This window comes from Phlebotomus argentipes, unplaced genomic scaffold, assembly GCF_947086385.1.
Source record: "Phlebotomus argentipes unplaced genomic scaffold, Phlebotomus argentipes genome assembly contig_5, whole genome shotgun sequence".
NCBI classification, from domain to species: domain Eukaryota; kingdom Metazoa; phylum Arthropoda; class Insecta; order Diptera; family Psychodidae; genus Phlebotomus; species Phlebotomus argentipes.
In genome coordinates, this window is record NW_026776165.1 from 8,130,834 (window position 1) to 8,639,263 (window position 508,430).

The 508,430-nt window shown below is 40.8% G+C and overlaps 62 protein-coding genes, 1 long non-coding RNA gene and 2 other non-coding genes across 88 annotated transcripts; 41 read left to right on the top strand and 24 right to left on the bottom strand.

Annotated features, from left to right (window-relative positions):
- Window positions 1-60,235: 60,235 nt before the first annotated feature.
- On the bottom strand, window positions 60,236-61,900 carry LOC132256432 (antigen 5 like allergen Cul n 1-like). Its single transcript, XM_059752847.1, has 2 exons — window positions 61,785-61,900; window positions 60,236-61,079 (listed from the first exon to the last, which is right to left on the bottom strand). Exon 2 carries the CDS (start codon window positions 61,058-61,060, stop codon window positions 60,290-60,292), a length of 771 nt encoding a protein of 256 aa, XP_059608830.1. The 5' UTR covers window positions 61,061-61,079; window positions 61,785-61,900; the 3' UTR covers window positions 60,236-60,289.
- Window positions 61,901-64,446: 2,546 nt separating this feature from the next.
- Window positions 64,447-66,265, top strand: LOC132256431 (trypsin-1). The gene is made up of 3 exons (XM_059752846.1): window positions 64,447-64,786; window positions 65,592-66,036; window positions 66,097-66,265. The coding sequence occupies exons 1-3, from the start codon at window positions 64,548-64,550 to the stop codon at window positions 66,253-66,255; spliced, it is 843 nt and encodes a 280-aa protein (XP_059608829.1). The 5' UTR covers window positions 64,447-64,547; the 3' UTR covers window positions 66,256-66,265.
- Window positions 66,266-66,289: 24 nt separating this feature from the next.
- On the bottom strand, window positions 66,290-82,726 carry LOC132256430 (pleckstrin homology-like domain family B member 1). Of its 2 annotated transcripts, XR_009468218.1 has the most exons (9): window positions 82,431-82,726; window positions 77,482-77,611; window positions 75,279-75,593; window positions 72,857-75,218; window positions 71,590-71,701; window positions 68,004-68,290; window positions 67,693-67,936; window positions 66,831-67,087; window positions 66,290-66,756 (listed from the first exon to the last, which is right to left on the bottom strand). XR_009468218.1 is itself a non-coding variant. In XM_059752845.1 (8 exons), the coding sequence occupies exons 2-8, from the start codon at window positions 77,609-77,611 to the stop codon at window positions 66,911-66,913; spliced, it is 3,627 nt and encodes a 1,208-aa protein (XP_059608828.1). In that variant the 5' UTR covers window positions 82,431-82,726; the 3' UTR covers window positions 66,290-66,910. The 2 variants fall into 2 exon arrangements, 1 of the variants encoding a protein (XP_059608828.1); XM_059752845.1 differs by having other exon boundaries at window positions 66,290-67,087.
- Window positions 82,727-98,229: 15,503 nt separating this feature from the next.
- On the bottom strand, window positions 98,230-138,024 carry LOC132266199 (beta-1-syntrophin). The gene is made up of 11 exons (XM_059751355.1): window positions 137,333-138,024; window positions 132,230-132,569; window positions 131,179-131,356; window positions 130,858-131,092; window positions 113,584-113,793; window positions 105,146-105,363; window positions 104,183-104,265; window positions 100,686-100,806; window positions 100,447-100,620; window positions 99,799-99,972; window positions 98,230-99,708 (listed from the first exon to the last, which is right to left on the bottom strand). The coding sequence occupies exons 2-11, from the start codon at window positions 132,415-132,417 to the stop codon at window positions 99,625-99,627; spliced, it is 1,665 nt and encodes a 554-aa protein (XP_059607338.1). The 5' UTR covers window positions 132,418-132,569; window positions 137,333-138,024; the 3' UTR covers window positions 98,230-99,624.
- A 629-nt stretch (window positions 138,025-138,653) lies between these two features.
- On the bottom strand, window positions 138,654-143,780 carry LOC132255935 (PAX-interacting protein 1). Its single transcript, XM_059752107.1, has 6 exons — window positions 143,575-143,780; window positions 142,351-143,512; window positions 140,633-142,098; window positions 139,705-140,557; window positions 139,357-139,582; window positions 138,654-139,293 (listed from the first exon to the last, which is right to left on the bottom strand). The coding sequence occupies exons 1-6, from the start codon at window positions 143,632-143,634 to the stop codon at window positions 138,732-138,734; spliced, it is 4,329 nt and encodes a 1,442-aa protein (XP_059608090.1). The 5' UTR covers window positions 143,635-143,780; the 3' UTR covers window positions 138,654-138,731.
- A 1,107-nt stretch (window positions 143,781-144,887) lies between these two features.
- On the top strand, window positions 144,888-146,104 carry LOC132266151 (BAG family molecular chaperone regulator 2). Of its 2 annotated transcripts, XM_059767002.1 has the most exons (3): window positions 144,888-144,926; window positions 145,256-145,500; window positions 145,562-146,104. In XM_059767002.1, exons 2-3 carry the CDS (start codon window positions 145,367-145,369, stop codon window positions 146,067-146,069), a joined length of 642 nt encoding a protein of 213 aa, XP_059622985.1. In that variant the 5' UTR covers window positions 144,888-144,926; window positions 145,256-145,366; the 3' UTR covers window positions 146,070-146,104. The 2 variants fall into 2 exon arrangements, with proteins under 2 accessions (XP_059622985.1, XP_059622986.1); XM_059767003.1 differs by lacking the exon at window positions 145,256-145,500 and having other exon boundaries at window positions 144,897-145,210.
- Window positions 146,105-146,232: 128 nt separating this feature from the next.
- On the bottom strand, window positions 146,233-148,239 carry LOC132266152 (uncharacterized). Its single transcript, XM_059767004.1, has one exon. It carries the CDS (start codon window positions 148,174-148,176, stop codon window positions 147,565-147,567), a length of 612 nt encoding a protein of 203 aa, XP_059622987.1. The 5' UTR covers window positions 148,177-148,239; the 3' UTR covers window positions 146,233-147,564.
- A 118-nt stretch (window positions 148,240-148,357) lies between these two features.
- Window positions 148,358-150,946, top strand: LOC132255840 (guanine nucleotide-binding protein G(o) subunit alpha-like). The gene is made up of 2 exons (XM_059752011.1): window positions 148,358-148,494; window positions 148,570-150,946. The coding sequence occupies exon 2, from the start codon at window positions 148,626-148,628 to the stop codon at window positions 149,703-149,705; it is 1,080 nt and encodes a 359-aa protein (XP_059607994.1). The 5' UTR covers window positions 148,358-148,494; window positions 148,570-148,625; the 3' UTR covers window positions 149,706-150,946.
- On the bottom strand, window positions 150,946-152,910 carry LOC132255838 (SET and MYND domain-containing protein 4). Its single transcript, XM_059752008.1, has 2 exons — window positions 152,813-152,910; window positions 150,946-152,752 (listed from the first exon to the last, which is right to left on the bottom strand). Exon 2 carries the CDS (start codon window positions 152,701-152,703, stop codon window positions 150,946-150,948), a length of 1,758 nt encoding a protein of 585 aa, XP_059607991.1. The 5' UTR covers window positions 152,704-152,752; window positions 152,813-152,910.
- A 102-nt stretch (window positions 152,911-153,012) lies between these two features.
- LOC132255843 (eukaryotic translation elongation factor 1 epsilon-1) lies at window positions 153,013-153,622 on the top strand. The gene is made up of 2 exons (XM_059752014.1): window positions 153,013-153,121; window positions 153,183-153,622. The coding sequence occupies exons 1-2, from the start codon at window positions 153,041-153,043 to the stop codon at window positions 153,597-153,599; spliced, it is 498 nt and encodes a 165-aa protein (XP_059607997.1). The 5' UTR covers window positions 153,013-153,040; the 3' UTR covers window positions 153,600-153,622.
- A 115-nt stretch (window positions 153,623-153,737) lies between these two features.
- LOC132255936 (enoyl-[acyl-carrier-protein] reductase, mitochondrial-like) lies at window positions 153,738-154,736 on the top strand. Its single transcript, XM_059752108.1, has one exon. The coding sequence runs from the start codon at window positions 153,738-153,740 to the stop codon at window positions 154,734-154,736; it is 999 nt and encodes a 332-aa protein (XP_059608091.1).
- A 14-nt stretch (window positions 154,737-154,750) lies between these two features.
- Window positions 154,751-155,849, bottom strand: LOC132255841 (protein OSCP1). Its single transcript, XM_059752012.1, has 2 exons — window positions 155,719-155,849; window positions 154,751-155,661 (listed from the first exon to the last, which is right to left on the bottom strand). Exons 1-2 carry the CDS (start codon window positions 155,825-155,827, stop codon window positions 154,751-154,753), a joined length of 1,020 nt encoding a protein of 339 aa, XP_059607995.1. The 5' UTR covers window positions 155,828-155,849.
- A 184-nt stretch (window positions 155,850-156,033) lies between these two features.
- LOC132255839 (enoyl-[acyl-carrier-protein] reductase, mitochondrial) lies at window positions 156,034-157,385 on the bottom strand. The gene is made up of 2 exons (XM_059752009.1): window positions 157,088-157,385; window positions 156,034-157,024 (listed from the first exon to the last, which is right to left on the bottom strand). The coding sequence occupies exons 1-2, from the start codon at window positions 157,383-157,385 to the stop codon at window positions 156,162-156,164; spliced, it is 1,161 nt and encodes a 386-aa protein (XP_059607992.1). The 3' UTR covers window positions 156,034-156,161.
- Window positions 157,386-157,407: 22 nt separating this feature from the next.
- On the top strand, window positions 157,408-158,230 carry LOC132255842 (coiled-coil domain-containing protein 25). Its single transcript, XM_059752013.1, has 3 exons — window positions 157,408-157,517; window positions 157,577-157,668; window positions 157,727-158,230. Exons 1-3 carry the CDS (start codon window positions 157,445-157,447, stop codon window positions 158,186-158,188), a joined length of 627 nt encoding a protein of 208 aa, XP_059607996.1. The 5' UTR covers window positions 157,408-157,444; the 3' UTR covers window positions 158,189-158,230.
- A 96-nt stretch (window positions 158,231-158,326) lies between these two features.
- On the top strand, window positions 158,327-174,108 carry LOC132255836 (long-chain-fatty-acid--CoA ligase 4). 3 transcript variants are annotated; one of them, XM_059752007.1, is made up of 9 exons: window positions 158,327-158,333; window positions 166,024-166,074; window positions 168,375-168,510; window positions 169,628-170,273; window positions 170,554-170,888; window positions 170,967-171,279; window positions 171,346-171,609; window positions 171,702-171,977; window positions 172,049-174,108. In XM_059752007.1, the coding sequence occupies exons 2-9, from the start codon at window positions 166,052-166,054 to the stop codon at window positions 172,201-172,203; spliced, it is 2,148 nt and encodes a 715-aa protein (XP_059607990.1). In that variant the 5' UTR covers window positions 158,327-158,333; window positions 166,024-166,051; the 3' UTR covers window positions 172,204-174,108. The 3 variants fall into 3 exon arrangements, with proteins under 3 accessions (XP_059607990.1, XP_059607989.1, XP_059607988.1); XM_059752006.1 differs by lacking the exon at window positions 158,327-158,333 and adding an exon at window positions 158,994-159,459; XM_059752005.1 differs by lacking the exon at window positions 158,327-158,333 and adding an exon at window positions 164,213-164,572.
- A 1,213-nt stretch (window positions 174,109-175,321) lies between these two features.
- LOC132255937 (odorant receptor 85b-like) lies at window positions 175,322-176,240 on the top strand. The gene is made up of 2 exons (XM_059752109.1): window positions 175,322-175,461; window positions 175,523-176,240. The coding sequence occupies exons 1-2, from the start codon at window positions 175,322-175,324 to the stop codon at window positions 176,238-176,240; spliced, it is 858 nt and encodes a 285-aa protein (XP_059608092.1).
- An 8,768-nt stretch (window positions 176,241-185,008) lies between these two features.
- On the top strand, window positions 185,009-187,578 carry LOC132255938 (uncharacterized). The gene is made up of 3 exons (XM_059752112.1): window positions 185,009-185,502; window positions 185,789-185,941; window positions 186,736-187,578. Exons 1-3 carry the CDS (start codon window positions 185,009-185,011, stop codon window positions 187,307-187,309), a joined length of 1,221 nt encoding a protein of 406 aa, XP_059608095.1. The 3' UTR covers window positions 187,310-187,578.
- A 294-nt stretch (window positions 187,579-187,872) lies between these two features.
- LOC132265866 (solute carrier organic anion transporter family member 74D-like) lies at window positions 187,873-191,836 on the bottom strand. Its single transcript, XM_059766652.1, has 5 exons — window positions 191,560-191,836; window positions 190,511-191,073; window positions 189,674-190,121; window positions 188,935-189,618; window positions 187,873-188,851 (listed from the first exon to the last, which is right to left on the bottom strand). Exons 1-5 carry the CDS (start codon window positions 191,700-191,702, stop codon window positions 188,689-188,691), a joined length of 2,001 nt encoding a protein of 666 aa, XP_059622635.1. The 5' UTR covers window positions 191,703-191,836; the 3' UTR covers window positions 187,873-188,688.
- A 1,358-nt stretch (window positions 191,837-193,194) lies between these two features.
- LOC132255939 (odorant receptor 22b-like) lies at window positions 193,195-194,533 on the top strand. Its single transcript, XM_059752113.1, has 2 exons — window positions 193,195-193,427; window positions 193,686-194,533. Exons 1-2 carry the CDS (start codon window positions 193,195-193,197, stop codon window positions 194,428-194,430), a joined length of 978 nt encoding a protein of 325 aa, XP_059608096.1. The 3' UTR covers window positions 194,431-194,533.
- A 747-nt stretch (window positions 194,534-195,280) lies between these two features.
- Window positions 195,281-198,834, top strand: LOC132265577 (G-protein coupled receptor moody). 2 transcript variants are annotated; one of them, XM_059766295.1, is made up of 5 exons: window positions 195,281-195,618; window positions 195,954-196,180; window positions 196,499-197,129; window positions 198,152-198,434; window positions 198,498-198,834. In XM_059766295.1, exons 2-5 carry the CDS (start codon window positions 195,987-195,989, stop codon window positions 198,569-198,571), a joined length of 1,182 nt encoding a protein of 393 aa, XP_059622278.1. In that variant the 5' UTR covers window positions 195,281-195,618; window positions 195,954-195,986; the 3' UTR covers window positions 198,572-198,834. The 2 variants fall into 2 exon arrangements, with proteins under 2 accessions (XP_059622278.1, XP_059622279.1); XM_059766296.1 differs by lacking the exons at window positions 195,281-195,618; window positions 195,954-196,180 and having other exon boundaries at window positions 196,442-197,129; window positions 198,500-198,834.
- An 86-nt stretch (window positions 198,835-198,920) lies between these two features.
- On the top strand, window positions 198,921-202,484 carry LOC132265869 (kinesin-like protein KIF12). Its single transcript, XM_059766654.1, has 5 exons — window positions 198,921-199,091; window positions 199,200-199,551; window positions 199,619-199,712; window positions 200,798-202,052; window positions 202,343-202,484. Exons 2-5 carry the CDS (start codon window positions 199,399-199,401, stop codon window positions 202,482-202,484), a joined length of 1,644 nt encoding a protein of 547 aa, XP_059622637.1. The 5' UTR covers window positions 198,921-199,091; window positions 199,200-199,398.
- Window positions 202,485-202,680: 196 nt separating this feature from the next.
- LOC132265865 (tetratricopeptide repeat protein 30 homolog) lies at window positions 202,681-205,239 on the top strand. The gene is made up of 4 exons (XM_059766651.1): window positions 202,681-203,428; window positions 203,749-204,316; window positions 204,369-204,579; window positions 204,647-205,239. The coding sequence occupies exons 1-4, from the start codon at window positions 202,681-202,683 to the stop codon at window positions 205,172-205,174; spliced, it is 2,055 nt and encodes a 684-aa protein (XP_059622634.1). The 3' UTR covers window positions 205,175-205,239.
- Window positions 205,166-211,275, bottom strand: LOC132265867 (calcium homeostasis endoplasmic reticulum protein). Its single transcript, XM_059766653.1, has 5 exons — window positions 211,054-211,275; window positions 210,820-210,990; window positions 206,465-207,076; window positions 205,627-206,407; window positions 205,166-205,559 (listed from the first exon to the last, which is right to left on the bottom strand). Exons 1-5 carry the CDS (start codon window positions 211,076-211,078, stop codon window positions 205,211-205,213), a joined length of 1,938 nt encoding a protein of 645 aa, XP_059622636.1. The 5' UTR covers window positions 211,079-211,275; the 3' UTR covers window positions 205,166-205,210.
- A 65-nt stretch (window positions 211,276-211,340) lies between these two features.
- Window positions 211,341-222,905, top strand: LOC132255361 (guanine nucleotide-binding protein G(s) subunit alpha). 2 transcript variants are annotated; one of them, XM_059751359.1, is made up of 10 exons: window positions 211,341-211,495; window positions 214,225-214,609; window positions 215,410-215,506; window positions 216,695-216,815; window positions 216,929-217,057; window positions 217,306-217,485; window positions 217,562-217,686; window positions 219,026-219,099; window positions 219,770-219,916; window positions 222,483-222,905. In XM_059751359.1, exons 1-9 carry the CDS (start codon window positions 211,488-211,490, stop codon window positions 219,914-219,916), a joined length of 1,266 nt encoding a protein of 421 aa, XP_059607342.1. In that variant the 5' UTR covers window positions 211,341-211,487; the 3' UTR covers window positions 222,483-222,905. The 2 variants fall into 2 exon arrangements, with proteins under 2 accessions (XP_059607342.1, XP_059607343.1); XM_059751360.1 differs by having other exon boundaries at window positions 211,341-211,491.
- Window positions 222,906-223,507: 602 nt separating this feature from the next.
- LOC132266198 (mucolipin-3-like) lies at window positions 223,508-230,964 on the top strand. Its single transcript, XM_059767051.1, has 2 exons — window positions 223,508-228,186; window positions 229,037-230,964. The coding sequence occupies exons 1-2, from the start codon at window positions 227,822-227,824 to the stop codon at window positions 230,547-230,549; spliced, it is 1,878 nt and encodes a 625-aa protein (XP_059623034.1). The 5' UTR covers window positions 223,508-227,821; the 3' UTR covers window positions 230,550-230,964.
- A 122-nt stretch (window positions 230,965-231,086) lies between these two features.
- LOC132255360 (facilitated trehalose transporter Tret1) lies at window positions 231,087-244,399 on the bottom strand. 3 transcript variants are annotated; one of them, XM_059751358.1, is made up of 4 exons: window positions 243,888-244,399; window positions 243,687-243,778; window positions 235,842-236,720; window positions 231,087-232,473 (listed from the first exon to the last, which is right to left on the bottom strand). In XM_059751358.1, exons 3-4 carry the CDS (start codon window positions 236,697-236,699, stop codon window positions 231,874-231,876), a joined length of 1,458 nt encoding a protein of 485 aa, XP_059607341.1. In that variant the 5' UTR covers window positions 236,700-236,720; window positions 243,687-243,778; window positions 243,888-244,399; the 3' UTR covers window positions 231,087-231,873. The 3 variants fall into 3 exon arrangements, with proteins under 3 accessions (XP_059607341.1, XP_059607339.1, XP_059607340.1); XM_059751356.1 differs by lacking the exons at window positions 243,687-243,778; window positions 243,888-244,399 and adding exons at window positions 236,786-236,945; window positions 237,968-238,037; XM_059751357.1 differs by lacking the exons at window positions 231,087-232,473; window positions 243,687-243,778; window positions 243,888-244,399 and adding exons at window positions 233,361-234,765; window positions 236,786-237,236.
- Window positions 244,400-247,743: 3,344 nt separating this feature from the next.
- On the top strand, window positions 247,744-248,661 carry LOC132255940 (trypsin-like). The gene has a single exon (XM_059752114.1). It carries the CDS (start codon window positions 247,744-247,746, stop codon window positions 248,659-248,661), a length of 918 nt encoding a protein of 305 aa, XP_059608097.1.
- Window positions 248,662-249,884: 1,223 nt separating this feature from the next.
- Window positions 249,885-250,404, bottom strand: LOC132255941 (trypsin-7-like). The gene is made up of 3 exons (XM_059752115.1): window positions 250,223-250,404; window positions 249,932-250,157; window positions 249,885-249,896 (listed from the first exon to the last, which is right to left on the bottom strand). Exons 1-3 carry the CDS (start codon window positions 250,378-250,380, stop codon window positions 249,885-249,887), a joined length of 396 nt encoding a protein of 131 aa, XP_059608098.1. The 5' UTR covers window positions 250,381-250,404.
- Window positions 250,405-252,811: 2,407 nt separating this feature from the next.
- Window positions 252,812-254,133, bottom strand: LOC132255378 (POC1 centriolar protein homolog B-like). The gene is made up of 2 exons (XM_059751379.1): window positions 253,463-254,133; window positions 252,812-253,402 (listed from the first exon to the last, which is right to left on the bottom strand). Exons 1-2 carry the CDS (start codon window positions 254,025-254,027, stop codon window positions 252,888-252,890), a joined length of 1,080 nt encoding a protein of 359 aa, XP_059607362.1. The 5' UTR covers window positions 254,028-254,133; the 3' UTR covers window positions 252,812-252,887.
- A 167-nt stretch (window positions 254,134-254,300) lies between these two features.
- On the top strand, window positions 254,301-254,407 carry LOC132256622 (U6 spliceosomal RNA). Its single transcript, XR_009468226.1, has one exon. It is a non-coding gene; the product is annotated as a U6 spliceosomal RNA (small nuclear RNA).
- A 99-nt stretch (window positions 254,408-254,506) lies between these two features.
- LOC132265839 (uncharacterized protein F21D5.5) lies at window positions 254,507-257,218 on the top strand. Its single transcript, XM_059766620.1, has 4 exons — window positions 254,507-254,775; window positions 254,840-256,136; window positions 256,208-256,382; window positions 256,976-257,218. The coding sequence occupies exons 1-3, from the start codon at window positions 254,583-254,585 to the stop codon at window positions 256,329-256,331; spliced, it is 1,614 nt and encodes a 537-aa protein (XP_059622603.1). The 5' UTR covers window positions 254,507-254,582; the 3' UTR covers window positions 256,332-256,382; window positions 256,976-257,218.
- Window positions 257,219-259,187: 1,969 nt separating this feature from the next.
- On the top strand, window positions 259,188-272,563 carry LOC132265646 (diacylglycerol lipase-beta-like). Of its 3 annotated transcripts, XM_059766388.1 has the most exons (10): window positions 259,188-259,514; window positions 259,590-259,649; window positions 266,375-266,478; window positions 267,166-267,378; window positions 267,455-267,567; window positions 268,377-268,932; window positions 269,354-269,477; window positions 271,060-271,728; window positions 271,788-271,897; window positions 271,958-272,563. In XM_059766388.1, exons 3-10 carry the CDS (start codon window positions 266,384-266,386, stop codon window positions 272,142-272,144), a joined length of 2,067 nt encoding a protein of 688 aa, XP_059622371.1. In that variant the 5' UTR covers window positions 259,188-259,514; window positions 259,590-259,649; window positions 266,375-266,383; the 3' UTR covers window positions 272,145-272,563. The 3 variants fall into 3 exon arrangements, with proteins under 3 accessions (XP_059622371.1, XP_059622370.1, XP_059622372.1); XM_059766387.1 differs by having other exon boundaries at window positions 259,188-259,649; XM_059766389.1 differs by having other exon boundaries at window positions 259,188-259,649; window positions 271,060-271,716.
- A 4,441-nt stretch (window positions 272,564-277,004) lies between these two features.
- Window positions 277,005-280,919, top strand: LOC132265748 (protein king tubby 1). The gene is made up of 6 exons (XM_059766519.1): window positions 277,005-277,202; window positions 278,360-278,573; window positions 278,985-279,353; window positions 279,451-279,641; window positions 279,706-279,843; window positions 279,918-280,919. Exons 1-6 carry the CDS (start codon window positions 277,164-277,166, stop codon window positions 280,185-280,187), a joined length of 1,221 nt encoding a protein of 406 aa, XP_059622502.1. The 5' UTR covers window positions 277,005-277,163; the 3' UTR covers window positions 280,188-280,919.
- A 25-nt stretch (window positions 280,920-280,944) lies between these two features.
- On the bottom strand, window positions 280,945-281,603 carry LOC132265749 (apoptosis regulatory protein Siva-like). 2 transcript variants are annotated; one of them, XM_059766520.1, is made up of 2 exons: window positions 281,390-281,603; window positions 280,945-281,320 (listed from the first exon to the last, which is right to left on the bottom strand). In XM_059766520.1, the coding sequence occupies exons 1-2, from the start codon at window positions 281,502-281,504 to the stop codon at window positions 280,977-280,979; spliced, it is 459 nt and encodes a 152-aa protein (XP_059622503.1). In that variant the 5' UTR covers window positions 281,505-281,603; the 3' UTR covers window positions 280,945-280,976. The 2 variants fall into 2 exon arrangements, with proteins under 2 accessions (XP_059622503.1, XP_059622504.1); XM_059766521.1 differs by having other exon boundaries at window positions 281,441-281,527.
- Window positions 281,604-281,651: 48 nt separating this feature from the next.
- On the top strand, window positions 281,652-284,607 carry LOC132265747 (sorting nexin lst-4). 2 transcript variants are annotated; one of them, XM_059766517.1, is made up of 3 exons: window positions 281,652-281,771; window positions 282,892-283,602; window positions 283,667-284,607. In XM_059766517.1, exons 2-3 carry the CDS (start codon window positions 282,916-282,918, stop codon window positions 284,603-284,605), a joined length of 1,626 nt encoding a protein of 541 aa, XP_059622500.1. In that variant the 5' UTR covers window positions 281,652-281,771; window positions 282,892-282,915; the 3' UTR covers window positions 284,606-284,607. The 2 variants fall into 2 exon arrangements, with proteins under 2 accessions (XP_059622500.1, XP_059622501.1); XM_059766518.1 differs by lacking the exon at window positions 281,652-281,771 and adding an exon at window positions 282,141-282,341.
- A 789-nt stretch (window positions 284,608-285,396) lies between these two features.
- Window positions 285,397-286,129, bottom strand: LOC132265751 (uncharacterized). Its single transcript, XM_059766522.1, has 4 exons — window positions 286,053-286,129; window positions 285,845-285,988; window positions 285,577-285,771; window positions 285,397-285,511 (listed from the first exon to the last, which is right to left on the bottom strand). The coding sequence occupies exons 1-4, from the start codon at window positions 286,099-286,101 to the stop codon at window positions 285,480-285,482; spliced, it is 420 nt and encodes a 139-aa protein (XP_059622505.1). The 5' UTR covers window positions 286,102-286,129; the 3' UTR covers window positions 285,397-285,479.
- A 2,116-nt stretch (window positions 286,130-288,245) lies between these two features.
- On the top strand, window positions 288,246-293,798 carry LOC132265786 (major facilitator superfamily domain-containing protein 6). Of its 2 annotated transcripts, none has more exons than XM_059766561.1 (8): window positions 288,246-288,476; window positions 289,812-290,157; window positions 290,225-291,078; window positions 291,146-291,777; window positions 291,838-291,884; window positions 291,951-292,054; window positions 292,117-292,412; window positions 292,478-293,798. In XM_059766561.1, exons 2-7 carry the CDS (start codon window positions 289,875-289,877, stop codon window positions 292,297-292,299), a joined length of 2,103 nt encoding a protein of 700 aa, XP_059622544.1. In that variant the 5' UTR covers window positions 288,246-288,476; window positions 289,812-289,874; the 3' UTR covers window positions 292,300-292,412; window positions 292,478-293,798. The 2 variants fall into 2 exon arrangements, with proteins under 2 accessions (XP_059622544.1, XP_059622543.1); XM_059766560.1 differs by having other exon boundaries at window positions 289,831-290,157.
- Window positions 293,799-293,884: 86 nt separating this feature from the next.
- LOC132265785 (histone deacetylase complex subunit SAP130) lies at window positions 293,885-297,567 on the bottom strand. The gene is made up of 6 exons (XM_059766559.1): window positions 297,359-297,567; window positions 297,185-297,291; window positions 297,012-297,119; window positions 296,790-296,942; window positions 294,251-296,505; window positions 293,885-294,184 (listed from the first exon to the last, which is right to left on the bottom strand). The coding sequence occupies exons 1-6, from the start codon at window positions 297,484-297,486 to the stop codon at window positions 293,930-293,932; spliced, it is 3,006 nt and encodes a 1,001-aa protein (XP_059622542.1). The 5' UTR covers window positions 297,487-297,567; the 3' UTR covers window positions 293,885-293,929.
- Window positions 297,568-297,612: 45 nt separating this feature from the next.
- Window positions 297,613-302,084, top strand: LOC132255625 (uncharacterized). 2 transcript variants are annotated; one of them, XM_059751727.1, is made up of 6 exons: window positions 297,613-297,824; window positions 297,884-297,979; window positions 298,083-300,284; window positions 300,392-300,476; window positions 300,538-301,855; window positions 301,920-302,084. In XM_059751727.1, the coding sequence occupies exons 1-6, from the start codon at window positions 297,710-297,712 to the stop codon at window positions 302,082-302,084; spliced, it is 3,981 nt and encodes a 1,326-aa protein (XP_059607710.1). In that variant the 5' UTR covers window positions 297,613-297,709. The 2 variants fall into 2 exon arrangements, with proteins under 2 accessions (XP_059607710.1, XP_059607711.1); XM_059751728.1 differs by lacking the exon at window positions 297,884-297,979.
- On the bottom strand, window positions 302,081-303,959 carry LOC132255626 (uncharacterized). Its single transcript, XM_059751729.1, has 3 exons — window positions 303,639-303,959; window positions 302,526-303,566; window positions 302,081-302,464 (listed from the first exon to the last, which is right to left on the bottom strand). The coding sequence occupies exons 1-3, from the start codon at window positions 303,831-303,833 to the stop codon at window positions 302,081-302,083; spliced, it is 1,620 nt and encodes a 539-aa protein (XP_059607712.1). The 5' UTR covers window positions 303,834-303,959.
- A 2,063-nt stretch (window positions 303,960-306,022) lies between these two features.
- LOC132265641 (uncharacterized) lies at window positions 306,023-334,138 on the top strand. Its single transcript, XM_059766381.1, has 6 exons — window positions 306,023-306,338; window positions 309,042-309,240; window positions 328,155-328,378; window positions 330,624-330,768; window positions 330,831-331,115; window positions 332,008-334,138. The coding sequence occupies exons 2-6, from the start codon at window positions 309,120-309,122 to the stop codon at window positions 332,187-332,189; spliced, it is 957 nt and encodes a 318-aa protein (XP_059622364.1). The 5' UTR covers window positions 306,023-306,338; window positions 309,042-309,119; the 3' UTR covers window positions 332,190-334,138.
- An 896-nt stretch (window positions 334,139-335,034) lies between these two features.
- LOC132265975 (mitochondrial uncoupling protein Bmcp) lies at window positions 335,035-336,194 on the top strand. Its single transcript, XM_059766780.1, has 2 exons — window positions 335,035-335,287; window positions 335,351-336,194. The coding sequence occupies exons 1-2, from the start codon at window positions 335,221-335,223 to the stop codon at window positions 336,181-336,183; spliced, it is 900 nt and encodes a 299-aa protein (XP_059622763.1). The 5' UTR covers window positions 335,035-335,220; the 3' UTR covers window positions 336,184-336,194.
- Window positions 336,195-336,762: 568 nt separating this feature from the next.
- LOC132265974 (coiled-coil and C2 domain-containing protein 1-like) lies at window positions 336,763-341,489 on the bottom strand. Of its 2 annotated transcripts, none has more exons than XM_059766778.1 (4): window positions 341,319-341,489; window positions 339,128-341,175; window positions 336,953-337,043; window positions 336,763-336,882 (listed from the first exon to the last, which is right to left on the bottom strand). In XM_059766778.1, exons 1-4 carry the CDS (start codon window positions 341,376-341,378, stop codon window positions 336,763-336,765), a joined length of 2,319 nt encoding a protein of 772 aa, XP_059622761.1. In that variant the 5' UTR covers window positions 341,379-341,489. The 2 variants fall into 2 exon arrangements, with proteins under 2 accessions (XP_059622761.1, XP_059622760.1); XM_059766777.1 differs by having other exon boundaries at window positions 336,953-337,088.
- LOC132265976 (S-methyl-5'-thioadenosine phosphorylase) lies at window positions 337,096-338,753 on the top strand. Its single transcript, XM_059766781.1, has 2 exons — window positions 337,096-337,423; window positions 337,519-338,753. Exon 2 carries the CDS (start codon window positions 337,703-337,705, stop codon window positions 338,525-338,527), a length of 825 nt encoding a protein of 274 aa, XP_059622764.1. The 5' UTR covers window positions 337,096-337,423; window positions 337,519-337,702; the 3' UTR covers window positions 338,528-338,753.
- A 45-nt stretch (window positions 341,490-341,534) lies between the features above and the next one.
- Window positions 341,535-342,208, top strand: LOC132266150 (M-phase phosphoprotein 6). Its single transcript, XM_059767001.1, has one exon. It carries the CDS (start codon window positions 341,673-341,675, stop codon window positions 342,123-342,125), a length of 453 nt encoding a protein of 150 aa, XP_059622984.1. The 5' UTR covers window positions 341,535-341,672; the 3' UTR covers window positions 342,126-342,208.
- Window positions 342,209-342,218: 10 nt separating this feature from the next.
- On the top strand, window positions 342,219-344,135 carry LOC132255942 (alpha-L-iduronidase). Its single transcript, XM_059752116.1, has 2 exons — window positions 342,219-342,499; window positions 342,557-344,135. Exons 1-2 carry the CDS (start codon window positions 342,219-342,221, stop codon window positions 344,133-344,135), a joined length of 1,860 nt encoding a protein of 619 aa, XP_059608099.1.
- On the bottom strand, window positions 344,103-345,023 carry LOC132265836 (PRADC1-like protein). Its single transcript, XM_059766618.1, has 2 exons — window positions 344,819-345,023; window positions 344,103-344,728 (listed from the first exon to the last, which is right to left on the bottom strand). Exons 1-2 carry the CDS (start codon window positions 344,901-344,903, stop codon window positions 344,175-344,177), a joined length of 639 nt encoding a protein of 212 aa, XP_059622601.1. The 5' UTR covers window positions 344,904-345,023; the 3' UTR covers window positions 344,103-344,174.
- Window positions 345,024-348,007: 2,984 nt separating this feature from the next.
- Window positions 348,008-362,400, top strand: LOC132265837 (uncharacterized). The gene is made up of 3 exons (XR_009468596.1): window positions 348,008-348,398; window positions 351,100-351,407; window positions 362,346-362,400. It is a non-coding gene; the product is annotated as an uncharacterized LOC132265837 (long non-coding RNA).
- LOC132265616 (probable cytochrome P450 6a17) lies at window positions 359,548-361,467 on the bottom strand. Its single transcript, XM_059766349.1, has 2 exons — window positions 360,364-361,467; window positions 359,548-360,126 (listed from the first exon to the last, which is right to left on the bottom strand). The coding sequence occupies exons 1-2, from the start codon at window positions 361,430-361,432 to the stop codon at window positions 359,699-359,701; spliced, it is 1,497 nt and encodes a 498-aa protein (XP_059622332.1). The 5' UTR covers window positions 361,433-361,467; the 3' UTR covers window positions 359,548-359,698.
- A 96-nt stretch (window positions 362,401-362,496) lies between the features above and the next one.
- On the top strand, window positions 362,497-370,029 carry LOC132255599 (muscarinic acetylcholine receptor DM1). The gene is made up of 5 exons (XM_059751696.1): window positions 362,497-362,848; window positions 363,376-363,692; window positions 368,129-368,312; window positions 368,390-368,526; window positions 369,249-370,029. Exons 1-5 carry the CDS (start codon window positions 362,510-362,512, stop codon window positions 370,027-370,029), a joined length of 1,758 nt encoding a protein of 585 aa, XP_059607679.1. The 5' UTR covers window positions 362,497-362,509.
- Window positions 370,030-372,781: 2,752 nt separating this feature from the next.
- Window positions 372,782-373,472, bottom strand: LOC132255600 (uncharacterized). Its single transcript, XM_059751697.1, has 3 exons — window positions 373,329-373,472; window positions 373,101-373,267; window positions 372,782-372,898 (listed from the first exon to the last, which is right to left on the bottom strand). Exons 1-3 carry the CDS (start codon window positions 373,396-373,398, stop codon window positions 372,782-372,784), a joined length of 354 nt encoding a protein of 117 aa, XP_059607680.1. The 5' UTR covers window positions 373,399-373,472.
- Window positions 373,473-376,106: 2,634 nt separating this feature from the next.
- On the bottom strand, window positions 376,107-403,467 carry LOC132256296 (serum response factor homolog). Of its 2 annotated transcripts, XM_059752631.1 has the most exons (4): window positions 402,731-403,467; window positions 395,392-395,643; window positions 377,862-378,150; window positions 376,107-377,275 (listed from the first exon to the last, which is right to left on the bottom strand). In XM_059752631.1, the coding sequence occupies exons 1-4, from the start codon at window positions 403,175-403,177 to the stop codon at window positions 377,130-377,132; spliced, it is 1,134 nt and encodes a 377-aa protein (XP_059608614.1). In that variant the 5' UTR covers window positions 403,178-403,467; the 3' UTR covers window positions 376,107-377,129. The 2 variants fall into 2 exon arrangements, with proteins under 2 accessions (XP_059608614.1, XP_059608615.1); XM_059752632.1 differs by lacking the exons at window positions 376,107-377,275; window positions 377,862-378,150 and having other exon boundaries at window positions 395,149-395,643.
- Window positions 403,468-407,849: 4,382 nt separating this feature from the next.
- Window positions 407,850-411,864, top strand: LOC132255687 (uncharacterized). The gene is made up of 3 exons (XM_059751804.1): window positions 407,850-408,301; window positions 408,361-411,521; window positions 411,592-411,864. Exons 1-3 carry the CDS (start codon window positions 407,933-407,935, stop codon window positions 411,809-411,811), a joined length of 3,750 nt encoding a protein of 1,249 aa, XP_059607787.1. The 5' UTR covers window positions 407,850-407,932; the 3' UTR covers window positions 411,812-411,864.
- A 146-nt stretch (window positions 411,865-412,010) lies between these two features.
- Trnac-gca (transfer RNA cysteine (anticodon GCA)) lies at window positions 412,011-412,082 on the top strand. Its single transcript has one exon. It is a non-coding gene; the product is annotated as a tRNA-Cys (tRNA).
- Window positions 412,083-412,785: 703 nt separating this feature from the next.
- On the top strand, window positions 412,786-415,155 carry LOC132265821 (TGF-beta receptor type-1-like). Its single transcript, XM_059766602.1, has one exon. It carries the CDS (start codon window positions 412,790-412,792, stop codon window positions 414,368-414,370), a length of 1,581 nt encoding a protein of 526 aa, XP_059622585.1. The 5' UTR covers window positions 412,786-412,789; the 3' UTR covers window positions 414,371-415,155.
- Window positions 415,156-422,392: 7,237 nt separating this feature from the next.
- Window positions 422,393-423,757, top strand: LOC132255943 (odorant receptor Or2-like). The gene is made up of 2 exons (XM_059752117.1): window positions 422,393-423,502; window positions 423,557-423,757. The coding sequence occupies exons 1-2, from the start codon at window positions 422,393-422,395 to the stop codon at window positions 423,605-423,607; spliced, it is 1,161 nt and encodes a 386-aa protein (XP_059608100.1). The 3' UTR covers window positions 423,608-423,757.
- Window positions 423,758-424,019: 262 nt separating this feature from the next.
- LOC132255608 (uncharacterized) lies at window positions 424,020-433,990 on the top strand. Of its 2 annotated transcripts, none has more exons than XM_059751706.1 (4): window positions 424,020-424,131; window positions 425,367-425,596; window positions 431,704-432,355; window positions 433,199-433,990. In XM_059751706.1, the coding sequence occupies exons 2-4, from the start codon at window positions 425,408-425,410 to the stop codon at window positions 433,783-433,785; spliced, it is 1,428 nt and encodes a 475-aa protein (XP_059607689.1). In that variant the 5' UTR covers window positions 424,020-424,131; window positions 425,367-425,407; the 3' UTR covers window positions 433,786-433,990. The 2 variants fall into 2 exon arrangements, with proteins under 2 accessions (XP_059607689.1, XP_059607690.1); XM_059751707.1 differs by lacking the exon at window positions 424,020-424,131 and adding an exon at window positions 425,252-425,262.
- Window positions 433,991-434,219: 229 nt separating this feature from the next.
- LOC132255609 (large ribosomal subunit protein uL15) lies at window positions 434,220-435,059 on the top strand. The gene is made up of 3 exons (XM_059751708.1): window positions 434,220-434,329; window positions 434,489-434,555; window positions 434,638-435,059. Exons 1-3 carry the CDS (start codon window positions 434,327-434,329, stop codon window positions 435,024-435,026), a joined length of 459 nt encoding a protein of 152 aa, XP_059607691.1. The 5' UTR covers window positions 434,220-434,326; the 3' UTR covers window positions 435,027-435,059.
- Window positions 435,060-437,418: 2,359 nt separating this feature from the next.
- Window positions 437,419-440,889, top strand: LOC132255944 (uncharacterized). The gene is made up of 4 exons (XM_059752118.1): window positions 437,419-437,654; window positions 437,730-438,298; window positions 438,361-438,934; window positions 439,634-440,889. Exons 1-4 carry the CDS (start codon window positions 437,537-437,539, stop codon window positions 440,887-440,889), a joined length of 2,517 nt encoding a protein of 838 aa, XP_059608101.1. The 5' UTR covers window positions 437,419-437,536.
- Window positions 440,890-443,968: 3,079 nt separating this feature from the next.
- Window positions 443,969-468,548, top strand: LOC132265557 (potassium voltage-gated channel subfamily KQT member 1-like). 3 transcript variants are annotated; one of them, XM_059766265.1, is made up of 10 exons: window positions 443,969-444,034; window positions 449,548-450,016; window positions 450,078-450,252; window positions 462,877-463,094; window positions 464,237-464,412; window positions 464,498-464,749; window positions 465,037-465,261; window positions 466,734-466,911; window positions 467,826-467,985; window positions 468,044-468,548. In XM_059766265.1, the coding sequence occupies exons 2-10, from the start codon at window positions 449,653-449,655 to the stop codon at window positions 468,504-468,506; spliced, it is 2,211 nt and encodes a 736-aa protein (XP_059622248.1). In that variant the 5' UTR covers window positions 443,969-444,034; window positions 449,548-449,652; the 3' UTR covers window positions 468,507-468,548. The 3 variants fall into 3 exon arrangements, with proteins under 3 accessions (XP_059622248.1, XP_059622247.1, XP_059622249.1); XM_059766264.1 differs by lacking the exon at window positions 443,969-444,034 and adding an exon at window positions 444,529-444,944; XM_059766266.1 differs by lacking the exon at window positions 443,969-444,034 and adding an exon at window positions 444,529-444,944 and having other exon boundaries at window positions 466,749-466,911.
- A 4,290-nt stretch (window positions 468,549-472,838) lies between these two features.
- LOC132265558 (uncharacterized) lies at window positions 472,839-475,760 on the bottom strand. The gene is made up of 4 exons (XM_059766268.1): window positions 475,429-475,760; window positions 474,874-475,090; window positions 473,547-474,808; window positions 472,839-473,427 (listed from the first exon to the last, which is right to left on the bottom strand). The coding sequence occupies exons 1-4, from the start codon at window positions 475,451-475,453 to the stop codon at window positions 472,841-472,843; spliced, it is 2,091 nt and encodes a 696-aa protein (XP_059622251.1). The 5' UTR covers window positions 475,454-475,760; the 3' UTR covers window positions 472,839-472,840.
- A 4,682-nt stretch (window positions 475,761-480,442) lies between these two features.
- LOC132266042 (large ribosomal subunit protein bL21m) lies at window positions 480,443-481,347 on the top strand. The gene is made up of 3 exons (XM_059766871.1): window positions 480,443-480,601; window positions 480,667-480,941; window positions 481,004-481,347. The coding sequence occupies exons 1-3, from the start codon at window positions 480,544-480,546 to the stop codon at window positions 481,262-481,264; spliced, it is 594 nt and encodes a 197-aa protein (XP_059622854.1). The 5' UTR covers window positions 480,443-480,543; the 3' UTR covers window positions 481,265-481,347.
- Window positions 481,348-483,798: 2,451 nt separating this feature from the next.
- LOC132255946 (elongation of very long chain fatty acids protein 4-like) lies at window positions 483,799-484,803 on the top strand. Its single transcript, XM_059752119.1, has 5 exons — window positions 483,799-483,848; window positions 483,906-484,263; window positions 484,334-484,346; window positions 484,391-484,491; window positions 484,552-484,803. The coding sequence occupies exons 1-5, from the start codon at window positions 483,799-483,801 to the stop codon at window positions 484,744-484,746; spliced, it is 717 nt and encodes a 238-aa protein (XP_059608102.1). The 3' UTR covers window positions 484,747-484,803.
- On the bottom strand, window positions 484,804-490,256 carry LOC132255590 (sterol regulatory element-binding protein cleavage-activating protein). The gene is made up of 6 exons (XM_059751687.1): window positions 488,517-490,256; window positions 486,263-487,463; window positions 486,015-486,183; window positions 485,621-485,944; window positions 485,356-485,562; window positions 484,804-485,242 (listed from the first exon to the last, which is right to left on the bottom strand). Exons 1-6 carry the CDS (start codon window positions 489,974-489,976, stop codon window positions 485,064-485,066), a joined length of 3,540 nt encoding a protein of 1,179 aa, XP_059607670.1. The 5' UTR covers window positions 489,977-490,256; the 3' UTR covers window positions 484,804-485,063.
- A 6,909-nt stretch (window positions 490,257-497,165) lies between these two features.
- LOC132265690 (synaptotagmin-3) lies at window positions 497,166-506,314 on the top strand. Of its 5 annotated transcripts, none has more exons than XM_059766451.1 (7): window positions 497,166-497,550; window positions 500,110-500,452; window positions 501,317-501,526; window positions 502,632-502,715; window positions 503,283-504,251; window positions 504,334-504,504; window positions 504,793-506,314. In XM_059766451.1, the coding sequence occupies exons 2-6, from the start codon at window positions 500,231-500,233 to the stop codon at window positions 504,478-504,480; spliced, it is 1,632 nt and encodes a 543-aa protein (XP_059622434.1). In that variant the 5' UTR covers window positions 497,166-497,550; window positions 500,110-500,230; the 3' UTR covers window positions 504,481-504,504; window positions 504,793-506,314. The 5 variants fall into 5 exon arrangements, with proteins under 5 accessions (XP_059622434.1, XP_059622435.1, XP_059622431.1 ...); XM_059766452.1 differs by having other exon boundaries at window positions 504,803-506,314; XM_059766448.1 differs by having other exon boundaries at window positions 504,334-506,314.
- The last annotated feature ends 2,116 nt before the right edge of the window (window positions 506,315-508,430 follow it).

Here is a 508,430-nt window from a genome sequence, read left to right on the forward strand (position 1 = left end):
CAGTCATACTTATTGCAAAACAAGAACACTCAATTGACTGTCCAATTTATCGCTTCTTCTAATGCAATCACATCGTACTCAAATTTAAAAAGTCACCTTTTTCTCTGCCATCATTTTCACAAAGAGATCAGCAATATGGGCCAAGTATGAGCCTGTAAAATTGTCATTCGACATTCTACAACTTCACAACATCACGAGAAACACGAATTCCAAAGGAAAAGCTCAACCACGAATAATGATATATGACCATTCTTTGTAGATGCTGAAATTGCATTTCCCCCACTGGAGCGCACAACGAGAATCCATGAATTGTATATAGCCTGTGGAATCTCACCATATACTCTTTTCGCCCACATCTCTGCAAGAATTCAGCTTGCCGTACAGCTTTGCTGCCGTCTTCCTCCTCGCCGTGCAAAAGTGACAAAGTATGTGACAAAAATGTCTTTCAGCGATTACCAGATCAATAATAGCAAGCTTGCTGTGCTTTTGCTGAGCATTTCACTGCATTAGTTGCAACTTGATTGGACTTAATTCACAAATTCTAAACTTATTGCGATGCCAAGGAAAAAATTTCATTTTCTTTCGAGTTAATTAATTAGACTATGGTGAAAATCTGGCTCATTTTCACGAGATTTTTCCACTTTCTTGACTAGAGTACTTGAGCTTAATATTTCCGGTTTAGCAGATACAGCAAAAGAAGTGCGACTCATGAGGAAATCCTTGAGTCAAGCTTTTAAATGTGAGCAAAGGGTTTCGCAAAAGTCCAAAAGGCAATAATAATAACAATAAGAGAGGGAGAGAGAGAGAGAAACTTTTTTAATTAAAAATGAGAAACTTAAAACAATATGCCATGGCTATTTTGTGTGTCTCTTGTCGTGCTCAAATGGATATGAATGGACTTTATTTTCACGAGAAGGCACAGTCAATGCGAGAAAACACGGCATTTCAACTTTTCTCATTCTCAGAGGGGCTTTTTCTGCTTCTCACGCCACTCTTCTCCGCAAATGTCCAATGTTTCAAAAAACTCTTCTTTGTGAAAGAGATTTTTTCCTCTACCTCTGTTTGTGTGTGTGTGTGGAAGGGAAGAAAAAGTTCTGCTCTTCATTTTTCATACGATAAACATATGAGTCATGACGAGGAGCAGTGAATAAATAAGAGGGGTTTCTGTTTAAAATAAATACACAAGAGAGAGATGAGCTTTTTTTCACCACTGCCTTCTCACAATGGCAAAAACATATAGACAAAGGCAGCGCTAAAGGAGGATAAGAAGTCATAAGTTGAACTCCATTTGGAGCAGCATCTTCGAATTCAGACTTGTCTGTCTCTCGTTCTCTCGCCTCTCAAACCCTCTCCTGCAGTGTTACATGATTTGCTTGTTCATGGCAAGAGAGAAAGAGAGTTTGCTCGAGGATTCGTCAAATTAATTTCCCACATTTTTCAAATTCTACCCACACACGGCAAACTTGCGGTTTACTTTTCTATTTCACAGCGCACAAATTTAACACAGAAATCTTGTGAGCTTTTTTCAACTGTGAATTTCAAGAAAATGGAATATCAGAGCAAAAAGCATTGTTGAAATAGAAAATCGGAAGTGCAGAATGTGTAAATATATAATTCTAGCTTCTGTATTAGAGCTTTTTGAGGTCAGAGCGTGAGCAATTTAGTATTGTTAGCATTTGAATACTCCCAAAAGGAGGCAAATAATGCTCACATTATATGTGTATTTAATGTTAAATATTATATAATAAATTTCCAATATTCCTGTAAAATACCCTCAAAAGTTTGGTTAACACATACCGAAATTGCTGGTTAAACATTTTAGATTGCAAACTCATGAATTTGATCACATTTGCTGAATAATACTGCAATTCATCATATTAACAAAAATTGTATTTCAAACAGTCCAGAACTCAATGTAAATTCTCAGGAAATTTAGGGCCTTTTATTCATTATGCTTTTTCATACATGACTAAACTTTGATAGATTAGGAAGCGTGGCAAGGGAATAGCGCTATTACCATATTGCTTGTGCTTGTTGATTATGTAAATTCGTTATATTCTCGCAAATATTTTTCACCGTATTTTAATTTTATTGCTCTCATTTTCCATTAAAAAAAACCTTCCCGTATTTGCACTTATCCAAGTCCATCAGCAAACAGGATTTTCTTTTGAAATAAAATATTTTTAATAAATAAAATGTTTTCAATTGCTCTCATCACAATATAATTATGCATTTTCAAAGTGTCAGACGAACTGATGTGAAAAATTATTCCATTCTTCCCTCTGCATTATACTTCGCAGTCATAAAATAAAAATATATGAATTTCAGAGGTGAAAGTTCACTGTACAGTTGAAAGCTTTGCCCACTCATTAAATGTGATTTAATGCAGTGACAACTTTTCCCTGGCAGCTTTTCTCAAGCTCACGCATGATTCTCTTTCACCGTTTCAAATAAATTACAATATTGTGCACTTTTTTTTATAAACTTCTCTTATAGAAATTTCCTCATCCAGCATGGTTTCATTTGGCTCACAGGGCAGAAAAAAATCACTTTGCAAGTTGTACTGGAATTCTGCGAATGAAAAACCTAAAAGTTGAACTTTGTAATTTAATCTTGCCAGAGCTTTTTATCCCAACAGCAAGAATGATATGCACTTTCGAAAAGTACACATTTGCATAATGCAATTTAGAGGAAAATCTCAACACAGAGTGTAATGTAAATAATATGACCTGCATTTCATTCCGAAAATAATCACACAAATTCACAATGAATTAACTTTTCCTCATTATAATTGCAATTAAAGGAAAAGATGAATTAGTTTTTAATTTTTGCATTGATGCCTGAAAAATCGATAGCCATCCGAAACTCATTCACTAGTCAATTATATTTCATCACTGTGTTTCAATTATTGGCAATTCAGCTTAAATTTCCGCTCAGCGGATAATCAACTTCCACTCGAGGTGCCTCGAAGCACTTCGATAGCGTGAAAATGTCCCGTCAATTATAAACTTGAAGCCCACTGAGCACATTCGCTGTGAAATTTTCTCGAAGATTTACAACCGCAGAGCCCACATTTCCGTGTTGGGCCATTCTGGCAATTTTTTTTTGGCACTGAGCCTCTCATTCGGCAAACGACCTGGGGCGTCTTTGTGGCATACAGGTATATTTTGGCGATATTTTGGCCCACATTGTCGTGAAAAGTTCAAACTCCGAATGGAAACCATCTCATAAATTCAACCTGAAAGCCGATAGTCGAATGTTTTGGCCAAAGTGCAGAGAAGAGACGGGGTTTTTGGCCTGAGCATGGAGGAAACCTCCAACTGCCACCCACAAAATTCACGAAATGACACGCAACATTGAACCAGCAGCCATTGGGAGTAGGAAATGACCTGGAGTTTCAATAAATATGCCAAAGTTTCCATCTTTCGGGCTAACATGTATATTTTCTGACACAGTATATATTTACTTAAAGCTCATCCGTTGAGAATTGCACCAACATTTCTGGCCCGAATTAATTGGCACTTCGATAAAAGTTACATTGTGATGAAAATGTGGAGCTTCACTCAAAAACTCTCTCTTCATTTCCACCCATAAATTCTCACATAGCGGTAAAGGTGCCCAAAATGAAGAAGCGATGGTTCCGAAAATGCAATTATCTCACGATGGCTAAGCAAAATTTCCACAAATAACTTTATTCAACTGTGAACGAGTCCATTTAGCAATTTGACTAGAAAATTTATATGAATCAGAAAGGAAAGTATGAGTTTCATCGAATTTTCAGACACTGCGATAAATTTTCACTGCGGTGCGGTTTTCAGATGACAAGCTGTAGAACAATGTTCAGATATGTGAAGGGAAAATCCTCAGTTTTACCTTTGAACCATGAAAATATTTGATCATTTTTTTTTGCGTGTTTGAACAAAATGGTAAATGCAGCATCAATTGCTCGATGGCTTTTGCTGTGCACACATGAAAAAATATTTCAATCTCTTCCCATTTTCCGCAGTCAACAAAAAAGTTTCCCACCCAAATGAAAAGCACGAGGTGGAATCCTGGTTTTCTGTTGGAAAAACATTCGACAATCCGGATATTTGGCCGAGTTTGTGGACTGAAAAGTGCTGTTGGTGTTTTTTTTTATAAAATCCATTCATGTGAAAATTCTCGAATATCGCATATTAAGTCAGCTATCGATCACTTACACATGTATGCCCGAGCTTTCTTCGATTTCGGCTTCCTGTGCCATAGATTCAGTCATATAAGTGAGGAATTTTCATCAAAAATCCATTAATGCCATCTAATTGGACATTCAATGCACCACTAATACTCCTAATTCGACTTATTCTCTGTGGCTGCCCACCTTTCACTATTTTCTCCGGATTTTCCAGAATCTCAATGATGGAGAGTCTGTGTTGCAGCGAAAGCCAGAGTCATGCAGTGCTGGAGTTTGATACATTCAAGGAATGCTCAGAGAAGGTGCACATTTAAGTGAATTAAAGTGGTGAGCTCATAGGGAACATGATTCGGGGTGAGGGTATGAGAAATAGGAGCGTTGCCACATTGAAAAGTTCTCGGTATGTTGACAGTGTGTTGAAATTGAATTTAGCAATTTTCCACCAATTTTCATCGCTGTAAAGTGAATGTTTGATTGGATTTTTGGTTAAAATAAAAGCCATGGAATTGGATTTTGTGTGTAGAGACACGTGAAATTTTGCTGCGGTGATGAAAAATTAATAGTTCAGCAGTTCGAAAAGCAAGTGGTAGATAATTTATTTACCAATATAGTGTTTATCTCATAAATAGAAATTGGATATTGAATTGAGAGCGCAATTGCACCGTTTTGGGTTTCAAGAGGGGAAGAAATTTATCATTACACCAGATGACGAGTATCACTCAATTAATTTTAAATACATTTTCCGACTGAATCTTCAATTCAGAAAATGTGTGAATAAGAGACTTACTTTTTAGTTCATGTATATTATAGTAACAGGTGCGGATTTGCGAATGGTTGACAAAAAATAATCAAAAAGGATTTCAGAGAACGCGGAATTTACGTTGAAACATTAACAAAATTTTTAATTATCATAGTTCATTTTTGTGCTATAAAACTTCTGTTTCTAGTGAGTTTACCGAAATGAAAAAGTATGAAATAAAAATTTGTATGTAAAGTTTCATTTATATGCGACCGTAGAGAAAAATTAAAATGGAAGAAATTACAAAAATATTTAATTCCATGTCTATTTTTCCCCATTTCTCTTTCATTCTGTATGCAAATTTCTCTTTCAACTATGTTTATAAAGGTTCATCACACAGAAATTATTATACCTTCCAGTATTATTGAATTTTCCCATCTCATCGAGAATTGCTAATTAATTTTCCCTTTTACACTGTATTGCAATATTCTCTTCTACTGTAATGAAATTTCATTTTGAAACTATCGTTTGTCGCCGTGAACACTTTAATGTGTCTAAAGGACACTTTGCTAACTCCGTAAGTGATGAAATTTCAGAGAACAAGGCCCCAAAAGATAGATACAAGTGGTTGCAGGATAAATGCAATAGTTTGAACCACAGTGAACTTTCGAAACACTTCACAAACAGTCATAAATTGAGGAGAGTGAAGGATTTAGTTTTAAATAAATTGCACACTTTCAGAATCACGGGGCCATAAGTTTAAAATATGCTTCATATGTTCACACGATTCACATGCTGGAGCATTTTCCCGGACGCGACGCTGAAAAGCTCCAGCGGAGGGAAAAAAATGAGGCGCCGATGCTGTGCAAAAAGCTCACGGCATGAATCCAACTGAAATACACTCAAGTCTTGCTGAAAAAAGCTCATCACGTCTCTAGCACAGGACGGGAAAACTGAATGAATTATGCTCTGTTTGCAGTGGTCAAAAACTATTACACCACCCACGCCCGACTAGAGAGCTCAGTAATTCATCTGGGCGCTGTCAAAATTCTGGGGTTCCAATTTCGCCCTGGCGAGAGATTTGATTATGAAAATATGAGGGTTGTTTTCGCTTCCAAAACACTCTTTTCATTTACTGAGGAATCGCGATTACATCACACTCACTTTGTGAAATATGAGTTCACTACATAAGCTTTCCAGGTGAATAACTCTCCTTTATTTACCGCACTGATGCGGTAATATTTCCAGGAACAGATTATAAAATTGCATGATTTCACAGAATGTTAAAAAATCATATCTCTCATGTGACAATGTATACATTTACCTAATGAACAATTATTTCTTAATACTTCTCTATTGGAGCTTTCAAATCCATTCTCAATATTGTCCCATATTGTGTAAAATATGAAGGATTACATTTACATTCAGTTTGAATAGGTGAAAGAGCTTTTTCAGGTTGAATGTGGATTTAACTAGCAAAACTTTCATTTGGGCTTCGAAATTCAAATCGTGCTTCTCCAGGCCAATTTGTATTTCACTAAATCCTTGAGCGAATTCATGTGTGCGGTTGGGAAGGTGAATATAGAATAATAATAAATCAGAGTGCAAAATAAGCCTGGAAGCATTTACACAACTTGGAAATTTCTATTGAACTACTACACCTGAAAAGGGGAAAATCCACCCCAAAAGCCCATTCATTTGAGTGCAGAGAGAGTTTCAAAATTGTCGATTTTGCTCTGGAGCGCTGGAAGTTTCACTTGTCAATAAATTTGTATGTTTGAGCCGCTTCCGAGGCGAGGTAGGCAAATAGGTCACCTGAGCTGATGTCTCAGCACAGCAAACATGCCAAATGTAATCCTCTTGAAAATATTCAAACAAATCCCTCAAATGAACTCCCAACGTTGCCGTAAGATGCCCAGAGTTGAACTGAATTGCGGAGAGAGAGTTTTGACTTTTGCCAATATTCACAGGAGGAAAAGGAATTTGTATATAAAACAGAAAACAACATGAAAATCCACCCCTGATTTCTTGGGACAATTCTATATTACAGCCTTTTGGGAGTATGTTTTGTGTTTTGGAAACCGATAATTTGCATAGTTTCTTCCGGTCAATCTCGCAATAGGGATTGATGTGTGTTGCCGAATCGACACTCACATCCATCACCGGAATATTTCCATTTTACACATCACTCCTGTCGGTTATGCAAATTTGAGGCTTCAAACATCCCTTCGTGGCACTGCACACACTCTCGTCAATCCCAAACATTTCCATTTGTAACTTGTTGCCCCGGAGAAAAGAACACCACACATTTTAATTCACTTCGTCTGTCAACGGCATACATATATTTGCCGATATTAGACAAAGTTTTGATGGAAATTTCATAAAGTCAGTCCAAATATTTTCTTATTAGGCTTTTTGAATTTCAAAATGTTGAAACACGTCGAGCCGCACAAATTTTAAACTTTCTGCCACAAGCAAAATGAAAATATTTGTCTATAAATTCATCTACACAATTTGTCTAAATCTTTTGCTGTGTAGAAATTCAAACACGTTGAACATAAAATTCAAAGGATATTTATCATAATGTGAAAATAAAAAAAAAACAATTTGCGAAGAGAATTTAGCAAGAAACCGTGTGTTGTAAAGAATATTGAAATCTATTTGTTTAATGTCGTGTGATTGAGCGAAAAATTCACGATGGATTTTGCCTCAGCTTTTCAGCAAACTTTTATTGGGGAAAACTCTCTTTGTTTTGGAGACGCTGGGGAAGCCCAAAATCCAATCCGCCTTTGGGGGAATGCAATAAAATTGAAATTTGACAAATTCAGCAAATAAATCAATTTTACAATCAATTTCCTAGCACGACACTCTCTGCAAGTTTACTTCGGTGCGGGAAAGCCAAAAAGCTCACTCTGTGCCTCAGACTTTTTCTCAATCTTCACCACCTTGGCTGTTCAAAGTTAAATTGCAATTTCTGTGGCACTTTTGTTTGCCGCACAGGGAGCACACAATCATGAGAAATTGAATTTGTTGACACAAAGTGTTTCCAACCGTTCAAACACGCACATTGAATTTTTCCTGGATTTACTCTGAAGCTCACCTCTTTGACTTTTACAAAGCTCTCCGCAGGCCTTCACCCTCTCCCATTGCGCTGATTGTAATCAAGCGGAGTACATGTGGAGTGGAAAAATTGCTCCGGCAACTGAGCTACATTGTGCAGACCCTGAGGTTACCTGAAGAAGCACAGCCAGGGATGAAATGTTGAACCATTAGTGGTGGCTTTAATAGCACATGGTCTCCGCCTGGAAATTCTCTCCAATGTTAAGGGTGTGCTGTCGTAAAATTGGGCGGCTCACCTTAATTGCGGAAAAATCGCAAATTCACCGCCAGTCCATATAATATATTTTGGACCACAACATATGGCCCGTGCGAACGCCATTCACCACATTAATGACCATGTATTCTCGCCCCAGAGACAATTTTCACGTGCATTTAACCCCACGTACAAGTTCCTTTCACGGAAAATTCACCGACACAATCGACAACACAGCGATTCCACTGACGAACATTGTGTACTTTTAATTAATTTAGCTCTTCCGCGTTAGACGGAGCGCTTTTTCAGCGATCCCAATCAAAATTGTGTTTGGTCGCTATTTTCCTAATTCTATTTACACCCAATGAAATTGAATATACACCTCATATCAGAGTTAAACAATAAATTTTAATAGATTTCTTATAGATCTTACCAAAAAAAATCTATAAAATTATCAATTCTGTGTTTTCTTGTCGGTAAAGGGCGCTGAGTAGATTTTCACGCGTGAAATTAGAGTCAATTTGGTTCTCACAAGTGCACTTTAAATACAATTTTCCCTCGTGTTTGAATTTCCACCCTTTGGCGAGTGCCAACCCTTTTAATCAGTGGTTTTGAGCGCCAGTTGCGTGCATTTCTTGTATGCTCAATCGACTTTCTGTCCATCCAACTAAATCCACAAGCCATAATTTGCTCTTTCATTTTAACCACCAAGTAAAATTTCCCACCCTGCAATGTCTGCCATAGAACTTTATTATTGTAATAATTTTTATAATATTGCTGCGGATACGAACCGAATTATTTCTCCATGTCGCCTCGGGGGCACTTTATCCCAGCCATCAAGCATCATGAAAATGTGAAAAATGATTGGAAAATGAGTCTTTGTTCTCCGAGAGTATGTCGATTAAAAAAAAAGTCAAATGATAAGCTTCTCTGCGTGAGAAGCAGATTTTCCCCTAAGCAGCTTTATTCATGACGGTATTTCTTTCCTCGCTTCGAAAGAGATTCAAGACGAATACAATTCTATGGACATTGATGGGATCGTGACGCAAAAAAGGGCATGGAAAAGGAGGGCAAAGTAGACACTCAACTATTTTAATTACTTCTCGTTACAAGGAAACAAACTCATTTCGTCACTGTGGACGTTATTTTTCGAGACACATTCTCCCATTGTGTTGCCTCTAATTAAGTTCATGTTACACCCCGTGATGTTTTCCTACCCACATTGTCTGTATCATTGGAAAACACCCAAAGTATCCATTTCCACAGCGCAACTCAAGTGTAACTTAGAAAGTCTCATGAGAGAGCATTTGGCAGCGCATGGCGCAATATGAGAAATGAGATATCACATTAGCTCAAAAGCTCAAATGAAAGACTTTTCGGCTTTTCGTGTATTCTTGCAACATAACCACAAGAAATCTGTTGTATTATGTCTCTAAGAAATACAATTTAAATACGATATGATCATATGATCATATAGCTGTGATTCTCTGAATATTTCCAGCTTCGACAAAGTCAGAAAAAATATTTTGTAGGAATTACTTGAGCTATTGCCAGAAGAAGACTTGTAAGTAGAAATGTACATAATTGACTAAATTCTTCGTGAGACATCTCAAAGTCGAGTGAAATTGTTGATAAATTGAAAAGCCAATGCATTGTGTTGGTGAATAGTAAAATGCAATTTCCCCAAGCAATTTAATTTACTTGAAAAACAATCTGATTGTATCTAATTGAAATTGATAGAAAACTTTTGCCAAACTCGCTTTTATTGTTGTCGTCTCTCCATTTTGGGGTAAAGTTTTTATCTCAACGAGCAAACTCTTGAGGACTTGGACAAAGAAGCCACGAATTCTCTCCACCAGAAGATATATCACTCTATGCTATATTCCACCCCGCCAGAGTCCCAGAAGGAGTGCAGCTCCTTCATATTCACTCTATAGTATTTCCCATGAAGGAAGAGTTGCGCATGCAAAAACACTTTCTAGCAGCGGAAAAATGAAAAAGTTAAGCATGAAGAATGATTTATTCATACGAAGCATGAGGCAAAATGCATTTAATAAGATTGTCAAAGCAGCTGCTACATTGGGTGGATTCGGGAGTAAAAATTTCGAGAAGACTTTTTCCTGCCGAGACTCACATTTATGTGAGATGAATGCAGAAGAAGGTCAGAGAAGTCACTCAAGAGTGCAACTTCCTTCAGGACAAGAAGCTCGAGGGAGTCATCGTGAATGGCAAACGGTGTACAGATCTCGTGGGCGTGAAAAAAACACTTCGGAAGGCGATGCTGTACAAGTAAAATGCCCGGCAAAGAGAGACTTCTCATTTGCATGGGGTTCCACTAAAAATTTCCATCTCTGTATTATGCAGGCTGCAAACATCTGGTAAGCAAGTAGAGACGCTCCTTATCTTCAGAGGCTTTAAGAATTGTCTCGCAAAAAGAGCCTCACGGTGTTAGAGGAAATTTTATCGCTTAATTCGACGTGAAATGGAGAAATTTTGATTTCTTCAGTTCTCCTCAGTGCGTCTATAAAGACTTCTTCGCAACCAACTGAAAGTGCAGAAGAAACCTTTTGCTGGGGTTTCTCTGAAAAGTTTATTGTTTAGAATTGTCTTTAGTGTCTGATAAAATGTTTTATGAGGAGAAATGACAGTGTTTTTCTTGGGTGTGCGGCATTTACAAGAATGTTCACTGCTCAGGGTGAAAGCGAGCTGATGGTGAGAAAGAGTCTCGTGTGTTTTATTAGCCGAAGCTGTGAAAGGCAACGACATAATTCAGTTGAGGCATCTTCAAATTGTAAGTATAAAGCTGTGTGTGTGTGTGTGTATATCTTTAATGATGCCAAGCCGGAGCCCTGAAGTAAATTAATTTTTAACAACTCTGCAATTCACCGCTGAGGATTACGAGGGAGGGAAATACTTGTGCGGCGATATTGGTGAGAAGCCCTCTGGCATTTGGAGGTCAGGAAGGCACACAAGAGTGAGAGATTCATGTTGATAATTTGACAAGTTTTAACACATAAATTGCGCTGCAAAGTATGACTTCATGTATCCTCGCTATTTGTTGCCATGTTATTCCATCCTGAGCTGTTATGTAGCTTCGCAGTATCTCTCAAGAGAGACTTTTATTAACTGGGCTTCTCTTCATTTGAGCGTCTTCACCTTTTCACAGAACTTGACTTTTGTGTTTACATCGCGCAACCCCAAGCAGAGAAAATTCCTGGCAGAACATCAAGTCAAACACAAAACTTTTCTCAACACAATAAATATCATTATAATTTAGGTGTACTACTTTCGTTGACAATTCAACTCACTCGCCCTGAGGGTGCTTTGAGGGAGCTTTTTAAGCTCCAGAATACGATTTATGCAGAGTATGAAACTTTCCATGGAATCTTCAAATGTTCTCCACACTGAGTACTTATCAAAGGGATATCAAGGTATGTTTTTCATTCAGTATCAAATATCTTGTTGGTTTTGACATGAAATTTAGAAAGAATATAAATTCAATTGTAACTTTAGATTGCCTTACAAAAAAAAAGATTATTTATATCAGCTTAGCAAAGTTCTTCGCTTTCATTGGCATTAATCTTTTAATAAACTATTAAAAAATCGCTCTTCTGACTATATATTTTCCCAATTTAGTCGTGAGCTGCGGCAGTAAAATTCTCTACCACAAAATAAGCCTGATAATATTGCACCACAGTGAGATTTATCTGGTGATTTCTTTCCACAATTTGTGGCTGCCGCAGAAGAATTGCGTGGCGTCTGCAGGTGGGGAGATGATCGTCATTCACAGCTTGTCTCGTGCAGTGGGTGAGGTGAAAAGTTGATGGCGACAGGAGGGAAGCCCAGGTGGGAGTTGACGAAGGATCCGTGGCCCGGAGGTACGTATTCACGGGTGAAATTGTTCCCCCCCACACAGATGAGAATTTATTCACATGCTACATCACTTTTTGCACGCATCCTCATGATTCTTTGTTATCATTCTCCTCAGCGCCTTGTGAATCTTTTTGTCTGCCCGGGGCCCGTGTCACGGCAGTGACAGATGAAAAAGAACCGCCACTTCGCACTAGATTAAGTCTGGCAATGGCGGAGACAGAGGCATGACATGGCGGGGTGGTGGAAAATGAGAAACATTTTGGAAAATTGATAAAGTCATTTACTTCCGATTAGTTTCACTTTTCCATTTCACAGCAGCTCGTTTTACCGCCCAAAAGAGTGGTGGAAGAGGGTGAAAAAAAAACCTCCAGACGAGGGTGAAGACAATTGAGCTTGAAGTCTGCGAAATTTCCTGAAATTTAACTTTGATTGTATGATAGCAAGCCAACTTCAAAGCGACTGAAGCTTCATGCAGAATATTTTATTCAGCAGCTTTTCGTTGAATTTTCAAGACCTCTATTCCACAATCTCAGCACCGAAGACACAATCAATGGCTGACTTCTATAGAGATGACTTGAAAGGCAAAATTAAAGTGAGACTTCAGAAGCTCATCAGGATTCCCAGCCCAGGTGCTGCTCTTTTGAAATCGCAGAGTACATTTCTCTATTAAATTCAAATGAAAAATCCTACTCTCTCGAGCATTCTTCGACCAGGTTTTCCATTTCGTGTGATTGTTTCTTCATCTCATGGGAGCTTTTTCTGCCTTCCGTCGCATGCCTGAATTTTCTCTCACCTCTCTGCGTCCAGTGAAAAGTTTTTTTTTGCTCTGCTCGCGAGTGGATTCAATTTCACGTGATGATTCTGCTCACGTAGTCAGAAATCATATTTTGCGGCCTCGCTACTGGCATACAATATTAATATATTTGTATGAATACAATTTTCACGTCGTTCCTTCCTCACAAACTCCATCCTCTGCGTCTTTGCCATAAACAAATTTAGTTCCAATTATGTCGCCCAGAGAAGGTGGAGAGCTTTTACTTCTCTGTCTTTATCCCTTGCCTTTACCTCGAGAGGTGAAAATTCCATAGCTTCTCGTACATGTAATTCAATTTCTGAGTTTTCAAAAGAGATGAACTTCTTGCGCACTCATATGATTTATTCCCCGGGAAATTCTTGCAATATTTCATACCCACACACACACAAACAGTGAAAGCTCTTCCACTTTTGATGATTAACGTAAGGAATTCCATGGCATCACAGACGTCATGTTATTTAGGGAAGTCATGAGAAGGTTAATCCATTTGAGGCGGCATTGGTGTGAATTCAAAATTTCCAACACCATTTTGCAGTCAATTTGCCGACGTGAGTCCTTCTCGACTAAACCAACAACTTCCCATGCAAACCACACACATTCTCTGAGAATTGCGAATATGGTGAATAGCAAACATTTTCAAAATTCAACAAATGCCGGTAAATTTATAGGTAGATCGTGCGCGAACCTATTCGCGATGGGTAATTTCATTTTGTGTTTGTTTAATTGCTCCATCAGTTTGCTAAGTTATTGGCAAATGCAAATATTTCGAGCTCAGTTGAACCCATGAATTATGCTTTGGTTTGTAGTTCAATACTAAATTAACATCGGTAGGGCATTATGATTGAATCTTTGCAATCTAAAAGTGATTTACATTCACATAAACTCTGACATTTTGTTTATGATTTGGGATCGAATTCAAGTGTTAAGGACTATCCCTTAAAGTTATTATCATTTTCCCTTGTTTTTCCTACTCATTCTCACAACTATATACTCTGTTTGATTATGCTCTCATTTCACTCTGATCTAGAAAGTTGATTTTGTGAGTATGAAAATATTTTTCCTCCTGGACTTGCAATCTAAATTTAGTGGATGTCGAACGACTTACGGTTTACCTAACCAACTGCCGGGGTTTTGAAAAGCCACAAGACAAGTAAAGGAGAATTGAAAGCAAACATTGCACAATATCAGGTAACATGATGCTTACATTCTGCATGGCCAGGTTCAAAATGTTGCTCATGTTCACTACACCTTCAGCAGGTACCCACAATTCTATACCGCATATACGTATTATATGCAATGATGCACAGTTTGTGTGCGGAATATTGTAAAAAAAAAGAATGCCGAGAGTCGCGACGCCGCTAAGCCACGTGATTATTCACCTGGGCGTGAGTCTCTGTCTGCATGTAAATTGATATTGAGTCATTTGCTCAGACTGATAAGGAGGTAAATGAAATTGGGGGCTTCATTGTATTTCAGCCGTAAACTCCATAAACAAATCCATCACCAGTGTGAAGAGAAAATCCCTCGTTCTTTTGCTCACGTCTGTGGAATATTTTGCTGCTCAATTGGAACACAGTTCTCCACCCTATTGGCTGTCAATTTGCTGATTTGGCAGCATTCACGGGCGAAATTTCTCCAGTGCGAGGCTAAATCAAAATCCACTTTGTTAACTCCTGGAAGATATACATTAGCAAAATAGAATCAATGGCAAGAGATGTACGCTGAGCAAAATGAGAAATCCATCTCTTGCGATGCTGTCTAATGCTAATAATAGATAAAATACGAACGTGATGTGAATGCTAAGGCACGACCACGGGATCCTTACAGCGGAAAAGGGTGGGTCTTAATGAATTTTTGTTGTATTGATTTCTTTTCGCATGTCGGGGACTCGCCATTAGATTTATTTTGGACGCAGAGTGCAGCATATCTTCTCCAGCAGGTGTGCAGAATTGCCTTCCGAAAGAGAGAGAGGCGAAACAGAGTTCGCAGAAGAAAAGTGAAAAGTGTGTGTTAAAAATAAAATATGACTGGCAATTTATTGTCTCAACAGACGGTAGCAGGACAGAAAATCAATAGGACAAATGCTGGGAGTGGAGCAATTACGGCATGTTTGTTGAAGAAAGGCTCCACATTCCTCGATCCAATAAAATTGATCGCCGGGATTTCAGGACAATCTTCTTGGGGAATGCGTAAAATTGGAATTTGCTATTATTGACTCTCGAGTATATCCCTGGTAGATCCCTTTCTATGGCATCTCACCAGCTTATCGAGGGAAGTTTGCCATGGTTGAAGCATCCGCTAAGGAACAAACTAATTAATCCCAGAGATTATGACACATTTTCCGCCGACAATCATATTAATCCCTCACATCTTCCATCTCTTTGATGTGCTAAAGCTTTGCAATTGCATGAAAGTTCCATTGTATGAGCTTTATGTGCTCCAGTTGTTGCTTCTCTTGTTTTTCTTGTGTATCTGAGTAATTATTTTCTCCCATTAGTCTAATTAAATGCGGTAATTTAATAATTATTAACACAATCACAGAATTTTAACACAGATATTCTTGAGCATTGGCACTTAATATTTGTATGCTGCGTTTTCTGAAGCTCCTCAGCATATTTCACCAGATTATATTACTTTTCAATTTGTACTCCACTTGTAGAATATGCATTTTATGAGAAATGCAGAGAGAAAATCTCAATAATTCCCAGCCGTGCATTTTTTTCTATGCATCTCCTTACAACCATAAAATGGAGCTTTATGTGTTCTTCACCACATTTCATTTCATCTCCAGTAGTGAAAAGGATCCTGTAATGGTGCTGCTTTAGTGGTTGACGAGAAAATGGCAAAGAGTATATGCGCTGTTTCTTAGAAGAAAATTCAATTTTCCCATCCATCATGGCGCATAATAATCCTTTGATTCGCATTATGAATTTCATTTGCCATTGCATTTTTTCCTATTTCTTCTTCACTCGTTTGAGTCACTCAATGAACATGTCTTGTTACATGTAATTTTTAGAGCTCTCCGCAGAAAGATTTTTAGTTCCGCTGGTGAGAGAATGAATTTGTGTGTGTGTTTTAGCAATAAGTTCGCGCATTTTTGGGGGGACTGAAAAGAAGTCACACCATGTGTTTCCGATCGTAAATATTTATTGCGACACAACTGTTGTTTTCAAGACTCCATGCGCGCAAGTACCGTTGACTCACGATGGCCAAATTGTTCATAAGTGCTGAGAAATGTGCTGAAAATGTCGACAAGCACCCACGCCGGGCTCTCATCGCATTCCAGCGAATTCCGCAGACATTCACGAAACACCACTGGAAGCACAACTGTATTTGTGTCCTCTCACACCTTCTCAGCCCCCGGTTTCATTTTCCACCACCCACTCCCACGTGGAAAATCCAGAAGAGTGCGCCAAGGAGAGAATACAGCTGAAATTGCTTTGCTGCCAAGGGTATCAATTCGTGAGTGTCTCCCACTGGCATTTGAGGTGATTTCTCAGTGATTTTTCAAAGCTCCCCTTCACTTTTCCAGGCCCACCCACACACATATATCTTTTTCATTACTTTCGCTATTATCAGACAGACAGGAATTCCCTCGAGTATTTCAATTTGGTGCGAAAGGCCTCCTAATTTTGAAGAGATTTCATATCTTTTTGTACCTCTGCCACGTTCGTCCATCAGTTCATGAAGAATGACTTCAATCTCAAAGACATAGAAAGAATATATATATAGAATTGCGGACAAAAATCAATAGATTGAAAAGAAAATGAATTTTTCAAATTATACTAGTCAAACTTTGTGAAGAATCTTGTGCGTAATTTTGCAAGTTTATCCGTTGGAAATAGTTTCAACAAAACCACTCACTTCCACTATAAGTTGTATTTCTTGTTGTGTTGTAAAAATCTTATCTTGTAGCCTGACTACAGAGTCTATTGATCATTCAATATATGTAATACAGTATGTACTTGACAACCCTTAACTATCATAGAAGCGCAGAAATTCAATCATTCGATATTGTAGCAGAGTATCAATTTTCCTCCTCCAAAGTTTATTGTTATTCAACGTGCATTTCTTCGAGACTTCAATTTAATTCACCAAATAGCCCACAATGCCTCTGCTCATCTCCAACATACAGGAAAAGCACATGGAAGCGTTTAGACAGCGAAGAGAGAGCTTTTCTTCACCCAAAACAACCGAGAACCTCTGCCAGACGTTATTTAATTAAATAGACGAGATATTTGCCTTGTTTCACTGCGCTTCTTTTCATCATGAGAATTTGTATGCATGCATCTGTCTCTTGAGGAAAATTGCAGAGTCTTTGACAACGTTTGTGGAGAGGAATATTTTTGTTTCTGCCACTCGAGGAGTTGTGTTGGGCACAAAAGCTCTCCCAAGTGCGAGACATTTGAAAACAATTTATCCCTCGTATAAGTTAGAGACTTGCATTAAGTTTGGCTAAACTTAATATTTAATTTGGAGAGTCTGTAGTGCAGCGTGTAGACAATTGAATTACGCCTCAAAGAGAGGGGATGGGGAGCTCTCTGGATGGCATCCAAGATAAATCCTGGGAGTCTCGGGTGAGAGTATCTTTCTGTGCACTTCTCATAACTTTAAACACTTCACGATGCCCGTCGTGCAATTCAATGGCTTGCATTATTTATAGGTGCACTGAGGGTAAAAGCTCCTAAAGTGATTTCACGATGGAAAATAAGTGTTCCTTATTTATTGATGAAATAAAATTGGTCTTTTACTTCAAATTGTCTTTCTCAACCACTCTCAATCTACTTCACTGTCTTTCCGCGCATTTTACATTCGATCTCATTATACTTTTATGTGATTCCCACTCTGTGGCGGAAATGGACAGAGAACGGAAAAACATTGCAAGAATTTTTATCCCGCGGGAATTTTCAATTTGAGGAAAGCTTCTTGACCACGGAATTGAGAGGGAAGCTTTGACGAAAAAATAATTATAATTCTAAATTGTTTGCTAATGACATTGCGATTTAAAAGTCCTTTTGAGCTACAGGAATTTTGTTTTCCATTTTCACTGAATCGAAAATTCCAAAAAGAATGGAATATTTAGACAATTTTTGATACAGAATTGTTTAAAAGAATGTCAGAATATAAATAGATAGTCGCTGACCTGTAAAATCCACCGCAAGTGTATTAATTTCAGACGGAGAGTGAAATTGCTTGCAGAACCGAAGAATAAATATAGAATTGGAGGTGGAAACTTCGCTATATTTTGGAGTGTGTCTGACACAATGATTGAAAATCTCCTGGTAAACAATAGGACGATGTGAAATTCAATAATTGCCATGAGAATGAGTACGTGAGCAGCTTGAGAGCTTAGATTATGAATTTTCTGCCCACACATCAAATATTTGCTATCTTCTCATCCAGTTTAATTGCTTTCTCTGCAGCATTTTCAGGAGAAGAATATCAAAAATGATCTTGTGTGTAAGTTTACACTTCACAGAGTTACAAGGATATGAAGAAAATATATTATTCCATACATTTAATTAAAAAGTAAATTTAATCCTTTCAATTTTGCATTACAGGGGTTAGGAAATTGAATCTTTACTCTTCATTTTCGCATTTAAAACCCGATTAAAATCAATTTTTGAACATTGCGCACACACAGCATAAACATATTATGTAAATTTGCAAATGCCGCGCCTAATATATTTCACCGTGCATATTAACATCTTTTGCTGTGCAGGGCAATTTCTTGTATAAATGCAAATTAATTCGAATTCAAAATATGAAAAACGCACCGTAATGAAGTGAATTGCGTATTTGTCTCTGATTTCCCAATTCTGCTTTATTGCCAACACTCAGATTCAGTTCAGATATAGCTGTCGAATAATTAGCAGATATAAATCGAGAATTATTTGCCAAATGTTTGACAAAAACACAAAAGTATTACAGTTTACACTGCATTATAATATGGATAAAAAACCATCATGGAATAGCATGTAAAAAAACGGATTTTTCCATTGAATTAACTCAGTGATATTGGGAAATTGATGGCAAAAACTGTGCTATTGAAACGTAATCACGGTAATTACAGAATTTTCACGTGAAATTTATTTCCATTCTGTGCTTCATACATAGTTGCAAAGCAGAGTTTTACTTTTTTCAGCTTACCTTAAAAGCTTCACGGCGGGATTTATCAAAAATATTTTTCATTTCTGTGATTTTGTAATAACTGATAATGAGGGATTGGAATAAAATATACGAGTCCATTATGATTTGTTGGAATCGGTGGCTTTTTAATTATGTATCATTCATACATTTTGCATCACAAACTTTGTATGTTGAGTAAAATTCTCATAAGTATTCATATTATGGATTTAATTGGTATACAGCTTACTAAACTCTAAAATTTAATTGTAAATTGATAGCAAATTTATCAGTATTGTTTGCAAAACTGGCGCTCTTTTAATTACGCTTCGAGTAAATGATCCTTTCTCTGAGTATTGTTTTCACGACACACCGCCTCTTTCCACAGGTTGATGTAAGCATTTCTGTGTGTTGATAACAAAGAGCTTTTGCCTATCGATCTATCGAGGGGCCTGTGTCAAAAACCTCCCATTGCGATTTAATTAAAATCACCGTGTAACGGTTTATTTGATGATGAAGTGCCTTTGTTGGGAATTTTCATCTATATAGCTGTAAAAGGATTCGCGAAAAATAATGTGCTACGATACATATAGTAACAACCGAATTTATGACATTTCAGCTGTATTGACCCGTCACCTGCAAAATAATTGCCTATTTTACCCCCGACGAACTGTAATTATATACAAATGCCGCGAGCTGCGAATTACGCAATTGGAATTGTCTTTGACAAGGTGAATTTCGCTAATGTAACAATAAACGTTAGTGTTCAATTTCAGCCAAAGGGTGAAATTTATAGCAAAATTGTAGACTCACGAGACGTCTAATTTACCCGAGTGAGCTTGATGGCAAAAATTGAAAATATCCATTTCATCCGCCAGGAAGAATCGCTTTTTGGTTTCGGAAACTCTTAAGGATATCCCAAAGGGTCCATTTTAATGATACACCCGGTGTCCTACCCAAATAATTGTCCACTTTGAGCGGAGGGTGTAAAATGTGGTGTGTTTTTTCTGGCCGCAGTGCCCTCTTCTTTCGGTTAAACAATCACTATTAAAATTTATGTGTGGCGCCTTTAGCAGCACGAAGTATTTACGCCTCCTTCACCCGAAAAAGGTACCATAAACATCCCACCCATATGGACCATCTGTAAAGCTTCGAGTGGACACTTTTAAACGGCACATCGTGGATATTATACATAAAAGTTCCCCGGGACGAGCTTGATGAGGTCAGGTGTCGAGAGAGGTAGGAAAATTGCTATGGGTTAAAATAACACAACCTTTCCCACATTTGACACATACACATAAATTCAATTCACCAACTTCACATCCGCAGCTTTAAGCAGTTCCTTCGTGTGTAATTGACTCCTAAATTCATCTTTTTACTGACTTGACGGTATACTTTGGCTATATAAATTACACATCGCATCATTGCAATGTATGTTGAGTACAGCATCTCTTGTGCTGTATATATTATTTTGCCCAAAGTCATTTCCTATTCTGTCAGTGGCTGCTTTCACGTATACACATAGTCAAAATTTTGAAGAAAACTTGCTTCCAACACACGAAAACTCATCGTGTTATCCACAGCATATTATTTCACTCTGAACTCTGCAATTTACATCAACGACGGCACCCGAAATTGTTAGTTGAGAGCTTTTGCCATGTATAAATTGCATATTTGAACCTCTTCCTCACTTCTTTCCCCACAATCGCCTCATCATCATTTCCGGCTCATTGAAAGCATCATATATATATATGACCATATATACCATACTTGTGAGATTATGACAATGACAGTAAGGGAAAATTATATAGAATTTCTGTATATCTTATCAAGTGTTTTAATTCATTCAAACCCTGACGTTTCCTCGTCTTAAGAAATGCATTTCCATGGAAATGAGAGTTCAAAGTGAGCACAGTAATTCTATAAAATTATCTTTATGTAACTTCCACTCAAAAACTATGAATATCAACTTTGATTGAAAATGAAAATTCTTGAAAATCTTGAGCAATACAAAGTTCCTCGTGAAGTTTCACAAAAAGAAAATACCACCAAGGAAACTTTAAACACACACACTTCAGATTGGTGTCTGAATATCGCGTCATCTTTACTGAAAAGTTATCAAATTAATTTTCTCCTTCGAATTTTCTCAAAGGCAAAATTTTAATGTGAAAATCAAACGACACAACTCTGTTGACAGACGCTGCAATGTATACTGGTTTAGTACTGAAATGAATGAGAGGAATTTTCAGGGAAACAGAATTTTTGATGATTGAAGAGCTTTCGTCGTTAGAAGTTCCCTTATATGTATGTGGTACGTGAAACTGAATATTGCATTTCAATAGAATTTTCCAACTTTTGCTCATTTGATTGAGTGGGAAAAAACTCGAATTCTCTCCATGATTTCGCCCTCTAACAACTGTAATACAGAAGCAGGAAAAAGCTCACAGGTGAGCATGAAAAAACCTCTGTAACAGCGGCAAAGTCTCTCCTGAGGGATTTAGCAGGCGAATTGCAAATCAGTTGTAGCGACTCAACTCTACAATCCCCAATGCTTGCGATGGAAAGCGGACTGTTTTTTTGCAGGGGGTGCTATTTAAACATAAATTTAAAATGTAATACGCCCCAGTCATATCTCATATCGCTGTGGTGAGGCATAATTTCCCGAGATGGCTGAAACCATCTCATGAATTTTTGGCTCCCTTCTTGCACGGACTTCACCCCATTTTAGTGTCAGATTTATTTCCATAGTGCAGAGCTTCCAACCCCGGTAAATACTCGTTAGCCATCGTTGCTTGCCATCAGCTGAATTTTTCACGGGGCATTTGGGGATTTCACCTGTAACACTTTTTGAGTACATTTCAATCCAATGCGCACGGGAAGCAGCTGCAGATCTGTCACAGAGCTTTCCTAAAAATACAATTTCTTTCTCTCATTGTCAAATTACTTCCAACGATATAATATTATTATCCACCCTTTCGCTTGAGAAAATGCACCATGGAAAAACAATTGTTTGATATGACAGATTAAGCCTTCAGTGAGAAATTTCACTTATTCCTTATTTTCTCCACTGTATAGTGAAAATCTCGAGAAAATCTAATTTATTAGTTTCTCCCATCCTCCGGAAAAGGGGAGGAAAATCGCTCTAAGAACACCACAAAAGAGTGTAGCAACATAAATTTAATATTCCGTGACAAGACATGGATTTCTTAGTCCACACAACACTGCTCGATTCCACAGTCCACAGCGATGGGGTAGAATGCGGATGAAAGAAAAGCTGGTAGTGCTTCTATTGTTGTTTTCTCTGTTATTAAAGTTGGCATACTGGGGCGTCTTAAACGGAGAATTACACATCCAGCAAATATTTTCAAAGGAAGGAGAACCACCAAGAGAGCGTCTATCATCTTACGAACACCGTAATAAAAGTCTGGATGATGACAAAATGATAGAAAGACAAAAATAATAAATAAAAGTATGGTTAGTCTTTTAGAACTTCCGTAATAAATTACAGGGAACTAGTAAGAATTGAATCTTTAAACTTCTTCTGTCCATAAAGCTTAGTAAATACTATCTCAGGAAACTGCTTGTGTAGACAAAGAGCCATTTCGAGATAGATATTGTGTAAACAGATGCCTAAATAATAGATCAAATAATACAGAAAGAGCAGAGATAATTTACTATGTCACTCATCCGCCCACTCACGGAACCATCGCGATTTGTAATGAAATCCACACACATATACATACACACATTGTCTATCTCTCGGTGAAATCTCATTTTCTATGCCCTATATCTGCAATTTATTTAAACTGGTAAACATTTGATGAGATTAATTAGTATCTCAACACGCACTACTGGATCTATATTGGCGTCACCGGATAATAGGCATTGTGCCGCAAGAATGGGTGTTTCCAGAGCAACAGGGTGAGGCGAAGGCAATAGTCTGTAGTCTTGCATGCCGCAGCATCACAGCCACTAAACTCAGAGGCAATTGCATAAAATTGATATGGAGCCAATAATGTTGCGTCAAGAGGCAATTTGCTGAATTTTACTCCACCCAGGAAGTGATGAGAGCCAATTTAATTAAAACTTTCCGCATGCTCGACTATCCTTCACACCACTGAGTTTTTGCACTAATTGCATAGGTGGATTAAAAAGCTCTTCTATAAATTGAATAGAAATTCCACTTATATTTCAGTGAATTTCATATTGATATACCAAAGAATGTTCCTTTCGCCTCTGGTTTAAAAATATTCGCCGAAAAAAATGCGACGATGAACTGAAATCTTTTGTAACATATTTTTTAATGAATGCAACTAGAGATAGATTTAGCAATCTGCTGCATTCATTTGATCTCATTGAATTTCATTACAAAGTGGATTTAAAATCCAATAGCAACAGCTCTTTTAGGCTTCAAACACGCATATTTTCAGCCCTGAATGATACTCATCAGCCTTTTATGCCTCTTTGTAAGAGAAGCCAATATTTCGAGCCACCTTCTATTTATCTATTTCTCAAATTTAATGGTCTCTGCTCGTGCAGAACACTCCATGGGGCGACAACAGCGGATGGAGAATGTGCGGCGTCGTTATTCAAATTTGCTGTGAAAAGAAAGCTTAAGGAGAATTCCTGCAATTGCTCTATTTATCCATTTTCCTCCCTGAGCATCCTGAATTCATGTCATGTCGCCGAAGAGAGGAGTGGTTATAAAAATTTGGCGGAATTACAGAAACGTGGTGCTGTGACGATATTTTGGACGTGAAAAGCCTTGCCCAAAAAATCTCTCCTCGTGTTGCTCATTTTCTTCAACACCTCCGCATTTCGCGCCCCAAATAAGAATCCAGAAATATTTGCAGAGTGGGCAATCGCGTCAAATTTATGAGGTTAACCGATTAAGGTGGATGCTTTTCCCCGTAACAAAAATCCTCCTCACACAGAGCACGAGGGTGGAAAAAGCTTCGCGCCACCGCCCCCAACGATATCAGGAGGCATCATAGAGATTAACGTGTTTAATTAGGGTAATCTCATTTACTTATTTAAATTTCCAAATTTTCCACCAGGAAATTCTCGGGTGTGAGAATGGTGCGCTTTTCCACACACCAACAGACTTTTCAACACCCACCAAATTATTCTTAGGGGCGTGCGTGCCTCCCGTAAGAATAAATACATAGTATGGATTGTGAGAGGGAAATTAATTTCACGACTTGATGATAATTAATTGATCCTATTATATTAATCGCGTAGCCGATTTATATGAATGGCAGTGTGAGTGAGTTTAGTCGGCACTGCGAAGCTTATGAATTAAATCTGGATTCCTTATCAAAGACGACATTTACCCGATGTAGTCGTGAAGCCATTTGAAGATGAATATAGATAGTAACTCGTGATAAGTGTAATTGTAGTCTGACAATCAATGTAAAAACTACGTGAATATGTTTCACATTTCTCTATTCAAAATCATTAATCAAAACTGAGTGTGTGGACTTGACTTGCAAATCGATGTCTTGTCACTTTAGAACAATTTCCGAAGAAAGTTGCCCAGGAAGCGAGATATCAAGGAGGAATTCTCTTGGCAAAAAGGAAGAGTTCACCTAGGTTTCGTTCAGTTAAGATGAAAGTTTAACAGGGAGAACACTGTTGAGTAATTACAGTGAAAATTGTGACCATTTCACTGCAATTACAGAGCATAATTAAAATCTCATATTCAAAGAGAGTAGAAAAGTTAAGCGGAAATGTCGTGAAATGCCACAAGAAATCCATGTTAATTATTTTTAATTGATGCCATTTTACTCATGGACTTCAAAATCTGTCCCAGAATCTCTCCTTGTACAAAAGTTTGCTCATTCACCACCGCATCGTGACTTCCTTCCCACCCAAAGAAGCTCCTCACCCACCTTTCCCAAAGGCAGAGTTGCCACAAATAATTTCCCTCATCGTCCATGTTGGAACAATTTGCTCATTGAGGGTGATAAATTGAATTCCCCAGGATTCCCACTGACATGCTTCAACCCCAACATTGTGGCACACACCGCGAGTCTCTCACGGAATTTCTACCCTTGTTTTTCATCATGATTTCCACCGCCGCCCCTCGACACGAGTGGATGACGATAAAACTTTTCGCAATAACAAACTCCTTTGCTATTAAGAATTTTTCTCCTAATATTCACCATCGCATTTCGCCCTCATTTTCACATTAAAATATATCATAAAGAAGGCTATGAGAGGAAAAAATCTGCAAAACTTTGCCCAAAAAAAAAGAGGAAAGCGATCCTGCATCTAAATCCCAAGTAAAGTCATTACACAGATTTGTCCCTTTATATGAACATAAAATATTTATCAGCTAAAAAGAGGTGATGATTTAAAATTCCATCTCCTTTTGTGAACAATTACGAATTCATTAGATAATTAACGCATAAATAACAAATCAAAGTAAAATAAATACTTCTTCCAGTGCTTCTGGTCTGTTCAGAATTCATTTTGCCTTTGCCAACATCAAAGTTCCCTCCAGCAAAATCACTAAAGCTTCGTGATTGTAACCTATATTCGTGATATAGATGTGTGTGCGTTATTTAAACTGCTTTGAGAATAAATCAGAGGCCCTCGCCGTCGGTCAGCGTATTTAACAATCGATAATATCTACACATAGCGCTTTACATGGCTGGGAATCCTCATCAATTATTGATTTAATTGACGGTTTCATCACGACGAGACAGAAAATCACCGATAATAACACCACTCGCGATGTCTCTCGATTAAATCCAGGTGAAAATTCTAGACCGTTTTGTGCGCTTCGCCTCGACCGATAAATTCACAGAAGGTGAAACTTGCCACCGCCCGTCGGGGCTGAATGTCAAAAATTACACCCCGTGATTGTGGCTGGAGAGGCGAAGAGGGACAAGAATTTATCTCCTGTACCTTTGCCACACTGGCACTGTCCCTCGGAAGCATATTTTTATTGCTCCACCGTGAATAAACGTTGGTCCATTGTGCTTTGGGGAATTTGCAGTGATTTTTTTGCTCATGCTGAGCTTATTGCAGAAATTGTTATGGAATTTTCTCCCTTTCCGACACTATAGATATAGCTTTTTTTCGCACAGGAATAATAAAAAATGCAAAAAAGAATTTAGCACTCATTTAGAAATATCACGAATTGATGTATTGTTTCGAAAACAAACGCAATTTCATGTGGAGCAAACAGACAACAAATCACTGATAACGAGCAGAAGTGTATGATTTTTTGGAAGATTTTGCATGATATAAATAAATTTCATGGGAATTTTCCAATAAAAACCACAACTACCAATTTTGGGTCCGTATAAAATTTATGGGAATTTGCAAAATTCACGATATTCGTGAAAGCTTTGCTGAATGGCGTAAATTTAAAACGATGTGGTCCACTTTTTATTATCACATATGGAAATGCTTGAAATTTTCATATATAATATTTTAATAATTCCTTCGGTGACGTGCAAATTCAGGAGAGAAATCGATTCTTGGAATATTTTAATCAAAATTCAATACCATTAATTTATTTCACAAAACTTTACATTCCTAATCAAGAAAAGCAGACTTACAAAAAGTCACTGATCCGAGAGCAAATCAATTCCAATTAATTTATCTAGAATGATAATGTAAAATGTCGAGTTTCATGAGTGTTTCAGTTCTATGGTGACTTTCCTGTTTCCCCCTCGTCATTGAGGAAGATTAGGATGATAAAGGTTCATCACGAAAGTGAGAGAGACTTTCTTCCCAAGAGAAGTGAAAGTAAGTGAGAAAAGTCACGCCAAATCGGGCAATCTTGAGCACTTCGCGTTGGCAAGTCCAGAGGTGAAATGGGGGAAAAGTTTAAATGATGGAGCTTCAAATGGAACTTTGATAAACAAACAAGAGTACGTTAAATGGGAATTTTTCACGTGAACTGTGGGAATGGGTGGGAATTCCACCCCGTCTTGGGAACATCGGTGGTGAAATTGAAGTCGAAGGAAACTTTCCACTGTGAGGTGAAATTATACGGACTCTCTTCCTTAACACAATTCAGAATGGGAAAAAGCAATTATATTAGCTTTTTTACCATCACTTCTTTTGCTCCTTTTGGCTTATGTCACTGCTTCGGCACGATGAACTTTTCACGACGATAAAAAGTTTCGCTGTAGAAAAGAAAGCTGTAATTGGTTGCAATTTCTATGACACAATTTCAACTTCCTTCTTTGCAATGCTAAAATTCTTTTGCGCAACTCTACTCGTCGTCACAGGATGTCTCAAATATTATTTCATATTGGTAGAAGATGCATTGAAGTCTGAAATATTCCCCAATTCCTTTGAGAGTATCACAGGTAAAAGCTATCTAAATTCATCCCCGCACATAGGCCCAGAATGTTCAATGCAATATGTGGAGGAATTCAATAAATTTATGCTAAAAAGTATGTAATTTGCTGTGTGCATTTTCGATTTATGTTCCTCAGATTGTAGGAAATCCAGTGTTTAATTTCCATGTGAAACACAACCAATAACACTGGGGGAGTTTCATGGCACCAAAAGCTCTTCCTCGTGAATTGATAGGACAAAAGTTTTGCCCATTTGCACGGAATTAGTCTCCCATTTCCCGTGGAATGTCCATCACAATTGACTTTTTCCTACGTGTCTTTCTTACCGTTTGAGTATCACAGACACTTTTGTCTGAAATTTCAATTCCCCTATTGTGTAGCTACAAGCAGACCAAAAGTACACACTCACTGACAAATCTTCGAGGGTTTTGTACACAATTTCTACGCGTATTCTATGCTGAGTGTCGCAAAGCATCAACAGCCTCATGTGGATTGAAAGCGTGGTGCATGTTTGTGTTTGAATGAGCAGCGAACGAGGCCAATCGATTATCACTCCAGTGCGGATGTCTCTCGGAAGTCCACGCACTCGACAAGCTCCGGTGGGAGCTTTTAATGAAAAGTTCCGGCCGGAGGAGGTGTGGAGTATAATAAAGACTTTCCTGCGAAGGGAACTTTTGCAAACTTTATTATTGAATTACTTTTTTCAATTAATTACATCCCACTTCACCCATAAAAGGGGAAACATAGATTGGAAATGACATATGTAGTGCGTGTAAGAAGCTCAATGGGATTCGGTTTCCGCAATTCGTTTTAAGAATTGGATAAATTTTTAATTGGCCAGTCGATGTGTTGTGCCAGTGAATTGTAGGAAATCATCCATAAAGCATTCCCTTCACGTTTGTGCATAATTCTCCACACCCAAGAGCTGCTGCACGGTGATTCTCCATGTGAATTGATGGTGAAAAGTGGAGAGCTCTGTGGAATGTTTTATTGCGAGATTTTTATGGGTTTACGCTCATAGAGAAAATTTTATCCCTGGGAAAGACAATTTCGCAGAGCACTTTAGCGGATGTGGAATCATAAAGTTTCTCCCCAGGAAGAATGAATGAAAATATACCGCGAAAAATGGTACTCCGCATGAAGTTATAAGAATTAAAATCGCATTGTTCACTTCGCGATGGGTGGGGAAAGTGCGTTGGAAAGTAGCCGGTAAAGTGACTGAAGACGGAAATTTCTGCTGAATAACATTCAACCTACAGAATAGAAAATTATGCATTGTCGACAGAATATAATATCACTCGAGGGTGAAAGAAATGAATGCACTGTCAAAGGAATAAATATACACTCTTTCAAATACACATAATATAGTGTGAGGAATTGCAAATAGTATCGCGTGGTAAACGACAAATGCATTATTTACCTCCAAGAAATGTTGGACAGCATGAATCATTCTACATGTTTCAGATTTTCCCTTGAAACTTACAAGACACCTCGAACGCCCCGCCATTGTCATCATTCTCTCATGCCTGTGTGTGTGAGAATTTGAGGCAAACATTTCCACAATAAAATGTGTTCATGGAAAACTTTTCATCATGTTTGTTCTCCGCATTTGCGCTTTCCTTAGTCTTCATCGTTCAGTTTGTGGAAAAATTGATGGAGAAAATGCAAAAGAGGTCTTTTTGTATACACTATCAAATGTTGCAGAAAGCAACAACTGTTGGTTAAAAGTTAACTCTGCACTTGGAAATTTATCCCACTTGTTCTCCCAACTGTAAAGTTTACTAATGAAAGTCTTATATGTATTGTCTCAGAGCAACTTTAAATGTTAACCTTTATTGAGGGAAAATTCCGTAAAGCTTAAGTTTTGGAAATCATCTAGACTTACCAGTGAGAAAATATTGAGATTTCAAAGTTTTGCTTGCCTTAAATATTCCCACCAGTATCATATATCAACAATATATGCTCATTGTTTAAAAGTGAAAAGCTCTCGTAAAACACGTGAAAAAGTTTGGAATAAAATCGTTATTCCTGCGAAATAGACAGGAAGATAATATGGGGAAAAACACTTCAATCTTCTCAGTAATTGCGGGTTTTCTGTGTTCATTGGACAGTAAAATTTCCAGCTCATTCACGATAAAAATACATTGTCAGCTTCTTATACTCATCCCCTCGGGTAATACCAGAGAAAAAAATTCCCAGCTAATGATCCACCATCGCATTCAGCCAATATTTAATCGGGAACATCTGCGTGAATTGACAGAATTAATAAAAATCAAATGAAGCTCAATTCTCACAGCAATTCCGCACCCTCTAACACTCAGCCAGTGAACAAAAGTGGCAATTGAGTGTGTGTTGGGGCGTTCAAGCGGAAAATCGGGGGGTGAAATCAAATAAATGAGAAAATGTCTTCGGAAAACATTCATCAGGATAAAAATGACATAGAAGCAATGGCAGAGGAGTTCCTCTGATGACTGAAGATTGCCAATAAAATTGCATTTAATGCTCAAGTACGCTCCTTTGTGCGCCTCTCAACTCAATAGGGGGAAGAAAACACACTTTTCACCATCCATAAAAGGCTATTGGAATGAGCTTTTTCCTCTGCTTGTATCTCTTGTGTCCTCTTATTACTTCTGCCGTTAAAACTTCGTTTCTGTGCATTTTTTTTTGCCATCGGGGAGAATTTTTCTTTAAACCCTAGAACATGAAATACATCAGCACACCAGGAAGAGGAAAAAAAGCGCATAAATATCGTGCTGAATGGAAAATTTCTTCGTGACTCTGCATTTGAAACTAAATGTCACGCTCCATTGTTTGCTACTTGTCTCATTAATGTTCAACAGCCTTTTAATTTAAATTACTCCATTTTCAATTTATTGTTGTACTGCCAACGGTCTGAAATGCCTGAGCTTCGTCGCTCTAGAATATTGTTGCGACAAAAGTCCAGCATAATCCCTTCTGGTAGAGTTGAATTTGACGTCAACCAGTGTAGTTTTCCAGATAATGTTGATTGAGACTGGGAATTTCATTGCAATATATGTTGCTTATCATCAAGCTCAATTCACACTCTAATTAGATATTTTATTTTCATGCCTTTGTCGATGATTGTTGTGATTTGAAATTACAAAATAACCATCACTTTTCAATGTATTGAGATCTTCAAGGCATTTCACAAAAAATATCAACAAAATCTATGATTTTTTAAAAACTTTCTTGCCTCTCAACTCACTCATCCATATGAATTATCCGTACCAAAGCTTACTATGTTGTAATTCACATTTATCTTCCAATTACAATTAATTCTGACGATTGTATAGCATGATACTTGTGCCCGTGGCACAAAATTAATATCTCTGTCTCATAATCCCAGGGCATGGATCATCAAATGCGGTGGATACTTAATGTCTCGAACACTTTCGCCATTTGTTCTTATTAGGTGGCAAATACCCAGAGTGTCAACCATGGTCAACGAAATGTCCCCACAAGAGGAAACTTAATGAATCGTACACTGGGAATTTATCACGTGGCACGGAAGTTTGCAGGAGTGGAAAAATTCCAATTTTTTCCTCGTCGCTATTATTCAATTTGACTGAGGGTGAAGTGTCTCTTCGTGAAAATATTGCAAATGGCACAAAATTTCGTATAAGAAAGGGAGCAAAACTCATTGATGCTCATTTGTAATAGCCATGAAAGATATGGTGAAAAATGTTCGAAATATAGATTCCTATGCACAGTAAGGCAGTATTTTTCCCAGCAGATACATCAATTCGTATTCAATTTCTTGCTGAATTGCACATCTTGTGCACATAATTGTCCATTGTTCCAACGCTTCTCAGCACTCAATTTGCCTGTGTGCGTTGTGCCTATTCCTGGCCTCATCTTGATTTTATTGCCGAAGGATGGAAAATATAGTAGACAAATTGCTTCTCTGCAAAATTTATTAATTGTATGAGAAGATAAAAGACACTGTGAGATTCACAAAAGTACAGCATAGACGAATGCAGCATACGATATTGCTGTCTTAACAATCTGGAAATGATATTTCATATCTATAAAATTATGCACAAATCTCTCTCTCCATCTCACCTGAACAAATGTGTATATAGATATCTTGCCGATGCCAATAGTTTCCACTTGAATGCCTCTCTGAGCGCAGAGCATCAACATGAGAATTCGCTTTTGGTCCTCGAGCTTCATTTCATACCACAGGATCGCATAGAGAGTGTTTCGCAGAGTGTGAGAGCAGTCAACAAAGAGTTGTCCAGGAATGCACAGCAATAGAAGTTGACAGAGAATGAAACCCAGCAGGAAAATGCCAATAATTGTGGAATTACTGACTTTGGCGAAAATCACAAGCGCACCACAAAGATACAGTGAAATTGTAAAGAGTTTCTGGCAATAGAAATGCCAAATAACATTCGATATCGAAGAGAAATGATTGAGGGTTGTTCGATGAATTTCATAAAGGATTCTTAAGATTTCCGGGCTATGTGTCTCAATTGCATCCTTCTTGGTCAGCAATTCAGCCACAGCATTCGTAGCTACGAATTCACCGCGAAAGTAGAAAAGGTAAAGCAACATCAAACAATCTGGGTTCAGGATTGACTCCATTACAACACAATACAACAACAACTGTCCAACGATGTTTACTGGATGGGAGAAGATACTATTTGATGGAATTCCAGGGAAGGAGTAGTATAAAGGACGTTTAAAGTTTGTTTGATAAAAGCCAGTAGCAGGTAAAAGTAGTCCTCCGATGGAGATTCCAATTAGAAAAGCTCTGAAAGAGAAATTAAATAGACAGAAACACTGCAAACAATTGGAGCAACATTCTTACTTGACTAATTTCCATGCCAATTCAAGACTTTTCCTAAGATGCTTCTCTCTAGCATTCCTAAGGATTTCCCCTTCATCAGCAACAATATTATCAAAGAATTGCAACACTTTCATAAGCTTCTTCTTTGACAGAACATTTAAGCTCCATATAGTAATTATTGTTTGAACACCGCAAACAATCAAATTGAAATTAAATACAAATTCCAAGACATTGTCTATAGATTGCATTGCAATATTCGAGAAATGCAGAGTATTAAAGAAAATTGAGATTGAAATTATAAGTGGAATAATTGCAAATTTCCCCTTATCAATTACTGAACAGTTCGTTTCGGGAATCCATTGCAGTTCAAACACATAGAAATATAGTAGAATAAAGTTCCTCACTTTCTCATGGAAGTCTTTGAGCATTGTGAAGAACTCACAATCAACCAAATTGTTTGACATTGAATACAGTATTGAGAACTTACAATGTGAGTCTTAATATTCGTCCATCTTCTTCAAACAATACTTGTTGAACGCCCACAATTTCCAAAGCATCTTATTATGGGTATTTCATCATAATTTATTCAATGCTTCCTTGTCTTTCTGTTCATAAAAAAAGAAACCGTCGAGAGAGCTTAAAGCTGTAGCAGAACAGCAATGGTAAGGATGCGACAAGGAATGCAAAGCGCTCAGTGGCGAAGAGCTTCGGGCTATAAAAGTCCAGTGCAGCCACACACAAATTGCAATGGAGTGTACAAAAGTTTTTGAGGGCTCTCGAGGATTCTCCGGGGTCTTTTCTTCAAAGCGTGTCCAGTAAAGTTTTGTCTTCTAGCAATTAAACCACAGATTTATGTATATGCATAACTTTGCTTTCAAATTACAAATACTATATAAATTGACACAATGGAAAGATGCTTTTGGAGATCTCAGAGAGGGATTCGCTTTATCAAGACTTTTTATTTTGACACATTTATTACAATTATTATGGACACTTGCAAATCAATTACTTCACAGTGCATTTTTCATGATATATTCTTTAATAACACATAATAAGGAAATCCTTACAAAAGGACTGCATATGCAAAAGCTGCATAAGAAATGGCTGTCTTGACAATTTGCACAAGTGTGTAAATTGAGATTTTTCCAATGCCAAAGGTCACAGCTTGAATACTCTTATTGACTCCGATCATTAGCATTAAAAGGTTCTTCTGATCCTTTAACTTCATCTCATACCATAGATTCATGTAAAGAGAATTCCGCAGCGTCTCAGAACAATCATCAATCAACTGCCCAGGCAAGCAGAGGATGATTAAATGCGCTATTATGAACATCATCAGAAGAACACCAAAGATGACTGAATTGCCAATATTAGATAAGATGAACAGAGTAGTGCATATGTAAACTGTCGTTGAGAATAGCTTTTGACAATAGAAATGCCACAAAACATTGGATAGAATTGAAAAATGATCCAAAGCTTCCCGATGAGCTTTATAAAGCTTCACTAATATGCTTTCGCAGTGTTTCTCTACTTTGATTCTATCCTTAAGTAGCTCAGCAACAGCATTAATGGCATAGAATTCACCACGGAAATAGAAAAGATAGATCAAGAGAAGGCAATCCATATTCATAACACTCCCAATAAAAATGTAAAAGAGACAAAATTGCACAACAATATTGATTGGATAGTAAAATATGCTGTCCGTAGATATTCCAGGAATCGTATAGTAAGTTGGTGAAGAGTAGTTGGTTTGAAAAATTCCCGCGATGGGTATAATTGCGGTACCAATAGTAATTCCAATGAGATACCAACTTCAAAATTGAAGAAAAACTTTAACATTATACAGCAATATCCATTATATTACCATCAAATATACTTTACCTAAGCAATTTCCATGCAATTTTAAGACTTTTATTTAAATGTTCTCTCCTGGCATCTATCAAAAACTCATCCCTAGACTCAACAATGTTGTCAAAGAACCTCAGCACTTGAAATAGCTTTCTTTTTGAATAGATATTGAGAAAGAAAAAGGTGATAATGTTCTGAATTCCTCCAAATGAAAAATTTACACTAATTGCGAATTCCAATAAATTTTCCAAGGATCTCAATTCAAAGAACAAATGATTAGAAATGCAAAAAGCTTCAAAACATAAGAAAAATGGAATTACAGCCTTTTTAGACTTATCCATTATTCCACACTTTGTGGATGGTATTAGTTCCATTTCACAAACGCGAAAATAAAAGAAAATGTATTTCTTCAGAGTAATATGAGATTCACGTAACATCTTCACAAAAACCTCTACAAGACAAAGTCCACATTTAATAATATCATTGACGAAAGGTGACATTTCAAAAGATTTTAATATTTCATGATAATACAGACAGGAAATACACGCCCAAATCACTTATTATGCTTCACACATTTTCTGGGTGATTTTTTTTTTAATATTCATGAACTGAAAACAGTGTGATTGAAAGAAAAACACGCAGTACATAATTATGAATATTAGAAGAAAATTGCATAAGCAAAGGCCGTATAAGAAAATGCTCCTTTCACAATCTGCAAAGAAATATAATCGAATATGAATTATATTCACTCTAATAATAACACGCATAAAGCTCACCTGAACAAAAGTGTAGATTGAGATCTTTCCAATACCAAAAGTCTCAGCATGAATGCTCCTTTGAGCACCGAAAAGCAGCATTAAAAGAGTTCTTTGATCTCTAATACGCATTTCGTACCACAAAGTCATGTACAAATTGTTCCTTAATGCTTCTGAGGAATCAAAGACAAGCTGACTAGGCAGGCAAAGTAGCAATAATTGAGAGAGAATAGCTGTCATCATTATGATTCCGATTATTATTAAATCACTAACTTTAGACAATATAATAAAACAACTAAATATAAAAACAAATTCCGCAAACAATTTTTGACTATAGTAGTGCCACATAACATTTGAAATAACAGAATATCCCTCAAGAGCTTTTCTGTGAGCTTTGTAAATTGTCTGCAAGATTTTTTCACACTGCTTGTCAGAAAGAGTTTCATCATTTAACGATTTTGCAACTGAAGCAATTGAATAAAGTTCACCGCGAAAATAGAAGAGACAAATCAAAGATAAACTGTCCATATTTAACATAGTCTCCGCTATGATGATATATAATATCATCGTTACAATTATATTTATTGGGCGAAGAAGGACACTGTCTGATGGAATTCCTGGAATTGTATAGAATAATGGTGATGTGAAGTTAGTCAGAAAGAGTCCCGCTACAACTACTGCTATGCAGGCGCTGTTGAAACCCATCAAGAATGCTCTATCAATTGAATAAATTTTGTATAATACTATCTGAGGTAAAAAAGTTATTTTTATTTATCACCTGACGATAATTGAAGCCATTCGAAGACTGCCAGTCAGACATTCCTTTCGAGCAGAAGAGATAAATTCTTCCTCAGATTCAACAATGCCATCAAAATATTGCACCACTTTAAGGAGTTCGTTTTTAAAATATATATTAATGCTAATAATTGTAAAGATTGTTTGAATGCCAACAACTGTTAAATCAATATTATAGGCAAAGCCCAAAATACTCTCTTCCAATGATTTCATCTGAAAGATCAAATACCATGTCGACAGAAACACTGACATTGCAAGCATCAGTGGAATTATAAGAAGTTTTCCTTTTTCAATTACTGTAAAATTCGTCTGAGGAATAAATTGCAATTCAAATGCATAGAAGTAATAAAATACGAAATTTTTCAGTTTTCTATGATAGTATTTTAACATTTTCAAATGAAGATTTAACACTCTGTAAATCGCCCGAGCTTTTCAAGCTGAAGAATTTTGCTAACTGTTTTCATTTCTTACGATTCTTCAATATATTATTTGACGTTTCCATTCTGTCACGGTAAGAAAGACAAAAACGCCCCATAAGTATAATCATTGTCTGGGTGTTACTTTATGAATAATCTATATGAACAGTGGAAAAAAATCGATACAAACAATTATTAATGGGTATTACAAAAAAGTTCCACAAGCAAAGGCTGTATAAGAAAATGCTGCTTTCATAATCTACAATAAAATATAAGTGAATTAGAATTTAATATTTAGGAATTGTGACAATAATAATAACACACAGTTCACCTGAACAAAAGTGTAGATTGAGATCTTTCCAACGCCGAAAGTTTCCGCTTCAATACTTCTTTGAGCACCGATAAGCAGCATTAAAAGAGTTTTTTGGTCTCTTATTCGCATTTCGTACCACAAAGTCATATACAAATTGTTCCTCAATGCTTCTGAGGAATCAGAAATAAGCTGACTAGGCAGGCAAAGTAAAAGTAACTGTGATAATATAAGAGACAGCATTATGACTCCTATTATGAGTGAATAACTGGTCTTTGTTAACACAAAGAGACCACTAAATGCATAGACAGAAACCGCGAATAACTTCTGACAATAGAAATGCCACAAAATTTTAGAGAGCACAGAATATTTTGCAAGAGCTTTTTCGTGAGCTCTGAAGATTGTCTTCAAGACCTTTTCACATTGCGTATCCAAATAATATTTATCGTTTAACAATTTTGCAACAGATGCAATGGAATAAAGTTCACCGCGAAAGTAGAAGAGATAAATTAAAGATAAGCAATCCATATTTATCAAAGCCTCTTCAAGGACGACGAAGAGAATCATCTGCACAATAATGTTCACTGGACGAAAAAATATGTTGTCTGATGGAATTCCAGGAATGGTATAAAATAATGGTGCGACGAAGTTGGTCTGTAGGAGTCCTGCCGAAAACAATGGGACTAAACCGATAGTAACGCTGGTTAAGAATAATCTACATAAAAGACATTTTTAAAAAAGACTAAGCTTATGGATATTTGGTTTTCTAGTATACCTGATTATATTCCAAGCAATCCTGAGACTTTTGGTTAAATGTTCGTTTCTAGCTGAAGAGAGAAATTCATCCTCAAACTCAACAATTTCATCGAAATATTGCAACACTTTAAGGAGTTTCTTTTTGTAATAAATATTAACAGTACAGATTGTTAGAATCGTTTGGATACCAGCAACAGTTAAATCAATATTATATGAAAAATCTAATGTATTCTCCAAAGATTTCATTTGAAACATCAAATGCCATATAGAGAAAAACACTGACATTGCAAGCATCAATGGAATTATAAGAAGTTTTCCTTTTTCAATTACGGTAAAATTTGTCCGAGGAATAAATTGGAATTCGAATCCATAGAAGTAATAAAATATGTAATTTTTCAATGTTCCATGGTGTTTGAACATGATAGAAGAGGGAATTTTTGTCTGGTTAGCACTAAAATACTTAAACTGAATGATTTTACTGACTGTTTCGAATTTGTATACCTACGAATCTTCTTGATATGCATTATTGATACCCTGAAACCCATGAATTATGATTACCATTTTTTTCTTCACACAAAATCAATCCATATTAAATATGCAACATAATCTAAGCTATACAGAGACGATCTTTAGTGTGTATCCAGGATACAATATAATTGAATTTAGTTTCCATATGTTTAATCATTGCACTATGTACATAGTCAGATGAAATAATTAATACGTTTTGACCTTGATATTGACATAAAGAACACAAATTTATTTCATATACAAGCTCTCATATATGTGTGTGTAACAACTATACGAATTACAAAAGAACCGTGTAAGCAAAAGCCGTATATGAAAATGCTGTCTTGCATATCTGAAATATTAGAATCATTTTAAAGTAAGCATTTTATATTATCATGAAAAAAAAGTCACCTGAACAAAAGTGTAAATTGAAATCTTTCCAACGCCGAAACTCTCCATTTGAATGCATCTTTGAGTGCCGATTAATAACATCAGAAGCGTTTTTTGGTCTCTTATTCGCATTTCGTACCACAAACTCATGTACAAATTATTTCTTAATGCTTCTGAGGAATCAAAGACAAGCTGACCAGGCAAACAGAGTAAAAGTAACATCGACAATACAATAATTAGCATTAGGATTCCAATTATAATTGAATTGCTCACCCTCGTTAAAATAAAGAGACTACCAAATATATAAACAGACACAGCAAACAATTTTTGACTATAATAATGCCACATAACATTAGAAATAATAGAGTATTTCTGGAGAGTTTTTTTGTGAGCTCTGTAGATTGTCTTCAAAATTTTATCACAATGTGTATCAAGATAATTTTTGTCATTCAAAAATTTTGCAACGGATGCAATCGAATAAAGTTCACCGCGAAAATAGAAAAGATAAATCAAAGAAAGGCAATCCGTATTTATCAGACACTCGCCGAGTATGCTAAAAAGAATGATGGACACAATAATATTCACTGGGCGATAAAAGACACTGTTTGATGGAATTCCTGGAATGGTATAAAATGCTGGCGCTATGAAATTTGTCTGTAAGAGGCCCGCCAAAAGCACTGGAATTAGGCAAATGGTAACAGCAATCAAGAAGAATCTATAAAAAAATTATAAAATTGTGTGAAATGGTTCTATGTATAGTTTTTTTTTTTAAATTTCAATACCTGACCAGAATCCAAGTCATTTTGAGATTTTTAGCCAAGTATTCTTTTCGCGCAGAAGTGAGAAATTCCTCATCAGACTCAACAATATCATCAAAATATTCCAACACCTTTAAAAGTTTACTTTTGTAATAAATATTAACAGTAAAGATCGTTATGATTGTTTGAATTCCACCAAATGTCATATCAATATTGTAAGAAAAATCCATGATATTTGTTACTGATTTTAATTGAAAAATTAAATGCCATGACGAAAAGAACACTGAAATTGCCAGCATCAGTGGAATTATTGTTGGTTTTCCTTTTTCAATAGTTGTAAAATTTGTCCGAGGAATGAATCCCAATTCGAATCCATTGAAATAAAACATTAAGTAATTTTTCAGTTTTCTGTGATTTTCATTCAACATTGTAAGAAATATATTCTAAAAACCAACTGAACAGTTCGAACCGAGCAAAATTACTGACTGCTTTTAGTTTGTGTCTCACTTCTTGAAATCGATTTGTCGATAAATTCATTCATAGCTTTTGTGATCGTCACTTGAAGGCCATCATTAAGATTTATATAATTTACAAACTCATTACACACTTATGCTTCTCACGAAGGGAAAATCGATACATATGATGGATTGTATATTTGGAAAAAAAACCATATTTAGAATTTAAGAGCAAAAAATTGTTATTTTATACTTAAGGACAATCAATTTAATATAAACATCTGAAAATAATTTATATATAACATAGAAAATTACAGAAAGACTGCATAGGCAAAGGCTGCGTAAGAAATAGCTGTCTTGCATATCTGAAACATATAATTATAATCAAGTAAGCATTTTAGAATAACATAAAGAAGAGCTCACCTGAACAAAAGTGTAGATTGAGATCTTTCCAACACCAAAAGTCTCTGCTTGAATGCTTCTTTGAGCACCGATAAGCAGCATTAAAAGAGTTTTTTGGTCTCTTATTCGCATTTCGTACCACAAAGTCATGTACAAATTTTTCCTCAATGCTTCTGAGGAATCAGAGACAAGCTGACCAGGCATACAAATTAACATTAACTGGGATAGAAAAGCAGCGAGAATTATGACTCCAATTAGAATTGAACTATTAATTCTGGAGAATACAAAGAGACCACTGAATATATAGAAAGACACTGCAAATAATTTCTGACAGTAAAAATGCCATAAAACTTTGAAAATTTCAGAATATTCTTTTAAAACTCTCCTATGAGCTTTGTAAATTGTCTGCAGGATCTTTGTACACTGTGTGTCAACATTTGTTTTATCGCTTAACAGTTCTGGAACTGAAGCAATGGAATAAACTTCACCGCGAAAGTAGAAGAGATAAATCAAAGAAAAACAATCCATAGACATCATGGTTTCGGCGGCGGTAATAAACAGTATGAGCTGCACAATAATGTTCACTGGTTGGAAGAAACCACTGTCAGTTGGAATTCCTGGAATAGTATAAAATGCTGGTGCTGTGAAGTTGGTCTCTAGCAATCCCACTGAAAGCACAGGTACTATAGCGATACTAACGCCGACGAAAAATAATCTAAAACAAAAATCAATTCTCAAAAAATGTTTAATCAACTAAATTTCCGCAATTATGACCTTATTATTATCCAAGCTATTCTGAGACTTTTGGTTAAATGTTCGTTTCGAACAGAAGAAAGAAATTCATCCTCACATTCAACAATTTCATCAAAATATTCCAACACTTTAAGGAGTTTCTTTTTATAATAAATATTGACACTGAAGATTGTTACGATCGTTTGAGTTGCAGCAACTAATTGGTCTATGTTATAAACAAAATCCAAGATATTTTCCAATGATTTCAATTGAAAAATGAAATGCCAAGATATAAGAAACACTAAAGTTGCCAGAATCATTGGAATTATAAGAAGTTTTCCTTTTTCAATTACTGAAAAATTTGTCTGAGGAATGAATTGCAATTCGAATCCATAGAAGTAGTAAAATATGTAATTTTTCAATTTTCTGTGATAATTCTTTAACATTTTAAAAGTAGCCTTTCTGCAAATCGACCAAACTATTTAAAGTGAAGAACGTTACTGACAATTTTCAGCCTACATTCATTTTTTTTAATAAGTTAAGCTTCTTGTCTTACCCTGAATCGACACTATTTGGATATATTATTTACGACTTGTGATCCACTTGAGAATAATAAATAACTTACACTATGTGTAGTGTTGATGTTCGTAACACATATTGAGGAAAATGAACTTATCAATTATTAATGTAGATCGTACAATGGCTCAAACATGATGCTGTTTTAGTGGCAGAGTTAAGCAGTCCAAAAATTCAAATATGGACGAATAACCGAACACAACAAATTGAGAGCACAATCTAAGTATATTTTTAAAATTCATGAAAGCAATTGAATACAGGATAAAATTTTACACAAGAACTGCGTAAGCAAATGCTGCATACGAAAATGCTGTCTTGCATATCTGAAACATAAGATATATTCATAAAGGCGTAAGAGGAAATATCAAGGAGAAAATATTACCTGAACCAATGTGAAAATTGAGATCTTTCCAACGCCCATCGTGTGGACGTTAATATTTCTCTGAGTTCCGATTAAGAGCAACAGAAGAATTTTCTGGTTTCTTACAGTCATTTCATACCATGCAATTTTATACAGATTATTGCTCAATGCTTCAGAACAGTCATTAACAAGTTGACCAGGCAAACAGAGAAACACCAATTGAGCAACAACGACATATAGTAACATAATTCCAACGATAATTGAATTATTCAATTTGGAGAACACGAAGAGGCCAGAACATATGAAAATGGACATTGCAAATAACTTCTGACTGTAGAAATGCCACATAATGTTTGAGAGCACGGAATAGGTTTCTAAAATTTTCCTGTGACTTTTGTAGACTGTTTTCATTATCCTTACGCACTGTGTGTCTAAGTAATATTTATCATTTAGCAATTGTGCCACAGAATCAATGGCGAAGATTTCTCCGCGAAAGTAGAAAAGACAGATCAAGAAATAACAGTCCATGCATATGAAGCTCGCTGTAATGATGGAGTAGAGCAAAATCGATACAACAACATTCACTGGGCGATAAAGGACACTGTTTGGTGGAATTCCGGGAATAGTGGAAAATGTGGCTGCAGTGAAGTTAGTCTGCACGAGTCCTCCTGCTGTTATTGTTAGGACCGCACAATTGACGCTAATAGCGCATAATCTGCGGAATGAATAGTTTCATTACTAAAAGATTAAACTTCTGCACATTTTCCACTTATTACTTGAATAAAATCCAAGCCAATCGAAGACTTTCAGTCAAATGTTCGTCTCGAGCAGATGTTAGAAGTTCTTCCTCACCAGACTCAATAATTTCATCAAAATATTTCAACACCTTGAGAAGCTTTTCTTTGAAATTAATATTAATACTCAAGATTGTAAAGACTGTTTGAGTTCCAGCAACTGCCATATTGATACTAACGGATAAATCCAGAATATTTTCCAAATAGTTTAATTCGAAGATTATATGCCATAATGTCATAAATATTGAAAAACAAACTAATATTGGAACAATTGCAAGCTTTCCTTTATCAATTATTATACAATTTGCCCGAGGAATAAATTGAAGTTCATACAAACTGAAGTAATACGTAAAAAATTTTGTTAATTTACTATGATAATCCTTTAACATTTTAACGAATTTGTCCCGGAACAAACAAACTGAAGTGTTTCGACTTATGAATATGACAAATGTCATGATCAGAGCTTTTATACCTTGTACAATTCGGAAGTATTTGAAATATATAATAGATAAGCTCACGCCCATTTCCTTGGCGCTTCCTTGGAAATCATGATTAATGATTCTAAGATCTAAAATGGTCAAAAACTTCTGCGCAGTGTATTATTATTTCAGAGCGTGTTATTTTTAAATGGATATATGGCTGTACGTGAAAGGATTTGAAAATATAAAAGGAACGTATTTCAGCCCAAAAGCCATAATAATCTTGCGGATAGATTGAGGGCAAAGAATATTATAAGAGATAAATTTTTGAGGGAAAACAATTTAATACATTCCAAAACAGAGAATTACAAGAGAACTGCGTAGGCAAAAGCTGCATAGGAAATTGCTGATTTGCATATCTGAAATACAAATAAAACAACTTTAAGTAAGCATTTCAACACAGCAGAAAGAAAAAATCACCTGAACGAACGTGTAAATTGAGATCTTTCCAACGCCCATCGTGTGTATGTTGATATTTCTCTGAGTTCCGATTAAGAGCAACAGAAGAATTTTCTGGTTTCTTACAGTCATTTCATACCACGGAAGCTTATACAGATTATTGCTCAATGCTTCAGAACAATCATCGATAAGTTGACCAGGCAAACATATAATCATTAATTGAGACAGAAGGACAAGTAGCAAAATTACACCAAAGATTATTGAATTGTTCATGTTTGAGAATACAAAAAGAGCAGAGCATATAAAAAAGCACAATGCAAATAATTTCTGGCAATAGTAATGCCACGTAATCTTGGAGAAAACAGAATATTCTGTGAGTATTATTCTATGAGCATCATAGATTGCCTTCAAGATTTTTTCACACTGCGTGTCAAAGTAAGTTTTATCGTTTAACAATTGTGCCACAGAATCAATGGAATACATTTCACCACGAAAATAGAACAGACAGATTAAGAAATAACTATCCATCATCACGAAGCTTCCTGCAATGATTAGGAATAAGAATATTGAAACGCTAATGTTCACTGGGCGGAAAAGGACACTGTTCGAAGGTATTCCGGGAATAGTATAGAAAGTTGGTGCCGTGAAGTTGGTCTGTAAGAGTCCGGCTAAAGATACTGTGACAGCTCCATAAATAACAGCAATCGCGCATAATCTGTAGAAAAGTTTATTTCAATTGAGAAAAATGTACCAAAAAAACTGTAGAAAAATGAAAATATATACCTTAGCAAAGCCCAAGCAATTCTAAGACTCTTAGTCAAATGGTTGTTCCGTGCAGAGGAGATAAATTCTTCCTTAGATTCAATAATTTTATCGAAATATTTCAAAACACTGAGAAGTTTACATTTGAAATAAATAAAAATGCTTAAAATGCTGATAATCGATTGAATGCCAGCAACAGTCATATTAGCAGTGACACATAAATCGAAAACATTTTCTAAAGATTTTAATTGAAATATTATATGCCATGATGTAAAAAATACAGAGAAAGAAAGTAGTATTGGACATATTGCAAGTTTTCCTCTTTCAATTAATTCCCAATTCGTTCTGGGAATGAATTGTAATTCGTACACACAGAAGTAAATGTAAAAATATTTCATCAGTTTACTGTGATAATTTGTAAGCATTGTGAAAAATGCCAAAGAAAATGAACTGAATCGTTTCGACTTAAGAATATGACTAATGATCTTGAATTCCCACATAGAATATTATGTTCAATAATCGATATCTTACGCCCCTTTTCACACCTCCCCTTAATGTGTATGGCAAGTATAAAATACACCCTTAAAACTCAAGAATTTTTTATTTTCTCTGAATCATTTGAATTATATGAATCTCTAAGTCGTTCATTTCAATAAAACTCCTTGATTTCCATAGAGAATCTTCTGATTCTACTAAAATAGATCTGGAAAATTCTGCGACTTCCCCCATAGCAATTTCTCTTCAAATCTGTGCTTTAGTGAAGCTTTATTACTTTTGTAAGAATATTAGTTACCAACTTTTTTTTAACATTATGAACAGTTTATAGAAAAACTGTGTAAACAAAAGCTGCATAAGAAATTGCTGTTTTGCATATCTGAAATGAAAATTTCCCTATTTAACAAGAATATTATAAATGAAAGAAGAATGTTTTACCTGCACAAATGTGTAAATTGAGATCTTTCCAATGCCCATTGTCTGAACTTGAAAACGATTTTGAGTTCCGATTAACAACATTAGAATGGTTCTTTGATCTTTGATTGTTTTTTCATACCAAGGAATTGAATACAAATTATTACTCAGTTTTTCAGAGCAATCGTTGAGTACCTGACCGGGCAAACAAAGAAACACAAGTAGAGTTAAAATAACAACTTGTGCTATAACTCCAATTATCAGCGAACTGTTCATATTTAACGTTATGAAAATAGCAGTGCATATGTAAATACATATGGCGAAGAATTTCTGACAGTAAAAGTACCACAACACATTAGAAAGGATGGAATATTCTGCCAGAGCTTTCGTGTGAGCTTTATGGATAGTCAATAAGATTTTTTCACACCGCGTATTTAAATTACATTTCTCGTTCAGCAAATTTACAAGAGAATTTATGGCGAAGATTTCACCTCGAAAGTAGAAAAAGTATATCAAGATTAGGCAGTCTGTGACTACAAAGCTGATCGCGGACAACACGACAAAGACACTTTGCAAGATAATGTTCACTGGGCGAAAGAGGACACTGTCTAGTGGAATTCCAGGAATAGTGTAGAATAATGGTGACGTGAAATTGGTCTGCAAGAGTCCCATTGAAGTTACTGCTATGGTGACGACGACAAAAGTATGTAAAAATGATCTACAGAACCAGAAATATTTATCAATACAGATATAATTATTGCTTCAGAAAAATTTTATTAATTTACGAAATTATTAACCTGGTTACTATCCAAGCAATCCTGAGACTTTTGGTTAAATGTTCATTTCGAGCATAACTGAGAAGTTCTTCCTCAGATACCACAATTTCATCGAAATATTGCCACACAGTAAAAAGTTTCCGCTTCATTAGAATATTTGTGTTGAAAATTGTTATTATTGCTTGAATTCCAGCAACTGGCATATTTATATTATAAGTGAAATCTAGGAAATTGTCAAAAGATTTAAATTGAAACATGAAATGCCATATTGAACAGAACACAGAAACGGAAAAAATCAGTGGAATTATTGCAAGTTTTCCTTTGGTAATAATTGGAGAATTTGTTGTTGGAATGAATTGCACTTCATAAAAGTAGAAGTAGAAAGTTATGTAATTCTTCAGTTTATTATGATAATTTTTAAGCATTTTGTCACAACAATCTCTCTAAAACTCAACCTTATCGTTTTGGTTTAAAAAAGTAACTAGTGGTTTTGAACTTAAACTATCAAACGATCCGAAACTATTTGATGTACATTATCGATAAGCTTCCGCCCATTTTTCTGCCTATTTCCCGTAATTTATAATTTATAGAACTTCCAATTGTTTTTCCTTCTAAAAACATAGGTACATATTTTATATTTCTTAAATTCATTTGTCAGAGAGATTTTTAATATAAAAAAAGACTATTTCCAAATTGATAACGATAGAAGTTTTAATTTGTATCTACATATATTTTATAAAAATGTATTTAACAAAATTAATAATAATTTAACATCATAAATTATAGGAAAACTGCATAAACGAAAGCCGCGTACGAAATTGCGGCTTTGCAAACCTGAAATTAAAAAAAAAAATTAACGAGAAATATTTTAAAACAAAATTGAAATTTTACCTGCACAAATGTGTAAATTGAGATCCTTCCGACACCCATAGTTTGCAATGGAATACTTCTTTGCGTTCCAATCAACAGCAACAGCAGAGTTTTTTTATTTTTTATTTCCATTTCATACCAGAGAGATAAATAAAAATTAGTGCTTAATTCTTCTGAACAGTCATTGATGAGTTGACCAGGAAAACAGAGGAAAACCAATAGAGCAATAACAAGAAATAGTACAAAAATTCCAACAATGATCGAGTTGTTCATCTTGAAGAATATGAAGAGAGCTGTGCATATATAAATGCACATGGTAAAGAATTTTTGACAATAGAAATGCCACAGAATGTTGGAAATTACAGAATATTCTTCCAAAACTTTCGTATGAGCTTTGTAAATTGTCTTCAAAACCTTTTCATGATCAGCACTCTTTTCGCTCAAAGATTTTGCAACAGAACTAATAGCGGAAATTTCTCCATAAAAATAGAAAAGGAAAATCAAATGGAGACAGTCCATGAGTATGACACTTTCAGCAGTGAACAAGAGAAAGACACTCTGCAGAATAATGTTCGTAGGATAGAAGAAGACACTGTTTGATGGAATTCCGGGAATGGCATAAAATAATGGTGCAGAGAAGTTAGAGTGTAGAATTGTTGTCGCAATAACTGCTATGGTGGCGACTAACATGGCAATCAACAGTGATCTACAGGAAAGAGTAACTATTACATAATACACTTTAAATTTTAGCGATCTTTCAAGAAATACCTGATTATTATCCAAGCAATTCTGAGACTGTTAGTCAAGTGTTCTTTTCGAGCAGATGTGAGAAACTCTTCCTCAGACTCAACAATGCTATCGAAGTATTGAAACACCTTTAAAAGTCTCTTTTTCGAATGAATGTTAACATAAAATATTGTTACAATTGTTTGAATGCCGGAAACTGGCAAATTAATGTTAACACATAAATCCATCATAAATTCCAACGATTGAATTTGAAATAAGAAATGCCATAATGAGCAAAATACAGAAAGAGAAAACATCAAAGGCGCTATCACAAGTTTTGCTTTTGCAATGACTGGAGAATTCAATGAATTTCGGATGAATTGCAATTCATACAAGTAGAAGTAATAAGTCATGTAATTTTTGAGATTGCTATGACACTGCTTCAGCATTTTCACGGAGTTATTTCACAAGAACTCAACTAAACCCTTACAATTTCAGGTAACAACTGGGCGGTCGAGAATTCCTTTACAATACATCATTACTGAAATCGATAAACAAACATCCATTTTTAGCGGTATTTATTTATTTATATAATAATAATTTAATGATCAAGTACCTGCAGACATTCGTGTGGGAAAAATGCTTTAAAAGATGCATATTTTTTTATATGTGCTTGATTATACGGTAGCAAAAATGACATAAATAACATACTTTTAATATCAATTTAATTATATGAAAACGATTTATTACCTTACAATTTTATTCACAGAAAAACTGCATACGCGAATGCAGTGTAAGAAATGACTGTTTTGCATATCTGAAATGAAAATTTCGCTTTTTAACTACAATTTATAAATAAAAGAAAAATATTTTACCTGCACAAATGTGTAAATTGAGATCTTTCCAATGCCCATTGTTTCAACTTGAAAACGATTTTGGGTTCCGATTAACAGCATTAGAAGAATTTTCTGATATCTTATTGGCATTTCATACCAAGGAATTGAATACAAATTATTACTCAGTTTTTCAGAGCAATCATTGAGTAACTGGCCAGGCACGCAGAGGAACACAAGTATAGTGAGTAAGAGAATAAGTAATATGACCCCAATTATTAGCGAATTGTTAATTTTTGAAAAAACGAATAGAGCTGTGCATACATAAATACACATAGCGAAGAATTTTTGACAGTAGAAATGCCACAAAACATTGGAGAAGACTGAATATTCTTCCAAAACTTTTGTATGAGCTTTGTAAAAAACTTTTAAAATCTCTTCAATTTTTGATGTATCAAGAAAACTTTTCTCGTTCAGTACAACACAATTAATAGCAAAGATGTCACCACGAAAGTAAAAAAGATAAATTAAAATTAAGCAGTCCGTAAGTAGAAAGCTATTTCCAGTAAGCAAGAGAAAGACACTTTGCAAGATAATACTCATTGGGCGAAAAAGGACACTGTTGGATGGAATTCCGGGAATACTGTAGAACAAAGGTGCGGTGAAGTTGGTCTGCGAGAGTCCCATGAATACCACTGATAAGATGGTAACGGTAAGACTAAGTAACAGTGATCTGCAAAGCAAGTGATATCCATTAAAACATATTTTTGATTTAGTAAAATTTCCATTAGTACGTGACTATTATCCAAGCAATTCTGAGACTTTTAGCCAAATGTTCGTTTCGAGCAGACGTGATGAATTCTTCCTCAGATGCCACAATCTCATCAAAATATAGCAATGCTTTATGAAGTTTCTCTTTTAACTGAACATTTATAGTAAAAATCGTTGCGATCCCTTGAATTCCAGCAACTGCCATATTTATATTGTAACATAAATCTAAAGGATTTTCCAAGCTTTCTACTTGAAATATTAAATGCCATATTGAACAGAACACAGAACCGGAAAGTATCAGTGGATATATTGCAAATTTGCCATTATTAATCAATGGACAATTTATTCCTGAGATAAATTGGCATTCATTAAAGTAGAAATAAAAATTTATGTAGTTCTGTAGTTTGATGTGATAACCGTCAAGCATTTTTCACAGAGTCGCACAAAAAAATTACCAAAATGATTCGGTTCAAACACACCACTGAGGTTCATGAATTCTCATATGTACAATATGAGGAGAATTAATTGAAATCCATAATAGATACGTCTTCGCCCATGTCTTTGGCGTTTTATTAAGTAATAGTTCTATGGTACATGACTGTCTCCGTAGAGTGAATTATTAATGGAAAATGGTAGCGATCATGACTCAAATAAGGTATAAAGATCAGTATTCTTTGTAAACATTCTAATCTACTGTCTACTTCGGTGAGTTCTATTATCAAATTTTCAAAAATCTTATACATATAAATTACAGAAAAACTGCATACGCGAAAGCAGTGTAAGAAATTGCTGTTTTGCATATCTGAAATAAAAATTTCGCTTTTTAATTACAATTTATAAATAGAAGAAGAATATTTTACCTGCACAAATGTGTAAATTGAGATCTTTCCAATGCCCATTGTTTCAACTTGAAAACGATTTTGAGTTCCGATTAACAGCATTAGAAGAATTTTCTGATATCTTATTGGCATTTCATACCAAGGAATTGTGTACAAATTGTTACTCAGTTTTTCAGAGCAATCATTGAGTAACTGGCCAGGCAAGCAAAGGAACACAAGTAGAGAAAGAATGACACCAAGCAATATAACGCCAATAATTATTGAATTATTCATATTGGAGAATATGAATAGAGCTGTGCATATATAAATACACATAGCGAAGAATTTATGGCAATAGAAATGCCACATTATGTTATAAGTAACCGAATACGTCTTTAGTGCTTTTATGTGGGTTATATATATAGACTTAAAGATCTTTTCGCACAGCGTATCAAGTTCAGATTTATCTTTTAGAAATGCTACTAAAGAATTTATGGCGTAGATTTCACCTCTAAAGTAAAATAGGTAGATCAAGAATAAACAATCTGTAAGTATAAAGCAGTTTGCAATCAAATAAAGAAAGACACTCTGCAGAATAATGTTCGTTGGATAGAAAAAGACACTGCTTGATGATATTCCGGGAATGGTATAATATGCTGGTGACACAAAGTTGGTCTGCCAGAGGCCCATCAAAATTACACATATGACAGCGATTGTAACTCCAATCAACAATGATCTGCAAAACACGTAATATTTATTATTAACACATATGAAAGTTTTATTATATGACGTAATAATGATTCGGGTGCTATTTTGATACTGTAATAAACATCCATGAAAAGTCGCGTGAAGGTGCAGAAATCCCGGCATCCCGTGCAACCCATCAAATCCGCGGAGCAAAAATAATACCTGATCATCATCCAGGCAATTCTGAGGTTATTCGAGAAGGGTTTTTTGCGAAGAGTTGTAAGAAATTCTTCCTCAGACTTCACAATGCTATCAAAATACTGCAAAATCTCTAACAACTTCTTTTTTGAATAAATATTAACATAGAATATTGTTATGATTGTCTGAGATCCAGCAATTGGTATATTGATGTTGAAACAAAAATCCAGAACATTCTCAAATGATTCGAATTGAAATATCATATGCCAAGTGGAAAAAAACACAGAAAAGGAAAATATCAGTGGAATTATTGCCAGTTTTCCTCTTTCAATCACTGCACAATTCATTCCGGGGATGAATTGCAATTCGTACACATAAAAATAATAATAAATGTAATTCTTCAGTTTACTGTGATAATACGTGTGCATTTTTACAGAGCACTCTCACCATAACTGATGGTTTAGAGCTTTTAAACAATATAAGCAGACTATTTTAAATGCATAATAAATGAGTTCACACCTTAGGTGTCTTATTATTGGTTATGGGCTGCATTGAATGTTAGCAAAACTTTCAAGTAGAATCCTTCTCAATATTTATAATTCACGATGTTCACGATCGATTTCTATGGAAAAATTTCAATGAAGAGTGGAAAAATAACAATAAAAAGGCATGTCAATGTATTCTCTATCTATATATAGACCTGAGGACAAGTGTGATACAAGTACAGAGACTTAATTTATTATTAGTATAACATAAAATCACAAAAGAACTGCGAACGCAAAAGCTGCATAGGAAATTGCTGTTTTCACTATCTGTAATGTAAATTTGAATCTTAAATTCTCAGGAGAGACCAAAATAACATAACCTTACCTGGACAAATGTGTAAATTGAAATATTTCCAATGCCCATTGTTTCAACATGGATATTTCTTTGCACACCGATCAAAAGCATCAAGACAGTTCTCTGATTTCTTACAGTCATTTCATGCCATGGAATCATGTACAAATAATTCCTCAACGCGTCTGAGCAGTTTGCTATGAGTTGACCAGGCAAGCAGAGAATTACAAGTTGAGATAAGAGTATAGATTGCACGATTATTCCCATGATCATCGAATTGCTAACTCTGGAGAATACAAAAAGACCACTGCATATATAGATTGAGGCAGCGAAGAATTTCTGACAGTAGAAATGCCACATAATGTTTGAGGTCACGGAAAAAGCTGTCAAGGCTTTCATGTGAGATTTGTAGAATGCTTTCAAGATCTTTTCACACTGCGTATCAATGTGAGTCTTGTTCTTTAGCAAATTTAGAACAGAAGTTATGGCATAAACTTCACCGCGGAAGTAGAATAAGTAGATCAGCATTAGACTATCCATACTTATGATACTTTCCACAAGCATATAGAAGAGAATAATCTGCAGAAAGATGTTCAGAGGACGATAAATGACACTGTTTACTGGAATTCCAGGGATGACATAATAAATTGGTGACGTGAAGTTGGTCTGAAAAAGTCCTGTCACGACGATTGGTATGCAAGACACGGTCATATTAATTACGAAAATTCTGAAAAGAAACAATAATTTTTGTGATTCAGTAGAAACTTGAACTATTTCTACACTTACATGACGAGAATCCAAGCAATTCTGAGACTCTTAGTCAAATGTTCTTTTCGAGCAGAAGTGAGAAATTCCTCCTCAGACTCAATAATGTCATCAAAGTATCGTAAGACGCGGAGAAACTTATTTTTCGAGTTAACATTATTAAGAGTAAAAGTTGTGATAACAGTTTGACTTCCACCAATTATTATATTGATAGAAATGCATAAATCAAGAACATTTTCCAGTGATTTCATTTGATAGATTAAATGCCATATCGCAAAGAACACTGAAATGGCAATCATCAGTGGAATAATTGCAATTTTTGCCCTTTCAATTACTTTACAATTCATTCCAGGGATGAATCGTAGTTCATAAATGAAAAAGTAATATGTAATGTAAGTCTTAAGTTTGCTATGATAATCTTTAAGCATCTTAAGAGATAATTCCCAAGGAGTCAACTGAACTGTGCCGAAGAATGAAAAAGACTAAAATTCAAACAAAAATACTCTTATGACTTTGTACATTTTCTTGAAATATTGATGAGGTTCCGCCTTATGTCACTTCCTTATCGTTTGTTAAACATTTAAAGACTTTTAAGGGTTGAATCTTTTCAGAATATATTAAAGCATCTTTTTAAATATTCATGTATTTTTTAGTTAAACATTTGACATATGCTGAAACCCATTGAACCAAAAAAATTGTATCCATAAACCATGTCATAATGTACTTTATTGTTTATTGATAGCCAAAACAAAAATAGTTAATCAAAGAAAAACTGCATAAGCAAAAGCTGCATATGAAATCGCTGCTTTGCATATCTGTAATATAAAATTCACAATTTTATTGTCATATCATTCAGAGATTATTGGAAATTATAATTATGCACCTGAACAAACGTATAAATTGAGATCTTTCCAATGCCAAATGTCTCTATTTGAATACTTTTCTGAGTCGCAATCATCATTATCAGTAAAATGTTCTGATTCTTCATCGTCATATCATACCAGAAAGAGAAATACAACGTATTTCTTAGATGTTCTGTGCAATTTTCAAGAAACTGTCCAGGTATGCACATAAGTGTAATTTCCGAAAGTATAGCGACTTGCAGAACAATTCCAGTAAAAAGAGAATTATCCATTTTAAAGAAAACAAATAAACTGGTACATAAGCCAATGACAGCATAGAAAAATTTTTGACAGTAAAAATGCCACAAAATATTTGAAAGTTCACTAAACTTTTTGAGAAGTGTTCGATGTGCTTCATATATTACTTTTATGACTTTCTCACATTCTGTGTTAACAACAAAATTATCTTGCAACATTTCACAAACTGAGTTAATATCACTTAATTCACCATGAAAATAGAAGATATAAATCAAGCAAAGACAGTCAGTATTTACGATTGCATACATTACAATGAGAAATAGTATAGTTTGACCCACAATGTTTACAGGATAGAAAAATGCACTGTCTTCTGATATTCCTGGGAAACGTAGGTATATCGGCGCAGTGAAATTGGTCTGAATTAGTCCAGTGCTAAGGAAAATTACAGTTCCCAAGGAAAGTCCAATAAGGAAACCTCTGAAAAAGAAACAAGTAAATTTATTCAACAAATACCATAAAATATAGCAAATTTTACCTGACTAAAAACCACGCATTTGAGAGACTCTTACTCATGTGTTTCTCTCTAGCAGATGACAGGAATTCGTCTTTTGAATAAATAATTTCATCAAATAATTCTAACACTTCCATAAGCTTCGCCTTTGATTGTATATTAAGAAATCCAATGGTGACAATCATTTGAATGCACGCGATAGACGTGTTCATAATAAATATCAATTCCAACACATTCGTCACTGGTGATTTGATGTAGAAAACCATATGCCAAATTGTACAGAAAGATGTAAAAGCTAAAGCAAGTGGAATTATTGCAATTTTCCCCTTGTCAATTAAAGGGGAGTTTATTTTAGGGATAAACTGCATTTCGAATGTGTAGAAATAGTAGAAAATGTACTTTTTCAGCTTTTTATGGTTTTCTTGAAGCATCTTCTTTTTCACTAAACCACACACTTTGGCAGTATAAAGAGAAATGACGATTTTTGAAATGTTCTATCAGATTTTCTATTCTTCATTTCCCTATTCACACCCCGAAAAAAGCAATATCTTTGGGTGGTTTCTCGTATAATTTATTCAATAAATCCTCAGTCACATTTACCAACACTTTCAATGATTTCACAATTCCACATTTCCGGGTGGAGAAAGTCCCCAAAATGCCCCCGAGAATAAAAGTTACCCAGAAAAGACACGTAAAATCATCCTGTGGAAAATACTGGGGAGTTTTCCTCACACCGCTGAAAACGCGCGTCGGCCTAAAAGGGGCCCCAAATGCGATGTGATCGCGCAATAAAAGAGGCAGAAACTTTTTATTTGTATGCACAAGCAGAACGGTCAAAAGTTCAGCTCAATGGCGCAGAAGTTATTAAGTCCAAATCTATGGGAATAAAAAATTTATGGTCTGTAATTTCGTGGCACACTGTCCGGCTTAGGATGGTGTTCTCCTTTCACTTTTCTCATCTGTATTTATTGCACTTCGGATTTATGGTGAGTGTCTCTCTCTCACCCCAGAAGTGAATTTGAAATTTCTACCAAAAGGCGAGCCTCAGAATGTCACATAAAATGTGGCAATTTATTGATTCTACAGACTTTGAGGGTGATATTCTTACATCAAAAATTAAAACATATGCAAATTCACGGATAATATTCATACCCAGAACAGCGTGCGCGTTCTTCTGCCCTTCACCACAAATTTGATGGGAGAGCGCGATAAGAATGGCAAGAAGATTCAATATGAAATTACAATAAAGGATAGCCTCGAGGTTTTCCACTCAATTGATATGGATTTATGGCTGAATGTTTGTCCCTCTCGATTGTGCCTGATTTATCTGCCGATTTCCGGATAATTTTCCGTCACGGGAAAACATCCGGAGGGTGAACAATTTACTCACCAGAAATTGCCGTGTAGCATCACTCAATCCCTTCTGCCATCCAATTTTATATCAAGTCTTCTCTCTCTCCCCATATTTTCCACCCTTCCTCTGTGTCACTTGTCACACCTTCACTGACGCAAGCGATTGAGAATGCCATTTGCATAAAATCCAAACTTCGCTGAGTGTTTGTTGGTTCGCGAAATTCAAATTTCTGCAAAACTCACGCAATCATGAATTTATATAAGATCTTCTTTCATTATTCTTGGAAATCTATAAAGACCAAAAAGATATTAATGTGAATGAGAGAATTTAGAGTATTTTTCCTCAGAGAAAACTATTCGAATATGAAATCGAATTTAAAGATCATCAATGATAACAATGTGTGTAATAGAAAATCTATCTCTATTTTCAATCGAAATTGCATTCAATCCATGATACATATCAATTCATATGCAAACACACGAGACTGAGTCGAGAATGATGTATTAAGAGTGAATAGAATATGGTAATTCTTCTAGCAAATCATGTAAAATATTTACTAGCAATTTCTGATTATCGAAATTGTTAAAATTATACACAAAACTTCCTATTTCCTATACATTTTAATTAATACCTCAGGCTGTATATTTATAAATTAATCCGAAATGGTTTTTTGTCAGTCTGTATGAAGTATGAAGGGTTGAAATGAAGTATTTCCACCACTGAAACTGAGAGAAAATCATCATGTCATAGACACTAGAAAACACCCTCGGGGAGTAATTTAATGCCCTCTTCTTATTGGCGAAAACAAGAAATGGGTAACAACATTGAAAGTTGATTGAATTTTGCAGCTGAAACACAATTTATGTGTCAATTGATGCCTTGGGGTGGATTTAACAGAAGAGCCGCGATGGTCAGGAAGACAAGGCTTGAGGGCGAAATTGTCCGTTCCACAGAACTCTTCATGGCGATTTCGTTGGCCAGAACTTGATACTTTCCCTCATCTTCTTCGCCTGAGGGAAATTCGAGCGTCTCATAATACACCAACGATTCGTCTACGGGGAATTCATCTGCATCGTCGCAGAGGCTGTCGTAAATGGAGCTCAGACGGGCGCCGATAGTGTAGCAAAGAGAGCAAGACGGCCCTTCAGTGTACGTGTCCTCGTCAATTACGAGGCCGGCTGAATAGTCGCACGTGACAAGATAGTTGTATCTGATTTCTGCATCTTTGAGCGTTCTGTAGCGCGCCATTGAGCATCCCATGCGGTGATTCCCCTCCAGCACCATCGTGAGGAAGTGTCCAGTTGTCTCATCCGCCTGCAGGGCTGCATTCACTGTCGCCTCCAAGTGTTCAGCAAACCACAAATCCACAGCAGCAGCGAGATGAACGTCAACATCCGTATCGTCCACTGACGACTCGAACAGGGCGATGTTTTGACCCACAATTCGCCACAAATCAGTGGCACGGCATCCATCGTGAGCGAAATTGCAGTGCGCGACGTGCTTCTCGGCCAGAAACTGCAGAGTATCATTCCAATGTATCTGCATCATCTTCGCGGCTGGCGGTTTGTCCTCCAGTAAACCACCGGCCACAAGGTTTCGATAGTAGTTGTGCCTGAGAAGGAGCAATTTCTTCATTCTGGCTGTCATTTCAATCACTTCCAGACCCTCACAGCGTCCAGAGGGAAAAGACTCGCCATTGCAAGCGAGATGAGAAGTTCCTGATGGGCAATAACGAGTCTCCACATCGCACCAATTCACTTCATGAGGATTTTGACTGAAAGATCCACCCAAGAAGCTCAAGAATATGAGTAGAAGACAGACAATCATTGTGCACGAATAAAATAGATCGGAGAGTGAAGATTACTGAGATTCATTCATCTTCTCCTTAGCATCGAAATTACAAATTGCGCTCCCATTTTAATCTGCACACTCTCAAGTATTTAATTAAAAAGCATTGGGAGCTTTTGTGGTGACAGAAATTCTGCGAATTTTTCGACAATTAGCTACAAAGGATGCAAAAGAGAACACAAAAGCTCTCCAAACATTTTCCCACTCACCCAGCAATTGCTGCCCAGTTGCCATGTCATCCCACAGCACAGTGCTAATCCGTGAATTTGTTTGTGTGTTGAATAGTTTTCCCGGCCAAAATTCACGACATCTGCACACACAAAATGTGTATTGTATATATAAACACACCTTCGAAATGTGAGAATGTTTGCATAATTAATTTCAGCGATGTTTTTGCGGATATGATTTTATTCATGTCCCCAACAGATACAGCTTTTGCATCCATTTGGCCCTGTTTCATCTGCAAAATATGGTCTGTTTCCATTGCTGAGGGGTGGCGAAATGCAAATTCATTCCGAGGGTGTGCACTACTGCACACACATGGAGTATCCCATGAGTGTGTGATGGGAATGTGGAGAGCATTTAGAGCCTCTTTCCGCGGATTTGTGGCCTGTGTGCGTCGGGATTTTTCCGCTGCTGGGCCAAAATTAAATTGCAAGCAATATAATCACATGCATGATTTTCTGTCCTCAATTGCTGTCCACAGATAATTCCTCAAATTGCTCCCAAAAGCTCAACTGAAAATGCCCAGTGCAGCAGCCACAAATTCCCACCATTCACTCCATACTTCACCATCGCCACAAATCCCACTCACGTTGCAGCTCATGGCGCCTGAAAAGCTACGCCGCAGGCCCCATTGGACCCCCAGAAGACTCTTTTTCTTCTGGTGTGCGCGAAGTGCATTAGAAAGTTTGGCCGCCATCCTCTCGGGAAAGTCCATCAAGTGGAAAACGTATTGGATTGTGAATGAGTGGAAACATGAGCTTTTTTTATCCCTGGGTGTCTTGAGAAACTTTCCCTTCTCTACGTCACCGCAATGAGTGCAATTTTTGAGCAAGTCTCTCTTCGTGCAACTTTCTTCATCAGCTCACATATTTTGGCAAAGCCGCAGAAAATCAATTTCAAACTTCTTGCCTCTCCTTTTTCTTCGATGCGTCTTTAAGGTTCCACAGAAACTCTCTTCCAACATTTATTATTCATTACTCTGGAGAGTTTTCTTTATCTTCTTGCACCATCGAATAATTCATCTCTATCCCATTAATTGATTTATTGTACTTTATTGAATTTTTTTATGCTAATTTTTTCATATAATTGCAAAAGGAGCTTCAAAATCTTCCCCGTAATTTTGCAGACTGAAAAAAAGAATTCTTTGCTAAGTTTTTTGTTAAAAAAAAAATACGTTGGGAAAACTTCGAAATAACATTATTATCAATCTGAATTCTGCCTCTAAGCTTTGCTCAAGCCAAGACTACAAGAATTTTTTTCCAAGAACGCCTTTAAATTTGGCATGAGAACGTCAATTTGGGGTGGAAATTGAAAATTTACCTGCACTTCATTTGGGAAGAGGAAAATATTGAAAATTATCAAGCATTGACAAGTGCAACCCTCGTGAATTTCGTGTGAATATTTCATTACCAGAAACTTGATTAGAATCCATTTCAGGGGGCGCGTGTTTTTGATGAGATTTCTCAATCGCCCTGAGGATTTTCCACCCCTCGTGACAAATCATTTCTATATTCTTCACGATTCCTTCACGACTGATACCCACACTTAAATTTGATTAGGACGAGCGAAAACACCTTTATTCCTCACCTGGCGACGAATCTTCCACTGCGACTCACCTGAGACAAATATAAATGTCTTCGGGATGCGATTTATTTCTTCCCAGGACTCCAATTTTTTCCAGCTTTCCCGCCTGCACACGCGACGGCTCACAATCCGCAGGAAAAGCGTGCTGGGCGGGTAAAATTGAAGATGAAGAAGGAGAAATCAATCGACCGAAAATGATTTTATTGAGTTTGGCACGAAAATCGAATTGGAAACTGAGGAAATAAATAAAAATATACATCTCTAGGGGCTTCTTTTTCCACACACACACACACAACTTTGACGATGGTGTTTCTTGTCGCACGCTTAAGACACCCTCTGGATATGTTTGGTGTAGTTGCGATAAGAATGTATGTAACTTCGGATCCTTTTCCAGACTTTAAAGACTATTAAGGACATTTCTGAATTATCCAACGGGATATTTTGTAGCATCGCAAAATTTGTCTTAAACTTTGAGAAACACAGAGAATTATAATGATGCATATGATGAAAATTATGAGGCCAAAAGTGAAATTGAGATCGAAAAAGAACCAATAAATCTCTGTCGCATTTTGCGCCTCTCTCAAACTGCCATCATTCTTCCAGTGAGTCTGAAGACTTTCCAGTGACAAATAAATCTTATCCTCAGGACTAATGGTGAAGCATTTCTCATCAGTGTCTGTAGCTTCAGGAAAATCAATGAGAACTTGCTGATTTTCCCTGCAGAGATTTTCATACTTCTTGCTGCTCACGGATGCACATTCTGCGCACGACGAGGCAGTCTTCAGGGTGTGATTGACACGTTGATTGCTGCTCGATGAGTAATTGCACGTCAGAAGATGCTGAGTGCGTCTGCCCATGATAAAAATCACATAAGAGCATCCGATCCTCTCAACATCTCCCAAGATCATAGCCTCAGCAAACTGATCTGTGACTCTGACATCGCTTGACATCACGAACCATGAATCAATTGAGCGTTTGATGAAGTTTTCTTTGCTGCCTCTTGGCGATTTTGACATGCTCTGAAGGAGGAAAACCTTCGCAACTCCTGGAATTGCACGACAATCATCAGAGTGTTGGTGACATTGTTCACCGTACTTTTCAGCGATGAACTGCAAAGTTGAACTCCAAGAAACTTCCATCAATCGTGAAGTTTTCCTTTTGGCCACGAGATTCCGTATAATGTTGTGCTTCTCCACAATAACGCTCTTTACAGCATCACTCAATTCAACACTCCGCAATTGCGAGCATTTTCCTCTCACATGTTTACCTTCATTGCAGGCAATGTGATGCCCTTCCGTACACAAATGCTTCCCGATCTCACACCAGTCCACTTCGTCAATAGATAGTTGCCTCGAATTTGCATAAGTCAGGTGAAGGAGAAGCAGAAGAGCTCCACAAATTCCCCAGAAGTCCATCTTGAAAGAGCAACAATATACATGGAATATTTAGCAGTGGGTATTAAATTATCCTGCAAATTGAACTTAATTGCTCTTTATAACCGTGGCTGAACATCTCAATTCACCGCAGATTATTTCTTGTGAATTTTCCATCACTGTACGCTCAATTATTCAATGAGAAAAACATATGAATGTGGATGGGAAAAAGCAATTTGCAACAGTTTTCCGCAAAACAATGGCCAATGGCATTTTGTACAATAGGAAAGGCGATTGTTGGCTCTGGACTAGACAGAGAGGAAAACAAGGATTTGCGAGTGAGTGCGCGGAAAATTGATGCGTGAATCAACAAGTGACGCAGGGATTTAATTGTTGGCTCGTATACACTTTATTTTACAAACAGAACACATGCAGATGGTTAGATGAGCGATGCTGCGCAAAGTCCCGGGTACTTCTTGCTGCACGCCTTGCCGAGCTCCTTGCACTGCGAGCAGGGATCGCCGGGTGTGTACATGGGCTGTCCCAGCCAGTTGTTGTCCGCGTAGTTGCACGTGAGCATGTGCGAGAACCAGTGCGTATCGTCGGCGTCGTACTCGTAGGTCAGGTATCCGCAGCCGATGTGCGTGTTGGCCTCCTTGGCCATCTGCGAGAAGTGTCCACTTGTGAGGGAGTCCGTGGCCTTCAGCTCGTCCACGATGGTCACTTTGGTCTTCTCATGCTCCTTCCACCACAGATCCACGAGCGAGTCCAGGATCGACGGATAGCTCACGTTGGCCGTGGGCTCGGCCGTGAAGGCGAGATTCTGTCCCGCCGTGGGGAATTCCTCCGTGGCGCGGCACTCGTCGTGCATGAAGCTGCAGTGCTTCACATGCTGCTGCGCCAAGTACGCCAACTGATCGTCCCACACCATCTCCTCCATCTTGGCGGCCTTCGGGAAGCGCGGAACGTGGCCGATGGCCAGCTGGCTGCGATACCTGTTGTGGCGCGCCAGAATGACAATCTTGAGATCCTCATCGATGGGCACGGACGCCTTGTTCTGGCACTTTCCCTGCGGGAACTGCGTATTCTCGCAAGCGATGTGTCTTCCCTGGCCCTGGCAACTCGCCTCCTCAATCTCGCACCAGTTCATCTGCGCCTGAATCGCCACGGTGCACGCGAGAATAGCGAAAGCCTTTCGCACGTCCAGCATCTTGATCGTCAGTCGGTGTCTAAAAGAAAGAAGCTCATGCCATTGACAAAACTGTACTCCAAGAGCCTTTGGGTGATATTATCCTTCAGGTCTAGAGACGGAATTGGTGCGTACGTAAATTTTTCACTCTTCAGAGCAGCGTAATTGGAAAATACGTGATTACATCTGGATAAGAAAGTGAGAGGAAATAGCTGAAGATAATCAATAATTTCACATTTATTTGCCGATAAAATCGATCATTCAATGGTAATAAATTTTCAATTCAAATTTAACCAGCACACAAATAGAAGGTTAAAACGTCAAGTTCTTAATTGAGAAACATCGTAAAATGCAAAATGTATGGAATTTACATCACAACTTATATTGTAATATGTTTTAAAATACTCTCACATTTCCATAAAGTATCGATTAGGTGAATTATAAAATATATAGATAAATTAATGCTCTTTACTGGAGTTTTCTTTTGTATTCAATTTACACATTTCAAATAACCAGTTCTAGGTGTGCTTAATCAAATCAAACTTGAGGAATGTCTTCCTGAAGCTATTTCAGTTGTTTGACGATGTTTATATTTCCATCCAGTGCCAATTAACTTAAATTAACAGCATTTCGCTCATAATTGGGAATACATTTTACTCAATTGTCATTTGTATTTATCCGTAGAATTCTCTTGTTACACTGTATCCTCTCTCGACCGCTTGTTTTGTAAATATATCACACGAACCTTTAGCACAGTTCTGAGAAATCCTCTGTAAATGCCACTTTGAAATCACACGGAAGACTTATTCACATGTAAACACTCGGGAGATGACTGACTGATCATCTTCTCAATCCGGATACTTTTATTGCCTCAGCGTGAGAAAATCAATCGCTATTGTTGCGTGAAAAATGTTTTGCTACTTGTAATTCATAGAATTGATGCGTTTTGTGAGAAAATTATTCAGACGCACAAAGTGTATAATATATATAAATTTTGTGATTCTCTTTACCTCAACTTTAAGAGCAGAACTTTACTCTAAGAGCAGATTTTCCACACAGACTGACTTTAGAGCGTAGAAGTTTGTTCAAAGTTATGCGGGCAACAATTTATCACTGAATGAAGAATACAATTGTTGCTACATGAATCAATTTTGAGGAATTGTAGTGGGCAGAGTGTGACAAATGTGTGATTAAATTCTTTGTACTGATTCACACTAAAGCCACAGAATTAGCGTCAAAATATATTGTCAATGGATGAATGTATAGTGTTGTAAATATGTTGAAGTGGGCGCGAAAATTACTGCATGCATTTTCGCGCCATCAAACTTCCCACTTCCGATAAATTCAACACACCTGAAGGACTCTCATTCACCATTTTTCCATTTATCGCTTTATTGGCGCTCTGTTTTCGAGAGCCGCATTAACTTTTATCGTGTCGATCCGATGAATCACGAATTTGTGCAATGTGCAAGAAGTCACGCAGATTTCAAACAGATTTCCAATATCAATTTCCCAATTAGGCGACTGACACGAAAGCACTTGCCACAACTATTCTATTGTTGCATGCACAATTCCCACGATAATCGGATAAGACTCAATTCGCGCGGTAATTGAATGATTTTCCTCCTGCGAGCAGCAAGATTTTCCTCCCTGTCTAATTGTTCATGTGAAGAAAACAGGGTGTTTGATATGGACTTATAGCAAAACGGGGAAAGTTTGTCCAGAACAATTGCAGTTATAGTCAGTTATGTGAACTTGGAAAAACACTTGAGAGCTTCCGCCCAGAGGATCTCTCCGTGCCGAGTGACGCTGTAAATTCTGAAGCTTTCTCCAGGGCCCAATTAATCCCGATTATTATATGGTATTCTAAATCGCAAATTGCCCACAGCTTTCTGCCGCACTTAGGCCAAAACTCCTTGATAATGGAGCCAACCACACATATATGAATTTTCGTGGCAGAGAGAAATTCATCTTCCATTTGAATGTGATTTTATGCGAAAACTTTCCCCACCTGCAACATCTAAGAAGACATAATTTAAGGGCCAAACTTTCTCCCTAAAGTTCACAAAACTCCCTCCTTCACCTCGTCAAGATGTGCGCGCTGAGGAAGGGTCACATCTCGAGGGTCGTCTGAGGAAATCATCCAAATTGCTCAAGTGAAGGAGATTGATATGAACATTTTCAAAGTTATAAGGGTTTGATCTTCCGCGCGACTCGCAATTTGCATGACCTACCGCAATGTCTGGGAAGAAGTGCTGCGGAGCCCACATAAATGCGAGCACACACACAATTCTCATTGTCGCCACCGGCGGCGAAGGGGCGCGGCGGAGGATGGGTCGCCGGAATGGGTTCTTGCACCTCTGGCGCGCCCCACCTCAAGGACTCCCTCGGGGACTCCTTGGCGCGCTGGCGGACGCCCGGCCGCCCACTTTCGCCCGATGTGGGACAGCTGAACTGGGACAAATCGGCAGCTGCCAAGGGGGAGTTATCGCCGTCTGAAATTATGTGTTCAAAGTATTTTCCTAAGTGTTTTCCTGACAATTGATCTGCAATTCTCTTCAATCGTCACTTCAACTTCTCCAAGTGTGGGAGTTTTCCAATCTATTTTGGGCACTTCCAAAGAGCCCGAAGTGCTTAAGACTGTCGAAACTGATAATGTGGCAAGACATGGAGTGCAGATAGTCAGGATTATCTCCCCCTTTGTAGCTGCATCAGAACGAGGTGTTGGGCGTACTAATTTCATGCTGCTCGAGTGCCTCGTCGACACACCAATAAAGTCAATGTCAGTGCGATCGCTGATAGAGCTGCGATAATGGAGAGAGTCAGGAGAGTCTGATATGCTAAGTAATCATGGTAATTTTGGGCAGAACAGCAGACAAGGGACTTCATAAAGCTTCAGTTTTGAATCTCTCAAGAATGTCTGGGGAAATTCTCATGATTTCCAAGTGATTCTGAAGGAGTTCTGAAAGCAAAATGCGTTGTTAATGTAAAATATGAGTTGCTATGCAAGCGTTGCAATTATTTCGAGTGCTTCCTTTTTTTCGTGTTCCTCTGTCAAATCCTTTTCAGCTCAGTGTTGGCAATCACAGATTGTGTGAATATGAATGATTCAGTTCCCACGAAAATCCAAAAATGCACAATCACCCATGAAAAGCACTCCAACACACATTTATCTAGAAATTCTGTGAATGAAAGTTCATAGAGCTGCAAAGTCGGGGAAAAAAATGCGGGAAATTGATAGGAAAATTCCCAGCAAAAAGTGACAGTGAATGTAAAAAGCGCTTCATTTCCAGATACTGAACTTGGCACTTGAAAAGTGCGCGATAGAGGCGTCCGTGAGGTGCACAATTGCAAAAAAGCCCATCAGCCAACGGCGGCTCAGACAGTCATTTTTCGGTTCTGGCCACTATCGCGCGTGGGAGGCGCTCTTGAGGGTTCCTCAGCCACTATTTAAGTCTGGCGTCCGCGTGAGTTGCGCCGCACTGTGACTCTGCCCGTGTGACTGACAATGCCTCACGTGCGTCTCCTGTTCGCGCTCACCGTGATCTTCCTGCCGCTGGCGAGGGCGCGTGACACGCACTCGCGCTGCCTCGGCGACACACGCGGCGGCCGCATTGTGGGCGGAAGTGACGCGGAGCGCAGCGAAGTGCCATTCATAGTGAGTCTCACGCGACGCGGCGCGCACTTTTGCGGCGCGACGATCCTCAGTGAAAAGTGGCTCGTGACGGCAGGACACTGTCTATGCAAGTAAGCAAAGAGGCGCAGCGAAAAGCCGATGCGCAGTTATTTTGGTCGTGTGGGCGTGTGAAAATTCACTATCAAAGGTCACACTTATCTCAGTGGATTGCTTTACGATCGCGATAGGAGTCATCAAGTTCAGAAGATTGGGAAATTGGGTCAGACGACTGACTTGAGGAAAGTGTCGTGTTTCAAAGAGATGTGCGTCAACAATTGCTGAGGAAATCTTCCAATTTTCACATTGTTTCACGTCTTATAATGCACTCAATTACCTTGCGGAAGACTTGTGCAATCTCAAGGAGTTCTCCACTTCTCCCCGTGAAAATGATCCTTTAATTTATATGCTGATTTGACTGAAATCCTTGCTCGATTCGATATTAATTTAGATATTCGGATAAGTTTGATTAATGAAGACAAATTTTTAGTTTCAATGAATACGAACATTTCTAATGTTCTAATTTCCTAATCCAATCATCAATTAAACTAAAAAAATCAATCTTTGAAAACTTGACTATTCAGATCAGTTTCATGGTTACAAAACAAAATCTTCACACAGAGATTCTTTCAAGTTAGCCAATTAGTAGATTAACATTTCGTCTCAAGACTTTATATAGTGTTTGATAAGAAACTTCTATTAAACTATCAAATCACTCAACTTTAAGAAAACACAGACTTTGTCACTCACATTAAACAAATAGCTTGAAGTGCAAATAAACATGCAAAAAAGCCAAGTTAAAAGCTCAATATCGCGGTTAATTCGCTATAAATTAATTACTATCTTTCTATTAATCTCTTCTCCTTCTCCATTCTTCAGCAGTCTCAACGAGTTCATGAAGCCATCGCAAATCCGCGCCGTTTTGGGTCTGTACAGAATCTCAGAGTACAAAAGCGCTGCCAAAGAACAGAAAGAAGTGCCTCTCTTGTCCATCATCATGCACCCAGAGTACAATTGCCTGCGAGCAGCCAACGACATTGCCCTGCTCAAAATTGCACCACTCGATTTCACGCACCGCATAAAGCCAGCCTGTATCGCCACTGAGGGCAGCTTTGCGGACAGCACGGCGACGGTTTCCGGCTGGGGATGGACGCACGAGAACCAGAGTGTCGGCCAGCGAGCGGACACTCTGCAGAAGGCCACCGTGGAGGTGTGGGCGAACGCCGAGTGCGAGGCGTCCTTCAGGGCACACGAGAAGAGCATCGAGATCTCGGACAAGCAATTGTGCGCCGGACGGAGGAATGGCGGCGTCGACGCTTGCTGGGTAAACGCACGCTAATGCGTCGCGAATTGTTGCTAATGCTCTCTGTGTGCTTCTTCGCAGGCTGACTCTGGCGGCCCTCTGATCTCCGCCGATGGGCTCCTCATTGGCATCATCTCCACTGGCATCGGCTGCGCTCGCCCTCAACTGCCCGGAATCTACACGCGAGTGACTGAATACGCCGACTGGATGCAACAGGTCATAGAAAACTCAGTCAAATGATGTTCAGCAGTGAAATTATCCCGAAAAGACTGACTTCTTTCTTACAATCTTTATTAATACTTTTTACTGAATCAATTCTATCGTCAATTCGAGAGCGTAAACAACTCGATCTTATTCTTTTTCACAATGATATAATTTTTTTTTAGGAAAAAATTTAGTTTATATATGCCTGATTTTTCATACACTTGAGCAATAGAAAAATATATATATTGCTCTCATCTCACCAAATATAGAATGATATCAAAAGTTACTTTTTTCCATACAATTTTTCAGTCATCAATTTCAAAACATAGTACTTATCATGTGTTTTTTTTCTCATCAACCTCTCTTCGCGAACGAAAGGCACAAAGTTGAGCTCCTTCCAGTGTTACAATCATGAAATGAATTACGAGCAAAGAAGTACTAAATAATGATAGTTTTAAAAATTGTGGCACATTTTTTCCATCCGCAGTTTTTTTTTCTCTTTCTTCATATCCACTAATGTAGTGTTAACATTTGGAGCTAAAGGTCAGTGAAGCGTGAATATCGTCAGAAAATTGTCGCCCGGAAAGGCATGAATTATATGAGAAACTCACAGAGTGAAAATGCGCAGATTTCCTCATCATTCATCCCAATCTCTGCGAGACACACACACACACTCGCCTTCCTGTGCAGCTCAGTAGTCAATATTCCCTTGGGCGCCAGTGATAATGGCATCAATCCAAATCCTCGCGGCGGCATCGGAAGCCGCCTGAAGGTGGTAACTCCGTTTCTTCGTCTTCACAATGAATGTGCAATGTGGACGACCGCTCTTCGACGTGTTCATGTGATCCAGATACACTTCATCGATCGTCTGCAAAGGAGCACAAAAGAACGGATAATCAGCGAAAACTTTCAACTGACAATTTATTCGTTTGAAGAAAGACACATTTCAGTCTTTAGACAATGTTGAAAACCAATTTTCACTCACTTCAGCGTGAATTCTCGGTCATTTTCTACATACCAAGATTATCTATGAATTTATGAGTGTGAAATCTTGACTGTCGTCGAAACAGCAAGAAGATGTGACGTTTAATTTACGTCTTTATGCAGAAATACGTTTATTTGAAAGTGATGCTTTTCGAGAACAAAATCCATGTTAGTCTTCATTTGCATTCTCTACGGAAATAACTTTTCTATACACAAGCTTTTAATCACGTCGAGACTTAAGTTACAAGACTCTCGAGCATCTAAGATTATGGATAAGTTTAAATAAAAGTGAGAAAATTAACTCTCTTTATTTATAAACTATCAAAGAATACTGAAACCTTCATAAGGTCCGAAATCTGTACAATCTAGCGTCTCTAGTAGAGTGATAAAATGAATTTTGTAACCCTTAAGTGAAGGACAACATTTTCAAAGAGCTTTTCAAAGAACACAAGCTATGTTAATTTCAAATTAGAGTTGAAATCAACTTACCGTAAAGTAAGATCCACCTCTTGGTTTCCTCTCGGACTTGTCCGAATAGTAGACGAACGCCTCCTTTTGTCGATCCAGCACGAACCACCGCCGCGACCAGCCGTGGAAAGTCGCGCCCAACTTGTGCAAATACCCGCGACAGCTCGTCGAATCCACGATAACGTGCGGACAGAGATTGATTTGGTGGCCCGCGGTCTCGATATGCTGTCGCAGGTCCAAGTCCTGCGACATGATCGGCAGGTATCTGCAGAGAGAGGGGGAAAGAGAGCGTGAGAGGCAATCATTCGGATGGACACTGTGCAATTCCTCACCTCGTGAGCGGTCGCTGATGTTTTGGCAGATTGCGCCTGCTGCCCGCCACCAGGCGCCCGTTGGAGCCGCCGGCATCGCTGGCGGCGCTCTGGGACACCACACTGTCCCTCTGGCAGCCATCCACCTCCGACCTGTCCGGGCGACTCGGCGCGCATATGTCACTGGTGGATTTGTACGCTTTGGTGGGTGTCAAATCGTAGCTCTTGTCCGAATTGACCTCGCTCAGCGGCCGAATTTGTTGCTCCGGCTGCTGCTGCCCATCGAAGTCGGGATTCGAGTGTCGCTGCTGCGAGAGACACGGAAAAATCGCCACGAAGCGTGATTACTCTTCCATCACACACACACACACCGTATCATTGTCAGAGCCAAAGTCAAAGTTCTCGAAATGCGAAAGTTAGAAAAATATATAATATCCGATTCTCCCCAACTTGGCCACCACTTTATACTCAATAACAAGGCAGACAGCGAACTTGTCCACCAACTCGGTGAGACATGAGCCAAAGACAGGACAGAAAATAATAATAATAATCTGTGAGAAATAAAAATTGCAGCATCTGCTGAAACTTGTCTGGCTTTTTTTTTCTCAACTCAACTCCCTTTCTCTCTCTCCGGATGTTTCATCTGTTCGCATCTCTTCTCATGAACTTTTCCACTCAACTCTGTCTCTTATTGTTACGTCTTCTCGCAAAGCTCAACTCTTTTGCTGGCGCACGAAACAGAAATATTATTAAGCCAGCGTAGAAATATAAAATATATTATATTTTAGCATGTTACTAACAAAAGTAAATTACGTGATCAGAAAACTTTTTTTTTTACACAAAATCTTCTCCCTTGCTGTCATGTTGCATTTTTGTTAGCAAAATGTCTTCTCGAGTATCTTTATTCCAATGTCATTTCAAACTTTTTCGCACTTTCCGTGTCGCTTTGAATGTCGAATGGAGAAAATTCTTAATAATATTGAATGCAAAGTGGAAAATAATAACTGTATATGCACAATATTTCGCACAGATGCAATGGAAATTGCAGATTCATTGAAAAACTTATAAAGGTGAATTCGCTAATAAACTCCAAACTTTTTACACAACTTCAACTTCTCAACATGCTTTTGCTCCTTATAAATTTACAAGCACTTCCTTACTACTCTTTCCATAACGATTTCAGAATAATTCTTTACAAGAATTTTATTCTTTTATAACTATCACGAATATCACATCAAAAGAAAATTTTTAAGTTCAATTTCAATGTTTATTCATGCCAGATACTGAGAAAAAAAATTTCCTTTGAAACGAATTTCTTACTTTTTCTTTACAACACCTTGAAAGACTCTCAATATGTTTATTTCTTATAATTATTTGATAAAGAATTTTTCTCATTTTCAAATAGATTTTCATGTCCTAAAAGAATCTTCTGTAAATCCTCCGAATTTGTCAAAATTTCACATAAATTCAGTGCAGAAAATGCACTTCTGAATTTTCCACAAGAATAAATTGCAAGTAATGTTATGCAAAATAGTAAAATGGAAAACATACAAATGGATTACGAAGTTGGATTTTAGCTGTAGATGATTTTCTCGTATTCACATACGTCATCCAGACTGACATCCTCTATTTCCGTCTTAATTCTTCTTCATACGACTTTCCTTTCTCACACACGTCTCACACTTCAACCGCCACAGAAACGGAAAGACACAATAAATCCTCAAACTGCCACTTCACAGCAGCATTTTCACTTGCAACAATCGCACACTTGCAAATCAGGTGAAAAACTGATTAAACGCGAAACTCTTCGACGCTCTTGTGCAATTAGCAATGCCGCGCGTGAAATACTGACGATGAGAGTTCACCTCAGAAAATTCTTCTGGGAAACATCGCAAGAATTCACTCTCGCTCTCGTTTCACGATGGACACTTTGAGAGAGAGCGTTCGGTTGGTGAAAATTGTCATCAGAGCGATTATCGCAATAAATACCGCGGCATCTCCTCAGCTCAATAGACCGTTCTTGCCTTGATTCTGCTCACAAACACACAGAGATTCGCGCACGGTGAATTTATATAAATAAAAACATCACGATTTATCTTATCGTCAGACGATGAGTGACAAATATCTCATGAAAGAAAAATAAACTCACATAAATAACTTAAAAATATAAACTTTTCAGAAAGGCAAAAAGCGATTGGACCAGAGTGCATTTTATTGCATGAAATATGCATGACTTTTTAAGAGTTGAAAGAGTAAATAAGAGAGAAGTTGAGCTCTTTCACCAAATTAACTGTGGCAAATTGTATTACCCAGAGTTTGTGTTTTATTTTAAATGTACTCAAGCTCTTCCGTCAATCAAAATAGAATTGAGTGCGCGCTAAAATAGCACTTTTCGCAATGTAAAAACCTAATTTTAGATGGCACACAAGTCACATAGATGCCCTCTTGTGAATATCATATAAAAATCATATTGAAATTATTTAGAACGAGACTCACAACAAGGGGGAGATAATGTGCCTAGAATTTATATGCAAATTGTGTACATCTACAATTTGATTAGAGCGATTAGCCAAGCTAAAAACGTTCTAAAGAATCATAGAATTAGATTAGAAAATTCTCAGTTAATTTATCAATTTGTAATCATTTTTTGGTTATTTTTAACCTATAAATTATGAGATCTTTGAGATCTTTAGGTATTTTTGAACCTTTTAAATACACAAATTACGAGTAACCATTAAATTTATGAATTTTCTGAAGCTTCTATGAAACTGTCATTTGTCACAAAAATATTTCTCCCTTGAATTGAAATGCAGAAATGTAATTGACTTGACAAACTTCCGAGTTAATAAATCTTTGCATCATTGTTATGTATAAGACAACATATTTCATGTTGCCTCACAATTTTCCAGTTGATTTTCCACCCCATTTCGCAGAGTGTGAGAAATCATAAAAGAGAAAACATTGCAGTTTATCCCTCAAAATAGCAAACATTTGAGAATATCACATATTGTGGCCACAAAAATAGAGCTGTGAATAAAAGGGAGGTCAAATTGCCACCACCTGTTTGATGCTTTGTGTACATTTCCAAAGCTCTCCCTCAATTTCATGGTGATGTTCTTCTCTCCCCCCATTCCATCACGCAATTTCCATATCACGATTCGCCCTCACATTTTCATTTCTCTCCCGCCCTTTTTCTGATCCAATTTTCTATTGTTCAATCAGAGAAAGTGATCCCATATTTCTCTCCAACTGCCATTTCTTCGTCCTATTTAGAGAGACGCATTTCTTTTTCCTCCACGCCATGAATTTCACATTTGAAATTTATAAATACAGCATTATCTTGTTTGAAGAATTCAATTAGGCAAATGCTGTTGGCGCACACAAAAAGCACACACACAATATTCACCCGCAGAGAGCTTTCATGCGCGCGTTTGAATCTCAACTGCAAGAACTGCAAGACAACCAGCGCCACACGCCCATCTCAAATTGACGATGGTTAAACAGAGCCAATTGAAAATCCCACCCAACTGAGATTAAAGGTATAATAGCAAGTCGATAAGAGCGCAAGCATGATTAGATTGATAAGAAGTTCAGGTGCAAAATTTACCTGATGACTAGACTTCTCCATTTTGGTATTTGAACTCAATGCGACATTCTCCGGACTCTCGCCAATCCTCACTCCTCCACCTTCAAGGATGACTTCCTTATCGTCGATGGCACTGAAAGATAGAGAAGTCATCCAATTAATCAACTCCACTCTCTCTCTCTCTATCTCTGAACACACAGTGCAACTGTCCATGGAAAATATGTCAAGAAGGTTAATAACCAGCATAAAAATTCTCTAATTCGATCAACACTCATAACTGCCGCTCTGCATTGAATCACCAAATAAATATTTTAGCCACAGAGACAATCTGCACTAGAGATCTAAGGAAGAAATGCCAGAAATTCCACTGTAACAGCACAAATATCAAATAACACTCCAATTTGTCAAAGAATATGCAAAAGCCCTACACAAATGCCAACATAATTGAAGAATATAGTGACACAAAAGTAGAGAAATTCCACACGATAAAATGGGCGGAGGACACAATATATTGTCACTCCTTCAAAATCACCCACACACAGAGTCAAAAGCACAACATTATAATATTTCTATAGCACAATTACGAGAATAATATTATATATCACAATGATGGATTAATGCAATTTTCCGCGCGTGAAAACGTCCGAAATGTCGGATCGTCAGTGAAAAACTGCCCGTTTACAGCGACACACACACACAATCATTCAAACCCATCCATATTCTCTCGAAAACCATACGATAAGAGCGGCAAAATTATGTCTCTTTCACATGAGAAAATGCGAGATAGTGCACAATATGGTCAATTGTGCTCACACTCGCGCTGTGTTACACACAATATTTCAATCACGGAAAAATCATTGGATCATTTCACTGCGGCGGCATGAAAAATAGATTATTGTCAATGCTCCACTGAACTTACAATTGCTTCGCTGCTTTGTACCAAACAACAAACATGAATTCATTTGCATTTTTTGAGTGTGTCAGTGGCAAAAGAAGTCTTTTTCGAATTCAAATGACAATAGAAATGCGCAAAAATGTGTGAAATTAAAATTATTAGAGAACTGAACTGACAAAATTACCATAAAAATATTTAACCAGTGAAATTATCTATAATAAATTAACCATAAATACAGTCAAAGCTAAGATTTGTGAATTTTTCTGGAGAAATTGAAGCGATTTCGAGATGCAAAATGAATTTTGCCTCTTCAAGTCAATTAGAATTTGACACAAGACACAAAAACTCATCCTAAACATTGCAATTTCATTTAAGAATTGCATTCAAACTCACCCTTCAATCGGCTCCGATTGGCTATTGATGTGGAGTCTCAAGTATTGAGCTCTCGCCTCGTCGTGACTCTTCTTCTTCAGTTCGAACATCTTCTGGCGCTCGTGCTCAATCACATGCGAGCCCTGCTGCGTGAGCAAAAGCTGTCGATTCCTCTCGATCTCCTTGATGCTCTCGCGCACCTTGTGACTGGCGCCCTCAGTGTCAATCGGCGCCTCCGTGGTCAGCCTGGTGATCCTGTCGATGTCGTCCTGCGAGGGGATTCGCCTCTCCAGTGGATTCACCTCGAAATCATCCGACTCCAGAGACAGATTGAGATTGATGGCGTCAGCCGCTGTCGCCTCGCCGGACAGATCGAACTTCAGCTTCAGCAGCGGATCCGTCTCGGAGTCGCTCTTGCGCTTGAACAGCGACGAGCGCGCCGAAGACTCCTCACTCGCGTCCTCCGCCTGATGCAGCAGATTGTGACTCGTGTCCGTGATGTTGATGTCCTCACTCACGTCAATCGTGCGGACGCTCTTCTTTGGTGTGCTGCTGGACGGCATCTCGAGATTGTCGAAGAACATGTTCTCATTCACACTCTTGCTCATCATGTCAATGTCATTGTTGCGCTTCGCGAGGATCTCTTCCGATCCATACAGCGACTGAGAGAGAATTCCAGCCTTGCTCTTCGTCTTCTGCGCCATGGCCAACAGATCCGCGTCATCATCCGACTCTGACTGTGCGGCCGCGGGCTCTTGGCCGCCAGACAACAGGAACAGCTTTTTATCAATCGCCTTCAGTGTCTCTCGACTCTTCTCCAAATCCGTGAGAAGTGTCAGGAGATTCTTCTCCAACACCTTCGTGTCCGAGCACGCAATCTGCTGATTCTCAATGCGCTGCAGCTCCAGCTTCATGATTTGATTACGCTTCGCCTCCACCGCCTTGTTGAGACCCTTGAGATCATTGTGCAACTCCTCTCTGTACGCCAGCCAATCTGTCTCCTCCTCGAGATACTGAAACTCCAGATCCTCAAACACCTTTCGATCATTCTCCAGTGACTCGAGCGCCTTGGCCAGCTCCTCGCGCAGCTCCTTGTCCTCCCCACTCTCCGCCATCAGCTTCTCCAAGCCCGCCACCTGATCCTGCAGCATCTCAATCTTCTGCCTCAGCTTCGCCTGCTGCGTCTCCTGCATCACGCGATTGGCATTCCTCTGCGCCTCCAGACGATGAATCTTGCCCTGCAGCGCCGTCAGTTCGGTCCGCATCTCATTGAGGGTGACAAACTCACTGGAGAGCTCAGCATTCACGAGTGCCTTCTCCATGTCCAGCTCCCGGAGGACCTCGTCCTCCTGGCGCTGCAGATCGGCAATCTGAGTCTTGAGCTCTCTCACGCGCATCAGCACATCATTCCGCTCACTCTTCACGCGCCCAATGAGTTTATCATCCCACTTCTGATTGCTCGCCGCAAACTTCAGGTCTTGACACTTGTTGGCCTCCGCCTTCTGGCGCTCCTCGAAGGACTGCAGCAGAATCTCATACTCCGTCCTCTTCTCGCACGACTCCACACGACTCTTCGGCGAAACCGTCGTGCGGATCTTCGTCCTGGGACTCTGCGGAATGTACGTGGGCTTCTTCACTGGCTCCTCAGGACTGATCTCTGCCCGCTTTGTGTTGGGATTGAGCACGACATTCTCATAGCCTGAATTCAGCTTCCTGCCGCGAGATTTGTCATCGGGCGGAAAGAAAATCTGCTGCTGCTGCCCTTCGCCAAACGGTGACTTCTTCTCTCGCGGCAGCGAACCATTCGTCTTGATGCGATTCTGCACAATTGGCGACGATTGCATCGACTGATTCTGTCGCTCGTACTCAGCACACAACTGCAAGATCTCCTCTAGGCGCTCCTGCTCCACCTTCGACATCTCCTGCTCCCGCAGGCGCTCCTTCTGTGCCCGCTGGTGCATCTCACTCGAGTCACTATTGATCTGCGCATTCACGCCATTCATCGGGAACACTTGCAGCCCAAAAGACTTGGGATAGCGATCGTATGTCGTCGGATTGGGCGTCACTTTCAGATTGTTGAACGTCGTCAGGATATTTCCAGACGCTCCACCTGCATTCTCATAAATGCTACTCGATGAAGGCGAATTGACGAGATTATTGAGACTGTTGTTGAGACTATTGTTGAGATTTTTCGTGAAATTCTTGTACTTCGGCCCCAGAACATCCTTCGCCGGTGTATTTACGGTAACTGAATCGGCTGTGAACACCTTTGGGCAGTGAAAGTTCTTGATATTGGCATATTCGATCTTGGTCAGCTTCTCAGCAATGTCCTCATCGTGAGATTCAGGCGCACTCTTAACATCTTTCTCCCTCCCTGAAGAGTCTGCAAGACACAATATATTAGACACAGAAAACATCATCAATCAATCTTTCACGTTCTCACCATCTTGCGAGTGACGGAAGTCAATCTGTGGCATGGAAATCCTCTCGTTGCTACCAATCGTCGATCTAATCAATTCCGCCTCGGCGGGATTGTTGAATCGTAAGTAGTTGGATTTGCCAATGGTGAGCATCGCTCCCTGTGTCAAATTCACCTCCTCGGACACACGATTGCCATCCACAAGCGTCCGTCCCTCGGGTTCAGGCACCAGCAGCACGTCGCCCTCCTCGTTGCGGTACAGCGTGCAGTGCACCGGCAGCACGCCCGAGCCATTGAGAATCACGCCGCACGACGGCGAGGAGCCAATGGTCAAGTCACCTTTATTACAACAGGAGATAAACAGACAGCCTAGTTAGTAAATCAGCTCTGAATTGCGCTCAAGAGCGATGATTCAACAAATCTCTGTCGGGATGCAATAGTGTCGCGTCTGTTTGCATTCTCATATTTATAAACTAGCTATAAATAGGAGAAACGTTTTAATGTTTCAATGAGGTTTTCTCTCTCTCTTGTGTGCGCCACGCAGGGCTTTGAATTTTCAACGTACATCGCTCTTCATAGCAATTGATTACGACGTAAATTACCAAGTGAATTACCAAGTAAATTATTCAAGGGATTCAAAAGCTACTAGGCACCAAATTATGTCTTTTTCTGCATCTCAGCTCTTGCTTATTAGCACCAAAACATATATTCAATTCCTAGAAGAACAATTTGATCACATTTTAAAAGTAAAAGTGAAATTCAGTCTGATGGACTTTCATAAAACTTCAGGAATTAAGAAAAGCATTTGATTTTCCTACTGTTCCTATTGAATTTAAGCTCTTCTCGACTTAAACTTGTCAAATCTCAGGCGCAACTCTCTCGCAATTCTCTCATATAAATATAGACACGTAAAAAATCATCATTCGTCAAGTCTTTTGCTCATTCTCCTCATGATATCATTGGCACTCAACACTTTTTCTCGTCTCGCATCTTTTCGGCGTCAGAATTTTGTCTGTGATGAAAAAGAAGTCCCGGAAAATGGTTTTTCCACTCATTTGTCTCAAACACAAACAGTGACACAATCACAATTCTCAGTACAAATCTCTCTTGCACTGTAAAATTTATCATCGTTTAACCTTTTCTTGCTTAGCGAGAGAGCGTCAAGGAAAAGAAAAAAGAGAATTCAATTAAAACATATGCAATTGTGCGCTCTTTATTTGCTTCTCCAGCAATTTACTTCTTATTTTGCAATTGTGGCAGAAATTAAAATCAATATTTATGTTGCTAATCTCAATTGCGATGATGATTTCACTGAATTGACACATTGCCAGACAATTGAGGCTACGTTTAAACTCACAGAGGTTAATCAGAGGAAACACATCTCAGTTCAGTGAATTGAAAGTAATCTCTCTCTCTCGCTCTCAAGAGATAGTCGCAATTTCAGGTGTTAATGCCGGATGATTAGGAAAAAATGCCTTCACTCAGTTTATTTCCGTCACAATCTTATGGCGTGTATTTTGGAATTTATCCAAAAAGTAAAACAACTTTTGTAAGAAATCCAGGGAAAAGGAAAAAAACCAAATGCTCAGAAGATTCCTTGATAATTCCCACATTTTCTCCCATAAGAAGGGCTTTGCGGGAGAAACTCATCATGCATTTCATTTGGAAGACAGAGAAAAAAAAACAACACTATTTACATACTTAACACACCTCATTCACTTCACTCTATAATCTCTCGCATCGTGTTAAACAAGAAAGTCTTCCCAAATGCAAACAAACGGAAAGATTTTTTATGACTTTCATGCACTTGTTTTCTTCGTTTTTTTCTTCAGAGAGATACAAATAAATTCAAATACCAGAAAAAAAAATCAAAATATGGGACAGATTTTAAGGTGTCAATTTTAATTTGTGAAATTCTCAACCAAAATCCCTTCCGTTCGGACGATGAAAAACCATCAGAGAAAAGCCAATAAAATATTGCTCTGGCTCAATTAATTTGAAAGTGAATCTGATTGTTCTGCGAAAGGCACAATTGAGTTGGATGTGAAGCTCAACGGTTTTTAATTGGATTTTGAGTAACAAAATGGAAAATTGCTGTTGCAATCAAACAACATAATCTACCTCTTGTTCGACATTGTTCATGGTCAGCTAATCGTGGCCACGAGAGGTTTATTTAAATGCACTTCGCCTCATCTTTTGTCGGCTGTTAATAAATGAAGAGACTCACCAATGGGTAAGTGATGAATTGTCACGGCCGTGCTGAGGCGTCCGCCGCCGAGGCTCACCAGATGCGGCTCTCCCGCCGCCACGCGAAGACCACTGCCAATCGCCTGCTGGTCGGATTTCTTTAGGGACATCTGCAAGACAGACGATCGTGGACTGTTTTCAGAGCAAATCTCGAGCTATTTTCGACACTTGATCAGCATGATCTTGAATTCACAGCAAGATCAGCGGGAATTCTTAAACACTTCTCACAAATTTAGGGTTCAACATTAAATATTTATTCAAGAGAAAAAAAACTCCCAAATTATCTCACATTTACCACATTATTACAGATCGAGAAATCGATTTTGAACTTATTACCAACTCATCCTGATAAATATTCTCTATAGACAGATATTCTAGATTGAAAAATGAATCAAATATGTGTGATAAATTAATAAGTGGTGATAAAATCATCAATTTTCCAAGAAAATACTCCAAATTCATAAACAAAGTCTGAGAAGTTCGCTTTTCTCATCGCCATGAACTCAGAATTTCACGCTTAAACTTTAAATACATGCTATTTTGAGAAGTTTCAAAAGCATTCATAGCGCTATAGATTAAAACCCACAGAATACTCATTAAATATCTACGCAAGTGAGAAAACCTTCTTGCCAAGAAACACCTCCACAATTATTTGCTGAATAACTTCATCACCTGCTTGAGCCACACAAATTTAGGGAACATCTCACCACCTCACTTCCAATATATACTCAAAAACCTGTTGAACTTTTTTCCTCACACTCGCATTCCTGAAGAAAAACCAACTAACAGAAGAGCGAGAACAAATTGTAATATATGTAATCAATGTGGAGCGTGACAGAAACAACTTTATCACACTGATAAGATTGGCATTCAGAGTTTTTCAAGTATTTTTTTTCCTCCACTTTGATAGCGAAACAATTTTTATAGTTTTTCCTTTCCCGGCGCAAGTCACTCTGGTGTGCGCCAAGAAGAACACAGAAAATACAACAGTAAAAGTGGAGAAAGAACTAGATTATGTTATTCATGAGGGAGAGAAGGTAATCTAATCTCTATAACCGAGTCAACTTCCAATTAGTTTGTTTAACGAAAAATGTTCCAATGTAACACAACATCCGGAACGCTTTTCTATGTCAGATTTTATATCGCAAACCCCGCCAATGAGTGAGTTTTAGTGATGCCAACAGCATTTTCCTCTTCTGTGCTCTGTTCTATAATTAAAAACGACTCGCACTGCAAGAGTTTTCGTGTCTGGAAAATATTTCTCGTGCGACGAGAAATTTTCCCCTCACATAAAAAAAAGGAAGACCAAAAGGAGAAGGAAAGTTTTCCCTTGCAGAGGTCATTATCATTTTTTTATTTTCAATTCCAACAAATGAGAATAAATCTCCTCCAAAACTATAGCAACCAAAATGAAAGTGAAAGCCTAACTAATCCTCAAATTTCTGTTTATTTTTCAACTGTCGGTAACTTCGAATACACACAGCTTCAATGAGCAAAAATATTGCATAACACCGAAGCATGTACACATGTGATGAACTATTAAATTCATCTTGCAGAGTGCCCATTATTCAACCGTAGGAAAACCTCTATGTAGGATGTTTTTTTCTGCTTCCAAATCACCCTCAAGAGTGGAAAGCATCGCCAATTGAGTTGTAATGATGAGACGATGCTCTTGTTTTCTGCCCCTCATTCTTCTTCTTCAAGTGTTAATTCACCAAAACACATGTTTTCACACTCCACCAATTGACGATATACATAAATAATGAAAGATAAACCACGATGAATTCCTTCACTTGACTCGCACACACCAATGAATGAAGGAAGATCAACAGTCAATACAAAAAATCTCGCGCTTAACCCTCTCAGGGACGACGGCTTCTTGGAATTCTATTGTCATGAGTCAGATGTGACGAGTATTTGAACATTTGTGAATAAAAAAAATCACTCCTTGTCGTCGTGAAAGGGTTAAAGACTCCAAACAAGAGCAAACTTCAATGGAGAGTTGGAGGAATTCATTCGCCCACTAAATAATTTTGAGATTAATCTTTCAAATAGGCCAAAAGTCATAAAACAATGTGTATGATGTCATTTCTTTACTCCCACTCCGCGCTAAAGAACGGCACATTTCGGCTCAATAAACATAACATACAAATATATGCATAATTCTATATCATCCAGGCTTCCTTTCAGACTCTTTCAGACCATCTGAGCGACTTCTTATTTGCAGAATGACGAATTCACATGCGAAAAATCCACTCTTCACACTCCCACTTTTCCATTACACACATTTACAAATTGATATAAAGACATACCACAAAATCATCACTGGGTGAAGCGGCGGAATTACGGTCTAAACACGCTTAATTAAAAATTGATACCTTTATTGTGATGTATTGGGACATTCCCCATGATGAATGTTCACGATATTTGAGGCACATGTAATTTCATGCCTAAAGTGATAAATTCAATATGCAACTGATAAGGAATTCAAGCAATGCGGGTCGATTTATAACCGCCACAGAGGAAATTCTTAAGCATACAAGAAAGAAAGGGGTTTCAAATTCACATAATGTCCCTTTATTCTGGCTCTCAAACTGCATTTCTCAATGAATTGTGTGGCATTTCAGAGAGAAAGAGAATAAAGTTGTGGATATAAATTTACTTAACGACGAAGAGAGGAAGCAATTCTTTCAGGGCGTAAAGATCTTAAGACTTCTTCATTACAAACTTAAACACTCGTAATTTAGAGACATCATTTTCGCCACATTTGCGCGCATAATTCCAAGAAAAAAGCATCTGCAAATCGTGGGAAGATGAAAGAAAATCTCTGTTTTATTATGAATGACTTTCTAAGCTATTCTTGCTATTCTCTCTCTCTGTCATGGAATTCTAAACGAAAATTACACCCCGATGTGAAGGAAGTCAAGAAAGACCACCAAGCAATGCGTCACTTCGTCACACTCTGTCATGCATAAATTAAACAATTCAGTCCCTCTTTATTTGTCCCTCCGATTAACAATTAAAAACCAGAGGCGAATTCAATAAATCATAGGCAAAGTTTAGTGTTTTCAGGCCGACAAAATCATGGAATTTTCTTCAATTTGCAGTTGAAAAGTTCTTTGACACTTCAACTGACCAATTAAGCGCGTAAATGACAGCCACAACACTCATATGAATGCACAATAATTTGTAGCACAGCCAATTAAGTGAGTGACAATTTCCACTCAGACACGCAACCTTATGCAGCAGTTTAGTCACGAATAAAGAGCCATCTGGAAGTGTTATCAATGGAATTTCCCACCAAGAGACCACCAAAACGCCGATGGACGTGCAGCAGCTACCAAAAATACTCGGCAAAATGCTTCGCGCATTCATTGAATTGATTATTAAATTAAACGTTTTTATCAGACTTTCCACGCGACTGCGAATCTCGCTGAACTTTTCATCTTCCGGATCACCTTGACGAAGCTGTTCAGCTCCACTGGACACCAAATGGAAGCACGTCCCAAGATTCACTGGCATATCAATCAAAGAAATTCCACAGTTGAGCAACAATCGACACTCCTCTTCAAGCACTTACTTTTTTCGAGAGAATCATTAAAAATTCTAGCGGGATTCTTTTCACTTTTGTGCGTGGATGAAATGAAGTGAAACAGACACATTCTTCTGCGATTAGATTTCATGGACTTAAGCTTTCTTCACCCTATTCGACGTGAATCATCAGAGAAATAAAATTCAACTCTCAACACACAGTAGAATGAGAATGGGAACAGTGGGAAAATATTTGTTTACGCTTGTATTTACTCATGAATGAAAAGGGACTTGTAAGAGAGAATGAGAAAAGACCACAAAATCGACAACATTGGAGATCAAATGAACCGCTTCCGACTGAAAACCCTGAAATCTCTGCATTCTAACTGTGAAATTAGATTAGAAATGTGAGCTTAGCCACCAAATTAAAAGCTCCAATTGTTGTCAGTAATTATAAATTTACTGACTCTTTGACTAAAGCTATCACGCAATAGAATGAGAATAGAAAATAGATTCTTCAGACATTAGAAAATATCAATCAGAGCAACGATATGAGGAAAAAGTGATTGTAATAAAGAATGTCCGTTAATATTCGTCCGATATGTCGTGAGACATTTCTTCTAAAGTGTCTTAAGCCTTGTCAAACTTGAAAAATCATTGATATACTTGTTCATTTACAATATCTGACAGTCTTATGAGATTATCATGGATGCTCATTAGACATCTGAATGGAATTATTATTGATATTATTCAGTTCCAAACACTCAAAGTGAAAGAAACCAAATAATTCTGAGGTTCCGCGAAAGAAAGTTTCAATTCACGAGCACTATGTAGAGCACTTCATACACTTATGGGCATCTGAAATCGCGTCTTGAGCCGAAAAAAGCCACGATAAGTGGCTCGTTTCTACTCCGCTCGCCGCCAGTGTTTGGCGTGAGATTAGAAAGAGGTGAAGAGGAGATGGAGGTCGAGAAGAGGCGGCGAAGAGATTCCAGAGAAGGTCAATCGCCGGGGTTGAGAAGGTCGCCGGGAGATGCGATCCAGACACGTTGAAAGCACCCAAATTAGCATAAACTCGTACACTTCTCGCGCTCTTACATAAGTCACCATCATCCATTGAGATAAGGTGGAAATATTCCAGCCAATTTCCCACCGGTGCGAACTGTTTCTCAAGCGCGAGACGCCTTGGAAGTCTTTTATGATGAGCACGCGATTCCCCGGCTTCGAGGGGCTCCGCGTGTGAACCTCTTGGAGTCTCTTTTGAACAATGGGTGAGCATTTAGTAATGCTAATTGCCACCAAAATGGCCATTTAATGATACAGCCGCGCGTCACTATCACTTTTGGCGCCCAGAAAACCCATCTAAGCACCGCACAAGACAATCCTCCCAACACTCACCTTTCTGTGGGCCAAATTCAGCCGCTGGGCATCCGAAAGGTGTGATTAATTGCGGATGAAAGTCTCGGAGTGACTCGATGCATTCATCTGTTGACACTGGGGCGCTTGTTTTGCCCTCAAACACAACCTTTTGGCACAATGTACACCGCAGAAGCACTCGCAGGAACTGCCAAGGAGTCTCGTGGGCACAGTTGAAGTGGAAAAATGAGGAAAAGTGTAAGGAAAATCAGGAGAAACTCAAAAACAACTGAAAACACATGCACTCACGAACAAACACCCAATGAAAATGCCAATACGCTACTGTGTTTTTGACAAGCTCTCCCCTCTTTTATCGTACGATCGAGTCATTCAACGCCAGTCGATGAGATGGCCGACATTCTCGCGGCAGATGGCGCTCGTGTGCGATTTGCATGCCATAAAACCACCAATTTCAGGTCGATGAATGTGTCTTTGCTATGTGAAAATGTTGGCTAAATTACACTCGGCGAAATTCTAATATAAGAATCAATTAGAAAATTTCTCATTTAACTCTCGTTTGAAGCAAAGTATTTTACAGCTATTGACACGCATTTTACAGATTTTTTAAATGTTTTCCGAGCATTTTCGCAACATTGTGCATAATATGAAATGCCATAAGAATGGATATAAAGATCATTTTGCAGATAAAAGCAGCTCTAAGTGAGGAAGAGAAATATATTATCTATGGTGTAAACGGTGTAAAAAGACAAAGGACTTTTAAAAATATCACGTTCAACATCTTTTCGTGGAAAAACGCTTAATTTGCGTTGTAAAATTTATGTAATTTGACAACTTCTTAACTTCTGTGATAAATAACACTGCTTAGGAGAGTTTTTTTTTGAAAATAATTTCAAGTTCCCTCTGTACAGAATTTATACAATATTCTCAAATTAAAATCAAATAAAAATTAGTCGATAGCACAAGAAGACCAACAAGAAAATTGGCCTAAATTGACTGAAGCGCGAATGTTTCCACGCAAAGAACACTCTGCATACTTTCAATTGGTGTGGAAAAGTTGCAATTTCGAGGAATTTCTCAAGTGCTTGCACTCGAAAGAAGCCAACTTTACACTTTTGCAATTTCTCACTGTGCATCAAAAGCACCAAAAGAAGTTTCTTTTTGCGTCTCTTGTGAAAAACATATATTGCACACACCACTTCTGGTCTCACTCGATTATGAATGTGATTATTTTGCCATATCCGCCAACATAATTCCAGCCACCAAAAATATCAATCGATCGTCGTCATGCGAGGCAAATTATTTATTTATTGCCGCAAGATTTTATCGCGAGTCCCTTTTTATGCTCAATGCCTGAAAATTGATGGTTGGAATTTTTGTCCAGGTGATTGTCCTCTTCAACACACCACAATTGAGCCATTTTGCCGACTCTTGAGCGCCACATTTGCAGGTAATTCATAATTCTCTCGCACCGCGCATTCAATTCCGACGTCGCTCGAGTGGATTAGACTTTGAGGAAAAAGGGTGTCTCGTAAAAGTTCCTCCCAAAGCGTCGAGTCGTAAAAGGCGCCCTTTTTATGATGTATTAATCCTGAAAGCGCTTCAATTTGGCTCATCTTCGGTTGTCACAGTGCGTGGAACCAATTGAACCACTCCAATTTGCAAAAGCTCCGAGACATTTCACCAAAGTAGAGCTTTTGGGCTTCAAATTTAATATATTTTAATTCATTTTCTTGGAACACATCCTATTGCCAATTATTTGTGCGAAATGAACTGCAAAACCTTCATGACCTTTATTATGTTAAAGCCAAACTGTAATTACAATAATTCAAACAATTCTGTGGCTCATCATTTGTAGGATAAATGTAAATATGTACCTCTCTCGATATATTCTTTACGTAAATGAAATTTGGTTCTCCATTTTGCCCACGAATACAATATTGTGACCGAATTGTCAATAATTAGCTTACATTTGTGTTGACCTCTCATTTGCACAGTTCACCTAAAGCATACATTAATTATTTACATTATATTTCCACCTCAAAAATATTCCATATCCCCAAACTATATACAAAACATGTCGTATGTGTAACATGTTGATCCAACAAATTAGATTGGCAATTGCATTTCATGGTGATACAATAATGGGTTGAAAAAAATGGAAGCATTGCAGGCGAAATTGCATTATGAGAATTGAGAGAAAAGCTACAATTTTGGCTCGTTGACACACTTTCAATCATTCACTCTCTGCTCAATGTTTAACGTTGACGTGACAGTCTGAAAATGCAATTTGAGGACATTGATTTTGAATGCGTTGCACAATTATTTTGGCACAGTTGAAAATGCTTCTGACGCTCTAATTTTGAAGAATCTTCAGCAAAATCCCGCCAAAAAGTTGAGTACAAACTCCTTTGCACTCCACCCATAAGTATCTCTTTAGCAATTGAGTCACGCACTTCCATTTGACATTGTGCTTAATTACACATTCCCGCTGGCAAAAGCTCACAAAAAGCTCGGTCGCAGCTTTGCGCCGCAAAACGCCAAATACTCGCACGGTGTGCTGCGAATTTTCTGCACACAATAAAAGAGCATCGAGTGGTGAATTGTTGAAATTTAATTTATGGCACGTGAGCCAAATACACACACACGCTGATGAACTTTTTCCTCACGCCGCATTGCCAAAAAGTCCTTGATGTTTGCATTCAATTAGCTGGTAAGCACAGGTGCCAAAAACGTGATTAAGCCGCGGACGCCCTGTGACAAAAAGCGGCGACGTGGTGGATAAAAAATTTTCTCATTTGCGGAAACTCCAACTTGACGAGCTTCTTTTGCCTTGTTTTCACTCGAGAACATAAAAAAGTTTTAGTGCCGAGATGCGGGATTAAATTGAATGAGACGTGCTTCAGCTAGAGTCTCGCGAGACTGTGCGAAACTCTGATAGGTCTAGAAAAATCCTCGCCGCACCGTATAAATGACTTTAAAATTCCCCTACTAAAGTCTTGCACCTAAAAATCCATCCCTAATTGCTACATTCTTCTGCTTAAATTGCATTATCAATGGATCTTTTGCAAAAATATCGCATTTCAAGTTGAAATCTGAAACCCAAGCGAGGGGAGAAAGAATCTGAAATCACATCTTTATATCTGCGCAATAAAGTTATTAAATAAATTTACTCAATTATGTATAAAAGCATGAGGAGAATGAAGAACAAATTACAAAATTATTTATCCAAATGAGCTTCCAGACATTCACGACAAAATGTAAAAATGCAATGCAATGAAACTTCGAAGGAGGCACAAAAAGATTGTCACAAACTTATCCCGCACACCTTCTGTTGACATTTCTCCTGGTGTTTGTGTAATTTAATTTATTTATAATACAAAACGCCGCACCCGGAAGTATTCATCTTGGCGCTCTCTCAGGAACTCAATTTCGAAGAATAATATGCCTCGACTGTGGTTTTCATATTAAAACCACCTACATTCGCGTATTAATTTCACTTCTTGTGTAAAATTCAAACTACAAATTGCGCTGTCGAGTGCGAAAGACAAAAGGGATGAATAAACTGCGTGAATGGAGATTATTTATGGCACATTGCAGTGAAAGAAATATTTCACAGCGTTGCGGAAGATTCATGGAATGCTTTCAGAGGCATTTCAATCAATTTCCTGGAAATTTTTGCGGATATTGTTCATATAATTAAATTTTCAATTACAGTCAAAGAAGATTAATACGCATTGTATAAACATAATGTGTATACATAACATACTGAAATCGCAGGTGTGATGATAAAAATGCCACAGCCTAACAGATTGAAATTAATAATGAATTTTAATTATGCCAGTAAATCCGCTTTGACACTGCCTAACGAAAATCCCGCGTTGATTTCGGACATTCGGGGAGACAAGGATATTAAGCGAGAAATCCACTAATTAGCTCAATTACTGGCCAGTTGGAGCTGTGGGATTTTGTCTTCTCCGTACAGATTATCTCTCACTGGCCAGATGCCATTGAAATTCAGTGAAAATTTTAGTAATGTTCAACAACTTCCAGCGTAAAGCAATTGAAAACCATTATTGATTTGAGAGAGTTATAGAAAATTTATGCTTGATGACGTGTAGAATTTAATGCGAGAAGCACGAAATTTGTTCGCATTTCAACTGCAGATGCCAAGGGGAAGATATTATGCTTAAAAAATTCTCCAGTTCTTTCAAAAATTAACCGATTTTGAGACTATTGTCAACAAGTAAATACTGCCTAGCTTTACTCTTTGCTCGATTTTGAACAAAGAATGATTTTTTTCACAAATATTCGTCGTTTTCGGTCTTCTTGGATGAAATGCTCTTCTTTAAATGAGAGCAATAAATTGGAAATAAAATGCAATTATATGTAGTTACAGAAGCTTTAGGAGGGCTAAGAAAATGGAAAGTTAGATCTTTAACTTATTATCCATATTATCTCCCCCTTGGCAGATGGTAAACCAACCTTTTGTCCTTTCACATTGTTTATCAGACAGATTTGAAGTGGATGCAAGCTGAAAGTCAGTGGATCTTGAAGACAGTTCTTGACAAGAATTCTATTTATTCAATTGTTCAATATTGTGACAATAGCTGTGTTAATGTAAATTTATCCATCTTTTCTCTGGTGAACAATGTAATTTATTCAATTATTTGCAAAATAATTTGCTCGATAGACCACACAAAAGTTTCACAATAATATTTATTGGCTTCCGTTATTGGAGAAATCAAATCAATCAAATGGAAATGATTTGCGAACTCGCATGTCCCTTTGGCCCACTGTAAATACTATATTCATACCTTTCCTGGAAGCGCTCAAATATTGTTATATACCGGTGAATTTTCATGTTGATTTTATGGAACAAGAGAAAACACGAGCTTTTTCCCTATATTTCAGAGCGGACTGCGCGCAAAGTGGAGCCCAATTTTGAGTGGGAGAGTGAAATCACACGAAACGCTAAGAGAAAAGAATATTAATTTCCGCTTTTTTTAACCTTCTCACTTCATTGGAATTTTTGACCCATTTCGCGGCTCCCCAGCACTCATTTCCGCGCCCACCCAGTAATGGATTTTTAATTTTCACATTTGTATCCTGTCGTGTTATTTGCATAAGGTTGTGCTTTCTCGTTGTTTTTGTTCCTGGAAACATACACTCTTTCTTTTCCTGCTGGCTCTGTTAATAATGATAAGCATTTTTTACTCGCTTTGCTCAAGAGGAAAGAACTTAAAAAAAATCCTGACAAAAATTACCTCTCTTCTTGGTATAGTTAATGAATGAATTATCTTATATCTCCTTTAAATTCTTCTTCTTATAAAAAATTCCCAAACTCAAACTCAAAATAGCTTCAATATTTTGTGTCAATTGCATTCACAGCATATAAAATTGAGTGGCTCAGCTTTGATCTTGAGAGAACCTTCTGAAATATGCCCTCAATTTGGAGCACAATTATATTTATCTCAACTACAGCAACAGTGTTGCGAAGCACGAAATCCATAACAAAGCGTCATGCTGAAATCATCAATCTTGAGCAAAGAACACAAACATTTCCCAACAAACAACGCGCTCAGATGTTCTCTTCCCACCTTAGAAATGACTGGCTTTCCCTGGATGGTGGACCAAATGTTGCAATTAAAGTGGTTTTTGTGAAAAATTGAAATGTTTCTCGCACGGAAGTAATTTCTTATAGACAGTGAAGATCCTCAGTGTTTTCACTTGTTGTCATTCGCCGTGAAAATTCATTAAACTCCAATAAAACGCAAATGAAGCTCCTCTCGGTACTGTGAATTATTGAGTATGGCTGGAATGAAAGACATTTGTGTGGCATTAATAATGCAAATTTGCTGATAGGAAGTCCTGACAAAGCGGTTTTTCATGGCACGAGACGTCTTTATGATTTCTATGTATGAAGTAGGGATAGATTAAGAATACGGATTTATTGCAATAATACTGTTTTTCACGCCATTAAAACATAATCGCTGAAAGATTACTGAAAAAAAACACACCCTCAATCTGCTTATATTCAGTATTCTTCATGAAATTTGCACAACTTTCTTTCGAAGTTCAGAAAAACTGTGTTTTCTCGGGAATGGTGTACAAAAAGTCTTCTGAATTTCTCATTTTCATGCGCTGCTTTTGTATATGAAATTTTCTGCCATGGACTACGCGCATCGTCCATGGTGCATCTTGTGGGAATTCGCAATGAAAGTGGCTGTAAAACAATTACCAAAAGCGAACTGGAGGGGTGTACTTGAGGGAAAATTGCCACTTTGGACAAGAAAATCCACATGGAATGAAAGGGGATCGAATGGAATGCCAGAAGAGAGGGAGAATAGTGAAATTTTCAGACGAAATAGAACCATATTGTCGACTTTTTATTGCTTCACATAAAGTTGAGGCTGTAAAAGACGTGGTCTGAGCAATTCAGTGGGGATGCTTTTAAGCTCCGCGCGCACACATTATCGAGGAGAGTCATATTAGGAGCACTTAAATCATTTTGAAAATAGATAGTATGTGAAATTCTTCTCGTGAAAATTCATTCTCTAAACTCCACCAGAATTCAATTTTCTCTCAGTTGAGCTTCTGCTGAACTTCTGCACTCGACATTATCATATGAATTTCTAACTATTCGGTCTTCACCATGGATAATTACTCTCCTCTTTAATTACATGGTAGTATTTACCCATGGCATCTGTCCATTCTCACACACTTGAGCTATGATGTTATAGTTTTAAGTACAATTACCCATTGAATTTCTCTAATTGATGCTCACGATCAATTAATTGCACTGAGTGGATGAATATGAAGACAATGTGAGCTAAATATGCGGAGACGGATCAAAGGGAGACTTGCATTCACTGTGGTGTGAAATAAATAAGCAATTACGGTGTCCTTTGTGCTGCTAATGCAATTCATCTCCTTACACGAGGATCAGCCTCTTCGCTTTGCATGTTGTAGCATTTAATTGCATTGCCAAGAATGGCTGGGTTTTCAACATCCGCTCTTCCCAGCCACAATTGCTAAAATTTGCACACCTTACAAATTACTAAAATAGGTGCGAAGGGGAAATTGCTTTGAGAAAAGTCTCCAAAATTGCTCTGCTCGTCTGTACAGTGAGTCTGGTGCTCAACAATAAAATGTAATCATAAATAAGCAGCTACACGAAATGTGTTTGCGCCAGAATGTCATCCACCCTCGGGCTGGTGAATCACTCCCTCATCAATCTCTTTGGCGGAAAAAATCGGCGTCTGAGGGCTGGAGAAGTTCATTTGTGGTAAATTCCGCGTGCACGGCGAATAAGATGGCATCGCACGTGTCGCTGCGAGGAAATCCCGTGGAATGCTCACAACGTCACGTCTAAGCCGTTCATTTTGCCATAAAGCACACCAAAAAGACACCATCTCGGGCTGGGTAATGTTGAGGATTCACCCCCGTCGCAGTAAAAGAAATGGGATACGTTTTTACACCGCCGTGGACACTTTTCCACTTTGATTTTGCGCCTCGTCTGCTGTGAGTTCGTGAAAAGAGTATAATTGTGCGGGAAAAGAGAGTTTTGTCAAAGGTATTCCTGGAATTTTTCATCTCCAATTGCTCTATTTGAGCAGCACAGATGTGGAGGGAAAAAGTCATTTTACCACAGAAAAATGTGTGTACACAGCATACAAACGTGCAAATTAAATCGAATTTCAACGGAACATTAATTTGAATCTCTGCGGAGCGAATTGTCTTTCATTTACAGCAGGTGCTCTAAAATGAAAAGCATTTCCTCGCATATTCTAATTGTTTTCTGGATGCTGAAAATACCATTGCAAAAGTGCTGGAGGGATTGCGCATTTTCGCGTGCAAAGCCAGAGACAATGGCAAATGGTGGAAATTTTTGAAACACTGGCCGCACACCTCAAAAAGTTACATAGTCTCTCAGCACAACCGGAGACACTATGCAAAACAATTTGACGCAATAAATTAGTTGCAATGGACTTTTTACCCAGCTGCAGAGAAAAAGGACACCCACGAAACAATGCAAAGTGGCTCTGTGGTTTGCACTCAACTGCTCGCAATGGTGGCCAAGCACAATGCCAGAGCGCTCTCGCGGAATTCCCAGCCACGCCGGGATGGCTTTGCTTCCGCAATTTTATTCAACACCCCGCCAATCCGCACTTCCACCGGGGGAAAATGCCTTTCTCGTCGCCCAGGAGATGATGCACCGGCGGCGACGTTAACTTTTCTCGTTTCAAAAGCCCTAATTGAATGTGCACAAAAATATACAATTAAGTGAAGGCATTGATTCATTTCTCTATCCTGTGGCAATCAACTATATTCCAAAGTAGCTGCAAAATCACGCTGAAGAGATTATAACAAGAGCGAAAAATTCATCCTGACGAAATTCGACGAATTTTGAGCATTTTGCAAAAGGTGAATACAAATTTTCAATTGAACATGCAGAAAAGCACCTGTACGTTATTCACAGACCTTATACAGCAATTACAACAGTTTTAGTACAATTTTCTCATAAAGCTTTTGCCAGAGGAACTTTCCCATCAGAATAGAATTCAAAATAGATATACTTATAGAAGTTCATACACTGCTTCTACTATAACTTTTCCCGAATTCAATTAATATGTCATGACTTCTGAGTTGCTTTAATTCCATTCATATTTCAGTGGTCATTCGAAACTGGCTGCAAAATATTCATTCCCAATCTGCACAGCAATGTCATTCTGCATGTGACTGCAAAATTTCTCCATCTCTGGGTGAAAATCTATAGATAATCTGGGTGCGCTCTCGTCGACAATGTCACTGTCTTATTCAGCATATTTTGCGAAAACCCAGTTATAACGAAAAAAAATTTGCAGCGCACAACTTGACACAAAAGTAATTTCAAGTTTCAAATGAGAATTTCCCTCTTTTTCGCCTTGGCAACACAAAAGATGAAAATTTACCGCCCAACCCATGTGACATGACAACCAGTCATCCACTTCGATATTTATGTTTTTCGATTAGAGGAAAGTGAAAGTTAAAGCTCATTTTTTCTTATCTCACGTCCCACAGTTTTTTTGTGCTGTTTTTCTGCCATCTTCCAACGATTTTCCTCCACTCGAAAGTCACTCCAAGCATAGCAGAATGTGTGAGAGAATATTGAAATTTATTGCCTGGATTTATCACGTGTTTTCTCACAATGTCGGAAAAAAAATCCACGCCAAAGGAATGGGTTACTTGATTGTGAAAAATTCAGCAGCACAAAATGTGATGAGCATTTAATTATTGTCATTGGTGTATTTGAAATTGTTTGAGATGCTCAAATCAGGGCTTGAATTATGCTTATGCTCAATCAATAGTCTTTGAGAGAATAACTCAAAGCGACAAATTAGGACAGCTCACAGATTTGAATTACAATCAACTGAAGAACACACAATCTATCGTTATATGTTCTGTAGAAATAAAGAATTTTTAATATATATAATTGATTAATCATTATTATTCGAAATATTTGCAAAATAACCTTTTCACAATTTTATCAATTGCATATTGTTTGAAAAATTTAATATAATTATTTGTTAATTTAATTTGGTACATTTTATATTTGGAATTCCTCTCCATTTCATTTTTCATTCATAATCTTCAATTCATCAATTTACCCAAAAGCTGCGCATCGTAATAATTTGGTTGACAAAGTGAATTCATGCCCTAAATTCTGGGCTAAACTTCTACTTTGAGATGATTTCCATTGGAAATGATCTACTTAACTTTGTTCCTGAAACCCGCCAAAAGCGACTTGGGCATGGAAATTAGTGACTGCGAATCCCTGGACTGAGAAACTTTATGACTTAATGCGTGGAAAGTTGTATGCCTTTTCACCCAAAAAGCCTCTCGCTGTGAAAGTTCACTCAAATGCTCCCCTCCGAAAGCACGCCAGAGACGAAGGGTTACAACTGGCAGAGGGTCTATTAGTTGGCCCGAAGTGTGCGATAAATAGAAATGTGGGTGAGAAGGGCAATTAAATATTAGTGCGATAAGAAAATATATATCTCTCTCTGTGAGCACTTGAGAGGAAAGTTTTTCCAATTTTCTCCGTTCGCACGAAAACTCAATTTCTTGGGGTGTGTGCAACTTTTAATGAGGACGCAAAGAGCTTCAACTTCGTCAATTTAATGAGATTTTTATTCCATTTTCCCCTCCGTGCCAAAACTCTCAGGCGAAATTCCGTCGCACCCTCGACGGATGGTGAGATTATATTTGCCACTCTTCGTTTTTATTTTTGAACACTTCAACTGCCATGAAGTTTATAGGGCTTATAGGAAAATTTGCCAAAGTTATTGTTCAATCATTTTTCCCACTCAATAGTGCTCAATATTACATTATTATTTCACTGCGAGTGTAATCATTATGGGCTGAATGAGGATTTCCTATGGAGGAAAAGTAAGGGAAATTGAGAAATTCCGATGATGATGAACTAAATTATTGCAAAGTCTTTCAATAATCGCACAGCACTTTTGCATCCATTTTCACACAAGGTGCTCAATTTTAATTAATGGAATTATTATAATTTATTGCAAGAATTTTATTAAATAACAAAAGTTACGACTTGAACTCATATTGGAGCCACAACAGTCACACTGGATGCTGAATTTAATTGTGGCTGCTGAGCATCTCTCGAAGAAACACGCTCGGCAGGAGAAACTTTTCATCCGGTAAAACTTATAAATGGGGAAACTTTGCACGGCAGCTGAATGTACACAGAATCCTCGTGGCGGAATGGAAGAAAAACCGTCTAACGTGAGGAATTTCACTGATTTTCACTGTCTTCTCGATGACTTTCGCGCCATTTTTCGCACCCAAGCGCACTATAAATCCATTCTTGTGATATAAATTATGGCCTTGTAAAGAGTGAAATGAGAATCTTGAAGAATTTCTGTGCAGAAAATGGTGAATGCATTGTATTAAATGGGTATGCTTGATAAGAAATCTCGTGAAAATCCCATGAGAAACTTAAAATGTCTTTCAATATCTTCCTTTTCGCTATCACAAAGTCAAGTTCACAAACTGACAACAAAATTACATCTTTTTCCCTGTTTGCTCAACTTCTGCCAAGAGAAAGTATAAACATAAACTCTTTTAAAGCTCATGAAAGAGATTTTAGAACAATATTTACTTTGAATTCCTCTTCACCACAATTTATTTGCGGTTTCCTCTTTCTCTCTGCGTCCAATGCTCACGGGCAGAATATATTTTCCATCTTCCATGTATTGACAAATATCTTGTTGCCAGGAGCGGGTCAATTTCATACTGTGAAGCTCAAAAGTGGAAATGTCATGAACAGTGTAAACCCTCAAAAATGTCAATGATGGCTTGTGATGATGCATTTCCTCAACGATTCGCAGAATTTCCAACGGATCCGGATGGAATTTCGTGATTGAGATGTGAGTGCATCAAACACCTTCGCTATTTCACGTGAACAGACACAAGAGTGACTTGAGAGGAGAAAAATATGAATCGATTGTGCAATTTAACATGGAAGAGTATTTCACAAAGCTGAAAGAGTTGAAATCAAATTTGATTTGGTGCAATTGCCAATGCCATTTGTAAAACGTGACTCACGATTCCCATGCATTTTCTTTGTCATATCTCATTGTGATATTTATTGTCTCTCCTCCATGACAATTCCTTTACTTTGAGACTTCTTCTCTCTGGAATGCTGAGTTCTGAAGAATATATCTCACTCTTATCCATCGTTCTTTGAGAAAATTCCTCAGATAATCAGGCTACTGAAGATGCAGAATCCATGATGAGAAGGATTTTAATTGAAATTGTTCATCTGTTTAATGAAAAGACCTCGAGTTTGTCGTTCATGTCAAATTGCTGAAATTGAATTTGTCATTTTTAACCCACTCATCGTCCAGTTTCACCCACAAGAGCTCTACCAAGTGGGAAGAAAATCCCCCCAGAAGGACATTATACAGCAATTTATATTCACAAATGTGTTTACTTCATCCACCCTCTCTATGGACACACATGTCTTTTGGCACAACTCGACCACTTTATTTTATTTTTCACTATCCCGCCGGCACAGGAACTGCCTTTCGAGAGAGGCGCTCGCAAGTGGAGGAGATTTGTACCCACATAATTCATCTATCATCTCGCAGGGCAAAAAGGAGAAAAGTTTACAAAACTCGGGGCACTTTTTCCTCTCCTCGAACAACTTCACCCCATTCTTTCGTCCCCTTTGGCTGTCCATATGACACAATTTAATAGGATCGCGTACAAAACCTCTGAATTTATCTCGTTCGTTCTGTCTGAAAAATTTTCTCCCTGTCGAATATATTTTCCTGATATTCTAAAGCTACAAAAATAGCAAACAGAGACGCGGTTTAAAATGTCTGAAGTCTTCTAAATTATTCATATATAGTCATGGATCGTCAAAGAGAGTTAAGAGAATTGCAATGAAAAGCAAGTAATGTGCATATCTAATCATGTCTTTTATATGTCTCTCTGGAACACATTGACTCGGATATTTTTTTTTTACTTTTTATATACGCGAAGGAAAGAGATCAATTTGAATTTTACAAGAATAGAGATTTCGCAAGAGGCGCATTTTTTCCATGAAAATCCTTTCTCATTAATTTCCGTGGAAATTTATAAGCATTCATAAAAGAAAAAGTATCTTGTCTGAGCGTAAAATATGCCACAAGAAAAATGGGTTGAAAATGTATAATTTTGAATTATGAGCAATGAAAATGGAAAATCCCTGTTTATGCACATGAGAATATCCCATCTTTTTTCCCCTTTCTGACTCCCGCATTTGTAGTTAAGTTTTGCGATGCATTCGCGTGTACAAAAAGTGTGACAAAAGCGCGGATAAATTGTGACTAAATAAATAAATAAATGAAAAAGGATGCAGTGCACGAAGAGTGTAAGAATTTCCCAGGAGATGGAAATGAAAAACGGAGAAGGGAATAAAATCTCCATTTCCTAGGCGAACATTTGAATCCATATAGCGCCCTATGTACATAAGAAAATGTGAATCTTAAAGCGGAAAATCGCCTTTTCACGTGAGCTTCCCTGATGGGACCAGAGGAAATACTTCGTGATTTGCCCCATTTTCCCACACACAAAGATCTCCTCGTTCACACCATTCAATCCAATTTGATTTCCATCACATTTTGCCGCATAACGATGGAAAGCCGTGGGTGACTTTTCCTTCGCGCAGCAACATCCTCACCCGGCATTTGTGAATGTTTTTCAAGGAAAAGAGAATAAAAAACACGCGTGAAAGGCATTGGAAAATGAATGTCGCAAAGATTTTCTATATTGTATTCAAAATAGGGGCCGAAATTGATAAATGTGAAATGGTTTTACTCGTGATTTCGATGTGATATGAATCAATTTTTCAAACCATTCTCCATGTTGCTTTATCGTTGAATTAATATCTCACCAGAGACACATTTCTAAGCACATCACGAAGAAATCATTTCCTGCAAATTCCTCAAAGTCACACGGATCATTTGAGATGCGCGGTTTGTCGGAAAAAGTTGCTTTCTCTCTCTTAGAAAGTCACTGGAAAAAATCTGATTGAGATGTGCGGTTGTGGCAGAAAAGCTTTTTCAAATATTTCACCTCCACATCGTGGTTACAGTCCTTCTCATTTTCTTAAACAAACACTCACCGCATGTTCTTCAGCAATGAATTTCGGAGGAGACCAAAAATCATTTTTTAGACTTCAATTTATTCAGTTTCTGTATGCTCATGTTGTGTATAACTCTTTATAGTGCACTTTAATTGAATGAATTTCATGAAAATCATGGAAAATGTGCAATTTTCTGTACGTTGAGTGTTTATTTGTGGCTAAAACTTTTTGGATGGCAAACAAAAACATCCAGAAATGACATGAAAAACATCTTCAATGTGATTTAAGGAAGCATTCTGCAACACAACAATTCACTGGATTATTATGCAAGTCTCAAGCATAAGAAAAATATATATATTTTTTTCAATTCAACCACTGAACATAGAAAATGTGGCGTTTTTTGTCTAGTGACTAATTACCATAATGAGTATAAACCTCTTCACTCAAGTCCTTAATCCTTAGAAACAAACGACAGACGAATAGAAGAAGAAAAACAACCTCAGTTATTTCTCTTCACGGCAATATGGCGTGAAGAAATTAAATATTTAGCTCGGTGCCAGTGGCACTGAGTGATGTGAGAAAAGTGAGCGAATAACCACGTGTGAATGATTATTGGAGATGAAGTGATGTGGTTCCATGGCACGAAGGAATTTCGCGTGGTGTGAGGCGCTAATTTAGCACTCCTTCCATGATTGATTCCACTTTAAGCACATCAGAGAAGCAAAACCGCTTCGCCACCTCTTCCTGCATTCTCACGCGCAATGCTGCCATGCACAGCATATAATAGAGCCATCAGGACCCGGTGATTGCGTGCGGGACTCATTTGAGCGCACGTCAATTTCTGTCACTCACGCTCTTTTGCATTTTCACGGTTGTTTCATGCAATATGGCTTTCAATCCCTTTTCCCGCTGAGGCTGTTCATTTGTGTGATGCGGTTTCGCTGCACTTCGGGATGGCCTATTTTTAGGAAATTCTCCAGCATCATCATTCACCCCAGGAGAAGAGAATAATTAAATTCTCATCAGATGCATCCTTGTGCGGTGCACGGAAAATTCCATCCTCTTCCAGTCATCACGCTGTTTCTGTTTTTAATTAAACCCACAGCCTCAAGATATGAGAGATGCCAAAAAGCATCGCTTTCATCGACAGTGCGAGTAAATGGCTCTACTGGGGCGAGGCTCGTCTCCCCAAGGACCCCCCCCCCCACCCCCTCCACCCTACACACACAATAATTAGCTTTCCATGCACAAGAGAGATGGGAAAAACTCCACACTAAAGTCTATGGATTTTCCCGACGCCATTCCTCTCTTGGGAGACATATTGTGAGATCCTTGTGCACCACATGGCAAATTTTCCCACTCCGTCGCACTCTCAATCACGTTTTTAATATCTCAAGCTATTTTTGCCGCACTTGGACGCACACTTTATACAATCCTTAAAGCATCTCGACCAGAGGTGAAATCCAATCAACTTGCGATATGTGCATCTTCCGGCAAGCAATGTTGCTTCCGTAGAAGAATTTACATTTCCGATTTATCGCTGAGTTGAGAATTTTCATGAATTTTCCATTTTCCCGCTGAGATTGCACACATTAATATATAATATTCTCAGTGGAATATTTATCATTTTCCCAGCAATACCAAATTTCTCCACTCACCTGAATTCAAACGGTTGACTGTCGGTGGTGTTCTCGTTAACTTTACATTGGAATCAGTATTGAGAACAAGATATCCTTAAATAGATTTCAACGGAAAAATCTCTTTCACTGCAAATAGATGTATAATGAAGATAATTGGTCGAAAAATACATCAAAAAGCACAGATAGAGAAACTCAAGTTCAAAAACATTCCTTTCTAATCAGATATTTTTTTTACATTCGGTGATAAAAGTAAGAATGTTTGTGCTGTGCATATTTTTAATTCAATGACTAAGCAGAAATCAATTACTTGATTCAGGGAAAATCGGCGGAAATTTCTGAAAATCTCGGGTGCAGATCCAAAACTCATGAGAATTGGTGCTCGTGCAGAAATTTGCCTAACATTTGGCCATTCTCGCGAGAGTTGAATATTTACACTCTGGTGAACAATGAAAAGTTTCTGGTCTGCGCTTCCAGTTGGCGAGCGTGGAAATTGCCGAAACTGCAAATGTTCTCACTCTGCATGGTGAAACAATAAGATAAGAAAGTTCGAGGGAAAATTGAGCATTTCCACCACTGTAATATTGCAACTTTTCCCACATTTATTAAAACTTAATAATATTGACAGATTTTTTCTTGCTCCTCCTTTCTCTCACACTCACACTTTTTGGACTACAAGAATTTATCCTCATTTGATCTACCTAGAAAACATGACTTATTGATTTGCTGATAATGCATATGATCATGTCTTTTTTCTGCTACAAGATCATTATCATCATTTCATTATGTTTGTAAATAGAAACTCAAATTGTATGTATATTTTAGTCTACAATGATAATTCATTTATGTTTTTTTTTTTCTCGTAAAATTGCATTATTAGTTTTCTTTTCCTCCCTTTCTCACCCTATAAATAGAATCCTAAGATCAATCTCTATATGTTGAGAGTTGATTATTGAGTCTAAGATGCTAAAGTTTGATTTATAATATGTCTCACATAATCTCACTTAATAGATATGAAGATTATTGATGATATTACCATTTGGATGGGAATGCCGACACAGCGCACGAATGCCATTAATTATAAATTACAGTTCGCGCAATTGTGCACCTCGGCATGCCTTCTAAGAGGTTTGTCAATTATTAGAAAAGGTTCTGTGAAAGTTCTATCAACTACATTGTCTCTTGAATATGCTAAAAATTGTTTCATCTCCTCTTCATCCACAGCAAATTTGATATTACTCTCGTCACATTTGTCACTTGCAATGAGCAAAGTCTTGATTTCACTCTCTCTCTCTCTGGGGGCCAAACGACTCGCACTCCTTCACATTTTGGCTATGATTTTATACTTCTAAGAGATATGACTTTATTAGAAAGCCCCCAGAAAACTCTCACTCTTTCTCTCTTCCTCTTTCGGGTTATTACTTATGCATCTATGGAAATGAAAATCATGCGTTATTGTTTAAATTTAAATTACTTTATCACAATTACTCGACTTTGATAGTCCATTTGCGCAATGTCAACTGATCTCATCGTCTGCAAATCAAAGAGTTTCGTAACAAAATTTGTGCGCATCAAAAACCAAACTCAATATTATACATCTTTCTTTTATTGGGAGAAAAGCCTTTTGGACATCAATCGAATTCCTTCCTTCATGGAAGAAAGCACTCAATTTTACTTGTCTGCTTCTTTGTACAAAAATATCGAGAATTCCGGACTGTAATCGTCCTTATCTGTCTGTCAAAAGTCATGATGAATCTCGCAATGCTTTCACAACTCCTTTCGCATCCAAGAGACGCTCTCTCCAAGTTGGTGGAACATTTTCCAAATTGCACGCGAATAAGCGCACTGAAAAGTCCTCCTCTCTAATGTGGCGCTCTCGTTTTATAGTTGACAGAGCTTTAAGAATTTACTGAATGGGAAAATTCCCCAGGTGAAGTCGAGCGAGTTACGCCAGAGAATGAACTTTAGCTGAGAGACAGTTGTGAAGAACGAAGACCACGGGTTTTGGGCAGCATTCCATGTCCAATTCCTTCACAAAAGCGTCACAAACACACACACATTATATTCTATATAGCAAATGGAGAGAAAAAGAAGTCTTGTTATGGGAAAAATTACTTACGATTTCGCCATCTTCAGTGCCAAAGTCCAGAAAGAGGCAACGAACTCCATCGTCGGCACTGCCTTTCAGTCGGTCGAACGGATGACACCAAATGGCTTTGCCTGATGGCCCAATTCCACCCTCGAGGAGGGAAAATCCCCGATCGAGATGGACAATCAATTGGCACGGACGACTCTGCATTCAAGAGATAATGAATGGATGCAATTTCAATACAGAAGCCTTTTGTGTCATTTATTACTGGTGTGATATGCAGACAATCGCTGTGGATAATGTTTCTGACAGTGTCAAACGCTTAAAGCGTTACAAAGTGAATTGATATTTCACGTTTCGGGGGGCGAAAGGTTGAATAACAGATTAAAATATCAGTTACTCTTTAAAATTGTGCATTAAACTGAGTAATGTGACTATATGAAATAATTTTTCTTTCGATCCTATACGATTTAATCGCCGTATAAGAAATAAGGTTTATGAAATCTAATAAATAAATTCAATATACTTTAATTCTCAGTCAAAAGACGAAATGCCATCTCGAAACGGCGCAAATTGGCATCATGTGGCGTCCAAAGTATGCGTGAATTTCTCACATCGGAAACGCGTCAAAGACAATGAATGGCCAATAAATCAAGCCCCAACTGAGGCCGACATTACCTGATAGAGGCACCGGAATGAGAACTCCCGCTGGTAGCTAACGGCGTAGTGACTGCCCTGAACGAGAGCTCGCGCCCAGGCCGCCATGTCGCGATGCGTCTCGGCGCGCAGCCAGTGACTGATGACGCCTCTGGTGGTGCCGCATCTCACGCAGAACACGGTGCTCTGGTGGGCCTGCACAAATTAAATCCGCGTTCTCAGATCGATCCACCGCACACAAATCTCGCGATTTCACTTACCGCATTATTTGAATTCACCGACGATGAGCTTCCGGCACCGGCCAGGCGTGTAGACGCGAGGGAGCAGCATTCCAGCGGACGACTCCAGGCCTCAACACTCCACGGAGCGCTTTCGTATATTCTATAACAGAGAGACCGAAGAGAGAGAGTCTTTAAATTCCGAGAATCCCCGCCAGAATGTTCTGGAGAAAATTCTTAAAGCTCCCACTCAATCTTGAAAGGAATTCCATTTAAAGGCACACAGTGACTCTGTTTCGAAGAGATACATTAAAATTCCCTATTAAGATACCTCGTCTGGCGATATCAAGCGTCATTAAATACTTCTTAGTCCCTCTCGACGAACACCATACCTTTCCGTTTCGTCCGTGGTAACTTTCATAAGGACGCATTCAAGAGATAGTAATTACAATTTCCACGATGTGGCTGTCTTAAGAAGTGACCCTTAAAAAGAATGACTATTTTCTACATCGTCTTCGTCACTTTTAAAAGTTGATTATGGCGAAGTGATAAAGCCACTCTCTTACATATTCGTTGAGCATGAAATGAGCAAGCACATGATGAACATCCTTTGAACAAACTATAATGACTGTTTGCTCTTGCTCTATATGAGCTTTACAATATATCACATCATCATTCTTCAGACAAGGTGGAAACAGAAATTATTCGTTGCCTTGATCCATGATTAATCATCATTTCTACAGACTTTAAATGTTATTAATGTCAAGGAGGGCGAAGAGAGAGGCTCAGAAGGGCAAAAATACTTGAAAATAATCTAATGATTCTCTTCTGCATGATGGCATATTTTTCCAGCCGAATATCCCTCTCATATATAGGATGAAGAACCTTTTGCCAAGAGGCAGTAAGCCCCTAGAAAGTACGGCAATTTGAGCATGAAATTAAATTCAATGGCCGTGCTGAAGAAGAGGTAAAAATATTCTCAACTGGAAATTGCAGGAGCATTTTCCAGTTGCTATTAATGTTGAAGATTCACGTTGGCGAAATGTGAAACTGCGAGGGTGGATGGAGACAAGTGCTGGATAATAGTCGTTCATTAGGCGGTCAATGACGATGGCATGTGCAGTGAACAAAGCATCGACGTTCCATTTATTTATGAACTCCACCATTGCTCTAGCTAGAGCACATTCAGTCCTAGCAAGCTTAGAGTTCAGTGAGATTAAGCCCTTTACAGACACGGAGAGAAAAGCTTTTGAGTCCTTCTTTGCACTGAATAGTTTTATCCACTGTGCAAAGAGGATTATACCTTCATTCTTCATATGCATTCCCCATGTGACGCATACTTTTCAATAAAATCTCTTTAACTGTTGTGAATACCTATAATATATCATTTGTGTGTGATTTTTTATCACAAGGCTTTGCAGATGAAAGTATACGTATTATCATGATAAGCATACTCTCGTCTGTGCTTTGAATTCGTTAGTCCGTGTTGCTCTTTCGCATGATATTTGCCGGAAATTATTTTACATTTTCCATCGACAGAATAGCAAATTGCATCCCTTGCCGGATGTTGTTCTGCACGGAACGATGAAAAATTGCATTTACTTTTCTAAGAACGACGAATAATTGATGACCATACATATGTACATTATATACAATTTCTCTTTATATATTTTCCTTCAAATTGAGATGAAAAGTATATACATTCCTCCTGGATATTCTGCATGCAACAACGCTGAGTATGTCTCAATATCAAGACGCGAAGAAGATTAGGGAAAAATTCGTGTTTTATTCCATCTCAAAAGGAGATTTATATCTTGCTCATGTCTGGTGTATCGCAGCGACATAGCGTAGAAGCTCAAAGAAATTGAGGAAGCTGTATCACGAATGAAATAAATGTACAGCATTTCTCAATTTGACGGTGAAAACAAGGGAATTTCATTCGAAAGATGGGAAAAGAAGAGAAATGATACCGAGATGGAGGATAAAGTGGATTTGTATGCAATTTCCCACTGGTGAGTGATCATTATTCGCATAAAGCATAATACTCGCCACTGAAAGACATTCGAGGCGACCTCGCATGAAAAGCCCCGGAAAGAGCTCAGCATTTTCGAGGACGTCGCACCTCCTGAAATGCCCTCAATTGACCACAAACATGCGACATTGAATGGAGATTGAAGCCATAGACACTGTGCTTAGTTGAATGCTTCCTCGCAAAGATATCATGTAATCCTTGAGCGAATGAGAAAATCCCCACAGAAAAATCCATGGTTTTCAACTGTCACAGCCTTTCATGGGACGAATGAGGAAAATCTCCTCGTTTTCACAAATTTTCTGCTTGCTTATTACATACATTTTATTAATTTATTAATACCCCCAAATTATTAAATTGGGTATTTAATGTAAAATCAATTTTCAATTATATTAATCAGTTCTGGGAAAGCAAAAATTCAACAGAATTCGCTTCAGTGAAGCGAAAAATTCGACATATGAGGCATAATTAAAGGAATTTATGGCACTATGTGAGATTTTCACTAATTTCCATTCGATTATTATTTTTAATGATATAATTAAAATTAATTCATGCAACCTTTAATTACATTTACGGATAACAAAGTCTTTAGGCACAATACAGTCAATCATATTGTGTAAAAATATTGCTTTTATTATTAAATGAATCATTTAGATATATGAATTGGATAAATTTCTGATTTTCCCCCTATAAATGCCGTAAAATTATTCCCAAAACTGCGATGCTGCTATCATGGAAATGGACTTCTCAAAGTCGGACGAAAGAATACATGTTTTAGAGATGAAAAACGGACATGGATGAATTAAGTATGTTTTTGAGGTCAGTCGACAGACATTAATTAGAACAGAGGCACAATTTTGGCTTTGTTGCAAAATTGTGAACATGCGGCCAAATTGCAGAGAATGTGTTTCATAATTCCACCCACAACCTCAGCTAATTTCCATAGGGAATATACTTATGGTGTTTTGCAGGAAGATTGCTTTATTGACCCACTTTGCATCGATGCATGGAAATTGTCCGCCACATTTTGGGAATAAAAAGTGTATTTTTTTTTATAATTTTCATTAATAAATGACGTGAAATAAAAACAATTCCGGACAAAAACTGTCGACTATGAAAAATTTTATTTCAATTTCACCCTTTGACTCTTATTTGCTCTTCTACGCAAACACTCGCGGTAAAATGGAAATTTTCAGTCTTCGGAAAAGTGGAAATGCAGTAAATTTATGGTGAAGTCATGAAATGCATACTGTCGCATTCAATTATCCACGAGTATAATAATATCTATTCGTCTTTCCATCAAATTAAGAACATTAAAGGAAGACTTTGATTGATTGAAACTGAAAGATAACTTTAGGTGCTTTCAAATGTACTCGAAAATTCCGAAGAATTATCAGGACGATCTATTTCTGTGATCTTCTATTTCAGTTTCTCTTGTGGATGAGCGCAGAGGAAATTAATAAGTCACCCAGTGTGCTTCCCTGTGATGAAAGCTCCATCAAAAACTCACCTAAGCTCCCGATCCGTGACTGCGACAAACACTGGCTGCCATCTATCTGTGTCATCTGAGCTCTCTGAACTCGACCGGCCATTCTGCAATGGTATAAAATTACATTTTTTTCCCCCTTCCTCACCCAAGCATTACCGACAATTTTTCCACATGAAAGCGACACAGGAGCTGGCAAAGCTGTGGAAAACACCCTGAGAGATTTTCCGTGCTTCACCTCATCACAAGATTGCCTTCCTGCCGGGGATAATCAAGGGAATTTCCTGGGCAAGTGGAGAAAAGAAAAAATCCCCCACTCATGGGCAGATGAATCAAGTTGATTTTTAATAGTCAAAAGGATTGACTTTCAATCCCCAAGTGGATTTACCACACAGCACACAGAGAGATAAAAGCCCTCGATGGGATCGTTTGAGTGCTTTTTTCTCTCCTCCACTTTTGAGGCATTCTCTCATTTTCTCCATCATCGCATGGGATATGTAGTCATAAATAACTTTAACATTACAGTCCCCACGCAATTTCCCACGCCACAGAATAGCCTCAATTTCATGGTCAAATCCCATCCAATAACTTCACATTGTCGCCCATATTTGGTTTGTGTTTTCTGCGTTGCCCATTATTTTTTTCCCCATATAGAGTGTGAAAAATAAATTTCCCATTATTCAGGGTGCTCACAGCCTTTCCAAAGCTCCCCCACTGAGCTTTACAGCCAATGAGTCAGCCATTTATGCATGGCAGTGATTGGCGTAATGAATATGTGCTTGTTAAGTGAAGCTGATCCATTTTAAGGACAATCCTTAATTGAGAGCTTCTTGTGCGCAGCCTATTTTCGTTAAACGCTGTCTAAACTGTCGAAAATTACAGGCAATGCAAAAATAATGCAATAATTCTAATAAATAACCCGGTTTTTTACTGATGATACTTGATTATTCACCATTTAAAGATCTCCGCGCACGTTCTTCTTCTCACCTGTTCACAACCTATCCTTCTGCTGAGCCATCCAATGTACTTCAGCTCCCCGAGAATGCTGGTGAGCGATCGGTTGGCCTCCAGAAGGGCGCACTGGGTGCTCCTGGACATTGTCGAGTGCAGAGCATTGAACCAGGCGAGTGCCTCTTGGGAATCCGCAGCGCGCAGAACGCAGGAATGGATGCCATCCGGTGAGTGGAGTTCTATGCATCGATTCTCTGCAAAAGACACACATATTCACAGTGGAGAAATTCAATATTGGCACTAATTTGAGGTCATGCGGAAGGTTTTTCCAACCAAAGAGTGTCCCTGGAATATTGATTTCCATCAGCTGTCGGGCGAGTGTTTAAATAAAAGTGTCACATGAATGGTTATCTGGGACAGAGAACTCTTCCCGAGGGAGTCAGGTGCAAAATTGGATGAAAATCTAACGATCCAGAACACTTTTCGCAACTCCTCGTTCGATGGGATAATGCTAATGTCCTCAAAAATACATCAATGGTTGAGTTTGTGGTCCTGAGTGTCACCGCACAGAAGGACAGAAAAAAAGTAGCATTTCCCATTCGTGCAGCACAAGGAGAAACAATGTAACTCTGGACCAATGTAAAAAGTTTGCTTGTCTCGCATAAGTTTGCTTCAGAAGTAAAACAAACAAAAAAACATGAGAATTCTTTCAAGTTTTCATTTAGATTCACAAGTAATTGTCCAAAGTTTGTTTTATGTCACTCTTTCCAATCATTTCCAGGAAACTTTCCTATGAGCTTTCCAACACACAGAGTGTGTCTGGGGTCGGAAAACCTTTTTCCGAACGCTTCAGCTGAATCAATGAATATAGCGTAATTGATGAGAACAGATGGAATTTGCATGTTTGATCCATGGCAACTATTGGATGCTGAATAATTGGCAAACAAGGACTTTTATTGGCCATTTCATCCTATAAAATGCCAATAATTTGATCAATCAGAACATCAGGCAAATGCATTTTACGCTCTATCATTGTATTTCACCCGGAAAATTTCATTTATTCAACGCGAAACTCATTAAGCACACCCTTAAAGCATTTCGAAGCAGAAGTGCGCCAACCCTTTTGATGTATCAAAAGCCAATGAGTAATCTATTCTGTAGCAGATAACCTTATAATTCAATTAATTTGTAATGTCGCATTCACATCACAATCACATGCTTTCATGAGATGAAGCAATTTCAAGGTGACTAAAGCACAAAAGGATGGAATTGTGGATGGCAAGAGAATGAATTCATTCCTCAGACATTTGCAAATTCCCTAGAATCGTATTGTCGCTAATATTTGCAGATTAAACACTAAGAATTGACGAAGGAGAATTCTCAGAATATCCTTTGAATTCAGTCAAGCGATGCCATTATTTCCATTAAATTGTCTCTCGCCAATCACTGGAAATAAATGCGAGGAATTCAGAGGCTCGCAATTGAAATTCAAATTTGTACGTTTTTTCTCACACTCCAAGACAGTTTCACAGAGGATTTCTGCCTCGATATCTGACAAAGGCTGAAGTGCAGGGTAATGATGTACACGTACTTCAATCTATTTGACGTCCACAGATTGAAGTTTGAGCAGTTTGTATAGATGGAAGATATTGAATGGCGGCTCATTTGTTATTGAGCATTAAGAGTGATTGTTTGATCGTCCCTTAGACATGGCAGAAAGCTCACTGACGAGCTTTTTGCCCTAAGAAAATGCCGTGACAGTTGGAAAATATCCACTCAAACCGAATGAAATTGGAATTCAAGAGCTCACTCCTTCTTTTTCTCACCTTCCACCCGCCATTTCCGCTGAAACAAAACCACCCACAGTGTTTTCATTCCCGACTTGTTCAACATTATGTATATGTATGTATGTGTATGTGTTACAATTTTGCCAGATTGGCGACTCCAAACGCCATTGGTGGCAGACGTAGGAGAAAAAAAACAGCCCCAAACGAGCTGCAAAAAGAGTGGAAAAGAAGGATGGAAGTGAAACACGCTTTCCAATATCGAATTCCATGTTGTGTTCGTGATAATGGAACTTCGATAGATGGTTGATGGTTTGGCACTCTGACTCTTGTTTGTTTATTTGAGCATCATCATGTGAGAAGACAACTGTGACTCGTTCTCATCGCAATTTTCATTTCTCATTCTTTTCACTCGACAAGTCACTCATCAAACAACCTTTATTTACAACACACACCGCTTGCTTTTTCTGCCCTCCTGCGCTCTTCAGGCATTCTGGGGGTGTTTTTTTCTTTTCTTTTTTAAACATCCACAAACACAACGCCTAAGTATTTGTTTTTGTACATCTACATGAAGCACGAGATCCTGCGGCAAATTATTTCTATAGCACATCTGTTAATGTATAGTGCAAAAGAGGCCACAATTTCAACACATGACATGATTTTCAAAATACCTCTGCGAAAAATCACCCAGAAAGACGTCGGCGAAACGTCTCAAAGGGCAATTTTAGGGTGATAAAGCGAGGAAGATTGCTCGGCTTTTTAATGTGCCAAAGTGAGTATGAAAATGTTGTTTAATGTTTCCAGTTATAGAGTCATCACGCAAAATGTAATTAAGCATTTTCACCAGACGCCTTTCTCCATACACACAAACACACACACACACACAATGCAAAATTAATTTAATGCAATATAATTTCTACGCCATTTTCATAACACTTTAAATGGCACTCGGCAAATATGATTGTTGCTCTATAAGTAAATGCTACAATTATGTAATGTTCCCAAGTGGAAAATTTACATTAAATTAGTAAATATATGTTTAAGGAGAAGGAAATGGCAAGTGAAAATTTCCCATCAACCTTTCCACTACGCGTCCAAGAAAATTCCTCCAGCAATTTCATCATCGACATTCCACTCTTCGATGGAAATTTCGCGGCAAAACGGCATGAGGAAGAATTTATTGTTGAAGAAGAGTCAATTTATGATTAATAAACCCTGAAATTACTCTCAAAATCTTACTCTTTCCATATTTCTTGCCAAATTACACAATCTCAGATAGGAAAGCAAACATTCACAATCAGGAAGCTTTTCGTGTGAATAGAAAATTAAGGCAAAATTTTCCTATCGTTCGTTGCAATTCATAACTGTCAAGTTGTTTAAAATTATGCACTGCCTATAAAAGGACACTAAACTATAATTCATGACTCTTCCGCTGATGTGAGATTGGGGAAAAGAAACGCCCGGCTATTGAATACGATATTCCCTAAAGCTGAGACGCTTTTGTCAGGGACGCGCAGAGAAATTATCCCTGGGAAAGTGCACACAAAAGATATTGCCTTATCGAATTTCAGCTCAATGAACACACAACCCACGGATTTTCAATCTTTTCGGCACGTCTTTCTCCACCTCATTGCTTCCCATTTTGCCCCAAAAACTATCCTATAATATATAATTTTGCCTCTTTTGTCTTTCATCCCACGCGCAAACCTACATCCAATGAGCTTTTCCACCCCGTGAATTGTGTTACCATGTGGATCTGTTTTACAAATTTGCCGCATAAACAGACCAGCTGCTCGTGACAAGTGAGAATCAATTATTCGTAGGTGTGGTTTTCCGATTTTAATCCACTTTTGATTAATTACACTGAAACCACTAAAACCTTAATCGCCAATTTTGAGGCGCGCACTTCCATCTTCCCGCCAAGCCACATGTTGGCATAATCCACGGAAATGCCACTGCTTTGGCACCGATGACATCCATAATTGTCAATTGAAACCGCATCGAGTATGATTTTCACATCCTGACAAGCTTTAAATACTTTTGACATGAGATTGAAAAGGAGTTTTGCCGCCACTTTAAATGCACTGACAGAATATTCAGTGTTCGCCGGTGGGAATTTTTAATTTCACCCACAATACTTCGTGTCACGTCACCGTGACAAATTACTCAATTCAAAAATTTATCAAGTTCAAAGTTTTCAGTGATCCTGTGATAGAAGAAACTTTTCCAACAACACTGGAGAAATTTGAGTGGCAAATGTTTCGTTGAATTCTTTATGTCTGCTGATCTCGCCAAAGTTTTCCTCTCTCTGTATGTATTTTTCCCGCGACTCATATACACACGCGGGAAAAGCTTTTCGCCTCCTCGCCCAAAAATTGCTCTCTCACTCATGTGTAAAAATGAAGAAGCCACAGAGTTGAGAAGTATCTCTCAAGTGCCCTTAATGCATTCTCTGTCCTGTAAAGGATTGCCCAGAGAAATCCATATTCTGCCTTTGGTGTGGCTTTTCTCCTTGTATCTCAGAGGCAATTTTTTACCACGAACCCCAAACTTTCCTTCGGCCGTAACGAAGAAATATTATTTGATTTTCTACTTCATAAATTCTCTCCGTCCCACGTCGAAGGTGTGGGAGGATTTAGGTCGCAGTGCGACGTTTGATGGGGGGAAAATTGATGTGGTGAGTGGAAAAATTCGGAAATGTGCAGTTTTCCCAGAAGGTTTTTCACGCACTTTCCAGCTTTATATCTATCCCATATCATTCTACATACAAGACGATGTGAATGATTGGAAAATTGGGGTCTACAAATGAGAAAAAATGCATGAAAATTTAGGAAAAGTGCAAAAATGCATGTAAGATTTACTAGGAAATAGAAAATGCACAAAAATTCTGGTGAAAGATTACAGATTTTGCTATCATATCACAAATTCTGCTCCAACAGTTCCTTTCTTCGCGGAAATAACCAGTCTTTAGTTATTCGCACGTGTTTTAGTGGTAAATAAAACAAACCACGTCCGCCACAATTTGAAATATGACTGCATTGATATTTGGAATTTTTCTCACATTTTTCCAGCTATAAAATCTTTTTTCACCACCAGACGATTCTTTCGATCATTCTGCTGCATTCAGCACTCATCAAAGTCGATTTGAGTGCAGAATTTAATTTAACCATAAGCTTTTCTCGCTCGCATCATTGTGGCTTATTGATATGCGTCGCATGGAAATTGAGGGCCTTTTTTTGCAACTGACACTTGCGTATTAATCTTTATAATTCGTGTGCAGAAGAAGAGAAAAACTTCTAGAGATTGATATAACAATTACGAAACTTTCAGCGTATGTTGTGAGGATATTAAAGTAATTTTATGGCCACGACTTATCTATAAAGCCAAAGAGAGTGTGCACTCGACATAAAAGCGCATTAGAGGCGGGGATTATCCTAGTTGAACTGATGCCATTGTACACAGGAGCTTTTAAATCACTACCCATGAGAGTTGCACAAAGGCGGACGTATTGAAAGAAAGTCCAAGTCCATTAATTTGAAGAGAGCGAGATTTCACAATCTTGTGATTGTTCCCATTATGATAGAGATGAAGAGAGCTTTCTCTGCCTTTCCGTCTGGCTTGTTTCTAACTTTGGACGATGACCGTTTGATGCTTGACGATAAAACCATTATATATACTTATATACATTTGTATGCAACTGCTCGTAAAGTGAAAGAAAATCCACCATAAAGTGAGAGATTGGAATTTTCCACTGTGTTATTTGATAGAAAATATACTTGAAGATGCTTCATTCCTCCGCTTTAAAAGCTCGTGAAGCTTGTAATTATCACAGAAACAATTATATTACAATAAAGATGGGAAAACCATACAGAAAATCGTGTGATTTAATGGCTTGAAAAAGGTGAATTCTTCCCTTCTTGCGCGATACAATTCTGAACCCATAAAATGTTGAGAAAAAGGTTTGGAAAACTTTTTTCTCCGCATTTCTTTTTTTTTATTAAGGGTGAATGCATTAGAGAAGAGGCAGAAAGCTTGCCCTATCTTTGGGACTTTCTCTCTCTTCTTCGCGAATTAAAGTCATTTGAATATTTTATTAATTTTTCTCCCCCATCGCCGCACTTCAAAGCGACAAGGGCGAAATGCAGAAAAAAAGGTGACGGCGAGCTTTTGGAAAGTATCAACAGATAAATGAACTTAATTAAATATTTACTATGAGAAAAAGTTTTTTACGACCACCACCCAGGCAAATGGGACACAAAATACCGAATGGGGTGTCGCGAAATGAGGTGGGAGTAAATGAAATTTGCTGATTAACTCACTCATTGCACCACCATCAAAATGGTTCGATCGTAAAAAAGGGAATTTTATGTTTGGTTTGGCCTCTCTTAATATCTCTGTGTGAGTGTGTGCTTTTTATAGCACGAATTTGCCGTGCTTTCCCTCTGACGCCACTTGCTGAATGGCGGCGGGCTGTTTTTTCCTGACTCTCAATTTAACTGGACGCTTTTTCCTTCCCCCCGTGTGAGTGTGTGTGTATATATAGATTTCCGAAACAGAAGCTTCCGTTGTCCATTTATTGTGGCGTCGGTTTCACGTGGATGGTATTTATGGGAAATTTCCACTTTTTGCCATACACACAACTTTTCTATCACAGTCTTTAGCTTGTTTATTTTCTTCTCTTCGCGCTGTTTTCGTGTTTTTCATGCATAATAATGAACCTCTGACTCGTTACTCTCACACTCCTTTCCTTCTCTCTGCACCGCCGTTCTAAAACTAATAGCAGGCTGCTTTCATTTTGCAAGTTGTGCAAATGAACATTATGCTTAAACACCTCATGAGGTAATTCAAATGCATCTGTGCTCAAAGACATCCAAATGCCATTGATCTGAGTTTACGCCGTAATATATTTATATATTCTTTCACTCTATCTAATAAAGAATGGTTTTTTTTTCTTTTATATTGGCATAAATACAATCAGGCAGCGCATTAATATTTACGATTAGTATCTAATTGTTGTGTAATATTTATCCTGTTTGTCTCCCCATTTCGTCATCAGCTATTTTGGGGGTGTATTAAATGCCGAATGTTTGTCTTTCGGCCCCGCTTTTACCCGCTTCGAGTCCAATATTTTGGCGTGTGTGTGTGAAGGGTGAAAAATAACTTGGGGTAGATTGTGATCAACACTTAATTGCTGGTGTCTCTTGTTATGGGAACGTGTTCTGTTTGCGCATCCCCAAAGCGCTCCTGTATATCTTCACCATCAGATCCCTCTGGCCATTTCACGCAGCCACACCGGCACACAAATCCACCGAAAAACCCACTGAAGCAGAAGCCATTGAGGCCTAAGCAATTTCAGTAATAGACGAGAGGTGAGTAAACTCAGCCACGGATTTATGGATTTCCCAGCGTGATTGTAAATCTGGAGATGAAGCCCTAAACTTTTAACTGCATAGAATACGATTCAATGATCAGTCATAATCATATCGCAACCCAGATGAACTGCCAAGTCCTTGAGTGTCAAGCGACGAACTTTGTGTCCTATTGATCACACATCAGAAGAGGAATTTTCAATGTGAAAATCCTTCTGTGATTGGATTTTTCGAGACGTACCTCTTTTATCTCTTCAAAATTGCAAAATCCCATCCTGTGTCATCATCAAAATGCACTGCTCTGGAAGCTTTTTTCTCCCTTCAAACTTCACCACATTCACATGGCAGTTATTCAACGCTGAAATCAATGTGTGCAGAATTCTCACCGCACACTCTTTGGCGTGTATAAAGTTTCACATAATGGATTTCTCCTAAACCTCATATCCTATATCGTCTGTGTCAACCCTAATGTATGGCATGGGAGGAAAGTTATCGAACTCTCGATTCTCCTCTTTGTCTGACTGTCGCCTCGACAAAGCTCCCTTCGTGGCGCGTTTCGCCGCAATTTCTGAATTTTGTGACACAACACAACGATGGCCTCACCCTATAACTTCCCGATTATTGCTATCGGCACGAGGCAAATTTGTTCACATTTCTGTCAGACTCTGATGCGGTAGAATTATGAGGTGAAAATTCAGTAGCATCAGCACACAAAGACGATGATGTATCAATTTTTAACAACATATCCGTCACGTTAATTTTATGCTTTATCAAGGTCCAATATTTGCTCAACATATTCCGAACATTTTATCAGAATAATAAGATGAAATTCTGAATAATAAATGACTTTAAGTATCAAGTTATATTAAAGATGTCGATTTTAAGTTACAATAGCATCTTTTACAAAATGATGAAATACGATTCATTTAACATCTCTTCTCTCTTTCTCTCTCTGCAACTGACAACAAAAAGAGAACATGATCATCTTACATTTTTACAGCTGGCGCAATGTATTGCGGTTTTATTACAATTTGCGGTTAATTGCTCTCAAGCTGTGTGATTCAATTAAATTGCATTTTTTCCACCAAAGTCTTTAATTCACTCAAATTAAAATTCCCTAGACAAATTGAAAAAGTGAAATTGGATTTTATTTATATCATAAATTCGTGTTATTGGAGCTAAACCACTAAATTTCCATCTCTCTAGTTGTATCATTAGAAAAGTTCTGAACACTCTTCGAATGCATGCGAATTCTAGTTTATTGTTTGCAATTTGCCAGATGCTTGACAAAATAGGAACGTATCGTGAAAAGTCAACTCACCTGGATCGGGATGCTTGAGGTTCCTGGCCAAGTGTGTCAGCTGCAGAGGGATGTATCGTGTGTCAGCTCGTGGAGGACTTCTTGGCGCCGGCGGCGAGGATGTGGCTCCCGGTCCGAGTGGACAGAGAAAGGCTCGCTGCAGTTCCCATCCCACTTCCGAAATTATGCTGGCCTTGCGAAAATACGGCGTGACTTCTCGCAGAAATTTCACTGAAATCAATTCCAGACAAGATTCTGTGTTAGTTTGTGTGTGTGTGTGTTTGGCAATCCAATCCAATGGGTGTCGATTGAATCGATTTGCAATTACGGTCAGACACCTTTTGCCTCACTCAACTTAAAAGGGCGAAGCATGCGAAAGGCTAGAAAAGCCCTCGGCATTAATCATAATAGCCAACTTCCTATCCAGCACAGCAGACATTTGCCGGAAAGCTGCTTATTTTCCCATACACTCCGCCACCCACTCATTCGGTCTCGTTTGCCCATCACGATGGCCTCCATCGTGTGGGTGGTGCGCATTTAATTGAGGGAATCCGGATGATTGCATTCTATCCTCGCGCGTTGAAATGGAAAACTAATTATCGCCTTCAATAAATTCCACTTTGCCGAGAGAGTTTGAGACTTGAAAACTTTTCCACCGCACCCATTTATTGCTTCCTTCACCACTACTTTTCCACGAAAGCTCAGAAGTGAGCTTCACCACGTTTAATGCAATTCAACTATTGCCTGTGAGACGAAGACGTAGGAAAGATAATTGTCAGAATTCCGCTCTTTCATATATTTATACTTCAATTATGTTTCCAAGTATCAGGAGAGTTTTGAAAAACTTACAATTTACCACGTAGTTTACACACCTTACATTCTTTTAAATGCATAAAACTGGTAAAGCATTTCCCCCTTTATGTTCTCGAAGCAAAATCACGCTTTTAATTTGCCTTCGCGGAAGTCTTCTTCAAACTCTGTGAACAAAAAAAGGCAACATCGATAGAAGTTTTTAACAAACGAGTTGGATAATTCTCCCGAAAGCACATAAATTCCGCACTTAAACTTTGTCAATAATTCGCAAGGTTTACCCGGCGATGCAAAAAAAAATCTGTGCATCCAAGATGGGAAAATTGGTAATTTCCCCGTATATTGCAATTCATCGCGAAAGTTGTTGTCCAAGTGTAATTCCTGTGTTCATAAAACTTTGAGGGAGGCGGAAAAAAGTGCGCGTTCCACAATAGAAGTTTTATCTTGCCAGTTGCTTCGCAGCAACAATAAATCAATCTTCTTCTCGATTAATCACTGCACCGAACCGTATCCTCTCTTGTTCGTCCCCGTTTTTTTCCTGGTCCCCAAACACGGTCCTCTATCTGTCTCTGACTATGTCGAGCAACTTCCAAACTTGATGACGATGGACTCCCTCACTTCGGTCATAAAAACAGAGTCAAGAAAGGCTCAGAGCAAAACCATAGTCCGAGCGTCACACATGAGAAAAGGATACTCATTCTTCAGTCGAAGAATACCAACAATTTCCCGGGTAATTAATCAACTCTCTTTCGCACATTTTGCCCTCTGTATCGCCCCTAATCGGTGAGCTTTTACCACCACAGACAGATTTCAAAAGCTCCTCGGCATCTCTTCACCCACGTTGAACCCGGCAAAACGCAGAATGTTACTCGGAGAAATATTTGCTAAATACCTCCAGCAGTGAAGTCTATTGGGTGTGAGTAGATGGAAATCCATTAATTATAAAATGTATTTCCCAGAGCTGTACGGATTATAAGATAGCTACAGCAGGAGCGATAGAATGTGGCAGATGAGTAGTTGTTTTTACTCCTTTTAGTATAATTTTCTGCCACACAAATATAACACGCAACAGACACAATAATTAATCGCTAATTAAGCATTTTATCATTCTGATTTATAACACACACACATTTGCAATTATTTCTAGCACTCACAATTGCTCTCGGTTTTAGCGCGACGTGCTTTCGAAATCAATATACATAGTAAATCAACTTGAAAATCGAGTCTGAAATAATGCTTCGTGAATCATCGCGCTTGAAATTATGTGTGCATTCATAAGCTCAGCATTTGCTTGAGTATGTGGAAAATATCAAAGGCTTTGAGCTTTTTGTCTCGCCGCACAAGTGATCCTTATGCAACATCCCAGAAAAAACCCTTGAAATGCTGATGGAACGTACATGATAGGGAGTGCGCGTCGAAACACAATAAAAGTCTGATGGAAGCTGAGTGAAATCCTCCTGCTTTTCTCACACACAGCGCAACCATTGTATAGCAGAAAAAATCTCCATGCGAAACCTTTTCTGCTGAGGAAAAATACATCTATCCTGAGAATGCATCTCTAACACTTTGTGCCACTGAAGTATTCTCAAGAGTACTATTATATGTGTACATTTGTTCCTTGACAGCTCAAGGCTAGAGAACACTTGAAAGAAATATATTGTTTGAAACTGGCCAGGAAAGTGCATTCACACACACACTGAATAAATATGAGATATTCTTAATTCTTTGCCGTGAATGAAAATCTGTATACAATTCAAAACATTGCATGAGTGCAGAATATGAACGACACAGACGGCAAATTATCCTTAAATCCTTTCTACTGCAAATAAAGTTATTCTTCCTGCTCATTCATTGATAAATGCTTGCGTAATAAATTAATTCGTACTCTCACGCATTTTAAATGTGCAAAAGATCCAGCCACTCAATGCCCAAGATTCTAGGCTCTCTTGATCTCAATTTTCTTGTGAGACAAAGTACTTGTAGAGAAGCAAGGAAAATTGCTTCCAACAATAAGCAATCTTCATTTATTTAATGGAGAAGAAATTCAAGTGAATTGTTTATGAATCATTTCATTTCACCCAGTGCATTGAAGATTTCTCCCCCATTATCATCTCTGACGTTAAATTACACTTGAAATGGAGAGCATTATGTGGCGCAGTAAATCAAAATTCGCCAGCTCTTCAGCAGCCAACACGAGTGGGAATATCAATAATACACCCTCTGCTAAATTTCTTGGAATGATGCCAACATTCGTGTACTCTTTCGCGCCCGGCATTTTGCAACATAGCACATTTTTTATACACCTTCACACACACACACAGCCATGAGATATGGGTGGACTTTCTGCCTCTACCGCGAGCGCGAGAAAAGGCATAAAAATCCAAAAGGGAGAACTGATGTGTGATGAATGCGCAGTGTTTTTTTTTGCCCCACAATCGCAATCCCTCTTGTCAAGTGGACACAGAGAGGTGAGATTTTGTGTGAAAAATTCACTGTGACTCACTGTGATCCGAATGGCCACGTGTTCTCAATTTCTGCGTGCCGAAATAAATCGACAGAGCATGTTGAAAAGCCCGAGGAAAAGATGGTGACCAAGTTGCCATGCGAGCAAAGTGTGACATGCGATAAAATATTTTGAAAATTAACAAGAAAAATTCATTGCTACAGTCAGGAATATTTATGATGACCACTTTGTCCCCATCCGGCTATTATTTTTCTGGCAAATTGGTATGTTGCCTTCCAACTTTTTCACCCGGAAATATATATTGCATTTGAACCTCCCTATACTTTTTCACCATCTCATTCCAGCCATGGCACAATTGCCGCCCCGGCATTTTACTGCTACATTCTCACATCAATTGTGAGCATTTCATGGCAATGCATTGCGCAAATTGTCCAAGAGACACTCTAAAAACTGTCCGGAGATTTCTTTCTTTTTCTTTCAAGAAATAACAGAAAAATACATAAAATACTCATATCATGAGAAATTTATGCCACATCATGTGTTTCGCTTTGATAAATATTGATATAAATGTTCACAATTTGGCTTGTCAGAGAACATTTGGTGAAAAAATTATTTTTAGCAAAGTATTTTTGGCATTTTCATCTTTTGCAAGAGACGCATAAAGAGTGGAAAATGCGACATAAAACTTTGTGTGATGGGAAACTTTTTGGTTTCAGTTATGCTTTTCATGTCATTGATAGTGTAGAATGAACAACTATAATTTGCTTAATTTTAACGTAATTAAATCTATTATACTGAGTGCTTTTCATCACTAATGAAACTGTTGCCTCTCAATTTCAATCATTTTCAACTCAAAATTATCGAAATGAGACATAAATTGTATTGAAACATTTCCTCAAATATAATATGAGGATAAGTCAATTTCAATCTTAATATACTTAAATGTACGCAAAGCATATTTCATTAACAAAAGCCAAGTCTGTAGTTTGAAACTTCTCATGGAAGATCACAAAGTTTTACACCAATTTGCAACACATGAAGAACTTTAAAGCAATAATTATACACAAATCCTATAAATTTTGAATAGACAAAATTTCAGATATAAATAGTGGATAACATTAAATCAATTAGTCAGGTAATTTGTCACTCTCTGCAGAAACTATATGGCAATAAAACTGACAAATCATTGAAAATAAATTTTCAATAATACTACCCAAATTCGAGTATTTGTCATGGTAAATTTATTTTTCGGAAAAACTCATTGCGGCAATTAATTGCATGTCATTTCGCAGTGATATAAATACATAAATTGTTGGCAATAAACACAAAGCCAAAGAACATCTTTGGCAAAATAAGGAAAATCTCATGATGCTCGCAAAAACGAAGGGCCACATAAAAATGCGCCTTAAAAATCCGTTTAACCATAAACTTACTATTCTATTCGAGTATACGTGAATTGGATAGATATTTCTTATATTCGTCCTCCGGTGATAAAATTTGATTTTTATTGCTAACACCCAAATCAAACTCTTGTATTTCCTCTCTGTTTTGCCCTTTCATACAGACTAGAAGAAAAAGAAGAGAAAACATTGACGAAAAACCACCCACGCCATCGAAAGTGGGATAAGAGAGAATTTCAATTTTGAATTTTTCGTGCTGTGCAACTTAATGGTGCTGTTTTTTTTTCTATGCCAAAGTGAAATGGAGAAAAAACTCATACATGTTTTTCCTTCTGCTCATGTTGTGGTGAAAAAGTGAAGGAAAATACAAATTTCACGCTGTGATTTATACCCCAGAAGAGTTATTTCGTGTTTTTTTCCGGGTCGAAAGTGAGAGAGCACAGAAAGATGGAAATGAGAGTTCAGTGGCATCCAAACATCCCTCAAGGTGTTGAGATAGTAAAATGAAAATGTCACAAATGAAATGGCAAGTTCAGCCATGATATATCACACTGTATACAGCACAGGCGGTGGTGTGAGAATATCATTTCATGGGGTTAAACACAATCACCATTCGATTACTTTTTCCCTGTTGATACACCCAGCGCGCGGTTTGCTGTTGGGTCAAGAGAACCAACTACACACCCTCCAGGTCATTTTCCACACCCCCTTGTCAACCCTGAAAATTCAGCGTCGAGCCCTCGAGCCAGAAGCACCCCTGAGAACTCGTAGGATTTTGCTGGGATGGAAGGTTGGCATCTGGTTATTGCGCATAATAACATAAAGTGGCTACACTAAGCAATAAAATTTTATTTTACAGCACAGCTTTTCATCCCTGCGCCCCTTCAGGTGGGCCGCCCCACGGGCAATTGTTGGCAGTGGTCAAGGGTGTTCGGGGACAAGTTTTCGTCCTACAACACAGCCAGAAGGGTTTTCACCTAATCAACATTTTCACCCACTCCGCCATTCTGCACACAATGTTTTAATTTATCTCACAGACATTTTCACCAAAATGGGAAATAGTGAGAGAAAGTACACACAGTTAAATTTTATGATTTCGCAATGTACATAGAAAGCCTTCTATGTCAAGCTCACTTCCTTGTCCAGCTCAGTTGTCGTAATTGTTTCTTCGTGCGACATTTGATGGTAGAAACAAAGCCTCTTGCTCAGACTTTGTTGGCACTGAGATAAAAGCTAATGATTTTTCTACTATACAATTCACTTTAATTTCAATGCAATGATTTCAAATCCTTTTATAATTGCGTCATTAGAATTGACTTCAACTGTATTATTTGCACCTACACAGAATAACATCTCAAAGTAACTTAACTTGAAAAATTGCAATAAAGCCTTTCTTTAGTCAAAATTGAGATTTGCACTTAAGCAATTACAAAATAGAAGCATTTTTGAGCTTTGCAGCAAGACTGGATAATTAAAACATTAAGCATGTACCCTCATTTGTTTCTCCATTCACTGGAAAATTTCGCAAATACGTGAAAAGCTCCTCGTGGAGAACTTGTGAAATGCCAAGTGGCTTTTCAGCATGATACTCACGTTGTCAGTGTTAAATTGAAACAGTATTTTCTTAATGACTTGTGTAGTGTTGCTTCAAACAACGTGACTCGTCAATTCAAAATTGTACCAATCACAAATTGGTGCGCTCACTGAACATTCTTCTATTGACGGTAAAAATTTAAGCTGCCAAGAGCTTCTGGGTGTGCAATTAAATTAACATTAGGCCACCATATTCGTTGTGTTTTTGTGTGTGTGTGTGTGTGAGAGTGGAAAAACTAGGTTAACATTTCGTAATTTTTCCACTATATAGTGTGAAATTTCACATAGAAAATCCTTGAAATACTTGAACAGTGAAATGCAGAAATTGCAAGAGTGTCAGAGAGAAAAGTCGAGAAATGTTGGCATGCATGCAAATTCATTCGAATGCATTCAGAGCACAGAACTCTATTGGCCTTCTTTGCATACGCGAGATAAGTTAAACAGACACTCTGTGTCTTGTCACTCAGACCAAAGACTCAGGCATTCTTGAAGTGATATCAATTCACATGAGCTGACATACTTTAAATATCACACATATTGTTGGACGGCGATGTGTGATAAAAAATAGTATGAATTTTCCAGTGCAAATTCTGATGGTTGTCAAGAATTCAGAGAGTCGGAGATGTTTCTTTAGTACCTCCTCCAGTCATCTGTATGATAGATTTTTCGCATTGTGAGTACATAGGTAATAAATGGCTATTGAACTTGCTTTTAAGCAGAAGGAATTTGTGCACAATGTACAAACAAGTGTATTTCACTGAGAAAACCTCCGCATGACATAATATCTGACATGCTCACATAATGTCTGCACAGACAACAAGTGTGTTCAGTGAACACGAAATGGGCAAGACAGAGATCACAATGGTCAACAGAAATTTGTCTATCAGATTATCTTAGTGGTGAAGTGAAATATTAGAAACTACCATGCTATATTTGTACATATGAACGCTCATACAAAGTGGCACACTGAGAGAAGTGAGCTCATTTGATGGGTAAATATTTCATGTATATGTAAACGCACATGAAAGGCTATAATGTAATCTTTCATCATAGTTATCACCGGGCTAAGAAAGCGTCCAGGTGCTTTCTGGCACGATTTTCTAATGTATAACTTTGTCCTACAATGCTTTTATCTGTCATTTTAATTTCATTTCTATCAGTAATATCAAACATACAATTACATGACGACAAAAAGAAAGAACACTTGGACAGACTCCAGACTTGACTTCATAAGAATATGATCAGGTAAAAAGAGTCAAGCACCTGCAATGTGACGCAAACTGTACAAATATTGACTAAAATCTCCATGAATCATGATAGAAAGTGATATTTCATTGATGAGAGACGCTTTTCCATTCTCACAAGAAAAACATCCCATGAAATGTGGCAAAGTTTCAGATGGAAACTTTTCTCCTCTCACACCCCTCTTGAAAAGGCCCAAAACCCAGTGAGAGAAAAAGGCAACCGCTGGGGTGAAGAATGCTTTTAAAGACTTGCTAATGCAACTTTCATTGGAAAGCTTTCTCTCTGCTGAACTTCCTTTGCCAACGGGATGAATTATAAAAGGTATATAAAAGAGAGCCAAAGTGGCTTCTGGCAATTTTCCAGCAATTTTGACAATTTAAAGTGTCTGCACCTGACAAAGCCTTTAGACATGCCTTCGTATGTTATTATCGTGCATAAATATGCAACACTGGCGAATGTATAGAATGTGCCTCTGAAAGATCACTCATTCGATCGGTTCGAAGCGCAGTTCACAGAGGAAAATTCACTCCACATGGAAAATCATCTTCAAAATTGACTGGTTTTTCTGTTTCCCACCATTCCACGCCTATGTAGCCAAATTGATGTTCGCAGAGAAAAACAGAAAGGGGGAGAAAGCTCTCTCTGCGATGAGAGTGGAAAACTTTTTGGAATCACCCATCGAGAGTGGCCGGAAAAGGGGTTGATATAGCGAGAAAGTCATACATGAGGGAGAGCCAGATGGAATTTTATTTATTTTTCCCATTACCCACGGCAAAAGAATAGTATAGGCAAGTAGTGCGTATTAAATTACAACCTACGTGAAACACGATACGATTTTTCCAGGAGCTTTCCCTCTTGGCATTTCAAACGAAGATGAGAACTTCACCCTCGACACTCATTTACGCAAGGATGATGCGAGTTTTCCTGTCTAACACCCCGGAACTCACACTTTAACCCAATACGCCAAACGCACACACACGATATAACATTTCTTTCATTGAGACAGATACACAAGAAGAAACTTCTTGATAGGATATTAATGTTGTGTGAGGTATTATGACAAGAAATCTCATTTCTTAATTGATTTTCCCTCATGCTTATCTTTCTTCCAGTGAAATAAAACCAAGCAACCAAAGAATGATTCACAAAATACCCAAAAATTTGCACCCTTTAATTACACCATAAGAATCACCACAATGAAATTTAAATACCAGAAAGCATAAAGAAAAAAAGGATAAAGCGAATGTGCAATTTTTTTTTTCAAATCCAGTAAGTGCTGAAAATCCTCCATAAATAAAACAATGATAAATGGGAGATCAAAGAGACTGTTTTACATGTTTTTCAATTAAATCACATAATCCCTCACTTTGCGTGGAGATTTTCATAAAATTGCCTTTTTTGTCAGCCCTCGTTAATATTTCATTTAATACTATGTACAGATGAAAAAATGAAGTATAATTCACTGAATAAACATCATTCAGCTTCATTTGACGGCATGACAGGAAAAAATCGAAAGCTCATGATATTTTCGCTTTCACCTTTTACGACAAAAGGGAAAGAAAAAAACGTTATAATCACTGTCAAACAGAGAGATTTACTCAATTTTTCATCAAGATTTTATCCCATTTTCCCTGCAAAAGTTGAGAAACTTTTAAGGAAGTCTTGCAAATTATTATTCGACGAAATACTATTACATCGTCTTATCGTATTAAGTATTTCCCTGAAATTTTCCATCACGCGATATTAAGTATACTTTTTACGCAAAATTTCACCATAATCCCTCCCAATTTTACATTTCCTTATTCCCTTATCGTGAACACATAATTTTTTCTCGGTTCAAAGTGAGATTTTCCCCCAACTTTTTCCTCACAACACACACACACACACCAAGAGTTTATACTCGATGGAATTCAGGGCGCGAGAGATAAAAGTTTGTGACATTTCTACTATTGTCTGAGATGAACAAGAGTTGGAAAAGAGAATTATGAGAAAGAAAAACTTCTGCATATTTTTTTTGTATTGAAAAATAAAAAATTTACTCCCCAGTATTTTGACTGTGTTTATTGTCTTTTAGCCATGCTGGGGCTTTGCTTGAGAGACGCACGGGAAAATGGCAGTGAAGAAGGGAAAGTCCCATAAATATCCAACATAATTGCACTGGGCGGAATCTGTCTGGACTCGTGCAATTGGCAGTGAAAGGATTCGTCGTTTTTGCAGCTTATATACATGCTCACCCTCTTGACATGGTCAGAAAGAGCCAAGCATTACAGCATCACACCACACATTCGAGAGGGTGAAAATGGCCGAAGAATGGAGTGCAAGAAATTGAAATAATCACACTCACTTCGCACACTTCATTGAAACAAGGTGGACAAAATGCTATGAGCTTCCATTTTCTGATTTGAAATCACCGACATACGAAGCAAGTTCAATGATAGAGGCATTGAATGCAGAAATTCCATCAATTGAATGAATGAAGAGAAAATTCATAGACAAATTTCCAATACAAGAAGCATATTACAGAATATCTGATGATTATTTTTCTCCAACCCCTTAAGCTTTAATTAATATTTCATGGTGAATTCCAAATGACAACACAAGAAAATGTGTGTATGAAGATTTTCCACTGTATAGTAATTAATCTCTGTCTCCAATGTGAATTTCATATGCAAATTATACGCAAACTTCCTCCGTATCTCATCGCAGAATTTTCTTAATTGACTCTCTTGAAAAGTTTTCGTTCAGCATAGAACTTTGCAAAATTTCTTCATCATCCAGTTTTCCCACCAATTTGATTGAATATTCCACTGTATATAAGGGTGTATAGATATTTTCCCATATTCATCGCCACTCATAAGAGATTGCATACACAATTTTCACCATCGAGAACATTCTCATTTCCGCTTCTGTTTGCATTTCTCAAGCCACCACTGAAAAAGTGACATACGAAAAGAATGATATTGAGTCTGTGTGTGAAACGGGAGAAAATCAATAAATACAGTCTAACTTCCATTGTTGGAAGATATACATTTTGCTCTATTGTGCCTTCGGTGGAAATGAAAAATCCCGTAGATTTTCCATTCACACGCCTTTGTCACAGAACAGCACTTTTCAACGTGCAATAGAACTCAATTCAGCACCGAAATAATGTCAAGTATGTCAGTCAGATTTATTCGCAACGTAGCATCGGATGTTCATGAAATTCTAAAGTAATATTTTAGAGCTTTTGTAGATAATGACTAATTTCAATTGAAGTCGAGAGAGTCTAAAAAAAATTGCTTCTATCATAAACATTCTTCTCTGATATTGAATCTATTTTAATCTCGTTCAGCACGAAAATTTCTGTTAGCAAAGCTTTAGTGTGCAAAGTGTTTAAGATCCGTTTTCTTCAAATATAAATTTGCCTATAAGATATTGCAATAAATTTTGCTAGTTAATTAATTCTAGTCCTAAGTAAATATACCATCGTGTATCTATAAACCTGGCAGAAAATCATTTTCATGCTTTCCACAAAATTCGAAGGATATATTAACAATTCGTTATGAATATAATTGAAATTATATTAAGATATAGTCTCTAGTGAAAAAGGAAACTCTATGTATTTTCCTTGACCTCTTCCACTGGAATGTAGTTCTATAAATTATAACTTTATATTTAATTTTGAGTGGGTTTTGCTGTCCTTGCTTCCACAATTGCAACTTTCACAAACTTTTCTACGGGCTTTTGTCCTGTTTAATTGACAAGGGCGAGCGGAAAAAGCCCTGGTTTTAAATAGAGAGTTGGGGTTGAAATTACCACAACATTGTGGGAATATGAAGAGTAAATTCAGCTTAATAAAATATTAAATGTGTTAGTTAATAATGCCATTTCTAAACTACACCATAAATTACATAAAAAGCCAATCATGCATGAATACCTGACGTAATTAAGCGCGCCAGAGAGCGAATTTAGCACACCACTTGCCATGGTTGACAGTAACAAGACGGAAAATATCAATTAAAAGTTTCCAAAGGAGCGGGGAAATGCTGTGATTCTTCGGGAGTGTTGAGGTTTCTTGCGACTATCTACCAGTGAATTTAATTCCATTAAAGGAAGCCTAAAACAACTAAAGTGACTCACACAATTCATTCATAAAACCATACATATAAGATACGTCTTGCATGTTAGATATGGGAATTGTCTTCGAAGTGGAGGATGAGATTGTAATCCCGTTAAAGTCATCTCACTTGCCTCGCCGCCCACCATTTGCCAACTCCACTATAGGACAATTTTGTGTCTCACCCAGCAGAAGAGGTGACGCTTTCGCCGTCACAGGAAGAAGAGCATGGAGAGATTATTAAGACAACGTGTAAACGACAAATGGGAAAAGTGACGAAGGATATCTCAATCAAATTGCGTATGGGTGAAGCTTAGTGCCAAAACTGATTTTCCTCTGAATATACATCCGTTTATGTTGCCTAAATCAGAGAACCATTTGCAACTTAGGAATGCATCTAAAATACAACCCCAAAAACCACCCCATTGAAAAGCCAATGAGATAGTAAATTAATCTGTCACATCAATTGAATTAAATGAAAATTTCCCCGAGGAAAACTTTTAGAACATCCACACTCAATGGCTTGCTAGAGCTTTTTCACACATGCAAATGACCTCAAATACCATCTCACTATGCTATTTCCATATAGTGTTCCATGTAGAATACACAACCACTCTTGGGGAGGAAAATCGATTTTGTGTGAAAATCACCATAATTCCACCAGAAAACAATTTCCTCTCTTTTGCCACAACTCGCAGGTTGTAAAGTACCCAGGAAAAGCTCTCTCGCGCTGTTGTCTTGCAGAGATCACAAGAGACAATGTTATCATAAGTGAAAAATCCCAAATTTCCCAAAATCTCACACGCAGAGAAACGACAGACGAGAGGTTCTGCGATATAGCGTCTATTCTATGACTATACACGTTTATAGAAAGCGAGTCGAAAAGTCCCCAGTGAGAAGAATGTGTGGGAGAAAAAAAAAGCTCTGCCTTCAAATGCAAATGAAAGTTGTTCACATACGCGCCAGGAAATCAACATGCGCGCAAGAAGTGAGAAGGAAAAGTGATATTTCAGTTGAAAAGCGGAAAGCAATGATTTCCATAATTTAACAATTTAATTCCCGCCTCTCATCCATTTCACCCCGCACAACTTCTCTCGTACTCTATACGCTTTTTTTGCGGCGTTCAGAACAGCTTTCAGCATAAACTCGAGCATTATAATTATCTTCTATCTTTGTTCATATCTGGCGAATGCTGAAAATCTGATTCCTCTGATTCCATTGTATCAATATTTCACTGCGCGATCCATTCATTTTGACTCTCTTTATGCTACTCTGTGCAACAAAATATGCTGCAGAACACAGAATTTGCAGTTCTCTGAACTATTGTCAATTGTGTCCCGAATTAATAAATATTTCATAAGTCATCAATTTTCCGGAATGACAAAGTTGAGTGTTTGGAGAAAAATAACAATTACTGTCACGCGCTCCAAATGTTGCCCAAATATAGGCATTTATTTCACATTTTTATATCTCTGCCACCCCATCTGATGTTTTTATGCACAAGCACTCAACTTTAGCATTACAGGCATGATGCTTCCGATTGGAATCTCAAGCAAACGAGTTATCACAGCACAGATAAGAGATCAATATGATTCCCAAGCGGTATAGTTACAATGTGTTGTTCGAATTCTTGATAACAACGGGCACATGTGAACCCGCTCAGTTAGTATAATATGTATGGCAAAATCTTCCTCTGTCGTTTAAAATTTATATTGAGTTATTAAATAGACAACTAACAATTGAGGCAAGAAAAATACTCTTGGGTAGATCAAACAAAAGCCTTGCGATGCGACAATCATCAATCATCTAGCGCGCGATCAACTCTAATGGCATGAGATCGACTCTATGCGGCCCTTGGATGACACACAGAAGGTGCCTCCAATGAACCTTACCATGTGTTTGCGAAGGAATATCGGATCGTGTCGCCTTCTGTGCGACGTGAACTGAATAAATATGAATTGGGAAGGCGCAAAAACAAGGGGAGGATGTGAAATTTCCTACCCCACAAGCGGACAGATCGTGAAGGAGTAAAAAAAAAGTGGAAGGAAAATAAGAAGAAGAACAGAGACTTGGGAGAAAATGAATGGAAGTGACTCACATACATAAAAATATTGTATTGCCAATGAAATGGAAAGCTTCCGGGTGGGATCCTTTCGGGGTGGAATGGGCTGAAGGAGGCCCATAAATAAATATAAATGGTCCACCAAGGAATTTGTGTGTGTGTGACGATATTTAAAAGGGGTGCGGAAGACAAAAAGGAAAGAAATATACGATACAAGGAAGAGACAACACAGAGAGACAGTGAAGGATGTGATGAGGATGAGAAAATGCGATACCATGAACAATATTCAACTTATTGACATACACATGTAAGTTGACATTGTGCCTCGGAAAATCCACCACCAGCTGCTAAAAAATTCATCCCAGCGCAAAGTGTACGGGGTGGCGTAAAATCGAATAAATCTCATCTAACAAACACATTCAGCCATCATAAATTGAAGTTATAAATCATTTCTCAGCCGCCTCTGCAGAATTGAGAGGGAAAAAGAAGGGATTTTTCATTTGGAAGGAAAACACCATCTCCCCGCAAAGAAGTGAAATATTATTGAAGGCTTCTTTCTTTTCGCTAAAAATGAGATTTGTCAAGTCAGAAAAATACATGAATCTACAATATATATTCATACAAAAAAGAACCGACAACTTTCGGTTAACAAGATATCTTTGTTCAAGTATTCTCATGTCGACTGAACATGAGAACAAAAAGAATGTAAAACTGCATAGAATTTTTCCATTAAATCTCTCCCTTTCAGTGCCTCACATATTAAATTCATATCCGAGACTGTAATAAATGCATTAAAACACATTTTTGCCTATGTTTCAAGCCATGATAAGCATAAACTTTCCTCCTACAGCTCAAATACATTGTCTGGGAAATGTTTCACAACGATTGTGTCCTGTTACAACTTCACAAGTGAAGGTAGAACATGTGATATGATAGAGTGTTGGAAAAAGTTTGATAGTTTGCGGGAGAGCTTTCAACTTTCACTGCACATCGTCACAATGCGCAATGGATAAGATAATAAAAAGCTTCTGCCGCTACATTTGTACGGCATTGAGCTCAACACTTTTGACAGAAAGTGAGAGACAGCATAGAATGTCGACGATATGTGTGTAAAACAATTAAGTGTGACAATATCAAGCATGATGACAAAGAGCTAAATGTACAAAAGCTTTTGCAGTATCACAAACTTCCGGTGAATTGCTACACAATGGTAAAAATTGTGGTTTTTCATCTGTAAAGTTAGCATAAAACACACTGTAACTTTATAAACCACTGCGTACATAAATGTCTCTGTGATGTGCGAAATGAACTTCAATTACTTTGTACAAACTGCTTTCAAATCAGACTGCGAACCAAGAAACTTTCGACGAGAGATTTAGCAAAACATTTGCAAAATGTTAATTAATTAAAACAATGTAAGATAGCCGCAATGAAATTAATTTAACAATTAGGAATTATATCCCGAATATCAGCGCAAATTTCAGTGTATACACATAACTTGCATGTTGAAATTTGCTGTTTATCTTCGCTCACCAATTAATTTGTGTGGAATAAAGTTTGTACCCGATATTTTGCATATATTTCATGTAAATGAGTTTAATTTTCCACATCCTCATGAGATTCTCATCAACCAAAGCATATTAAATATCATCTCTTGACTGCACAGAAAGTGAAGCCAGGAATAATTTTAATTGAGAAATTTGGTTCATTACTACATTGCAGGCGTGAAAATGTTTATATGGAGATCAAAATGCTCATTAAAAATATAACTACATGCAGAAAAGCTTTCATTGTATCATTTTCATAGAAATTATTAATCACACTTTTGCAAACAACAACATATATTGACTCTTTTTATGATTATACTATAACATATTTCAAAGCATAGATATTTCATGCGATTTTTCATCACTTTTGACAGCCATAAAAGTGAGAAAAGCCACGCAAGAAAAGCTGTGTGTATAAACACTGCCATTTTGGAAGAAAGAAAGAGAAAAACATCCAAGCTTTATGTGGAAATCACGATAAAAAAAGACACATTCTCATAATGAGGAACTTTTTGACTGTGTGTCTTTCCTTCCAAGGTAAAGTCTCGCCAGAGAAAATTCCACACACACACACACACACACACAAAACCATTGACATTTTCCAAGGCAGCAACTTCAACCGCCCTTTTCCAAAACTAACTGACTAACTGCCGTGCTCTTCATCTTCTCTCACACTAAAAAATCCATCCCAGAGAAATCCGCCCCTGGCCAAGGGTGTTTTGTCGCTCCCCTCCTCTGCAGGTTGACATGGAGATAAGAAGAAAAGCGAACAACTGGAGGAGAGTCAAAATGAGGCACAGAGGAAAAGAAGAGCTTGGAGAGGAAACAAAAGAAAGGTAAATTGGGTGATTTCGTGTGAAAATGACGGTGATAAATCTTGTAGTTGTTAAAGACGGAGGGAAAAGCGTGAAACGTTCACTCCTTGCCAGAGTCGAAGAAAAAATCCACGCGAATTGTCATTCGAGAGGGAGTAAGAAAAACAAGATGCTCTGTTCTTTTCCCCATTCATTGCATTCATTTGAAATATCATTTCCCGTGCATTGGCTTTTCACAGGGATGTTTTTAATGAAAATGCATATTAATTATATGCTCGTTTCGGCATCGAGAAGGCCAAACTACTTGATAAGTCAGTCTTGGAAGTTTCCTTCGAAAGATACCATAATTCAATGGACTCCGCAATTACAATTGCATTGTGGCAAACATGGAAAACAATGAGAGACTCTCTGTGCATTCGCCAAGACAGACGAAAGCTCATGGCAAAGCACCTAAATTATATCAATAATGTTGGGGCGGGTTCCTCGAAAACCAGCAACTTAATTAAGTTTCTCCTCATATTTGCATACACACACACCAAACCACACTACGCCCCATGTGAATATTGAATTTAATTTTACACCCATATTTATTTATTGGGAAGTCCCGCTGGGAAGTGACAGTCTCATAAAGTGATGGAGATAAAACATCCCGTAGAACAAACTAATGTGTTTTCCACCCAAAAATGCAGCTCCAAAGCTTTCAAAGTTCAAATAAAACACATTGATATATTCATATTATGGTCAGAATCACAAAACAATAGTTAGAATTTAATTCCGCTAATTAAGCAGTTATCATTTTGTATCCATTTCCAATCCAATTTTTTAATGAATCTCTAAATTTTCTTTGGGTAATAATAATTAGAAAAGATCTTCGTACAATTATAAATGATTTTTTTTTGCTTTTTGGAGAAATGTAAAAAATTGTTTTGAACAACCACTGTAATCTTTATAATGAAACAACCGAAAAATTAATTTCTTACCAAATGCCTTTGGACACGAAACCACACAATTTCTAAGAATTCTTCTAAAATTCTCTTGAAGTGTTTTTCGTGACTCACTAATTAATCGAGTTCGACAGAGAGTCCGAACACGATGTACAATAAAGCCGAGAATAAATAGCAAAAGCAGTTAAATCACTGTGGTTTTGTATGAAAAATTGTAAAATTTCGGTTATCTCCCCTTGGATTTATTGATTGTTAAAGCTTCTTTTGCTCCCCTCACAATAGAAGTGTACAAAAGTGGAGTGAAAAACACATGACTCACCTTCAAGATCGACGACTCTGCCCGCCCTCTTGAGCGCCCTGACAGCTTCATCGTGTGTGGCATCTCGCAATTCCTCTCCGTTCACCGACAGAATAGCGTCGCCCACGTAGAGTCCCTTGGCATTATCGGCCGCCATGCCACGGAAAATCTTCGATATGAGAATCGGCATGCGGTTCTCTCGGCCGCCCTTTATTGAAATTCCCAGCCCATTGTTGTCCGATTTTATCACACGCACCTATTGAACAGATAAAGCACATCTCAGCCAAATGCTCTCTGCTGCACAATTTCCGATGGAATAATTGAAATGTGCACTAAACTCACGTGTCGCTTTTGATTCGCCACATGATCAGGTACATCGCACACTTCCGCCACGCCATTCTCCAGCGGATTGTTGTTGTTCAGCAAATGTTCACCACTGTTGAGATCGTCCGAATTGAGTGATGGTCCAGCGGATGACGGCAAAGAGCCACCGGACTCATTGTTTCCACTGTGATTGCTCCTGGTGGAGAAGAGCACACAATACGCACAGTGAAATTGCACCCATTTTCCACAAATTCTAGCAAAGATTGGCAAATAAATCGCATTGTGCTTAAAAGATTTTCCAGTCAGAAATTAATACCCAACAATGTGAATTGCATAGCGTGAAAATGACAATATCTCATTGTACAGTGCGAATAAAGACGAGATATCGATTTCAGTTCACTTTAAATGAGAAGAATGGACATTAATTCTTTCGCATTAATTTCTCACCACGCAAATGAGATGCAAGAAATTAATTTTCTTCCATCTCCAATTGAAGAGGAGCTTCCAAAGCTCCCAAATCTTCAGAAGCTCAGAAAAAATAAACACGTATTATGAGATTATGATTTTTTTTCCAAATTAAGGATCAGAAAAACCATCAATCGTTCATCTGGCGCCATTCGGGTGTTCTAGAAAGTTGGTTGTTTTAAAGTCAGCTATTCCAAACTGTATTTTTTTGCCAACTCTGACATTCATGAAATAAATGGAAGCCAGAAAAGAATTCAATTTTCAGTGCAACAGTCAATATTGAAACTCATTTGAATTCTTTGGTTTCAGGTGAAATTAATAGGAAATCAATCAATCCAATGCCGTGGACATTTTAGTTGATTCAAGGGTTGATTTAAATGCAATCACAAGCGCGTGAGCACAGATACATAATATAATTCGCCAGCAATAAATAATGAGTGTGATTTTCTACGGTGCAGCCGCACCATCAATATCCTGCCAATTGAATTAGTATCTCATTATTGAAAATTAATTTATGTCCAAGCCCGGCCAAATGGCGGCCAGAAGCGCCCTCGTGGGAGTTTCCAAGTGAGAAATGGCATTTTGAGAGACAAAAACTGCTCACCCAAGAGTTCCATTGAGGGTCGTTGAGTGGTCGACAGGATCGCAGGACTCGTCGAGACTCACGGAGAGATAATCGGCTTCCAGTGTCACCATGACGCGATACCAAGCGCCGCGCACACGAGTCTCCAGGACGCCACAGCGCGAACCGGTCGACGTGGCGGGATTGTTTCTCATTCCTGATTCCACCATTTTCCACAGTCACTGATCACACGGCAATCCACTTTTCCACTTGCCACCACTTCACCTGGCGCCACGTGTGCAATTATCACCCGCGGTGAGACAGTGAAGCATGCTGCAGCACAGCAGAGTCCTCGTGAGAATTGATGCGCCTCAGCAGAGTCCTGCGAATCAATAATTAAAGTGTTCTCATGTACACAAATGTCACTGCGAAAGTAATTATATTGCACAGATGTGCAGTGAAAAAATGGCAATTCAATTACCCTTTTTGTGCACCCAAAACACCCAAATATTACATTTCATAAAATGCACACCAGAATTTATCCCATATGATTTATGACACAAACGCAAAATGTTTCACCTTACGAAGAACAACAGGGCATGATTATAATTTGCGGCAGATGAAAAAGCGAATGCGGATGTTGTAACAAATTTCCCAAATATCGCAGAAATGAATTGAAAATCCGATTAATGGGCATTTTCACTCATTTCCCACCTCGCACAGGTGCCATGAAACACTGCACTTCTGGCCGCCAAACGATCAGACTTTCAAAGAAGCTTAACTTCCATTTGACTCTATAAATCGATAGAGAAGATTATAATTACACTTTGCGACAGCTTTTCAACAAACTAAAATGATTAAAATAAAATAGGATCAACACAACTGAAGTTTGTATGATTACCGATATTTAATTCTTTGGAGCTCAAAATCACAAATTCCGCGTAAAATCCTTGAAAATTTCCACAATTTTTCCCTTCCTGTGAGTAAAAAGTATATTTATTTGGCGCTTAAGAAAGAAGACTTGAAAGCGTTTATAAGAAATCCAAAGCTCTATAGATAATTGTATATATAGAATAGATGAAAAACACACTCCTCTTTCCACTCGACAATTTCAACGTGAGGAAGTTCATGAGAGGAAAACAAACCATTTGGGGATTGTGGAGAAAATCGATAAGAGAATTTCCATCAAACCACCACCCATTTTCTTGGCAGCTCTTTCTTCTGACTCTCTTCTTGCTCTCCGCCCAGCAATTATTCCGTACAACTTCAAAGGGAATTTATAGAAACTGAAATAAGTATTTAATAGAGAGTTACCGAACAAGAAATTTTCTATCCAATTTTGAATGTTAACTATTGCAAAGTATGCAACTCAGCACATTCCTTTCCACCTTTTTTTTAGCACCACGAAAACGCTTTTCACAGTGCATGCAGATAAAGCATCATTTCCAAGCTTGCAATGTCACTCATTTCAGCAGACGACAGCAACTTTTTCCCCAGCGACCCTTCAACGAACATAAGCCGAAAGGGTAGCGCGCTTTAACAGCTATTTTCTCATACATTCATCATTAAATTTTTACAGCCTGCAAAGGTAATAGCGACAGAATTCGTCATCTCTTGTGACATGACATCGCAGCGATAATAAAAAAACTGATATATGATGTAATACAAAATTTTTTCCTCGCTTTTTTCCAATGCCGCGCAATTGATGACTTCTCCAGGCGATCATGTCGCTCTCACACACTCAAATGCGGACAATCGAGTGAATTGCAATTCTGTCCATTGCACAGAATTTCCCTTCGAAATCTTTCGTTACAGAGGAATCGGATGAAAGATTTATTTCAGCCAGACGTGAAGTTTAAACTCAAAGCCTCTCAATCCCACACACATTCAGATTTCGACATCCAAGTCTGTCGGAGAACCAATTGGTATGTCTGCTGGGCACGAAAGAGAGAAGGTGAGAAGTGGCATATCTCAATTTTATCATAGTGATAAGGCATTCTCACACTTTGAGTCAATAAAAGTCAATCGAGATGTGATGGGAATCAACATTGCCAATCTCATTTTCAGCCCTAACTGACAAGTCATATCGCTGTAATCACACTGTCCAATATGATTGCAATTCACTGGAGGGTGAATGTACATACATATAAGTAGAGGGAGAAAATGCTAGATTGCCAATCAAGGTGAGAAATTCCAAGAAATGTCTCACACACCTAAACACAAGCACCAAAGTCAACCCATAAATAATATGTTGGAAAATAAATGAACAATTGTGCTGACATAGTTTGGACGGAAGTCTCTAAAAATTGAATTAAATTGTTGACATTGAAATACTTTGTTTTGCTTGCCACAAGTAATTCCCTTTTCTTTTATGTGAACTTTCCTCTTTCACTCTTCTCACACATACTTTTGCCCACGGCGGACTCTCAGCATAATTCTCACGAGTCACGCTGAGTAATTAGCATAACGTGCGCGACACTGTATATGCTTTCAATCCAACAAAACTTGAAGAAGGTAAAAACACGAGAAATTCTGATGAATACAGAGGAGTTTTTACCATTTTCACGATATGCTTTTCCTCTCCCTCAAAGAAAAGCTCACGAGAAACTTACAATTACTATAAATCTGATTTAAGTGGCTCGCATTGCTTCTGTGAGTAATTTTGCTGTATAGATAAAACTTTAATTAAGAAAAAAAGTTGTCAATTGAGACGAAATCACATGTGATTTCGGCAATGAATAGCCTGAACCGCGCTTCTCGTTCAATTACTCACAAAAGCTGTAATAAATGCAATTATAATAGCAACAAAAGGGCCTTTACTCCTCTAGCATGCACTCTCGCCGTCACTCGTGCTACAATATCACCTCATGTGTGAATTAATTTCTGGCGTGGATTCTCCGAACTATGTATCGTCTCTCCACATATAAAACACATAACAAAATTGCGCGGTGGAAGGGTGGTTAATGGCATGCAAATATTTGTAGGTCGTTCCTCGTGTTCTCGAATACATTCCCTCTGCATGGATGTGTTCACTCTCAAGAATCCCCAACTAGTGGGTTGATTAAATATTCCACCGTACACACAATGGCTTGCTAAAGTAATGACACAGTCGGAGTGATTTTAGGTATTTCTCAATGTTGTGTGTTTTGCTGGCTTCTATTTTGCACAATTCATCACACAATCACAATAAGTTGCATCTCTAATTCAAGAACCTAATAACCAGAAAAGAAAACACAACATTCAACGTTAAGCAATTGAAGTCTTACAATTTTAATGCCATCGCAAGCGAGGTGTTTTCATTATCTTATTAGCGCCGCGAGATTAAGTTAAAAGGCGAAAAATGATTTTCAAGGAAGCTTAAAAGCTTCAAGACTTGATTTTTCTATGCTCTTTCAAAAGATAACACGAGGATCAGGACTTTTCTCTTTGTCTATCTTTCTCGTGAATCTTTCTCCTCTTTCAGCATAAAGAGATTATAGCAATTTTATAATTTTCCATCCCACATTTCCCGCACATTCTCAAGAGCTTATTAGCATCGACTTTTCTCTCCGGTGGAATTCGCTCTGTGAGAATAGAAATGGTTAATAAATGTGCTAAATACCACAGCTTTATTTCAATTCATCAGAATGAAGAATGAATAGAGGAGAGTTATTTTCATTGAGATGAATGTGGTGTTTTTATAGTAAATATCACACACACACACAATGTTACACAGAATCATTGACTTGTGTGTAATAAATGTTGATTTAGAGCAATTGGAGTATTTCTCACAACACTAAGTCCACAAATCGTCATGCACTTTTCAGAATTTCTACTCTCTTCCTCCTCCACACATCCCTCATCCAATCCAACCCTATTAAGCTCTGACATGCTCTCGTGCTACAGTGCAAATGCGAGATGGACAATTGCGTTTGACCCCAGAAGTTGCATTGTTATCGTGCGATGCTGTAGCACAAAGTGAACAATTGATGAATGAAAATTAATCAAGTAATTGCACATTGTGTCTTCCCTCCAATGCGACTATCGGTGACTTATTCTGACCCATTTTCATTGCTTCACAACAGCAATTATCTATCCATTGTTGGGCTGCAATATCCTGCTCTCTAATCCGTTTGCGGTTCTGACGCGCTCTGGTGAAATTGGAGAAGCTGACATCCTTAGAAACACTGCAGACGCCCCAACACTTACAGGATCCTCTTATTGATTTCCGTTTGTTCGTTTGTTTGTCAACAAGGATGTAGAATATCTCATGAATTTGTGAAATGTGACAGCTGATTACGGTCTTTATGACTGCTAAGAATTCATTGCAATTGAATTTATCACATTGTCATCATAGTGTAAATGCTTAAAATGCTTGCTAACATTTCGAACAAACATGTGACTGACATTTGAAGCGATTTTTAGAATTGTCTTGGAGAAAAAATTTGTATTTTATGCCTTAAACCATGAAATTTTTGTCTAACCAATTTTATGTTCAAAGCTCTGCTTCATCATGGATTTATCTTGTTATTAATGCCCATAACAATATAATGTTAATTGCCAAATTTGTGCGTTATTTTTTTTTTAAATATCTGTCATTGTGATTTTGATTATTTTCACAAATCGCGAATAAACATTTCCATTATAGCGTGTTAATTTAATTTGTCAGCTTCACTTGTGATCCAACCAATGCTGCCCTTCATTCTTCAATTATAGAACATCCAAAACAAGACTCTTTTCATCTTCCTCCATCGCCACAATATTACAAAGAGGCCACAGAAAGAGTGATTTGAGTTATACTTCAAATCCTCCCTCATTAATCGTGATCAATTTTTCAAGCAAAAAACTTTCTCAATCACTCAACAATTAATTGATTTCCCTGAAAAGCCCCGCAAATTGTTGAATTAATTGAGAATTCTCATCCCACACTCGCCGAAGAAATATAATGAAGTTGCCTATAACTGATACTTCGCAAATCGAACAGCGTTCTTGAGGCGGCCCACAGAATTCCTCAAATATAAAGAGTCTGGGCTGAGCAAAACATGCGTTTGAAGATGTGCTTTCGCACTGGAATGTTTCTAAGAAATGCATTTTCCGAGCATAGAAGAGCATGAGAAGATTTTCTTTAAAATATACACACATCTTAGACCTGCTTTTTATATATACCTGTGCGTTGGCGTTTATCCTCTTCAAAGAATCACTTAATCCTGTTATGAGTGGCTTCTGTGGGAAACCTCTCTTCTACTCTCTCTCTCAGTCACTTTCACCGATAATTCACTCGCTCAAGGATTTCCACTTGTACTGCGCTCTCACGTCATTGCGACACTCACGCGCGTGAAGCATCGAGCCTCTGTCCGACAATGTGTACCACTTACAACTGGAAACACGGCACCCACAGACTCTCGTGACACACTCTCGAAGCTCAGGCGAAAGCACACAAACACACGAGTCGTCTCACGTTGTCTCAGAAGTGGAATCGAACCTCTGGTATTCTGTCGAATCTCTCGCTCTATCTCACTTTCTCCACACTGTTAGTGAAAATGAGACAAACACAGCTTCGCATTAGTCTGCAGAGACCGGCGTATTTTTGCACTTTATCACCCCAAAATCACATTAAATGCCAAGGTTCAATTAGAAATCCATCGTCACTGTGCACTTCCTTCCAGAGACACTTTGGTGCACGCACTTTTGGGGGAAAATCAATGAAAAACCAGTGGTTGACTTTGGAAGATGGTGAATGGCCAAGAAGGAGGAGAAAACTAAGATACAGTCAATATGCGATGTAACAAATGCGCTTGTGAATTTTCCATAAAACTGCGGTTGCGCAAATAATCCTACAATCGCGTACACACCTAAAATACTCCAGTTCAGAAGCCCTCTTCTTCTCCCGCCCGCGCGACTGTCATTTTCCCAACTGTCCCACTCGAGTCACACGCAGTCTCGTGGAAAAACATACTCACACACACACACACACATTTCTACTCACAATTCCCAATGCTTCTTCAGGTTCTTCAGCGGAGTGTTTTCCGTGGAAAACCGACCGAATATTCAAATTATTCTCGGTTTGTGTCACTGCTGAAAAACTAATCCATTTAAAACATTCAAAAATTTCTATCCTATAAATCGGTTTTATATTCCAAGTGAAAAAAGTGTCAAAACTATTACAAAAAAAATCAAAGATCACCATTGAAAGCTTCCCTTTTTAAGGGTAAATCTTGTTATCTCCTTAAATACCCAGAGTTTTCCCCACAATCTGAATGCGCGTTATTTGAATTCAATCAATGTTTAACGACTGTTTCAACCATGTTTCACTTAACCGGCACAAAATTATCCATCTGTTTTTTTGCATGCTTTTCTGCAAATATCTTCCCTAGAGATTATAATCTATCTACTTGAATTCACTCAATTTCAGTCTCAATAACTCATAAATTCATATGTTCTTCAACTTCCAGAGTCAACACTGATTCAAAAAGCATCAATTTTCGCGATTCCTTGCTTTATTGCGATGTGCAATGTAAAAATAGTTTACAATTCTAATAGTATTTCATGATTTTCATGCCTAAATCTAGAAGTACTTCATAATATGCGGCTCGATGTTGATGCTCTGCGTCATGATGGATCTCATGACGAATTCCGTTGTGCATATGATGCGATTCTGCTTGCCAGACCGCGTGAGATCCGCCAACAGATGAAGATCATTGGCGCAGCTGAGGATTATGTAGCTGTCCGCCAGTTGCGCATTCGCCTCCTGGATCTTCAGCACGGATCTCCTGGCCTTCTCCACCTTGCCGCCACTCGCCTCGATCATCTGCGTGAGCTCACGCACGGCCGGTCGCACGCTTGGCGTGATGTAGAACGTCTTGCCGTCGAACAGTTGTCCCCTGTTCGGATTCTTCACCGTCTCGTGGATGTCGCACTTGAAGTTGTCCTCGAAGGTGGCATCCTTGATCACGTACGCGTCCAGCGGCTGGAAGCTGCCCTCCTTGGCGCTCTCCATCAGCCACTGCGTGCTCACGATGTGCTTCACCACGCACATGGCCAGCAGTAGCTTGTGCGTGCGCGTTAAACGAGTCATCACCAAGTGCGTGGCCTCGAGAGGATTCTGCACGACAATTCCGCCGAGAGAACTGCAAGAAAAGCCACACATTTCGTATTAAAAGCGCCCAAGATTCAATCGCAAACACACTCACGTCACCGCTCGCGTCAAGCCATCGAGATTGTCCACTTGCGAGAAGAGTATCTTAGGCACTTCGTCACCTTCCGGCGTCTTTGTGCAGACAATCTCATCCGGGATGGGCTCCAAAGGTGGCAGAGTGCGTATTTTCTTGGGCTTCGGCGCACTTTGTGGCTCCGAAAGGCACCGCTTGACCTTCTCATGGGACTCCTGAGTGAGATTTATCGGCGATTTCCACGCAGCTGAAAGAATAACACACAAAATAAAGACACTGCGAAGAAAGGAATTCAACGATTGATTACTAGAGGAAATCCTCGGAAAGGACTCAAGGACGAAATGCAATTAAATATCTATGGTGACTCACTCATGAGGTGCGGCACGAGGCCGTACTCGATCCTGAATGGGCCCATGAGGTTGTATTGCTGATACTTGGTGATCTCGTACTGCGACATGGAGCTGAGATTGCCCAGCAGGATGTCGCTCAGCCACGTGGCGTTCACCACCGGCACCGCCCAATCCTTGGCGCGCCGATACTTGGCGCCCTCGGGCTTCTTGCAGATCAACACGGTGTTCTGCTTGCTGAAGTAGCCCGTGAACTTGCCGCCGGACTCCTCCACCATGTTCTTAATGCGCTGTCGCTCGTCGCCCTCGAAGCCCGAGATGGCGATGATGTGCCGAGTCGCCGGCTTCTGCATGCCGAACGTGCTGGGCGCCGGCAAGTGGATCGCTTGCCATGGCGGCTGCACCTGCCGTCGCAGAATCGTGTCGTTCAGCCAGTACGCCGTCACGCAGCGCTTTGAATCGCGTATCGCCTGCATCACGACGCCGTGGCGCTGCGTGCGACACAGCACGTGCGTCACCTTCTGACAGTAGAACGACTCGATCTCACCGCCGTGCTTCTGGATCAGCTCTCGCCACGCCGGCAGCTCGGCCTTGTTGGTCTCATCGTACTCCACCACGAAGAACGTGCACCCGAGCAGAAACAGATCAGGCGGCAGCTTGAGATTTGGATTGTGACCGTAGAACTGCGGCCGCGGCGGAAGCGGCGTGCGTCCTGGACTGAAGGGCGCCGTGTTCTTCAGCGGGCCGCCGGCGGAGGGCGATTGTGGCACGACGATCGGCAGCTGTCCCTGCGCCACTTGCGCCACAACAGGCGAACCGACCGTGGCGCTGTTCGTGATGTTGCCAAGCGTGCGTCGCTGCATGGCAATGATGTCCTGAGAAGGACGAAAAAGTGTTAGAAAAAAACCCTCAAATTAAAGCGCTAAACAGATCGATGCGCAGACATGTACCTGGGGCGTCCGCGGTGTTCCGGAGAGACTCAGCGCGGCGTTGTGCTGCGCCGTCATCATGCGCAACGTTCCTGCGGCAGAAGGCTCAGACTCAGGCACTCCCGGCGTCCCCACGGCGCCATTGTTGGCGCCACTCAGACGGCTGTTCAGCATGTTAGCTAGCGCCGTCTTAGTCTTGTTGATCATCTGCCCAGCTGGCGCCGCGGCCTCCGCGTGCGTCTGTTGCTGCGGCTGCACCGATTGACCTCCGTCCACCGTCGCAGCCGCGATCTCAGCCTGCGCAGCCGGGAATCCCGCGCGTGGCATCACAGTCTGTCCGGCCGCAGATTGACTGCTGCCAGCCGCCGGCGTGATAACCTTCGCCTGTCCCGGCGTCACGCCTTGCTGCATTTGCAGCATCACGCGCTGATAGTGCGGCGGCGTGGCGGCTCCAGCGTCCACCTGGTGAAATTGACCTCCTGCCGCCGGTGCGGGTTGCACTGTCGGTTGCTGCACGACGCCGCCGCCCGATGTCTGCTGCGAGATCGGCGACAGGCCGGGCGCATTGGTCTGGCGCACGAGCAGCGGCCGGTTCTGCCTGATCCACTGCGCCTTGCTCTGCGGCGACAGGCCGCCAGGCATTTGGCTCTGGATGAGGATGTGTTGGTGGCCGCCCGCGGGGAGCTGCGCCGTTACGATGCCCGGCGGCGCCGCGCCCGGACGCACGCCGGCCGGGAAGATCTGATGGCGCAGCATGATACCGCGCTGCTTATTCTGCAGCTTCGCAATGTACTCCGCCCGCCGCACGGGATCCAGCGTCTGCAGGTGTGCGTGTGTCTGCGCATCCAAGTGAATGAGCTGACGCTGCGGCACCGCCGGCGCTCCGCCCTGCCAGTGCGGCCGAGCGGCCCTCACGTACGGCCCCTGCGGTGTCGTCCACTGCTGCTGCCCTGCCGCCGTCTGCTGCTGCTGCCCGGCCATCGTGACCATCCTCTGTGGCACCTGGCCGCCACTTTGCTGCGCCCCCTGGACGATCTGCTGCACGATCTGTTGCGGCTGTCCCGGTTGGTTCTGCGGCGGCAGCTGACTGGGCGCGTTCTGCTGCACAATCTGGCCGCCTGACATGTTGAGTTGCGGCTTCTGCTGCATCTGGAAAGTCATCTGCTGCTGCTGCTGTTGCTGGTGCTGCAGCGTGTGCAGATACTGGATGTTCTGCGGCTGCTGCTGGCCCATGATTTGCTGCTGCGGCTGCGCTTGAGCCGTGGCCTGGCTCACTGGTGCCTGTGTCACCTGCGCCGCACCCTGCTGCGGCACAGACTGCTTCAGACTCGACTGATTGATAATGACGATATTCTGCTGCTGCTGACTCGGCTGTGCGTGACTCTGCTGCTGCATGATGATGTGCTTGTTCTGCATTTGCTGACCCACCAAATTTCCGCCACTCTGCAATTGATTGGCAAATATTTGCTGCTGCTGACTGTTCAGCACTGCAAAGAGAAGGAAAAGATAATGAAATTTACAGTCCAGTCCATCATAACATTTTAAACTATTCTAAAAAACACAAATCGCTAAATTAATAGACTTTTAGTAAAATTTTAGCAAAAATTGTGGATCACGCATTTTCCCTTACTTTCTACTGATTATCAGTTAATTTTACTTGATCATTTTGGTCGATTTTCTCTAGCTCAAGCTAAAATCCATAATTGTCGTGCCTAGACGAAGAGCGACGGTCGACTTACCTTGTGTGTTCTGCTGAATCTGGATCATGGCGCCGGCTTTCAGTTTCTGCGCCTGTTGTGGCGTCGCTTGGATGAACTGTACCTGCTGCGGCGGCTGCGACGCGCCTGCCTTGGCGTGCGCCGTCAGCACGTGCTGCTGAATCATTTGTTGGGATGCCGGCGTCGCGATAATGTGCGCCTGCTGCTGGATCATTTGCTGCGGCGCCGCGCTCTGCTGAATCAGCTGCTGCCGAATAATGGTCTGATTACCCTCCGTCGGGAAGCTCTGGCTGATCTGCGGGCTGCTGATCTCCGTTTGCTTCATCTGCTGTGGCGCTGGTTGGAAAGCCGCCGCCGCCGCACTGACTGGATTCTGCAATGTGGGCGTCGTTTGGCGGATCTGCAGCTGGAACTGCTGTTGCAGACTCTTGTTCTGCAGCTGCTGCTGCATCACCGCCCGCGGTCCGCCGGGCTGCTGCTGCAGGATCAACTTGTTGCGCACCGCGGGCTGAGTCGCCACCATCTGGGGCTTCGGAGGCTGACTCTGAGGCGTGCTGACAGTCTCAGCGGTCGCAATTGGGGCCTTCGGCACGGGAAGTTCCGTCTTGGCGATGCCCTCCTCGAAATCGAAGCCAATTATGCTGGCCAGCGTCTGCTGCGACATCTCCACCGGCGCCTTCTGGCTCTCCGCCGTGACGAGGAGCCTCGGATGGAAGGCTTGCGCGTCCACCCGAGCCTTGCTCTGCACGCACTCATTCACCCAGTCCGGCGTCACCACGCTCACTCTGTCGCCCAATGCCAGGGCCTTCGCGTACGCCTGCCCAGACGCCGCCGTGCAGACCAGATGCGTGCTCCTCTCCGTGAAATTCCTCTCCACCTGCGCCCCGTGGAATGTGAGCGTGGCGAAGAGCGTCTTGCGATCCTTCGCCGTCATATCGCACAGCGCAAATCTGCAGCCCGCGAACAGCTTCTCGCCGCTCGGCTCGTAGGCCTTCGTGGTGGCCAGGCGGCCCAGCTTCACAGACGCCAGCACCCAGGCTTCCGTCACGGACGGCAATTCGTACAAGTCCAGCGCCTGCGAGATCTCATTCTCATCGAAATTCACTCCGCAAATCACGTGCGTGATGTAGTCCACCATGAACTTGGAGTTGGACGCTCCACCATTGTCCAAGAGTTCCTTGACCTGCAACAAGAGTCTAATTGGCAAAAGGATTCTGCGAGAAGCGCAAAACACTGAAACGTCACCTTGGGATCCAACTTTCCGGTCACGTAGTATTTCACGTCTTTGAACAGATTCTCCGTCATTTTTTCGCTATTTTCACACACTCCGCATTACAGGGAAGCTTTTGGGTAGACGAAGAGCCCACTATCACGTTGGGAAAGGTGGAAATTTAGTGGTTTTCGGGATGAAAACACCAAACACACAACACACTCCTACTCCGCTTTGTGATGCTGCTGTCATGCATTATCCCACTTATCCACTTTCAACATGGCGATGCAGAGGATGCGCGCCAAAACGCATATCCGCTTAGTTTCCAGGATTTTTATGATTATTCAAGTGAAAATCTTCAAAATGTTAATTCAATGGAAAGTTTATTTCGAGTTTATTTCAAGTTTATTTATAAAGAAAAATGAGAATTTCACGAAATTTGACTCCTCAAACTGCATCTTCTCTTGGCTCTGCAAAGAGAGCAAAAATATAATTTCTGCAAATTTCAATGTTCCTCTAGCTCCTTCCTCATGTGACTTCCACAACAGTTGATAAGAAGAATCCGGGAGTATTATTTAATTATATGGACCAAATTGAGTAGCAAGCCATTCATATCCTTGGCGACGACGATCATCTCTTCGCATTGCTCTCGTGACAGGCTCTCGGCATCGTCCATATGTTGCTTTGCCTTAGTCCTTACTCTCTCGAGAAACTCCAGCCAACTCTTCATTTCATGCCAAATAATCAGTTCGCCGGGAGATGCAATTTGTCCCCTGATCTTTTCCTCCAGCATTCGCGCAGTAAAATTCAATTTCCCTGCGATAAAGCCGACTCTCCCCAACATATGAAGCAGCAGCGTCTGTAGCCTCTTAATATCCGCCATAGTGTCAGTCTTTGTTGCTTCTCTTTGGTCCTCCATTGTATCGATTTCACTGGTTTTTCGCGTAATTTTCACTAGCGTCGCGATCGCGAAAAAAGCAAAATGTCGTCTGACGTGAATTTTTTTTTTTGAATGTTTATTATGGCAAGAGCTTATCGCCATAAAGCCCTGCTAGTAGTGTTATACAATTATAACAGTTTCGTCTTTCAGCGTTTTCTTACCGTTCTTCCCGTTCTTCAATCTGCAATTCCTTACCACCCAATACATTTTTTCACCAGTAGCGTTGTTGAATGGGAGTTTTGAGAGTAGAAGGGATATAAATAAATGAATAGTTTATTTAATGTGGCTTGTAGAAGGGATATAATGGATTAGGAAAGTGCAGGCCAGGAAACTGTCGTCTAATGTGAAGTTGGCAATCATTCTTTATCACGGCGAGGCGAAAAGTTTCATGAAATTTTGATGAAATGTCACGCAACCTAATCTTCACACAGGTGCAGCGTCAATTTGGTAAGTTCTAGAACTTCTTGTTTTTGCTATGTTTTCCCGCGGCGTTTCCCAGTGAAAAGCGCCGAATATCGCTTGGAAATCTTCCTGAGTGCCTTCAGTTTGCCATCTAGTTTTCGAATGCGTGCGTTTTGTGTGCATTTACGAGGAATCGCCCTAAAATACCAGCTGTTTTGATCGCCTACTGGCGCTGCGCTTTGATGGCACTTTTCCTGCCAAACAATGGATAATTGTGGCGCACGGAAGCGCTTCAAGGCTGATATTCGCCTTTCACAGTCACACGAGAGGTAATTGTGAGCCGAAGGAGTCATTTTCTGGGATTTCTCTTGCAGAGAGTGAAGTACAGATTGAGGTTAAGTCATTCCGGAGTTCTATTTCCCCTTTGGGCGTTCAAACTGGAGACTGAAACATATCCTGAATTATCGAGTGCTGCTCTTGAGAGAATGGATGTCGACGGCCAGACATCCGACAATGTCATTCCACTGCCCTACCTGCCAGCAGCCTCGTCATCGGACTGGCAACTGATGCCCAGAATCGACGAGGCCTCGAACTCGGGCGACGTGAAGCTAGTTGACAGGCAGAAAACCGTGCTCCGGATCGCCTCCAGAGCTCACTAACGTCCCGCCTTTCCTCCGCAGGTTCATCAAGCTCGTGGACGAGCTGGACAATCGCGTGGAGAAGCTGCGGAAAGATGCCATAACGCTGCAGGAGAAGAAAGACTACTTGTCCATGTCGATGGACCTGCTGAAGAACAACGACCTGCTGACCAACCTGGAGGAGTACGAGCGTGAGGAGATCACGTGCTACATGCAGCGCGTGGGCTCTAGGCTCGCCACAGTCGAGCTGAACGTGAAAACGGTGCGCAACAGCGCCCAGGAGGAGTGCCTGCACCAGGTGAACGTCCTCATTGACTCCGTCATCTCCAACTCCGACGCCGTGATCTCACGCCAGCGCTGCCAAATGTTCCTCAACGCCTGCGAGGGCGCCCCCGAAGCCACCGGCTCGTCGCGCGACGCCCACGAGGTGAGCGTGGACAAGAAATTCGAGAGTTCCTTGCTGGGCTGCACGCTGGACGACCAGAAGACCATCAAGAAGCGCCTCAACGCACTTATTTCCTATCTCAACAAGCAGACCATCTCGGACTAACTCGACAACTACCGCTTAAGGCACTTACCCATTCTTTCCAACTCTTATGTTTAGTCTCAAATTTTGCGCGTGGAAGAGTTCCCACGCAAAAAAATCGTCTCCCGGGAATGGCGAGATGATCCACTGCAACCACTAATAAATTCATTAGTTAACCTTTCTGTGATTGAGCTCAAATTGGTGTCTTTTATTTGCACGATCAACAAGATTTGGTGCCTCTTCGGTGGACTATAAATCACCCAGAATTCCAGGACGTGAAAAATTAATTTCATTGAAAGCATCTCAATGTTCTGCATTTGTGAAATCGACTTTTGTGCACAAATTTAAGAATATAATGTAGGTCTAAGAACTTTGTGAATTTAATACTAAGAATTTATTTGATTAATAGAAAATCAAATGATATTTTCGAAAGTAAGAAGAATGTATTCAAAAGAATAAGATTTACATAAGAATTTATAATCATACTCGTGAGCATTGCTTTTGCCATATCTTTCACATTTTCTGTTCTTTTGATCAGCAATTATAACACAAGAGTCACTTTATGTTCTATTCAATGTTTTTAGTAATTTGGAATGAAAATATTTTATATTTCAGAACTTTCATTCGCGAACAACAATTCAGTGAAAAATTGCAAGTTTAACAGTGCTTTAAAATGTGATTTAAAGACAGAAAACTCACTACTTGAACCAATTGTTTTTAACTATACCAAAAGTCGACTTACAATACTTTTCTTCGCACCCTTCGATCGATCAACGATCGGCAAGAGTGCTTTTTGGCCATTGAGACACTTTTTCCCAGTACACTGATAAAAAAAAATCCCATTTCGGCAGTTGCGCGTTTTCAGTCTTATTCGGTGAATTGACAACGTCCGGACGAATGGGCGGATCAGAAGCAGCACATGAAGTGATCCGGAGGACAGCGAGCGATGGACAGCTGCATCTTCTGGCACTTCCAGATGCTCTCGCAGCGGCACTTGGACTTGTAGCCGCGATACTTGCTGCTCTTCGTCGGCTTGGTGTCCGCCAGCACGCGCACGACGCTCGGCGGCAGATCCGTGGCGATGCTGTGGATCTTCCTGGTACGCGGCGGCGGCGCAGAGGCGCTGAGAACGCGGATGTCGAGCAACTGATCCGGCGCCTGCAAGAGCTTGAACTGCGCCTCGGCGACGGAGAGCAGTGCCAGGAGGACGAGAGAGACGATCATTGTGCGTGCGTGCGCGCAAAGTGCCTGCCAATGACTGGAGTCTGGTGGCTTCCGCAGGTGACAAAGATCCACCGCGACCTTCCGCGCCAAGGCGAGTCACATCGCGCCGTCCAACTTGTCCAATTACCGCGGCGTCGTAATTCATTTTCGTCTCCTCCTCTTCAATTGCTAAATCGCTCTTGGTCTCATTTTGGTCTTATTGGCTCGCATTAAATTGCATGTATACAAAAAGAACAGTCACAGCTTTTATCGATATCTTTCCCACACTCTTATGTCCCACCTTCGCGGGGACTTCTCACACGGGCAGCGTGTTGCTCACGGAGCTCTTGAACATCTGCCCGAAGAACTTCATGCCGCTGACGCCGCCGGGAACGGACGAGATGATCATGCACAGCAGACAGATGATCTGCAGCACGGCGAACGTGAGCGTCAAGGCGGTGCTCTGCGCCCACATGGCGAAATACAGCGTGGCCAGGAGGCATCCCGTGTAACTGGCGGACAGCACAATCCTCTCGCGACTGAACATCTGCCGCAGCATGGCGCCAAAGCCGGACAGGAAGCCGAACGAGAGAATGAAGAAGAGGCTGCCGAGTGTGTAGAGCAGCGCGAACTTCCTGGACTTCAGCACCAGGATGGGAATGTAGAAGGTAGACAGGGTGAAGCAGAACAGCCCCAACGCCAGGCACGTGACGAAGGCGATAATCCGCTGGAGGCGCGATAATTTGGGACAGCAGGTGTCTTGAGTCTCCCTGAGCCAGCCATTGGCGGGCTCTTGGTCACTCTTGCGGAACAATTTCCCCACATCCGGCACCTTTATCTGCGGCAACTTCACGTCCACCTTGAAGGTCTTCTTCTGGTCGCTCTGCAGCAACAGGTATTCATCGAGATCTTGCTTCAAATTGGCCATTTTCCTGCCACTTTCCCACAAAACACCCACAAAAGCACAACACGTCACGTCAGTGAATCAGAGCGGAGCGAAGTTGGCCGCAATCGCTTTTTCGCCGCGGCGTGCTAGAGTGAGACAAGCATATGCAACCACCTGTTCAACTCTCTCTGTCGCACACTCAAAAGACAAAAGCTTCCTCGCGACTGTTTACATTTCTCAGGCTTTTCGCACATTTCTCCGCATTTTGCCCCACATTCCGTGCTGTGCCGCTTCCTGTCCACCTCCCGGGCCGGTTCACGTGTGCGCCAGATGTGGTGGAATATGAGATTGGCGGTGAAAGTGAGTATTTCGCCTCGCCGCGTGATTCCAGTGGCGCGTCATGGCTGAATTTCTGGGAATTCTCTGCTCTTGCAGGTGTTTCTGGACACCCACGGACGCTACTTGACTCAGTGAATTGGCATCACATCCCAATGGGGGCGTGCATGACGGTGGAGCGCGAGAAGATCACGGCCCGCCGCCGAAGTGAGGAGATTGACAAGCAGCTCGATGCCCTGGCCAAGGAGCACCCCAGAATCCTCAAGATCCTCCTGCTGGGCGCCGGTGAGAGCGGCAAGAGCACGCTGGTGAAGCAGATGAAGATCATCCACTCGGACGGCTTCACGGCCACCGAACTCAGTGCCTTCCGGCCGACCGTGCTAGACAATCTGCTGTCGTCCATGAAGTACGTCCTGAGCGGCATGGGGCTGCTGCGCATCAACCTGGAGCACTCGTCCAACAAGCTGTACGCCGAGGTGGTGCTCGCCAGTCCCAGCTGCTTCGACATGGAGTTCAAGATCGTGGAGAAAGTGCGCATGGCGCTGCGCATCCTGTGGAAGGATCGCGGCGTGCGCCTGGCCGTGGCCCGCGGCTACGACTACGAGCTCAACGACTCCGCACTGTATCTCTTCGACAACATGGACAGGATCTGCGCCGACAGCTACGTGCCCACGCCCACGGACGTCCTGCGCGCGCGCGTGCGCACGAACGGCATCATTGAGACGAATTTCCGCATCAACGACAACATCATCAGCATGTACGACGTGGGCGGGCAGCGTTCACAGCGCCGCAAATGGGTGTACTGCTTCGAGGACGTGCGCGCTGTGCTGTTCGTGGTGGCTCTGAGCGGCTTCGACATGACGCTGCTGGAGGACGCGACGGTGAATCGACTGGAGGAGAGCCTGAACCTATTTGAGCAGATCGTGAACAATCGCTGGTTCAAGGAGGCCAGCTTCGTGCTGTTCCTCAACAAGCTGGATCTGTTCAGGGAGAAGATCATGTCCTCTGGACGCCACTTGAGGCTCTTCTTCCCGGACTACAAGGGCCCGGACAAGAACATCGACGACGCGGCGCTCTTCATCCAGAACAAGTTTCTGCAGCGCAACCACAACGACAGGAAAGTCATCTGCCCGCACTTCACCACGGCCACGGACACGGCCAACGTGCAGACGGTCTTCCAGGTCGTGATGGAGACGGTGATCAAGGAGAATCTGGGCAACGTGACGCTGCTGTGAATCTGTGCCTTGCTGACCATCAAATCAATTGGATTCCGGTAAGACTTCCGAGCGAAAGATCACAAGAGATCTCGACTTGTTGGTGAAATTGAGGGGATTTTCCTGTGATCCTGTCGGAATTCCATTGGAAACTTGATTACTTCATATTGAAGCACTTCCAATACCGGTTTTCTTTTCGAAATGATTGTTTTGAACAGTCTGTTAAAAAATTACTGAATAATAGAAAAAAAATTATTTTTTGAGTTTATTTACAAAGAAAGTTTTGGTCTGATTTAAATGTAATTCTTTTTCTGGATTTTCTTGTATTTGAAGAAGTTACAGTTAACTTTAGAACAGGCAAAATTCAATACCTTTCAGTCAATTTCTTCTTCTTTGTTTAGTCTTTCATGTATTTCTTGACTTTATTGGGTGTTATTGACCAGAAAACACTCTGAAACATTTCCACTGAAGTATAAAAATGACAAGAATTTGCTCTCTATTTAATTCATACTCAAGCAGTTTTGCTTCTGATTTTCACTCTCATGTCTCGTCAAATAAATATTCAACATTTTCTAAGCCTCTTGATTCATATTGACTTATCTAGAGGCTTAACCATTGATTAACCTGTTAAACGGATCACAGGACAAACTCTCAGTGATCTCAAGACACACAAAAAGAAATCATTGAATCTCATTTAAATTATTTTACTAAGTTAAGTTACACATTTAGGCTTTTAACATCGGATCTTTTGTGATCTTTTGCGCGGTTTCCCAATCAAAATTCCCTGTCTTTCGATCATCTAGTGCCAAAATCCGGGATTTGCAATTTGACATTTCCGGAGATGATCAGTTTTTTTTTACAAAACGTTTTTATATTTCATAGAGTAGAATCGGTAGTTTGTAGTTTTTTTTTGAGAAGATCTCTTATCTGATTATGCGGCTCATTCCCAGTTTAACTGAGACATTTGTGACACTCAAACTGTGTCATGAAGTCTTTTTTTACAGTTTAGTGGTACATTTTTAGCACAAATGTCACTTGAATGCAACTTGTGACTCAGAATACCTCGAGACTGTGTTGAAGACTGAATGGCACACTTAACACACAACACATGTTACTGGAAATGAGGCCTTATATTTGTATTACTCGTTCACATATTGATCGAGCGTAGTTTAGAGACGAAAACACTTAAGGACGAACAACAACAAAAAAAAACATTGTGATCTTGCATTTTGATCGTATATAAATAGACATGTAGTATTTTTTACTTGGCATTTTTCCTCACGCGCTCCCTGAGGTGCAGCGGCACGTTGCCGCACAGGATGTTGAGGCAGAACTTGAGGCCCTCCTCGGCCGTGCAGAGCTGCAGGATGGGATAGAGATGGCCGTACTGGCGGATGAACTTCACGATGCGGCCGGTGCCTTTCTGGCCGAACTCGCGTGAGTACTGGAAGGCGGGCGTCTGGTTGTGCAGCGGCAGCGGCTCGGGCACGTGCAGCGGCACCGGCAGGGCGGAGTACATGGGGAAGTTTTCCAGGCACGCGCGGCACTGGCAGACGAATTGATAGCGGCGGTGCGTCTCTTTCTGGCGCGCCTCCTTGTCCATCAGGCTGTGGTGGTAGCCGTAGTTGTCCAGGATCTGCTCGCCGGCCGCGATGCTCTTCAGCGTGATCACGGCTGAGCCAGTGCCCACACAGATGCGCGTGACGTTGGGCGAGCAAGCGTGATTGATGAGGCTGTGGAAGCCATAGGCGGCCACACCGAACTCCGTCGGCGTCTCGGGATTGCTGGTGTCCTCAATCACGTGAATGCTGTGCATGTTGGTCGGTCCGGTGAGGCTGTGTCTGAACAGGACGTTCTTCAGCGCCTGCTGCGCCTCGCGCGTGGCGAGGAAGCGCTGTGCAAAGGGCAGCGAGCACTCCTTGAGCAGATGGAACATCAGCGACGCGATGGTGTACTTCTTGAAGAGATAATCCGCGCTGCGGAGATGCTCGTTCGTGGCCAGCGTGTGGATGGGCGTGTATCGCTCGACCGGCGTCATTTCCCCACTCCAATCGAAGCTGAACACATTCTTCTGCTCCTTGTCGATGTGCTGCAGCTCTTGGTCAATTTGAGCTGTATCTGGAAAGGCGCAGAAGGCATAAATAGCCGTTCGGAAGACAACCAGAAGACTCATGTCGAGGATCTTGAACAGAGATCCACTAATTGGACACTCGAACACGTGAAAGTCTCCATGAGCGCGCTCCTGGCACTCCTTGGAGCAGAACATCGTTTGCGTGCAGTTGTTGCAGGGCAGGAGGAGGTGAGGAACTTCGGCCAGACAATTGGCGCATCGCATGTACTTCTCCTCGTCCGCGAGGATCTTGCAGAAAGGCTCCTCCACGGCAATCACAGTGCCTGCAGCGATGTCTTGCTCCGTCACCACGTGTCTCCCGAACTGACTGTCCTCCCGCAGTGCTAGACACTTGGCCAGGAAGGGAATCTTCTCATTCACCGGCAGTTTGATTGTTGGCACGTATTTTTCCTTCTTGGAAGCACACATTTTCAGCTCTTCACAACACTTTGCCTCTCTTCGCTCCAGCTTCTCCTTCAGTCGCTCAGGATAGCCCATCTCTCTGGCCAGTCTGATGCTCTCCAGGCATTCCTGGAACATTCCCAACTCGAAGAACACAGCCGAACGATTTGCCAATCCAATGCTGAGATTCTCCGTGGATTTCGCATAGCAAATGCTTCTGTTGTACGCCTTGATGGCCTGCGTATACTCCTGAGCTTTGAGAGAGAAGAACGAGTTACCCACTTGTCGGAATTCCTCAGATTTGGCATCATCTTTCTCCTCCTCAAGATATCCAGCCTCCGGAAGAAGTTGCTGATCTCTCAGTAATTCATACACATAATCGATTTTATCACTGTTTGGCTGGTTCTTCTTTCTCATTTCCAGCAGATCGTGGGACACCTTGTCCAATTGCTGCTCCTCCTGCAGCTTCCGGATGATATCGAGATAGATCTCATGGTACAAATCCATGTTGCCTTATATGGTCATTAACGCATGTGCTCTTCTCACAGCCAATTCCCTGCAAAGCACATCCGTTTTCAATCATCTGCAGGAGGATATACTTGATTTGATTACTCACACGTCTCCCGGATCTCTCTGCTTTCCCAGGAAATCCACTTTCTGCTCACCGGCTGCGATTCTCCCTCTCTTCAAGATTATCCAAGCGAATTATCCAAGAGAGATTGAGGTTATGTCGCGTCCTCAGCGAATTTTCGCCACAGGAGTATTGATTGACAAAAAGGAGTGAGAAAAGCAGTAATTTCGTAATTTTTCCGGCTTTCCACCGTGCTTAAACTCGTGGAAAATAATGTCTCAAGTTGAGGTTGTTAGGAAAATCTCGAATTACCTTCAAGTGCCGGCTGGAAACTTATCGCAAAGCCGTGAGAAGGTTTGTTTTGATTCCATGTGGAGGTGTTTTGAGGATTCTAATGGCGATTTTCCACTTCTAGGTGGTCACAAGAACTCTCGATGACAAGACAAAGGTGTCGGGATTCTGCACAGTTGTCAGTAGCTTGGCAGGAAAGTACAGGAGTGTCGAGGAAGAGTGTTTAACACGACAATGGTTGGAGTATTGCAGTCTCTACGTGAATTCCACGTGTCTGGAGGGCAACAGAAGTCACCAGAGGAGCGTTCTGGAGGAGTTGAATGAGTATCTCGCCACGAGATCGTACTTTGTAGGTAATTCTCTATCTCTGGCCGATGTTGCCGTCTTCTATTCCATCGCCACCACTGTGGAAACCCTGCAAAACAGCGACAAGGAGCACTTTGTCCACCTCTCGCGATGGTTCGATCACGTTCAGCTCACGGACAGCGTCCGGCAAGATATGAGTCTGGTGAATTTCTCATCGCTGCGCAGTGTGCGTTAGATAGCGCCGTGTGATCTTCAATGCCATCACAATAAAACGAAAGATAATGGGAATTTTCACCTCTAACCTTTCCCTGTAGATTGTCACTTTTACGTGGCTTTTGTGGCCCAGTCGCAGGTCTATTTCTGGCTCCGCCAAATGGAGGACGAAGTGCGCTGTCTCAGCCATTCCCAGTTTGGCTCTCCGGGAGATGTGGTGCAGTTGGAGAAGGTGAAGCTGTCCGGGGAGCTGCAAGAGGCGGAGGTGTACCTGAAAATCCTTGCTTCGCCCGTGAATCCGGCCGATTTGATCACCATCACGGGCAACTATGCCATCAAGCCACTCCTGCCCAGTGTTCCCGGGAATGAGTGCGTCGCCAGGGTGATGAACATCGGCAGTGGCGTGAAGAATCTATCCGTGGGTGATCTCGTTGTGCCTTTCCGGAGTGGATTGGGAACATGGCGCTCCGCGGGTGTCTTCAATGCCACCGACTGGTTCCCAGTGCCTCACGACTTGGGCACTGTCGAGGCTGCCACGCTCACGGTGAATCCCACCACAGCTTATCGCATGCTGAAGGACTTCGCTGACCTCAAGCCAGGCGACACAGTGATCCAGAACGCGGCCAACAGCGCCGTGGGCCAGATTGTGTTGCAGATGTGCCGTAAGTGGGGCATCAATTGCATAGGTGTTGTGAGATCGCGGCCGGACATCGATACCCTGAAGGCAGCACTGAAATCTCTGGGCGCCAAGGACATTTTCACTGAGGAAGAATTCGCCACGACGGACATCTTCTCTGACACGCTTCTGTCGCCCAAATTGGCGCTCAATTGCGTCGGCGGCGAGAGTGCTGAGAATCTCCTGACCCATCTGGCGCACGGCGGCACCTTTGTCACGTACGGCTGCATCTCCAAGAAGCCCACAACGATTCCAGCCTCCGTTTTCATCTATCGCAACATCAAGTGCTGCGGCTTTTGGCGCACAAACTGGACGAGCGAGAATCACGGCAGTCCCGAGCGCGTCCGCATGCTGGAGGAGATTGTGGCCATGTACCAAGCTGGGGAGCTCCAAGTGCCGCCGACAGAGTTCGTGCCCATCGAGAACTTCCGGGAAGCCTTCGAGGGTGTTCAAGGGAAAAAGTGTATTCTAACCTACGAATAAACGAACAAAAGGGATCAATTGTCGGGTGTTTCTGTGTCCAGGAGTTGCAACAGTTGCTCATGCGGTGTGAGTTCACACTCTTCGCTGGCTTCTGCGCGGGACTGCGCTGGCGGAAAGCCCAGATTCTGCAGGCGAGTCGCGATGGTGTCTTCCGAAGTGATTCTGACAAATTCATGCGACTTCTGTGGCGCTTCCGGATCTCTACTCGGCTCTTCCTCGCTTCCATCGCTCAGAATGATGTTGTCCAGCAGGCAGTACGTCGACTGATGCATTCCCTCGTCGCTCACCACAGTCAGCTGATCCGCCAGCGTGGAGAGATCGTGCGAGTCCACTTGCAGGGCGGACAGGGATGTCTGCTGTCCAGCGGTTCGACTTCTGCCCACATTTGCACTCTTGGCGTAGATATTCTCGCCGATCGTCATGGTGTAGAACTGCCTGGGATCGTCCTCGCCCACTTCCGTGAACCGCCCGTCGTTCTGCTGCAATCCCAGGCGCAACAAAATGCTGATCTTCACGCGGAACGGCCGCAGCCACTTCACCAAGGATCGCATAAGGGCTAGTCTTTCCGGGCACTCGAGTGTGTCCCAGTGATCGATGACCGTCTTCTTGGCACAGTCAATCAAGATGGACTTCCTCATCTCCGTCATCAGCCTCCCAATGCCATCCAGGTGCCGCAGCGTGATGTCCAGGAGTTTCTCTGGCTGATAGGCGGCAATGTGAAGTTGCCACTTGAGCAGCATCACCATCAAATCCCACAGCTTGTCGTAGGAATTCGTGTCCAGGCGCATGAGAGAGCAGCTCGCAATATCCCACATCAGCAGGCGGCATTGCTGGCTGGTCAGCAGATTCTCAGGACCTTCGGTGGAGCTGATGAGTTGCGTGAGGAACTTGGGATCCAGCAAAACTCCAGTCAAGTCGCGCAGAACTGCAAAGAAGTCATGATTTGTGACCTTTGGTCAGGGAATGTGTGAGGATTTCGTACCTTGGGCAGATTTGTCCAGATTCACGGATTGCGCCTTGAGTCTCTGGTCAATCACGTACAACATCTCACAGCCGAGATTTATCACCAGCAAGACATTTGCTCTGGACATTTTGCTCACTCTTACTCTATGTGTTTGTGTTAGGAAAATCTCCTTGGAAACGACCTGAAAACTCTCCTTGAATCTGGGTTTCTCAGCACTGAATCATAAAATCTAGGGCACATCTGGGGTATTGAGAAACCCCTTTGAATACCGCGACAATCTCTTGGGCAACTTAGATGTCTGAAACCAGGTGAGCATCAGGTGAATCTTTGTGTCCTGAAACATTCTGCTTTTCACAAAATTTTGTCGTTACTTTAATGCCGCCGCCGCTATACAAAAAGAAGCGGCTGCCGCCGATTTATTTTGCTCCGGCTCAAATTTCTCTACAATGCAAAATCACAAATTAAAGCTGCGTAAAGTCCAGGATGAACTTCTGTCCAATGAATCCCTGAAAGGCCATGGCATTCGCCAGGGCGTCTCGGTAGTTCTGCACAGGCACAATTTCTGCGCGAGGCCCCCGGAAACTGCCCTCCTCGATGAACTCCACGAGATCCCGGAACATTTTCTCGCGCTCGGGCGTCTCTTGATTGTCTCTCGTCCACCTGGTCATCCAGAAGCCGCGGAAGGAGATGTCCTTGAAGATCAGGTGACCCGTGGGCACGGTCACGGGCTCCCTGGACATGCCGCCGTACGTCACGACGACTCCTCCATCCGCCACATGGCGCAGCATCTCCAGTGCGCTTTTGCCGCCCACGCAATTTAGCGCCAGCTTTGGCTTTTTGACCTGGCCACTCTTGAACAGGTCCGTCGTGCGCACCTCCTCTTCCGTCAGTACCCAATCCGCCCCCAAATCCCGCAGAAAGGCGCGCAGATCGTCGATTTCCGGGCGATTCCGCACGATTCCCACACTCTTGAGGCCCCACTTGCGACACAGCTGGAAGACGGCCTGTCCTACAGCGCTGTTGGCTCCGTTCTGGAGCACTGTGTCGCCCGGCTTGAGATCAGCGAAGTCCTTCAGCATGCGATAAGCCGTGGTGGGATTCACCGTGAGTGTAGAGGCTTCGACAGCGCCCAGGCTCTTGGGCACTCTGAACAGGGCATTGCAGGGATAGTTGGCGTGCGAGCACCACGTGCCAATGCCTGTCTTGGAGGGAATGACACGATCTCCAACAGCAAGATTCCTGACATTGGCGCCAAGTTCCGTGACTTCTGCCAGGCATTCATTGCCTCCGATTGCAGGCAGAGGCGGCTTCACTGGGTATTTTCCTGCAAAGACAGACAGACAGTTTTATCAGCGGAGTTCTCAGTGCCTGGAAGAGTCGCAATTACCTTGAATTGTGTTGATATCAGCTGGATTTATGGGCGCTGCGAGAATCTTCACCGTCACTTCATTGGCCTGTGGGGATTCCAACTTCTCCTCCACTTTCTTTACCACTTCTGCCGGCTCGCCAAACTCCGAGTAGACTAGTCTCGTGGCCAGGACACTCATGTGTCTCCGGGCAGTTTGAAAAACACGGCAAATCATCCTGTTTTTCGCCTCGTTGTTTTGATTTAGCGATGACACTTCGCCGGGTCGCCATTTTCGCCGGAAGGTCATTTGATTGTTTTGCATTCTGGGCGATCTCATTGTTTTTGTGGCACTCTCCCAGTAAATTATCCTCTGGAAGCTTTCGCATATCTTCCAGGATGGTCTTCTACTTCACCAGCAATGTGGTCAATCCGCCGGTGACTTTCTTCATGGGACTGGATAAATATGAGAGTGAGAAGAGCCATTATAGAGGTTATGTTAGCAGTTTGCTGACTTCCTGGACTTTGCAGATGAAGAGCTGATCAAGTGGGGCTGGCCTGAGGATGTGTGGTTTCACGTGGACAAGATATCTTCCGCTCATGTGTATCTCCGCTTGCAGAAGGTATGAAGATTCACTGTGAAGATTGTTTGTTTACTGTGCTATTCCTGGACTTGAACAGGGACAGACCATCGATGACATCCCTTCATCGGTTCTGGACGATGCTTGTCAGCTCGTGAAGGCCAACAGCATTCAAGGCAACAAGATCAACAACTTGGACATTGTGTACACAATGTGGGAGAACCTGAAGAAGACGGCCGGAATGGATGTTGGTCATGTGGCGTTTCATCGGGACAAGGATGTGCGGAAGATTCGGGTGGAGAAGCGCATCAATGACGTGGTGAATCGTCTTAATAAGACAAAGACTGAGGCTCATCCAGACTTCCGGGCGGAGCGGGAGGCGCGCGATGCCGTCGAGCGGGAGGACAACAAGCGGCAGCTGCAGCTGCAGAAGGAGCGGGAAAAGGAGGAGATCAGGCGCAAGAAGGAGGAAGCTGAGCTCAGGAGCTATACTAGTCTCATGAAATCCGACAAAATGACCTCCAACTACGATGACGGCAATGATTCCGATGAATTTATGTGAAAAAATCTCCTGCAAAATATAAATCCGTCTGTTATACAGAGATTCCCCGCTTTATAACAGGTTTGCCGCGTGCGGCGAATCGTTTGAAGAGTTCGCCACAGTTCGCCGTTGGGTATTTTTGTATTCATTTCTGCTGTTTTTGCTGGTGAGTGCGCTTATCTCTTGTTGTGCGACTGGTGGATTGACCCTTGAATCCGAAGGTCTATTTTGGGGTGCACGGTAATCTTTCCGTCTGGCTTCCAGTCGTCACAGGGAGTCGCCTTGGGAATCTTGACCGTCTGGAGGGGTTTTCTTTGTTGATAAACACTCTCCGCTTCCATTGATCTCATTCTGCTGCCCACACACATCGGCCCATATCATACGATACTGGTGTTTTCGGTGATTCACAGCCGTGTCGTCACAATGTGCAACACACACCTCCAATTGTGTGGGAACCCATATGATGAAATGATTCATTGATGCGCACAGCAGCGCAATTTCGGCGCGATCTTGGGCAATTTGGCCACATTCTGCCACGTCACTCTGGTGTTCTGGTGCCGAAGGACGCGGTGGCCCCACTCGGGGCCCCCGCGACCGGGTGAGGGGCCCCAGGAGGGCTCGGGGGCGCGGAGTCTGGTGAGGAATTTCCCAGCATGTTTTGTATTGATTCACAGCGCGCCCTCGCGGGTCACACCATCCAACACTGTGATGCGCAGTGACGTAGCGCATCATGCCATTTCCAGCTCGGCCGCTGATTGGCCGACGGAGTGTGTAGCATACGCTGCGCGTGGTGGTGTGAGTGGCGCTGTCTGCCAATGCTTCAAGCCGTGGCCCAACAAAACAACTCAGTTTTACTCGCAGAAACGCAGAAGAAAGACATTTCAGCAGCAATTCCACGCGGATTTTCTTACATTATCCCTGAAAGAGTCACAACTCTGTCAATATCTTATCGCGCGACTATTTGAGGATTACTCGAGTGGTCTTATCGTGTGTACATTGCCTGAAAATTGCCCGAGAGGCGGTGTGAAAGTGGTCATTAGCGCGATAGCGTGGCGCCTTGCGGAAAAAACGAGGCTCTCTGGTGAAAATTGTGCTTTTTGTGTGCCTCCGTGGAGAAAAGCCGTGTGTTTCCATCCGCAGAGAGCGTCTGAGTGGTGTTCCGCCCCCTGTGCGTGTTGGGTGTTCAGTTAAGTGTGCAAGAGGTGAAAGAACGCGCCCCTGAAATCGAACTTCCGGGAAGAGCAGGAATCTAGGGAAAACCCCCAAAAAGGGCACATCAATTGACTTCATAGGTGAGCCTCGGAAGCCCCAGAAACGCCCCCACGTGCACGTGCTATAGAAATCCAAGGGAGTTGAGTGTAGAGAATTGCCGTGAAAAGTCTCATGACAATCCTTGAGACCTAACCTCAAACGGCCCCATTTTACGCAATCCTTCTCTTACGTGATGTGTTATTTATTTATAAAGTTTGCTATTTATCAGACGTTCCTCTTCGCACGGCGACTTCTGGGCATGTTCGTCATGTACAATCAAACAGAGGTGTTGAATTGAAAAATTCTTGGCTGCAAATATTCATTGAATTTACTCTGACGATTAGATTTGCTTTCCCTTGGCAGGCGTGGTTTTCCTTTTATTTATAGAAGAAATATAAGCAATAATTATCCAATTTTACTCTATCAACAGTAGGTATTCTGCGGAATGCGATGGAAATTCGTGTGAATATTTTTTGTGCGTAGAAAAGCGGAAGAAGAGTGCAAACTTGGCATAAAGCGTGATTCATTTGTCAGTCATTTGAGGTTCTTTTTCATCAAGATTTCACACAGTTCTGGAACAGTTTCGTAGTTAAACTACAATTTTATCAATCGTGTTAGTGCGCCAAATGACTCACTCTCAAGATAGTCATTTGTTCGAGAAATTCTGCCGAAACTGTATTGATTTATTGAGAATTTGATAATAATATCAAAGTGGAAAAGTTTTTTTCTTCGTTCGATCAATATCACCTTCACATTCTTGTACATTCCAAAAGGAATACCAGAGACAAATGAGATTTTTTCTCAGAATTCTCAACTTCTTTTGAAGGGATTTATGATCCTTTCGCCGAACTAGAGACTTCCATCGGGTGCTGGCGAGGAATGCCTTCTCGCTCTCGGGAGAAAGGGGAGCGTATGGATGTGCCAGATTGGTGAGGCACGACTTTACAGTTAGAAGAATCAGGTGAAGAGCGCGCGAGAGAGAGAGAGAGAGAGTTGATGGTCTGAGGAAAAGATGGCAAAGGTGGAAACAGACACCTTTGGACAGTTACTTAAGCACAGAGAATTCGCAATGGACGGTGTAATGTTCTCATTTGCCCAGTGTCGCAAGATTTGAGCGAGTTTTTCCTGAATTTTTCCCCACTGCTTAAATTCCGTGTGTTGCACTATTGGTTCTTCACATGAAATTTGAGAGATATTGAATGTTCACGAGTAGAAATCGCAAGAGGAAATCAAAGACAGAAGATGAGTCGTGTGACCTCAACACGGAAATAGAAATTGAAGTGTTTTCCACGCAGTTTTTTAAACCACCTCTGAAGTGTATTCACCAAGTCACATGTCGTTTCTCTATTCACTTTACGAATCTGGGTCACAATCCTTTTGCTTCTGATATGAATGTTTGATAGCGAAAGTTTCCATAATATTCTGAGGTTGAAAGTTGGTGGCTTTTAATTTGACAAATTTTCATCTAACTTTGCCGTGAAGAAGCATGAAAAATGCCCGCCAACAGGTATTTTGTAATTGTGTACAATTTACAATTTATGAGAAGTGCAAGGAAATCACAAAAGTACACGCAGAAGAATTGTGGTTAAGAAGGGCTTCAATGGGGGTTTGAGGGAAGAATAAAAGGGTCATGAAAAGTGAAGAAGAAAATATATCCACGTTAGATGGAAAGTTCACAGCACTCAACTTGCATAATGGCAAAGAGAAAATGATTGAGAGTGTGAGAAAAGAGGAATGAAAGGAAAAATTGAATTGCGTATCATATAAATTTCCAGTTCATTCATTAAATTGTACTTAAAAGTCGCGCATATTTCTCACTTCACTCGAGATTATTAAACATTGAAGTTGTTATTTTTGTGAGGATGAATTTTTCACGTGGAGAAAAATAAATTGCCATGGCTAAAATCAATAATTAACAGAAAAGATATGTAAATGATGCGACACAGGCGAAGGTGTCTTGATATTTTCTCTGGCAAAGATGTTGAGTGTGATTAAATCTAAATCAAAAATGTAATGATCTTGTTAAAGTGGTTTTGCTGATTTCCTCGCTTCTTTCTTTATTGCAATCTCTCCACAAAAACAGCACGCAATATTACATATATATGAGAGAGAGAGAAACTCTTGCAATTTTCCTTCTTGGTATTTATCCATGAATCTTTGGTTAAATTGCTCTACAATCAGTATCTTTGAGCGTCTCTGTGGGACTCAATTTTTCTTGTTAAGGTAAATAACACGATTCAAATGTGGAACATTAACTGACCTTCTGCATAACATGAGCGAATTGATTTTACTCCACAAATACGGAGCTTAATGCAAGTTTGCGTGCCTGGCAAATTCATTGGATGGTGCGATATTCGACTGTATTTCAGACGATGAGAGAGAAAATTGAGTATGAATTGAGTGTGGTTTCAATGTTGGGCAAATACTGAAATTGATCATGAGCTAAAAATGAGAAATTAATACTTAGAAACATTTGTTCCTAAACTACATTTGGAGGAAAGAAGAAGAAAAAAAACTGGTGAATCAATAGAATCGCGTGAGCTTTTTATTTCTAACTATTATTTTAGATAATTAAGTGATTTTTTCCCTCATAGAATTCAACCTGATTAAGCAGCTGTAAAGTGGGTTAAATGTGCTGTAGCAAAAAAGAGTGAAGAAGTTTGAGCCATTGTATTTCTTAACAGAGATTTTATAGGGATGAAAGACAAACTAGCTCTTTAAATTGGTGTTTTTGGCTCACAGATTCAGCTTTAAATTCATATCTTGTAAGATTAGGCGATTTAATAGTATATTTGGTTATACAAAAGTTTTTTCAGACTTCGCTTTCAAAGAAAAAAAACCTACTGATCTATCTTGATAAAAAAACCGCATCAAAAACATTTTAAATAACAATTTTTTGATTAATATCTCTTCAAATTTACCTCATTATAATTCATTCTATATTAGTTCTAAAAAAAAAGCTCTCCAGGCTATTATTGTTGAAAGGTTAAAACTATGTCAGTACACTTCATATCAAATCAACAATAAAATTGTACATTTTTCTAATTCACTCTGTGATAGATTAAGACTTTGTTTAGCCTACATTTCGCAGCTTGATATGTCACAGAGATGATTTACTTGTGAGCTTGTCCTTTTCCTTTGTACAGTCCACAAATTTCAATCTCGCAATTTCCCCTTTATTCCTTCTTTGAAAAACATAATAATAATTTATGTACAAAGTCCAAAGCATGGAGAGAATCACGCCACTGCTCAATGTGTGTGTGAGTGAGAGAGGGAATAATTGCGAGACTGTGAGAGTAAACAAATTATTTTATTTGAACTCGGTCAGTTGATGAGGTTGAAGTCTAGTAAGAAGAAAAGACGGAGAAACGGGGTCCAAAGTGCGCGATGTTGTCTGTGTGAATGATTGAGAAGGAGTGAGAATAAGTGTATTGAAAGGAGTGATAATAATTTTGTTTATACTTTGCCCTTCAACAGTTGATATTAAAGATGAACTTTAGTGGGATTTTTGTTGTTGTTTTATGTGTAGAAATATAATGAGAAATTTTGATGAGTGAATGCAGAAGAAATGCGCCGAACAAACATTGTCAGTGTGACGTTGTTTTTGTGTCTCGGGGAATATTTATAAATCATGGGGCGTCACAACTTTGCAAAAGTTTGTTTATCATCACACTTTACAGATTGCCAATAATTATCAGTGGTGTTGTTGATCGTGGTTAAACATTGGCATGGCAAAGGTTCAGCCGAATGATCACAACACTTTAACCTTTTCCCTGACCACTGGCACAAATGTCTGTCAATAGATTTTCCGCCATCGCATGAATAATTAATATTCAGCGAATAATTAACTTCCCATTAAATTGTCTGCTGTGAACACATGAAGTTGGTTGGCGGTGTCAAATCAATTTGCAACGTGAATCTTTTTCCATTCAACACATTTTTCCACCACTATAAAACACTAATATTCTTTTGTGTAATTCTTCACCTCGTGATTTTCTATCAAAGTCAATGTCAATGATTAGTTGTAATGATGGAGAGAGAGAGAGACAGAGAGAGAAAGAAATAGACAAAGTCGCACTTAAACATGAAAAAATATGCTCAGCAAGGGAAGCTCACCTTGGCAAATTAGATACATGCCAATTTTGTATCCACACGTTTGCCTCTGTCTTTTCACCATTATTATTTTTCCATTCATCAGTGTAGTTTTTGCAGTGCAGCGTTTACGGGGGATATATTTGAGAGCATAAAAAACCAGAAATTACACGTGAATTTTCCAACTTTTTGCCAATAAACAAGTTTATTTCAGCTTTGATTAATTTTTCCCCATTGTTATTACTGGAGTTACATAAGAATTTGCGTCTCTCTTCTCCATTGGAATTTGACTTGTGAGAGATTTTAGTGAGTTAATAAAAAAAATTTATTTCCTATTTGATTTCTGCCATTTTAAGTGCAAAATAATATCTTTGGGTTATTTGAGAGAGTGAGAAAAGGGGACAGAAGAATTTACTGCGCCCTTCCTTGAGCATCACTTTGATCTCTTTCTTTCACACTTGTGGTTTCTTCTTACTTCTCAATTACTTCATCCTGTCACGTGATCGCAATTCACATTTTATTGTGTGGATGATTGTTTTAAGAGTAATTTGCAAGATTTCTCACTCAATTGTGCCTTAAAGGCAGTTCAGAGATTTCGCTCGCAAAGGATGAATTCAGTTGTGTGACAAATTTCGCATGAGCAAAAGGTGTTTTTCTCTTCACTCCTTTGAGAGACTGTGTGACAAATTGGATGATAGAATTTCAGTGCTTGATATATCAAACACGTCAGCATATTTACAAGTTCACAGTGTCATGTTCCAAATGGTTATTTTATTGACAGACAAGATTATACAGTATTTGTGACTTGACCCGCATTTTCCCTTCTCTTTGGCCAGCAAAGTATTGTGTGTGTGTGTGTGTTGTATAGTAGAAAATTTTCCACGGAATTCTAGTGTTCCAGAAGAGAGGAAGAGAAAGAGAGAAAGAGTGGGCCAACATAATGGAATGTGTTAAAGAGATTGGATGTGAAATTCATACAAGAATCTCAATGTGGTGGTGGTGGTGTATTAAATTCAATTGGATTACATCCTCTACGTCATATTCTTCAATATCAAAATTGTGGTCTGTTGATGAATATATAAACATTAAAATAAGCATGCTCAATGGATGTTGAAAGATAAATAAACCTGAATATTAGCCAGAATGCTGCAAGACTGTGAATTTTGTGCGATTTCTTACAAAGATGTGCTAATATTCTGAAGTTTCTCCGTGTGCTCTGAAACTGTGAATCAATTACCGTGATTTTCTAAATTATCACCATTTATGGAAGAATTCCTGTGCATTTTCTTTTGAATAATTATGAAGGTTTCGTAACTGAAATGCTTAATTTTATAACCATGAAATATCCACTAAAGTCATTTAGTGTTGCTGACCAACCTCAAAAAATTAAACTTAACTACAGACTTTAGTATTGCTCCTAAAAGCTTTGGAGTCTTTTGAAGCCTAAATGTTTTTTTATCGGTGTTTTGTGGATATAAAGAGACATTTTGGTGTCAAAATTAATCCAATGTTTGAAATGTCGAGAAACTCTTAAATTTACAAATTTGTAAAAGAAAGAAGAAAGAAAGCAGAGCTATGATTATTTATCTGTTAAAAGTTGAAGAAAAACCCACGCAAAAGCGCACTTATGATAAATCTTTTCTACTTTAAGATTCAAAAACATGAATTCACTAATCGTTCAATTACGTAATATTTGAACTTTGAACTGGATCTTTTCCTCATTCAATTTGGCGACGTCACACACTTGGCCTAGAACCAAGAATGCTTCCTACATTTTCTCTGATATGAGTGGAAGGAAAAAAAGACGATGTGAAAAGTATAAATAAGAATATTAAGATTTCTTGTTTGCCATCTCGCTCGAACGCCAGATGCTTTGTGTGTGGCTGAAGGCGATGAAAAACAGAAAATCAGTGACTTTGACCTATTTTTTTTCACGATCACCACACAATTAGTTATGTATGAGTGACAATTTAGAAGGAGAATTCTTTCATTGGTGCTTGGGAGAAAATACGTGGTGATTAGTTTAAATTTTCTTCGACATTTCCAATCAATGTCTCACTTACCCTCAATATTCTCTCAAGGAGACCAATTTAATTGTTGCCTATTACTGTATGATTTTGCATTCATTTCTGGTTCAATGAACTTGAAAAGTGTCAAAATACGTTTGTTGGTGTCCAAATCAAAATCCACCGTGTCCCATAAAAGCTGTTTATCGACGAAATGCCGCCTAAAGTCAATATGCTTGTGATATTTTCTCTGTCTTTTGGAGGAAAAAAAAGTATACATTTATATGTAAATAAGATTGTGAATTTGTCCTCTTGTCTGACTTCTGCTCGTGTCATTAAACTCTTTGACTGGGTGGCGGGAAAGGTGGTTAAAAAATTCTCTACAATTGCTCTTCATTGACATACAGCTTCTATGCCAATCTTGAACTGTGTTAAATTATATGTTACAATGTATCACTTGTATTTTGTTGTTCATCCGCTAAATGTAGTTTCTCTTGTTGGTTTCAGGGCTAGAAAATCATTAAAAGCTCACAAAATGTTCATCGAAGAGGATGACAAGTAAGTATTACAATCTATCATTAATGTTTGCTTATAGTTTTCTTTCTCTTCTGTTTGTTTTTTATATTCTTCTTCTCATTTGTAATTTATAATAACAGCGATGCACATTGTTTAGAATTTGCCAGTTGATTGAATGTTAAACAGAGCAAAGATGTATATAAAATATATCTATAAAGTGAGTGAAAAGTGAGTAATAAGCAATTTCCAGTCAAAATGGAAAGGTGAAAGAATGGTTTTCGCCAAGAATTTTATACAATAGATGTCGCAATGTCAAACAGTTGATCAGTTTTAAGCTCAAAAGTGAGTTTTTTTGCTCTATTGCTTTATCTCGTAAAATTTGATAAGCGCCTAAGATACAGGGGAATTCTTGGACGACACGTAAATGATAAAACGATTGACAAGAGACTCTCGAATTGCGTCGATTGGGCAAAGTTTAATGCAGAACATTTTTTTTGACTTTGATCTTCGCCTATCTGTTGGCTACTCATATCAAGAACATGATCAGAGTGTTCGTCTCTCTACTAGACAATTGCATAACGATCTATTTTTGCCAAAGAGTACAAAGTGCCGAGACGAGAATTCAGGCTCAGGCAGAGTGGAATTTGCCATTTAATGACTAGTCAATGAAATAAATCATCTCGTTGACTGTGTATTTGTGCTTTTTTTTCTGCAAAAGTGAGATTTAATTAGAGAATCAACAAACATTGGAACACACCTTATCAGAAAGTACATTTCGGTGTCTCTTCTGGCATATTTACTGGTCTATAAATACGTACAATTTTTTTTATCTCCGCCTGCAAGTGTAGTCGACTTACCGGCAAATTTCGTAGGTGCGGATCAGAGGCAGTGCTAAAAAAATCAGTCATCATGATAGCCAGAGAGTGTTACATAAAGTGTCAGTGGGAGGGAAACATCAATTCTGCCGACAATCCTTAACTAAATCCCTGAGAATTTTCACAGCAGATCAACACACTCTGTCAGTCCGTGATAGAGAAGGCCAAAGTGTAATTTCTACACGTTGATCTTGAGGCAATTTATCGCACATTTTCCTCGCATATCACTTTCTTTAAAAACTGGTTCATTCGCAGCATAATGTTGTGCTGAAACGAAAGTGAAACTTAAATGTGTCATGTTGTATATTTAGAGTGCAATGTCCGGTCTCACTATTAATGCACCTTTTGCTCTGCTATCAACTCTAGACAATTTACTTATAAATTCAGTAGACACATGGAAGATTTTTGTGAGGAAAGGTCCCTTCAAATGTCCTAAAAGAAGATTCTCTGCAAAGGATTTTGTCAATTGTAAAACAGAAGACAGCAGTTAGTGTCTATTAAGCTTGAGTTTTTGAAGTTAGGAAGATAAAATAGCGATTTTTAGGAATATTCTGGATTTCAACAAGTAAAATCCAGTCATTAACTGATAGTATTCATGCTGATTTATCAATTACATGACTTTATGCGTGAACTTTAGATCTTTAAACACTGCTACGAATTCCCAGAATTATATTTTTAGCCTGGAGACTAAAGAGATATGAAGGAGAGTTTCCAGGTTTTATCATTAAATTAGTATTGATTAAAATATTGAACTTTGGTTTGTCAGTGATTGTATTAAACATGATGAGTTTCATATGTGCAAAGTGCAATTATTTTAATTGGAAACTCTATTTTTTCATTAATCCTACGAAAGAAGTCTGCTGATGTTTTCTATGATTCATGGAGTGATTTAGTCATAGAGTTTGTAGTGAAATCCAGTAGATTGTATGAAATACGAAGCGAGAAGAGGCGGTGCAGTGAATTTTGAGGCATACTTTTGTAGATATTAATGTCTCTATGGCGATAAGATTGTGAAATCGTCAATGAGGTGAAAGATTATGCGATATCAGTTGGGCAGTGTGTCTGCTTTGGCATTCCTCAAGAGCCAGTGAAAAGCGTGTCTGGCGATCATTCTGTTCTACGAGCCCAGTGGAAGTGGTTTGATTTCTGGGGGAGACAGGAAATTTTCTCGTGGAAAATTTATTCTCAATTTCTCAACAACACCTTCCTGAGTTTCAACAGTGCGCGCCACTTGTTTTCCATTTCCATCATACACTTTGACTTGAGAAGAAGAAACAGGTTAAAAGAAAAACGCGCACGTGCTGTTGTGTTGTGTGAAGTAAGAGGGAAAAATGCTGGAATTGTTGAATTTCCTCTTGTACGTTCTTCTTTTTTTTTTCTATTTCAACTTGAATTTAATCTATCAATTCTTCTACTAAATACAACGTGCAGCTTCTAAATGTCTCTTTGATCCTTTTCTCTTTGCAGGATGGAGAGTTTTTGGGTGCAAACGGCAATCGGGGCCATCAAGTGCTTCGCATTTGTCTGTGATGTTCTCACATTTCCAATATATTTAGTGCTTCAGAGACCATGGAAGCGTCGAATGCTCTCTCGTCGAATCAAGGTAAGGAAATTGATTTTTTTTGCACTTTGTCAGCAAGCCAAATCGATGATCGCAAACTTTCCATGGGTGTTTCTCAAGCCTTACGTAATTGCGCCAGACAGTATCTTATCTGTTTGAGTACACATAGTCTTCCTTGAGTCTTCCGGGCTTTGGGATTAAAAAGACATTAGCTTTTGGACTTGAAGTTAGAACTGGTTTCTTTTTCTCCTAACGCCAAATCTACTCGATATAAGTGTGCTTATTGTCTAAAGGTTTTTTTCACAATGGCTACAAAATCCAATGGATGGACAACAGACGAAGCACTTTTAGTTGGAGTTTCACCTGCTATAAAATCCATTCACACAGAGATTATGATGAATCTCTTTCTTTTTGCTTGGTGGACAACATCAACAAAGAAAGCCCCGAAAAAATGCCGCAGCGTAAAGTTATATAATATAATTTGCTGGACAGAGAGAAAATTTATTTGACACTCCTCAGTTATCTCATTTGAATGTTGACTGCGCGAAAAAAGAGTAGCTCAAGATAAGCTTTGGGTGGCTTGAAGGTATTTATGATTTTTTTTGTCGATAAGTTGATGTCAATTGAGTGCAAACGAACGACATTTCATTCACTTGCTTCAGGTGGAATCGTCTAAAAGACAAATTGAGCCTTGTCTTGAGCAAATTACAAGAAATTTGATATTGAATCTTTAAAATGTATTCGAGACACGAATCAGAGAAATTTTACAGTATTGATTGACCTTTTATTTTTCACTATGAATTATTTTTCTTTTCCCTGAATGGGGAAATTTGTGCTAACACCAAATTTTGATCTTGAAATTGGCTCTCGTCTTGATTTCTTATCTTGGTGACGCAATTGAAGTCAATATCTGCGAGTTTTTGGAAAATTATGGGTTTCCATTGATAAGAGAAGAAGCGCGGCATTCATTGACACTGTTCGAAAATCCTTTTCGATTTCTTTTTTTGGCTTTGAATGGTTAATCTCACGCGATATTCACACTGAATTCATTGTGAATATGGAAAGTCACTGTGCGATGAGACAGAGAGAGAAAGAGTGTCTCTGATGTCATAAGCCTTTTCCGCTTCTCTTTTAATTAACATGAATCTCTTTGTTGCAGGCAAAACCAATCAGCCAGGATGAGAGTCACGTAACATATCGCACTGTAGATCCGCCGCAAGAGGTGCACGTGAAGATGCTGCAACTGGGCCTGGACACTCTGGAGAAGGTGTTCAAGTACGTGGTGAAGATTCACACGACGAAGCGCTGTCTCGGCACGCGACAGATTCTGGGTGAGGAGGACGAGCTGCAGCCGAACGGACGCGTGTTCAAGAAGTACAAGATGGGCGAGTACAAGTGGCGCAACTTCTTGGAGACGGAGCAGGCGGCAATGTGGTTCGGACGCGGTGTGCGTGAGTTGGGACAGCAGCCGAAGACGAACATTGTCATCTTCGCGGAGACGCGTGCTGAGTGGCTGATCGCCGCTCATGGGTGCTTCAAGCAGAACATCCCGATCGTGACAATTTACGCCACGCTGGGCGACGAGGGAATCGTTCATGGCATCAATGAGACTGAGGTCAGCATTGTCATTACGTCGCACGATCTGCTGCCCAAGTTTAAGACGTTGCTGCCGAGTTTGCCCAACGTGAAAACCATCGTGTACATGGAGGATCAGCTGCACAAGACGGACGTGGTGGGCTTCAAGGAGGGCGTGAAGATCACATCTTTCTCGGAGGTGCTGAAGAAGGGCAGCGACAGTAAATACGGTAAGATTGGTATCAAATGCTGATCATTGAATGGGTTGAATTTACAATAATGTGTGCAATATTGCAAAATCGGCATCTTTTTTTAATGAATATGCAAAGCAAAGGTTACATTTCTCACCATTTAAATGACTTGATGGCTATTATGGGATTTAATATGAGGTTCTAGTTCAAGGTTGATGATAATTGTCAGTTAAATTATAATTACTAATTAGTGGAAAGACATATCTCTCATCACGTGTTTTTGCAATATCTACAACATTCTCTTGTTTGTGTCTTTCAGAGGGAGTTCCGCCAGAGGCTGACGACACTGCTATCATAATGTACACATCAGGATCCACGGGAACGCCAAAGGGTGTTCTACTCTCGCATCGTGGCTGCATTGCTACCATGAAAAACTTCTGTGATAGCGTTAAAATCTACCCAGATGACATTCTCATCGGATTCCTGCCGCTGGCGCACGTCTTTGAGCTGATTGCCGAGAGTGTGTGTCTGCTGACGGGCGTTCCAATTGGATATTCCACACCGCTGACGCTCATCGACAGCAGCAGCAAGATCATGAAGGGCTGCAAGGGTGACGCCACGATTCTCAAGCCCACTTGCATCACATCTGTGCCGGTAAGCGAGCATTTGTCGTAATGTTCCTAAAGATAGAACGATATTGATTGGGTGATTTTGCTTTTTTTCACCTTTCAGCTCATTTTGGACAGAATATCGAAGGGCATCAATGACAAGGTGAACGCCGAGCCGCCATTCAAAAAGGCTCTCTTCCGTTTCGCCTATGATTACAAGGCAAAGTGGCTGAAGCGCGGCTACACGACACCGCTTACGGATAAATTGATCTTCAAGAAGGTGGCGAAACTCATGGGCGGTCGCGTGAGGGCGGTATTGTCTGGTGGAGCGCCCCTCTCGCCCGACACCCATGAACAGATTAAGGTCTGCCTGTGCGTGGATGTGGTGCAGGGCTATGGATTGACAGAGACAACTTCCGGCGCCGCGGTGCTCGATAGTGAGTATACCGGATTGTCTGTTATAATCGCGGGGAAATTAACACGTTTTCCTGTCTATTTTGCAGAGTGGGACATGACATTTGGACGCGTTGGCGCACCGTCGACAATGTGTGATATTCGGCTGATAAACTGGGAGGAGGGAAATTACCGTGTCACCAACAAACCATATCCTCAGGGTGAGATTGTCGTGGGCGGTGAGAGTGTGTCCAAGGGATACTACAAGTTGCCGGGCAAGACGCAGGAGGATTTCTTCGAGGAGGACGGCAAGCGATGGTTCAAGACAGGCGACATCGGTGAATTCCATCCGGATGGCGTACTTAAGATCATCGGTAAGTCTTCTGACACTCACCAAATACTCTAGCATTCAAGTATTGAAAGAGTCGAATAATTCAATTAACAACCCTTCTTTTCGCCTTTCAAGACCGCAAGAAGGATCTGGTGAAGCTGCAGGCCGGCGAGTACGTGTCCCTGGGCAAGGTGGAGGCCGAGCTGAAGACGTGTCCGGTGGTTGAGAACATTTGTGTCTATGGCGATCCTACGAAGCAGTACACAGTGGCGCTGGTGGTGCCAAGTCAGAAGCATTTGGAGGAGATTGCGCTGAAGCAGGGTATCTCGAATCTGCAGTTCGAGGATCTCTGCTCGTCGCCCGTGATGGAGAGGGCAGTGATTAAGGAGTTGGCGGAGCACGCGAAGAAATGTGAGTCTTTGTCTCGCTGTCGACGGAAGAGGTGTGAACGAAGAGTGCTAATGTTTGTGGTGTGATTGCAGGCAAATTGGAGAAGTTCGAAGTGCCGGCCGCCATTACACTGTGCAAGGAGGTCTGGTCGCCTGACATGGGACTTGTGACGGCGGCGTTCAAGCTGAAGCGAAAAGACATCCAGGAGAGATATCAGCACGACATCAATCGCATGTACGCTTCATGAAATACGCCCAAACAGTCAATTCGCAAGCGCAAGTGAAGACTTTCCGCGCGGCGCATTCAATGTAGGTGTCTAATGAGGAGTAGTGAAAAGAGGAGGAAATACATACAGAAGAGGAAGGAGTAAAAGAGTCAAGAGGCAAATGAAAGGATAAAATGTAGTGGTTTATTTTATTTATTACTGGAATATTGCGTTGAGCATCACGCTAAAAGACCGGCCCAAGAGAGCGCATAGGAAAATATCACTAATAGTTAATCATAGCCAAAAAAAAATGCGTTAAACACAAGGGATTGACAAGTTGCTATGTACTTCCTGTTCACGCGCTGTCTTTTCTTTGCAATCACGTGATGGGTTTATCGGGTGGAAATCACAAAATGCTATATTTATTCATTTATCATTTTGAGAGATTTACAGCAACACACACACACACACACAGTTTTCTCGCAATCCCGCGGTAATCAGTTCACTTTAGTATGCAAACAAAAAGTGTTTCTATATTAAGTCAATATTTACTTAACTATAATAGAAGTAACGAAAGAACAAGAAGCAAATTATTTCACTGAACGCAATAAGAAAAAAAAAATGAGAAGAATTGAGATCAGAAAATCACAATAATGATTAATCCATTGAGAAAAGTTACCTCTTATTTATTGTGTAATTGGCTTTTATTTTGTAAGTCAACGCCTTCAAGTCATTCAATAGTGAAAATTTTTTATATTTTAATTGAGATTCTGGGTAGTCAAGTAAACGAAGGGTGAGTTTAATGTTATTTTCCTGGGCAAATAGCTAGAAATATGTCAAGATATTTTCATTTGGAAAGAGACGGAATTTGTGGAGGAAAGTCGAAAATTTGATAGTTTAGCTTTATGAAGGAAGAAAGATAAAGGAATATTTTTCCCCTATTATTAATGATTATTACGATCCTTGTCCAAAATTTGTCTGTATTATTCAATTGGATGTGATTGAAATTATTGGTGTGAATGATGTGAGATTTTGGGTGTGAATGTGATAAAAATTGAGTCTGAATTTAGTTTATGATCCCCTTATTTTTTTTTGTACAGTTACAATAAAGGAAGGTGAAAGAAGAAAAAAAACCTTTTCAGAAACAAGAACAATTCAAAAACTTAATAATAAAAAAACGATGTAAATATTTCTTATATTGCCTAAAGAAATTGGAATTATTATGTGTAGTGTTTTTTTCAGTCTGTGAAGATATGAAAATCCTCTCGCGTGAGAATGTTCTTTGCAATAATAAATGATGAAATAAATTGTTTGTGAAAAGTGAATGCGATTTTGAGCTGAAATATAATTGTGAATCATGCTTTTTAAGAACCTTTCAATATGCTTTTAGCTGAGACACACCATCGAGAATTTGAAGTTAAGAGTTCAATCCTAACTTAAGAGTCATTCTCTCACGCAGATAAAATATATATATATTCTCTCAATGTGTAAAATAATCATGTGCTAAAAATGCCTTCAATAGATGACAAAAAGACAGAACAAGTAAACTAGAGGGGATGATCAAAGTTGAATTAGATGTGGTCACAAGTCTTATTGCATACACAATTTAAAAAGCTTATAATGAGAAGATAAAAGAAACAGTACACATTTTATCGGATTTATGCGATGGTAAAAGGAAAAAAAAACCAAAATATATATATCTACTAAAATAAAAAAGAGGAAATCCAATTCATACTGATTATAAGAGAGAAAAAAAAGATCCAAAAAATGAAGAAAAAGTAAACCGTGTATGTGTAAATAAAGGTTATTTAAATGAAATTTTACTAGGTCTACATTTTAGTGGATAGCATTGAAGATTACTATATTATAAATTATCACACTTTATAAAAGAAGCGAAGATGAGGGGAAGATGCATTGAAATAAAAGGAGAACAAGTGAATATTAAAACATCTTTTGAACATTCTCATCTCTTCAGCACAGTGTCACATTCGCGGCAAAGATGGCGAAATATGTGTAACTCCTGGTGCGCGAAGATGATTCCTCAAGGTCGGCCAACAATAGAGATCCCGCCAATTTAGCCATCTTCGCTCTCAAGACATCTCAAGGCGGCAAAAGTGCGCTTTTTTGTGCGCCCAGCTTTGTCTCTCGCGCCTTTTTTGCTCCTGCTTTTCTCGCGAGACCAGCAATCACGCACAAGTGAATTCCGTCCAGCACAGATTCTTCGCACTGCCCGTGCGCACTAAACATGAGCAGATATTCATTCTAATCGCCACAGAGCGCTCATTTCGCGACGGCAGGAAGACTGTCTTGGCTATCGGCCAAGAAGGCGACTTGAACACTAAAAACAGGATTAATTTTTGCCCTTTTTAAGCGTCAATAGCGCGTACCTAGATCTCAAATACATTAATAATGAGACAAAATCAAGAAATTAGCGGTTTTCAAAAGAACACCGAACTGATAAAGGTACAACATGTAGGAAAAAATCAAAAAGAAGAAAGAACAATAAACAAAAAAGCCTGTCAATCAGTTAGAATGCAACTAGACATGAAATGATCCAGCATCCACAAGGAAACGCAGAATTAACGACAACCAAATATTGTAAAAACGGAAAACTCAAACCACCAGCGAACGAATTCAGTGCAACATTGATTTATCGATTGTGTAGATTTGCCAGAAACATTGCGAAATAATTCATGATTGCTAATAGAAGTCCTTTGTTTGCGAATTGTGCTTCAGAGGTGTGAAAGTTATGTGAAATATGGCCTGATTTCCCTGTGAGAAATTGCCATTTGGCTGCAAATTATTCATATGTTTCTTCATCTGTTTGAACGGAACGTTTTGAGGACATTTCGCTCAGTCGCTCATGGAGAATTGTGCGAGCAAAATGTCTCAAGTTCCTCAAGTTAACGAAGAGTTTGATGAATTTTTTCATCTCTTGAAAATCTGTGTAATTTCACGGATCTTAAGACCACTCCGTGATGAGTTCAGATGGAGCGGTTTCTTCATTGTTCTTACAATTGTCTCCTTGTGTTACTGTGCCTTTCCAATACTTTTCATTGATGAAAAGTTCACCGATGAAAGTGTGGATTTTATGGAAAAAATTTGTGCTATTCTCATTCTTCAAGGATATTTCCAATTGATTTTGAAGAATTTTGGCGCAATGCGCCATCACGACAAGTTTTCTGCTCTTGTTGATTGGATTAAGGAATTGCACGTCGTTAAGGAAGAAAATGGGCTGATCAGGAATATTGTTGATCAAAAGATCGCCGAGGCTCTGAAATGCTGCAAACTTTTCTTCAAGTAAATGCCAAAGAACATAGAATTAAACTAATTATCAGTTTCTAATGTCCTATTTTCATAGGGTGTGGCTCAGTATTTTTCTCTTGAGTCTAATTTGTGCTTTAGCGTCCATCAGCACAAGATACATATACATATTTCTGCCGAACTTCGAAGCGGATTCAAATTACATTACATATCAACTCCTTCAAGCATTCTTTCTGTCTTATGCTGTAGTTTGGACATGCTGTGCAGATGCATCTCTGGTTTTCATCGGAATCTACATTCTATTCTTCATGAAGATCATCAATGCAATGATAAAGAACCTGGATAGCGCGGAAAGCAAGGAAAACCGCTCTGATCTTCTCATTCAAATCGTGAAGAAACACGTGAAGTTGCTTGAAATCTTGAATATGTTCAATGACGCAATCGCAATCATCTCCTTAATTCAATTGGTGATGAGCACTATTATTTTTCTAAGTCTCTTCTTTGCATTTCAAGTGTACAAGGAATTTTTCATGTATACCATTATTCCAACAATGATGATCCAATTGGCTTTGCTGTGCATTTTTGGCGAAATGATTCGCACGGAGAATGAAAATATTTTTCAAAATCTCTACCAGACAAATTGGTATGAATTTAGTGTGAAGGAGCAGAAAATCGTCCTGCTCATGATGATGAATTCTTGCAATGAAATCGGACTGAAGGCAGCCGGAATGTATGACATTTCCTTGGTGACTCTTGTTCAGATCACGAAATTATCTTTCTCCTACTCGGCAATCATTCTCACATTCTACAAATAATCAAGACAATCATATGTTGTTATCGATCACTTAGTTCAAATTGTGTTTTTATACTCATTTTAGTAAATCAAATGTCGAGAAGACTCGAATTGCCAGATGAGTGCATTCTAAACATCAAATCAAACATCAAATGAAAATGTATCACTTGCTGTGAATGTTGTTAAATATTTATGGAAAAGTAGTAAAAAAAAAATGTTATTATTGCAATAAAACACATCTTGAATTTTCAGCCAGAAGAGTCGAATATCAAAAAATATACTTTGTAGTCTGAATTCACATATCTCTCATCACTTGACTCACTGACTCATAATCCCAATCAAGTTGTTTGGAGAACTATAGCAAATCCCCTTGAGAAAGCCCCACCGCCACCAGTCAAATAATAAGGCAGAGAAGAGAAAAAAAGCAGTGTCTAATATCCTTAACGGAGGTGACAAGAATTTGCATTTAAAGACTGCCTCGGAATTTCTACACAGATCAACTTCGCGACTGCTGCAGATGTAGATATTCGGGGCAAATGAAAGGGAAAAGAGGTCAAAGTGGCGGCATTACAATGGCCCAGGACGTCGCAGCGAAATAACTCTCAAGATCTCCGCTTCGCAATCCATTTGGCGGAATACCTTCGGGGTCTTTATGGTGCGCATAACTCATCGGATGCTTTCAGCCTTCGGACCCGCCTTCGAGTGCCGCGATGGGCTCACATTCCTGGACATTGGGGAATTTTGCAGCTGAAATTTCGGTCAGGAGTGGAAATTAATTTTGCGGCCACATCATCTTCTGATGGGATTTCTGACATGATGCGAATTTCTGCGAAGTCTCAGCTTGACCCTTCCGGAGAGGCACTCTTGCTCTCGTCTGATCGCCTCTCCGCCGCGCTCCTCGTCTGCCAGCGCGATCCTCCCCTTTTTGGGCGAAATATCCAGAAAATCAATTTCAGGAATGCCTCAGCAGAGCAACTCTCACCACTTGCACTCAAATCGCTGATAGAGCCAACCCAAGGGGGAGATGGTATGGCCAAAATCTGTACACCACTTCTTGAATGTAAGAAATGAGTTTTAGAAGTCTGAAAACTCATTGACATCTTTAATTAAGAGATTTTAGAAGTCCTCAATCGATCATTTGAGAAAAACTGCTTTTAATTGCTCTTCTGGGTATTTCCTTGATCTTAACCTCAAAAACAACATTAAGAGACATCAAAAACTTATTTTAAACTTGATTTTCTTTGAATGTTTTCAGAGATTATTTACTTAATGAATCTTGCTTAATTTAGTCATATAAGCTAGAAAATAATTATTACATCTTTTTGGTTTGAAAACAGAAATTAAACAAACTTCCACTGAGTTGTACATCACATCCGGTAGCATTATCTCCCCCTTGAGCCAGCCAACGGCCACGAAAGTGCCAATTAAGATGACCAGGAGCAGCAGTAATTGCGCCGGTGTCCAGGCTGTGCTCATAAAACTGTGATTAGGGCGCATTAAAATGCTGAAGAGGTCTGCAAGTCCTTCCACTCACCTCATCGAAACGCCACTCGTCTTCTCGGAAATGCTGGACATTGCCGTGAAATTGTCCCAGAAGATGCGCAGAGAAATTTCCTCCTTCCACAGGCACTTGAGAGTGATTTGTTTCTTCAATGGTTATTGCAAAAAGCCGATCACTTCCTTGGATTTCGCGCAGATAATCGTGTGGAAAAATGAGGAATTGAACTTTTCTCATCCGTTGTGTGATGCGCTCTTGAACGGTCTGTAATGAAATTATCTCAACAACCGCGCTCTTTTTATCGGCGCACAATTATCGTGAATTTTCCATGTCAAATTCACTTCCATGTTCCGTCCATCTCTCTCTCTTGACTTAGCATCACTCTTCAGCATCCCGATGAGAGTATTGTTTGTGCATTGAGAGCAGAATTGATTGTCACATAGATAAAGAAATATGGATATAAAGGATATTATCTGCGCTGTTACTTATAAGAATCACAAATAAATACATGAAAATTCTTCAGGATATTATGTTATATCAAAGCAGAAGACAAGCGTAATTAAAGTCACAATTGATAAGCATAAAGATAAGGACAACAATAACAATTTCTAAAGACATTCATTCTTCGCTTGATTCAGTGATTTTACACCGATACAGCAAGCAGTTTTGCTTAAAACTCTTCTGGCAATTCATTGGGAATTAAGAATCAATCCCATCTTCTCTATGACTTAAGGATGATTTATTTCCCAAAATTCCACAGAGAGTAACGCCTCGTGACCTTGACTGTTCCGAAAAGTTAATCGTATTTGGGCAGAAAGTACATCGAATTGGCCAGTCGACCGTTCTAGGCTCAGCGATGCATTCAACTCTGGGGCGCAAAGAATAAGAACACGACGCGAGTTCTTGGCGAGAGAGAAAAGAGTGCTTCTTTAATAAAAGCCTGTCAATGCACTGAGAGTGTGATTTCATAATTTACGATCATTCTCGATGATCATTGTGGAGCAATTTAGCGCGATTCTTGTGAGAAATGTGGCCTTTTGAGCACTCATTTCCCCGCGCGAGAGTCATAATCACTCTCTTTGCCATCGTGAGGAGCAATTTGCCGCATTACAGTGTAAATAATTACAGTGTGAAATTATCTAATTCCTCAAACGAGAAGCGTTGCAGAAAGAGGGCAGAAAGACGTGTCCGGCGTTGAGTGGACAAGAGAGAGGATCCTCTTCGGATGTGGGCATGATCGAGAGAGGGAGGAATGCTCCATTGCTGATCTCTGCGCGATGCTCAATTGTTGGCGGAGTGTTCTTGAGGGGAAAAAATTACACAAAGACGCCATGTAATCAACTTGTTTCATAGAGCTATACACAAGATCATGATTTCAATGTTTTTCTTGCATTTTTTCCACAAGGGAGAATCATTCTTTTTTCTACCATCCTCTTTTTCATCTTCGCGTTTGTCTCTCTGCTTGCGCCTCATTCGCCATACAAAGCCACCAGAGCCGGGGAAGCGACAGTATTCTTGAGCCACGGCGCAAGATATTGGGCTAAAAACAAGGATGATCTGTGCAATATTGAGTCACTTCCATTGATTATCTCGCTCTTGAGCATAAAAAGCAGCAAAAGAGTCATAATGTGGCTTCAGCCCGCACATTACGCCAGTATAATTTAATAATAGTACCACATGTGAGGGTTCTCAAAATGCTGTAAATTACACAAATCGCACCTTAACGGCGGTGTGTAACGGGATTCTGGATCCACCACCAATTTTGTGGAACATTTATCGTGAATTGAATGCACTCAAACCAAAAAGAAAGCGAAATATCAGTGAAAAATGCTAAGAACAACCACCGAACGATATTTATATTCTTATGATTATGATGTAAAAACTACAATTTTGTATTAGTTTACTCTTATAAAGTGTAATAAATTATCTTATCTTGTAGAACATGAAAATGAAGTTGCATTAAAGCGATAAACTTGATTTAATATCAAAGCTTCCGTGAAAATTGTCTTTCTTAGAGTCTGTAACGTGTTTTATCCTAAAAGTTTGGAAATAAAACAAAAGAAGAAGTACTTAAATGATTAAGTAAATATATTTGGCTACATTTTTGAAGCATAACAAGTGCGAAACAGTTTGAGCACTTTTTCTGAGTGTCTCAAATGTGGTGAAAGATATTTATTTTCAGAATTTTTCCTCAACTTATCAGCCATCAGGTGAGTGTTTTTATTTCTCTGCGGAACACGTTAAATATTTAGCAAGATTGCGACATTTGAAGAAGGAAATGAAGAATACAGGAAAAAAATCATTCCGAAGCGAGAATTTAATTCACATGGCATCAAGAATACGGTGGAGGTTGATGGTCCCCCATTGGGTGAATCTTTTAATCAATGACATCATCTCGTGTGGTTTCTGTTCGCACAAAACACATCTTTTCTTGAGAATCAAATCCGAGAGAAGATTCCTCCTAATTACATTATTGACCATACATTTTTTTCTCTCCTACAAGTGCCTTTCCTCTTGTTCGCCAACAATCAGATGATGTTTGGATTCTAATGGTGAAGAAGTATATAAATTAATGTCTCTCTGGAAATGTTCCATCTTCTCCGCGTGTTGATGTATCATCAGATGTGAGAATCTTCTCATGGGAACTGTGAGACTTTTGCCAATTGCACGATAAATCAGCAAATGCCCGGCATGATCACAATTGATGGGGAATAGAAGGGATCTTCATTGAATTCCTATATCGTCCAGAAGATGGGGATTTATCAACAGGGATGTATGCAGATCCAGAAGGGATTTCTCCTCCATTCGCCAAGACAATCTGTGTAATTTATATTTTGCAGGAAATTTATAGCTATGCTCACGAGTCTAATCATGAGGAATAAATCAAAATTAGTTCTTCTTTCATGTGCAAAAAGCGCGCGCGCTGATGGTAAGAAGGCATAAGAAGAAAAAACTCCATGGCAGCAAAGAAAGAACATCTTCAGCATTATCTATGCATCTGCTTTAAGCTGGAACTTAAAATCGAAAGGGAGTTTTCATGTGGAAATTGAAAGTACAGTTTTAATTTGTCTCGAGTTTCATTGAAATTTATTTCTTCTTGGCACTTCAGCGCAGTTGAAAATGAAAATTGAAGATGATCAAGCGAAGAGAAATGACTGTGAAACACTAAAAATCCCATCTTCACGTGAATTATCTTCTGAGCCAATTGCTAATTTACGAGGCATCGCATGTATACCAAAGGGCACAATGGACGGCCAGGAGGAGTTGGGACAAGTGCAGAAGAGGAATCGCAGAGTGTCTTCTTCGCTTTGTGGAAAGGTTCACCCAGAGAGAACAGAAGCAGAGCAAAAGCGGCGCAAGAGGAGGCGAAGATGTTGAGGAGAGTGTTGTTGTTGTATAGAGAAAGAGTGGAGCGAAGGAGATGATAAAGAGTGAATAGCGATTTGCCAATGTTGAAAATGAAATTGAGGTGAAAAGAGGGCAAAAAGGAGTTAAGCCTAGCACTCCTCGCAGAAGAAAGACCAAGACAGCACTTCAAACACTACTCGCTGAATTTATGCTATCACTGCTTGGAGCTCTTTCTCAGAATTTAAAAGATAATTTATAAAATTAATAGAACTGTCATATGATTGTCCTGTGTCGCGTCACACAAAATGTCCTATGTTGTATGAGATTCTAGCGTCAGTGTGTTTACTACCCAAACTGTAAAAACTACATAAAAAGGTAGATTGTGTGAATCGTCTTCAGAGACAGATTCTATTGAAATGTCTTATGTGGAAAATAAGACACAAGATCAGACAAATCTGACCGAACGCATGGGACATGTCATAAGAAAAATAGGATGTTCTCCCATTCTGTTAGTGCATTCAAAAATGGGATCAAAACAACTTCTGTATTCTTTTTGTCATGATTCTTCACGGTCAAATTCTGACATTCATGAAAAAAACCTTTTTGTAATGATCGAAAAATATTTTTTTGCCTTCACAAACAGAACTTATTAAACGCGATTTCCAGTTCTTTTGCACTGCCATTAAATTAGCACTCAATTTTCACCCATTAGTTGCTGATGGGGGACAAGATTGATACTTGGGAATACAATAATTAAATATATTCCAAAAAAGAATTTCATGGTGGCACTGTAATTAGCGCCACGAGTGTGTACGCTAAATAATGTTCTGCATGAGGATGGGCACCGCGGATGAGGAGCGACGGAGGTGAATATGTATTGGAGAACAATAAAAAGAGCGATAGAATAGAACGAGAAGAAGAGGATAAGAAAAAAACGGCAACTACAAAATCCATCGCGGCCGTCTTTTGGTGGGGGAACTCCCTTTTAAGCGGCAGCTTTGGTCGACTCCTAGCCATTTGAGTCTTGTGAACTTGACTTTGAACTCCGCATCGGCAGCTTCGACGCCGCGTCACAGCAGACAATAGCCAAGAGCCAAGTGCATAGCATATTTCTCATAGTTCTGTGTTGGGAATTTCAGTCGTGTGCTGAGCGCTGTGCGGGAGTTGCTTTTGCTTGAGAAGATCGCGGAGAGGAAAGTCCTGTTTTTTTACTTAGAGTTGCGCGTGAGAGAGTAAAAATGAAAGTAATTCTGTGTTTTTGTGCTCTGCTGGCGTTTGCCATGGGTGAGTAGAGAATTCTGTCTGAAAGTGTTGAAAGAATTATATCGAAAGACTTTAGGCGACGAACCCGACTTCACGACATGCGGATTAGTATTCCAATCAGGGTGACTTTTGTCAATTGCAAATGATTCATCGGCGTATTTTAATGAAATGTGTGCCCATGAGAGACAAGAAAGGGTGAAGGAGAATGATTTATTTGTGATGTGAGGCCAACAAACGCAATTACTTTGTCATGCGCGATGGAATCGCGCACAAGAATAGGAAATGTGTGTTTCCGGCCGATCCAAGCCTCTTGCATTCAACATGATCGAGATGAAGTCTTGAAGAGGGTTCTTGAATGCCCATTTGAGCTTCTTTTTATGGTCAATTTTGCGACAAAGACACATTTGTATGCACAAAATGTAGCCAATTTAAAGATAAATTAATGGAGCAAGAGAGAGCAAAAGTGTTGAGAGATGCAAATCGTATTGCTCTTTTCGTATAATTCAGTAACTTTTTTTCTGCCACTCTGTAGATCGGAGGACAAGCTTGAAATAACCTTCTTTGTGCTTCACTATTCAAATAGCGTCTTTGTGGCAGAAGACATCGAGTAGATTTTACCATATTTTTTTGTATGCACGAGGCACAACTCTTGCATACTCCACAAAAGACATCCCATTGAGCGTGTCGCATTCTTAATAGACGCACCGACAATTCCTCGCCCAGACACTCTCATTGACTCCCATTAGCCGCCTTGTGGCAGCAGGAAGAGCCCCAAGGAGACTCTCCCAGGTGGCTGCAGAGCATAAAATTCCACTTACACACTTCATTTCAAGCTACATGAGTGTGTCACTGGCAGTCCGTTCATGGAAGAAGGTTCTCACAAGTGATTCGCGCCGTTCGCGAGAGGCGCGCGCGTAAGAATAGATCTGCCAATAAAAAATTCCCAAGTGAAGACAGGAGCGCGATGCGAGTTCAATGGACATTGCGAGTGAGCATCGCAGGGGCGAGAATGGGGCGCGAGAGAGAGAGAGAGAGGAAAAGTCGATCTTGGATGTGAATTATCATAAAAAGTTCAGTGATCGCGCATAATTTGCCTGTGTAATCAATTCAGCACGATCGCAATTTTGTGTGGCCATCGCAGTTTGACACGGCGGGTCAGCGCGACTTTAACAAATTTATCGTATTAACGGCATTTCATCCACACGTCAGATCACATATTTATACCCTCAACCACTCCTCGTGATGCAGGAGAGTTACAAAAATAGATTGGAGAGTGATATACTCGTCGTTTTGCCTCTTCGCAATGGTATTTGTATCTTTCACGCGCGTCTTCACCATTGACCGGAGGCGCACATTTAAGTAGAAAAAGGCACGACGGAGATCTCGTTTTCAATGGTGCGATGGAAGATGAGGAAAATGAAGGAGGATAATAATTAAATCACGATAATGTCGATAAGAATTCTTGAAATATATGAAAATGCACCCAGAAACACTCAAAAAAACTGTTTGTCTTCACATTCTTCCTCAGATGGTGGTAAGAGGATAGAACAGCTCAATTTGGACTAAAAATACAAAGATTTGGCCTAAAAGTTCCTTTGAACCATTGAAAAAGAATCCAAATTAAGAAAATTAGGAGAAAATTCTATGGTTGTCTTGCTAAAAGATTGGAAATTGCTCTTTTTCCAACATTTTTGTTCTGTAAAAATTTGCTCATATCAATCCGTCTGCTAACCAATCGCATGTGCGGTTTTCGCTGAGTGCACTGGAGATGCTCTTGACCGCCAAGTTCTTGGCCAAGTTGAAAGTCTCTCTCGCGCATTTTGCCCGCACGAATCAGTGAAAACTCCCTCGAGAATTCTCTCTTCTTCAGCATACGATGGAGGAATGAAATGGGAGGTTGAAACGATTTTCATGCGAACTTTTCTGAGTCCCTCTTCAGCGTTCTGTGAGGGTCACTAATCGTGATCTGAGTAGTGGTGTTTAGCAGAAGAGATGCCATAAAGAAACATTTTAAGCGCTGGTCACACAATGTAACACGAGGGAAGACGCACGACCCAGAGAGTGGAAAGGGAAACCGATTTGCAATTGCCGGGGAGATTTTATCGTCGGCTGAATTCCTTGCAGTCTCCGGTCTCGCGGCGTGCAATAGAATTTTTATCGTGCACAGATTATATTCCCGAGATGCCTCTTGAGATACTCTGGGGCTCTTTCAAATCTCTCTGCCCCTCTCGCATTTCCTATGAATAGCCATCTATTAATCAATTCTCAAGGATCTTCGAGAGATGAATATCAATGTGGGCAAAAAATATGTTTCCTCAGGAGTGGATATACACTTGAGCTTGTCTCTCCTATCAACTTTATATGCAAATTCACGGCAGACACAAAGAAATCTTCCATACTTGACAATTTTATACACCACCAGGAGAGAGAGAGGAGTCACAAAATTTCCCATAGAAAGAACAATAACGATGTTTTCCAACATAAAATGGTAATCGAATTCATTTTAATTCATCTTCATTCTTTTTATCGTTTTGCTGTTCTTTTTGCGCTCACTCTTCCTCCTTCTATTTGTTTCTTTCTTATGAGTTCCCTCGAGGCCTTTTTTGCTCTCTTTAACCACCTCAATTGTCCATACATTTATCCGCGGTCTGTGAATTTGCAGAAATAGAAATTCACATTAAATGCCCCTCACGTCATTTGGAGAGAATTCTTCCAACACTAATGAACGCGATGACTCGCTGGGAATGTCTTGGCGGGCATATCAAAGTCTCCGGCATGGTCAAGATGATGGAAATGTTTGTGTTGCAGGCCAGAGGATCACAACGATCCAATTGGATGGCGTTCAGTACTTCGTCAGTCGGATGAATCCCTACTCGCCGGAGCTCAACTACTTCCTCGCCTATCAGTACTGCCGCTCGCTGGGCCTGCAGCTGGCCTCCTTCGAGACCAAGGAGAAGGTGGAGTCCATGACGCAGTATCTGCAGAATGCCGGCTACAGCAAGTATGACTTCTGGACGTCCGGCAATCGCTTGGGCACCGGCATGTTCCTCTGGATGAGCACAGGATTGCCCTTCAACGCCACCTTCGACTACTTCGAGAACTCCAGCGACGCCTCACCGCTCGAGCCTGTGGATCACAACCAAAACACAGCGCCTCAGCGAACGGCCAGAGACAGGTTGGTTCACGCGCACTCCAAAAAGTGGAAATGGGCCTATCACGGTGAACCTTGAGTGACAAATCCGCAAATGAGGCTGAAGATGAGTCCAAAATGGCTTGATTTAAAACCATAGATGTTGTCTTTCAGCCTAGAATCATAAATTACTTCGCGAAAATTCCTTACTTAGGGTTTTGCAATGCCTGAAAATCGGCCTATTGACACTCAAATGAACCGTGAACGGCACAATTATTCGACCCTTAACTCACCCCCATATCGCTAACTCGCCTTTCACACCCACAAACAGCAGTAGCGGCCTGGAGAAGGGATGCGTGATCATGCAGGCCCCGAGCCTGCGATGGGCGCCCGAGGACTGTTCCGCCGTGAAGGACTTCATATGCGAACAGACCCGATGCTATTACTACAACTACGGCAGCATTCCTGTGTCTTCCGCTCAGGGGTAAGGCAAACGCGTACTCGATCGACGCTGTTAAGTTAAATAGGTGAGCTAGCCCCCTTCCACCAGAGCATCTTGCGTGCTTCACCTCCACATTGCACACGCCAAACACTACACAACAGAGAGAAACAAACTGTCCCGCCTCTCTTTACGCTCCTTTCGAATTCATACTAATTCACCCGATACTTAACACCCCCTCGTATCGGTTTTAATACATCTACTTCAATGCAGAAGTGCTGCCTCAATTAAAAGAACGTGTAATTGACTAACTGGAGTGGATTATATCGTGGATGTGGAGAATCTTGAACTGTTGAGTGACTGTTAAGTTAAGAAACTTGTACTGTGGGCCTTTCACCCAATTTTGACACCCAAAATTCAGATAAAGATCAAGGAAATTTCAAGAAAAATTAACAATATATCAATATAAAATTCGTGCACTTATTAATCCTTGTATATTAGAATAACAATTTTTTAAACTCAGTTTAATGCACAGTAAGATTTTCTTTCAAAAAACCCTGAGAGAGTCTTTAGTATGTATATCTATTGACTGATAATAACTGATAATAAAATTTTATGCAGTTATGTAAGGAAAGGAAAACTCATTAGACTTTCCAGACACTCACTCAATAGTTTGTTGATTTCTCTGACAGGATCAAATGAGAGAAATATGGATATCCTTAAATTGGTGGCTTGGGGTTAGTCCAATTAATTTGCTTCCGTGAAATTTCTTATTAAAACATCTAATAGTACCAGCTTGCGATTGATGTTCTCTAAATACCACCGGGGCACTCTTGCAGACGACCAATTTCTTCGACAACGACCACAACCACAACCACACCATTGCCTCACTTCCTCTCGTCCACCACCTTCAAAATACCCCTCGCCATGACCCTGAACCTGCGCAGTGAGCCCAAGCACCTCAACGAGCACCCCGACCGCCCTGTTCAGGTGGAGACGGCCACTGAGGAGGAGGAGGAGGCACAGGAGGACGGCAGCGCGGAGAGCGAGGAGAGCAGCGGCGCCGCAGAGAGCGAGGAAACCACTGAGGAGACCACTGAGGAGGTCACCGAGGTGACCACGAAGCTGCCCAGGAGCGAGACCATCACACCCGTGGAGCAGCGCCTCAAGCAGATCACGGAGGAGATTGAGAAGTTCAGCAATACTGACGTGGATAGCGAGATTGGGCGGCAGAGCTTCTTCTCCCTCTCGGATCTCATCAAGAATCTCAGGCCTAACGACAAAAAGACGCCGCAAATCGACTCCGATTACAGTAACACCATGCGTGTGCTGGGCGACACCAAATCCCTCATCAATGACGATGCCCGGAAGGTGAAGGAGGCGAACATAAAGATTACGAGATCCCTGTACTAAGGCTCCTCCTCTGTCGCGTGCGCCGTGCAGCAGAAGACTCGCCAGCACCCTTCTGCCTTGCTCTTCTCGCGAGAAAAGTGAGATAGAAGGAACTGGGACTTTTCGGCTGCACGTGGAGTTCATCCTCCTGAAGCTTTTTCTTGTGGTCAAACTTTGACGGTTATAGTTTCAAAATTCTCAACATTCTATCTGTGGATTTCAATTTTACCAATTTTGAAATAATAAAATTGAATTGCAACTTAATTGCGAAGAAGTAATATGTATGAATTTAAGCGAGGTATCAAATAAAAGACAATATTTGTCACAGTAAAACACGAATTCTATTAAATTCAGTGAGTGTGATTAACCATGATAATGACAATGGCAATCAAAAAGCGATATGAAATTAAGTGCAGTTTCTCAATGCGGGACTAAATATTGCTCAGCAGACGGTATTACACCACTTATTCTTTATATAATTTTAATGGCACGCAATCGAAAGCTAAGAACTTCAGTATAGTTTTAATCATCGCATCGCAATGTTGACGCATTCATTTGTTCTTGGTGTTCTCGTCCAAAGTGTTTGTGTGACATCTGAAATATTCTCAGGCTCTTGTCCACATTTTGATAATTCAAGTTGTTATATTGATGCGAAATATGTTAAAGAATTCAACGTACGAAGTTTAGTGGCTCTGTTGCCGTTCGCTTCTCGCAAAAATCACTTTTTCCGACATTTCTACGGAAGATCCTTCTATTGCTGGGAAACTTCAACATTTGTGTATGACTGGAACCATTTTATTTACATAGTAAGACCTGGTATTTCACCTAAGCATCACTGTAAGAATTCAGCTCGAATTGTGACACTTGTCGAAAATGGATCCATTTCGGAGTTTTACAAAAGAAGAGTTATGAGTTTTAATGATTTCCAAAACATGAAATGTAACAGAGATAACAATTTGCAGAATGTAATTTTATTCTACTATGACAGAGATTTAACAATATTAATTGGTTGCGAGAATCTGCCAGACAATCGTTATGATATAGGAATTATATTGAGTCATCGTCTGGTAACTGAATCCTATTTCCTTAGCTCTAGAGGTGAATTCTATAATTTGATCAATGATATATTTAGAAAGATTGAGTTTCTTAATATCCCAAGACAATCATTTGAAATACATATGCATGATGGACAAAGAGAGTTGTGTTTAGAAACATGTGAAAGTCCTTTCGAATGTATCCAAAATACTGAACAGCAAATTAATTTAATGATTTGGATCTTAATACCCCTAACCATCTTCTTTCTGTCGATCTTACTCGTGCTCCTGGTGAGATTCTACCACAAGAAAGTAAAACAACGACGAATTATTGCATCTTCGAATCAATAAAAACAACATTTTTTCCTAGAGATTTGTTGTTTCTATTTTTTCACGCTCTTCCTGTGGCTTCTCATTCTTCTTCACACCCTCATCGAAAATTGCAAGATCCTTAACAAAGTACGCAATCACCATGCTGAGACACAAAGCCATTGTATTGGTGAAGCTTGTCGAGAGATTCAGGAAGTATCTGCAAATGAAAGGACATCAATAAGTATAGCTGATGGAAGCTGTGCTTTGCAGCCGTTAAAGCTCAGCTTCTTCGTTGCATACCTAAGTGAAGGTCCGTTGTACAGCCAACAATTGCCGCTTGTTGTGCACGTTTTGCCCCAGAGATCGCAAGTGCTGTCGACGAGGGCGCCAAAGACTACAGGAATGGGAATGAAGGCGAAGACACTGAAGAAGGCCATTGAGATGCCCAGTGAGAAGGTTTTATCCTTATCGGCCACGCATCGGATGCTCAGCAGGAAGTTTGAGGCAAAGCCTGTGGCCATCATGAGGCGCAGGAAGCTCATGACCACGAGAAAAGTCGTGAACTCTTTCTGGCAGTCGATGGGACACGCGCCCTCTGTCGCGGATCCTCCACCGATGCACGCGCAATTCGTGAAGATTTTCGTGGCATTCTCTAGATCCACGCGATCAGTGCATCCAGCGTGACAGGGAGAGATGTACGTCTGGTGATTCTCGCCACAAATCGGTGCGTACTGAACGAAGTCACAGTGGCAATTCTCACTGCAAGATGTTGGCATGCTGGCTGTGTTCATGGAGGCCAAGGCCGCCTCTTTTGCCGGACAACTAAGCTGAGTGTAGGTAAGATTGCAGAGAATGGCACAGAAGTTAATCACACAATTCCAAATGACTATCTTCCTGGCACTTGGCTTGAAGCGCGACACCACAACTCCAGACAATACAGTTCCAATTCCCGTGAAGATGAAGCCAATGCTGCCTGTGTAGAAACTACAGCGCGACATGTGAGCTGGTTGACCAGCTATTTAATGAAAAATCCACTTACTTGGACTCCGTTGGTGTCTTCTGATACAGCGCCTCAATGTATTTCGGTGTGTAAACCAAGTACGGCTCCATGCCGTAGATGCTGAACAGGCTGGATATTTGATACATGACGTAGATCTTATTCGTCAGTAGTCGCTTGAGAGTCTTTAGGAAGTCACTGATGCTGGCCGGCATGACGTCTTCTGACACTTGCGTCTGACTCTGCAGCATAGCCAAGTGCTTCCGCCTGGCAGCATCTGGCAGGACTTTGGGAAAGAGGCAGATGGACAGCGAGAACATGCACATGAGAGTGCTCAGCACGAGCCATCCCATCCACCAAGCGCCTATCCATCGAGGATCCGAGTCCTCGATTGTGGGCGTGAGTGAAGGCGCCACGAAGAACTTGACACAGAAGCCAGCCAGAGCGTATCCCATCAAAGGACCGGTCATGCCCAGGAAATACATTATGCCTGGAAGATACCCAAATTTCGCAGAAGATGTACAAACTCCTCAATTTGCAGATATTAAATTTTCGTTCAACTCTATCTGAAGCAGTCTTTAATGGCTCACAGAACCAAGAAGATAATACTATACTCACTATTCAGATTTCCTATCCGTTCCGGAAGCACAATTAAAGCTTCCTCTGTATGCAAAATATTAGAAAAATGACAATAATTCCTTATTTCTTTCTGATGAACACTTGACAGAACATCATTAGTGTTTTTCAAGGATAAAAAAATCCAATTAATTCATAAAGTTTGCATTCCAAATACATATAAAAGCCGATTGTCGTATACGACTCATTTAGAATTAAAGGGTTTATAGCAGGCCTAGAATTACAATAATAACTTCCACTTACTTATCAGAAACGGCGTGTTTTCCCTCTTGACATTGTCGTCCATATAAATAGTCGAGAGACTTGAGAACAGCGCGGATCCAATTCCAGCTATCATTTGTGCAATGAAAAACATTATTTGTGGCTCGATATGTCCTTCGTCTGTGTCACACTTCGCTGCATAATCCGCGTCTGAGTTGCACAATCCCTTCCTCTTCTCGCGCTCTAGAATGTCCGCCGCATCGTCTCGACTGGGATCTGAACCATATTCCACACTGAAGGATTCTGCGCTTCCTCCGCCGTAGATGAAGTGCGGAACGGCCATGAGGAAGCAGGAAAGCGTTGTGGCCAGCAATCCCACGCCAATCCATCGTGGCTTGTGACCCTTTCCAGCGAAATACGTCACGCAGATTGCCACGACAATCAGTACGATTTCATGACCTATGTTCTGATAACCGATGTTTCGGCTGGGGATCTTAAATCTCTTCTCAATCGTCGAGATTGTGCCGTAGAAGTATGTGAAGCGACTGATGAAAAAGGCGCCTGATATACCGCTGATTACCACATAGACGTTCTTGTTTGCGAATCTGCGAGACGGTAAGTGAAGAACCACTTGATTTTACGGTAAATATTTTGATTGGATATCAGGACAAATAAATTAAATCGCAGTCATGGTTTCACAAACACTTTTCCTTCCACTCAAAAATTATATATCTTGTCTGTTTGTGACGTGATAAGGAACGCGTGGTTTCAAGGATGGGAATTAATTTCCATGCCACATAATATTGAAATGTCACAGAGCAATTAGTAACGCGAACTGTCCAAAGGGAAATAGAGCATTATTCCAGAAGATCTTCCCATTCACAACTGGTTCCATACAGACTGCCACAATCGCACTGAGGCACTCGTTCAATCAATTTAGCGACACTTCAGACTCCAGATTGTGGTGTTCAACCAATGATATCACCTAGTTGATATTAATATCTCGGCACACAATCAAATCGTATTGTATTTCAGCTGTTTGATCTTGTGCAACTTAGTGGAAATGACGCCGCGTCGAATTGCGAGCTTACTTTTGGAGGAATGGCCACTTGAACGGGCCCAGGCCACACGTGGTGTCCTTGGTCAGCGGCAGGACCTCATCCTGCTGCTCAGCGCGACTGGGATTGCCCGGAATGAAGCGCCCCCGCTCACTTTCACCACCTTCCTGCGTCATGTCGCACTTCTCGCCCGAAGCACTCTCCCCAAGCGACTGATCCAATTATGCTTTTCAGCTGTGTCGGAAGCAGTTTTCACGCACTTATTATCTTGATGACCATTAAAACACTTGAGTGGAAGATTAAGCTTGTTCGCTTATTAGATAATGCTATCTAAATATTTGCCGCTGAGATGGATGGGATTTTCGGTGATGCGCATTGTTCAGTAGTATTTTCCTAAGTAATTGTTGCGTTACCTTCTTATATAGTAAGCTTTTAGGAATGCTGTGTATAGGAAAAGTTATATCAGAAAAGCGTAAATACATAGTGCTATCATTCCTAAAAAGAGGAAAGTTTCAGAAACAACGTAATGAAAATTTACATTTTGTTAGAATTTTCACTGCGGTGTGAAGAGCTTCATCAATAAATTCAAATAATATATTTCAACAGTACCGCTTATTATATGCAGTAATATATGGTATATGGATTGATATGTGATTTTGTCACCAATTACGGATTTTGCTCACTTTCAATGTCTCCAATTGCAAATGATGCGCATTTTTTTCACACTGCACTGCTTTGTGGCGCATTACAATTAAAATCCCACAATTATGGTTCCAATTTTCAATCAGATGAATTTTCATAATGTTTGAAGAGAATGACTTCAAATATGAGCAAATGTTCATTCCTGGAAAGAATTAATTACACACAATAAAATAACCATAATGAGTTCAATATGCGTATTTCCAATTTCACACCTCAACAATATCATTTAACAGGGAAATTTATTGTCACGCAAATTTTGGATAAAGGTATTTCACATTTTTACGGTATTGGCCATCAAATAAAATGTTCAGAAAAGAATTACTTCTTCACATGTTTAGCGTAGAATGAAGCAAAATTTCCTCATATTGCATAAATTGTTCGATTCTGATGATAAAGTGAACAATCCTCATATATTCCACGTTGTAAACTGATAAATCCCCTCAAAGTATACAATTAGCTAAGAGAATTTGTCATACCACACTTAATGGCAAAGCAATCGCACTCATTTCTTTTCCCATTCCTGCCATTCTGATTCACGTGAAGACTTCAACTGAATCACATAAAATTTATCACTGCAGCAACGGGGAATTCTGTTAATTATTAAACTGTGACGCAAAATGTGTGAATTAGAAATGTGGCAGTATTATAAGTATATGAAACTTTCTCTGTAATTACAAATATAGTTATACATCAAACAGTACAATTTTCTAGTGGAAAACCGAGGGCTACAGATTAGGAATTCAGCAGAAAATTTCCTTTCAACTCTTTTCTACATACATATTTGCAAGGACAAATGTTTTCCAACTGGACAATTTCTCACCAAAGAAAGACAGACGTTTCCTTTATTAAAAACAGATTTATGTTACTTATTATTTAACATGTTAACGTTCACTGTTACATAGAATATAAATATATACCAATGGATGGTTTTTTAGGCATTCAGTTTCACTTTGTCGGTGCATCAAGATGGAGGTAGAACTGATTCCTGAGGAATTCAGCACAAGCGAGAGATATTTAGCTCGCTGCTTCTACTGGATTTACCTTAAGGTTTTGCCCAAGTCCAAGTGGAAAATTGTCAATAGCATTAAGCTGAGTATTTTCCCTGGCATCGTTTTCATCAATGGAATCTTTATCCTCAACGAGCTCTTTAAGATTCTCTCCGCGAATATTTTAGAAAATCAAATGCAGTTCTCAAACTTGTTAGTTTACATTGGAGGATTTTATCAATACTCGTGGAAATATTTCGTCTTGATTGCCTATCGTGATGAATATAGAAGAATTATTGACTTCATCAATGACATTCGACAATCATTTCTGGACAGAAATTCTCTTGCTGAAATTCGAAGGCCGAAATTCAAGAGAACACTCAAAATCGTAAATTTATGCATTAGGCAAGACGTAGTCATTTCTTAGAACAAGATAAAAATTATAATGATATTTTTTTTTCCTAATTTTAGGCTTTACTTATACTTCACAATCGTCGGTGCAAATTTTGTTCTTGGTGCCAACACATTTATAACCAATTTTACCTCACCTCTAATGTACACAATTCCTTACTTATCTGAGGAAAGCTTCTTCTATCATCCAGTTAATGTAATTTTTCAGTGGGTGGCCTTTGCTATTCTGTGCATTGTGATTTTTGGATTGGATTATATCGTTATGATTTTCGTTGGCTCTCTAGAAGCTGAACTGAGTTCAATTGTGACAATAATTTCTCAGGTGAATGATGAAAATGTAACGAGAAAAGACAGCAAGAAAATTTTTCAACAAATTTATTTATCGCACGTAAAGATTCTGAAAGTTATAAATCAACTCCAAACCATTCTTTGGCACCTCAGTCTTCACATCTTGCTCTCCAACTTCATCTTCATTTGTATGAGCATTTATATAATCAGATTTATATCGATTTCCTTTCCTATAATAATCACATTCAGCAACGGTTTATTCCAACTCTTCATCCTCTGCTATCTGAGCCAAGTAATCCTTGACAAAACCGAGGAATTCGCCGACGCTCTTTACCAAATTGCCTGGTACGATTTGCCGATCGAAGACCAGAAAACTTTGCTGATTATTCTCTGCATGGCGCAGCAACTGAAAGGAATCAACGCTAGCGGATTGACGACCATTTCCATCAACACTCTCCTGCAAGTGGTCAAAACGGCCCTTTCTTATGGCGCCTTTCTCTACACCCTAATCAACTAATCTTTGCAAATTAATATTCGCATCTCGCAAAGGAACGACAAGGCTTCAAGATTTCAGCTTTGCGCACTTTTCAGATTCTGTAACCTTCTCAAATAAATTTCTTCGCACAAGACACAAATTCAGCATTTATACTAAAATATAGTTTGCTTAAAGAGGTTCTTTCCACTAAGTTTTCCTATTTTGAACAACTGATGATGTTTCATGCAACACAACTCCGAAACATGAAACACCAACGAACTCCAGGAAATATCTTTAATATTGAGATAAATGTTCGATTCAATTTGCATATGTGAATAAAGTCGTAATTAGATGCATAAAAGGCGAGACGAGTGTTTTTCTTTCCAACCAACTAACACTTTGCGCCAAATTCCAATGTTTTCTCATTCATGTTTCATGGTTCGAACGTGACTCATTTTCAAATAAGCTGGGAATTTTCTTTAACGACTTACTGGATTTTTGAGCTATTTGCCATTGCTATTTGGGTGCCAAATGGACATGATTTGAGAGAATCTTTGTTATGCGAAATCCCCACCTGTCTGGGCAGTGGCTTTCTGTTGTCTTCGCGACAAGCGCATGAATCAGTGGCCCAACACATTGACGAGTTGCAGTGCGATTGTGGATATGGAAAAGGTGAAGTGTCGCTCATTTCGATATTTGTTGAGCCATACTTGCTGCTGGGAATTAAATTATTGCTCGTGACACAGTGATACAGTGACGGTGTGTTTGGCGCGAAAAAGGAGGGGCTGAGCTTCAGCATTTGGAACAATACCGTGCTGGAGATGACGATTCGTAGTACAAATAGTGAATCATCCGGCGCACAGTGAATTGGGGAGAGCAGTTCTCATTTACAATTAATCACCCAGCATTCCGTTGCTCACTCTTGACCAGTGCACATCGTGCTCAAAGAGTATCCGGCGGGAGTGCACTTCAGTGAGATTGTTTTGCGAGTGTTTTGCCCCACGAATAGTGTTGTTATCAGCATGAAATAGTCACAGAAGACGATAGAGTGTGTGATTTTACGCCAAAATCGGCGAATTTCTGTGGAAATCCGGAGTGTGAGAGTGAGAACAGCGTCTTACAACCGCAATGATAACTGATAACACATCGGGCTGAAGCAAATATTGATAATATACTCAATAAATACACAATCTAGAATCGATATGAGAATCACGCTGTAAAGGAAACAGTGTAAGTTTAATTGTCAATAAGAAAAGGAGGGAAAAATACCTCTTTTTCACTATAAGTTTCACCCTGTGTGTGTTTGCTTAAAAAAAAGCCAGCCTCTTCGTGAATCGATGCTGAGGCAAAAAATGTGAATTAGTTTCAATTAAATTCAATTAGAAATTGACCGGAGGGTTAATAATCATGCTGCCTCTCATATGTGCATGTGTTGGCGATTAGGGAATTTCCAGCGCTCTGGCGCGAGTGTGACGGCGATATGATCTCTCTCCCGTATTATTTTTGCCACTGAACATCCCAAAAGTGATCCCAGTGAAGTTGAAACGCGCTCTCATCTCTTGCAGGCCGAACAAAGAGTCCCTCAAGCGAATTTCACAATGAATGAAACCAGCCCGGAATCTGCAGATCCTCTCGAGGGAGAATTCACGCGATTCTCGAGGACACTCTTGACTCTCGGAGCGGTCTTCACCATTATCATCCTCGTTGTGGGGGTGTTTGGCAATCTTTTGACCATCATCTCGCTCATACGATGCCCGAAAGTGAGAAACATTGCAGCTTCATTCATTATCAGGTGAGACAATTCACTTTAAGTGACTGATAATCTCCCGCTCTTTCTGTGTATCACAATATTTGTGGTGTTATCCATCAGTGATTTAATTAAGAAACACAGAGAAACCACACAGAGAAGGAAAAGGCAGTTTATAAGACAAAAACCGTCAGTTTCATGAGTCGATATCATATCTGTGAAATTCAATTATTTGTCAAGAAGTTCTCCTGATTTATTCACAGCTAATTCACTTCAACTCTTAACTCAATGTTACACTTTTCAATATGTACTGAAGTAATAATGAATTATGCAAATGTCTCCGAATTGTTCACACACTTGCAGCTTATGCCTGGCTGACTTTATCTTCTGCATCTTTGTCTTGCCATTCAACGCCATCCGCTTCATCCACGGCTATTGGCGCCTTGGGAGCCTCCTGTGCAAGCTGGTGCCCTTTGTGCAGTACGGAAGCGTCGGCGTGTCACTGCTCTGCATCGCCATGATCACAGTGAATCGCTACGTGATGATAGTGCATCACAGCGCGTACGCGCGAGTCTACCAAAGACACTGGATCGTGGCGATGATCCTCTTCTGCTGGTTCTTCTCCTACGGCATGCAAGTGCCCACGCTGCTGGGCGTCTGGGGCGCCTTCGGTTACGACCCGAACCTGGGAACGTGCTCAATTCTCAAAGACGAGTACGGCCGCAGCAGCAAGACGCCGCTCTTTGTTATTGCCTTCATCATCCCCTGTCTCCTCATTGTGCTGTGCTACACGAGGATCTTCTGGGTGGTGCACAAGTCGGAGATGCGCATGAAGCAGCACGCCTCGGTGGCCAACGCCGTGCCCAACAACCTTAGACCCACCATAGTCAGCAGGCCAGCGTCTTGCAGCCAACTGACGGACTCCGCATCGCCCGCAAGACCGCCATCCACGGCACCGCAGCCGGTGCGCATCAAGAACCAGCGCGACATTAAGGTGAGCCGATGAGAGCCTCATTCTCACATGATGCCTCGTAAAATTCTTAGAACTATATCATTATTAGGCGTTTGGCCACACATGTGCCGCCAAGCATGGATGTGCAAATGAAAGTTGAGTAAAACTACTAATACAGTATGCTTACGCAAATCGTACGGCGCGTAGATTGATTTGTATCATCTGAAGCTTGCGCGCGAAACGTGATAAAGAATTAAATAATATATGGTGAAATTTCAGTCACTCTGTTTCTGAAGCAGATAATTGAATGATGATGCATTAAATTTAAGTGACATCTTATTAGCTCTCATAGCATTATCAAATTGTCAGCTTTGGTGTTTGGGCTTTTTGCTAATGTCCAAGGGAAGGTAGAATGACTGAAATTTGTACACCTCTTTCTAACACTTTTATGTAACTTAAACTTTTGGGGCTGTTTGCATATTACTTATCAGGTTGCAATCAATCACTTAAATTTTCAGTCAATTTTTTTTTAACATCTGAGAGTCTATTATAATGATCTCTTATGAATTCCAAACCTTTTTTTTTTAATAATATTTAAATAATATTTTAAATATTGGAGTAATTCCATGATTACAATCAACTGTACACCACATCCAACCATTATTTCCCCCTTGACTGCTATGAAAATTTTATGTGTTAATCATAGTACTGTGATTTTTAGTAGCTTTGATTGTTCTTTAGAACACGCTAATCCTATGACTGTATTTTCGAAATCACCAGTAGTGAAACAATACTAAAATCAAGCATTATTCGATCAATTATCAACATGCTTTGAACGATTCACTAAAGTTAATGAGGAAAGCGACATGATTATTTTTCATCGACAACAAGTGAGTTACTATTTAACTCTTAATGAGGCGCTTAAGATGGCAAAAACCATTAAATTTTCTTGTGTCTGCATGACGCTCGGGATTGGAATTTTCCTTAAAAAAAAAACCCATGAATATTTCGAGAGAGTTCATTTCTGTATAGTATAAGTCCAATTCTTCACGCCTTCTTCGCAGGCGCGGCGAAATGAGTGGAAGATAACGAAGATGGTGCTGGCGATCTTCATCTCCTTCATTGCGTGCTACTTGCCAATCACCGTGATCAAGATCGCCGATAAGGACGTGACACACCCGGCGGCGCACGTGTTCGGCTATGTGATGCTGTACCTATCCGCGTGCATCAACCCCATCATCTATGTGATAATGAACAAGCAGTACCGCCAGGCTTACAAGACGGTGCTGCTGTGCCGCTCCACGGCCATCCTCACACCAAAGACGCCCGGCACGAGTGGGCAGAGTGGTAAGTTGGTCTTCGACGGCGGCGTTGTCGCGGGCAAAATTGCAGTATGCGTCTTCGTTCTAGAGAAATGGAAGGACGCCGTATTCAGCTACAATCTCAATCGTACCCAGGTCTTGGAAGTGTCCACGGCCGAATAGCAGCGGGCATTCCACTTACGGCAGCCGGCTCCACGGTGCTACAGTGGAAGTATAGCAAGTGAATCCGCAATCCAATTGTGTGAAACCCACCACTTTGGGCATAAGTCACTGATATTAGCAGCTAGGAATGAGGAGAGTGCATTGTGAATTTAAATGCGCATGTGAAGCGCTATGTCCAGTAGGGACAATGTTTGGGTCACGCTGTTCCCATTGGCGACCCCAAGTAGCAAGTAATCAAATATAATGTGCTATGTGTGTTAGAATTTGACGTAGTTTCATTGAGGAAAGTCGTGCGAGCGCCAAAAGCAGCAGAAGACTCTGGCCTTTTTTTTGGCAATGAACTTCAACAGTTCACAGTCAACATTCTCCCTCTGTCGCTCTGCGTAGTCCTCTCTTGGGTTAATTGTGCTCACCTGTGGCACTTTGGCAAACGTGCATTCCTTCGCCAATGCAAGAGGAGTTGCGTTGTTGTGACAATAAAAAGGTTCTTTTGTGTGTTGTGTGTGATGTGAGAGTGAAGGTAAAATCATCAATTTGACCTCCAGGATCAATATTTAACCATCTCATATTTGATGGATATTTGAATTAATTTGAATAATAGCATACAATTATGTGGAAAAATGCGTAGGTTTCACTTCTTCGTCCATCTCTCGTGGACACACTCACAGTCAACAGTTGCGGAGTAAATGAAAGTCAACTTTCCGATTGATTCCAAGGAGTTTTCCTCATCAATTTTTCACATCCAACCTCTTCAGCTTTGACTCCTTTTGCGCCTTCGACCTTTCGCTGTTTTGCCATTCTTTCGCCGCGCACGGCCAGACAAACCGATGGACTACACGAGCACAGGACTCAAGGACAAAAGTTCGCCCATTTCCGAGGACAACTTCAACGTTGTCATTCGCGTTCGACCGATGCTCAGCAAAGAAGTGGAGAGCAATGATCAGATGGTGATTCAGTTCCCAGGAAATGGGCAAATCTACGTGAGTGTGTGCACATTTTACACTTCCCGCCAAAATGTTAACCCATTTCTCTTCGTGACTCACAAAGTGCGACGGCTCGAGTGGCGGAAGCAGCGCTGGAAGCACAGGAAGCAGCGCTCAGAGACCAAAACTCTTCTCCTACAATGTCGTCTTCGAGACAGGTATGGACATTTTCCCACAGCGTTCGCCCTTCCCACGCTGAGTCCTTGACCCGATGCATGAAATCCGACGCAGACATGAAAATTATTCATATTTGGATGACGTGCAAACTGATTCTGTGGGAGGGTATTTGAAAATCCATATGGAAATACGAGAGGATGTCAAAGAATACGGACTATCCTGATGAGCAAACCTCTTGTCAAACAGATTGTGGCGTGCTGGCGTCTCAATGAATGCATGAAATTGTGAGGGTTGATCGAGAATCGAAATTACAATTCAAGAACACTTTGTGTGCTGCATGAAATATTTGTTTTTCCGTTTCAAGCACTGAAAGTGACTAAATAATCATTTTACGTTTTGAATTTTCACTGTCAATTACACACACGTTCACATTGAGATAAAATGCAAAACAAAATAATTATAAAAACAAATTTTTGTAGCATAAATGCAAGACTATGATTATTTATGCTAATATTAAGTGCTTTTAATGACTAATCTACTTTTAGTGACTCTTCTAAAATCATTCCAATATAAGCACCAAAAAGTCCTGAGAACACAAAAATCAATCGACAAGGTTTCAAACAAAGACTATTTTTTCCATTTGCCTGAAGGACTGAAGATGCTAAAAATACTTTTTGTTAAAATTCATTGATCCAGTGTATTTTCAATGTGTTCAAACTAGCTCAAAGAGCACATGATTTTTTCATTGTATTTTCCAGCAATCTCATTGCAGAATATTTTATTTAAAAATCACCCCGGAAATCCATTTCTTTTCTTGGCCATTCTTAATACTTTCGCGCTCTGTGAAAGACTTTCAATCAAACCCTCAAATCACTCTCAATCCATTAACACGCTGGTAATTACAATCGATTGCCCTTTTCACTCATAACTAACGCCTTCCCGTGTGTATTGTAATTTAATTACAGTGTTAACTTTGCTATTTGCGTATGGCGGACAAAAAGTGCCCTTTAAATAGTTTACTAACATAAGGGTGGGAAAAATGATGTACACCAATCAATCGAAAGACTTCCATCATTATCGCGCTCATTTGTCCACATTAAAAATGCGTGTGTGTTCTCTTTGCCAGGCGCTACGCAAGAAGACATTCTCGAGTATTCAGGCATCAAGAGACTCATCGCAATGGCCGTGGAGGGATTCAGTTGCACGGCTTTTTGCTATGGACAGACGACCTCTGGCAAGACCTACACTCTCACGGGTCCACCAGAGCTCTTCATCCGCCGGCCGGATCCCACGGACGAGCGCCACGGGCTCATCTTCCGCGCCTTCGTGTACCTCTTTCAGCTGCTGCGCGAGCGAAAGGACACCAACTTCGTCCTCAAGGCGTCCTTCTTGGAGATTTACAACGAGAAGGTGATCGATCTGCTGAATCCTGGCTCGGCAAGGAAGCCCCTGGCTGTACGATGGAGCAAGAAGTCCCGGGGCTTCTTCGTGGAGAATCTCTTCACTGTGGATTGCGAGCAGCTGGACGATCTGCTGGCGGTGCTTGAGGAAGGCATGAGGAACCGATCGATGGGCGCTCACAGCATGAATGAGCACTCCTCGCGGAGTCATACCATCCTGACAGTGTACATAACGTCGGAACAGCAGGCGGAGCGCGGGGTGTTCCTGTCGAAGCAGGGAAAGCTGAATTTTGTCGATCTGGCGGGCAGTGAGATGACCAAGAAGACGAATAGCGAGGGAAAGACCCTCGAGGAGGCCAATAACATCAACAAGAGCTTAATGGTGTTGGGCTACTGCATTGCACAGCTGAGCGACGCGAAGAAGAAGCACGGGCACATTCCCTACAGAGACAGCAAGCTGACCAAGCTGCTGGCCGATAGTCTGGCTGGCAACGGTGTGGCTCTCATGATAGCCTGCATCTCGCCAGCGCGGTCCAACTTGTCTGAGACGCTAAGTACGCTCAGGTATGCGGCGCGCGCCAAGAAGATCCGCACGAAGCCGCTGGTGGTCATGGATCCGCGAGAGGCCATGATCCTCAGCCTGAAGCGCGAGATAGACAGTTTGCAGCAGGAGAACGAACACCTGCGCACAGCCCTGTATGTGGAGACAGAGAAAAAGTTCGACTCCAAGAGCGGCAGCAGCACGGCGTCCGCCAACTCCACTTCCGTCTCCGCTCCGATCATGAACCTAGACGAGAAGCAGGTGACGGAACTGGACGGGGCGCAGCTGGTGGAGCTGGTGAAGCTCTACATGCTGGAGAACCAGTCGCTGCGCACGGAGAACTCCGAACTCTATACTGTCCGGGACATGGTTCTGCGCGATCAGGAAATCGTGTGCCGCGAGAATGAGAGATTGCTGAAGAAATTGGAGGATGTGAATTCGTAAGTACACTCAGAGAAAAATATGTAGATATTAGAAGCAATTTAAGCTCATTGCAAGCTTTTGCATGGAACTCGCAGCTTTGATATTGTGCAAAAATTGTCTTTAACCCTTTCTTTTATGCCTAACAAAGTTAATAATGCTTGAAATTATGACAAAAATAGTATTATGACAGAAGCACTTGAGCACAGAATCTTAAATTTTACAATGTAGCAGATCCATGATTTCAAGAATTCTTATCAAAAATATATGCATAGAAAACTACAAATTTATCTCCCAATTTCTTCCACAGCGTTTGCTGCAGATCCCCCATAATTCCCGCCCGACCGACATTTTCCGCGGAAATACTGAACATGTCAACAGGAAGTGATCCTGAGCAGCCAAACATTTGGATTGCGCCATCGTCAACACACGAAAACCCCTCGACATTCTAGTCAATTTGGTATTATTTGTGCAACATTATCAATTACATGAATGACTGCAGGAATTTTTTTTTCACGCAAATAAGCATCACGGAAGATGAGAGTTCGTGATAAAAGTGATAAAATGCCGAGGCTCTTCAAACAATATTTTATTTAATGATATATATTTTAGGGAAAATTTACACGTAGAGGAAATTTTATCGAATAAATGGTTTCCATGGAAATGCCTTTGAATCTAAACAAAGCGCAGCGCATATTATGGTGTGGATTTTTTTTTCACAGCGCAAGGAAAATGTACGCGAATAACGTGATAATTCGTGATGGTGAATACACAAGAGTGATTTACACCTTCATCAAGGAAGAGAGATTCCACGAAGCCATCAATGCGCTCAATAACATCGAAGAGGTGTCGAGTTCGCGCGCAGGACTCTCCCTGCTGGGACACTGCTACTTCCAGTGCCAGGACTTCATCGAGGCCAGCAATTGCTATGAACACTTGACGGCCATTGCGCCAGAAGTGCCTGAGTACCGGCTGTACTTCGCGCAGAGCCTCTACCAGGCCGGCCTGTTCGACGAGGCGCTGAAGGTGAGCCAGCTCGTGGACGCGCCCCACTTGGCGGACAAGGTGCGGCAGCTGCAGAGCGCCATTCGGTACGGCAATGAGGACTACGCTGGGGCGCAGACACTGCTCCTGCAGCGGCCGCCAGGCACCGAAGCCACCCTGAACGATGAGGGATGCTTGCTGTATCAGGCCAATCTGTTCGAAGACGCTCTGCAGCGCTTCACGAACTCCCTGCAAACGGGCGGGTTCAGCCCTCTGGTGGCCTACAATGCTGCGCTATGCCACTTCAAACGCAAGGAGAACTCCCAGGCTCTGAACTACATCGGAGAGATCGTGGAAAGAGGTATCAGGAATCACCCAGAGCTGGGTATTGGCGCCCAGGCGGAGACAGAAGGTAAGAGCCAATCGATATGTCTATGGGGTCATTAACTGTGATTTCTTCATCAATCATTCAAGAAACCAAATCCAATTGTCACCATAGACTTGCATTGTTAATTAGTAGACAGAAGTTATGAGTCAAAACAGAGTTTCATTGATGAGCAACACAATGAAGCCAAAAGTAGATTGACGCGCTTATTTGCTTAGGTAATTGTAGAAATATTTGACTAAATTTCCCAGTCAATGATTAGCAGTATTTCATAGAAAACATATCGCAATTCAACACAATGATCATACGATAAAGATGATAATTTGACGGTTTTTGACTCTATTCAGGTGGAGCTCGAAGTGTTGGAAATCCACCATCTTTAGCAATATCTGGACTGGCTCAGGCGCTAAATCTCAAGGCTGCCATTGAGTATCAAGAGGGAAACCTCGAAGGCGCCAGAGAAGCTCTCCTGGATCTTCCGCCACGAGCTGAGCCCGAACTTGATCCCGTTACGCTTCACAACATGGCCTTGACCGATCCTTCAGGAGCCGGAGCTGGCCTGAGACGCCTGGCCTTCCTCATGGAACTTGGCCCACCGACTTGCCCTCCAGAGACATTCGCCAACATTCTATTGCTGTGCTGCAAGCACGAAATGTACGACACTGCGGCGGATTTGCTGGCCGAACATGCTCATCTCACGTACAAGTATCTCTCACCCTATCTTTACGACCTCCTGGACGCTCTGATCACTGCCCAGACATCCTCAGACGACGCTGAGCAGAAGTTGGGCGCCTTGGCTACTGCTCTGGCGGGAAAACTGCGCTCTCTCGCCGCCAAGGTTCAAGACGCTCGCGGATCTGGGGATCAGAGCGTCCTCCGTAGTTCTCTGAGAGAATACGAGGGCGCTCTGGATAAGTAAGTTGATACTGAACTCACCTGTTCGCCGTTCTGACTCTCCCTTTTGCAGCTACATTCCCGTGGCGATGGCGAGAGCGTGGCTTCCGTGGCGCCTGGATGACTTTGCCGGTGCCGAGCGTGAGTTCAGAGCCAGCGCTGAATTCTGCTCTGAGACGCCCATCTGGCGTCTTCACGCCGCTCACGTGCTCTTCATGCGCGGCGACAAGTATAAGGAAGCCGCCGCGTTTTACGAGCCCATCGTCCGGCAGAACTACGACGATGTGAGCCACAATAGAGTTCTTATCACACTTTAACCATTTACTAAACTTCTGTCAATCTCTCATGCAGATTCTCACGGTTTCGGCGGCCGTTCTGGCGAACTTATGCGTGGCTTACATCATGACGTCACAGAATGAGGAAGCGGAGGAGCTGATGAGGAAAGTGGAGCGAGCTGAGGAGAGAAAAGCCCCAGCTGCGCTCGCGGCGGGCAACACGACGCCTTTTCTACATCTGTGCATCGTAAATCTGGTCATCGGCACGCTCTACTGCGCCAAGGGAAACTACGAGTTCGGCTTGTCCAGAATCGCTCACGCCCTAGACGGCGGATCTGGCACACGTCTCTGTGCCGACACATGGCTTCACGTGAAACGCTGCGTTCTGGGCTTACTCACGTGTCTGGCAAAGCAGACTCTTGTCTTGCCCTCAACGGCTGTCCAGGAAGTGCTGAACTTTCTGCGCACTTGTGAAATCTATGGTATTTCCATCCCGTCGATCCTGACAAATCCCTTCGACGACAACGCAGATCAGCCACCCACAATTGGCATGGAGGCGAGAAAATTGCGCGTTTTGCTACTGAAACTCATGGAGTACCACTAATTAAAGGCCCTGAACATGCAATTCACATTCACTCTCTTAATATTTGCCCATAATGTCATTGTCCTCCTGCTTCTTCATGCCTCGCATCATCCCTCGATGGCTGTTGCCCAGAGAATTGGGTATAAATCTCTGCAGAGGCGCTCGAATGTCTTTCCTGATAATCGCCGGCGGCGGTGATCGTGACTTGGAGCGACTTTTGCTGCGACTCTTCGATCGATAGCGTCGTCGCTTCTTCTTCTTTTTGAACGAATTCATTTCTATCGTAATTGGACTCGGAGATCTCGAGCGTGTTCGCAATCCCTGCAGAATTTCCTCCTCTTTCTGCTTCCTCGACTGATTCTTCACCTTGTAGTATTCGTACAGGCCAAGCTTTTCCCAGCCTTCGCTATAATATAGCAAAGGAAAAGAGGTTATTCTGGGCATTTTTGTTGCTTCACACATGCTTCACTTACCCATCTCGCGGTCTATCGTGACTGGGCAGAGAGTAGAAAGCATCCACAGCGCCCAGGAGTCGCTCACTGGGCGGCGTCGGCTGCGGCAGTTGAATGAGACTGGGATCCAGTGGCTTGTAGCTGTAGTCCTCCAGTCTGATTAGCGGCACAATCAGGCCGGCTGGCAGATCAAAGTACGGCACGGATGGCGTGAGATCCACCTCCTTCTCTGCCACTTTCGACGGCGGCGCATTGAGATTTGGCGGTGGCTTGGACAAATCCGGCAGCTGGAAGCTCGGCGGTGGCAGCGAAAAGCCACTCTGATCACCAATCTGACCATCATCCATGCTCTCCTCCGGTGCCTTTAACCCACCAAAGCCCTGACTGTTCCTCACCTCCTGCTGAACACTCTGCACACCGGTTGGCACCGCACCTTGCACCACTCGACTACTCGGGTAGTCATTGGAGTTGTCGCTGTAGTATTGCGCATCCGGATTGTGTATCTGTCGCATATTCTGCTGCTCCAGGCTCTGCTTCTGCGCCTCTAGCGTCGCGATCTGCTGTGTTGCGTGCGCCACAAAAGCGTGATGCTGCTGTTGGTAGTTGTCAAAGGCATTCTTCGACGCCATGTTCACAGAAGACACAACATTGGGATGCTTCACGAGGAGATTCGTCCGGTATTCTTGCAGTGATGACTGAGGTGACTTCAATTTCGATATGACACATGCATCGAAAAAATTCCCTTTCGACTCCCACAGCGACAGCAACTTTGTCAGCTTCGCCACCTGAGTATCATTGGCAACTATAGGGAAAACGTATGATTAAAGTAGAATAATTATCATTGATTTCCATGACTCACTCAATTGTGCACTGCAAAACATAGGAATCACGACATTCTCCAGACATTTCTTCAGCTCACACGCATTCTTCCGTATGCAATGATGCAGAACATCATTCACCAGATAGATCAGATGGAGCTTGTGTGAGAAATCCACTTCTGGCAGCAAAGCTTTCTGCAGCAAATACTGCAGAATTGTTGTACACTTTGCCTGGTCGCTCGTGTGCTGCAGAATCCAATTCTTCCCCGTCGAAATACTGTCTTTCGTGCACGATTCAATTATGGGCACGAGAATCTCATCGAAATCCTTGAGAATGATGCCATTCGCGTCCGCCTGACTCTGCAGACTCTCCAGCTGTGCCTTGCGCACTGCATCATCAACGTACGTCTGCTGTTGCCGCACCAGAGCGGCGTGCTGAGCGGACAAGTTTTGCTCAGACTGCCTAATCTGGCTGCGCAAACTGTTCTGCTGCAGATTCAGCGACTTCAGTTGAACACTGACGGAACCCTGGCCGCCATGAGACGCCGATGAGTCGCTGTTCATCCACATTTGCTGCATGTTCTCCAAAGACGTGCCACTCGGCAGACGATAGCCGGGCTCACGGTGATCCTCCTCACCCTGAAGCTTAATTCCTGCAAAGGAGCAAAAACGAGAAACTTTTCCTCATAATTTTCCGCATGGTTCAGAAGGCTATAGGAATCGACACGTGTCGCTTAATTATTTTCTCCATGAATCTTTTAATACAGGTGATGAAGTTGTAAATATTTCGTATCGATTTCTAATTTATGCGCATTTTATCATTTTCCTTAAAGTCCTGAAAGCGTCTTTAAACAACGCACGTTTTCTATATACATTAATCAACTGAATAAAACATAATGTTACAATGTTATCCCTCTTGTAAAACAAATTCAATCGTTTGAATATTTTAAACAAACAGCATAAATTTATAATGTTCACTAGAGAGCGTTGTTTATCATGTTATATATTGTTTTATTTCAGAACTTATCCAACAATCAATCTTTATCGCCCTCACACAAGAGTGCGAAACCTTTCACTCAGTGTTTGAACCTTCTCAAAAATCTCACTATGGAAGTTCCTGAAGAACTCATTGCGAGTGAAATGTATTTTAAACTGATCTTCAACTGTATTTTTCTTAAAATATTCAGTGTTGAGAGAAGAAAGCTCTATCAAAAGATCTTACTGAGTATTTTTCCAATTGTGATTATCATGAAAGGATGTTTTGTGATCAGAGAATTGATGAACATGGATAACTTTGAGGATCAAACGAAACTTTCATATCTAATGGTCTATCTTGGAGCATTTTATCAACTCGAGTGGAAATATTTTGCTTTTCTGTGTCATCAAATGGAATTCAAGAACATAAATAATTTTATGAATGATATTCAAGATTCTCTCACGAACAGTGATTTAATTTCGCACACAAGAAGACCACATTTACCGAACAGAGTTAAACTTTCAATATTCTTTGTGAGGTAAGAAACTATTAAATAGAATTGAAAATTTTTTTATCAAATTTATTAAACTTTGATGTGTTTTTAGATGTTACTTCGTATCCTCAGTGATTACAACATTTCTAATGTGTGCAACAAATTCCTTTCTTACCAACTTCACATCGCCAATGCTTTACACCATTCCGTTTCTGTCTGAAGAAAGTTTTTTCTACAGACCCGTTAATATGTGCTTTCAGATAATTGGTCTTATCATTATGATTATAGTTCTCATCGGGACAGATTTCATTCTCCTTATTATTGTTGGCTACTTAGATGGGGAATTAAGAACAATTATTGCATTGACTTGGAAATTAAATATGAATAATGGTGACGATGATGAGAAAAGAAAGTCTAGCAAAAATGATGACAATCAAGTGTTAAAAGAAATTTATCTTATGCATGTGAGAATTCAAGGGATTTTAGATGATTTACGAAACATTTTCTGGCAATTGAGTATTCATATTCTTATCTCTAATTTCATATTCATTTGCCTCTCAATCTACGTTATTCGCTTTGTATCCGCATCGATGAGTATTGTTTTAATACTGACAGATTCGACATTTCAACTCCTCTGTTTTTGCTATCTCAGCCAAATCCTTCTGAACAAGACAGAAGAAATTTCGCATGCTTTGTATCAAACTTCTTGGTACGATCTTCAACTTAGAGACAAGAAAAATTTCCTCATAATTTTCCGCATGGCTCAGAAAGCTAAAGGAATCGACGCGTGCAGCATAACTAGTTTCTCCATGAATCTTTTAATACAGGTGATGAAATTGTAAATATTTGGTATCGATTTCTACTGAATGCACATTTTTTTTCATTTTCCTTAAGGTCCTGAAAGCGTCTTTTACCTACGCAGCTTTTCTATATACATTAATCAACTGAATAATAAATAATGTTTCAATCAATTCAATGTTTTAAAGAAACAGCATAAATTTGTAATGTCAATATAAAAGCATTACTCAGCATTTCAAGTTCAGGAAACAATATCAATTTTTATCTTCTTCACATAAGACAAGACAGTGGAACCTTTCACAGTACTTAATCATCTCAAAGTGAGTAAAATGGAAGTTGCTGAAGAACTAATTGCAAGTCAAAAGTACTTCAATCTGTACTTCAATTGCGCTTATCTTACAATGTTTCGCGTAGAGAAAAAAAAGCTCTATCAAAAGATCTTACTGAGTATCTTTCCGATATTAACCGTCATGCAAGGATGTTTCGTGATTAATGAATTGATTAACATGGAAAACTACAAGGATCAAACGAAAATATCATATCTAATGGTTTATATTGGAGCATTTTATCAATTCGAGTGGAAATATTTTTCCATTTTGTGGCATGAAAAGGAATTCAAGAACATAAGGAATTTCATGAGTGATATTCAAGATTCTCTCAAGAAAAATGGATTAATTTCGAACACAAGAAGACAAAATTTGCCGAACCGAGTTAAACTTTCAATATTCTTTGTGAGGTAAGTAAAAATTGTATTTTCTCAGTTTGTGAAAAAATAAACTGTGAATGATTTTGCAGATGTTACTTCGTATCAACAGTGCTTACAATATTCATAATGTTGGCTACAAATTGCTATCTGACAAATTTCACATCGCCAATGCTTTACACCATTCCTTTTCTGTCTGAAGAAAGCTTTTTCTACAGACCCGTTAATATGGGCTTTCAATTAAGTACTTTCGTTCATTTGAGTATTATTTTCGCTGGGACAGATTTTATTCTCCTCATTTTAGTTGGATATTTAGATGGAGAATTAAGAACAATCATTGGTTTGACTTTGAAATTAAATGTGAATGATGATGATGATGATCTAAAAAAAATAAGAGACAGAAGTAAAGGGAATCAAGTCTTAAGAGATATTTTTGTTACGCATGTGAGAATTCAGGGAATTTTAGATGATTTAAAGAACATTTTCTGGCACTTGAGTTTCCACGTGCTTCTGACTGATTGCATCTTCATTTGCCTCTCACTTTACGTCGTTCGTTTTGTGTCCGCATCGATGAGTATAGTTATGATACTGACAGATTCGATATTTCAACTCTTCTGTCTCTGTTATCTCAGTCAAATTCTTCTAGACAAGACAGAAGAAATTTCGCTTGCGTTGTATCAAACTTCTTGGTACGATCTTCAACTCAGAGACAAGAAAAATTTCCTCATAGTTTTCCGCATGGCCCAGAAGCCTAAAGGAATCGATGCTAGCAGCTTAACCATCTTCTCAATGAACACTTTGATTCAGGTGAATTATGTAATATAATTAATATATCTGTGGGTGTATAATTTTCCCTTTTTCAGGTCCTAAAAGCGTCTTTCAGCTACGCAGCTTTTCTATATACATTAATCAACTGAATAAATTATAAGAATTCAATGTTGTAACACTTAAACATCACAATTCTCTCAATTTTCAATTTCAACAACTCTTAAATATTACAATGAACACTTAAACGTCTGGATGTTTAAAATTAAATGGACAAATTTAGAATTTTCTATGTAAAAATGAATCTTTCAAGTTTTTCACTAAGAATAGCGGGTTATTGATCATCAATAGTGAACATTTAGAAATAAGCTGCAATTTATGTAAAGATAAGTAGAAATTAGAAATAAATAAAAAGGAAAACATATTCCGTATTCAAGTTTCATACAATTATTTCATACAACTTATGAGTTTAATGCAACTATTGCATATGACGAAATTTTTCAAGCTTCTCATAATTAAATAAGGAATCTTTTTGGTCAATGAGGGGAATAAGAAGCGCGTATGAGATTTAACAATCTCAAATTCATTTCTATGCAGAGAAAGAAGGCAAATAACACAGTTTGTGCGCTCATCAAATTCTATCTATACTTTTTCAACTCACTCGCTTGTTCTGTTGTAACGCGATGCTTGTAGTATGCAAAATAGTCGCCGCCAAAGAGGAATCGAAAGCGGGGATTGTCGATCTGCTTGGATTTAATCATCGCCTCGAAGTCAGGTCCATTGCGTGCCACAAATTCTGCCAATTTATTGATGATCTTCCTTAAATCGTCATCTGCAAAAACAACGCACTGTGCATGAGTTTCTGCAGCCCAAACAATGGACATTTCTCACTCACCTTCCGGACACTGAGGCGTTTCCATTATGCTCTAGCACGGGGCGAATCACTCATGATCGGCCAAATGGGGCAACGAGGTGCGGAGACTTGTGCTGAACGCGGAAAAGTGTGTGAAAAAGTGGCGGCGCGTGTGATGCCAGTGTGAAAATGTCTTGTTGACACCCGGGCGGTTTGCCACACTCCTTAGTGAAGAGCAGCGCCGCTGTGCGACTGGGACGGCCAACTGGGCGAACGGTGTGGGGGGATTTTATTGACGGACGATTGAAAAAAAGTGTCTGTTGGCAGCACTGCGTGTAGCCATTTTCGCGTTTCTCCGTGAATTTTGCGTTCCCGCAAGAAGTTCCAAAAAGTTTGCAAAAGGGACACTGTTGGGTGTCATTGATGTTATCGCCCGCGAGTGAGACGCATCAGTAAATAGTGTGTGCTACTGTTTTATGCGTAGGTAAATTGGTGTGTATGCTGAGCGTTGCAATACCTTCCTGCGGTTGATTGGAGTGCTCTTGTGTGACTTCTGTGGGGCCACCATCTTTGTGTCTCCCTCACTCGCGAGTGGAGAAAAAAAGCTCTCGCGGGCCTTTTCGCGGGCCTCCTCCGCACCCGGTCAGGTGGGCTGACGGTGCACCCCGTCCGGGAGGCAGTGGCCGAGCGTGTGGCACGAGGGGGGCGCGCGCAGAGGCGGGCGCGAGCCGAGCAGAGGGGAAATTTCCCGGACTCCGCACACATCGGTGGAGGTGTGAGAAAAGTGGATGGAAATTCCGTTGTGCGGCGTTTGCGAGTGTGTGTGTGTGTGCCCCAAGTGTTCCGGGAGGCGCCGTGCCGGAGGTCTCCAGGCCTCCGCCCCGTGTCGACCCAGCGCGGGCCTAAAATTAATATTCCTCTGTGTGGAGGCTATATTTGAACTCGGGAGACACACATTCTCGTCTATTTTTACCCCACAAATGTGTCGGTATTTTTTTTATTATTAATTTCAATATTCTATATATTGTAGAAGAGAACAGGCCAGAGGATAGAAGAGTGTAGGAAAAAAGGCTGTGGCCAAGAGTGTGTGAATAGTCGGATTAAAGATCCGAGCAGACGACACATCGCATCTCTCTTCCTGTCTCTCCCACTCCGGCAACCGCCGTCTCGGTCCCACAGTGCCCGGACCCCCGCAGCGCCTGTGGCCAATATGTCTTGTGGCACATCAGCCGCCCGCCCACCCACACACAAACCACCCCAACTCGATGCACATTCTGGTGCAGCAAGCTCGCACTCACTCTCTCACAACCCCCAAAAACCTCCCAAATGCAACCGCACAGGATTTCACTCCAGCATTCCAAAGCAAGCCCATATCGCACTCATAGGGTTTTCACCCAAATAAGCAAATTTATGCAAAGCAGGAAAATCAATCTGTGACGAAGCGATTAAGGAAACACACTATTTTACTTTGTTGCAAATTTTTTTTATCTCCACATGCTGATTATCTTATAATGCACAACAATGATAATAAGCTCTGTGATATCATAGTCTGGCCCTCTGGATTTTGGTGTTCAAGGAATAATGTTTTGTATGTGGCGCGTGTTTTAAGGGTAGCCGAGTGGGAAATACATAAATATTTCATTTTATTCCTGAAAGATTCTTATCAAAGAGACTGGGAATTCTCAGAAATAACAGTCGTACATAATTTTCTTTAATTTGTCCACTGGCTTCTGACGATGTGTGTATGAATTTCATACGATTGTCAGCCGAACATTCGTGTGAACACGTAAATTTCCAGTTAAAAAATATGTGAGATGCAGGATTCTAAAAATAATACTTGAATGGCATGATTATCACCTGTACAATGACTTAAATGAGAATTAACTACAATGCGGAGTTTAAATATAGACAATTGCTTGCGTGATGCAAGCTTATCAGTGAAGGGTGTTTGCCCTGATTTTCCTCTTCCTCTCGCTGATTTGCATCCAGCGTGCGCTTCCAGTGCGCGCCTGACTGTCAACTGGTGATGGTAATTTGAGGATTCCAGGGCATCAATGTAGGCAAAGTGTGTAATGGAAAAATTTGTAACAATGTTAATATTGTATGAAACTGAGTTTTATAGATTTTCCCTGTATAAAGGTATTTTTTTTAAATGTATGTGGGGAAAAGTTCAGTGGAAAAGCACTATAGAGATGCTGTAATTGATAAAGTGTAGAGCAATTTGCGATACTAAATGGCCTCTCTCATCCTCTGTCTCTGTGTCTCTGTTGAGGGCTAACAGGAAAGTTGTGTGAAAAGTCCAGTGTTAAATAAGTTAATCACTCCTTTTGTGCCATTCCTTAAATTCAAACCACATCACATACAGTCCCTCTTTCACGCAGTTCTAATTCCAATTACTCCACTCTATCTCTACATTATCTCCCACTTTTCCCCACCCACACGCTGGGCGATTGGACAGGCTTCTGGATGCGTGGCTCAAAGTAATTCCCTGGGATGTGAGGAAGAGCGAGAAAGTCCAGGGAGAATTTCACTCTTGGATGCGAGACAGGTCTGGCCACTCGCGATTCCCGCCGTGTTTGTTTGAGGCACTTCTCTTGTGACACCGAATTGTGTATATTATTATTATTATTATTATTGAGTGAGTGTGTGAGAGTGTGAGGATGAGAGATTTCAGCAGCATGAGAATTGATGTTGGGAGCGAGTGAGGAAGAAGAGAAAAAAAAGAGTGCTGTCAAATCGATAGCCGTGTGAAAAAAGTCGGGAATCCGAGTAATTATCATATAAGCAACACATCCATAACAGAGTGTTGTGGAGTTATCGAAGGAGAATACATATAGATGTACAATAAAAGTGCGCGATGTGGAGTGAGTGAGAGTGAGAGAGAGAGGAAGAGTTGATTGAATGAAGTTGAGAGACTCTGCTGTGTGTGGATTTTATATGACGAGATTGTGTCAATTTGTGTGTTTGGAGATAAATTCCCTCTTTAGCTCTCACTTTTTTTTTTTAACTTCCACCTGCGCGAGACGATCTTCCGTTCTAGTCCGGATCCTTCTATTTCCACATCCTGTGCATACAGATTCCGTCATAACTTCTTGAGGCTGCTCCTGGGAAGATAGATAGAAAGTGTGTGTGCAGTTGGGGTGTGACTGGCGAGTTGTGCAGACGTTCGCGCGCGCGGCATAGACTAATAACAATTGGGTGAATGTCCATCAGGCTGGCGCATAACGGTGAGACAACAGGAGGCGGTGGCGGCGAGACGTCTCCCGAGAGATCACCGGAAGACGAGGCCTCTTGCTGGTGGACTTCCTGGACGACTATGGGCTGCTTCGGTTCGGCGGGGAGCAAGCAAACGGACGCCGGTGGCTCTGAGGATTCCAAGAGTCAGAAGAGACGCAGTGATGCCATAACGAAGCAACTGCAGAAGGACAAGCAGGTGTACAGGGCGACACACAGACTCCTACTCCTGGGCGCCGGTGAGTCCGGCAAGTCGACTATTGTGAAGCAAATGCGAATTCTACATGACGCCAATGGGTTTTCCGATCGTGAGCGGAAGCAGAAGATTGAGGATATCAAAAAGAATATTCGTGATGCCATCTTGGTGAGTGTTGTGATGATGATAATAATTCCCTTTTCTTCACCTTTATTCTCAAAGCGTGAGAAATATAGTCAATTGACAAGAGGGAGGAGTGTGTATATTCAGCAATTTATCACTCAGATTGTCTTTAATCAATTTATATTTGTGGTATATTTGGCACAATTTGAGGTGTTTTGTCAACATGGTATGAAACTTGACGAAGATTTATATTTTGAGTATTGAAGTAAAGATTCATAATTTGGTAGTTGTACAAATAAATTCTACAATTGACTGTCTGCTATCACTGATCATTAAATATAATTTCTTGGTGTAACAAAGATTTGTGAAATGTTGTTTTCTAAATAAATTCAATCCATATTTCAGCGATTTGAAAAGCTTTTTGACGTGGAATTTTAAAATCTAAATTTTCCATTTTGATCTTGAAATCTGGATATTCTTGGTTAATATATCGGCTATAAAGGTTTTCAGTTATGTATACTCTTGTCTTTAATTAATGCCTTTAATTAATTTGCCAATTGAGAATCTTATAATTCCACATTGTTCCACATATAGAGTTATTACGCTGCCAATACAATCTGTCAATGCGATTTTACCTGGTGTAAAAGGGATGGAAAGTGCATTGAAGAGTAAAGTGTATTATGATAAATTGCTGAAGTTCTTCCCTTATGTATGATGAAATGTAATGGGATTTTTTGTAGCGCACTTTTATCTACTTTTCTATCTCTCTCTCTTCTCGCATTGCATTTTCCACCCTTGGATGCTGTGACGACAAATTCAATGTGCGATGCGGTGTGCATTGATAGACGATAACCGGAGCCATGAGCACACTAAATCCGCCGATTCAATTAGAGAGGCCCGAGAATCAAGCAAGGGTTGATTATATTCAGGATGTGGCATCAAGTAAATTTCACAATTATTATATATCCTGCATTCTCTATATAGAAATTCCCACTCTTTCCACCGCACAGTATGCCTCAAATGTAATTGGGTGATTTTTGTGCATGATACATTTGTGTGTGTGTGTGTGTGTGTGTTTGTGCGGGAAAAGAGGATAAATTGAATTCAAAGGGCTATCAATAGAGTGTATGTAACACAAAATATCCTTTTCACGTGAAGAGGAAATTGCACATTTTCCAGCAAAAGAGGAAGAGAGAAAAAAATGATTTTTCATTTACGCGTCTCTTGTTGTTGATGAGACGATGAGGGAGGAAAATATGTGTGTAAACTTTTCACCTTTTCTCCCACATTTTACAGTGGTGGTTATTGGTTGAATTGGAAAAGTATTAGTTATTGTAATTAGTGAAAATAAAATGGAAAAATCGTACACATTCTAAGAAAAATAAAGTAATTGCATTTTCTCTCTCTCTGAGGTTCAATCATAAAGCTCTCAAATTAACATGTTACATGCAATTTATGATATCTCAATGAAATTCACATGTTTTGATTTTTATTTGCAAAATGTGAGAACCTTTTCTTTCACTTGATATCTTAATACAGCGTAGGAAAGAATTGTAGTTTGTATTTTACTCCCATTACACATTTTCCACTTCTCTATCTGTTGCACACTTTGGGAGTCAATTGAGCGGATGGTATTTCAGGATATTGAAAATTCTGTAGTTGATATTAAGGGAAAAATTCACTTTGCACTTAACCTAGGATTCTTCCTATTCACTTGCCATGAACTTACGCCTAGTATTTTGACATTTAAATCCTTTGAAGTTGATAATTTAGTTGTTAAAATGAACTCAATGGTATTGTTTTACTCGGCAACAATTAATTATACATATTAATAATGTTGAACTATGCTGTATTATATTTGTTTGAATTACATTTAGTAAAGTTAATTGAGATGGGATTCTAAATGCGTTTGTTGCATAAGCAAAAGTTGCACTTTCCACACATCCAGTGAATGAAATTGTTCTCTGAATTTTACCAAGTAAACATTTTAAATGAGATACCTTTGTAGATAATTAAACTGCAAAACCACCATGTTATAAAACTCTCTCTACGACATTTAACAATAAGGATTGCGAATGGAGGAGGAGTGAAAAATACTGAAGCAGCGTGTAAATTGTTTTAATATTGCAGATCCGGATTTCAACTATCCACCAGAGTTTTATGAGCACACAGAGCATCTCTGGAAAGACCGTGGTGTTCAACAAACATTCGAACGTTCGAATGAATATCAGCTAATCGATTGCGCTCAATAGTAATGTTTATTTTCTCAATTCTACAATAGCCTGTGCTCAGTTGCATATATATGTCTTCGCATGTCAATTAATATTTCATACATGCCTTTTCTCTCTCTCCCTCTCCCGACAGTTTTCTTGATCGTGTAAGTGTAATAAAGCAGCCGAATTATAGTCCAACAGAGCAGGATATTTTGAGGTGTCGTGTCCTGACCTCGGGCATTTTTGAAACAAGATTTCAAGTTGATAAGGTCAATTTCCAGTAAGTATTGCTCCTGATGTGATTTGATTATCCACAGAGCGAGACAGTTTTAGAAAGATATTTCTAGTTACTCTCGACTTTGACTCTATTTTTCAAGTGGCTGAAATGTCGGAAACATCTTTGTTGGCGTTATAGTTTTATCTCTCGCTCTTTAGGAGACTAAAAGGGAAAAACTCGTTGTCCAAAAGCTGTCCCGTTCTCATTTATTGATCGTGAATGTCCTTCTAATGCATCTCATTCCTTAACAGTATGTTTGATGTCGGTGGTCAGCGAGATGAGAGACGCAAGTGGATTCAGTGCTTCAATGATGTTACTGCAATTATTTTCGTAACAGCCTGCTCGAGCTACAACATGGTGCTGCGTGAAGATCCAACACAGAATCGCCTGCGGGAGTCCCTTGATTTATTTAAGAGTATTTGGAATAATAGGTAAAGAGACTTCCACTTTCTCATATACCTCCAATTGTGACCCTTTGTGTGCATTTTTCTCTTTGTCTCTTTGTAGATGGTTGCGTACAATTTCCGTGATCCTCTTCTTGAATAAGCAAGATTTATTAGCAGAGAAAATTAAAGCGGGGAAAAGTAAATTGCAGGAGTATTTCGCAGAATTCACCAGATATCAAACTCCGGGTGAGTATTTACAAGTGCATATTGAATTTGTACAAAAAGTGGGTGGATTTGCAATGTAGGGGCGTCACTATTGGCGTATTTAGCAGTGTCAAAGGAAAAGCTATAGTTAGAATAGAAAAGAGATGAGTAGAAAAGTCCTTGCAGTGAACTCTTCAATCAAGAATTGTCGATCAGAGCAGAAGAGGTGTGATTAATTTATTATAAGATATTATATTCAAGGTTTGAAATTGACAAATGGACAACAAATAAGTAAAACCGCAGTGCAACATTTCTTGACAGATGAACAAGTATAGTATCGATTTCATTGGCAGAAAGGCACTATAATTTCATTGAATTTGTGGTGAATTAGCTGAAGAATTATACAGATTTCATTCAGATTTGCTTTCCTCTTGGTGAAAAATTATTGGCATTAAGCTCTAATTCAGGTAATAATGTATGGAAAATGTTAACAATGAAAAGAGGAAGACAGAAGCAATTTAACGTTTTTAGCTCGTCTGACATGAAATGAACTCTTTGAGAGTGACAATTAAAATGAAAACGCAAATCGAAAGACTTTATCATAGTTAATTTCCTGAGATGAAAGTTCTCAAAGAGCAAAAATGATTATCAGAATCCGGAAACTAGAATCATGACAAGATTATTTACAATATTGAGCCTGAATTTCCGGTTAATAATACAATTGGCACAAATATTTCAATACATATACCTAGTTGTTTCTCAGCTCGTTCCTTTCTCATTTTCATATCGGTATGATCTCAATTGTAACGTCTTGATCAAAATTTTGTGCTTTAGATCAGATTTCCAATAAAAATAACTTGCATAATTGCACACAATATTGATATTTTAATGATGCACAACTTCAAAAGTTTCTAAATACACGTTGTCTAAATTAATTAAATTGTCATGCGGGAGTCCTTTGATATGTCTCTATGTAATTAATTTTCTCTTTGAACTTCGAGAGAGATACATATATAGGTATTGGCTATTCCATCAGCATTCATTATTTTCTAGCTCGAATTCGATGCACAATATTGCAGTAGTGGGTGGTCAGTGCGCAATTGGTGGGTGTGTTTTCAGGGCAAATAGAAAATAGGTGAGAGGTACAGAAAAAAAACAAGGTGAAAAACATGAGGAAAAGGTGCGAAATGAGAGATGCTGGCGAGGGAGATAACTACAGGGTGGGATGATGGCAAAGTGAAAATTGGTGTAAGCTAAAATGATAAGGTAGTGGCAGAGAGAGAGAAAGAGTGGAAAAACATAGTGATGTGTGCAATCTACCTGTTTTTTTCTCCAATACAAGTCAATTGCATTATTGATTGTAATTCACTTTTCCTTCTAGCTGATGCAATTGCTGAGCCCGGAGACGAGCCAGAAGTAATTAGAGCCAAATATTTCATCAGAGATGAGTTTTTGGTAAGCAATGTTGTTGTTTTTATATCAATCTTGGGTATGAGTTGAATTTATTAAACACTCTGGAATGGATTGATGGATAGTTTTGGGGTTAATTTTTTTTTGCTATTGAGGGAAACAAAAAAATTTTGAATTGTATTTTACAAAATTGTCGTATTGAAATAATATTGGGGTGCGATGTTGAGGAAAATGGGTGGTTTTTCACGAGTGCGAGCGCAATAGCAATTAATGAGAATAATGTATGAAAAGCTACAATTTTCGCTCACTCTCTCCCTCTTTCTCTCTCTCTCTCTTGTTGTGCATTGTGTGCTTCCCTGGACATAACATTTTGTGTGCCATTTGGTGGGGATGAAAATTCCAGAAAAAGGCTGAATGCGTGGGCGTGCAAAAGGGGATGTGTTGATGCACTTTCGCCTTTTTCGGTCAAGTGCCACAGAGACTGAAATGTCACGATTGTTGCACATGAAGAGAGCGCAGGAAATGAGAATTCTTTTGCACAAAAAAAAACCCCGAGACGAATGGGTGTTTTGTTTTACACATTTTTTTTTTAATCTAGATAAATGGTGTGAAGACTGCTAATCTGCTAATTGATACAAATGTCTTGTTTTCTTTCCTCCCTTTTTTCCATCTCCTTTTTGTCATGGACACGGATGTGAAAAAAAAACTATTTTAGCGCATATCAACTGCTAGTGGCGACGGAAAGCACTATTGCTATCCCCATTTCACATGCGCTGTCGACACGGAAAATATACGGCGAGTGTTTAACGATTGCAGAGACATCATTCAAAGAATGCACCTCCGGCAATATGAGCTTTTATAGGTAAGGAAGTGGATGAGCGCAAAGAATCGTGCAATCCGAAGAGAAGAGAGATGTACCATGATGCTTATGTGGATGACGGGGAGGGGAAATGCAAGTTGCAGGAGGAGGAAGATGAACATCCTCTTAACATGTTTCTCCCTTCAACCTCCTGGCCAACTTCTGCACTTCTTTCCTCTTATCCTCAATTTACGCTGTGCGTCTTCCTCAAGTGCAAGAGCGCGAGCACTTTTTTGTGCCACGGGGAAATTTCATTGTCTAACTTGGGGGGTGTTTTATAATAAAATGTATATATAAAATGCCGGAAGAGCGAATTTCAATGTAATTCAATATCAACGGTTTTGCGCTCGGGTGCGCGGTTAGAGAGAAAAGTGCAACAGCTTTTTTTTCTCCTCCGTGAACTTTTGAACTTGCAATATGTCACACTCTATGGAATCGATCGATGGGGGAAATAAGAAGAAATCTCTTTTTGGGTTCATGGCATGAAAGCGCAGCTTTGACACGACATTATAAATGTAATTGCGTTTTGGGTGTGAAATTTAAAGTATACAATATTTATAATTTGAATATGAATTCTAATTCAAAAGTAAAGTATTCAGGAAAAAATTGGAATATATTAAAGCAAGAGAAATTTGACATAATTCAAAGTTCTAATTATCTGATTTGAAATCTGTTGAAAAGCTCTTGGAAAGATCATCAAATGTTAATGGCAAATTCTGTGAACATTCTTCAACCACTCTTGATTTATTTAAATCCGAAGCTCAACACTTAGTTTCCTGTACAGAGCATGATAATATAGATTCCAATAATAATGCGATTAAGGGATAAATGATTGAAGAACTGTTTTAATGAGAAGATTAAACTATATTATTGGATCTGATAATAGCATAAGATGTCCACCAATCTCGTTACCATGATAGGAAATTATTTTCTGATTAAAGATATATAAAAGACAATTCTAGACTATATTTAATTGCATTTACACGAGAAAATATAAAATTGCGCAGTAGGAAAAGGTGATTTATACTATCCGAGCAAACATAACTAGATTTATGTTGAACATTCCGAAAGCTTTGAGTACGAAAGGCTTTTGCTTTTCTTGCATCAGCATTAGCATGAGTTTCTGATCACTTAAGCTCATTTCGCACTGACTTGTCGTGTAGAGTTGGCGAAAGATGCTTTCGATATTGAAGAAAATTACTTTGCCGCAGAAACCAATAGCGTCAAGTTGATAAAATATTGCTAGGCAAGTTATATAGGCTACACTGTGGCCGAAGATAATGAAATTGAAGAACAGTAATACAAAACTGGATGTAAATGTCAGGATTTTCTCTCTAATTTCATGATAACACAGATAAATTTGGATAAGGAAGTGCTTCACACTTCGATTAGAATTTAAATTATTGAGTGTCTATCATGTCGTGAAGATATTCAGGACTTCTGATAGGAAGAATACAGTAGATAAGAAAGGATAAATGACAAAGATGATTTTAGCAACTCCAATTGTGAGCACGATAAACTCATTCATGTAGAAAATATAGTTATATTCAGTTTCTTGGAAAGACATTTCTGGAATGATGAGGAAACCTTTCCATAGAACATAAAATGAGCGATATCAAATGTATTTTCAAATGTGTATAAATCGGAGCTAGAACTCTGCGAAAAGGCACATTGATTAGTGATACATTCAGAACTGCAAATTTAGGATTACCTGAGAAGTATTTGCGTGATGAATAATGCAAAATATCATGGGTTTCGGATGAAAATTGTGGTGAACGTAGAAGTGCTGATGTAAAGACAAAACGCAGATATTACAATGTTTCATGCTTTCAATGCTCTGATGTTAGGCATTATGTTTTTCTCTAGGTTTCGATACTTTTTGTAGCAGATTATAAATTTGACCATGTTCGCCGTGATGTTAAAGTCTTGAGTGCCAGAAGGAAACTTTTTAACTATACTATTGATTTCAAGTCAGTCAAATATGAATAAGAAATGAAACTCAAGGGAAAATTTCTTTATTGGAAGATTTTAAGTATTTAAGTGACAGATAACATTTCTTTCATATACTTATATATAAAAGAGCTTCTTACAATATAACTTATTTTCTGCTCATCAACTTAAAGTTTATGAAAGTTGTCGGTGTAATTGAGAAATTGATGAGAAACCTTCTTTTGGATGTAACTCGATTCCATTTGCAAGATTAGATAAGTTTTACAAAGCCCAAATGAACTAAAAACAATACAGAAATCAAACAATTCAGATAATGGATGAAACAGAAAGAAAACGTATCAAATAAAAACGGAAACAGAGCAGAAAACAAGTCAGGATTGAAACTGTATTGAATGAAAAAAGTTTTTTGAAAACACACATCAAATCAGGGTGGTAAATTTTTAAAGAAAACAAAGAAATCAAGGTTTTTTGAAAAAAAAAAAGATTCCAATTACATTAGACGCAAGTCAAAGAAGATGAGTTTCTATTGAGGAAACGAGGAAAGAAGTCTCATTCATTTCATGATCACTATAAGATGAAGTTCTTTTGACTAATGTTTGTCTTCTTCCTTCCTTTGCAGATCTTATTAGTAACGGAACTTTTTGTCGTCGCCATTCTACTGTATTATGTTAACAGTTTTCTTTTACTAGTGAGAGAAAGAGTGGTGGAAGTGAGGAAAAAAGTGTTCTAATTTGTGGAAATGTGTGGAGAAGCAGTGAGGATTTTTCATAGGTATAAAATGCATCCATCACATCTGATAGAGTCTTCAAAGAGAAGAAGAGGCAAAAGTATAGGAGAGTTAGGAGGAAATGTATGAAAGTAAATTCATTGAACCATTCACATTGCGTTGCAAAAGGAGTCAAAGATTGAGGGATGACGAGGATGAGAGACACCAAATCAAATCACATAAAGCAGCACACAGTGAACACACATTGATACACACAAGAAACTAGCCAAATAAGGTATGAAATACACATTAAAAATTTAATTATTTAAAAAAAAAGAGAAGAAAATAAGAATGAGAAAGAGAGTAATATTGTGAGTTTAAGAAAAGAAGAAGAAGAAGAAAAAAAACTAATCTAGGGATAAAAATAAAATGTGAAATGGAAGCATGTGCGAAGGGAGAAAATCAATTGCAAACCAAATAAATTATTTAAAAAGATGATGAAGAGGAGAAAGAAGCGCACGGAAAAGTCGCGGTGAAGAACAATTCACTGGGAGAAAGAAAAAAGAGAAAGGAGAAGTGGAGAAACGCTAATAATTCGTGTAATTAATTAATAAAACTATGGAATATAAATTCTTCGGGATGAAAGTGAAAAGAGCCTCAAACACGAGAAATAGACATGAGAAACAAGAGGTGTGTACTAGATGGGATACAATGTGAAAAGAAGAAAAAAAAGAGGATTCTTTAGAGTGTAACATTAAATTATAGAAGAAAATATAATAGTGCAACATCTGTGGAAATTTGTATTTACATGGAGGAAAAAGTGAAGAGATAAAAGAAGAGCAACAATTATGAAAAGCTTTGCAGAACAAGGTGTAACGGCAAGAAATAGTCATCGGTTGAGAAGAAACTTAAGTTATTTGTGGTTGATAGTGAAATTATGATAATTGTATATAAGTTTATTCTCTTTATTCTTTGTTTTAATTGCTTTTTATTAATAAACGATCGGAAGGAAAAGAGAAACAAACAAACAAAAAAAAAGATTGCGATAGTGAAGTCTTTAAAACAATGCAGCAAAGCGTGAAAAAAAATCTACGGCATATTAATTTTATGGTAATTTATTTTTTAGGTGATAATGAAATTTTTTGAAATTAGTCGAAATTATTAAGAAGAGGGAGGGGAGCGTGAGGGAATGGGCAACTAAAAGATATACAGTAATTGCAACAGCTGTTCAAAAAAAGAAAACAACAATGTATTCATTTTAAATGTGAAGAAAGGGGTGGAAATAACGAGGAAAATTTACCAATTTAGAAGAAGCAGGCAAAACAAAGCAGTATATGAAAAAAAGCACAAAGCATTAAAGGAAGTGAAAATAGAAGGTGTTAGAGAAAATTAAGAGAAAGAGCGTGAGAGAAAAAATATTACAGTATCTAATTGAATAGATCTAATTACAAATGATTTTTTTCTCTCCTTAGAGCTCTGTTATTTGCAATGTCAACACAAACCTCCAAAGTCAAATGTTGAAGAGCCTCTGTCCTGTGACTTCCAAAGTATATATTTGTTATGTCTGTGAAGCAATTTTTTTTCTGTTTTGAAGAAGAAGTAAAACAAGAGCATAAAATGAGCATTAGAAATTCTTCTATAAGTCACGTTGATTTTGCACAAATATTTCTCATATTTGTATTGCTATTTGTAAAGGGATTTTTATCCAAACAGAAAAAGAAGGAGAATGCTGTCTTTTATTTGATGCGTCACATTTTCTATTGTCCACTTTCTCCTGAGTGACCATTTTCCTTTCACAAAAGGAACTATACTTATAGTAATAACAAGAGAGAAAAATTTAGAGGGAAAATTAGCAGCGATAGAAGCGATGGAGAGAAACATGTGAAAGAAATCTGTAAAGCAGAAAAATATAGCCAATATACATTTAAAGAAGAAGAAGAAAAAAGATGAAAACAAAGTAATTGGGAGAAAATTGATAAATGAATGAAGAAATTTAGGTAAAACTAATAATAAAATTATATTTGTGTGTAAATACATAATTCTATTATAAATAAATATATACATAACATAATGGCAACAAAAGGTGGATTTAAAATATTAAATTAATTATAGAATAAAAAGAACAGTAAAAAGGACAGACAGAAGAATATTGAGAAATAGTCATTAAAGCAGCAAAAATCAGTTTCAACTTTAGAGAATGAATTGAAAAAGAAAAAAAAACACAGTTTAGTGAAATGGAACAATGTTTATTTGATGGAACGCAAAGTGAAGAAAATGTAACACAACACAATGACGAAGAAAAGGAGTGTAAACAGTTTTATTAATAAATATATAAATATATATTGATTGTGATAGTGGCATATAAACATAATTAATACATAATTCTTTTTTTTTAAATTAGTAATGGAAATGGAAAAGTTTTAAATATGAGCGACCATAGAAAATTTTCATTCATGCTTTATTTGTATATTTATACGTTGTAAAGTGAAGATGTTTTTATTTTATATATTTTGCAAGTTTTTACAGCAAACCATCCATACAAAAATTTACATTATTGAATGAATTTTTGACGTTATACTGTATGACTTTCTTTTTAGTTTGGTACAAATGTAAAAAAAAGAAGAAACTTGTTTGGGTGTTTTTACAGTTTTAAATGCAAGTGCATAAATTTGACATGAGACAGCATAAAAGAATTTATCTTTGTAGGGAGAAGGAAATTTAGAGGGAAATCATTGCGAAATTACCTGCAGCAAATCGTGAGAGTGTTCAGAAATTATCGCACAAGTTCATAAGTTTGTCTTCTCTGATTGCTTGTCAGTGATTCCAGTAGCAAAAGAAAGTTTTAAGACAGCAAATTTTCGAAGCCGTCAAATCATTTGAAGAATCAAAAATTTTATCATGACATATTTGTAATTGCTTTTAAAAATAGAACAACAAAATTATGCACAGATTCCATGCATTTTCTAAATTTTCTTCTCTCTTAGAGTGTCTTTTTCCGATGTGAAAAAAGGAAATTGTTGACAAAGACGAGTGTCAGACGAAAGTTGTTTTTTGTTTTGTTAAAGGTTTTTTTTTATCTCTCTTTTTGAATTTGTAGAATGAATTTTACATCTACTAGATCCACAATGTTAAATAAAATATTGATTTTTTATGCGTATCAAATATATTTCTTCATTGGAAAATGTGTTAGAGAATCTCTGAATGTTATATAGAAAATCAGCCAGAAAAATATAAATGTATATTTAAAGAAGTCCTTCAAAGTGATCTTCAAACTGTGCGCATAAGAAATTGTTGGAAAAAAAATATATAGAGCAAGAGGAATTATTTAATGAGAAAACTTTCAATGCAATTTTTAATGTCTATGCAGAATAGAGAAATAAAAAAAATAATAGAAGATATGTTAAAGAGAATTAAACGTGTGGAAGATCACTTGAGGATGCCAGTAGATAACGTTGCTAAGAGACAAAGAAAGACATGAAATATACTTCTTAAAAATAAGTCCACTTCTCGAAAATTGAAATACAACCACATACATTTATTTTTAATAAACAGTGAAAAACTGAAATTGCACACGAGTCTTGAGATACAATTAAAGAGAATCACATTTGTTTTCTCACCTCATAACATTTTTGAAGGAGTAGAGAAAAGAGGATCATAAATAGCATATTTTTGAACGAAGCCCTTGCTAATCTTTACACAATTTTCACTGAAGGAAGAAAGGAAATAACATAAAGAACATTCTGTTGTTTAAAACATTAAGGAAGGTGGGAAATTAGTTTTAAAAGAAGAAAATATAGAGAGTAAAAGAAAATGAATTATCGAACGACTAAATGTAAATTATACCTTGTAGTGAGAAAGTGAGACAAAATGAGGGAATGGCACATATATTTCAGAGCTAATTTATTTTCTACTATGAATAAAGGGAGGAGGAAAAAAAAATGGTGGGTGAAGAAAAAAACTATTGAGGAGGAAAATATCAATTTTTATCCCATGAGATAAAGTGCAGGAGAAGATGATGAAAAAAAATGAGAGACAATGCTAAAGAATGAACAGAGAAAACTCATAACATTTCACACAGAGCTTTTAATTCCTACTAATGCAATTTCTAACACATCCATAATAACTGTATTGTATAAAAAAAAGAGAAGGAATATTGTGAGAAGAAATAGCATAAAATTAAATAAAGAAAATTATAGAACATTTTTTGTCTCTTTGTTTCATGAACGATGAGAACAATCACAAAGAAAATGCGTTTTTAATTGCATAAGAGAAAAAGAAAAGAGAATTAAGAGTAAAAATCCATTGACTTTTTAACAATGAGACATTGGTTTTGAATGAAAATAATAAAAAAAACGAAAGTTTCCAATACAATTTAAGGAAGAAGAAAATGATAATGTTTCTGATTTTACCTCTCATTACCAGAGAAAATGAAGAAAAAAAACATTGAAAATGTGGCGCAGTGAGAAAAAATATTTGGATGACGAATAACTGCAGATGTAGAAATGCAAATAAAGAAAAAAAGAACATTGGTAAAGATTTTTTCCTTTGAACCAGATTTTAGTCAGACACACAGTCAAAATGAGAAGATGATGAATAAACAGATTTCTGGTAATAATAAAAGAATTATATAATTATTAAAAGAAAAATATTATTGTAATAATCTTAGAGAAAATGTATTTAAAATAAAAACAAAAAATATTTATATTAAAAGCTCTTTGACATTTCATTTGATCGGATAAACGTCGCTGCAAACTTCTAGAAGAGATTTGTTTTTTTTTTTAAGTCAAACACGTAAATCTTCCCTTCTAGTGCGATGAATAAAGTGATGAATTTACTATTAGCGATTACGAAAAAAGTGAATAATATTGTGAGATAAAATATTACAGATAATATTTTTATCTGCAGCACTGCTTTCTCCACTTTATCGACTTTATCGCATTAACTCAGCTGATTGTTTCGGGCTGAGTGGATTTTTCTGCTTTTGAACTACTGATAGAGTGTCGCGATATGAGGTGAAATCATCAATATTCCAGCGCTCTTCTAATTCATTCAAAAACATTTCGCGCGCTGTGAGCTTTTTCCGGAAGGCGCACACTTCTCAGTGTTTCCGCCAGAGGCGCGGCGCGCAGTGCTGTCAAAGTGATAAAGGAACTTTTTGTCTGCTGGTGTTTTTCAGTGAAATTGTTGAATTTGGTCGTGATCAAAGTGCTGCTGAGTGTCTTATCAAGGTGGACCGATTAAATGTGGTGGAAATGAACAACCTCTCATCGCCGGAGGATGAAAACAGCTGCTGCGAGAGCGACAGTCAGCTGGTGCGCAAAGGCAAGCGTCGGGGGCGCTTGCAGCGCGACCCGTCCGGGAGCACGTCCAGCAGTGGCGTGGAAAATGTGCCCGGCGTGCCGCTGGTGAGTGTGGACGGGGGCCACATCGAGCGCCCCGTGGGCTCCACGCCAATGGCGTCGTACAACGAGGAGCGGATGCGGCGGAAGCTGCAGTTCTTCTTCATGAACCCCATCGAGAAGTGGCAGGCGCGGAGGCGCTTCCCCTACAAGTTCTTCGTGCAGGTGGTCAAGATACTCCTCGTGACGATCCAGCTGTGCCTCTTCGCACATTCCAGGTGCATCTCTTTGATTTCCCTGACCAGAAATGCCAAATGTGCTCTCGAGAGAAGCGCAATCAGTGCTCTGATAAGGCGCTGGATATCTTATCAGAGCTTATCATTGATTTCTGTTCTCTATTAATATTTGATGATCAAGAAAACGAGTTTTCGATCGAACTTGGTGTAGAAATACACTTAAAATAAAAAGACAAGACGCGGATGAGTCAGAAAGAATGGGAAAAACCAATTCCTAGTTTCGCCAATCCGCGGGTTTTACGTAATCTTGCGATTACAGTGGAAGTAAAGAAGGATTAAAAGAAGTGTCAATTGCACTAACCATCCAAAAAGATTAGTGAATATGTATTAGAATCTATTGAATTGCAAAGAGTTAAGAAAGTAATGGTTTTCTTTGCAATTTCAACTATTATTGAGTAATGAATGCTATGATTTTTTTCAACATTTTCCTCGTCATTTGGATTCGACGACAATGAACTCAAAGAATGAATTGTTTGCTGAATTGGATTCTTTCACTTTTATCTTTCGGAAGAACAAACGACCTTTCCCAAGAGATTTAGCAAAATATTACAATGCGAAACGATGACCTTAAGGAATGTTCTTTAGGTCAAAGTGAATTAATTTCTAGTGCAATTTAAGGAATCTCATCAATGTGGAAATTCCGTAAAGGATTCATATGAATGCTTGATAATTACGGTAATTTCTTAACACTGAATGAACCTTTTTTTATGTGAAAAACGTTAACAAATTATTGAAACATTATGTTTTTCTCTCTATTCTTTGTAATTTTTGATCATTGATGCGATTTAAATTGTCTTCCGAATGTGTGACAAAAACATTTCCTGCTTCTCAGGTACAATCATATCAACTACACGTGGGACAACCGCGTGACGTTCTCGCATCTCTTCCTCAACGGCTGGGACGAGTCCAGGGAAGTGGAATCTTATCCGCCGAGCGTCGGACCGCTCGCGCTGTACGTGCAGAGTGACTTCTTCCAGACGATCGACTACGCTATCGAGGGCTACCAGAACCTGAGCCAGGCCATCGGGCCCTACTCCTATCCCAATGAGGACAACACGATGGCGCCGATGCACCTGTGCCTGTATCGCTACAAGGAGGGCACAATCTTCGGCTTCAACGAGAGCTACATCTTCAACTCGGAGATCGACACGCTGTGCCTGAATCTCACGGGCAACGTCACGGACATCGGCAGCGAAGCGTATCTGGCGAGCAAGGATGTCGTGGTGAGCTTCTCGGCGCTGGTAAAGGCCACGCTGGAGATGTCCGTGAAGACGGTGAACTTCAAGGCGGCGGGCCCCATTGCGCCGCCTGATTGTTATCAATTCAACATCCAGATTTTGTTCGACAATCGCGATCACGACGGCCAGATGCTCCTGTCGCTGGACGCCGAGCCGATCAGGCTCAACTGCAAGGGCAACATTGAGTACACGACGGAGTCGAACATCGACGACACGCTGCGCAGCATCCTCAACATGCTCGTCATCGTGATCTGCATCACGTCGTTCGCGCTGTGCACGCGAGCTGTGTACAGGGCGCAATTGCTGCGCGTGGCCACCGTGCAGTTCTTCCGCACGCACTTCGGCACAGAGCTGAGCTGGGAGGGGCGCATGGAGTTCCTCAACATGTGGTACATCATGATCATCTGCAACGACGTGCTGCTGATCATCGGCTCGGCGCTCAAAGAGCAGATTCAGCGGCGACACTTCGTTGCCGACGAGTGGAACACGTGTTCAGTGCTTCTGGGCATCGGCAATCTGCTCGTGTGGTTTGGCGTGCTGCGCTACTTGGGCTTCTTCAAGACCTACAATGTGGTGATACTGACGCTTAAGAGGGCGGCGCCCAAGATCTCACGTTTCCTGCTCTGCGCCCTGCTGATCTATGCGGGATTCACGTTCTGCGGCTGGCTGATTTTGGGTCCCTATCACCTCAAGTTCCGCTCGCTGGCCATCACGTCGGAGTGTCTCTTCTCGCTGATCAACGGCGATGACATGTTTGCCACGTTCACCACGATGTCGGGCAAATCGAATATGCTGTGGTGGTTCAGTCGCATCTACTTATATTCCTTCATCAGTCTCTACATTTACGTGGTGCTGTCGCTCTTCATTTCCGTCATCATGGATGCATACGACACGATCAAGAAGTACTACAAAGAGGGTTTTCCCGTGAGTGATCTCAAGATGTTTGTCGGCACGGTGAATCCGGAGGAGTACATTGCGGCTGGTGTGACTGAGGAGGACTCTGAGGAGTCCTTCCTGGACGTTGTGTACAGATTCTTCAAGTGGAGACGACGCAATGCAGCGTCTGACGGACCAACGGGCTACACAAGCCTCCATCCGAAGCCCTAACACTTCTTTTGCTGCTAAAAACATTTATTTATCCAAATTATCGTCATTACAGTATTTCCTATTCTAATTTATCAATCTTCCCTCTTGTACAACTTCTCCACTCTTCATCATCCATTTTTGTCCTTTATTTGTACTGTGATGTTGCTCCTCTGCTGAATCCAACACTTCTACACTCAGCAGAGAAGCACACTTGCAATGGTTGAGGGTGAATTGTAACAATAATATTAATAATAACGAATAGATATTGTAATTTATATTTTTCCATGCTGTTTCGAGAGGGAAGTGAAAAACTGCATGTGTAAATAGATTTAAAAAAAAATAATGCGCATTACAAGGATATTAGGAAAATCACGGAAAAAATGTATTTTGTAGTTCGATGCCTAACAAATAAAGTGTGTACACAATTCATTGTTAATTCTGTGATCAATTTATCAGACGACATAATCTCAGTTTCACTTTTTAGCACTTTGACACTCGCTTAGCAGTCTTCTCGGCAATATTTGCATGTGTGATTTCTTTTTGATAAAAGGTAAGTGGGTTCAGTCAACAAGACATGTTTTTCTGCCTCAAACACACAATGATCTGTTCTGGGTGTCTTTGAGATGTGTAGAAAAGTGCGAAACAGCTCAAAAGAAGGAAAACAGCAAATAACTGCATCATCAAATGACAAATGAAACTATTCATAAATTAACAATAAATTTATAGTTTGATAATTGAGACACGTGGAATGATATACTCTGTTTATTTTTCACAAAATAAATTGCTCAGTCTGTAATTGAACTTTCCGGTCTGTAGAAGCTACTTGACGTGCTGTTGTAATCAAAATTAGTGAAGCTATTTCAATTGGATTTGGCACTAATTTTATTCATCATGTAAATATTCCTTCAAAGACTGCGATAAATGTTATACAAAGGATATGCAATATTTTATAGAAATCGAGTCTAAATTCAACACATTTCTAGCAACTGGATAATAATATCTGGGAATTTCCCTCACATTAAAGCCCAACCCAGTTAAAATCTAAAGCTCACAAAAATATCATTTGTGTTTACCATTAATAATGTAACATATTTTTGCCTAACAATGATCATAAATGTATCTTTCATCATTTCTTACACAGTTAATCACTCGAATCATGCTCAAGTGGCATGTTTCGCCCATTCAATGGGAGTCTTTCTTTGGTATGTCTTACACAATATTTTCCTTTCTCCTACTGGCAAATAAGTGATCTCATACGTGTTTCTTTTTAAGTCTATTACTGGACTTATTTTGGTCATTCGTCGTCTTGTATTGCACGAATGATTGAGGTGGAAGACTGAAAAGATCAGTTCTTCACCTCAGACTCACTCAAATTGCTCACAGTTGTTGCCGATGTGGCGTGATTCACCTGACCAGTCCTGTTGAGGATGTCCTGAATCTCTGACAGGGATTTCCCTTTGGTCTCCGGCACCATAAAGAAGACAAACACCAGACCGACAATGGAGAATCCGGAGAAGAGCCAGAAAGTACCACCAGATCCCATTGCGTCGACGAAATTCGGGAAGGTTTTCGTGATGATGAATGCCAGAATCCAATTGGTGGTGCCCGCAATTGGTCCAGCGAATCCCTTCACGTCCGACGCGAACAGCTCGCCCATCATGAGCCACGGCACTGGGCCGAATCCGAAGGAGAACATGATGATGAAGACACAGAGCGACACAATCGGCAGCCAGCCGAGATTCGCCACGCGCTCAGCGTCCTGATCCTTGAGGTAGAAGTACACACCGAGCAGAATTGTGCAGATGGACATGACGGAGATGGAGGAGATCAGCAGAATCCGCCGTCCGAGACGATCCACAACGATTGACGAGACGAATGTCGCCACAACTTGCATCACACCCACGATGATTGTCGCGATGCCGGCCTCGATGCCCGTGTTGGCGGCCTGAAAGACAGAGAAAGGATGAGTAGGATCTCGAATTGGCCATTTCTGGGCGAAATATCGAGTGCGTGCGACTGAATTCCCAAGAGGACAATTCGAAACTAACCACAGATGGCGACTGGCAACCTGTCAAGATGGTATCTAATCGAAAAGCCTGCCAATTAATTAAATTGCCAAGTGCTTTAATCTCCCCTGTTCATCTGGTCCCCAAATATAAATAGTCCGAATGCCTGACTGGGACTCATGCATGGATCATTTTGCCTGCAGTCGACCGCCAACTCTGGCCAGAGGCAGAGCGACTTTGGGGAACGAGCGAGGGCCTTTATTTCAGCATCTCTTGGATCTCTGTGAGGGACTTGCCCTTCGTCTCGGGCACAACAAAGGCAATAAAGAGCACGCCAGCAAAGGCGAAGCCAGTGAAGAGCCAGAAAGTGCCCGGAATGCCCAGGGCGTCTTGCAAATTCGGGAAGGTCTTTATAATGAGGGAGGCGAACAGCCAAGTGGTCATTGTGGACAGGCCCGATCCCGTGGCGCGCACATCGGGCGCGAACAGCTCGCCGTTCATCAGCCACGGCACGGGCGCAATGCCAAAGGCGAAGGCCGTGCTGTAGAGGCTCAGGCAGACGAGCGGCAGCCAGCCGAGTCCGTCTGCGCGTCCATGCTCCGCCAGATAGAAATACACGCCCAAGAGGCAAATGGTCGCGCACATCACGGACATGGAGATGAGCAGGAGAACGCGGCGCCCAAAGCGATCTATCATGAAGACGGATATGACGGTCCCAAAGACCCCCATCGCCCCACTTATGATAGTGCCAATACCCGCCTCGATGCCAGTGTTAGCAGCCTGAAAGAGATGGCATCTCAGTGAGTGTGATTGATCGGCAAACGGCGAAGAACATTGACAGATTACCGCGAGAGTGTCTACCTGACCTCTGAGAGATAAGGACAATCACAGACAAACACGAACACTGACGTATGCTGTGTGTAGTAAAAGTGTGTTTAGACTCTGGGCGCAAGATAGCAGCTCCACACAAAACACGGTCAAGATCGCGCGGAGCTTCAATTGCCCATGAAATTGCTCAAGAGTGTCCTAAAATTTTGGTGCATGCATGATTTATTGCTAAACATCGTCACTAAAACATGATTGAATATGCTTAAAATTGGGTCACAACTTGCTTTTGAGAAAGCAGGTCAAGGACATTAATCGAGATTTTGAAGTGAAGACGTGTAATAGTAAATAGTTCAGCTCAAATTTTAGGATAAAATCGAAAAGATCTCAAAGAACCAGTTGCCGAATCATCAAGGAAAATATCAATTAAGCGAGATCAACTTAAAATGATCGATAGTTTCATATGAACCAGAAGAGAACATATCGCATTACCTAGAAAGCTAACTAACTAGTTTAGGTATAGAAATCTATCGTGTTTATATTTTGCAGAAAAGAAATCAGGCAGATGAATTTTACTGTTTGCAGTGCTATTATTTTGCATGACACTAAAATAATCTAGTCTAAAATATTTCTTCATTCAGGACTAATTCTTGGCACGTAGACGAAATCATGAGAAGAAATCAATTCAAACACACATCTTTACACTATCAATACGATTTCTATTGTAACTTCGTCTCTTATAAATAAGGATGCAGCCTCTTGTTCATGTAAGCAAATGCGTTGGTCAGGGGTGAAATGCTGTGATTCGCTGTCGTCTATTTCTCAATGAGGCTGTCATCCTGCTTCGGGGCGATCGATTGAGCTGACGACGATCGCTGTCCGTTGAGGAGGAACTGAATCTCCGCCAGCGATTTGCCCTTCGTCTCGGGCAGATAGAACACGAGGAAGACGGTGCCGAGGAAGGACAGTCCCGAGAAGATCCAAAAAGTCGGTCCGGACCCGATGGCGTCCAGGAGACTGGGAAAGGCCTTCGTGATGACAAACGCCAGCGTCCAGTTGATGGTCATGGCCACGCCGCCGGCGACGCCCTTGATGTCCGATGCGAACAACTCGCCGATGATGATGAAGGGAATTGGACCGAAGCCAATGGAGAACATTACAATGAAGACACAGAGCGACACAATTGGCAACCAACCGAGATTCGCCACGCGCTCAGCGTCCTGATCCTTGAGGAAGAAGTACACACCGAGCAGCAGCGTGCACGTGGCCATGGCACAGTCAGATGTGATGAGCAGCACGCGGCGTCCGAGGCGATCCACCATGAGAGTGGCCAGGAAGGTGGCCACGACCTGCATCACGCCCACAATTATCGTGGCCACGCCGGCCTCGATTCCTGTGTTGGCGGCCTACAGGAAGAGACACAAGACATTCAGCGTCTTCCTCAGTCTCACGCCCGTGCTCAAATCCTCTCCGCAAGCCAATTTATGTACAATTTGGCCTCCTTCTCGCCAAAGCAGCCAAATTAATCCGCGCAAGAAAACACCTTATCAATATGTTTAGTCCAACTTTCCAATCTGGGTTATTCATACACTCCATCGCGACCTCATCTTCATGGCAAAAATCATCATCATGCACCGCAATAAAGGCATTGTCTGGGGGAGTTTCCATGCAAAAAGGGGTGAAAAAGCACACAATGGAAATCAATATTGGCGGCAAATCATGCATTTGGAAACCATGCAAACTCAAATTTTGGCACTCATCAATATTTTGAGCATATTTAAATTGGGTTTTGTGTAATAGTGTTGTTTTGTGTGTAAATAAACGTATTAGGTAGAAGCCTAGAAATAATAATAATAATAATAAATCAGTAAAGATTCCACGATTAGCAAAAGCCCACTTCTTTTGCCAACATTCAGTTAACGTTAAAGCAAAAGCTTGGTGTCCTTGTATTGCATTTGGTAGTATTTTATAGATAAATGACGATATTTATCTAAGCTTGCTTAACTTTGGTCAGAATTATATTCCATTTAGTTAGTAAAAACGTAAAAGCTACAGTTTTATTGGCATTTTTCTCAAAAATTTAAATGCTTCTGTCGCTAAACAGACAAGAAATTATTAACACATTTGTTTGGGCTTGAAAATGCAGCTCAACACTGATGCTTCTTGTCTCAGAATCACTCTATAAATCTGCGCAATGATCGCTTGTGGAGGCGTTTTTGAGAAATCAATTAAATTGCACAATTATTAAGTGCATTGTTCTACTTCAGTGGCCTTCGATAGACTCGATAAACCATTGAGATTATTCACCGAACGCAATCATAGCACAAACGCATCTTCACGTCGAGAAGCTCAGTGTGAGAGCGTGAATTGTTGGGTATTTACAAGGGCAGAGCAGAAGTCTGCCGGCCATCACCAAGAGTGTTGTGTGCCAGACCAATTGAGTGTCTGTTATCGGAAAGCAATGCAGGGCAAGAGCACTCACCTCGAAGATGTCCGTGGTGTAGAAAATAACCGCATTGATGCCGCACGTCTGCTGGAAGAACATGAGCCCCATCGAGATGACGAGAGCTCTCACGGTGGCGCGGCGACGCATGGCCGCGGCCAGCGAGACGGGATGCGAGCGGATCTCGTCGATCTGTTGCTGCAGATCCGCCAGCTCGGCGCTGTGGTCATACTTGTCGCCGCGCAGCCACTTGATGGCGTCAGTGGCGCGGGACGTGCGATCCTTGGTCACGAGATACAGCGGCGACTCGGGCATGAAGAAGAAGATCAGGCCGAAGACGATGGGAATGACGGCGCAGATGATGCTCAGCGTAAAGACATTCACGCCATGCCCCACAGCGTACACGAACAGGATGCCAATGGTGACCATTAGCTGGAAAAAGCTGCCCAGAATGCCGCGGATCTCCTTGGAGGCGATCTCGCCCGTGTACATTGGCGCCGTGACGCAGAAGGCGCCCCCGGATATGCCCACAAGCACTCGCCCGATCAGCATCATAGGCACACTCGTGGCCCAGATGATGAGCGTCCAGCCGATGGTGAAGGGCAGCACCAGCATCAGCATCGTGGGCTTCCTGCCGATCAGGTTGATCAGCAGCCCGATAGGGATGCACACGGCGGCCGCGCCCAGAGTCATCGCCGAGCTGATCCAGGAGAAGGCCTCGCGCGAGATCTCGAAGCCATACTCCTGGTTGTCCACCAGAGCGAGCTGCGTGGGCGACGTCCAGCCCAGCACCGTACCAGCCGCCAGGGCGCCCCCGGCCGCCGACAGCGCGGCCACATATTGCGGCAGCTTCCTGTAGTTCTGCCCCGCAGGCTCAGTCACAGTCATGCCCGTCATGCTGTCCACCTCCTCAGGAACCTGCAAAAGACATCGTTACGGTGAGTCAACAGCCCTCTAATCAATAGCACAGCGATAACACGGACATTCTCCTCAATGCCATCGTATGTCGGGATGGCAGCCGTTGCCGCCCCCAAAAGACGCTGTCTCTCGTCTGCGGACATGATTTTGCCTCAAATACTGCTCAAAAACACTCTCAATACGCTAACGTTGCGAAATACTAGTCATTTAGCGCACAAATATTAGCTAAAATCAGATAAAACAAAGAGAAATACTGAGATCGCGGAGTAAACAATGAAGATTCACGTATTTTTGTGTGGAATGACAAACACTGAAGCTTTCCGGAAAGAGTCCGGAAAGCTGCACAGAAATGTAAACTTTTGCTATGTGTAGAAGTAAGATTATTTTTGCATGAGCAAAAGCTACGAAAGGTAGAGATAAACATTTCTTTTGATTTTAACTCTATAAAGCGAGATTTCTCTTATCGTGGTATTTATTACCTCTTATCAGACTTTCGCAATTTGATTTAGTTGGAATTTACCGGAAAATCCGCGTGAAAAGCACAAGTCTTTCCGTACAGAGGTGTAGGAAGGATTTAAAATTATGTTATTTTGTTATATTATTTGCAAAAAAAATTGGAAATCTATTAAATTTGTCTAGAAAATTGTGAAATTTATATTTCCCTTAAAGATTGTCATAATCAAACATTTGCAAATTTTTATGTGAAATACATTAATTTTTCAATTAAATAATAAATTAAAGCAAGAGAAATGCTTCTTTTCATAATATAATTTCTCCACAAATTGACTAATATTCAGTACGAAGGCGAAGCTATAATGAAAAATCCACTTCTGTTTGCCATCATTTCAAAATTCAACTTGCGCTGGGATCAATATATAATGTTTTCAACATCGAATTGACTACCTTTCGGCTGTTGATGCTGAACGCAGCTCAAAGGTATTTGGCACAAAATGTTGCACAACAATAAACAATCATGCGGCAATGCAAAAAGTCTTGGAGGCTCGTCTCTTATTTAATTTAAACCTGTATGTTTCACATGCACATAAGGTGGGGATCGATGTTTTTTTCTGATCTTAAATGTGCGGTTTTGCATCAAAGTGTGGGTATTATGAGTGGAAAAGGTCATAAATCTATTTGATATGAAGTGAAATCCCACTTCTTATATTGATTGACTAAGAAAAAATGCCAATAATGTGCAAACATTGGTTTTTTCGCTCTTTCCACACCTTGAATTCCCAAGAAATCACCTTTTTCCTCATTGCTGCTCAATTGATGCTGCATAATGTGAAGCCACAGTAAGAGATTAAATGGTTTCTGAGAAGATTAGGAAATTTCCCGAATTCTAAGTGGCGAGATAAAATTATATTATGGGGAATTTTTATAATGCTTCAAGTGCGGTAATTATTTGCAATTACATTTCTCTTCGCATCGCCGGCGCGTCTGTTATGTAAAAACATTGTTGTTATTTTAGTTTTCGTCACCTGACGTGTCTTTCCGGTGAATCACGTGGCAAAATGGGTGATTTTTCTGGACTTTATGTCATTGTGGTTCTCATTAATGGCATTCTCGTGTGTGCATAATATTAAATAAATTGTCTACTAAACCAAAAAGCCGAACGAAAGATTACTTGATCTTTCCGAGAAGTGCTTTTCGCTGGATTTTTTGATAACAATTAAGATGATAAACTTGAGACCTGATAAGCTTAATGGACTTGTCGAAGATATTGGAATTATATTGTAGTATTCAGATAATACATTACCATTTTACATCCATTAAATTCATCTGATTGTCATTAACAATATTCAATGGAATGCTTCTCGATAAATCCGTGTGTAATGATTGGAATAGAGGCGGAAATTAAAGTTAATTCGCAGCATTTCATTATCACTCATGACTTAATATATATAAGAGATAGATAATGCTCTTCCCCGAATGAAGAGACTCCAATTGACCAATATTTACTGTCAATTTGCCTTATCTTATCTCACAAAGTCAATGGCACTTCATTTGTACATCTCACTGATAAATTTCCCAGTATTTCTATCATTTCATTGCGCTCATAGTGAATCTGTGAAGCATCGCTGTTTGCGACGGTTGATCGAGGCAATGAAAGAGTTTTATTTCACGTTTTTAGGAGATTTTCAGACGCTTTTGCATATGCAAAAAACTGCCCCTCATAAAAAGCACTACGCTGAATTTTAATTTAAAGTTCGAGGACAAATTTCAAACAATTCGCCCGTTCCACCATATGTACAATGACAGTACAATGACTGTGGTAAGTTACTTTTTACGAAATTCAAGGAAAAGATGTTCATTATCGTCTGTTCATCTCGGAAAGTCTCAAAAAATAAATTTTCGTGAGGATTGTAAGTTTAAAATTGATAAATTTTTTTTCATATTTATTGCGTCAAAACTACAATTTCAATCTACAAATATTCATTTCTTATCTTATCACGAAACACTTTTCACTCTCTTATCTTCTTAATCCTCAACTACCTGTTTCATGTGTAAAATATAGGACATTTCCTTCAATTCCCTCCTAAACTTGGAACTACTATCAAAGTGTTCTTCGATAGTACTGCACTTTTTAATCATTCAAACCAATTCAAACACATTCAAGTGCAGTGCATTTGTGAATGTGAGTGAAATAAAAGTGTCGCTTAAGTTTTCATTTGGCAATGTTTGAATACAAATCAGTATCCGCTCAGCTAAAATTACTGGGCGTGTTAAATACTTTCAATACCTTGCCTTAACACTCATGATTACAACATATATTTTATCGCCCGAAGGGTTTACGCATTTTTAATAAGACCAGCAAATGTGTGCCAAAGTTGCATTGTCGGAAAGACTTTTTTGATTCTTTTCCTTGGACTTCATACTGCACAGTAAATATTTCAGGAGCAATATATTCTTTTGCATTATATAAAATATGGATAAAATATGTGAATGTCCGTGAGTATAGAAATAGGGAAGTGCTGGGAAGTTCGTGGCCAAGGCCAGCAGTTACACATGTCTCACTTCTTCAGCTTGCTCTCTTTCCAATTTTACATAGTGCCACTGTGATTGCACTGGGAGTCAAAATGTCAATTGGCACAATTAATTTTACGCTATGTAATTAAATGCATGAGAGTCACAACAAACGTACAGGAAGGTCGTGTGTGTGTTATGATGAATTTCTCGGGTTGAAAGAGACATTAATGCAAGATCACCTGCATTGTTTATTGCCTTCTTCGTGCAAGTTGAAGGTGAGGAAAAATGATAGTGAAAATACTTTCTCTGATATTTTGACTACACAAGTCTTCCAAGATCGTCCAATGACACTAATATCAAACACTTCCGCAGTGTTGAATTCACAGGAAAATTGTCAATCTTCCGCAAAAAAAGCGTCGTGCAATGAATTTTAAAATTGATAAATTTGCATTGCACACCTTCGAATTGATCAAATTGGCGAATCGCACGATCAAAAAAGTCTGTCGAGAGACACGCAATTAGAAGCGTATCACAGAAGCGGAATTTCCGCAATGTGGCAAGTCGCATTGGCACGCGTAAGTGCGCTTTTTTAACACTTCAGCAGCCTGTGATACTAATCAATAAATCACATATTTACATTACTTAGAATTCTTCTCACGCAAATGGTAATAAACAGTGGCGATGATTGACTAAAAAATGTCTTATTTATAGTATTTCTTCATGTTATAATTCACTATGTGGTTCACTGAAGGTTATCTCAATTATTCACATAAATTTTGCCCCACCTTTTGCCTTCCTTATAAAAAACTTTTAATAATATAGTAAAAAGTATAGTCAATTGAAAAGTACATTGCATAATTATTACTATTATTGCGTCGTTATTTTTGCAGCAAACACATTTTTTGAGTCACACAACTCGCGGTATTTGATTGAAGAATCTCTAAAAAAAAAATACCAGTGAACCTCTCACTTGATGTTCAAAACATGCCTCATTGTTAGTTCACAATCTCTTGCATTCTCATCCACATAATGGACACTTGATGTTTTTCATATCAGCGCGAGATGTCTTGCGTGGATCTTTTATTGTTTAATTGAGAAGGAAGTGGCATTTAAATAAGATGACCATTAAATCCAATTTGACCTTTTAACCAGTTTGTGTACTTTGTCAAGCGCAAATACTTTTCGAATAAGGCAACAACATTTTTACACGTACTTTGCATTCTACCTAATTATTGTTCATACTGAATTTGTAGACAGGCTTTGCTGACTTTCTAATTATTGAGTCGCAAACTAGAAGGCATTAAGAGATGAGTAGATAATTTGCTGCATTTTTCCATATATTCTGTTGCAATGTAAAATTTTCTCACGTTAAACAATAAAGAAATATGACAAATTCAACCATAATTTTAATCATCTGATTATTGATAAAAATTATTATGTGTATATAAGAGCGTGATTTTGAACTTCAAATACATTTCCTGAAAATACTCTAATTAAATATACACAGGAAGAAGACTAATTAGCCAAACTTTGCACTAATAAATACATGCTAAGTGCAAAACCGAAAATAGCTTACACGCAACGCTGGATCGGGTAAAAAATCCCCTCTTTTGTCATAAATCACTGCTAAGAACAATACTGCGTGCCAGTTCTCGCTGCGACTTCCAATATGTATATAGAAAAAGACCAATTCATCTCATTAACAATTCACTTTTGATCTGAGTAGAAATACCTATGACAAAAGTGGAAAACCTGATGGAATGTGCGACCTTGTCTTTCACAAAGTCGCCACTAAATCGAGAAGAGACTGATCTTTTCGGATTGGTCGCTTTTTCGTGCTCTGTCTATGAAGTGATAATTAAGCGCGTATAGAGAAGGGAGTCGAGCCATTAATTTCAGTTTTGTACCTCTGAATTGTGCTTTTCTATCGTTTTTCTCGATTCAGCTTAATCTCGTTGATCCTCCGCGTCAATAGAAAAACTCACGCTGAGTTATTTATTCTAATGCATGGAGGAAGAAGCAAAGAAAAAAAAACTGTGGGCTTTTTCTCCTCGTTTGTTTTGAGATACAAATTTTATGGCAATGTGTGATTTCGTCACATGCATTTTTAGGCCTTTTAATATCACGTTTTTTTTTACTCTTGACTTTTTGCGCAGAGCTTGAATAGCCTTTTTTGTGAAGTCGTGTGAAAGGTGAGAAATTAATGTTTTCTTCTTTGCAGAAAAAAAACACAAAAGGCTTGCCTATTTGGACAGCATGACAGGAGAAGTGAAAAAAGACAGTGGGTGTTGTCGAAAAAGGTGATGATCAAAAGTGGCAACAATTGACTGGCTTGATGGAATGTCGCAGATTCGCAAGTGTGAATAATTTACTGTGCGCTGTAAAATTGAGTATATCGCGCAACAAAATGCCAATAATGCTGCAGAGCAGAATGATATTAACACCGAAATTGACCATTTTCTCCAATGGCGAGCGGTTCTAAGCGTGGTTGGGCGCGAAAAGTAGGTCGTTCAAATTGAATTGCGCTCAAAGAGAGTCATATTTCAGTTGGATATTTTCACTTTTTATAATTTGATAAATACCACACACTCACACTCATTTTCGTCTGCAACTTTCTATGACAAATGCGTTGAGGTGTTATATATATATATATTTCAACAACTAATTGGCAATTTGTAATTTCTTCAGACTCTCCTCCCTGTCTTCGAGTCTGCTTTGATTGATTTTTCAATTGAAACACAGAGTGAAATCATACAGCAGGTCTTTCACCTTTCATCTCAACTTCTTGCAATATTGGCGAACAATTAGAAACGCCGTATAGAAAGTAGCAAATTATTTAGCGTAAGAAGTGCATCTAAGCATATTTTCTATTTTTCTCGCTTCTTTTAATGAATGAATTGCACGGCAGAGATACTAATGGGCGTATAATTTTATGTCCATATGCAAATTTTGTTGGCTATGATCGAAAAAAGATATGGTAAAGTTATGTGATGGCTTTGGAAGCTCAAGGTTTGCCTCAAATTTACACCCATCACAGTTTCTTAGCACAAATCTTTTGCGAATGATGCATTTCAATTGAGAAAAATTGACGTTTTGGGTCTTTTAAAGTCACTTTCTACCAATACTATGCAATTAAAAGCTTATAGTGCAGCTTAAATGATTGGAAAATAAATATTCATCAAAGAAATACTTCATGTCTTCTTGTATTCTTATTTTCAGGACAAAACACTCTGAATTTCCATCACTTGATTCAAGAAATCTATGATAAAAATTGCACTGTATTTCTCAAAAGCAACCAACGAATAACTGTGAAAGCACAGAGTGATTATTTACTCCGCGGTCACTGTGTATTAAATTAGTCATACCGACCCAGGAATCAACAAAATAACCGCGAAACATTTTTCTTGACTGCAAGCTGTCTCGGGTAGTTTGGCTCCGTCACTTAATGAACACAGTTGTGCATTGCATCGTCTGGGAGAAATAAAAGCTCGAAAGTGCACAAGAAGCAAGAATGTACTAAGTATTTTTTATTTTACCTCTCAGTATTTATCGGACATGGTTAGTGTTCAAAAATTGGTCAGAGCGATAAAAAGTGTCATTGTTGCACAAGTTCTTTTTTTCTCTTTACCTCCAATGTAAATTAAATCAACAATAAAGTGTGTGAAATGGATGGAAAAGTCCAATTTTTTGTCACACTTTGGATGGTAAAGTAATATTAAACGTGATTTTTACATGTTAATTTTCTCCCGCTTTTCGAGGTTCTATTCTCGATGTGACACACAATGGACTTCACATAAATTGAAAAAGTTGTAACATGAACACGTTTACGTGATGATAAGATGTTAAATTTTGTAAAATATCACTCTGGGTTTTCACAAAAGCCGCATTAATGGTAATTCAAATCAGAATGTTTATTGCACACTGGTTGACTTCTATAAAGACTATAAGTTTATATCACTTATAATTTGTCACAGCAACTTTGAAATGCATATTTACCTAATTTTTCAAGTTTGCCTCTCTCTCTCGCGCTCTCTTTGCTTTATTGTCCACCGAGATTGCACCTCTTGGCGTGTGTGTTGAGCAATTTTCTGCGATGATAAGAGAAGTCACAAGAAAATCACGCGTGAAATTTGCTTATTTGCCATGCGAGTGAAAAACTGTCACTTTCGTGATGTGGAGAAAGCCATAAAACTATACCTTCAAATTCACTCTTTATCATGGAGAGTCCATGCAGAAGTGCGCGCGCGGTTTTCCTCTCAGGTCAATTTAACACGAAAGCACTTGAATGAATTAACATGCAAAATTGAATGGTCAATGTGACTTCAAATAGCACTGGGATCTCTTCTTAGCCAACAACAGAGCCGATGAAGAAAGATGTTGATCCACTCACGACGGTGTCCAGACTGTGAATGCGTTTCTGATTAAAGTGCTGAATGGGAGTTGGAGAAGGAGACCGAAGCCCAACACAGACGTAACTTGAGGGGGTCTCGTCGATATCGCCGAGAGACGTTGTCTTTGTGGGGTTTTACTGTATTATATATGCGGCAATAAAGAAATAAAGCATTAGGAATATTATGTACGGCGCATTGTATGTGAGTGGGCAACGATCACACGCCGAAATTACAGCGCGCGCGATAATGCGCTCAATAAGAGCGATTTAGTGCAAAAAACCGCCACATTCCACAGGTTGTTTTCAACAATCAATACAACAATAAAGAGAGTCACAGCGTTTGCAGGGCGAAAACAGGTGAAATATAGATGGAAATACATCAGAGTATTTAATTGGTCAATACATAGACACATTGCCAAAAGCACCCACCTTTTATCATATTGCATATTTACATAAATTCGTGGTGAAATTGAACTTGTGGTGTTTGTGAATTCAACACGTTGAGATACGATGGTATATATGATGTTCTTTTGCCGCCCATTGAATGTTGGTTAAAAGTGCGTTGAGCCCAAAGGGGTTTACACGTGTTGCAATCGCGAACGATGACTTTCACGCTTCAATCAGACGCAAAGAGATGTTGAGAAATGTGTGCTCATAAAATGAAAGGTGTCTATCGCAAATTGCGAAGGTTTATCGGCTGTCGAGGAAACACCGAGGAAATTATTAAATCAATTTCCAAGAAATGGATTACACGGAAAATAGGGAGAACAAACAGAACTAACGTCATTTGTATTTAAATCATACTAATAAAGCAATCAGAAAATGAAAAGAATTCCCATAAAATCTGAAGATAAAAGTGAACAGGTTGTATTTCAACTGACATTCGCGAACTCTTCAGTTGATGAAAGTGTTAAAAGGTGCTTGCAAAACCATATCGTCTTTTATTGAAACATATCCGATCAAAGTGCTTGGCAATGACAGTGAAAATATCATTTTATGACCGCACACGTTGAAAATTGATGAACCTCTCATTGAATTTCTCCTCTCAACTTCAATATTTGATTAAAGTCCAACTCTTGGGGAAATTTATGACTTGGTAATCATATCGCAATCGGCCATTTCGTTTTGCTAAAATATTGATTAGTGGAAGTTTGAGAGAAAAACGCCAAGGAAAGAAGTAGGAAGGGAAATACAGACAATCATATTGATCATTATATCTTATTCTGAGAATTCTACAGTTGAAAATCCCAATGATTTCATTTCGCACTTCTCAAAAGCTATCAAACACTATCTTCATCATGAGGGAGCACTTGTCGTGGTCTTTGATAACAATTTCAGCCAGTGTACGAGCAAGAATCTGAGACTTTATCAATGTATTTCCAATTGGGCAAATAAAATTGTGTAAATGTACGTGAAGTCTCATGAAAATGGGTTATTCTGATCTTATCATTATTTATTGTGGCTTCAATTTTCAGTTCAAGCTGTTGAAGTTGGAAAGCCGCGGCGTCAAATAGATTTTCAACACACACAATAGCGCAATTTCAGATGAAAAATCCATTGAATCTTTAGGTTTTTCAGCAGTTTACTTTCAATTTCTGTGTCAATGGCATGAGAAAATTCCATGCGTTGCGATATTTGATAAGAAACATTGGAATATTGATCAATTCTCAAGGGATTTCATCTCTTGCCACGAATAAGAAATTGTTAAATGACAAATTTTCCCAAAATAAGATCTGAATTACTCATCTTAATTAATGTATTTACTATTCCAAAGAGTGTAAAATAATTTACTCATATTGAATAATATTTATTCATCTGCTCAAGAAGCTTTTAAAATCGTTAAACTTAAGTTAAAGCGAAGTTTTGACTTCATTCCACTACAGCGTGGGCACTAATTATAGGTCCACTGCAGGTATCCGGGGGTAGGTAGTCTGGGGCAAAATCAAAAAATATCAAATATGGCGTTTGATTGCCTATCCATTGCCAAAACAAAACCCCCAATATGAGGCCCCTCCGCCGGATCCTAGGGATTCTAGGGAACTTTATCACTTTCTGGGCTGGCACTAATTATAGGTCCACTTGGGAATTTTCACTATATCTTAGCGAAAAAAAATCGGAATATTCTGAAAATCATAAGGATCCTTCATTTTGAGCCCAGAGACCATTTACCGTCGCCACACCCCGCCTCGGTCCTCCGTGGACCGCACTGTTAAAAGTCTTTGCCTAGTACTACGTGATCGCCCAATATGGCTCCTCCGCATTGGGGCGGGGGGCCCAATGGCCACAAACTCCTTCATAGGGCTTGATTGAAGCCTCTTGAGCATAATTGGGATTTCTGGCGCCGATACCCTTTCTGAATCCTGGCCTTAAGCACTTCTTCCAGGGTCTTTTTCTGCTTCTTCGGGCCCAAACCACCCCAACCCCCGGACCACCCCCAATGAAATGGGGCGAAAAGTTCTTGGGACACTTCTAGGAAACCCGAGGACCCTAGATCCGGGGACGGGTAGCGCCTCGAAGGGAGCGCCACACCGTGGAATGAGACCCATTCGAAAACCACCTAAAAGTGTATGGTTTTTCATTGAATTTCAACTGGCTCTCGTTCTACGTTAGGGCGCTCCCTCCGAGGCGCTACCCATCCCCGGATCTAGGGTCCTCGGGTTTCCTAGAAGTGTCCCAAGAACTTTTCGCCCCATTTCATTGGGGGTGGTCCGGGGGTTGGGGTGGTTTGGGCCCGAAGAAGCAGAAAAAGACCCTGGAAGAAGTGCTTAAGGCCAGGATTCAAGGCTGGTATTGGGGTCAGATAGCCCAATTATGCTCAAAAGGCTTCAGTCTTGCCCTATGAAGCAGTTTATGGGCATTGGGCCCCCCGCCCCATTGCGGAGGAGCCATTTTGGAATATCGTGTTATGCAAGGCAAAGACCTTTAACAGTGCGGTCCACGGAGGACCGAGGCGGGGTGTGGCGACGGTAAATGGTCTCTGGGCTCAAAATGAAGGATCCTTATGATTTTCAGAATTTTCCGATTTTTTTTCGCTGAGATATAGTGAAAATTCCCAAGTGGACCTATAATTAGTGCCAGCCCAGAAAGTGATAAAGTTCCCTAGAATCCCTAGGATCCGGCGGAGGGGCCTCATATTGGGGGTTTTGTTTTGGCTATGGATAGGCAATCAAACGCCATATTTGATATTTTTTGATTTTGCCCCAGACTACCTACCCCCGGATACCTGCAGTGGACCTATAATTAGTGCCCACGCTGTAGATGTCTCGAAAAACGGTGCTGTTCGTGGGAAACAGAGCAGAGCTTTCAGATCATGTAGCTTCCAAGTATCTATCAATGAACTTCATGGCGACGAAGAGTAAAAAACTCCAACTCGCATGATGACGATTAATTTCATATAAAGATATGATATACATTATATGATTTGGTGACGAGTGATCATCCGTTTTATCATCTGATTAAACACATTCATCTTCCAAATCCTGGAACAAGCGAGAATCCGCCTCGAGTTGAGGCTTTAACAGATGATCAAACATCATCCGCAAATTTACGTCGTTGAAATCAAGTGACGAAAAAGAATGACGATTTTGGGATTTTTTGGAGCGAATAAAAGGTCGGGAGATCATGAAGATCTTCACTTGTGAGAGAAAATCATTCGAAGTCGCAATGATGTCTCTGCGTTTCTGCGTTCTGTTCCTGGCTCTAGCCGCATCTTCTCTGGCCGCGTCTTCCCTGACCGCCAAGACTCCGCGTCTGCCCATCTTGGCCGGATTCTACAACACTGGGTCGTTGTCCAACAGCATCACCGTGATTTCCTCCAATACCATCCTGGTTCCTTCCTACAGCATGATGTCTTCCTCGCCAGCGGAGGTTCGCATCCGCTCCAAGGACACGCCGCCGAACGATTCCGGCGAGATCTACCGCGTCACGCGCATCCTGTACGATCCCAACTCCGACCCCATATCTTCGATGAACAGTTTTGTGGTTGCACGTCTGGACAGGGATATTGAGCTGGGAAAAGACCGGAAGGCACCCATTGTGTCCCGCGAGGCCGTGGTCGTGCCCGAGGGTCAGGTGTGCACCACTGTGCGCCGGTCCTACGACACTATCGGCTACCCCTCCACGACCTCCTTGAAGCACCAAGACGTGGTCGCCATCAGCAGCGATCAGTGCCGCGAGCTCAATCCCGAAATGTTTAGCGACGACAAATTCATTTGCATCGGGCCCATCAATCCCAATGGCGAGTCGCCGGATAACGAGTGCCAGGGGGACACCGGTGCGCCGCTTGTCTGCGACGGCCAGCTCGTGGGCATAAACTCATGCGGTAAGACGTCGGTGAACCCCTCGCATCCCCGTCTCGCTCTCTTCCTTTGCTTTCCTTGCAGAGATCGCTTGCTACGGCCATGCGTGCGCCTTCAGGAGAATCTCGAGCGTTGGAGACTTCGTCTTCGACCTGTAATTCCGATCCGGCAGCAACTCGCAGCGGCAAACGGACTTCAGCTGACAACACCCGAGGCGGAAAATCCGCCATTCCGGCTTTTAATGCGTCTTCGAAACGCTTTTGATCCAATAAAATTAACTTGAGCATTGCATTTCCTGCTTTTCCTCTCCGAACCACATAACCGCCCTCGAAAGATCTCGACGAGGATTTAGGGAATGAAGAGAACTTTTGTTTTAGCGCTGGGTAGAATTGCAGTCTCGTAAATTCACTGTGGACCTTTTAGAAGGAAGGAAAAACAAGTACTTGACCTTAAAGAAAAGTTCGTGATAACATTTTTAATACAATGCTTTTTAAGTCTGTGAAACTCACTTTTTGTTGACGGGGTGATTCTCTGGAATGCATTTCTTAGAGATATCATGTAGCGACTAATCAAAATCTTTTTGTCGTATAAATTATTATTATTTTTTATTTCGTAAGAGGTGGGGGGAGATAGGTTGTGCAGCCCGTGAAAAAACTTTTCCGCCGTGTTGCTCTAGAGGTTTGTACCATCATCACTCAGATATCGGTGGACGCAATCTACGCTCGCAAAAGCATGTTCTTATGAGCGAAAATAAATATATTTTCTATTCTATTCTATAATGCAAGAGAATAATACACATTAGAATTCACAAATTGTCCTCAAAATCAATGTCTGCAAGGGAAGACATGAAAATGAAAAACAGTAGAAGAATTCAGTGAATCAACAAAAATAGTTAAAGCTGTGCAACCAAACTTAAGTCTATAAGTTTATTGAATCCATCCATTCTGAAGTGAATCATTTTTGATAAACAATGAATTTTTCACAAACATCCGAACAATTCGGAGGCATAGAAATGTGTTAAAACATTTAGATTGACATTCAAGATTTCCGTGAAAGAAAAGAAAACATACAAAGTTTACATTTTTTGAATGCTGCGATATTTATTTATGTTTTTCCAACGACACGTGTCACTACATATTTTTTGCTGTTGCCAAAGTCCATTGTCGAAAATATTCTCTTCTTAGTGGCCGATAAAGTCTCTGAGATTGTCCAGCTTCCTGTAAGCGCACGCTTCGCCGAAGCACGAAAAATCTGCAATTGATAAAAGAACAGCTTATAGAGCTTCACAACTTTGGGCTTTCGTGTGGGAAAAGCTTACCGCACACGTTGATGGCCACGATGTAGCCGTCGCACACGAGCGGCGCGCCGTTGTCACCGTTGCACTGATTGTAGGGCGAAGTATCTTCGGGATTGAGGCCCACGCACACGTATTTGTCAGCAGGGAAGTCCGGATTGAGCTCGGCGCACTTCGAGCTGCTGATGACCTGCACGCGATGGTGTTCCTGCTCAAACCACGAGCTATGCGCAGACGTCTGCTCCGGCTTCCTGCGAACGGTGGTGCAGATCTGGCCCTCGGTCAGCGTCACATTGCCGGCGGGCAGCTCGGCGGGTTCGAATCCCTCCTCAGCCTCGATGTCACGGTCGACAGTGTACAATACATAGTCCATCTTCTGTTCGTAGTCGTGGATTTGCGGATGGTAGACGATGCGATTCAAGAAGTAGATCTCACCAGAGTCGTGGGATTGAGTGCCTTTCTTGATGTCCACGCCTCCTGTAGACCTGTTGAAAAGAAATGCAGCATCTTACCACGTCTGTCGATTTGTTTATTTGTTTTATGAACTTACAGAGCGCATTGTCCGACAGATAAGATTTGATTCCTGGACACAACGACTCCGCTGCAGCCGTAACCCACGGACACCTTGAAGGGAAGTCTCGACGTATTGTCACCCAGGGATGATGCGGCCAAAGCCAGGAACAAAACGCAGAGACGCAGAGACATCATTGTAACTTCGAATGATTTTCTCTCACAAGTGAAGATCTTCAAGATCTTCCTTGCCTTTTATTCGCTCCAGAAAACTCCGAAATATCGTCACTGAACCGCCAAACAATTATCCTTCGTCACTCATTTCAACCATTTCGTCAGTTCGCAGACGAAAGTGTTTTCTTGATCATCTGCTGAAAACACACCCACTTTTCGTCATCTCGAGGCGGATTCTCGCTCACTCCAGGATTTGGAGACAGAAGAAAATGTTTAAGCAATTGGCGAATCACAAGATTTGAACATTTTTTGGCGCTGACAAATATAAAATGTATTTTTACATTAAATTATATATTTCTCAGTCAACACACTTATTTGATAAGCAAATATTATTGCTTGGTTGTAGGAAATTCTCCAATGATATTAATTGTCGTCACCGTGGAAAAGAAATCGTCAGCTCAAAGTTTTGCCGTCATCAGATAATGATGGAAATGCGTCAGATGATTAAGGATGTATATTTAATGCTACTGTTTAATTAAATTATGATGAAATAAAATTCTCATCCGGTTCATATTTATCAAATCAACCTTCTTTAGTGTAAAATACATGACTGAAAATTGTGCCAATCTTAAGTTATCAATTGCAATTTGAAACGAAGACTTTTTACTCATGAGAACCATGTAAAGATACTGACATATTTTTGAAATCACAAGCATTCGTATATAATCACGGATTACTAACTTTAGTTCTCTTCCAGATTATTAAAAAAAAATAATTTCAACAAGCTAAAACTATATGTCATATTCCTTATTTATTAATTAAATTTAACTTTAAAAATTCTGACATAGCGTTTGTAAAATTTGCACAGAAAACATGAAGGTCAAGTGACTCATCACTCAGTCTTGAAAGCTTTTATTATATTCTGTGACTAAATAAGAAGATTCACTTCAGAATGGATGGATTCAATAAACTTATAGACTTAAGTTTGGTTATACAGCTTTAACTTTTTTTGTTGATTCACTGAATTCTTCTACTGTTTTTTATTTTCATGTCTTCCCTTGCAAACATCGATTTTGAGGAGAATTTGCAAATTCTTTGTATTATTTTCTTACCATATATTCACAGACTCAAACGCTATCATGAACTTTTCTTCAAGGTCAAGTACTTGTTTTTCCTTCCTTCTAAAAGGTCCAAAGTGAATTTACGAGACTGCAATTCTACCCAGCGCTAAAACAAAAGTTCTCTTCATTCCCTAAATCCTCGTCGAGATCTTTCGAGGGCGGTTATGTGGTTCGGAGAGGAAAAGCAGGAAATGCAATGCACAAGTTAATTTTATTGGATCAAAAGCGTTTCGAAGACGCATTAAAAGCCGGAATGGCGGATTTTCCGCCTCGGGTGTTGTCAGCTGAAGTCCGTTTGCCGCTGCGAGTTGCTGCCGGATCGGAATTACAGGTCGAAGACGAAATCTCCAACGCTCGAGATTCTCCTGAAGGCGCACGCATGGCCGTAGCAAGCGATCTCTGCAAGGAAAGCAAAGGAAGAGAGTGAGACGGGGATGCGAGGGGTTCACCGACGTCTTACCGCATGAGTTTATGCCCACGAGCTGGCCGTTGCAGACAAGAGGCGCGCCAGTCTCTCCCTGGCACTCGTTATCCGGCGACTCGCCGTTGGGATTGATGGGCCCGATACAGACGAACTTATCGTCGTTCCACATCTCGGGATTGAGCTCGCGGCACTTGTCGCTGCTGATGGCGATCACATCTTGGTGTTTCAGGGTGCTCATGTAAGGGTAACCGATGGTGTTGTAGGACTGGCGCACGGTGGTGCACACCTGGCCTTCGGGCACGTCCACGGCTTCGCGGGATACCTTAGGCGCTTTCTGGCCCTTCTCCAGCTGAATATCCCTGTCCAGACGCACAGCCACAAAGCTGTTCATCGAAGATATGGGGTCGGAGTTGGGATCGTACAGGATGCGTGTGACGCGGTAGATCTCGCCGGAATCGTTCGGCGGCGTGTCCTTGGAGCGGATGCGAACCTCCGCTGGCGAGGAAGACATCATGCTGTAGGAAGGAACCAGAACGGTGTTGGAGGAAATCACGGTGACGCTGTTGTACATCGAGCCCATGTTGTAGAATCCGCCCAGGATCGGCAAACGCGGAGTCTTGGCGGGCTTGGCGGCCAGGGATGATGCGGCTAGAGCCAGGAACAGAAGGCAGAAACGCAGAGACATCATTGCGACTTCGAATGATTTTCTCTCACAAGTGAAGATCTTCAAGATCTTCCCAGCCTTTTATTCGCTCCAGAAAACCCCAAAATCGTCATTATCTTTCGTCACTTGTTTTCAACCACGTAAATTTGCGGATGATATTTGATCATCTGTTAAAGCCTCAACTCGAGGCGGATTCTCGCTTGCTCCAGGATTTGGAAGATGAATGTGTTTAATCAGATGTCTTATTTTTTTTTAATTCGTACTGGAATCATAATTTATTAGAGAATGCGTGAAAAGTGGAAAAGACAAATCAAATAATTGTTCAATCGTTGTTCGATAAGAAGTTCTCATTTTCCTTATTAAAGCTGCGAACTTCAGAGGTGTTAGCCTTTCCCAGCTTCGATGGCGAAGGACTCGAGAAAACAGGAGATTGCTCAGAGTTCTCTTCGCGAGACACCACTGGAGATTTTACCGGGCAATCATCGCTTGAGAGATTGTTGGACTTCCAGAGGAAGAGATCAGCGTTGCTTCCTCCGGAGGCGAAGTAGGCGCCATCCTTGGAGAAGGCCACCGATCGCACAGCGCCTGCTTTGGTGTCCAGGGAGTAGATGTACTGGCCCTCGAGCAGATCGCACACTTTCATGGTGCCATCGTCGCTAGCCGTGAGCATGTACTTCCCATTGGGATGGAAAGCCACAGAATTCACTGCGTCGGTGTGATTCCTGTAGTATTGAATCAGTTCGTTCGAGCGCACGTCGAAGAGCTTCACGGTGCTGTGAGACAGAGCGATGGCGATCATCGGCGTGTCCGGATGCCAAGCGACGCTCTTCGGGAGGCCTGAATGAAAGGAAGATCGTTAGTATCGAGAAAAAAGAGATGGAAAAGATGATTTCTCACCAGTCTTCTGCTGGAACGTGGCCAGACACTGTCCAGTCTCCATGTCCCAGGTCTTCACGGTTTTGTCATCAGCGCAGCTGCCAATCAGACCGTTATACGGCGCCACCCGGACGCAGCGCACCCAATTTGTGTGGCCCGTGAAGCTCCTCATGAACACCATGTCCTTCAGTGTCCAGAGCTTCAGGCATTTGTCATCGCCGCCGGTGACAAAGCTCTTCCCCGTTAGGTCGAAGTCCACCGATCTAACGGGCGATATGGGGATCCGGACGCCCCTTGACTTGCCGCAGAGCTTCGGGGACCAGACGCGAACGTGCTGATCCGTGGAGGCAGTGGCGAAGACGCTTCCTGTGGGTGACCAGGCCACGTCGTGGACAGCCTTCGTGTGCCCCTCGTACTTGAACACCCTCTCGTGCTTCGTGTAGTGCCAGAGAACGACACTGCTGTCGCTGGACGTGGTCACGAGCATTTCCTCACGTGGATGAAAAGCCACTCCTGTGATTCCTTCCCGGTGGCCTCCCTTGAAGTGGCGCACCAGACTTGGATCACTAGTCGAAGATCCCGCCATGGATGATGCAAATGTAGAAAATATCACGGGAAAAGTGAGAAAATCACAAAACAATACAGCACGAAACAAATTGAACAGTGACAACTACGTTTAACGGAAATATCACCTATGCGCTGACTTCACAGAGGCGCTGCTGGCGCTATCCTCACTTTGCTGTTAATAGGTTTTCCAGATACATTTAGATGGATTTTTGTTGCTTTTCACAAAATACACTGCTCTGGAGGTGTTTTGAGTCGAAATTAGTTGATATGGAAAGTCGATTTTCATACATTTGTTCTTGCTTCGGCAGAACATATACTAAAATTGGAACGATACAGAGAAGATTAGCATGGCCCCTGCGCAAGGATGACACGCAAAATCGTGAAGCGTTCCACATTTTTTTGCAAATATTTTTTTACTCTCCAACACAATTCTATCTTAACTTGCCTCTGAGTTAAATTTAATGGGGAAATTATACAGATTTTGTGAAGAAAACACCGATAAAAAATGAGATTTTCTCATGCGTATTGTTTTGCCGGCTGGCCGTGTGTATTGTGAGGGCGACACCTGTTCTCCATGTCAATTGTTTGGCGGCTCCAGTGGATTTCCCGGATTTTGCTCAGATACATGGAAAACACCCGTGCCAGCGAGTGCTTATTGCAGAGTGTTGGTGGAGAGTACAAGGATGTGAAGATCTCTGAGGGAATATCATACATCGGCCGCTCACCAGAGACGCAAATACAGGATGTATTCTGCTCCAGAAAGCAAGGTTAGGTTGTGAAGGAAATGCAGAGCCAAGAAAACCCTCGTAAATGTGTTTTTCTTCTGCACAGTCATGCTGAAGGCGGATTTTTCTCAGAGAGTGATTGAGATTGTGCCTCAGGGCATGAACAACAGCGGACTCAATGGCCAGGAATTGGAGAAAAAGAAGACTTACCAAGGTCGCCATGGAGATGTTCTTGAGGTCGTGTCTGGAAAGTATTTCTACAAAATCCTCTTTACACTGGATTCGGGAGAGACATCCGAGGTGTCAGGGAAGAGAAAATTAGACAAGAAAGCCGAAAATGAGACTGGGAGTTCAAAAACCCCCGCTAAAGTGGCGAAAATTGAGGTGAAAAGCGAGTCCATTGAAGCATTGGATGGCAACAAGTTGTTCGTCTGGACATCATCCGGGATAGTGTCCAGCGCTAAGATTGCGTCCTATGACATCGACGGGACCATTATCAAGACCAAGTCGGGGAATGTCTTCCCCAAGAACATCGATGACTGGCAGCTGGCGTTCGCTGAGGTGCCGGGAAAACTGAAGAAGTTTCACACGGAAGGCTTCAAGATTGTCTTCTTCACGAATCAAGCCGCAATCTCGAAGAAGAAACTCCGAATTGAGGACTTCACGGGCAAGGTGAAGCGTATTGTGGCGAAGATTAATGTGCCGGTTCAAGTGTTCATCGCCACTGGCTCGGGCATTTACAGGAAGCCCATGATCGGCATGTGGCGCACGCTGGAGGAGAAGTTCAATGACGGCATCCGGATCGACATGCAGGAGAGCTTCTTCGTGGGCGACGCCGCGGGCAGACCTGCAGCAGCAGGTCGGAAGAAGGATCACTCGTGCAGCGATCGTCTCATGGCCGTGAATCTGAGCCTGACTTTCTCAACGCCCGAAGAGCACTTTCTTGGATCGAAAGCCGTCTCGTGGACTCGCCCGGAATTCGATCCCAAGGTCAGCACTGCCAAGAACCTCCTCGAACCGTCGGACGCTAAATTGCAGCGTGATGAGCAGGAAATCATCGTGATGTGCGGCAGTCCGGGCTCTGGAAAGTCCTCCTTTGTCAAAAGCAACTTCAAAGGCACCAAATACGAGATTGTGAGTCGCGACAAGCTGGGAACGTGGCAAAAATGCGTCTCCGCGGCTCAAGGCGTCCTGCAGAGAGGCAAATCCGTGGTTGTGGACAACACAAATCCCGACATTGAGAGCCGCAAGCGATACTCAGAGTTGGCCAAGCAGTGCAAATGTCGCTGTCGATGCTTCCTGATGAACACATCTGCGGCCCAGGCAAGACACAATATCGTCTTTCGCGAGCTTACTGATCCAGCGCACGTGAAAGTCAACGATATGGTGCTGAATTCATACAAGTAATGCCGCACGCTTATCAGGAATTGTATACTTGAGAAATTGCGCCTAATCATGCTTCCCCAAATTGTAGATCCAAATTCAGAGAGCCGCAGACTTCGGAGGGATTCGATGAGATTGTGAAGGTGAACGTTGTGCAGAGATTCGACAAGAAGGAACATGAGGAGCTCTACAGGATGTTCCTGCTGGATAAATAAATGACGAGCTCGGTTTCTCCGTTCTTTGAGGTGCTCTGCAATATTCTCGAGGTAGGAGTTATTTCGTTCGCATATTGAGATTACAGTGGTGGGAATGTTTATAGCGCAGCAGTGTGTTGTTGAAGGATTTTCCCGGAATTTTTCCTCCTGAATCTCAATATTTATGTTCAATTTTCTGGGATATTTTCAATGAAGTGATTTATTAGTTTCTTCTGTGAAAAACCTATCGAATAGCTTCAGAAATCGTATGATTTCTCAATCTCCTTATGAAGAAAACTCCTTGAAAATGAGCTAAAAATTGCGAAGAACTTTAATGGAATTTGAAAGACAACAAATTTAAATTGAAATCCAATTTTAACACATTTATTTTCAATTAATTATCATTTTGAATCTATTTTCCAGGATTATTTAACACTTAACAAGAGACTTTTTATTACAATGTGTAACTATAAATAATTATGTGTCTGTGAGCAATTGATTGAGAGATTTTACCTTATCAATTTTTTCTATCAGAGAAGAAGACTTCGAACAGTTTCATCAGAGCGTCTTTAATCCCATTTTCTATCACTCTTTATCAACAACTGAAGCAATAACGTTCCTTCGGCGAGTCTTTATCAGATTTTTTTTCTTCAAAATATCATTAGCTCGTCGTGAGATAAAAGAAGGAAACCGTTCACAGAGCAAAAGCGGCACATTACCATTACCATATGATTACATAAATGCTGGAGAAAGAGATGCAGATTGTAATCTGATACGATTGTGAATAGGCAATAATTCAATTTATAACTATAAAGGTATTTTGTTGTTAAATAAACTACTGTTTCACGACTTTGAATTGCTAATGTTCGCAAGATGTTTCAATGAAATCCATTTCCTCGTGCAATTGCAATGCGAGATCGGCAATGTGATGAAAAAAAAATGCTGGAAGAGTGAGAGCGATATTGATTTGAATCCCTCGGGTTTACTCAATTAGTGTCTCTATGGTCACAACGCGACTCCGGCGCCCGTGTCCTTTCAATAATTCAATGATACTTGACTGGGAGTCGTGTGAGATATCGTGTATACATGAGTGAATGACTGGAGAATGCCGCGATATGATATTTGTGTGGTCATTTTGAATTATTTCTCTTGTGGCATCGTGCTCTCAATTGATGGAATTGAGGAGCATTTAAATGTCTCTCTCTCTCTCTCTTGAATGGCATTTGAGTGAATTGTGATGTGACCAATTAAAAGTTGTATCATTAATAAATTTGTCGTATTACAGAGTGTCACTAGCATTAATAAAGACAATATAGACTTGATTATTTGAATAAATATTTGAGCATGTCCATTTATGTATATGTACAATAACTGAAAAGATAATACACGGAAAAACATGCGATAAAAAACTATTTGCACAGCTTTTTACAGAAGAGAGTTTGCCATGTCAATAAGATTTCTAATAGCTTGTCCAACGCTTCTTTACTCGCGGCACTATGTGAAAATTCTTGCCATAAAGTCGCGTTTCATTGGCGTATGCTATGATCGTGGAAAATCTGAAAACATTCTTGTTTATCATTGCAATAAATGCACACTACGCCTATGCGAAAGCATAAATATTCAATCAATCTAAATTGAATTTCTCTATATTTCCTATTTTTCCCACTTTCCTTTGGTCTAATTTCGTAAAAATGGCTAGAAAACTTTTTCTCCCAAGCACAATGCTAACAATGTAATTATTCTGTAGGTTAGTTTAATTCCTAGAAATGACTTTCTAAATGTTTTATGCTGCGAAAACAACACCAAGGACATGATTTCAGCATTAAAAAAGAGTAATTTTGTAGAGACAATGAAGAATTACACTGAAATGCACAATGAATACTTTAAATATGTTGCTCTTGCAAAATAACATCTTTCAATTTTTTAATCCAATTAGAATATTTTTAGCCATTCTGTTTGCTGTACAAAAACATGTCCAGTGGAGTTTTTCTCTGAGTTCTGAGCATGACTTGTGACTTGGCGGAGAGCAACAAGTGTCTGTGCGTAACAGTCAAGGTCGGAGTTGAAATTGGCTTTTTCACCTGTGGAAAGGTATCTGAAAGAGGCGTAAAGAGTGAGAGCTTTGATTGAAAATGAGTTGTTTTATGCAGTGTAAGGGTAAATATGCTATCCATCCTCTTGCAGCGGAACTTCAAAAGCTGCCAGTATCAAAGTCTGCTTTTCGCACTCTTTTTTACATTAATTGTTTGTATCACGCTGCGATTTTTTGCATCACCACTCGCTCTCGTTGTTTTCCAACGATTTTCCAAAGGGAATAAAAGTTAAAAGTGCGTATTAATCGAGGTCGGAGTTAAAATTGGCTTTTACACCTGTGGAAAGAGCTTTGATCCCTTTGATTGAGAAGAACGTGTTTTATGCAGAGTGAGAGTAAATATGCTTTCAATCCCCTGGCAGAGGAACTTCAAAAGCTGTCAATGTCACATAGAGTTTTTCTCACATTAACACGCATTTTTGCTTATATTTAATTAATGTTTGCATCACGCAGCGATTTTTTGCAGCATCACTCGCTCTTGCTGCGATTTTTCCAAGAGAATAGAGCCAAAAGTGTGTGTGTGTCAGCACGCTGCATCGCGCTGGGGAGGCGTGCAGTGGCTGTGGAGGGAATTGGCATGGAGTGAGCGTGTGTGCACCTGTGTTGTGGCGCAGAGGTGTTGGAGCTTCGGGCACCTGAGAGAGCGAGTGCGACAGAGAAGGCGCATGAGATGGAGAGAGAACCAGTTCAAGTGAGTGCGCGCTCCAATCGTTGTAACGGACAGTTGAGTCCATTCCACACAGCACAGAGTGTAGTTTTCTCAGTTGTGAAAGACAATTCAGCAGACGAAGACGAATTTAACACAGCTTTTCCACCGAGGCATTCACTTGCAGTGAAGTTGGGCAATCTCGCGACTAGAGTTTCTAGTTTTCGCGGTGTCGCGCTGATCTTTTTTCTCCTCTCCTTTCTTGCGCCTTTGAAGAAAGCCTCCATAGTCGGGCTAATATTGAAGCCCGTGTGACAGAAGTGCTGTGCAGTGAATAGTGAAAATGTTGATTTTGATGATGATCTACACATTTGAAGAAATTAATATTTGATTGGAGATCTATACCGACGAGATTGAGGCGCAGGAGATCTTCTATTTGGCCATTTTTGTTAACCCTGTTCTGCTGGTGAGAACGCTGCTGAGGATCCTGATTGTTTTATCTGTTGCGTTCACGTTTTATTATCGCATAATTTTCTAAAAGCTGATTGCGAGCGAGATGGAGAACTTCAGCGACTAAATTTACCGAAGGTGCATAACTCAGGTATGCATTAAAGCGCAAAACTTGCGATGGTTTTCTTCTTTTTGTGAAATTTTGCAATAGATCAACCCATATATACATCATAGTCACTGGTGTGCGTTTTTATTTACCATCATTTTTACTCACTTTGCTCATATTTTGATTGCATTCTCTCCATGGACAAGAAAAGTCTTTGCTTTATACTGCAAATACATACATATGTACGTATGCGCGACGTGATTTAACGTGTGTTTGTTGATCTTCTCTTTCCCATATTCGTGTAAATAATCTGGATAATTTGCCATTTTTTTCCTACCCTGCAGTCGTTTGGTCAATTTTTTCCTATCTGGATGTTTTTTTTCGCGTAGGTGTGGAAACAGATATGCAATTTTCATTAGGGGATGGACGGAAAATATTATTAATTCGCCAAGAGCATATTTAGCGAAAAAATGTCCTCTAAATGCTGAGATGTGATTAATGTTGGTAAATGTGTCAGTAACAGAGTTGAAACAAGTAAAGAAATATCTTGTTCAGTCAAAATAATATCTAGCAAAAATATTAAGAAAGCATTGGAAGGCATGAATTGTTATACTTTTGTAATGTGTTTACTCGCTGTTAAACTGATCTCTATAATAAAAAAAAAGTCGTTTTAAATTTCCTTTCAGTGTAGAGTTTTTTCTGAGAAATGTGTTCAAAAGTCAAGATATCAAAGGATTTTTTTAGCTAAAAATCAATTACAAATAGAAACTGAAAAATGTATTTTTGAAATGTTTTTTATTATCAAAAACGAAGTGCTTTATAAAAGAAACAAAGCATAAATTTGTCTAAGCCAAATAATGTTCTTTTTCACTCGGAAACAAGACAATCAGGAGAAGTGATCGCGGTTTAATCTCAGTGGATTTCCCATCAGAAATGAATTTGTTATCGCGTTAACGTATATTTTCATTTTAGAGAGAACATTAATAAAATACAATTTCAAATTTATAAGCAAATTTCCGGACACAATAACTAAAATCGTCGTATTTCTCTCAAGCCACCTGGCATAATGGAAAATTTACTCAAGTTCCGCTTCATCCTCAAAATCTTCTCAGTTCCAATCAGTTTAATAGAATTGTCAATTCTTGTGCTGTTAATATAATCGGGTTTCAAAAGACAAGCCATCTGCAGGTGCCAAGTGACTTAGATTTATCTCCAAACATGGAAGTCAGAAAGCCTTAATTTGATATTATTGGATGCTTTTGAAAGTGTTTCTCGACTGACCTCAGTGATTGATGGAGCTTTGAAATATATTAATGAAAAAAAAGCATCTCGCCCATCTTGCTAAGTGAATAGCAATTTCGTATGATTGTTTTGCCGGATTCACAATCATTTTCCCTCTATAAATCATCAGCAGCAATTTTAAATATTTTTTTTTTATGGCTTGTCTGACTGAAACTCTGGGCATTTCCATCGCACTAGACATGATGTAAAAAAACAGTCAATCTTGTGCATTTCTCTTTGAAGGTGAAACAAAAAGTCATGCAACAAAGTGGCGAAGAGACCGAAAAAGAAATCTCAATTGGAATTTTATCGTTTGTCGGTCAGAATGATCAATTTTCTGTCAGTTTGCACGTCATTTGAAGTGTATAGAAACTCTGTGGATGAGGAGAGATTGTTTGGGTGAATTTTTTCATCGTGGAATCACCTCTAATCTCAACATCTTTTTTGCACATCCTCAACGGAGTTGTAAAGTGTTTCTCTAATTGAAGTCAAATCCGAAAAGCAATGGCAATTTGAGTGGTGGCAACAAATGGTCGAACTTTACAAGCGAAAGTTACAGTTTCCTGCAACAGGAAATATTATTATGTACACTGTTATAAATGTGTGTATTTCACTTATAAAAAATAAAATAAAATGGATAACTTCAATGAAATACACACACGCGCATTTTTATGTGGTACAAATTCATTTCAGTGGAATGCAAATAAAAGTAGTGCACTAGTTTCAGCACTGCTGTGTTATTTAGATTAATAAATCAGGATTTAACTCTGTTTTGTGTGTGTGTGTGTTACTGTGTAATTCTCAGCCATCTCAATTGTGGATTTCTTCACTTTGTGGCAATTGTCAAATTACTAACTCTTGTGCAGAAAGTGGACTAGGAGTTTTCCTCCAGCTTCTCTGGTGAATCTGTTCATGTGCCACAGAAAGACTTTCCGGATTTGCCTAGTGTCACAGAGAATCACAAACAAAAGCTCTTTTCGTCTTTGTCGGCTTCTCTCTCTCTAGCGTGGAATATAATTAAGCAAATATTTACTTTACGCGTTAAATGATGATCTTCCAAATGGTTTTCCATTGAAGACACACAAGATTGTGTGGCATAATTTCCGCAATGTATTCCCTGCATTTGATTTCATCAACGCTCTTCTGATCGTCATGGATTCTTGTAAATCAAGATTGTATGTTTTGATTGAGAATTAAAAACAAGCAAATGGCCACTTGATGAGCGATTTTGCGTCAATCCCAAATATAATGCTCATTAGTTAATATTCTAGAACCAATCCATAAGATTTAAGCATGGCTTGGGGATTTCCAATTTCATTATAATGAATCTTGAGTGTTTTGTTCATACAGAATATTAGGAGAAAAAAGGAGTAATCAAGCTTAATTCTTGTGATAAAAATCACAACTAAAGTAATTTAGAAGGCTTCACATGCTGTAAAATTCGTTATTTTATTGAGTTAATCATTCTTGTAGAACCAAAATATCTATTTTTTAAATACACAGGAAAGACAGATTACATAATTTTCAATGATGGTCAATCATTGATGGATAGCAGTTTATTGTAGATAATTTTATTTTAATTATACGTCATTGGGTAAATTTCACATTCTCTCTGTGTCGAGAGCGTCGAGAGAGATTGAGAAGACAGCTGAAGAAGTGATTGTGTAATTCGTGAAGATCACCAAAGGTGTCATTTATTGAATGATTATAATGTCTTGGGCGTAATTTAAAATGTGGTAAAATTGCGGATTGCCTCGCGAAGGCACTTTTTAATTTCCATCCGAACTGTCTCGTCGATTATATTCTTCAATTTACAGTGGAGAGCAAAAGTGACAGAGGATTTTTAAAATTCTGTCTGTAAGTCTGCCTGACTAATAAAATGATACAATTACTTATAACACATTCTTTAGTGCAAAACTTTGAAAAGTGGTTCTTCGCGCATCGCACGCAATTTGTCACTTCCTCAAAAGGCATCTTCATGTGCCCAAGAAATTGTCTTGATTGGATATATTCTTCCTTTCTTCTGGGAGTGCAGAACAGAAAGTTTCTGTAATTTATTTCTAGTTAATTTTCGAATGTATTGAACGCAAACTCTTGGAAAAAGGGTGACTAAAACGTTGCAAAAATTACTTTTATTATCATTTTTAGACATCTTCAGAATTAAACTTAAAATCAAGCTCAATTAGGGCGACAAAATAATATTTAGGCATTCAAAAATATGCGTAATTTTGAGCACAAAGCATAAAATGTGTCGCACTTTAGAGCTTTAGCGAATGGTTTGCCGTTCACTGTATGGGAAACACAAATCTTTCTTGTCAGACTCACGTGAATTTCGCATCGGACGATCGTGCTCGAGGGAGAAGGAAGGTGGGAAGTATTAGTCATGGTATAGTCTGTATATGATGCTGTCGCTTCCATCATTATGAAATTTAGTGAAAGTTTTCCGTGGCCAGATGATCATCGCGAGCTCGTTATGCGAGTGAACCAGCGCTACACAAACATAGCCGAAGAGTCTTTTCTCCGGGCATAAAAGACACTCAATGGTCTGAACTTTTCACCGCCTTTTCCCCCATCTCATTTCCTCTTCTGCAAATGAGAATAGACGCGGTGTTTTGTATTGTTGTTTCTTTTTTAGAAAATGTTCAATGAAACTTTTTTTTGTGTGGTGCTGTGCTTTCATGTAGAGTACTTAATGAGTCGTTTGATGATCGTTCATTTGGAATTTACGTGTTCGTGCGGTGTGAAAGAAATCGTGTGTTTTTCAAATGAAATTTCTTCAATGATCTCTCAATGGATGTTTTCGGAGATGATTTTGTGAGATGGAATGCATTGAAAACCATTCGCACATGGAAGTACACAAGCTTACGTGCTTGCCGATGTTTGCGGAATTTAAAGTATAACCGCAGGTTTGCCGCAAAAAATCTCCCTGATTTCTGCGTTTATTTCTTTCTATATTAGATGTTTGCTGATTATTTTAATTGCTCATGATAATATCCTGCAAAATGTATGCAAAATCCTGCTCTTGACTTAATTGCCGTGCTTGAACTTCATATTTGTGTTCAGGGCATTTTTGAGATGAATTTCAAGAGCTTTAGGTCCTCATTAAAATCCTATTAGTAGTTTATAAAATAATGAAAATAATTGAGTGTGTTAATTATTATTAAGGCGAGTGGGAATGAAGAATGATGATTTTGCAAGCGCATTATAGAAGAATACGGAGAGTACTTGAAATTGAGCTCTTGACCTTATCAATATTGCACCAGTGAGGGATGCACACTCGTCGGGAAGGCAGGAATTAATACTTTACATGAATGTTGCGCTATAATGTGGGGAAGGGAAATGCATGCGGTTCAATTGAGTGCAAAAAATGAATGAAAAATACACAGGTTTCCTCTCACACACCCTCAAAGCAGTAGAAAGACTCTGTCTCCAGAAAGGTCTCCCACACAATTGCACATATTGACAGATGCGATTGTACATTTGAATTGAAAATAAGGTAGAATGTTTTGCAAGTGTGAGAAAATTTGATTTGACGGACAGAGACAATTCAGATGTCTGGTGGAAAAACCACGAAAGGCAAAGAAAACTTATATTTTCACCTCTCACTTAGGCACAGCAGAGTGATGAGTGTATGAATTGATGTATTTAATCACTAGTTTCAAATTAAAGTCATGACATGAAGGTGTATTTCATGTTGAACTTTTTGCCTCCCCTGTGAAAAGTGGGAAAACCCGCGACGCACGAGCGTTCCTTCTTCATTGGGTGCATCATATTGATTAGAATGTGTGCCATATTATTTCAATATCACCCTGAAAAATTCACGTCTAAAGATGCCATTTAACTTGTAATATTAGTAAAGGGGATACTCATTTAAAGTCGCTAATCACTGAAGTCGTGATTTTAACAATAAAATCTTTTTAGCACATTAATTTTTTGAACAAAAACTTACATAAGCAATTTTGCAGTGCCGAAAATTGCCACAATATCAAAAGAAATCGCACTTAACCTTAATATTTAACCTTCCTATGTAATTGTTTGAAATTTCGGATTGAGATTAAGTTCTTTTCGTTTTGGTCCCAGTTTTGATACAATTTCCAGGTATAATTCCTGATTCCTTTTCGTAGTTTTTTCTGTTCTTATAATTGTACGTGATTTCTGCCAATGACTGACCCCTTACATCAACGTCCGTCATCTGAAAATCCATTTTCGCATTTGCATCAGCATTAATTCCTTTGACGTGAATGACTGTGTACAAACTCATCGCTGTCTTCAGTGGATTTCAGCACATTTGCGGTGGAGGATCATTCACATTAGCGTCCGGTTAATTAATACATAGAGGTGAATTGGTCAGTTGTATGAATGGCTGCATGTTGAAGGTATGCGCTGAGCTTGTGAGACTATCACCTTATATAAATTCAACTCGTGAGTGCCAAATGGAGGAACGATTATTGTTTCACACGATAATCAAAGTAAATTACCGATGATACGCGATATACATTTAAATGACTCTAGTGAAAAATTTATTGTCCGTTCAATGAATATTTATTGCGAATTGTACAATTACCGTGATTGATTTCAATAAATCACCTTGATCCTCTGTGAACTCCAACACTCCGGCCGACTCCTTCACACGTCATCTTTCTTGTCCAATCATCTAATTATACCGGCTGAATTCCTCTCGTGTTTTACAATAGGTGGATACAAGATTTTTCACATTTTCATCGCTTTTAATCAGAGGAAATTAATGAAATTCTGTCATGCCATTTTGTTAAACATAATAATACATATTTAGAGTTCAGAATATTATCTTTATGCATTCATGGAACATTTCACCTGGATTTTTTTTAATAGAAGCTAATATAATATGTTTTAATCTTCTTAACGCATGTATTACTTCACAAATGCTGGGAATATTTCCTTTATTAATTTCCGTATTGTCCAAAGAATCAATAATGGTGAATGCCCGCCGAGAAGAACCCTGTAGATTTTCATTGAAGCCACCTCTCAAGCTTTGTTCAACACTCAGAGACTCGATAATTCAAGAGCTTTTCAACGTAAACCACATATTTCCAATATAATCATATTCGCTGGAAGCGCGCGTCTCTCTTTTGGTTTATTGTTGTTCACCATTCGAGGCAAGAGTGCACCTCATTCACCTTGACCCATTTCATAATATGCAGTCGCTCTCGTGTGCTTTTTTCTCACTCTTGCCTCAACGCCTCATTGATCAATTGAGTTGGAGAGATGCTAATTATTTTAAATAAGATCGCGCAATCTCTCTTGGAAAATTTCCACAAGAATTCAATTCATTTCTCATTGAGTTGATTGATCTCGATGAGTTTGTCGGCGAAGAGGCACTAAATCACACAATTGGCCGTGATCGTGGCGAAAGATTGCGCGCCAATGCGATCATTAGCTGTGGATTTATTGGCAGTCGCGTGCTGTGATGAATTCCATTTGGATAATGCGATGCTCTTCCACCTTTGCAGCTTGATGAAATGCCCGCTCTCCGACTATTTGGCAGGAAGTGGCTGGCTGCTTCGGATGACCTTGTCTTTCCGGCACTCTTTGAAATATGCTTTCGCATCGTTTGGTAAGTGACTTATGTCTTGAGGAATTTTGCCATCTGTTGTCAACAATAGTGTTTCCGCATCTCCATTTGAGGTCTTTTTTCCATTGCAACTCTTATGTAAGAATCACAGTGAATTGTAGCAACATACAAGCCGCTTTTCAGTCTTTCTCAGGTGTGCCAAGTTCGATAATTCTAGAGTCTTTCAGCTTCAACGAGTGCACATACGGCAGCAACAGTGTTGCAAATTTAATTGAATGTTGCAGAAATAATACAAACAGTTGTACGCAAAAAAATATCACAGAAATCAGTGAGATAAGAATTCTCAGAATTCTTAACAAGAGTGCTGTGCTGAGCTGCTGCATTCCTTGTTTTTTTTATCAATTTTTCATACAGAAAGTTTACTTGGGTGATGACAAGCAATTAATTGCGTATCTATTGAGAAAATCTTAATTATAGGGTTGTTTTAGCGCAAATAATTGATCTGTAAGCTATTATTTGCAGAATAGCATATTAATTTCATTTGTACTTTTCTCACTGCCTTTATGGTACTTGTATTAAAATTCAGCTTCCTGATAATATATAGCAGGAGTTTATATGAAGATTTTCAGAGAATTTTGCAACATTTGATCAGTTCTTTTAGATGTCACTGTAAATGAGGCAATTCTCTTGAGCCAATTTGCAGTCTTTAGCTGACTTGTGCCTTTGCAGGTTAATTTTAATTGGAATTGTCACGGAACACTACTGGGATCAAACATGGAACTGCATAGAAGACGGTTTGGGGGTGCAAATCTACTTGGGCGGAACTCTTGCTCTTATCATTCTCAATTTGCTGCTGCTGATTGGATTGACGAACCGGAGTGCGCAAGGCAGTATCACGGAAACGCACTTGAGACGAATGGTCGTGCCGCTGTTGGTTTTCAAGTGAGTGTTGAAGCTCTTCACTCACCCTATCTCTCTTATCACACTGCAAGTTTATCCGATTTACTCTCACGCACAGGATTTGTCTCATCCTTCCTGAAATTGCATTGAACATCTTTGGCACAATTTGGGCGTTCTGCGATATGATTAAGTGCACGACAGGGCAGAAATTCGCGAGGAATGTGATTGAAGGTGAGTTGGGAGAAGCTTGGCGGGAAATTGCAGAGTGGTGGTCATGCTGCGCGCCCGCCTGGGAAGGTGGTGTGCCGGAGAAAACCGCCAGTGAGGCAATAATTGGTGGGGCATCGTGGAAGCGACTATGTGAAAAACCATATATTTAAGTGGGTCAGCAACTTCTTTACGTCAGACAGGCGACAACCACGCCAAGTTCATTCACACACAGAATCTCACGATTGAGCCTCGTGCCGATGAGGCGCACGACATGTTTGCATATCTTTCCCAGTCCATATTTCGTCAATACAGACAATTTTATTTATACGTACATAAAGTGTACATTTTCCCAAAAGAAGGTGAAACTTCAATTTACAATTCATGAACACTGGAATTATGATACAATGTCTTGAATATATTTTTGCTCTCGACTGTAAAATAGGAAATTTATTTATTCACTACGGATCTTCAAATACATTTTAAAGCTTTATCTCAATTGAAATGGCTTTAATAGTGTGTTTACAATAAAAGTGCGACTTGTTTCTTAATTTGGAGCAAATAACAGAGTGATATTTTGACTGCCTCTCTGTGAAAATTATGAATTTTACAATACATAAATGATAGCAATTGCAATGAATATTAAGTACACCGAAATATCAGTAAATTAAAGTGTTAAGTCATCATAAATACAGCTGAAAAGTTCTCTATTATTGTAATCTCGCACATATTGAAGTGTAGGCAGAGATTCTCACTGTAAGTGTTTAGTTAGGCTCTTGAGTGTGAGAGAAGTCTCTGTTCTAACTGTGAAACATGATGTCATTTCTCAACAGCGATCGTCCTCTTCAATTGGGTCCTATTCGCGCTAATTATCTTCGGCATGGCGATCGTCTTCGATCCACTGGGCTCGACAAAATACAAGCGCAGCCGCGATGCCAATGACAACAATGGGCCAATAGAGTCGGCATTCCACCGAAAAGTGTACAGTCTTTGGATGAGGCGCTTCCGCTGGGTCTTCTGCTGTCTGCGCAAGGATGAGTTCGGCCACGAGGCGTTCGCTCAGGCGGCGAGTCTCTTCAGTGCCCTATTTCGGGGCACAGATCTCGTGCCATCGGACTTTATGGCCGGTTGTGTGCTTCTCCGCGTGCGACAGAAGCGTGAGACGCGCGAAATGCGACGCATCCGGATGCTGAATGACGACGGGCCACGCTACTCCACAGACTTGGCCAGGATCTTTGCCACTGCACCACCATGGATGACGCTGAAGAATGCCAGGCACTTCATGAGATTCGCTCTGGCCAGCTACGGATGGCCTCTAGTCTGCTACATGCACTGCTGCACGGGACCTTATCGTCTCATTAAGAAGTCCATCTGCTGCGCGTGCTTCAGGTGAGATAACTCACTCAGCCGGTGAGAAAGAACTGGCGAGTGATTGAGTATATTGACCTGTGAGCTATAGAATTCAGTGAAATGACGGAAGATTGCTTGAATTGAGATGGAAGAATGAAAATCTTGTTTTTTGAAGATAGATTGGCCATTACAATAATGCTAAATAGATCATAAAGCATTTGGGATCTCACAATTTGAAGTTCAGGATGGGTTTCATTCTAAGTAGGTAATTAGTTCAGTAGTCAAAAGTAACTGCGTGAAAGCTTCTGTTAAAATTGATGTGTGTTTTCAGTGTCAAATTACAAGCATAATTTTATTTTAAACTCTTTCGTAAAACTTTTTTCTCTGTTTCTTAAAAAGAAAGAAAATTTTCTCTTCAAAGATCTGATTATAAGCTTACAAGTGTGTGTTTTTTTTTAAGATCCAAATACAACGTGGTTGTTGATGACAATTGCTGCCTGTGTCATTTTGCCGGCGTGAAGTTCATGTCTCACTTGAGAAACGAGGACGTTCTCTATGCATCGTTCAGGAATCATGTCTTTGAGGTAAGTGAAGAGAAACTATTTTCTGATGTCATTCTTTTGCTCCCTTTGCGAAGGAATATTCAGTTCTGGCGCATCTTCAGCTTCACGATCTTGACCTTTGTCATGTGAATCTCCATTATTGCCATAATCAGGATGCGATTCATATTCTTTGAGCACTGCAAAGTAAGCAATAAATTGCGGTCATACGAATTAATCTATGCCGAGCCGCAATTAAATATGAATTCACCTTCCAAGTGACGCTCGTAGTCTGCGGGCGAGAGCGTTGGGAAGGGCACAGAATCCCGGGTGATTTGAATTGGAGCAGCCTTTTCCAGTGTCTTGACTCTGCTCGCTGGAAAAAGCAAGCATTTTCATGACCACAGTTTGGTGATGCTCTTGAAAAACCCCGGGAAATTTCTTATTACCTTCAGGCGGAACCACATGAAGTAATCCTACACGTGTGTGATGCGTTGGAAATTCATTTGACAAATCATTTTCACCATCCTTCGCGACAACCACAGTAATTATGCACGCTAAGACGAATAATATCGTGGCTTTATTCATTTTTCCGTTGCACACGCTTTGCACAGTGTCTTTCCACTCTAACTTGCGTGAATTCCCGTAAAGAACTGAGCAATATCTCGATTCTCACCTACACTTCAATTCTCCGGTGGTTTTGTCGCTTTTATAGCAACTCAATCTCCGACAAATTACACTCACCCGCACGACTTTTCTGTGACTATTCAAAAATTATCAGAGGAAATGTAAATTAATTTTCGGTTTTTCTACTCACAAACAAACACACATTTCACCGTGCGTCTTTTTGTGTGATAGAATGACAATTTTAGGTGGGCTTTGTATACATATTAATGAGGTTCTAGATTGATTTTGTGTTGTGTCACCTCATTTTCGGTGGAATTGTTCAAGGGTGAAGAATCGTGAGTGTTGTACTCATTGTTTATCTCTAGTTTAGTTAAAGGAAAAGTTCTTGTTCTCATCAACACAATGCGCGTGTAAGTGATAAAGTAACTTTTTGGAAGTTGTAAACTGCGGCAATGGAACTTGAAATTGTGATAATTAAAAGGGGAGAATCGACAATAAAGAAGCTTATTATTAAATTTGTCTAAATTTTCACACTGAACGCGTTAAAAATACTCTGCATATTCTATTCTATATTGCAATTGCGTATGGAAAAGTGCAACAAAAACGCAGCAAAGCGCACTTTTGTGGGCGGAGAGAGTATTTAAAAATAAATATTACGCAGTTTCGCCAATTTTTGACAACGTCAATTTCAGCCTTGATTTCAGGAGTTAATTATTAGTTTTTGTTGATGCTTTACCATTTGGAATATGTATGGATGTATGGAAAGCACGCGGTGCTTTCGCTACACTTATTCTATGGCTTCGAAACAATTGGATTGCCAGTGAAATGCAGCCGCAAATATTGTAATTCACATCATTAAAAGTTAAGTGACGCCATGATGCGTGTTTTTATGGGTGACTATCAATGGAACTGCCAAAGTGGAAGTTTATCACGCATCGATAAATCAAAAATTGAGAAGAGTTACAATGAATTTCACACCTCACGGTGTCTTTTATTATAGTTACCATTTTGTGTGTTGGCGGATCACAGCACGAAGAGCATCGTTCTCTCCATCAGAGGCAGCTTCTCTTTTCGCGACGTCTTCACAGATCTCACGGCCAATTGTGAACGCTTCGAGGCACCGGGAATGCCACCAGATTCCGTGGCACATCGTGGAATGGTGGCCGGCGTGGAACAACTGATGAAGCGCTTGCGAGAGACGAACATCATTGAAAGAGCTTTCACCACATATCCGGAATACTCTCTCGTACTGACGGGACACAGCTTGGGCGCTGGTGTGGCGATTCTCCTGGGTGCTAAGTTGCGGCCCAAGTATCCGGACTTGCGTGTGTACGCGTTTGCGACGCCGGCGGGTCTGCTGAGCCGCGAGGCGGCACGCTACACGGAAACGTACGCCTTCACCGTTGGCGTTGGCGATGACTTTGTGATGCGTCTGGGTGTGGACTCGATTGAGAATCTGCGAGCGATGATTATTGAGACGATTCGCGCGTGCAAATTGCCCAAGTACAGAATAATGCTCAATGGCTTTGGCTATGCCATCTTCGGAGTGCCGTCGCGGGATCTTGAAACAACATTTTTCGACGTCACGCAGATCGAGACGAGTGGTCAGGAGGCTTCCGTGGAAGATCCACCGATATCCACGATAATGCCACCGACAGTGAGTGGAAAAGTGTGACTTGTCTCTGTGCAAAAATTGAATTATATTTACTCATGCTTCTCTCAATGCAGGCCTCAATGCTGCCGCGGGACATTGGCGTTCGTCGCTTTGCCAAGACGCGATTGTACACGGGCGGAAGGATTCTTCACATTGTGCGCAGGAAGAGGACAGAACTGGAGAAGTGTGTATAAAGTGTGCATTTATTATTTTCACATTGAATTTTACACTGTTTTCCATACAGGAAGAGCAACTCCGGCGGGCCGACTTTTGAGATGCGCTGGGCGACTCCGGAGGATTTCATGGAATTGAAAATAATGCCACGAATGTTCCTCGATCACTTTCCTGACTACATCTTTAAGACAATGACGAAGATTCTGGAGGAGCAGAAAGCCACAGCGGAGTCAATCACGTCCATTCATGAGATTTAAGAAGACAAGAGGAGCCAAAGTGATCCTCATTTATCCATTTCATGTGAGTAAAATATTTATTAACTTAACTCTAGTTGTGTCAAATTAAATATAAAAAGTTTCACTCATGATCAGTGTCTATTGTGTAACCATGTACTTTCATTGTGATAAAATATATTTTAGATATGAATATTGTAAAACGAAAAAAGATGGAAAGACAAAAAAAATTTCTTAGGTGTAAAATATTGAAATGTATATGTATATATTCATTACATCTAAAAAGCGGATGATTCTAAAAAGAAAACTTACCTGTAAAAGAAACCCATAGATGTTGTGTGAAAAATCTCATGTTGAAAAAAAAGACAATTTAATCATATGACAAAAGACAATGTTAAACTGTGAGTATAATAAAATATTATTAAGATAATAAATTATGAAACTATTTTTGTGGTGAATTTTTTGTGAAGAGGTGATTTTTCACTCCTCACTAAACTCAACAAAGTCAATTAAAATTATTATAAATGTATTAAATACATAATATATATTTAAAATTATACAAATATAATATAGAGTAAATTCTACAAAGATTTTTTGAAAAAATATTTCCCAAGTGTTGTGCGTAACAATTCAATTGGAACATTCTAATATTCTGAAGTAATATTCTGAAATTGCTAACACGAAAAGTGGAGAAAATCCATGAAAAGAAGATAAATATGTGTCTATTGAGTGAACATGTACTTTCATTGTGATAAAATATATATTTAGATAATAATATTAAACCACGAAAAAATGTGGAAAAGACAAAAATATTTCTTAGGTATAAAAAAAAGTTGAAATATATGTATATATTCGTCATATTTGTAAAGCAAATATTCTAAAAAGAAAACTTATCTGTAGAAAAACCCCATAGATAATTGTTGTGAGAAAAAACCATGTAGAAAAAAGAGACAATTTACGGTCTTGATCATTCTCATAGAGTCATTAATCACGTTCTTGAATCCTTTTCACTTCTTCTTTCATGTTTCTTCAACTTTCAATCTCTTCAAGCTTTCCGGGAACCATCATATTCCCAAAAAGGATACAGATTCATCGAACCCAGAGAAAGCTTCCCCACTTCCACGGTAGTCCTCACATAACCCAACATGTCTATCCTTGAGCTATTCTAACTGACAAAATCCTTTTTGCTGGGAAAATGTGAGCTTCTAGAAACCAGATAATCTTTGTCTTGTAAGCTAATTATGGATATACACTAAGTCAGATCTTTCCAATGTAATTACCGTCTTGACATCTTATCTCTTCAATTTCTTCCATTTCTCCCAACTTTCTTCTGAGGACACTTGTTGGCCAAGTGAGTACTCTCTCCACAGCGATAGTATAAACTTGAAAGGCTCTCTTTCCATGGTCTCTTAGCTGCTTCGGCGATATTGTGTACATTATCCGTCTTCCGCTTCTCTGCTATCATTCTCAAAGCTTTCTTCAGGAATGCTCCAAAACCGCAAATTTATGGACAGCTTGCGAAGCGTAGCAAGAAAAACCATTACAAGATTCTCCTTTGCACTGCTTCCTCTTGTGGAAAATATAAACTTCGACGATTTTCAGGGGAGTTGGGTCGAAACACTCCAAAAGCTTTTTCTCGATCTCAGCATAAGTCAATTCCTCCGTCATTTTTGGGGTAATTCTATCATACAGCTTTTCGAATGGTCCCAGCCTCATGTAATGCAGTAGTCATCTCTTATATATACATATTCATCATCCCCTTCTTCATCCCCATTCAAATTGGTGAATACCTACTCTCTGTCTTCACATATGATAATATAATATATATGCATATATAATATTCACATATAAAATTGATAAAAGAGAAGATTAGTCTATGAGAATTGTTCAAATGCTATTGAGATCAACACTTTAGCACTAGTAAAAATTCGTGAAACTGCGACTGTTTCTCGCGACACCTGACTAGAAGCGATGGTGAGCAAAGAAAACCGTCGATATTGTGTTTAAATCGAATTGTAGTTGTGATTAAGCGTATAATTCATTGCCAATTTATTCACATATTTCTAATAATTTTATCTTTTAAACATTTCTAAGATTTGTTTCCGGTTGCGAATTGTTTAAAGACAGTTTTCGAATCACCGGTTAAGCAGAAAAAGAATATGCATACTTTGCGATCTTTACACAAAATGTCTACAGAAATATTTCCTCTTTGCGCTGTTATCATATATATATATATGTACATATATATATACAATAGCTGATACATATATATTTCAAAATATCCGGATGTTATATATATTGTAGACATATTATCGAATAAATGTTTTCTAAGTGTTGTGCGTAACAATTCAATTGGAACATTCTAATATTCTGAAGTAATATTCTGAAATTGCTAACACGAAAAGTGGAGAAAATCCATGAAAAGAAGATAAATATGTGTCTATTGAGTGAACATGTACTTTCATTGTGATAAAATATATATTTAGATAATAATATTAAACCACGAAAAAATGTGGAAAAGACAAAAATATTTCTTAGGTATAAAAAAAAGTTGAAATATATGTATATATTCGTCATATTTGTAAAGCAAATATTCTAAAAAGAAAACTTATCTGTAGAAAAACCCCATAGATAATTGTTGTGAGAAAAAACCATGTAGAAAAAAGAGACAATTTACGGTCTTGATCATTCTCATAGAGTCATTAATCACGTTCTTGAATCCTTTTCACTTCTTCTTTCATGTTTCTTCAACTTTCAATCTCTTCAAGCTTTCTGGGAACCATCATATTCCCAAAAAGGATACAGATTCATCGAACCCAGAGAAAGCTTCCCCACTTCCACGGTAGTCCTCACATAACCCAACATGTCTATCCTTGAGCTATTCTAACTGACAAAATCCTTTTTGCTGGGAAAATGTGAGCTTCTAGAAACCAGATAATCTTTGTCTTGTAAGCTAATTATGGATATACACTAAGTCAGATCTTTCCAATGTAATTACCGTCTTGACATCTTATCTCTTCAATTTCTTCCATTTCTCCCAACTTTCTTCTGAGGACACTTGTTGGCCAAGTGAGTACTCTCTCCACAGCGATAGTATAAACTTGAAAGGCTCTCTTTCCATGGTCTCTTAGCTGCTTCGGCGATATTGTGTACATTATCCGTCTTCCGCTTCTCTGCTATCATTCTCAAAGCTTTCTTCAGGAATGCTCCAAAACCGCAAATTTATGGACAGCTTGCGAAGCGTAGCCAGAAAAATCATTACAAGATTCTCCTTTGCACTGCTTCCTCTTGTGGAAAATATAAACTTCGACGATTTCCAGGGGAGTTGGGTCGAAACACTCCAAAAGCTTTTTTTCGATCTCAGTATAAATCAATTCCTCCGTCACTTTTGGAGTACTTCTATCATACAGCTTTTCGAATGCTCCCAGCCCCATGTAATGCAGTAGTCATCTCTTCTATATACATATTCATTATCCTCTTCTTCATCCCTATTAAAATAGGTGAATACCTACTCTCTGTTCACATATAACAATATAATATATATGCATATATAATATTCACATATAAAATTGATAAAAGAGAAAATTAGTCTATGAGAATTGTTCAAATGCTATTGAGATCAACACTTTAGCACTAGTAAAAATTCGTGAAACTGCGACTGTTTCTCATAACACCTGACTAGAGGCGATGGTGAGCAAAGAAAACCGTCGATATTGTGTTTAAATCGAATTGTAGTTATGATTAAGCGTATAATTCATTGCCAATTTATTCACATATTTTTAATAATTTTAGCTTTTAAACATTTCTAAGGTTTGTTTCCAGTCGCGAATTGTTTAAAGACGGTTTTTGAATCACCGGTTAAGCAGAAAAAGAATATGCATGCTTTGCGATCTTTGCACAAAATCTCTATCGAAATATTTCCTTTTCGCGCTGATATCTCTCAAAATATGAGTTCAGCATCTCGCGGCAGTATATAGCTAGTTAAACAAACTTGTGTAATGATGCATGGCTTCATTACGAACAATCATCAATTCTGTCCGGACAATAGGAAAAACTGTGGCCAAAATTCACTTGTCATCAGCGGAATGTCTCACTTGTGAGTCAATTTCCAAAAATATTCTTCCATGAGGCCGAATCAGAATGCTTTCGGAATACTTTAACAGCAGTTTGGACTATTCACATTTCAGCCATCGTAAATTGACGGAAGCGGCGTGTTTCACGTCTCCCAATGCATTTATATGGAAGTTTGAACTAGTGCTGGGGGGTTAGTTTAGATAGCAAATTTTAAAATTACTGTTGTGGTGAATTTTTTTGTGAAGAGATGATTTTTCACTCTTCACTAAACTCAATAAAGTTAATTCAAATGACGATAAATGTATTAAATACATAATATATATACATAACATATAGATATATATATATTTCAAAATATCCGGATATTATATATATTGTAGACATATTATCGAATAAATGTTTTCTAAGTGTTGTGCGTAACGGAATGTGTAGAAATTCATTGCAAAAACCAAAATTAATAGTAAATTCGACGTCACTGGTTTGTGGAAGTTGGCGGGAAAACTTGTGGAAGATGTGGAATATATCACGAACGGTGATTCCCCTCATTAATTTTCTCACTCACACACTGTTACAGACACTTTACCAGTTAAATTTCTTCACAAATTTGTCCAGAACAGTTCAATAATTGCTGTGAGAATTCATTTGCAGGAAAAATGTCAATTTTCAGTGCAAAAGCGAATTTAAATTAGCCCACAGTTTGATCGCTTCACCTTCAAATTCAAAGCCGACTCGTCGAAAGTCCGGAAACTGTCGGAACGACCTCCGATGGAGGGGAAGTGGATGGATTTTGTGTGTCAAACGAAGAGTGTGTGTTGACGTGACGACGCGCTACTGAACACAGAATTCTCTGTTCTCTCCGCACTAAAAAGCCCATTTTCCACCTCGAAAACATCCCCAAATCTCTCTGTGTAGTGCAAAATAGTTCACTTTAGTGTTTCTCAGCAGTTCCCCAGCCTCATCCCCACACAAATGGCCCTCAACAGCCGACACCAGAAACTGGAGCAGCAAGTAAGTGTGTCTCCTTGTGCCCTTCCAGCGTGTTTTTTTTTCACCTGCTCGTCTCCCCATCAGCTTCACCCCCCATTCCAACCCCTCAGACCACTTTCACGCATTTTCCCGGTGACCCAAGGTGGCAATTCGTGTGAAACACCCAATGGCATTGAGGTTGAATTGGTGACGAAGTGTGCGGCTGAAGAAAATCGAGAGCTTCTCTTTGTTTACTTTTAATTGTTCACTCTTCGGTCGCATTGAGACGAGCGTGAGAAAACTTTCTCACGCGTTTCAAGAGCACATTCAGGAAGGTGCCAAAATAAGGTGAAGAAATTAAGAGTGCGCCTCACATGTTAAATCAATTCACAGGCTCACCAGAAGAGCTGGAAGAGGCTCGACCCCTTCCAAGGGTAGCCTAGATACTCAATACATTCAGGGTACGTTCAACCAGTGCTTCTCAAGCTTTGAAGCCACTGAGCTTGAAGCCTGCCGTGGACACGGTTTCAGGGATTCAGGGCATTTGCTTCAATTGAACTACTTTGGAACTCAAATGTTATGGGATACATTTTGTTCCAAATCCGTATAAGGATCAAATAGGGAGAAATCTGATGGAAAATATTAAGATTTCATCCTAATTTGAAAATGTCTTATGCAATTCTGATAGACTATCATAAGACAAATTTCTCCTTTCATACACTGTAGAAAAAATGTATTGTGAAACGAAAAAAATATATATTGAAATTAAAGTTATTTCATGGAACTCGAATTACCATAACTTTAACAGTCTAAACTAAACAAATATTTTAGCTCTTGACTCTATTACATTTAATCTTCTGCATCGCATTCTATTGGTTCTAGTTAGTTAATTTGCATACTCGCTGTTTGTCTTCAGCTCTCGCTGAACGAGTGGAAGTCAAACAAGAGTGCAAATCATGCTAACGGGCGCGCACAGAGTGGGAAACACTGGTTGGAATTAAAGTTTGTATTAGCCATGGAACTAGAGTCCTCACACTCGAGACAGCGCTAACAGAGCATTATTGATCGCCTTCGAGGGGGTCGATGAAATATTTCATCAACGAAAGAATTAGCTCAGCACTTTTTTTTCCTGTCGTCACGAGCGGCGAAAAGGTGCTACTCATCGGCCGTACTACAATGTTTCCCCTGTTTGATTGCAGCGTCAGCTGATGGAGGCGTACATCAAGCAGAAGCGTGCATCGCCGGGAATGATTCAGGCCAGCGATTTGCAGATCACGCGGCCAATGTCCGGCGCACGCGGAAGCCGCGACTTGGCGCCGCACGCCTACGATGGGCCGCTGCACTTCATGACACACTCCGCCAATCCCGACGAGATTGTGCCCTCGAGAACTACCCCAACGAGCACCGGCGAAGGTAGGAGAGCGTAAGACACTCGCGAGGGTTCATCGGCTTCCAGCACGCGGCTGCGATTGGGTGGAGGGAGAAAGTCTTTCATTGAATTATTCACGGCCTCTCGATGGGCTCGAGTGAGTTTCGATCCGGAGTGCCTTTCCCATAACGATATCAAGATAAATTAATCCGCGTGTACGTTGAAATGTGTGCGCGATTCTGTGAATGAATTTACATGCTTGATCTCAATCAGAACAGTTAAGTTTTATTAGAAAATTCACGGAGACACATTTCAGAGAGAGAGGCAAATCAGGTGTGATTATTGTATAGATTTCCAAAAGCGGCCAAACGTTTGCGTGTCTGCGATTGACGGCAAGTGTCAATGGATTTGCATGCAAATATTGACTTATGGGCATTTTCCCACTGCCTTCCCAGATTTCATCCAGGACATGGCGGTGACGAGGGCGCAGGAGGACGAGGACGAGGAGAGCACCCCAATTGAGCCCGTGGCAACGACGCCCACGAAGGGCAAACACGGCGAGCGGAACAGTGTGGGAAGCGTGAGGAACTCGGGCACGCCCGTGTCGCCGGCCTGCATTACCAAGTCGCCGCAGACGCCGAGCAATGAGCTGGAGGGTGACGTGGTGGGCCAGGTGGAGCAGTGGGTGATGGCGCCGGCGATCCAGGGCGTACTGTACAAGTGTCGTATCACGCGCGATCGCAAGGGCATGGACAGGGGCCTCTTTCCCATCTACTATCTGCACCTGGAGAAGGACTATGGCAAGAAGGTATTTCTGCTGGCCGGTGAGTTTCACCTCTGGTCGAATCAGAGACTTTTGGATTAGTAAATCTTTTATAGAGATGCCCTAAATCCAATCTGACACTTTGGCTCATCTTTCAGGACGCAAGAGGAAAAAGAGCAAGACTTCCAATTATGTGATAAGTTGCGATCCAACGGATTTATCACGTCAGGCCGACGGCTTCGTGGGCAAACTGCGGTCCAATATATTTGGCACGACATTCTTCGTGTACGACAATGGGAATAAGATGAATACAGATGCGCCGCGGCAGGATTTGGCTGTTGTTATCTATGTGAGTTTTGTACCAATTTTTTGCCGACTTTCGTATTGATAACTGATTGGTATCTTTGCCACAGGACACAAATATTTTGGGTTTTAAAGGACCAAGAAATATGACAGTTCTTCTGCCGGGAATGACAGAGGAGGATCAGCGAGTGAAAATAAGTTCCTGTGATACACACCAGCAGGGCCTTCTAGATAGTTGGAAGAATAAGGTAATTTGCTCTCGTGTGAATGCTCCTTTTCATCCCTAAAGCCACGTTCTATTTCCCCATCGATTCTATAACAGAATACGGACAACATTGTGGAGCTGCACAACAAGACGCCCGTGTGGAATGACGAGACGCAATCGTACGTGCTGAACTTTCACGGGCGCGTCACTCAGGCGTCCGTGAAGAATTTCCAGCTTATCCACGACTCGGATCCCGACTATATTGTCATGCAGTTCGGGCGGACGTCCGAGGACGTGTTCACGATGGATTTTCGATATCCTTTGTGCGCTCTGCAGGCCTTCGCCATCGCACTGAGCAGTTTTGACGGCAAATTGGCGTGTGAATAAGACTTCAGCTGAAGTTGTGCACGACATCTGCTCACGTGTAATCTGGATTTCTTTTTTGGACTTTTCAAGGAGTTTGAGCACTCACACACACACACAAGTTGAATCCTCTGTGTGAGGAAATGTGTATCTTTTGCTTGCCAGTGTGCTGTTTGTTCATATTTTGGAGGTGTTTGCAAAATCAAAAAAGGTTCCACTTTGCGTTGCCTTAAGAAGACGATGAAGAACCCCAAAAATACTCGAATGTTTAAGTGAGGGTTTATTAGATTAACTGGTAATTTCTAGTCAGAGAAAAGAGCTCAATTGTACTTATAGGAATCATGAGGATGGAAAAGGAATTGAAAAAGTTTTTATCACTAGAAACAACTCATGGAATTTAGATGTTCATATCAAGTTCGTCTAACGAAGAGGATAATTTATTGATTTATAGATAAGAGAAAAAAAATGTAATTAGAAGTAATTGTCTTGTATTTAAGCAGAAAAGCTAAATAGTGTTTGAAAAAGATAGCAAAGTTCGTTCTTCGAACAGCAAAAAGAAACTATAATATAAATTAGGCTGAAGAGTTTAGATAGCGATTGTGAAGTATTTTTGCAAAGTATCCAACGATAACAGAGCCTGCATTCCATAACTGTATTTGCCATAGAAGCGCCCCAATTGTCTCCGCACATCGCGCGAGAAGCGATTGAGAGCCAGTCTTGTTCGTGTAACATTTAAATAAAACAGTTGAATACTGATGTGATGGATGATTATTGAAATAAATAGCAGAAATACATCTTTTCATCGATATTCTTTCATTGATAAATTGAACAATTTTCGCAAATGGGGCGCTCAAGGGAGCCGCAACTGTACAAATTGATGCATGACTCGCAGATGCCTTTGCGGCACCACGAGCAAGAGTGACCGCAGAACTCGCAAAGCTGCAGATTGCAATTGACGCAGGCAGAGTGGAATTTCGTGGCACTTTTCAGGCATCCTGAGCAGGCCTTTGAGAGGCTTTCCGGCTGCAGAAGAGTGTTTGTTTGGGCGTCTCTAACCTCACCATTACCATAGAGAAGAACGTCTTGTGGCGCCGACTGTACACTATCACTAGAGGGCTTTCTGTTGGCCCCCTGGAAGAGCATCTTGTGGGTTTTCTCTATGCGAGAAGAGGGAGAAAATTAGGGAAAATGATTGGACAAAAGAATATCCTTTCCCGCCAACACACCATAGATTTCTGTCATCTTTTCCACATTGTTGTTCTCCACAATTCTCTTACTGAGATAGATTTTGCTCTTCGGCGTGAAACTGTCGTCACCCAAGTGCTTTCTCTTCAGACTCATTACTGTAGTTTGGCAGGAAAAACCGCAGAAATATTGCACACAAAGTAGATAAAAAGTGATGAAGACACAGATCCAAACACTAGATTTTCCTACTGAAGAGGGCACTGATCTCCACTGAGAAGTCTTCCGAAGGTTGTGCAGCGCCAGATAGCGATGCGGTGACTGGAATTGGTAGTAGAAGTGACACAGAGAGTCAGAGAGTGGAATTTCGCATCTTCTTGTGACTTTTTGCCCCTCAAATTACATCAAATTGCACAGTAATTCTATGTAAGTGGCACACTGAAAATACATTAGACATCCTCTGTGATGCCGTCGGCATCAAATCCAATCGCTGAAGCACTGTCCGGTGGGGGATTTTCCGCGGAAAAACCCACCCCGAGTTGGCAGTGCGAAACATGGTGGGAGAGAATCACAAAGTGTGTGTGTGAAAAAGTGATTTGTTTTTCGCTGAGCAAAAAATAAAGCCTCGTCTATTGTGCATCAGTGTGTGGCGCAGAGAAAGAAGATAATTACAAGAGAATCTGAAGATGATCAGAGAGCGAACAAACAACGCCTTTGCACAGATGTTCTGCATTTCCCGTCTCCTCAATTGCGCGATCGTCACTTTCGCCCTGAGGCTCAAGTCTGATAAGCTTCGCTCGCGGGCCCCAAACTAGGCCAATAATTACATTGTCGCACTGTGAATTGCGCTAGTGGGGCGCTTTTATTGTCGGCATAAGCGAGGGAGTCACTGATAAGCACAATTGGGCTTTGCAATCGAGAAGGAAAATATTAAGTTGATGAGTAAGAGATTTTCTCCAAACTTCCCGAGAAACTCTCTTGTTATATTTCGAGTGTGTAAGCAATGTTAGTCTTATTTCAGTATATGTCTCAGAAATTTGCATTCCAATTGAATGAAAAACATGCTGAGAAGCGATAATAAATCTTCGACAGATGATGTTGCATCTGTTTCAAATCAGTGTCGTAGTTTGATAAGGAGGATGACTTTTTTGTTGCCCTTTGGAAAATGTCTTCTCTTTTCCGAGAGACATAAAAAAAAATCAAAGAAAGATTCATGTTGTTTCTAATGCGAAAACTTGTCTAATTTCCTTGCTTCGCCACTGCAGAGTGTATCGTAAATGATATAATTGATATGCCTACACTTGAATCACATCAGAATTTCACCTGTTCATTTTCTAAACCACCAATTCGTGCAATCTTGATTTGATACAATTTCTCTCAACGTTCATTCAACTTCTCTGTGCGTTGTTTTCGACAAAGAATAGTTTGCTGCGTCTAGAAGAGAATTTGATAGCTGTGACCGTGATGATGAGTCAGCGAAGGTCTCGCGTATCGCGATGACTGTGAATCAGTCGAATTAAGTTGTTGCCCTCTTTGGCTTCCGCAGGAGAGACGGCGTCACGGAGCGAAGATGCGCGTGAAGGCACTGTACGACTTCTCGGGGGAGCCGAACACGTCTGAGCTGTCGATCCAGGAGGGCGAGGTGCTCACCGTGACCCGCACGGACGTAGGCGAGGGCTGGTGGGAGGGTAGCAACAAGCAGGGCCGCACGGGTCTGTTTCCGGCCGCCTATGTGGAGACGCTGTCGGAGCCGCCGGCCGTGGCGGCGCCTGTGGCGCCCAAGGCTGCTCAGTATCCGGCGCTACCGCGCTACGACCAGACGCCGGACGACTGGAACGAGCAGCAGGACGACTGGGAGGACGACTGGGATGACGATCAGGACACGTACTCGGAGATCGGTCCGGGGACGGGCGCCACGCACAACAGCCAAGCGGCCGCGACGCCGTTCAACAGTGCCGCCGCCTTGCCGCCGCGCCCGGCGGATGATGCCATCTCTGTGACGTCGACCAGTGCGCCGGTGAAGAGTCGCTCGAAGATGTTCTCCAAGTCCAGCGATTCGTACATCATGGGCATCACGCAGGTGTCCGTGCCGGAGAACGAGAAGGTCAGCATCGTGCCCGTGGACCACGGCTTCATGTGGCGCCACACCAAGGAGCCGTACACGGTGCGCGTGGCATCACCGAAGAAGGAGACCAAGTTCAAGGGCATGAAGAGCTTCATTGCCTACCAGCTGACGCCCAGTTTCAACAACATTTCGGTGAGCATCGCTTGCGCCTTGTCACACCTTGCAATGTGTGTGTGATGTTGTGGTGTGATTTCAGGTGTCGCGGCGCTACAAGCACTTCGACTGGCTGCACGGACGTCTTGTGGAGAAGTTCTCGCTGATTCCCATTCCGCCGCTGCCGGACAAGCAGATTTCCGGGCGCTACGAGGAGCAGTTCATCGAGCACCGGCGCGTACAACTACAGGAGTTCGTGGACTGGATGTGTCGGCATCCGGTGCTGTCATCGTGCGAGGTGTGGATGCATTTCCTCACGTGCACGGACGAGAAGAAGTGGAAGGTGGGCAAGAGGACAGCGGAGAAGGATCCACTCGTGGGCGCTGTGTACTGTGCGGCCATCGTGGCGCCGGAGAAGCAGTTGCTGCAGAGTCAGGTGGACATGCAGGTGGACACGTGCGGCAACTTCGTGCACCAGATGGACTCGGCGGTGAAGACGCTGTCCATCATTGCCACGGAGCAGACGAAGAAGTATCAGATGCAGTGGAAAAAGGATTTCCAGCGCATCGGCGAGGGCTTGTCGGAGTTGGCGCGATCGCTGGAGGTGGACGAGAGGCGGGCCAGCACGAGCACGTGTCTGTCGAATTCCGTGGGCCTCACGGCGGGCGTCTACATTGGCGTCGGACAGCTGTTTGGCGACCAGGCGAAGCACGACTGGATTCCGCTGTCGGATCGGTTGCACATCTACAAGGGCGTCCTAGGGGCTTTTCCGGACATTCTGTCGGAGCACAAGAACGCCATGGCGAAGAAGCGAGACTGTGAGAAGCTGACGGGCGACCAGAAGATGAGCAATGCTCAGCTGCAAGAGGTGAATCGGCGCACGGATGTCATCTCCTATGCCATGATGGCAGAATTGTCGCATTTCCGCGTGGAGCGCGACGAGCATCTCAAGGAGACTCTGAGGGAGTTTATTGCCGCCCAGATTGCCTTCTATCAGACCATCGTGTCGCGTCTGCAAGCGGCGAAGCAGTTCTTCGAGTGAAAGTGAACAAAAGAAGGCCTCCAGAGAAGTGCATTTAGATGAGATGATAAAAGAGCTTTATCGCACGCTCATGAGCAGCGTGCGTGAAAAGACCTGAAAGATTGTGTGTCTCTGGGTGTAAAAAAAAAGTAAGATAATCATGTCCTAACTTCCTTCTGCAGAATGTATTCACATGTGGAGGGCAAGAGAAAGATTTATTTTTATACTCTCTCTGTCTCGTTTTCAACAATCATTTGTGTACATTTCCTTCCTTCTTTCTAATGTACCCAAAAAAAAAGAAAAAAAATCATATACACAACAGCACGCAGAGAAGAAAGAAAAGAAAACCCCATTAAATTGTATATCTAATTTAGAGAACAGTTATCGCAAGAAAAATTATACAATACAGGCGCCGATAGGAGAATCAATGGCGCAGAATTGAGATATTAATGACAGGTATTTGAGAAAATGAATATTGTGGTGGAACAAATTCCAAGAAAATTGTTTTCTTTTGTACATTTCGCAAGATTTTGCAATAAAATTTACCAACTTGCAAAATAACACTTCTACAATGATATTTATGGCGTTTTGGTGTTTGGAAAGAAATGCGTTGAAGTCAAATTCATTAGATTGACGGAAGGTAGATAAGGAAAATTACAATTTGTGCCTTCAAAAGCTTCAAAGGCGACAAGGTAAGATTTATCATTCAATATCAAATATATTTGCTCTAGATAAATTATGTCTACGGAAAGTTTTAAGGAAAGATATCAGATATTTGATCAAGTGCGAAGCGCTTTTTCATATATTTTCATAATTGCGTTCACTTTATAATGACGTCAATGCACAAAACTTGTTGTGTTGGCGAAATTGCTGCTGCTCTCTTGCATGGTGTAGCCTAGCAAGGACCATTGGTCAAATGGAAGCAACCTGTGGAATAGTCAGAAATGAATTCAGTTCAGAATGATAGTGATAGAAAGGGAATTAATAATTACGTTTTTTTCCTTCGCACTGAGCCTTTTTAGCATCACAAAGGCTGTCGTAGCAACCGTAAATAAAATCCCACGAACTAGATTCATATTCACAGCAAACTTCTGCTTTAGGACCAAGATCAGGACACTCAACCGCTTCAGTACAGTCAATTGGCACTTCGTCACATGTCACGTTGGGGCCAGCCAAAGAAGCGCAGGCTAAATGGAGAGTAGCGCAATATTTAATGTGATTTAATGGAGAAACACAGTGATTTGCAGAAATCATACTCACTGAGATTATGGGCGCAATTGTATTTTATATATTCGCACTCATTTGTGAATGTTCTGTAAGTACCATCATCGTAAGTACAGCAAACTGGTGAGTTCCCTGAACAGTCTCTCTCTTCCATTTCCTTGCATTGCTGGCTGTTTTGCGCTGAGAAAAACATCCCAATTCTTCTTAAAACCATTTAATATAATTATTGCATTTCCAATCTTACCAAGAGCGACAGCAGCGAAGAGAGTGAAAAAGCAGAGAAAAACCTTCATTGTCACTGAGAAACTTATTTAAAATTGCAGGTTTCGATGCATTTATAGCAATTCCCAGAAAAATGTACAGAAATTGTGAATGAATCGTAAAAAAAACATTCCTGAAAATCTATAAATCTCAATTCTGCATAAGTAAGTGAGGTGGAAAAGATAAAAGCGAAGCTCCTGAAGTTGCATTCACAGTAGAAATGTGAAGTATTTTTTTTTGATAAATGCATTTATTTCTGATATATATTGGAGGCAAATTGGAATTTACAGCGATTTCCAAAGGTCATCAAGTTCATCGTCCGTTTATGCCTGTGGCTGTGGTGGACTCGGGATGATCGGAATGAAGATTTGGGGTCTCGGCATGGGCTTTGCTGGGTAAGGGAAGGGCAGGATATAGAACATTCCGCATTCTCCCTTTGTAGTGGAAGTGGGCGCTGTAAGAAGAGAAGAGCTTAAGTGCATTCTAGTCTCCAAATTCTGACCATATTTGGAAACGCGTCAGTACTTTTCTGCTCGCGACAATTGTATGATCCAGCCTGACAAGAGTTGCCGTGCGTCATGGTGGTTCCGTCAGAATAAGTGCAGCAGACTGGATTGTAATCAGCAGTGCAGAAGATTTCAGGACAAGCAGGTTGTGCTGGCTCCTCAACTGGCTCCTGAGCCTCAGCATCACATTCACCATCAACAATTGCAGTGCGAGCTAAGAAACGAATTCACAAACTGTTAAAGCACTTGGATATTTATCACCTCAAATTCACTTTCGTACTTTTCTTCTCTACGCATTCGTAAGATGCAGCGGCACAGGTGTTGCCATGAGTTTCGCGGGTTCCGTCAGAATAAGTGCAGCAAACTGGAGCGTACAGCATTGGGCAAGCCGTTGCGCACTCATTCTGGACTTCGATGTCGGCTTGTCCTGCGGAAGAGATCACGATTACAATCAAGCAATTGAGTTAGGCAACAGAACTACTACCGAAGACAGCAACGACAAAGGCGAAGAGCAACACGAAAACCTTCATTCTGAGATAATTCCACTTCGATACTGACTATTTTTTCGCACTTTTCCCTCTTTTATTCCATTGGATTCCGCCAAAGCTGGTCCACGTCATAGATTTTTGGGAAGTTGAGGGATAAATGAGAAAAATAAGTCACTCGTGCGACATTTGTTTGAGCAATTGTTGAAATTTGTTGGAATTCAACTGAGTCACATTTAACATTTCCTTAAGATCTCTTCTGGAGCTTCTGTGTTTAATAAGACAACAGCATTTTTCTTGACTTAAACTCACGGAGGTCATTTCGGTATCACATAGCGATTAATGTTTCCAGCTTAATTTGATAATGTTCATACTTAATAATTCCTAAACCTCGAAATTCTGCTCTAAAATGAAAATTCAATCATAAAATGCTTCTTCTATATAATTGAAAATCTATTTATGTTCATATTCTGGATTCCAATTATTCCGTAGATGAACTAAGAAATCACTAAATTATAAATAACATAGAATTATTATTAGAAAATTCACACCATACATTTCATATCATACTGACATTTCTGAATTTTCATCTCCCATAAATGAACTGCAGCGTACTGAAAGTTTTTTCAAGGATTTCCTGAATTTCAAAATTTAATCATGCCTCAATTTAGTTGGTTAACTTGCTCTTTGTCTTGCTCTCAGTTGTCTCAAATTCAATTATTCCCTTCACTCATGTCATTCAATGTGGTATTTCTGCGTATTTTGCAATGTTCCATGCATTTTTCTGACTTTGCTGAATAAAACTATCTGAAATTGCTTTTCGTAAAACAATTTTAGCGCAGACACACTTTTGAGGACAAAAAATTGTTGTCAACATTTCCCATAATTGTTTACTCCCTTCCTTCCATTTCCATATGAAATATTTTCGCTGAAGAAAATTGGAAAAATAAGAAGGACTATTTATGCAATTGTAATTTCTATTGACATGCATTCTCTCTTCTCGGGAATATCGTTGTCAACTTTTCGCAGCATATTTTCCTCAATTTTCTGCGAAAAGTGCGAGAGCAAGTTTCAATTTAAAAAACAACCCCCAACTTTTGGGGTGAAGAATAAATGGTGGAGCGTGCGCAGAGATGGAGTGCAGAATCCTATAAATCGCATCGATTCCTTTCCCAATCTGTCATTCGTGATTCAGGTGCCTCTGAGTGCGCTCTTCACACCCTCTCGACTGTGTGCCCTTTGGAGCTCCTCCAACACTCAGGCCCTCGCAAAGTGCTGGTGATTGTGGACGGCGCGCTCTCCAGGTGCTTCGCGGCCACTCTTCAGCTTCGAGTGACTGGCGGACTTGTGCCTCTGCGACTCTCCCTCAACCCTGAGCAGAGCCATTTTTGTGCTGGCAGAAGAACTCGGCGCGAGGTAAGCAAATGCATGGAAAAAGTGGGCAAAGTCGAGAGAAATCCATTGAAATTCGTGTTTGCGTAACAGACCTCATTTTCCACCCCTTTTCGCCTCTCTATATTTTATTAAACCTTCTGCTTGAGAGACTGTATGGCTAAATGATGCCCCTTTCCATACCCCTCCATTCGTCGCACCCACTCGCGAAAGACCCACTTTGGGGCCGCCTCTCGCCAATTTGGCCATCTTCAGCCCGAGTCTGGGGACTTTTCATCGATTTCCATGACAAATCACGCACTTTTCCACCGATTGAAGGCGCACAACACAAGAATCCTCAGCCTCTGAGCTTCAGACAATCCACGATGGACGTCTTAAAGCTCTCTTTGCTCACACATATATGCATAGCAATGGGCTGAGCAACATCAACTAGTGGTGCACACAGTTCACGCATGAGATTCTCAATTCCCTCAATTATCCCAGATTTTCCTGTTCGGCAGATTTGAACAGGAAGGAAATCTGCAGACAAATTAATTGGATTGGATTGCGGTGCATTTGATTTCCAAGGGAATCTACTGAGGCGTTAACTGCGTTAACTAGCCACATATCTTGATGGTTTGTTTGTAGGAAGCACTGAAAATCAACAGTGTCATTGTTATCCTGTGTGTTCTAAAGGACAGTATACGTACAGGATTATGTAGAAATTTACAATATTCCCACAATCAACTATAGCTTCTGGTTTCTATTGCTAATACGTTGCATTTATAAATCATTTCAAATATGTGCAATTTCAGCAAAACAACCTGTTTACAATTTAGTTTTGAAGGGGATAAAGAAAATACGAGATTTTTAGTTAATAAAATGAAGAAAAACGTAAGAATTCAAGGTAGTAAAAGTTTCATTTAGAGCTGAATATGAGTTGATGAATAAGAAATTAACGAGAACTTAATACATATCCCTTTTAATTCGCGATTTCTTTTTGATCATCTTCTCACTTTTGTTTTCCTATGTGGTTCTAGATTCTTCAACTTTCTTTCAATATTAATTTCCTTCAGTGTGAATAGAAACAATCGACTTAGAGTTGGATTTTTTCGTATGACTTTTTCTCTCAGTATTTTTATAAATTTTGCTCTCCTTCGATGGTCAGAAATTGTTATCGATTTTATTTAATCTCTTCATATTTCAGATTTCTCATATTCGCAAATAAATTCCCAGAATTCCAAGGCAGGGAAAGTTTTCCAATGTTTTACTAGAATTTCACTCAATAATTATGCTTCAGTTTAGTTGGCGAACTTGGGCTTTTACCTTACAGGCCATCTCAAATTTACATCAGCAGCCCTGATGATATTCTATATTTAGGAAAGCCAATATCTTGCAGGATTTGCAAAGTATTCTCGGGTGGATTTAGGGCGCAGAGAAGAGATGCAGCAGATGAACGATGAGTATGGCGATGAGTACGCGGACCACGGCCAGCAGCGTCCGCCGCCGGCGCACTACCAGGCCGCGCGACCCATGGTGGATCCGGAGGCGGAGGGTGAGGTGGACCCGAACCTCTACCCGCAGGCCAAGGAGTCCACGCACAAGATCCGCGGCCGTTACGACATGATTGAGATGCTGTGCGGCTCCGTGGACCAGGAGCTCCTCTTCGTCAAGACTTTCTACTTCTTCTTCTACTCGGCTTTCGGATCACTGTTCCCGCTCATGGGTATAGTATATCACCCACCGCACCCCTGAAGCCCATCGTAATGCAGGCTCTTTTTTTGGCCCCCAAGGCGTCTACTTCAAGCAAATGGGCATGAATCCCGGCCAGTGCGGCCTTCTGATCGGCATCCGTCCGTTCGTGGAGTTCCTCTCGGCGCCCTTCTGGGGCAGCTATGCCGATCGCTGCAAGAAGGGCAAGACGCTACTCATGGCCTCACTTTCCTGCTGGATCCTCTTCACTCTGCCACTGGGATTCATCCAGCCGCCGGCCACAAGTTGCCTGGAGAAGCACAACGACACGGACTACGAGCTGAAGATCCCTCAAGTTCCGCGCATCCTCAAGAGATCCATTCCGCACGAGACCCTCACGGAGTTGGAAGACAGCTTCGGCCGCCTGGCTGACGGAACCAGGAAGTTTGAGCGTGTGACGAGGTCTGTCAGACCCATCTCTGAAGCTGGCCAATCTCCTCTCGACGTGCGCTATGCCTCGAATTACAACGCCAAGTTGCACGGAAGTTGGGTGTCTCCGCTGTTCTCCTCCATTGTCTACAGGACTGAGGACATCCAGAAGGCTTTCTTCCTCCTGATTTTGCTCGTTATCATTGGAGAGTTCTTTGCCGCTCCCGCTATCACGCTAGCTGACTCCGCTGTGATCACAATCTTAGGCGACCAGTCGGATCGCTATGGTCATCAGCGCATGTTCGGTTCCCTGGGCTGGGGTTTGGCCATGTTCTTCGTGGGCATCGCCCTGGATCACTCCACCGCCTTTCCTGACCACCCGTGCGGACCCGAGAAAGAGGAGAAGAACTACACCATCTGCTTCGCCACCTTCTCAGTGCTCATGGGCGCTGCCCTTCTCACGGCCACGCAGATTACCTTCAAGTACGACTACGAGGAGCCAGCACCAGTGGAGCCCCAAGGCGAGGTAAGCATCCCAGCAAGGCCAGCGCAAATTCCCTGCAAACGCGCCTGATTAACCATATAATTTCTAGGCAAAGCCCAGCTATGAGGATGAGATGCAGAACCAGCTGGCCGCTCAGCTGCAATTGCCCTCTTTGGCGGCGCCCACGAAGCCCTCTTCCGGATCCCTGCTCACGTCCGACATGGGCGCCCAGACGAAGATGTTCGCGCAAACCACCCGTGAAATGCCCGAATGGATGACTGTGCTGAAGCAATTCAAGAACCTTAAGTGCGGCAGCTTCCTCTTCGTCGCCTGGTTCATGGGATTCGGCATTGGACTGATCTTCACGTTCCTCTTCTGGCACTTGCAGGACTACGGCGGCTCTCCCACGCTCTTCGGCGTGGCGTCTGTGATCAATCACATTAGCGAGATCTTTGCCTACTTCTTCAGCTTCCGTCTCATCACTCAAATTGGCCACGTCAAGGTTTTGTGTCTCGGTTTAGTCGGCAACATCCTTCGCTTTCTGTACATCTCCTACCTGAAGAATCCCTGGTGGGTGCTGCCCTTTGAGTTCATGCAGGGCATCACCCATGCTGCTGTCTGGGCCGCCTGCTGCTCTTACATCTCTCACAATACGCCTCAACATCTGCGCGGATCTGCCCAGGGCGTCCTCCAGGGACTCCACCACGGATTGGGACGCGGCTGCGGCGCTGTCATCGGCGGGTGAGACTCATCTGACTCCTTCTCAGTCTCCTCAGTTCTCAAACCCGTTTCTCGTTTCAGAATCTTCGTGACTTGCTTCGGAACTACTGCTACATTCAGGGGCTACGGTGAGGATCAGAGGGCGTGGTTTAAGAGTGGGCGGAGCTTAGTAAATTCGAAATTTTTTTTTTCAGGAATCTCATGCATCTTTGTCTTGGCTGCTTTCATCTTCGTCAACTTTTATCGCAAGGAAGGGGGCTTTGTGTCTGACATTCCCATGACCGAGGATCCACGTCAGGTAAGCTTTCAGGCAACTCCGCAGGTATGCTGAGAGACTAATGAATGCAAACTTTCACACAGGTCGCTGAAGACACCGCACACTTGGCACCACACGGAGTCCCTAGCAACCCCATCCCTCGCGCTCTATCCAGCACTCGCCTCAATGAAGTCCACAGCAATGACAACTACGGAACTTCCTACCAGGCTGGCGGCAGTAATTTGGATGTGCCCGGAGGATCTCCCAGGAATCCCTTCCAGCAGTAAATGAACTCATCAAGGTGCGAAGCACACTCATAATTTAATTTCACAGTTTCTATCATTTGAGAAGGGCTAATCGAGGATGGTGAAAACCAGGCATTTTAAGGGAGAAAGTTGAGGTAAGCAAATTATTATTGACTTTATGGTGAGTTGAAAATTCGTTTTTCACTTTTAACTTTTGCAGAAGATACAAGTGTATTTTTTGGGGGAAAATATGTTATACCTGTTATACTCTACAATTTACACACGCTATTAGCCGCGTGCTCGAGATTGCTTTTTTCGAGAATGACACCTGCGTCTTCACGACCATTGAGGAAGGATTTTGGGCGAGCATGGTTTTTCCTTTGTAGATATTTACATTATATACATAGCGTAGGATAAAAAAAAAAACATTGGAAAAAAGATACTTAGATATGAAATTTATCTCAAGATCAGCATTTTAGCGAAACCTCACAACATTCTCGCGCAAACGCGAGAAGAGAACTCTATTTTTTTGAGTACATTTTAGAGAGACAACAATTCCACACAAAATATAGTGATGCAAGAGTGATTAAGCTGCGAATTGTAATTCTAACCTAAGAGCATTAATTACCATTTAGCGTGTAAGACAAAAGAAAAATCGACTTTAGGATTCTCAGAGAGAGAGACTCATGACCATTAACACCAGCACTTTTATGCATTAGCTTGTCCTGCATTTAAAGCTTCGCTGATAAAAGCTCAATTCTAAATGAAAAACTCGCTTCCTATCCCAACACATGAACAGCAATAGTCAAAATAGCAACGATAAACAATGAATTTTCTTTTGCTATACAAGTCCATATGTTAATGTTAGCACAGAAATCTGTCCATTGAATAGAAATGTTATTTCTTATGCTTGCAAAATTGTGCAGTTGAAGAATATTTTCCCTGACAAAAATCCGTGATCAAGAAACACTGTGTCTCGGTTGATGAACCACACAAAGATAGGAAAATACAATGAGGGAGACCTACAATCATCACAATCGCTTATCAATGTCATATCATTAGGGCGTAAGGAAGAAAAAAAAATACTATATATATACACATCTTAAGGATATACAAGTATTATTGACTTATACTATTATACAAAATGAAATTTAAGAAAATGTTATATTTAAGAAGAGATTAACTATAATAGATATTTTATTGAAACATTTACGTTTTACCTCTTGATAGGTTAACCCAAAGAAGATAAAAAAATAAATAAATATCAATGGATTTCAATATTGAAAATCATGGAAAAGATCCAAACGTATTAATCCAAATATAGTGAATAAAATGTACTTGACTAATCTATAGTGGAGAAGAATCTGTGTGGAAGAATATCACTCTTGCTCTTAAACTAAAAACCCTCTAAAAACTAACTTCTGTGTAAACCAATGATAAAATACCCCGCAAAGAGCCATAATGGAGTCTTAAAAACACCCTAAAAAACCAACTCATATTGTTGTGTAAATGTAATCTTGTAATAGTGTATTGTACAGCACTTGTAAAGAGAATTTGATGAAATAAATTGCACTTTATGAAATGTTAAAACACGTAATTTATTCGGTAAAAGTTCAATTTATTGTATTTAACCTTCATAAAAGGACTTTCCACACACTCACACACTTAATCCTTATGTTTTCTCCCTCTTCTTGAAGTTCCTCTTCGACGCACAACGATGAATGATGTCTGACACGTGAGATTTGTGATCGAATATCTTCATTATCTGCCCACGAGCCTCATTCACACCGTCAATAATCACTTTGCTCCTCTGCATGTTGCCCTTCAGCAGATCATTCACACGATCAACGTCCGGACTCTGCTCGTGCGCCTCCATCACTTGCAGCATCGACGACAGCTTGTCGTACACCTGAGACTCCAGCTCACACTGCAAAGGGACAAAAAAGCTCTAGAGCGCCTGTCTCGGGCCACAAAGTCACACTCTTGCACTCACCAGATCCTCCATTTGAGCGCTCAAGTGGTAAATCTTCCAGCCGTTGACCTTCTGCAGGACGTGCGCCTGATTGGCCAAGTCCATCACCGATGGCCTCCTCTCCTCCCGCGGCTTCACGTCCGAATAGCGCTGGAAGTGATTGTTGGCCGCCTTCCAGTTCTGCTTGTACGTCTCGAGGAGAGAACAAGCGCGCGGTTTCTTGATCGTCACCTCGGTCGACTGGCTGTTCTCCTTGTTGTTCACCTGCACTGGCATCTTGGCCTCCGCCTGCGCCGTGTTTGACACCTCCAACTGCTGCTTCCTCGGCTTCTTGCGCGGCGTTATTTCGATCACGTCACTGGCTGCATTCTGCTGTACCGCGGCGCCGAACGCAGCACTCATGCTCGTGTAGGCCAACTCACTCTGCGCCCTGAGCGCCATCGAGAGCTCCTCCGGATCCGGCATCTGTTGCTGCTGCTGCTCCAGTCCTGGACTCGAAGTGGCACTAACAGTTGTCGATCCGTCACTGGACGGCGGCCGCGGCGAAGGCGGTTGCTCCAGCTTTAGCTCCTTCTCCACCTCCACCGACGCCGGCGAGGCCTTGCCCATGGATTGCAGGATGGGCACGAGATTCTTCACCCCCTTCGGCGCCACGCACGCTCCCTCGTTGTCCCTCTTGCGCAGAATACTCGGCCGCGGACTCGTGGTGGGCGCTAGCTTGGCCGGCACAGGAATCAGCATGTGCTGCTGCGCCGTCGACGTGGGCTGCGTCATCGTGATGATCTGATGCGACGCCTGTCCCGCCGTTGAGTTGTCCACGATCAACTGTGGCTGGAAGCGCACGGGAACCGTCTGGACGCTTGTCGCCTGACCAGCTGACGTCGTGGGCACAAGTCCGTGGATCTGCCGGTTCCCACCGACCACGGCGAACGATCCTCCCGTGGCTGAGGAGTAGCTGAGACTCGTTACGCTGCTGCTGGGCGTCGAGGTGATCGCCAGCTGCACTCCGGCCGCTGTTGCAGAAGTTGACACCGCCGGACGCTGGATAAACACTTCAGATGACGACACAGATTGCTGCTGCGGTAGAACCTTGGCAATTGGCGGTACGGACACTACCTGATTTACTGCAGTCGATGGCGCACTTGACACCCCAATTCCCGGAACATTCGTCCTCACCATCCCCGCACTGGGAGCCACCTGTGTGCCTTGGATCCCCGTCGGTCGCGTGGCAATGGCCAGAGGCACCACTGTCGTTCCACCGGCGCTCTGATTCTGTGCGGCTGTGAGGATTTGCTGCTGATTTACTGTCACCAGCTGATGCGGCTGACCTTGCTGGTTCACACTGACAATCTGGGCGATCGACTGACTCCCAGGCGCCGTCTGCTGCCCTCCTGACACTGCATGGTGGCTCTGCTGCTGGATCTGCGCCGTCTGAGTCCCACTCACCTGGGCGAGAGCCGGAGCTGGCTGGCCTGTGGCGCCCGACTGGGGCGGAAGTTTCCCAACGTGAGTTATCGTCAACGAAGGCTGAACTTTTCCCGATCCCAGATTCGTTGTCGCGCCTCTCTGCGTTCCCGTCGGCGTGTTCATGATCACCGGGTGCAGTGTCATGAGATTTCCCGTCAAGCGGCTGGCATTGATCACTTGAGCAGTGCCGCCAGACGGTGGCTGCTGGACTTGAATGATTCTCGTGGCCGGCAGACCCGTTCCACCTGTCGCTTGAGATGTTCTCGCCTGCACAGCCGTGGGGATTGTCGTGAGCACACTCGAGGGCGCCAAAACGGGCACACTCGGCGCCCGAATGCTGATATTCGCCGCACTAACGCGCACTCCAATACCCGCCGCCGACAATCTGGCGTTACTCAGTTGAATGGGTCGCACTTGCCGCGGTCCGCCGAGAGACGTGGCCACGGCCAGACGCTGCCCCGGAAATTGCTGCTGCGGATTTGACACATTGCTGTACACCAGAGTTGCGGTCTGCTGACGCGGCGCACACTGGACGGCCGCTAGGGTGGCGAAGATCTGCTGTTGCGATTGTGACACCACCACGTTTGAACTGGAGGACTGAACAGTACCCGCCTGGCCTGCTGGCGACGCCGCCACCACGTTCGCTGTAATCGTTTGCCCAGCGGTGGTGCTGACAGTCGCCGGGCCACCACTTGGCGTCATCATTCGAGGCGGACGCGGTGTTTGGCTGATACTGGCGCGGATTAATTGCGCTGGAACCTGCACCTGAACAGCTCCAGTGCCTGACATCCATGTCGTAGCGCCTTGAACTGCAAAAAGAAGGAAATTTCATTAGTCTCACAGCGAATATAAGTGCATAAGCGGAGTTTCTCGGAAATAGAGATTGTCAGATTGTAGGAAATCATAGTCAGGGGAGCACGAATGCAGCCCCCGATGATCAGATTCCACTGCTGATGAGGGCAGTGGTGTCGAAACAAATCCATTCTCATCATCAATCTCTCACACTCCCGGATCTGACGTCGAACCTGCGCTCATTCGGTCAAAGGCAGGTGCCTTAGCCAACTGCGCCACTGCTCAACTACCCTCAGCTCACCTGGAGAGATCACTGTTGCCGCCGGCGAGGGCGTCCTGGGCGGGGCGGAGCTCCTCACGAATGTCGAGCTGATATTTGCAGCCGGAGGCGTGGGTGTGCGTGGATTTGCGGTCACAGCTCTCGCTCCTGCCATGTTGGTCACCGTGGTGACACCTGAAACACACCCCGGGGGTACACGCATTAGAATCTCCCGCATCGCCACACTTCCGGAAGCAATCTCACCTCGTGGCACATAAGTTGTGGGCGTCTGTGTTCTCGTGACTGTTATCGATGTCTGCGAGAGACTCCGGGCGGGCAGGGCGGTGATCTGGGTTCTGCCGGATGTGTCGACTGCAAGATAGTAAGCCAAATCAGCACTCAGCTGACCAAAAGTGGGGCGCTCAAGGGCAACTCACCTTGCTTTATCATTGCTTGCGGCATGAGATGAGTCTGGATGATTTGTGCAGTTCCGGACGTCTGCACGGCGCCCGCAATGAGACGCATTTGAGGCTGTCCAATGGTTCTGCCAGGTAGAATGCGGATTTATTGCATTATTAGTGATTTCAGGGTGTTTTGGGGGCAGAACTCACCGAAACGTTTGCTGTGTTTGTGGCTTTCCGTCTGAGGCGGGCTTCACGAGGGCCACCTTGGGTGCCAGATCGATGGGAAAGGCTATCGTCTTTCCCACAGGAATCTTGTCACCCTCCTGGCCACTCATCTCGACACACTTTTGCACTCTTTTCACCTGACGATGGTAAAAGCAACACCAATTCTCGCAATGGCGGCGCGTTGCCTCTTCGCCACTTGCTCAGTTTTGCTCAAAACAGACAGTGGCGCCGCCAGTAGATACGCAGCCGGAAATGCTTTCACGCTGTTTTTGATGTGTTCTCTGTGAATTTTCTGTATTTTCCGTGTGTTTTACGAGCTTTTCCAGCCGCACAATGAGCAAGGATCAAAGATCCGAGAGTGTTAAAGTGGTGTGCAGTATAAATCCGAGTATTCTCAAGCAATTGGGACTAGATGGGCAGATTAAGAGTGCCCTTGCTAAGGCTTCAAGTGAGTTTTCCACGTTTTTCACGTATTTTCCGGATAATTTCCTTGGTTTTCCCTGGTAGCCGGCGCTTTTGAACAGCCAACGGTCAATGGGACTGAAGTGTGGGGCCAGGAGATGTCCAGAATGTCTGGCAGCAGTGTGGCGAGCTCGTCTGTGGGTCAGTGGCGAGGACGACTGCCTGATAACCTGACACTCTCCGGTTCAATCCTTGGAATATTAAGCTAATCTTTTGCCGTTTCCACTCCTTTTTTACTCCGCAGAACCCCGGAAACTCACGCAGAAAGTGTGCACAGCGGAGAGGAAGGAGGAAGTCGTGGCGCCTCAGAAGAAAATTCTGGTGATTAAACAGGAAACTGTGGACTCAAATCTTGCGACGGAGATTCTTCAGACGCTGCCCAAGAATGACAGGATTACAAATATCATCGAGGGAAGGTTGAAAGGCCTGCCGGAGAGTAAACATGAGCTTCCCGAGGCGGAAGGCGATGTTGTTCTGGAGGAGATCTGGCCAGCTCAGGAGCAGGAGTATGTGGGAGAAGTTGTGGAGTTTCAGGACAATTTCTATCAGCCAGAAATTTATCAGGATGGCGAAGTGTATGAATATGTGATTGAGCATCAAGAGGAAATCGAGGAACCTCTTCAGGAGAACTCTCAAGATATCCAGGAAGTTCAGGAAGTTGTCATAGAAGAGAAGATTAACTCAGACTCTGAAGATAGCTTTCTGGGTTTTTGCACACCAGCCGAAAATCCTGAGGAAAATCCCCTTGCGATGCCAAAATCACAGCCTCGTCTCTACAGATCGCTGTCAGACACAATAGCAACTGTGAGATCTAGAATGTCAATCCACAGAGAGGCGAAGGAGCTGGCAAAGTCTCTAGTGAGGATCCCAGAGAGTCCTGGAGAGTCTGAAGAGTCGGCAGAGAGTGCAGAAACTTCTGAAGAAGAGGAGTCATTCAAGGGATTCTCCGAAGAGTCACAAGATGGGAGGATAAGTTTCCTCTTCAAGTACATGGACAAAGAGAGAGTCATCAAGGATATTTTGGCACTCAAGAGGAACTCCTTGGATGGAATGATGGATGAGTCTTTCGAGGATAGCGATGAGGAGAATCCAACAAATCCAAGTCCTGGTGAACCTGAAGGGGAAGAAGATGCAGGAGATGCACTTGGAAGCGCTCATGAGAGTCCCAGGGAAGATATCAGGCATTCCTTCATTATCACTGAGATCGAGGACATAGCGGAACCTCATGTAGTTAAATCTGAGCAACAGGAAATATTTCCGACCATAAATCCGCAAATTCCCATGGAAGAGGAAGTCAGAGAACCTGAAATAGAGACTGAAGAGTATCCAGAAATTCCGGAAATCAGGATGAACAGTTTTTCGACAAGAAATACTGAAATTCCGATGGAGAAAGAAGTCAGAGAACCAGAAATAGAGTCTGAAGAATCTCCAGATGTTCCAGTAGTTCGAGTTAAAATGGAGAAAACTACTGAAGATAATTTCTTCTTGCAGCCTGAAGAGCCTAGCAGGAGTACAAGATCGAGAGGAAAAGTAAAGCTTAAAGACATCAGTGTTTTTCAGGAAACTCGCCGAATTTCCAGAAGGTCTCTGAAGTCTCAAGAGGCTCCGGATGTACAGGCAGCGCAGGAAAGTGAAGCTGTAGAGGAAATTCCCGTGAAAAGGAAGGCCGAATTGATGAAGCAAGAGCCGAAGCGTCAGAAAGTGTCCAAGATCGCGTACAAGACTGTGATTTGTGGTCGATGCCAGGCCTCTGTGGCCTCAAATGCCTGGTATAAACACTTGTTGACACACAACGGCGTGGCGTGGAAGGAGAGCGAAGAGCAGCCCATTGACTTCCATGATGACGATGTGCGAGCCAAAGTCATCCAGAACTTCATGCGGAAACACCGCCTCAGCCAAGTGAGGTGCGAGAAGTGCAAAGACGTTCGCAAGTCGGGCGTTGGGCTCGTGAGTCACGAGAGAACGTGTGGGAAGTCCTCTGACGAGGTGAAGGAGACGATGACGACGTGCGAGCACTGCTCAAAGCGGGTGCTGCCATGCAGCTTGAAGACACATCTGGCCAATCACTGTTCCGTGCTGAGGAAGCTGCAGGCCAGCGAGGCTAGTGAGAAGCAGGCGGAACAGCTCAACACCACGGACACAGAGGCTGAGTACTCAGCTGCTGGACGGCTGAAGAGGAAGAGCAAGAGAGTGGCTGAGGCAAAGTTCCGCAGAGATTTGAGTCCTGACGACAGCGAACCGTTCACGAGGAGTGATTCTGACGCTTCAATAGGAATGGAATCTTCGGATTCTGATGGATCTAGTGGCGTCTCGGAGATTAGTGAAGGGAATCCTAGTGATTCCGAGGAGGGTTCCAGAAGCAAGACGAGCAAGAAGAGGAGATTAAAGAAGAAATCGAGTCTTTTGGAGTCTAGGAATAGGACTCTAAACGATTCTATGAGAAAAGGTCAGTCCTTAGGCATCTCTCCAGCTGATCTAAGTTGGCGGGGCTTTCGAGTGGGAGAATCCTAATTTATTATTTGCTCTAATGACGATTTCACTGTCCTTTTACAGCCTACACTGGAAGATCATGGTCTGAGTGGAGAGCGATGAGCAGGAAAGACTTGATGCTTTACTACAAGAGCAATATTGATCAATTGTAAGTGTAGAACCTAGAATTCCTTGTCATTCTGTCTAATTGTATTTTTATGCATTTCCAGCCGCAGCATAAATCATAAAATTGATCCCATTTTCACTGATTGGATGCCTAAAATCTTGCCTACCGCTGATAATGAGGTGTTTAGAGATTACCTGCCAAAATCCACCACTTCCATCTCCTATGATCAACACAAAGTGGCCAATTACAAAGTGTCCTTCGGCGGAGCATCCAGCAGAAACATGTCGACACTTGAGCGCTTCGAGGGCGTCTGTGACGGCACGAATCCTCCAATTTTCTACTGCGGTGCCCCAATATTGTCACTAGACTGGCTGCCTTGTCCTCCGGAGGCGATTCGGGGAGACATTGTGGCCATCTCGTGTGCCTCCAGCTTTCGCAAGCACTACGAATACTCACACGGTGATGCGGAGAAGACAACTATTCAGATTTGGAGCGTTGAGAGCGATAATGTTTGCTTTCTCTATGGCATCGCATACGATTGGGGACCGGTGTTCTGTCTGAAGTTCTGTCCAAGCGGAGGTTTCTCACCTGCCGGCCGGCTGGGATTATTGGCCGCGTCCTCGTGCAACGGGAAAATCGCTATTTTTGCCCTGCCGATGCCGCCATTGGGCGGAAAGGTGGTGAAATTGCCACCATCTGTGATGCTGGAGAGTCGACAAGAGAGCTTGGTGACGAGAGTGGCGTGGTCGGAGATGACGGGACACAACTATGTGGCCGCAGGTCTGTCCAGTGGCCGAGTGTACGTGTGGAAATTGGACGTTGAGTCGCGATTGCTGAAGCGACAGAGACCAGATCGACAGATTATCTATCCCAATCGCACCATTTATGCGCATCTTTATCCCGTGACGGCGTTGATCTTCGGTCGTCTGGAAGACAGAAATCTGCTGCTCATGGGCAGTGTTGACAAGACTGTGAAGATCTTCGATGTGATCGCGGACGCTGAGATCTCCACGCTGGCCTGCAAGAGTCAGATTACCTGTGCTGCCTGGCCACTTAATTGGCCTATGTACGTGTATGGGATTGACAACAGCTATCAGTGGAATCGCACAGAAGTGCAACTGAAACAGCCCTTCAACATACCATACGAAGATGCCACGCTGATTGTTCATACGCAAGACATCACGGATCTTTCACTGAACGAGTGGAGGAACGCTCTGATCATCAGCACGGAGTCTGGAGATATTTGCGCCAACCTCCGGCCCTTCTACTCGCCACTGAGCAAGAAGTCCGATCTCATGAGACGCATCATTGGCTACACAGACTCCATCCAGATCACGGAAACCAACAGTGCAATGCACGATGAGGAATCGCTAAACTATAGCAGTGAGAATTGCGGCATAATCTTCTGCGATTTTCAAAGAGTGAGTGCTAAAAATCCCAGAAAATGGAGTAAAAGACAATGTCTAAGGGCTTCGTTTATTTCAGGAAGTGGACTTGAAAGCTACAAAGGCGCACAGAACACGGCACATCGCTGACTATCCACTCACGAAGATCAACCGGGTCGTCTTCAATCCCAACGAGAGGAACCACACGCTGTACGCCATCGGCTACCAGGCGGGCTTCGTGAGGGTGTGCGGACTGGGTGACTAGGCGTTCTCTGAGGGCGCTTCTTCCTCCTTGTCGTGACCATCGTTGGAGGTTTTCTCGTCGCCCTCGTGCTCCTCGATTGCCTCCTCCAGCGCCGCGATATCCGCCACTTCCTGCCCATTCTGCACTGACGACGTGTCCTCGTCCTTCTTCTTCTTTTTCTTCTTCTTGCCGCGCTTGCTCACCTCCAGGTGCTCCTCCTCGACGGCTTCGCCCTCCTCACGATTGGTGTAGCCCTCGGGGAAGAAGGAGAGACACTCAGCTTCACCCTGAACGCAGTTCTGGCTGACGAAGCACGGCCCGAGCGAGACGAGCTCCAGCACGGCTTCCGTGTTAGCTTTGGTCACCTTTAGGACGAGCTTGTCGCTGACAGTGCGCTTCACCTGTGGGACGATTGTGGAATTTTATGGACAGACTGATGGGGGAATTAAATGGTTTACTTACCTTAGCATAAGAATCATTGGTGTTCGCGATGAGTTCGGTGGCCTTTGGATCAGCAGATGTGAAGTATCCGTAGGCCAGGACGGCTTCCTTATGCTTCTGGCAGGCGTCCATGATGTCCTGCTTTTTGAAGGCGTCGAAGATGATGGCCAGATGAGGTGGATCTGGTACGGGATCCGGCGGCAGGAATAACTCAGTCAGACTGCGAAAAAACAAGTAGATCAGCGCGGCGTTTGCTCGGCGATTCAGTGGCGTCCAGGCGGCTGGAACCAGCACCTTTGGCCTCTCCTCGACCTTCTCCAGACTGGGTGACGGTGTGGCTCGTGGCGGATCCAGTTCGGCGGCACACAAGACGGGAGACAATTGCACCTCAACTTCCTCGCCAGCATCGTTCTGTGTGGTCACAAACTGAGGGTCCGTGAGAGCGGCGTGAACCAGCTGCAGCACTTCCTCCACAGGACGAGTCTCCTGATCTGCCACCTTCCACGCCACAGCCTGTAGCTCCTTGTTGAAGATCACCTCGAGCACGTCCTCCGGCAGTGGATTATCGCACTCAAAGTGCAGGATCTCCAGCATATCAGGCATCAACTTCACGATGCGCTTGTCCTTGCAGCACACACCAAAAGGATCTGCGGACTCAGAGATGCGCCTGAAGGAGTCCTTCGGTATTTGTGGCATCAGCAGCATCACGCCGTGATCCCGAATGTTCGTCATGATGTCATCTGTGACGTGGACAATGAAGTCGCGACGCTTCTTCTTCATGGATTCCTGTTCAGCCCGCACGGCCTCCTCCTCGAGGCGCTGCTTTTCCTCCACGCGCTCCATCTCGGCCGGCGTGAGCTCCTGGAACTCAAAGAATGTCCTTTCGCCCTCGCCAGCGCGAACACTCTTCTCGATCTTCAGCTCCTCCGCGATGAGCTTCATCAGCTTCGGCACATTGGCGCCAAACATTAAGTTTACAACTTTGCCTTTCGATGCGAACAGCCACGTTGGTTCGCTCCTGTTCCTGAATCTCTTCAGGATCTCAATCTCGTCGACTTTGCACTGGAAAAGGCACAATATCACCTAGCTGTATAAGGCATATACCTATATTTATGAATAGAAATCTATGCTCACGACTGCCAAGTGAAGATCATCTCCGCCCAGTTCCAGCTTTATCTTCTTCAGACTCCCAACCATGCCCAAACAAGGTCCGCACCAGTCCGTGAAGATGTCCAGGACGAGCAGTCCGTCTCTCTCCAGGAACTTGGTCAGTTCATCGTCTGTGTTTATTTCCGTTTGTAGCTGCTGAACACCTCCTTTCTTCGTCATTCAGAATTCTTTCACTCGCGGTCTTTTATTACTTGGGCAATTTTTATTGAAGAATTAAGACGCAAAAGTTGAAAATATCAGGAAAAAATCCTTTATTTACTCGTTGCTAAGCATCTGTTTTCGCGCCAATTGAGATTTCACATGAAGAATTATTGATATTAATGAACTCGATGCTCAAATTTTGTGTAAAACACAAAATGTTTCAATTAAATAAATTGAATCGTGTCTTTAGGCTAGGAAAACATTAAAGAAATTATATAAAAATGTGGAGTTTATTCAGCTCTTTACTAGCAATACTAACAGTGGAGATATGCTATCAGTGAAGCATTAAACATGACAATTTTCCAGCATAAAGCTTCCCAGCATTGTTGAGGGAATTGAAAGTTCTCAAGTAGAGACTCGATAAGAATTGCCTATCATCTCCGCACAATTCTCCCACGCTCACTTTCGCTCCGCTCTTTATCGACACGCGATAAGGATGTTTTATGTCTTTTGTCTCTGCACTGTAAACTTGTGACAATTTTGCCCACACGTTATCAATCAGTTGTTGTCTCGAAAGTACCTGTTTGCTGTTTTAGATCCAGAATGGTATTCGAGACACAATTGGTTAAGTTCGATCCTCGCTCTTTATCTATTTTAATTTTTTATTCTAATTATTTTTTACCACTTCGTTCTACGAATTGATATAGAATTGATAGTGGCGGATATTATGCCGGTGAAATGGATGAAATATTTGGGGAAAATGCGGAATTGGAGTCCCATGGAAATTCACTTGAGAGGCATTATCGCGACGCTCGGCGGTTTTCTTATCATCCCGCGCGGCAATTCACTTGAGATACCTCAAGTGCAGGCATCTTCTGCTACCGAGAGGCCTTGTTGACTCTATTCACGATCACTGATAGTGCAATTTGACGCCACGCCAGAGTGCATTGAGCGTGCAGTTGACGCGTTATCGCGTTTGAAATGGTCTCGGTGACTAAAGCATCGCACTTAATTATGTGTCTCGCTAGTTTCGAGACCATTGCAAACCACTCTTGGACAACATTTTGCATGCAAATGTGCGTGAAATAAAAATGCACAGTCGGCAGGAAAAAAATCGCTCGTCTTATTTGAAATTGTGAAAAAAATTCGTTCATCATGAGCGCCTACAAGCCGGCAACCAGCTGTGCTTGCTCTTCCCTTCAGCTTTTATGGCGCAATTCTGGCGAAATTTAGTGTAGCTACGCAAGAGATGGAGCCAGGCGCGCCAGGATGAGAGCTGCCCCGTTCCCCAGCGCCCCGAAGACCGGCATAAGCACGCTGTGTAATTGTACGAGTGTTGCTCTTCGCGTAAAATCGATTTAAGGCCCATCCATCCTCTCGAGTGACACTGGAAGCGACCAGTACGCCAGGAGGTGGAATAAACCCCCAGAGATGCAGCCTCGTGCACACAGGCTGTCCCGAATGGACGCGGGTGAGAATGTGGAAATGTATTTGGTATAGTTTATTTGCAGATTGACACGCTTAAAACTTTACCAGAGAGCTCAGAAAAATGGTTAGAACACAATTTACTGTATAATGAAAAATCTAAACAGTGGATTTTTTTAATGAATATCAACTAAAAAATTTATTCAAAGTGCACGCAGAATTTTTTATTTTTTCTAATAATGGGCGGAGCATTCGAGTGGGCGGGGCATGAAGGATAATAATTTTTTTCACAGAAGTCTCAGCCAAACCAAAAATTTTAAGGTTTGAACGACATTTATTACAAATTTTACCTATAAATATTTATATAAGTGATGCGTCGTGTTTAGCGGCAGATTGAGTTTAGACTCCGAACAGTATGCATTTCGGCGTCAATTCGGGCGCCAGTGTTGAGATGCCGTGGGACGCAGGTGCTGTAGTCGACGTTGAGAGGGATGGGGTGTCAACGGAGAAGCCTCTGCTCATGCGCACACCATCGGGAGATGTCGCGAGCTGACCAAAAGGCACCGCCAACTAGAGGGCGAAGCGCGCGTGAGCCTGTGTGCGTACTGAGACTCGCGCCAAAGCCCTCTTAGCGTACGAGTCGGAGCAGGAGGACTCGATAGGCCGTCCCTATTGCTCAGTGCAATAACTCCTTCGACCATTGACGCGTTCTCTGGCCCAAACCACCCCTTCGGCGACTCGGCACAGTGACACAACCGCAAGTCGGGGAACGATCTGGCGCGAGTCGTTGGTCGTAGTCGCAGAAAATATCACTAAAGTGCAGGACATATAATTGAGATCGCATGAAAAGTGGGTGAAAAGTGAGCCATAAAACCGACTTTCGCCGTTTCTGGCGTGCCTCTGGGTGTCGAACAATGGATTCCGTGGTAGAAAAGTGAGGAAAATCTGTGGGAAATTGCGCCGGGGGAACGCAAAGAGGCCGAGAAGCGTTGGTGGTGAAAAAGTGATAAAAGTGTCTGTGCTCGTGAGGGGTGAAGAATGTGAAGAAAATCACCGGGAAAAATCTTCAGCGCCATCGGGGGACTTTTCACCATGCAAGTGGGTTCCCAATTGCCATATCGAATGTGTCACTGGGCCGAATAGGCCGCCTTCTCACGTCCCAGGCACAGGACATGGTGCCAAAGTGGTCCCGAAGGAACCGCACTCGCAAGAGTGCCCCGAATTGACTTTCCCACACACTCTCGCACGGCGAGTATCGATTGGGCGAAGGAAAGCCGTGGCGGAGGATATTTTTAATTAAACAGAATGTGATTATGTTTGGGTGTAGGAGAACAATGGGTGGCCCACCTCCGCCCACTCATGCAAATTACTCCTCAATGACTCTGGCTTTTTCTATCATTTTCATAATTTTGCCCAACGCTGTGACACCCTCACGCTGAAGGCTCAAATGAAATTTCCGTTGCAACAAATAACTCAATGAGGGTTAAATTTGTTTAGTGTTGTTGCCTCGCACACCCCCTTGCCGAAAGGGTGGCGCGCGTGAGTGAAAATCGATTCGGCAATTTAATGCTTGTGGGCCATTTTCACCCTCAAGTTGTACAACTGGCTCCCTTGGACAATGTTCGGTGCTCAGCAAAAGCGTGGTCAGTTATTCCGGATCACGTTCTTGCCCAATTTCTCTGGTATTAATTGCCTCGAGAGGGAGTCTATTTCCCAGGAGGATTAGTTCACGTCTCAAGACACGAGAGCGATATGAATGTCCTTAAGACATTCAGGCAGTTTAGTCGTTTGCCTTCCTTATCATTAAAGCCCTATCGCACGTTTTATTGTGTCTCTGAACATTTTTTCTAGTGTCAGAAGCACTCTGCTCTCAAGATTTCCACTCCGAAGAACTCAGTCACGGGCATTTGTGAATCTATGCATCACTTGTGATCAGAGCTTCTGCAAAAGGTTTCTAACGCATTTTTTGTTGTTTGCAAAGTACAAGTTTTGAACTACAATTTTGTCTTGGATGTTCTCAAAAAATATTTCATATTCATATTTCTCTGATTAAAGAAACTGACTGTTGATGGACGGAAGTTTCTCAGACTATGAGAGAAGCGAGAAAAAGAAAATGACTTTCACATTTGCATCTCTTTAATTTTCTCAACCTTCTCATTCTTCTTTTATCCTTGTGAATGTCGTGATTTCAATAACTGCGATAAACTCACCATCAGCCAAGTCGGAGAAAAGATAAGCGCACGGGTCAGAGAATTCCTGAGACTGCTCAGCATTTCCCACTCCCCATGTCGAGATTCTGCGACAGAAATCTTCATCATGCCTAATCTGATGGTTAACATAAAAGTTGAGATCTCTTTGAGATTTTGTCAAATCTGCCTTGGCAGAAGAAAGCCACTCTGAAATGATCACGATTGAGGGATTTCTAAATTTGTATTCATTTCCATTTCGGGCGCTCGTGTGCTTCTCTCCACTTTAGCGATGTAGTGTAGACTGGAAAGAGCCATCAATGGATTATATTTGCCTTCCGCAGAAGGTGAAGCAATCTCCGAAATCCAAAGGGTTCACCAGAGGGTGGAAAATTGCGGATGGGGAAGAACTCCTGGGTGATTTATTGATCGAATCTATAAAAGTACATAAAAAGAGCGGCATTTGCCTGGTATTTCGGCATCTCTCAATTTCTGCTGGATAATCCCTTCCACAGCCCCCGAATTTTACGTCTCCCCGCACCCGCTTCAGCCCCTCTGCATGCCTGAGCAGCCTGCAGGGGTGCGGGCGGGGAGCTGTGGTGTGACCAAGCGATTCACCTACAATGGGAGCCACAAAAATGCCTCCTCGAGACCAGATGGAAATCTCACTTTGCAGGAAATTGATGTCATACCAGAGTTGAAATGAGTTTATTATATTCACTTCCACCGCCATTAATCTCGCCATCGAGTGTGCTGTGAATGCATTTTCGCTGTCCAAGTGTCATATCAATGAATTCTATTTATTAATAATTACTATAATTGACGCCATGATTCAATTAAAATCTTTCTATTCATATGATTGATACACTAAAATTTTTCATTAAAATCTTGCAAAGATGATGAGACTCTATTGGAAATTCATGACGGACATATTTGAATTGCAATTGAATTTCAGAGAATTGTGACACAATACAACAATTTTCCATTTATTTATTAAAAATTCATATTTATAAAAATATAATTATTTCTACTTCCCATAGTAAAATCACTGAAATTTTATATAAATCATTTAAATTGAAATTAGCGACAAATGAAAAAGATTTATATAATTTTCAAATAATAACAGAGAAAGAAAAAACGACAATTTATTGAGCATTTCACATTTCTTTGGAAGGGTTTGAATTTTGGCACTGAATTATATTCGTTCAATGGAAGTAAAATCAAAGGTTATCATTGGCGGAGAACTTTTGTGTTGGTTTAAAAGATAAGACTCAAGAAAACAGAGACACAAATTTGGTGTCTTCGCATTGACTCTCAGTAAATTACAAAGTGCCCGATTGACGGCTTTACAATAGAGTTGCCTCCCTTTTCATACAGGTAATGGCAGTTCAAAAGTGTGAAATTTAAATAGAATTCAGGTTAGGAATGTCTGAATGAGAGATTCTGTGTGTAAAGTTTCATTAACACTTGGAATTACTGCTGTTTGCAATTATTAAATCAATCCATTCATTTGAATTTAATCACTAAAGTGTAATTCTCTTGGAATTTGCTTTGAGCATTGACTTGAGAATATTCCTAGCAGGGTTCCCTGAGTGATTGACTTCCCCTTTTGCAGACTTCCCGGGTGGTCTTCTTCGCCAAGGGACACGGACAAGTCAATTGAAGTGTGTGCAGATGCTGTGAAGCCGCCAGGATGATGTGGATCCCGAAGCCGCCGGACGGATGCGTCCGCATGGCAATCCTGCTGCTCGTCGGCTTCCTCGCTCTCGTGGACGCCACTGAGGGCGCGGAGAAGGAGAAGAAGAGCCAAATATGTGAGTACAATCCCTCCAATCTCGACACTCCTGCCACTACCCAGTCACAGACAAAGAGCGGAGTGAATTTTTTAAATAAATTATCATGCACAGCGCAACAGGTGGACATATAAAAATGTATTTTACCAAGCGCGCCTCGTCAGATGCCCGACGAGTCTAGTTTGCAGAGTGATTGAACAAAAAGTTCAATTTAATCCCATTGACACCCCAGGCAGTGGATTACAGTGATTGTTGCACTCAAATATTGACACAAGTTAATTCTTGAAATTAAACTGTACAACACCGCGCTTTTCGCGTCGCGGGAAAAAGTGTATTTGCAATGTAAATTTTTCCAACAGTCGTGTGTTGGCAAAATGAAATGAAAGGAAAATATAAAAGGGGTTTTGGGATTATTTCTGGCCTCAGCGCAAAAATCAATTAGAAGTGCAGAACAGATTTAAGACGGAAAGCTGTGAGCTTTCGCCCGGCTTCAGAGCCTTTCAATGTTCCCACGTTTTCGCCGTTGAGTGCGATTCTAAATTATGGCGCCCTTAAGGAATTAATATGTGTTTTCCTAATTGCATTTGCATTTTCCATGAAGCACCAGCACGCCATTGCTCTTAGAGACTTTCCTGGTCAATTGAAGGCAATCGAATAAAGAAGTGCATAGCAAATTGGTATAAAATTAATTTTATTTGCTTTTCTTAAAAAAAAATCTTATGTGGCTATAATTTGTATTGTCTGAGTAAAATTTAGCTTTTCAGTACAGAAAATTAACTTTGTTGCTTGTTGATTCAAGCCAAAAACAAAAAAGAATAGATTTTTAAATTTTAGACACTTGGTGAAATTTCTCAATCTTCACTCATTCTTCTTCAGCAATTTGCGGAATTGAACAAATCCCCTTTTCTATATATTCTGTTTCGACTGAAATATATGTTTGTGATCTTCTCTTCCTTATTATTATTATTCCTAGATTTTTGGATTATTCCACTTGACTGTCAAGTTGTATATTTGTCTCACTCTCCGCAGGACTTATTTCTCATCTTACCTCGCTGTTCTGTTTAAGAAATTACAAAAAACGACAATTCTTAAGTAAATATGACGGGGAATTTAGTTAACATCCCTCTTTTCTACCCTTGTCAACGTAATACACGTTAGGCGAAATGAAATAGTAATTTTCCTTTGGGAGGATTTACAATTTCTCAAGCTCTCAGATCGACATTGAAGGATTTTTCAATATAAAATCAAATGACAGTCCTTTATTCACTCTTCTCCATGGTGAAGAATCCATTTGGAGATTGTTTTTCCTGTGCGGAAAGACGAAAAACCTCTCTTTGAATTTGATCCTTTTTCCGTTCTTCGTGCCGCTTTTCCTTCTTTCTTCGTAATCTTGGCTGCGCAATCAAACGAATAGTGCGAAAGAATTGCAAGAATTGATATTGGAGGATTTTGGTCTCTCCATAACCCTCTCAATATCATGCGATGATAAGAGAAATCTTCTGTCAAACCATGATTTTTCTGTCCATCACAAGAATCTGAGCTGTAATTACAAATCAAACGGAATTCATTTGTGTGGCAAAAGCGTGCAGCATTTCAAATGCCAACGCTTTGTGCAGCACTTTGTGAAATTGTAAATCAAGCGTCGGATCACGGATGGGATTAGTAAAACAGCCTGGCTGAAATAGGAAGACTTGACGTGCTAAGAGTCTGGAAATTATGAAATTCCCTAGCAATTTTGAGTCACATCTTGAGTGCACGAGTGAAATTCGAAGCAATAAATTTCATTCTCTTATCCGGATGGTGAATTTAGGGCGACTCCTCCACAATATTCCTCTATAGATTCCTTTCTTCCGATATACTGTGTGGGAAATTCCCACCCACCAGGATTTTCCTACACACTCGCCTCAGTGTGTTGAGTGTGTATCTGAACTGAAGTCCCCAATATTCCGCCCAAAGGATACCGTATAGCAGAGGTTTTTCATGTCAGTAAAGTGTGTTGGGTGGAAAAGTTAACGAATATATGTGGGGATGAAAGAAGAGAAAAAGTCAAAGAGACGCGGTTCTGTTTAATTGGCAAATGAAGGGCGGATCTTTTGAACTTTGATGCCTTTCAAGCGCACTGACAACCCTTTCAGGGGTGCATATCGATCCGTCGATTGAAATCGAGACTAATTGAATAAGATTTCTACCTCTCGATTAAAGTTCCTCATGCAACATGCAATTAAACCTATAGAAATTATATCAATACGCGTGCCTGTAGACTTGGCAGTTGATGGCTGGGCAATTGTCAGTGGAGAATATTTCTGTCTCTCTGGTGAAATGCAATCAGAGATACAAAAGACAAGATTGAATCCCAGAGAATTCATCGAATATTTAAGCTCAGAACGCCTCGTCATCAACCCACAGAACACATCTTATGTGTGCGCAATATCGCACGCCAGAGAGAGAGCCCAACCCTTCCCACCCACTGTCCCCACAAGCGAGAGTGTAATTTATTTTAATAAAAATAAAATACTGCTGACTCTTGATCACACAATTTGCATAGAACAAGTGTTTCTCCGGGGGGTTCATCCGCAATCGTAAAATAAAATGAATTGCTCCCACTCCGTGTTGATGCGATTCACATGGCGTTCCTTTCTAATGGTAAAATCAGCAAATATTTTTTCGCCTCACCCACGAGACTTTCCCCGCCACAGAGGCTTTTTTGCACCCCATATCAAAAAAAAACAAGAGAACAAACATGAAACATCCAATGTTTTTCACCGTCAAGGGATGGAAAATCCTACATCACGACAAGCAATTTTCATTGGAATTCTGTAAATATGAATAGTTTCCCAACTTTTCCCTTTAAAAAGCAATTCAGCGGTTAACCCATTGACGTCCATGAGGCTCTGAGCGAGCTAATTTAGACGTAAGGGCAATTAGTCTTGTCTTGATATTGAGAAGTTGATTAGCATGATGAATAATATTGATTGTGACATGAAGAAGAAACATAATATTAGAAAAATTATATTATATTGACTCACTTTACATATTGTAATGCTGAGATTGCGATTTGCATTGCACTCCAAATCTATTATTTACTTTCTAGTGGTATTTTTGATCGAAATCATCTCGGTTGACAAATTCTTGTGTGCTTCAATCAATGGAGTACAAATCCATAATTTAGCATTGAATAGATTATAGTAAAGTGTATTCCGAGAAAAATAAGAGCGAAGAAGAGAAATACAATCAAGTATAAGGAGCGACATGAGTTTTTTTTTAATATACGATGGCGTAAAGTTAAAGATGATTATTTGAATACCTCACAAATTTTGAAATAGGCCTAATTTAGTATCTTACTTGCCGATAGTCTGAGTGAAATACAAAGAATAATACATATAGAAGTGAGAAAAATCATTGATTTTATTTATCTATGGATGTCTTAACAATAATACCTTCTTTGTGTGTAAGACACTGGCTAAACTATACACTCTTTTCATTACTCTCCGCCATCAAATCCTGCGGATTATTGCAAAAGTTTCCTGTTGTCTTTTTCCACTCCTTCCAGTGTTTGCTTTGGCAATATTTTCCCAGTGGAGAGGACAGAAAAGAATATATTTAATCCAGTAAACATCGACTGGAAAGGACGACGGGAATTCTTTATAAATTGCGCATATATCGCACACAGGGAGGAAAGAATTAAATTTTCTTCATTTCCGCTTCAGTGGAGACTTCCGACTTCCGCAAATCCGCGAACTTTCAGCAGAGACTCTGTGCATGGGCGCGGTGGGGAAAGTTTGAGCTATCGGTGTGCTCATGAGGAAAAACAGAATCGTTCAATGGTGCTGCTTTAATATTTAATACTTGAATTCTCTCTCCTTTGGCGTGTGAAAGTTTCTTCCACTTTGGAATTTTAGAATCATTAATAAAGTATTTGTGATGGATGCCACACTGGGAGTGGATTTCTCAACTCACACTCACCCTCAAGTGTCATCATGAAAGATTTATCATAAAATTTTTACAATTCACCAGAGTGGCACAAGCAGACGTGGAGACTGAAATGGAAAAGGATTATCCTGATTTCTCCACTCTGTCACATCCTTCAGTGCTTTTTTGCTCCCATCAACATGGGTGTGTTCATCGATTCATGTTCCGATTCATCGCATTTTTTCACGGATAACTTACATACTTGTCCCTCTCCCACAAAGGATTAGGCTTCAGCCAGAAAGTACATGGTTTCAAGGCTTTCAAGGGATGATTGCGCCATTGACATTTGCCACGTCAAATTTGGAGAAAGTTCCTCTTGTTTGATTTGAATTGAGCATCCGTTGAACCACCAAATCGACACTTTCATCTCGATTTTCACCTCTGTGACCATATTTTCATGGAATAAAGTTTCAATTGAAAATCAGTGTGGAGGAAGTGCAATATATTTCTGATCTCCGGACGCGTCAGAGATTTACAACCAAAAGTCACGCTCCACCTCAGATTTCCTACCCAATTCATCCTGGTGTGCAAGAGAAAGTCGTCATTTCTGTGAAAAATATTGCACATATGCTGAGGAAGGGAAACTCCTTTGAACCTTACTGAAAATGAGAGATTGAAGAGCGAGCAATTCCTTTGCAGTGATATTACAAAGGGAATAAAAGAGAATAAAGGAGGAATTGTATCGCAATGATTGAGCTTTATTGAATTGATTATACGCGGATGAATTGTGAGATGAAAGAATACATTTTTGAGCTCTTCGCATTTGCATAGATGTATTTTAGTCCTAGCTCTAATTGTGCAATTAGTATTTGTTTTTGCATTAGTTATAATGAATGTTGCATTTGGCAATCTTTTTCCTATTGACAGTGCACTCTAAACTATTAACCTGGTCGAGAAACTGAAGTCTTTGTCAAATGCAGTTAATATGATTGAAATTGACTTTCTGTCGATGCCATAGTGCGAGCGAGTCTCAAGAGGAGGAACTTTCACCGACAAAATAAATATTGAAGTTTCACCGGGGAAAAAAACTTCCTGACTATCTGCCATCAGGCGATGGGAGAAGGACAATTTCATCCCAGATGGATATCAAAGGGCGCGCGCACAAGGACAAAAAGGCTCACCGCTGAAAGCTCTCTCAATGCCTTCTGGTGACAGCAGCGCGTTTTCGATTTATTTAATTGAAACTGAAGATTAATCGAGTATGATAGAGGCCTCCCAGCGGGGCGGATAATTCAATACACATGTGTTATTAAAATCAAAATTGTGTTTACCCACAAATGTGGCGGCGAGCTTTTTTCCCTCCTCCGGGAGAATCAATATTGTGTGGGGAGCCATAATGAATAATGCCGGGTGGTGGTGAAAAGGGGGGGGGGGGGGCGAGTGTTGATTGATGGCTTTCCTTCGTCTGCCTCCGGGCAATCCTCAAGTTTTACACACGACTATCGCCCAGGAAAAAGTGACGAAGGCATGCGAAAAGGCAAGAAGCCCTCTTTCTTCCCTTCCATTGGACACACAGTCTCGATATGGTGTGAAGAAATTGGTCCCTCAGTGAGGCGTTTATTAGCCAAAAGTGTCACACTCTGGGGACTTTTTCACTGTATTTTCCATTCAATTTCACCCAAAGGTTTTAATGTCACACCACTGAAAATGATTAGTGCAATTACACCATTTACACTTAATATTGAACGCTAAAATGGTTTCGATACTCATACATTTTATCAGCTTCATTTATAATATTTTTCTCATGTTACACGTTACCTAAATTGAGCGATTGAATTATTCAATATTTCAACGTGGTTTAAAATTTTACTCAGTGCAATTGTAAACTTTCATGGAATTTCATTGGTTTCAGAGGAATTCTGTTCAAGTGAAAATGTAGGGTTTCGAATTTCACAGCGGATAAATTGAACTACAATGCACAATGCATGAACTTGTAAGGATTTTCCTCTATAGCTAAACTCAACACAGTTCATCTTGATTTCATGAAATATAATATTAAACACGAGTTAAAGAATATGAATCATTGGACGGAGATACTGGTTATCACGCGAACATGTACTTCGAATTAGTAATAAAGTGGTTAGAGAGTCACCCATAGAAAGTGAGATAAAGTAGGTGCCAATGGAAGCGACTGCTTGGAGTAATTCTGCCCTGAAATGTAAGAGAGAAATAAGGCAGAATCGATCCTTTATCACCTTATACACTGCAACCGGGAGATACTTATCGTAGAAGCATCTTTAGGCCCATCTCGTGGAGGAAACTCCCTTGGCGCCCATGAGAGAGATGATGATGATGGGATCGAACCCCTGAAAAAATCTATTCGAATACATAATCAAGAAGCACCCCACTTTCGAGCCACATCCCGAGATATTACACCTCTTCCACCTTTCACCTTGGCTTTGTCTGGAGTGGAAACAATGATTCTCATTTCCACCTTTCACCGCGATGCTGAATAAAAGGTCTAAATATGCACAAAGGCTCATGAAATTTCCTTTAGGAGAATTCTCGACGCACATCAATTGTCGGTGGCAAATGAATTTTCAATTTCTCAATCAATTGCCATGAAATTGACACCAGACAAACTAATTGAATGCATACAGTTTCATGATGAATTAATTCCTGCTGACACTTATTAGTGTGGAAATTTGATAGCCGAGCTGTTGCATTGATGATTTTTTGTCCCCGGGAATCGAAATTGTCATTAGGGTATCGCGAATTCGCACAAAAATCAATTACACCGTGCATTATATTTTTATTTGCGCGCTTAGTGCATGGAGAATAAAACAAGAAATCAATGGTGAATGTATTAAATGAAAATCCAATTTGTCCATAGATAAAAATCAACACATTTGACTTGCGAAGTACAAAAAGCTTCGTTGATTCGGTGGAAAAAGCGAGCAAATTAGTGAGTTTGCTACTCCACCGTAAAAAGCTCCCTCACAGCAGACTTTCAACTCCATCCAAAGTGATACAGCCTCGCAACCCTTATTTACGACGTCGGCACTTGTCAGATGCAATTCACTGGTCGGGGGCGAGGGCGGTGGGCCAGCATTCCGCCAGAAGAGCGGCTGAGGGATTCTGTACACACATTTCGGGTCTCTCGGCACGATTATCGCACTTTTTACGATGTGCCATTCTTTTTCCCGGCGCCCAGAGAACGTGGCGGGTGGAAAAATTAAATTTTAATTGTATTCCACTTTCCATGGGGAACTTTCCGGCCCACTAATCTCCGGGCTCGACGGTCCATCTCTTCGACTCATACGTTCATAGCATATACAGCAGTACATCTCGCATGGGAATAAATTGTTGGGACGTGCTCGAAGATGAGTTATTTTTTGCTCCTTCCTTGCCATGTTCATGAAAATCCCCAGTGACGTTGGACAAGGTCGCTTTTTTGCCACCCAACACAGAGGATATCTCTAAGCTCCAACATTTTGCGTTTACAAAGGCATATTGATGCTCCATCACACCCAGTCTCCCTTTTCTGTAGCATATCAAAGGGATGGAAAGTGGCTGCGATATGGAAATCTATATTGATGTTGATGGCTATCAAACACAGGGCAACTCTTCAAAGTTCTCACTTCTGGTATACACAGTATCATCAAATGATATAAGAACAGGCAGAGCTCTGAAACATATCAAAGTGCTGCGAATTTCCTTCTTTTTCCTTTCATGATATCTTGGATTGTGAATTACTGCGGAAGACATTTTTCGGTGAGCATGGAAATCTGTGGAAATCAGCAACTTCTTTGGCATGATTGAACAACTGCATTTAAAATTAAATCTTTAATGTTATGAACAAATGTACAAAGACTTCTTATGTGTGTTCTTCACGACACTTGAAACTTACTTGCCATGTTCAGAGAAATGTCTTTACAGTGACTTTCCCATTATTGAATAGCAGAAAAGTCAGAGGAAAACTGTAACAACTCAACTCAAATGTTAGTTATCAGACATATCAAAGGATTTCTTTCACATTCAACGCTGTGTCTGGAAAAATGTCATAGTAGCAAATCACTTGACAAGCAATTTGTCTTTTTTCTCTGTATTCGCCATTGAATCTGTGAAATACAGTAGCATTGAGTGTTTTTTTTTTCTTTTAAATCAAAAAATCTCTTCTTTTTCCCCGTAATTGTGAAGAAATATCAAGACATGATGGCTATTATCGTAAAATTTAATGATAATGTACATCTCTTTGTGGAAAAATTGCCTCAGATATGCTCTTGACATAAATTACACAAACGAAAAATTTTTGTTGTTCGTCCAATTACCAACAAGGGCAAACAAGACGTACGCCGCCAAAAGAGAAGACATAAAAGTCAAAGTTATTTGGGAAGAAATTTCATTTTAATAATCTCTCTAATTTTCCACACAATCGCCAAATATCAAGTTGAGAATTTTATTGGAAATTATTAAAATTGGAAAAGTTTTGCGGTGACGAACAGATAAACACTTTTTTATTTTAATGTTTTCTTCTTTGCCTTTTTTGGGGGGCTGAAATTTCATGTCGTTTCACATGTATTTAAAAATGATCAAAAGCAATATGTAAATTCTTTGTGAGCATTTTTTGTCAGAGGCAAAATGAAAAAAAAACTTTTAGTGCGAGAGTATGGAAAATTGTAATTTATTTTACTCAATATTTATTCAAAGAACTCATAAAAGCTGGGCAAAATGTGTAATATTATTGCAAAATAATAACTTTCGGGAAATGAAAATCTATTTGCGTCAATATTTTATTGACCTTTTGTAAATTCAATGGAGAAAAAAAATCTTACAAATTGCTCTTTATATGATTTACATACTATCAGTTACCGCATTAACCAATAAATATAGTGTAAAGTATTTATGGTATTTAATTACTGAAATTTATTTCACAGTACTTATTATAACCATTCCTGTTCACACTCGGGTGCAATTCAAAAGCTTCTCTGAAATTTCTCAGCATTTCAGTATAAGTTGCATAATCAAATAATCTGGGAAAAGCTCAAGAGAACCCAATTATCTGTGGTAATTGCTGTCACTATTGTTTTCTCTCGAGTCTCTTCACTCTCGGAAGCGTTGTGGAGCTTCTTACTGCAATCAATTAGTCTCTGTGCCTCGTTAAACCGTCTGCGAAGCAATATAACAAAGATAACAAATATGAAATGCAAATGCAATTGAGAGCCTTGTCCTTTTGTACAAATCCCACTCATCTCAGTAGCATTCGATGAAACTAATTTCATAAGATATCATACTAAGGCGTTCAAAGACGAGAAAATTTTAATCTCATGGCAAAATGATAAGCAAACTGGAGTGGCATAATTAGGCAAAGGAGTGCCAGAACTTGTTCTACATGTGCGATGAAAGTCTTTGCACAAACAAAAACTTGCACTTCCATTACAAAGATCTCAAACTGGAACTTGCAGGTGTTTAGATGTTAGCATAAGAAGTGTGTTTCATCAGAAAACCCTTTCTGTGCTTTAGTATCTGTATAACGTGTATCGCAGCCGAAAATTCGCGTTTTCATACCTCTCAGTCAAAGCCACTTCCTCCCAGGTATTGTTGCTAAGGACATTGACAGAATATCTTGGTACTTGTAGATGATTTTGCGGAAAGTCTTGCTTAAAAGAATCAAGTGTGTGAAGTATAGGCTCATGGCAATATTATGCAATAGCATTCACTCATGTGATATTTGCTCTACACTTTTTTTTTTTCTCTTTCATTGATATAAAAAAACTCAGCAAAGAGAGCTTTTCTGTCCACTTAAGTGTCGCGTATGCAAGTAAACACGATAAATAAACTACTCTTATACCTTCCTTTAGCAGTAACGTGTCTGTACATTGCATCATTGCCCTTCTTCTCATCCCCAAACATAATTAGAGCGAGAAATATCGTGAATTTCCTCCATGGCAGCATCGGAGATTATGTTGTCGAGGAGATGGGTGGCAAAAAGTGCTCTGGAATCCGTGAGAGTGAATCTCGAGGAGTTCTCGGTGGATGACGCATTTGCAGATTTATCAGGACTCAGTGGCGGACAAAAACGCGATGGCAGTGGATGAAAAAGTGTATCAGGGGTTGTTTGCGAGATGGTGGTATTAAAAAGAGATTACCATGCTCTCCTGGAACGCATACGAAGAGGCAACATTAATGAGGTCGCTCCCTTTGGAGCGGAAGAGCTCCCGGTACAAATAACTCACATGAGGTGATACACAAAAACCCAGCGACATCAACCAAAAAATAGGGGTTGGCGGTGGCACAAAGGGGGATGAATGAGTGTGCGGAAGGATTTTCTCTAAAATACAAGGAGACAATTCACCTAGAGCGTATGCACACAAAAATTTCAACAAATAATCACTGACATTTCCAAGAAATTGCATGAATTTGCGCCCAATAAAGTGTCGGAAAAATCCTTCTCATGTTCCATTTCACAGAGAAAATTGCTAGTCTCGCAAAAACACGCACTCAAATCACAATGAAAGATATATTTTATTATTGATCAGAACGACACAATGGTCAGAAATAACTTTATCGTTGTGCTCTTTACGGCAAGAGAATCCGTAGCTTTGGTAGCTGGGAAAGCTTATAGGATTTACTTAAATATAATCCCAATGATACAGAATCCACTTTTACTTGTGTTAAAAATGCACAACAGTACAGCAATTACATAACATTCATACTCACTAAATATTTAGCAGATTGTCTTACTGTTTTTATCCACTTTGCCTTCGCATTCGCATTTTTTTTATTGTTAAATCTATCATTTCCAGATTAAGAAGGGAAACAATGACCGATGATAAATTACTCGCGAACGAAAGGCTTGAACGCCAAACGTCTTGCGTCAATGCGTTGAATTCCAAATTTAACCAGACGAACAGAGAGGAAAATGTGCTTATCAGGCGAGGGATTTCCATGGCATATCGCGTTGTCTGTCGGAATGCGGAGCATTCGGAGACCGGAAGTGTCTCACCAGCCGCTGGGCGACAGATCAATGATGAATTGCCACATGGAGTGCCTTCGCCATAATTTCCGCATAAATCCATGGGTGGAAAAACGCACTCACACCACTGCAGACGAGCCAATATAATTTCCTATTAAAATTCCTCACAGACATATCACGCCTCTCCTTTTTGGCATCCAAACGATTATTTATCGATTTGGATTCATTCCCAGTGTTGCGATTGCTCGTGTTGCTCCCTCGTGACGCTCGCCTGACCTTTTCTCTCTCTTACATTCGCGCCACTCGGGGTTGTAAGGGAGGGAAACCTCAAATGTGTCCATTAGTGGAAACTTTTATGTCTTCCCAGCGATTTAGACACAGACATGGAATTTATTCTGAATTTTATCGCACAAGACATGAGGAATTTCCTCATGTCGCTCTGTGTTGGAGAATTGCGATTTTCTTTCTTCTTTTTCACACAGAATTCTACGCATTTTCCTGGCGTACAGCACTTTGAATACGATTCAAACTATTCGACATGGATAGCAGAGTTTTGATCTAAATAGTTCAATTAAAATTCTGCGGTTTGCTTTGAAATCTGGACTTGCTTCTGATGAAATTCCTTTCTCCCAACTCAGGACTCTCACAGAGTTCCTTACTCTAGAGAGAAGCACTTGTAAATTTCCTGGTCAGTTTCCAAGCGACGCAAGTTCATCATTTCACGTGCAATCATACGATTTTGTGTTGCATTGCTGACTTAATTCGTCAAATTGTGCAGTGATGCAATGTGGTGAATCAGGGAAAATAAGTACCAATTCGTGCAAACAGTGCGTGCTAATAGGCGGAATAGCAAATATTGCCCTTCTCCTTTGTTGGCATGGCCAAAATTGTGTGATTTACTGACCCCGTGGAAATTGCACACGCATTGTGTCCGTTCCTTTTGATGTTTATTGATGTTGCTAAACTGCAGCGCTTGGTTCTCCTCACACCCACGCTCTTATTGCACCATTTACAGGCGGGTTAGCATTGAAATTCGGGATGTCAATGGAGCGACACGCCATGCCTTTGTCGAACCGGTCAATGTGGCGAGTCTTTGGCTGTCGCGAGGCTAAGCGTGAATTGCGCTCAAGGCCCTAAATCACAGCAATACCACAATTTGTCATCAAACCACGCTGAATGCTAACGAAGCTCACCAGATGACTAGGTGATTGATTAGGTGGAAGGCAGCCAGAAGACATTTTCTGCCAATTACCATCGCACAGAAGCACATATTGAGGGAACTTCATCAAAGAATTACCAACTGAGACTGTGACAAATCATTTATTATAATGGGCGGAGCACTCGATTGGGCGGGGCTTGGAAAAACTGTCCTTATGCCCAAAATAACCACAAGTCTCGGAAGAGAAGTCCACAAAGGATAAAAATGCCAATAAGACGCCACTCTATTTACTCAGATTTAGTTCCTTCTCAAGTTGCTAATTCTGAATTGTATTTACCTTCTCGGTATTTAAAGCGACACCAAGACAACCATTTAACACAGCAGAAAGCGGATCGTTTTTCACCTGGCAAAGTGATGAGAAGTCATGTCCGGAATGCCAATAAGTGTTTTCCTGGCCGGAGACTCGTTGTCGTGGGTTGACAGTGGGGCCACAACGAGGACATGCAGAGGTGTTAATGAAATAAAAAAAAGGCGGGCGCTCAACATGAAAGCTCGTCTTTTGATGCACGACACTGTGGCGCAGAGTGTGTGATGAAATCAATTTCGTCATTAACATTTTAATTAAATGCCATGGCGAGGAAGCCCGAGATGTGACACACACCATAAGGATCAGGCTGGCAAAAGTTGCTATAATTAATTTTCTTGTGCGCCCAATGATGGTGTGCTGTTGATGGATATAAATAGACGGCAACTTTCATTAAAAGTATTATAGGTTATTGCCGGTTCTCGGTGTTTTTCTTCCCTTTGTATCACAGCCGACACTTTTTTTCGACACCCCTTTCGCTACGGGCGGACGATGATGAAGGGCAAGAGGAGAATATTGTCCTTCTCGAGGACAAATGAAGAGGAAAAAGCTCTGGTGAACTTCTACTCGCTGCATTACAGCAAAAGAGGAAAAATATCCTGCGGATCGTGGGCAATTAAAAGTCCCGACAGAAAAATGGAAAAGTGTATCATGAATTATTAAATAATGGAAATGGAATGGAGGAAATTCAGGCAAATAGAGACACAAGAAAGACTCTGGATGACTATTGAAAACACGAAGAAGCCAATTGACGCTGTGGACAGAGAAAGTTTTCCGTCAGTATGATTCAAGAAGAGTTGGTGAATGATATGAAAAAAAGAGTCCTGAAAAGCTTTGCCCATCCCTCAAACGTTGCCTAGAGGAAAATCTTGGGAAAATTGTGCCATTGCGGCTGCGGGAGCTTAAAATTTCCCTTTCAGATCATCACAGAATTCGAGCTTCGGGCTATTTTGCTAAAAGTTATTTCAATTTTGCATCTCGTAGGAATTTAGAGCGGAAAATTAATGATTTTCATGCCTCATATTACAAACTTCGCTTTTCCCATACAGTTTGGTCCAATGTTCTGTCTTTGCGAAGGGAATTCTCCAGTCGGGAATATATAGAATTTTCCAAACACTAAACTTTCTCATCCATTCAGAGTTTTGGACGAATTGTCGACAGGCGGATATAAATTTTGGCAACACTAGGAAAATAAGGCATCGATCGAAAGCTGAGATGACACTTTTGAAGTTAGACTGTATAGTTATGCATTTTTTTCTTATTATCCTGTCAATCTGTCTTCATGCTATCAGTGAAAAGCTCGCTTAAGCAATTATTCACTGAAGGGATACAATTGTCCCTTTCGTGCTTCCGCAAGCGAAAATGAGCAATGCATCAAAGGAGCAGACAATGAGGGATTTATTAATTTTCTCGTCTCCCCAACTCTTCTATTGTGCACAAAAATTCTTTCACAACATGCGTTCAAAGAGCTGAAAAGGCCTTCTTCATATCTCACATTCCCGATGCTCGCTGCTTTTTTTCCACTTCGCTTGATATGTGTATTTATCAAAACACATTCCACACCTGTCGTTCTACTTAATGAGTCGAATATTTACTCACGAGTACCTCTCAGATTGCAGAGAATTTATTTGCCACGCCAAGCCAACAAAAGCCCCGTAAAACTTCAATAACACTTCATTTTTATCCACGCACTGAGTTACCTTTCCTACCTTTCTATTGCAGAGCCCTTTTCATAGAAAAAAAAATCTAAATTAGAGAGCATATGTTTGTGCGTCTCTATTTCACATTCAATGCATTTTCAGTGTCGAAGTCGTTTGGTAAAGCAACTTAATCAACTAATGTCGCAAGTGTTGTACAAATGATTTAAGCGGAATTAATTTAGACTATATAGAATCATTCTATTGCACTTCATTAAAATTTCCTGGCAGCTTCATCGGGATGGAGTCTCAGTGAACTCCTGACAAGCAAACTTTGGCATTAATTACACATAAGAGTGATGTGAAAAAGGGGAATTCACAGATGCTGAGACTTAAATAAAATTTATCATGTTACACGAATTCCATAAATATATCCAGTGAGTTGGAAAAGTGTCTTTATGGGGAAATTCAACAATTTAATAATTTACTAGAGACTGAGGAAATGCACGAATCAAGGTACAGATATTAATGGGCAGAAAACAGATGTCAAGCTTTTAAGATACTAAGTTCAGATATATCCTTAGATTATCTTGCTTAGAGAAATTACGTGAATATTTTAAAATCAAATTTAGTCATTTAATAACCTCCCAAATTAATAATGCTTATGCATCATACAATTTCCCTAGCAATTACGAATTTCTGAAATTAGTGCAACAAATTTCCCAGACGCTCGAAGGAGAATTGTTCGGGAGACTTTTTAATTTTAGAAACAATATAGCAAGGCAGCAGGAGTGGTATTGATGACTCCCGCCACTGAGACTTGCAATCCACTTTGAGAGACTTTGTGCGGTTTTCAGCCCTCTCCGCCCCTGACAACGAAAGGGTGCGGCAACCCCGCGTCTTCTTTGATTCCCGACGATGGCATCCGGTGTGCGGTATTGTGTGGCATCAAGCCTCGAGGATCTCTTCACTCCACCACTGTGTGCAGAGTTTCTGGAAGGTTGTCTGGCAAACACCCCCGCCCATTTGTGGTGCAGCCTCGGAAGCTCATTCTGCGCCACTTGCCTCTCCGCTTCAAAGCTCAAATCCCCAACTTTGGCTTTCATGGGGATTCCTCGGGACGGAGTCTTCCAACCCAAAACCGAGAGACACTGGAATATGGGAAAAATTACACTGGACACCGTCGCTTTGCCCTAAATATGGTCCAAGTTTGAAGTAATTCCGATGTCAAAACTTCTTGCTGGCTCACAGAGGGAAAACATGTTGACAGAGCTTCAGTGTGCGCGCGGAAAAGTGAAGTTCTTGACGGAAGAGCGTCTCGGACGAGGAGTTCAAGAACGGGAGGATGTATTGTTGTACATGAGAAGTGCATTTTCTCAAGTATGCCAAACACTTTTGCGCTATTTATATTTTCCCCATTGTTTCCGCCACAAACAAGTATTTTTGCTGCTCTCAACAGGAAGAGACCAACATTTAACCATCCATCCATTGTATTCTCGTGTAATTGCATTGCAACTGAGCTCAAATATTTCGGATCTTGAGTTCCATTCTCAAGATTCTCAACAATGCAAATGTGAAAAGAATGGATAAATTCATGCTCAGATATTTGACATACAAGGAAATTCTTTAAAAATTCCAACTCTTTGCGGTTTCATTTGTCGTGCATCCGGAAGTTTGAGCTCTTCACACAATTCGCGAGTGGCGAACTAAGAGGATTTCGTGAAATATTGACTTTGACGATCTGGGGTGCAATTTTCTCCACGAGAGCCATAAAGATATTATGAATAATATCAGATGTGCCCAATTTTATTACACGCGCTATTAACAATTATTTACCATAAGGCCAAATAATGAGAGATCGCCTCTGGCGCGTGGAATAGAGTGAGAAAATATTAAAAGAATAATTAAGATGATAAATTGAGGGTCATGAATTCGTCGGTGGGGATTGTCTCGGGGCTTTGGGGGATCATTTTTCATGGTTTTCGTCTCGCTAAGGGTGGCCATGGTGGCATTTTGCCTGTCAATAGAGTAGCACCGTTTAATCATTGTGCGCCACTCCAGAAAGACGACAGAGGAAAGGAGCGGTTCAGCCAGAAACTTATGCCACATATTGCTCAAAGTGAAAATTTCCCTCTGAACACTATGAATGCCCATTGAAATATCCTGAATTTTAGTAAGTCTTGATAGCACAAGTTCGATCGTATGCTTGATTTGCTGATGTCTCGCATGCAAATGTTCTGTGTTAATGGTCTTCCTCAGTGGCGTGACAAATATTGTCGCCCGAAGCGCCCAAGTTGAGCATCATGAATACAAATAACTGCCCCCAAAATGAGTGGAAAAGATGTCCCGTCCCTGCAACATCTGCTACAGATTTTGCTCCAGCTTTTTTTTCTCCTCCACATCAACTCACCCGTCAATGCAACCATTTCTGGCGCACGGCAAAAACCAGCATTGGGTGGGAAAAATTGAAAATCGATTTTCCACCAATTGAGATTCACCCCCCAGAACGCAAATGAGAGTCGAAAGTTAATTTCTCATCCTCATTTGCATTGCATTGTCAAGTATTTTCCCCGTAACTTTACCCATAAAAGAGTGCAAGAAGCAAAAGAGAAAAAAGAGCATTTTACGTTGACTTTGGCAGATAATTAGATGTGCTATTGGAGAGAGTTATGGTTTGGGAAAAAGCGCCATTGGAATTTGTTCTTCTTTGGTGAGAAGATAACATTCATATTATCGTGGAGCAATAATATTAAACAAAATAAACTTTTATTGCTAAACGAGAAAGCTTCTCCAGACAATTTTCCAACTTTTCATGCGCCATCTCTCCTCGCACGAGCCCGAGGGAAAACTTTCCAATTGGAAAATATAGTATATACATGAGAATAAATTGAAACACATCGTTTAGTGAGTTCATTTTATAATGTATATACAAATTCTAAGTTGCAATTAGAGACAAAGCTCTTTTCGAAGTTTAATTATGACTTTGTGTCCGTATAAAATAAACATCAATTGGATTCGCATTTAGCAGCTCTTACACTATGCTTTTTACAGGGCTTTTAACACACTTAAGAACCAAGAGATGATTGAACTGAAATGTTTTGTAAAAATCAACAAATATTTGGTAAAATGATGAATATTCTTCGAAGTTACATCGCTTTACCTCTTAATTATAAGAAGCTCATCTTCTTTCCTACTAATGGAACTGTTCTCAGTGACGTCTCACAGCCTTTTATTGCTTTCCCGGGGTTCAAAGTTATTTCCTTGATAGCCCAGCGTCGGGGCATCAACAATAATTAGTTTTCTCAGACCTTTTCTAGCACCTCTGCTCATTTGGCGCGAAGACGCGCGTCCTTAATTAGTTGGAAATTGAAGAATACCAGTGAAATTGACTTGAGAATTATTTTTCATCATTGTCTGGCGGGCTTTCTCTCGTCATTTTCCGCCCATTTAAGTGGCTGCCGCGCCAGATGAAAAATGGCCATTTTTCCGCGCAATAATGAACGTATTAGCGGAGTGCGGAAATGAAGATTTTTCCCCAACAGCAATTGTGGGCCTTTGTGACGGAATCACGTGAATTGCATCAAGCATCGTGGCGGATACTCTCTTCAACTGAACACAACTGATTCCTGGACATAATCGTCAATTTACATGCGCGGAAATGACGTCAGTCGGCAGTGGAAATTGAAATGATAATGGCTTTTCAGTGTCCACCTCACTCGCAGGATACTTAATAATAGAAATCAATCGCATTGTCAAGTTAAGTGATTGAAGGTGAATTCTTGGATTGTTGCGCAAGGGTTTTCGCCAATATATATATATTGTTTGGCGTCGGGTAGTTTTGGAACATTTCCGAAGAGAAATTCCATTGAGAACGGAGAGAAGGTGAACTTCTCTGCAACATGCTTTTGGCGCTGAAATTTGCATTGCACAAGTTTTGTTTGTCAGCATCGGAAAATGGATATGATTCCGGTGTTCCTGCTGTGCACCACCCTCCAAGCAATTGAGATGCGCTTGATAGTTGAAAGGTTCTTAAGGGTGTTTTTATGTGAAAAACTTGAAGCACAGTTTAGTGTGTAGTTATGGTTCTTTGTCGTTTTGTGTACGAGAAGAAAAATTCTGTATATGGAATTTTTGTATCCTGAAAAAGAAATGCTGAACAAATATTTCACTGCAGAGGAATTTGACATATCTGTTTTCCAAGGAGGAATTCTTGTGATTTTTCCCAATTGCCATTATGTTAATAGAAAAGTACAGACAAAAATCCCTGTGGGAGAATTAAAATATTCAATTTTGCAGCTCATCTAGAAGGGAATAATATAGATTTCATCCTTAATTGAGCACTTAAGATGGCAGGGAGAATTGACTGGGAGAAAATGCTAAGATATTTCTCGTGTAAATTGGCATTGTTGAGTACACAATTACTGTTTGCTCAGTGACACTTGATGCCAAGGCGGTGGGGTATTGATTTTTCTGTTTGTCAATGGGTGGCGAGGAGTTGAAAAAAGCCGGTTGCAGAAGAATTAACAGCTATGAAGTCCGCCCTCGCTTGACGGCTGAATAATGGAGCGCAAAACACCCAAAATACCTTCAGTGTTAATTAATTAATTGGGTCAGAGGTCAAGTATTGATTTCTTTCGCTTAGTTGCCGGGCAAATCAATTCGCCATAGGGCCCAAAATACAAAGTCACGCCGCTCTACAAGGGGATTATTAAATTTCAATTAATTCAGGACTAGTACACACACACTATGAGATGTGAATAATTGAGATGCACTCCGGCATTCAACGTGGAGCGCTCAATGAGTGCGGCAGGAGTGGTCATTAGATATCAATTTGCAACACTCTCGATCTCGTCGGCAAATTGCTCATTTGATCCCAATTTCCCCTTCCAGATCACATGTCATCGCTCTGCAAGAACCACTACCTTCGCCAGCTATACCGGAAGATCGATGGGGCGCTGTTGTGGTCACAGAACGAACGCAATCTCGACTGCATCATCACATTCCAGACGGATTCAATCCTCCAAAGATTTATGCTGCGGTTTGATATGCTTCAGCTCGACTGCAATGATCATCTATATGTGTACGACAGCGCTCATGCGGTGGGAAACCACAAGGTAAGACCCCAAATCATATCACACTTCGCGTGCAGAAGCATGTGAATTTGCAATGCCGAAATCGTTAACATGATACTTCAGTGGCATTTGCTGGAAAGCATTCTAGAATATCTACATGTATTTATCTTAATCAGAGCGAAGATTCTTAAGAATTGTATTACACAATCACTCGCACATTATTTCATTATTTAGTGTTTAAAGTTAATGATTAGCATATACTTTATGTTGTATAAATGTTAATTTTGAGCATTTTATTACTTATATCCGATTGATTGTGCTTAAAATTCAAATTACAAACATAGTTTAAAGCTTTTAAAGTCAATTTTTTTAATATAATATTGCGCCAAGCTTTACGTTTACACAGTAGGTGCTTATAAAAAGCTTGTGAACTTGTGATTGAAATGAAGCTCGAAAAGTCGTGCATTCAAGTGCTTCGAGATACACATTGAATTTTCCGTTTCTTTTCCTTCTCGCCATGCTTTCTTTAAAAACACTTCTATGAGTATTTATTTAATATAAAATACAATTCTTTTCATTCAGAGATTATCCTTAGGTTGAAATTGCTTTTGATGCTTTGCTTCTATTAAAATAATCAAGTCTCTGTCTGAACTTTTCACTCATCTTCTGCATCCTTGGGCGTCGTGGGCAACTAGACGGCGTCTCGTGGCTCTTGTGGTTGAAGAAGTGGCAGAAGTGGTGTCAGAATGCAAAAAAGAAACACAATCCCCACAAAGAAAAGTCCCTCTCGAGCGGGCGACTCATTTGTATTCAGGAGTCTCCACTCGAAATGATGTCATCATTGTCTCAGCTCCTCTCGCCTCTTCGAGGGCAGCTCGAGGGTGCGGCAAGATAAAAGAGCAGGATTGTAGGGACTCTGCGCCTCATAAAAATGTCATCAACTGTACAATATGTGCTGTACTCGTGGATTGCTTTTCCATCGCCCACGGCGAAAGTTTCCATGCGCCAATAGAGCTCATCTATATGCCCAAAATACGCACACATATTTGCAATACCCGTGCTCGTTGCGGTGCATAAAAGCCTTCTCATTGAGTATAATTAACGGAAAATTATACGTGTGATCATTTCAGGTGTAGGTGGAATTTACTCAGCGTGTAATTTAATTTGTTCTGCATCTATTTCCCCGTCATTTCACTGAACACAACAATTTCCATGCTCTCTCCCTCTTTCTCTGTGATGTGACTCCACCTAATCATAATAGAGCGGCACCCCTGCATTTTCCACGCACTCGGGCGCCTTCTGCACAGACTGCAAAATTTAATGCTAATTTATCGCAAATATGTACAGTGAATTCATAATTAAATGAGTCGCACGGCCAAACGGGCGGTGAGATGCAGAGGAAACCCATTTAGATGGTGCTTTTGCGAAAATTGTAGTGCAAAAGTGACTCAAAAATTGCTCCACCAGCGCAAGAACTTCCACTCTCGGTACACTGACGACCATGAGAATGCGATCAAGGGGAAAATTGCATCTCCACCGAATACATTGCAGGACATAATGTCGCACAAATTTGTCATCAACTGTTAATGACACCCAAATGTATTTCCCTTTCGGCTTCAATGGCAGAAATTCACTGCATTTGCATTCAGAGGAAACATTTTACACGTAATTTTCCTGCATCATTTTCATTCACCAGTGCAGGCAAATTTAATTAATATCATATTTTCAATTGCGTGAATTTTAGTGCTATTGGAATTTTCAATTGCTCAATTCACAATATTGGCAACTATATTTCGCTCCCGCCTGGAAAATGGATTTGCTTATTTTGTGGTGCAGCGCTAAAGTGCAAAAACTGTATGCACGCAATATTCCACAAATGCGTATATAAATTGGCAATTTCCTCTCATGTGGAAGTAACGCACTTCACCATAAATTAATTAGCTTATTACCTTTGTATCCCGACGGCTGTCAATTGAAATTCATCGCTGAACGCATTGTGTTGGCGTCAGGTGAACTTCCCTGAAAGCGAGTTCAAAATTAATCCCAGCATCGGGACAAAACTTTTAATTGCATATGCAGAATAATGAAGTTATTGTTTTAGTCACATGGCAAATTTTTGGTAACATTTAACACTAGACAGAGGGATTGAAGCGCGTAACACAGAAACTTAGATTGATTCTGTGGCGATGAGCAAACATTACAGTGTTGCAATTGCACCGGAAATTATGTCAGTTCAATTGAAACGCGACAATGAGTGAGATTTAAACTGAAATTCATATCCTTTCAGGCCGATTTGACGTGTCGCAATACGAAGCAATCTGTTGGGGCGATTTTCACGCGCACCAACTTCGTGACACTGAAGTACGTCACGGACAACTGGGGCACTGACACAAATGGTTTCAAACTGGTCATCACGGCTATCAAGGATCCGAGTGAGTGAAAGTGACGCTATCCCCTTGCGGGATTCTCAATTCTTTACATTCTCTCCCTGCAGAGCACTCGTGCAAGGACTTCCGGTGCACTCTGCGGGAATTCTGCATCCACCCGGATCTCGTGTGCGACGGCGTGAACAACTGCGCCGACGGCTCGGACGAAGCCATCGGATCGCTGTGTCCCATCAGTGATCCCTACACCATCCTCGGGCTCGAACTCACCTGGATCGTGCTGGTGGCCGTGAGCGGACTGCTCGTGATCTGTGCCTGCTTTGTGGGCATCGCCATCTGCCTGTGCCGGCGCAACACGCGCCCGACAGGCAACCAATTCGGCAACAGCATGCAATGTAAGTCCACCTCGTTCGAGATCAATGCACACAGTTAGCGCAGAACTAATTAGCCTCGTCGCCTTCAAAGCGCACAACATGTTTGTGCAATTATAATATTGGCTTTAGTGTAATCAAAAGGCAATTAAGCAACCTGATAGTACGAAACCATACGTATAAATATCAACAAATTGGGTGAATGCTATTGATATTCTAAATTGCACCTATTGAGTATTCTATATATCATGTACAAGTTAACCATGTTATTCAAATAATTATGCATTGTTGATGTAATTGACAGATATCATTTAAAATAACACTTTTCGTCTCTTCTATTCTCTGTTTAACACTATAGCTTAATTGACAATTATTGCCCCAACTTGCTAATCGACTTGATAACAATGCACTTGTGCACAGTTTCATATGTTCATTTGCAAAACTAAAAAGAAAATTTTATGAACATTTAATGAGTCGATAAATGTGAAATTTAGAAGTGGAAAGTTTGTGAAACTTTCATTTTGTGGTAGAAACAGAAAGTATTTGTTTGCGTCATTTGAAAATATACACTTTCCTTATTGAATTTATTATTTTATGAAACTTAAGGTTGATTTTTGCAGAAATATTATATTTTGTGACATGGGAAAAATGAAAATACAAATATTTTGGCTAATTCTTACTTCTAAATAATGCATTAGATTTTTTTTTAAAGCTAAAGTAAGTTCTTTATAAAGTAAGAAGAAATCCAAAGAAAGCTTTTTTTGTTGAAAGATGTTTACAGAGTTTTCTTTTTAGTGGATATTAAAGTATCTCAGCCTAAAGTCCAAAGGACATCCTCACTGACGATTGGAATGGATCTGTCCCATTTGCTCATGGATGTTGTCCTGAATTCTAACGACCCTCCGCCTCTTTGCAGTGCACCCGACGATCGAGTCCAACGGATCGTCCAAGTACGTGACGGGGTCGACGCTGCCCCGCGAGACCACGTCGCTGCCGTCGGGAAACTGGCGTCACCCTGCGGGACCATCAGGGTACCTCCGCATACAACTCAACTTGCTGATGGCCACAGTCCGTCCCATTTGCTGCCCGGCAAACTAAGGCAGCTCGGCCAGCCCGACCTGCAGTCGGTCGCTCAGAAGGACGAGTGGTTCGTCTGAGGGCCCGCCGGGCGCTGTCCAAATGAAGACTGTACGTTTTGGCCATCACCGCGCAGGGTGTTCCGAGGGGGGTTCGTACCCTAATCCCTCATCTTCGCCGCTACTTCCCCAGCGGCATTAGATCAATTTTTGTGCATTTAGATGACTTCTCCACTGACCAACTGAGAAGGACATCAACTCAAAGCCACGGCCCGAAGGGGCCTGCAGTTTGTTGACACAGAAGGAAGAACAATTAACAATTAGGAGAAACACATATCTCTGAGGAATGATGAAACAATAATTTTTCTATACGTGGCATTTTCCCGGGAGAATTGCTGAGAAGCTCGAAAATTGTCTTTCATTTCCCTAAAAAAAAGAGAAACAGAACACATTTCATTGATTTCTATCAATCTTTCTCTAGAATTAAGCTAAAAATGATATCATTGCATCCTTTTGTCACACTCAAAGGGAGCGACTTTTTGGCAATTTTCTCGCGCGAAAACCAGACTTTTCTATATCCTTTCTACAAGCATCTTAAGAAAAAGCTGTAACTATCACTTACTCTTCAATGTCTTTCTCCTCTACAAGAGACATAATTAGCAAATGGAAATCAGTAAACAATTATAGATGATAAAGAAGTTAATTAGAAATTGGGATATTTGAGAATATATGGCATGGAGTTTTGCAGAATGCGAGAAAGTGCGTGTTTTGAAGACAGAATTTGTGCGTTGCGCGATATAGTGAGCGAAAGAACGAGATTGAGAGGCGCAAAACGGCGTTTGTTACATGAAATAATGATGAGAATTAATACGCAGAAGATATACTTGACAGAATTATAAATAATAGTTGAATAAGACATGATTTTTTATACAATTAACACTTAATTACAGAATAAAAACCTGTATTTATAGACATATTGAATTATATTGAAGTAATTAAATATATGAGAAATATTTAGGGTGGAAGCAGCAAGATTAGATGAATAAATAGAAAATATTTAATGATTAGATATTAATTGAAGGACAGTAATATACAGAAAAGAAAAGTGAAAACTTATTAAATGGCGAAGAAACATTACATTTTCTCAGACAAAAACATAGTTCTTTGTATATGTTATAGGAAATTTAACAAATGCATCTTATCGTATCAATTTGACAGACAAGTTGTAGATGTATAAAAAGGAAGTACTATGGTCGACAATATGTAAAGAAATCCGCTGACGAGAGAATCACTGAGATGAATTTTAGGGGCGCGTCAAAGGAAAAATCAGTAGATTTTCGTGAAATAGAGAAGAAGAAGAAAAAAAATCGTGTAGTAGAAAGCATTCATTGAAGTATAAATTAATGATTATTGATAAATAAAAATTATATATATTGTCTTTATATATGAAAACCTTTAGGATGGATGAGAGAAAACTCTGTAATTTACTCACAATCACACGAGAAGGAGCATTTTTTGAGCAAACTTGTTCAGCTTTTTCATTTTTCAAGAGTATCAAACAAAGACAATACAATTCTTCGATTATTATTTACTTTCGCATGCTGAAATAAGGCAAGATTAGCGAAAAAATAGTCATATGAATTAGCTGAATTCCCTCTCGAGATCACTCATTTTCATAAATTGGACCTTTTGAAAGCGCACAAGAAACTCCCTTTGTCACTTTTCCAACTCATTTGCTCAGTGTTCCTGCCCTAAAATTTTCCCAACTGAAGAGACGCAATACTAAACTTCTAATCGCACGGTAGCGTTGAGAGATTGCAGGTGTAACACTAGAAATAAGCCGAGAAACTAACATTGGATATCGAGAGGAATAGATGTATGAGGAGAAAAATAGTTTAATTGTATCATGAGGATTGAAAATCTATGGCTTTTGCTTCATTGCTGGCATTTTCTCGAATAAATGTGTGAGAGGAAGTGAGTGAAAAACGCTGTCTTTCAATGCAGTTTTTTACTTTCAGGCATGAAAATTCTTGGAAATCTCCGAACAGTCGAAGTTGCCACTTTATCTGCTGAACCTCTATTTAAAAACAGCTTTAGTCGTCTTTCGAGCAGCTTTAACACAGTGATTCTCAGAATTTACTAGCATGGTTTTCGTGTGTTTAGTTCAGCAGACGATTCAACTAAGTGACTTTTCTAAGAATTCATTAAGTGCAGCTTAATGAATCAGCTTTAATTTGTGCTCAAAATGTCGGAAAATCAGGAAAACCACTTTCAGAGAATTGTAATAAACAAACGAAAAACGATGAAATACTACACATTTCTATACACTGGCGGTAAAATATGCGCTAATACATAATTGATTTCAATGAAATAAATTTTTTTTTGCAAAATTCCTTGCAAAATTCTTGCTAGTTGCACATAGAAATTGCTTTCAACTAGAATTAATTGCAGTAATTACGCATTTTTAATATTCACAACTGTGAATTTATTTTCCTGTAATTGATAGTAGCATTAGTTATATTTAGACCCCATTTGAAGCGTTTTTACTCAGAGACAAAATATTTTCTCTATTAGGCATACTTCAGTTTCGATAAAATTTTTCTTCATACTTGTTTTTCAAGTATGTATAGTAGCTCCATATAAGGAAAAAATTTTGCAGCACAACTTCAGAAAATATTTAGTCAATTTATCTGAAAAATAATTATCCCACATCAGTTTACACTCTATTCTCAGTGCGAGTGGAAGCATTGACAATGTCGTTCTTAGACAAATACGCAATAGAGATTTATAGTTGCTTGTATTGGCTCTGCATTCTGCTTATTTTGCACTTTGTGTGAAGGAATTTACCAAATGTTACCACATTCCCTCCAAAAAGGCCTCAGTATCAGCGGTAGCTCTGGCCCTCCGCCACAAGATGGCACTGGAGTAGTGGCCCCGCGGTGACATTGCGCTGTGTGTTTTCTTTTTTTCTTGGCGGCTTTTCTAATGGAAAACCCACCTTGAAACCCCTCCCGAGTGGCCACAGAGGAACTCTGACGACTCCCGGCTGCGCCATGGCTGGTCCCGAGGGCCTGAGTCTCTTCATATCCGGCGGAATCGCATCAATAACAGCTGAATTCGGTAACATAACCTGAGGTGCATCACATTTCCCAACAATTGCATCATCTGGACACGCTTTTGCAGGCACATTTCCCATCGACACGGCCAAGACACGCCTCCAGATTCAGGGCCAGAAGCTGGACGAGCAGTTTTCGCGAGTGCGATACCGTGGCATGACAGACGCCTTCGTGAAGATCAGCCGCGAGGAGGGAATCCGGGCGCTGTACTCGGGCATCTGGCCGGCTGTCCTGCGACAGGCCACGTACGGAACCATCAAGTTCGGCACGTATTACTCGCTGAAGCGACATTTGGAGCGCCGCGGCCTTCTGCAGGACAGCGCCGGCAGGGAGCGAGTGTGGGCGAATGTGGCGTGCGCGGTGGCGGCCGGAGCGATCTCCAGCGCCATCGCCAATCCCACGGACGTGCTGAAGGTGCGAATGCAGGTGGAGGGCAGCGCTGGCGCCCGGCGCAGTCTCTTTGCCTGCTTCCGCGAGATCTACGACCGCGAGGGCGTGCGCGGCCTGTGGCGGGGCGTCTGTCCTACCGCCCAGCGCGCCATCGTCATCGCGGCCGTGGAGCTGCCCGTGTATGACGCGTGCAAGGGAGTGCTGGTGCCGTGGCTGGGCGACACGGTGGCCAACCACTTCCTGGCCAGCTTCGTGGCTAGCCTGGGCAGCGCCGTGGCCTCCACGCCGCTGGACGTCATCCGGACGCGCCTGATGAACCAGAAGCGCCTCACGGTGGCGCTGGATGGACTGCCGGCCAAGATCTACACCAGCAGCCTCGACTGCGCCGTGCAGACGGTGCGCCAGGAGGGTGCCCTGGCGCTGTACAAGGGCTTCGTGCCCACGCTGGTGCGCATGGGACCGTGGAACATCATCTTCTTCGTCACGTACGAGCGACTGAAGGCGCTCTGAGAGGCGTCGCGACTCGAATGCCACGGACTCCTGTGATAACGTCTCTCCATTGGGATTGCTTTGGGCGCACAGCGCATCTTTGGGTGCTTCCCGGCCACTCTAGTGAAATTTTTATTTATTTCTCCCCCCAGAATTCGCCTTAGATAGGAATTTTTAATTATATTCGAATCCCTAAAGAAATTGTTTTATATAGGTAAAATTGCTCATCAAAGTGATGAGAGAAGGCAAAAAAGAAAAACACTGAATTGGACACGATCTCAATTTAGAAGACCACCAAATAATAATGTTATTAATTTATTGATTGGTAATATGTTTAGATTCTCCTTCCATCCAGAAAATTTCATTATCACAAAGAATTCGTTTGATTCTATCGAGGCATTTAGAATGTGTGGAAATCGAGAAACAAATTATACAGGCATGAAATAATCCAAAGAAAGAAAAACCCTTTTTTCTTAGACTCTCTGGGAAAATCTCAAATATTTCGCAGTATTTTACACATTTTTCTCCCATTTTGCTTACTCTGTAACTGACAATGAAACCCAGAGTACATAAATATACATGAAATTATATAGATAAGCTCTATGTATCAATCACGAGCCACTTCTCGTCGATCTTCTTGATCTCCTTCGTGATGATGGGATTGCGGATGCGCACGTGCACCTCGAGTTTGCCTCCCGCCTTCTTCCGACCGTCCATCAGCTGCAAAGAAGAAACACACACACACGTGTTTAAATATCCGCCAGGAAGCCACAAAGCTCAATCTACTCACATCAAAGGACTCGTGAATCTCGCATGCGGTCTCCAAGGGCTGCAGCTTCACGTTCACCGTGCCGATGAGTTGGTCAGAGCGGAAGAAGCCACTGAAACAACAAAGAGGCAGACAGTGACAACCCGCCCAGCAGCACCTGTTCAACGATTCAGCGCGCAATTCGACCGACAGCCGGACGGATTGAGTGAGATTTTGCATGTTAGAATACAGGAAATCAACACCAAATCAAATAAAAGACGCAATTAACAGCGAATTAGAGCCAATTTGTCGTGCTCAAAAGCTGCAATACCTATAGTGAATGTGCTTCGGGAAAATCTCAAGATTTACTTAATTATCGTTTGTCATTTCTGTATATTCAGGATTTGCTAAATTTTTCCTGGATTATCTGACTTACATCAAAATGCAGAACTTCCAAATAGACTCATTCTCATTGGTTCCGTATGGAAAATTACACGGAAACTAATAAAAGTGGTACAGAATCACTCCTTTTTTAACATTTCGATACTCTTTTGTACTGCATTTTGCTTCTTTGAGCTAAAACTCAATATATTCGCATGATTTTTCAGGTAATCATTGATAAAGTGCCAGCAGAAATTGCCCTCGTTCGATATTGCTCGATTACAATAGCTGTGCACTTGAGGCGAGCAGCATTGAAGGCCGAATCATTGCCTCGCCGGACTCTCAAGTGTTGTGACTTATCATCGTGCACGAGCACAGCGCGTTTTTCACAGCAGTTTCGTGAGTGTGAAGATGAGCAAGACTCCCGTGAAGATTGGCATCATCGGCGGTTCGGGTCTCGATGACCCGGACTTGCTGGAGAAGCGCGAGGAGAAGTTCGTCACGACGCCCTTCGGTGAGCCATCGGACGCACTGATTGAGGGCCAGATCCGCGGTGTGAGCTGCGTGCTCCTGGCGCGCCACGGCCGGAAGCACAGCATCAATCCCACGAACGTCAACTACCGCGCCAACGTGTGGGCCATGAAGATGCTGGGCTGCACGCATCTGGTGGTGACATCGGCCACGGGGTCGCTACGTGAGGAAGTGAAGCGCGGCGACATCGTCATCCTGGACGGCTTCATCGATCGCACGACGAAGCGCCAGCTGAGCTTCTTCGACGGCCAAGAGGGCCATCCGGCCGGCGTCTGCCATGTGCCCATGCATCCGGCCTTCTGCGAGCGCACGCGCCAGGTGCTGATCGACAGCGCCCGGGAGCTTGGCGTGCCCGTGCACGAGCGCGGCACCGTTGTGACCATCGAGGGTCCGCGTTTCTCCACGCGCGCCGAGAGCGAGATGTTCCGCTCCTGGGGCGCCCACCTCGTCGGCATGACGCAGGTGCCCGAGGCGCCGCTGGCCAAGGAGGCCGGCCTGCTCTACGCCACCGTCGCCATGGTAACGGACTACGATTGCTGGAAGGATAGCGAGTGCGTGTCCACCGGAGACGTGCTCAAGACCTTCCAGGCGAACGTGTGGAAGGTGAAGAATATCCTCGTGGACGCCGTGACGAAGATCGCCGAGCAGGACTGGACAGAAATCGTCCGCGCGGCCAAAGATCTCGTCTCATCCAACATCATGTAAGCTCGAGAGTGTCTCTTATCAGACAGCGATAAGAACTGGAGAGGCTGACGAGCGCGACAACTTCCATAGTCAGATGGGCCATAAAAACAGTAAATCTTGCTGGATAAGCTTCTCAGGGCTGATTAAGCTTTCTATCTTTACAAAATAAACTGTCTCGAGATAATAATATCGACTTTGGCAAATGCTGAGACATCTAAAAGACATCAATAAATCCTATAAATCGAAATATGCAATCTTTTTTAGGACACATTTCTCCCATCCGATCCTTATTGCGTTAAGTGTTCAGTTTCGGTTTATTCCTTGTTCTGAGCATTGAGAGATAAGGAGTTCTTCTTGTTTATGATCATTAAATCTGTGTACTTTTACACAACGATATTTTTCTGCCAGAGTTAAGGCTTCACATTCAAGTGGTGGTGCTCACAAGAATCCTAATGTTCGTGGAAAGATTTAGCTTGCGGACAGAAAACGCGAGGTTATGTCGCGGTGTTACACGTGAGACTGCGGCCATTAGCCGCCAGAGAGCGTCTCAGAGCGGGGAATTTTAAGTATACATCTTGAGACCTCCCGGAAAGCACAATAACAGCATGATAAGAAACTCACCGATCAGCAAAGACCTCCAGCTTGATTGCATGCCGCTTGAAGATCCTCTGGCACTGCTTGTTGCTCCTCACGATCTCCACCTTCAGCTTGTAGTCGTAGTCCGGGTTGTCAGTGTTCTTCACCAGCGGCGTTTTGTCTTTTGTGTGATCGTCCTGCGGATACGGAAACTCCAACTTCACATATGTGTCCACCTCTTTCGGATTCGGTACATTGTAGTTGATGCCGCGCACCACCGTGATCTCCACCTCGTTGTCCGTCAGATCCGTGTTACACATGACAATGTTGAAGCTGCGCTGCTCATAGTGGAACTTCGGCAGCTCCAGCTGCTTCCTGTGCGCCAATCTCACCACATCCAGATCCTTCTGCACGGTCAGCGCCAGGTTCTCGAAACGATTCGTGCCCGCAACGTCGCCCATGTTCTTGTGGTGCTCACGCGTGACGCGGCACATGGACAGCTGGTGCTGCAGCTGCTCCTCCAGGCGCTTGAAGATGTCTCCCACCTCGGAATCCCCGCAATCCTGCTCGCTCACGAATGCGAAGGAGTCCTCGAGCGCCGCCCGCTGTCCCGGCGGAATGGGCAGCGTGGCCATGTCCACGGGGAAGCCACCCTTCGCCGTGTCGATGAGCTTGTCGAAACCCTTGAAGATCTTCAGATACTCCTTCGCCTGCTCCAACTCTCCCGAGCGCTTGGCCGCAATGGCAGCGTCCTTGAACTCCTTCTGGCGCCTTTGCAGTTCCGCTACCTGCTTGTCCATCACGGTCGTGTTCATCAGATTGCCGCTCACCCGCGTTGACTCTTGCTTCTTCAACGGCGGACGCGGTTTGGGTGGCGGTGCAGGCTTCGAAGGCTCCTCCGCCTTCTCCTCGACCTTCGGCGTCGCCTTGGGCACTGCGCCGCCGGTGGGAATCGGCCCGAAGCCCGGTGGCGTTGGCAGTTCGTCAAATGGCACCGGCTTTCCGGCCTTGTGCATCTTCACCGCGTCTTCGTACTGCTTCACGATCCGCCCAAAGCGTCTCGCCTTGCTAGAATTACCCTCATCCTTGGCCGCCTTCTCCACTGACTTGTACTTCTCCAGACGCTGCTGCAGCGCCTCCTCCACAGTTCCCGCCACAACCAGAGTCTCCTCGGCACTTGCCTCGTCGGGCTTGTTCTGCGTCTCCGCCTCTTCCTTCTTCGGCGGCTCCTGTGGCGGCGCCTGAGGAGTCTCCTGAGTGGCCGACTCCAGCATGGCGGGATCCAATTCCCAGGGATGCGGTGGCATCTCACTCAGATCCACTTCCTGTCCTCCCTCAACGGCTTTAATCACCTCATCGAACTGCTTGATGATCCGCACGAGCTTCAGGGCTGTGGCCTTGTCTCCGTTCTTCTTGGCCGTTAGTGCCGCCGCCTTGTACTCATCCTTACGCTCGTTGAGAGCATCTACAGGACGCTTGGCAGCCACTGGCACCGGCGGGGCGGCTCTCGAGGGCGCCACTGGAGGCGTATCTTCCTTCTCTGGCTCACTCTTGCTCGGCTTCACGCTCACCTCTGGTGGAATATCCTCCAGCGGGATGTTCTTGCCCGCACTGGCTGATTTTTGAAGGTCCTTAAGTGTTTTCAGGCCTCTGGAAAACCTCCTGGCCTTTCCCGCCTCTCCGGCATCCTTTGCATGTCTCTCGGCGATTGTGTACATCTCGATGCGCTGCTTAATTATCTCCTGCACATTCACTGTCGTCGACGTGGGCACGAAGACTTCTTCCTTGGGCTCCGGCTCCTCCTGCGCCACTGCCTCTCCTGTCAAGTCGCCCAGCTCGCTCAAGAGATTCGGATCATTCTCATCGTCACTGTCCACATCTGTGTCCACATCCTTCAGACTCTCCGCCACCATGGCGTCCAGATCCCCCGCGGGCATCACAGCGGAAGCCTTAGCCCTCGTCTTCTGCCTCTTCTTGCCCCCGCCGCCCGTAATCGCCATCAGTTCAGCCTCGAGGTCACTGTCACCGTCGCTCAGGGCGTCATTGTCCTTCCCGCCCATCTCCAGATTGTCCGGAATATCGAACAGCCCATACTGGAAGACAAACAGAAGCAATCCCGTTAGGCAATTCGTGAGAAATCACTTAAAAAACCGCGCTAGACAAAGATTTGCGAAAGTTTCCTTGGCATGACTCATCCGGAGAGTGAGAGCAGTTTGCGTCGCTTTTACCAACACACCTGAGATAGATCTCGCCTCTCCTTTGGCTGTCCTCCACTTGGTTTCTTTCTATTAAACATTTCTCATGAGTTTTCCACAAATTTCCTCCACAATAATAGCTATTTTCACGAGATTTTCCACAGAGAAAAGACTTGTTTTCAAATACTCACAAACTGACAACACACTAATTGCCCTGAAGTTGGCTGCAAATTGAGCATGGAAGTATGACATAACCTCAAAATTTGTTTACAATTTTCCACGAGTGCGGTGTTTTTGTTTGTTGGCGAAAAATCAAGGAAACTTCAGAAAACACTAATATTCGGAGAATATCTTACACTTCATTGAAAGACCATACAATCAGACATAGTGTCAGCATGTCCGGCAAGGCGAGACTCTCGAAAACTATCCTGGAGATGAAATTCATGAAGAAGACCAAAGAAAAGGTGCTGAAAGCTGAGGAATCCCAGGAAACTGGCTCCATGTATTCCAGCGAGATCACACAGAAAATGCTCTCAGGCTCCAATTTCATCGCTGAACCTAGCTACGTCCACTGCGAAGGCCTCATGATCGGCAGATTCAGCTTCGGCGGCATGAATCCCGAGCTCGAGAGATTGATGGAGAAGGAACAGGCCGGGAAGATAAATGAACACATGGAGGAGCAGAAGCAGATGATAAAGGACGTGTCGGATGATAAAATGGCACTGCATTACACGAAAGTGCAGAAAGCCCTCAGCAATAAATACGCGGCGAAGGAAAGGAAGTTTCACGGGACGAGAGATGGGAGAATTCAGAAGAAACCCTGGAAGCAGCAAAATCCTAAATTTTAATTTTAGAGGAATTTAGTTGATATTTGTAAGTTTATCACGGCTATCCAGGAGAGATCCTGGAAATAAAGGACGTATTTAGCATAACCTCAAAAAATGGCGGTAAAGAGACTTTCCAGTCTCGCTCTTCTCGCGGTATTTTGGTCGATTTCCTCGCAGGAAGTGATTAGAATAGAATTGTCAGACAGTGATAAACTACGGGAACTGTCACGCTTCTGGACTAGCACTGGATTCTGTCCTCCAGCGCCGATAAATGAGTCTTCATCCTTTCTGTTGTCGTCTAGTGTCAGGCAAAACCTGGAATTGATAGCTTCCATCCCAAATTCTGGCATAACTCACGTCCGGACACATTGGATTCTTCAACTAATTGAAGCAAGGTAGAAAATTCTCGGTTCTTTGACTACAATATCTGAGAAAAATATTGTACTTTGTAGGATCTCAAAGAATTCTCCGGACTTCTCATTCCGGGAGATGAATAAGTTCATCAATATCTTGAGGAGAAATCACTTGAATCCTCATATTGAGTTTATGGGTGATCCTGGAAAAATCCTGACTGGAAAATGCTCATCTGAGAAAAAGATTTTGTGGAAAAAATTAACTTTCCAACTCACAATGAACTTCGTGCAGAGATTTGGTTTGGCATTCTCAAATAACTTCCGTTTTGAGACCTGGAATGAGCCTGACCTAGCCAGTTACAACACACTAAACTTCACAAGATCGGGATTCATTGATTATGTGGTTGCCATTCGGGAAGGACTGACGGCAGTGCAGATAATCTTCCCGGGATTCCAGTTCAAACTTCGCGGTCCAGCCGGCGTGTTCCACAAAAGGGAACTTCACCAGCTCTGCTACGGAATCCTGGAATACTGCTCCAGTAATCCCTGCCCAGTAGACATCTTGACCTTCCACAGAAAGGGCCTGGGTGAGGCGAAGCAAATACTCAGCGGAGGATTGAATCTGCTGAGCAACTTGACGAAGGAATTTCCATGGATCAGCAAACTTGGAGTTTCCAATGACGAGGCTGATCCCACCACTGGTTGGTCTCATCCTCAGGCCATGAATTCTGACGTGAGATACGCGGCGAAGCTGGCCATGACTGTCCTTCTCCACTTGAACGCCAAGCAGAGAGGATGGCTAAAGAATCTGGAGTCCATCAGTCATGACAATGCCTTCCTGAGCTATCATCCACATGAGTTTAACCAGAGAACCCTTCTCGCGCACTTCAGAATGAACGCCAGTCGTCCAGTTTACTCGGAGTTTGTGAAGAAGCCTGTTTTGGGAGCCCTGACTCTCCTGTCCAACTTGGGCAGTCTTTCAGGAAGTGTCAAGGCGTCTCAGAACGTCACTTTCCTCGTCACCAGGAGTAACAAGGACACTGAGATGCTCTATGCCTGCATAATCTTCGTCTCGACAAGAAAATTGCCTCCTGAACAATATCAGATTCGCGTGAAACTGCCTTCCGGACAAAACTTGGTAGCATTTGCTGAGATTCTGGACAATGAGAGAACGAATCCTGCGAAAGTTTGGCAAGAATACTCTTCACCAGCCTTCCCCAGTCAGAAAATCTTCACCAGGATGCGAAGAGTTCACACGCCAGCTGTTTTGATTCCTCCACAGCCTGTGACGGGCGTAGAATTCACTGCAGATCTCAGACTCGCAGCTCCCTTTGTCGTCTCCTTGAGATTCTGCGAGAACTCCACCAGTAATCTTCCTCAGCGCATCAAAAATCTCCGACTGAATCGCCTGTCCAGCAGCAGAGTGACAATTGTCTGGAATGAGGACTTCAGGGCATCGAGATGCACCCGAAACTACCAGATCTTCTTCAGGGCGGTGGGAAAGAGTAGATGGAGAGAGATTTCTCGCGGATGGCACATTCCAGATCTCTCCTTCGACTTCTGGAGCGCTCAAGGAATAGCCGGAGCTTATCGCGTTCGATCCGTGGACGTCATGGGCCGAATGGGGCGCTTCTCAAAGACTCGCTTTGTCAAAAGTGCCTGTTTACTCGATGAATAATGACCAAATCCCATTGACTAGCTCGCCCGAGGGCGCTTCTCACCAACCCAGCCAAGGCGGGTGGTTGATCTGATGTGGTGGGGTGAAAGTCAGGTTGACTGGGATGCTGATGATGGCGTAGTTCCTTCGCATCTTCTTCAGTGTCTGTAAGATTATACGGCCGTTGATGCCAATCAGGAAGCCAGCCGGAATGTTTGCATCTCTGCCGGTATTGTCGTGCACCATCTCAATGTAGTACTCGTCCTCCTCCGCCTCCGACGTGTTGGACTCCGTGATGATGGCCGCGAGCGCCCCATGGCGCTCCACGTTGATGGTCTTTGTGAGGAAGGAACAGTCGCCGCGCTCCACCAGCGCCACATTACCCTCCAGATCCTCCCCGTTCTTGATCGCGCTCCGCGAGCACGCGTCGAAAGGCACCACAGGCACGAGGGCGATCCGCGGGAAGTGGAAGCTGGCATTGAAGGGCGCCCCGAAGTCCTTCGCCGGCCGCAATCTGTACGTATACTCTAGTTCCGCGGGATCCAGCACCTCGAAAAAGACATCTCCAGCTATAATATCCTGCGTCGTCACGCTGTCCAGCATGTGGAGGTTCCCTGCAACACGAGAGCGCCCCAGAGGCATAAATTTTCGCCCGGAAGCCGAGAAATTCCATGGAAAAAGTGAGGTTACGCCTCAATGTTTACCTCCACAATTGGCGAAGTCAATATCACATGCCAATAATACCAATGCAACCAGGAGGATTAATATCAAGTCAACATAATTCACCATTATTGCTAACAAATTAACACGTTTTTCTCATGGAAAATCAACATTTTCCACCCACAACGAACACGTCAGTACTGTTTTGACAGTGGAATTGCGACCTGCCATTCCAGATACTTCCAGTTGCCGCTCTGCCTTCCAGAAGCTCCAAAAGCATTTGCAGCGCTTTTATGATATCTACAATACATATAGCACAGTGCAATCCCGCGAAAATCCGGAAAATCAGTGAAAATACGCTCTAGATGATTTGTAAGTATGGCAAAAAATTTATACATTCTTTCCAATTTTGCTCTTTGTCAAAATTCAAAAATTCTCACGGTAAATGACACGCTTTCGTGAGAAGATGTAATTACAAAGTCATAAAATGTGTCTTATTGTCAAGTAATTATAGCATTGAATTGTGCACAATGTAGTTGTGATGAGATTTAAAGGGAAAACAAGTCTTATCAGTTGATTGAAGTGCAGCAGGAAGGAAATATTTACCTCGGTGACCTCATTAAATGGACAAGGAAATGCACTAAAAGTTATTTTACGTCATCGAACACATCAAAGACAACCAATTGGCATAATAATCATTTAATTGAGGTTTCTATTCATGATGTTCTCTCTGCTAAATTAGGTCATCTTCAGGTATTTCCACGTAAACTCATGATGAATGCAATATCTTGAGTGTCCAGTGTAGTTTGCTCGCATTGCTTGCATTCCTTTGTGATCCTGTTCGGGTAATTGATGCTATATTTGAACTCAAGGACGCTCATGTGGAAGAGGTGTAGTTTCTCATGAATCTACTAGAGGAATTTAATATTGCCGTTCTGAAACAACTTGAAGCAAGTTATTTCATCAATGTATATCAATTCCTTACGATATTTTCAAGAAATTTAATATTTGCCAGCATACTGAAAAATCTGAGATATAGTACGATTTTAGGAAGATCCAGAAATTATTCACTTGGCTATAAAATTCACCCCAAAGAGGATAATCAAGGTGAAAATTAGTGAACACTCTGGAGAAACAATAAATTGAATTAGTTGGCATGAATTTGAATTACTTATTGAAGATTTCTCAATGATGAGAATTTCAGCATTATGTTGTGGCAAATAAATGTAGGAAAATATCAGCAGATGAATGACACGTGCGAAGAGAGGAGAAATTGATTTTAATGATGAATTGAAAGCACTCAATTCTAAATTACAGCGTTAGCATGAATTTGCATTTCCCTCGGCGTGAAAATACGCATGAAAAGAGCGGGATATGCGGCGAAAAGAGTTCACATCTACCATTTTCAATCAAATACACACTGATTTGCAAACATCAATACACAACGATACGAATTTAATCGCGCGACCAACAAAAGGGGTTCAATGTCCTCGAGACTCCATCAATATTTGCTCTTCTTGATTTCCTTTTCTCCTACTTTCCGAATCCTTTTTGCAACGTCCTTTTGCTCACTCCTCCAGGGCGTCCGTAGAATGCATGCGGCCGCAAAAAGAGCGAATTTTTAATTAAAAGTCGCGCACGACGACTGAGAAATATTGACAGACATTTCAGGAGCATTCGCACATTGTGCTTCCTGCTGTTCAGTTGACGGAACAGCAACTTTGTGACTCAATGGCGTGGCAATTTCAGGTCACAGGTGAATGAAATATATACTTCCTGGTCGCGAAACACAACCCATTCGCCACTAAGGCTCGCGCATTTTTGCTGCCCAGTGCAATGGACTTTTCCATCGGCAAGTGGAATGAAAAGTTGGGCAAAAGCATTCTTGGCAGAATAAACAATAATTAATATGAAATCGATGCAGTCAGAGAGAGGTTTTTGCAAGATAGAAGAGAAAGAGTTTTCAAGTATAATGCAATTGGCGGAAAAATTCGTCTATAAATAATTTTAATTCATCTTGATTGCAAAATTTGTCTGAAATCTGATATTACATGGTCAATTTCTGGTTTTCCTCCATATTTTCTTTTATCTATAAATAACAAAAATCAATCAAATTCATAATAAGATTTTTTTTTCAATTTCAAACATATAGAATTAAAAGAGTACAGACAGTTCTCTTTTAACTTTTTAATGCAATAAGTTTTATTGGTTTTCATGGAGAAAATAACGTAGATGTTTCGAAGTAGCCTTCCTGGCTATTCCCCAATCATCGAAGTACAATCATAAAAAGGAGTCAGGATTTAACTGATTCAACTGAGTTTGCTGCTTTTGTCTGCAATTTCACTCCACATTCAATTATATTTAAAAAAAAATTGCAATAAGAGTGTTCGAGTGTTGAAGGCAGATCCCTTGAATATGCCGAAACTGGAGCATTTTACTTGTGAATGTCAATTTGGTTGTAGCAAAGTTTTTGGCGAAACTCAGGTCACATTTCGTGACATAATTCCACCCTATAAGGCGACTTATTCTAGGACACAAATCATCTTCTGCCAGCAGCAAAACAACGCTAATCTCTCTGGCTTGTGCCAATATTTGACGAAGAGGCGAACTTTGTGCCTCGACAGTGCAGAAGAATGAAGAGATGCGGATAAAAAGATAGGATAATAGCGAGTGGATTTGAGTTGATATTTGCATTAAAAGGGCTTCCTGGGCGGGGGTTAACACTGTGCCAATAGATCAAAAGGACGCAGCATCTGCTTCTACACTGCCAACATCCCACACTCCCAATTAGCTTAATATTCCGGAGTGTTCTCAACGCATAATCAATTTCATATGCGGAGAAACTTCGTGCGAAACTACTACTTGAGCATTAAATATTCACGCACAAGATGAAAAGCTCTCGTGAAAGTTGTAATTAATTTACTGCTATTTGCAACTTTGAAATCCTGTCTCGCAACAGCTGATACCGTTGATGCAGCAAAGCCAGCAAAGGGTCACTTTTGGGAGCTTTCAAAGCTCCCCGCTGGTCAGGAATTCTCATTTGTTGCCGTGTAATGCGAGGGGCGACTGAGCCGGATCGATGGCGGGCGGAGTGCGTCGGCGTGACGCGCCCCATTCGGCCACAGATTCCTCCAGCATCCGAAGCGGCGCCGAGATGAATCCGCGAGGACTCCTTCCTCGCATCCACACCATTTCAGTCTTAGACGGCAAGTGAAGACGAGTGGTTGTGCGAAGATTTGTGGTGTCTATTTGGTGGAGGAACAGAGTGGTTCCAGTGCCAAAATTTTACACCCCAGCCCAAGTGTGAGTGGACAAGTCCGGAGTGGGCCAGAAGCTCAGTAGTGACTGAAATTGTGGTGTTTTTCGTAAGCTTCCGCAGCATTGGAAGCCCTTTTGTATGACTGTGCCGGACATGATGTGATTTTGGGGTATATAGAAAGGTGGAAAGAAAAAAACAGGACTACAATTCTTAACGCTGCTCAATAGAGACACTCCTCAGACTGGGTGACTACTGAAGCTGTGCTTTCTGTCACTCACAATGGAGCTTTTGCGGTGGCATTCAGAGCCTCTCGTAGGCTGCAGAAGTGCACAAACATAGTCGATGCTGTAGTACGAGACTTTGTGGTGGGTTGACTGTTTACTATACCAGCATTTTTCCATCCCTTCTCTGTGTCCACCTTGCGTGGGCGGTGTGAGCCATTTGGGAAATAGTATTTACGTCGGCATGAATGGCACGGGAAAATGTTTCAATTCCCGCACGGAAAATTCAATCAGAGTATCGCCGGATTTGAGATTACAATTCTCACTCAAATGTGAGAGCTTTCGCCCAACATCTCTCCTCCAAAGCTCACAGTGAGAATTTTCGCACGCAGAATTCCTTAAGAGCGCGCCCCCCTAAGAGTGGGTGTATAAACATTAAAGGGGATGATGATGTGAGGAAAATGGAAGAAAATATCGAGACGAATTTTCTTCTGCGCCAAAGTGCCGCTCAACTCTCGCACACAACACATTAAGCTCTCCTTCGTTTGGGTGAGAAAACTCTCATGTATAGTGATGGAGAAAAATAAATTACATCCGAGTATCTCACACTTCTCCGCTTCTCATTTTAATTAATCTTTAATCGCTAATGCAATTGCGGCTAAGATTTATGATTTCCTCTGGGGAATATTAATAAAATTTCACCCACTCTTTACTGAACAACAACACTCCTCTCCAATGCCTCGGCAGCGCTCAGTCCAAAATGTGCCATTCGCCGAGTCTAATCCTGAAATAATTAAGATCTCGCCTTCATCCATCTGAGATTAACATTTCATCTTCGGCGACACATCCAATCCTTCTTCACGACCAATTTTGCACAGCTCTCTTCCATCATTTGCCCGCAAATATGCATTGACAATGACTCTCAATGCAGTGCTAATCAGTGCATTGAATCAAACTTGCATTGTGACAGTGATTTTCTATGTCATTCGACTGACTTTCATAATCTCTCAGCGTTATTTTGCATTAAAAAGCAATTTTAGTGACATACTGAGGAATATAGACTTTCTTTTGAAATCCCCGTGAAATGAACATGTCAGCAAAAATGTAAATTTGGAATAATTTCGTATTTCTTTATGTGAGTTCCGAGAAAATTCGGTCAAAATACAAAACAAACCTTGGTTTTTTTCTTTAAATTGTGTCTATAAATATTTAATTATTTTGCAATTTTTTAAATTTAAATGGAACAAAATACCTACTAATTTTCCGACAATTAAGAGCTGCTGAGTTAAAGCAAAGCTTCTTTGTGTGATAATTTTAATCGTTTGTTCCAAGAAATTTCAATTAATTTTCTGTTTGTTCGTGAGAAATTACTTTTATACTCATGCAAATTAATTTGATCAAATTATATTATTTAATGTTCACATACAGAAGAGATTTTTATATTCAGGAATCAAATATTGGACATAAAATAGGCTTAATAATGCTACAAACACTGAATTTATAACATAATTTTGTCATATGTTCAATCCCAATATATGCAGATAGTAATAACAAGTGATACAAGGACGTTTTATTACTTTCCAAACATTCAATTCACGACACTCCACTTCGTGCTGGCTTTAATATTTCTAAACTTTAGCTTCTACTGAACTTCATACAATATCATCTGCACTGAGAGTGTATTGGAAATTTGATAAGTGCCGTAAATGAAGAGCCAACAGGATAATGAAGAACCCCTCTTATGATGGCAGACAGGGAAAATGGTGTGAGTTCTCCAATGTTAACTCTGTGCACTGGATACAAGAGCACGAGAAAGGCTGTCATGAGTAACTTTCAATAGGGCACAATGGAAATTGTCTCGAAACGGACATTGGATCGCTTTCGAGAGCTTCGCTTAATTCTGGCCTCGAGTGGATGTTTTCTCACACAATACTTCATCTTTGTCACTGTATTATTTTCCATCTTGTGCAAAGCTTTAAATGTCAGGCAATTAAAGAGTGCATAGAATTGCTAAGCAAGGAGTGTAAACTTCTCAGTGTGCAGAGGAAATACGAGCTTAAGGTCACAAGCCGCAAACAAATTTCAATGTAGACTGCTCTGATATTTCTCTGTATTTTCTCTCTTCTCTACGCATTGAGATGTATATACACTCCTTGATTGCGAAGAGCCACATTATCCTTCCTTATCTCATACTCAGGTTTCTGAGAAAGTTACCTTCCGAAGGATTGAATGCTGGGGAATTTCATCTTCTAAATGCACGATTATATGAGATAACTTTGAAAAGAACAGTTTATTCAGACTTTATACTGGAGAAGTTCTCATTTAAAGCGCAGTGATATCTCCTCGGCAACCATTTAGCCTTGAATGTGCAACATTGACATTGGCGAACTTCAGGATATGCAGTGCGTAAATAGTTGCGATGAAAAGCGGATAAGGGTGGAAACCTTGTAATTTCCTCCCGGGGCGAGGCTTTCAGTTGCTATGGTTGAAAACCGCATTTAACTTGATGCATTTTCCCTCAATTTCCACCCTCACACGGTATACATGAATTGTTGACTGGCGACAAGGTCAACGAAAATGCAATAAGTCCCATGAATGGCATCTCAGTGGGGCGCTTTAACATTGACATTGGACTTCCTTCCAATCGTGTGCTCGCTTTTGCTCCATCGCAAGCGTCGCAATATTGCCATGCAGTGCTTTGCCAGCGAATGTAATGCATTTAACTCACTCGTGCAGCATTTGCGGCCTATTCTTATCGTCAGATGCAAACGCTGCACCTCATGTTCTATAAATATATTCCCAGCGCACGGAAAACCTCATACCAATCGCCTCTCGCTCTTTCCAGGTATATTTCGACGCTCCTCTGCTCGTCGGATATTGAATTAGGAATTGAAGCCTGACAAGAGGGTGGAAATCATCTTCGATAGTCGTGAGACGAAGATACAGCATTTTCCATCGTGTGCACACCAAGAAAAACTCTCATTGGAAATTGTCTGTTGCTGAGGAGAAAAATTATCCCATAGAAAGTGCAATGTTGCACCTTTAAGCAGGACATTTCTCAAAGTGCTTGTGATTTCTCCTCGTAACAGCTCAGCATGGATGATCCCAGCAAATGGAAGCTCCAGCGACAACAATACAGGGATATATGATCAAGTAAGCGACATGCATTTTCCACTCATTTTCCACAGACTTGCCGAAATGACCGAAAAAATGTGTGCCATCAGTGAGAAAAGCTCATGAGCTTTTCACTCATGGAGATAAATCGTGATTCGTGGCGAAAGCGACAGTTAAATGGATTGAGAGAAAATGAGAAAAATGGCAAAGAATTTTTCCACAAACACCACTGTCATTTGTACGCATTTTATTAGGCAACTTTGGGAAGTGTATGCTATCATTTTCTACCACTTTTGCTCTAGCGTTGTGCTGAAGACATGCCAGTGAAGAACCCTGCAAAATTGTGCAATCAAATGCTTTATCATTTATGAGGGAATTCCCTAATCAATAAGCGCAGTGTAATCATAGCAAAATTACTAGCAATTTCGGTAATTGCTTGTTGAATTAATTCTTCTCACAACGATTTTCTCTTATGTGCACATAGCATTGAGGTCAATATGTCGATAATGCATTTTTCGGTAATTTTTTTTAGCAATAACTCTGTGTGATTTAGAAGAATCAAACGGTATTCATTGAATAAATAGAATAAAATCATCAAACCAAATTTATGCATAAATAAGAGCATCTACTTTGTCTCTCTTTATATATTCTTACACTAAATGTTGTCCAATTTATTAAACGAGAGAGAAACGCTTTGTTCCAATGAATAAAGTCGATTTTATTCTTTCGTTTAAGTGAAAAAAAGAAGTTTTTCATTTTCATTTCATATGTAAACTCGCCCAGAACTTATCTTGAGAGGGCGGAGCATATGAGTGGGTGGAGCTTTCTACTATTTCCCGATTTAATAAGCTTCCGAATCATAATATTTTTGAACGAGAATATCACTTGATTGGAAATTTATAGATATTTCACAGCCATTATGAGCTCCTGGCTCTATTCAAAGGCTCTTCCATTTTGATTTTCACAGTGATTGCATTGAGTTCAGTCAGTGTTAAATACGAGCAGCGCGACGACAAGAATAATTTATTCTTTGGGCGATAAACCCTCCCTTGTGGTTCACTCTAAAATTGCTATTTCATTCAAATTTCATGCCGCGAGTGGAATGCGTTCTATTTTACCCTCCCTATGCTACCCTGTGAATTGTTTATGAGTGTTTCTCCTTTTTTCGACCACCGCTCGTACAGGGATAATTTTCTTCCGCATTGCACAGTGCCATGGGTGACAATGGGTGGAACAATATGGGCCGTGCCTTGCGTCAAAGAGGAAATAATTAGGAGAATTTTATTGAGGAGAAAGTCATGCCCAGCATTTTTTTGTTGCCAAAGAGAAAAAAAGAGTTCTTTTTGCCGATTATCTCTCACATTATCTTTGGCGATTGTTTCCGGCGTCGGAGCTGCCGAAAAGCTCAGTCGCGCCGCCAAAATGGGGAAAGGGCGAGAGCCACGGAGAGAAATCGATTGAGCTCCATAAGAGCTTTTCGGTCCTTGCGAAATTCGGGCATTTACCACTCTTTCTCTCCTCTCAATTCTCTGGCGCTCCGCTCTCTTTCGTGGCATGAGAGAGTGGTCCCGAAAGGGGGGCTTTTGACCTGCCTCATCGCCCAACAACCCCACATCTAAATTCACCCCCAGTGTGTGTGTACACATCATGAGATGGAATCTGAGGTGGTGCGAAAAAAGGCGGGACACCACAACGAAATTATGGGGAATTCCACCGACGAACTGAATGAATTTTCCAGCGCGAGACGAGCACTTTTTCTCCTGCTTGAACAGCAAAACTCTATAGAGGAAATAAAAACCACTCACAATTGTGACTTTCACTCGAAAATGCGATATTTTTTATGATCACAGACCAGAATAATGGAGTCTTTTTGATTCCAATTACACAATTTACGGCCATCCAATGTGGTGCTTCGGGACTTTTATCCATCGGGGGTCACTTGAAAGTCACCTGGTGTGCGACGCTGAGGAACTCCCAGGAATACGTTCCGGAGAGCTTTTCACTGGAGCATCGCCAGCTTGTGGCGAGCGAGTGGTGAAAAGGACACAAAATTGAATATTTTTGTATTCGTTGTAATGAGGTTTTTCCCTTTTCCATGCTCACTTCAATGCTTTGGTGGCTTTCACAGTGTCATCTTGCTGGTGTGGAGAAAAAAAACAGTCTTTTGCACTCGAAAAAACACACCGGGAGCTTTTATCACTGGTGATGGAAAGCATCATTTAGAGGATCTGACTTCATTTATCATACAAGTGATGGGAAGAAAGAAAGCGCCATTATGTCATGGAGTATCATAGAGGAAATAGAGTAAAAATAGTAAGTCCTTGCGGGATCAGGAAAAGGACTTAACATGTGACTGGGAAGTCCTTGAAGCACATCAGATATTTCCGGCTTTTCCAGGAGATTGACATAAGTTCTAGCTCGCAGAGAAACTTTGACAAGCAGTGTTGTAAATTCAAAAATCACACTGAGAAAGTTTTTAGTTGGTTTCTGAGAGCAAATGGAATTAAATGAAGCCAACAAATCACTCTCAGAAGTTCGAGACTTTCTTTCTTTCTTTTCGTATCGCGTGCATTTCTTTGAGTGTAGGAAGTAATTTCGCTCCAGTTTGAAATGTTTGTGGTTTTTTGTGCCACAAAAAAGCTCCCTGTGACTTTGTGACCATTTTGACCTCACTTCCTGCTCAATTACGCCTCTTCCTCATCTGGGCGCAGTTCATTTTGCGAAACAGAGGCCAATTTGGCATTGTCCGCCGGCCAAAGTGGGAAATAAGGCTCTTCCGTTTTAAACTAGCCTTAAATAATAACTGTAGAGACGAGTTTTATTTGAGGAAAATTTCCTTTTCTACGAGAAATTCACCCCAGCAAGCAAATGCCGATCTGAATCTAAAAATATACTCATCTCTGCATACTTTCTATGCAACTGCTGGCCTTGATGTCAAGGGTAGATGCGTGGGTATGCGGAGAGAATACGTCAAAGTGCCGTGAAAGCTCTTTCATCGGAACTTTGCGTGTTGACTTCCATTTCCTGGGTGATTGCAAGTGGTTTGGGGGAGTTGACATATATAGTGGAAATCCACAGTAAAAGTGGCAAAGTGACGCGAATGAGAAGATAAACATGGTGAGGAAGTCAATGTCCTTCGTGTTTTGGGCTCACAAAAACCACCCCCGTGAGCAGTGATAACACCTCATTCAACTTTTATACACTCCGCCATTGCGCATTCAGTGCAAATTTCGCCATACATGCACATTGTTTAAAGTTTCATGGGGATGAGCTCAAAGGGATGAAAGCAGATTATATACAGAATTGACACGATGACACTCCACGAACGCCGCCGTCTCTCTTCATCGCTATTATTTGCACCTATTCACCACCCCTCCTGGTCATGTGACAGGCATGATAAACAAGACAGGCTTTCCTGTCGCCTTTTTCCCCGCAGCGAGACAATGAGCACCACTCAGGACACGGAGGAAGCTCTTTTCCTGCTCAGAATATAGTTCACTTTAGCAGCTGCATACAGTCTTAGTAACTCATTATACCCAAAGCACAATGGCGAAAGCTCTCCCGTCGATAATGAAGTTAGCAGTTACGCATAGAATAATTACATAATCCAGTCAAAAACAGCCCTCGAAATGCCTCGAAAAGAGAAACAATAATAATGAAGTGATGAGAAAATTGCTGATGGAAAGTTACGCGAAAATAAATTATCCGGATGGTTTATTCCTGGTTCTATTGTGAGAAATTAAAAAGTAGTACGAAGGGAGGAAAATGCATTATATGGCCTCTCGAGAGATTTTGCCATGAACACAAATTAATTAGGAAAATCCCCATCCTTGTTCCTACATTTCCTGCACCTCGAGGGAAGTTATTTAACGTTTTACATTACATTAACTTTATTAACCCATTTCTGATGGTTGATCAGGACGTTTTTGGAAAACTCGATAGAGATGGTAATCACGTTTCACAATCCTTACAGTGATTATAATCAAATGTAAGCGTTTCATAACTGTTTTAATTGAATTTCTCTTATAGAAACAGAATTCTTTTCGTGTATAAGAAAAAAAAGCTTGGTCTATAGAAAAGTATATCTTATAATACCCAAGATAATACCTTAAAACATCCCAATATGCCAAAATTTTATGGTAAATTGAGTAAGTTTCAATGAGTTCCAATCGATAACACTGCAAACTTTGTTCAATTGATTATTTTACAGTCACAAAAAAGCCACAGAGAAACGCTGTGATGTGAAACTCGAGTTACTAAAAACAGAAAGCCCAAAGTGTGCACCGAACCCAAAAGATATTGCTGACACAATGCCAGTGGAAATGTGCCCATCGAAGCGTGAAGTGGTTGATTTATCCGACATGAAATTGAGAAGTTCGAGCTGTGTGATGGGTTAAAAGAAACCATTTAATGAGATCAAGCGTCGCAAAGGCACGTGGTGCTTGACTCAGATAGAGTTTCTTGAACCTGTCGCTTCCTCGAGGATCCCGTGATGGTCTGATTACACTCAATTACGGTAGGAGTGGCGGAATCTGCCTCTCGTGCGGTGCACTCGAGTGCGAACAGCCCGGAGAGCACGCATGGGCTGATTCCGGAGGGCGCAGAAGACGTGCCGAGAGACAGGCGATGTGCCATTGACATCGATAAACCCCTAATGTTCGTACTCAATTTCAATTAGTCCCCCGCCCGGCGCGCGGCCGGGGATTGTCAGAGAGCCCTGGGAATTTATTGCGCCGCAGAAACTCGATGAGTGATGAACCGACATTTCGCAGTTGTCTTGGCGAGATTGGGAATATCGAATGGGATGGAGAGGAGTTCAGGTGCGGGGCAGGGGCCAGAAACCGCCCCCCAAAACAAACTTGGGCCATCATCAAGCCACAAGGATGTAACATTGCCAGATTCACTCACGCATTTGCTGACGCTGAACCACCTTCTCGCCGGATATCCTTCCCAAATCATCTTTTCTTGCCCACTCACATTCAAAATTAACAATGTGGGACGACAGCACGAGATGAGCTTTCTGGGGCTTTTTGCCCTTCGTCAGACTTCATGTGAAAACTACCCCAATTTCCCGGGGAGCATTCGTATGTTTGATTGAATGGCGAGAGACTGACGAGAAGAGTGTTGGAGCAAGGGGTGGGAAAAAACGGCGTTAGATAAAAATCAAGCATAAAATTTGCATCATTTCACCCACAAATTGATCAATATTGGTTTCTCTCTCTCTCTCCGCATTCTGAAACGTTCTTCGAAATCCCATTCCAATTTTACTTGCTGAAATTCCGACAGAAAAAAAATTGATGAGAAAAAGTTTCGTTAAAGCCCCATTTCCGACATTTCATTTAACTCAACTCTTCCTGGAATTTCTGCGCTGTTAAATATTAAATTTCTGGGGGGAGCATGAAGAATATGTTCGATTATATATCAAAAATTTATATATTATTTGTGTGAGAAAAAGCTCTTCTGTTACAAATTTCGAATCCCGGCTTCGCACAAGCCAAAGCAGAGCTTGTGCTTATCTTTTGTCATATTGGTGATAAAATATTACTGTTTTTTCACTCCGTCGGGACTTCATATGTGCATAAATGAATATTACACAGCACATTTTTGCAAGGATTTGCATTTTGTGTATGTACACAAACATACTTCAACAGTTTGACGCACAAGTTCCGGGAATATGGGCGAATACAAAAGTTTTGCATTTGCTTAATATAAATTTACTGACATGCACGAACTTTTCCCACTCATTTTGATTATTTTTTCCTCGTTGTTCTTCGGGGAAGCACAACTAAAATGTCAGGAGGGCTTCGGTGTAATTCACATGGGAAAGAGAATTTGTTGCACGCTTATTAAATAATGTCGCTCCCAGAGTTCTGGGAAATTTCATTTGACGATTGAAAACTGCAAAAAATTCTCGTTGCTGCGATGAGCAAAAATATTTATCAAAAGCATCGGTTAATGTGGAATATTTCTTCCTGGAACAATATAGATTATATTCGCAGAAGTTAGCGCAAGTATATCGTGTGGTTCTTCTGGGGTGTATAATTCAGAGCAGTCACAAACGAAGATGAAGCTCTTCCCGGTGTTGATTTCCACCCGATGTCTGAACTTTATCCATCTTCCGAGTGTTGTCTGGCTAAATTATTATTATTTATTCAGTCTCTCCCCGGCGCTTGATGAATGATTCAGCAGCAAAAACTAACAAACACCCACCCTGACATCCATTGTGAACTCTCCAGCTCGGCCCTTATTGTTGGCTTTCCTCCGTAAATTAACAATGCTGAAATTTTAATTTCCCCCGCAAACTTTCATATAATACAGACGACAATCAATTCAATTAATCTCATGATTTTTTCGCCACTCTAGAGAGCTTAATTACAATTTGCTGCAAATGAGTGTGTGGAGCAAAAGCACGCCCTGACCATGTCCAAGATACTTCGGCGAGAGCCCTAATTGGTACGAGATGTGTAATTTTCCTCCAGCAAATACAATTTCCACTGAGTCCATTTGCAGGCTATAAAAGCACCAGAGCTCACGTAATGAGGAAGTAGTGAAGATATAAGACACTATCGCTAAATAAAATTTCATTTCACTGCTCAGATGCTTTGCGCGGGATTTATTAAAAACTCTGTCTTTTAATTGCTTCTCTCGCTATAAATTAAGGAGTTTGATGAGAAACTAAGAAATGATCTATGATGTGAACTTTCCCTGGGCAAAGTTAATTCTGAATTAAAAGTTGTAATAGAATTTTCATTTGAATCCCATGAGTTCACAGAGAAAATATCTCGAGGCGGATTTTATAACACACATAAACTTGATGTGGAACTTCTAGATATCAAAGACATTGTGGAACTACAAAGGAAAGTTCTGGGTGTAGCATCATCTGCACTTAACATTTTGCTATTCTGTGGCATTGTTTATAACTCGAAAATGATAAGAGAATTACGCGTTCATAAGAAGAGAATCCGCTCAACATATAATTCAACATTTACCCGTCATTTTTTTTCTCCTTTCCTTTAAATCATAATACAAAATAGAGTATTTTTGATAAAGCATTTTCTCTTCACGCATACTTTTTTCTCCCCGGAAAGCATACATTTTCCCGGCTTTCGCTCTCTCGCGTGGACCTTCAGAGAAAGTTAATATTGTCGGCGCCATAAATTTCCATATTTTCCTCTGTGTGGAGCAAAGTGAAAGCTCATGGGCTTGTTTGTGCCATTCTGCCAGTCAAAGTGGAGCCAAAGGGATTCACGTTGGCAAATCAACTCATCTTTTCCCCTTTCATGGCAACGCACAGATGAATTTGCACGCAATTTTCGTTTGGCGGGCGAACATTCTTTGTGCCACACGAAATTCCTCTCTGAATCCAGAAGATTGGCGATTTTTGCTAAAGACAAGCATCCTCGGCTCTCGAGGAATTTTCCATGTCGCTGAAACTGAGAGACATTAATGTATGGGGAAAAAAAATGCTCGACTTATCAACCAAAATCCTAGGAATGCCATATATATAATATGGGATTTTCATGATGCATGAATAAATAAATATGTTGCCCTTAAAAGTTATTGTTCGGATTATGAAAAAAAAATTCCACATTTTGCACATTTACCTAACTAATTAACAAAACACACAAAAATCAGCAGTGATGTGTCGAGGGTTGATTCAGCGACTTTTGCGCTGCAACAGAGCATTTTTCGCCCACGCATTCTCACTGCAATCTCCACTCGGACGCCCACATATATGCTCGTAAAGCTGCGAAAGCTTTTGCCCCGCGTGGACAAACAGGATCACAATCGAGATGTCAGCAGAGGAAATTTTAATCAAATATTTACCCGATGTCCCTCTGCCAGTGGTGGTCAAGAAGCCTCCATAATTTTGCCATTCATGAAACTTTCATATGCAGGAGAGCTTTCTGCTCAATTGCCATATAAGGCCACTTTGCAACTTCACCCAATTTCACCGAAAGCCCATAAATTACCTGCCGTGAGAGACTTAAATTTATGAGATACTTTGAATTGCCGAGAAAATCTCATACACTTCTTTTTTTTCACCCGCGACCAGAGGAAAAAAACTCATCCTCCATTTTTACTGGAGCAAATCAGTTTGTGAGTTGCACTTCCGCTCTGCCGCTCACCCGTGGTGTGCAAACAAGAGCTAAAATGCAGTTTTGTCCAATTGTTCCACTTAAAATCACATTTTATTGTTCTCACCGTGTGAACATTCTGCAGTCCTGCGTTATTCAGTGCTGCTGGAAAAAAGCACAACACAGTGTGTGCGAATGCAGAAAGTTTGCTCTATTTAATTCTATAAATGAATTGAAACTTCAAAATCAAATTTACTGTCCAGCTTTTAACTCCTCAATATCAATCCAAATGCCACCTTTTGGCAGAATGGCCAAATCTTTCGTGTCGAACTGGAATGGAAAGATTGTTTTCGGATTCATGGTGAGCTTAAAGTTGTCGACGATACTGGAAATGGCTACGGCCAATTCCAGCAGAGCAAATCTCATGCCGATGCAATTTCTCGGTCCTTCGCCGAAGGGCAAGTGTGCCATTGGATGGCGCTTCTTCACGTTTTCTGCCGAGAAGCGATCGGGATCGAAGACATCGGGATTTGGATAGATGTCAGGATCCATGTGAATGCCATAGATGGGAATAATCACTTCCTGACCCTTCTTGATGACCAGAGAAGAGTTGGGCACGCGGTAGTCGTTGATTGCCATGCGGAAGAGTGAAAATCCTGGTGGATGCATTCGAAGAGTCTCTGAAAGTATAGTTAAACATGTTTAATCCAATTATCGCGCACATATGCAGTTGAAATTTCTCAATTTATCTCTCTCTTAACACAATTTTGGATTGGAAATGGCTTGAAAAATAGGTAAAATTGAAAGGTAACAAGTCAAATAATGATGAAAGGCATTAATTCGCCAACTAATAAATGTTTAAATTGAAAAACAACTCAAACTTTCCACTCTGAATGCTCAATGTGAAGAAAACTCACCGTCAATGCATTGCTTGAGGTACGTCAACTCGTGTGCCGCTTCATAGGTCAATTCTCCGTTGTATTTCTTCAGAACTTGCCTCACTTCTTCACGCACTCGCTCCTGGATGTCCTGCTTCTTGGCCAGGTAACCACAGCAGTAGTGCATGGTTGTCGCCGTGGTCTCGAAGCCACCGAAGAAGAAGATGAAAGCTTGCGCTGCCGTTTCGTTGAATGTCAAATCCTCGCTCGCTCCGGTACCTTTGTTCTTCAGCTGCCGCAGCAACTTCACGAAGTCATTGCGATCCACTTTGCCGCTCTCTCGCAGTCTCAGCGTCTCTTTGATCATGCCCATGAACCAATCTTCCAGCTCTTTTGGCACGATTCGCAGGTGCATTTTCCGTGAAATCTCCTCAAAGCTCGCAGTGAAGAGCAGATTGAGGCGCTTCGCGAAGGTGTCAAAGGTGAACAGCAAGTGGTTCATCCTCAAGATCTCTGACTTCTCATTCTTCAGTGCATTGCATTCCATCCCGAAAGCTGTCAGTCCAATGACATCTGCAGCATATCTCGTGCACACGTCCTTAAAATCCATGGGGCCCTGCTTCATATTCTTCCTCAGGAACGCCTTCAGGGCGCCGATGTGTTCCACTATTAGAGGATACATCATCTTAATCTTCCCAGACGTGAAAGTCGGCGATAGTTGTTGGCGATATGTTCGCCACTTCTCGCCACGAATGCTGAACAAGTGTGCCGACAGCGGATCGTCCTTCTCGTTGAAGTACAACTTCCTGTCCGAAAAGTAGTTGAAGTCCTTCACGAGGATGTGCTTGATGAGGTCCAGGCTAAGAGGAATGATTCTGGGCGAGGTGAAGAAGTAGAATCCGGCATAATCTGAGGTCTTCTTGAATGAATCGTACGTCTCTTTGATGCCCTGCGCTAAGTGCTTCCGGCCCAGAATATCGAGATGGCCAAAGAGGAAAGTCGGAGGCTTGCCAGGAACATTTTGTCTCGCCCAGAAGCCATGACTTCTCTTCACGTAGAACCAAAACAGCGTGACAATAGCCACCAATAAGTAAACCCAAGTGTCCATTTTGTGACTTCTTGTCCAACGACTCAAAACACTAATGAATCGCAAATGCACACCTCAAGATGCTTTTATACGAAGCACGCAGACGCCAAAAGTTCAAGCAAGCATGACTTGCATGTATTTTGGCGCTCAGAAAGATACAAAAATTCACCTGGTTTGATTATGAGCAAAGCTTTGAGATTAACTTTGCGGTTTTCTTTGCTCAGAATAAGCATGACTTGCGTACAAATGACTAGGAAAAATGAACACAATCTTATCACTTTCTAATTGATCATTGTAACGGATTAGAACAGATTTTGTCGTATTGATTTTCCGAGACTTATCATTCCAATTAAAGAAAGTTATGTCGCAACAATACGAATTGTAATAAATCTGTCTTAATCTAACTGCTAAATCGTATTGGCGTTTATCAATTAGATAGCGGGATGATAAGAATGTCATGCTCTGCGTACAAGATCGAAAATCTTCATATCAACTTCTGCGTTTTGTTTTTAATCAGCAGGAAAAATTTGTGTCTTTCAAAGCGCCACGAAATTCGCAAGTTGTGCTGGCTTGAACTTTCAGCGTCTGCGTGTTGTTTATAAAAGATAATGATTTGCAAATTCTTACTTTGGTGTCTCTTGAACCCAGAGTTTGTTATTTCAAATCGATGTATGGAGTAATTTCAATTGTTTTGTGTAGCACAGAGAATTTATTTAGATTAACAACATGTCCTTAACAACACACGCAAAATTTGCATGCGCAATTCACATGGTAAGTCCGTATATTTGAATTCCACGTAATTCAATAATACATCTCTTGTCATTGTGGCGCAAATGTTGCCTTTGCACCTGAATACCAAATGTATCCAATTTCGCCCCATCGTGCCACAGTCGCAATCAATGGAGACACACTCACTCCGCGCCTCTATTCGCAGATTAATTGGCGAATGCGGCAGTCAGACTGATGGAAATGTTCACCACGGAATTGGCAACGATGGCGTCCGAGGACTTCGACGTGACGTCGGACCTCGCGAGCGGCATGGTGAACCTGAGCGTGAACGCCACCTTCGTGGATCCGGACGCGCTGCCCGAGCTGAACATGTACAAGGTGGTCATCTTGTCCATTGTCGGCAGCATCCTCAGTATCCTCACCGTGGCAGGCAACGTGATGGTGATGATCAGTTTCAAGATTGACAAGCAACTGCAGACCATCAGCAACTACTTCCTCTTCTCCCTCGCCATTGCTGATTTCGCCATCGGCCTCATCTCCATGCCGCTCTTCACGGTCACCACGCTCCTGGGCTATTGGCCGCTCGGGCCCTACATCTGCGACACGTGGCTGGCGCTTGACTACCTCGCCTCGAACGCCTCCGTGCTCAACTTGCTCATCATCAGCTTCGATCGCTACTTCAGCGTCACGCGGCCACTCACATATCGGGTGAGTGCTCCCCTGTATTTCCCTGAAAAGAGGATAATTGCGCTCACATTTGCCTTCCGAGAACTTCACCCAGAGCTTAAACCTATCACGCCAAATTCTCAGAATGAGTTTCAAATTTCCATGGGGTCAGCAATTATTCCAGAAATCCTCAAATTGCAATAATAAGCTGTTAAGATGTTATCAAATATGCAAAACTTGTTCTCGAATTTATCGATGCAAATTCTGCTCAATTTGTCTTTTTCCAATACATTTTTGTACTGAAAATTGCTTTAATTGAAAGACAACAGCTTTATTAGTGATGACTGAGAGAGTAAAATCATGCAGAATCAATGTTTTAAACATGAGATGTTTTTCTTTCACTGAAACCACATTTCTCCGATTCAAGAATAACAGAATAATGCCCTTGGCAACACCTTTATTAGATACTTTTCGCGCTAACTTAGTTTCACAATTGGCAATCAAATTGAGGAAATCTTGGAAATGAAATCTAGATTTTGCTCCCCATAATCAATAACTTGTGTTCGCAGGCGAAGCGCACAACAACGCGCGCCGCGATTATGATCGCTGCCGCGTGGGGCATCAGCCTGCTGCTGTGGCCGCCGTGGATCTACAGCTGGCCATACATCGAGGGCAAGCGAACGGTACCGCAGAATGAGTGCTACATTCAGTTCATCGAAACCAATCACTACATCACTTTCGGCACCGCCATTGCCGCCTTCTACGTGCCAGTCACAGTCATGTGTTTCCTGTACTATCGCATCTGGCGGGAGACCAAGAAGCGCCAGAAGGATCTACCCAATCTGCAGGCGGGCAAGAAGGACTCCTCCAAGAGGTCAAATTCCAGGTGAGTCCCGAAAGCAGTCGGCTTGAAGTCCTATCGAGATCCAACATGAACATCCTCACACCACACTTTTCCCCACAACTCAAATGCTAGGATGGAAATTCCCGGGGAAAGTGGAAAATATTTACTCCCTTCTTCAATCAAATATTGCATTGCAAAATTATTATCTATGAATATTCTGCAATACCAATGAATATTTAAAGACCTCTTTATCAAAAAATATGGAACTTTAATTCGCAATATTATTAGGTAACTGAATTATAAATATTTCCGTTTATACATATGATTGAAGTTTTTATTGGCTATAATTTTATTTTAAGACTTACATGTATTTTTCCACCAAATATCGAATACACTTCACTTATATTTTTAAAGTTTCAACCATGATCGACATCGCGCGTTCATTCCAAATATTACTGTTTTATTATGCAAACAAAACCACATTTTTTGCATTCTGTCTACAGTGTTTTAAGTGCAAATAATAGCAATCAATTGCAATTGGTTTTTTTTACTATTATTATTATTATTTGATTTCAATCTGCCCCAAAAACATTCCATACGAAATTGTACTCTTATGGTCTGCAATCAATTTTTATCTATACATTTCGGAAATGAAATACTTTAACAGAAATGTTTAGCTTTAAGCGAAGTTGGACAGATATTCTTCCAGCATTGGGAAAATAAATCGAGGAGCTGAATTGTTTCTGTTTATTTGAACGTGGAAAAGGATCTCTCACGTTCGTCAAATCCAGGAAGTTGCAGGTGAATTGAATTAGCACAAAAAGACACTGTGAGCATTCGCTTGCGATGTCACTCGTTTTGTGAAACTTTTCGCTTTCCTGCGAGTTTAATTCACACGTATTTACAATACACAGAATGACACAGATTCCAATGGAGAACAGAACGAGAAGAGCTTTTGTTGCGAGTATAATTCATGTTTGTTTTTAACTTCTGTATCTATTCCATATTGTCCTGTGCTGAGGCATTCATCTTGTAGAGCTGAGAAGGTTGTAAATATTGAATTGTAACTGATGCAGCATCGTAATGAAGGAGAGTGGAGAATTTTGTAGAGATGCATAAACTCATTGGGAAATGCATTTGTAAATTCTTTCTATCAATTTGTGTGATGTACAATATATGATGCATCAATTTATTTCCAATCCCCCGCGTCGACAGTGGATTCAAATATCTTCCCAGTGCAATTTCATTTCCTCCCTGAATACGAAAGAGCGTGAAATATCAGGTGAAATGTTCGCTTTATTCTCTATTTATAAATTGAAAGTTGTCGGTTACTCTTCTTCACCCACGATAATCCCCAAATTGATCTCTCGAGACTGTCGCGACATGAGTCTCCCTTGTGTCTTCATCAAGTTCAATTATGCTAATGAAAGTCTCCGAGATTAAATATTTAATTAGTATCAATGCTCACGAAGGAGCTTTTATCCATTAAATTTTCGAGTGGTTTTGTGTGATTGATCAAATTGATTTTTCCAGTTCACTCACTCCTGCCTTCGACCGAAAAGAAAATACCGCTCCCGATGGTAAACACGGTGACCTACTTTCCGTCGCTACGAAAACGCCGGGAAGTATGTGAACAGTACCAGGCGTCCCCATGACCAAAAGCTCTCTCGGGTATTTCCTCTTGTTGGCCAAATCGAGCGCTCATCCATTACATTGTCTGTGTATTCGCACGGGAAAATGCACGGAAACAAATAACGCATCAAAGGTATTATTGTTCAAACGCTAATTTCCCGAAACGCTGTGAAAATTCCCATCATATAATGTCTGATAGACTTTTCTCGTACATAATGAAGAATTATGGAATATTTAGTGAGTTTCCCAATTCTGTTATTAATCCGTATCAGGACTTATTTTCATTATTCATTTTGAACTGGAGCTACTTTCTAAAAATACCTCGGAGAAAGGAAGTCTCAGAATTGACTATGTACTTTCACGGAGTAATGAAACTGCCGTTCATATACATATTTTACAAAGAATGACATATAATGTTTGGAAACGCTGCACATCAATGTAGAATTTTTAATTGTATTAAGAATACTATGATTAGAATAATCAATTCTCGCTTTTCTGGGTCACTATATATCATTTCAATGTTGAAACTGCAAACATTTCCACATATTACCCAAATTTTGCATTTACACTGAAAGAAAATTATGCGATTGTGAAACTCTCTTTTGATTAAAAAGTTCAAAAATCGAACATGATTTTAAAAATATCGTTGAAAATTCGGAGAACACTTAAATTTTGTAAACTTATTTGTCCAATGATTACCAAGAAATAATTCAATAAATAAATCCTTGATAAATAAGGATTCTTACGAATTCTCGGAAGATTTCTTCGTGAATTCTTGGAAAAGTTATATTCTTTCGGACTTCCAAATAAAAATGCACTATATGTTCCAAATTGCTCGTCCGATTTGGAAACATTTCTTCATTTTACATTTGATTTTTGGAGTTCCATGGATAAATTGCCTTGTAAATTGCAGAATACAAAGCTTGTAATTGAGTACCTTTCTATATTTAAAGAGATTCAAACTAGATATTGTTCTACCCTTAGTTTGGGAACATTAATTTGAAGAGGCCAAATGCAAATGTGGAGAATCTCCATTTATATTTCACCTAAAACAGCGAGTGAAGCACCTTCAAAATGTTGTTTATCTTTGATCTTGTCCCTTTTTATGAATATACTTTGTGCCCAAGAAAATAGTTTCGCATGAGTATTTCGCTTGATTTTAATTGAGTTCAAACATTTTGGTATGTAGAATTCATGTAGAAAAGGTCAGAGAAGAGAGAACTTTTCCATGAAAATTCCTCATGCGAAAGTGATGCCTTTGAGCATCGAGATTGCGAAGATGTGTGAGAAATTTAATCAAAAGTTCACACAGCAAAGCTCACAGGCTTTTCGCATTCCATGGCTGAGCTTCGTGGAATGACTTGGCAATCTTGTGGTGGAAATTTGATTGGGAAAGGGTTTTCCCGTAAACAGCATCTTTCTCTCCGCACAGAGATGACAGCAACAATGGCTTATGGCTGTGCTGCGCCACAAACAATTATACAGCTCTCCATGAATGCTTACAGGGCACAAAAATCACCATAATTGCGTGATATGTTACACAATTTACAGTTGCCTAGAAGTTTCCGGTGCAAAAAAGTAATTACAGTGAAGGGGAAAATGACACTTTTTTTTAGACTTCATAGCGACTTTTTGAGAGTTTTAGACGAAAATGTTGCAGTGTGAAACTTGTAACAAATTAAAGAGGGACCAGAATTGACACCAAAAGTCACTTTAGTATTGAACACTTTGAATTTCATCACGAAAGACACACCCGAAGACGGCATTTTCCCATCATAGGTGTTTCCCGGAAGCTGTGAAATGCTGACAAAGCTCATGTCGTGAGACAAAGCAAGGAAGGCGAAAAGTTTTGCTGAAAGATAACTTTCTCCACTGCATAGGCAAGCTGGCATTCTCTGGAGCTGAGGCGGAAGCGGAAGCCTCTGTCGAGGATTGTGTCAGGCCGGCGCTTCCTGTGGAAAAGAACAGCGACTTTGCGACAAAAGACACCCCCTCGACATAGAGCACATGCATCCTTGCAATTGAGGCCTTGAGGACTAAATATAGACTTTATACCTCGCATTCAAGTCCTCGTGTCGGTGATATATATTCCACAGAGCTGACAAGCTCATCAATCTACTTATCACCGCACGATGAGGATTCCATCAAGAATTCCGGGAAGAGATGTGCGCTGTTTTATCACCCAAAAAGTGTTGGTTTGCAAAACGCGCGACAGCATAAAAATCCATTGAGATTTATGGTGAATCGAGTGCCTCTCCTGCGGGCGAAAGTGATGGCATAAGCAATAAGATTGGAGAATGAGAGTGTCTCTCAATATTTATGAGCCTTTTCAAGGTGAAATTTCATCCCCTTGCACTCTTCTCAATCGATTGGCGCGCGAGATTCCACTGAATAATAATTATATCCATGGTATTTCAATAGAAATATTCCAATTCTTAAGAACGTGACACAGCAATAATAGCAATATGATTGCAGAAGCCTTCTCGCGACACGTGCACATTTCCCTCAGGGGAGGGAAATATTCGATGGTTAAGCATAGTGTAAACCTCTGTTACAATTCCGTGGAAATTGCAACAAACTACATTATGGCTCAGTGGCGAGAAACTCCAATAAATCCCAATCCCGCAAATGAAGAACTTTTTGAGCATCGCAATATTGCTTGGAAAATGCCATGCGGGATAAAAGTATATTGCAAAATCATTGAATTTACTTTCCCTCCAGAATGTATACTTCTAGGAAATCCATCACTTCCGCCATCGCGCCTCTTTCACATCCTCTTTCTACATCTTCTTCCTCAAACCACAAATATATCAATTGATTTTTTATTTCTCATTACACACTTGCAGTGATGAAAATACGGCCGTAAATCATTCAGGAGGCATGACTGTGGCTCAGTTGGCCACGACTGAGGCCGAAGGATGGCGGCGGCCGCGATCGGAATCGTCGGCGGACGCCGAGAGTGTCTACATGACGAATCCTGGGCTTTCGGATGGAACATACACACACGGCGCCCTCTCGCGGCGATCAAGCGTAAGTACTCGAGATCGAATGATCCCTCGCTCCTTTCGCCAAGTGCCCTAAATGCCCAACTTATGGTTGGCTTTCAGACGGCCACGAGTGCGGTTCCCAGCAAACCGACGAGCTGTCTTGGCAGCATAAAGGAATGGTGCATCGCGTGGTGGCATTCGGGTCGCGAAGACTCGGAAGACTATGGATACGAGGCTGAGGATCCATCAGATTTAGGGTATGCAACACCTGTATCCATAGAAACTCCTTTACAAAGCTCCGTTTCCAGGTAGTCTACATTATATCAACCAATCAGAAAGCAAACATTTTTGCGAAAAGCGTTGCAAGTCACTATTAGAACTATATTTATTACACTTTTCTGTCTTACGTTTCAAGAGCCTGACGTTTTTTTGTTTCAATTTTCAAGCCAATTTTTTTCATTATTTTAAACACTTTATTTGATTTAGCAGCCAAATTATATCGATAAAGAAGACATATTTGATGAGTCAAGAGAATGGATCACAATTTGCTTGGTAGATAATGCACCTGACAAAGACGCCATATAAAGTTTGACAGAGAGTTCTAGGCGTAAATATGTCGTTTTCATGTGAAAGTGTTGATGACTTGTGAGTAGCTTTCATAGTGAATATCTGCTTACACTTTTTTCACTGTGCTTCAGCCACTTTCTCTGGGGACGCATAAGAACACCCTCTGAAAAAGTTTCTCAGTCATAAACTTTCAAAATTACCCAGTTGATTAAATTATTTCACACAAATTGCAAGAGTTCTTTTCTTGAGATCGGCGCCGAACTAAGAAAATCCGGCTTAGTGCTGCCCTAAGAAAATAACTCAAAGCAACAATTTCATGCTGAGAAACTTATTGAGTAAGTGGCTGAAAACAATTGAACTCCTGAGAGCTTTAAAAAATGGGAGTTTGATTGGTTTGTATCTCGCGTTGCAGGTGCACATCTCTGAATGTCATCCGGGACCCATACGCGCCGGCTCGGCCGGGTCTCGTGGCAGTAATTCCCGACGTGTCTCCCACGCCTTTGCGACCAACGGCGCCCGTTTCTCAGCTCCAGGAGCTGCAGGGGGCCCGTGATTCGCGCTCTCTGCCCACACCTAATCGCCTGGGCTCGCGCTCAGTGAGCCAAGACAGCGTGTACACGATCCTCATCCGACTGCCGCCAGACGGCGGCCAGGGTGATGAGAAAGCGCCCTCAATCAAGATGATCCAGGACGACGTGCCCCTGCCGCTGGTCGGCGGGCCGCCGCGGCGTCCTCTGCCGTCGCGTGACTCGGAGTACAGCCTGCCGCTGGGCAGGCGCGCCAGTCACGCCACAGACGTGCGCATTCCGCTAAATGCGAAGATCATCCCCAAGACGCTTACGGCCACAAAACCAGCGCCGGCGCCACGGGCAGTGAAGAAGAAGAAGAAGTCGCAGGAGAAGCGCCAGGAGACAAAGGCCGCTAAGACGCTGAGCGCCATTTTGCTCAGTTTCATCATCACATGGACGCCGTATAATATTCTCGTGCTGCTGAAACCGCTCACGGCCTGTACCAAGTGCATCCCGCAGGAGTTGTGGGACTTCTTCTACGCCCTGTGCTACATCAACTCCACCATCAATCCCGTGTGCTATGCTCTGTGCAACGCCTCCTTCCGACGGACCTACGTTCGCATCCTCACCTGCAAGTGGCACACGAGGAACCGCGAAGCCATGACGCGCGGCGTCTACAACTGAGGCCGCCCGCCGCTGGGCCTCCTGGCGGCGGCGGCGCCAGCGAAGGGTGGCGGCCTCGCGAAGTGAGCGCCCCCTACCTCAACACTTTCACATGCCGCACAAGCAGAGCACTCTATTGCAGCAGAAGAGCACTGCGCGCCATAGCTTTCCTAACAATTTGAGGGAAACAGTCGCTTTCATACAATCGAAGTTTTCTAGGGACAAATCCAATTTGCACACTTTTGTATCTCCGCATGACTCCAACGAAGTGAAAAGAAGAGAGCTGGGGACACTTGCATTTCACCCCATTTTGCTAGAGAATAGACAGGATAATGGACAACGCGTGCAGCGAATCACTCACGAGTCCCTTCTTTTTTGTCAAGCGCAAACGGCCTCATAATATTGAAGAAAAGGGATAACATGCCCACAATGAGAGATCGATAAAGACTTCAAAGAGATGTAAAATGCGGAGAAGACACAGAAACAAAACACACACAGATATTTGGGATATTTAGGGAATAATAAAGTAATTACCAAATAGATGAAGAATCATTTGCCCAGTTGAAATCTTCAATGAATTTCTACTGGAAAAGTCCCACCTTCTACACTTTCAAATGCATCCGTTACTCCACCATGAGTGCATCTATAAAAATCTTCCTTTCGCATTTTGATGACAAATTTGTATCAAGAGATCTTTTTTGATGAGATCGATTGAGGAGATATTAGTAAATAATTGTGTAAACGAGTAGTGAAAACACCCACGAGTCCTAAGATAATAAGAACTTTGCAAGAATGATCTTCACAGATCATCTGTCAGACGTTGTCAAGAAACCAAAAAAAAAAAATCTTAACTCAATAATGTAAATGAAATTTAGATTTTGTATGTTATACTATGATAATTTTTATACGTTTAAGTATATATATATTTAATCTGATAAGTATTGAATTAAAGTTTTTTGTATGCTAACCACGAAGTTTCAGAGATGACATTTTGGCAGTATTTGAAACTCTAGAATCAAAAGAAAACCACCAAGTGTCCATTTGATATGTGGAAGGAGAGAGAGAGAGAGAGAGTGTTAAAAAAAGAGAAATTGTTTATCGTCCAGGCAAAATTTCCGCTCTTAAATGTCATCATTTTCATTTACTTTTATCTCGCACAATTATGCCCTTTCATCTTTTTTATCACCCTTGAGAAAAACCACCCCAAAGAATTGACAAATTAATGTACATAAAATAGTTTTCAAATATAAAGAAATTACATATTAATTTAGGCTGTGTGTTAGATTTTATCATGGTAAAGAGAAAAAAAACCTAAGATATATACAAGAGTTACAGAAGAGCAGAGATATAATATATACAACAAATCAAAGATTTTATAGACGTTGACTAACTCGATTAATAGTTGAAATCGCCCTTTTAGTTTCAAAAAATCTCGAAAAATCCTTTCAAACTCAACGAAAACTTTACACTGTCAATGATTTTGACACTTTCAATGACAACTGTCCGACTTTTATCCTTTATCCTTGATTTTCTGTAAAACAAGAGTAGACGTCATTTTCTAAACAATCTGAAATCATAAATATAATGAATAAACCAATGAAAAATAGTGTCACTAACCGTGTAATATTTATGGATTTACTAGAAATAAACAGAAAAATAAGAAAGATATATATATATATATATATGGAAACTCCCCTCCCCCCACATAATACGCACATCTCAATGTAATTGTATTTGAAAAAGATATAAAAAAAGAAACTATTAAAATGACATATTGTAGTAGAAATTAGCAAACAATGAAACAAATAACCTAATTGTTCACCAAGTGAGAAAATGTCATTTTCAGTTATAAACTGACATTCATGTCAAACCCCAAAGTAAACCAAAGAAATCTCATATAACAACTAATAGTGATTAAATGAAAGAGGAATGAATAAAAAAACAGGAAAATGAATTTTGTGAATTGTTAAAGACAAATTTGAAGACTATTTTTAAGCAGAATGTTCTTTTGTAATGAATACAAAATGATAAAACTCTTGTCTACATGTCATTCAGCACATTTGACACAATTTACCCTGCTTCACCATCAGATGAACAACTCTACCGAAAATGTGTGCTGATGATACTTTATAGATGTAAATAAAGGTCAGATGGATATATTTTTAAGGATGACATGTCTAAGTGAATTGAATCACAACGATATTGGTGCAAATCTTGCACAAATTGCAGTTACCTTCATCGGCACGATCTGTTAAAGATTTTGACAGGCGAAAATGGCCGCTTTTATTACATCTGGTTTTTGTTTTCTCAATTTTTTTTTAATATCAAAAATATGATCATAAATCTATCGCGTTACAAAGAAGAAAGTGTTTGCCTTATTGTTATTTTTAATCATTCGAATAATTAGATAAAAGAAAAGTGTTGAAAAGTCTAATTTACGCGCTTTTGTATATAAAAATCTCTATTATTTGGAGAGATTACAAAACAAAAGACGACGCTCTCTAAGATTGACGTGTTGTGAGAATGATTAGATGAATTGTTTATGTTTTTTCTTCTGAACAGAGAACTTCTACGATATTATTAAGAAAATATGAAATTGATGTCAAAGATTTGATGATGACACTTTGAGAGTTTATTGAAGAGAAAGTGAGAACCTAAAGAGGAGATAAATTAAATGTAGAAAAGTGTGTGTAAACAATTTTATAAACATATACGGGTAAATGTCACTAAAAATGAGTAAAATATATATGTATGTTTAATAAAACACGGCTTTTCATCCTTTATCAGGCTCCATTGGCTCGCTCTTGTTGTCATTCTCGTCCAACTCACCGCAAGTCCTCTCATCGCCATTCATGCGTCCCGCCACATTCGCCACTCTTTGTTGCAGGATCTGCAAGGATGACAACATTCCATTGATTGGCTCTAACAACAGCACTTAGAGAGCATCATATTGTCAGTTGTGACCTGAAAACCCACTAAAACACGTGTCCTTTGAGTTTTGTCGGGTGTCAAGGACTCCTTAGCCTCAACTTCCGTGCGAGAAATCGTGGGAAAGTCACAGAGTGTCCATCAATATTGCAGAGGCGGCTTACCTGCTGTCGCCTGAGCTCGGCATTGGCCAGCTTTTCCTGCAGCTCCTCTATGCTGGGCGGCGTCGAGGGGTTTTCCTCGAGGCGGCGGAGTCTCTTCGGTGGATGCTTCTTCACCAAACTGCCATCATCATCATCGTCTAGAGGGATCTCGAAGGCAGTCGAGGGCGCTGCAGAAATTTCCCATTCCATCAATCATCGCGAGAACAACAAAGAACTGCCAATACTCACGATAAGTCGCTGGCTGTTCCTTGCCATTTTCCGTTGCAACATTTGAACTCTGCGACGAGGAACATCCCATTTTTTCACACAAATTTTTTTCACGCGAACAACACAAAAGGCAATAAATCAGGAAGGATTCTCAGTCATTCCACTCCAGAGAGACACTCGTGATGGTGCTTTCGTGGCCCTTTGAGCGCGAGTCCGACCAGGAAAGGTGGAGAAAGCCGGCCCACAAATAAAACGCATGCGTTCGTGCGGACAAAAAGAAGTTTTCCATTCACTTATCTATTGTAATGCTACGGTGGCGGGAGGGCAGAACAGGTGCTGACTAAATTGGGGTCATTATTTCATGTGTGCCCAATCATTAATGGCAAATATTAATTCTCCCCCCACAGCGTTGGGCGTTGAGGGAGTCTCAAGAAGCACTCACTCGAATTTACCACCAATTTGACGAGAAAATAGATAAAGATTTGGATTTCACAGCCAGGTAAGCATCAATAGAAATTAGTTCCGATCGTATTTTCACTAAAAAAAATCAATTACAAATATGTGTGGACAATTTGCATAATGCTTAGTTTCAAAATGTCTACATTATATTTATCTGTGCAGGACAATAAACAACTTTAAAATATTATTCAATTTATAGTCATATGAATTTATAAGACAATATTTTCGACACTGGTTCTTTTTTCAGTGCTATTGGTAATTAAAATGTTATATTGAATACTGAAAAATTCACAGAAAAATCACCGAAAGACGACTTTTCAAAGTATATAAAAGTTCTCAGGGAGAGAAAGTTGTTGAAATGTGACAACAATGAGTCATAAACTGCATAAATTTACAATTAATTAGGCTCTATACTTGTTGTATTTCCCTCGTTTGTGAAAAAATCAATGAGAAATAACGGAAAATGCATAATTTTAAATTAAATTAAAATAGTAGAAATCAAGTTAAATTCGTTATTAAATTTCCATGTTTTAATTTACGTGAACAGTATTTGATGAGCACAACAGTTGTAGATTTATGACAATTTTCAGGCTCAGAATTGAAAAACTTTCTCTTGATAATCACAACCACTTCAGTGCTATCAACTCTAGTCGAATGCGTCTAAAAGTGTTTACATTCAGGAAAATGAATGAGTTTGGGAAATTCGTGTAGTTTAGTTTGTCTTTCTGCAGGGCATATCATTTCCCAATGTGAGCATTTTCATCCCTCAAAAAGCTCAGACAGAGAAATCCCATGGAAAAATCGATATAATGTAGCTCCCGAGTAAGAATGAGTGGTTGAATTTAGAGGAAATTGCGACTCATCAAATGTAAAATAATTCCCCGGATACAGGATTGGCCACATCTGCGGAATCTCCTCTGCGGTAAACGATGTGAACCACCTGAGCTCTCTTCCCACAAGTAATGACTGCACAGCTCCGGCAATTGTTACTCATCCAGCTGGAATAATCCCTCCCTGGCGACCAGCCACGCAATAAAGTGTCCCTGCAATCAATACACAAATCCTAATTATATTCACCTGAATTGTACACAGCGCGGTCTTCCCTCAACATTCTATAATTATAATTGCCCGCGAGTTGGCTGAAGAGAAAACTCACCCCGTGCTATTCCACTGCACATCGATTGACACCGCGACACTGCTGTCTCCCACCCTTATCACTAATTACAATCGCAGTTGATCAATTCCGTTCCCGCGAGCACGCAAAGCAATCCCCCGCCGATAGTGGGCTGCCGAGTGAATGGCTCATTGAAATTGCAATCGTGGCGAGCAGGTCATTTTGGTCAATTGATATTGGATATTTCACATCATTTTGAATTAGAACAACGATTGTTTTGCGACGCATATTCATGGAAAGCACTGGAATTAATTAAATTCACGCATTTTGGCATCTCCATGGTATTAATGTCATACAGAAAAAGGATAAAAGGGATGAAATGTGTGATGAAAGTAGAGTTCAGAAATTGTGTCCTAAAATAATTATTCAACTTCAATTATATTATTGATTATTGATAGGATTGTATTAAAACACAATTGGGAAAAATATACAACACGAGTTTACGAATAAACTCCAACATGCCTTTTGTTTACCATTTTAATATAAAAATTAATTATAGAATTAATTTCAACCTTATCAAAAGAGCTTCATTTTTCTGTTTAAATTGTTTAAAAAAAAAATACATTTTCAGATTAAAAACACATGCATTTGCAATGTTTTGTATTCAGTAATTGGGGTGAATGAAAGCTTAACTTTGTGAAAATAAAAGGCAAGAAATTCTACCTTATTTTGCGTTCATAATATTATGTCCACCAAAATCCTGCAGTTTTCCTGCTTTTCTCTGTGCTAAATTGTATTTAATTAAATTTAGTTATTTCTCCGCAAACATTCTTTTGAAACACCTTTTGACATGAAATTCACCGAAAAACCGACGGGAAATTGCATTAATAAAATTGGAAAAATTCACAACTGAATACAAATAAAGGGGCAGAAAGATCACGTTCTCGGATAATTGCTGAGATGCACTTTTACCTTCTGGCGCGGAAAGGTCACGAGCAGACGTCAGGGAATTCGCTGCGCAGAGACAATTTGGCGAATGATGGGACAAATGGAGCTCTTGCTCATTCTGGACACGTGATCGCGCGCGACTATCGAAAGCCCCCATAAGTGGACTGTGTGCGTTCCAGAACCGGAACTTCCAAACCTGGCAGCAGCCACAACCAAAAATGACGAGCTCAAGCCATGGCGACAGGTGAATATTAATTGAAGACTTTATTGCTCATCTCTTGTTCGCATCATCGACGCACTGAATTCTCAGCCATTCAAATATTCCTTGTCAATTGAGCAACAATTCAAATTACAGCAATACAATTATATTTTCTCCTCTCTCAGACGCACTCTTGGGAGATGATAGAGAAAGAGAGGATATTATTCTGGACACCACCTACATTTAACATGTTCGACATGATGTTCATCTGACCGAATTTTCCCCAATTGCGACACACTGTCGCTTTTTCCCAATGCTCATCTTTCCCGCATTTTCTCGTCCAATAGCACATTTTTTCCGTCGTATATTTTGTATATTTTTGGCACTGTGTCAGAATGCGATTTAAATTAGAATAATTTAGGCGAGCACGGAAAAATGGCTCTTTTTTTGCTCTCGTGGCCCGTTAAAAATAAAAACAGACCCCAAAAAGCTATGCTCTCGCTCTGTTTAGCCATTCTCGACACAATTTACGATCATCGGGTGGGTGGCATCGTGCGATTACACGCCGGCAAAGTGAGATGGTGCGCGCGAGAGAGGCTAGAAAAATGCCAGCGAGTCAAAAGACATTGGGCTTAAAAGAGAAGAAAAATACTCCATTATATATTTTTAAATAAATTATTTACATTGAGACAGTCAGAGGAAATTATTTGGCAATTTGGCGTGTGAAGTTGTAACGAAGAAACTCTCTTTTTTTCACTGGGGGCGCGCAATTTTTGCCCAACACATCGTTTTTTCTCTCTCTCTCTCTTTTACTTTACTGACTTTTTTTTTTGCTTCCAGTGATCTTCTCAATAACTCAGTAACTCTTTCTGTGTTAAGTAAATGCCTACATAATTGTACAGTATGGTAATTTAGATATGAATGTGTCCTAAAAAATTACATTCACTTTGCTCTCTCGCTTCCGGCAAGCTTTCAACATCTCGAAAGCTCTCAACTTCCTGACCCAATATCGAAGAAAAATATATATTACGTGATAACGGAGAGGACAAAGAGGGAAACAGGCAGCATTTAGAAATTCCATGTGAAGTCAGACTGTAAAACACTAATCAACGCTCTCCTTCTTGATCACGAGCGGCGAGTCACGCCCGTTGGCGCTCTCCTGCTTCACCGTCGACAGCTTCGTGAGCGCCGGTGGCGTCGAGCCCGCGGTGGTCGTCAAGGGTATTGTGATGTACTGATGACCACCATCTACAAATACACTCCATTGTACTCATTTGCCAACCATTCATGCCACAGTCGTGCTGTGATGCCACCAAAGCGCAACCCAAACTCAAAGAGCGTGAGGAATTCACATGAAAATCAATACAAAGCGTCCAATTGCAGATATGATTAATTAGAGGAATTGTAATTGCAGCACCAAATTAGTGGACGAATTTAATTATACACGATTATCAGATATGCATTTAGGAAATTCCAGTGCAGAGGTTAATTAATCAAATTCATGTGAGGAGAAAGTCAAAGGATAATAATACAGAAGAGAGATCAAAGACAGAAACAAATAAGCAGAATTGAAATACAGAGATGAATTCTATCATATGTCCAAGTGGGCGGAGCAAATGGCAATTTCCCTATATCTTCCCATGGACATCGATTTTAAAAACTATTAAATGCCAAAAGTCGCTAATAAACCTTTAAAAATGATCTAACATAATTATTAGAGTTTCTTATAGAATTTCAACATTTTAAGAGTTCCTCTGAGAGTCAAACATAGATAATTTCTCGATGGAAAGACAACTAAAGCAGTGCTAGAGCTTATAAAAATACCGCGACTCACCGTCGTTCGAGTGAAACTGCAGATGTCCCGCTTGGACGAGACTGAGCAGGACGTCCTGCGGCAGGTTGGCCAGCGCGGCCGCCGGGTAGAGGACGCTGCCGAGGCCGGCCTGGATCTGGGGCGCACTGGTGGCGGGCGCTATCACAGGTGGGGTGACTTTGGGCGGCGCCTCCTTCGGCAAGGACGTCGCAGACGTCGACGGTGGCTTCTCGAGGATGCTGCTGGGTGCCGGCGAATCCGCACCTGATGAATCATCCGACTCGCCTGAAGACAGTGGCGAACGCCCGTCCTGCGGAAGAGAAAGGAAAGAGGAGGACTTAAGAGAAGTTTTCCCCGAACAGAACTCATTAAGTTTCCGAGCAAGTTTCCTCATATTTCCACGAGTGCCGCGCACTCGATAAGAGCAAACTTTGCATTAGGTTGTTGGTAAAGTTTAGCTGTTGGGACTCAAGTTAAAATGGTCGGAAGAGCATAGTAAGAATTGGGAATGGGAGTAATTTGGGAGTACTGAAAAATCATAATAAACAGTCTCTGTTGAGTCTTCTCAACACTCAGTTTTATTCATTCTCTAATATGGCCGGGCAATTGAGCGTCGCACCATAGCAGAGAGTCACGCGTAGATGTAATTGATTTATTCGCATTTAATTTGTCTCTCTGGGCGGAGACTCTTATCAGGTTTCGCCACGATAGACATCGAGGCTCTCTAATTAGTTGCAAGGAGAAATCTCGTCACAGGTGGAGGCATTTGAATGACGCGGAATGCCACAGCGACCAAATAGAGAGCACATCTTGGGATAAAGTTCCGTTTGTGGCAGTTGAGGAATTTCGCCTTGGGCACATTCTATGACAAAATGTTTTCAACCTTCCCCGGCATGGGCAGAAAAATCTCCGCATGGCCAAAACGGGCTGGCTGAACACGGGAAAAGTCCAGTTCGGGATGTCTGGCCGTGCGCAAAAAGACACCGAGTGGCTTTTTGCCGGCGCGATGCTCCCTCATCCAGTTCAACCTGTAGCCATGCAGTCTGCGATCGCGCGATGGGAACGCTGGGATGCACACAGGGCACGTCTCGCGTCCAGGCCGCAAATTCCCAACGAGATGGGAATTGCTAACGAATTTCTTACGAATGCCACGCTGTCTTGTGTGATAATAATTCAACTGCATTTTTCATTGCCATCATTAAGTCAACGCGAGAGCATAGCGCACGAACCGGGAAAATACACGATAAAACCTTCCTTGGCATAAATCTTAATTAATCCCCACTACAGCTTTCCCAGGAGCAGCGCTGAATCCCTTCTGTGCATTAGCCAGAGAGGGAAAAGGGTGGCATTTGACAATGATGCTATAAACTGGTTAAGGGATAAAGAAGGATTTTTAATCACGAATTCCAAATTGATATCTGTATTAGACAATTTCCTTTATTGCGCACACTTGTGCAATATTTCTTTATCGATTTTCTGTCTGTTAGTGAATAGTTTGTAAAGTGTTCTGAGTTCAGTGTGATTGACAAGTTTAAATTGCGGTTTTTCATACACTATAATTGCAAATTTAATTATATATTTTGCTTATAATAGACATCTTTTCATTTCCCACCCATTATTCATCATGGACACATTTTAGGAATAGCTTTTGCATCCCTGCTGTTCATTTCCTAATGTGTCACGTCCTCAAAACAATATTTCACGTGCAATATGTGAAAAGTACACAATTGGAACGTGCTAATTGACAATCAAAACTCCTTCACGACATATTTCAAATTCACTTTGTCTCATGCTTCGCCTTTTTCTGTCCTTTCTACCAAGCAACCACGTGTTCAGATGGGGCGCGTCTGTTAAAGGCTAGATCAAGTGCCATTTCTGGGGATGTGCACAATCTCAAGAATGCCATGAGTGATGCGCGAAAAAAGAGAGTCACCAATAAAGAAACAATTTTGCTCTATTCGAGGCACGTTCTTTGCAGTGTATTTCAGTTGTCCTCGCGCAATCCTCGCGCTTCGAATATTATTTTATTATTGCCAAACATGAGAGGAGAGAAACGAGATTGGAAGCAGGCAAGACGCTCCCCTTCGTTTCCCCACTTGAGTGCTTGCGCTCTTATCCTGAACAAGGATCTCTGAATTGAGCGCCATTCCCTTATTTGTAAGACGCTGCTTTTTCCCTCTCTCTCTCTCTCTCTCTTCATGCTGTCGCAATTTCGATATTTTATATTATGTACAATGCATTGTAATCGCGATACTCGATGCAAGAGTTATCTGAATGTAGAATGTTCTTGAAAAATTTAATATAAAATATCTAACAATAACATAATAATTGTGTATGATTCGAGTGCAAATCAAATTAAATTATTCCTAAAGCAATTGACTGACAATTTGAAGAGGTGACAATAATTCACCCAGTCATACGAACATGGTATTAAATGGTGAATTTATCCCTCTGCAATTGTTTGTGTGATTGAAATAGAGTTAGTAATAACACGATTGTGCGACATTTTCATTCTGCTCATTATTTATTACAATTGCTTTCCTTTGTCTATACACTCTTTTTTCCAGAATTGTATATTCAATTGTGTTCCAACCACATTTGGCGTTCGTCTCATCGCAAGGGGTGAATGGATAAATAACATGAAATATTAATTGATTCACTGGCTGTTAGTCATTGTTTAGCATCACCGGGTAAATGCACTTTTTGTCTCCGCCGTGTTGATATGCACTTTCCGAGAGGGCAATTTTCTCACTCCCTCTCATCAAATCATTGTGCGCCGTAGCGAGCTTTCAATTTGCCAAAATCACCGCAAACATCAACGACAAAAGGCGTCACAACATATGGAATCAAATATTAGCTCAGAGGAGAAATCATAATGAATTACACGTGGAGGACAATGAGGAAATGATTTGGATCTTTTTTCTGGGTCATACGAGGGGTTAGCTAAGACAAGAATGCAGAAATCAAGATTTTCAACTCATCCCCAAACCAATATTTGAGACTGTTTAGAGAAAGAAAAAAAACGGCGCCACAATTCTCAGAATGTGCACTTCAATGACAATGATAGAACGACAATAACAGTTTAATTTTGAGATTTGTCGTCTCGCGCAGGAGTCTCTAAATGGAAATGGGTGTCATAAAAGCCAGATTTATAGGACTCTTAACCCCTCGCTGAGTGTTTACCAAGCGATTCTCTTATATGTGTGTCTTCTCATGTAAAAGTAAGTGGAAATTCCGTGTAGTTGTCTTATCAATTGAATCAGCGCCCAGCATTTTGCCATTTGACGTCACACTCTTCCCACTTCCGGGCGTTCAAACAATGGCAAAGGATTCATATCCTGTAAATTGTGGAGATAAGCAATTCTGCTTGCTCACCCACGCGACCGCCGGGAAAAGTCTTGAAGACAATTTGAGTGACTCCTACAATCTCGGTCCAGGGCTCGTGCACACATTTCTCAACTGACGGAAGCGTCTTCGCGTAGATTTGGGTCGAAGGACTTGGCACAATTCCAGTGAATAGAGCGACTGTGAGAATATTTAGAAAAATTCCAGGCATCGATTTTGCAGGCGAGGGTGAAGTTGGTGATTAGAGAATGACACATTTTCCCGATTTGCTCATCTTATACAATTGGTGCTTAAGTGGAGATATTGCTGATGAGATAATTTCGAGGGGGTTTAACTGCACGCATTCGCCAGATTAGTAGCTCTATCACGATTTTATTGTGGGACTTCGCGGTTCATGAGCTTAAGATTGGAAACAATAAGAGCAAATTAGGGGGGTAGCGTGATGTTACTCGAAAGCATCTCAATCTAAAATGAGTTTCATAGATGATAATTTGACAAAATTACTTTTTTTTCAACTGTTCCCAAAATGTGTCTTGGCTAAAATAACAAATAACGCAATAAACCATTCTTCGAATCGAAAATAGCCGCAATCTACTTTTTAGAATGCATGGAAGCTTGTCCATAAATTCCTTCACTTCAATATCTACACTTTGCAATCTCAATAAATAAATCATTGGACTTTTTAACCCCTCGACATATTCAGGAAGATTCTTTCGCTTTCAACGCTGATTCAACGTCTTATTAGTGATTATTTTTCCACAACATTGAATAAAATTTCACAATGAAGAGAAAAAACTGGCGACATTTGTCCAACAATCGATCGGAATGATCGATGATGATCGTGTTTAACTGGAACATTTTCCCATATTGAAGAACATTCGAAAATGATTTATGCCAATGCAGGAAAATGCTTCATTTTCTCAATGTGCTGGAGCTGGGTAGGTAAATCAAGTGGCTGATTTATGTCCATCACCATGATTTTCCACCGACAAGATTGTGATCCTTGCACTAGATTCAAAGCGACTTTGGCTCAATTATTATCTATTCTTGTGTCTTGTATGCAAATTTTATGTCTCAACCTTTTCTCTGCGCATTGATTGAAATGTCTCTCGATCACTTTACCGTTTTTCTCTATTTCACCTCTCACAAGAAGCTCACGCACACCGCGCCTCCGCCCCTCCCCAAGTCGCCCCCGTCGCGAAATCGCCTTAACACAGTTCTTCAATTTAAATCACAATGTCGTTAATTAAATGAAGAAGGAAGACAATTATATTTTTTGCCTCGCTCTTTGTTCTTTTCGCCCTTTTGTCTCTCGCGCATTGTGTTCTGGCGAAGGGAAACTTTGCGCGCGGAATAATATTTAAATTACCAGAAAACACAATCTTACACGCCGACTGCAAAAGTGAACGAAGCAAGGATATTTATTGGGTGAAACAATACCATTATAGTTTTCTGAGTGGGCTCTTAAGATGAAGTCGATAAACATGACGAAAAGTAGCGTCAAATGGCCCGAATTCCCAGGCATTTGACACAACTGGTCTTGTGTCAAATCGACCATATATTCAGAGCATTAATAATTCCAATATACCATCTCTGTCCCATCTCAATTGCACGCGTATCATTAACACCCTTGCGAGCGACCAACTCGCCCGAAATGCACGGGATTCGTGTCGGAATGGAGCAGTGCATGCCATTGAGAAATGCTCACACTCCAAATAGCGTGCCTGGCACGAAAATGGATTAGTTTATTGTGTCTGGGCAGCTTCTTGTGCGCTGATCGCACTTTTTGCGCTGCTCTCTTTTTGCCTGATCAAGCAAATTGAACATCTGGTGCTCTTTGGCGGCTCCAACGAGCCAAACACCGCGACATTGCCTGCCGAGTGGTAACAAGAAGACAGCAGAAAAGCTCCCGCAGGAGGTGTGAACCAAGGGGAAAATATATTTTGCATGGCTATTTAAGATTAAGAGTTTGCAAAGCTTGTATCGCATGAATATCCAAACGATTCGTCAAAAATATGAGAAAATTCATATGATTTATGGGTTAGAGATAGAATAATGCATTGTTTTTTTTTGTTAATTATACCATTAAGATAAGTATGTGTGATAGACAAAACATTGCATTGCAATATTCCCCTCTTTATTGCATCAAACATTCTTTTAGCGGACAAGAAATAAGACTAAACCATGATTATTATTGATTTTCTCTCTGTATAAATTAGCGAAGCTAAAATCTTGTTATCAAAACTATAGACAGAAGTGAAATTTAGAGGGAGTCTCGCGGCGAAACTCCACGCGGAGTCGCCCAAGACGACAAGCCGTTGAATGAGAATAAAAGAAATCACTAAAATGTGGTGGCTATTGTTCGTCTTGGCTTCTATCATGGCGTAGGAGTTATTTATGTAGCCAAAGTGGTATAGTAAGTACAGGGTCACATTGTTGTGCGTATCGAGACGCGATTCGGTTGCAATCAAAGACATTGCGCGCAAGAGACGCACTATTTTGCCTCGCCATTCGCCATATGATAAACAAAAACCGCGTCAAATTAAGGGACTTTGTGAGGGATGTTCACCCTGGCGATGCATGAATCTAGCTTTTCCCTTTCTCACATCTAAAAAACAAAACCACACACACGAGCCAGAAAGCTGGAGAGACAATACAGATGGGTTTTCTTATTGGATTCCGTGCATGAAAGTTAGGAGAAAAGCGAGAGAGCAAAGGAAAAAGACAAGAATTGCGACAGTCCAATGGGCTTTTAATTTAATTTCCGCACAAGAACAACATGATTCTGCTGCAAGACAATTGCAATGGGATCGTGTTGAATTCATGAATCGTCAATTCTAATGGGATAAGTAATTTATTAACTCTATATTGTGCAGCCACACTGCGACAATATTTGAAAATTGTGAATTAAATCCAATTAATAACGTTGAAAAACGATTCGGAAGGACTGTGCGCGCCTTCGCGAACAGGAGGAAATAGTAATGCGATAATTCAGCCATTCAATAAAATGACTCTTGTCTCTTGCCCTTGCATCCAACGCGCAACAGGCCGCCCTATTTCAATGGACAATGGCAAAGGAGCTCCACTGCGTACAACCATCGGGGCAATTTTAATTTGAATAATATCCCATTTAATTGTACATTGTATCAGATAATTGTCTTGGCCATTTGAGCTCTGCAGCTAGACAAAAAGATACGATATAATTTGAATTTTTAATGCCATCGCATTATCACAAGACAATTGCAATTCTTATCGCCCAGTGATTGCTCTGCAACATCGCTTTCTGCCTTCCTTTTTAATTGTTTCACGAATTGATTATGCGATTGGAAGCACATTTTCACCGTAAACATCACTACTGTTCAATGTGCTTTGCCTCCACATTCAATTATACTCTTTGTGATAGTAAGCCTCTTATGTTGCTTTTCCAAAATTGTTTATCGTAATTGAATGATAAAATTCACTAATTAGATTCAATACCAAAAATTTGATTGAATATTTCATCAACAGTAATGCAATATTCTTCACTGAATGTTCCGTATTTTGAACAAATATCGAATATATTAAATTAAAATTTCCATTTATTGCACATTTTATGTTTGTGGTATTAAAATTCATAATGATTTCACATCAAAAGTCATGACGTTTGCAAATAATTCCTATAATATATTAAGGCCTTAATAACATTCTGATGCGATTCATCAAATAATTGAATGAGAGCCTTGTGGAAATGTGTGCAGGAATATCTATTGATATTTATTTGGACTGTCGTTAGAATTTCTGTTTAAAATGTCCTATGACATTCTCATGGAATCTCTTACATTTCTTACAACTCAAGATCCACAAATAATCGAATACAATAAAAAGCTTCTCAAAAAATCACATAAATTAATTAGATATTCAGAAAGATATAATTGTAATAATTCACAGAGATTGAGATACTAATAAATTAGACAAGTCGCTGTCTCTTCGTGCCTCATTAACGTAGGTTTGGCATTGATCATGAATATCATCGATAATATATTACTTCGCCTTCAGTTTGATCATTTGAATATCGCGCACTTCCACCCACTGTCTCGAGGGCTTTTTGCTCTCAATTCTGCAATTGCGATCGCCGTGTGGGTCAAGCCAAGGTTCGTCACTTGGAGTCTTTCGTCTCTGGGAGCCGCGCGCACGGGAGAAATTCCCTGTGATCCCCCAATTTCGACAGAGCAGCGCTAATGGCTGTGTTTGCGAACCCCCACACATCCGTGGGCCACCATAAAAGGCCGCCGTGTCCATCTAAGGCGATGCCTCTCGTGAACACGCCACTGTGCATTCGTCATAGGTGCGTTGGTGGGCCCCGCACGCTCCCCGGCGCCCCCTCGCCCAGATGGAGCACCTGCCTCTCCCACTAATTGAAGATGACTTGAGTGGCAATCGTTCGCCAATGGCGACATAGCGCAATAAAATCATCAGCAGAATTGCTCGATTGTTGATTGGAGTTGAGAATGGAAAATGGAGGATTTTTCGCCATAAATAATCTCAAGTCTAGAGCTTAGAAATTAGATTTTGCACAACTTCTCAGGATATTGATTTGGTTCCATTGCGAGGGTATCAAAATAGAGAATAATGGATCGCTTTTATCGATGAATCCTTGAATATTATCAATCTTGCAATTGACGAAGCTTTCAAAGATTGAGCTTCTAATCCTGACTTATCCTTACAATCATGCAAATCACCTAACAGAGACGCAACTAGAGACAAATCCCGCCTACTTATTAGCCAGCGATCGCGATCTTTGGTGGATGTGGAGAAGAGAGGGAGATGGAAAAGTCACCACCAGGTGGTTTTCAGGTGACAGAGAAGCCTCCACTTTACCAACTTTCTGCCTCTCTGTCAATCATGAAGTGCGTGGCGAGAGCCGATCGACAGAGACGACATCACCAATCACGCCATTGCGATCGCGGGCAAACGAACAGAGCCACCTATATGTCTTTCGCGGTCAGTAGTCGTCCGGCCAGCGTTCAGAGCGCATGTCGCGCTGCGCGCGCGTTCCATCAGTTCGTGCGTGGTGCAAACTTTCCCGCCACTCGGGGAAAAGTCGTGCGATTTTCACCATTTCACCACCGATCGATTATTTGCAACCACCGGAATTGATATTGCACAGAAAATCCCATCGCCAAGGGTGCTGAAGCGCCCTTTTGCCACTTTTCCCAACCATATGGTCGCGCAGCCGATTGGCCCGAATCTTCAAACACGGCGAAGACAAACAACCGTTGCGAGCTTTTCAACTCTCATTTGTGCCAATTGAACGGACAATCGACAGAGGGAAAAGAGGTGGTCATCAGCAATTCGATCATCTTGGTGAGTCACTATTTCCCAAGAGAGCTTGTACTAACACTGGAAGAGCGCAGAGTAATGACAAAGTCATACAAACAGAGTAATTAGGGGGGCAAATTTGTGATAGGCGTGAAAAGAGTCAAAGATGTGCCTTCAACACTGTTCAGCCTGATGAAAGGTTAATTTATGATCTCGCATCTTCCACTCCACGGAGTGATTTTATGGCAAATTAAGAACAAGTGTTGCGCTGATCATGTTGCCAATCGCACTCCATTAATCAGCATTAACAAGACCCGAGGGGACAATAAATGTCGGCGGTGATATTTCATCCCAAAGATCGACCGTCTTTTCGATATTGATTCACGGCTCTTTTCGCTATTCAGCGAGCGAAAGAACATCCGGCGGCTCTTTCTCGCCCTGAAGCCGGAAATTGCTGACCATTTCCGCAATTGAAAAGTATGACATTGTCAAACAATGGGCACAATTAATATGACAACCTCGACGCTCAAGCGTCGGTGGATGTCTTGATGTTGCGCAGTGACAATTATATTCTTTATTAATGGAACATCCAATGCACTTTCCGCGGTCTGTCCGTGACAAAACTACACGATGGACACCGTGTGAATGTGGAAAAAAAAACGATTGAGTGTGAGTGACAAGAGTGGACTTTATAATTCTGATGGGAAAATCGATCACTTTTTGCCACATTGCAATCGAGAGGAATTCTCATCAACAAATTAACGCCACTTTGTGTCGTCCCTTCAGTGATCTTCAGAGTTGCTGTTTTATTTGCAAAATAATTTATTATCAAAATACCGTCTAAATTCCTCACACGTTCTCTTTGGTTAGAATTCTCTTGCGTTGTGGAGAGTTCGTGGGCAAGATTGCTGGTCGCGCAATTAGCAATTTAATTGATTGACTTTTCAATTGTGCTGCCGAAGAAGTCGCCGAGGACGCAAGTATTGTGTGCACAATCGACTTATGAATTATGTGATGAGAGCAACTTGATCGACACGGAGAGAGAAGATGAGGCGCAGAGAAAGAGCGCGATTGATGGTGGGAAAAGACGATTTCATGTGAACAAGAAAAGTCTTGAGAAATGCCATTGGCAAGGAATCACATGGCAAAATTTCCAAGAATGACATCGAATACATTAGAATTTTCTTACAACGCCTAACGATCAATAAATAACTTAAATTTTTACGCATTTTCTATCCTGTTTGCATTCAATCACAACGCTTCATGAACAAGAAGCTTCACATCTTTTTTATCAATTGCCACTATAGCATTCATCGTGCACTAAACTATCTGTGTAGTCTTACATTTTACTAGAACTTAATTACAATAATTGTTGGCTTATTGAGCTGAACATTTGCAGGGTAGTAAATAATGATACATCACAGTTCTTGAATTGCTTTTCATTCGAATCTATGCAGAAATGCCTTTTCAAAACGTTAAATAAGCATAAGTAAAACTTTCATTTCAATCCGTTTAATTTAATTTTGGTCTTTTGGTCAGATAACTAATTTAAAATTTCATTTCAACTTAATCTCACAAATTGCACGCCTTTTGTACTATCATTGAATAGTGAAACAAATTTCATTTATTACTCATCTGTGATCTGCATCTCAGTCTGCATACGAAAATGATTCTACAGATTCAAGAACTGTTAAAAATACTAGTGAATAATTTATTAACATCACAGCCTTTTCATAATTCATCATTTTACAGAAACATCCCATAACTTATTTATAGTTCTACATAATATAGGATAAATTATAAATATAAATCATTGTCTCTTATCTGCTAAATTGTATGCTAAACAACTCTGTTGGCAAAATAGGTCAAACTATCCCTTTGGAATCCCTTTGAGAAGTGCACAATTTCGCATAATAGTTCGCAAACTCTCTGCAAAGGCAAGACCTAATTGTATGGCCAGAGCTTTCATCCCTGGACCTCTTTCACGAGCAAAACACACAATCCCCCGAAAGCCCGCTCGCAAGAGGGCAACAAACGCAGTGAAGCATCTCTGCGCGTTCACCATAAAATTTAATCATGTTCTCCTGGATCGGTTGCGACTTGCCAACTCGTCCCGCGATTAGCATTGAAAGAATGCCACGCGGAGAGCCCGAGCGGCGATCTCGCGAGCGTCTCCGCGGAATTCGGAACATGAGAGCGAAGCTACGTGTATGACGCACCGGCGGGGCGGCGAGGGTGAGGTGACCGAGGCAGAAAAATGACACAGGAGCGCGTCTGACGCGACGATGGACATGGGATGACGAGGAATTGTATAATAAATGCACGGGGACCCTTTTCGCACACGAAAAACCGTCGCATTCGCGAGAGATTCAATTTAGTATTCTGCACGATGCTCAATTGTTGCCGATGTTCGATTGTGTGATTATCGAGAGGCTGCGTGAATAAAAGAGACTTCGCGACGATTGGAAAAGTCATTTGACGATGCCAAAGTGCAATTTCAGTTCTCACAAGTCTCTTTTTTTACAAGTTTGCAAAACCATCAGACGTAGAAATATCGTATGAAATGTGTCCTGAGAGAATTTTACATTGAGTGATAACACAAATAAGCTCGTATAGTGTTGAAAAATAATTTACTTTTAGCTAAATTAACAAGATAAATTATAAAAGGATTCGGTTTCGTCAAAATTTATTTACTGCTAAGCTTCCAGAAGCTCCACCCACTAGATTGCTCCGCCCTAAAGAATGTATTTTCATGAAGGATAAAAATCACCTTCTAATTGTTTTTTCTTATAACACAAATATGTTTAAAATTGAACTAAAAAGACCATTTTATCAATTTGTGATCAATGTTTAACGATCGTTTTGAAGGGATCACTTGAAAATGTGATCAAATCAACAACATTTTACTAGTATTTATCACTCTATCTTACATGTTGTGCTAGTTGAGATGTTTAGCAACCTCCTCAAAACATTGATCACCTTGAGATCATATGATACAGCCTCTGCGGCATGATCACCAACGCAGAGCTCATTTGTGCCTCTCTCATGCCCACCCCCAAAGATCACGCAGACATTCTGGGAAGCTGAGCTCCACGCACTCTCCTCTGGGTTCATCAGCATTTTCGGGGCACAGAAGACGACGTGCCTCGCGAAGAGTGCGCGCGAGAAGAAATGGAGGGAAGAGCAAAGTAAAAAGTGTGTAGAGTGACTAAGAAGTTGTATACACACATATCGTCGGTGCGCGGCCAATAAAAGCGGCAACCTTCCAAATAAGGCTTGCACATGGTTAAACACGGGGGCTAATCTACGTCACGCAAACCCCAAAAGCCCATTTGACGCCGCACAATTGATGTTTATGACGGAAACATATGACTTTTGCCATCACTCGGCGTGCGGGGGTGGCTTGGGTCCCGCAAATTGGCCACTTGTTCACCATGTGGCCGCGATCTTGCTCCGCGACGCGCTTTCTTGTGTGTCCCACTCTCCCAGACCTTTGCGCGCGTTTTCCCGCGATCGCGAGAGACGCTCGATCGCGATCCAATTTCGTAACAAATTATTTCTCCTATCTTTGTCGCGCTGTTTTTTTTCGGAAGGGGGCCTTTTAGCATTTCTCCACTCGCAATACCGATAATTGAGCTCACTAATGAATTCGAGATTGCAGAGAAAAAAAAAAAACCAAAGCCCGCGATCATAGGATCGCGATTAAGGGAGAGAGAAAAAGCTCAAGCACTTGCTAGCTTGCATGTTAATTCACTCGTACGTTAATTGCTTGAATGTAACACTTTTATCGCCTTTTTTCTCATCAACATTGTGTGTAAACAAGCAACTTTAAGCACAAATCTTCTCTTTTGCCTCTTTTGCAGATCACCAGAGATTTCTGTTCGAGCTTTTGGCGAAGGATGATCGAGATTCTTTATCTTCAAACTCCTTAATAAAATACAAATATTTCTAGTGTGTTTCATTTTTCCACAAGGAAGTGTTGGAACTTTCAGGGTGTGCGCGCAAACGATCATAACCATCAAAATTTAGAGCATTTCCTCTTTCGTCTCTCACGACACAACAAATGAGACCAAAAATTCAGTAAAATCACCAAAATAGAATTGAAAGTGTGAGTGAAGATGTGGAAAAAGCAATTTTATGCTGCGAAAAAGCCACCACGAGCAGATCGTTTGAGAATTAATTGTCGAGGGGCATTTTTCTTTTTCAAATAATAACTTGCGCCACTTGCGGAAAATGCGCAGGCTGTGATTTATGGCTGTAATTTACCCCCAAAAACACACTTCCTTGTGGATCGATTTAGGGGGCGATTTTTCACAAAAACCCAGAGAAGGAAACGAGTGTGTTTGGAGACCAAAAGTCTCCAAAGTCTGTAAACTATAGTCAATGCATTTTGTATATTTAGCAGCAAAAAAGAGATAATTGTCAGCAGAACTTGAGAAAGTGATGAGAAAATGGTGTGACAGTTGAGAGCTGTAATGGCAAGTAATTGCCTCCATGTGATCATTTATCTTGGCATTTAATTGATTGTCTTATGTTGCAGTTGGAAAATTTGTGTGATAATAAAACAAACTACTGAAATATTGTAGCAATATCTTTATGTCTCAATAAATTCTCTCTCTTGGGCTGTCTTTTATTTCCACCAAGATATTTGCAGATCACCACAACAATCGTACAATAAAATCAATTTTGATAAATAAGGAAGGAATGTCATTTTATTCACACTCACTTCACCTCAGCAAGGAAGCCAAAAAGGAAATGAAAAGAAAACTCCACACAAATCAGGCTTTTTTCTTTGTCACTCTTCATCTCGAATACACTCTCTGTGAGAAACAGTGGCACAAAATTGATGATCATCAGCGTCAGGGAGAAATTGCATGCGAGCAAACACAGAAGGCAAAAGGAAGAGAACATATCGTAAAAAGGTGACGCGTGCCAAAGACGCGCTCTTTCTCAATTTCTGCTATTTTTGGGCTGTGTGCTCGCTTGCCTTCCATGAAATTCCCTGGATTTTATTGAGGAGAAGATGTGCTCACAAGCATGCGTCTAATTGAGTTCAATCCTCGTGAAATTTAATTGCCTTCCCGCGTGTCACCATGAATCATTCGTGATCGTGTCAATGACACATAATTTTTCAGTTGCAAATCCGCGCGCTCACACACTTGAGAACATAGTTGCAGTGTGCAATTTTTGGCACACGCCGTCACATTGGCAATCGGAAGTTCAATTCTGTGCCACTTTTCGCATGAGCGATAAAATCTCTTTCATCCTCGCAGCTCTTCATTTTCATCGTGTGTTGGATCACGATCGTCAGTAAGTGTGTGTTTGTGTGTTTTGTGCATCTCCTTTGGGGAAACACTCTCTGGCGATAGCAAAAGAGGAAGATTTATGCATTGCATTCTCGCATTCTGCTTCTCTTGTTCCTTTTTTTCTTCAATTTCTACATCATTTTATTGCTTAAATTTTTCGCATTTTCACGTGCTACAGTTTTTTTTTGCTCTATTTTATAATTTATACTCAGAGATTTTTCTTCTCATATTCTACAATTCATACATTTTGACTAGAAATGTACATTTTTTACTCACACTTGCGAGTGTTCTTCTCTATTCATGAAACTCCACTGTCACTAACACATGTTAAGAAAGTCTCCAACGTCTCACTCTGGAGAGACTCAAGAATAGCGCCCTTGATAGAGAAAAACACCCTTTGCGCGTGCGAGTGTCAATTACAGGCTAGAGAGTAAAATTTGTCCTAATTTTATACACTAACAATCTAATATCTTCTCATACAAACTACAAATCCTAACCAAAAACAAGATGTTTTGTGTAAATAAAAAAATTACAATTAAAATAATTTGTTGTCTTTCTCAAATTGCGATAGAGAAAAAAGAAACGCACTCTGGAGGTGGAGAAGAGATCGTCTCTCTTCGACGCTGTATTTGTTTGGATGCTAATTGATGACCAACCGAGTGGATTTGGCGCCAAACGACCACAAAATGTGGGTGGATTCTTCATATATTTTTTGCCATGTCTGATGAAAGTTTTTAGCATCACTCGATAAATTGTAGTTTTAATGTTAATCATGCAATTTTCCTCCTTTTCTGAAAAAATACCCATCCAAGCACTAACGCACCATACAAGGGTATTTTTGGGCGGGGTGGGGGATCTTGTCAAAGAAAAATCTAGCATCAATTTTTTCTCTCTCTGTCCATCGCTCTATTCACCAATTTTGGTCACTGTGGGTTTTTTTTTAATAATGAAATTTTCATCATCACCATGATTGCTGGATTATGTGTAAAAGTCTCGACACCGCCAGTGAATATTGGACAATTTAATTAGAAGAGGAGGAGATGAAATGGACAAGTGGGTGGTAGTTTTCACCTCATTCACAAATTGCCATGAAGATGGACAAAGAAGAGGCGCTGCAATCGTCAATTATCGTGTCAATTATTGCTTCTGATTTATGCTAAAAAATTCCTTCACTCTCACCGCCCAAATTCCACCCCCATTTGTTCAACCATTCTTCTCCTCTTCCTCCACTCACTTTCCACACCACAAAGCTCATTCAAGGCACCTTCAGTTAACCAATTATTGAAATGAAGTCGGAGATGGTGCCAAAAAAACACCTTCTTATGTGATGATATTTGTGTTTATAGGAAAGACTCTTCCAATGGAAAAAAACACTGTGGGTCGAAAGCTATTGCACACAATTTAGTATTTTACGCTTCAAGTGGGCGAAAGAGAGCCACAAAGAAGTGATAAATGTCCAGAAGGTTTAGCAAATACTTAAAAAAAACCCGCTAGACACTTTTGAAAAACTGATAACAGATTTAAACATTTGACTTTGGAATATCTCAAGACATTTCTGCGGACAATCCATCAGAATCTCATTAGAAAATCCCATTGTGTCATAAGACAAAATTGGGGAACAACTACCTGGGCGCAGTGATTTAAAACATTCTTTCAAAATGCTTCAACAAATCTCTTCGTTTTTCTAAAACAACGAGTATTTTAAATCTGGAATAAAACATCACTAAGGACGAATACTACGAAAATCTATAGGACACGACTAATGAGAGCATTCGACGCTTCAATTCTAACGAAACAGTGCGCGGAAGACAAGAATGAAGAACATGCGAAATGAAGTGCTCTAATTGCGAGGATTTTGAAGACAACTCCAAAGACTGACCCAAAATATCCAATTTGATTTTACGCCATATAAATTCTCAGTGTTTTCTGGGTGGCGAACGCATGAGCCGAAAGAAAGGGCATTTATTGCATTGCGCACAGGACGCACTTCACTACATAACTGAAATAATTGTTGATCACTTCTCAATTAATATACCAAAGCAATTTGTAATTCACTTTGCATTCTACACATTTCCCTACCAATTGAGACTCTTTTCTCTTTCGCTGAATGCGTCATGCACTTGAAAATTGTAATGTCTGACGTGCATAATAAACATCCCACACAGCTCTTTTCTGCATTTTCACGATGATCTGCACATAGGACACATTGAAATTGAGAAGAATCCCTACATTTGGATGAGTAATACAACATGTAAATGGAAGTAATTCCACTAAAAGTTTGCTTGGTGTGTAAACAACATTCGAATGATGGGATTTTATTTTTGGAATTTGCTTTCAAAATGGAATTTTCATCCAACTTTTGCACAATTCACAAATATAGACACACAGCGGTGTGTTTTCAACGTCATTTGGTCAAAAACTCAACACTTTCGAGTCTATTCTTGAAAGATTGCTTCCTTTTCAAACACCCCACAGATTTTCACTTCACGCATGTCTCGTGAAATTGAGAGAACAAATATTACGCGCGATTCAAAGGCTCGCGAGTGCTTTTTTTCTAATCGGCCAGTGATGAAATTGTTTTGATAAACTGATAAAATTGGGCGCTTTGAGCGCTGAAATTGTCTGAATATGATTTATTATGTGCAGGCACGATCTGTAAATTATTGGCAGCAGAACGAATGCTTTCCCGCCTGAATTTCCCAATAAGTCTGCTCTATTTTTCCACTCAGTAAATTTTCTCACTTGGGAACAAATTCAATTTCTACTGAGTTATTTTCAACATGGGCAAACAATCTCGAGAGGCAAATTTGATTGATGCACTTATGCTGCACTTGTTGAATTTTCCACTTTAGGAGCAAATGTGAATTTTCCCATTGTCTCTCAATTTTAAACTTTTGTATGCGCACTTTATTTTCCCATTCGATGTTTATGTAAAATATATGGCAACGATAGAATCATGGATGGAATGTTATTTGGTCTTTCTATGTACAACACACTCAAAAAAAATACACTATCTACAAAATCTATATGAATAATATGTAATAAATCAGTGTCTTCGACAAATCTCACATTGCTTAAGTGATAAGAAAGAAAATATCTCTGCTAAATCGCTAAACAACTAATTCTCAAAATTATAATATCGTAAAAATCATTTTAAATAAAATTGTCAATCTTTTCTCAAAAGAATCCATTGAAATGAGTGAATGCTTCTGTCGCAACAAAATACTTCTTCGTCCAAATTAACCCTAAAACACTGTCTGTGCGTGTGCTTTACTGAGAAATTCCATGAGATCTCATCAAGTGATCGAACTGCAATAATGACACAAGGGGACGCGGCAGCGCTCATCCGGGCCGCCGCACTACCGCTGCGCGTGGGCGTGACCCATGTGCGTGGCGTGCGGGTGCGGCACGTGGCCGTGATGCGTGTGGCCCGAGTGCGGAGCGTACGGCGGCGCGTGCGAGAGCGGCGACGCCTGTCCGCCGCCCCCGCCGCCGCCGAACGGCTGCTGCATCAGGCCCTGCTCCAGGCCGTAGTGACCCGCCTGCGGGTGGCCCAGGTGAGCGTGCCCGTGGTGGCCATGACCATAAACTAACTGTCTTACTTTGGAGTCCTCATCGCCGATGTTGTAGCTCAGCTCCGTCTCCTCGAAGCCCGTGGCGGACATGCGCTGGTCACCGGCGCCCGTGCTGCTTGGCGGGTCCGGCGAGTTCAGGCACGTCTGGATCAGCGCCTTGCCCGCCTCCGATGTGATCATGGGCTGCAGCTTGCGCGTGGCGAACGTGTACACGTGGCCTGTTTCCGACGCCACCAGAAGCATCACCTGCGTTCCCGTCAGTGTCGAAAGCTCGTACGCCTGCAATGGACACGAACGTGACAGTTTCAGAATCACTCTGCATGGCTGCGGCGGTTGAAATAGGTATGAGTTAAAAGACAAGATTAAGAAAATCTTGATATATCCGAGACACGAATCGAAATATCAAGATTTCAAGACCTATATTCATTTTATCAAACTAAAAAAAAATCATAAATTCGATGACTTTGCAATGATATATATTTCTTCTAAATCATCAGCGATTTATCCAGTGTTTAGATATTCCTATATCAAGTTTAGATTATCATAACCTCAACAGTCATCAAGCTGACGTCAGCGCGACGTCTGAAGTGGGCTAAATCACTAAAAATGAGTACTCAAGTGGGGATTGTCATGAAATACGAGTCAAAATAACAATATTCAACAATTTATCGTGAATGTGGATTAAGCTTGTTTAAATAATGTGAAGTTCAACATTGCGTAGGTTAAATGAATGTTATTAAAGTGAATAAATAATATGGAGAAACTGTTTTTTCTCTTGTCTCAACAGGCCAAACATTTAAATGACTCGTTACATCCATCTACGATTTGTCTTGGCGTTGAGACTTCGCAAGCAAATCATCTGATTAATATCCAATTCATCCAGCAATCAATATTTTCCCTCAGTGCAAAGCATTTTCACTCCCCGCAATTCCCTCTGGGCAAAATGCAAAACACGAAACAAAACGGATAATTTTTCAGACAGTATTGGGGACAAAACTGAAGCATGTGAAAAGTACACCAAGAAGATAATTGAATTATTCCACCCTTCGTATGACTTTTTCCGTGTGCACAATTCGTCCTTCGATATGGGAAAATATCCAGAATTATGTGGCAATGCAAGCTTAATTGGATTCCAGTGTTTTCGACGAATTTTATTGGATTGATACTGTGTAATTAACTTGTCCATTTGCATGGGAAATTTGTTTTCTGCCAATTTGTGCACCTTTATTCACTTCATTCACAAGGGATAAAATTGATTTTCTCTTTCGACAAAGAGATTCGGTAAAAAATTACTTAATCCACACATTGTTTCACGACGTAAAATAAAAAATTTTACACGTGTGTGAAGTTAAAAATGCTCTTTATAGGGATGATAAGAAGAGGTATTATTGAATTTCACCGGCTCGAGAACGTTTTTCCACAAACAGTAGAGGAAAAGTTTTGCTGTTTTTCCCCACCTTTTGCTGACAAATGGGAGAAAATTGAATCAAGTAGAATCCCATCCCCTTTCTTTTCTCACCACGACAACACTGCGTCTTGTACATTTTCTTCTCTGCACCTTTTTCTCACCTTCTCAGATGGGATTGCGAGGCTGCCAAGACAATAAAGACAATCACATCTTGCATAAGAGAAGCATTGGGATGCGTTGGGTGGGCTAAATATAAAAAGATTCTCTCTTGCACAGCAAATCCGTGAAATGGGCACAAAGTTCTCGGTGCGTGTATCTCAAAAGGACGCATATTTAATTGAGTCTCTGTTGCTGCTTGTGTGCGGCGGGATTCTTTGGGGTGTGTCGGGTGATATTTGGCGAAAAATCGACGCTCGACCCAATGAGGAAGTCACGGTGCCGCGATGCCAGGGCTTTATAAATAAGAAGAGAGATACAAATTGCCAATGCGTCTCTCGAGCCCGCAAAGCGTCCCAATTAAATCCATCTTCTTCGCATTTTCTCGCTCTCCCTATTTTCTATATTTGTCCGACGCAGCATTAAATCCGCCGACGAGAGTGTTTCACTTTCGAAGCGCGTCCCTTCTCCTCCCCACCCGCCAAAAAGAATCTTGTCCAAATTGATTGAGACCGAAGTTTTATCACCTCGACGCCCCGCACGGCGTCTGATTGAGGTTGTCATCGATTGGGTGGGTGTTGTTCGCCTCCCGTCTATGATTTTTCACTCCATTCTCACCGAGAAAACTCACCAAAAGAAAAACATCCGCCACAGGCAACGAAAGGAGATCTTGCGATAGACACTGAGACTTGTTTATCTATTCGGATTGTGCTCAAGTGTTTCAATTCGTATTGATAAGGAAGCAACAATTCAACTTGCTTTATTTATTGTTGCCGTATTGCAAAGACAAAAACATGAAAGGAGGTGTTGAATTAATTTGTCTTTAAAGGTATACAATTAATCAGGACCAATCATGATGATATCATCGCAAGTGTTCAGCGTGAAAGTGTTTTCTCTTCGAAAGGCATTGCAGAAACAAAACTATACCAAAAAGAGGCAAAAACAAGGGTATTTTAGCATCAACTAATTGCATATTGTCAAGTATTTCAGCTGAAAAATCCCTCAGAAAGCATTGGCAAAGGACTTTAGAAGAGAAAACATCACTTTGCAAGATGAAAAGTCCTCTTTCAATTGAAATATTAAATGTGTTTGTATGTTTCCTTTCCGCTTGCAACATTGCAAATGCCATTTTTTCTGTTTACTGAGCATATATTTTCATAGCGCAAAAGCCTCACAAATCAACACAATTTTTCCCACTATATAGAGGATTTTCCACCTGCCAATGACTCTCATGCATTTGGGTGGAATTCCTCAGAGACATCTCACGCCAGTCAAAGTGTCAATACGCATGGATTCTGCTATAAATTTTCAATTGCGCTAATGGAAGGAAAATGCCGGCGTAAATTCTCTGCAGCACATGATTTTTCACTGAGCTTCGCATGAACAAGTAAATGATGAATGTATAATCATAAATTCTGTCCCGAAAACACCTCAGAATTCCTACGCACACGTGAAATCTCCTCAATATGAGCAATTTGACCCTCTGCCGCCAAAAAATTCATACCATTCCTTTTCAGCCGCACACAATTTGTGATATTCAATTCTCCTCTAAGCGAGCTTTGCGCGCTGCTCTCATTTACACACGACGGGATACAAGAGATGAAGTAACATTGATTGAATAACAATTGCGGTTGAGCACCTAGACAATTTTCAATAAACTCACAAAGGTGGAATTTCTTTGCAGATGTGCGCTGCTCACATCCGACCTCATTAACCAAACTGTCGAGCATCGATAAATCGACACCCGGAAATTTCCTCCACTATCACACTCAGCCAGCGCTTAAGGTATTTAATAAGTGTCTCTTGCCATCATCGCGACATGAACATGGGAAATCGATTATGTCGCCTGCAGTGCAGAAATGCTTCCAGGACTAACTCAATTCCTCAGCATTATCGCGCCAATTTGTGTGATACGTCTTGAGACACTTTCCTGAGAAAATCAATAGCTGCACATGAACTCCAAAGAACCCAGATTTGACTGCGTGCAACCTCACATTGAATTGTATAAATAAATTTTCCAGCATCACCAACAATTTCGCAATATATAATGTATTGTAAATGTTATTTCCAATTGATTTATAAGTCATGAAGCACAGTCCACCTATAGGCAAATGCGCACTGAAGCCGTAAATATTGTTAGATCAATTTCACAAAAGAGAAAGATAATACTAATTAAGCATTGATACTAACGAAAAATTGTCGAAGAATAATAATGGTGATAATTATTATAGACACTTTATCTCACCTTGTAAAGACTTTAATCATAATTATCAGTAAATAATAATCATTATTTCATTTAGCAACAAATTCAGAGATTTATGAGGGAAGAGATACGATTTCCAATACAAATCCCATATGAGTATTTGGGAAGAATTCCTAGAAAAAATCGGACAATTCTTGAAAATCCCAAAGGAATTCTGTATAAATTTCATGCATGACTGAATCAACAATGTTGCAAAACTTAAAGCTTCAAATTCAAGCAAATTTTATCAAATTTCTGTCGAAAAACTTAGACTCAATTTGTTAGAAGCAATATAGGAAAATCCCAAAGAACACTCCAGAATCTCACGATTATTTCCCATGAAATTCTCTACAAAGGAAACTCTTTTGTCTCTATGGACAAATATGGCCCATTTTGGTGCATTCAGAAGCCTTTTCAATTGACAGAAAGCAATTGATAGAGCAATTTAGTAGTCTTTTTCACATAATTTCCGCACAACATTCTCAGGCAAATGCTTCACGGGGAGAAATTCTCATCAATTGACTTTGCATAATTTTCCAATAATACTAACAGAAGAACCAGAAGAACCCTCACCACGTGAGTCAACGATATTATTGGCGAGGCATTTTATCAAAATGCTGCCATCGCGCCTCATTTTCAAACATCTGAATTACTCGATCTTCAGCACTGTATCAATTGTAGTCAGAGAGCATCATTCTCATCATGATCATGTTCTCCACATTTCTCTCTTCTTTCTCCCAATGCACAATCGAGAAGCTCACGGCATGTCACATCAATATACCGGTGAATATATAAACTCCAGCTGAGCTGGTAACTTACATTGTGCACGCTGTACATTTATTTTGTAATATGTTAACTATCTCGCGATGACTCGAGACGAGGACTCATCGTGAATAATTGCCAAGTCATGTGAATTCATTCATGGCATCGCGAAAAGGATCGCTCCTAACTTCACGGTGGCGCTGACAGTCTCCTCTTGCTTGCGCCCAAAAGGAGAACGTCAAAAGTCTCCAATATGCTGAAATCCAATCTTGATCATTTACATTTCCTCTCAACTCCCCATTGATTGTTGATCATGGCACAATTGATCATGATTTTACCCCATTTTCTGACCATATGTTTCACATTTCCATATTTCTCTCCACACATTCTCTTTACAAATCTCATTGTTTCCTCTTCTATATGCTTCTTTTGATCAACCACACATTTTAGGATCACAGGAGATGAAAAAAAAACGCTGCGTTTCCCAAAAAAGAGATCACAGTTGATCGACATGATTTAGGAGGGAAAAAAACCGCAAGAAACCAATTAATAGCCAGCAAATCGAAAAAATCTCTCCCACAATACCAGCTCAGTGAAATGGAGAAAGATAAAAAATGTTGATTGAGCGTCAAAAGAGCCACACATATGATTTCCCATTGTACTTCTTTACATATGACTTAATGGACATATGTAAGATCATCGATACCGAATGGATAAAGGCACAGATTATTCCTCTTGACTACGCATTCAAGTATTGAGAGACTGGACAAGAGATTGCAACATTTCGGTGAAATTAATGAAACATTGACTGACTATATGTTATATGTTCAAAATTTGACACCTGTCAAACACCCAAAAAGTCTCCAAAACTGTTAGAATAACACATTTTCAAGCCAGCCGAAATTTACGCAATATTTCCCACCAAGAAATTTCCCAAGATCCACATATGTATTAAAAATCCCGAAAAACCAGCCGAGTCAGCGCGACTGTCAGATGAACGCTCTGTGGCAAGATTGGCCAACATAAGAAGGTACGACTCGAGGGAGAAAAAGAGCGAAAGAAACTGAGAAGCATGTAATAATGTGTGTACACAAAATAATAATAAAAAGCCATTGACAGGCGCCGCCGCGGGTCAGATGAGAGAAAAACCGTCGCGTCCCGCACTTGACGCATCGCAAATGGTTCTTGAATCGCGTCATTTGCTGCCACCGCACTGATTCATGTGTCAACAAATCTGCACATTTGCATCTTTATCAGGAAAATGACCAGATAGACGGATTTGGTGTCATGTGGCTGAATGGCAGTGGCCAGGAAATGACCACCAATGTCACCATGTGGCCTACGCCAAAAAGAGCTCCCATTGGGAAAGTGCTAAAAGAAAAGTGTCGAAAGATTCACATCTTCAAGTCACGGGGCCTCTTCTCTCTCCCATCTCCGTTCCTTCTCTCTCTCGCTCTATTCACATCTCACGGCACTCTTGAGGGTCTCCTCAACAATTAGAGGTGTCTTTTGTTGGATTTAGGCGGCAGAAGGCGTGAGGAATTTACATACGCAGCAAAAACCAACCGCACACAATCGACTATTGAATTACGCACTGACATTCCCGTATCATCCCTTCGATCACCACGGTCAATATCACATTTCACCTGCCCACCATTTACCCTTCGGAATCCGTCCATTCAGTCAATAAGGCCCACAGGGATTGTACACATCGTCTATTCATCTTAATCCTAATTATGTGTACATTCAAAACAAGCCCCGGAGTTTCATTTATCACCGAACTGATGAAGCCAAACTTCTTATCGAGTCACAAAGGTATGGCCAAGAGAAAGTTCAGTATTCTGCAAAGTGATAAGCTTCAGCGAGAGATAAGATTGGCCTGTAGTTTTATTTGGCCTTACAGATACAATTTTACACACATTTTAACTCCAAATTTAATCATTACAGAGCGATTCGTTGGTGTTGAGTACGAAATATAACAATGTTTCAGTCAAGGTTTTTCATTAGACTTATTTATAACTTAATTATTTTGCTGAAAATCACGGATTATATTCTTTTGCATCCTCCTCTTAATTGGAAGAATATATTCAGATATAACAACTTTACCATATAAACTACGAAGACGCTCAAGTCATTTAAGTTTGCCAAATATTTTACGCCACTTTCTTAAAAATTGTGATGCAACAAAGAAGCTTCACTGAGAATGACAAAAAGAATTTAAAAAAAACACCTGTGCACATATTTATTCCCAATGAAAATACAGAAATGTGCTCAGCACGGCTTATGCCCAGATCCTAAACCCCAACGGCGCGATAAGGATTGAGATAAGACTGCAACCATGGGATTCATTGATGTTTTCAAAACATCGCCATCGTGCGCGCCTTCCTTGAACTTCAACTTGCCGCGCTGCTGAGCTTTTCATCCTTGGGCAATGCTTGCGTGGGCGTGCAACTAATTAGCCAAGTGACTTAATTACCAACGTGGGCATCGCCTGAATTAAATGCTAAATATCAAATTGAATTAATCTTTTTCTCCGTCATCGCGCTGTGTGAATGAAAAAGATTGTGTGTTGTAGGCGTTAAAGTCTTGGGCAAGTTTCTTGTTTTCCGCAACTTCACCAACACTGTTGCACGTGGCCGCGCGAGCGAGACAGCGAATACGCGTGCGATGTGCGGCAGAGTGACACGGATATAGTGCCGTCATGCGCCGTGACTGCGCGCGCGCGTGTGTGCGTGAAGGTGGACACACTTTGCAGGTTATGTCATATGTTAGTCCGGGATGGAAAAATTGCACACTACCTTCTTCATGATGCCCGTTTTCCTCTTGGAAAATGTCGTGTAGCGCCTCAATTTGTTGTCAATGTACTCCATCTTGATCTTGACGCGTCCCTTCGTCTTCTTGCCATTGCTCGGCGGTGACTTCTTCTGCTGCAGCGACGTGAAGCCCTCGTCCACGACGTCCTGCACGGCGCCCGGACAGCCGTCCATGCCCATGGTCTGGGACCCCATGGCGCGCTCGTCGAAGCACTCGGAATTAGTTCGTTTCAGGCCACGCGTGAGGGACCCACACTGTGCATTTGAGTTGATTAGGCCACCACTGCGACTCATCACTTGGCCCAGGGCTCCGCCACTGGGGGGCCTCGCGAGGCTCACATTCGGATTCCCATAGATTTCACCACTGTCGCCCAACATACTCATGCTGTAGTTGAGGTTGTACCGCGAATCGCGGCCGCCGGTTGGATCCATCCTTGACAGATTCCCTTCTCAAGACACCTTCGTCAGCTGAGTTTACTTCCTCTCTCTCTCTCTCTGTTGTCTTCTCTGGAGCACTACCAACAACACACTTAATCCATTCAACAACCAGCCACTGAGACACTTTGCATTGGGGAAGCACTCCGCGTGACCCGCAATTCGCGTGAGAGACGCGAAAATACCAGCTGCACGGTCGCAAACGGGAGAGACTGCCTGTTTGACGTGAAACGTCACTGCCAGAGAAACAGCGGAAACACCAAAAACGTCTGCCTGTCACAGCTGAGCGCTGCGAATTGACAAAATCTCCCGCCACACGGCATCTCGCGCAGTCGAGAGGGTGAGCGAGTGCTCAGCGAGTGAGAGAGAGACACTTTTCGCGAGATGCGATCATCGCCGAGTGAGATGAACAGTCTGGCGGCCAATCAGATCGTCCCATTCAGTCGATCGCTCTCGCTCGACTGAGACAACTAGCTGATTGCCTGACTGTAACCCGACCTTTGTGCAGATCCTCGCGGATTTTCATCGCTTTCCTCGCATTTTTCCGGCCACGATCGCTCCTATGATACCGACTGAGCTTTTTTTAAAATGATCTCCGTGCTTTTCCCCACCGAAATCCTCGCACTGTGCTGATCGGCACAGGCTCAATATGAGCATTTTCTAAAAATAAGACCTTTGCAGGAGAGATCAGGGGTCCCTGTGGATTCCTGTGGGTGATCGTGCGGATTTCGCCGCCGTCTCGCTCGCACAGTGTGCGTTCGCTCTTGGGGACTGCCCAAATGCCATATTTAGACCAGCCGATACCATATATGGCCACATAGGCCTTATTAGGTGATCACAAATCCCACCTTCTTCGGCCGATCGGACTAATGAGTGCGCGCTCTGCGATCGCGACTTCACCCAAGTCCCACTTTTTGGGCTTTGCAGCGCGCACACATCATCTTGCATAATGCCGACCGATGGCTAAGATTGGGAAATCCACGTGGCCGAAGAGCGGCGATCTCGTGCGTGCCAATGTTTTGCATTCGTTCACTGGGCCGGTGACCTATTATTAGATCGCATTTCGGATCTTTTGTCACCCGTCGCGCTTTTGTCCCGAAATTTTGCCAACCATCGCGAGACGGTGTGGGCGATGCGTTCCTATTTCACAATTTTTCCGCCTTTTTCCTCTATTTCCACCAGACACAGCTTCTGTTTTCGTCCGGAAGCCGTCTCGCATGTGCCACATTCGCTGAAGTGGGATCATATCTGATGACCGAGAAGACTTCGATATACAAAGTGGAAACCTTTATCGCCATTTACGCGTCTTTTTTCAGTTATTTCTTCGCAATGACCAAAATATCACCGCCACGATCGTAGGCGAGCCTGAAGATCAATAAAGCGCGATGTTGCAAGACTATGACCACAATTTGGCAATTTGGAGGTTCTTGCCGATTTTTCATTCTGTCTGAAAATCTCTAAAATGAAAAAAAAACCATGATCGTGATCAGCAAACGAAAATCCTACTGTATTGACCATTTCACACGTGCCTCAATATGCTTCCTCTTCCGCTCAAATATTCTTTTCTTTTCAATTTCGCCTCTCTCACATTACTTTTACGATATCCGCTCTTTCATTAGCATTTGAGCGCAGTGAATTTTAATAAAATTGCTCAATTTTTTCCCTCCACTCCTTTTTTTACGCCTTTGATGATCCAGCTTGGCGTGAGCTCAAAACGCGATTGCAGATTGCGCGATGACAAGAAAATCAGAGATCCGTCCAGATAGCAATTTATCATTCACCGCACACAGCCTGGACTTGGGATATACCCCATGGGAGATGGTCAGGCATTCCCGTGCGCTTCTCCAAGCATGGTCATGGCATTTCGCGATGATGCGACCAAATGTGGGAATGAAATCAACAAATTATGTCGCCAGCAAGTCTTCAACGGTGACTTGTGGCTGGGATTCTCAACTGCAACTTCCTACTTTGAATTTCAATTGCTGCCACTTTTTCCAATGCGCGCAATCTTCACGTTTTCCCGCGAGAGATCGTCACGCAGCTTGACAGCGCGCATCAGCAATGCCGCAATAGCTGGTCTAGGAAGGTGGCAAAAAAAATTGCTATAGAAAAATGGACGCAATGATATCTTTGGAGAAATAAGCATCAAATCACCGCCGAAATATCGCGAAAATATCAGACATTCCAATCCTTGTCGCAGATTGGAGGCTTTATGCGTTATTCATTGCACGATGCGATCCGGTAGTGGAGAGATCTTTGACCTTTCGAACTCGTTCGCCCGCAAATTGTTTTGGAAGACACATAAATTGATGCTGGAGAATCACAGATCTTGGGATATTTGACTGTTACATGATCGATTCCTCAATTTCTGGAATCTTAATAATAATAATCTCATTTAGTCATTTTATGCTATAGTAATTCTCTATCTCACTTTCTCTAATTGAATAATCCATGAAGAAATGAGAGAACAATAGATTTGGAGTAAGAGTTCTAGAAAAATTCTGCGGTTTATAGTTGAATTTGTTTGTAATCCGTTTTTTCGGAAATAATTGGCCAGTTTTGTGTTCTCCGGATCATAACAATGATACTCCTTATACTCGGCTAGAAACTGCAGGAAATTTTGCATTGACAGAGGCATTCCTATCAATTACAATCATATTGAAGAGACAAGTAAGAAATTATTGGAAATTATGTGATAATTCTCCGGAGAAATCACTCTTTCTATCCCAGAAGCTTCAACTTGCCATCTTCCAATAAATCTCAATCCGCTGATGTCACATGATCTCTACTCGAAATTCCGCACTGGACATCGTCTCCTGCAGGGTAAATTTTTACGATGTCTACTCATGGTGAATTAATACGCGGGAACGTAAATAAAAATTCATGAAGATGACAAGTATTTGAGAGGAATCCATCAGAAGATGCTCGGGAGTCTGGCTGGAAAAAAGGGAGAGATCGCAGAGAGAATTGACCAAGTCAAATAAATAATTCGTAATAATAATTGTCTCAGGGAGTTGTCTTTCGTCATTGCTGAATTCCATCCTTCGTGGGCTGACGCACCAGAAGATGGACATGCGAAGGAGATGCGCTTAAGGGATTGAAAGTTTCGCGAAATATTCGAGCAATCGTCGCAATGTGATCATATCGTTCGGGTGAAGCGAGAGGCAATTTTGCGCGAAAGATCGCGCAACCTTTAGGCAAAATGGATAGTAAATCGCCAAGAGTTTCGCATACTTTCATGCATTTTTGTGCGCGCGGGACGAACTGATCGGCAATTGATCGTTAAGCAAGACGACACGGCATCCGAGATTCACCCATAATGTCATTGTTTCGATGCAGAACACGATTCTGCGATGAGATGTGTGTGTGTCTTCTGCTCCCGCGTGAGTTTGGCGATGGACTCCAAATTGCACTCGAGGCGGACATTTATTAATTAATTTGAAATTTTTCTTGGCACGACTCCGCAAAGTCCAGTGGAGGCAGCTTTTTTGGCTAACCGCATCTTGTGGCTCTTTGTGGAATCAGAGGGATTTTTTGGCTGGACTTCAAATGACGCACGCATTGCACGGCACAAAAATGCGTGCACTCGCGGAATCGCGACAGACACTCTGTCGCTCAGGATCAGCGAAGTGCGATGCAAAAAGATCGCGCGCGCGCGCGCGCGGGGGAAAAGCGACAAGAGTCGAGATCGCCAGAGAGAGAGAATTATTCTTCCCGAGTGTGTGCGTGCCCAGAATCGGGGAGATCGGGAATGCTGCACATCACTTTGAATTTCAAAGTGCCTCAGCCAGTGCGCGAGTTTTTCTCCTGCGCGAACAATTTTCATCATCAGCAGCCACTTTTTCTCCCACAGTCGAGATCGCGGAGACATTTCTCACGCAGGGAATCACCAGATGCTCAATAACGGTGATCGATGGTGATCTCAGAGTCATCATTTCGCATAGATTCCATGGCAACTGCGCGCGAACAGCGCTCGAGCTTCGATTGGGGATGAGAAACTGGACTCGAGAGATGTTAAATAGTCAAGAGTTCAGCGACAATATATTAGTTTATTATATTTTGTACATCATGATCTTTATTATACCTTCTACTTCATCTTTGTTTTAACATGCCATATTCTTCTATTCGGCGTTATTTGTGCAAATCTATCTTGAGAATATTACTGTATGTTGAAGAAAAAGCAACAGAATTCTTCAAGGGAAGTTCGGGGAATCAAATTCCTTAAAGCAGAATGAGAAGAGTGTTGGAAAGGTTGGAAAAGTGACGAAGAAAATAGCAATTCTGCTGACGTGCATTATCAGTTGAAATATATGAGATTTTATAGATTGGAATTAATTTGGAAACTAAAGAAAGATGGAAATAACGAAAAGTCAAGGAACAGTAAATAGAGATGAATAGAAATTTGTCAAATAATTTCTAACAGTGTAGAAGAGCGCGGAACAATTAAAGGGAAATTGACGTGATTAAGCCGAGTATTGGCGCTCGCTAATAGCATTATCGGACGCATATAAAAAGAGAGGAATGCACTTGCTCATCTTCTTATCACCAGTTTATTGCCCAGATTATCGCCACATTTTTTGCCCAGAGAGAGAGAAATTTAAATTGAATTGGTTCCACTGGTTCCACTGGTACCAGTGGCGCTGCAGTCAAGTCCCAGTAAACTCCGGGCTGTCAAAACGAGCGCAGAAGTTTTAAATCTCATGCGTATTTTTTGGATTTTTCCTAGGCAAACAGTGCGGAAAAGGCGTGAAAATGAGTGAGGCGAGTGTTTTCCAGTTAATAAGCGACCTGTGCCATAGCATTATTGATAAGAGCGCTAGGAAAACAGGAAAAATCATATCGTTTCGGCGATGCCGCGCGAAGGCTTTCGAAATTTTGTTGAAATCATCCGGAAGTCCCTCGATTGCCACTGATCCTGTCCGGGACTTGGACGTCCACCTTTTCGACATGCGAATGAAGGCCACTACGATGTTTCACCGGCGAAGGAATGACGAGTTGGAGAAGTGCCTTGAGGGCATTGAGAAGGATGAATATTTCGAGAGCGAGGATGGAAAGGCAATCCTGACATTTCTCCACCACTTGAGGGCCACAGAGCATCCTGACACCTTCATGGCTCTTCTGGTGAGTGCCACGATGTCCTTGAGCAGAGTGTTTGTCATTGATGTGCCTTGATTTTGCAGCCAAACTATCCTTTCGGGCTGTTTTCCGCCCTCCAGAGCGCCCACGAGACAAATCCCTACTGCAAAGTGAATCCAAGAGAGATGTTTAATTTCCCGGATCTCCTGGATGTGATGTTGCCGAAGAACAGTCCGTACCTGAAGGGATTCAACGCGAAATTGGGTGGTGGTATCTTCACGCAGTCATTCTTAGAAACTGAGGCATTCTTCCGGAGACCATTGGAAGACATCCTGAAGCCCAAATTCTCGGCAATTCCCAAAGAAGTCACTCAGGAGGAGAAATTGTCAATACCCAATAGTATAGTAGTGCCCAATAGTATTCTCAGCTGCCCGAGGAGTGAGAGAACGGGAGAGATCCTCGCCCTGGACGATTTCCTTTGCGATCTGCGGGCGCTTTGCATGGGCTACAGATCTGATAGCTTCATCTTTCGTGAGAATCGGTTGGAGTTCCGCCCGCAGAAGCGTCTGAGAGTGGAGAATCTCACTGTGAACACTCTGCGTCAGTATATTCAGCCATTCCTCGAATTTGGTACCTGCATGAAACGCCTTCTGCTCCTGGTCGCTTCCGGCTCGCCAGCCATGCACGAGGGATTTATCTTTCACGCCTTCAGTATGAGCGTGGACCAGTATTTGTCACATGTGCGTCTGTTATTGTCGCTGGAGCAAAAGCAATCCCTCCTGGCGTTCTCGTGCAAGATAGAAAAGATTGCCGATCAAGTGACAGCACTGGCGAGGATTTGTCACGTCAATCCGAACACCAGAGAACCGCCGAAGGCTTTGCCATCCGGCGCGCAGTTGCTGAAATATCTTCTGTCTGAGGCCAGCACAACTATGCGGAGTGAGATCTTCCTCATGCTGAGCAATATCGTGGTGAAGTGCATGGAATTCTACTTGGCGCACCTGGAACAGTGGATTTTCGATGGGAAGCTCCAGGATCCGCACGGGGAACTCTTCATATTCTTCTACGAACAATACGAATATGACACGAAGAGGTTCTTCGATAAAGCCTACGGTGTACAGAAGGATCTCATTCCGGACTTTCTGCAGGATTTCGGCGAAATGATTGTGCTGTGTGGAAAGTACGCGATGCTCCTGAAGGCTTTCAAGCCACTACATCCGCTCTTCAGCGTTCCGAAGCCCAGTCTTTGTGTGTGTCTCTCGGATTCGCAAGTCTCTGCGCTCAGGAGGAATGTGGAGAGCTACTCAGCCATGGCTTCGGCTGTGTGTGGGCCCAGAATCACTGTCGAAGAGATCCATCGCAGAAAGACGGAGAAGATGGAGACACTGAAGCGACTGGTTGAAGAGAAGAGACTCGAGAACCTCCAATTATGGGAGATTGAGCGCATGGAGGCCAAGCGTGAGGCGATTCGAGCAAAGCAGGAGCAATTGCGAGAGCTCAAGAGGCAAATGGACGCCGTGAAGGAGGAGAAAGAAGCGAGGAAGAGGCAGGAAGTAGCCCAGGAACTGATTCATCTGGAGCAACAGCGCCTGGTCGAGGAGGAAGAGCTGAAGCGTGTGAATGAGGAGCAGTTGAAGAGGATTCAGGAGTATCGGGAGTTGAATGAATTGGCTGAGAAGAAGTTGGCGCGAGTTTGCAATGAGAACTATCAAAGTGGCATGAAGAAATCCGACTCGGACATCCTCAATGCCAATGAAACCATGTCCGAATTGGCCAGGAATCGAGCCAGAGTGCTTGGATCGACAAATTTCAGTGATTACGAGAACTGTGACAACCGAAAGTTGAATGTGAACTTGCCCGAGGATCAAATGACGCCTTGCCAGAGAAATAAGCTGAAGGTGATGAGTCATGAGTTCAATATTGATGTGCCAATGGACACGCAGCTGAGCAGGGCGATCCAAGAGGAGACCATGACGGAGCTGGAGAGGAATCGCCGCAGGATTCTCTACAAAGACCTCAATTCCAACACTGATGAGCATGCGGAGGCCAACAGGAACAGCTTGAGTCTGTGCTTTGAGACGGAGAGAATGAGGAATCGCCGGAAGATTCTGGAATCGGAGTTTGACATCGCCATTCCGACGAAGGAGAAACTCACACCCATGAGCACAACGTCAGACTGCACAGAGAGCTTCGCTTCGGCATCTGCTGGGGAGAAATTCTCGACGCCTGAGGAGGAGGTGAAGGAATTGCCTGCAGAAGAGGAGATTCCGGAGGAAATTGCGTCACTGGTAGATGAAAGTGAGGCCGTTGATGTGGAGGAAGTGAAGATTCAGGTGGAGGAGATGGACTTCCTCGAGGATATCATGCAGTACAGGACGTCAATCCTCACCAGCTACCAGGACAAGCCTCCGGAGATTGCCAGCGATGATCTGTCGAGACTCAATGCGGTGTCCATGAAGGAGTTCCTGAGGCTGTCCGTGGTCATTCCTCTGGAATGCCACATGGCGATACTCAATGGTGAGATCATGAAGATCTTCCTCGAGGATCTGGACATCCTGGGCCACTGGCAGAGCCTGAGAAACTACTTCCTCCTGATGGACGGCGAGTTCGGCAGTCACATTTGTAATGGCCTGATCGAGCGTCTGGAGAGAGGCGCCCGACCGGCGGAGTTGCTCAACTTCCACACGCTGCACGCCATTCTGGACACGAGTTTCGGCGTCAGCGTGGCCGGCGGTGACAAGAACAGCGACCGGTTGTCTTTCATCGTCAGCACGATTCCCGAGAAGTTCGATTTCCTCTCGCCGGACGCGCTGGACGATCTAAAGCTGACTTATCGCGTGGAGTGGCCAGTAAATCTCATCCTGAGTCCGGAGACTGTTCAGCAGTATGACAGTATCTTTCAGTATTTGCTCAAGGTGCGCCGAATGGGGTGGATTCTCGAGAATGTCTTTCAGCATCTCAAGGATCTCTCGAGGAGGCAAAAGAGAGCGAAATCTTCACCGCACTTCCGTCATATTCAAGTCATGCGGCACAAGTTCAGTCACTTTGTGCTCACGCTGCAGAATCACATCAACACGAGCGCTCTGCAGGCGTCCTGGCAGCACCTGATGCAGGATCTGAAGGACGCGCAGAGCATGACGGATCTGTACAGGAAGCACACGAACTACATCAAGCGCATCAGATTCATCTGCATGCTGAACAAGCACAGCGCGCAATTCTACAGTGCCATTCACGATGTTTTCAAGCTCATCATTCGCTTCAACCGGTGGGAAATCAGTGTTTTTCATAAAAGGCTTAATCTAAAAGATCTATTTTTGCTGCTTTTTCTTTTATAGTATCCTGAAGAATGAGCCGTGGAAGAGAAGCACATCAGATTTAATTCATCCGCGATACGATAAGTTGGTCAAAATTGAGGAGAACTTCGACAAACTCATGCGCCACATAATCCTGATGGGATGGAAAATTGTCTCTCGCGGCTATCAAACAGAGATCGGCGAATTCATCTTCCTCTTGAACTCGAACGAATATTACGTCTCTGAGAGCGAGTTTAAGTGAAAGTCACTGTAAATGGGAGCAAATAGAGAGTCAGAAGAGTCATGTTGATGTTAAATGCATATTTGAGTGTTTCTTTGGGCAGATTTGAGTCAGATAATGAGTGGATGGTGGGAATTTTTCCAGGAAAAGTGCGAGTTTTCACGCATGAAAGCGATTGACGTGGAGAAAGTGTGGTGAATTGGTAGATTTGCCAACAGCTGGGGGTGTAGCTCAGTCGTAGAGCATTCGACTGCAGATCGAGAGGTCCCCGGTTCAATCCCGGGCGCTCCCTAATTTTTATACTTTTTTACACCTATAACAGTGCTTTTTTGTCCACCTCGAAGACTCTTGAGCTGTTTGGAGGTGAAATATTAAGGAAAATCTTCCCAAAAGCATGTCAAGAACGCAAAAAAGATTCTTTTTTTTCATCCACACCTTGAGTAAATGCATCCAAAAAGCCTCCCGAAAGGCGGATTATGTCGCGATTAAGTTCAGCATGGATGAAACATTATGAAAATACCGGCAAATCATCCATAATATATTTTATGGGTCAAATACGTAAAGGACACTCAGGAGAGAAAATGAAGACTTTTCTCATAACAAAATTCTGATATAATTGACGAAATCATTCACTTTTCGCATTCTTTTTGGATAGTAGAAAATTTATGTTTCATCTGTGTTTCACTTATTCGAGACACGAATCGTCTGTCGGCTTTTCGGATGCATTCGGCAATATAGTGCAAAAAATCACTCAGTGTTTATGTTTTGACGTTTAGTAAAAATTCCTTTTGTGTTTTGATACTTTCTCGAGTAATTTTGCGAGATATTTGAGAGTTTGCGGGTCTTTTTGGTTGTATCAATTTTAATTCTCAGTTTCACGTCCTCCTTCTTATGTTATAAGAACATTTCTGAGCCAAGGAATGAATGCATTGTGAAGCGCACAAGATTCCTTCAATGGAGCAGAAATAGTGGCATTTTCAGCATTTGTGCCAAAGCATTATGGGTTTCTTGAGACAAATATCGAGTAGTGTGCTGATTGTGGTCATTTTGACTGTTAGTAGCGCAATTCCTGCCTCAGTACTCAGTCAATTGGAGGTCAATGACTTTCCGGCGAAAACCATCATCCGGAGAAGAGTCTTCGACGGCCTCGGCGGCGCTCCGACTGATAAGCCAACGATAAAGTGCTACTGTAATCACTGCTCGCGCAGCACGTGCGAATTGGGCCCCATGTGCTTCACTTCCGTGGAGCTGAGGAACGGTCGCGAGATTCTCACGTACGGCTGCCTGGAGGAGCCGAACCACCTGGACCGACAACTGCCAATCCAGTGCCTCTCGTCCAAGGCGAAGCAGAGGGAGTACAGCGTGAAGTGCTGCGACACGGACCTGTGCAACAACGAAACCATGGCGGAGACCGTGAGGGAGAGAGTCGCCGAGGACACGTTGGAGATCAACTGGCACATTGCCGTCTACATCGTGGCCGCTGTCTTCCTCCTCTGCTGCATCGGCTCCCTCCTGTATGTCCTGTTGCGGCGCCGGAAGCGCTACAGCAGCATGCGCTCCTTCGCCATTGACGACTCCGAGCGCGACCGCATCCTGCACGGGCACACGCTTCAGGACATAATCGAGCTGACGACGTCCGGCTCGGGCTCGGCCGGACTGCCGCTGCTTGTGCAGCGCTCCATTGCGCGCCAGATTCAGTTGGTGGAGATCATCGGCAAGGGGCGCTTTGGCGAGGTGTACCAGGGCCGCTGGCGCGGTGAGAACGTGGCCGTGAAGATATTCTCGTCGCGTGAGGAGTGCTCGTGGTTCCGCGAGGCGGAGATCTACCAGACGGTGATGCTGCGCCACGAGAACATCCTAGGCTTCATCGCGGCGGACAACAAGGACAACGGCACGTGGACGCAGCTGTGGCTGGTCACAGATTACCACGAGAATGGCTCGCTATTTGACTTCCTCACGCTGCACTGCGTGGACACGCACACGATGCTCACGATGGCGCTGTCCATCGCCACGGGCCTGGCACACCTGCACATGGACATCGTGGGAACACGCGGGAAGCCCGCGATTGCGCACCGCGACCTCAAGACCAAGAATGTGTTGGTGAAGGCCAACCTGAGCTGCGCCATCGGCGACCTGGGCCTGGCCGTGCGCCATGACGTGAAGAACGACACCGTGGACATTCCGGCTACGCATCGCGTGGGCACGAAGCGCTACATGGCGCCCGAGGTGCTCGAGGACACCATCAATCCCACGCAGTTTGACGCCTTCAAGCGCGCCGACGTGTACGCCTTCGGCCTGATCCTGTGGGAAATCGCGCGGCGCTGCAGCGTGGCCGGCGTGCACGACGAGTACCAGCTGCCCTACTACGACCTGGTGCAGCCCGATCCCGCCATCGAGGAGATGCGGAAGGTCGTGTGCACGGACCGCCAGCGCCCGCGCGTGCCGTCGCGCTGGCACAACGACGGCGTGCAGCACAGCATCGCCAAGGTGATGAAGGAGTGCTGGTACCAGAACCCCGCCGCGCGTCTCACCGCGCTGCGCATCAAGAAGACGCTGGCCGGCGTCAACCCGACAGACTAGGCGGATTTGATGATCCTATTCGAACCTCCTTCATTATCACGCTATCAGACATAGAACTTTACTCTCGAATTCACGAATCCCAACTTCCCTAGCATTGTTTTCAGTTTGAAATGGATTTAAATTGAAAGGAAAAATCTTAATGAGTGGTGAAAAGTAGAAATTGATCAACTAGAATATTTGAAACAACACAAAATAGTTGTTTAATTTAACTGGAAGAGCAAAATTCTGGAATATTGATGCTTCATAAATTCGTAAATTTGTCCAGTAGGATCAAGTTTTCTACCGCAGTTTCCTACTATTTTCGTACATTTCCAGTGTCAGAAGAAAGCGTGAACAGCAGAAGAATGTCCTCTTATTTATCGTGAATTCATTTTGCTGAGAGAATGATTTCATGTCTGATAAGTACTTTATATCATAAGCGTTGAATTTGGTGGATTTTGGCTGATTTCTGTACTGCATTGGAAGCTATATTCACAATTGTTCTTCTATCCAGTGCAGAAATGAGCGTTTTGGAATGTAAATGAATAGTGGTAAATATGACACACAGAGTTTGTAATTAGAGTTGCAAGAACTTATAAGAAAGTATTTTGACTTGTACATTTGATATTGTAACCAATCAGACCATAGAAAATGGTCTCTAAAATGCAAAATTTTGACTTCCTCAGGAGTGCTTTTTCGTATTGCAAGATCTACTGCACTTTTATACACTACATTATGTATAAACTTGTTTTTGTTTGTACAAAATAAGTAACTTTTGTTAGTGACTATGACTATTTATCATTTTGAAATATAGAATGTAATATTTTATACGTGAATAAATACTTTAAACATAAATAATCGGATATACAAGAAGCCCTAATATAATTATAGTCCCTATTATTTATGTATAGACATTTTCCTTCACGGCAAGCTTCTGTAATATGTTGTGTCTCCATAGTGAATGTCAGTTACCGTTTTTGATCGTTTCGAGACGATTTGTGTTGCGCACAGCGATTAGGAAAAGACGCAGTATAGAAGCTATTGTTTGTAAAAATTTTTGTTGTGACGGTTAAACATAGTGCCATCCGCCCAGCTACACCGCGAGGAAAAGAAGCTCTTCTGGCCTCTTCGTCCTTCTGGTTACCTTTGCGGGTGGAAATCCTGCACAACATTATTATCAGTCAATAAAATCAGAAAGTTACGAGAGTTCAAAACACTGAGATAATAAATAAATGAATTTTCAAAATACTACAAAGAGTCACAACGAAATTTTAACACAGCTCTTTTTCGATGACAAAATCATAAAATATATTGTGACATTAAAAGTAATTATATTGAAGATTTTATTACATAGGGTGTTGGGGAAAGTGTTATTTAGACGAGATAAAGAGATATAAAGAGATATAGACCTATACCCAAATGTTGCATGGAAACAACATTATTTCCTCTCCGGTCAAGGAAACAACCCACCAGCGGCTGTTGAGCATTTAAGAGTGTCAATCAATTTGAGGTAAACCTTCTTCAAATCTCCGTAAGAATTTTCCTCGACGTTCTTCATCAGGCGATTGAAGACTTCCTTCGAATACTCTGCATAGATTTGCGGTAAATTCATATCCAAATACAACTGCTTGATGATGGCTTCGTCCTCCGGAGTGTCTCGTCCGTAGTGATTTTTCATGATTTCCTTCTGCGCCGGAGTCGCATTTTCCAGACACGCGATTGCCAACCAACGACACCTGCCCTGCTGAATGTCTGTCCCGACTTTTCCGGTGATCTTCGGATCGCCAAAACAATCCATGAAGTCATTCTCAATAAGATAAAAGTACCCCAATTCACTGAGAATCGGGCGAGCTTTTCTGATTACTTCTAAATCTGTGTAACCAGCCAAAGTCATTCCCAGGACAACCGGAAAATAACTTACACTGTATGAGCTGGTATTCATTGCTATGACTTCATAATTACTCATTGTAATATTTAGTAGCTCATGAGCACACTTGATGTCCAAGACTTGACCCAAATATACTATGAAAGCAGATTCGTTGAAGAGTTCGAGAAGTCGCATGAAACAGTCGAGATGACCGAAATGCGTCCTCAGAAGATAATGGACACAGGTCTCAATCAAAAAAGCATCGTTTATGGCCATCATTTGAACGTCTTCCAAAAGATACCAACAAGTCTTGTTCCTTCTCGTTTTTCCACTGTCCATGATGTCATCAGCCATGTTGATGCTATCAAGAAGCTATACGAAAAGCAGCTTAGTGTATCGTTATAGAAATTTAATAATTCTTCCAACGGTTCTAATACTCACCAGTTCTACACACCATCCCAAGTAATAAGCCAACTTCAGGTTCTCCGGAGTTTGATGGGAATCTGGAGTTAACATCTTGTATGTTTCTGCAACGATTATGCCTCCATACTTCTTTCCTCCTTCGGTAACGTAATCTAGAACCTTTGAAAAAATTATTACTATGTGTTATAATATTTTTCAATATTTGTTACCTTTCTCAACTGTTTTCCATGCTCAATATGATCGATTGTGAGAGCTTTAGCTTCAAGTTCATTCGCAATTTCCGGGTAATAAGACAAGAATTGATCTAGTTTCTTTTTAGAAAGCAACTTGTCTTCTGGTATTTTGACGTAAGACAAATTAGGTTTACTAAAAGCATATAAGAAAGTCAAATATTATAGTTATACACACAAAATTCAATAGATTTTACTGTAATTTATGCTCACTCGACAAGAACTCTGTCTTTGAGGTTTGGAAAAAGTCTGTATTTATTTTTATAATCATCCAAATAATCAAGATTTTTCACAGCTGAAGTTGTTGAAAAGAATTTTGCATTCGAAACTGCTTGGACAGGAGCACTTAATTTAAGTAAATTCCACGTTCTCAGTTTCTGAGCAAATGGCAAAACATTTTTCCAAAACATTTCCTTCGCCCAAAATCAATAGATACTTCACTGCAAATGAAAGTCACTTTCCAAAGTCAGACACCGTACTGGTCATCTGAGAGAATTGCTTCTTTATATTCTCATGCATTGATACCCATAAAGTGTTAATCATCCAGATAACCTTATTATCTGGATGCGTCGGTATCATGAAAGCTTTTATAGCAACGTTATTGCATCATAAAACCAACCATCACCAACCGAAATTGGTGGAATTCTTTGAGACCACCAGATATTTGCGACACGTGTCGTTCAAGCAAAATCTTCTAAGAAGTTTTATTCATTTATATAAACTGCTTCAATCTTCATGAAATATAATTGCTATCCTTTATGCAAAGACAAATACGCACATATGCATCTATTAAGGAAATAATCCACCAGCGGCTGTTGAGCATTTAAGAGTGTCAATTAATTTGAGGTAAACTTTCTTCAAATCTCCATAAGAATTTTCCTCCACATTCTTCAACAGGCGATTGAAGACTTCCTTCGAATACTCTGCATAGATTTCTGGTAATTTCATATCCAAATACAATTGCTTGATGATGGCTTCGTCTTCCGGAGTGTCTCGCCCGTAGTGATTTTTCATGATTTCCTTCTGCGCCGGAGTCGCATTTTCCAGACACGCAACTGCCAACCAACGACACTTTCCCTCTTGAATGTCTGTCCCGACTTTTCCGGTGATCTTCGGATCGCCGAAACAATCCATGAAGTCGTTTTCAATTATATAAAAATATCCTAATTCAGTGAGAATCGGGCGCGCTTTCTTAACGATTTCCGGATCTATATAACCAGCCAAGGTCATTCCCAAGACAACTGGCAAGTAACTCATGATATACGAACTTATATTCATTGCTATGTCTTCGTAATTTCTCATCGTGATGTTCAGAATATCTTGAGTACATTTGACATCCACAGTTTGTCCCAAGTAAGTTATGAAAGCTGTTTCGTTGAAGAGTTCGAGAAGTCGCATAAAACAGTCAAGATAACCGAAATGCGTCCTCAGAAGATAATGGACACAGGTCTCAATCAAAAAAGCATCGTTAATTGCGCCCATTTGAACGTCTTCCAAAAGATACCAACAAGTCTTGTTCCTTCTCGTTTTTCCACCGTCCATGATGTCATCAGCCATTATAACACTGTCGAAAAGCTAAATTGATTCCTGTCACTATATCATAGAAGCTTTTGTATTTATCACTCACCAATTCCAAACACCATCCCAGGTAATAAGCCAGTTTTAGATGTTCTGGAGTTTGTTGAGATTCAGGAGCTAACATCTTGTATGTTTCAGCAACAACAACTCCTCCATATTTCTTTCCACCAGGAACGACATAGTTCAACACCTATTTGCAAGAATTCCCGATAATCCTTTATAATTCACAAATGTTTTTCTCTTAATACCTTTGACAAGTGCTTTCCGCGCTCAATGCAGTCGATTTTGGCTGCAGTTGCTTCGAGTTCCTGAACTATTTCCGGAAAATACGACATAAACTGTTCTCTCTTTTCCTCCGAAAGCAACATATCGTCAGGTATTTCGACGTGAGCCACAAAAGGTTTACTGAAAGCACACAAATATTAGACAAACCGAAAAAATAGAAATTTCACTAAATAGAACGCACTCAACAAGAACTTTATCTTTAACACTTGGCAAAAGAGTGTAATTCTGACTGTTTTCCATATATCCCAGGTTTTTCATGATTTTTGATGTAGAGAAACAATTTTGTGAAATCTGAAGATAAGCCCTATTAAACTTCAATAACTTCTTTAATTGTGGTTTTTGAACGAGTGGAAATAATAATAGTTTATTGAAAATCATTTTAGGCACTTGAAATGTTTTGCTCTTTTCTCTCAATTGTTACTCATCTGAAGTCAAGGAAGAAACTGTTTTGCTCTCGGAAGAAATCTCTCTATTTATATTCACCAGATTTCATATAACAGTTTCAAGCTGCAACTCAAAATAACTGCACTGGTTGTGGGAAATGATTTTTGGAACAGTTGTTTTGACTACGGCTAAATTTATCTATTGACTTACATCTTCTTCCAGTCGTATGTGCGTGTAAATTTGCCACTGAATAGAGCCAGAAATCCGCAGATTCCTCATAGATGGGTTATGTGATTTCTTTCGTTTACGTTCCAGATATCAACAGAAGACATATCTCATGGAAATCTAACGGGATGTGTTGAATGTTTTTGGAAGATATTGCGGCGATAACTTGTGATTTACCTTATGGTACAGAGCCAAGTCAACATTCTCTCTCGCGGGGACACCATAAATTGCAACAAATTAATTTGAGAGATTTGAGATTTTAAAATTATGTCCAATTCCTCCTCTTTTATCTTCACGTGAGAGCATTGGCCAAGAATGCGAGTAGTACTTTATAAGTGTGTTTCTTCATTCTCAACTATCATATGTATGTCAAAGGAGAGATAGTAAATTTGTGAATTACTCATGATCTAATTAGGATAGGTTATTGCGCTCATTCGCACGAATATTACTAAATATATTTATAGGAATTTTCCTAAAATAGACAAAAGATCAATTTTTTTAACATTGAATTAGACTGAGGTTTTTAAAGTTTATTCAAAAGACATTATATGATTTACAAATAATACTGATATATTATTATATATTGAATATCGAAGTACTCATGCAATCAAACATAGGAATTAACAGAAGGAAGGAAGCGTTCAGAGAAACAAGGTAATCAACATTTTATGCTCTTGCACTGCTTCACAAAAACTATAAATTAAACTAACTTTAGGGACGTGATAATTATTATTTTAATAAAAGAAAATTTAGTAGAGAAAATTCAGTGACTATATTTTATTATCTGTTTTTATAACAATATAAGTTCCACTAAGAAAATTTATGGCAATTTCCCTTTACAATAAACCTGTGATATAAAAACATTCAAACTGCTCATGGTTACATTACTGTTTACTTTATCTGGAGGCTATAATGTGAAGAGTAATTATAAGAAGTGAAAATTTAGGGATAAAGACCACCTGCTGCTGTTGAACATGTCAAAGTCTCAATCAATTTGAGGTAAACTTTCTTCAAATCTCCATAAGAATTTTCCTCAACGTTCTTTATGAGGCGATTGTAAACTTCCTTCGAATATTCGGCATAGATTTGTGGTAATTTTACGTCTAAATACAACTGCTTGATGATGGCTTCGTCCTCCGGAGTGTCTCGTCCGTAGTGATTTTTCATGATTTCCTTCTGTGCCGCAGTCGCATTTTCCAGACACGCGACTGCCATCCAACGACACTTTCCCTCCTGAATGTCTCTCCCGACTTTTCCAGTGATCTTCGGATCGCCGAAACAATCCATGAAGTCGTTTTCAATTATATAAAAATATCCTAATTCAGTGAGAATCGGGCGCGCTTTCTTGACGATTTCCGGATTTGTGTAACCAGCCAAGGTCATTCCCAGGACAACTGGAAAATAACTTATAATGTAGGAGCTGATATTCATAACAATAGCTTCGTAGTTCTTCATCGTGATATCGAGGAAATTCTGAGAAGACTTCACATCCACAGTTTGTCCCAGATAAGTTATGAAAGCTGTTTCGTTGAAGAGTTCGAGAAGTCGCATGAAACAGTCGAGATGACCGAAATGCGTCCTCAGAAGATAATGGACACAGGTCTCAATTAAGTAAGAGTCGTTTATGGCCATCATTTGAACGTCTTCCAAAAGATACCAACAAGTTTTATTCCTTCTCGTCTTCCCACCGTCCATGATATCATCAGCCGTGTTGATGCTATCAACGAGCTACACGAATAAAAGTTTTAGCAGCGTCGCGAAAATTAAATTATTGCTTTATCACTCACCAATTCCAAACACCATCCTAAGTAATAAGCCAACTTCAGGTTTTCCTGCGTTTGTTGAGATTCAGGAGCTAACATCTTGTAAGTTTCAGCAACAACAACTCCTCCATATTTCTTTCCACCAGGAACGACATAGTTCAACACCTATTTGCAATAGTCTCATTTAGAACTTTATAATTTATAAATGTTTATTTCTAGTACCTTTGACAAGTGCTTTCCATGCTCAATATTGTCGATTTTCGCTGCTTTAGCTTCGAGTTCCTGAACGATTCCCGGGAAATACGACATAAACTGATCTCTTTTGACCTGTGATAGCAACATATCGTCAGGTATTTCAATGTGGGCTGTATTGGGTTTTCTGAAACGCATAAAGTTTGTTAAAACATATATCAATTCAGCATCATTTCATTCGATGCAAACGCACTTAATGAGAACTTTGTCTTTGACACTTGGTAGCATTGCATATTTGTCACTGGTCTCCATATATCCTAAATTATTCACGATCTTTGAAGTAGAAAAGCACCTTTTCACAGAAGTTTTTTTAATGTTTGCACTGAATTTAATTATATTCAGAATGCTAGGTTTCTGACTGAGAAACAATACTTTGTTGAAAATCATTTTCGTCCCTCACTTTTTACTTGATGAACTTGAAGATTCTTATCCAAAGCCAAATATCACACTGGCGCCCTTAGAAGCTTTCGCTCTATTTATATTCCACAAATTTCTCATAACAAGTTTATGGCTCATACTTAAAATATGTAAAAAGTCATTCTAAGACTGTTTATTGTTGTATTGGCGTAAAATCATATGTTTTGCTCATAATCTCTGGATTACGTTTTGATAGTATTTTGTATTTTTGGTCCAGAAACTATGGTAAAAATTCTGTTATAGATACTTACCTGAATTAATTCACATCTGTGTTCGTGAACTAATCCTCCTCGTCACGCAATTCTCAGTGACGCTATTCAGTCATTAACGCAATAAAATTACGTTAGAACTCAAAGATAAATAATTCCGTTTTCACGTCACAAGTTAAGTCAATGCATAAAGCCATAATTAAGCTTTTTAATATACATCAAAGGACAAATTGGCAAAGCTTCATTTTCTGCGTGAATTCGTAATGATTGCATGTTCCCTTGAATCCCGTCGTGCAAATTTATTGAACATTCAATTTGCAGTCTTACAAAAGGGGAATTATTGTTCAGGAAAATCGCAATCAGTTGCAGAAAGTCGCTGTCGCAAGGTAAAAGTGTGTGTTTGTGAAAAAATGGTGCTGAAGAATCAGGACATCTACTTGGGCATTTTAAGTGAAGTCGATAAGATTGGCAGAAAGCTTGGATTGGACTATTATTTGCGCGATATCACGAAACCAATGACAATTTCGCTTTATTTCAACATTTTTCAAGACATTGTCGGGATTCTCTTCACCATGATTTCCATGTATACTTCGCGCGATAATCCATTGGAAATGATTTTCGCCTTCTCGACCATCGGAGTGATTTTCACAATATCCAATAAAACTCTACTGGCTATCACGATGAATTACTGCGTGCATCAAATAATTGCGGAGACAAAGAATCAATTTGCGAGACTGAATGTCGATGCGGAGAAGGCGGAGTGGCAGAAAAATGGGCTGGAATACTTTCAGAAAGTGTACAAATATCTCTTTTGGTGCTATCTCGGATCTCCGGTGTTCATGTTCATCTGCACCATTTCGGCGTCAATTTACAACAATGAAAAGTATCTGGTGCTTGGATATGCCATACCTTTTGTCGATCCACAGCGATCGCCAGGATATGAAATTAACTTCCTATTCCAGGCGTCTCAATGCTATGTTGCAGTCACAACAGTGATCATGTTCGACGTCTTCTACTTGGGACACATGCTGATTGAGTGCCATCACTTTATGGCCATGATTGAGTATTTTCACGATCTCGATCGTCTTGCAAATGAATCTGGTGAAGTGAGAGACTTAGAAGCTGCTGACAGGATTCTGATATCTGTAATCAATGAGTTTCAAAGTCACATCAGAATCATGAGACTTCTCGACATCTTCACAAGTTTTCACAACTTGTGCGCCATTGCAGCTCTCATGATAGCACTAATCCTGACACTCTTTGTCCTCATAAAGATCCTGTGGATACCCGGAATAGTTCTGTGCGTCACGATGATATTCAATTTACTCTTTCACACTGCTATTGGAACAGTTTACATCACCTTTGCTGAGAGATTCGAGAAGGCAGTTTATAATTGTCAATGGTACAATTTTCCTGCCCGGATTCAAAGGATGTTCATTATCCTGTTGGCATTGGCGCAAAGACCTATTCAACCATCTGCTGGTGGCTTTGCTGCCATGGATCTCAGGACATTTCTGCAGGTAATGCGACAACGATTGAGCGTTTTCCTAAAACTTAACGTCTTTCATTTGCAGTGCATGAAGACAACTTACACAGTGCTTATGATGCTGCTCAATCGAAGCTAAATTGCCCTTAAAGCATTGGTGCATTGCAATTGCTACTTAGGAGCCCCTGATGGAGTGCTTTTGAATTTAAATAACCGCGTAGAACAGTTTTTTGCATTGATGGATTGCAACTTGGCTAAATTCGCTTCACTTCAGCTACACTGAGAGAAATCACAGAGATCAATGATTGTAGTAGAATTATAAATAACAACTCCTTGAAAGCAAGGTCAGATGTGTTAATAAAAATACGATCATGTGGAGGAAAAGCTCTGACTCAGGAGATTTTCTCTGGTCATCTTGAAACGACAAAGAGCCCTGATATCGCACGCCGTTAGCTGATAACGAAAATAACATCTGACTGTTGTTAAGTGTATCGACTTCTCCCTCGTGCGCCGTTGGACTCATTCAGTTGACGAGAAGACTTGACGCTGTGCACATGCGTTGGGCGCAAAATCCGCGATCAGTTGTTATTTCTTGATCACTTGGCAAGGAAACGGCCGTGCTTCCTCGCGGAAGTTGTTAACCTTTATATTAGTGAATCAAAGGTTTGTGATTCTATTTCATGAGCACAGAGTGTGATGTGATTGAAGAGCACATTGACGACAAGTGGCTTTCACTGTGGTTGTAATCACCATTCAAATTCATTTCTATACAATCTAATTGAATGAATTATCTCAATTCTGCCAATTATGCGGGAAGCGAGTGATACACCTTGTGAAACTAAACCAGCAATCACTGCAACGTTTCGTGTAATTTATTAATTTGTGTTCGAATGTTCGGTTAAAAATAGCACAAAAAGATGGGTTATTTTTATCGATACAGAGAGAAAAACCCTTTTTGATTTCACTGAAACTCCCACCAAATTTCAGAATAAGCCACAAAAGTGTTTATCAACAAACAAATTAAATGAATTTCTGGTGACAATTAATTTTATCACTCTTCGTAATTCATTAATTATGGTAGTCTCGTGTTTCCGATGAAACTTCACGAGTGTTTTAATTTTTATCACTTTATAAGCTTGAAACCGCATTAAATTATGATATGAGTTCCAGAAATGTTACAACTGATATATTTAATGGAATAACCAAACCGTGAATAAATATTTAAAATTATTGCAGAGCAGATATGCACACCAGTTGATACTCGATATCAACCAGTTAATTGTTGATCATTTAGCAAATTTTCGTAATATAAAAGGAAAAATATTAACGTGTGCGTTTTAGGCACCAAATTTAGGAATCAATCTTATTGAGTGAATTTCTTAAAATGTGGTAAATTTAAAGACATAGAAACTCATTTACCGTTTTTCTTTCAATTCTACTATAAAAAAAAAACTATTTAATTACTGCTCTTTCGGAAATAGATCGATATTTCAACTATGACTACTTAATAATTGTAAGAGAAAATATGAATTTATGCGTTCTTCAAGATCATCTGTAGAAGAAGACAGAAAGAAGAGTCCCAGACTTGTGATTCAACAGCAGAACAACGTGGTCAAAGACAGAGCTTATTGAACTTCTTATTTAATTTATAACTCAACGCCGTTCTGTGTCGCGTGTGGGAGAATCTGAAAGATATGCGACTCTTTTCTTTTATTGTTCACAGCTGGAAATTCGTATGTGCAAACTAATAAAGTATATGTGAAAAGGATGAGAGCATCAGACTGATTTATGGATGTAAGGCGATTATAAATTGCAAAGAGAAAAAGAATCATTGCCATCTTTGGGGGATGTTTTATTTTTCTGTTAGTGATCATATTTTGCTAATTCTGCAATTTCAGACTTCCTCTCTTGGGATCAATTGACACGATTCTGCGCTGAAATGGGCCTCAAAGACTTCGTTCACCGACTTGAGCCAGTTCAATTGTACGTTGTGCTCATCTTATCAATCGTATATTTTCTCGTTCAGCTCTTCTTCAGCCACATAACACACGCTCTCACGCTTCTAGTGAACTCTTATCACATGCTGTGCAACATTATCGCTCTCACTGGATGCATAATTACCATTAAGGTGAGTGGTGGCTATAGCAAAATGTCTCTATTGTGATTAGATTGAATGTGACTGGCCAATTGCTGAATATCGTCGCTTTTATCTAATCTTCACCGCAACAAAGTTGTGGGCGATTATTGATAATCTATTGCTGATTATCCAGTCACTTTGGCGGGCCATCAGTGTCTCTAATTCGTGTGTGGCTCAGTGACTTTTATCTACCAGGAAAGAATAAATGATAGTGTACACATTTTTCTCCATTTCTTGTTCAAATAGAAAAAAAGCCAGTAGCGTCTTATCTTGCTCTTGTCCCAATTAACAAATGACTTGAGTCTCTTGTAAGTTGACTTCTCATTTGCACACTTCACGTGTAATTTACAACCAGCTCCGGTGGAAATGTGTGACGAGATTCGAAGTCTGGAAAAAGTACCTTATAAATCCGAAACGAGAATGAACGCAATGAAAGCACTGGTACGTGCCAGAAATAATCTAAAAGTGCTTTATTCACTGAGATATTGTTATCGGCCAGAAAAACCAATGACGCGAAATTGAGGAAGGGAATGAAGGGACCATGAATCATATTAGATTATGAAAATGAGAAAAATTTATGGAATTATTCTTGATCAGTTATGTTTCAAGATACAATCTCACGATATACAAGTTTCAATTCACCCCCCCGAAGTCCGGACATCATGCAAGCTGAACAAGGCGCGCGTCTATCAATGCCCATTTCTATCAATTTGCCCTTTTCTGCATTGTCACTCTCAATCTTCAGCCAATAACATCTTGTGACCTCAGCACATTTACCTCTCTTTTTACCTCTGTATTTGGCATCAACTTCATGAACGCGTTTCACTATGTTTGACTAATTGCTGATGTTGATATGTGGAATTATTCGAATCACATAACATTATAAACAAACAGTGATTATTATGTGGAAAACACACTTTGAGATTGTGTATTAAGGTTTATTTTCTAACGCAAACAGAACCGCATTCAGGTTCAATGTCGCCCTGCAAACATACATCTCTCCGCGACAACGGAAGAACTTCGTCTCAAGCTGTTTGCTTTGCATATCATTTTGCACGTCAAAACACTTTATATTTGGGTAGAAGTCGTAAAATTCTTTTTCCCAAACACATAAGGCAATATAACAGTCTTTCGGCACTTCTTTGACATTTTCTGAATGTGGAGAAAAAAATAATTTAACAAGTGACGTAAATGTTACTTTTTTGAAGTCTAATAAACACATATGGTGAAGTTATTTATACACTGCGAGGAATTTTGTTGTAGAAATATAGAAAAAATATATACAACTAAAAACATTTTATTAAGAGTTCAATGAATGAATTATTAAATAACACGTGATGTATGCAAATTATAATTTTTAACAATTAATAAAGGATCATGAAGTAGATATGTGGAAAAATCAAAAGGTTTTAATCAGTGTTATACTTTTATATACTAAGAATACACAGTAAACATAAATGCGGATGATAAAATTTTGTGATTAAAAGTACTAACGAGATTGCACACAGTTGCCATAAAAATTTTCTGTCTCCTGCAAAGATTATTTTTAGCACGATAACGATTCATTGTTCAGAAGCACTTAAAATTGTTATATTATCTCGTAAAAATTAAGGAAATAATCCACCAGCGGCTGTTGAACAAGTTAGATCATTTATCAATCTAAGGTAAACTTTCTTCAAATCGCCGTACGAATTTTCCTCGACATTCCTCATCAACCGATTATAAACTTCTTTCGAATACTCTGCATAGATTTCTGGTAATTTCATATCCAAATACAGCTGCTTGATGATGGCAGCGTCCTCCGGAGTGTCTCGTCCGTAGTGATTTTTCATGATTTCCTTCTGCGCCGGAGTCGCATTTTCCAGACACGCAACTGCCAACCAGCGACACTTTCCCTCTTGAATGTCTCTCCCGACTTTTCCGGTGACCTTCGGATCGCCGAAACAATCCAAGAAGTCGTTTTCAATAAGGAAAAAGTATCCTAACTCAATGAGAATTGGACGCGCTTTCCGAAGATGCTCAGGATCTGTATAGCCAGCCAAAGTCATTCCCAGAGCAACTGGCAAGAATGCTGCTGTATGCGAGCTTATTTTCTTAGCAATGGCCTCGTAAGTCTTCATCGTCATGTTCATTAAGTCTTGCGCGCTTCTTACATCAAGCGATTGGCCTAAGAAGGTTATGAGCATCGTTGCGTTTATGGTGTCCCAAAGATGTGAGAAACAGTTGAGATGGCCAAAATGCTTTCTTAGCAAATAAAACGCAGCGGTTTGAAGCAACAAAGAATCATTTGCAGCACTCAATTTTACGCCTTCTAAGCGATACCAACACGTCTTATTCCTTCTCGTGTGGCCGCCATCTATCATATCATCACACACGAGGATACCGTCCAAGAGCTGAAAATATTGTTCACGACAAGCTTTTGATAACAACTCGACAGAAGATTAAAGCGTTGCGTTCGTCTCACCACTTCAAGTATCCATCCTAGGTAAAAAGCTCGCTTCAGCTTTTCCGGGCCTAAATCTGTCGTCAGCGTCTTGTAAGTCTCAACAGTGATTATGCCGGCATATTTCTTCCCACCTTCGCTCACGTAATCGAGAACCTTTTTGAAAAGTTTTGTTCGTTTGCTTGGTTTTTTAAATCAATTTGCCTTCTTCATACCTTTCTCAGGTGTTTTCCACTCCCAATACTATCGATTTCAGCTGCTTTGGCTTCAAGTTCGTCAGCGATTTCTGGATAATAAGACAAGAATTCATCTAATGTTTTCTTCGAAAGCAACATTTCATCGGGAATTTCAACGTGAGACAAATGAGGTTTACTGAAAGCACGGAATTTGTAGTCAAATCACTCCAAATCGTGATATTTCTTTCAATTGGAACATACATAACAAGAGATTTATTCTTAATTTTCGGCAACAAGGAGTAGTTTTCATCAGAATTCATATACTCAATATTTCTGTCGGTCATCGTAGTTGAGAATTGTTTTTTCGCTAAATCTGCACTTAATTTAAGTAAATATTTCATTTTGAATATCTGAGAAAGTGACAAAATCTTATGCACGATCATATTATTCACTTTTAATTGGTTAGATTCTCCACTGTATTTCAGTCACTTTTCCAAAGTCAGACAACGAACTGACCATCCAAAGAGACTGCATTCTTTTTATATTCACTGGGATCAACATGGCGGAATTTTTGGCGAAATTCATGACGTGGATAATTTACGGTTAAACTAAGATATGTCGGTATCATGAAAGTTTCAATATCAACGTTATCTGCATCATAAATACTCAAATAGTGGGTAAAAATATACCTCTGCCAATTTACCTTTGTAAAAATTTACCAATTTACGAGTCTTTTGGAATATTATTGGCGCGTGTTTTCAATCGAAGCACTTGAGAAGATTTTATCGTAAATTTAAGAGCATGAAACCGAATAAAATAGTAAGTTTCAATCGACAATTTTATCACTGCTGTTTTCGTAAATTTATTAAGCATCTTGAATATTTACAACCCTTAAAAGTACAACTTCCACACCTGCTTTTTTTGGCTTTTCTACATTATAACGTCATATATATATATGATGGGTTTAATGACCCTGCAGCAAATTATGGGTATAAACCGCCAACAGTCGAGGAGCAAGTCAAAGTCTCAATCAATTTAAGGTATACTTTCTTCAAATCTCCATAAGAATTTTCCTCCACATTCTTCATCAGGCGATTGTAAACTTCTTTCGAATACTCTGCATAGATTTCCGGTAAATTCATATCCAAATACAACTGCTTGATGATGGCAACATCCTCCGGAGTGTCTCGTCCGTAGTGATTTTTCATAATTTCCCTCTGCGCCGGAGTCGCATTTTCCAGACACGCAACTGCTAACCAACGACACCTGCCCTGCTGAATGTCTCTCCTGACTTTTCCGGTGATCTTCGTGCCAAAGCAATCCATGTAGTCATTTTCGATAAGATAAAAGTACCCCAATTCACTGAGAATTGGGTGCGCTTTCTTTACAATTTCCGGATCTGTGTAACCAGCCAGAGTCATTCCCAAGACAACTGGCAAGTAACTTATAATGTATCCAGTTGAAGTTAAAGTTATGCTCTCGTAGTTTTTCATCGTAATATTCTCGATATTCTGTGTAAATTTCCCATCGTCGATCTGACCCAGGAAAAACATAAAGAGACTTTCCGTGAAGAGTTCTTGAAGTCGCATGAAACAGTCGAGATGGCCGAAATGCGTCCTCATCAGATATTGGACACACTTTTCAATCAAAAATGAATCGTTAATTGCACCCATTTGAACGTCTTCCACAAGATACCAACAAGGTTTGTGTCTTCTCGTCTTTCCGCTGTCTGTGATGTCATCAACGACACCAATACTGTCAACAAGCTAGTAAAAGAATTCTTGTTATGCTACGGAAACTAAATTTAATTTTAGATGTCAATCTAATGCTCACCAATTCCAGACACCATCCTAGGTAATAAGCCAGCTTCAGTTTCTCCGGGGTTAGATCTGGCGTTAGCATTTTGTATGTTTCGGCAACCACGATTCCTCCATATTTATTTCCACCTTCGGTTATATAGTCTAGAACCTATTAAAGTGTTATTTAATAATTATTCGTTGTTGTAAGACTTGATCTTTTCTTACCCTTCTTAGGTGTGCTCCGCGCTTAATGTGATCGATTGATGATGCTTTATTTTCAAGTTCATTCGCAATTTCCGGATAATAAGACAAAAATTGATCTCTTTTGGCTTTTGAGAGTAACTTGTCGTCGTCTATTTTGGTGTACGTCATGTCAGGTTTACTGAAAATCCACGATAACTTATAATACAATCAAATCAATCATGCTTCTTCTAATTTATAACTCACTCTACAAGAACTTTGTCTTTGATATTTGGTAAAATGCTGTATTTGTTGTAGTGATTATCCAAATATCCAATATTTCTGACTGCCGAAGTTGTAGAGAAGAATCTTTCCTTTGAAAATGTTTGAAAAGCAGCACTGAATTTAAGGACATTCGTCGTTCTTAGTTTCTGAGCAACCGAAAAAACTTTATTCCAAATCATTTTTCAGCACTTCAAATTGATTCACCTTTTAAATATTAAAGCTGTTTAAGTCACTTCGCCAAAGTTAGAGAACACACTGTCGATCCAAAAGAATTTCTTCCTTTTATACTCTCCTTATCGATTTATTAGTGAAATAGTGGTATTGGCTTATTACCTATAATATAAAACATATATATGTCGGTATCATGAAACTTTATGTGTTGATGTTATCTGTATCGTAAATACTCAAATAATGCAAAACTTTAATCATTTTACGGATATTTTAGCTAATCGTGAGAACAGCGAATCGTCAATTCGTCGCAGGATTTGAATTTATATTTAATGGTAGAATGAAGATTTGTGAATTGCAACAATATTTTCAACTAGAATTTTGACTACATCTCAAATTAAATTTTTTTTGATAAGGATCTTTTTAAATGTCGAGTAACGTTGTAATGTCAATAACCTCAATAACTCTTTCAACTTTATTTCATTATAACCTTATATTTGTAATGAATTTATTGCCCAGGATTTTTTTGGTGTTCTTTATGGTGAAAACACAGCATTTTGGTTAGCAACCATTCATTGGGTTTATCTCTTTCTTCAAAGACAAATTCTGTAGACGATGTTGCGCGAGCAGGAAGGAAAATGCACGATACGCGTGGTGAAGAAAGAAATAATGGTTGCTGATCAAAATGCTGTGTTTTCACCATTAGTTTTATTTGGTGATTATTTGATGTTTTCCCCAAATATGACAAATTTTCAACAAATCTGCTTAGCAATTACGACATTAGAATCGTGGAAATGAAATTCACTTTATCGCGTTAGTTGCATTTTAAATGGCAAATTGGTATGTCAGCAAGGATCGCGGTTTTTTTAATTCACAATGATTTATCCATTTTATCGCTTGAATTATAATGAAGACGGTGATGTGCGGTTGCTAAATTGTATGCAATCATGCTTTAAAGGCAATAGAGATTATACTAATTGATACTTCACATGTCGCATCGTATCACAGCACTGGCATTAATGCGGTTTCTCTCTCTCTCTCTTGCAGTACAGCAAAAAGGCGCCCGGTTCGCCTGCGCCTCGAAAGGAGAATGACTGCGCAATCGAGATGCAGCCGAACGCGGATCAGCGGCTGCAGAGCTGCGATCACCAGAGCGGCGTCCTGAGGAACACCTTTGGCTGGACGCGCATCGATCTGCTCACGATGATGATTGTGTGCATCTTCATGGCGTCGCTCAGCTTCTCGCTGCTCGTGGAGGCTCTGCAGACGCTCATCCACATCAACTACGCCGATACGATGCACCATCCCATCCCGGTGCTCGTAGTGGGCGCTACGGGGCTCGTGCTCAACGGCGTGTGCCACCTGCTCATCGGCGGCTACACCTTTCACCAGGGCAGCTTCCTGCACATCACGTCCAGCGGAAACGTGGTGCTGGACCGCGTGGTGTCAGACAAGTCCGTGCAGAAGGGCGAGCGGCGCCTATCGCGCACCAAGAAGTACGCCGTGACGCTGGTGCAGCAGGACGGCGGTTACCGGCAGAGCATCATGGAGATCGCTCGCGACATTTGCAGCTGCCTCTTTGTCATCGCGTGCGCAATCATCGTGTTCTTCGTGAACAATGAGAACATCACCAAGTTCATCGATCCCGTGATCTCCATTCTCTCCTGCATCGTCCTGCTGATCCTCAGCTATCCTTACAGTGAGTATGATGCGCTTAATCTATGCTGAACTATTTTTCACAAACATGGGTTCTCTTGTAGGTTCAGATTATTGTAGAATCTGTCTCAGCTTTAGGCTTTTTCTTGAATTTGTCATTGTTTTATCCTTAATCACAAGGTTTCATTGTGGTTTTCAAACCTCAAATGTGGTGTCGTGAACTTTTCATTTTTGTAAAGAAACAAAAACAATTTTACATATCTAAGAATTATGACTTTTATTTAATATTTAAATTGTAATATGAAGTGTGACGAATATTGCTATAAAATATTTTGCTTATCGTTATTCTTTCACTTTATCTCTGAATGAAATGTTACCAAACAAACAATTATGCATGTAAATTATGTAAAAAAAATTCCTACTAAATACTCAGATTGATTATCGCTTAAGTCGATTAGGAAATGAATTTCACTCTGAGTGAGTGTGAAAAGAATGTTTGGGTTTGTTTACAGCAGATAAGCCGATTTCTGACCATCGCGTGTGGTGAACCTCAAACTTTATGAGTCTGAGATTCAGCGCTCAGATAAGACTGTGAAATACTCGAAGTGTGATCTTTTTCCCAATGAAGACTCACAATTGCAATTCCGCATAATAGTCACGCTCCGCACTTCAATTATATAATTAACAAATTACAATTCATCTTGATACTCCTCGAGTCTATTGAAACGCCATGAGTTCTTCTTATGATTTGACTGGTCAATATCTCACACTTTATTTGGGTCGATGCGGTGCAAAATGGCAATGAGAGAGCCAATTGCGGCGCAAATGAATCATTTGGACTCCATTTGAAGGCGTGAGTTGAGTAAATTGTCCTCTTTTCTTGCAGTGAAGGAATCCAGTCTCATCTTACTGCAAACAATTCCAGGCTCAATCGACATTGAGCACTTCAAGAACACGCTTCTGACCACCTTTCCGGAGATTGAGAGCGTGCACGATCTGCACATTTGGCAGCTCACGCGAAGCAAGTACGTCTCGACGGCTCACGTGATCTTCCAGGATCCGCGCACGTACGCTCGCGTGATGGAGGATGTGCTGAGCTTCTTCCGCGACCAGGGCATCACGATCGTTACGGTGCAGCCGGAGTTCAAGACCAAGTCCAGGAGCGCGTCCGTGGACAGGAAGTCCGGCGATTGCCTGATGGTCTGTCGCGACGTCTCCTGCCTGGACAAGTCCTGCTGCAAGAGCTTCGAGCAGCTCGCCCCGGAGATTTGCCACGGCGATTCACGAGATGCCAAGCCAGCGCCAAAAAGCTGCCCGAATGGAGTGCAGCCGCCAAAATTGGACGCCAAGACGCCAAGAGAGAACTTCAGTATTAGCGTGGGAAATGTGAATGAAGGGAATGAAGTGAATTCGAGTCCGCTGAGAAAATTCAATAGCGAGCCCCATTTATTCATTCGAGAAGAGCAACAGTGAAGATTCCTCGGAATGCAGACTGAAATATTTGTTCAACTGCTCTAAAGTTTTACGGGTCTTCGGAAGACATTTCCACTAACTTCTAATCAACACCGTGTGCCAGATTTTATCCAAAAAAGAAGAGATTACAGATTATTGTTTTATGAAAATTAAATTATAGCTAAAGATTTTACTTCAAGAGCGCATGGAAGAAAAGTGTTCATTGACGTGAAGAAATGGTATTTGAAGTTCCTATGCAATTTGTAGGAAGTCAATTTTACATTTTGTAATATTGTCTTGTGAATAAAATTATTTAATACTTATTAATCATTCTATTCGTCATCGTATTCAATTTGGAATTCTCTAAAAATCCTATAAGATTGAACTCATACGAACCGCATTTTCAATTTGACACCAAATGTTCGTTTCAAGGTGGCGCTGGCGACGGAAAGGCGAATGGTGTTTTTGCTGTCACGCCAACTTCCGTCTCTAGCAAATGTCTTTTCACTCAAAGCTTGTGGGAAACGTGGACGCGTTTCATTGAGTTTTATCAAAAATAACAATGGTGAGTGTTGTTTTTCCTCCAAATTTCAACCTAAATCCACGCCAGTAACTCTAAGGCGTGCCATAAATGTGGAGGAATGACGAAAATGTCGTTCAATTCTGAGAAAACCGCATAGTTCTGGGCAACCTTCTAATCCTGCTATTTTCATGTGTTTTTCAGTCCAACCAGAAGAGGAGAAAGACCAGGAAGCTCCGTGGTCACGTCAGCCACGGTCACGGTCGCATTGGTGAGTAAAGACACAGTGATCTTGCCACGATTTCTCGCTTCCCAGACAGAGTGTGAGGTTATGTTGGTGTGTGTGTTTTCAGGGAAGCACAGGAAGCATCCGGGCGGTCGCGGTAACGCCGGTGGCATGCACCACCACCGCATCAACTTCGACAAGTACCATCCCGGGTACTTCGGCAAGGTGGGCATGCGAGTGTTCCACCTGCGACGCAACCACACTTACTGCCCAACTCTCAACCTGGACAAGTTGTGGACGCTGGTGAGCGAGAAGGTGCGCGAGGACTGCGCCAAGGAGGCCACCAAGGAGAACCCGAAGGTGCCCGTGGTGGATCTGGTGAAGTTCGGCTACTACAAGCTCCTGGGCCGCGGGCATCTGCCCAAGCAGCCCATCATTGTGAAGGCCAAGTTCTTCTCCGCCAAGGCGGAGCGCAAGATCAAGGAAGCCGGAGGCGCTTGCATTCTGCGTGCCTAAATCAATAAATCAACCCACTTTCCACCCGGAAAACCAGTTGTTCCTCCATTTTAAGGCTGTCCTTGGGGTGTTGTCTCTGTGATTCTGCTCAGTATTCTGCACGCTGCTGCATCACTAAGTCTTCACCACGTATCGTGATGGCCGTGAATTGTCCTGGGCAACTTTAGTGAGAAATCTCATACCGGCAAAACGAGAAATCTCGAGAATACAATCCATGTTTTCACACTGCACCACTTAATAGCCTAAAGGTAGGCAAAACTGTACCATTTCAAATTCATCACTATTATTGAATCTATTCTTACATTGATTCCAAAAGAGAATTTCCATGAACAAATGGTTCAATTCAAAAAATTTCTCGCAATCGTGAACCTTCAAATACCTGATATTGATTGGATCTGTGTGGAAAAAGCACCAGCAACGCGAGAAGAAGTGGAACGACCAAAGTAAACAGATATGAAAATCAATTATTCGTTAACTCTGTTCGGATTTTTCATATTTTTTCCACTTTTCACTAGACTTTTTTTTCATACAACTCAGTTACTCAGTCTGTTCAATATAGTTACTGTTTATGTTGAATTCGTGCATATTATTGCTATATTACCCAATGTTTTCCTCTTTTGCACTAAAGTTAAAGCTTTATTTCAACGATTACAACATTGTTCGTGAAGTTTTATATTCTATTAATTCGAAATAAGGGATTTCCTTCTAAAAAAAAATATATATATCTGATAATATGTTTTGAGGCTTTAGAGTCAGAAGATTGTTAAAACCTTTCTGATAATTCACTGAATCTTCATAATAAAGAAGTGTTATTAATCCCAGTACGGAAAACGCTCCTTAATTAATATCAAATTCTTGATAGGGATGAAAACTTGTTTATAGGGGGTGGAAAACGATGACAACACGGGCAATTAAACTAAAGTGGAATAAAGTTTTCATATTTGATGCCAAGGCTTTGTCAGATAATTTTCATATAATATTGAGCCTTTGCGAGAAGCCACTTGGTGTTGAGTAAAGTGTTTGCATTACTTATCAAACTCTTGCCAGGAAAGCGACTTGCGGATGTGAGAGATTGAATGGTGCTATATGGATTCTCGTTTTCTCATTATCTCCAGGTTAATTTATTCAAAGATATGAAGCACTTTATTGCATCTTCCAGTTTGATTACCAAACAATATCCCATAAAACGCTAATCTCTGAGACAATATTGTTCGAAAATTAGTTAAACTTACAAACAATATATTGAATTATTACATTTTGAGGAGTTTTGGAAGTTTCACGGTTTATATGCAATATTCACGACAATATTAATTGCACTTGTAAAATGAGAAATTATGATGTTACGAACAGAGTTTATAGTGCTTCTGGAGAGTTTCTGTGCTTATCAGTCGTGAATACAAGGAAAAAGTCTCACAATCTACAATCAGATACAGTTTTGTATGAATTGATAAAAATATACTTGTTTTGAAGTTCTCATTATATTTTTGCCACCAAAAGAACTGATAAAATTGTTCACAGCGATACAATCAATGGAATTGAATGATTTGAGTACACATTCCATTGTTTTCTTTCCATTTCTGGTGCATTCATTCATTGTTGCTCATTCACTATCAATTTGAACTCAAAAAGCACAAAAATTGAGCTGCAAAAGAGATACCGAAGCAATATGTTATCTGTTAAATAAACACCACCAATTGTGTTAGAAAGAATGATTAGAAATATAGTTAATTACGGTCTTGTTTCAATGTTCAGAATAATTTTTGTACTTAAAAATGAAATTTAACTGTTCTATAAATGGTTTTATAATTCAATTTACAATCAATTTTTATCTTTTTTCTATTTGAATTTGGGATCTGAATGCTAGAAAATGTATTTCAATATTAAAAATTAGTGTAAAACTGCAATCCTGAGCAATGTTTTACTGGTTATTTTATGACCAAGAAGCGTACTCAATATTTTTCATACTTGAGTTTCAAGCTTCACTCCACAGTCGCATTAATATTATAGCTTTGTAAGATGAAATCGATAATTTGTGACTTTCTGTAATAAAATCAATTTACGATTTGACTGATATGAACATTCCGTCTTACAATATATACAACTTAAGCGTTTTTTGTTTTGCAAATTCAATGAGTTTCTGCAATTATTGTACGTATTTGAGTGCCGCTTTTCTCAAGTGCACAAAGTTTGTAGAGATTCTCGGAGAAGCGTGAAAATCACGCGTGTCCCAAAATTTCCTACAAGTGTTCAGTGTGATGTGTTATCAATTAAGCTCGATGGTTGTTTAGTCCATTGTTGATTTTTTCCACAATATCATTGCTCATTCAAGTATAATCATGAGCTGAAAGCTTAAAGTGCCGTTGAATGATTGATAGCGCGGCAATCTCGTGTGTGAGTATTTGAAGAAGTATTCTATACACGGTTTTTCTCGAGTGAGAGATGGTGAAATATAAAGACATCCCACAATTGTTGCTTCTGCAAGTCAGTCGCGTTCCGTGCTGTGTCGAAAGATGGGTGGAGTGCAGGTTATGAAGGTGTTGCATTTTCTGATTGTGCTATCATGCTGGCGCTTGTCCAGCGGGAGAATTGCAACCGCAATTGATCATGACGTTTCCCCACTAATGGAGCGTGAGTTTCCCCATATAAGCACATTCAATAATTGCTCAGAAAGTGTGGCTCGATGACTCAATGTGTCTTCCCCAGCTTGTGAAATCTACGTCACCGGAGGCTTAGGTGAACCACAGCCGTTAATTCTAAATCGCGATGCGACTGAGTTCGTTGAACCGAACAGCAAAACGGGAATTGTGCGATTAAATCCAGGTGACGTAATTTCTCTCTTCTGCACAAATGGCTTCGACAGTCCTGCCGCCACGGACAGCCTCTTGACGGCCACTTGCTTGACCGGCAATCACTTCATCATCGGCGGCAACAAGATGAGCGAAATGGTCTTTTCGGACATCGTGTGCAAGAGCTATCCTTACCACACGGCCAGACTGTCTGGAGACAAGTGTGCTGACGGCGAAGGCGTCGACATTGAGGTTGGCTTCATTGTGAAGGAGCTCTTCATCGAGCTCTACCACATCTGCCATGATGATATTCGCGAGAGTACACTTTATGTGTCCCACTCTATGCATCCCGGAGCTGATGGATACCAGAGTGGATTCCCGCGTCCTTCGTGGCTGAGTTCGGACTTCTTCGGTGGAAAGGATGCCAACGGAATCTACACGAATGTCAATCAGAATGCAATGGTGGCTAAAATTCTGGGATCACAGGCAAGTCCATTCGCCATACATTCAGAAGTGGGATCGATACGATGTTTTTCATTAACACTCAGGAACTGGCTGACAAGTTTATTCAGCCCACAAACACCGAAGTTTATCTCGCGCGTGGACACTTGGCGGCCAAGGTTGACTTTATCTACGGTTCTCAGCAGCGGGCGACATTTTGGATGATGAATGTGGCTCCGCAGTGGCAGAAGTTCAATGCTGGAAACTGGGAACGGGTGGAGAGTAGCGTCCGCAGGATGGTGTCTCAGAGGAACCTCTACTTGGAACTCTACACTGGCACTCATGGTGTCCTGACACTGCCCGACGTCAACGGACAACAGCAGGAGATCTATCTGCACTTCGATGAGAACAATAACGGCCAGATACCCGTGCCGAAGCTCTACTACCGTGTTATCTACGACAGGTCCACGGAGAAAGGTATCGTCTTGATAGGCGTCAACAATATTCACGTCACCTTGGACGAGATCGAGAGTCAGGGCTACATCGTGTGCGAGGATGTGGCAGATGAAATTGACTGGATCAATTGGGACAGAAGCAATCTCCTCCTCGGATATTCCTACGCTTGCGAAGTGAACGAATTCAAGCAAGTGGTTGGACACCTTCCAGATATTAAAGTGACTGGTCTGTTTGTTTGAGTCAATGACTCCTTACAAAATAAAGTAAGACAAATGACTGGAAATCAGAATGGTCAATTTTGATTGAAACATGACGTGATAGATAAGGCTAATTAAATTGAAATCAAGACACAAATTAATCATGCTTCATTTAAATCAATCCTGAATAGTTCAATTTATTGGCATTTTATTAACCCATAGCTGTTGTTTTGTATCTCCTCTATGTTCTGCTCTTGGTCCTGTACTCACTTGACTTCTACTGCTTGGCATATTTATCCATTTCTGAAGATGCTTTCGAGGCAGCAAATGACAATCTATGCACAGTTTGTTAGTGGAATTGAGTTGATTCAATCTTAAATCTGAAAAAGATGTAAATTTCAGTCAATTACACGCCTGTTGCATATCTTATCCTTCTTCTTTTGAAGTTTTCGGAAATTTCTACTAATGAATCGTGGTTACACACTCACTATTTCTTCTGTTGGAGACAAGAAGAGTCTTCAGACTTGAATTTTATCCCTATAAGCAGTGTACTCACAACTTACAGTTTTATCAATGCATACGCTTGTTTCCCATAAAGGGTTAATGAGTTTTCTGGTCAGAGGCTCTTTAAAAGCGCTCCCGCTGGGAAAAATTGTCTGTACTTCTTGAATAAGTGTCGAGTGCACAATGTGGAAGATAAGTGTCTACCTCTGGACTTTGCTCATAGTCCTTAGCCACAGCTATGGAGTGCGTGGCGAGGAGTTACTGGACTACGATGCTGAGATGGAGGCTGTGGAGGAGCCTCCAGTTGAGAATGAGAATGAGCGTCCTTCGGTGAACGCTCAGTGTTCGATTCTCTGGTTCAATGTTGGTGATCCTCAGCCTCTGTTCCTTCGTCCCAACACGTCTGAGTTCTTCCTCCCAACGGCGTCTAATGGCATCATGCGTCTCTCGGCTGGCGAGCAGATTGAGCTCTTCTGCTCAACGCACTTCCCACTCTTCGGCACCAATGTCCAGACAATCTTCGCCACTTGCGTGAGTGCCGACACATTTTCTGTGAATGGAGCGCACCACCAGATTTCCAGGCTCACCTGTTCAGGCTACCCTACTCACACGGCCAGGAATACAGGCAGACAGTGCCATGGCAGCGGCAGCCGATTGACTGAGATTGGATTCGCAGTGAGAGAGAGATTCTTTCACCTGTTCGACGTGTGCCACAATACGGGCACTTCAACGACCTTTTACACTCACTTCTGGCTCAGACCAGGCAATCAGGGCTTCCAAAGGGGCTTTCCAAGGCCACCCTTCATCCAGTATGATCACTTCCCCTCTGATCTCAATGTGAATCTGATGTACACGCGCAACAGACAAAGGCAGACCATTGCTGGAATTCTGGGCAGCCAGAACTTGGCCGATGATCTCATTCACCCAACCAATGACTACTTCCTCGCGCGCGGACACATGGCGGCCAGAGCGGACTTCATCTTTGGCAACCACCAGAGAGCCTCCTTCTACTTCATCAACGCCGCGCCACAATGGCAGACCTTCAATGGTGGCAACTGGGAGAGGATTGAGGACGGCGTGCGGCGCTTCGTTGCAGACAGGGGCATCGAAGTGGAGGTGTACACTGGCGTTTGGGGTGTTCTTCACATGGCGGACGTCAATGGCAATCCGCAACCTCTCTTCCTCGTTCCCGATGCCACAAATCCGCGCATTCCCGTGCCCAAGTTCTACTACAAAGTCGTGTTTGAGCCCAGAACCAGCTCAGCCATTGTCTTCATCGGCGTGAACAATCCCTATGCGACCCGACAGGAAATCACAGATGAATACATGCTCTGCAGAGACGTTGGAGACCGCGTGAATTGGCTGAACTGGGACAGAGAGAGATTGTCCCTTGGCTTCTCCTATGCTTGCGAGTGGCATGACTTTGTCCGTGTGGTGGATCATTTGCCAAATTTGAGCGTGACACGGCTCCTGATTTAGCCAGGACATGTTCAGCATTTTCCCATTTCCGGCGCTGCTAAATAAACGTTGATGAACACATTGACTTGCATATTGGCAGATTTTCAATTCTTTCTTGTGCAGCAGCAGAAGAGGAAATTATTGGGACAGGCGCTTATATTTTCTCAAGTGCATAAAAAAAATCCAATCTACTCCACAATTTCCGGCCCGTCATTTTTATAGTGGTGAATAATTGGAGAGGATCTATTTCTCTAGCAAAAGGTTCTGACATGACGATGGAAATATGCTTGTCTAATGACTAAAAGTAATAACCTTCAAAAATACATGAACGCTCGATATTAAACTGTCTATCTTAAGAAGGAAAGCAATTTTTGATAGAATTCCATGGAAAACATACATAAATCATCAAGGCTTCGGGCTTTTCTACCTCCTGAGGCCTTTTTGCAGCCATCAAAGCAGCCGTTTGGGGTATTGAATGTGGAGAGAGAGAGAGAGAGAGAGAACGTAGTCATGTACATATTCAGCGCGCCTGCATTATGAATAGGGTTTATGTATTCCCCGAAAACTCATGTTCGAGAAAATGCACAATTTTGGTTTATTCAATCTACTTGTTTGGGGTTAATGTGACATCTAAATATGGGTTCTGACCACACAATAAACTTTTGTCTTGGCTCTCTGTAATCCTGCTATTCTGCGTGCTATCTGACCATTACAATTTTGTACTCACAGTAATATATCTAATCAGAATAAATGGCGCACAGTGATGAACTATTGAATTGATTTTACCGACACACAACTCGTGAAATAATGAAGATGAAATTACGTTGATAACCAATGAAAATTGGAAGAAAAGTACAAAGTGCAATGCAAAGTAAATTTTATGCGATCAATTAGAAAAATTAAAATCGCATAAAAACTACATTCATTTCGTATTCTTTGAAATCAATATATTTTTGTCTTTTGGAATATTTAATTCAATGTCAGAATAAGAAAACCATCGTGAAAAAACATCGAATGACTCGATTTGGATTTGAAATATGATTTTATGGAAAATTCTGTTGAAATTATTATAATTTATGGCGGCAAATCAATGTTTATTTTAACATTTTACTCGAATCCCAATAAAACTCTGTGTTACTTGGTATTTCGAAATTAAATACTACCCTTTAGAGTAGGTCAACAATCGACACTTGTGTGTAACTTTTAATCCTGGAGCTTAATCTTTCAACATTTGTTGAAAGCTGATGATTATTTGTTATGCCACAAAACCACACAAAACTTTATGCATATCTTTGGGACATTTTCTTCCTTGTCCTCATTGTTTCTTCCTTGACGTCCTTTGTAATCAGTTGAGTTTCTTTGATAAAGCCTCACTCAGTGGAGGAGAAAGACAATAGGTGTTTGCTAGCGAGACATAAAATCGCACCTATCATTTATTACTCTGCCTAAATGCTGTCTTTGTGGTTCTCTGGTTTGGTGAGAAACGCCCCACATTGAATATATTGCAACCATCTCGATTTAATTTTACATTCATTTACTTAATTTTGGCAAATTATGTAGCAAAATCAAACATAATTAAAACGCATACGCAGTAGAATGAATAAGTAATTATGCAGCAAAATCGATTGAGTGCTTTCGACTGTACATTAATTCTCCACAACGCACCGATTGGTGAAATTCGTGAATTTTACATATTAGAACACAAGAACAGTTTCTGACGGTGATTTCAGAATTTTAACACATTTTTTTTCTCCTTGTGGGTGTGTTTCAGTGTAATTCCCACTTGGTTAATTAAGGGGCCGGGAGCATAATTATAGCGTATGATAAATGAGTACGGAATGACTATGATGTGGCTCTCTAAAAAATAAGGTTGAACTGCCAGGTTTTCACTCTGTAGCTCATTAGATAAGTTTAATGTGAATTTATTGGTTAGATTTCTGGTTGTGTGAATTCTAAGCATATTAAATTTCAATACCATATGCAAAATACCCTGTAACATCACTAATGAAAATTGTTTGTCCACCAAAAAGAGATCAATGAAAATGGGCGTAATCAATTTTACCAGTGAAACATAATTAATGAAAAGTGCATTATGGAGAGAGTCGAGGGTTAAAGCAAGAATTTAAATTTTAAATTCTCTTCCTCTATTTCGCACGTTCAATAGATAATTATGAGAGAGTCAATCAAGCCCATTTGAAAGCTGTGCCCATTTAGAAAAGATTTTTCCAACATTCGCTAAAATTTTTTCAATTATCGTTTCATATTTTGTGTTTCTCTCTCATTGCAGCGTTTCTGTAAACTAAGATAAAAGAATTTTAGTGTCTTTAAGAGCTTTCTGAAAGATTTAATACCTTTCATCTATAATTCATCTAAAAATTGTAGTTTTTCTGGAGATTTCATTATCACTGTACATAAGCTATTCCATATTAGCTACCGCCCAAAAGTTCGTCAATTCGGCACCGTATTTATTTACCTATCACAAAGGTAATTGTTGCATTGATTTTGTGGTGCCTCAAACGCTGTAGCGGAGCTAATAAATTTAACGCTATTCCTGCAATTATGGGGCGAGTCAACTTCTATTTACTATTTTTGCGTTCGAGAAAATGTCGAAGACAATTGTGAGAGAGGAAGATACATTGAGAAATATGGGCGCCCTTATTTCTCCTATGACTCTTTATCTTTATGCATCGCTTCCTTGACTTCCTTGACGTGCGCTGTGCTGTAACCCGGGAATGAAAAAAAAACCTGCGGTCGATCCTCTGCATGAGGGTGAAAATTGTCTTGGCTTTTCTTTTGTGTGTGACAAAATTACTTTTCCCGCTCTGCAAATGCGACGAAAGGAAAATCCACGCATTACACTGAAAGAGACGCTTCCACTTCACATGGTTTCATGTAGAAAATTTGAATATTGTGCCACCCGCAAACAAACATATGATCTTTGCATGTGTTCAAACAAGGCACATGTGGAGGTGGAGTTGGAATACTATAAAGATTATTTTGCTCCCTCCATCGTGACCGCATTGTGTTGCTGCCTTTCCTAATGGCATGGCAATTGACGAGGAATCGTACTGCCGCTCTTTAGTTTATATCGAAACTTGGTGTGGAAACGACGCCGATTTTTTCACGCTCCGCATTGTCTGACTTTCCCGCTGTTTCTGCAGACAAGGTGAAGTTCTGCTGGGGTGAAAGTGATTATAAATTTATGCATTTTCCGCCATAGTTTTTTCATTTTCATAAGTTCCCCAATGTCGTGAGAGCGAGCAAGACTCATTCGACATTGTGCTGTTTAGTAATTACTTGTGAGTCGAAGAAATAGTGTCTTTTTAATAGTTTTGCGCTGTATGCGAGCGTCATGGATTATTTCTTCGCGGTTGAATTGACACAGTGCCACATTTAGGAGTGCATTGTGGGTTTAAATTTAAAAGCATCCACAATCGAAATATAAAGAGTCGAAAGTGGTGCGATTGAATATCGCGCAGCAAATCTATAATAATGTAGAACTAATATAGAATTGCAGTGTGCAAGAATTTCAGCTGCGAACCATATGTGAATAGTTGCAAAATTGAATTCATGGTGATGTAGATGAAATTCAATTTCCACAATTCAATATATACGCGACGATTGAATACTGTCCTTCGCCAATTGCCACCGTCACTCCCTTTTCCGCAGGATGGTGAGCCTGTCTTATAAAAAATGCACAGAATTTTGCATTTCTAGCGAACATCCGATAAAGTGGGTGCGTGCAGAGTGAGAGACAAGGCGTGAAATGAAGGGTTAAATTCTAAGTGAATAGTTGCAACCATATGGTGTTTCTGCCTGACAAATTATTTATGATCTCCAAGCAGAGACTCTGCGAATATCAAACACATCCCGCGCCACTCTGAGCCATACATTTGCATGAAATTGTGCCAAAGTGTGTAAGTTCAAAGTGTCCAATTAATACACAGTATTTGAATAAATAGTGAAATACAGAAATATGTATGGAAATTGTGACATATGCGTGTTCTGGGACGCTCTATGCAAGTTCAGATGGTCTAATGCCGACACTCAAGGCTTATCTTGTCCAGTGACAAATGGTAAATACAAAGTCTTATGAAAAATTTATATTATTAAATATAGAATGCAGAGAGAAAGAGAGATAATTTTAGCTGTACTCGCTCATGACATAATGTTGCGTCAACATTAATTACCCAGTAATTCAATCACCTTCTGTGTAGCGAAAGTACTAAAATTACCATGTTTTTAGCAAAGTGCCCCGAAGCTTTTTATTTCCACTCTTTTCACTGTCTTTTAGCATGTTTCCAACTCAGCAGTGGATATTTTGAAATAAACTCTATATTCTCTTGTGGATATCTTTTCCATACAAAGTGCAGCAATTGAACTGCAAGAATATACATAATTTCATTTGGAAAAGCACAGGAATAAATAAAATTGACAAAGTTTCAATATAATGAAATGTAAATGTGGCAAATTCAAAAGAATTCCATCGTTCCATCGCTTGTAAAGTCAAGTAATCTTTTCATTTAAATACATATCTTTTTCTTTTTATAGATTTCTGTTCTAAATTTCCGTATAAAAACCTGATGCCAATGGCGTATAGCATTATGATTTGCACTCGAATTTGCAAAATAAGCTTCTATTTCAGTGCATCAGCTCAATATGGCTCTCGTGTACAATATATTCCATGTTGTTTTGTATTCCCGAGTCTTTGTTAAAATATTGCTTACGTCGAGTTGTAACTTAAAAAGCATTATATAGCATTGAATTATTAAAGCATTCTCTTGAGTAATATGCTTCGCTGGAAAGAATGGTTATACATAGCAGGAAAAGGAGGAAAAGGCATATTCATATTAATAAAATTTTATCATGGCAAATCCTTTTTTCTGCTCTTCAGTTCCTTCGATGTAATTCAACTTCGGCAGATTGAAAAATGGCGCAAATCCTGTGAAGAATAGATGGCTTCCAAAAATGCACTATGTTTTCTTGCAGATAATCCTAATGAAAAATGTCGTCTTTTATGTGAGACAAGATGTAACACTTGATTACAATTTTACGCTGTCCGAGAAGAAATAAATATTTCTCCTTATTATATGTATTTTTATGTGAGGAAAAGTCCACAACAGAAAAACCAAATACTCTGTGCGAAAGTAAATAAATCAAAGACATGTTTCCGCTCTTGTCGTTCCTCTTCATCTTCCTACAGACGTCTTAAAATACAACATTTCTCGTGATGTTGTGGAAAATCTGAAATCTGTTAAGAATCATCAAAATACATTATAGATTTAACATAAAACAACTATCAGAAAGAAAGTTTCTCTCTATTGTTCTTCGCATATCATCGCAAGCGAAAGAAGACATTCGCAATTTACGTATTTGCTGAAATAAACATTTTACTAGCTTGATGACTAGACTGCTAAAAAAAATGTGGGGAAAATATGGCACAGTAACGGGAATTTCCCAGAATTTGTGCAGAGCAAAGAAAGATTCATCAATTTCTTGGGTATTTGAAAACCTTGGCGATTTTACATTCTTTAGTTCGTCGTTTGCAATGTGAATTTATGTGCTAACATATTCGCCAGTTAACTTCATTCCTTTAACTGCGCACTTGCTCATAAATTTTAACTTGAGCCGACAGTCTAACAACACTACTAATGGCATTTGGTTTTGCTGACAATCTCGATCGACACGATAGTATAACTTCAAGAATAACATTTAAAGAAAACATTGTGACTCACTGAACTATAATGCAAAAGTTTTCACCGCGGAACAAGAGATGTGGAATATTTCATATGTTCTCGTGAAGCCACCTTTATTAAAAGTTCTTGCCTGATAATATTGTCTCAGGAGATGGAAGTTCGCTTGACCTGTGCTTTGGAGAAGTGCAACAGAAGTTCAGATGATGGCATTTGACCGAACACGGAAGAACAGTGCTTCACTTCCGGTGCTGTTGAAGTCACGAAATTTAGGTTAACACTTTGCCTTGGCAACAATTAGAGCTCTGCAATTTAGATAGAATGATTATCGTGATATAATTTCGTTGTTGAGCATCGAGAGAGGGAGAGAGAGAGAGAGTTGGCTATTTCCTATATGGCGCTGAAGGTGTGAATGTTCTCTGACCTGCCATCGATTTTCCAATCAGTTTGTTTGGCGGCTAAAAGAAGAGGAAGTCGAAATCTCACCATAAAATTATTTAATCATTAATTGTATTAGCTTGATGGCGGGTAAAACCCATGTTATATGGTTATTGGTGGCAATTTGGACACTGGGGAGATTGCAGTGACGCGAAGCATCTCGAAAAACTAAAATTCACTGATATAGAGACCAATAGTGGGTGTATATGATTGAATTTCACCTACAGTACATGTCTTATCGCCACATCTCGTTCACTTTGCCGCTGTATATTTCACACAGCAACTTATTGGCAAAACTCATCGATCGATTCTGGGAAAATATGAATGTGCCTTTTTTGTATCATCCCCTTTTCGGTGCCCGATGACCTTCTTGTGTGCGGCACTACATACATCTTCTGTGTAGGTGACTATGCCATTCCATCCAACATGCACACACGCAGCGACTCCCCTCCGATTCCCCAACAATGCCCACAAGGCACAGACATCCCCCAATGAGGCGGAATATGATAATTTCGATATTGGGAAATAGCCGAAATAGAGGTGTTTTCCACCTGACAAAGGGTTTTGCATTCCTTTTGCGGCCCACGGAAATGGAAGCTATTCCACGCAGTGTTTGCCTGTTGACAGACAATACATGGCCAGAAATATGGACTACGCTGAGGCACATCGCGTACGCATGATTAATGAATAAGCCCAATGAATATATAGAGGGAAAAATGTTATATAAAGAATCATTAGACCACGTTCATTACTGTGAGTAATCATTTTTTGGGGAATTATCGAATTTGTGTATTCTTGAAAAATACTCGTATTCATTAGGACGGTGGCATTCTATGCGCCTCCTTCCAAACTAATCGATAGTGGTGAACAAAGAGCAGCCAAAGGGGGATTACTTACTGGCTTCGGGTGTTTTATTACACAATATTTCTTCACATTTGAGACCATTCTTATGTAATGCTTAATGGTGATGGAGGTGGCAGAACAGTGACGAATAGTGCGTACCAATAAGACAGAGAAAGACCCTTTCTATGCACAGAAAATGGTTTAACCCTTTAGTTGCTAGCTAAGGAGAAATAAATTCACGAATCCCAGAACATCCAATCAGTGAATGCGTGATGATTTATCTGTAAAGATTCTCAGGATTTTCTGCTAAATGCATCCCCATGAAACACCAGAACATTTCAAATAACTAAGTGGTTGAATGAATCCAATTGGAATGAAAGCTTCAAAGTGAATCACATTTGAAAGATGCCGAAAGAATGTTCATAATACATGAAAATATATCCTATCTGTGTTCGTTTATTTATTAGGACGATCATATCTTCAATCTTGTCGCTAAACAGAGTCTGTTGCTCTGATCTGATAAAATTAAGTGTCATTATTTCGTGTCATTCATAATGCCATTCTTAATGCCCAACTCGATGTCAGGTTAATGCAGAACATTAACGCTTACATACAGTTTCCACGAAAAGTGTCGCGGAAAGGAATTCACTAAAGCGTCGGACTTCCTGACAAAGACTATTTGTGTAAATACATACAATTTTTGTCAACATGTTTCCTAATCTCGAGTGCTTTATCAATGGAATCTGATAGATTATGTCAGATATTCTTATGTTTAGTCGCATTTATTCCATCATATGACAAAAATCTCGCTCTCTTTTTCTCTATTCCTACGCATTTTCACACTAATCCCATTATATCAAAAGTGTTACATCTCAGATTTTGCTATGTACGTACATAACACGTTTCTAGATGGGAGATATGCAAATGTCTGCAAAAAATTGCGCTGAAGGTAAATTGAACATTTTGTCTACGCAAGTCAAAGATGTGAAATATTTTTGTTCTGTATAAATTGATATGAAATATTGTGTGACAAAGCTAACAAGCAACAATTAATTATGGAGAAACTTTATTATTAACGACCATTCATTATTTTGTCCCTTTTGTAAAATATTTTATCGACCAAAATATGAGTTTTCAACAAATATTTGCTCATATGCCCGTAAACTGTTGATCATGGCAGAAATGCAAGAGAAAATCGCTACATTATTTACCATTTGAGGTGAAAATGTGCAAAATCGCTCAAATAATGGATGGGAAATGCTCGAAATAAAACTCAGCAAGTACAAAGTTTCACTTTAGTGATGTGATGAGAAATTCCATACATTTTACAGTTTTTTTTAGGGTTTTCATGTCAAGTGTAAAGCTCTCTGACTAAGAAGTTCCTTGAACCATCGCCGATATATACAGTGATTTCGTGGAAGAGGAAGTCGCAAAATAACTCTGAGTATGGAGAAGAATGTCGAGAATTTTATGAAATATGTGCTTCGGCGGTTGAAAAGGATTTATCGCTCTGTCAGTGGTTGTAATAACATGTTGGACGCCCTTTTTTAGCCTCTCCCGCACTTTCGAATGCCGTCCGAGGGCGAGTGAAGGGAACTTTTCATTAGCATTATACATTGTAGATGGGAAAAAGTCCATTTAACATTTGCTCTGTCACTATGCGAATTGTCGCTAATCCTGGAAATATGATCTATCTTGATTGCAGGCGACATGTTGACACAATTATGGCATTTAAGAAGCGGCCGACGGCTGAAAGTGGAGTAGTGAAAGAGCATTTCTTAATATTTGGCATTTCGACGGCCCAGGTAAAATGGCAAAGAGGAAAATTGGGGTGGAGAAGAAGCCACCGCGAATGAGCTACATTCCCCGGAGTCCCAGTGTGACGCCAACGGAAGTGCTGTGCTTGGACGAGTCGGAAACTCTGCTGACACACGCGGATCACTATCAGAAGCCGACGGGGCCCGGAGGGAATGGCTCCCATGGCAAGTTCCTCTCGCCCACCGTCACAATTGAGGAGGCGCACCAGAGCACGGACAAGAACGGAGGTGCCCGGGCGAAGGCGGATTTAGACGTGCCAGTGGCGTGTGGGGCGAATCTGCGCCAGAAGAGGCTCTCCTCCTCGGCGACGTCGCCCTTCACCGAACTGACCTCTCTGACAAATTTCGCCAACTCAGGTAAATTACTCCTCCTCCCTTTCATTTCGCTGCTAATTATTTATTTACTCTCCTTCCGAAGGCACCGGCTCAATTCAGTTGTCAATGGATCGCGGTCCACACGACTGGGGCGAGACAACAAGGAGCTACGTGAAGGCGCAGAGGAGACACGCCGGAAGAACAACATTCAGAGGGCAGGTGTACAACTTCCTGGAACGCCCTTCAGGGTGGAAATGCATTATTTATCACATCTCCGTGTAAGTGATTGATTTTTCGCAAAAGCCAGTCAAACTAGAAATTACATTTCCCTTTTGGTCTTTGCAGTGAATCAATTTTGAACAGATTTTATTTAGAGAATTTTTACACGCAATGATTGGATGTGATTGCCTGTTTGACATCATTTTAAACGCCTGAAAGCCATTTATTGAGCCGTAACAAAATTGCAAAAATTTCAATTTCCTTCCTCGTGCATTCATTTTCACAGTGCAACTCAATCTGATACAAGATTATTCGGAGAAGCCAGAATTCAAGAAAGTAAATATCATTAGAGAGGGTTTAAGAAAGACGAATGCATTTTGAGGAGCTAAACCGCTGTGCGCTATAGGAAATTCAATATTCCCTAAAAGAAAATGAAGTTCACACTTCTGTTTGATCAATTCAATAAGAATATAGAGAGCTTTTCCGAGCGAAAATTTAGAGAGTTCATTTGATATGAATCCTTGATTAAACTATAGCTAAGGTAATCCGTTGAAAAGCGAGTGGAAGGTAAACGGATAAATTCACAATGCACTCGAGATGCGAACTTTCATTCTGAGTAAAATGTGGGAAAATGCATTCAATATTCTTTCTCTCGCATTATGTAATCTCATTTCTCCATATCCACGATGCAAATGGCTCAAAGCTCTGAGTGTTGTTGATTCCCTTTCATCTCTCGATACTGGCACTTTCGTATTATACAGGGCAAGAAAGATGCAAGCCAAACATATACACTCCACTCTATATGTCAGATATCTGCAATATGGAAAGGGATATGAGAGATTTTGCACTATCGAATGAAAGAAAATGTACATTACACAAATAATATTCATACATTTATTATGCATTCAAAGTGTGTCTAACAAAACGCAATTATATCCAAAATTCTTTGTATATAAACTGAGCAATTTTTTACGCTACAGAAGTTTAATTAACACAATTATTGTAATATTCATTTTGTGGACTGTTGGTTTTGACATTCAACAAACAATGCAACACTATTTTCTTTGATCATTTCGTTCAAACCAACACTTCTGGGAAATTTTTAATCAAAGCATTGAAATACGGCACCATATCAACAGGCGTTCAAACTTGCGTTCAAAAATAGAATTAATGATGTTGAATTTGGATCCTGACAACCTGAAAAATTCGTTAGGACGGGGTGACGTAAAATGTATACTATTATTATTAATTCCAATGCAATGAGTTATACAATTTCAAAGGGAAAATATTCCAATTTGACTGGTTTTTATTTTACCATTTACATATTTGCTGATGAAACACACCCAATTGACAATGCTCGATTATACTGCGACGCTGATTTCGCTCACGAAATCGTAAAGACTAGTCAAAGCTACTAAATATCACAATCAACCAATTTAGAGTTGAATGACAGAGCCACGACTAGTTCTTTTAACTCCTTTCATGCTGTGTCAAAAGATAGTCGCGGCGAAAGTGCCACGACAAAGGCATTAGTGACGCTACAGTTTGCCATGAAATTGATTTATTTAATTATCCTATCATAAAAAAAACCAACTTCTACTTTGTTTTTGACACTAGTTCATTTTACGGAAAAATTAGGAGAAATAATGTTGTACAAAGTTAAAAAAAAAATACAACTCCAATTGGGACTCTGTTTAATACATTATTTGAGAAGTTATATTGAGAATTTGTTGAAATAACAACGCTTATTTTTCTCAGTGCACAATGCAGAATAACAATGTTTTCCGTTAATTAATTAACTCTAAACTCATTTTGAAATCCACACATTATTACGACTCAAATGGAATTATTCTGGAATCATCAATATGATTTTGATCTCATCCCACAATGTCTCGATGAAATTAATTTTCTTTGTCATTGACAACCCAATCATTTCCCCAAGCACGATTTTCCCCTTTTCGCGCGCATGTTCACAAGTGACTGTGACAGGACTCAAATCAAACACCTTTTGCCCCTTTTATAGTCAGTGTAGCTTCAATTTTTCAACAGTTGGTTGTTGGCAGTCGCTCGTTGAGCATCATAGCTAGTGTTCTGACGAAGGGAAATTGCGTATTGCGTTAGTCACGTAAAGCGCTGTATTTCCATTAGTTTGTCTGTGAGGAGAGAAGAGCCTTTGAGGGGTTGTAAGAATGAAATGTTTTCCTTTGCTGGGTGTTTAATTTGTCCATTGCATGTGTTGGTCTTGGCATGTGATTTAATAATGATGTGAACAGGGACTAAAGGAGTTGCGAAATAAATGTTATCGATCGGAAGTTGAAAAAGTGAAAGTGTTATGTGAGCGGGGAAATGAAAAATTATGTGTGTAATAATTTTAAAAATTGCGTAACACGCACCAAAATTGTCTGAGAATGACGAAAGGAAAATTCTAATTGGTCTGAATGTAGTAGCTTCATTTGATGTCTTTGATGTTAAATTTAAGAAGTTTCAATGTGTAGTCTTCCTGTAAGAATGCAATTTTGAACCCATGAAATCTCATAGAAATCCTGAGTTAACTGACTGTGAAGAAACCTTTTCTTGTGTGAAATATGAAAAGAAATGTCAGGAATATCGTCAGTATATTATTGGTAAAAGAAATAATACGAAACATGCGAAAAACATATCAAAAAAGAAAACAAATTAAGAAACCATCAAATCTTCTTCCACCTTTTCCATACCATAAAAGGGGGGAATATTTTATTCAATTAAACATGTCGGGAAAACTCTGATGAAATTCACAAGTTTGATTTCAGCAAAAATATAACAAGAAAAGGATCCTTTCTAGGGACAATTTTCATATTCTTTTTTTCTTGTCATATACGATATAGCACACATTCCAATAGGGGAAGAAAGGGTAGTTTATATGCTATATTGTTAGTTGATGATTTTATACAAAACGCAGTATAAAAAATTACTTTTGTGTCGAACTTCAATTTGTCTATATAAATAATATTAATAGAAAGTTGAAATATTGCTTGTAAACTGTTCCGCACTTCCCTAATGTCAATTTGTGGTACAATACACAAATTTTCATACACCCGAGGGGCGAATAGCTCATGCACTATTGGTTCCGACAATTGATATTCGAACAAGTTCCCCAGAAGGGAATCCAGAAGTAAATTTAATCAGCAACATATTTTCTCAGAACCGCAATTCAATGGAGGAGCAATTCTATGCTCAGCAACGTCTAAATTATATATAACTACTAGTAAATTGCTTGTGATTTTCTCGAAACAATTCTTGACATTGTCTTGAAAAAGTCTTTAAAATTACTGATTTTCATGCTAAATTACCTCCACTTACCCCAATTCTTTTTCGCCATACTCTGCTTCCCCCAAATCTGTTCTATTTGCAAAGTGATTCGCCCCTTAAGACTTTACTGCCTCACTCTATATATGAGTGAAGTATTCTGAGTGTGAATCGATATTTGAATTCATACGAAAAAGCCCAAGGGAGCAAGAGAGAGACCGAAAAAAAAGAAATTGGTGAGAAATAGAACATAAAAATTATTTCTTTTCATACTGACATCATTTCTCTACACTCCTGATGACGATGAAAAATGAATGAAAAACAATTTCCAAAGGCAAAATCGCAGAGAGAAATGATATTCAAAAATATATGGGAAGTCTCATTTCTCTCCCGTTTTCTTTTGCATGCAATGTAATTGCTGTAAATGCCACGAAATGAAAACTTTATGGATCATTTGTAATATGTTATACGGTGTTTTTCTTTTTCCCAAGCAAGATAGATGGTTGGCCCATATAGAATAATATATACAGGTACGATAGAGGGATCGAGGAGCGTCTGCACAGGTTTGAGCCAGTCAATTATACATTTTTACATTTTACATTTTTACCTTGCAAGTTTCTTCATTTTGTGACATTTATATGAGGAACACATTTTCCGCAGCGCTGAAAATCGCGATACACGCTAATCCAATCAGAGAAGGAAAAATACTACAATATGAAAAGTTCCATCTGCTCAATTTTACTTGGTTCTTTGATTTTGCAACCGAAATGACATTCCACTTATTCATTTTCCCAAAGGAATTCACAGAGCAATTCGTATGGAATTAATGAGCACATCAAAGTGACAATGCGTATTAAAACGTACGGAAAAGTTGTCTGTTGAGGAACTATTTCCAACATTCCACTCATTTTATTATCTGGCATTAGAAGCGTAAACCTTTTCATCCCAGAGAACGATTGTCTATAGCCAAACTTTTTCTATATCTCGCAAATATGATTTAATTAGCACGCATTCTATGAATTTTGAGCGCTCCACATGTTAATGCATTGTAGTCAATTGTGGAAAACGATGTATTCATGAAGGGAATCAAAAGAAAGTTTGCAAATTATAAATGAAGTTAAGCTAGGGAGACGAGCTTTTGTCTCTGATCACCGAAAATTCCTAATGTTTCCCATATACACGCGGGTTGTGGAAAATACATTGAAATTTTCGCAAATTTTTGAAACATCTCACAAAATGATGCGCTATTTATAACAATGCTTTACATTTCATCATAACTTTCCACAGTAATTTTCACAACAAATGAAAAATATCGACTTAGCAATTTCCATTGAATTTAATCGCCCTGATTTCACTCAATTAACACTACAGAGTAATATTCAGCGCGTGTAAAGAATAGCAAAAGTTTTAACTTTGTGCATTTAGAACATTCTGTTTGACCATAAAGTTTCACTGACAAATTTTCAGGGAAATAATTCGCAAAACTATTGTCATACGATGAACATGGAAAATCCATTCATTTTTAACTTTATACCATCACGCATAAGACAAAGAACGCCGTCCATAAAAGAAAATGGTTTGTAGTGGGCAAACCAACAGCGTTGGTCTCTTGATATCATATTGATTTTCGGCTTCGGAAATTTTCGTGCCTAATTATTCAAAAAAATTTGAATCAGAAGACTGTTTCAGTGCTGCCTTGGAATAGTGGAACCCCGTGCAGAGATCTTGATTTCATCCTCGCGGTGTATTATTGACCAATTGTTCCCTTGGTGAAATTAAATCAAGGACACTTTTATTCATTATTATTGTCTGTGAAGTATGTGCTTTTGTATGGCATTAACTCACATGCGGAGCAATTCTATATTTTTCAGTGCCATAACGCAATTTTGTAATCCATCCAATCGTAATGTTGGTGGCAGTAGATCAAGATATGTCACACAAACCCCCCAATTTGAAGGGTGGCCGTAAGTTGCAATCGACTAATGTTGTTGCCTCACAAAATTCACCTCTTAAAATGTTTATTAATTCCAAGAACAGCTCGTGCTCCTGAAACCCACATTGAATTTAAGTATTCAATCGTCTGTCGACATAATTTTTCGATATGCTGTATATATAATGTGTGTATAAATGTATAAAGCGCGAGTTAAGATCAACGATAGAGTTCCACCTGAATGTTCTCCCCTTCACATACTCATCGTTCGTTTAATTTATCCTTTTTATTATATCATTGCATGGGCACATATGTCATTGTCATTTTTTGCAATAGTCCTGATATGTTCAGAGGGGGATTCAAGTAAAAAATGTTTATCGGAGAGTGTCCAAGGTTTTACATTATGAAAGGACAGTTTGCGAGATAAAACCTCGAGACAGAAGCTTCTACAAATTGGTGGTCATGTTTTTAAACTATACATCAAGTCTTTAGTCATCTTTTTACAATATGAAAAAAAAGCACTGTACAAAATTCACAACATTAATGATATTTTGAGATCAAAAAGTATATGCATTAAAGACAAATGAGTTCATGAACATACACACCAATTCGATGCAGCACCAAATATACAGAAATACTTTATCGCCGATTTGCACGCAATAAATCTATTCACATTTAATTTTGGAAAATAGAAATTTCACATTGTTCAGAAATGTAGTTCAATTTGGATGCGAAAATTATTTTCCCGAGGCGGTGCAATTGATTTTCCTCATGTATTTCTGCATTCGTCTGGAATGGTTCATTTTTGAGTCGTTATTTCTGGTTTATTCCCATGTGAAGGAGGAAAAAAAATCAATTCCTGCAATGTTGACTTATGTGGAGGCGCTTGGGTGTACATATGTAATGTATGCTGTTGTACATTTTCCCCCTTAATTATTTCATTCTTCTTGCGACATTGGCAATGACGGGGGAAGTTCTGTGTATATATGTCGCATATTTGTCCTTGATTTGCTTTTTATTTTAAAAGGGAAATTTCAAATCCATTATTGAGGGTATGATTCATTATTTAGTCTCACCATGTAATGTGATACATGACGCACAGACACCATAAAGCCGAAATACAATCATCAAAGACGAAGCGAGGAAGCAAACCGTGAATACCTAAATTTATTACCATTTCATCTCACTGAGGTATCGAAAGTTTATTGCCTCCAATGAAGTGTAACATTTCCTTATATATAGCATTTTAACATTTGCAAGGAGCTTCAACCCCAAATGCGAAGATCTTCGCATGACGAACATCGCTTTTGCGCCATACTTTCATTAATTATTTACAAATTCATTCCCAATTTCCTCCTCAGCTGACTTTCCATTTTCACATTCAGTCTCGAATATGCCATTTCGACTGTCTATTTGTGACCCCAATAAAGTCAACCCCACAAATAACTTAAAAGCCGCACAGTATTCATGGTCTTTACTTTGAAAGTTATTGATTAGTTCGTGCGATATAGTTTTGGGTACTATTAAAATATCTAAGCTTAATTGAGTTCTCTCCAAAGCGACCAAGGAGTGTCTCCATGTCATCGAAAGTTTACTTTTTCCACTTACTTCTTCACCCAGAAACTCAATACACCGTCCGATTCCTTTCATTCATTACACCATCATGTGACTTGCCACGAAAGCCACACGCCATTCAATCCCATGTATTCGCTTCCGTACGAATTGACGCTATATCAGAGTGTCGAATCAATTTTAAAAGCGGAAAAATTAATTACAGAATTACAGAACATCTACAATTCCAAAACGTGGAATTTTGTAATTACACAAGCTTTTATATACCTGCCAGATTATTCGCATTAACTGTTGGGGAATTTTCAAATTGCTTCTACACAAAAAGCATCCGTATCAACTTTCTCGGCTGAAAAAGCCACGATCGCTCCCACATTTCATATCTAGGCACATCAACAGCTTAAGTACACGCTTGCCATCCCTCAAACATGCTCTCTATTCGAAGGGAAAAAAGCCACACGAGCGCTTCATGTGTATTTGCTGAGGCTTCTCAGTGGAAGTATAATGGTTATAATTTACATTCTTGTCTGCGGTGATTTTGGTATATGAGTGTGTGCTTACTGGAGGGAATTGGATGGAATCCACGTTAATTTTATGATTGGGAATTTAGGGCAAATTGAAGTATTACTTTAAGATTGCCCATTGAAGAAATCAGTTTGTTTGCCGTCGGATGGCTTTCAGAAAAATTGAGTGGCTTTTGTAGTTGGCATTGGAAAAATTGATACAATTGGGGCGAATTCAAACAGATTCATTCGTTATTAGATACGTATGTTATATGGAAGACATGATGAATTAGACAAATTAAGAGCTGGGATTGAATTTGACTTTTTGCAATCTGTAGAAAATATTAAATCTATAAGTATTGTAAGTATCATTCTTACTGGACTTTGTCAATTATCGATGACTGTTTACTCGTTGAAAAACTCTTAATTAATGACCAACGCTTTGAAATCAGTGCCAAAGGCGCTATAATTGCAGATAATACTGAAATACCGAAATTGAAATATTTTTTAATATCCCAAACAGTATCGAGTTTGCAAACTTGACTCAATATTTGAACAGCTTACAGTGGAATATTAATTAAATTTTTTTAATGCAATTTCTCTTTGAGACCGAAGTTACAATGGTTTGAAATATTTTTGTGTTGACAAATACATTTTTGTTCTATTTGATGATATGTCTGGACTTCAATTCCCAGGTTTCAGAGTCAAATAAAATACTCAAACATGTCGTATTTTCAAACATTGAATGGTGTTTGAAGGGAGACTGTTGTTTGTGTTGTATACCAAAAGGGGATAAAAGACACAAGAAAAATATCGCCGACAGCAGAGTAAAAAAAAAGTCAAATACTCTATATTAATTAAATCTCAGTCTCTGGTTTTATCACTTTTAAAATTCTGCAACACTAGTGAGAATGAGAAATACATCAAACACAGTACAACAAGTGACTGACTATGAGTTAGTTTGAAAGCTTACGAGCTTTGCAAAGCACTCATCTTCACTCCAACAATGTATCTCAACGGCATTAATGAGAAGTTCATTGTAAATACATTCCCCAAACAATCCCAAATTTATAATCAGTAACGAGCCCAGATTTACCCCAGGGAAATGAATAGTGGAATTGAACAATAGAGGCGAAGCAACAAGAGGAAAGAGCTGAGCTTACAAGCTTCTAAAAATTATACTTCATGGATTTTTGATATGTTTTTCACTTCATGCCACGAAAAGTGGGTGAGAAGACATCTTAAACTAACAGCGTCTTTGAGACATCAATCCGATTTGCCCTTCACTATGAAAGAAGATTTCAGCCATGTTGAATGGAAGTGGCACAACTCAGATGAAATTTCACAAAAGCATTTTCATATCTCTTCAATTTAGAGAAGAAGAAACGGACGTTGGAGGATTTTCCCGTATGAAATATTCACGTTCTTTCCGCACTTATGCGCAGAGATACACTCTTCTCGAATTAACGTTTTTCTCAACCTTGGAGGTAAATTAAAGAGGATTACGTATTAATTTGCAGTAGGAAAATATTCGGGCACTCTTTTTTCACGCTCTCTGGCTTGGGAAAGTTCACGAGCGTAAATAGTGCTTTGGTGGAGAATGGCGAGTTTGGGAGTTTTGCATTTCAAGTTAATTTTGTGCAAATCTTGAGCGAAAGGTGACACAAAGCAAAACAGAAATGAATATTTCATCATGCAATCACCATTCCTGTTTCTCTCTCGATTAACTTTGATATATATTCTTTGAATGTTTGCCTTGGCAGGACAGCGTGTGGTGAAGATGGTAAACTTTTGGCGTTGCTGCACAAAGGGATTTACGTAATGAAAGGCAAATCTTGCAGCAGAAGGCTTTAGCCTGAATATATTTACTGTATGTAGGAAAAAATTCTGGTTCTCACACATCACTTGATTGACTTTCTAATCATTTCAATTTAATTACAAACTCTAAGTCGCCGCAATGTATTTCCAGGGTTTAAAGATTATCTTTCTACTCAGAGCAATTTCACATTCATGACTTCACACAAGAAGATTCGTTGTAGAAATTTAATTAAAACAGAATTGCAATGTAGCACTTACAATTTGTGTGCAATATAATCACATTACAAGTATCTGTAGGATTTGAAGCGTAAAATATCTAATTTATCTTGGGACTGAGGCTTTGCAAACAAGCTGATGACGTCAAGAAAGCATCGCAGGATGTTTTTAAAAGAATAAGATAATGTGGCCTCAGGCTCTTCCTCCTTGAATAATTCCTTCTCAAATCAGACAAGTTTTGACCTAAGTTTAATTTTATGCATGAAAGTGAACGAAAGGAGGTGTAAAATTTGACTTGGAGTGTCTTTGACGAGAAAACGAGATCCTGAGCACCGGAGTTCAGTGTAGTGACAGGAGTGAATTTAATTAAAGCGGATTGAGTGCTCCAAAGACAGCACAGCTCGAATTTAGCCAGCAGACGAGAATGCTCAAGCAAGAGAGGAGCCTGGAAACGTCGGACGTCTCACGGAACAGCGTTTTTACTATAAGTGGAATGCCGAGGCAGTACTGATCCACGCCTACGGATCTTTCGCATTCCTTCATTATCACCGACATGAATCGCAGTGAGCAGGAGACTCTCTTTCGCCAGGCGCACGACATTCGCCTGCAACAGGAGGAGCGGGCGCGTCGGCAGCAGCGACCAAGGCACTATTCGCACGGCAACATCCGCCACCTGAGCGCCTCGGCGGTCGAGGGTCGCTCCGGGAGTGCCCAGGTGCGCGACGATTTGATGCTGTCCGTGCTGAAGAGTCCCATCGTCAGGGAGCGCCGCCACTCGCCCGCCAAGGCGCCCGTCATTTCCACCACGCGCTGCGCCTACGCCGCCCTCCAAGGCTCCGAGGACGAACTCGTGGCGGATACGGAGATGCAGGACAACAACCCAGGACCCACCTTTCACTTCTTGAAGCGCTTCCGTCCCAACGCCTCTCCACGCCATGAGGCACGCTCTCGACACGCGTCCACGTCCAGAAGCAGAAGTCGACAGCGATCGCAGGCACCCCCCGATGACCTCATCGAGCCCGCGCCTCTGGAGAACGGTAATCACTCAATCGGCCTTGGGATTCCTTGCTTTTCTCCCTGATAAAGTGTCTCTTGAACTTGGAGACACATGATTAATCCATTTAACACCCCTTTTTGATTAGCGCGTCGTTATTGATTTATTTCATTACATCTGCAAAAGCTTGTAGGGCAAACACACATTCAAGACGATTTTTGTCGAGTTCAAAAATCAATTCAGATTCACATTGTACAATATAAATTTTAAACATGAATTTAATTCTGACCACATCTCAGTAAGAATAGAAAGTAAATATGTTATCGAAACTCTGGCATTTGTAGTAACTCAGTTCCATAGACTTTTTGCAGGGACGGCACTATAAAGCAAGAGATTTAAAGGGTATTTCATACTCAGTTTTTGGGCGAGCTTTTGCTCATATTTCTTAGAAAATATCCTCCCCATATTCGAAACTTTATAAGGGTGTATTATCCCTTTAGCCCGTATAAATTACAACCCTCATCATGTGAAAGGGGAATTCTCACTTCCGACAATAATTCCATCATGTGTAAAATCATTCCATTTCACACTAATCGATTAAAGTTTCATTTCATAATACCTTCGCAATTTATGGAATATAGCCACGAATTCTGCACAAACTCTGAACCGCGAAGAATGAAATGCCTTGAGTGGGAATCAGAATAAAGTTTTATTGCCATTGTGCAGATGACTGTTGTGAAAGTCAAGAAGTATTTAATTTTGCTTCACAAACTTCCATCTCGAATTCTCGTTCCACTGGAAAATTCTCCTTTCCTCGTCTGACGTCATTGGTTGTGGATTTTTTTTGTCCGACGAAAATACGCAACATTTTACGACATAAAGGTTGTTACTAGTGTCAATTCAAATAGAAATTTGTATCAAGGACCAAATGTTGTTGAATATGTTGAGCTCTGTCAAATTTATAGAGTCCAATTATTCCCAAAAATACTGCATGGATTCCAAAATCACTCACAAATGGAAATTGTCTTGTCATTTGAAATCACAATAAACGATTGTGGAATATTTGATGAATCGCTGATTGATTTTAATACATCAGACAGAGAAAAATACATGTCTTATTGAGTAATCAACCGCAGACTATCGGAAACATCCATCAATCATTTTTTGCCTTCTGTGCATGTTGAAGATGGAAGAGGGTAGAAAAATTCAAATCTCTCAACCGTGTTTTTTCAGCGCAAATATGCACAATTTTTGAGCAAACATTGCGAAGAAACTTTGCAACTTGTTGTAAAAGTTGCTGAAGAATGTGTACTTGTCAAAGGGAGACGCTTTGTTCCCATGCAAATTCATACCATCACGTAAAGTGATGCGGACTTTAAGACTCTCTTCTTCATATTTACAACAACTATATATATTTGCTTACAACAGGAATTCAAATAGCGCAGAACATGCTTCACCCTTTGCACAAACTGAATGGCGCACAACTTCTTTGAGTCGGAGAAGTTTCAATTGATTTTCTTATGCTGAACATTTAAGATTCTGCCATTTCAGGCATTGTGCTGCAAAACTGAGATTTCAAACACTAATTGAATAGACTTTCAGAAAATTGGCACATGTTGCGCTGAAAGCATTGTTTAATACTAGGTCATGATAGGGAATCAGAGCACGTAAGTTTCTTAGATGAGGAATTTCAAGATTGGGTACATTGCTGGGTCGTGTATTTGGAAATTGTGAAATGATGATGTGTTTTCAAACTCTTACCGTCTTGCTATTGAATTAATGTTTGCCTCAGCGAACTTATGAGCCAGCACATAATGTTCCGGTCCCCTTTGCGCGTCCCTGTAAAATGTCAGCAAGAGAAGCGCAGTAAATTGAAATGAGTTCAAGAGACAGTGTAACAGGGAGCGAAAGGACTCAGAAATTGATATTTGCTGAGGTAATTGCTACTTAATGTTCCATTCAATAAATTCTGCAGATGAAATTGCGCCCGATGGCGAGCAGGAGGCTGTCAATGAGAATGCACCGGATTCAGGTGTTCAAGATCCCTACTATCCCATCGCTCTTCCGATCGATCAAGCATACAAAGCGAAATACGCATTTCATAGACGCCATGGAAAGACTTTCCAGGAGCGTCTTTATGTGTTCCTCGAGCATCCCTCCGGATGGTGGTGCTTGATTTACCACTGTATTGTGTAAGTCTCTGTCGTGCGATACGCATTCCATTTACTCAATATTACATTAGTAAACAGATATTGATTGCCCAAAATAATTTGTGTGGTGTCTTCATCAGCAAATACAAACTATAACCGCCGAATTATACATTGCCTACATGTCAATAATTCATGTGACATTACTATTCTCCTCGCAGGTTTATGCTCGTGCTCGTATGCCTAATTTTTAGTGTTTTGTCGACAATCGAGGAGTACACGGATTTCACAAACGAAACGCTCTTCTGGATGGAAATATGGCTGGTGGTGTTCTTCGGCTTGGAGTACATCGTTCGGCTCTGGTCTGCAGGATGTCGATCAAAATACATGGGCTTTTGGGGACGACTGCGCTTCATACGGAAACCCATTTGCATTATAGGTAAATTAGTTAAGAACAGCACATTTGAATCATGTGAAATGCTCCGCTCTAATAGCAGCAAATGTAAACGTTATATATATACCAAAATTGCCATTAATTTAATACTTTAATTCCTTGCCTTGTCCATCATAATTATTCCATTTGGCTTGAGAGATTCAAAATGGTATTAATGTATTATTTGCTAAATGTTATTTCCATTTGAAAATACGATTGGTGTTTTAAAAGTCTTAATGGAAGCGGAAGCATTATTTCATGAAATCAATTGAATTTAAAATGCTTTTCATAATTAGTGAATTCAAGGAAACTTTTACGATTATAACATATTTCCTGTGAGTTTGCAAAAGTTTTTACAAAGCTTTGTGGCTCTCAAAGCATCAGAAATCAATAACATGATGCAATAATTTCTATACACACAACTCTAATATTGTATTCTTTATCATTGCATCGTCCTATTACGATGCAATTGAATTTCATACGTGAATGTGACGTTTAAAAGCTCTTCAATAGGAATGAACGGAAGCCACAAGCATGATGGAATAATGAGATTTGTGCAATAAATTGGCAATTTATAAATTACAGTCATGCTTCCGATGTGAAATGAGAAGGATAAGTCGCGAGGAAAATGCCAATATCCGCTTTGAACTTATTGCGGGAGATACGTAAGTTGCGCTTCGAGATGAGAAAAAAAACTGTTGAATCACCATCATTCAATATTGGATGGTTGAAAAATTAAATCAAAATTCCATTCTCTCTGCCAAGAACAATTCCATGTGATGGAATTGATGTTGTATTAATGTTTATGCCATTCGCTGGTGCTCCATTGTTTGCTCATGCAATACAAGTTCTCTGGGCATCGCATAGATTGATTTGAAAAATATAAGTTCTTTTTGTATATACCACTGTGTGTCCTAGCGTGGATGAATTTCGAATGAGGTTTAATTATTGATTTTTCTCCACATGACAAATAAACTTTCCCCGTGAATCTTGATTAATGTGTAATTTCCTCGCCACTAGAGGGAGAACTGTCCCACTCTCCCGCCAATTGGACACGCTATTTGAATTACTACTGTCGCACACAAAAGCCCCTCAATTAGATTTTATTCGCAATGTGCACGGATAACGACCATGCCCTCCATATCCAGATTTGATCGTCGTGGTGGCGTCCATGGTGGTGCTGTCCGTGGGATCAAATGGTCAGGTGTTCGCGACGAGTGCCATTCGCGGAATCCGCTTCCTGCAGATCCTACGAATGTTACACGTCGACCGACAGGGCGGAACGTGGCGACTCCTCGGCTCTGTTGTCTACATTCACCGACAGGTATGAACTTGTGGAGCCTCAATTTAAAATTCCGTATTGATTTTCCAACCTGACAATGGACTTCTCCTCACACCAAACCTTTCAGGAATTGATTACAACGCTGTACATTGGATTCCTGGGTCTCATCTTCAGCTCGTACTTCGTGTACTTGGCGGAGAAGGACGTCGTGGGCCCAGATGGCAAGAAGCACTTCGCCAGCTACGCAGACGCCCTTTGGTGGGGTGTAATTACCGTCACAACAATAGGATATGGCGATGCCGTGCCCCAAACGTGGATGGGAAAAATTGTGGCGTCGTGCTTCAGTGTCTTTGCCATATCATTCTTTGCACTCCCAGCCGTAAGTTTTCTCAATACATAGCAGGAGGATTTTCCACCGCAGTGGAATGCGAATGGATCCCACGGCATGTCAATTGAACTGTTGAACAATGTTTAAATCGCCAAAAGTCCCCCTTTTGTGTGGCTTTTGCACAGTTTCAACTCAAACTTTGCAGGTCGACAAGCACACTCTGTAGACGGAGTGAGATTATATGTTTTTGCAAAGCCCGAGGGTGGAGTGTAATAACAAAAGGCGAAGAGAGCGTAATGAAGTGAAACCTTATTGACGTATTATGTTACATTTTTCAGGGTATTCTTGGTTCTGGCTTCGCCCTAAAAGTGCAACAGAAGCAGCGTCAGAAGCATTTCAATCGTCAAATTCCCGCCGCTGCAATGCTCATACAATGCTTATGGCGCTGCTATGCTGCCGACAAGAAATTCCACAGCGTGGCTACATGGGATATTCATGTGCAGAACAAAGATGACGCCCATCCGCCGTCGGGATCCACGGTACTTCCAACACAATTGGGGAAGGTAAGTGCGCCATGTTTTGTACACCAACTAACGTTAATTAAAATTAACTAAGCTTCTTGTACACTAAATTACGTTCGCTTCTTTCTCTTTTTTCTCTTCTCACTCTCTTTTTTTTTAAATCACCTTTAGCAGCTTTTTCCTTTATTTCTCTCGTACTTTCTCTCGCCATTTCTCGTCACCTTAGAATTCATGCCATTCACACCATGCTATGCTAATGGAGTGAAATAATCACGATACTAAGCAATAATAATTGGCATCAACATGTAATTAGTCTAATATATGAAATTCAAACCCAAGAGTCAATAGACTTTGCTCACATCATCGCTAAACTAGTCGATATGAATAAACTTGGAATAATTTCATCACTTAGACCTCAAATACTCCTGTTCAATCTCATATTTAATTATTCATTTAATATGCACACTAGAAAGTCATGCCATATTGAAGAGCTTCTCCTTGAGCTTCTTCTCTTTGCCACCTTCGTCACAATGTCATGCTCAGAAGATGGTATTCTTGTATATTACTTTTTCCCTTGGCAATCACGTGAAATACTGGCAGAAATAGGAAATCGATCTGCTAAATTTTTCAAATGCCCCACAAACCAATTAGTGGCAAATCCACAATTTACACGTGAACAGAACTAATCCATTAATTGCAATCAAAAGTGGCGTGTTGATATGTGGACAGAGTAAATAGTTCCACTGGTAAATGCAATAGACACACTCCGGGGTATTTGCAATCTAAGGGTGTTGAGAAGGACATTTGAATTAACAAATAGAACGTGTTTTGTATATTTAATGGTGATGACCAAGGAATTTGCAACGTTTTCTCCATTCTTGGCTAAGAATTGCTCACCTTGCTCTAAATTCTCCGGTTTTTCCAATGCTCTTCAATAATTCTTCTTCTATCCCAAAATATCCTGTGAATTTAAATAATCAATTTGCCAATATGAACTAAAATATCCCCACAATATTTGTCAAATCATTCAATCCAAAGGTGAATTAGTCAGTTCTCTGGGGTCCCAACAGCACATCCTTACTACAATGTTGTCCTAAAAATTATTAATTACCACGAAAACCTCGATGGTGGTTAGAAAAAGAATACTTCATAAAACAAAGGTTTTGGTTGAAATCTGTCTCTTCATCAAATGGCAAATTATTTCCGGGGTACGTAATAAGGATGATTTGATCACCAAACTGTTGCTTGTTAAATGGATACGAGCTCTCTCGTAATCGTTCAATTGGTCCAATTGCTGTTCATATTGTCGTGCATTGGAAATAGGTTATAACACACAATGTTTTCGGCTTCTCTACACGCGTATTGATTATGGCCAACATGATAAAATATTTCGACTCACCATTTGTCATAAATCATCGCATTTCATGGTTTAAATTTGACTAATTTCGCCTCGCTACCCCTTATGTTTGTAACGCTCGATGTTCAATGTTGTTCTATTGAAACATTCGGGTCAGACCCTAATGGTGCAGGTGGCGAAACGCGGAGCGAGTGTTCTCAAGCGTCGCAAGAGTCGCAATCGCATGGAGCAGTCCTCGGCGGCGTGTAACACCCCAACGGCGGCTGGCGAGCACCCGACGCCGCGCAGCGAGTCCACGGACGGCGATGGAGGCTTCTACAACGACGAGCGCGTTGGTGAGTCAATAAATTTCCTCTAATATCTCTTATAAATAACAGAGCATCACGGCGCATAATTCTCTCTTTGCAAGTGTGCGTAATTATTAATATTTCCCTTTAAAAAAGAAATCAGCCAAAAACACAAGCATTTTTGGGGGATCCCATCATTTGTTTTATGTCTTGTTGTTGTATATCATTTCACGAGAAATAATTGCAACCACGGAGGTACAAGAAAATAAAGTGGCAAACGAAAATCCGTGTATATTTACTGCTCCATGTTGGCACGTAACATTTACGATGTTCCGTCTGCAATACGGTCGAGGGTGTGTTGATGGTTCTTTTTATTTTGTTCTTCCTCTCCATGTACATAACCACGTGAAATCAGTTTATGTCCAAGAGCTGGTGGAATATTTATATGTTTTGTCACGACATCCAATACACACATCGACCATGTGTGGATTGCACTTTGGGTGGAAACATCCCACTTAATTCGGGCCACAATCAATGGGAATGTTCACCGCGCATTTCCAGGCCATCTCAAAGGCGAAACCCCACAATGTTTACCTTTGCTAATCTACTTACTGATCCTTTGAGAACTCCTAGAGCATTTCAAAGTAAACATTAATTGATTGTGCGGCAAAGGTGAAGAAGCAGACTCAATGCAAAGATCAATTTACGGCAATTAAATTGACTCTAATTTAGGGCCTTTCTGAGAAATAGTATATTTATATAGCAGAATTACATATTAGACTTCATATTAAATGTCAACGGATTTCCCTTGTAATTTTCCAATTTCAAGCAGTAGAAAAGGGGTGTTTAATCCAGGGTCACCTTGGTCACAAAACATATTCAAAGTATTGCAGTGAAAAAGTGACCTAGCAACTTCCTGCATCAAATTAAACTATCTCTAAAGTATTTTGCATTTTTACCAGGCACGCCAAATCGACATAGACGCGAAAGGGAAACTGGCAGAGGAATTTTCACCAGTCAAGCGAGCTCAGTCACGGAAGCGGCTAGCGACGATGTGGAGCAGTTGGAGCCAATGGATCAGGACCAGGAAGGAGACGATGATGAGCCGGCTCCAGTGAGAGAGTAAGTGCCACGAAAGCTCTCACGCCTCTGCAGTTTCTCATGCGGGAAATCCTTTCAGATTGACGGAAACTCATAAGAATGCAATTCGTGCTATTCGGAAAATTAAGTACTTCGTGGCGAGGCGCAAGTTCCAGCAGGCACGGAAGCCCTATGACGTTCGCGACGTGATTGAGCAGTATTCGCAGGGCCACTTGAACATGATGGTGAGGATCAAGGAGTTGCAGCGACGCCTCGACCAGACGCTGGGCAAGCCGGGAAGCTACTTGGTGGGCAGCGAAAGGGGCGCGATGAAGCCCATGACGGTGGGTGCGCGGCTATACAGCGTGGAGCAGAAGATGGGCGGGATGGAGAAGCATTTGACTGATGTGGTCACTAGTATTGGAACGATTCAACAACAGCTGAACAGTGTCACTTTCCTCCTCACCACGTATTTCAATCATCAAGGGCCACTTGAGCCGTCCAACAGCACACTCATGGCATCGTCATCGGCTCAATTCAAGTACATAGAAGACGACATGTAAGCTAGAGTGTTTATTTTTTCAAATTTTAATTAATTTGAATGCTATGTTATAAGAATTTTTTTTTATTTCAAAAAGAAAATTTTGTTTGGTATTTGATATCTCATATTAAGCTTCCAAATTTTTCTTGATACAAAATTTGCATTTCTTACAAATTTTCCGAATGTTTTACAATATCAAAAGCACTCATAAATGAAATTTACGAACTTTTCTGTTTAACCCTTAATCTTTAAGTTGAACTAATTAGTTTGAACGTGACCGGCTGCTGTGGCTCAGTGGTCAAACGCGTTTGACCCTCGATGCTACACAAAAAGTCGTGTTGTGTTCGAATCACGGACGTTAGAACCACTTATGGTTGGTCAGGTCAGTAAACTGACAATATGCCATCTTACGTACTTACTTATGTGGTTTTAACGTCTCGGTTGAGGAACATAGCCCTTCTCCATTGGAGGAGATATTCGAGACAAGTTTTTTGTTTTAAGGTAGCAGATTGCCAGTTTGCCGACCAACCATATGTGGTTCTAACGTCCACTTTCATATATAGAAAAAGAGTGAAAAACAATTCCAGTGAAGCGTATGTTTCAGCTGGAATATTCAATAGCAACCGCTTGGGCTGCTCTGATTTGCCACTCAATGGCTTTTATTGCACTCTGGCTGTGTTCGGATATTTACAATCGGTGGAATTCGAACACACGACAAACTGCCAGCGAAAAAAACAATAAAAAAATTTGTCTCGAATTTCTCCTCTAATGGAGAAGATAATGTTCTTAAACTGGACGTTTAAGCCACATAAGTAAATAATTCATTCTTATACATTTCAATACTTTATCTATTACTTGCGAAATAGAAGCCTGATTTGCATTATTTACTGACGACAAATATTACTAAAAACGAAAAAATTGACAATGAATATGTTCACACACTTAACGAATTTAATATATATTTTTATCGATTTAAATTATGTTTTATGATAAATTTATTTTAGATGAAATGAACAAGAAACCGACGTAAAGAATTGCTTGTTCTCTTTTCTTGAAAGTAATAGATATAATCGATGTAATAGATTTCGCAGACATGCAAAATATGATTTATGGTTTAATAAAATTGTATTCAAAGATAAAAAAAAATATCCTGGGATAACCATTGTGAATTTATTAAATTAAATTGAATTAGGTCAAAATTGAATGGATTCCGAAAAATTTCCATTTAATTACACGTGTTTAAAACCCGAAAAAATCTTGGGACAAAATTTTCGTCTACACTATGAGGTCACCCTAGGAGTAAATCTCACCATTAGAGATATTGTTATTTGAATTCCAAATGAATTTTTCAGTATATCACGCGTGATCTGCGAAATCATCATATAAGAAATAAAACATATGTAGCGTCAAGGAATGAAAAAAAACTATGCTAATAGAATAGAAAGTATAACTTAATGGTACGAAGATGAAAAATGTATGTCTATCGATATTTTCAAAGTATGGAATTAATACGGAATCAATGTCTTTAGGAGCAGATTTATATTTAATTTGCAACATCATTTTACATATCTACACTTAATTACTATGTATTGTATATAATTTACGTAAAACGAAAAAAAGAAAGAATGAACAATCACGAGATATTGGAAATGAGAAAAAAAGCTAACTTTAAAAGTATAAAACTCCTATTTTTCTTAATTTATTCCCCAATATTTGTGATCACAAATGAATAAATTCATTTGTCATAATTAGATATGCAACTTTTGGCCTTCGAAATTCAAAATTTTTAGATGACAAATCAACATTTTGCCATTCTATCATTTGTACACCTCTCTTAGACTTTAAAAGTCCATTGTGGTATGAGTTTGTGCCTAATTTATACAAACTTTTTAGAGAATCTTTCAATGCATGAAACATCCTTGCATGAAAATCCAGTGACTAAATAATTATAATTCCATATAATATTGCTGTAACCCTGTGTTTAAATACAACCAATTCGGAAGTAATACTCGATGTGAAAAGACAAGAAGTAATTATCTATCACGTATAAATGTATACATCAGAATGTCACTTGATTTCCTGAGAATTTCTTCTGTATATTTTGTCAATTATCATCATTGAATTGATAACAGCAAAGTGTCAAAATTCCTTGTCTCCTACTTTAGAATGTCTAACAATACTGCTAAAAGTAAAAGTTTTACTATAAATATTGCGCAGAAATAGTACCGTATTGTAATAGACTTGGTAATAGATTGAATTCTTTTAGAAACTCGATAATTACTATATTTAAAATATTCATTTCATTGCATATGTATATTTATCATGAGTAATTTTATATCATTTCACAATTACGCGCCTAATTTAGAAGCCTTCTACATTTATTGGTTCTTGTAGCACATGTTAAAAAGAGAACATTGTAGTCAGTGATATTCTGAATCGTTAGAATAAATAAGCTGTCAGTAAATCTTACTATATTGTAGTCTGATATATGAGAATAAAGGTAACTTAAGTATTGACGTAAGTGTTGACGTAAGAATAAATTAATTGCAAAAGTAGATGAGAGGAGCATTTAAAATCTGAAATTTTCTGTGATTTTAAGCTGTTTTTTCAGTGTGAGTTTTATAATAGAATTTTTCTAATTACTTGTATTAATCATACCTATATTAACCTACATAAGTCACCCTTATTAATTTTCTAGGTGTCCGCGCTAGTATAAAACACTTAGTTCATTTAAGATTTCTCTTTCTTGACATAATTTACCTTGCCATTCATTGAAACTGCCAAAAGAAATATGTTTTCACTCACTTAAGATTATAAGAAAAAAATCTAATATTACATTCAAAAAGTTGCATAGAGTTAAATTTAGGAATTGACAAATTAATTTGTAGATTAAAAGAATTCGTTTTTTGTACGGTTTATGAGTCTCTGTCAATTTATGATTCGTTCGAATTTTAGTTAGATGAAAATTCTCAATTTCAGAATAAACAGAAATACTCAAATATACAGTAATCTCTATAGGTGTACATGTGTTCGTGTACGTATGGAAAAATGTGTAACCGGTGTAACGTAAAATTAAATGGGCAGTAATAGAACATCCGTCTATTATGTACTTATTTTTAAAATTATATCATTTGGAGAAAACATTTATAAATCATTGTAAGAAATTATTTACGTCACGACATACCATTTTGTAAACCTGTAAACAATAATTTCATGGACAGTTTAGTGATAAGTGTTAAATCAGTTTGTCAGTAAACAGTCTCTTTTCTTAATACCTTAAATGAGGTTAAAAAAAAGAGCTATTTTGAAGTATATTTGTGATTCAAATGATTCACAAAATACACAATCGAAAAGACACGTCGAGACATTTACTGACAAATTTTTAATAATCTGTTTCTTTTAAATTCAAAAGCCGTACTATGAATTCTTCTTCTTTCTATTTAGACGCACGTTCGAAGTATAATTTCTATATGACGATGAACTAGAAAAACATATGCATACAACACATAATGGAATATGAATAAAGCATACTAATCTTAAAAAAAATTGTGTATTTTCCTACCTTCAAAAACCTTCTAAAGAAGGAACAAACTCTGCAAATAAACACATTCTCTAAATTCGGATTACATTACTTGCTTTATTGTACACCTTATTTATACCAACATAAGTTCTCTAATTATGGGCCTCGAGCTACAGATCCAATATTTAAAATAACAAGTCATGTTATTACTTTTACAATTACGACTAGAATTTTGCATTCACAAGACTCCCTTTATGAATGTCACATTTATTCAAGGACAATACAATCTTTGGTATGATATGTTAAGCAAAAGTATTTTTTTTTTATCAACCTATAAATTACAAACTGGGTGTAAAGTAACATCGTTTGGTATTACTACAGATTACTTCTTGGACTCCAGCAAAGAACAATCCTCCAAGAAATGCCGTCTGGTATTGCGAAGAAAATCAATTGGGAATCACCCAATGATCAAGCAATTTCCTCAATACAACGTTGCCAGCACATGTATACACTAACAAAGTGTAGTAGGTGTTACACAACAATTTGCAGAAGTCTTCTTTAATTTAGATTATAAGATTATAATTAGTAGCATTCCGAAGTGCTCCCCGGAAACTTTTCCATATATAGCATTCAGGAGTACACGCAAAATTGCGTGTTTTGATAAATTACTCACACAGTTGCTTAATGAAATGCAATTAATTTTCAGCGAACCGGAAAATGGGAGAAACTTTTTCAGTTAACACTCTTCTGCAACTTTTTTTCCAATCGCGCACGGATGTCTTATAGATTACGGGTCTCAGGAGGCAATTTTGCCACTTAACACTGCGGCTTCTCCATCACTTGCCGACTTCTGTGAATGGGACTGAGTGCGGCGCGATGGCCTGAGACTCACTGGGCGGCATCGTGAAGCCATCGCTGCCCTGTTGCTGTTGCTGCTGCAGATCTCCAGGCAGGTAATCCTTCCAACTGCGGAAGAGATACCGCGTGAACTTCTTCAGCTGCCTGAATTTGCAGTAAGTCGCGCCCTCGGCGGACTCTGTCTGCTGTGTCTGGATGAGAAAGCCCCGCTCCTTGAATGTTTTCTCCAACTTCTCCCTCTGAAGCGATCTGCGCGACTTTCTCTTTCTGTGGTCACTGCGCTGAGTCGGAGTGGGACTGCTAGACGACTTTCCGGGCGTTGCCAAGGATCTCTGGTGCACTTCGCTGGGTGTCATGCACTCCACGCTGATTTTCTCGCTGGGCGGTGTGTTGAGGAAGGCTCCAGCACTGGATCCAGACATCAGGCCCGATTGCTGAAGGCTCTCGCGTGGGAAGAACTCATAGCCTCGCATAGACTTATCACCGGTGCCGCTGTAGTAGCGGAAGTTCCCTCCTGAATCCACAGAAAGCATCTTCTTCTCCTGAAGACTTGGCTTGGCACCGCCTGCAAAACGATATTTTGTCTATAAGTTATCAAGGCTATTTTCAAATACTATTAGCCACACCCTATTGTTTGCCCCGCCCACTAGATCTTTTATATTCTGCCCAAATTAATTCACATACCTGTGAATTTGAACTTGCATATGCTAACTTCCGTTGCGGGATTGGTGGCATTCTCCGCGGGTATGGGAGGAATGAAGATGGCAGATCTCTTCCTCTTGTGCGGCCCTGACCCTGTCGCTTTTGACGAGCTGCCCGATGATGATGAGGCGGGACTCGGTCGAGTGGTTGAGGTGGTGGGCTTCTTCTCACTCCCCTTCGATTGATTTGCGCTCGTGCTTTTGTGCTTATCGCCCTCCTTTTTCTCGCCAGCGCTGTCAATCATCTTCTGATAGTACAGTGACATGGGGTGAATAAAGACATTCGCATTCGGCCAATAGACATATCCACCCGAGGCGGAATCACCTGTCGACGGTGTTTCAGGCATAAATGTCTTGTCCATGAGCGCAGCCTTAAAGTTTGGCAATGTCATCTTCAGGTTGGGCTCCAGCAGCGCCTCGCCGCTCAGCTCAGGCACTCCGATAAGGGGTGTCGTCCGACTTGACTCCGCCATGCTGGAGGACTCCTCGTCCGACAAGATCACAGAATCCATGTCGCGGACGCACAAGTTAAGAGGCTCCTCGAAGGATTGCTTCGCTTCCTTCTGTGTCAGTCGCTTTTCCAGCAGCGAATTCACAATTTTCGATTGCAGCTCTGACTTCTTCGGCTCCTCCTGCAGAGCTTCACCCTCTATCGCCTCTTTGGGTGTTCCAGGGAAGATTGTCCCATAATTCTTGTAGATCAAGTGGCAAATGTCAGCCTTCTTGGGCTTTCGCCCTCGCCTCGGTTTGCTGTTCTCCAGCGTGATTTCCCCCATGTACGGCAAGTCGCTGTACTTGATGGTCTTGCTGGATGACGATGTCTTTCGCTCGACTTCCATTTCTGTGTCTGGCGTGGGCGGAACAGCTTCGCTCTGCAGCTCACTGATCTTCTGCAGCCAATTGCGAATGCTCTCATTCGTGCGATCCTGCGGTGACTCTGGTGTATCCATAGCGGACGACACTGTCATCTTGTGACCATCTTCCAGTCGCTGATTGTTCTTCGAGGCCTCAAAGTGCTCCAAATACTCCTGCGGAAGGGCCTGATGATGGAAGCGCAGCTTAAACTGCCCTTTGCGGCGCGATCGCGTGCTCTTCCGACGCTCCGCGCAGGTTGCTGTTCCGCCACTCGCTGGCGCATGGCCGGTGGGTGGGAAGGACGAGGATATAGTGGTCTTGATGCTGGCCAACTCATTCTGCTGGTGATCATCGGAGGCTCTGGACAAGAGTGGATCTTCGGAGTGTCGCCTGGAGTGATATTTGGAAAAGAATTAGTGTAAGTAAGCTGAATTCTCAGCCAAATGGAGACTTACAGCAGGTTCGACTCGAGGTCTGTGGTGAGCCAAGGATAGGCATCTGCTGGCTCCTCCAACTTGATGGTGACACTGGGCTCAAGATCCGGAGTCCTGACTAACTTCAGCTGGCTCAATGTCGAATCGTTGCTCGCCGACGCAGTGTCTCGATCCACAATTGTGCCACCGTTGAGAAAACTGTACTCTTCCCTTGACATTTCTTGTATGCTGCTGCCCACTGTCGAGGAGAAAAAAGCGAGCACAAAATTAGCCGAAATTTCCCAGCGATTTCCATATATGGTGAAAAGCGTGCGATCCAACACGCGGAAGCTCACGCAAACGTGCGTGAAATATGAGCCACTCTTCGTCACGAGTAAAATTCACTGCCACTTTTTCTTTGGTCTCACACACGAGCACAACCTCTCGTGATGGAGACCTCTTCTTTCACCTCCACTCCGTTGGAGAAGAAGCGCATATTAATGGAAACGCCCAAAAAGATTCTGCTGCTGTTCATTTTTCGGGCAGCCGAAATTATTTCTATTTCTATTCAAAGCTGAAGATGAAGGAAAAATTTACCCGAAAATAAAAGTTCCGGCAACATATTCACAATTTTCTATAAATATTTATGTATTTCTTCGTGTCCTCCTCCACTATGTCATTCAAATAGATAGATAATTGTCTCATGAGGATGTTGACGGGGAAATTCGATACTATTTTCATGTGAATCGCACTGAATTTTCTCTCAAAATGTCCATTTCACTCTCTATCTCACTCAAAACACCCCTCAACTTTATGTTGAATTAATCAGGACACAAATTATCCATGAGCCTCAGGGGAAAATTATCACAATATCACTGCGCGAGGGACGCACTTTTTCGCGAATGATCCCATCGCGACGATCTAAATCCAACTGTGAAAACTGTGACGATCCTAAGCCGTAGAAGGCGTCCGAGACATGTCTATTAAGAACCAAAAGGAAAATCTAATTTTATATCGAGTCTCTCTCTTTGATGCACGCAGAGCGATTGAGAAAGTCGATCTACAGCAAAAAACGGCCCATGATAAGCCACAAATGTCTCACAAAGTCTAGGATTCTGTCGAGAGCCAGCTTCGAGATTGCATTGTAAATTTGAAGGATGTCTAAAGTAGAAGCAATATTTTACAAGAAATAAACATTTATTTGTAAAGTTTGCAAGACAATTCCATTGACAAATTTGAAGAAAATCAATACATTTCTAAAGAAATTCCTATTGTTAAGGGAATTTTATGGAGAATCGTTGTTTGCCTTAATCTGTTGCTTAGTTTAATGCTGACTGAAAGACTTCAAAAGAAATCTCACTTGCAATATCTGTGAAGCTTGTGTGAAAAACTGAAGCGAATAGAACGGAAAAATCATCCGAAATATCCTATGTATACACATAACTTATTCTCAGTCTTCAGTTTTTCACACAAAAAACTTTCAAACACACTAACAAATCGTCGTGATTTCGAGTTTTCCTGCCACATTCTGCGAATGTGCGTGAATTTCCACCGAAAAACAGACCCATTTTGAGAAGTTGCTCAACATTTCACCCGAGAAATCCTCCATTCACAGCGATGCGCATGCAGAAATGGCTGAATTTGGAACTCACATGCGTGTCGAGAAAACTCGAAATTTGAGATACATTCAACTGCACCATTTTTGGTACACGCCACATACAAAGTTCTAGTCCACATCTTCGACTTCGACTATATTTAGCTTAAAGGCATTAGTTCAGGGAAAAGAAGCGCGCGCGATGATCGCGGGGCCGCGGAAAGGCGGCGAGAATTGTGGATTTATAGTTGGATATCATATTTATTACAAAATTGGAAAAAGTCATTATTCAGAAGTCTTTTTTTCTCTCTATTTCACCTCCACTTCTCGGGTGAGCGAGAGAGAATGACTGAGTGTTGTGTCGTGAAATCACCTCCCATGTTGATTCTGTCTTGGGAATCGCGCGCATTCACGAAAATATGAAATGAAGCAAGTGCCGACACACGAATTGGATATTTTTAGCAATAGAGAAGAAGAACATCTTGTTAGGCCATACTTTGAAATTATAACCATATAAGTATTGAGATCTTCAATATTGACTCTCCGGACTCTTTTTGTGCACAAACATTGCACATCGCGCGTGAAAGACTTTCAAGCTCTGCGCTTTGCCGCGGTGATGCGGAGAGAGGTTTCGCGAGAGGAAAAAAGATTGGTTCACGCATTGAATCGTCATCAGAGATGTCTTCCGTGCTTCCCAAAATAAACCACCAAAAAAGAGCGAACCATCGTATAATATTTTTACATAAATACACACCATTTGCACACTCATATTTTTCATGGTTCAGCAAATGGGAGTGTGCAGTCCGTTCGATCACTCACGATCTCCATAAACGCCACTCGCGAGTGATCAACTTTCTTCTAGTTCAAGAACATCTGTAGGATGTGTCACCAATCGACGCAGAATGCTCTCATCGCGAGTCTTCTATTTCCACTGATTTGTGAGAGCAAAAACCAGCTTCAATTCAAATTAAGAAAACAGTGTCAAAAGTGTGGTTGCAAATTTTCTGAGCGATTGTTTCATGAAATTTGAGACCAAATAAAAAATATTTCAGTTGAAGATATGAAACCGTGGGAAAATTGTTAAATTTCTTCAAGATTCACATCTTAGTGATTGAAACCCTTAAACAATATGTAAAATAGGTGGACGCAAATTCTCAGGAATCTTTTCTTTCCTTAAGTTTAATTTGAAAGATATTGAGAGAAAGCAAAAAATCGAAATCACATTTCATAGCCATTTAATTTTTCGTGATTATTTTATTGCTTTTCACGTGGGATAATATTTGATTGCATAATAACTGCCCTCTTGTATTTTCTTTGCAAGAATGCGAAATATTCATTGCAATAATTTATCTTGTTTACTTCCTCAAACTTACAGAAAAATCTCAATTCATTGTCATACATTTTTCCTCAATGTTTCTGCGTGTGGTTCACCGTGAGCGAGTTAAGTTTAAATGACTGGAAAAAAAGAGAAACAGCAAAGTGTCTTACCGCGACAGAGGAAAATAGTCCATCTTTTCACACTTCCATAGCATTTTTAAGCACAACACAGTATGTCGAAGAATTGTAATTAAAGTAAAGCCAATATTCGCCTCAATTGTGCGTACTTTGTATGCGAATTCACTGGAGAGTTGCGACTGTGAGACTCACGTGGGTGTCACTGAGGTCATTTTCGAGTGTAATTCTCTTCTGGAATAGAGAAAAACGACAACATCAACACGACTCTTCTCTACACTTTTTCACTCGCGCGCGAAGAGGAAATCTTTCATTACTTCTTATAATAAATTTAAAATAATCTGTGAAGATGGATCACTTGCGGCACTTGCAGTTTGTCTTCTGGTTCTGCGTAATCAAAAGTAATGAAAGTTTTGATTTGATTGTGCGGCAGTTCAATTGATTGCGCACTGAAGTCCGTTCGGAGTCTTTCGCGATGTTCTTCCAACGCGGTACTGAGACAAGCGTCACTGTCTCTTGTCCATGAGGCCACAGAAGAGACAATCTCGTGGTGTCTATCTCATCAGGCTGTCGCTATGGAGTGTGTGCAACTGGCGCGTGGGTGTTCATCTTCCACTTCTTAGTGTGCCTGCCTTTTGTCGCGAATCAAGCAGAGTCACTCGAGTTAAATATTCTTCAGCACACTCGCGATGCCATGCCGTCCGGTCTTCCTCAACACTCAGCCCGCGAGGCGCTCTCAAATGCACCATTTTACGCCCCTTTGTAGCAAATTACCAACCATAAACTCGCGCTTCTCAGCATTTCTTTGTCACATCAATTTCGCGCTAGAAAGCAAACTGATCAGCGAATGATTTTCGCAAATATCAATCATCTAGAGAAAATGAGTCAATTGCAAGAATGACGCCTAATAAGATGACAACTTGACATTACTGATGAAATTTGATATTATTCTGTAAACTTATTGATAGATCTGGTGTTATTATTTTCCACCTGTTGTATCTCACGAAAGTCAATAAAATTCTTCGAATTACTCAATAAAATCGATTTATTTGTTTTGGATTTCACATAAAATATTTATCAAAGATGGGTAAAGATTCAAACCTAAATTCTGCCACCTCCTAAACCACACCCATTTTATTGCCCCGCCCATATACATATGGTTTCTACGAATTTCTCTATTGTTCTGAAGGCTTTGGCTACTGATTTACAGTGCGCCAATTCATGTTCTTTATAAGTGCATTTTTTCGTAGAGCAAACATGAAGAATAATCAGCTAAATGTCTCTCCCACTAGAATGCTCCGCCCACTGCCAATTTTGAAAGACTTGCACGAGCGATTCCACTGTTAAACCTCCTCAAAGCACGAAAGAAAGCTAAGAGGAATGTTTTCTTTGGCCCGCACAAACATTGTGTGTCTTGTAACATGTGACATTGCGCCTCTGAAGCGCTGATCGCGATGCGCTCGATAGCGCCAATGATGAGATATTAGCGGTCTGGATTCGAGAAAACGCGATCGCCGATAGTCCGCTCACACCGTGTGAGGCAAGATCGAGTCTGCGAGCGGTGCATTCCTCGATCACGTCTCTGCAGCTGCTGCCACACGCCATGATCGCGGATTGAAGACCACGTGGGCGTCCGCATTGGATTGTGTTCTCTCTAATGTGCTGAGAGCAGAGTGACGCCCCAAGGCTCGCACACAAGCGATCGCGCGAGGACAAAGAGGATCTCACGGCAATTGATATGGCATCAAAATCTGGATGGAAGTGAGGCACGCAGACACTCTCCTCGCCGGCCAGCGATTATGCCATTTATAGAATGGCAATCACACAAAATATGGGAGATTCATCTCCCACACTCAAAAACTGCCTTTTATATGGGCGATCTCATACCATTTATACTCTTTAGTGCTCAATATACACACGGCAATCATTAAAATTTAAATATTGTAGAAACTTCCATATCGGGCGAATGCCTGAAAAAGTGACGTTTTTATCTTGTAAAATTTGCCTTTGCACAGAATAAATAAAACTTGTTATGAGCAATTTCCGCCCGCGCGAAATTCTCTCTCTCTCTCCCTCTCTGCTGTATTGAAAATACGCCTTCGGACAAAGTATAAATGAATTACAAATAATATAGATATTTTACATTGAACCAGACTCTAGAAATTGTGCAAAGGCCCAAAATGGACAGCTTCTTGCACTGTTAATTCAGTGTATTTGTTACAGGGATTTTTATGTCTCGCGGTATTTGTTTTTCAAACCCTGTCAAATATAGTGATAGAGAAAACTTTGTGAAATATTTATTGAATTAAATAAACATTACAGACCAATTTGCGCCTAGGAATGCTAATCGAAAGCAATAAATTGTCACAAATAACCAAAAATCATTAAAATCAAAATTTATCTATTTCATCTAAAAGCCAGAGTGACTAAAGTAGACTAATATGAGTCGTATCGCAGTAGAAATTGAATGAGGAATCGTAATAATTTATCTAATTTGTTGATTGATAACAACGTGAAATTATCCGTTAAGCGTGTGATGATTTCAAAATTCCCACGCAAACAAACTGAGCAACTGCGCTGATCTGGCAACCCTAATTGTTTATGTCACATTTTCCGGAAAGTCAGCGTGTTTTTATGTGCACGAGAAGCTTATAATATTCGCTAAAATGCTGCTAAATAGACTGTTTAGTTCACAAATCAGAGGCGGAATACTCGGATTAGCAAGTAAGCCGCATAATTCACAGCAATAGTTTGTGAATCAGTGTGTATTTAATCGTTTTTTTTTGCAGACTCCTTCAAGTCGCTGAGTTTCGCTCCGACTGCTCAGTTTTCCTCCAAGATCTCTCCTGATTCTGTTGCTGTGGCGAAGGATCTCTCCGTGGACAGCACCTCGGGTCTGGAGACCATCCAGAAGGTGAATCAGCAGCTGCTGGCTAAGGAAGAGGGTCGTCTCTTTGCGGTGGTTCACTTGTGCGGGAAGCAGTTCAAAGTCACTTCCGGGGACATCATTGTGGTCGAGGGCGGTTGGCCACCTCAGCCGGGGGACAAGATTCGGCTGGACAAGGTGAGAAGCAGTCAGATAGTCGCTGGGAGTGTGTTAACATGTTTTACTGCTTTCCTGCGCAGGTTCTGCTCGTTGGCGGGAAGGATTTTTCCCTGATCGGGCGTCCAATTGTGCAGAAGGGCCTCGTGGACATCCAGGCGACCATCATCGAGAAGACTCTGAGCCACACACGTACATATTTCCGCATGAAACGGAGGAAACAGTTCCGAAGGACGCACTTCCATAGGAACTCCAACACGATGATCCGGATCAACTCTATCGACATCACTGGAGAAGTCAATGCGAACCTGCAGCCAGAGCCAGCGATACCCAGAATATTCTAATCATCAGTTCAAATTTGTTTAGTGTCTTTCTTAACTGAGATAAACCGCATAGAAATTGACCAAATTCCTGATTTGTCTGTGTTGTGAATCAATCGCAATCGTCTTATCTTCCAGCGGATCAAAGTGGGATTTAGCAGACCTGGGAAATCGGCAGTGAACTTAGCAGTTGTGTGAAAAATTCCCTGCTGAGAAGACATTCCTCTGGTGTTTTTGCGCTACGATGGGCAATTGGAGAGATGAATTCGCCACTCCGGCCGAGAAAGTGGCCTCGTTGCGCGGGAAATCCACTCTGGCGGACATGGTCTTCATCGTGGGCAGCGATCAGGTCAGGATCCCGGGCCATCGCTTCGTCTTGAGTCTCGTGAGTGAGTCTTTCGAGTCATGTGACAGCGAGATCCACATCGCTGACTTCGAAGCGGACGTCTTCATGGAGTTCCTGGGCTTCATCTACACGGGCGAAGTCACTCTCGGCGACGACACGGCCCTGGAGATCCTCAAGTTGGCGCACAGGTACAAGATTGACCTCCTTGTGCGCGACTGCATGGATTTCCTGCGCAGGAACATCAGCGTAGCGAATGTGTTGCAGTGCCTGAACTTGGGCATCAATCTGGGCATGACGGATCTCAAGGCGCAGTGTCTGGACGTCATTTCGGATTTCACCCTCGCGGTCGTACAGCAGGAAGCGTTTCTCGAGATTAGCCGTGAGACTCTGAGTCACATTTTAGAGCTTGAGGTGAGATTATCATAGTTAACACTTCGGCTCCCTTCCACTATACTTTCGAATTAAACGAAAAAGCACTTCTTCATAAGATAAGAATTTACACTCGAGAGGATTCTTGGAAAAAACTACAGACTAAAATTATCCTTTAATTTGAATTAATTTTGATGTCATCGGAAACACTGTGTCTTTCAGATAATCATCTGCACAGAGCACGAACTCTTCCAGGCGGTCATGCGCTGGGCAGACGCGGAATGCCAGCGCCAAGAAATCGAGGGCAACTGCGAGAATTGCAGCCAAGTCCTGGGCGACGTCGCCGAGCTCATCCGCTACGCCGCGATGGAGCCTGAGTTCACCGAGGAGTTTCGCAGCCTGGCCAAGAAGCCCGCCAAGTCACGCTCGCTCTCGTCCGCTCTGCCCACATTCTTCGACTACGGCCACGCGAAGCTGACCATCCTGTCGCCGCTGGATCGCATCCACCTGTCGCCGGACGCCGTGCGTGAGTGCGCGCTGGAGTTTAGCTGCAACCAGTTGGTAAGCGTGTTCGGCTTCGGTGTGATCGTGGAGATGGGCGCCGAGCTAGAGGGCTGGGCCGAGATGTGCTACAAGTACGACGGCGCGTGGGTGGAGCTGAAGAAGAACGTGACGGTGAGCGTCGGCTGTCGCTGGAAGTTTGGTGCAAAGCACGAGATCGTCTTCCTGCTACTCAAGGAGAAGCTCACACTCGCGCTCAGCAATTACATTTACCGCATCGTGCTGCACAATCAGGCCGCGACGCTGACGCACGTCTTCGGGGACGTGTTCAACGAGACCGCGAAGATCCCCGCGAGCGATGATGGCGAGGCGACGACGGTGAGCTTCAGTCGCCAGGAGGACAACTACATTCCCATGATCCTCGTGCAGAGTGAGAAGTTTGCCTAATCAGAGCTCGTGAAACTTTCCAGACATGTTCTGTTCTGCTTAAGTCGTTGAACTCTTCACCTTTTTATCAATTAATTCGCTACGCGCGCATCCGGAAATATATTCATCTATATGAGTTAATAAATATTCGGTTTGACACTCATCCTGTTGTTAATATTAATGAGAATTGCCACGAAGATTTTCCAGATAAACACCAAATTCGCGCCACTGACGGTTCATTTCAGTGTCAGGAGTTGCGTTGCAAAGTGTGCCGAAATGGAATATGTGCGCAAAGGATGGGATTTGATGAATTATTTGGACAGTTTATCAGGCAAGGATTCTTCTTGAAGTGCAAATTAGTAATTAGTAACAGTTGCAATGTAAGAAATGGTTTGTGATCATTCAACTTCGTGGAGTGATGAAAATATTCATTGAGTGATTGAAATTTGCGTAAGAAAAATACGATGCAATTGTTGAACGAGGAGTTTTATATCAGAAATTTAAAATTTTATGATATTAAATTTCAGCTTTTTGTTGCGTAATTTTGATGAAAATACATTTTAATTTCATACGAAATTTAATCTTAAAAAGTATTTAATTAAATAGCAAATTTTTACTTTCAATCCACGCCCTTTTAGAATCTCCGCCCATTTTTATATAACCAAGTACAATAATGACAATGATAATTCCAATACTTTCTTTTAAGAAATTATTAGTTAATATATTTTCTACTTTAATATTTATCGGTCACAAACTATTTCCGACCTTTGTGTGTTATTTCCTTGGTCGAGTGTAGAAAAATGGGGCACAAATTGAATTGCAAATTGATCAAAAACCGAAAAATGATTTCCAATATTTAGATAGTAGAACACGAGGATGGTTCATGGTGGATTCCTTGCTCACCATTGGCGTAATCATGACTATCTACCTTGCTGTGATCTTCTTCGGACCTAAACTAATGGAAAAGTAGTGCATTCTCTAGCATGTACATTGACGATGGACTAACTCTCAATCCTTCTCCAGACGATCCGCCTTTCAACTGAAGAACGTCATTCTGATCTACAACATCTCCATCGCCATCGCCAATGCTTATATTTCGTATGAGCTTTATCTGCGATCAAATCTCCTCAATTACACGTTGTTCTGCACTCCCAAGACAACCTCTAACGATCCCAATGAAATACGTCTCGCCACTGCAATTTGGCTCTACTACCTCACCAAATTCATCGAACTGCTCGACTCTGTGTTCTTCGTGCTGCGCAAGAAGCCCAACCAACTCTCGTTCCTGCACGTTTACCATCACGCGATGATGGTGGGATATGCCCTGCTATGCATCAAGTGGTTCCCGGTCGGATTATGTACGTATTCGCCTTTGCAGATCGCTTAGAATCGGTCAAATAAAATTCTCTCAACTTCCAGCTTACTGTCCTCTGATGTTCAACTCAGGCAAGAGCGCATTTGAAGGCATGAAAAATGGCAAGTTGTTATGAATATTCATATCTTTAAAGGTGTCCACGTGCTAATGTACCTCTACTATGGACTATCCACTCTTGGACCGACGGTGGCTAAGTATCTCTGGTGGAAGAAGTACTTGACAATGATTCAAATGGTAGATCCGAAATCGGTGGCACACTTGTTGCAATTTTACACTTAAATTCATCTCTTTCAGATACAATTCATCATAGGCATGCTAATCGCATTGGTCTCATACTACACCGGCTGTGGATTCATCCCAGAATGGATGATGATAATCAATTTCTTCTTCATAGGCATATTCTTCTTCCTCTTCGGTCAATTCTACATTGCGTCGTACAGGAAATCACCCAAGACAGCTCAAGAAGATACGAAATTGAAGGAGAAGTAAAGAAATTAGCGCTGTAAATTGAAGAATGAGGAAAAAATATACAAGAACACGTGCAACTAAACTAGATATTCATTTATTAATTAATTAGTCTCTCTATAGAAACACTTTACATAATTTACACATTTGATTCTCTCTCTTTCTTCTCAAATTTGGTGCCTAATTATTAAATTAACTTTGTGTTGTTCATGACTCTTGATTGTAAATCGATGAATATATTCTCTCTAAAAATTCTATGGTACATTTAATAAAAGTCTCTTTTCCTTACCGTAAACATAAAAAAAAAACAGTTTTGTAACAACTCCGCATTGTGTGACCCATCAATCCATCTTCCCCGCCGTCAAGGGGAACCGAATGATCCTCAATTCATTCCCATAATCACAAATAACGCAGTCTGACGACGCCAACACCAGCCTGGGGCACAATTGGGAGTTTGCACTGTCCAGCTTCACCTCTCGCGTCGGTTCGCCCGTTCGCACGTCCCAGACAATCAAAGAACCTGCAAAAGGATCAGAAGGCATTGATAAGTATTCGATTTGTTCTAGCTTTTAGAATTCGAAACGGAGTGGATTAAAGTTTGCACATTCCTCAGTAGAGAAACAAGAAGCTTACCTGGCTTGGTTGTTATGAGCAACGACGGCGTCAGCATCAAGAGGATTGAGTAAGCGTACAAGACGTTAATGGAATTCAGAAGATGCCCCTGGAATCTCTCCCAGATGCACAATCTCTCGTCCGCGCCCAGCGATATCACGTAACTCGGCGAGCAGACTAGTGACACGATGGCGCCGTCGTGCGCCTGGATTCCATACACGCACGCGCCTGCAAGAGAAAAACTCAGTCATGCTGCCTAAGGTGCCATTTTCGCGCCAATTCTCACCCGACGTGAGATCCCAGACACATAGCAGTCCCTCCTGAGAGCCCGATCCGCCAGTTCCGTAGTGATTCTGGTCAATGAAGAGACACGTGATGGGCCCATAGTGACCGTGAAGCGTGTACTGCAGACTCCTGTTGTCCAGCCTGAACACCTTCAGCGTGTTGTCCTGACTGCCCGTGAACACCGTGCCGTGCATCACTTCCAGACACGTGATGGATTGCTGATGGGCTTTGTGCTGAATCTCCACAATACACCGCAATTCCTCACCCGTGGCGGTGCTGTGATGTATCATTGCCAAACTTCCTGTGGATCCAGTGCGAATGTGAGCTGAAAAGACGACGCGACAGATAGAGAAAAATTGCCATTTTCACAGCGTGTTGAGAAGAACAAATATTACTTCTTCTGTACGCAGATGTGAAGCCCCAGTCAATCTGCTTGCCTTGACTGTAGGTTTCCAAACGCAGAAAATCCACTCGCCCACAGAGTCTGGCCACAATGACTCTATCGCCAGACAATTTGATGTGAGTCACGCCATTGCGAACCTTCTTCTCATCGTCCAAAACACACTGCAAAGAGAAAAGAGAGCGAGAGTAATTAGAGCCGCTTAATCTCAGAATCAAACACTGATAACACTCATCAACACACCTTAAGATTCCCCGTGCTGCCCTCCCAGAACTCTACACGACCATCTGAGCATCCCACGGCGATGAGATTGTCCACGAAGTCAAGGCACCAGATGGGCGAAGACTCCCTCTGGTTCGGCACCTCCCGGAACAGCACACGCCGATTGATCTCCGCAATCAGCTCGCCCCCATTCACATCCCAGATCCTTATGTTACCCTCCAGACACGAGCTGGCCACCATCAGGCCGTCCATCGCCAGACACTCCACGCGGTGCCGATGGCCCGTGACGGCGATTGGCGTGCTGCTCTGGATCACGTGCTCCACGCGCGGCCGCGCCGTGGGATCGGCGTCCGTCCAGCTGGCGCGCCACTCGGCGTAGTTGCGCGTGCAGATGCAGCGGTACAACACGACCAGTGTGTACGTGAGGACAAAAATACTAATGGCACAGAGGATGCTGGCCAGGAAGATCTCCATGGGACTCTTTGGGTAGAACGGCATGCTGCCGGTGCTGGGCGACGGCGACTCCTGGTGCTCGGCGTCGGAGAAGTCAATGGGATCCAGCGCCACGGCGAGCGCCTTCCACTGGAACTGCTGTGGACTCTTCTCGTCCGGATTGCGCAGCGTCACCGCCACATCTGGCGCGATGGCGTGCGACAGTCTTATCGTCGGCAAGATCGTCACGTACTTCCCACTCACAGAGATGTTGTACTGCCTCAGAATGGCGGACCAGTGGAAATTGGACAGATAGTGATTCGAGTCGTATTCCGGATGGCGCAGCTTGTTCAGCTGCTCACTGATGTTGGCGAACGTGTCATCTTCCACCACGTGCGCCTCATAGATCGGAGATCGCGTGCTGGCCATGTTGAACACCATCTCATCCCGCTCCACCCTCTGCTGCTGGCTCTCCTGCGCCACTGGCTCATTCGGCAGGCTGTTGATCTCTGTGCTCGTGTCGATCACAAACAGACTCTCCAGGATGTTCGAATTGTAGATGATTGAGAAGATCCACACGATCATCCAGATCATAAATGCACGCTGAAAGAAGCGCGTTCTCGCCCAGAAGTTCACAATCTTCACCCTCTTTGGTATCTTCCTGTCCGTCACCGATGGCGTTGGAATGACATCCGTCGAGATGTGATTCACCGAGTCCAGCATCAAGCCACTCAACTTCGGGTGACTCTGCGATCGAGACATTGTCGTCGCGTGCGCCGATGACGAGTACCTGCAGAAGAAACATGCAACAAATTAGAAAATGCATGCCGCGGCGAGGAGTTCTTGGAAAAGCCAAGCATGAGCCAACTAATCGCTTTCGTAATGCTCGATTGCGTCTCAACTCTGTTTCCCAACGCTTTTCTTCCATTCGCCATTGAACTAAACAATATTCCGAATTCAACTCCTGCTTTCAAAAGACTTTTTTGTGAATATATTGAAAGAATGTTTTGTGATTGATCACAAGCTCGCTTCTGGCGTAATGAGAAGGTGACCAATATAGTAATCGATTGATTTCAACTAAATTTACTGACTGATAACTCAATGCGTGGAACATTGAGAATGGAATTACAATGGACCGAATAGATTTCATGCATTATAATATATTGTCAAAGAAAACATCTGAAGCTCCGCCCATTCGTAAATCCCGCCCACTTATCTTTATTATGTGATAAGAAAACACATATTTCTTCATAACGACTCAAATATGATCATTTGCTCTTTTATACACTTCATGAATCGCTGGAAAGTAAAAGTTTACACATCAAAACATAAATATAAATATAGCACATTAAAACATAGAAATAAGAAGGCAGACAAGATGTGTGAAAGCCGAGGATTACCGATATATGTATTAAACAACAATAAAGAGCATTATGCGTGTAATTAGAAAGACCAAAAGGTCAAGAGAGTACGATATTTACGAATAACGATAAGCGAAGATCGTTAGCAGAGTGTCAATTCCGATCTAATGACGAAAGTGATGATGAGTCTTGCTTCTGAGTTATATTGAGTAAATAAAATCTAGCGTCACTGTCGGAAAACACAGGATTCCCTTATTCGCAGCAAAACAACTCGGACAATACAAATGCGTAAACAATGTGATAAGCACACTCTTACTTTCAGTGCTTGTTATTGCGAGCACCCTGCAGAGACTCTTGGCTACGCTCACGCGTGGCACTTTTGGCGCCATAAAACTGTCGAAAGGTGCAAATTGGCGCCAAAATAAACACTCCGCTAAGCCCTGGATTGCGCGAGATAAGTCATCTCTTATCTCTTAACTCACCTGAGACGCGTCTGCGGCGAGCCGGAAGCGGCGCCGGTGTCCTTCTTCGCCTGCTTGAGCTGCACGCCATGCTCACAGGGGCGGATATTGAGCGCCAGGACGGTGGAGAAGAGCATCATTTGCAGGAAGTAGTCGGAGATGAGGCCGACGATGGCGAAGATGCAGAACTCCTGGATGACGGGCACAAAGGTGGCCAGGCCCACGGTGAGAATGGTGATCTCGGTGAGCAGGGTCTTGGAGATCGACCAGCCCTCGTTGGACAAACCCTTGGCCACACGGATCTTCACGTCCAGCTTCTCGTCCGTGGATGTGATGCATTTTGTGATCACGAGCACATTCTCCAGGCCAACCAGCACCACCAGATAGGGGAAGATACCCTTGGATTGGATGCTGATGGTGAGGCCGAAGAAGAAGCACAATCCCAACGACATGATCAGGCTGCCCAGCACCGTGAAGACCGCCGTGAAGGCGAGCAGCAGGCGCGACCGGATGAGGTCCATTTTGCGCAGCGAGAAGTACACGTAGTAGAAGAGCAGTACGAAGGTGATGATGAGCGGCATAACCTCGAGCACGCGGAACTCGCCCGGATAGTAGATGTACGTGAGCGACTCGCGGTGCTGATCATTGTTGGCGGCGTGATGGAGCGCGTAGTGGCGCATCAGCTTCTCCTTGAGCGTGCTGAGGAACAGTTGATTCTTCTCGCGTAGGATCAGCGTCACGGCGAACTGAATGACGCGCGGGCGGGCGCGGATGGGATAGCGTTTCACGCCGGTGTCCCGGATTGAGATTCCGAAGAGCATCTCGGCGATGGACACCTTCGTCTTCTGCAAATTGTGAAACTGGAAGATGGTGTTGAGCAGCGACGCGTCCCGGTTGAACATCTGCGTGTTCTGCTGCCAGAAATTGGCCGGCGACAGGATCAGGCAGTTGTACTCGGGAAACACGGTGTCCTTCGCCCGGAAAGTCTTTACATTCTCCACGTGCAGACATAGATTGGCCAGCGTCACGTGCGACTCCTCCACCTCGTGATTCCGGATGAGCTCCAGCAACTTGAAAGTCTCCGCCAGCGGCGCTCTGTAGGCGTCCGTGAGGATGAGATTCCCGTTCCATGGCGCCACGCTGGAGCGCAACACGATCTGCTGCACGTAGATGAAGGGCTCGGCGTGCGCCCACGGGAACGGCGGCTCGAAGGTGCTGATGTTGCCGAGGCGGGACATGGAAGTGGCGTTGTCGGTGGCGTCGTCGGGATTGTAGGGCAGGACGACCTTGGTGGGAATGGTGCCCGGCAGGGGGATGTAGATGAGTGGGTAGCAGCAGAACAGGAGGACGACGATGGCACAGCTGGTGGCACATGTTGGGTAGCTGGAGAGGAAGAGGCCGTGCTTGTAGTACCAATTCGCCACGCGCAGCGGCAGGCCCACGCGCCGGCGGCTCTCGCCCGGCCGCGACATTTCTCGCATCAGCTCAGTTCTTCCAAGCTACCAGCGCGGCGTCCGGGGGCACCGCGCGCACACCATTTCCGCACTGCCCGCACAACTGCCCTAACCTCACTAGTGGCCAGTTGCTGTGGGAAACAAAACAGGGGCTCAACTGCGCAGGAGGAACTCGCACTCAAGTCTCACTGTATCCACTGTCCACCAGCTCAGCACGATGCACACACACGCGGGGAAAGCGCGAGCACTCGAATGCACTTCTGGCCTGTCGTACGCTTGGCCTTTTCATTTATTTTCCTCGCTAATTTGCACAACTCGACGGCAGGAGTGGAAAAATAGTCGTGCTTGTCAAACGCGCAGTAAAACATCCGGAACGGCGCCACTGGCGAGGCCGAAACTCAGCAACTTTTCAAACGCCAACAGTCAGCAGCGCCAGAAGGTATGCAAAACAAAGAGCACTAAATCGAGGGGTTAATTTCTTTCAAAAGCTTTCAATATTTGCACTCTGCATTGCAGTGAAAGTGTCTCAAGTCTAAATGCTTTAAGTGTAAATCAGAAGTCTAAACGATGTTATTTCAATGAGTGTTCACTATCTGTGGTCTCAAAATCTCTCCAAAAAGCGCAAAAGCTTCAACTCTGAGTCACTCAAAAACACTTTATTGCGATATCAAGGAATAGGAAGCAGGAAAATTTATACAATTCATTTATCCGATGCACTATTCCTCACTCGGAGACTCGCGAGTCTCTGTTGCGGCATCGTCGCCGAAGATTTGGATGCGCATGAAGCTGTAGAGGCGAATGGTGTCGGAGAGGAAGTTGTAGATATCCTCTCGGGGCAGGAAGCGTAGGCTGAAGAGCCACTGGTTGACGTCCTTGGCGCTGCGGATCTCAAAGCCCATGAAGCGCAGATATTCGCTGATATTCTGCGCTGTGGTGTAGTGAAAAACGTCCATTCGCACGGCAGCTGTCTGGCGGAAGTTCTCCAACTTCTTCATATCCTGGTACCACTTCTCAGAGAGCTTCTTCTTCACCTGCTCGTCCACGATCCTGTCGTAATCGTCGTAAATCTCGGGCCTGACGACGGTCAGCACGAAGTCCTCACAGATGAGGAGCAGAAGACGCGCCAAGGCGCTCTTGATCGCGAAGACGAACTTGTAGAAGAACTTGATGGCGAACATTTTTAAGAATCTTCTCGGCAATTTGGTCTCAAACACGTCAGAGGATCTCGAATGCAAAACTTCAACTAATGAAGTTTGTAGATCGAGGCTCTATTTATTCTGCGAAGGATGGAAAGTGACTCGAAGGAAGGGACTTGAGGCGGTGCATTTCTGCTAAGAGAAGCAAATCATGGCATTTCTTCTACGCCCTCGACGTCTTCTTCCATCTTAAGAAAGAGCGACGGTGAGTGCATCTCATGATCTTCAATTTCTTGTGTTCTTTCTCACACACTAAATGTTTATTTTCCCGATGATTGAATGATAAAAAAATCATGAATCGTTATTATAAAGCTGAATCACGAATACGCCTAAAAGGACACTTCAAATAGTAAATCTTTAGAGTGCTCGCAATTTTCTCTTTAATTTCACGCAGAAGAGTCTCAGAGCTTTAAAAAATCATGTGACTATATATGAGTTGAAGCAAAATGATTTATTGCGTGCTGTGAAAAATTGCCCACACTTTCTACATTTCTGAACAGCGTCCATGAATTTATTTAATACTTTTATTGGCGAGCACAAATTGCTAAATTGCATACAGAAGTTCATCTTCAAGCGCATTTGTCTGGGACTTTCCCTTCATTTCAGCCACGCGATCTTTTGAAACATTTTATGGCAGCCAAAGTGGCTACCCGAGAACCTCCTGCAATTGAATATGCAGGATTTGTGGCGCCGAAGGATGAATTCTGGCCACTAGAAAACCATCTGGTGGAATTTCCCACTTACCTGCCCCAGCACGATGCATTTTGAGGACGCAAATTGTGCGGCCCCTCAAGCAAATGTGCTTATCCATTGTCAGTTGATAATCCTCACTCAAGGTCCTCGAGTGCAGAAGAGGACGGACTTTCCATTTGCGTCATGCAAAAAGGATTCAGGGTTTTAAAACATCATCTGGATGGAATTTCCAACATTCGCCTGTGCAGAATTCTTCATTTTCCTATACCCAAATTTCAGGGGCATTAAGTTCGCAACATATTTAGGCTTGCATTTAGCAGATGCTGAATGAAATGTCCTCACAGTCTCACGGCGAAGTAAACAAGGAGTGTGGTAAACAACCCCTTCACTGTTCTTGTCACTTTGCTAACAATGAAGAAAAATTTGCATTGTGGCCAACAAAGCACGCCCCATTATTGGCATATATCAAAATATTCTCTCTCCCCCACAATTCGACCCCCAAGGCCTCGTCATGACGGTGAATGAAAAACATGCGAATCCTCGGCTCGTGTCCTGCTCCATGCGTGGGGACATCTGATGCTCGTGCCACGCAGATGGAAAAATCTCCTTTCATTCATTGCCCCGAACTGATAGCGCTCGGCTCTCGAGAGTCAACAGTCTCGCAAGTGCTCTGGATGCGAGAACATTGGCGCTCAGCAAGTACGCTAAGCCGCAAAAGTGCTCCCTATTTTCCCCCCTTGCCGCCTCCCAATTCACACAACATCCCTAATTGCCCGGCAAATTGTCATTTGTACGTCTTCCCAAGCCCTCTTGACCACTGCTGTGCACCCCTCAGTCTGTGTTTTGTGATGCTGGTGGAAAATCCGTGATTAATTGCCGAATCCTTCACTCTATTCCCAGATTTCCCTGTGGATTTCCACCCCGTGACCACACTCGTGAACAACTCCACTGCTTCAGCATCTCTGTGAGTATTACTTGGTTACAATTGTAAACATATTTCCACCATATGGCGTCTCCTTTTTGCTCAACAGTCGCCAAAAACACCCCCAAAACGACCCTAAATTGATCTCAAATCACGAGAAAAAGAATGTTTTTTTAATTAATTGCACCACAATCACCATAATTGCCCTCTGACAGAGAGTAATTACCACATTTTTCACCCTCAAACATACAAAAAATACATCCTCTTGATAGGAATTCGCATCTCTGATATAACGCAAAATAAAGCAATTTGTATTGATTTCCACAAGATGGGATTAAAGAGGCGATGCAGAGAACGGCAATTTGTCTTGCAAATAAATTGCATGACATCATTTCCCTGAATCGCTCTCTTGCTCCAGAAATTCTTCCCATCGCCAAAAGAGAGAGAAAAAAACATCCATAAACACGTCCATGAGAGACAGCCGATGAGTGACTGTGGTGGAGTTATCATTGCATTTTATCAGATTCGAAGGCGTCACCACTTTCGGATCGATAGATTAGATTAGGAGGGAAATTGTCACAACACGCAAAATACAGCACTTTTCTTGCTCAAGTGCGAAAAGTGAAGAGAGTGTGGGAGAAGAGCAAATGTATTCGCAAAGCAATTCATGGAATTTGAATTTGCATAAAATTAAAATTTCGTGGAAATTTCATGCTGAACTTTTGTAATAGCACAGGAAGCTTTTCCACCGAGTAAATCGCGCGCGAAGTCTTATAAATGTCATCCCATATGACAATGTTGGATGTTAACATCAAGGGACATGTTAAGATTAGAGAAGGAAAATGTACGGAGAATTTTAATGCGTATTTTCCCTCCGTCACAAAGCCGTGTTGCTGACCTCAAAGTCAAGGAACCTTTATTGGCCAGTAAGCGGGAAAAGTGAGTGGAAAAGCTATTAGAAAGTCCTCTTATTTTGCGGTTTTTACTTCTGCGGTCTCACCTTTAGCGGCCCACAATCGCTTTTATTTCTGCTCAGCTGCTGTAAATGAAATGTTTATGTGGGAATCCTTAAAGTTTTATGCTTTGACATTTCCTGTGAAACCGCACTTTTATTGACTTCTTTCGCTACACAACTATATTATTTTGATTGTGGAAATCATTAAGAAAACATTCATAAATATTTGAAAATAATGTTTATGCGTCAGTGTTTGCAATTTCGAAAGAATTTCTGTTCATTGTATTATATTGAAGTTAAAATTTTGAGTCTATTAAGTTGAATATGGTGCTGAAAATCAAAGATATTTCTATAATGAAGGAAATTCAATTAAGGGATATCAACTGATGTTTCCATGTTGAATTCAAAGGGAATATCGAACTTTCCTACGATTGACCAGTTGAATGAGGGCTAAACAAGTGAGAATAATTCTGATTTCACAATAATTAATCCAACGCACACTGTCGCATTGTTTAATTTGAGACGTCTCCTTGCCAATCAAAGTTCCTTGTTCCATTGCTCAATAGGCACTGAATATCTCTTTCAATTTGCACAGACGAAAAGTTCATTTGGAAATTATTGGGTGACATGAATGAAATGCGTGTTCAAAGTGGGTGTACACAATTTGTTTTGCGTATGAAGACACTTGAAATTTCGGGCTGAAATTGAATTGACAAAATTGCTTGAGCTTTAGAGAAGAAAGTTCAGAGCTTTCCACTTCTCACGAGACAAGTTGCTGTTGAAATTTACGGTCGCTTCTTCGCCCATTTGCCGTGCGGATTTAGAAGCTGTGAAAAACGATACCGCGCTGGGGTGGGAATATTCATACATTGTGGGGTGGCTTTCGACACCTCAACACGATATTGCTCAATTTTCTGCAACGACGCAGTCAAAAATGTTCCATCATAAAACGGCTGTTCTAAATTATAAAATTTCCACGTGCCTCTCCTAGACGTGTCATGATATTCTCAGGTAATTTAGTGGAGATTGCACTAAAATGATGTAGAAAGTCTGCTTTTGACAGCCCAATAATCTGGTCTTGTTTGTTATTTTCCCCACATTTCCAATGTCAATGTCAATTACATGAATTTCAAGTGAAGAGCGCATGAAAAAGGAACGAAGTAATATGAAATTACATAAATCACACAGCCCATTGAAGTCTAAATGTGATCCTGCACACTGTAAATATGAAATTTGTAATATATATTGTGCCTGGTTTTATGCTAAATTAATTAGTTTAGCATATCAAAGAATTTCCGGCATGAATAATTCGCTTTCAAGTAAAAGCTTTCATATTCAATATTGAAAGTTAGGACATAATCAAAAGGGAGCGGAAACTTTGTTGCACACAATCTCTATCTACTTATACTGAGAAATAAAAAGACCCTCAACAATTTTCCTCCCCATGCTATAGCTGAGAGCCTCCTTTGCATCCTCTTTGCAGAGTTTGAAGTCTCCACGGCCAGCGAAATGATTGTGAGCTCGGCTGTTCTGGGCGCTGCTGCTGGAACAGGACTCGCCCTGGTGGTAGCCGTGACCATCGTCGTCTATCGCTACTACCAAGTTCGTCGGCATGGCAAAGAGTGGGCAGAACTCGAATGCTGCAGTGCGAAAAACAAGTACATCCACCGAAAGCTCCTCCTCAAGGTAAGCTCTCCACACACGCCAGAAGCCCGTGAGATGGCTCTGAGCTTTCGCCTATGTAAATTTTCGCATGAAAGCTCGCGCGGAACAATGTGTTTCTAAAGCAAATTTAATTGCTTGTCTCTTCTCTCTTGGGGACATTTCTCGTTATCTTTTTTTTCGTCTGCAATTCCATGCGAATTGGCAACAGTGTGAGACAATGTGAATGGCTTTTTGTTCACCGCACAGACCATTTAGTAATATCAATTTGTATGAAAATGAGGGTGCAAAATGACGAAAAGAAGTCCTTTCTCTCTTTGGTAGAGTAAAATATCACCATCGAGTACATGTGTTGCGAAGAAAATAAAAACCAAATAAAATTCTAGCGCCATCAACAAGTCTCGTGGGAAAGAAAGTGTTTTCTATATAGTGCGACACAGGGTGTGGCTAAAGTGCGGTGAACTGAAATATGAAAATATCCAGAGACGCCGTCCAAAATCCTTTATGCCTGCCACAGCATATGATGATGAACTCCTGAAAAATACATTGCCCAACCTATTTCGCAGGCAACACACGAGCTCACGAGATATTTCAGCGCGTTTTAATACACTTTTTGAGCTGCGTACATACGATACACGGTATATGAATATACACGTGTACATAAACATAATCAATTAAATATTAAGACACGTCACAACTCCAACATTTATTCTTCGCCCTCTTCCATGGCCGGAGAGCTCTCTTTCACCGCTCCTCCCCGGTCGCCTGAGCACACAGCGAAAGAGAAACAACCCCATCGGCCGGAGCATCCGATGAAAATTTAATTAGGATGGCGCTGAGCTGCAATTTGTCCGATATTTGGACGCCGGAGATTCGGGGTGGGACAGTGGGTGGTCTCTATCAACAATTGATTCAAGCACGATGCTGCCACCAATTTGATGGAGCATCAGCACAAAAATGAGCTCGTTCCAGGGACCTGTTGCAATAACACGGGCTTGGGGCAGACACACAAGCAACTTGGCAGCCACTGAAAGCTCTCTCGCCCGCAATGCGCCTGCGTGGGCTTTATCCTGCTCTCATCCATGAGACTCTGCAACAGATATGCATCCACGACGTTTTCGAGTTATTTTCAGCCTCGGAAGTAAGCCTTAGGGCATTGACTGAAAGAGGAGTTGTGCAATTGATCAAACCTCTTCTTAGTAGGTTATGATCTTTGAAGACATTCTCAGGGATGAACTATGAACTATCTAGCAAACCTAATTTTCTGACCCTGAAGCATTTAGTTTCGTATAAACCTGAACCTCTTCTAGAGGGAAATCTTCAATTATCTTTTTTGTGGGCGTGGCTTTAAAGTGGGTGTGGTCAAGTAGTCAGCAATATCTTTCATGTCAACATCACCTTTCAGTGTGTTTTCGGTTAGAAAATGTTTCGCAACTACTATCTTAAGAAATATAAAAAAAAAGAATTACAGAATAATTATACTGAAAAATAGTTTGATGCGGAAGACTGGAAAACATAGAAATCTTCACATTGCGTGTGAAATGTGAGCACATGGCGAAACTCATTGCCTACGCCATAGCCTTTTCTCGTGCCCTCTCGGAACTCCTCCAACTCTTCGCTGGCCGTTGTTAGTGACTTGGGGTTGCTCCGCTTGAGCTTATGGTGGAAAATTCTCCATGCGAGAAAAATAGCGAAAGCTCAGGCGGAGATTCGACTCTGTTGGATTCCGACGCCGCTCCCTTTCGCAAGAGTCGTGCGTTTAGGGGAGACGCTCTCAGTGCTCCCCAACAATCGCGAGCAGACGAAGGGATCCTCCGGGAATTTGTGTTCAGTCTTCGCAGTGACGTCTTCTCGCATCCCATCCTCCTACCCCAAGACTCCACGGTCATCTCCAGAAGGACATGGTAGTGAGTGCAAAGCTCTCCGTGTGTGCTTTAGAGTCGCCAGTGAAGCACCCCGTGTAGGGTGAAGAGCTCTGTTGCGTGAAAATGTGGAAAGTGTAAGCAACAGTTTACCCAAAAGTACAAGGCATGAGACAGACGCAGCTAAAGTCACCCTGAAAATTCAATGTGGAGCGTTCAGTGAGCCCAAGAAGGGATCACGGCGAAAGTGCGAGCAACAGAATTGTGACCAATAATAAACCCTGAGAGCTGCCGTCTTTACTTTGTCAAAGGTCATGACAGTACCACTAAAATCGCCCACAATAAACGCATCGTGATTTACTTACAGCTGTTATTTCCACAACAATTTCACACACCTTCAATTACACATTAACCATCGACAGTATCACCCCAAAAGTCTTCAGGAACGTATACACACACCATTTGAATTGTACGCAAAAACGACATTGCGTAGCATATTGATTTTGTGCAGAAAATGTTCCATCGAAATATAACCATCCAATATTTTCCATCATTTAAGGCTCACATATTTCGCCATCGAAAACAAGATAAAACGAGGATGACGCAAATCATTCCCGGGTGTATTAAAATTGTTTACTCCGCGAGGAGGTAGATTTTCATTTTCCAACAACACGAGATGGAGTCAAAATGCCTGTAATTAACATTGTGTCGCGTGGAAAATCAATACTCATTACATTTGACACCTCGAAGCGATTTACATGATAGCATCTCTCTTTCACCAGGTGTTCTCATAAAAGCTCAAAGGCACAAGATTTTTTACCTCCTCCTCTCGCTCCCCAAGCAATGAATCTCTCTCACCAAGTGTTCCTTTCACGCGTGGAAAATTTTAAATTTCAATTTACTCCTGAGTCCTTACATATTAGCATAGAAATGGTTTATATTGTATAATTGGCACTGTGACGATGTTTTTCGAACGAAATACCTATATTTTGCAATTGTATTTGCGTTAGCGCCAATTACGATCTTGAATTGCATTCTTAATTAGTATTGCCATTTGGGTACAGAAAATAGATTGAAAATTTGGCAAAAGTTGTGTTTTTAGCATTACAATAGAATAGAATCTAAATAATTTGATGTAATTTTCAATTTTACTCGTGTACATTTCAAAGAAGTCTTCTTTGTTTTCTCATGAATATATATTCACATTTTAAAAAATTCTACATTTTCACAGCAAAAGCTTTTGTATTTTTTTCTTTCATTTTCAAAAATTATTTATAGAAACATCAATGCCTAAAATCTCAGAAAGTTTGTGAAACTGCAATTAATTTGCCCAGAATATGACTGCTATTAGACATATTGTGTCTCTTCTTGATATACGGAAACATTGTACGTGGCGAATTGTTCTCATTAAACAATATGTGCTGTGATGCTACAAGTGCAGTTCATACAAAAGAACACTTGTATGTAAATATGAAGTCATTTGACAAAAGTCGTGCAAAAGCATATTTGTCTGCGTAAATCTTTTACTACTTCTCTTGTTCAGATGATTATAGCAATTGCGAGAGTTGAATGGGAACTAAATATGCGTATTTATAACATAATCTCTTTTCCTTCTATAGATATTATGCAATTCATTCAGCACATCTTGAGATTTATTGTGTACTCGCTTTTCTCATGCAATAAAACTCCCTGTCATCATTGTGAAATAAATTCCTCACTAAGTCTCGGCCTGATTAATTTTACGCCATGCGAAAAGTGGATGAGGATTATCGCGGATTCAAGCGGAAAACCTCGAACAATCGTAAATCCAGACGGAGTATTAATTAAGCTAATAGAGATGTTTACGACAGGAGAATAGTGAAACTAATCGTCCATCTCTTCTCCAACACAATTTAGGGGAAATTGAGGGCCCCGTGCGTGGAAAAAAGGTAGCAATTCTTAAGTTTCATTAATGGATATCAATTTCATATACACGAGGAGTTCACTGAATTCACTTCCTCCCATTTTTCCACGAACAATGGAATCCATTCGTGGAACACTTTCAGGAAAATCATGGGGAGTAAATTGAATTTTGCCATCCAAGTTCAAATTCGCGTCCTGCAGTGCTTGCGCAAACGTTAACTCGTGTAGGGTAAGTTTCCCGTATTCAATTAGATCACGGCTGTTAGGCACGTGCTTTATTGAATTTCAGAGTAATTATTTAATTTGAGCTCCAATTAAATTCTTTCCCCGCAAGTCAGATAGACATCGAGAACACTTGGCAAAAATGTCCAATTGCCTCCCATCACAAAAGCACCCCGACGCACGTGTTGACGGAGTGAGAAACCCAAAGCCTTGACCCACTTTCCACCAACGATACTTGATGGAATAATTGTCTTATTTGCCTAATTTTCAATCTCGTCAGATTTCACATTAGCTCAATTTACCAGAAAATTACATCTTGTGTTCAATCGTGCGTGAATGGAGCATGATTTCAATGGAAAATAACCGCCATTCGCTCGCCGTGGGTTCAATATTTCACACAGCTATTCACCCTGTATATATTAACACTGTCTATCCAACAATCTCTACCACCGTTCATTCGGAATTTATAAATTTTTTAAAGTTATTTATGAGTTCAACACTCAGTTATGAATATTAATGACTTGTTCAGGTGCTCGTCTGCAAAACTTTCAACTTTTGCAAAACATCATCACAGTTAATTTACTTGCTATAATCATTCCGCCATCGAATGCATAATGGATTGAGTTTTGGGAAAAATGTCGAGCGAACTCGAAAGCACTGCTTTTCACCACAAAATCACTGATTTGCGTCATTCTCGTCAGCCAAAGCTCTGCGGGAAAAATCTCTTATAATCCCTTCTTAACCAGGAAGTGCAGTAAACAAATGGTGCTAGTGTGGTAATCAAAAGAAAGACAGAGTTCAGTGCAAGATGCATGAGTGAGGACTTGATTGTTTGCAGTTGGCCAAAGTGAGAGCCTAGAGTTCAACATGAGTGGCCTAGGACCAGCCGCGTGCTGGTTGGCGCACAAGAGACTGGAATCCTGGCGATCTCTCGTGAGATCGAAAGAGCGCGCCAATTCCGTGAGACAATCAGAGACCAGTGAGGAGGACCTCTCCCTGTCGTCACCCAACCCAGCCTCATCCTCGCAGAATAACTCAATCAGTGATTCGCAAAATGACTCAAATTCATCACTTGAGTTGCCAGAAAATGTACGTTAATGAACATTCAAACCATCTCAGGGCACAGGAGACTCCCCTTAAAGCACGATACTCAAAGAGATTTGACATTGAGCAGGAAAATTAATTCATATTTATTGCGTAGTTTCATGGCTTCTTTCCAATTCACGCGCATCACTGAACTTCTATGTATGCTCAGAGTCAGAAAAAAAACAACATTTGGCGAAATATTATCCCTGCCCACAAATCTCCATAAACTGGAGGATGGCAAAAAGGTCCCACATATATTATACTTTCAACACAAACATTGTAAGAAGAAAGATGGAAATTTTACAACAATCATCATTAGGAATTTCTCAACATTTTTCATCATGTCCATCTTCACTTATTCCATGCAAAATCCACCGAACTTTTCACGCGCCAAAAGTGAACCACCACCGGAAAGGTCATTAACATATCCACTGTGCAAATGTAACCTAATTTTAGAGCACCACCGAAATTTCCATGCTTTCCCAACACATCAAGTATCAAACCACGATACACGTGGACGCGGTCGCTCAATGATGAAGCCATAACGCGAAATATCAATTAATTTCACTGAAAATATTCCCCTAGTGGTGGAAAAAATGCCATGTGAGATCGCGTTGAATATTGTACAAATGTCCATAATGAGAAATTTATGTAAATACACACTTCCAACAAAGTGCCAGAGAGTGACGAAACGTGGTCGGGACACGCGAAAATTAACTCAGAAATTGCTCATTTGCGCCAGGAGTTGTCATTAAATCATAGGAAAATGAAATTAGAGGGGCCAAAATGTCCACGGATCGAAGTTTGAGCGACTGTCGACAGAAATTTGTGCGTCCCCTAATGAGATTACCACTGATTTCGCCCTAGGATTGCGCTGTGCCCAAGGAGTCGCACGCCGTACAGCCACCAATTGCCGTTCCTGGTCACACTGTTAACATGGATGTGATGCGGGGCTCGCTGGAGACCCAGAGTCCTGTCCATCTGCAGCACCAGAGCAAATCCTTCCCACCGCGCCTCACAAGGACTCCATCCGTGTCTAGCCAGAGTAGTTTAGATAGCGCTCCTTCGAGAAATTCCGTAAGTATATTAAACCAAAATGGCATTGAAAAATCTGACAGATTTTGTACAATTTTTCATAAAAAAAAAATTTTTTATGAAAAAAAAACATAAGTTAGGCAGAATTAATCAGATGCAGATTAAGACATTACCATTTCCTTGACAGATTTTGAAATATTTACATTAAGATCTGTATTATTTTTGATTTCTGCTGGTGATTTCTTTTGAAAATTACACGCTATTGTGCTGAAAACCTTGATAAATATATTTCACATTCACGTGCAATCAGATATGCATTATAGAATGCAATATTTATAAAATCAATCGAGAAAGCAATATTTTTCTTCACTTGAATGAACACATTTTCTGATTGTAAAATGTAACTCTCAGAAATCAATAAAAATAATGAGAATTGTGCAGAAAAGTCCTTGAAGATGCTGGATATTTTCTCTATTAATTTATATTTCTCTCGTAAAGTGCATGTTCTTAATAACTCCTTTTGAATATTAAACCAGACTTCACAATGAATGAACGAACACAGCTCAAGAATCACGTTTCTCTCAACAGTATTTTATAAAATCAATTAGATATATAATGGAAATTCAATTAAATTGAAAAGTATCTTCTTCCAATTTCTGCCAATGAGTTTGACATACTTTGCATGGATTTATACATAAATATTGCCAATCAAGCTATATACATACTAAATCTCGTTAGTCTTTCGCGTTTTGCTGCTATTCATAACGTCTCAATCCTCTCCTCGATTGAATAACCCGCTCTCTAGGTGCTCGGCATTAAAAATAGATCCTAAAGCTTCTATTCATGCAAACAAAAAGGAGAAAGTTATTCGCAAAGAAATGGAAATTGTATGTCGCAATTCATCTTAAGAGATTCAATGAAATTATTCAGATTGGAAAAGTTGTGATTTCTTGTGGACTTTTCATCTCAAATAGCATTTTTTATACTAATTAAATCACGAACTTTCTTGCAAATACGCCATCGATTTACTCATACGCAGTCTCACTTTTGCTCTCAGTGCATTGAACCTGTGAGACGAACTGATTAGAAAATTTATCCATTATGAGTTTCTCAATTGGTATTTTTTTTGCTCTTCCACCTCTTGCAGGGTCATCGTGGATCATCCCCTCAAATTCGAGCTTTCGCACCCGACGGACGTTCCACTTTGCCCAGCGAACATGCTCCGCTGCAGGTGAGCAATGGCAGACTATTTATAGATTTAGGAATTGTAGTGTAATTTTAGGATGAATGACCAGCGACTCTTTGAGCAGGGAAATGGCAGTGAAATGTTTTTGATGGCGAACATCGACCTTTTCAGAGAAACTCTGATGACATTCAGTGTAAACTATATGTGGTATTCATTATATTCGTGAATTTAGATTGCTGCGCTAAATCCTGCCGCAGAACAAAAGAACTCAACTAGTCAATATTGAATTGAGCAGCTAAAGAAGGTTGATTGCCTATTTTAAAAAGAACAATGCCTCAGTTCCGAGGAGGGTAAAAGCAAGCGATAGCAGTGAGAACAATGAAGCAAGACAATCAGTAGAAGTTTGAGTAGTTTGCGATGCAGCATGTAGTTATGGCATGTACAAATACGAAGCAAGTTCCACAAATCAGACAAAGGGATTCCAAGAAACTTGCACAAATTGTGTGAAGGAAAACGCAGTAGGAAATTCCACAAATAAACAGAATGGGATTATGGGGACAAGAAATCGTCAGTAGGATTCATTATTTCGTGAAATGGATTTTCTCCTTTCAGTACTCCCGCTCACCAAGCCCCATGAGAGCTATCAGCCTGGACGCTCGCTGCTCCTCTGCAATCGCTGCCGAGTCCACCGATATGCGCACCTCGAGTCCCTCGCAGTGCAGCCTGGCCTCCCTGGCCAGCGCCAGCACCAGCGGAAGCGCCGTTTGCCTCACGCCCAAGATCGGCCGCTGCTTGTCGCCGCTCATGATTCCGCCGCGAACACCAGTCGGCGTGGAGACAGGCTGCGGTCCGGCCAGTCCACTGGGCGCCCTCCAGCCTGACCTGTACACCCGCCAGGAGGGGCCCATCTATCTCACGGGATCCGACGCCACGCAGGCCTTGGGGCGTCTCCACTTGCGCCTCAAATACGACTCCAACGTCTTCGATCTGGCGGTCCATCTGATTGAGGCGCACAATCTCTGCCCCAGCGAGAGTGGCGGCTTCCGTGATCCGTACGTGAGGTTGTTCTTATTGCCTGAAGTAGACAATCGCAAGCGCCAGACGGCCATCTTCCGCGGGGACAGCAACCCGTACTTCGACCAGCACTTCAAGTTTCCCGTGTCGCGCGATCAGCTGCAGGGCAAGGAGCTGGTCCTGCAGGTCTTGGACTACGATCGCTACAGCCACAATGACGTGGTTGGCGAGGTGAAGATCACCATAGACGAGCTGGATCTATCCAAGAGCGTCGAAATCTGGGGTGATCTGCTCAAGGGCAAGAAGCCACCAGAGGAGCGCCCGGAACTTCTGGTGTCTCTCAACTACCTTCCCCAGGCCGAGAGGCTGACGGTGGTGGTGATGAAGGCAAAGAACCTGGACACGGTGCAGGAGCCCTATGTGAAGCTCTATCTGATTCACAATGGGAAGCGCGTAAAGAAGAAGAAGACCGGAACGGGGAAGTCCAGTGATCCGCAGAATCCCATCTGGAATGAAGCGTTCACATTCAATATTCCCCAAGCAAACATCCCAGGAGCGGCTGTTGAGGTCAGTTTTTCTCCGTTTTTCGCCTTGACAATATGGCTTTCACTCGCTTTCTTCACAAGTATTTCCTATCTTTTCGCTGCAGATGTACGTTGTGACAACGGGTGGCGAGGCGAATGCCATCGGCAGCTGCGGAATTGGTCCCCAGGAGAGCGGTCCAGGAAGACAGCACTGGCAGGACATGATAAGAAACGCACGGAAGCCCATCGCGATGTGGCACTTTATTAGATAAATCAAGAGGCTTCTTCGGCACGAGGTATGATCAAATTTGGTATGTTGCAGATGGTAAGAACCACCCAAAATTTCCGATGGCGCCTCTAAGGAAACAGAAATTTGCAAAAAAAATTGCTCAATCAATCTTTTCCAATTGAAATGATTTAGAAGCTGAACTTGTAGTGTCAATTTTCAGAGGAAATCATAAATGTGTGTTTTTTGAGCAATGGAGCATCAGAAATGTCAGGTGGTTTTTACTAGCGCTGCACATCAAAGTAAGTATTGAAGTCAGTACAAACGTGGACAAAAATTTGTTATGTATATGTAAAAGTTATTTGCAGGAAAATCCAAGTCCGTGTTAATGTATTCAGTGTCCAGAGGAAAAAAATATCTAAATAAATAACGAGTAAATAAAGCATATACTTAAAAGAAAGTTCAACTGTATAACAAAAGGATTAACAGAAAAATAGAGAATATATTTGGCGTAAACAATATCAAGATGATAACATATTGCAAATACAATGAGTAACATAAATCTTATGAAGTAACCCAAAACAAGTAAAAGAAGGAAAATATTATAGATGAAACAATATATTGTGTATGAGAAGAGTCATATTGAAAGATGTCTGTTATATTTTACTAATTGTCGAAAAATTGTCCCTGCAACAGGATAACAATGCCCCACCTTATCCATATAATCGTAGCTACAAACATTCAAACTGTTGAAATGACAAAAAGGTTTCCGTCGAATGCATTTCAAATTGATGCCACGTGGTTTTGAGTGATTGAACGTGTAGAGGAAACGCGTTTACAGTTCTAGGGAATTTCACATGCAAAGGGTGTGCAATTAAGGCTGACGTGAATGAATTTACTATTTTTGAGGAATCTATTATTACATTTACACTTTCTTCTAAGCTCGATATTCTTTACATAAGGAAAAAAAACACCCTCTTGCCCACTTGCACACCCTTTGTGCGCAAAGAAAATTAATCGAATTAAAAGAAACATGAATTTTTGAATCAATAAATATTATATACTTGTCAAAAAATAAATGTCCAGTAAAAATATTCAAATACAATCTATTTTATATGTGTGAAAATAAAATTTATCCTAAAAGAAATTAAGTGTTTCAGTGGGTTTTCAACTCGATTGTAAACACAATTTACTAAAAAAGAAGTATAGCTATAAATATACTGTAATGAAGATGAATCATACTAAACTTTATGATCCTAATTTCTATGTGGCCTATAATACTTTTAACTTATATAAATTGAGAAAGTGTATATTTGAATTCTTCCATGGAAAAAGAACCCAATACAATCTCTTTCATCTATGAGTATGAGTATATTATATAAGAATAAATTTTTTAAATGAGTGATGAAAGGGAGAAAATATTTATAAATATATAATCTATATTTCTGTACTATTTTTTGCTAAATTCTCTATAAGTATAAAATGAAAGAAGGTAAAATCCCAAATTTGTTGTGCAACTTAATGACTTTTTGCTGATGAAGGTAAAACATGAACCTAATCAAATTATTGACTGAATACTTAAAATATCTCTGTAGTAATTGTTATGTAACGTGAAAAAAAATATGAACCCTTGATGACTCTCAACTCTCCTTTTCTGTTGTACCCCAAGAACAATTTCTTTGATATTTCAATTGAAACACATAGAAAATCACAAAACTTATGCAAATAATGATAAGTGTATTTTAAAAAAGAGAAAACAAATTTTATCATACAGTATCTTGATTATGAAGAATGTTATGATCACGATGAATAATTTATTGGTAGAGAATAAATAAAATAATATACTTTTATTATGGCCCAACGTCACGAAATTAAATAAAAGACCTAAATATGTTTACATCAATTGTTTCTATGGTCCCATTTTGGATAAATTACTGATTTTATTCCTTTTCTAAATTGGTTTTTGGTTCACTTTGTGTGTCTCTCTGGCTTTTCAGCGGTTATTTCTGTTTGGATTCCAGAAAATAGTGATATTGCAGCCAAAATTGAATTAATATTATGAGAATATATGTGGAGAGGTAAAGTTTGTGTTTACTCTTTGATGGCTTAAAATGCATGTTACATGCCAAAGCACTCAATTATTTTCAAGTATATCTTGTTGTCAATATTCATACTGGCAAAATAATCCCTTTATCGAATGCATTTAAAAATTTTTCGTTTCGTACGAAGTTTTCCTTTCATATGATTATTTTTGAAGTATCGTGTAGCAAATCCTGTGAGGAAAAATGAACATTTTGCTATGCATAAAATACTTTTTGTGAAGCCTGCTTCAATTATATCAAAAAAGCACAGCGCACAGGACAGTGAATTAAAATAAACCTACAACAATAAGTTGAGCACAATACAAAAATTATATATTTAAATGTTGTTCAGATGAATTCAATTTAATGGGATTTATTCAACAAACTTTCGTCTTTTGTATCCCCTCAGGACAAACATATATGGGAAATTAATATACCAATGTTGAGAGCACAGAGTCCCAATCCTTTCAATGGCCATTGAAAAGTTTCCCCATGAAATCAACACTATGCACAATTTGGATAAATTGTGGGAAACTAGGTCGAGGGATGATTATATTACTGGGAGCAAATAATGAATGAATGTTGCCACATAAGTATCTGGCTTCCCCCATATCAAGTTGCTCAACAGTCTCAGATGGCATAGAGGGAAGCAGTTGGAAAATCTGGTGGGAAAACAAGAGGACATCGTGATGAGAAAGCGAAACTCTGCTGCACATCTCGATATGGATTATGCGGCCGTTGAGCATTTCCAGGCCTCAACGCTTGGCAACCAGACACATTCACGTAATTGGGCGGAGTAATAAACTTAAAGGATGACTCAACATATTCTCGGATATGTGGAAATCCACTATTTCCCAGTGACTTTTCCTGAGCTGCAGCGAATGCTTTTAAACCTAATTTTCAACCAGTGGCATAATCGATAACTGTGGAAGTGAAATTCAATTACTGAGGCTGTTCCACAAGTTGCGGAGTCACGGAGTGAAAATGAGATTTTCCTTTGATTGTGGTCAAATGGCACTGACGCCACTGACCTAATTTCTGGATACTCCCAAATCCCCACACTCAACTTCCCTTGTTATCGCCATTCTGCTCAGTTAGATTGTTTCTTCAGGCTTTCCCAATGTTGACCCTTCTTGCATAGTTCGCAGTCTCAGGTCTTTGATCTCTCTGAGGAATTGTGGCAGTGTGAGAAGATTTGCTGATGCTGTATGTTGGAGATAAATGGAAAAGACGACTTTCTTTCGCCAACTGAAAATGTTTGAAACATTGCTGCGCTCAACGCCACCTAATCATGAACACTCAGCGCCTTCGGTGTCTTGGATTTGCATTCAAAAACCATCCATTCTTAACTGATTAATAAATATGAATAATTTACTTGTTGTGCACTAAATATGCTTATTTCCTCTTAAACTGGAAACGTGATTGAATTTCTAGATGGAAAAGAAGAATTTTGCTCAACTATTCATCAATATGCCAATCATCGAAAGTTATCAGTACAAATAACAATTTTAATGATTATCACTTAATTTCGTCTTATAATACAACACTAATTGATCCTTACATTTTCTCTAAATTTTAATTATGCAGAAATTAGGAATGACTTCTAAATATATTTGACATACGGTTAAAATAGTGAAAATCTTCTATTCTATTCTCTAACATTAAAAATAAACTAAATAATTTTCAGAGAAAATGAAAAACCATGCAAAGAAGTTATCAAGATAATGATAATGCGCGGAAAAAATCGTTCCATGTCATGGTCGAAGTATATCTTCTACACGGATTATCTCCACTTTCCTACGCGTCATTATATCAGCGCTTTGGCCATAATATGCATATGTTCACTGATTTCTGGTGACTTCTCCTAATCTCACGGTTCTCCGCTGCGTTGATAAATGTGCCCACATCCACTGGA

What these genes read in the sequence shown, in the direction of transcription:
- LOC132256432 (XM_059752847.1), bottom strand. Translation starts at nt 61,060, where the DNA reads ATGCTGGACGTGCGAAAGGCTTTCGCTATTCTCGCGTGCACCGTGGCG.
- LOC132256431 (XM_059752846.1), top strand. Translation starts at nt 64,548, where the DNA reads ATGCCTCACGTGCGTCTCCTGTTCGCGCTCACCGTGATCTTCCTGCCG. An exon ending in GCAGGACACTGTCTATGCAA is followed by an intron (nt 64,787 to 65,591) that starts GTAAGCAAAGAG and finishes TCCATTCTTCAG; the next exon opens with CAGTCTCAACGAGTTCATGA. An exon ending in GCGGCGTCGACGCTTGCTGG is followed by an intron (nt 66,037 to 66,096) that starts GTAAACGCACGC and finishes GCTTCTTCGCAG; the next exon opens with GCTGACTCTGGCGGCCCTCT.
- LOC132256430 (XM_059752845.1), bottom strand. Translation starts at nt 77,611, where the DNA reads ATGTCCCTAAAGAAATCCGACCAGCAGGCGATTGGCAGTGGTCTTCGC. An exon ending in AATTCATCACTTACCCATTG is followed by an intron (nt 75,594 to 77,481) that starts GTGAGTCTCTTC and finishes GTTGTAATAAAG; the next exon opens with GTGACTTGACCATTGGCTCC. An exon ending in CTTCCGTCACTCGCAAGATG is followed by an intron (nt 75,219 to 75,278) that starts GTGAGAACGTGA and finishes TGTGTCTTGCAG; the next exon opens with ACTCTTCAGGGAGGGAGAAA.
- LOC132266199 (XM_059751355.1), bottom strand. Translation starts at nt 132,417, where the DNA reads ATGGTGGAATCAGGAATGAGAAACAATCCCGCCACGTCGACCGGTTCG. An exon ending in ACCCTCAATGGAACTCTTGG is followed by an intron (nt 131,357 to 132,229) that starts GTGAGCAGTTTT and finishes CTTCTCCACCAG; the next exon opens with GAGCAATCACAGTGGAAACA. An exon ending in CAGAGTCGTCGATCTTGAAG is followed by an intron (nt 113,794 to 130,857) that starts GTGAGTCATGTG and finishes AATTGATTTCAG; the next exon opens with TGAAATTTCTGCGAGAAGTC.
- LOC132255935 (XM_059752107.1), bottom strand. Translation starts at nt 143,634, where the DNA reads ATGACGGAGAATCTGTTCAAAGACGTGAAATACTACGTGACCGGAAAG. An exon ending in GATTCAGCAGAACACACAAG is followed by an intron (nt 142,099 to 142,350) that starts GTAAGTCGACCG and finishes TTCTCTTTGCAG; the next exon opens with TGCTGAACAGTCAGCAGCAG. An exon ending in GAACACCGCGGACGCCCCAG is followed by an intron (nt 140,558 to 140,632) that starts GTACATGTCTGC and finishes CGTCCTTCTCAG; the next exon opens with GACATCATTGCCATGCAGCG.
- LOC132266151 (XM_059767002.1), top strand. Translation starts at nt 145,367, where the DNA reads ATGGATGTCGACGGCCAGACATCCGACAATGTCATTCCACTGCCCTAC. An exon ending in GACGTGAAGCTAGTTGACAG is followed by an intron (nt 145,501 to 145,561) that starts GCAGAAAACCGT and finishes TTTCCTCCGCAG; the next exon opens with GTTCATCAAGCTCGTGGACG.
- LOC132266152 (XM_059767004.1), bottom strand. Translation starts at nt 148,176, where the DNA reads ATGGCCAATTTGAAGCAAGATCTCGATGAATACCTGTTGCTGCAGAGC.
- LOC132255840 (XM_059752011.1), top strand. Translation starts at nt 148,626, where the DNA reads ATGGGGGCGTGCATGACGGTGGAGCGCGAGAAGATCACGGCCCGCCGC.
- LOC132255838 (XM_059752008.1), bottom strand. Translation starts at nt 152,703, where the DNA reads ATGGATTTGTACCATGAGATCTATCTCGATATCATCCGGAAGCTGCAG.
- LOC132255843 (XM_059752014.1), top strand. Translation starts at nt 153,041, where the DNA reads ATGTCTCAAGTTGAGGTTGTTAGGAAAATCTCGAATTACCTTCAAGTG. An exon ending in TATCGCAAAGCCGTGAGAAG is followed by an intron (nt 153,122 to 153,182) that starts GTTTGTTTTGAT and finishes TTCCACTTCTAG; the next exon opens with GTGGTCACAAGAACTCTCGA.
- LOC132255936 (XM_059752108.1), top strand. Translation starts at nt 153,738, where the DNA reads ATGGAGGACGAAGTGCGCTGTCTCAGCCATTCCCAGTTTGGCTCTCCG.
- LOC132255841 (XM_059752012.1), bottom strand. Translation starts at nt 155,827, where the DNA reads ATGTCCAGAGCAAATGTCTTGCTGGTGATAAATCTCGGCTGTGAGATG. An exon ending in TCTGGACAAATCTGCCCAAG is followed by an intron (nt 155,662 to 155,718) that starts GTACGAAATCCT and finishes ACTTCTTTGCAG; the next exon opens with TTCTGCGCGACTTGACTGGA.
- LOC132255839 (XM_059752009.1), bottom strand. Translation starts at nt 157,385, where the DNA reads ATGAGATCGCCCAGAATGCAAAACAATCAAATGACCTTCCGGCGAAAA. An exon ending in TGATATCAACACAATTCAAG is followed by an intron (nt 157,025 to 157,087) that starts GTAATTGCGACT and finishes CTGTCTTTGCAG; the next exon opens with GAAAATACCCAGTGAAGCCG.
- LOC132255842 (XM_059752013.1), top strand. Translation starts at nt 157,445, where the DNA reads ATGGTCTTCTACTTCACCAGCAATGTGGTCAATCCGCCGGTGACTTTC. An exon ending in GGGACTGGATAAATATGAGA is followed by an intron (nt 157,518 to 157,576) that starts GTGAGAAGAGCC and finishes TGGACTTTGCAG; the next exon opens with ATGAAGAGCTGATCAAGTGG. An exon ending in TGTATCTCCGCTTGCAGAAG is followed by an intron (nt 157,669 to 157,726) that starts GTATGAAGATTC and finishes GGACTTGAACAG; the next exon opens with GGACAGACCATCGATGACAT.
- LOC132255836 (XM_059752005.1), top strand. Translation starts at nt 164,451, where the DNA reads ATGGAATGTGTTAAAGAGATTGGATGTGAAATTCATACAAGAATCTCA. An exon ending in CTTGCATCACATCTGTGCCG is followed by an intron (nt 170,889 to 170,966) that starts GTAAGCGAGCAT and finishes TTCACCTTTCAG; the next exon opens with CTCATTTTGGACAGAATATC. An exon ending in TGGCGTACTTAAGATCATCG is followed by an intron (nt 171,610 to 171,701) that starts GTAAGTCTTCTG and finishes TCGCCTTTCAAG; the next exon opens with ACCGCAAGAAGGATCTGGTG.
- LOC132255937 (XM_059752109.1), top strand. Translation starts at nt 175,322, where the DNA reads ATGCGCCATCACGACAAGTTTTCTGCTCTTGTTGATTGGATTAAGGAA. An exon ending in TGCTGCAAACTTTTCTTCAA is followed by an intron (nt 175,462 to 175,522) that starts GTAAATGCCAAA and finishes CTATTTTCATAG; the next exon opens with GGTGTGGCTCAGTATTTTTC.
- LOC132255938 (XM_059752112.1), top strand. Translation starts at nt 185,009, where the DNA reads ATGCCCCTCACGTCATTTGGAGAGAATTCTTCCAACACTAATGAACGC. An exon ending in CAGCGAACGGCCAGAGACAG is followed by an intron (nt 185,503 to 185,788) that starts GTTGGTTCACGC and finishes ACCCACAAACAG; the next exon opens with CAGTAGCGGCCTGGAGAAGG. An exon ending in CCTGTGTCTTCCGCTCAGGG is followed by an intron (nt 185,942 to 186,735) that starts GTAAGGCAAACG and finishes GCACTCTTGCAG; the next exon opens with ACGACCAATTTCTTCGACAA.
- LOC132265866 (XM_059766652.1), bottom strand. Translation starts at nt 191,702, where the DNA reads ATGACGCAGGAAGGTGGTGAAAGTGAGCGGGGGCGCTTCATTCCGGGC. An exon ending in AAGTGGCCATTCCTCCAAAA is followed by an intron (nt 191,074 to 191,559) that starts GTAAGCTCGCAA and finishes ACCGTCTCGCAG; the next exon opens with ATTCGCAAACAAGAACGTCT. An exon ending in AAACACGCCGTTTCTGATAA is followed by an intron (nt 190,122 to 190,510) that starts GTAAGTGGAAGT and finishes GGTATCTTCCAG; the next exon opens with GCATAATGTATTTCCTGGGC.
- LOC132255939 (XM_059752113.1), top strand. Translation starts at nt 193,195, where the DNA reads ATGGAGGTAGAACTGATTCCTGAGGAATTCAGCACAAGCGAGAGATAT. An exon ending in CAAATGCAGTTCTCAAACTT is followed by an intron (nt 193,428 to 193,685) that starts GTTAGTTTACAT and finishes TCCTAATTTTAG; the next exon opens with GCTTTACTTATACTTCACAA.
- LOC132265577 (XM_059766295.1), top strand. Translation starts at nt 195,987, where the DNA reads ATGAATGAAACCAGCCCGGAATCTGCAGATCCTCTCGAGGGAGAATTC. An exon ending in GCAGCTTCATTCATTATCAG is followed by an intron (nt 196,181 to 196,498) that starts GTGAGACAATTC and finishes ACACACTTGCAG; the next exon opens with CTTATGCCTGGCTGACTTTA. An exon ending in AGAACCAGCGCGACATTAAG is followed by an intron (nt 197,130 to 198,151) that starts GTGAGCCGATGA and finishes CCTTCTTCGCAG; the next exon opens with GCGCGGCGAAATGAGTGGAA.
- LOC132265869 (XM_059766654.1), top strand. Translation starts at nt 199,399, where the DNA reads ATGGACTACACGAGCACAGGACTCAAGGACAAAAGTTCGCCCATTTCC. An exon ending in CAATGTCGTCTTCGAGACAG is followed by an intron (nt 199,713 to 200,797) that starts GTATGGACATTT and finishes TCTCTTTGCCAG; the next exon opens with GCGCTACGCAAGAAGACATT. An exon ending in AAATTGGAGGATGTGAATTC is followed by an intron (nt 202,053 to 202,342) that starts GTAAGTACACTC and finishes TTTCTTCCACAG; the next exon opens with CGTTTGCTGCAGATCCCCCA.
- LOC132265865 (XM_059766651.1), top strand. Translation starts at nt 202,681, where the DNA reads ATGGTTTCCATGGAAATGCCTTTGAATCTAAACAAAGCGCAGCGCATA. An exon ending in CGCCCAGGCGGAGACAGAAG is followed by an intron (nt 203,429 to 203,748) that starts GTAAGAGCCAAT and finishes GACTCTATTCAG; the next exon opens with GTGGAGCTCGAAGTGTTGGA. An exon ending in TACGAGGGCGCTCTGGATAA is followed by an intron (nt 204,317 to 204,368) that starts GTAAGTTGATAC and finishes TCCCTTTTGCAG; the next exon opens with CTACATTCCCGTGGCGATGG.
- LOC132265867 (XM_059766653.1), bottom strand. Translation starts at nt 211,078, where the DNA reads ATGGAAACGCCTCAGTGTCCGGAAG. An exon ending in AACGCCTCAGTGTCCGGAAG is followed by an intron (nt 210,991 to 211,053) that starts GTGAGTGAGAAA and finishes TTGTTTTTGCAG; the next exon opens with ATGACGATTTAAGGAAGATC. An exon ending in CACGATAGACCGCGAGATGG is followed by an intron (nt 205,560 to 205,626) that starts GTAAGTGAAGCA and finishes GCTATATTATAG; the next exon opens with CGAAGGCTGGGAAAAGCTTG.
- LOC132255361 (XM_059751359.1), top strand. An exon ending in GTTGATAAGGTCAATTTCCA is followed by an intron (nt 217,058 to 217,305) that starts GTAAGTATTGCT and finishes ATTCCTTAACAG; the next exon opens with TATGTTTGATGTCGGTGGTC. An exon ending in CACCAGATATCAAACTCCGG is followed by an intron (nt 217,687 to 219,025) that starts GTGAGTATTTAC and finishes TTTTCCTTCTAG; the next exon opens with CTGATGCAATTGCTGAGCCC.
- LOC132266198 (XM_059767051.1), top strand. Translation starts at nt 227,822, where the DNA reads ATGAACAACCTCTCATCGCCGGAGGATGAAAACAGCTGCTGCGAGAGC. An exon ending in TGCCTCTTCGCACATTCCAG is followed by an intron (nt 228,187 to 229,036) that starts GTGCATCTCTTT and finishes CCTGCTTCTCAG; the next exon opens with GTACAATCATATCAACTACA.
- LOC132255360 (XM_059751356.1), bottom strand. Translation starts at nt 236,863, where the DNA reads ATGTCCGCAGACGAGAGACAGCGTCTTTTGGGGGCGGCAACGGCTGCC. An exon ending in ACGATGGCATTGAGGAGAAT is followed by an intron (nt 236,721 to 236,785) that starts GTCCGTGTTATC and finishes TGTCTTTTGCAG; the next exon opens with GTTCCTGAGGAGGTGGACAG. An exon ending in ACACCACGGACATCTTCGAG is followed by an intron (nt 232,474 to 235,841) that starts GTGAGTGCTCTT and finishes TCTGTCTTTCAG; the next exon opens with GCCGCCAACACGGGCATCGA.
- LOC132255940 (XM_059752114.1), top strand. Translation starts at nt 247,744, where the DNA reads ATGATGTCTCTGCGTTTCTGCGTTCTGTTCCTGGCTCTAGCCGCATCT.
- LOC132255941 (XM_059752115.1), bottom strand. Translation starts at nt 250,380, where the DNA reads ATGATGTCTCTGCGTCTCTGCGTTTTGTTCCTGGCTTTGGCCGCATCA. An exon ending in TCTGTCGGACAATGCGCTCT is followed by an intron (nt 250,158 to 250,222) that starts GTAAGTTCATAA and finishes TCTTTTCAACAG; the next exon opens with GTCTACAGGAGGCGTGGACA.
- LOC132255378 (XM_059751379.1), bottom strand. Translation starts at nt 254,027, where the DNA reads ATGGCGGGATCTTCGACTAGTGATCCAAGTCTGGTGCGCCACTTCAAG. An exon ending in CACGTTCCAGCAGAAGACTG is followed by an intron (nt 253,403 to 253,462) that starts GTGAGAAATCAT and finishes CCTTTCATTCAG; the next exon opens with GCCTCCCGAAGAGCGTCGCT.
- LOC132265839 (XM_059766620.1), top strand. Translation starts at nt 254,583, where the DNA reads ATGTCAATTGTTTGGCGGCTCCAGTGGATTTCCCGGATTTTGCTCAGA. An exon ending in ATTCTGCTCCAGAAAGCAAG is followed by an intron (nt 254,776 to 254,839) that starts GTTAGGTTGTGA and finishes TCTTCTGCACAG; the next exon opens with TCATGCTGAAGGCGGATTTT. An exon ending in ATGGTGCTGAATTCATACAA is followed by an intron (nt 256,137 to 256,207) that starts GTAATGCCGCAC and finishes CCCAAATTGTAG; the next exon opens with ATCCAAATTCAGAGAGCCGC.
- LOC132265646 (XM_059766387.1), top strand. Translation starts at nt 266,384, where the DNA reads ATGCCCGCTCTCCGACTATTTGGCAGGAAGTGGCTGGCTGCTTCGGAT. An exon ending in GTGCCGCTGTTGGTTTTCAA is followed by an intron (nt 267,379 to 267,454) that starts GTGAGTGTTGAA and finishes TCTCACGCACAG; the next exon opens with GATTTGTCTCATCCTTCCTG. An exon ending in CACCGACAGTGAGTGGAAAA is followed by an intron (nt 271,729 to 271,787) that starts GTGTGACTTGTC and finishes CTCTCAATGCAG; the next exon opens with GCCTCAATGCTGCCGCGGGA.
- LOC132265748 (XM_059766519.1), top strand. Translation starts at nt 277,164, where the DNA reads ATGGCCCTCAACAGCCGACACCAGAAACTGGAGCAGCAA. An exon ending in CCCAACGAGCACCGGCGAAG is followed by an intron (nt 278,574 to 278,984) that starts GTAGGAGAGCGT and finishes CTGCCTTCCCAG; the next exon opens with ATTTCATCCAGGACATGGCG. An exon ending in TAGATAGTTGGAAGAATAAG is followed by an intron (nt 279,844 to 279,917) that starts GTAATTTGCTCT and finishes ATTCTATAACAG; the next exon opens with AATACGGACAACATTGTGGA.
- LOC132265749 (XM_059766520.1), bottom strand. Translation starts at nt 281,504, where the DNA reads ATGAGTCTGAAGAGAAAGCACTTGGGTGACGACAGTTTCACGCCGAAG. An exon ending in AAAGATGACAGAAATCTATG is followed by an intron (nt 281,321 to 281,389) that starts GTGTGTTGGCGG and finishes CTTCTCGCATAG; the next exon opens with AGAAAACCCACAAGATGCTC.
- LOC132265747 (XM_059766517.1), top strand. Translation starts at nt 282,916, where the DNA reads ATGCGCGTGAAGGCACTGTACGACTTCTCGGGGGAGCCGAACACGTCT. An exon ending in CCAGTTTCAACAACATTTCG is followed by an intron (nt 283,603 to 283,666) that starts GTGAGCATCGCT and finishes GTGTGATTTCAG; the next exon opens with GTGTCGCGGCGCTACAAGCA.
- LOC132265751 (XM_059766522.1), bottom strand. Translation starts at nt 286,101, where the DNA reads ATGAAGGTTTTTCTCTGCTTTTTCACTCTCTTCGCTGCTGTCGCTCTT. An exon ending in CTTCGCTGCTGTCGCTCTTG is followed by an intron (nt 285,989 to 286,052) that starts GTAAGATTGGAA and finishes TGTTTTTCTCAG; the next exon opens with CGCAAAACAGCCAGCAATGC. An exon ending in CAATTGCGCCCATAATCTCA is followed by an intron (nt 285,772 to 285,844) that starts GTGAGTATGATT and finishes CTCTCCATTTAG; the next exon opens with CCTGCGCTTCTTTGGCTGGC.
- LOC132265786 (XM_059766561.1), top strand. Translation starts at nt 289,875, where the DNA reads ATGCAGCAGATGAACGATGAGTATGGCGATGAGTACGCGGACCACGGC. An exon ending in CAGTGGAGCCCCAAGGCGAG is followed by an intron (nt 291,079 to 291,145) that starts GTAAGCATCCCA and finishes TATAATTTCTAG; the next exon opens with GCAAAGCCCAGCTATGAGGA. An exon ending in TGCTACATTCAGGGGCTACG is followed by an intron (nt 291,885 to 291,950) that starts GTGAGGATCAGA and finishes TTTTTTTTTCAG; the next exon opens with GAATCTCATGCATCTTTGTC.
- LOC132265785 (XM_059766559.1), bottom strand. Translation starts at nt 297,486, where the DNA reads ATGAGTGGCCAGGAGGGTGACAAGATTCCTGTGGGAAAGACGATAGCC. An exon ending in CAAACACAGCAAACGTTTCG is followed by an intron (nt 297,292 to 297,358) that starts GTGAGTTCTGCC and finishes TCTACCTGGCAG; the next exon opens with AACCATTGGACAGCCTCAAA. An exon ending in CACAACTTATGTGCCACGAG is followed by an intron (nt 296,943 to 297,011) that starts GTGAGATTGCTT and finishes GGTGTGTTTCAG; the next exon opens with GTGTCACCACGGTGACCAAC.
- LOC132255625 (XM_059751727.1), top strand. Translation starts at nt 297,710, where the DNA reads ATGAGCAAGGATCAAAGATCCGAGAGTGTTAAAGTGGTGTGCAGTATA. An exon ending in TGCCCTTGCTAAGGCTTCAA is followed by an intron (nt 297,825 to 297,883) that starts GTGAGTTTTCCA and finishes TTTCCCTGGTAG; the next exon opens with CCGGCGCTTTTGAACAGCCA. An exon ending in AAGAGCAATATTGATCAATT is followed by an intron (nt 300,477 to 300,537) that starts GTAAGTGTAGAA and finishes ATGCATTTCCAG; the next exon opens with CCGCAGCATAAATCATAAAA.
- LOC132255626 (XM_059751729.1), bottom strand. Translation starts at nt 303,833, where the DNA reads ATGACGAAGAAAGGAGGTGTTCAGCAGCTACAAACGGAAATAAACACA. An exon ending in ATGATCTTCACTTGGCAGTC is followed by an intron (nt 303,567 to 303,638) that starts GTGAGCATAGAT and finishes TGCCTTTTCCAG; the next exon opens with TGCAAAGTCGACGAGATTGA. An exon ending in CCAATGATTCTTATGCTAAG is followed by an intron (nt 302,465 to 302,525) that starts GTAAGTAAACCA and finishes ATCGTCCCACAG; the next exon opens with GTGAAGCGCACTGTCAGCGA.
- LOC132265641 (XM_059766381.1), top strand. Translation starts at nt 309,120, where the DNA reads ATGATGTGGATCCCGAAGCCGCCGGACGGATGCGTCCGCATGGCAATC. An exon ending in ATGCGGTGGGAAACCACAAG is followed by an intron (nt 328,379 to 330,623) that starts GTAAGACCCCAA and finishes ATATCCTTTCAG; the next exon opens with GCCGATTTGACGTGTCGCAA. An exon ending in ATTCGGCAACAGCATGCAAT is followed by an intron (nt 331,116 to 332,007) that starts GTAAGTCCACCT and finishes GCCTCTTTGCAG; the next exon opens with TGCACCCGACGATCGAGTCC.
- LOC132265975 (XM_059766780.1), top strand. Translation starts at nt 335,221, where the DNA reads ATGGCTGGTCCCGAGGGCCTGAGTCTCTTCATATCCGGCGGAATCGCA. An exon ending in ATCAATAACAGCTGAATTCG is followed by an intron (nt 335,288 to 335,350) that starts GTAACATAACCT and finishes ACGCTTTTGCAG; the next exon opens with GCACATTTCCCATCGACACG.
- LOC132265976 (XM_059766781.1), top strand. Translation starts at nt 337,703, where the DNA reads ATGAGCAAGACTCCCGTGAAGATTGGCATCATCGGCGGTTCGGGTCTC.
- LOC132265974 (XM_059766777.1), bottom strand. Translation starts at nt 341,378, where the DNA reads ATGTTTAATAGAAAGAAACCAAGTGGAGGACAGCCAAAGGAGAGGCGA. An exon ending in AGAGGCGAGATCTATCTCAG is followed by an intron (nt 341,176 to 341,318) that starts GTGTGTTGGTAA and finishes TTTGTCTTCCAG; the next exon opens with TATGGGCTGTTCGATATTCC. An exon ending in CTGGAGGTCTTTGCTGATCG is followed by an intron (nt 337,089 to 339,127) that starts GTGAGTTTCTTA and finishes ATCGTTGAACAG; the next exon opens with GTGCTGCTGGGCGGGTTGTC.
- LOC132266150 (XM_059767001.1), top strand. Translation starts at nt 341,673, where the DNA reads ATGTCCGGCAAGGCGAGACTCTCGAAAACTATCCTGGAGATGAAATTC.
- LOC132255942 (XM_059752116.1), top strand. Translation starts at nt 342,219, where the DNA reads ATGGCGGTAAAGAGACTTTCCAGTCTCGCTCTTCTCGCGGTATTTTGG. An exon ending in CTTCAACTAATTGAAGCAAG is followed by an intron (nt 342,500 to 342,556) that starts GTAGAAAATTCT and finishes TGTACTTTGTAG; the next exon opens with GATCTCAAAGAATTCTCCGG.
- LOC132265836 (XM_059766618.1), bottom strand. Translation starts at nt 344,903, where the DNA reads ATGGTGAATTATGTTGACTTGATATTAATCCTCCTGGTTGCATTGGTA. An exon ending in TGACTTCGCCAATTGTGGAG is followed by an intron (nt 344,729 to 344,818) that starts GTAAACATTGAG and finishes CTCGTGTTGCAG; the next exon opens with GGAACCTCCACATGCTGGAC.
- LOC132265616 (XM_059766349.1), bottom strand. Translation starts at nt 361,432, where the DNA reads ATGGACACTTGGGTTTACTTATTGGTGGCTATTGTCACGCTGTTTTGG. An exon ending in CCTCAAGCAATGCATTGACG is followed by an intron (nt 360,127 to 360,363) that starts GTGAGTTTTCTT and finishes CTATACTTTCAG; the next exon opens with AGACTCTTCGAATGCATCCA.
- LOC132255599 (XM_059751696.1), top strand. Translation starts at nt 362,510, where the DNA reads ATGTACAAGGTGGTCATCTTGTCCATTGTCGGCAGCATCCTCAGTATC. An exon ending in TCCAAGAGGTCAAATTCCAG is followed by an intron (nt 363,693 to 368,128) that starts GTGAGTCCCGAA and finishes ACACACTTGCAG; the next exon opens with TGATGAAAATACGGCCGTAA. An exon ending in GAGGATCCATCAGATTTAGG is followed by an intron (nt 368,527 to 369,248) that starts GTATGCAACACC and finishes CTCGCGTTGCAG; the next exon opens with GTGCACATCTCTGAATGTCA.
- LOC132255600 (XM_059751697.1), bottom strand. Translation starts at nt 373,398, where the DNA reads ATGGGATGTTCCTCGTCGCAGAGTTCAAATGTTGCAACGGAAAATGGC. An exon ending in GGAACAGCCAGCGACTTATC is followed by an intron (nt 373,268 to 373,328) that starts GTGAGTATTGGC and finishes AAATTTCTGCAG; the next exon opens with CGCCCTCGACTGCCTTCGAG. An exon ending in CCGAGCTCAGGCGACAGCAG is followed by an intron (nt 372,899 to 373,100) that starts GTAAGCCGCCTC and finishes TCATCCTTGCAG; the next exon opens with ATCCTGCAACAAAGAGTGGC.
- LOC132256296 (XM_059752631.1), bottom strand. Translation starts at nt 403,177, where the DNA reads ATGGATCCAACCGGCGGCCGCGATTCGCGGTACAACCTCAACTACAGC. An exon ending in TCGGCGATGAGGACTCCAAA is followed by an intron (nt 378,151 to 395,391) that starts GTAAGACAGTTA and finishes TCTCTTCCGCAG; the next exon opens with GACGGGCGTTCGCCACTGTC. An exon ending in GCAGTTTCACTCGAACGACG is followed by an intron (nt 377,276 to 377,861) that starts GTGAGTCGCGGT and finishes GTGTATTTGTAG; the next exon opens with ATGGTGGTCATCAGTACATC.
- LOC132255687 (XM_059751804.1), top strand. Translation starts at nt 407,933, where the DNA reads ATGAGTGAGGCGAGTGTTTTCCAGTTAATAAGCGACCTGTGCCATAGC. An exon ending in ACACCTTCATGGCTCTTCTG is followed by an intron (nt 408,302 to 408,360) that starts GTGAGTGCCACG and finishes TTGATTTTGCAG; the next exon opens with CCAAACTATCCTTTCGGGCT. An exon ending in CTCATCATTCGCTTCAACCG is followed by an intron (nt 411,522 to 411,591) that starts GTGGGAAATCAG and finishes TTTCTTTTATAG; the next exon opens with TATCCTGAAGAATGAGCCGT.
- LOC132265821 (XM_059766602.1), top strand. Translation starts at nt 412,790, where the DNA reads ATGGGTTTCTTGAGACAAATATCGAGTAGTGTGCTGATTGTGGTCATT.
- LOC132255943 (XM_059752117.1), top strand. Translation starts at nt 422,393, where the DNA reads ATGGTGCTGAAGAATCAGGACATCTACTTGGGCATTTTAAGTGAAGTC. An exon ending in ATCTCAGGACATTTCTGCAG is followed by an intron (nt 423,503 to 423,556) that starts GTAATGCGACAA and finishes TTTCATTTGCAG; the next exon opens with TGCATGAAGACAACTTACAC.
- LOC132255608 (XM_059751706.1), top strand. Translation starts at nt 425,408, where the DNA reads ATGGGCCTCAAAGACTTCGTTCACCGACTTGAGCCAGTTCAATTGTAC. An exon ending in GATGCATAATTACCATTAAG is followed by an intron (nt 425,597 to 431,703) that starts GTGAGTGGTGGC and finishes TCTCTCTTGCAG; the next exon opens with TACAGCAAAAAGGCGCCCGG. An exon ending in GATCCTCAGCTATCCTTACA is followed by an intron (nt 432,356 to 433,198) that starts GTGAGTATGATG and finishes CTTTTCTTGCAG; the next exon opens with TGAAGGAATCCAGTCTCATC.
- LOC132255609 (XM_059751708.1), top strand. An exon ending in CCACGGTCACGGTCGCATTG is followed by an intron (nt 434,556 to 434,637) that starts GTGAGTAAAGAC and finishes GTGTGTTTTCAG; the next exon opens with GGAAGCACAGGAAGCATCCG.
- LOC132255944 (XM_059752118.1), top strand. Translation starts at nt 437,537, where the DNA reads ATGGGTGGAGTGCAGGTTATGAAGGTGTTGCATTTTCTGATTGTGCTA. An exon ending in CTAAAATTCTGGGATCACAG is followed by an intron (nt 438,299 to 438,360) that starts GCAAGTCCATTC and finishes ATTAACACTCAG; the next exon opens with GAACTGGCTGACAAGTTTAT. An exon ending in TCCAGATATTAAAGTGACTG is followed by an intron (nt 438,935 to 439,633) that starts GTCTGTTTGTTT and finishes CTTTGCTCATAG; the next exon opens with TCCTTAGCCACAGCTATGGA.
- LOC132265557 (XM_059766265.1), top strand. Translation starts at nt 449,653, where the DNA reads ATGGCAAAGAGGAAAATTGGGGTGGAGAAGAAGCCACCGCGAATGAGC. An exon ending in CTACAACGACGAGCGCGTTG is followed by an intron (nt 466,912 to 467,825) that starts GTGAGTCAATAA and finishes CATTTTTACCAG; the next exon opens with GCACGCCAAATCGACATAGA. An exon ending in GAGCCGGCTCCAGTGAGAGA is followed by an intron (nt 467,986 to 468,043) that starts GTAAGTGCCACG and finishes AAATCCTTTCAG; the next exon opens with ATTGACGGAAACTCATAAGA.
- LOC132265558 (XM_059766268.1), bottom strand. Translation starts at nt 475,453, where the DNA reads ATGTTGCCGGAACTTTTATTTTCGG. An exon ending in GACCTCGAGTCGAACCTGCT is followed by an intron (nt 474,809 to 474,873) that starts GTAAGTCTCCAT and finishes ATATCACTCCAG; the next exon opens with GCGACACTCCGAAGATCCAC. An exon ending in ATGCAAGTTCAAATTCACAG is followed by an intron (nt 473,428 to 473,546) that starts GTATGTGAATTA and finishes ATCGTTTTGCAG; the next exon opens with GCGGTGCCAAGCCAAGTCTT.
- LOC132266042 (XM_059766871.1), top strand. Translation starts at nt 480,544, where the DNA reads ATGCTGCTAAATAGACTGTTTAGTTCACAAATCAGAGGCGGAATACTC. An exon ending in CGGAATACTCGGATTAGCAA is followed by an intron (nt 480,602 to 480,666) that starts GTAAGCCGCATA and finishes TTTTTTTTGCAG; the next exon opens with ACTCCTTCAAGTCGCTGAGT. An exon ending in ACAAGATTCGGCTGGACAAG is followed by an intron (nt 480,942 to 481,003) that starts GTGAGAAGCAGT and finishes TTTCCTGCGCAG; the next exon opens with GTTCTGCTCGTTGGCGGGAA.
- LOC132255946 (XM_059752119.1), top strand. Translation starts at nt 483,799, where the DNA reads ATGACTATCTACCTTGCTGTGATCTTCTTCGGACCTAAACTAATGGAA. An exon ending in GGACCTAAACTAATGGAAAA is followed by an intron (nt 483,849 to 483,905) that starts GTAGTGCATTCT and finishes ATCCTTCTCCAG; the next exon opens with ACGATCCGCCTTTCAACTGA. An exon ending in ACTTGACAATGATTCAAATG is followed by an intron (nt 484,492 to 484,551) that starts GTAGATCCGAAA and finishes CATCTCTTTCAG; the next exon opens with ATACAATTCATCATAGGCAT.
- LOC132255590 (XM_059751687.1), bottom strand. Translation starts at nt 489,976, where the DNA reads ATGCGAGAAATGTCGCGGCCGGGCGAGAGCCGCCGGCGCGTGGGCCTG. An exon ending in TCGCCGCAGACGCGTCTCAG is followed by an intron (nt 487,464 to 488,516) that starts GTGAGTTAAGAG and finishes TTTCTTCTGCAG; the next exon opens with GTACTCGTCATCGGCGCACG. An exon ending in GCAGCACGGGGAATCTTAAG is followed by an intron (nt 486,184 to 486,262) that starts GTGTGTTGATGA and finishes TTCTCTTTGCAG; the next exon opens with TGTGTTTTGGACGATGAGAA.
- LOC132265690 (XM_059766448.1), top strand. Translation starts at nt 500,231, where the DNA reads ATGAGTGGCCTAGGACCAGCCGCGTGCTGGTTGGCGCACAAGAGACTG. An exon ending in CACTTGAGTTGCCAGAAAAT is followed by an intron (nt 500,453 to 501,316) that starts GTACGTTAATGA and finishes ATTTCGCCCTAG; the next exon opens with GATTGCGCTGTGCCCAAGGA. An exon ending in TCCCAGGAGCGGCTGTTGAG is followed by an intron (nt 504,252 to 504,333) that starts GTCAGTTTTTCT and finishes TTTTCGCTGCAG; the next exon opens with ATGTACGTTGTGACAACGGG.